Source organism: Echiichthys vipera, assembly GCF_963691815.1.
Source record: "Echiichthys vipera genome assembly, chromosome: 19".
In the NCBI taxonomy this organism is placed as follows: domain Eukaryota; kingdom Metazoa; phylum Chordata; class Actinopteri; order Perciformes; family Trachinidae; genus Echiichthys; species Echiichthys vipera.
The window spans coordinates 16350510-16803009 of NC_139844.1; the positions used below are offsets into that span (position 1 = coordinate 16350510).

General features: G+C 40.8%; 10 protein-coding genes across 18 annotated transcripts in view; 5 read left to right on the top strand and 5 right to left on the bottom strand.

The window, feature by feature from the left end:
• Positions 1-56519: 56519 nt before the first annotated feature.
• sash1a (SAM and SH3 domain containing 1a) lies at positions 56520-216657 on the top strand (the record flags this gene model as incomplete). 5 transcript variants are annotated; one of them, XM_083934040.1, is made up of 20 exons in its annotated part: positions 56520-57023; positions 174757-174885; positions 184150-184200; positions 184293-184342; positions 189680-189720; positions 189951-190040; positions 190125-190237; positions 191495-191593; positions 196852-196987; positions 197456-197859; positions 200430-200504; positions 200718-200861; positions 202397-202529; positions 203349-203518; positions 203693-203902; positions 206497-206647; positions 207306-207434; positions 210258-211288; positions 213538-213669; positions 214103-216657. In XM_083934040.1, the coding sequence occupies 20 exons, from the start codon at positions 56520-56522 to the stop codon at positions 214361-214363; spliced, it is 4053 nt and encodes a 1350-aa protein (XP_083790166.1). In that variant the 3' UTR covers positions 214364-216657. The 5 variants fall into 5 exon arrangements, with proteins under 5 accessions (XP_083790166.1, XP_083790167.1, XP_083790169.1 ...); XM_083934043.1 differs by lacking the exon at positions 56520-57023 and adding an exon at positions 146120-146259; XM_083934042.1 differs by lacking the exon at positions 56520-57023 and adding an exon at positions 165849-166497.
• A 2931-nt stretch (positions 216658-219588) lies between these two features.
• Positions 219589-275415, top strand: usta (uronyl 2-sulfotransferase a). Of its 2 annotated transcripts, XM_083933543.1 has the most exons (9): positions 219589-220089; positions 244738-244854; positions 251686-251729; positions 257969-258124; positions 265069-265148; positions 265268-265421; positions 272962-273059; positions 273181-273338; positions 273514-275415. In XM_083933543.1, the coding sequence occupies exons 1-9, from the start codon at positions 219858-219860 to the stop codon at positions 273804-273806; spliced, it is 1332 nt and encodes a 443-aa protein (XP_083789669.1). In that variant the 5' UTR covers positions 219589-219857; the 3' UTR covers positions 273807-275415. The 2 variants fall into 2 exon arrangements, with proteins under 2 accessions (XP_083789669.1, XP_083789670.1); XM_083933544.1 differs by lacking the exon at positions 244738-244854.
• A 2668-nt stretch (positions 275416-278083) lies between these two features.
• On the bottom strand, positions 278084-288672 carry slc22a16 (solute carrier family 22 member 16). Its single transcript, XM_083933688.1, has 8 exons — positions 288565-288672; positions 287243-287719; positions 285642-285759; positions 283224-283782; positions 282255-282382; positions 280616-280725; positions 280080-280179; positions 278084-279885 (listed from the first exon to the last, which is right to left on the bottom strand). Exons 1-8 carry the CDS (start codon positions 288606-288608, stop codon positions 279715-279717), a joined length of 1707 nt encoding a protein of 568 aa, XP_083789814.1. The 5' UTR covers positions 288609-288672; the 3' UTR covers positions 278084-279714.
• Positions 288673-295393: 6721 nt separating this feature from the next.
• mettl24 (methyltransferase like 24) lies at positions 295394-329074 on the top strand. The gene is made up of 5 exons (XM_083934376.1): positions 295394-296188; positions 313711-313809; positions 317135-317268; positions 322314-322539; positions 327896-329074. Exons 1-5 carry the CDS (start codon positions 295865-295867, stop codon positions 328211-328213), a joined length of 1101 nt encoding a protein of 366 aa, XP_083790502.1. The 5' UTR covers positions 295394-295864; the 3' UTR covers positions 328214-329074.
• Positions 329075-329242: 168 nt separating this feature from the next.
• Positions 329243-346191, bottom strand: cdc40 (cell division cycle 40 homolog). Its single transcript, XM_083934375.1, has 15 exons — positions 345993-346191; positions 345162-345248; positions 344514-344643; positions 344324-344410; positions 344042-344181; positions 343238-343334; positions 342737-342876; positions 341568-341642; positions 341250-341295; positions 339099-339200; positions 337350-337465; positions 336235-336368; positions 333195-333271; positions 330464-330608; positions 329243-329808 (listed from the first exon to the last, which is right to left on the bottom strand). The coding sequence occupies exons 1-15, from the start codon at positions 346182-346184 to the stop codon at positions 329631-329633; spliced, it is 1746 nt and encodes a 581-aa protein (XP_083790501.1). The 5' UTR covers positions 346185-346191; the 3' UTR covers positions 329243-329630.
• An 805-nt stretch (positions 346192-346996) lies between these two features.
• Positions 346997-404217, top strand: wasf1 (WASP family member 1). Of its 4 annotated transcripts, none has more exons than XM_083934504.1 (11): positions 346997-347058; positions 370802-370956; positions 372251-372385; positions 381012-381165; positions 384845-384962; positions 390769-390852; positions 395288-395344; positions 396163-396332; positions 399111-399290; positions 401676-402244; positions 402612-404217. In XM_083934504.1, the coding sequence occupies exons 2-11, from the start codon at positions 370824-370826 to the stop codon at positions 402767-402769; spliced, it is 1758 nt and encodes a 585-aa protein (XP_083790630.1). In that variant the 5' UTR covers positions 346997-347058; positions 370802-370823; the 3' UTR covers positions 402770-404217. The 4 variants fall into 4 exon arrangements, with proteins under 4 accessions (XP_083790630.1, XP_083790629.1, XP_083790632.1 ...); XM_083934503.1 differs by lacking the exon at positions 346997-347058 and adding an exon at positions 347340-347440; XM_083934506.1 differs by lacking the exons at positions 346997-347058; positions 399111-399290 and adding an exon at positions 347340-347440.
• Positions 404218-407714: 3497 nt separating this feature from the next.
• Positions 407715-415173, bottom strand: kif25 (kinesin family member 25; the record flags this gene model as incomplete). Its single annotated transcript, XM_083933788.1, has 15 exons — positions 415090-415173; positions 414927-414992; positions 413752-413874; positions 413350-413491; positions 411643-411746; positions 411470-411555; positions 411321-411360; positions 411156-411223; positions 411004-411078; positions 410690-410836; positions 410244-410420; positions 409508-409662; positions 409062-409310; positions 408292-408447; positions 407715-407866 (listed from the first exon to the last, which is right to left on the bottom strand). The coding sequence occupies exons 1-15, from the start codon at positions 415156-415158 to the stop codon at positions 407715-407717; spliced, it is 1809 nt and encodes a 602-aa protein (XP_083789914.1). The 5' UTR covers positions 415159-415173.
• A 1080-nt stretch (positions 415174-416253) lies between these two features.
• Positions 416254-418672, top strand: ccdc167 (coiled-coil domain containing 167). The gene is made up of 4 exons (XM_083933706.1): positions 416254-416381; positions 416582-416676; positions 417553-417605; positions 418062-418672. Exons 1-4 carry the CDS (start codon positions 416331-416333, stop codon positions 418178-418180), a joined length of 318 nt encoding a protein of 105 aa, XP_083789832.1. The 5' UTR covers positions 416254-416330; the 3' UTR covers positions 418181-418672.
• An 8230-nt stretch (positions 418673-426902) lies between these two features.
• Positions 426903-427910, bottom strand: gpr6 (G protein-coupled receptor 6; the record flags this gene model as incomplete). Its single annotated transcript, XM_083934388.1, has 1 exon — positions 426903-427910. One exon carries the CDS (start codon positions 427908-427910, stop codon positions 426903-426905), a length of 1008 nt encoding a protein of 335 aa, XP_083790514.1.
• A 5148-nt stretch (positions 427911-433058) lies between these two features.
• fig4a (FIG4 phosphoinositide 5-phosphatase a) overlaps positions 433059-452500 on the bottom strand; it is a 47229-nt gene continuing 27787 nt past the window's right edge. The window contains exons 18-24 of the mRNA XM_083934602.1: positions 452177-452235; positions 451161-451308; positions 450866-450949; positions 448102-448300; positions 442137-442225; positions 438957-439031; positions 433059-434021 (exon numbers count right to left, since the gene is read on the bottom strand). Coding sequence (XP_083790728.1) covers positions 433844-434021; positions 438957-439031; positions 442137-442225; positions 448102-448300; positions 450866-450949; positions 451161-451308; positions 452177-452235 — 832 coding nt within the window. The 3' untranslated portion in view covers positions 433059-433843. The remainder of the gene's footprint in view (positions 434022-438956; positions 439032-442136; positions 442226-448101; positions 448301-450865; positions 450950-451160; positions 451309-452176; positions 452236-452500) is intronic.

The following is a 452500-nucleotide window of genomic DNA, read 5'->3' on the forward strand; positions in this document are numbered from 1 at the left end:
TGGTGGGAATGTTGATATTGCTGGTTTGACAGCTCTCTGTGGACAGTCTGGACTGAATAGAAGCTAGTTTTCAGTCTTCAAGATCCTTATACAGACCAGGAAGTTAAATATGACTTTGATTTGTCCTAAAATAAACTACAATCCTAAAGGTCTAGTTGAAATCTGGTTGAATTTTATCTGCAGGGAGAGATACTGAGCCTGTGAGCTATCTAGCATGTACTGTACTTTTAAGGCAGGGACAAACCAAGCTGACATCACAGCTAGTGGCGACAAAAGATGACTGTTTTCATGTAACCGGTCTCTTGGCAAAAACTCGCAAGGTTTTTCCTGACAGAAAAAGGGGTGCTTCTTGGTGAGGTGTGGCTTAGTAAGCATACATATTGTTTGGTTGCCACAGCAGTGGGATCACACACAAAAGACAATGCAGTGAGTTCAATATGTTGCTGCTGCTGCTGCTGTTAAAGCTACAGTTTCATATTTGCTTAAAATGTCACTATATCCTGACAGCACATATAGACAGACAATCTGTGATAAAGTAATGTATCTCTTCTCTCTCTGTCTGCTCCAATTGTCAACTGTTAGATTCCACTCTACCTGACTGTCAATCAGAGCTGAGCAGTCTCTGACCCAAAGTCAATAACTTCTTATCAACTCCTATCAAACTGAGAAACTAGGCAGCTCTAATCAAATATGAACCCATATGCTGTTACTATATTGCACATTTCTCACAAAGTGTTTTCAGAAACATATTTCAGTGTACTGTTTAGCTGTGAAATGAGTTTGTCCGGCCAACGGTTGGTGAGCAGGGCTTGGTTTTGGCTCGTTTTGGCACTACGTCAGACTCCCAGCCTCTTGTTGTTTTTCTTCAGACACAGCGTAAACTACTAGATGCCAATAGGAGCACACAGAGAGGGCTCTTGGAGCAGACAGGAACAGAAGATGGGGGTAGAGATACATTACTTTTTCACAGATAATCTGTCATGATAATATCATCAGTTAGTTACCACAGTCTCCATCGGCATTGCGCTCTTGGGGTGGGGACTGGGGAATGTGATTGGGAGAAAACACTAATGTAAAGTTTAAATTAGCATGGTTAAGGGTGATATTGATATTTCTTTGTACATATTTGATGTATTGAGTGCCTGATAGTCAAGCATGAAGTTATTGACCGAGCACTTTTAAAATAACAGCTCCCTACCAAACAATTCTGCTGGTAGTTACATTGGAAGCTTTTACTGGGGTTAAATACAGAAATACAGCTAAGCCCTAATTATATTGCTTTTATTTGCTTTTGTTTTTGGCCTGCCATACTGTCAGGAAATTGTGATAATCCTTCCTGGACAATGGAGATATGGAAATAGATCCCAACAAGATATGCCTACAGTCTAATCTACCTAATTTGCTCTTCTCAGAATTCTGATTTATTTGAGTCTTTGTCTATGGCTTAAGATACATACAATATGCAATTATGCTTCTCGGATGAATGGTCAAAATATTTCATGGGGAAAATTATGCACCATATTAAGAATGGGTTATACATGCCAGCATGGACCAATACTGTATGCATTTAAATGCAAATTTATGTTGACAATAAGTAGTCCGTCCAACTGGTGCATTCTCCAAACCCAATTTACAGTAGATGGCATGAGCTCATATTCAGTGAACAATCCCAATGTGATGCCTTATAACAATCTCCTTTTTTTTACTGCTGGTTTTAGCAGCCAGTGTGTCTGTGTGTCTTTAAAATATTTCTAATTTACGAAATACTTGAATAATATGTACAGTATGTACACAGTATGTACAATATAACTTGCTTTAACTTGACTTACTGTAATATCCGCAAATTGCAAGGCCTAAATTGAACAGACTGATTAAATAAATATGCTTTGGAGCAGAACACCCTAATCATTTTACAATCAGATTTTAAGAAAAGTTTGGAGCACTGTGACAAAATTAAAAGTTAGAATGCTCTATTTACAAGCCAACAGCACACAACCACTAATAACATTTTTAATTTTTTCATAAAGCTAGGCACTACTTGTTTTACACTTCAATGTGTGTGTATTGAAGGTTAAATACATTTATAATGAAAACAAGAGTTGGCGTCAGTAGTGGGTAAACATAGGGGGCATTTAACAAACAAATGAATTGCTGATTCTTAAGGCTGCTTGAAAGCGGCAGCGATAAGGAGTTTGGTGATGTGAGTTAGCATGTTCGATGCGTTTCCATTCACATTTCCTACAACAGGTACAATGGCGAAACCCCATCCTTGTTTTATACACAACTCACTCTACTTTGCTGTTTGTAGCTCGCCGTTTCATTTGCACTCACCATAGAATAACTGACTGGCCAATCTGCTTGTTGTGCTAACCTCAGCACCTGTTGCCACAGCTAAAAGTTTCTGTGAGAAACTTGTGCTTGTGAATTTAAGTTCTGCATTATTAGCATCAATCTGCATATCATATGTACATGCAATAAAGCGACATAATGTGCTTTTGACCCACCCTGAATCACGGCAGAAGAAATTCCTTCACTGCGACAGCCCGAGTTAGAATGATAAAACCTAACATTGCAGAGTTCACATTTATCCGATAGATTATCTAAGTGAAAAATGTTTTTGATACACAGTATACACACACCTTGTTACATAAGAGCTGATGTGTGAAGAGCACCTCCTAATGCGTTGATTTTTGCACATCTGATGCTATAATAGAAGTGTAAGAGCACACTGTACAGTTACATAACTGGTGTTAAAGCAGGTTTTTCTCTTGCCTCCTTAACTGTAGTGTGGTTAATCTTTTTCATGGGTCCTGTTAAATTAAATACTTTTTAAAATGTAAGTTATGTAAGTTATATAAACATGATTGAGTTTAAAAAATAAGGGAAAAAATTAAATTCTACTTGGGAGGAATTGATTACTAAGCTTGAATGAAATACAGCCAAAGACCATATCAGGTTTTATAAATAGATTTGGTTCATCAGGATTGTCGAATGAATGTGCTCAAGGAAATGCACCTTGCCTGCAGACATGATGGGTTTTCCATCTTTTTAAATCTCATGTCAGCTACTCTGGGCCTTTGTGTGTTAAGAGGGCTGAACTTTTACTCAATCAGATCAAGAGTACATCCAGGCACTGCAGCTGCAAGAAAACTGTTAAGGTGGAGACATTTAAGCAGGGGAAACATACAAGACAAAAATCAGATATCCAAGCTCAGGAATAGATATTTGTTTCAAGCATAGCAAAATGCTAAAAACATACTACGTCCATTTTTTATACAGTCTATGGGGTCCACCTTAAAAAGTGTACACTATCTAGAATACTTTCACCGCTTTACGTTGCTATCAGACAGCTCTGGCCAACAGGGAATTGAAACCATCCATAGGTAAGACATTGACTATGGAAAAGTACCTCATATAATCCCACTTTAAGCTGCAAGCATAAATATCAAATGTAGTATTTCCAAATATGAATGCGAGATGGAATAAAGACATACTATATCGGTTGTGATCAGTCAGTTACTGCTGATTTAAAATAACCTTGTTTATACAGACTTGATGTCACTGTATGTTTCTCTAAAATGCTGAGCTTAGTCACACCTCTACATCTCTGTCATCCTTGCACCTTACAAACTAATGCAGTTGTTTTATTGCCATCAAGATCCCATTGTCAGCACTTTTGCTTTCAAGATGAACATTTCCCTGACTTGTGGATTTCAAGGACACAAGAAAGAATAATGACAGCTAGGATAAGAGGGATAAAGAGCTCAAGCTTGAGAATAAGATATGTTAGAGAAGGGGTTACAGGAGGAAAAACGGAGGAATGAACTGAGAGACAAATGAGATATGAGAATTTGGTGGCTGAGCTCTGAGAAAAGTGAGAGCAAATAGTGTGGGTGTGACTCAGAGGGCACATAAAGCTTTTTGCGAGCGTTTTGTCATGTCTGGTGTTCAGGGAAAGGAGAGCCAGAGAAGCTCTTAGGGAGCAGGGTGACAAGACGAGCTGTGATATGACAGCTGTCACATGTCACCTTGAGAGAACAGACGGTGTCAGAAAGAAAAAAAAAAGTGAAACCTTGCTGATGTTCCTGTGAAGTGGCCTGAATAGACCACCCTGGACTTGTGAGATACTGCTGTAATTCAAAAAACAAAAAAAAAAAGGAAATGTTTAGTTTTAAAAATGGGCAAAAAACATTCTGGGTAAATGTACTTAATCGAACAGAGAAGGGTGTGGGTGTTAGAGTTGAATAGAATATGAAAGGATCATCCTTCCATGTCAATGAAAGACAATGAGGCTCAAAGATGGCTCTGAAACATGGATCTCTACAGAATAACCTCTCCATGCCAGGGAGCTACAATAGGCACAAACAATGTTCATATCCTACCCCACAAACCTCGGAAGAGAACTGAAAGCTTTAGAAAAACAAAAAACAGTCGTTAAAAAAAAACATTACGATGGGCTTATTTCAATTTACAAATAAGTATCTCTGAAAACACAGGTAAGCTAACACTCACATCAAAACTTAATTGTGCAAAGAATGAAACAATGCTGATGTACAAAAAAACTAAGTAAAATGCTATACAATACAATGACCTCCCCTCCTTCTGTTACATAGCCATTCCTCAGCTGCATTACATGGTGCAAAGAACACATGTCTCTAGACAGCTACATAAATACATTGTGACCTGTAACTATAGTACATGTCACTTGTGCACACACTGTTTAATGGTATTTCTTTAGTCTATAAATGTGGTGCCAGATGTCACAACACTAACAATAAATCCACATTCATTCATCATTTGCTGTTGCTTTTGCATTTAAATCCACACAGCTAAAACAAGCCACATATCCTCCACCAGTCTCACCAGTAATCTACATGTGTATGTAGGCATCCCTGTCCACTTGGGGGACAGTATCAGTTGGTGCTTAAAGGCTCCTGGGCCAAAATGCTCAGCCATCCATACAATGCATCAGAAACAGAGAGACAGCTGAACACACTGAATATCTTTTTTCTCTCTGTTCCTTGTCTCAGAATCCCAAAAGCACCTGTGCTTCAGTGCTTCCACACTGTAACAACAAGTCATCCATCTGAAAGAGGGATTAACATAGAAAAAGCAAAATGTGTCTGCCATAACAGCATATCACATTTACTCTTTATTTTTATCCAGTCTCTGATTTGTCTGCCCTTCTCTTCTTATTGCACCTTTTTAGATTTTCAAATGTATGTGAATGATAGTGGTTAATTATTGGATTTCTTCTGAGTGTAGGGTAAGTGTAAGGCAGGATTTATGGCTTTGCATTAGATTTCGCAGATATTCTCCTTACCCCCCGAGACATGTAGCTAGGTAAGTATCTGAAAGGTGTGGTGGTAATTATTTCAGTTTAAACACTTTTTCTATGACAAATAAAAACACACTCTAAGATTTTCAATTCCCCTGTACAGTATAATAAATGTTGATGACTCCACTGAGAAATTAATTTTATGTTGTCTTTGCTATTCCGTGCTGGGTTTGTTGGGCTATACTTGTCTTAGCTTGCTTTTTGATGTTGCTGCAATTTTATTTGGATGGTTGATGTGTGATAATGCATCAGTCTAAATGCAGGCTGAAAATCAAAACAGTGGGCTAAAAGCTGTGTATACCTGTAGTGCTTGGCACTACTCTGCAGTGTTGTCAAAACTATTGCTGCGACATAAGGTTAAGAGCAAATTACATTTAAGTAATTCTAGTCTTGTTATATCAAAAAGGTAATTAAAGACTGAGCCCTTAGCTAGAGTTTTTCTACCATAACTTCACATTTGGGAGGCACAGTGCATGGCGGTTAGCACTGTCGCCTCACAGCAAGAGGGTTCCTGGTTCGAATCCCGGCTGGGGTCCTTTCTCCGTGGAGTTTGCATGTTCACCCCGTGTCTGCGTGGGTTTTCTTCGGGTTCCCCGGCTTCCTCCCACAGTCCAAAGACATGCAGGTGTTAGGTTAATTGATGACTTGTCGGTAGGTGTGAGAGTGAATGGTTGTCTGTCTGTGTTTGTCTCTATGTGCCCTATGATAGACTGGCGTCCTGTCCAGGGTGTACCCCTGTCATCCTGATGCCAGCTGGGATCGGCTCCAGCCCCCCGATAGGGACAAGCGGTTGAAGATGAATGGATATGATTTTGCAAATCTGGTGAATGTGTACATTAATAGGTACTGTAATGAGTGGAAGGCAATTAATTTAACACATACAATGTATTTGTTTTGGATCGAGTTATTTTTGCTGCTTCAACCAAGTGTCACCAATGGCATTGCTAAGTTTAATCAAATATTATGATGCTACAAACAAGCAGCGTATCACAAAAGTGAAAAAAGGTGCAAGAGTTGCTTCTCCAGGAGTTTTGTCTATTCAATAACGTGTCAATAGCTGCACACCAGCAAGGCTATTTTTATTTTACACTCATGGCCTAGATATACGTACTTCATGGCTTTAACCCTAATCATAACACACATAGACAGAGACAGAGAGAAAGAACCAGTCGTTGTAGCCTGAGGACATTGCAGTTCACTTGCCAGCGACTGTTAAGGTCAAATGAGCTCACTCTGATGCAACTGCTTCTCTCATTTGGTAATATAGCATGAACAAGTAACAACAATTACTCCCACTACTCCAGTTAACTCGGACAATTACTAACAAGCCATTCTTGCATTATATTGACCTACTGTACTGTAATTGCATTGACTTTCATTACTTCCTCGCTCTGAATATGAGGCGTCCGATTCAGGATGTGCTTTCATCTGAAAAAGCTGTTTATGGTGGTGATGTCACTTTCAATTGAGATGCCTTTTCCTTTACAATTATCTACGGCTGTGGCCTTTTGTTTATGTGCTTAATTCCTCCATTCATTTGAATCAGGCCTCCGTCTGTTGCTTTCCGAGGCCTTGTGGGAGCAAATGAATGGATTGCAGGTTTTAATTAGAATAGAACAGACCTTGGATTAGGTCAGCCATCATTAGTTAGTCTCCTCCTCTCTCTTTTCTACTCTTTATAGATGCTGTAAAGCACGTACACTAACAGGCAGGCCCTTTTTCTCGTAGGTTTCTATAACTGGATCATCTGGAAGAGAGGAGCCGTTTGCCGTATTTATACTTACTGAGGTCTAGATTTTATTTAGCAGATCACTTCTAAGCACTCTATGTTCAGTTTGCTGGTATTAGATTTTCTTGTATGAAGAATTCAAGACGACCAATTGTAAAATAAGATTTATAACTATTAGTTTTTTCCATATTCAACACATGTTTTGAATGGATCCCATGGGCCCCTGAGCATCATGAAACTAACCCTCTTAAGTTAGGGCCATAAATAAAATGAAAGCATGATCATAAATCCCTGAGACCACACATAATTGGAGTTGCAGGGTTTTCAAGAGTCATTTCCAGTGATTTAAGTCTTTTTTGTTTTCTGAATGCATGAAGTGACACTAAACTCGCTAAATGCCACAACAAGCTCAGTTTGGTCAACAAAGGTTTCCTGTCCTAACCAGGCAGGCAGTGTTTGTATTCATTATGACAACCCGATGGTGATTAATATAACTTCTGTTCACTGTATCTTTCTGGATCTTTTGAATCCTTATCCTGATCTGAACTGTGATCAGTGGTTATGTGATGTGGTATTTATAATATCGGTGAACTAGCCAAAAACTCGGTTATACAATTAATATATAAAAATATCGTGAGCATTAAGAATTAAGACATAATGTGTGCCTCATTGATTCTCATTTTTCAAATCACTAAATACAAGATAAAAATAGAGATTACTCCCACTCCTTCTGGCCCTTCCAATCCTTTTATCCACTTCATGTGCTTTTACTTTAATGACTGTATTTTCTTGACTGCCTCTAAGGGTTTGTTTTCATTTTGCTTGAAGTTCAACTGTCACTGTCTTCATTTGTGGATTGGGGCTTTCATGCAGTCTGTTTTTCCCCTTTATTTTGATTCACTTTTCAAAAACATTTCAATTTCTTCCCGGAAAATGAAAGTTGCTGCAGAACTCTGAACCTAAGCGACTCTGCTGAGGCTCAAAGTGATGTGTTTGACGTGGTTTGCTTGTTTTGCACAGCGGTGGAGATGTTGGGGGTCAGGGCTGTGGGACATCCCCTCCACTCACATCCTAAAAACATTACCCAGATAACCCCTTCTCCTGACCTCTTCTCGTGCAAAGCTTTTAGTGTCGCCTCCCCACAAAAGCATATCTGTTGAAGATTACTGGTGTGTGCACAAACTACCAGGATCATAGGCTTATTTGAACATTCAACAGATGTTAAATTTGAAAAGTTCAGCTGAATAAATAAAGCTGACGACACAAACTGTCAACAGCACTGTAATTATTTAAAGGATCTACAACGGAGACTTTACGTTGGAGCCTGTGAAGGAACTAAACAATAACCAGAGAAAATACCTATAGCTCCACTACATGTAACTGTAGCTTATAATCTTGCCAAAAATGGAGTGGCGATGCTGTCCTGATGTAAGACAATCTGTTAACACTAGCGGCTAATACACAACGTGGTTTCTGTGTTTTATAAAGCTACTTGTGTGTCTTGTTGTGGACAGAGTAAGTAAAGCCAGAGTTTTTTATGTTGTTACTGTGGGTCTTTTCTGTTTCTTTGCGTACTCTGTGTTTAGAGGGGAGTCAGACAGCCCATTTACATTCCAGCTTGATTTACTGAGGAGTATGGAGGCAGTTCAAAACCTACTTTCTGAAGTTCAGCATTTGTAAAGCTGTGACAGGATTTTTGAATTGAAAATTTGACATGATCACTCTTAAATGAATGTGTCATGTCTCTTTTTGTCTGTTTTTTTTTTTTCAAAATCAGTAAACTTTTTAGCTGCCATCTTCTCAGTTGTCTGTCCCAATGTGTAAGGACTGTATACAAAGATTTTAAAAGTGAGTGAACATTTCTGCCCTCAATTAACCCACGTTTATGCAGGTGAGCTTTTTATTTGTTGTGCTTCATGTTTCAGATTGCAGCCCTTTAAAACTATGGCTTGGTTGTCTATTTGGAATGTAAACGGTGTGTGGCCCTGTGAAGAGCTCTCTCCATTGTTATCTGGCAACAAAGTAAACACTGCAAGATCGTTTAGAAAGTTGGTGTGGTTGGGGGGGGGGGGGGGGTAAGGTGACCTTGTTTTCCCTGGCTACATTTCAGACAGAGAATTTTAGTACAGTGTTTTGTAGGTACCCACTCTTTTGTTCCCTTAAGTCTCTAACAGAAGTGTTGGTATCATCTGCCAACTCATTACTGTACCCAACCCCCCTGGTAGTACTGTACACACATACATTGCATGCACATACAGGACATGTTAGGATATCCCAACATGTTTTTTTTTCTACAGGATAGTAAAAAACACATTATTACATCTCTGCATATATTAGGGAGAAAGCTGTTTCATATTGACTAAGTGGATACTGTTTCTAGTACAGTAGGCTTAACGTTCTGAAGGATAATTGATTCTGGGGGGGATGGAAGAGAGGCGGAACAATAGAGTTGGTCAAGAGAGAAAAGTTGATAATGGGTAAAATAAATGCACTGTCATGCAGAATTACATCATTTAAGAAATGAGTTCAGATCAAGGGAACAGAAGGGGTTATGTTTTGTTACTAATGTCCAGCCGACCTAATGTCTGAGGTTTAAGAGCAAGAAATATTAGTAACTAAAAGGGATTCGTAGCCATATAATTGTCAAGGTGGCATTACTACTGGCACTAGTCCACATTGACAGAGATACTATGTGAATACAGGACAGAGATTTAGGCCAAATAATACAGTCAGACTGACTGTTTAGACTGGCTTTGTGGGAGACAACATTGGCTGTCGGCAGTCATTTACTCTTTCCGTTGGGATGGAGATTGAAGTTCTTTCATAGGCAAAAATGCTTCAAAATTAGTAATAGTAATAGTAGTAGTGGTGGTAGCGGAGCATGCAAGATTGTGTGTGTGTGTGTTTGTGTGTGTGTGTGTGTGTGTGTGCATTTCTTCAGTCAATCCCAATCCCTCTCAGCCTTTTGTTAGATGTCTCCTGCCATTTGTCCTCCCCTGGGTCCTGGTTTGTTTACTCTAAGGCCCAAATGTAACATGGCTACCATAACAGGCATTCTATTAAGTGTGCCTGGATGGGTCTCCCACACACCAATGAGCAGTCACCAGCTCTGTGCTGCTCCTGACTCAAAGTATTAAATCAAGCTATGGCCAGCTGGGGCAACATTCAATATGTAGCCCACAGTCTTTATGACTTTTTTTAGGCATTTATTTTCGCAGTGAACACACAAGTATTCATTTTATGCACTGCTGTGTTGTGCAAAGATCTTTTTGTAACAACTGAAAAGAGAAGAGGCAGATATTATTCTTCATAAACGGATGCATGCAGGCAAACACTTCCTTCGTTCCTATGCATATGTTCTGTATGTTTAAATGCTTGGTTGGATATGAAATATACAGGCTCCTATTTTATACATTAACCATCCATGTCACTCGGCACTTGGGTACTTAATGGGTCAACCAACACTCTCCTATCCCTACTGTTTACAACCAGTGTGCCATACACACAACAGTGTTTATGCTGAGATCCAGGAATAGAGGGAAGGCTTAGGGCAGGGGATACAGAAGTCAGACAGGCATCTTTGAGACTGCAGGCTTCCTTCTGCCACCTGAGTCCTCCAATGCTGAGACACATACCACGCTTGGAATAACTCTTTCCTTTAGGAAAATAGAACTAGGTAGTTATATAAATGGTTTATGGTGAGACAGTCCCTTTAAAATCTGAACTAAAATAAGACAGCAGCTTGGAATGGCGTGGGAATTATATCCGCTGTATTTGATGGCTCTTTTCAATAATGGACTCATAATGGCATAAAAAAAAAAGATCTTTACTTTAAAGTCATGTTTCCCTTTTTTTAATTACTACACAATACATTCGATCTGCCTCAAACCCTTTCCCTTTCTTCAAGTCTGTGACAATATTAGATAAGACACAAATACCTTTCTGTTGATCATTTGTCTAAAGGGATAATATCTTATATCTATATGTCTAATCAACTAGACATATCTCTAGATTTGTCTGATATTCTGGGACATATGCTAGTACCTGACCAAGTGTTGGCTATATTTGGGATACTGACACAGGACAGTCCTCTGAGAGGACCTACTTCCACTGTGGCAAGGTTCATAACCCTTTTAGCATGCAGATTAGTTCTATTGAACTGGAAACAGGCACAACATCCCACTTACACAATATGTTGATTAAAGATGTTATGCAACACCTTAAACTGAAAAACTCAGATGTTCCTTGCAAGTTTCCATTGAGATGTTTCATAAGACTTGGCAACTCTTCATTGATTATGTAGAGGCTAAGCAATAACTATCCTCTTCCCCTACATGCAGTCAGCCGCTGCTATATTTTGACCGACACTGTTAATAATTCATTATTACTTTAAAAAAAGTAATAAAAAAAGTAATAATGACCCTGTGTCTGCGTGGGTTTTCTCAGGGTTCTCTGGCTTCTTCCCGCAGTCCAAAGACATGCACGTGTTAAGTTAATTGAGTACTCTCTAAAATTGCCAGTAGGTGTGAATGTGAGTGTGAATGGTCGTCTGTCTCTGCTTGTCTCTATGTGCCCCGTGATAGACTGGCGTCCTGTCCGGGGTGTACCTTGACTCAGGCCCGATGTTAGCACAGTTCACTCTCCGTGAACACCAGTCTAAAATAAGTGTGTTAAAAGACTTTGCATTTTCATCTAAAAGACTTTGACTTAATGTACAATGGCTGTCAAAATAAATACTGGACACTGGGTGATATGGGTCACTTTTAACTGCTTTGTCAAATCACATGTTTTCATTTCCAGATAAGTATAAAAGACTGGCTGATTTAAAAAAAAATAATAATAAACACACAGTTATAACCATGGTAAGAATGAGGTTGGGTAAAGTTAGGGGGGAGGTGGGGCTGTGCTGTCTGGCAACAATGTTTTCAAAGTGGAGCAAACGGACACATTTTTAGACATACAAAGTTTTATGTAGTATGCTAGATAGTTTCCCATTATTGTGCACAGAAGTTCTGTGGTATTTAGGTTTAAAATCACGCTTTGCAGGCTCACATTTTTTTCTCACACGCGCTTCACCTCTGCTGCTACAACTTCATCCTAGGGGAAACACTGCTCTGTGCTACAGTAACTATGTTATACTGTAACTGATGTGAGATCAGGCAATAAAAACACATTAGGAAGCTTTTTACCTTGGTTAAAATCATAGACTGTATATAAAATGGACGTAGCCTCTTCGTCGAGGCCCGTTCTCTCAACTTAATCCAGTCATACTCTCCTCTGAGAGCCGCCATTTTGTCAGACTTTGACTCCGCCTCATTTCCCTCTTACCAATAGAGGGCATGGATGTGACGTTAGGGGGGGGGGGAAGATGCATGCGTTTACTGAATTAGCAACATTAGCACCACCGCCAGAAACTAGGCTAACAAAACGAGTCACTAGATATGCGGGAATGAGAGTCAGTGTTTTTCTGGGACCGGGAGGGAACAGGACTCATTTTTTTTTAATTGCCCATGTCTCTAGCAGAGATTACACCGGCTCCGCAAGTCAAGTACAGGCACTCCCATGTCAGTTCAATTCAATTTTATTTATAGTGCCAAATCATAACAGAAGTTATCTCAGGACACTTTACAGACTAGGTAAAGACCACACTCTATGATAAACAAAGACCCAACAATTCCCCCGTAGAGTATAGTGGCAACGAAAACCTTCCTGATTACAGGCAGGAAGGTCAGACAGACGCAGCTCTGTGGAGGATGGCCATCTGTCTTGACCGGTTGGGGAGGAAGAAAAGGAGAGAGAAAGAGACCCTCATAGGTCACTTTTAACTGCTTTGTCAAATCACACAGGAAAATTTAGCCTCCAATAAAATAAAAACTAGCCTGGTACAAAAGAAATTCACCCCCCTCAGTGTTGTCACGTAGATATGACCTAAACAAACACACTAGAATGTTTTTTTGTACCAGGCCTTAAATAGGTTTAATTATGTTGTGAAAACTGCTGTTTAACATGCGGGTCAATAAGAAATTGCTTTATTGTGCAAACTAGTGGACACTTGGAGAACTGCAGTTTTTGGCACTATCGTATTAGATCAACCAGGAAGTTGCTGTGGTGGGGGCTTGGTTAAAATGTATAATATTTACAGATACTGTAAGTGTCCTATTAGTTTTATATGCCTGGATATAAAAAAAACTAAAATACAGATAAACAGATGTTTAAGAAAGAAAATACATGTTTTTTTGGAATAACCATCATCTTGTCTTTTCCATCCCGCTTTCTGTTTTTCTCACCTCATTCTCCCTTTCTCTTGGTCTTGCTCAGTGAAACATTTTACCCCACTGCGTACACGCACGCACGCACGCACACACACACACACACACACACACACACACACATTAGGGCAGCTGAGCCTCTTTGAGCACCCACGGCTGGAAAAGTGTGATAAGGTAGCAGAAACCCAAGGCTGGGCTTTATTTTTTAGGCATGGTCAGGATCCTAGTGTGCCAAAGGTTTTTTCACTACAATGGTACATGGTTTCTGAGAACCCATGTTTATCATTCCTCTAAGCATTGCATGGCCCCAAATGAAGACCAATGACACAAGCCGAAATCTCCTGAACAGATACTTTATCAAAGGACATCTGGATAAGAGAGAGGAAGACTGTAGACAGCAGGAAAGATGAAGAAAAGGGAAGGGAGACTACGTCCTGGTAAAATGTCCACACTGCAAGGCCACCTTCCATTTCCACCATGGTGACAGTGATGTATGTCTCCTGGTGGAGATGTTTATTTTCTCTCTCTCTCTTTCCTTAAATCTCTGATAGACTTGAGAGAATGCATCAGTTCAATGAAAGAAGAGGAGAAAGAATGAAAGATGAGGAGATCCTCCCCCAGAAGTGCTTTATCAAGGACGTTCTGCTGGGGAAATTCAGTAGCTCATCTTCCTCTGAGTCAGCCTGTCATACCTGATTCAAAAAAGAAAATGTGGATTGGAGGTTTCCAGGGCCGTTTAATAACATCTATGTATGACATGGATGATAAAATGCTGTACAAAATGTATGCAGTGTTGCGGTCCAGCTTATCCCACCTATCAACAGCTGAGATTTGAAACACATGACGACATTCACTAAGTCAAAGCAATGACGCATGTTCAGTGTTATGAGCATGGTTTGGATGGGAAAGCAATGTGTGTCATGGTGGCTTTGATAAGAAATAGAGATGTGGTGTATAATGTTTTCTGTGGCCTTGTTGCAGTGGAATATCTATTTTAAAAATAAAACAGAGCTCAGTATGTTTTACTCTCCAGCAACACAATAAAACCAACTGGACATAAAACGGGTTGAATCACAGAGGATCACTCAGATTTTTATGTATATTTCTGCAACCTTTCAGGGCTGTTACTATCTAGTTATTAGAGTATGACTTTGATATCCCTTTGAAGTTATCATTTAGATGCAGATGAAACACCTGCACGTCTGTAGGATGATCAAAAGTGTCAGTTTATTATAAAACATAAAAATGGGGTGTTATTCTTTGAAGGGATGCTCTGAGTACTGTTTTTACCACTTTGTCAAAAAACTGACATTCTGCAAACTTTTAATTGCACTCTATGAATTCACTGGCATGTTGAAAAAAAAAATCCAATTATTTCCTTAAACTTTATTCTTATATCTTACTGTTTAGGGTACATTTTAATCCACATTTTTAAGTGTAATGTAATTTACTGAATAGTTGTTTTGCTCAGATGTGTTTATTTTTGTCGATTTGACTTTGAAAAAGAGACACTATTTTTCAATGTAACATCATTAGCGCAGTAAGTGCCACTTTTTCATACAACAATACAACAGATTACAGCCATATCACCCACACACTGGAAAATTGTGCCAAATGTTAATGATTAAGCATCAGTACAATGCAGCATCAACCTCCCACCCTCTGTTCTGTCATAATTTCAGGCATCAGGACACCTATAATTGCAAAGATATTTCACTGGACACAGACTCATACCTCCTACTGACACCCACATACACAAAAAACTGTCCATCCTGACATATTTAATCCCTTCCTGTCTCTATCTCAGGCCTTAATGTTCCTCCAATTACCGCCAATTACCGCTCTCACCACTGGTGGATAGCAAAAAGATTAACGCTGAAATACCAAAGTCATTGGGCTGCTTATTGAACGTAACACTCTTCTGTCCCAGCATGCCGTTCCTGTATTGATTTTCAAAAAGCGAAGCTGCTGATCCATGAAGGCAACATGGTGGCATATATTAGAGCTATTTTAGCCAATTAGAGTGATGTATGTCTCAGCAGCTGGTGGTGGCATAGTCAGCGACACACTCGGATGGAGACGCGCTCCGTCATTTTTCAGAGTAATTAGAAAAACATCACATGCCATGACAGGCGGGGGTGGGGTGAGTGTGTAACCCCTGGCACACTGCGATACTGCCATAGAAGTACGAACAAGCTCACAAACACCAAGAGAGAGGGACAGCAAACACTGTTTAACGTTGATTTATGGTACAGATTTCGCCTATTACCTCACATCATTTATCTTCATTTAAAGAGGGTAGACATCTTATTTACAAGTCAAATTACAGATAATTTGCCTGGCAATATTTAGGGATAGGAACGCCTACACAGCCTGCTAAGGTAGAGCACCGACCATCACATCTGTAGGGGGCGCTCTGGGGCAATTGGGTCACTTGCAGGTGCATTGGCATTAGAGCACAGACTAAAAGGAGCTTAACTCAGGCAGCCAAGCTTGCTGGGCCTATTTCAGAAAGGATGTGGATGGGTGAGAGTTGTGAGGGTGTTCCTATTTTTCTCTTCAGTGCTTTCATGGACGTGATCATTCGTGCCCACTTAAATCCTCCCCTACAGCGTCACACACAGATAAACAGCAACCTGGTGCTACATCTGTGTTCTAATGCTTGTGTTGTGTGTGTGTGTGTGTGTGTGTGTGTGTGTGTGTGTGTGTGTGTGTGTGTGTGTGTGTGTGTGTGTGTGTGTGTATGCAGAGGGTTGGGTGTATGTGTGTGTCTGTGTATCTGTGTAACAAATTAAACCAAGGGCCATATGTGCCACTGGAGTATCTTCCACCACCACCCATCCAGTAGACAGCATACACTATGTATGTTTTCATGGGGAGAACCAAAGTAAACACACATTTCCATTTCCATTGCTGACGTGCGTGTGTGCGTGCGTGCGTATGTGTGTTTGTAGGGTTGAGCACCTGTCCACAGCAGTGTCTCTGCTTGACAACAGAGAACAGGAGGCCAGAGAAGGCTGATTGTCTCTAGTCGGGGAGAAGCTACTGTAGGCCTGCGTCCAACTGTTGCTCCATTTTTGTTATCGTCAGACGTTCATGAGCCGATGGAGTAGGAAAGGAGGGGGCGGCTGTCAACGATTTCTACACTGTCTGCCTGCTGCTGCATGTCACACAGCAGACCAAGAAAGATAAGAGAGTGGTGAGAGAGTTGAATAATAGACGGCTTCATTTCAAAATCCTATTAATCCACTTTGGATTAAAAAAATGTGATTGGGAAGTCCGCCTCTATCAGAGCTCAGTTCAGTCTGTAAGAAAACAAGATAGAGCCATCTAACTGTCTGGAGTGTTGTACATCTACAGACTGACTGACTGTTGTGCTTTAAACAACAATGTTCTTTCCTATTTCCTCACAGTTTGGTGTGACAGTGTAGTCCTTGCTAAGTCTGTCTGCCTAGGGAGGGCTGTTGACAGACTTGTACTACCTCTGTGACATCGTGCAACATCACTGGGCAGGTGCTGTCTAACTAGGAAGGGTTGGTAGTGCAGAAACATACCGTGTCAGCTTCCCACCCACAACCACAAATACAGTATAGTTTTTGGAACACAAGACCAAGCACTGCAGAAAAAATATCAACAGGAATAAAGCCAAAAAAAAAAAGGAATCTAAAATGATTCAAATAATTCAAGAGAGAAAGGTGCTTTCCAGTCCTACGATCTTACCTTTTGACAGCATGAAGGTTATATTTCTGCATAAATATGTGCTACATGAATAGTGTAAAAAGAAAAACCTTGTAGCATTGAACTTGCTCGCTCTGTCTGTCTGTCTGTCTGTCTGTAATAGAGACAGAGAGAGGGACTGACACATATACAAACACATTGGAACAGAAGCAGGCTCCTGGGATGACGGCCGGCTCTGTGTTTTCTCTGGATGACAAATTAAATCAGAACAGTGTCCTCTGCTCTAATAGAGTAGCTCTGTCCTGTTTTATCTATTTACCGCTTCACATCTGCCTCTGTTTATCTGTTTACCATTGAATGACAATATTAAAGTATTTTCTGTATAACCAAAGCCAGATCACGGCTGCAGATCCTGGTGGGGGTGCAGGGGACATGTCTCCCTCAATATTTTAGAGCATGTGCATTTAAGGACTTTGTCAGTACATTCGCAAATTAAAACAAGAATAATAACTAGTTATAGTCCTTAAACTAGGACAAAGTAATGGGGCCACTGAAACATATATAATTGAAGATTTTGAGAATTTAGTCATTAGGAAAAAAACAAGATTGCAGTACGAGAATAAAGTCATAATAGAATTGGTTACTTTGAGTCATATTCACCTGAACTTTGCTTTTACATAAAGTAGTTCATAATAATCCATCTGAATGCAGGAAATTGCATGTTTGACGCTCAATATTTTTTGGCCCATGCTTAATGCCCCCCTCAGTGTTGAAAGGAAATATGTGCCCTTGAGCCTGATAGTCATAGAACTCCATTAACATCCAAAAGCTATTCAAACCACTGTGACCTGTAGCGGTTTACTCTACTTTACACCCCACTGTGCCCCAGAGCATTCTCAGTGTGGCACTAATGTTTTGAGACAGGTGTTTGAAGCAAATTAAAGAAATGACTTGTGAATGATATGTAGGACATGTGGTAAACGAGGTAAGTGTTTGTACACAAACCCTATATAACATCTCTACCTCAAAAGTAAGCAAATGCAAACATCCCCCTGGGTCCTCACTGTCTTGCTCTGTCTTTCTCTGGGCTCTTCTTAATCTAGACAGATCCTGTTTCTCTTAAAACAGAACACCAAAGGGGGTTTTAATCATTGGTAATTGAAGACCCTGCTGGGAGTAAATGGGCCATAATCTGACAGCCGGGTGCGTACCATTAGCACCGGAGGCTTAGGCGTGTGGATGGCGCATCTAGCACCATGCAGATAGAAGCAGGATTTCTAGAATTTTCAGTAGCTTTGCTGCTGTTTTGGAGAACGTTGTGCCATATTTAAGTTGTTTATATGCCCTGTGGGATCTTTAGCTCATGCCAAACTTATTTTGAATAAGCTTGTTGGCTAATGCTTAGGAGTGTCTTTTCAATCAAATCAGATACACTACTAAAACCAGACTGAATTCCTCTGCTTTCCTTGGGAGTATTTTATTAAACATGATTGAATTCATTGATGACCATATCTGATATAATTTAGGTCCTCCAGTTGCTTCACTCTCACTAGAGAATTTTTCGCTTTTATTCCGGTAATGCATTTTCAATTCAGTTTGTGCCTTATCGGCCTTTTTGTATGCACTGTCTGAGGTGAAACCCTTCTGACTTACATTACATTTGACTGATAATCCCATAATTTATATTCCTCCCCTCAGATGAGTTCTGCGCCTCAGTCAGGTGGTGAAGAAACAGCACTGGAAAAAGTCCATCCATTAAATCTAAAGATGGAGAGCAAGCATGAATTAAAAGAGAAGACAAAGTTTTTCAACCAATGTTTATTTCATTTATATTACATTTTGAAAAGGTCATAATAAAGATAAGCCTGTCACGTCTGGAACATAGCTGTGTGAAAAGATTGAAGATAAAATCCTTTATAAATACAAAGCCAAAGCCTTAGAAAAAACTTGGACAATGGCAAGACCTCAGGAAATAGCAACAGTGTTGCCCAATATGTTACTAATAATAACCAAACATGTTTGTATGTATGCATGCAAGATGAATCATGTGTCATCCAATAGTCTTGTAGGAGGTGTTTGGGGGTTTCAACACTTTCCACATGACTGCCTGTGTCGGGCTAAATGCCTTATAACCAGAAATGGTCATCTTCAGTGTCGTAACAACACTTCCACTTGAACTGCTAAAAATGGCATCTGGAGCTATAAGGTTAACATCAGCTGCTGGGGGAATATGGACTGAAATGGAGGACTTTAGGGCTTTAGAAGATGAGTGAAGCCCCACACATTAATAGGGTTGGGCATCGTTTGGATTTTGACGATTCCGATTCTCTATTTTGATTCCTGTTGTAAACGATTCACGATTCCGATTCTTTGAGGCGCAGGTCAACAGGTCACAACTTATTTCACAACAGCATTTTTTTATTTGACAACTCTTCACACAGGCCATTGTTGCATATGTTACAAGCTGTATGTTTGAAGTCTGTCTGTGTATGTATGTAAGACGTCCAAAAATAGATTTAGCCAAATATGGCATTCACTTAAAAGGGAGGGTCCCTGACTGCAACTAAAAACTGAAACTTCTTGGCAAGCAGTCTCCACCTCTGAGAGAGGATGAAGCCTTTTCACGACATAGGCTGTCACTTTTCTGTGGCATTCCTGGATTTGTTTTTCAGACAGCTTGCCCCTTGCTGCTAGCTTGAATGGGGTCACGGACACGTTGTCACGTAGTTTGCCTGGCGCTGTTTGTTTCAGCAATGACTCTGCTCACTGTTAGCAGCAGCAGGCTGGCAAACGTTAACCTGACTGAGCAAGCTTTCGACAACTGTTAACAGATTTAACACAGTTTTAGCAATAGCAAAAGTTAGCCTACAACGTCAGCTAGTCTGTTAAAAATAAAACCGGTTCCTACTTAGAACCGCTTTTCGGTGCCCAACCCTACATATTAGTGATAATTACTAGTTATATCTACTCCCTGTCTGTGTAATGTCTGATTGAGCCCAGTTAGTATAATCTGGAGAAGCAAGCTAGTGGGCTTGTGAATGACATTTCTATCATGTGGCTGACACAATCATAAGAAGCCAAACAACCAAGGGTGAAGGGTTATTTACACAAAGATGCCGACAAAAATGTCTAACTGAAGAGACACCGATATTCAGGAACTTCTGTCGGTAAGGATTGGTGCCGAAATCAACTGATATATTCACTATTTAGTCTGAAGGACTGTTCAGTGCAGATTAGTCAGTGCTGGTCAAGTATGACTTGCTAATTAATTCCCTGTATTGTCTATTTCTCAAATAGAATGGTTCCAGAAATGCATTTAAGTGTGAAGGTAAACTGTAATTTGAGACAGTTTGTGACCCGGCCGCCTTGGTTTTTCACTGACCAAGCATTTCCTTGCTGTGAGTGGTTTTAGCTCACATTAAATTGCTCTGATTGGTTGTAGGTCTATCCAATTGCGTACAGATTCATTTTGGTCTGTAGCGTTCATAATGCCCCTTGGAAATGGAAAATGAACTGAGAGGGCCCAGACTAATACACATTTGTGATGAGTCTGGTAATGCTAGGCTAATAATGTGCAAAAATAGACTATTAGACTATTAATTTAAACCTCTGTGTTTTTTATATTTTAGAGAGAATATTCAAGCGTAATTGTTGGCCTAGTTTTCACTGTTAGATCACTGCATTGAAAATAAACACAGTAATCTTCAGCATTTTTTGATCACAGTGCATAAGTTGAAATGCATTTCTAAGATCTCTAAGATACTGTAGCTCAGATGTTCAATATCTCCAGTTGGGGAAAATCAATCAGTGAGCTGATCAGATAAAGGTGGATTTCCTGAACCTGGAGGTGACATTGTTATGGTCTCCATGGAGATTCTGCCATTTCCCAATATGAGGAGAAAAAAAATACTTGCAGCCAACCATTACCAAAATGATCTTTTCTACAGATAAGCCAAGCTTAAATGGACGAAGGAAGAATACCGTATATACTATATGGAATGAGCTCAAGCTCCCATCATATTATTTTTGCATCCTGCTGTTAATATCTTATCTAACTGGATGAAATGTCCTTCCTTAAACCTACAGCAGGGCCTGACACATTGATGTTGTTCTGCTAATGCACAAAAAACAAGCTGTGTGTTTCCTCATCAAAGCCCTACTGTGGCAGTAGCATTAACCATAATGAGCTACAGCACACTGCAAATCACCAGACACTGTCACTGTGCAGACACCATTCTTTGTTTGTATGCGTTTTCATAGTATGCACTTCTTCATTCAGCCATGTAATACAGCATGTGCATGAGCCCTGATATGGTCATAAATGCCTAGTTTTTGAAGTGTGACTCAGTTGCTGGTTCAGAAAAGGTGCAGAACAAAACAAATGTGGACAGCTTTGTATTTTTTTTGTTTTTTTTGTTGCATTCGTATGTCTGATTTATTCTGTGCATAATGCCCTCCACCTTAAAGGGGACACAATACTAAATGAAAGTTCAGTTTCTTAATCAGTCTTGAATGTAGGATTTAATATGGCTTAATAAAAACATGAATTTGTTTCTTTTTTATCTCTGTCTATTGCATTATAGAGTTAATTTGCACCCCTCCGTATTTATTTTTTGTAAATGTGATATTTTAATATCATGAATTACAGTACCACTCATATAACACATTTACAATAAACAAAGCTCTTTATTCATGACGACTTTCCTCCTTCTCCATGACCTCTGTGGCCCCTGTACTGTTGGAGGTTATGACCAGGCACTGGATTAGCAGTTTCTTAACTGGCTTGGCTACAGATTGGGATTGACTCAATACTCTGACCCATCCTGTTACTGCTAATTGGTTAACCCTCTAATCCAGCTGGCGGTCAACAGTAACGCTCTCCGAAGGCTGTTTGGCAGGAGATCAACCTGCTGAGCCAGGAAACTGCTGCCAAACTGAGTGTCAGTTCATTTACAACAAGTGGGGAGAATACAGAGACTTGGTTGACTCATTTGTGTGAGAGGACTGTTGTAAACAGTAAACTTGTACCGTAGAACTCACCAGACGGGATGAGAGGTAGAGCCAGGGAGCCCATTATATAATGTCAAGAGATTATAAGTCAGCACAATTTGAACTGTTTAACTGTAAATGTTGAAAGGTGTAATGATATTATAATGCACTTTGATTTGGCCTTTGTGGCACTGACAGTTACATTAGAACTAATATAGATGAAGTCAAAAATGGTTTAAACAGACACACAGAGAGAGATCCTTGATGCTGAATCGATTAGCTTGATTAGATAATAGAGGTGAAGTTGTGGCCAAACCACCCACTGTGATAAATCACATAGGACAGTTAATCTGAATGAAGATGAACCAGCTTCTCTGGGATCTTAATTTCTTCATATGTAATCTTGTTGTATTGCAATGCACAGTCCGACAGTTTTTCACTTTGAATTAACAGCATTATGCTCAAAAAGAACAAGATGCCATATGTTCAGGTTGGAGCTGTCAACTCAGATTGGGGAGATTTCAGCTGTTGAGTCCTCTTTTCTCTCCATTTGTGTCAGGTATTTCTCCCCAGTGGCAAACTGGAACAAATGTTGAGGCTAATTGATCCAGCTAATGAAATGGCTGTGTCCCAGACTGAGGTCATACACACACAGCTCAGGAATTACAGATGTGCCTATACAACAAGGCAGGAATAGATGGTTGAATAAGTGGGGGATAAATGAGTGGTCAAGGACTAATTGGTTCATCTGATGAGTTGTGTTGCATGGCTGTGTCTATGTGTGTGTTTTCATGCACATTTGGATGTCAGCCACTGGCCTAAATGTAGATATGATGGCTGATGGGATGGATTAGTCAGAGGGGAAGTTACAGTAAGTGGCTCCTTAATGGGCAGCTGCGGCCTCATCTGTCAACTCTGGACAGAACCTTTAACCAAGGCAGCCTCACACACATGCTGGGTATTATCATGCTGGATGTAAAACCATTATCTTGTTGTAATTGTTGACACAATTAGACGATGAATTGATCGGCCAATTGGCAGCAATTCTGATAATTCATTTATTATTTATGTCATTTATTTGTTGGTTCAAGCTCCTGAAATGTGATTCTGGGTTGTTGACTGTTCATATGATTCAGAACATTATAAATATCAACTTGGGCTATGGGACATTGTGATGGTTATTTTTCACTAGTTTGATATTTTATAATATAAACCATTATCAGGTGCTTTATATTGATATTTACAAATGTTCTCTTGATTCTGTCAAAAACATGGTCCGAGGTTGGGAACACCACCGAGCCAATCAGACCTTTCGTAGGTGGGCTGAAGAATGGGGATCCCCTGCAGTGATTTCTAGGTGGCTCAACAGGGCAATATGCAGTATTAGTGCTATATGCTAAATATATATGTGATGCACTTAAGGAGGAACTACATTTGGTGTGGTTGGTGGGGTATTTCAGTATTGCAGTTATTGTAACAGCACTAGTCAACAGAGAAATTTACATACAAGGCAACGCTGAGTCTGGATAGGTCGTTGCAGTTGAGGTGGTTGCTAGTCAATTTACATAAATAACTGCACATTTATTTGATCAACTTAAAAAATGCTTACTGCTTACTACTGCAACTTCTGCATTAACTAAAAACGACATTGGTGTGACATCACGTACCAATGCTCAGGGTGATGTTTCCACTGCAAGGGAATACGTGCAACACAAATTCCAAGACGTCTAAAACAAATTTTAGGAAAACACATTTAGGTGATTACCGAAAAAGAAATTACACACTTGAATAAACAAACACGTAGTAGGAAAGACACAAAAGGTGGGGGCAGAGGAAAAGTTGAAAAGCTTAGATTACTCTGAAATATACAGTGATCAAAATTAGAGAACAGTATAAATACTGGATTTATTCTGAAATACTGTTTTTTAATTGTTTTAAGCAAATACAAAATGTAATTGCTAAAAATGTCTATGTATAGGCCTAGCTACTAGAAGAGGGTAAGCCTTTTTATACTGTCAATTGGATGGATGATAGATGACAGATGGATGGATCAGAGAAAAAAAAAACAGAATAGCTAAAACTAGAATAGAGACTACAGAACTAATAACTCTAATTTTATTAGATAGCACTGACTTCATAAAAAGTAGCTTCAGTGTAATGAAGTTTCCTTTCATGTAGAATAACACTATCTTAGCTTACATTTTCCGAAGAGCTTGCCCAACACTGCTCACACCCTTGCCCTTTTCATAAACAATAAACTAATCTCAGTTGTTAGATAATCCTGCACATGATGCAACTCCTTCCTTGCTGTCATTTCCCATTTAGATTCACTTATACCAAACTGTAATGATTTTAGCTTGTTGTGTACCTTTTAGGCCACGCTGCTTGAAAAGTGTGCAGTTTGCCCTGCGTGTTTGTGCGTGTGTAAATTGGGAGCTGGCGGTGAATTGAAATAAAACTGTGCTGATGAATGTGCTTTCTGCAGACCCCCTAGGCTCATTAAAGTGCTACAGTGCCAGAGGACCATTTGTCTCCAAGTGTTGAATACACAGTGGAGGCAGAGGAGGCAGAGTTGTGTAGTCCCTGTTTCTCTCTCTCTCTCTGTGTCTGTGTGTGTGTGTGTGTTTTGCACTTTCTAATTTTTCTCTACTGAATAATGCGCTTTAAAATCCAAGGTCACACTGCTTCTATTAGAATAGATTCAAATACCTGGAGCCCAGTCAATATTAGCTAGAATAAGAGGAATGCAGATTCCAGGGGGGTGAAATTGATTTCTGACTGTAGCCTATTCTGATCTGTGAATATAGACGTTGTTTAATGTGGTAAACATGGGTCTTACCTCAATGGAGCACATGCTCTCTGTTGTAGTATTTCTCAAAGAGGACAAGATGCTATTGCTGCGCTTGCAGGAAAACCTCATAACTACATAACTTTTAGTGTTTTATCTTTTTATTTCAGCTCAAACTTTGTATGACTTTGTATTTACCATCACTCCTTGTTCAGCACACATCTCATCGCTCTCATGTTTAACTATAATATTCTACATACTTAATGTAAAAGGGAATTGTAATATTGGATACAATAAAGTAAAACGAATGACAGAATCTGAATTTTCAATTTAAAAAAATGACTGAACAGATATTGTTCTACTTTCAATAATAACTAATAATTTACTCTGGTTTGATACATTCATTATTTAATTCATCATTTAAGATTGTTTCCCTTTGATTTCCCAAATCCCCTTTTTATAAATACTTTTCATGTCTTAGCAGCACTGATGGCTGTGAAATTATAATAATAATAAGTCAATAGTTTCTGTTCATCACCGAAGAGGTTTTGTTCTGGTATCGGTTCATCTTTGGTGCTCTGCAAATCTGTTCTCAAGGAAAGAGTTTGGACAGCCAACTTCTAATCATTTTACAATTTTGTGGAATTACTGCTCTTCTGGAAATCATCACCACATGTCAAATGATGTATTTTCTAATGTGCCAAGTCAAGCATGACAGCTGAAGGACACAACTTAAGTATAGTGGGTTATCATGGTGAAGAGACACTGTTCCGCAACATACTGGGCATGCATTGTACAACACACACACACACAGACACACACACACACACACACACACACACACACACTTCTAATAATAATAGGGTGGGACGCCTGAGGAATGTGTCCAGGCAAGCAAAAACATTCTACCGCTGGTTTGGCCGAAACTGACTGCAGAGTCTTTTAATGTGCACTCCTACTATTTTTTCCTTCTGGTACAATCAGGGGTTTGTGTATTTCCATGTTTAGCAGGGGGAGACAAAACAGTGAGATGTGCCTATTTATTTACCAGTCATTTCAGTCAGGGGCTGTTGGTGCGTGACTGGGAGACGTGCTCCCGAGGCAATGCTTACTAAAGCAGACATGGTGCGAGGATTCAGCTCAGCTGCAGCCAGGGTTCTGTCAATGGCTAAACCACAATACAAAACGAGTCCTTGTTTTCTAATGGCAGTAGAAAACAGGGAAAAGATGAGCTACTCTCAATGTAGCTGCATTATCAGCACAGATCTCAAATATTACAGTCTGTATAATAGTGTACTTGGACTATTACATTTCATTAATAAAGGAGTATTTACAGGACCTTAAATCAACTCTGAATCTGTGTTTATGGAGCGTTCCTGACATGAAATTGTTCCAAGGTCATATTTTCACCCGTCCCCTATCCACTACACAATTGTTAACCTTGCCACACCTTTCCATACTGCATACATGGAAATGCGTTTGTGTATAATTCTCTTAATTGTGCCTTGGTTTTCCTTTCCTGTCTGGAAAAAAAGGAAAAATACTTGCCTTGCTGTAATGTTACACTCCCAGATGAAAACATTTCATGCTGCTTTCCTGCCTTTCATTTTCCAGCTTGGTCAACCAAAAAGCATTCTTGTCAGTGCAATTCAACATGTTTGTATTAAGAGTAGTGCAATTCATAGGGACAGAGCATGCTGTCACAATATGACAAATTGCCCAAAATATGCTCCAAAATATGCTATTACATTGTCAATTTCCTCCGGTCATTGTGTTTTTGAACTGGGGTGAAAATGGGCAATGACAGTTTAATTGTTATGGTCTATTCCTCATCAGAACACAGGCAGCTTGTATGGTGTTTTTTTTTTTTTTTGTCTTTTTTTAGCACACCTCTACCATTCTTTGAGCTGCACTCTGCTGCACACATTGACACCTTTGAGCTACCAGTGTAAAAACTGTTTGTATTGAGTGTAGAGGGGCATTGTAAGTGTACCTTTATGATAGTTGTTGAGAGAGGAGAGACCATCACCTCAACTCTCACCACCCAGTTTTTTTCAAAATGGTCTTGATGATTGAGACCTCAATTTTGGAAAGTTTAAAAATGTGTCATGAATCCATAAATTCATGTTTATTGCATTGCTGCCATGCAATAGCACACTTGTGACCCTTCAAATCTCAAACCAGTGTCTACAAGAGATTCTTCATTACATGAATATATACAGGTATATATATATATATATATATATATATATATATATATATATATGATGTGTGAGGAGTTGTTTTCCTCTTAGAATATTTCTTTTTATAAATTGTGATTATTTTTAGTGGCCTAAAACTGAAAAAGAAAAGATTAAAGTCAGAAAAATAAAAATATGCATTGTGTTTCACATTAACTTTTACCGGAAATGGTAGGATCTATCAGAGAATCCTCCTGATTGAACGTTCCGTCTTTAAATGGGAAAAGAGTGATCACTCACTACTACACACCGCGCCAGACAAAATTGGTAAAGGATGTTTTGCCTTCATTCTGGGAAAGAAATATTGGAGAACCAACTATCATGTCATATGTATGCCCTGCATCAAAAGAATTCATAGTGAACGTATCTTCAGAAGTATGTTTTCCAAATGCTTTTCACCCATTGTACATTCTTGTCATATTATGCCACATTGGTAATTGAAGTTATACTGTTATGCTCCTCTAAAAGGACATAAAATACAGCAGTATAATGTAACAATGGATGGACATTACTTTTAAGTGATGGCTTTGAGGCAAGGATGTCTCATTTTAGGAAATGCCTTTTACTAATTAAAAAACAACAGCCCCTCTCCTCGAGTCTCTATCTTGCCTCCCCCACTTGCATCTCTCATGGGCAGGACTAAACCGCGAGAAGAGTTGAGGAGAGGACAAGAGGATGTACAAACTGAGAAATGGGACAAGGTGTTGGACTCTTTCTAGCAGTGACCTCTGAACTTTTCATAGAGGATCTTACCTGGTAATGTCCTCCACCTGGCTAATTCTTCTTAGCAGGGATTTGTCACTGGGGCACACCTATCTGCTTAACCTTACATGGCTCACTTTAAACACATATTATAGGCAACGTCTTGGCCTTTGCTCGCAGGAACTGATCTCAACCCAGCCACAGGTCCCCAGTCCTTTCACGTTACCAGCCATTCATCATTCAGACACAAACTAATGCTCTGGGCCCTTCCTGCACTGAGGAATTATAGGGACTTTTCCACCCAACCTTCTTACTCAGCAGGACAGATGCTGGCGTTAGCATAAAAGTAGTTGATTTGTTATGATCAATAATCCATTATTAGTGTTAATGTACTTATTATAGGCCTCAGGGTTACGCCAGATAACATGAGAGCAGGGGTGCACAATGCACAGTGCACAGTTAGAAAGCATATAGGGCAAATGGTGCTGTGTAGTGCAATATATAATATAAACTGTGCCCCTGAGTCAGATACTGTATACTGATACTATACTGACATTGCACCTGAAAGTCCACTGAACATTTAAGGATACTCCACTGAAAATCTACCTCATGAATATCAGATGCTTACCACCAGTATGCTTCAAAGTGGTTTGCTCACTTCAAAGTTCAGTCAAACCTCCTCAACTGATCTGATCTGTATCTTTATCTAGCACTTTTCCATGCTTAGTGATGGGTTTTCTTTTTTCTGTTTTTGACCCTTGATTACATTTGAAGTATTTGAACCCCAGTCATCTGGGATGCTGATAGGACCACCGAGGATAATAGTTTTTGGAATTTGGGTGCCTCTCACACTGTGTCCTCAGAACCAAGGACGGTCAATATTGTGTGATGAGCTACTGGACTGCCATTCTGTGTCTTTGAGAATCACAGCAGGGCCATAAAGTTCAGAATGTCCGCTGCCTTTGGACATATCCTGTGGTAAACCCCATATAGTAGATCCCTGTGTTCTTGGCGTTGTTGTGGCCCTCCTTGTGTCTTCCTAACGTCATGTCCAGGCAGAGTAGAATGCCATCTGTTGTCATCGTGAAGACAGGAAAGTCCCCTGGGGTCCAGAACGTGTCCCTCACCTCCAGGTAGTTTCACCCCTTGCCCGTACATCTCGGTTTACCGCTTTCACCTGTAGAGGTGTCTCAATTTCCTGTGGCATGGAGGGGGAGGGCTAGATAGCCCTCCAAACGGAGATTTTCGAGACCCACACGTCAAACGGAGGGGTATGAGATATTATATAGAATTCAAAGAAACTATTGACCCACATGCGTTATGTTGTGTAGCTAGGCAAACTACAATACTTTTTTGAACTCATTACTACATACCATAATCTGGTCCTCCAGCACTCCCAGCCATTGGAGAGGTTTTCAGTGCAGTCCAGTTAAAAAGGATGCCAATAGCCCAACACAAGCAATAACAGCTGAGGACGGCATGTTGAATCTCCAACCAAAACAAGCGTGTCTGCTTACATAAAGCCATATGTAATGATGTATCACGTTCGAAGGGGTGTCCCATTTCATAGGGGCAGATTTGTATCCCCTATCCCTTGTAACTCTGTTTCAACGGGAAAGGGGGAGGGGTACAAATGAGAAATAAGATTGGGAATGGGAATGTATGATTTACAAACTTAAACCCAGGGATATTAAAAACTAGACATCCTCTTTACTTAAATATATGTCCTTCTCAGTCATTTATAAGGTTACAAAAGAGAAACAACTTCTGAGACCTTAGACACTTTCTCTTCTGTTCCTCATTTCTACGCAAGGCCACATGTAGCTGGTCTCTGCTTCTCCTCCTTCCCCCTCTATCCTCTGTGCTCATGAGGAATATTTAATGCTGTTGCCCTTGCTGTCTGTATAGATTTTGAATTCCAGTTATAGTGCGTCTGAATCATTGGTATGCAGAGTGCAGGGCACAAGTAGCGGATGTGCCGGGCGGAATCGACATGTACAGGTTTATTGAAATACTCTCCTCATTCTCCCGGTAATTGCTCTCGCTCTTGTCTCCACTGTTCTGCTTCCTTCTTTCTCTCCATCTCCCGGCAGTATGTCTCTAAATGTCTCATCTTTTTGCTTGTTCCTTTTCCTGGTCTGTGTCCCCCTACTTAGTACATCCCTTGTTACTCCTTCCAATACCTCTGTTTCCTCATATTTCTTTACCCTCCCCACACCTCTCTTACCATCTTCCGCTGCTTCCTTTCTCCATTTTCGTCTTCATTATCTTTCTCCCTACCCTCACCTTGGTGTTCTTTTGTCACCTGTAAGATTGGAGTGGAGGATAACTGAGATTCCATCATGGCTCTGATGAATAGGTTATACAGATGTCACTGACACGACTGCACCTTATAAATACACAGCTTATTACCAGCCTTTTGTGCAGCACATGTATAAGGTTCATCTCATCTAACTAGCTCTTTCATAAAGTATATGGAATTTATTTGGCATATATAGCATTCAAGCTAACACCACAGTCAACGTATGTGAATCACATCTTCGGTTCACCTGTGCTGGATGTCATCCTCGTTCGCCTGTTTGTCTTTGAGAGCAGACGGTAATGTAACTGCCACTTTCAACTCTGCCTCTTTCCCAGCTTCAGCTAAAACAAACCTGAGGAGTGTGCTCAATTCACAGCTGGCATCTCTAAATCACATCTGTTGTTTCCGTTGTTCCTTTTCTCCTTCTCAGGCAGTCTACCAAATCCCACCTGGCTTTCTGAACTCTTCAGGGCTGTCCCGAAGAGTTCCAGTGCCAAAATATTTGAAGAGGTATGTATCATATACACAATATAGATAATCTTGCTCCTCACTTTCATCAAGCAGTCTTGGAGGTGAAAAGAGTTCCTCGTAGGGTGACATCTCAGCATGGGATGTGTGTGTGTCTGGAGGCAGACCTGGGTTGTTAACATGGGCAGAATTATGAGCAGGAGTTCCTTTTTGCAAACAGGTAGAGGCTGAATATCATCATGGCCAGTTTAACCTCGTTATCAATTGAGGACTGTGGAGAATCCTCCTTTTTTATGTGACAATCTTGTGTGACATGCTGGGGCAAGAGATAAGGAAAAGGGAGAGGTGGGCGAGAGAATGCATTTGATGGTAGCCGTCAGTGATTTGTCAGCATTAATAAGGTGTACGCAGCTCTCCACATTACATAATCTTGATAGACGTTGCTTTCAATGAGTGTAGCAGCATTGCTGTAGGATAAGAAACTTTACATCATGCTGCAGAGCTAGTGGTCATCTCCAGATGGCTGTACGCCGAAACGCAGTTTGACTTGGCTTTGCTCAATGATGCATGAAAGCCACATTGACTACCAGTGAGATCATCTGACCTTGCATCCCACTGCCCTGTCTGTGTCCCTGCCCATATTAAAGGCTTTTCCAAACAGCAATGTGCTTTGTCACCATTCATTCACTTACATTGATAACATGTTAATATGCATATTAATATGCTGTTCTTGATGTCAAATCTTTGTTACTGCACACAAAACATGAATGAACTGGAGTTGTATTTCCCTTTTTAATAAGTCTCTCAGTTGTCCTTATGCTTCAGTCCGTAATCTGTTTAACCCGTCTTCCCCCTCTTCATCTACACGTCCCCCTTTTCATTACTTAGGAGGTTTAAAGGTCCCTACTGTAAAAAAGTGAGTTGCCATGTCTTTTTTTTTAATTATAAAGTGGGTTGAGGTGCTATAAAAATACTGTGAAAGTATCAAAACACTCAATCATCACATAAGTGCACACAGCCTGTTTTCAGAAATTGTGCCTTTTTAAAGAAGCCATCAGGACTTGTGTATGGTTGTATGTATGTTTGTATATGTGTGTATATATACAGTGTATATATATAGTTAGAAAGTGCAACTACATTCCCTGCCTGCAGTGATGGTGCAGAGATGCCTGGAGCGCAATCAGACAGAGGATGTAACCGGTATATTCAGACAGTATAAGAAAAATAACGTGTTTAGAAAATTAAAGCATATACATATGTTGTATTAGAAATACAGAATATAAGTATGCCCACTGGCAGAAGGCTACAGCACATCTAGTGCTTCCATACGTGGCCAACCTTTCTGGAGACTAATACAAGAGAAGACATTCTTGTTGCAATATATTCACATTGTAAATCGGAAGTAATGAGGTGGGATGTTGTGGATGGTTGAACCTGGTGTAAAGAGGGATGGGTATCAGCACCAGGGAACAGGAGGAGGCTGAAGGAAGGAAGGTTACCAGTTGCTATGATGGTTAATAGAATGATAAAGAAAGTGTGTAGAATTGGGAGGAGGGAGAGCTGAGGGGCTATCTGCCTGCTGCCTCTCCCCATAGGAACAGCTGTCTCTCAGTCTGCAACAGATGTAGAGTCACAGAGGGGGAAGAGATCGTCTGACAACTCCCTTGGTGTTTACTATACTTATCTTTATCTGCTGATTAACGTTTATATATGTGTCACTAAGTATTCATTTCCTGTTCAGAAAAAACTAACACTGGAGAAACTTATTTACACTCTTTATACAATCATCAAAACATTTTAAGCCCCTCCCTATCAGCTATAATTTCTACACTTCACTGTTCCATGTTGTAGGATACATTCTCTACAGTGCCAGTACCATAACTTAGACAGAGCTTGCTGTCTAAACTGGAAGCTCTGTCTACTGGTAAGAGATGTTTTCAATTATTTATTTTTATTTGTTAACCTCCCTAAGGTTCCTAATTGATAATAGATTGAAGTTGGCTGGTAAGAGATCGTCTGCCTAGTTTGTTTGGATTAAATGTGGAGGGAACTGAATGTAAGCAATTGTTTGGCTCCAAGTTGTATTGTGTAATATGCTGTATAACGTAATAACCTGGTCAAATGTAATATAATTACCCTTTTTAAATCAAATAAAAGAGCAACAGAGCTTGGTGCTTTAAAGGTAATTGAGTAAGAATGAATAACCTTTTATCACATCCCTTTAACCTTTTCTTTTCCATTATCTTAGATTAGTTAAGCAGGAGTCATTATAATTATTATTTTACGTTTGTATCTTTTAGTGAGTTTTACAGTAATGGACATGGATAATTCATTATTTAATGTGTGTATTGCATTAAAAAGTTATCTGTAAGGAATTTATAACTCATATAAATGTTTGAGTGTTTACATTTAAGGTTATTCCACTGATTTCACATGACAAAATCGCTTTTCTAGTAATGTGGAGTACCATCCTGTCCGTCAAACTTAGCTACATAATTTCCTTTGTGGTTCTGGATGAGCTCCGATTTTTAAATCGCACCACTCTGGTATCTCAGCTTGTGATTGGAGACTAAAATGTTCAACGGATAACATAAGTTATAAATTACATGCACAGCTACACTGGAGATCAAAATTAGAGAACACATTACAAATACTTGATTTATTCAGAGTTATCTTTTGTTGTTCAGAATTTGGTAGAATTTCCCTTGTGACTATTCCACTGCTGTACTAGCATGTTTTTTTTTTTTTAAATAATCAAGGCACTTTAACAACAACCTTTAGTTTGTGAAAAAACAGTGAGCAAAATTAGACAGTAACCATTGATACCAGAAGAGATGATTTAAAGAATGTTTTCTTAGGGCTATATGATTAAAAAATGAATAGGGAGTGTAGAGGCCCTTGTTTTCAATGACTTCAGCACATCTGCGCCCACAGGACATCTCTAGTTTCTCACACTGCTCTGCTTTGATCTTGGTCGGTTCTTCTTGCAGTGTCTTCCACAGTTCGGTAACTGTAGTGGGTTTCTGAGACATTATTTTGTGGCTAAGGATTTTCCAGAGATTCTCTAAGAGGTTTAGCTCTGAATTCACACTTCCTCCTCCAAATTTAACTGCCTTCTTTACACACTTTGGGTTCAATCTTTCCCCAGTCTGACACAGAACATAATATTTCCCATCAGACCCAAATTAATTGAACTTTATCAATTTCATTCCATGGTTTGGGGGATGTTTTCTGACGCAGGAATTGGACCTCCTGTACAGCTACATCTCAGGGTGAATGCAAATTTTTATGTAAACCCCCTTTGCAATACCTTCAACTCAATGGACTCCCAATCAGCCTTCAATTTTCATGCAAGACAGTGCCCCCTGTCACTGCCAAATGGGTTAAACAGTTCCTTGAAGCTAAGAATATTGAAACAGGAAATGGCCAGCCCAGAGTCCAGATTTATACCCCATAGAGAATCTCTGAAAAGTCCTCAGCGACAAAGTGAAGTCTAAGAAACCCACTACAGTTACCGAACTGTGGAAGACACTGAAGAAGAATGGAGCGAGCTCAAACCAGAGCAGTGTGAGAAAGATGTCCTGTGGGCGCAGATGTGCTGAAGTCATTCAAAGCAAGAGCCTCTACACTCCCTGTTCATTTTGGAATCATATAGCCCTAATAAAATATTGTTTTTAAAAAAAAAAAACATGCTAGTACAGCAATGGTATAGCCACAGTTGATATTCTATCAACTTCAGAACACTAAAGAAATGACAGTATTTCAGAATAAATCAAGTATTAATAATATGTTCTTCAATTTTGATCCTCAGTGTATGGTCATTTACCCAGCAGGAAGGCTCCAACAAAGGTGTCTCGGGAGAAAAGTTGCATTATGGAAAGTGTAGCAACCACACAGTTAGTTTGACCCAACTTAGGGGATAAATGTCAGGTTGTAACCACTTCTTCTGCTTCAAGTTTTACCATTATATTAAAAAGTCCCCCATCTTTCTAGAGATGTACTAAATAACTGTAGAAATGTTTAAATAGTTATACCATACTAGCTAAGTTGGATTAAACAGTAAGTAATGGATTCATTTTCAGTGAAAATATAACATCCATATGGCTTTAAGACTGTTTTCTGGTTGTACACCCAAGATCCTTTGTCAGATGTTTCTTCATACCCTCACGCAGAGATATGATGTTCCAGATTTCCAAGAAACTGTACCAAATATGTCAGGCTGAACTACAAAGAAATCTGTATGAAATTATGCACACGATATTCAGATTTTTCTTTTCAATATCCCAGTTCACTCAACGAAACACTGTGCATGTAATATACGACGGTGTGTTTCATGGTACAATGAAACTACTTAAAGGGACATTTTACAGAATAGAATGTAATAGAAATACTTGATTGATCCCAAGCTGGGAAATATTGGGAACATTTGTTTTTCAAGTGGTAAAATGAAATGCTGTACTGCAGTTTCAGATCCAAGAGCTTTTGTACACAAGTGTCAAATCACGCGTTTCACTGCTGATGTACTAACCTAGTTTCAGTTTTAATTGCGGTAAGTTCTTTTCACTTCCTGGCCCCATTTGGGTTTCATTTAAAGGATAATGTGAGTATTTCTGTGTGAATGTGATTGTCATGCAGGTTTATGTGCTTGTGCTATTGCATGTCTTTTATTTATTTATTTATTTAGTTTGTTTGCTTGTTTATTTATTGCGGGCATGTCAGTTAGATAAATCATTATCTTGGTATACAATTCACATGACCGAAAGGGAAAGCGGGAGAAGCAAAAGCCTCTTTTCTTCTATTGTAGCAAATTATCTTCTTCATTAATTTTCGACACACAAGGAAATTAGCCTGTTCTGCGCTTGAGGCTACGTCTAAATTAGACCGATTGGAGTAATCCAGAGATTTCAAAGGTTTGAGAGACTAAGCCTCTTCTAGGCTCAAAGAGTAAAAAAAAAAAATGACATTCTTAAGTGTGTGATCTTTCTGTTGTTGCTTTTATTTTCAGTATCTCTGTCGTATTGATTCATATTGATTAGTGTGAGATCATTGAAAGGTTTCTTCATGTCCCCAGCTTTGCTTCACCCCCCCCCCCCCCCCCTCCTCCTCTTCATTTTCCCATTTGTCACCCTTTCCCTTGTTCAACTTGGCTGTGTTTGTTCATTGTGTGGGTTGTGGGGAAAGCAGACTGGCTCTCCAGAGGGCCGGCGGCCGATTCCAAACACAAGACATTTGACTCAGGTGTCAAGAGGATGTGCACTCAGATACTTGACAGTTGAACTGCCCACCCAGAGGCCTGTCTGAGCAGCAGTCAGACACAATGGAGCATGGGAAAGGAGGAGAGATAGGAAGAAGAGGAGGTTAACAGCTGAACCAAACAATGTACGGTGCAACATACTGCCCTATGGGAGGTCTATCGAGCGAAAGCTCACTCTGCTTCAGTGGTTTGCAGTACAGCTCTGTATTGTGCTGAACACAAGCACTCTGTTGCATGTGGATTAGATTCCCATTTTGTTTAATTCTTTTGCGGTTTGAAATTTTAATTATTTTAGAAATGCATCCTACACGGCTACACGGTGGTGTAGTGGTTAGCACTGTCGCCTCATAGTGAGAAGGTCCCAGGTTTGCATCCCGGCTGGGGCCTTTCTGTGTGGAGTTTGCATTTTCTCCCCGTGTCTACGTGGGTTTTCTCTGGGTTCTCCGGTTTCCTCCCACAATCCAAAAGACATGCAGGTGTTAGGTTCATTGATGACTCTAAAAATTACCTGTAGGTGTGAATGGTTGTCTGTCTCTGTGCGTCTCTATGTGCTTGTCCTGTCCATGGTGTACCCCACCTCACGTGTGGAGGTCGGGGGCATTAAACCTTTGTCACCAATCCTGTTTGTGATTTTCACGGACAGGATATCAAGGCGTAGTCGTGGTGGGGAGGGGTTGCAGTTCGGTGGGCTAAGGATCTCGTCTCTGCTTTTTGCAGATGATGTGGTCCTGATCGCATCGTCGGTCAGTGACCTTCAGCACTCACTGGATTGGTACGCAGGCAGAGTGTGAAACTGCTGGGATGAGGATCAGCCCCTAGGTGGAAAGATTATATCACCACACTGGCCTGGGAACGCCTCAGGATGCCCAGTTAGAGCTGGTTAATGTGGCCTGGGAAAGGGAAGTTTGGGTTCCCCTGCTAGAGCTGCTGCCCCCGCGACCCGACCCCGGATAAGCGGTTGGAGATGAGATGAGCAAATTATGCTGCAGTTTGTCCAAGTTACAAAAATCGGTCTGTTTCCTCGGGTGTCTCATGGCCTCCCTTAGTTATGCCAAATTATGTTTGTTTTGACAGACCAGCTCACACATGTCATGGGAGTTCAGCTTCAGAGCTATTGTGTAATTTAGCAAAACTCCATGAGAGGCTGTGGTATGTGATTATATCAAAACTAAGGGGCGTTGCTTGGTCTAGGCTATTCTAAAACGTCAAGTAAGTCAGTATAAAAGTTATAGACACACCATTTTTTTTAGGAAATAATATTGTTAAAATGAAGTAGTATCTCCTGGGCTTGCTGGCTGCCTGCACATAACACTACTGAAGCAGTTGCTATGGAATGTAGCCTACACTAGCAGCTTGCATGGGCTATAACTTTTGCTTAAAGGGTCAACGTTAGTTTGGTTTCACCAAAGTCACACAATAACACAAACTACCCAATACTGGCATCTTCTGTGTTCAGTGAGGTAAACTTAATGTATTTGCTGAAGGAGGTCAGGTCAAAGTTGGCCTTATGAGAATTGTTTTCTCACCAAAATACTGAATTATGCAAAATAATTGTCATAGCCATTGTATGTGGTTATTGACTTTGAACCGATCAGGCACATTGATTTGAGCTGCCTGATATCTAAAAACATTTACATCACTCAAATACAGACGTTAGAGACTTTTAGTTAATGTCATATTGTGTGTCACACAATACAGATAGAATGTGCCAAATTCAGTCCAGCACCCTCGTCAAATGTAATCTTGGACTCAAAATCGCTCAAATCAAGCTCCCGTAGCGGTGCAGCAGATTACATTTAGACAGACAGACGTACTTTTACGTGAGACATGGTTGATTTGCTTTAATGGTCAAATTACATGGATATCAACCAGGAGAGGCTTATTGAGATGGCATGTGGCCAGTCAGCCCAGTATCAAGCCAATCTACCCACCCTGACTGACTTATCTCTGCAAAGTTAATCAATGATTAACTCTAAGGTATGCTGTGATGAGGACTCGATACCCCTTTAGTAAGATAACACCTTGCACAATCACTTTTTGCTTTCTCTAATGATGGTATGTGCATGTACAACTGTCTCCAACTCCAACAACTCCAATCGATTTTCTTTTTTGTCTTTCTGTTTCTGCCATGACAACCCAGGAAAATCATTTAAAACGTTCACTTTTTCGGGATCAACCTTGTTTTATGCTTGGTTGCTATGATCCATCGATCTTATCTTAGTGGGGTTCTTTGAAATGTTTTCATAAGCCCAAGCCATTTTCTCGGCCTGTGGAGGAGCATGTAATTCCTCATGTGAAGCCAAAGCCTGAAAATCTCTAGAACTGCTGGTTTTTACCTAAGTCATGTGTATTTCTGTCTCTGCTGTCAACACAGTGTGAGTGTGTGCATGTATTACTTAACAATATGGACCTTTCTCAATAATTCATGTTCACGTTTTTAACTAAATAAATACTTAGTTGTAGCATTGCTAAAACTGTAGCACAGTTGACCTTCTACATTGATGTCGCATACACACATCACCATAAAGTTAGAACTAGGAGTATGTATACGTATGGCCATGTGCTCGTGTAGAAGTAATTCAGATCACATGTATCACTCTATGTGGGTCTCCTGAAGGAGATCACATGAATATAAATACATTGTCTTGATAAAGCTGCACTCTTTCTTCCAGAAACCAGTCATAACTAATAGATTTTAGCTTTGTTGCCAAGTCAGTGTACAGTATGTGTCAGTTTCCTTAGCCATTCTGTACATGCAGTTGTATTCCAGCTTGAGCTGCAGCAGACAGCTAGATGAAAAGATTGTACCTAGCTGTCATCATCTATCAATAACAAATGGATATCTCTGAGCCATTGTTCTTTGAAGTGACGAGGCAAACTGGAGAAGATGTGGAACAACAGTCCATGAAACAAATCGGCTTATCTCGCCATAACTGTGATGTATTTCCCACAGGATATTCCTTTTTCTTCTTCTCTGCTTCTCACCTGTCTCTACTGAATCTAGGTTACATCATTTCTCCAGATTTCACCAAGCATATTGTTGCTTGGTGTCCTTACTTTGCTCTCAGGAACAACAATCCAAACAAGTGTAGCTCTTTCAAACTAGTTTGTTTTCTCTTCAGAAAGACTGATGTTAAAGTTAGTGGGCATTTGGCAGCCTTCCTTTGTGGCTTCTGTAACTGTTTGAATTAAAAACTGTCACTGACGAGTTCTTGCAGAGCAAAAAGCCAAGCTCAGTGGACAAAATTGTCTAACCGATGCATTATTAATAGAGCTCATAAGACATACCGCCTCTGTCAAACTGCTTATTTCCAAAAGAAGCCACTGAGGGACCTGAGTGAGAATCCAAAGATACAAAGAAACAGAGCAGAGGAATTCTTTTAGTTTAGCCACATTGTGTTGTCTTGCATGTTTCCGCTAAATTATGTTATAACATAAATATTAGATTCAAAGGAAAGAGGATTGGAACAAAAACAATCATAGGTGCCTTGAGTCCAATTTCTGCATTCATGGTGAGTATTTTTATTCCTCTTCTTACTTTGTAGTTTGTCTTTGAAAAGTTGTGAGAATTCCCGAGCTTCTCATTAGAAATGGCCTTTTTCTTTCTCACCGGTGTTCCAGCACTCTTAACCCATGGCTGCCATGTTGTTCAAGCAGAGCTACCCTCAGCTAACCATCACTCTAGGGACAGTGAGAGCCACTCACAGCTGTACCTGTCACACCAAAAGCAGCAGGCACATGAAATAATGAGTGGAACAATGTATTGACCAAATCAAACGAGGAATCAATATCACACAGACTTATTATGTAGCCTTTGCGGCAGCACAGGTGAATGCGTCACAAAGCATACATATCTGGATGGTTCGCTCAAATGTATCTGCTTTGAGATTTCTAATAAAATGTACTACTTCTGCATACATTCATTAGCACCTAATGATAACATGTGTGATATAATTTTTAGATCAGTGATCAGTACCCCAAACCAGGGGTACCTTTACCCCAGCGGGTACTTATGCTGTTGCCAGGGAGTAATTGGAAAGATTGTGATTGTGAAGAAATTATGATTTGATTACAAGAATATATCAACTGCAACACCTGAACACTACAAGTTGCAGGTATGAAAGCCAAAAATAATTACTAAACCCTTAAAATTATTGACTAAAAGTAACGACAATGGTTAAAACAATTAGCATTACTCCATATCAATTCAATTGTATGAAAATAACATTATCCAATAATGAATAATGGGAGAATTATCAATTAAATATTTGGAATTGAGGGGTTCCTTAGTTCATCTGATAGTACTGTGGGGGTACCTCAGGCTAAGAAGGTTGGCAACCACTGATTTAGATTACACTTGATATAGAAAAAGTTCAAAATCCATTTCACAATGTCTTTACAATACACACTTGTACACCTTTTATAGCCAGGACAGGAGTGTTTAGACATAATAGAAATGTTTGGAGTATCTTTACTGTCAGTTTTGCTAGTTAAAGCTATATAATTCTTAGGAGAAAATGATAATTTTTATGCAAAAGAAAACCGAATGAACACATTTATGCTGACTGCATTTTCACTGATCTGTAGGTATTTGCTTTGCATGAAGGATTTATTGAAAACAGCCAGTATAGCACACTATAATCTCTAGAATAAATAAATGAATACCCTGGTTTAGCTTTCCTCTTCTCTCCCTATACGTGAGATGAATGCTAATTATACATTTTTATTTTGCAGCAAAACTAGTTGCTGCTAACTATAAGCTACATTTAGTTTCATAAATGATTGCCCTATGGGACTGAGTTCATGATCTTGTTTTTTGGATCTTTGTGTCCGCTTGTTGTGTGTGTGTGTGTTTTTTTTTTGTATTGTATCCCTGCTTTTACGTCTAAGGGTGCACTCACACTGTCCATCCATACCGGGCCTAAGGACGTTTCACGGCTAAAGTCTAGTTCGTTTGACCAGTGTGAGTGCAACCGTACCGCACCTAGACGTCGAGCAATGCGTGTGACGTGTTACAACGTGATGACGTATAGACAGACAAGAAAAATTCCGCCGAAGCCCAGGTAGTGTGAGTACAAACGGGCCTGTCCCGCGGGGGGAGAGGGGGGGGGGTAAGTACCCTAAAGCATGGGGCACAGTACGGACGGACAGTGTGAGTGCGGTCTAAAAGATGAAACAAAATGTACTCTCTCGCTGTTTCCCCAAACTAATTATGATGCATCCAGTGTGGAGAGTATGTTATTTTTAATGTGTTTTGGGCTAGCCTGTGATGAGAATGATTTGGATTCAAATGAGTTTGGCTAAGTCCTTCACATTCTAAAAGCAGTGCAGCTGCAAGTTTAAGTGTGCACTCAAAATAGCCAAAATAACGGGACACTATTCATTCCATGTCAAACTGATTCTTGGACAGATCTTGAAAAAGTGTAATGTAGTAATTTAAGAACAGTGAGGCTCAGTAACGAGAATTGACAGAGAAATGTATAGAATACCCAATCTTCAAATTTAGCCCATTGTCAATCTTTCCTCTCCCTGTTCCAGCCTGTAGTTTAAGCACAAATGGCAATTACAGCCAATGCCAGCAGTATCATTTGCATGTAAATTGCCTTGTTTATTTATTCAATGTTAGTTTTGAACCTAACCCCAAGCCTGAATTTTGTTTTTGGTTCGTTGTCTATAAGCCAAATGCCTCTGACCAGCTGATATGCTGCTTGTTTTATTTTGAACACTGGCTTGTATTGGTAAAGCAGCAATATATTTCAACAGGATATTATGAGTTCCAAGGGCACATTTGTCTATGCTTTTTTATTGTCAGTCACTCCATTTATCTACAAAGGTAAGGAAACATAATGCCTGTGTATACTGTATGACATGGGTTCTAATCTGAAGCTGAGGGGGCATTTTGAAAATCTAGGTATTTTAACTGTATATGACTCCAGATGATACTGCTTGCACCTCAGCCCACATAAACAGCTGGGCCAGACCAGAAGCACGAGCAGTGTGTGGCAGCTTCCTTACTGAAATTGCTTTAGCTCACAAACGCGTGTCCGCACCAGAACCACCACCGCATCTCTACAATAAGTTTCCCTATGATTAAGGCCATAAATAATCAAATGTTTGATTTCATTTAATTATTAGCATTTAGTTCTGACACATTGAAAGTGCTGTTATGATGTCAACGTGACTGTCATGACAATTTCCTGTCTATTTTAGCTGCAAGACGCTTGCATGTCGCGGTAAAATCGACGAGACCTCCGTTCTCTAGATGTTCTGCAGCTGACACAAAGCCACGCCACACCTGAGTCTTACTGCTCAGGCAGGCAGTGTGGCTGTTCCAACCTGTTAACATGGGCACCAAAATAAAAAGCCATGGGTTCCATGAAGCACATGCACTGTTGACGCAATCTTAGATTTTGGAGTGTTAAGTGTTAAGTCTTTGGCTGGTTTTAAGGGCTGCATTACAGTAAAGTGATGCAATTTTACTGTTCTATTATTTGCCTTTACCCACTTTTCCATTATATCCACTTTAGTGATGATTATCTTATATATGTTGTATATATTATATATCTGTGTAAAAATTTTGTGAAGGCACAATTAATCAACCATACAATAGTGTTGCAATATTGATATTGAAGAATTTGGTTAAAAATAATGATTTTCTCCCCATTTCGGCCAGCCCTACGGTTGTGTTTTGACAAATGGCTGTCTACAAAAAGACTGGACATATACTAGCCTTCAGGGGCAATGCAGTTTACTACTTGAAGAAGAAAGATGAAAGATGTTAAGAAATACCACAGGAAGTGAAAGTGAATTGGTTTCCCTTCTATTGCTCTGACCTTCTGTTTTAGTGCCTGATATTTTTCATTGTGTGTAAGCAATAAAACCAAACTGAATGAGACAGTTAATATATGACAAAACAGTGTGATGTTACTCTGAGTGATGAGAAAAAGGATAGGCAATTCTTGAGGAATCGGTAGCTCTTTCTTTTTAGTAACTGCTGTGTTGTTTCATTGTTTTTAGGGCACACTGTTTCTATGGGCATAGTTAGTTTGAAGGAACAGGCTAATGTCTTTTCAAAGTGTGAAATATAGAGTCTGGGTGGGTGTGTGGTGGTTGCACTTAATTGTTTTGTGGGGTGTGATCCTATAAAAAAATCCTAGTTGTTTTAAATAATGTTACATAAGTTCAGCTGTTATGTTTCTTGATCAAAGTAAAACAATTAACTGTTTACGTCTGTGAGCTGTAATACAGTAAGTTTATTAATGATTACATTTACTAATTGTTTCAGCAGTGTGGGGTTGCCTGTCCTTAGAATTATTTATATTGTTCACAATCGCTATTTATATTGCATATATTAAATATTGAGTGTGCATTATAATTACTGCCTTGTTAAAATAATTACCTGTCATGTTAGTATCACGCTAGCTGTTTTTATTGTTACATTACTATGTATAATTATAATTCCTGAAAGGACAATAGAGTAAATGGTAAATCATTATTTGTGGTAAAGTATATGCCGAAGAACCAAATTCATCTTAAGGTTGATATGAATTAAACTTCAACCTTCAACCATCATACAGCCATTATACAACTAAAATGTTAACAGGTTTCCTCTGCCTTGACAATTTCAGTATTCCTGGAATACCAATACATATATTTGCAGCTAGTATTCAGAACATTGCTCTGAATCTGTAGCGTATATCTATTTTCTTTAATCTGCCCTCAAGAGACAAGGCTTTTCTCCTGTGTGACTCTGCATATCTTAGCCACCTCCACATAAAGCCGGGTATTTGCTGTAAATAGCCATCCCTCCACAGGGGATAGTTTACTGCTGTACTTTACAGTCCACTGGTAGTCAGCTCTTCAATTTGTCATGTTCCTACAAAATGTTTTCTTGTTCTTGCTTTGCTTTTCAAAATATTAGAAAAGATATTATTCACTAATCATAAATGGTTTATGGTCTGCAACATTTTCATCAGCGGCATTTGTGATTGAGTCATTTAGTTACCTGGACCTCCAGGTGGATAGAACAGCTACTACCACTAGTAGCCACTTATAAGCTTGATTTAGCGTCTATTTAATTCTCAGGAGTCTTTCCCTTTTTCCTCCTGCCTTCAATTCCTTATTTGTCTCACACACATGAGGAGAGCAGTCTGTACGGTCAGGGGAGTGTGTAAATCAGTCGGCACAAAAATGACAGGACGATATTTACTAAATATTCGCGATCTTTATAGAAACACTGTGGGATATATGTTGACATATCCAAATAAGTGCCACTGATTTAACATGAAACAAAGAGTAATATAGGCTACTGACTAGTCAGGTATTTGAGTTGTTTCACATGTCTGGAAACTCGGTAACAATTAGCGCATACCCATTTAAGAGGCCTTTTTAGTATTAGATAGTTAGTTACAATAGTTACTGCATCCTTGACTTATATGATCATAATATCCTTGCGATCAAAGGCGAAAATATTTTTGTGAAATACTCTTGAGATCAAAATAAGGACTGACACAACCATTTCTTAGAGAGTTACTCCCAGTGCAGCAAGTTAGAAGCTAGTTTTAACCTTCTGTTCCGTGAATAGGCCCTTGTTTCCTGTGTGTTTGATTTAAAGCTGTGGAGTGCCACAGGTGTGTTTCCAGTTAAACTTACATGAATGAAAGCAACGAAGAATCCCTTAATTAAAAATAGCGTGACACACTGTGAAGACAATATATGTTAAGACCAACTAACACCTTGAGTCCGGTAAATGACTCATCTGTTTTGCTCTAAAAAGCACTGACTTTTCTAAACCCCCATTTTATTCTGCTCTGCACTGCCCACACCTACACTGGATTGACCGTTAAAGCAGTTCATGCTGTTAGCTGCAATTGTACCAAGGACCACAGCTTCCCATCAGTGCATAACAAGCCACCAATGCTTGTTCTCAACCTGCTGCACACACAAACCCTGACGGTAACAAAACACAGGCAGCCATTTCATTCAAACACAGCTGGATTTAGGGATGTATAGTGCCCTAGGCAATGTTACTGTAAGTGGAATGGGACCAATACTGACCATATTAATGCAAGGAAAAAATCACAACAACGCAGAGAGGCAGAGGAGTATGAAATTGTTTGAGTGAAAACATTTCCTAATACTCCTGACAAGAAAATTAGTTTTCTTATCTAGCACATGGAATGTGTTGCCCTCAGCAAGTGACCTTGTTTATGCTTAAAATGTTGAGTGTACTGCATGGGCTTGAAGCAAACGGATTCAGAGCTCTTCAACTTTGTGTCCTTCCTTTTAGAAGAAAAGATGTGTTTATGGTTCTGAACTTGAAGATCCCTTGAAATATTTAAAAACCTTGCCTCACCAAAGAGCCACACAGTAGTCAGTGTATGCCTGTAAACACAAAGAATATCTGCACTGCAATCAGAACACAAACTCAAGACTCTTATATAAATGCATGTGACACCCCTGTAGCAAAGCATTTGTTCATGCATTTAAATAGGAGTATTATTATAATGATGGATATGTTCTGCTTATAGATTCTGCTAGTCTGCCATTCTGTTAACTCTTCTGTATACCACTGAACATTAGTCTGTAATTGGTTTGAGGGTGTTGAGGGCCCTGTAAAGGAAATGAGTTCAAATATTTGACCCCTCTCTATTGTAGTTCCGGGTGACTCCACCATCAATCTCCCACTCATACTTACATATAAACCATTACAGATGTCAAGATGTGGAAATTTCGTAGTACGGTATGCTGCAAAATGGCAGTATTAAAGCAAACCTTTGAATCAGATGACTGTGAAGCAGAAGAGTGAGCCTTGGAAGATCTCTTTGCTGGATGAGAAGTCAAATTCATGACATTGTGAGAAAAGTAGTCCTAGTAGAAGCCCATTTGCAGGTTGCAAATGCACGGTGCATGCACAGCCTTTTTGGTTGAAGATGTCATGATCAGACAGAGTGATGCCCGTTGCATCTTTTAGATATTTAATAGGCAGCCACCAAATCACTTTTCCTCATCCAACCTTTGTCACTCCGGCAATAACGCGAAAACAGCACTCTCATTGAAAACCATTACAAAAAGCCACTAAAGGCAGCTCAAACACACTCTGATCGGGGCCCTAGTCTTCTTTCCCTTAGCTATATGGAGGGCAGTATTCATTTTGGTGTAGACCAGACTGAACTATCTCAAGCAACTATTGGATGGAGTATGTAAAGTGATGTAAAGTTGGGCATTTCAACCTGGGGGTCTGTGGAGATTGACTTGCTAGCCAGCTTCAAGTGGCCATTTGAGGAACTGCAGCTTTTGGCACTTGGCGTTGGCTTGATTTTCAGAGGTTGCCGCATAAACCTCTAAATCATACATGTCAGTGCTACAGACTAGCAGTATATGTGGAAGTATAACAAGCATATTCCTGGATGTACATTTTTTTTAGAATATAAATGCATATTGTCATGCGTTGCTTAGCTGCAGCAGGAGGGTCTGAAATTTCACCTCCCTAGCAACAACATTGGTTAAGGTAGGACAAACTAGGCTGACACACCACCACTGCAGATGCAAACAGACACTAATTGCAAATCGAACTATTTATTTTGTCAACTCATCGATCCTCAGTCATACCCTTATGTTCGCTGTTCACCCTGCATCTTCAACCACAACTGTGTGTGTGTGTGTGTGTGTGTGTGTGTGTGTGTGTGTGTGTGTGTGTGTGTGTGTGTGTGTGTGTGTGTGTGTGTGTGTGTGTGTGTGTGTGTGTGTGTGTGTGTGTGTGTGTGTGTGTGTGTGTGTGTGTGTGTGTGTGTGTGTGTGTGTGTGTGTGTGTGTGTGTGTGTGTGTGTGTGTGTGTGTGCACACGCGCGCGCGCAAGGTGAGACTTTCAGATCCCAGGGGTTCTGTGCAGTACATCAAATGTAGTCGAGCCATTTCTTTGCTTAATTTTGTAGCATGTTTGAAGGAGCTTACTTGAGCAGAAAATTGAATCTAGGACACTTAAGTCATTTTACTCATACATTATGTTTTGAGAGCAGAGGGGGTTGTCAATAAGGTGGCTTCCGCAGAGATGAGATTATAGCTGAGGTTCTTTGAAGGATGTTATAGTATTCTCATCAGAAAAAAAGCAGTTTTATTACTTGCTCAAGCAACATCATGTGTGTGCCCTGGAATAAACTGCATCACGTTCCCCCCTGCTGTGTCTAATAAATATGCTCACCGGAATACTTTTTAAAAGAGTTACCTTCCAAAAATCCCTTGTGCATAATCAGAACAACTCACATTACCTCCAATACTGAGCTTTATGCATACGTATTTAGCTTCATCTCAAATTCAGCCATCCTCTCCTTGGATTCAGTTTCCTGTAAATTCAACTATTTTCCTCTTCCTCTGGAGCTTAAAGCGAACTTTCCTCAACAGTGCCAGACATTTTCCTCAGTAATGCATGAACAATTTTAATCACATCCAGCACTAAATTATTTGAGAAAATGCATTTATCATGTCACTAATGTACAGCAGACTGCTCCTTATCAGTCATCAAGTCTTTTGCTTGCAGTTATTAACAAAACCCCAAAATAATGAGAAGTAATTGGCTGATTATGTCTATTGGTCGGTGCAGAATTTGATTGGTGAGCTGGGTGGACCCAGGGAATAGCTTAATGGCTGTTCCGCTGAGCATCCTCTCCACAGATATGAGGCTAATAGTAGATCAGTGTCCCTTATTGGGTCAATGTGGACAAAATAATAGTAACACCCTAACCCACAGATAAAGTGCAATGCAACAATACCACACACTATGGCTTTAAATACGACTGATGAACCATCACCTTTTTTACACCATAAACTTCACAAAGATTATCTTGAATCTAGGTGTTGATTATAACATATTATCTCAACATACATACATTGCGTATAATAATAACTTTACATTCATTTAGCTGACGCTTTTATCCAAAGCAACTTACTATGAGTGCATTCAACCATGAATATACCCAAGCTAGTACTTACAATTCTTATGGAGGATGAACTCCTTCACTTGAGGGTCCTGTCTCACAGGATTCAATTACCAATAATGACCCGCTCGCTCTATATTATGGCTTACTGATCATTAAGGATGATGGACTTGACATTGAAAGAAGGGCTCTTCATGCTCAAGATCTGTCTGGCAATATCGAACTAGTTATTTTCCTTTTGAAATGACCTCATATTTCTTTCTCGTGCATTTTTTCTTTTAATATGAAGTAAAATGTTAGCAGTGTCCGTAACAGATGAGGGGATCCTTCTGAGGCTGAGCTTATAGTCACACATGGAATCTGATTGATGTGTTATGCACTTGTTGGGAAAATCGTTTGAGTTATGATGGAATCCTAATCCACAGCCATCATTGTCACCAATAATGGCCCCTAATGAAAAATGGACCTTCGTTCTTTCCATCTGTCTTCTCTGAGGCGCTGCAGAGATTAATACAGCCATCGAACCTCGTATTCGATAACCCATTTGCCTTGCCTCTTCTTTCACTTTGCTTTTCACATGACCTGTGGCAGTAAAGTAAGGTTCATATATTCTAGTGGTTTCATTAAATTATTTTAATCATGCACATTTTGAATTATTGTCATCCAACAAATCCTATTTTGTCCACGTCTCTCGTGTTGTATGGTGTGATTTTCCCCACTAACACAACATACCATTACATACTGTAATCCCTGAGGACCGGGTGGATAGTTTGAGAGCCCTCTTCATTAATATAGCATGTTAACAAACCTGGGCTGGCAGCCATCATCTTCCCATCCATTTGAGACTAGATTTATTGCAGTGAGACTCTGTGGCCGCCGTGTCTAATTGCTCTTTTGTCTTCAGTCCTCCTGAGGTGCAGACACTGGGAACGGGTGGATCTACAGCTTAGTTACAAATCCTTTACTTTATCTGTAGTGTCTTCTCTCAGCTCCAAACACCCCAAATTTAAGTGTTAACTATGTATTAACTTTACATTCCTCTAATTTATTAAAATATGAGTTAAGATATTTTTCATACATTTTTATAGTTTAAAAAAACTAAATCATTACATACCTCTGAAAGTCTATTGATGTCTGTTAGCCAATAAAGTTAAATCCCTTCATCGCTTCCCTTCCCATTCATTTGGTTTCTTTCGGTTATTTCATCTCATTTTTAGGAGAAAAAAACAGGCTCACATATCTGCATAATGATTCAATCATTTTCAATCACCTTGTTTTAATTAAGAAGGAAACGAGGTCTGTGGAAAAAAGAAGAGCTAATCTTTATTAATTGGGCGTTCTGCACCAGTGCTTTGCTGAGGGGATTGTTATAAAATATTCTCTGAAGTAGTTCTCTGACGGTTCATTTATCATCAGCTGGAAACCTTCCCTTTAGCGCATACAGCTCCACACACATGAATACACACAGGACTGTCATACTGAAATCGGTTCACAAGTCTTTTCCTAGCTTGAATACGTTCTTTCATCTCTATCGCCTTATCTTTTTTTGTCTCTCAGTATTTAGTTACATGTCTGGGCAATTCATCTTTCCCCAGCAATGAAACGATCTTTAAGCAATCTCCTGATGCTCGGTTTACCGGCCATCTCTCAGCTAGCCGCCCGGTTTGCCAGTTAAACCGTATGCCCCTGTGTGCCATTTGGCTCTGAAGTTAGTCGTAGATCATGAGGTGATGTGGCTGGATGGGTTGCCTTTAGTCAATATCTCCTGTCAGATCCTCAAACCTGTCTCTAGACAGACCCTAAACCATCTACAGTATATTAGCCTTATATCTGTAATTGAGAAGAGGAGGCATTCATATTTTATCGGCTGGCTTACTGACAGACACACTAACTCATTTACAGCTCTTTTTATCTCCAGACTGAACATCAACAGGTGTGTACGGGGTCTCTAGAGGTTGTTGTGTGTTTAGTTGTATTTGTGAGAGACACGAGAAGGAGATAGAGGGAAAGAAAGTGAATACTATAAATATTAGAGTATCAAGGTGAAATATATATATATATTTATATTATTCGTGGCTCCAACAAGTGTTTAACCGTATATGAAAATGCTTGCCAGGGTTTCAGCACAAGTACTCAGTTGCAAAAGAAAAAATAGTCCCACATGTGTGCATTGTATTACTGCTCAAAGCTCATGTCTCAAACTGCCAGTGACCGTGTCTCAAAATAATTTGCATATATACATAATCCACTTATGCTGCTGTGCTCGGTCAGTGCATGGCCATCCATACTAATTACATGGACTCTGGTTCACCTTGATGGCATATCAGTGCAGCTGACTGGGGATTAAGTGGCGGTTCCTGTGGGCCTGTCGATGCCCTTTGAGCCACCAAATCTCTTCCTACAACTACCTCTACTGCTGCAAAATCAGGTCACAGGTTAGCTGGATCTTATTAAAGTACTGCCAAAGGCAATAACAGGAGTCATTGCCTGATAATTCTCACTTTGGCAAAGCCTGTGTTTCCATGATAACAGCTCACTCCAAAGCAGCAGCCTGGTTTCTTAGGGTACTTGGTTTGTGGGAAATGTGGGATTTGGGCTTTTTTTATGTTAAACTGCCACTTTCTGTTTTTACAGTTCAACATAAAGCTCTGTGCAAACACATAATGTCTTAAGACAGTTTGTCCCATTTTAAAGAAAATTAAATTAGAACCTTGTATGAGAGCAGCTCTCTGTGTTTGCCTAAATGTTTTCAGCTCATTAGCCTGCCATGTTAGTTTTTGATTCTCGGCACAATAAGTACAATACATTTTAACGGCTAATTAAAATCAGTCTTGGTATAAACCAGCACGGTCTTTGTTATAGTGGGTCTCAGCACGTGTACTGAACGAACTTCATCTCTTTTATGTGCTTCTTGTTTCGTTCCTTGGGAAAGGCTTTTAAGCTATTACTGTATACTGCCAGTTTCTAATCAGGTTGTGTGGGGATAAAACAGGATGCCAAAGAATTTCTGTTCTGTACAGAGTTGATAAGAAAAAACAAAGATCTGTATCACTGTTTGGGAGATTTTTTGCAGTTTTAAACATCCATGTCTGTGAGGGCTCCTTCCAGTCCTCTTCAGGATGGGAGTTGCAGGAGCAGGGGTTGATATGAAAAACTTCAGTATTTTAATCGGGCTTGGACCAAAAACTACTGCCATGGTTCAGGCTCCGGTCATGCTTTGACAGAAACTATGCTGTTTCATGTAGAGTCTGGCCACATTTTTTATGCCTGATCATAGCTCTGTTTTAACCCTAACCACCATCTCTTTGTAAACCCAACCACATAGTTTTGTTGCCTACCTAACCAAGTGACATTCATTGTTTAACTTTACAACAGGACTCTCAGAGCGTTAGAAAGGGATGCCAAGGGGTCTTAAGGTCAACCGTCAACATATGAATAGATTCTGAACCTAGTGATAGGTGTAGCAGACCCCTTCTAACCCATATCTATGAGGTCGATGACCACATACGGAAATAGCCATTCAATGTATTACTTGGAATTCACAGCTAGGTCTTATCGCAGATCTATCCATCACTACCCGCGGTTCTTATTGAACCAGAAGAAGTTGAGGTTAGCTCGAGCTCCAACTCAAAGTAGTAGTTTGATTGATGGCATCTCTTTTATTGCACCAGTGGGGATGCTAACATAGACATCTGACCTGTTGCCTTTACAGACAGACTCTGTGCAGTGATTGGCAGGTGTCTGTGGCTGATATGCTTGGACATGCAAGCCTTGCATTAACCCAGAGCTGCCACCCTTTTCTCCCTGTGGGTTTGGGGATGTTTAGGTTGATATTGAGCTGCCGGCGGAGTGGCAGCTGGTCCTGACGTGCTTGCTTCACCTCTGGTCTCCAGAGATTGCAACCCAGCCAGCCGCTTGTAATTAATAGCGTATAAAGACAAATGAAGCCCTCTCCTTCCCTCTCCATTGAAGATGCCAAAAGGATGAGAAAGAATTCACTAGATGGCCCGGACCACCGACTGCCAAGGAGGGCTGCTTAATTTTTACGCCTACAAAACTAACTAACTTTTGCCTTTAATTATACCCCTACAATACAAACAAAATGTAGTGCTGATTGTATTCAGGTTCACCACAAAACCACTCATCATCATTATAACATCCAGAGCTTTTCTCTGCTCCCCAAATTGTTCATGCACAATTCTGAACATTTATTTTGAGGGTAAATTCTTCCCATTGTAAAAAGCTTGTTATCCACGAACATTGGGACACTGCTCTGATGAAGCCAAATGCTATATGCAGCAATCACAGGCAATCATCACATTACAGGATTGTTTCCTCTAATCTTATCCTCTCCAGCCAACACTTGTTGGACACTGTTACAGAAAGAGATGGAGAACAAAACATTTTATATTTTTATTTACTGTTGTTCTATAACGTTTTATATAAAATAATTTCCTTTTGAAATCATACATTTGTGATATTGCTTTGGCAACATGAAAACTTGATAATAAATCCAGGAATGCTGGTCAGGAATAGCTGCCATGCTTAACCACATCTACCGCAGGACCACATTCAATTCAAAGCATGAATTGCGATTTCTGTGTTTGCTGGCAGAAGAGTCTACGTTTCTATCAGGGTCTGACAGATAGTCACCACCTCGAAACCAACATCCATGACCTTCATGGTGCCTCTGCATTTAGGTGGACAGAAGCCATTCTCTGCTTCAAATGATTTTAAAATTGAGGTCTTGAAAGGTGCAACATAGACATCTGAAGCCAAGGAGACCTTAAAATATCACCCAACAAAATTCTCCACCTTCTAATACCCACGTCTTCCCTTTTTAGAGAGAAACAGAAAACAGCCAGTGTATATTAGCATAGAGAGAGCCTGGCTGTCAGCAGAGCTGCTATTGTGTCGATCTCCTCTCACCTTCCAGCAGTGTCTACTGGAGCTTTTATTCCCTCAACCTGCCACAGTCACCCCCTTTCAATCAACACAGTCAGAGCAGCCTATACATATTTACCAGATCCAATACTGTGCTCTCTCACTGCCACATATTCATATTTACCTGCACTAATGCTCTGAGCTGCCTATTTCAGATTTTATTAAGGGATGGTTACTGAGGTGTTATTGATGTGGCAGCAGTGCTCTGGCTCCAGGGCAGTACTGCCACACTCAATGGAACGAGCAATGGGTCTGTTGCTCGATATGGGCATAAACTGCTTTTTTTTATGTCACTACAAATCAATAATGCTATTGCATGAGTACTAACTCATGCAATAACAACACATGTGATAATGCACTTAAATCAAGTTATTCTAGTCAATAAAAAGTCAATTTTTATAAAGGCTATATAATAGTCTTTTAGTACTGAAAAAGTCGTTTACAGAAAATTATTAGAAAAATATTTTGATAATTGATTCATCTTTTAAGTAATTTAAGACAAAATACCAAACCGTTTTCGATTCAAGCTTTTAGAAAATGGGAAATATATAAATATTTGATATCACTGAATGTTAAATTAGTTGGACAAAGTCATTTTTAAAGGGGTGATGTGTATTTTTTCACTATTTTATGACATTTTTAAAACCACCTTTTCAATTAGTCATTGTTTTGTTTAAGCTAAAACGATTGGGTATCTCTGCACTATGCACTTAACTATGACTATAATGTATTTGATTTGTTTTATCTGACAGACCAGCATATACTGTCAATTTTCATAAAATTCAGTCATCAAAACACTATTACATCATTCATATGATTGCCTTGCAAACAAACAGTCCTGTGTTTTCTATACAGCCAGTGTGACATTTGTGTTAGGTTGCCACCCTTGCCTCTACCAGCCCCCGCGGGTCGCTCTCCATGGCCTGGAGCAGCAGAGTGGAAACAGCAATCCTGGCATTGCCAGTGCACACTCTGAGTCCACCCACCATAGAGAGCACCAGTCTCCCTGTTCCATCTGTCACTCTGTTCGCATAATTCCCTGCTCCCGTCCTGTCCTGTAACCGATCTGATGACATGTCTAAACAATGAGGGCAGAGCTTTGTGAGTTTTATATCCTATAAATGAGGGCTGTGTCGGTTTGTGTTCAGAGTGAATGTTAACCTTGTCCCTGGCTTTTACATTTTTGCATAATTCCTGATGTTGATGTGATGTTCTACAGTATAAACACAGTTTTTAGTTTATGTGTTGGTAAAGTAGCTAAATATCTTACTGTAAAGCAAGGTTCTGTATCTTTGTCTATCAGTATGCCTTTTCATTCATCCTTTACATGTCTAAAGAACCGTTTATTTGATCTACTTTACTTTTGGCAGGTGTTTTGTCTCGGATCCAAGGCAATGCGTTGTCAAATGTGGTGTCATTTGGCAAGATAGTGGTGCTATGACAACTAACTTTTTGTTTTTCTTGATTCCGTGGGTCTACTGTGTTTAAATGTGTTTTCTCTGCTACTCCTACAAATTTTTATCAGTCATGACTAAATTTGGTACAGAACATCGCTGGACCAAGCTGTAAAAAGTTACAGTTGTGCGAAAGCTGCTCCTCAAAGTTTGCTCAACTTTAGGCTAGGCTTATAATACAAACAATGTCATAGCTTCTGACTGCTTTGTGCTATTGCAACCAAATTTGGTGGATAATTGTAGATATGATGTCTGAGTGGACATGACAAAGTTGGTGCCATTTCGGCAATAGGTTGTGCTGAAGCATCATCATCTACCTACAACAGAAGTAATCTCTCTGTGTGTATGTATGCATGTATGACTGTCCTTTTGCATTACTTGAGCCGTTCATTCAATGAAATTCCCACTTGGCAGGTGTATTGCTGAGGACCAAAGAGAGTGCAGTTTTGAGTGTATAGATAATTGGGTACACACTCGGAATGGGCACTGCACTAGATTCTTATAAGAAGAAGTCAATATTAGTCTAATCATATCACGCTCTACACACATTTAACCCTGATTGATCCTGTCAGTCAAACCACTTTAAAGGAGGGTTTACAAAGAGGGACCATAGAGCCTTTCAATAATTTCCCTCAGGATAAATAACGCTTCTTGAATCTTGAATCTTTCTGAGTAAATCGGATGAAACAGCAGACAGGTAGATCACAGGAAACGTCAACTACATCAAGTCTGATTGGACTGGGAACATGATGAAGGATCTACACTGACACATACCTCTTCCACTGACATTTTGACATGCATTTTTTTTTTTACATTTCGGATGCTGCTTCTCCGATATTGGGGGCTGTTAGATATGCTTCCTTACTCCTCCTCGACTGGTGTGTTTGTTCCCTAGCTTTGCCGCATGTCATAATGGGCCGAGGCAAATCACTTCCAGCACAGAGCCGAGATGGTGATTGTATCAAACTGACCCCTAACAAGCTGTCAGCTCAGATTTGATAAAGCATGCATCAGCACCGGCAGGCTTGGCATCCATTTGGACAGAGTGGACAGGTCTTATTCAAGTAGAGTTATTCCTTTAGTTCTCTGTCTCTCTCCCTCTCTGGTTTCCCAGACAGTTTGACTTGTCTCATAATGATGGCATCCAGTAGTGCTGCAATCTGATAGACACAGTTGGACTGCACCTGCTCTCCAATGCTGTAAAGTCAAAAAAGAATTGCATCAAATGTCTGCTCATACAGATAATGCATAGATGGGTTGAAGAGTTAGTACATCAGTGTCTTGTAAGTACATTACATCAGCTCCAGTGCTGCGAAATTTTCAGTTCCCCACTTTCCACATAGAGGGAGCTCATGCGTGTACAGAAACCCAACCGTGGAAATGCTGAATGAGTGAGAGAGAGCGAGTATGTGAGCGAGGGAGAGGGAGAGAGAAAGAGGAGAGGTGCGGTGAACGAAATCACATTGTGGGGGGGAGAATCATGTCACACAAATCAGCAGCTAGGATATTCATCTTAACTGTGCGACAGGTTTAACCTGGGCTTTTGCTTAGGACGAACTTTGGCCAAGTCGGTGGGAACCTGGTGACACACTGTGTGCCCCAAGACGGCGTGACAAGTTGGGAGAGGGGGGTGAAAGGACTCGCATCACTATTTTTAAATGGGTACAGGGAGATTTGGGGGGCGTGGACGGTAGAGGAGCAGCAGTGAGCATGTTGGCTCTTGGCTGCAGCTCCAGTGTAGTGATGTGCCGGCTGGAAGAACTGGACTACGTGTAGCCTGATAGGTTGGACGCGGAACCGTGCGGTTGCAGTCAGTCGTCGGCAGCCGACTTTCTTTCATTTTGTAGCCCTTTGGGCGTCATTTGGATTTAATTCTTCAACGCGCTGACGCACAGCGATACAGAGAAGTATAAGGAAGGAGGATAAAGCCGTGAAAACGTTTGTAAGACGCAGCAGCTGCCGTGCGTAACGGACGAGATCTGCTCCAGCAGCTATTTGAATGACAATAGTTTGAGGCAACTGCTTTCTTGTTTGTTAAAGGAAGCCTAATTAATGGGACTGACTGCGCGTGGTAAGACTCTGAAATGCTGAAATGACATTTGGGATTTGAAAGCTGTTTCAAGTGGAACTGAAGTGATCTTGATTTGTAAATATTGGCAGGTGTTACTGACTGTCAGACTGAGCCTTTAATTCACTTACGGCTCTGGCTTAAAGCACTGCGGACTCACCAGGTTTGGGATGGTAACCAAACGTTTAGTATGGATAATCCAAAACTCGTTTAATGGAGTTATCGTTACTTTCCTAATAACTCAGAAAAAGCACACATTGTTATTAGCGACCTTATTATGCGTTTAAAACGCCGAATGGGAAAGTAACCATCACTTTAGTGTCTCCTGTCCTCCGAGTTGTGGTCGATCTGGCAACAGGCAAAATGACAACCAACGGACCTGTCATCGTTTACGAATGGCTGAAGACCCTCCAGCTTGCCCAGTACGTCGAGGCTTTTGTGGATAATGGATATGACGATCTGGAGGTTTGCAAACAAATAGGAGACCCCGACCTGGATGCCATCGGAGTCTACATCCCTCACCACAGGCAGAGGATTCACGACGCGGTGAGGAGGCTAAAAGATGAAGCCAACGAGACGGCCAGTGGACTCTACTTCACCCTGGAGCCGATGCCTCCCGCAGCCGAGATTTATACGAGTCACATGGTGGACCAGTATGAGTCCAAACTGCGGGGATCCAAGTCCTGGACCGAGCCCAACAGTGACCGGGTTGGGCGCAACGGTGGATACATTGGCGCGCAGAGGAACCTGACGCTGGGCAACAGGAGGGAGCTGGTGATTTACCCAAAGCTGAAGCTGAAGATAATGATCAGGGACAAGCTCATCAGAGATGGCATCAACCTCTCCAAGCCGCCCTACTCTAATAAGGTAAGAGGAACCTGGATAGACACAGGTCACGATGGTCACATGGCACACAAGGGACCACGAGTAAATTAGTCTGACAGTCACTTTGAAAATATAAGCCTTTATTAACTTTTCAGTTTTTATTCTTAAATAAGATCAAATGAGACACCTGCTTTGAGACATTGTTTAATTGGGTTGGTTGTCAAAGCAATAGCCACATAAATCAGAAAATAGAGCTTCCTTGGTGACACATAGATTCAATGATTTGCAGAGGTGGTTGTTTTGTTTTTAATGTACCAGATGCATAAGGCTCAAAAAGGGCTGTCACCTGCTCATCACCCATCAGCCCACTGTCAGTCATGGCACATTTTGTGTTAAGAGCGTATTTCACTCGCATGTTCAACATCAAAATACAGTAAGGTTGAAGAAACTGAGCCATAGGTGAATGTCAGTGTGATGCCTAAGCATCTTCAGCCCTGCTGCACTTTGCAGAAGTGTGATTGGTTGCTGTCAAGGTGAATGCTGGAAATGAAGTTGCTACGGATCAATAAGCAGAGAGCTGAAAGAGGAGATCCCGAGGAGCTTTCACCCGTTTTGTGATTTCCTGTAGGGGGAAAAGATTTACACTCCGGTTATTAATCTGCCCTGACCTCACCTGCCTTAGCTTTCAGTGTGGGTGGATCAACATGGCACACGAGCATCTAAGCCCTGACTCTTTGCTGTGATGAATGGCCAATGGGCTATCGTTGGCAGGGGCAGTAAATGAAGAGCACCCAGCTGGGTAGGCTGTTGCAGTCCTGGAGCCAGACTGAGAGGGCCTCTTGTTTTCACAGGACTGATGGTGACCTTTCTTCAGAAGTGTCTGAATCATATGCCTTAGCTGAGAGGGTCCCACTAAATGACTGCTGTGTACATACAAGGGGTCTTTGGATTGCAATTGAGGAGTGAGAGGTCAAGGCCTCCGCAGTTTTGCTGGGGAGATACAGCAACATGCAGTTTTATTTACAACGGAATACAATGCATGTGTAACAAGAGTAATAACAATCTAGAGAAAAAGTTGCTGGTCAGCAGAACAGATTAAAACTATTATCTATGGTGCATGTGGTTTGGAGGCTTGTTTTGAATACTGGGACTATTAATGTCCTAAGGCAGTGTCAACGATGCATATATTTCTGATATTATTTCCTAGAGAATTACTGACTCAGAAAACAAGGTCTGCTGGCCTCCTCAAAGATGTTCTTGGTTGTCCTCAAGATCTTGCACATTAGATGTAACTGATCCAGAGCATGGTGATTATTGCCTTTGCAGTAGTTGAATGAGCCTGAGAATTGAAGATGGAAACACTATCCTGAGTGACTGTGTTCTCTGTTAATGATGACTTTATGCTCAAGTCTTTAAAGAGGTTTATAGTGGTGGGGGATCACATTGATAGACCCTATATTTCTAAAATACTGGTGATGTCCCTGTGTGTCAGTTGGACTGTCTTTGTGTATATGCAAATATTTAGGTGTGGGTGTCTAACAGCTTTTCAGTCTCACTTGGCTTTCCAGCTGAACCAGATCCAGAAGATATGGTGTTCATGTAGTGATATTTCTTCATGGCTAGATATACCTTACACATCTTAATTGTCATTTATTTTATATGACCCAGACCTTGGTAGCAGATCCCTTTGCTATTTTCCCCATTAACCTTTTCAAATGATACCAGTTTTGATTCCATTTTTGCATGTTTTTGTGGGCTCTTTTTGTCCGTATGTATATTTCTGCCACTTTGGCTGAATGTGAATCCCACAGAGATTTAGGATTTGTGAGGGATTATCTGTCAAACCAAGGCTGAAACAAAGTGTTGGTTCCAGTGGGTAACCATCTCTCCCTTTGAAGGCTGTATTTATTTAGAGCCGAAGCTTTGGCATTGAGGTTTTGGAGGGGAATGAGCAGGTCAAGGTCTTTCTATCGCTCTCTCTTGGGCTCTCTTTGTGTGCGTGTGTGTGTGTAACCCTGTAGTTTTGAATTGGCTCCAGCCCAGTGCTTTTCTCCCCAGGAGAAGTGAGAGAACTGTGAGAGAGGGAGCTGTGACCAGCTGATGGAGGTTTGACTAACTGGGCTGTGATTGGTTTCTCTCTATGCCTTTTTGAGATGACATGTCACCCCTAGTGGCGACTGGGACCAGACTGCCAGAATCTGGGCAATTACAGCCACACAATGTTAGTCTCGTAGGATGTTCATTGTATAGTATAACCAAGATCTCCATCCGCATTTAAACTGTCCCCAGTGTTTTCAGTACACAAGGATTTTCAGGGAACCTCTTTTCGTCTTTGTGTCAGTGGTTTTGTCTCAGTTGTCATTGTGCGAAAAAAAACAGGTACTATATGCACTAACATACAGAAATCCTCTTCAGTGTATGCTAGATTGTTATCACACCGCTCACTGAAAGGGCTCTGCTGGATGTAATAAATACCCATGATCCTTATCAAGCCCGTAGAGACTCTTGTCTGAGAGGGAGTATTATTTCTCATGATGTAAACAAACACTTGTGCTACAGGGTGCACATTTCTAAATCTCCCATCAGGGAACAATATGAGATGCCGTTTTGCTTGTTGTCGAATGCGCTGCAGTCATAGAAATAATTATTTGTCATTCTTTTGGCTGAAATCCGCTTTGTAAAAAAATGTATTTGTCAAGTGTACAGTTAGTATGTCTTGTTTTGGACAGGTACTGTGCTCTAAATGGTGGCAGGGGGCATGTTGTATTGTCTGCTCACTGACTGCAAACTGCTTTTTTTGACGCATATTTGATGACGTAAAGACTTGACTGATTTGGGCGTAAAGCTGCACAAATCTGAAACGTAACGCTTTTTAGCAGCCTGGTGTGGCATTCTTTAATTGCTTTTAATGAGAGTGAAGGATTTTGCTCACTGCTTTTGCGTTACTGAGCGCCTGTTGTTTTCTGCTCTACATGCCTTGCATTTTTGCAAGAGCGCCCTGAATGCCTTCAATTGGAAAGACTTCAACTCAGAGCGTAAAAGCACCTTAACACAAGCCGTCAGGACTTCTGTACGCTTCTGATGTCACAACTATACTATAAATAGGTACAAAAGGTCGCCACCCCAGCTGCAGTGATGGTGCAGAAATACCAGGAGTGCAGTTGTGAAGGACCTGGAAACACTGACCAATCGGAGCAGACTAGGCTTTTTTTGGGAGGTGTGTTTAAAGAGATAGGTGCTAAAAGTGAGCATTTCAGAGGGATCAGGGGTGAACACAGGTACTGTCTGACCGTATGAGAAAAATGTGTTTTTTGAACATTAAAGCATGTAAACATGTTTGAGAACAAACACAAAATACAAGTATGAACCTGAAAATGTGCGTAAAATTAGACCTTTAAATAATTTTGCTCAGTGCAAAACTATTTGAAGATGTGTTCTAATCCTAGTGTCATCCAGAAACTGCTGCTGGTAACGGCAGACACGGTCAGTCATAATAGCGCCTCATTGTTAGTGCTTTGTTTCGGGGGGAAGTAGAAGCTAAACACTGGGAGATTCTCCATTGTTTGTATGGAGACTGATGGAGCCGCATGTCCTTTCACTACTGGTCTGTTTTACATTCCCAATTTCCTGCCATTGAAATGGACTGCGGATGCAAGTGTCCAGCATTGTGCAGATGAGTGGGTGATAAAAACCTGGGTGTCATGAAGAGAATGAAAGGATTGTAAAAAGATGGGCACATTATTTGTCCTGGCTTAAACAAGGCTTGGCGTGTGCTTGGATACGAGAGCCACTGCCTCTCCATTGTTGGTGGGTGACAGTTAGATGTTCAAGGCCGTTCTGACTCCCACAGAACAGCTGATCAAATGTGGTAGGGAATCCTGAGGCCTCCAGCTTAACCAGCCTGAAAAATGTAAGAAATGCAGCAGACGTCCAGAGGGGTTGTGTCTGTCAGGGTGTGGAAAGCACAGGGAAAGGTAGGTTTTAACTGACTGTTTTATTAGCTTTCCATAGAAAAAAGAAACCCAAAAAGATGACCACCTTACATGCCAAACACTCACCTCACTTCCTGTTTCAGACCTTTTATCTTGATTAGTATCCCTGCACTCTTGCCAAGCAGGAAATTAGGTTTTCTGTTTGATATGACCCTCTGTTGGCCCACTGTGGTTATTGAAGGCCTCCAGGACTGCATGACTGCCAAGGCTTGGCGTGGAAAATAATTTGAGTAGTTTTACCTTTTTAAAAGATTTTATATTCAAAAAATATGTGTTGGAATCAATGTTTTCAAATCTCTTCTCACTGCAGTTCCACCAGAATGTATACGTTCACAGTTCAGTGAAGATCAGGTAAAAGCAGAGAGTAAATCTGATTGAAGGCTTGAATGGAAATCAGTATGTATTTATTCCATCCTTCTTTCCACTACATGTGCATGTTATCTTGAAGAAAACATATAAAAAAAAACACTTATTATATGGCTAAACTTTTTCATTAGCTCAGTTAGAATGCTCCAGTGAGAGCTTTTCATGAGCTTCTCATTTAGCCTATGTTTTTGGCGAATATTCAATACTCTTCATCTTTGTCCCATGCTATATGGCTGGCATTCTGCCATAAGGGGAGAGAAGCCTTTCACAGCAGCCCGAGTTTTCCATGGGCTATGCCGAAAGCTCTGTTTGCTTAGTCTTTATTAAGGGCTTCTTGAAGGCATAATCAGCCAAGAACTCATAAAGGGGAAGTCATAAAGAAGTCAAGGACCAGCCTCTATTGTCCTGAGAGAGGGACAGAGAAAGTCAATTAGAAAAATGAGCCACTGTTTACATTATGGAAAAGTGGGGTTATGTGGAGCACTAAAAATGGATGGATCACATTCCCATCAAATGGAAAAAAATCCCATATTCACTCACTTAGTGGCCCTTTGTGTAAACAACCCGTGTTTAGGGTCTTTTTAAACCATCTTTGTTAAGCATAAACTGCAAGTACCAGTATTTAGCTCTTTGGAGAGCAGCTGGGTGTGGTGAGGACTGAGAGCTATCACAATGACCTTTGACCTCACTGCTTGTGACCTGTCAGACTAAAACATTAAAGCATTAATGTGATCTCAGCCGAGACAATGAAACGAGCACACGCTCTTCTGCTTCTCAGTGGGTACCACAGCTTAGCAATGTCAAGTTTACCTTACATTTTATAGTCTATCGCTTCAAGTGCATGTGATTGCTTTCCCATCTATAGGACATCACGTGTAATAAATGATTCGTGAGCAATCTCCTGTTAGTCAAAAAACAATAACTGGAAAATGAGCCAGATCACAGATTTCCTTAAAGTGCTATCCCTGCAAGGCATTTCCATTCGCTGGATGGTTTTGCTCTTTTTGTAATGGCTTGACCACCCATCTCCCGGGATCCTGTGCAAATGTGGGAAAGCTGTATTTGCAGCTGGCCTTCTCGTTTCAGCAGGATGGGGTGAGAGGGGCTCTCTCCTACTGTGCTGGTTCTCACATGATCAGCTAGCTTTTAAGCCACTTTTATTCCCCCGGACATGTGAACTTGGTTAGAAAGATGACATTTCACAGAGCTGAAATTTACAATTTAACAATACTTCACTGTGCTTTCTCTCTATTCATTAACAGGAGCAGAGAATTATAATCTTAACATTTATTTATCTTTCTGGCAGTATAAATGTCACTACCTCTAGCCTTTGGAGATATATTGTGTTTAAACTACATTTGCGCGCTACATTATATGTTTACCACTTTATGCAGTCATGGTAACCGCTTTAAATAAAGCAGGCAGTGCAGCCATTTGGTTTTCCACAGTGGTGCTGGGGAACAGGTCCTGATGACACACATTCATGACAGATACATTATCAGAGCTATTCTGGTCCAAGGTTTGAGCAGCTTCTAGACAGCCTGTCTACATGTCCACATAGTGTCTGCATTAGGAATGACTGCAGGCTGCATTATCAATACTGAAGTATACCTGCCTTCTTTCTTTGTACTTTAATTCTAATGTTGATCATTGAACAGTCATATTGTTGGTACTATTGTCAATTCAGTTATATTGTTTTCCCACCCATATTAGTATGCATATGCAGAGGTGTAGGCTCACGAGGAGAATTTTGTATGTGATACAGGACTTAACCAGGAGCCAAAGGAGGTAGAAAGCATCTTGGAGGTCAGTGAGAACATTATGGTGTTAAGTCTTATTTGCACTTCCCTCATAACAGTCTCTCGTTAAAACTCTGTGCTGAATAAATGGACAGATGTCTAAGCGCTACTTGCATGGAGATGAAGAAAATGTATGGCTGAAGTTACCAACGGAGGCAACGCACATCATAGCATTGTGCTGGCAACTTGGATGACGTGTTCCCGTTACTGCTGATCGGAGCTGGAGCCGATAAATACCTGTGACCACTGCAGCGTCATTTTTCCAGGGATTAACGCCCATTATAACCTTTCCCATTAAAGACAAAAGCCATATGTTAGTGGCTTTGTTTGCTTTTTCAGATATGAAGTGAAAAGGTCAATTTTAGTTGCCTTGAACTCCTGTCTGAGTCATGTCTGTATCATGTTTGACCTCAAGGCTTTATTCTATGGTTCAGTGCACAGAAGGCAGATTCCAGTCAGCAACAGCAAACAGAGAAACTAGATTTCCAGTTGCTGCTGTAAACATGTTTGTTTATTTCCAAATCTCTCTCACCAGCTTGTTTTTATCCAAAAACAGTGTGAAGTAACCTCAAGGAATCATATCCTGTTAACAGCAGCCTTTGCTATAGTTACAGTACACAATAATGACCCTGTGGTCCTCTTTGAACAGAGGAGATGGAGGAAAATCAAGATATCAAGTGCCCCAACAGGATGGAGAGTGACAAGAGAGCAGGCCTGAGCATCTGTCTGTGTCAAGATCCAGATTGCAAACACACTCGCAAATCAACACATTTGCACATGTTTTCCCTCTCCACAGCTCCATCTAGCACACACTCATTACTAAACCTGCAGTGATTACTCTGAAGGGGATCATTAAATTCTCTCATAAGAAATAACAGAATTTCTTAGAAGTATGAGGCCCTACATTGTTGCACACCACAGGCTCTGTATGCATGTCAGTCATCTCAGTTTTACTGTACTGCCTTAGGTAGTCATGTGTGACCTACAGTCCAGGAAGGCTAATTACATCCGACTCCCACGCAATTCCAGGCTGGGAGGTCAAACACTAAGGGGGCTACGTTACAAGTTGCTGTGGAGACAAATGGAAAGATCTTTAAGCATCAAACCAAGTGGTTATCGTGCAATCTCATTCTGTGTGTTGCTGGCTTTACATGGCATACATTTAGGTTGTATAGTATAGTGTTACAATCCAATGCTCCATAGATTTTAAATATTGCTCACGCTATGTAGTAGACAAGCTCTCTCATGCAGTGGTATTTCTGCACTCTGATTCATTTTGCTGAAAGGGTCAGATCGGCAAGAATAATCTATGAAGGTCAAGCCATATTTTATAAACCACTTATTGAGGGTTAAATTTAATCTGGCATCATGTCCTTCTGAATTCATCTCTGAATTATTTATTTGATTAGAGCCAATTTCATCTTAATTGCTTGTTTTGTCTGACCAGTAGTTCAAAACCACACATTAGTAGATTCACAATGATATAAAATATAAAAAAAGCTGCAAAAACTCACAGTTCAGAAGCTGAAACCAGCAAATGTTCGTCACTTTAATTTGATAAATGGCCTAAACTATAAAGTGATTGTTGAAATGTTGAAATGGCAATTAATTTTCAATAGAAAAACTAATGAAATAGTTATCCAATCATCTTACCGTAACAGTGCTAGTCATCTACTTGTGTGTGCATGTCGAGATATAAAAAACAAATACAGTCCTAAGCTCGCTTTTTTCATGAGTATAACTCTGCTTGTCTAAAGATGTGACAAAGCCCATTCTTGTCATGTTTCTTAAGATCTGCTTCCAGATTATGTGCTAAATGAATGAAATTATCCTCTTTCCTATGAAGATGCTGTTAAACATTAACAATGACAGAGTTCTTTGCAATGCATTGTGCTCAAACAAGCTCCGTAAATCAGAATGATGAGGGCGGAGACGTACAGTGGTTGCTGGTCTCCTTGTCTTAAAGCACTGAGTGGTTTTGGAAGGGGTTTAAGTGCCGCTACCTACAACAGAACTTAATTGTCCTACATGTAGCTACAGTTTGACTCATGTCAGCCTATATCATCTTGGACTGTGTTTTAGGGATATAATGTAGGGGTGTAGAAAGATGAGTGAGCCATGATAGTAGTGAGTATGAGTGTTACAGGGAGACAGGGAGAGCGTGTATAATTACCTTGTCTGAAGCTGCTGCCAGCTTGGTGTATGGAACGCAGCGCAACCAACTCTCCCCCCCCCCCTTATCCCTAATTGGTCCATTTCCAAGGCATGAGGGCAGGGCTGCGCTGAAAGCTTTGATCATGGAGACCACACCAGTGTCGATATGTCCCTACCTGAGTGCTTTTGTAGTGGCTGTGCTCAGCATGAGATTAAGCCATACTGAACCCATGGAGTGTCTGTCTGTCTGTCTCTTGCTCTGGCCTCCCTACGGCTCTACATACCTGAATGTGAACCCTAATTACCTGGCAGTTACTACATTCCTCAAACACGCCTACGCAAACACATTCGCACACGTATTGTGTATTGCACATGTACTTTTAAAAAGGCAGCGGCATTTCCTAGGTATGCTTTTGTCTTGTGTGATTTGTGGCGTGTAATATTATAATCACTTACAAAACATTTATGAGTGCCAGCACATTCCAACACAAATGCTAATCTGTGTGTTTGAATGTGTGCATATATCTCCCTGCTCGTGAGCACTATAGGTCACACGGTATTTCTCCTGAACTGATACTAATTGAGGGAAATGTTGGGCGTATGTGCTGGTGACAGCTATTTAGTTGAGCTGAGAAAGTACAGAATAAAAATACTGAAAGGTACCATTATGTTTTTTTTCTTCCTTACAACTTTCTGAAGCCATTTTCTCATTTACTCTGGACAATATCCTTGATTAATTAACTGTGGACATTGTCCAGTGTTGCCCTTTCTCACGTTTAGCACACAACAGGAGATTGTCAATGTTGTTAACTTTTAATTTCATGTCCAACTGATTCTGACATTTGTGATCTCACAAACCGCTCCACTGGGGAATGTCTAGATAATATCATGTTTGCAGTGCATGTGTGAAAGGGACTTAAGATTTCTCTCAAACAAGTTTTAGCTGACCCGGAGCAGCTCTTTTCTGAATGTAATGCAGTGAAGACGTCATTAGTGGATCAATCTAGAAATGAGTATTGAGGGGTTCATCACGCTTATTGCTGCTTTTTGAACCTTGTACACATTAGCGTTCATTGTTCTATTCATTAAATGTTAAACCCCTGCCACACCACTTCATGCAGAGATGAATAGGGACTCCACTGCGACTGCTGAAGCCGTCCCAAAACCATTTTTTATCAAAATATCACATCATTAAAGCTTCAGTCGAGTCCTGTGACTCCTGCAGAGAAAAGTCTGTTGAAGTTTGTTTTTGTTTTGGTGAACCTTGTAACACATGATTCAGTTCACTTATTCTAATCTTACTTTAAATACACAGTGAGTAAACTCTAGAGATTCGGGTTTCTCTACCTCAGTGCAAGCAGGTTTGAAGTCATAAAATAACCAAACAGGAGCAAAGGATATGGACATGTACCCAACAAACACTCCACTTTTCCACTCATGTAGTCTTGTCCCTCAATGCATATTTAGGAATTCTTCTTGTATTTTGGGATGCCATCTAAGGTCACCCTTTGTTAACGTCTGAATTGTGCACTCTTGGTTCTGCTTCATCTGCTGTGGGCAAACCGCAAAACCATAATTTTCAAGTCAGCATATCTTTTAAATCAATGCTCTGCCAAACCAACCCCTGTTTACTATAATGGAGCACTTTCTCAAGGAAAGTCTCTCAGACAAATCTGGAAATGCGTAACATTTTTTTCTGGTCCCACAGCACTTTGTGACATGATCGAGTGGGCTTCCGGGGGCCTGGCGCCATCATCCTAGGATCTTGGATCATTCTGACCTCAGTTTATTCTTAGGGTTCATATTACACATTCAACTAGAGTCTTGGCCTGAGTTGAATGTGTGAATAAAGTCATCAAGCCTTGTTGGTAAACACAGCCATCTGAAAGCTTGTTTTCATGCAGCTGGCCTCGTGTGACTTTTACTGAAATGCACTAGTTTATGTAACTAGTCAAGTGACAGATTTCTAATACTCGGCTTTGTTTAAAGAGGATTAGGCTAAATCCATATTTATTTCGACATGGGGGATATTACAACTATAAAAGCTTGTTATGAGCCTAGTTTATACTGCGGAATAATTATGGACTAACGAGAAGGAGAGCTCAAACACAGAATGTTTTTCAGAACAGCTTTGCATAGTATGGCTCAACACTTGTCCTTATATTTCTTGTTGCCCCGTTGCCCAGAGTCCCCTGCACAGCAACAGCAGGCTGATAATCACGTGCAGTGGTCATGGCCTTTGGTGGCAGAGGAAGCGGCGTAAATCCGCTAAACCACCTCTTCTCTATGAATCCACACAGGGCAGAGCTGATGTCACACACAAAAGCCAAACAATGAACTGGCCGACTGACAGCTCGCCATCCAAACGTGAGCAGAGGGGTCATGCATCAGGAATCTGCTCTGCTCCTCGCCCAGTTTCACCTCATTCTCACTTACTCACAGGCAGGGGAGACAAACTGAAATACAAAAAGACAGACTGGCAGGCCTGTCAAGCCAGCAAAGGGAGAAAAAATAAAGACAGTCAGTGAGACACACAGGCAGTTTTAGACAGACAGAAAAATTAGCACACACAAAGGGATGCCAGCAGAGATGGAGATATGATTCTTTAGTCATTAAGGGCGCGCTCACACTATCCTCCCGGACCGAGACCCGGACTTTAGGGTACTTGTCCCCCCTCCCTCTCCCCCCCCGCGCCCCAGCCCCGTTTGTACTCACACTACCAGGGCCTCGGCCAATACTTCTTGCTGTCCATACGCCTTCAAGCCGTAACACGTCACAGGCATTGATCGCGTGTGTGTGGCTTTGTTTACAAATCTTTCCACAGACAGTTTTTGTGCGTCTTGTCGACTGTTTTTGAATATTTTCATCCGACCAAATCTGCAGTAAACACTCCACCTCCGCATCACACCAACATGAACCTTTCACCGCCATTGTTGTTGTTGTTAAATGTCCGCGCATGGTCCGTCCTTCTATTTACATGTCCGAACAGGCGGACATAACGCTACTGTCGTAGGGCTCGTGCTCGTGCTCGTACACGTGCGCACGCTCGTGCTCGTACATGTGCAAACGGCTCCGCTAAAGCCCACCTCTTTCAAGCGGGCCGTGGCGGCCCAGCTGGCCCCAGTTGAGCGCGGAGCGGGTGCGCTCACACTACTTAAAGGTACTAGACTTTAGCTGAAAAACCGGTTTTGGCCGCGGCCAAAAGGATAATGTGATCACATTATCCTTTTAACAATCTTCCCTTATTTGAGCCCTTAAGAGAAGCTCTACCTCTATCACACCCCATCATAGCCATCATATATTTATAATAACCTGTTTTGATATGCGTGCACAAGGTTGTGTTTGCAGCCTCGAGGCAATTATTCTCATCACATATGTTGGGAGGGAGGGAGAATATAGCATCATTTTAGGATTATTTTCATTTCCTTTTTTTTGGCTTTTATCTTTCTCATTTTCAAATCTCCATATTATGTCAAGTTTGACCACTTGGGAAAGGTAAGTATTGAGCGTCTCTAAGGAGAACTGTATTGTGGTATGAGCCTTTGTTATGGTCACTTAGCCATGTCTCTGGCCTGGAGACAATATCCCCCCACACACTGCAGTCCAGAACAATGGACTGGAGGACTGGGCTTCTTCTCCTAGCAGCCCCTGCAGCTCTGATACCCGTCCACTCCATTTATAGTTGAATGCTAGGAAGCCTACATACCCCTCTTTAATACCCCCCCCCCCCCCCCCCCCCACACACACACACACACACACACACACACACAGAGCAAGCACTGCCCCATTTCACCCAGACTTGGTCAAACACAAACTCCTAAAAATGCAGTAAATGCCCTAAATTATGCACCTGCAGGCAACTTTCATGCTCGGGATCCTCAAGTGGAACAAGTATAGGTGAATCTGAGAACTAGATTACCTTGCTAATACTTCCAGGAAGATGACAAAAGGTCTTTGCAGACTCCAGTGGCAGCCATACTTAGGCTTCTTTGGGAAGTAGACGACAATGCAGCAGTGGAAGTTGAGGGCAGCGATTATGTGTGGAGACGGTCTTCATTGTCATGCAGGAATCCCACAGCCGGGCTTATATCAATTGTTATGTAAAGTGGCCATTCATATTTTTCACCCTATTTGAAATGGAGGTTCTGGTTTGGGTTTTGTGTGGAAATGATATAGAGACGAGTAAACGAAGACATGTCTGTAAATATGTTGTTACTGCGATGCTCCTCCTTTGAGTAAAATACGCCTTAACACACATGCACACTAACCATCACTTCCTCTTTTGTTCCACCATCAGCTGTATATTTTTGTAGAACAAAGGAGTCAAGTCCCTCCTTTTCGGCAGATAATACAGGACAGGTACTCCATCTTGTTTCTTAAATGTGTTTGTCTAGAGAAATCAAAGCCTCTCACTGTTTCTGTGATTATTGCTCGGCGAAATCACGACAGAGTGCACAAAGCTCAAGAGTTCTTATTGTTGATTAGCACTAGGATTCTCCTGTAATCCTAATCAGGATATTGACGATGGAACCTCTTCACTTGGGGAGAGGCTGAGGGGCTTTTGTGATGAAATGGCATTATGTCCTCCGAGGCTTTATTCTGGTCACACAGGCGATGCTGTTTATACAGTCTGAGGAAACAGATTTAGAGAATTCCCCGTACTGCCTCACTCCCTGTAGTAGTAGTAGGAGCTGTGGTTGTTTTTAAGTGGCAGTTTGGGAGATGTTTGCCTAAGTGCTTAAACTCAATTAAAGTTCCATCAGGAGTGTTTTTTTCTAGCTGCTGCTCTCTTTTTTGTCCCTGTCTCCTATGTTTAGTTGTGATAGCTAGCTGCTCGTGGTGACTACAGTCAGTAGTGCCAACAGATTGGAAGAAAACTAAAGGGTATTAGACAGGGCAAGTATAATATTTTTCAGGGTAAAATGTATAAAAATAAATACTAATGACATTTGTACTAGTCATAATACTATGGCACTATATGTGCTGTTGTAAAAGGAACATCTGATGTTCCTTCTCCTAAATCCTCCAACCCAACATTGCATGCTTGCAATTGCTTCAATGAGCTAAGAAGTAAGTTGCTTTTAAATTGTATAGAGACATGAAGTCCAGTTAAGAGACAACACTATGGAGTCATGCGCACAGTTGTCGATGACAAAAAAGTTGTTTTCACAGTCACAGACACTCTGATAGCACTTTATATGTGCTATCAGGCACAACGCAAAGCATTGGGCTCGACAATAATCCTGTTTTCCTTTCAGGTAGATGGCAATTTTAGTAGCTGCACTGTAAACTGCCGACTTGGCTTGTTACCACTGATCCAAAACCAAGCAACCTAAGGCATTGAGTTGGTGCAGCACATAAATCACAGAACAGACATTTTCTGCTGCTAATAGTCACTTCAAATCAATTCGAAGAAATTTCAGGATGGGTTCTCCAGTTTGATTATCAAATGCATTACAGTGCTTCCTGTTAGAAAAAAACACTTTCAAACAAATTCCCAAGACCTTCCCTCATGAATACTTTGCTACTTGTGTGTTCCTACCCTGAGAGAGAACAGCATGTTTTTTGTCTGCTTTTTAATGGCTGTCTCATCACTACTGTGCCATACCTGCTGTGAAACAGGCCTTTACACTTGATTCACATCACTGCGACTACTGCGTGAGAAAGCAGACATGCATCTCACTAAAAGTTAGAGTCCCAATATGCCACAGGGGTCTCTTAATCTTATCTAAGCTACTCAATCAGTGCATTTACATGCACATCAGTAACCCGAAAATGGCTCTCCCCCGGTTAAGGGAATATTCGGGTTATTGAAGTTCCCCTCGTTTACATGAAAGGGGGTTGACACCAACATACAGTGATGTTACTTGCCATTATTCGATCCGATTATAATCTGGGTTTTAAACTGCACGTAAACGCACTGAATGTTAAAATACTGATCTGCATCTTAACCTCCCTTGCTTCTGTAGACCACTGGCTGATTAAAGGCCATGTGGGCTCAAGCCAAGGGCACATCCTATCGAGTCAGCACTTGGGATGTAAAACATGAGCGGAAGTGTGCCATAGCTTTATTTCCAATGAGGCCTGTGTGTGTGCGTGTGTGTGTGTGTGTGTGTGCGTGTGGATTCCAGCACTTGTCAGACATCCCCACTGCATGTCTGATACTTTAACACATTAACACCACACCTACACTTGGCCCTGAGTGTAAGCAAGTACAATATTTTGATGCTGTTAAGCCTCTTCATATTTGTAAGTCCCCACTGACAACTTCTCTATTGGGTATTCTCCCCTCGGTGAAAGAGGGGAGCATGAAGCCTGGGTATTTATGTAGACGGTCCCAACAGCCCCAAGTGAAGCCTCCCACTGAACCCCATTCATAACCAGCTTATTATGGGATGTCAAGTCTGGCATCCTTCCTCTTTTCCAAGCCGTGTAAGTGTTTTTTTTTACTTTGATGTGTTACCAAGGCAACATGTAGGAGCACTGCTGAGAGTTTTTGGTTGCACTCTCTCCTGTGGACAATGAGCCCAGTGACAGGCACCGCTGACATGTCTTCTGCAGTAATCATGACGACGGAGATTAGGTCTTGCTGCTAGGTTAGGGCTTTTTGAGTGTCAACTATTGACAGGCAGTAGGTGACTTAAGCCCAGTGCTACAATTCCCCCAACTGCCTCATTTGCTTTCCATCTTGCATGCCACACCTCAGGATTTGGAAGCTGGGGTACAAGCCAATTCTATAAGTAGGTCACTATGTATTGAAAGACTGAGTGATTGAGTGTGTGGAAGTGTAGTATGTTCTATGAGCCTCAAACGCCTTGCTGCTAAATACCAAGACCTTGGAGGAATGCATCCTTATAAATGAGAACCCACAGTCATTCAATCCTGAAGGGTTGGACTCCAGGCATGTCCTGTAGGAATATCCTGACTCAGCCAATCCTGGCACGCCCGCAGGCTCTCAGCTGCTAATGTGTTCCTAACTGCGTGTCACGTATCTGCCTACTGAAGGTCAGAGGTCGAGTGGAATCGTTCATCTGGTCTCCATAGAAGAGGAAAAGGCCAAAGCAAAAGGGGAAGTGTGCCTTGTGCTGGGTCGGATAGAGTCGCTCAGGGGCCTTGAGCACACCAAGCCCCCCATTTTCACACATGCAGGAAATTATCATTGATATGCTGCTCATCCACAGGGAGAATGTTTTCCCTCTCGTTTTGTCTGTTTGTTGTGAAGGTGTGAGTTGGACACTCACACCATTGGAAGGACAAACAATTTTAGATTTTGGAACTCTAAATCACAAGTACAAGACTAAATATTTTTGACACTTTTGTGGTTGATATAAAAGTTGCATCAAGATCCAATTTACTTAGCTTGACAATTATTACTTTGTTTTTCTTTTTGGTGCATCCTATGATGGGAAACACTTTCTTTTTGGTGCATCCTATGATGGGAAACACGTTCACATAAAGGTAAGATGCTCTATTTTTCTGTTTTCATATGATCAGGACTCGTCTTTGTCTCCCATTCTGGTTTGAGTCAGGACTGTTAATGCCAGTGAAAAAACAATGCATCAGACTCACATGGCCTCAATATCACGGGTGGGGGACAGCTTTAAGTCTAATATGACCCCTCCACCTCCTCCTTAAATAAGAACAACATTCATAGACATATGATGAGTAAGCTGCCAAATGCAATGTGGGTCACAACGAGAGAAACGGCGCACTCCACACACTACAGCAGAGTTTAATACAAGGGATGTTTTAAACTTGATCAAGTGGCTTCATAAGATTACTTAGCAGTGTTTAACACCCTGGATTCGTCTGTTAATGTCACGTTAAGCAGTCTCATCTCCAGAGATGTTACTTTGCAGTGGAGGAATAATTTCCAAAGTGTTTTTTGTTTTGTTTTTGTGGTTAATTTGTCTGTTTATTTACTTTGATAGAGTTGCCTCTGCATTGAAATTTCAGTACAGCAGAGAAGGAACTGAAAACTAGGCTTATTTGTTTATCTCCAATTCTTGGCAAAGCAGCTTTATCTATTGTGTGTGTATGTGTGTGTGTCTGCCTCTGTCTACTCTCTCTCCCCTCTGTCTCTCCACAGAGGGAAACTCGCTGACAGAGGCTCTTTGTTAATAGGGGGAGAGAGAGATGAGACTGGGTCATACAGGCAGATTAGTGCTCATTGAAATCCTATAGGAAAGGTCATTTACATAGTGCTGCTTAAATCCACTTGTGACCTCATTTTTGAACCCATTCACAATACTGACACCCCGCACTCACGTCTGACAGTGTTTTGTAAACACATGGTGGAGCATGCATGTCATGTGCTTTTGGGAGTCTGGCCCTGCAGTGTAACGGGCAGAGCTGCTGAACTGAACTTCGGTTCCAGAGTTTCACCCTACTGTGATGTTTGTTTTAAGGAGATTTGGCTGATCCCGGCACATTTTTTGTATAAATGCTCAGTTTGTGTTGGGCTCTTCAGACTGCTGAGACCAACAACAGGAGTTTGTGTGGTAACGTTCTTTCCCTTAAATGAGACTAAGAATGTGGAAATGACTAATGGTATGGCACAGTGATGAGAAAGATGCCAAGTCTGTTGAAAAAGCTTTCTGCTTTTCACAAATTACTCCCTTTTGGTAAATGGGAATGTGTTGCTGCATTGCTATAATAAAGCTAGTTGGCAAATTGTATAGAAACAATGTGAACAAGCTGCACTGCCTGCCTTTACATGCTTCTGGAAATGCATCCATAACTAGATTATATTGTTGCATGAGAGAAGATTAAGCTCCTTAGCCGTAGCAAACAGGACAAAATAGTTTACATTAGAAGGAAAAAGGCTACATTTATTTGCTCTGAATTCCTCGGTATACTAAACTAGACATTAGAAACAACCCGCCCTTTTGAGACTCATCCCTAATTTCTCCTGGAAACACGCTTTGCTAACAATACTTGAGAGCAATCACAGGAAATCAGCCAATTCCAGACTTGGCAGAAATGTAAGACACTTAAGGCTGAACCGTGTCCCATCGCAGCAGTTCAAGAAAGGACAAACTGAAATCCACATTTCAAGTGCCTCAGCTTTACCATGGCAACATTTGTCATTGAAGAGGTTGCAGATGTGTCTTTCACATGACACTTTTGTGTGTTGCCAAATATTGGCCTTCAGTGTGCTATTATTGTCTAGACTGTTTGCATATTGTGTTGATGTACAAGTGTCATTTTATATGTTTCCGGCTTATCGGATAAGTGGGATCCTTGATAGGCAGACACTGTCTTCACTTTTGCCAGAGCAATTAAAGCTAGAGAGAGAGAATTCTATTTGATCCCCCTTAATTGTCTCCTGTTTCCCAAATATTATATCCATGTGCCTTGTCCTTGTGAATCAGATTTACAGAATCTAGAAACACGATATCCAATTTAAATTTGTGGTTTGAGAGATTTGTGTTATGGGGTAGTGTCTGTGATGGATGAGATGACAACAGAAGTGTCAAACACCACAGAGATAGAGAGAGGCCAGAGAAGATCCCATGCTTCTCTGATTGAACCTGTGTGTGTCTTGCACACATACAAAAAGAGTTGCATTTGCAGTCTGCAGTACAAAATAAAGTACTTTGCCGGGTAACAGTCAGGAAAGGAAAGGATGCTTCCTTAGATGTTGATCAGATTTGACTTATTAAATGTTTTTGAAATAAACAGAGATTTGAAATCCTGACAAATCATCAAGATTGTACCCAGTTATGGTTACAGTAACAATTCAGATGTTCAGATTACATGAACTCTCCTCCAGCAAAAGACTGAAATGAATTCCATTATTCATGCTACCATTCATCATCACTCTTTAGTCATTTAGTCAATAAATGAAACCACATTTTTCCTTTTCTCAGTGTAAATAAACGGTCGAAGATATAAACAAATTCCTTGGATTTCATTTATTCCGTCAAGGTTTACTTAACTAAAGATCTTTTTAATATGGCATATTCTTGTTGGTTTTCTACTCGCCTGTATTTGTGTGTTTATCTCTTAATGGTAATTCATGTACCACTGTTACACAGACTCATTTACAGTTGTAGCTGCATTTCCCCACTGTACGCCTGTGTCTATTCATCAAGGTTGCTGAGAGCAGCACTAACCCAGGGTCAGCTGTTTGCATGAATGTCCCTTTAATGGTCTTGCTTTAATAATGCCATTATAATCCTTCACTTTGAACAATGCATGGTGTCAAGCTAACTACATTTTTAACATTGCACAAGCCATTCCAGTTATTGGTGAATATCAAGTAAATGTAAGAGTGCAAGCTGCTTCTAAGTAACCAAAAATAGTTGAGGGGTATAACAGTGTCACTAATTACATACTGTTCTTTAAAATTATTGTTTCAGCCTTACAAAGTGCATAATTATTGGATTTTTCACTTATGCTGTTGAAGTTCCTTCTTGTTATTAAGGCATCTCCTGCTTATCCTAAAGGAACACCGAAGGGGCTTTTAATCATTGGTAATTGAAAACCCTGCTGGGATTAAATGAGTCACAATGTGACAACAGAGCTGTGCAAATGCCCTGCAGAACTCCAACTATGTGCCTGCTTCCTGTCTGTTCCCCTATAATCGTCCTGATTACAAAAAAAGACATTCCTAATCCTAAATTCAGATGACAGCATCTTTACATTTGTATCACCAGTGAGTGACATGATCCAGATTACGCTGCACCACCAGAGACCAATCTGACCGTGTCAAAGTAGCTATTTAAACTTTTGCTGGTGGACAGAATAATGAATGTATATTGAATTTTATTTAAATTTGGTCTCTTGCCTTTGGTGAAGGTGAATCACTTAATTTGCGTAGTATGCAAAAATAATGGGCACTTAGGCTTCTTTTCTCTTGTAAAGCATATCATTTTAATCCTTTTACCTTTCATAAAACTTTATTTTTTTGAAAGTTTTGATAAAACCATAATATCCGCAGAAGGCTCAGTGACGGTCACGGTCGTTTGTTTTTCTTGAACAGGACCCTCTCTGATTCTACCCGCCAGACCTTAGTATTAGAACTCTTAGAACTCAAGGGGAGGCTGCTGAAATAATGAATTTCAGAAAAGTCGCTGTGCATTAAGGAAGAAGCTGTCAATTTATTCTTCTTATTCTTTCTCCCCATTTTGCATCAAGGTTGTAACTTCAACAAGACCATTTTCAAATTCTTTAAAAAGGTACATGGTAACAAGTGTGACATGAATATCATTTCTTTTTTGGAATATACCACACTAAGGCCATATGTTCAGATTTAAATAATTCAATCCTGCTCTTGATCTGATAGTTCAAAAGCTCATGTTGATAGATTTTTGATTTAATATTGAAATGTGACACTCCTTCCACTGCAAGTGTTGCATTGTTCTCAGTTCAAGCCTAGAACTGCTTATAAATTTGGTAAACACAATCGTTTTGGAAAATTCAATGGCCAACTTAAACATTGGTAATGTACAACTGGCAGATTGTACATCAGGTTAATGGTGGAATTTGCATAATGCTATGGTTGATCTGTAACACGTGGGTTTTTTAGAGGCTAATATATTCCCCCCTGGGTCACATAAAGGCCATGACATGCTGAAATGCTTTTCAATATCCAATTATTGAGCATTGACTATGATCAGTCAGCTCAAGGACAGACTGTTGGTCATTGGTCATTAGCACAAATGAACCCCGGTCGATGTCCGTAGAATCGTGCCCGGAGTTTCTCTTTCACACACGCAATACACAACAGGAGTTGGTCCGTGTCAGATTCACTCTTGGTTTGGTATAAACAATGGGGTTGCACCTTGGTAGAGCATGCAAGAGGGAGAACGGGGCACAGATTACTTCATGCTGACAAAGTGCCAGAGGTTTGCTCTATGCACACATTGGATCACTCTGAGATTTAACCATTTTAGTACTAGGGAGCTGGGAGGGTAAATTGTATTTGATTTCAAACTCACTGGACATTTTCATTCTCACAACCCCGCAGGGTAATTTCTAGATAATTTCAGTTCTACAGCGTGAAAGGGAAGTAGGTCTTATGACTATTTAGGCCTTGAGTAACCTGTGTTGCACCTTTTCCCTCACCCACTCCACCATCAATCTCCTGCCTTAATAATGGCAGGTTTATAGTGTGAGCCCCAGCTGATTGAACCAATTGAGACTGAACTTGGAAGGCCAGTGTGATTTACTCACTGATCAGTAGCAGGATGGGATTTTCTGGATGCTTAAGATCAACGTGGGTTAAGCAACCATCTGCCAGCTTTGCCATGCCTTATTACCACAGAGGGAAGATAGTTCAGTTAATAGAGATAGCCCAGTCAAGCAAATTAGCCCCTAGCTTTCTTCGGGTTGGTCATTCACCAATTGTGTGTTTGCACAGATGTGGTCATTAACTTGGCAGGGTTTAGTCGCCGGGGAAGCAGAGGTGATGTTGCTCCATTGTGAAGCTCATTAGTCCGATCCAGTAAATAGCACTCATTGTGAGGGCGAGGAGCTATGGGAGGCCGATTCCAGAAACATGATGATTCACTTATACAGGACTGCTGAGGATTCAGATCAGAGCTGATGTTACATAGCCCTGCCAGATGAGTTGGCAGAGGTTAAATAACCACAACTATTGTTCTCACCAAAACTGGCTGAGTCTCACACAGAGATTTTAATAGGGTAGTTATGGTAAATATGGTATAATTATGGATAATGATAGTTGCAGTGTAGATGAGTCTTGTGTGGAGAACTGGAATCTTAAATCCTACTGTTCAGGGAGTATGGAAACAACATTGTTATTATTTTAGCTTAGACCCAGTGTTTTAGTTTTGTAGCGGTTTGCAAGAAGACTTCAATAATTGGGCAAAATGACATCATTCACAAAAGCACTGTAACTCAAGTGAGAATATTTTCAAAATATTTTAATCCAGCACACAACAATTTGCATAAGTCATGAAATCCATTATCTTTGTCCCCGCTAAGCTGTGAGTCACGGTTTAACATTTTTCTCATGGTGTGGAGTTCAAAGAGACTTGTAAATTTCATGTGGAAAATTTCGACTTATCACATCTCAAACTCTGGTTTCTTGTATTGATGGAAAAAAAAAGAAGGATGTTCTGCCGATCAGAAATGTTTCTGCTGGTCCAGACACATTCCTTGGCCCTTCCACAGTGATTATTAGCTGTGTGCGCGGTAAATACGTCATGCTTAGCATCTCTTGAAAGAGCTCTCTCTAATTTTAAACAATTTGTGTTTTGGTCAACAACAAGCCCTCAAGTCAGTTGGTCTATAAGAATGCATGTTATGTTGGATAACATATTCCTGCTTTTTGATGCTGTGTTTAAATTATGTAGATGTGTCGGTTTGAAGCTGCTGCAGAAACTGTTGTGATTACCACACGTGCATTGGATGTAATCATAATGCATATTTAAAGGGGACATATTTAGCTGACTTTCAGGTTCATACTGTATTTGTGTTTTGGGTGTCTACAAGAACATGTTTACATGCTTTAATGTTCAAAAATCATTTTTTTTTTTCTCACACTGTCTTACTAAATATACCTGTCCTAATCCTCTGTTTGAAGCGTTCTATTTAAGTGCCTGTGTCTTTTAGCCCCCCCTCCTGAGCCCAGTCTGCTCTGATTGGTCAGCGTTTCTCCCCATCTGCGCTCACAGAGTCTCTGCACCGACTGTGAGGGCTCTGTAGAAACACTTTCTACCTGTATATAGGCCTTGTATAGTTGTGACATCACAACCATAGGTAAATCCCGACAGCTTGTTTTAAGGCACAGTTTTTGAATACAGGCTGTGTGCTTTTTTCTGTGGAGTGAGCATTTTGATACTTCCACAGTATTTATTTAGAATCTAGACTTGATTAATAATAAGAGAAATGACATAGATATCTTTCTTTGTACAATATCGGCCGTTTTCAATAAAAAAATGGATTTTGCGGGAAATTTTTAAATTTGTAAGATTTGTTTAAAATAACTAGGGTAAATGTAGAATTATGAACCCATTCGTATGATAATGTTTCAAATATAGTCAGGAGGAAAAACAGTTCAACACCCATTATTCTTTGATTTCATTCTGTCTCATTAGGTTTGATCTGAGGGCGCACTCACACTGTCCTTCCGCACCGCGCCCCGGGCTTTAGGGTACCCCCTCCCTCTCCCCCCGCGCCTCAGGCCCGTTTGTACTCACACTGCCCGGGCCTCGCGCAAATGCTTCTTGCTGTCCATACATCATCACGCCTTAACACGTCACACGCATTGATTGACGTCATCGCGATGCGCACATAAAGGACGTCAGAACCGCTGATGCCTCGTGCTCGTACACGTGCGCACGCTCGTGCTCGTACATGTGCAAAAGGGCTCTACAAAAGCCCACCTCGACATCCACGGCGCGCTGTCCGCAGTTATGCGCGGAGCGGGTGCACTTACACTGGTCAAACGCACTAGGCTTTAGCTGAAAAACCGGTTTTGGCCCGGTGCAGAAGGACAGTGTGAGTGCGCCCTGAGTGGCACTTCCTGTTAAAACCAGTGGTTTAAAGAACTTGCCAAGGAGGCAGACGCAAATCTGAAATTTGTCTTTCCCTGTCCTTGCGTCCTGCTTGTATGTTTGAAGGGGAATACAGTGTGCTCCATCTCTAATTTGGGCACTAACACAGCAGAAAGCGTGATAAATGGATTGGGAGGCTGAAACAGAGAGAATGTGCTCAGCTGCTGTCTTCTGTATTGCACCGAGCCATAGTCTATTACAACAGGGCAGTAGCAATGGGTTATATGATCTAGTGCTATTAGAGCACTTAAAGTCAGCATGTCTCCCGATCATTTAGCCCCGCTGAGCAGTTATGCCGGATGGGCTGCATGGACTCTTTATCAAATTCTCTCAGCAGAGCAGATGTGCCAAAAACCACACAAGCCACGGTGATAGAAATACATTATATATGTTTTTCTTGTCTTCTCGCTTTCGCTGCTTTTTCCAGTCATGAAATAGATATTTATGCTGCTGTTCTGACTTTAATAACAGAGAGCAGCAGTACAGATGGTGCTGCTTCTGTAAGTCCTCGCTTAGTATCATAAAACTGTTAGCCACTGCAAGGTGAAACAACTGAAAATGATTTAGAGCGTGAGTCTCCCCGCCTCTACATCCTTCTGTCTAGTGCATGGTAAACCTCGTGGAGTTTATTTGTGACCTAGGTTACAAAGTTGCAGCGTTGCCCAGCAGTTAGACAAGTTGTAATTGGAAGTTCTCAGGTTTGAACCTAGCAACAGGCAGTATAACAGAAAGCTGAATTCCTGCTTGTACAGTCAGGTTTCAGGTGACTTTGGAGGGAGGAAAGCCTATTGCAGGCAATCACTTATCAGTTGGCTTGATAAAATATTTCAATAATTCGTATCTCTATAAAGATAGTGATTCAATCAGTTAGAAGGCTTATACCTGTCACTCATACTTTGTATGCTAACCTTCCAGTTTTGATGGTAATTACTTTCTAGCGTCTCTGTTAGCTTTCACTGCAGGAGGGGCCGACCACTCCAGATGTATTTCAAAACAGACCGCTCTCTCGTAGATTATATTTGCTACATCTAATTAGAGGCAAAATAAGGGCAGGTTCACTGCAGTGGCATGCAGGAAGGAGGTAGAATACAGGCAAACATGCGAAGAATCACTAAGCAGTCTGGGTAATTATTTTTAAATCAATATTGTGACAAGCAAAGCTCTAGAGTGCCAAATCCTTGCCCGTCAGATTTGAGCTGACGTATCCCTGTGGAATCTCCAAAGCTCGTATGCTGCAGCCATGATTGATTCCCACATGATACCTTTCACATGATGGCCATCTGCATTTGCTAACTTGGTGATCCCAATCGATCTGGTTCTTCGACGTGTGTGTGTGTGTGTGTGTGTGTGTGTGTGTGTGTGTGTGTGTGTGTGTGTGTGTGTGTGTGTGTGTGTGTGTGTGTGTGTGTGTGTGTGTGTGTGTGTGTGTGTGTGTGTGTGTGTGTGTGTGTGTGTGTGTGTGTGTGTGTGTGTGTGTGTGTGTGTGTGTGTGTGTGTGTGTGTGTGTGACACACTATAGCTTTCATTTGAGTCCTGCTTCGATTTCATTAAAACGATGCTTTTGTTAAAATAATCGCACATAACTGCACACATACTTGCACATAAATTGCACAAACAGAAGCTAGACTTGACAGATGGGGGCCATAGGTAACCGATAATGAGCCTCTTAACTTTTGCCTTTGAACCCACCTCGACTGGCTGTGCAAGCTGTACTGCATCAACCTAGTCAAATTATTATACACTTCTGTATTTCAATTGTGTTCTTTCTCCTATTAGTTAGAGCCTGCAATTTCCATTTTCTAATTCCCCATTATGTGAAATCTGCGCTGCTCAGAAACATGTTACAGTACTAATTCTATTGTTCTCTTGTGGGATATGTTTATGCTTTGTACTTTAATTAGAGAGTAAGTATAGTATTTAAAGTAACTTTAATCTGATATAGACACCGAAGGAATTAGAGGAAATATAGACTTAATGGCATGTACATCATTTTGTAAAATGACTTTTCTAAAGCAACAGAAAAGTTTATTTTTAACGATTCTAACAGTAGTTTATGTTCAACATGTAAATCTATTTGCAAAACAAATCGAGTGCAAGAATACAAGAGATCAGCTGAAGAAGTCAAATTTATCAACCCACACTGGAAGATATATTTTTACTTGTCATGGTCTTTCTTTACCCAAGGTGGTAATTTCACAGAGAGGGAATCTGGGAGGGACTCTGGCTCTTTTATTTAGGTGTGTGTGTGTGTGTGTGTGTGTGTGTGTGTGTGTGTGTGTGTGTGTGTGTGTGTGTGTGTGTGTGTGTGTGTGTGTGTGTGTGTGTGTGTGTGTGTGTGTGTGTGTGTGTGTGTGTGTGTGTGTGTGTGTGTGTGTGTGTGTGTGTGTGTGTGTGTGTGTTTTTTCCTGCGCTTTCTTTGAGTGTGAGACAAATTTCTCGCACCCATCAGTTCAACCTCACACCTCCTGACAAACTACATTATGTCCGCACTGCCTCGCTGGGTGTAGTGCCCTACTCCACCAACCCCCTCTCTACACAGCACTCTGACTGCAGCACTCAGAAAACAGAGCGGCACCTGACAGCATGGAAGCTCTTTCTTGAAGGTGACAAAGTGGCCTGAAAACAAAATCTCCTCTGAAACCGTCAGGATGAGGATGTGGTATCTTATGTTAGGGGTGTTATCCTGGGATAAAATTTACTGTCACAATTCCAAAGTGATGTCCTTATGAGTCACAAAATGAGTCTGCAGCAGGTCAAGTTAGTTCTATTTCATGTTGGCCTATGATGATGAAAAAAAAAACATTCTAGTAAAGAACGAAAAGATGCATTCTCAATTCATTATGAAGACTGTCATGATACCATTGAGCAAATGTACAAAGTATGAAATCCCAATTAAAATCTAACTCTTTTCTCCAGATGCAGGTTTGATTGCAGGAATGTAAGAACAGCTGCTACCAAGCCGACCGTAAAAACTCAATTGAGCCATGGGTAGCTGGGTGTTAAGAGCAAATGAGATCGGGGGAAGAAAAACAACAGTATGTGACCATTCTTCCTCTTTGCCCCTTATGTAATAAGGTTTTAGAATATGCTTAAGATTGTATTTGTGCTCAATTGAATGTATTTGGGTAAGATACAGATCTTTGCTGTGGTCAGGAACAGGGCGAAATCAAGCTCAGACAAACAACACAATGATTTTTCAGCCAATTTACAGAATTGCGTTGTTTTAGAACCCCTAAAATGGAGACATTTGAAAACGCTGCTGACCCTGCTTTATTTGAAAGCTCTGTGGTTGCGTTTAAGTCTAGATGGTTGGAAATGGAGAACTTTTAGAACCGATGTTGTAGACACCCACATCTGCTACTTGATTTGGTCTGATCAGTCCCGAAGTGTCCTCGCCTGAATCGTCATGGCCCTATCATGCACATGTCTGTGCTAGAAGTTAAATCCTGCATTTTAAAATGCAACCAATGTCTACACGCAGAGGAGGAAGGCTCATATCAGGCCTTGTTCACACCTGGCGTTAACATCCATCCTGGGTGATCAGATCATAGCTGCGCAGCTTTAAGAGGAACGCATTCAGGTCCAGTAGCTCAGACCACATTTGGAGGTAGCCATATTCTGTCAGTGTGTATAGGAACGTGTCCTGGGCCTCATTTGAAGCACCACCTACTCAACTGTAAGTGGAACTAAGTACTCATTTACACTTTGTCCACAACGTCTGAGGCATAGGTAGCTTTGCATATTTTTGCTGTTTTTATATTTTTAAACATTATTATTTTGAAAGTATTTATTATGTCATAGAAACCTCTCAGTGAATTTTGTGATTTGGATGATATCATACTGTTAGTGATGTGTATGGGTTTTTGTTCGGGTGCTCTAAACAGATCTGACACCTGCCCGCCTGCTCATATTACCAGACCATGGAGCTCTGTGTACTGTTATGTCACACATGTCCGCGATGGCCGCCGGAAGACAATAACCTTATTTTTAGTTCCATAACATAAAACCAAAAAATGCAAACATATTGGACATGGCCTTCAGGACACAGACAAGACTGTACTTTTTTTCACAACAATAATAAATTATCATTGAAATCTGTTTATTATATGCAAATGGAAATTATGTAAGTTTTTATTAGCATAGGAACATTGAAGTGAGATCTGATCACAGGAGGTCACTCACAATGCACAAGGAGATGCGTTCTAATGCCAGGTGTGAAGAGACGTAATTAGAGCTGTCCACTTGTGATCGGATGACTCTGGATGGATGTTAATGCAGGGTATGAACAGGCCTTCTGTTCCAAAGTCTCTATCCCCGTTCATCCTCCCTCCATTCTCTCCTGAGCTTCAGGGATAAGTAATGTTCCCGTTCCTGCTGTTTGCATAGATTGTGTATTCTAGTTGAGTGTTGGGTTAGTTAACATGCAGAGCACATTGAGCCAGGTGCTTCCAGGGGCACAAGAACTGTAATTTCTCTCACTCGGAGTCAGGTTTAAGAATAGAACCAACAACGAGAGAACGTCTTCAACAGAGATGGAGGCTTCAGTTTAAAACACAGTCACTTTTCATCATATATCACTTAAATGTGCAGTTTTTTTTATACTTACATTGGATTTGGAGCTGCTTAGAATTCCATCATGAATAACATGAATCATGATCCACCCTCTGCTTTACAGGCAGAGCACATCTGAGCACATCAGTTTATAGCAGCGCCGCTGTCATGCTGAACTTTAGGATAACTGTAAGGCTCGTATGATTAAAGTTGAATGACATTGGCAGCAATAAAACTGCTTTTTCAAAAGACATTTAATCCAACTGCAGCAGTAATCTCTTGCCACAGTTTCCAATGCATTATCAATGCTCCAGCGCATGTCAGCATGTTGGTAGCCTATAGCGTATCTAAAACAGGGTTAGCAGTCCGCCGTGGGCTGTTCCTCCAATCCCACTAGACGTCGTTCTCGACAAAAATTCTGGGAGTGATTGGCTGAGCAGGCAGTTGGCATATTTTCCTTGCCTTCCCTTTCTGCGTTACTTTGTTCCCGTTAGCTGTTGTTGGAGGTGATGTAGAGTTCATTTAAGGATTACAGCTCAGCTGCAGGGTCTGTGGCAGAGCTAGGGTGTTAACAAAGAGAATTATGAATCTTTTGAAATCCTGACAGAAGAGTGGCTGGTGAAGAAATGTATGAACAAATTACCCTGCAAATCAGTGCACCAAACCTGAGCAAACCTAAGAAACCTGTGTGTGTATGTGTATTCATGAATGTGTTTGTGTGTATCTATTTCTGTGTGGATGGGCATTCAGACATATGCCTGCAGGTTTGCACCAGACAGGGAAAAAAAAAAAAGCTCTTCACAATGACACCCAGTACACATCACGTCCAACTGTGAATTCGGCATCAATACAGCCGCACATGTTCAACTTAAGCACTCAGGTGTGTTCTTTTTTTTCTCTCACCTCAGTCTCCCCACTGTGATCAATACAAAAAACATGTCCAATTCATGTCACATCTTACTTTGGAGTTTTTACAGGATCATTCTCAGCCAGCTAGCTCAGATTGCTGGCACACACTACAGCAAATGTAGCCATGTTTTTTCCCTATCTTCCAGCACTAGTCAAACGTAGCCAAAGCCAAGATCTCAATTATTTGTGGTAGATCAGGAGCGCTGCAGGCTATCCATGCTCTCTCGCTGTGATTGAGCACATAAGGTACAAAAAATACAACACGCAGACACTATTCAGCCCCATTAGTCATTTTCGAGTCACTATCAGTGATCAATTTGCAGTTTCTGTTTTTGAATTATCAGCAGTTTTTGTAAGAAAACTTTTATTCTGTAATACTCAGTTTTAAAAAAAAAGTCAGAAATAATGGCTTATGCATCATTGAGAGAACATTTTAAAGACAGTTTTTAAACCCAGATTACTAAAATATTACATTATGGACTCATTTATATTTGTCAACTGCTGAGTGATGACATGCTAAAATGATGATGGATGGTCTTTTGGATTGAAACCACTAATAGTTTTACGTGACTGTATGCATGCCTTTCCTATTGTCACTGATGAGGGGCCCATGATGCTCTCTGACCTTCCCGCCTGATATTGTGCTGTCTGGTCACCACCTGGCTCCAGGGAGAATGTGGCGTGAAGGAGGACACACACAGCCTGCCTCACACATACCTGACCAAGATTAATGGTATTTCAGATATTCATCATTATTCTCCCTAACAGCAGTCAGATATGGCTCTGGGCCAGGCCTCTGCCACCACAATCCACTGAGGTAAAATATGTGATGTTCACTGCTTAGCAGCAGCCTAGGAATAGTCCCGCAGTTGTTCAACCTTTATTATAAATGGCCAACAATGCAGCATTAAAATTCAAATGTATATTAATTTGGGTAGTTTTGCAAAAGGTACCATGGTCACAAACGTAAATAACGGACTCCCAATTCCACACATGTATGTGGTCCATCACCTCTGCTTGACAGTCAAGAAGTGGCCTTTGTGTTTTGCTATCAGTGGGTCCTGCAAGCAAGCAGTGGGTTCTCAACCTCTTGTTATCCGTCCTAATTGTCTAGAGATGAGGGTCAATGAAGCTCATTCAAAAGGCTGCTGCAGGGAGAGGCGGCGATGCTTGGAGGGGGTGGGGGTATTGTTGCTGTCAGATAGATAGAGAGGTAATCGTATGGGGGATGTGGGGTGGGGTAGGGGGTGTCTATCTGCCTGCTGCCTCTCCTCATAGGAACATCTGCCTCTGAGACTGAAACAGATGCAGAGGCACAGAGGGAAAGATAGAGGGTGGTGGTGGGAGTTGATGTATCCTGCCAGGTTGTTGGAGTGGGTTCTTATATATTAACTCCTTTGCTCTCTTGCTGATAGTTTACTCTATCAAACAATCGCAAACATTGTACAAATTGTACTTTTATTTTATCCTACGGCTCTTAAGTGGTAGCTGAAACACACAACTGTATAAAAATACATAATTAACTAAATCAGTAAATAAAATTCAACAGCCACTCCCTAACAATCAAGTAAAAAAGGCTAACCACAGAGCAGGTAAGAATGCAGAAAATCCCAGCTAGTGTTTGGAGAGCACTGGGTGTGTTGATTTACACCTTTTCATGCATCGCTAACCAGCGTTCTGTAAATAGTCCATAATTGGCCCGGAATTGTTATTGGTCAAGCTATTATATACGGACCATTTGCATATAATTCCAATTATTTGATGCTATGTTACCTCGGATTGGCTTCTGAAGCTCCACTTCCAATTGGTTGTACAGCCTTGCATCACACCCTATGGTCCAAATACTTAGACCTAAAATACTTACGAATGCAGCCTTATTCGTTTAATACCTTGGACTGGTGACTATCTGTGATTCTGTAGCACACCTCTGCTTAAAGCCTGCTATTAAATCTGAATGAGCCAATTTTCCTCTTCCAATGAGATTAACCCAATTATTGTTGTGTGTCTTGGTTTACTGCTGGACAGCTGCTAGTGCTGCTGCTGGGTAATGGATTGTGGTTTGGTAAAGATGGCCTCCAGGTCCTGCTCGATTGGTTTTAAATATCAAGTTTGATTACAGAACCATACACAAGGCTGTATAAAAAATGCAGACTGCGTAGTAGGCTTTTTACATTTAGTGAAAGTGGCAGAAATTTCCCACCATACCAAATTGAAAAAAGCCTTAATGTATTGTTTCTGAATCTCTCTTGCTCTCTCTTCTTTCTATCGCTGTAATCCTGTATTGTCTGTAGTTTGGGTACATGTTGGATCTCTGGAGAAGGGCTCACAGGTTCAAACAAAGTATTACACTTTGGTGTCAGAGGTTCCTCAGATGTTTATCTGTTGTCTCAGGAAGTTTCAGAAAGCAACTCCCTGAAGACCTCACTATAAATACACATAGCGCAGGTATCTGAGCCAGACTTGATACACACAAATCCACACATCAATTTAACAGAGATCAGGCCAAAGTACAGAGCACTGCCTTACAGATTTAACACGTTTCAAAAAGACGAAGCTTCAGCACCAAGACAATGCCAAACCTCTGAAAATGTGATGGTATGTACTGGGGGCGGCATTGATGCCTGCAAGTCTTCTAGGCTGTCGTTAAATGCAGAAGAAGAACACCTATCAACACAGATCAACAGTGAAAAGCCCACATCTCCATGCACACTTTGACAGCTTTACCGCAGTAAGACTCCGGCCTCACTGTACATCTATGGCATCGGCTTCACCTGGAATTCCCAAACCACAACTTAGTCTGTTACTGGCTGCCGTTTTCACATAGATACAAACGTTAGCTAATAGCTGACGGTATAGTGACATCCATCATTTGGTCAAAACAGGAGATTTTCAATAACTCTGAGCTCAGCTGATGTCAAGAACACATTTAACAGATGAGTCAGCAGCTGTTTTAGAGCCTGGATATAAACCAGGATTTATCCTGTGATTTATCAAGGTGATACACTTAAAAACGTCTACTTTTCCCTCCACTCTGTTTCATTATAACTCATCTGTTTCACACACACAAGTCCTGTAATGATGTGAGGTCTTATCTGTTGCTGAAGTCTGGTGTGGACAGTGATCTGCCAGCAGACCACCAGGCCTCTAGCAGTGCTTATCAGCCTGTACTGATGCCACCGGCCTGGACTGCTCTTTATCTCTTATCTATAGAGCAACACAGATACTGGCCCAACAATGGCTAAGCAGGATATCAGGAGTGCTGCTTGCTAGCTAGCTTACTGTAGAAAAGATATTGGAGAGATTATTAACTGCGTGACACTAGTTGATGGTGTGTATGTCAGTGTCTGTTTTTGTTCTGTGGGTAAACTGAGGTGTGTTCGAAAGTTGATTCCGGTAATTTTGAAGGATTTGAAGTTGGCGTTTTTTGGCATCATGTTAGCTGTGTGTCAGTGTCAAAAAATATAAGGCATTGTCGTGTTAATCTTACAAAAAAGTGCTCAGCCGACCATCCGAAGCAGTCAATGTCAACACTACAAACTACGCCTACAAAAAAACCCCAACACCTGTCTGACACATTCTCAACAAGAATGTAATGATATGAGCTTTACAAAGGTAGTATTTGCTGCAGGGTAGCTTGAATTGCACAGGTGTTTATCATATGTATGCCTAACTGTTGAGTTTTACTTACCTCCAGATGGCAGAGAGTGCTGCTCTCCAATACAGCTGGCCAAGGATATATCCAACAGGAAAGTCCAAAAAGGGATCAAAAACACTCATTTGCTCATAGTACGTGCAACATGCCTACTTTATATCAGATTGCTAAAAAATGTATACAGTGAAGAGGATTGCAGTTGCAGCACTCAGATTTCCTCTTCTAACATTATTTTTTGTTGTTAAAACATAGAAAGAGCTGCTTGCTGTGACCTTGGGGTATATTAAGCCCCACAATAAAGTCAAGTGAAATGTTCAACAGAATAAGGCAGCATGATGGGGGGGCAACTGGGAATTAGGGCCTTAATTATATTATCAATGAGGATAGGCAAACAAACATCTTTCTGCAAGGAAGCTCATCAGCACTACAAACTGCAGCCTTAAAAATGATAAAAGAGAGGAATTAACACCTCCCTGAAGCCATTTCAGCAACAACTGAACAATGTTAACCTCCATGAAGGTTGCAGACTGTTGTATTAGACTGCATTAGCTACTGTAGGTGTACCTAATAAAGTAATTGAATACATATGCTGATTAATAATCAGAAGTAGGGATGTTACAATTTATTTCCTTACTTACTCTTTAATTATCACATGCTTTGTCTAATGAGTTTTATTTTCTGCATTTCCCAGCTTGGGATCAATAAAGTATTTATATTCTATTCTATTTTTGAACTTTTACCGCAGAATGTGTTTATGACAAGCATGGTTAACATGTGTCAGTGATTGACGGTCATGTAAAGGATTTAAACTAATTCTGAAGAAAGCCATTATGCTGGGGGTAGAAGCCCTTGCACCTGCCTCACTGAACGAGGTTACATGTTTGAATGCCATCTTGCCTTCTCTAGCCTTTGGCCTGTATGGTATAAAACCTATACCATACTGTTGCTCTCTCTGTGACATTAGTCTCTAATAGCACAGAGATCATTATATCTCTAACAAAACAAAACAACAAAAAGTGCTCATGTGAGCACTGTGTGATAGCATGCGGTTTGGATGTCTAGCAGTTGCTACCAAGTGGGTGTGCTTAAACACCGTGCCGTCATTTCATTTATTGATAAGTGAGTGGAAACAAAGAGCCTTGGGTCCAACATGCCATGTCAGTTGACCTTTCTGGTATTGGTGTGAACTTTGATCCATGCGGCACATGACTCATTACAGAACCTTCGACAATTCATGACCTTTCACAAGATAAATGGGAGGTGCCAAATGTCAGTACCGACCTGCGGCAATGTTTTGTATAGGCTGTAAATTTTCTATCATCTAAAAAAGGGCAAGGGTCTCATTTAACCTAAGACATAAAGCTCTCATCGTCCTGACAGGATATTCAATGTTTCCTATATAGCACAGTTCGTTCTGCATAGTGACAGTGACTCATATTGACGCAGAGGTTATTTTTCATGTCACATCTCTGGTTTACGAGGGTTGCTGTAGTCAAAATTAAGACCCCTGGGTCTACCACTGTGAGTTTGCAAAACATCTCTTACAGTGAGCTACAACCCGTTTTGGGAAATACAGGCATACTTTAAGATTCAAACTCCATTAAGCCAGACTGACCAGGTGAATCCAAGGGATATGTCTATCTGTTTCTGGGAATGAAGAATGTCCCGACATTTTCTAGACATTCTTCACTGGATAGAAGAGTTTATTAGTTAGTTATTAATGTACTGCCCAGAAATACCATTGCTTTATTGCCTTTCAGTATGTTTATAGGAAGCTCTATTGGCTAATAGCTGTCCTGCATTAACTCAAGGCTTCATCTTGACAGCTGCTGAATCAGGCTGCAAAAAGAAAATATGCCTTTAAGTCAAACCTGGCCAGCCAGCTTCAGAGATTAGCCAAAAATAACATGACCCATCAGCTTGCATCTGAGAATGTTTTACAAGTTCAACTTGTTTTATTCTTCCGAAAGGGGTTTGTTTTGCAAATCCGAGTCTATGCTCTCAAAGTCTAGCATAATGATCCCAGATTTAAATGATCAAATCCATCCATGATCGCCCATTGCAGTTCCTGATACAGGATTAAATTCAGTGCATCCCTAAGGGCAAAAACGTCTTTGTAAGCTCTTCCGAGTCTGACAGAAACAATATTGCTGATCCTCCAGACCTCACACACCCACACAATGCGCCACTGAGCCAACAAGGAGTGTTGGATATAACCGCAGCACTTTTAGCTGTGGGATAGATTAGTGTACGCACAATTAAAATGGGTCAGTCCGCCAGGCACTACCAGTAAGGTATTTTTATTGTTGGGAGTATCCCATTGGATTAGCCCTATTATATCCTCCCAGACTTGGTAGGGAATATAACTTTCACTTTGATGGTGCAGCACTTTAATGACCTATTAACTCAGCTCATTATGGAAAAATAAATGAACTTTTGACAGGTGTTCTTTGACAGTGTTTGATAGCAGCAGGCTGCTGAGTAAGGATTTGGATAGTGTAGGAGATTCAGCATCAACAATATACTTACAGTTTGCTAATACTCTCACTACATTGCACTGTGTGTGCCCAGCTGCACTAGTACTCTGGTCTGCCACCATTTGTGTGTTAGAGTACAGAGGAGGGAGTCATTACAGCTAATAACCATACAAGTCCTATTCATGCTTCCTCCCTGCTCAGAGTGCCCTCATGTGATAAACCTCTGGCTTATGTTGTCTCGAAGACATGAAGCTCTCATCGTCCTGACAAGGGCTTTTAAAAAGGAGCTGAGGGGAGCAGAGGCCTGAATCATGTTGCTTCACAAATAATCTGTCGCTGGAGGGCTGCGGCTGTCAGTTGCACTCTGTCAGTCGGTTGAAGCGAGGGAATGAGAAAGTGAAAGATGGGGAGGTGAGTGGAGGTCTGCGGCTGCCCGTTCCTTAATTCTGCCATTTGAATGCAAAGCTGTCATTGATCTGATTGCTGTTGTGCAGCTACAATTCCAAAGTGAGATTCACTGCCTTCTCTGCTTGACAGGGTGGCATACACCACACGCTTACCTTCTGACTTAGTTACTGCTATTTACCATGCTGTATTGTTTTAAGTGGCTGTGTAGACCAATCCTGAATCTTTTCTGTTAAATTGAGAACCTTTGTTGAAATGTACAAATTACTTCATGGTTTCACATTACAGCAATGTTTCCAGTGGTATGTTCACAGTGCGCACTACTGGTTTGCTTCTTTGTCACACATACATGACAGCACTTTTGAGATCCTCCATTATTTATTAATACAAAAGATTCATGCTGGCGATGTGGTCGGCTCAACGGTCTAGGGCTTTTATTGTGAAAGGTAAGTACATAAGGAGTGGATCTGGTATGTGCTGCCTTTTGTCAAGGTTGAAAAGAGTAAAGTTTGCCATCTTGTTGTTGACAATGTTGACTAAAAAATGAATTGATGTGTGTATGAATGTATTAATCACATAAAAAAACACCGGTGTGTAAAGGCCTTGACACTATTTTTTAATCTGTGACCTCGGTATTATGTGGATGTGGGTTGATCATATTTTAGGGCGGACTCACACTGTCCTCCCGGACCGAGACCCGGACTTTAGGGTACTTGTCCCCCCTCCCTCTCCCCCCCGCGCCCCAGCCCCGTTTGTACTCACTCTACCTGGGCCTCGGCCAATGCTTCTTGCTGTCCATATGTCATCACGCGTAACACGTCACACGCATTGATCGCGTGTGTGTGGCTTTGTTTACAAATCTTTCCATTTTTGTGCGTCTTGTCGACTGTTTTTGAATATTTTCATCCGACCAAATCTGCAGTAAACACTCCACCTCCCCATCACACCAACGTGAACCTTTCACCACCATTGTTGTTGTTGTTAAATGTCCGCGCATGGTCCGTCCTTCTATTTACATGTCCGAACAGGCGGACATAACGCTACTGCCGTAGGGCTCGTGCTCGTGCTCGTGCTCGTGCTCGTACACGTGCGCACGCTCGTGCTCGTACATGTGCAAACGGCTCCGCTAAAGCCCACCTATTTCAAGCGGGCCGTGGAGGGCCAGCTGGCCGCAGTTGAGCGCGGAGCGGGTGCGCTCACACTACTTAAAGGTACTAGACTTTAGCTGAAAAACCGGTTTTGGCCGCGGCCAAAAGGATAGTGTGAGCACGCTCTTAGTAACAGTGGGTTCTTCTAAGCAACATGAGCAAACAACTGTCATCAGCTTCTGATTCGGATTCTTCCATTGTTAAATTCTGACCGGGCTGTGGAAATATGTAACATTACTTTCCTCTGTACTTTTTTGGGGCCTTTTAACTCAGTATAGGTTTGTTAAAATCCACATCATATAAGAGAGTCATATTGTGGAGGATATGACTTTTCTGCTCTGGGCCTGATGTTGTCCTTTTCCCACAATGGTTAGGGCTTTCTATACATAAGACGACATAAAGGTTATCCATCATGACATTCCGCTCAGAATAGCTGTCTTTCACTGTCGGTGTCTGTCAAGCAGACAGGAGGGCTGTGTTGAGCTTAAAGCCTTTCTGACAGCAAATGTGTTTTCTTCTCTCCCGCCTAACCAGCCTTCTCCTCACACTAAACCAAAGGTTGTCTGTGTGTACAGTATGTGGAGGTATGAGATAGGATACAGACTCTACTGGACTTCTAATTCGAGTGGAAATTAAATGACTACAGTAGCTTATATGCTGTTGCCTTTTTATTGTCTGTCTATCTTGGCGTAATTTGTTATTCCATTCTATTGGAATATCAGAGTATCGTTAACTTAAACCCCATCCCTGTTAGTAATTAATTGAATAAACAATTGCAACACATCAGATTCTGTGTTGCAGTTTTTCAAATTTTACAAGCTCCCAAGTTGAATACAAGAGCTCTATCAAGAGGCTAACTAGTCTAGATTCGTAACCGATATGTACTTATTTTTTACTGCTTACTAGAATCGAGGGAATGCCAGTTATTGCCGTGCTTATATTTCAGAGCTCCTTGGCGATGTTGTGAGTGTAGCTCTACACCAAGTGCTAAATCCATGCAGTGCTGAGATCTGCCTTGGAATAGAGGCAGGCAGAGGCATATTGGTCTGGAGAGCTGCTGACAGACAGATTGATGTAGTGTTCACTCCTTTGAGAGATGATGAATGACTTTCTGTGTTAAGAGAGTTGCCAGCTTCCGCCCAGCGGGAGCAACTTCTGCCCCAGACAGTGGAATACGACTTCTGGTGGCAAAAGAGGCGGCACTGTACAAGCCGACCTTGGAGATATTTCAGGTAATACTTACAGTATGGTCATGTTATGAAACCCTCAACTTACAATAACAGCGGAATATCCTCTCATTGAATTCAAGTCAAGGATAGAAAACTTCCCGTGTCTCATGTTTCACACATTCAATGTTTTCTAAATTCCTAAAAGCATTGAATGAGTTCTATCTCATGTGTTACACTTGGTGGTTGAAATGCAAACCTCTTGAACCACAAGGGAGTGTTTGTCTCTATCGTAGAATAGACCCACACACAGACTGAAATGAATGTAGCATATGTAGGTGAGGATTGCCTGCAGTCGCAGGGCCTCAAGCAAAGGGCGCTCTTTTCTCTAGGTGGCAAATTGTTTTTTTCTCTTTTTATTTGTTTAACCTGTATAATTGATTACTTTTTCTTTCTGTTTTTATCTTAAGCTTGACTAAACCTGGACTGACTGGTACATGTAGCTTTATCCATACGCATCTGACAGCATACCTTGTCTCTACTAGTAAGTGGTCAAATTTAACCAAAGCTCTAGTAATACAACCCTGGATTCTATTTGGCTTTCTGTGTAACTAAAAGGGTTGGGCGTTATGGTGAAATTTTCAAACTGGCCATAATCAGATCAACAACCGGCAATATATTGATACAGATATGTCCACGCAGGTGTGTGTGTGGCATCGTGAAACACACTTCATTCAAACTCAAAAATAAATAAATAAATAAAACTCACCAAAACCGTCTTGGTTAGTCTTTCCTCTGTTCCAACAATCACCAAACAAAATAAACCCTTTACTCTCAGAGTCAGATGTAAACATAGGCTGGCTGAGCAGCGTCTCTCACCCATTCTTCGGAGGCAGACCATTAAATTAGCCCAATAAAATGAAAATACGCCCAAACCAACAATGCAATATTCATCCAATCGCCAAGCCCTAGCAAAAAAAACATCTTTGCTGCCTCCTTGTACATTTTTATGACCTTATACCCAGACTCAATGGGTGGTTTTTGATTATCCATGCAGCACTTTTAATATGCAAACATTACATGAAAGCAACTGGAGAGCAGATTATGATTCAGGGGACCTTGTCTCAGACAGATGCCATGGAGCCCTGTGATGTTCGGTTGATTAACGGCATGGATTGGCGTGCTCCTGCTGTTGGCTATATAGGTCAGACAAATTAAATCTGGAGTTTTTCACTTAGACATAGTAGTGCCTACACACCGCTTTAACAGCATGTTGCATGTCAAAAGTATAGTGCATTTCAAGAAGTTTTGACGTGACTCCATTATGTGAATATGACTGTTCCATACATACTAAATACTGTCTGGCCTGGCTATTTAGAGTCACTTTTGATCTTACTGAAAGATAAAGTGTCTTTGAGATTTTTAATAGATGTCAGAGTAATTTGTGCATTAATTCAATTTTTTTGTCTTGAAGTTTGTTGTGTTCTCCGTGAATCTCTTTGCCCTCCTCTTTAGTCTTTGTTGCCTGAGGCCTATAGCTGTGGCTAGTGTAGAACCAGCACATTAGACCCTGTGTCATCAAGGAGATGGATGGACAGTGGCTGCTGGGTTGGCTCTCCGATAGCGCTGGAGTTTCACAGGCAGCTCTTTCAACAGGGGAGACACGCCAGCAGCATGGAGGATGGATGGGGTTGGATGAAGGGGGAGAGTCTGGATTAATGAGGGGCGTCTGGTGACTGATGGGACGACATCAGTAGACGGCTGTTTCAATTTCAGCCTCCCACTCTACATCCTGTCTGTTATTCATCAGGCAGAAGTACAGAAACTATTCTACTACTACTCGTCACATTTTTGGGTTGTACTCTTGTTTCCTGTCAGTAGCCAAGAGATAAGTGTTTCTCCCAGTGTGACCTCTGGACCTTCCAGCAGTTAAATTCTTACTATAACAACCAATATGTAAAAGTAGCTTTGTTTTGTTTTTTCTATTACGCTATGAACGTGATAGCTGCCAGGTTTTCATCATTGTCAGGATAAAGTGTGAGCAGACACAAGTGCCTCCCACTCCAGCTAACCAGTCCCGTGACACCAGGTTGTAAATTGTGACCTCCCCACGGGTCCACCTCATTGCCCCCTCTCTCCTTCCTCATTCCATCCAACCTCCCCAGTGGGACCATTATAATCAGTATGATGGTGTGTTTCTGTTGGAAGCCCGTTGCCTCCACATTGTTCTCTGAAGTGGGGATGGGGGGACTCTGAGAGGAGAGGAGAAACTGTGAGGAGCAAAAGAGCGAGAGATGAGAGGAGGAGAGGAGGAGATGAGCTATGAGGACAGAGAACAAGAGATGTGAGGAGAGGGGGGAGGGACAGAAGGAGCATATTAACTATTTATGGGCCTATTCCCATGGCTAATGGGAATTACATCTGTTTTAATTATTGATGGCGTAACCGGCTGTCTTTATAAGCATCTCCCCTGGGTACTCGACTGCCTTACAGATGTATTCCATTGTTGTTGTTTATGTATGATATGGAAACACACGTGGACTACACATCTACTATTCGGTTGGAAGTGATGATATCTACTCTTTAATTTATTTTTCTTTCCCCCTGATTCATGGCCATGACTTTATTTAATTAAGGTAGGATAAAAAATAGAAATAAAATCAGGTTTTCTGCCATTATACCTTTTTTCCGTCCTGGCTTGTAGAAGGGTAAGTCTTTAACATAATCTAACTGCACAAAGGCAAAGTATGACTGTTGGCAGATGTAAGAAGCTGGAAATAGCACTCTGTCTAGAAGGATACGTCTTTGGAAAACGAACCAGTGCACCTGCATAGATAGGGAAGAATATCTGTTATATTTTCCTTAACAGGAAATCTTTATCTTTCAGGGGAACAGATTTCATGTTAGCTGAAACTTGGCCGGCTTGAGTTTCTGCGTTTTTCTGTTGCCAGTCATCTCTCGAGTCTCGCTGTACTCAGATTTGTTGCCAACTGGCCCTCAGTCAGCTCCATTGTGAGAAGGTATTGGTGTAGCAGATGGCACTGAAAAAGCCTGAGGTATCTTCAGAAAACAGAGGTCCTGGCTTCATTGCGGGAAGATTATTTTCACTCGAGATGAAGTCGGTGTGTGTGCGCGCGCGCAAGCTTGTCTTGCATTTCAGTGTGAAGGGTCGTGTGTGTGTGTGTGTGTGTGTGTGTGTGTGTGTGTGTGTGTGTGTGTGTGTGTGTGTGTGTGTGTGTGTGTGTGTGTGTGTGTGTGTGTGTGTGTGTGTGTGTGTGTGTGTGTGTGTGTGTGTGTGTGTGTGTGTGTGTGTGTGTGTGTGTGTGTGTGTGTGTGAACAGAACAACTGATGCATACTCACATTCTCAAGTCCCTGTATTTATAGCTGGAGTTGCTCTGAATCAGTGATCTCTCTTTCTACATTCTTCTAATGGTCCCTCAGAGAGTTGCTATTGAAAGGCAGATGAAGACAGACAGTTATCAGTACCTGCCTTCTGCTAGCCATCATTAACATCACCACCACGAGACATTTATCATTTGCCATTGCCAGACTTCTTTATCAATGTCTGAAATAGACAATCTAATCAGAGACACAAAAGCTGTGTTTTTTTTTTACATTAAACATTTTTTGTCCTGTATATTAGAATATCCTGAGCTCTCCTGACATGTCCATGTTTAAACGTGCTTATGCACGTGTGCTGCGCTGAGGCAGCACTTTCTTATTGCCAAAGATGTAGATGTCCGTAAGGGTCGGCCTCTCCTCGGTGAATTACAGTCTGGCCTTTTCTAGACGAGCCGCTGATTAATGGGCCCTATTAAACCCTGTCTGCTGGACGTGGATTGTAGTAGTTTGAGGTGGAGGAGATGAGTAGCGGGGATGGGTACAGGCTCGTCCTGCCTCTGATGGATGGTCTCAGAAATGGTCCTTACCGCATGTGTCATACAGCATCTGGGGAGGTATTGATGTGCTACAGGGGAGACAGCAATCTAACAGAAGGTTGCATCAAGTAGTGAGAGAGGGGATAGGATGGTATTATTTGAAATAGGAAAGATTTCTTTACTACGTTGATGGCCCTTAAAGACTTGCATTGTAATTGTTTCTGTTTTTGCTAGTTATTTGTCTTTTTAGTGATATGGGTGTGAGTTGTCTTTAGCTGTTAGTTTATATTCAAAATTGTGTTAAGTGTTAATCGTAAAAAATTCAAAAAAGTGAGAGAGGGAAAAATAATAATAGGCAAGATGGTGTGTCGACGTCTAGAAAGGCTTATTTGAATTCTGAAATTCAGGTTCACCGAACGGAAAAAGAACAATAAAAGAGACAGTGGGTAAACTCAGCCAGGCAGTGAACAAGTATGTTAATCAACCAAGTGACAAATACTAATACAGTGATGAGTGGATCTAAATTAAGAGAAGTGGTCCTGTACCTCTTACTGAGGTGTTATCTTGCTAACAGTGTATTATCGTCCTCATTAGAGCATGTCCCATGGTTAATTATTGATCAGCTATGCAGAGATAAGTCACTCACCAAAGGCCACATGCTGGGCTTTGAGGCTCAACACTTCTCCCTGCTGGGCACTGACAGACACACGCACTCACCACATGGATAAAAACTGCTAATCATTGTTAACTCTCGCATCAGCATGTGTCAGTCCTAGTGTTTATGTATATTTATCAGGCTCCCTTAGCATCCCTGACTACTGTTTAGTTTAATAGAATGCTAAACTCCAGAGACTGTGGTTTATTAGCACACTAATGGCTGTTAATGTCAAAACTGTGCTAGAAGTGCTATAATGGAATGATGCTCAATAAAAAAGACTGGTTGCGAATGGAAAAAGGACATCTATCTGATCTCTTTGATATTTTTTTTTCTGGGGGCACAAAGCTGAAAGCATGGGACTTTTCCAGCATGTCATCCTACCTCATCTGTCCACCATGACTTGTGATTAAAGGAAAATATATTCTAAAAACTAGGAAGGTCTCAATTATATTTTTTGTAGCTGCGACCAGCAGCTCTATAGCTCGCTCTGCCCGTTGTCCAGTCGGTCCACAAAAATGTCCCCACCCTTTGGCGGCCATAGGTTTTGCCCCAGGAGCCTGAAATTTGACATGGAGGTCAAGTGTTTGTGAGGTTGTGTGTGTGTGAATGCATGAACATATGGTTCTATGTGCATTCAGGGTTGCAGATATTCAAAATTTACGCTTGTTTTCTTCTGATTCCGATAGAGAGTAACTGCAGATAACAAGTACCAATCACATGAGACGAGGCTGGGGATTGCTGTGGAACTAAAACTGAAGCAGCTGTGATTCAATGAATGTAAATTATAGCAGAATAATGTATAATTAACAGAGAAACTGTATACTGATCTGATGGAATGCGTCACTTCTGATGCCCATGCTTTATATTATTTCCACATTGCTGTGGAACACTCAACCTTTCTCAGACCTGCATGTGGTAGTGTGTTTGTACAGTACAGTAACAGTGTGACCAGGTCAGGGTCTCTCGGCCCATTAACTCCCACTCTTAGTAGGACAGACAGCTAACAAGATATGGGACATGATGAATCCAACAATTGTCGAGGTCATTTCCTCTGGCTTTGTTCCCTGCCTTTTGTTCCCTGTGCATACCCTGGATCGTCATCACTCTACATTTGTATCTGGTTTTACGGCGTCTTGATTGAACTCAAGAGCAGACTCAAGGCTCTATGCACCTTTCAACGGGTCCTTGTCCTTTGTAGTATAATAGAGCCAAAGCCGTTTTATCAGTGCTTGATAAATCCACACTGTTAGTCTAGTGGATAAAAAGGATGAGGCTCATTCTCAGCCTGAATATGGTATTTGGTTGGTTTGTACTGTAAGGAAGTAGCATCTCAAACTGGGACATGCATTGTGAAGGTATAGCGTGGTGGTCTAGCTCCTCCAGATGAAACAAAGGGAACACTTGCTTGGTAAGTTGTGATATAATTGAGTGTGTAGTCATTGATTTTCTTGTCTCTCCTCTCTTGCAGGTAAGTGGATGTGTTTTGCCGCGAGGGGTCCGAGGGGCTGTGGGGTGGTAAGTGTGGAATCATTTTGAACACAGAGTCATTTTTCAACACAGGACGCACTCCTCTTTATACCCAGACCTGCCAACTGGACTGCTGCTTGTCTAGACACCATATATGGGTTTTTGCTTCAGTGTGCTCGTGTAGCGTAACATAAACAGATACCTGTCTATTGAGGTGAAAAGGTGACACGTGTAGAATTGATTAACAGGGCTTCAGTGTATCTGAAGTCAATCAAATTTAAGCAGCTAATGGAATTTTTGGCTTGCCAGTAGCATCTATCAATGTTCATATCCTTGTCGTTTTAAAATTATTTACATCTAATGAAAGAGCAGTGTATGGAGATACTGTCAGAGGTTGTGTTGCCTGAAGGAGGGCAATACTGCCTTTTTTCCTAACTTGCAGACAATAACAAAGCACCTGCATAACCGTAAAGACTCCCAGTGGTATATTTAGGAAGCATCTTCTTTACAGAGCAATAATATGACTTGCATTAAAAATTGACATTTTACATTCAATAAAGTGGCTTCACTGCTCCCCTTCACAATACTTAAAAGACGGCAATTACTCCCTCTCTTGCTCTAACACGCTCTCTCGGGATTAACCTCTGCCCACTAAGAAACACTTTTAAAGCTCCAACCGGAAAGCTGAACAAAGCTAATGACTGTGCAGCCGGCGTTTCTAACTCTGTGAGTGACACAGAGATAAAGCCTACCACAAAGTGAAAGTGAAATAATTGTTTAACAGACAACCTGACAAGCAAGACAAAGGCAAAAGTGGGCCAAATAAGACCTCTTCCCTTTGATTATGCAAAGCAGTTCTCCCTCCATCCATCTCACAGTGCATTGTGGGTAGTCATTACTGTAGATCAGTCTCAGTGATTGGCCAGAGACATACGCTTTTGTTGAATTGGATTTGTCGATTCAGCAACGGGCATTTGGGTATCTGTGCCAGCACAGGTAATGGGAGTGTGTTTGTACAGTGTGTAGCTGACAGCTGCTACAGTACAGCTCCATTTACTTTATACACAGCAACAGAAGATTGTACTCAACCCATATGTCTTAATATAGACTTTAGGACCCATTCCCTGAGCACTGTGTACCGCTGTTCCAGAAGAGGCTGCAGCTATTAAACTTTGCTAGTATGTGTAGGCATCATTAGCAGGTGACCACTGTTATGTCTGTGCAGCTTTTGTGTGGAGATTACAGTTAAATACAATGGATGATATGTGTCTATGATAACAAATTGCGCTGAGACTGAGTCTTTGCGCATAGATGGAACAAAAGCCCTAGAATAAAGCAGACATCGAACAAAATGAGTTGTTTATTCAGTAGAAACCAACTGCTGTCCTCTCCAGGGATTTTACAGCACAAGGTAGACCAAAGGCAAACCACGCTGCAGGTAGAAGCTGTCCAGGAGAGAGCCTGATGAAAAACGCACACGTCCTGCAAATTTGAAAAGGTCACACCTTGGACATGTCTCCACATGTGCGTGGCCTTGCATCTGTTCAGCTTGCCTTCTCCTCGTCGCTCATCATCATCGTACAGCACACGGTCAAAGACAAAAACTCTGTACCCAAATGTTTAAACGCTTCAATACACATTAGATCACAGACATCAAGAGAGCTATGGAATTGATTATGTGGTACTAAGAAGGGAGATTTCCGGGACTTTATTTGAGCCTCTTAACTCAGTTCAATATACTCGATTCTTGTGGCTTACCATGCGTCTATGATGGTTTCTCCACATGGGCTGAGTGTTATTCCGTGCGCAAGCATTAATTCCTGGCCTTCATCCAAGTCACATGCATGCAAGGAGGTGATATTGTAGGCCAGACGAGAGGCATAGATGACCTCCTGATAAAGAATTTAAAGAGACAGATCATGTTTAGTGAAAGTCTATCGGTCAATTTGCTGCTTTCTGAATATTATTTTTATGATAAATGTAAACTGTATTACCTCTGGCGGAAGCATCAGTAATTATCCAATTAGTTTTGATGTCTTGAAGAAAAACAAAGCAATCAGCTTGATGTTGTTTTGAACTCATAATCTCCAGCATATTTCATTTTAGTGATTGACCTTTATCAATTGATTTCTTCTGCCAGATGTGCAGGTGTTGTAAATATCACGGTGTTCAGGGAAACAATTAACCTTCATGCCAAATCATTTACATATTTTAATCTGCGTTGTCGACTAAGATTACCTCATTGATCAGGAGCTGAAAATGCTTCTAATTAGAAGCAATATAAGAAATAAAATAGCTTCTTTTAGATCAGATTTTCAATGTTTTTAGTTTGCTTATTTTTCTTGTAAGCATATTCAGTGTTAGATTTAGTTGTTTTTTCTGTCAACAGATCTCATAAATTAGTCAACAAAACTCAAGAGTTATTCCAGAGAAGTGGCACAGATCACCCAAAGTTAAACTCAGATCTGGGACACTTAATAATCAGTTTCTGCTTTCCAAAGCCTCAGCCAGAAATATCCACACAACAGTGTCTCTGTGTTTCCTTCTCACATTTGCCCCAAGCCTGTCCAATTTTTAATCACTTGTCAGTGCTCCCCTCTCGGTAATCTTGTTTGGTGTAAACACCATACGTGCGTGGTGGGTGGATTGGGAGTCAGTTAGTTCATTGTGCAGAACGCAAACACACTACTGAGAGGCCATGTGTCCCAAATTAGACCTTGCCCTGACATTCCAAATGAAAAACAAATCTAACCGTTTGCATGTATGCATCATATACATTTTTTTGAAGCGTTAATCTAGGGCTAATCTATCCCTATTACACAGTATTTGCCTATAGTTGTAATTTTTATGTCACAAATGTTCCAAAATAGGATAGTTTGACTTTTGATTCCCGTAATGTCATTTGATTTAGCCTCAGTTTCAGTATAAGCTAGTGTGTTGTGTAAAAAATCTGTAAACCTAATCAGGATTTAAAGAGGAGACAAAGCCCCATGTATGAAAGTAAATCTCTGAAATCTTAAAGTGTAGCAGTGAGGAATGATTGTCAGAGTGCGTGTATCATGTTCAGATGGCATGTAGCTGACATTACGGTTTGCTAAGCCTCTTAACAGCCCCTCCACCACAACTGTGTTGTGTTGACATAGTCTCTGACAGGACGCTGCACTGCACCACCATCGTCTGTGTCTCTACACCTCATGTAACACAACGACATCATTTTGCAACCAAGGACAAAAATGTTGATTTGGGAGTGACTTTTTTTTTTGCCGGATGTCAGTTTTGTCTTTTATCTATAACCATTGAGAATAATGGCAAGATAATCCAGAGGTTCCATGGACCCCAAAGCTGTATTTTCAATAGAAATTGGTTTCATACTAGTATGAGGGAAGGGAATATATGGAGTATAAAAAAAAAATAATATATATATTATATTATATATATTAATACAAATAAGATAAAATAATATATATATATATATATATTGTTTTTTTTTCTTATGAAAGCTTGTTTTTCTGAGCCCCCTGCTTCTTTAAGCAGCTGTCTTTTCACATATATCAAGTTACACTTTAATGTCTTTTTTTCCACAAGTAAACAAAGACATCTACCTCCATATATTCTTTTATATATATAAATATATATGTGTGTGTGTGTGTGTGTGTGTGCGGAAAGGATGAAGAGTTGTGTGGGCATTCTCTCATGTTTTAGAGATGACAGTCAGAAGCTTGTGAGACGTGTCTTAAAGGAGGGTCTGTGAGAGAGAGGGGGAATCAAGGTGTCATAGATACAGTGTGTCTGTCTGGATGTTCTCAGAATCCAAAACTGGTCAACCCTTAGCGTAAAGCTTTGTGGTATTGTTGCATATAAAATAAATGAATAAAGTATCACGCTACAGTTTTTATTATGTCTTGAATATCGCCTGATTTAATAAAAGCTTCAACAATTATCAGCAATTATTCAAATATACCAGCAAAGTAAAAAACAGTTTTCCCCCTCCTGTTTTTTTAACATTTCCTGCTAAAACCAGTATTCATTATGAATTTGGCTGATATTTGAGCATGCTTACATGTATAACACTATTGCACCCTGTCTTACGAACATAATGTGCCCTGTTCTGATCACAATGCTCAGCAACCAAAACAGTTCCTGCTTTCATGTTGCTAGGAGGCTCCAATTAAAACAATGCAGCACTTTAAGTGTTTCATCACACTCCTCCACACCAATATAACTACTTTTACAACATTATAGATTGAAGCCTTTTATGTAATTGTGCCATTATTTAATCAGCAGTAATTTCTCATTGTGGTACACATTTAGAGAACCCCATCAGTTTTGCATATAGATCTTCAGTCTTTGCATTCTTTCCAGCTTTCACATAATTGAAGAGGCACAGGTGTGTATGTGTGTATCTATCTGCATGTGTTACACGTGTCCACATCCACTGGCCCATGTCAAGACCAAAACCATTCACTTTAGTCACAGATGGCTTGGATTTGCCCTGGCGCACAGGGCTGTCTCGGCAGAATTGCCTTTAACTGGGGAATTCAGTTAAACCTCACAGGGAGACCAAAAACGGCAGAAAACCGCAGAAGCTGTTGACCGAATGATCATTCAGTGTTTTCCTCGTTATGGTTTAGAATCTTTGACAAATCTTTGTGATGGCAGAGAGGCTGGGTTGGCATTGCCATTTCCCTACAGACCTGTGGTTTAGCAATTAATTTTGCCTTAGTGTGTTAAACACCAACCGTCTGATTTGTAAATTTGTGAAATGTAACTAATAAACTCTGTGCCCTGCAGTCCCTCATACTGCTCTCTACAGTTGTTAGTAACAGACTGAGGGGCCACCATTCATGCACAAGCAACCATGTAATATGGTTTGGATACTTGTCATGCAGCACTAAAAATAACTTGTGATCATAACACAGTGCACGGACATCATAAGAAGAACAACATTTGATGTGACTTAAAATGAAACCCGCCTTACAACAACATTCGCATTTGCATATCTTACACCTGTCCAAACTGACACAATTGTCAAGATCAAATGAGGTACAATGGTGTCGGAATGTAAATATTAAATTAGGGAGGACCTTGAGGCCTTCTTGAGATGAAGCGGGTGACAGAGAAAGAAGTATTTGTGGCGTGATGAAAATCTCGCAGATAAACATCCTTTCTTATGGTAATTAGATGACGCGGTGGATGACAGCTATTGGCTGTGGCAGTGAAGAGTGCTCTTCAGGAGCCAATGGCTTTTGTTATCAATGGCTGGCAGCTGGAAAACCCGTAAAGAAATGGAAGCCTTCAAGAGGCATTGGGCCCTGAAACAGATTTTATGTGGGAATCATTTTGCCAGCCAGAGTGAAAGAAGAGAGATGCGGTTGTCTGCAAAATGGCCTCAAGAGCACCACGAAATTTCCTGAGGAGAAATGGGAGTCATTATAAGTACTTCATTCAGAGTGGGATCATCAGTTTCTTAACATTATTTCTGGCTTGATCCTGGATTTCTCTAGGTTTAATGCTGCATATAATATGTTTTCTATTGAAAGACTGGACAGAGTAATGGGATTTTGTTATATCTTGTGCCTCTCCTCATTGAATGTCAACTAGGGATTTGATGGTTTTATCATTGTGTATTCATTTGTCAAATGCATGCAACTGCTGTATCACTCCTCTGCTGTTTGTGTTTACTTATTTATCTCTGTCTGCTAAATGCATTAACTGTCACATTTGCACAGCTGCTACACACAAAGCCTTTAGAGCTTGTTGTACTCTCTACCCCAGTGACTTGAGGAGACCATTTCATGTATCCACTCTCGTCTGTTCATGATTTGTTTGCATGTATGTGTCTCTGTGCACATTAGTTTGTTGGCTGAATCTACCCAATTTACTGGACGAGAATCCTGCCCGCAAATGAAATGTTATGTAGCTTCTCATAAATGTACACCACAATCAGTTTTCTGATTGAAACTGAATTGCACCGCCAGCATATGTTATACATGCTGCATTTACAGTAGGCCCTTTTAACTGTTTTCTGCCTTTCTGTCCCAGTAATTCCTTCTCTTTTGTCCTCCACACCAGAAAAAGGGGGTGTTTCCATCCTGATTCAGTGGGAGACCAGCATTGCTAATAATTCCTGGCAATCACAGACCCCAAGTCTGATCAATACGAGAGACAGAGGCAGCAGGCTGCCATCCAGCCCAGCCCTGATAGCTGCTATTAAGAGTCCCCTTACCCACTAACACCAGAGCCACAAACTATCCGTCTGTGGTCTCCTCTAACCATACACCACTGATGGATGACTAATAGAGCCGTGATTGGAATCCTCAAATTGAAGTTTGTTTATTTCTCAAGAGGGGTTTAAGGTTTGGATGGTTGTTTGTAATCAATCACTGAAGTTTTTCCCATGAATTTTAGATTTTTTGTTGTAGCAGTAAGTTTTTGTGCCAGCGTACTTGAATTCTCAGATTATGAAAAAAACACTCGGAGCACACGCTGCTGTTATTGCTGCACACAGTGTGGCGGCAGCTGCCATTTTCATTGTAATTCATAACATATGCCCCATCTCTAAGGCGAGTACATTTCAGTCACTTCAAGTGGAAGCTTTGCTTTACTGAAACACGCTGGCAAACAGATGGAGTGCCAAATGGAAATGCAAAAAAAAAGAATTGCCAGTACAATAAATTCTTACCACATTAAAAAAAGTAGCTTGTATGTCAGAGCCTCCTTGCCAGGCGTTTCTTTCAACCTCTGTTACATAATCCATTTATGATACCAGAACAGATGTCTATGTGAAAAGGGGGCGGCAATTAGCTATTATCCATTTTTATACCCCAAGAGGAGTTGTAGAAAGGTGAAGGGTTTTCACGCTCAGAGGAGAGAATGAAATAGTATGCAGGGTAACCGCTGTGACCTTTTTAATGGTTTGGGTGTCCAACCCATTGCTTGGGAGATGCTGTGCCCTCTTCGTACACCTTTTATAAATGGAATTTAAGCAATACAAAGAACATGCTGCTTAAACAAGCCTGTAGAGTAGAGTAAGTGGATGGTTATTATCAAACGTAGACAGATTTTCTTTCTTGAGATTCCGTCTCGGCTTGAGTGTTATATATTTCAGCTTAGGTCCTTGTTTGGCTAAACTCCGAAGGGTGGATAAACAGAGACGATTTAAAGAAGTGCTGTTTCTCCCCTGGGATCACAGTCCATCCTCTCGCCACTTTTTTTCAGTAATATGGATTGGGTTCAGTTTTTTTTATACTGTTTTGGATTCACTTGCCTAAACACAAAGTTTGTATTTGACCAATCAGACTACCGCAATCCTTTGTTTTATAAAGATAATGTACACAAAGTCTATGCAAGAATTTCTTCTAACACCTAAATGAATACTATACATCTCATTACAAAGCCCAAATGTAGTAAAGGGACTTAGATTAAAGCTGAGTGCCTACTCCCTCTTCAGCCCATAGCTGAGCCCTATTGATGAATCATTCTCTCTTGAGAGGTAGAGGGGATCAATAGGCAAAGAGGATCATTGATCCTGACTGCTTTGAAGTCATGTCTCTCCCAGCCAGAGATCCCCATCTCTCAGATCCCCGCTGTCACACAAACCCCTCTGTCCCCTGCTGCCTCATCTGGTTAATAGCTGTCATAAAACAGCAATCCTGTTTGCAGAATATTCGGCAGTGTAGTAGGAGTTAGCAGCCAATTTGACTGACTAAGTAATCCTTTTTATTATTCATTTTCTGCTTGTATTAATGTGACCACAGTAATGGGAGATGTGCAGTTATATCTCGAAGGGATGAAGTCATTTACACCACAGTGGTGTTTTATTGAGTATATGTCCGTTATTGTGTACATGATTACTGAAAAGATTTGGGAGAAAGATGACGCTCAATAATGAGGTATGAATTCCTAATATCCTGCGTTTTCCCCGCAGTAACATGTCGCAGATGTGCAGCACAAGGATATTGACTTTACAGTGACATCATCATATTGGTCCAGACAGACATGGGCATCCCTCTGACAAGCAGGCCACTGTGTTATTATGTGGTTCACTGTAGGACTTCTCTGTCTCCCTTAAAACCATTTATAACAGAAGAGAGATTCTATATACCCGAGGTGTGGAAATCTAACTATTCCAGACCAGCATACATAGTTTGACTTGGAGAAATGCAACAAAGCAAACCAAGGATGTTTTTTTTGTTTCCTAAAACCTCTGCCTTCGATTTTCTCAGAAACAAGTTATTCTTTTTATTTTTATTTTTTCTGGAAAACTCAATTCCTCCCTCTGCCACAATGTGCTGACAGAGGCAGTTATCACAGCTCCCAATAATACGAGAGTTTCCACTGGTGAGCACAATGAAAGGCTTTAGGAAGTCTTGTCAAATCCATTTATTTTACAACAATGGGCTATAATGGAGAAGACACAAAGGGATTTTTCATTGCATGGTTCAAAAGTAGAATTCATTATTTCTTTGATAACACCCTAGCTTTTTAAAAAGTTTTTTTTTTTACAAAAATGTAAAAATGTAAAAACAGTCAGCATACTTAATATCATCATGTCTTGAGAATTGGGTGCATTATCAAGCAGTGTAAACATCACTAGCATAAATGTGAAGTAGATTTTATTGAGTAGATTTGTTTTGAATTAAGACTTTCTTTTGGATTTGATTGGAAAGGGAAGTCTATTTTGGGCCACTTCCAGTCTGGTGTGATTCCAACATCATAAAAAATGATTTGTATTGTGTGCACTGAACATCTTGGCCCCAACTTCAGAATTATAAATGCCCATATGTTTTCTGTAGAACCTAAGAAGATGGAAGCTTTGCGGATAATTTAAATTAAACTCTAACAATTATTATTTTATGGCTGCCCTTGTATAAATAATTGGATATCCTGCGATTGCATGCAATGGTTTGCTAATAAAAGCCAATTATGTAAAACACAGAAACAAAAGCCTGTAAGTTATCTCCCTGTTGGAATAATGGTTCTCTTGTCCGGGCATTTTACCAAAGACTCAATCAGGGTTATATGCTGAGTGTAGTGGCTGTACAGGCATTTACAGAACATCTTTGTGCTGTCATATGTATTCTCACCTGCTGGCAGAGAAAGGAGCCAAACAACCCTGAGCTCAGCTCAGTAGGTCAGCCCTGTGTTGGGCCCTGTCAGGCTGAGCTCGAAGGTTTGAGGGCAGTGTTTTTGTGTGTGAGTAGAAATAGGCAAAGTAATGATTTGCACCACACCTCTTACGGCATGTGAATGTGAATTAGGCTTGGTAACAGCAGGAATAAATGACCAGCAAGAGCAGTGGCCATCACAGACCTCCTTGACATCCGTAAGAGCACATAGTTATAAACTGACCTTACTGACATTGTACATGTAGATCTATTCTGCTCCACATAGTATATTGATTGACCCAAAGATCAGAGGAGGCCACAGTAAAAGACTGCCATTGTTGTCACGGAAAGATTAATTTGATAAAAGAAGAAGAATTACTTTATTAATCCCGCAACGATTTTTTTCACTCTATTATTATTCATGTTATAAACAAACACAGGCCCGAAATACACACACATGCACAAACAGGACCTATATATATGTATTATAAACTCTATACGAACAGAAAAGGGAATACTTTGTAATGGGAATGATAATGACAAAGACAAGTTGATCTACCCTTGCAAAATTCTCACATACACTTACAGTACGTTTATATGTTGATGAGTATTATTAGTATAATAGTGTAGTTATATTTTCCAAATATTTTTATACATGATGAAAGTGAGCTATATTGTCTTAGCACTCAAAATGTCATTTTTTCATTCATATTTACATCAATATGAACATTCTCTTGGAGGGAAATTTTAGATGTCAGCTTCTCTGTAGTATATTGTTAAGTTCAAACAGTATGCTGACAGTGCTTTGTGACAGAATGAATTTAGAGATTTTGATCATGAGTTGCACAATTGATTGGACAAATTAGTATGTTAGAAAGGATATCCTGTTTGAATAAACTGGAGAACTGTAAGGCACTTTCTGTTTCTATTATTCACCAAAATAATGTTTTATATTAAGTGCTGTCAAATTTCACCTTTACATTTATTTCAGTTAAATTCAATTACATTTTACTGAATGCTGCTTGTATTTTTTTTTCACAATAGAAATCCATTTCTTTTTTTGACACACTGTTGCTCAAAAGGCTACTGAATATACACCAACAGTAGGGTTTCAGTATGGTGAGGAATGCCATTTTGCTTGTGACAATAAGGACTCACACTCACATCCACCTACCCACCCGCACAGACACACAATGTTCCTCTTGAGCCCCCAGCATTCGATTAAAGGTGTACCAATCAAGAACTGAGGCTGTCCACTTAACAAAACAAAGCAGAGTAAACATATGAATCATTACATCTCAACAAATCAAATTTTTACATGCATCAGTCCTCAGTATGCACTTAGAGCTTGCTAGAATTTCTTTTCCCTCATGCTTTGAATGGAGGTGCTTGCACGCATCACTTTGTCTGTATAGACACAGGCATCTCTGTCTACAACCTCTCACCGTCTTAGCCTGTTTCATGCCCCTGCCCCTGCTGCTCATAGCAGCCAACACCAGCAATCCCAGCCTGGAGGGAGTTGTTTATTTGAAGGAGGCGGTCGATGGCACAGATTGCCCAGCGAGGCTGTAATTACACCGAAATCTAAAATGGCAACACTTGGAAATGGATGAACTGGTCAATAAGTCACACTGCAGTCTTCCAGTGTGAACTCCGTGTTCGCACATCTGGTAATTTTCACTCCACTGTGCAATTAATACTCACAGAGAGTAGATGGCAAAAATTGATTGTTGTGGTGTTAACTGAAATATAAAGTTGTGTTAGAAATCAATGCAAGGGGATGTCTGTCATGGTAATTGCTCATATTTCCGTGGCTGTTTATTTGAGGAGGGAGTTAATTGGGGATTGAAGGTTGTGTAGTTTTGTCCATTGTGTGTCGTACCAGAGACATCGGAGAGGGCGGTCTTTTGGGTTTAGCTCAACATCAACATGCTCTAATAGGGATGTGCTTGGTCTCTACCATGAGATTTACATGTGCTTTTCACATCAACAATATTTTATGTAAACTGCCTAAAAACCTTCATGAAGTATCCATTGTAGTATGTGAGAATTTCTCTCACTATTTCTCTAGCGTTCATAGATGCAAATTCATATAGGATGGAAAAACAAGCTGAAATATTTCAACTAGAGCGATAAATTTGTGTGATGTTGTGTCGCGAAAGCCTTTCTGTCTTTAGATTCTCCTGATGAGCTCTGTAGTACCTCATATTTGTACAGAGATCCAGGTGAGGTCCATTGTGGACAGACCTGACAAAGTAAGAATTGATACGTTTTACGAATCGTCATGATGTAGTTATTTCGGCATACTTATTGCAAATAATCGCAGTAAAAGATGTACCTTAGCGCTGGAACCCGGCAGTCATCCACATGTAATGTTACTTCCAGAAAGCAGTGAAATTCACAGAGCTGCATGTTCCTCCAGATGATATTACTTATCCAGACCAGACAACGTTTGGTTTGTGACTTCCACAGCAGGTATAAAACAGCAGAAGTGGTTATTTTGACCTTGGTTGATGACCGAAAGAAACATTGTTAGTGCCTACAGCTCTGCACTGGAGCAAGTAAGCAGTTGATTAAAATATGACCCCACAATCAAACTTGCGTGATTAAAGCGAACATTCGCCATGCTTAACATGACATTAGTATGCAGAAAAAATGGAATTGATTGGTCTCCCAGAGCCCAAGGTAACTCATGTTATGTCCAACTAACAGTCAAAAACCCAAAGGCACAGAGAAAGTAGCAAATCTCTACATTTGAACATTCTGTGAATGTTGAGTGGTTTCTTGATAAACAAGTTACTAGTAATATATATCGATTTCTTTATTATTAGTTTTGCTAATTAATCAATCAATTAAAAGTATAATATTAGCACTTCATTGTAGTGAATACCTACCATACAAGGGAATGGGATTGTAAATTGTTGATACATTGAGGAATGCACATTTGCTATGCATGGTAAATGTCTTGTGTGTTTTTAGCAATTTACCATACTGATGAATCTAAAACTGATATATTCATTAAACCGGTCTCAGCATTCATAATGGTCCTTAAGATAAAAGGTCCTATAGGGTTTCCTCTGAGTACAGATCTTTAGAGGGATGCAGGTACACAGACACACTATAACAAGTACGCAAACATGCACTCGAACGGTTCATGATTGGCCTCACATGGCTCCTCTAAGCACCAATTACTGCCACTCACACTCAGTCTGCCTGCAGAGTGGTGGAGAGCTAGTAAAAACCAGGGCATTGACGTCACCACCCAGGAACGGCCGCCTGTTCCCCTCGTCTTCTATCCTCCTCTTCTTATCACTGAAGACAACTGGGACACAATGTGCCCCCCAGATATCAACGTTGACTGGAAAGATGGACCTTATTTTTACCCCTTTCTCTCTCTCTCTCACTCTCTCTCACTCACTCACTCACTCACTCACTCACTCTTTTGCCTTCTTTCTGCCTGCACCACGTTTTCAAACATGGCACTGTTCTAATTGACCATGGAAGCACCTCGGGAGATTGAGGCCTTGATGCCAAGGGAGTCAGTTTCTAGGATGGAACTTAAGCTTTAACTTTATCTAAAAAAAATCCCCCTGAATCATTTCAAATAGCATTTTATAATCCCACAACTTCATTTAAGCTTTTGAGGATAATTTCTTTTTTTAGAGGACCCATGATGAACATGCCTTCCACCAGAACGCTTTTAGTCTTGAAACCAGATTTCATTTTTCAGTATTGTACAGTGACTCCCATGAGAATGTGAATGCATGCATTATGATTTTAATGAGTTTAGCAGTCATCCGTGGCATATACAGAGCCTCTGTGCTTTGAACCTGCTTATTATTCATGACTTCTTGGTAATTGTGATTATGCTTTGTTTCTGCACAAATTGGATACCACTATCATCCGACTGTACGGAACAATGTAAAACTGAACCTTTTAGTGGCACTTGTTTAATTCAACATTTTTCTGTTCATCAGATTGAAACATACTTGATTAAACCTGGATCTTTACCAAAGCCACCATTAAACTTGCTTTTAGATATCACACTCTCCTCCGGGGCTTCAGCCGGGTCGACCTTGTCTTTGTATCTCACCTACTCAACCGCCACCGGCACATTGTTACAGGAGCACAGATGTCTGTTGAAATGGCTGGAGGGCAAAGCAGGAGAACATGGTAAAGTGAAAGGTCATTTGTTTATTTATTTGCTTCTTTATTTAATTATTTTGTCTGTCACTGCCGTGTTGAAAGAGAGTGGTACATGGCAGCCATGGCCCCAGGGAGGGGGACAAAGATATGTGAGCCGTGATGCTTGAGTGAACACTGCAGAGTGGAGGTTGTCTGCTCTCTTTGACGTAGAAAACAGTATATCAAAAGAAGCCAGATATTCAAATAAAGAAAGATATGTTGTCATTTGTATATATTGTATTTAGAGTGTAAATGATGTAAAGCACAGAATAATGCAGGTTGACAGTCTTGTAATGCAACAAGGATTGAAGCAAAACAAAATACACGACAGAAGGTGCCTTATAAGAAAATGAGATGTACTTTTTGTCATATCTTTCCTTTGTCAACCGTCCAGTCCACTTCATTTACATATGTAACGAAGGTTCTGGCAAGGAGGAAAGAGTAGCAGATGGTACTGTCACCTGGAGTGCATATGTAATGATAGACGGCCACCTGTGCTGGGTTCGCCTCATAAAACAAGTGTGGGCTCTGTATTATGTATTGCATTTTAGAAACTGGAAGGGAAATTGGCTAAAGCTGCTCCTTCTAGTTGCTAAGGAGGATTACTGAGCCAGATCTGGTAGAGCCGTTGATCAGACGTGTCCGTGTGTAGAAATAGAGATACTTGAAATCACTTTAATCTGAGTGCTGAGGGATAATCCCCATAGAGTGATGCTACAAGTTTGCATACAAACCCGTTTACTCTATGGAAACTTCCAGATCCGTATTTCATTAATTCCACTGTCATGTCACCACAGCACACAAGTTTGTGCTTATCTTTTCCATTTCTTGTGGGAGCATCGGCATCAAACCCAAGGATTTTTTGTATTCTGCGGTGTACAAATAAGCCAGCTAGCAACCGCAACTGTGCAAGAAAACATACAGTGGTCTGTAACTTCAGTCCTGGCAAAACAACAACCTCTCGCAACCTGAAAACTTGCCCAGACATCATTAGAGACGTCAGAGCAGCACTAGAACCTAAACATCTCATTACTCACACTTGTTTGAGCTTGATTTTGGATTCCGAAAGGGTGGCACGGGGGTGGAATTTGAGGGGACTTGACAAATTATAGAGTAATAGATTCTCTGATTAATTTAATATGAGAGGTCTTCTCCTCTCTGATGTTGCTCGGCTTGACTTACAATATTTTGGCAGCTTTCGGATATTGGCTTCATAAAAGTAGCCTTAATTTTCCCTGTGGAGCAAAGTATGGGATATCCTGCAGCAGTATACTGGCATCATGATTGAAAGGGACTGAAGGACAAGGCATAAAGTATTTCTGATATGCGGCCTGCAATTTTTTGTTTTGACAACTGAAATAATTGCTCTAAACATAAGGTACTAATTGGAGCATTTGTGATAATTTGTGCATATATGCTTACTAGTAAATATCCAAATATTCATCTTCCAAAAAGATTAGTCCATCCACTTCTAAAAGTGCTCTAGTGAAATAAAGTGTATATATCTTACTCTCCTTCCAGCCTCCCTTTATTTTCTCTCCTCTAGTAAAGAGGGGGGGGCTCCTCAGAGAGCTGTCATCCATCGCCATCCATTATCTCTCCGGCTAGCTGTGGATGGCTGAGCACTGTCAGCCTGTGGAGCACAGTGGGACTCGGGGTTAGCAGGGCTCCCAGTCAAGACGGCTCTCTCGCACCACTGTAAGCCTGCCGTGCCTCGCAGCACCATGCTGTTAAAAAGGCCGCATTGAGCCCACCTCCTTTTCCACTACCCCACAAAGAGCCGTTTACACTGTAGAGTCTGTCGGCCCTTATTCATGCAGACTTTAAACTAAAAAAGGTCCTGTTTCAAGTTAATTTTAAGTCAGATATCAATCTACTGTATAGGTTTACTGTATTCCATCACTGTGTGGCTGACTTTGACATTAGCTGTGTTTGTTTTAGCTGACAGGTTCTGAGCTGTGTTTACGTTTCTCACTCCCGAGTGAGGGGGATTAAAGCATTCTGCTCTCTGCACGGATCAGTTGAAATCTAGGTTGTTGCAGCATGTTGGATGTTACTTGTGCTTAAGTGGATTTGAAGACACTGTACACTGCATGGAACAATAAACTCACTGTAGCTTGTTTCATTGAGTTTTTATTATCTAGAGGTGATGCCAAAGTACAGCACTCCATTTTAACAGACACCTATCATTTCACTATTAAATAAATCGTTTGTATTTCTATGGTTATTATGCCACATTGTAATTACTGCACCGCCAAAATAATTTTCCATGGAAACCCCCTTCAGGATTTTAATGAAGTGAATGGTACTCCTGGGAGTGGAAGACTGCATGCAGCAAGGAATGCATGATTAATCCTTAAAAATGTCTCTGGAATGCACCTCCTTGGTCTCGATCCAGTTTCGGATCAAAGCACCCGAGGAAAAAACATTGTACTTGTCCCAGCAATATGACTGCCTTTGATATGATTAGTCATTTAATGGATGTGATACTGCAAGTCTTACTGTGGCTCATAACTCATCCTAACTTTCCTGCCTGGGCTATATACTGTATGTATTTATATATAGTTCTTACACTGGTAATAATTGTGTAATTATATTCCATCCACCCATCTTCAAGCACTTTCCCCTATCAGGGCCACGGGGGGGGGGGGGGGGGGGGCAGGGACAGGACAGGACAGGACGTCTATCACAACAGTCTATCACAGGGCACATAGAGACAAACAGAGACAGACAACCATTCACACTCACATTCACACCTACGGGTAATTTGGAGTCATCAATTAACCTAACACATGCACGTCTTTGAACTGTTGGAGGAAGCCCCCAGACATGGGAACATGCAAACTCCATATGGGGGCTTTGCTAATTGTTCTGAAGTTATTTTTGTATGTTAGTTACTGTAATAGTTATTCACCAGTTTTGGGGGCCCACTGAGGTTTTATATATAATGTAGTATAAAACATAACAAAATTAGAATCATTTTAATAAAAATGATATTTCCGCAAAATGCATCTTATATTTAAATAGTCTAATTTGTCATTCTTTTTAATCAGACATTCCCTTTTTTCAGTGTTTTTGTGTCTTTTACATGCAGCATTTCTCTTCTGAGGGAACTGTTTAGTCATCAACATCTGCCCCAAGATCAGAGCTTTGAGCTGAGAGCAAAATGCCCTGTAAAGCGCATGGCAATGAAATATTCATCAGGAGCTCCATAACTTGAGATCAGAAGTTTGGGAATTCTGTCAAAGAAGCACTGTAAATGAATCTTACAACTTTTGCTATCTCACAAGAACTACTCCAGTGGACATTTTAAGTGGGTCAGCCAGAAAATAGGAAAATGCCTGTTGCAGTGCTTTGACGATCTATATTCACACTGTGATCTCATGGCAGTAAATGCTTTTATGGCAGTAGGAAATGTAAGAAAGACATAGTACACATAACCTTTAAAGCTGTATGGTTTTAATTTCGTTGCATTGTCCCAGAATGCACTACTCTTCCTGACGTGCAGAGTTTTTACAGCAGTCCAATCTAATAGCCACTGCATGTCAACAATCGGCAGCGTTTCAGAAAAAGCAAGAGGTCTTAAAGCTTGAGGCATGTGTTGCCCTCTGTAATAATGATATCCACAGTTTATTGGTAGGTTTCTTTGCTCAGTCTCTCTCTCTCTCACACACTCACTCTCACACTCACTCTCACACACACGCACACAAACACTCAGATATGCACGTCACAAGCTCTATAAGCCTGTGTTCACAACATGACCAGCTTGATTAAATGTTTGCTGTTTTCTTACCATCTAGCATTTGCACTGTTTGGGCCAAGAAAGCAAAGGCGCTTTCCATTGTGCTTTTTCCTTTTCAGCCCATTACATTGTTTTGAGTTATCCCTAGCAAGTTAGCAAGCATAAATTAAGCAGCATTAAACTAAAATACACATACAGTGACCCTGGACACAGCTGTGGTATAACGTTTGCTTGTTACAGTTCTTCCTGCAGTCTTCCAATACATTATGGGAGTTTTAAATCATAGTTGTGACCTATTTTATATTTATGATGCTGAACTATTTCTCGTGAAACAAAGCTGCATCTGCAGGGTCAAAAGGACACATCAAAAGCACCTCCAGTCACTTGATCCTTGCACTGTTAATATTGCAAACATAATGTGCAACAGCCTATTTCCTATTTTCCTGAACTTGGCTTTGAACTGAATGTTTTAAGGCAGTGTTATGCTGAGTGTACTGTCTCTGTGATTTAAAATGTCAGACATTGACATACACACAATGGCATGTAGACCTCCAGTAGCCAGGTGAATCACAAACCACAGTCATTGCTCTGCTCAACATTAAAGACAAGCGTACGTCACAAGCAGGCTTATACGGTCCAAACACGCCAACTCAGCTGAGTCTGTCTAAACTGTTCCAAAGTATTGATTTTTTTTCCCCCTGCGATTTACAGTTGCACAGTTTTTGTCCACATGTACAGTAGCGTATGTGCTTGCACACAAACATTAGCAGTGTCACATTAATCAAACATTGGTGTGTAATTGCCCTCCTAATGGAATGGGATGTATCGATTTATGCAACTAAGTGGACGTCTCATTTTAGACTCTGCTGAATAGAGTTTTAATGACTCCCTTCATCCAAGGTTCTTTTGTGTGCCTATGATTTTCAATTTCCAGAGCCATATAAGGCTACAAAAGAATATTGAGGCTACTGGGACACACAGTTTTTTTGTGTCTTACAGGTCACATGACTGTCAACATTTCCTGTCTCACAGCCAGATCCAAGCCTGTCATGTCTGTAGCAGTCTGAGAAATCGAAGTAATTTAGAAAAAGGCCGAATCACAGTCACATCGCCAACAAATCTTATCACGGAGATTTCTATCTGCTAGTGAGCCAGGGATAATATTTTAACCTGACTGCAACAAAAATAACCGAGCTCAATAGAATCTGTCTTGAAACAAGAAAGAGGAAGGTTGTTGCACTAGAATCAAGAAAATGACACCTGATTAGGGAAAACACAACCAAAATAGATTTTTTTTGGTGCAGATGAACATTATTTGAACCCTATCAAAAGGTGTTGTGTCCAGAGGCAGCTATTTCTCAACTAAAAGCCCTTTGACTTGCAGCATCAGTAATTGTTATCCTTATTTTTGGGATGAGATTTTCTCTTGAGCGTGAGAGGTAATTTGCTTAGAACAAAGTATTGCACTTTTTTTTTTAATTCCACCTGTTCTGAGATAGGGAATGAGAGTGGGTTTTTGAAAGGACATTTGAAAACTACTCTGTTAACCACAGCCAGTCTTCACTTAGTCGTCCTCATGTTGATATTTCACATCCCTGTTATCGACAATAAAGTTGACCTGAAACGGTCTCAGGGCTGTTGCGACTGGCTCTGCTGGTGGAATAGATGACAGGTCTGCAAGCTTGTTCCAGCAGGCATTTTTTTTAAAGGAAATTCACGCCATTGACCGTGCACGGAGTTCATCCATTACACTGTGAAAGCTTGATAATTGTGTCAGGCATATTAATTACAGTTTGTATTCTTAATATCACCCCCTTGTTTGACAATGTTATTACCTCAGTGTGTGTGATTCAATGTGATTATTCACCGCTTTCATAAGGCAATGCAATGAAATGTTAATTCTCACACAAGTGCAGCAGTGGGTAAGAAGCATTCCCACAAAATGGATCACTGATTGATCACAGCCTTCACTTTACGACTGAACTAATTTCAGTTGTTTGCGATTCAGAAAAAGGCTGCAGGCACACAGGCTGATAAACAAGTGACAGACAGCTGGTCCAGGACATGTCAAACATGCTATCATTAGCTACCTTTTCACCAGTATGTTGATGTTACTGGTTGATTTAAGTTCCACTGGTGCATGTTTGTTCATGTGACAGCAAATATTTTGTGTCAGTGCTGTGAAAAAAAATTAGACAAACACCCACTTTATTTGTCTCTGCAAGGCTGATGGCTTGTGTTTTCTTTCTAACATTTCTGGTTGAACTGTATTGAACCGAGGTCTGTTGAGTTACTGTCTTTTTGTTTTGCTTCAATCACTTAGAGAATATCATGATGAAGTTATTTTTAATAATCCCACAGTGAATTAGATGAAAACTTGCAGAGCCATGATGTGTTGACACTAGTTAAATCTAATATCAAATGGGTTCTCCGCCATTAAAATACGTGTGCATACACGTTGAAGTGAGTACTCTTTTATGTCGGTGTGTGTCAGCTGGAAAGTTCTTCAGCCTGGCTGGGGTCGCAGATCAGTGCAGATACTGTTTGAAAGTGTCTGTTGTTTTTAATGCCGGCGCCGCTTCTTTGATGCGTCACTGTTACAGGCTGAACATGACAAGCCTTGTCTTTCTCCACCTCATCTCAAACGGCTCTTCTTTATCACAAAGCCCCATGCTGGGAAAGCTGGAAAAAAACAACAATAAAAAGTCTGTCTGTAGTGTTTTTTTTGTCAGGGTGCAGTAATAAAATAGATTACTGAATTATTTTACCAGGAGTTTTAGATAGAATTAGTTCTTTTGGGAGTGTGTTGTAGTTGTTATGACAGCTGAGATGTAACCTTGGGATAAATGTAATTGTTGGTTGATGCGGCTGGCATTTTAAAACCTGCACCGGGAGACAGTTAAGACCTCGAAGGACAAAAAGCTGTGTTAAAGCCATAATAAGATAAACCACCGTCCAGGCAGCATTCTCTTTCATAGACAGCCAACACGCTCACATGCACATGCATACAAATAAGCAAACACACTCACTCATGTTTCATTTACATGCAACACTTAAAACATCCATGCTCGCCGTCACACCTCGTCGCCCCTGCAAAGTTCCACGCACATCCATCACTTGTCACTACAGAGTCAGTGTGAGATGATGATGGATGGTTAGATTTTTCCACAGAGCCAGAGCAGTGGAAATGTGTGTACACAGATGAATCCTTTTTTTGCTGGAGAGCTTAGCTGGTTTTGCCTCAGGTGTTCTCTCTGACCTGGGGGTTAATTGTCAGAGTCAGTCAGCATGAAAAAGTGGTGTAAAAGTCAGTGTGGTTGTATATGACAGCTCAGCTGCACAAGGACTGTTTTACGTAAAGTACCACCCATCTGACATGAGACTGTAACAGAGAAAACTCATCTGCTCTAGTGTAAATTATATGGATGTACCTTGCTTGCTCAAATGTAGTTTTGATGTCGAGCATGTCTCTTTCCACAGCAGGAGATGAATGAAAATTCATGAGGGGAAAACGGAACTCTCTCCTAGAGTGCTATAAGCAAACTGAGGTCAACAGAAATGACTGAACCTCTTTACCTCCTCAACTGCTGCCAACCGACATGCATCCAGATACATCGTTTCCAGCTATGCAATGTATCATAGAGTTGGATTGTTTACACTTTTTTTTATGTATATTATCTTCAGCGAAAGGGCTTCAAGAGCTTCAAACTTCCAGAGGTTTTCTCTTGTAGGAAAAGTTTCTCCGGTTCAGTTGTTAAAGACAAAGAGCAGGAAGCCATACACACAAAAAAAGCTTTGTGCAGGTGAGCCCATGGTCACTCCTTCTTTTCATTTATTTTCCACACTACTCATCTCATGAGGTGCAGCAAGTGTCTCGGGGCGTTGAGGTGTGAAGGTCATTCTGACAGTGTACCCATCCCTCTGTACCAGGATCTGTAGTACCTCCCCCTTGCCAGTGTAGCCCACAGCATCGCCCTGCAGGTTTCAGCCTGCAGCCAGCGTGACCGTAGCGAGGCTGTGGTTAAGCGCCGCTTGGTGCTGCCCTTTTCCAACCTTACACAGGCACCGCTTCTGCCGGCGTCGCCATATGTTTTGCCATCTACTGTCATACATAGAGGGCAAAGGTGAGAGATGCCCAGCGGTAGCTTCCTGGCAGAGTGCTCCACCCCATCAGGGAACTGCACATGCTGTGACACATTTCCTGGTGTGGCGTGCTATTTTGACAGTAGGGTATGTGTAGGCATTTAATTGTGGAAATGCAGATCCACAGCATGTCTTTTTTTATTTTGCTACTTAGGCCTTATTATTTTGGCTATTTTTTGTCCACTCTACATGAAATAAGTATTTTTCCAACACATTTGGCTGTATCCCTGTTAGTGACTCTTTTTTCCCTCCTACCCACACTGATTAAACAACCTCACACAGTTATGAGTGACAGAGTGCGGCCGGAGATATGGTGGTAATGTTTCCTGTTGAACTGACCCTCCTTGGTGCTTCAGCATCCAGCTTCCTGTCTTTGGGAGAAAATAGGAAAGTGCTGTGGCGGCCTATGGAGAGAAAACAGAAAAACTCAGTGGAAACCTGGAGAGAAGGGGACACTCACTATTGTTGAACACAGCACTAACAATTTTTCACTCACAGACACAAACACTTGTTTATGGTGCCATTATTTCCATCATTGTGAGGATGAATACACTTGTTGATGGATGTCTATGACCTATGACCTGAGCACAGCTTCCCTGTCGTGTCTGGGAATTTCAGCTGTTTTTCACATTCCCTTAAGCTCCTGGATTTATGTTGTCAAAATGTGCAGCATGTATCAAGAGTTCCATACTGTTGGCTATGTCAGTGTGCAGAAACGGTAGGTTTTTATTTAGCACAAATATTGAATCTTAGTTGCTCTCTTCATATTTAATAAGAGTGCAGCCTTAGCAGCTTGGCAGGAAGTTTTCCATTTGATAGCAATAATGAGTTTTCCTCCTCAGATAGAAGACTTGAACTTGAAACGCAGTTGGCCAGGTGGAGCCCGAAGTGTAATTTCAGTGTTGGACAGAAACCAGCAGCTCGTCTGGTCTCTGTTACTGCTCTCTCCCAGATGTTATGTAGCATTTCAGCAAAACATAATTCTGATCCTGAGCTGTGTTTAAAGAAGACCATATTGCTAAATGAAAATGTGCCACTGCAATTGAATAATAACTGTCTCTCCACTTGTATGTATGTTTTTAAATTATATGCTGTACCGTCTGCAAAGAAGCATGATGGTTGCTGTTTTAATTTGCCAGACAGCTGTTGCTATAGCGACATGAAAAGTGACTATATAAATTCAGTATGTGTTGAATTACCTCTGAAAAGCGGGATAGACTATCACCACTGTGACCTGTGAGCAATCTATGGAGAAAGAAATATATATATTCAACACATCTGTCCACGCCAAAGTCCCAATTCACACAAGGGCCTTTAGCAAAATAGCAGTCCATGCATTTAAATAGGAATATTATTATAATGTCAGGCAGTCATATCAAGTGAGTGTGTGTACGTCTGAGTATGTCACATTGGTTTTGGAGAGGGGAAAGGTTTACGCCATAAAACATAGTAACGCTGCTAGGTTTGAGAGTCCTGGTGGAGAGACAAGCCTGAACAGCTGACCTCATGGTTTGGTCTTTATGTTAATGCCAGAGAATTTATTAGCAGCCAGTTTGGGCCTCGAGGGCACCAGTACTGATGGAAATTTATGGGAGTCTAAGAAGGATGACAGAGCGAGAGTGGTGATGCATTTATTCTCTTAGATTCTGTTCCCATCAGCAAAAGCACAGCAGATTTTACTGTAGGTGTGTCAGATGAAACAAAAGAGAGAAGTGAGTGTGGGCTGTGTGAATGCTGCCAGTCAATCATGTCATCTTTTAACTAGCGAGCAGTAGCAGAACTGTAAACCATGGTTCCCACTGAGGCGTTGAGTCACTAAATATACCACAAATTACTGTTTGGGTGCGACATTTTGCAATACTACATGTTTTCAAATTAGTTGGGTATTTGAGAATGTACATTAGTTCAGCTACAGTTGTTTTAAATGCTCTGCTGCTGCCAGTTAAGACTTGATACTGGACTGTTTTGAATAGAATTTGAAAAAGAAATCAGTATATGTGTGCTTGGTATTTGTTTTGACCTGTGTACGTACTTGGGTAACATTTAACTAGTATTTGCAGTATCATCATAGTTTGTATTTGCTTGACATTAAGTGAGGATAATTTAATTTCTGTTTGGCTTAAAGGTCCAACTTGCAGATGTCTGGGAAGTACAAAAGAGTGTACTGTATGTGTGTTTAAAATACATATGGGAAAAAAAAAAACCTGTCACAAAAGCAGGCATAGGGGAGAAAATGGTAAAATAGTGCAGCCAACTCGAGAAAAAGGTGAATAAATCACATAACTTAGACTTGTAGGCTGCTTGTTCTCAAATTATCCGCTGACATAGCTCCCAAAGTGTGATACATGATAGAAACAACCTCTAAGATTAAGACTATAATAGTTTGTCATCTTTGAGTCTTGGCCAAAACTTAAAATAGATTCAGTTTCACCTCATTGAATAACCACAAAAAAAAATCAATTTTGGTTAAAAAAAAAAGTTCTCAAAATGTGTTTCCCTTCAAGAAAGTTTGGAAACCACGACAGTATGCTACTGTCGGCTGAGCCAAGTCCAACTGTAATTCAGAAAAGATCTCCCTGCTCCAGCCAGCAGCCTGTAGAGAACATTTCAGTGGACAGGGAGTAATAACTTAGAATGTTATTGCAAACAGGAGGTCATATTTCTCCTGGTGATCAGTCTTACTGAGGACAGCTCCTATAAAGAGTGGCACAAAAAGACCGTGGCAATTAAATGAGAGGTTTTTATTGAATATGGGCCTACCCACACTGACAGCATGAAATTGTTAGCTGTAACTGAGCAAACGCCTCAAGCAATTTACCTCCGCAGAGTGAATGTGAATGTAATCTATTTTCATTCACTTTAGTAAACGTATCACAGTAGCATGCAATGTGTGTGTCATTTGACTGTCTGAGTGGATTCAGTGACATCTGTGAGTCTGTAAAACTAAAAACAGCGATACCTCATTAAATATTTGATATTAGCTCACACTGTGTCTGGCCACTTTATCCAAAAATCTGTTCCAACCGCTTAAATAAAGTGTCAGAAGTGTTGTGCTTGTCAGCTGTCCCAGGACTTGTGATGGGACTAAAACCAGCGGGTATGGTTATATGTTTTTTAAAGGTCCAATATTGTTAAAGAAAAAAAATAGATTTCCATGTGTTTTTTGATAATAAAGCAGGTCTAGGGACTGTGTAAAAGTTTGTGAAAGTATCAAACACTTAATCAAGAGAAATGCACACAGGCTGTATTCAGAAACTGTGCCTTTTAAACGACATGACATCCAGACATCAGTGTTTCCACTAGCCCTATAGAGTGGCCGCTCGAAAGGTTTCAGGGCACGCCTTCTCAAATGGCCGGGGTTTATGAGACTCCGAAGTTGATGTATCACTCTGAACGGGTTTTGTTCGCCGGGTAATCAGCTGATCAGTTCTACAGCGACACGTTCTTCCTCAAGAGAAATACAGAATAGTTGTAGTTTGATTTAAGATGCCCCGTATTATTCATGTCAACTTCTGTACAAGTAACATGAAAGAATACACTCAAGCTTAAAAATGTGTGTGTGCGTGTGTGCGTGTGTGTGTGTGTGTGTGTGTGTGTGTGTGTGTGTGTGTGTGTGCGTGTGTGTGTGTGTGTGTGTGTGTGTGCGTGCGTCCACAAGCCTGTGCAAAGTTGTGCATGCATAGATCATTTTCTGCACTGCGTTCTTCTACAGCACTGGATAAAAGTGTCTACTCTACTTCGCCGTGTTGGGTTGGCGTCTGTACTACCACACGTTACATCCCACTGAGAGCTACGCCCAATCAGCAATCGGGTATATCTCAGGACAAAAGAGGCCTTGCTCTCCGACAGGGCCATTTTCTACTCGGTCAAACGGCCTCCTGAGCGTATCAAATGCAAATTAGAGCCGTTTTAGGCGAGATAGACCCGGCTCATTCAGGGAAGTCGACCATAGTGGAAACACACCTAAAGACGCAGATGGTGCAGATGCTGAAGATCCAATCAGCACAGACGGAAAATTTTCAGATTAGACACTAAAATGGAGCGTTTCATGCAGAGGGCAGTCAGATCAGTCGCCCCATGTAAAGAGGCTGAAGCTCTTCGATGCAGCGGCCGTGGGTTCGACTCTGACCTGCGCCCCTTTGCTGCATGTCTCCCCCTCTCTCGTTCCACGCCCTGTCTGTCGCGTGCTATTTCCGTCTCCAAACGGATCCAAGCCTAGTATTTTCTACAAGGCCACAGTGCTGTCTTCCCCGTTGTTTGAGCAGATCTGTGTTTTCAAAGCATTACAGAAATGTCATTTTACAGTTTTCCTATCGATGAAATGGTGTCTCACCAAAGAAAGAAGGGATTGTAAAAGGTTCACAGGTTCAGCCATTGTTGTTTGTTTTGTTAAACAGAGCGCTTTGACCCTGAAATGGTATTTTGAAAGGGTGTTGTGTCAGACTTAAAGACCAGATATTCAGAAAAAATGAGAAAAAGGTACATGGTTGAGGAACTGAAAATGAGCATAATATGAGCCTTTTTTAAATAGTTTATCACATACTGAACTGCTGCTGAACTCCTGTTCAAAATGCAGGTCTTGGTCTGGACACACCTGACTTCAGAGTAATTGCTGCAGTTAACTTAAATCAATTAGCAATCCCAAGCATCATTAGCTGCTTACACTTTGCAGCCAACACAATCACTAATTCAAAACACGCTATTAATTGTTAGTGCTTTGGTAGCGATTGGTTAATTGTCTAAATGATATAGGAGGATGTTGATCAAGTGACTGCAAAGGACTGTGAATTTGAATTTGTACTGAGACGTTGTTTTTCTCTCTGTTCTTTCCATGCTTGGATCTCGGCTGTGATGACTCATCTTCTCTTTTGTGTTCAGGTAAGGATAAATACCTAAAATCCTTCCTCTCTTATCATGCCTCTGTTTGCTTTTGTGCTATTCAGACAGATGTGCAACAGCAGCTAAAGCTACATGGTTTTCATTATTCCTTTGTTATTACCCGACATGTGCTCTAACACTGAGTAATTGTGTCCTTGTCTGCTGATTCTGTCACAATGCGACCAACCTGATTCAGTGAACCTAATTTCATCGCACTTCGTTTTGCCTCGCTGCCTTCGGGAGAGCACAGTGAGAGAGACACAAGGATGTTTCTGCTGAATTTCTCCTGGTGGATCTCTGAACCATGAAACAAAATTACTTCCTGAAACTTTTTTTTTTCATTTCACGAGTCGCCCGCTTCTATAATTAAGCGTTAATTTTGGCAAATAAAAATGAAAGGGGAAATCAATAAAGTATCATAGAGATGCAAAGTAATGGGACAAAGGACTGTGGGAAGCTCTAGCAGACAGAATAACACTACCCCAACAACAAGGTCACCTCATTCCTCCTCTGAGCATCTATTGAGCAGTTGAGAATGGGGACGGGAGAAGTGTGTGTGAGACAAGATAACACACAAGAATGGCGTAGCGTAATTGAGATATCAATCAAGGGGGTTATTTCAGGGGTAATTGCTGAGGTCCTTTGGTTTGTGTCTGTGTGTGGGTGTGAGACAGAGAGAGAGAGAGAGAGAGAGAGAGAGAGAGAGAGAGAGAGAGAGAGAGAGAGAGAGAGAGAGAGAGAGAGAGAGAGAGATGAGAGAGAGAGAGAGAGAGAGGAGAGAGAGAGAGAGAGAGAGAGAGAGAGAGAGATGAGAGAGAAGAGAGAGAGAGAGAGAGAGAGAGAGAGAGAGAGAGAGAGAGAGAGAGAGAGAGAGAGAGAGAGAGAGGAAGATTAAATGTAAAATAAAACGCAAAGAGTTTGGAGAATCTGTCATTCATCTTGGTAGAGTAGCAGAGGTATTCGTTCCTGATATTCTGTTATGACACACCAAGGCTGAGATGCTTTTGGTATTAACAGGAATGAATAAATAAATCTACTTCCTGTCTGCTGCTTAAAATAATAGCTGTATATCTAGTTGCGCCTACATTTTTTTAAGGTCTATACACAGGCCCACATTGAGGGCATGGTTTTTACTTTATTGAGAATAAATCTATCTGAGGAGTTTAATTTTAAAATTGTATGCAGTTATTTTAGGTTTATATAATTTGGCTGAGGATAATAAATAACATTATATTCACCAGTGGCTTTACTTTTCATGCCAGGGGTTTCTTTTTAAAGATAGATGCTGTATTTTTTTTCCAAATGGTAGAAGGCTCATTTTGAAATGGAACTCCTCAGTGACATTCATACAATAATTAATGTTTATGCATGTGGACTGTTTCATTTTATTAAATGCCAATCCACTTTAATATCGGTATGGATGGCCGTTTGAGACTTTTTGAGAGGCAGCGAGCTTTGTTTTAAGGGCAATGTGGAGCTCATGAATATTCCATTTCCTCATGAGATTACTTCCTGTAATAACACGGCTCTGCTCCCCAAGGACATACAACTACAGACGTTACACACTCTGCTTCAGACACACAGACTCGTACGCACTTCCTCTCTCCCACGTGCCTGCATGTGGGCGTGCACACATTCCCACACACACACAAATCCAGGTAGATTATTTGTATATTAGCATAAGAATGTGCACTTTTAATTTGCCATTTTCTGCTCAAGTGCTCTCAGATACTATACTCACTGCATGGTTAAATCAGAGAATAAGCTTTTAATTGTGGTGATGGTAATGAAAATAATGGCCCTAGGTAAACTGAGTAAAGTTTTTTTTGAATTTGGTGAACTTGTTAGCTTCCATTCCATCATAACTTATTATTCTTATTTTTTCTCCACTTATTTTATGCTGGTGCTCCACTTTAAGAAGAATTCTTAGGAAACAACTCCTGTAGGAAGTGAACCTTTTGCGCGGCACCATTACATACAAAGTCAATGAAAAGATGGAAATGGATTAAAATTCACGCCGGGGGACACACATGACGATCCAAACTCGATTCAACAAGCATTTTAAAAGTTTTTTTGCTTGTCATCTTGAGGAGAGACCTGACATAGCATGAATCAAGACTATTTACAAATTTGCATCAAGAAATACTATGTGTGTTTTTCGACACGTTTGATTTGTTTATTGAAATTCAGAGCAAAATCTGTAGCTCGAGTAGCGCTGGAAGTGGCAGATGATCACACTACGATCCCACTGTTGAAATGTGTGAGTAACGTGAGGCGAAAGTTTGCTTTACACCTCAGGAGGTCAAAACTCTGGTAACACTTATAGAACTGTTCATAGAACAACTTTATTGTAAGACCAGTGTATTTCCAATGTATTTCGGCTTGTGGGTCGCATCAGGGTCAATTTAGAACACGTAGAAATTGTGATTTCCAAATTATTTAACTATTTCTTTAAAGGGTCAGCTCACTAAAATTACAATAGCACAGATAATCGAAATAATTTGGGTTTTACTTGCCCAGGTTATGAAATATCAATCTCTGGGGGTTCTGCCTTCACCATAATACAATACAGATGAACAGAGTTTTGTTTACGGTGCTCACAGTATTAAAATTACATTAAAAGGTTCAGCACTGTCTCAGTTCAGCATTGTCTCTGGATAATTCAGAGCTCACTGTCAACAGTTTTCATTGGAACCACTTCTCCCCGAAGAAACGGTTGACAGTGTGGTCTCTCATTGAGCCCCACAAAAAAAAGCATTCTCTTCCATTGTGTTAAGGCAGAAATCTAAGACACATATCTCAAAACTCAAAACACAACCAAAACTGTCTAGATTGCACTATAGATAAACAAAAAAATGTTTTTTATTGTTATTTAGGGGAACAACTTTAACGCTGGCTGCCACAATACATCATGTTGCTGTAAAATGGACAACAAGGCCTCTGTAAGAAATAATGTGAAATTTGAGTGCACCATTTTAGATTTATTTTATACAGGATTGGGAAATATAAGTCTTCAATAAATCAGCAGCATATGGGAGTGTGGTTGTATGTTTTGGATCTGGATTGGTTATTAACACTTACTCATGTTTTTACAGTTTCAATAGAGTACATTTTTGGAAAAAAGATCATCAGACATGATCCTCAACACTAAACTTCCCAATCAGCACTTCACCAGGCTCACACATTCTCTCCACATGTACACCCGTTCAGCTATGATCAACTTGACTGACACGTGAAACACCCAATTATTGGCTACCAGCAAACAATTATTCACATTATTCACCCAATCATCATTCAAGGCCAGCGATTAATGATGGCTCCAGCCAACCATGAAGCGGACATGATGGGGACATTAGAACAGCAGTCGGGGGTGGCGATGTGGCGAAATGGGAGGAGGATGTTTGAGCATGTTGTGAACAGGCCTGAGACGTGGATGACAAATGACCAGTGCTGGTTTCTCATCAAGCTGATGTCTGTTATTCATGGAGCTGTGTCTGATTGAATAATGTGGTTTCAAAAGAGAGTGACAGGATTAAAGGCACCTTTTTATGTGGAATTAGAGGCCCCTTTTCCAGGATTTGAAACACCTTTGGAGTCCAGTATTGCTTAAGTTTTCTCAATTGGCTTATTGATGTGGTTGATCGATTTAATCTATGAACTGATTTTTCCCCTTCAGTTGTCTTGAGCTTCGATTGCTTTCATCCTTGTACAAGGGTCAAGGATTTATTCGTATGTCCCAGTTTCCTTGGGCTTTTTTGGTCTCTTTTTCTTTGTACCTCTGTAGTGAAGCATTAAAGTTAACTAGTAGTACCTCTATTAAAAGGAGCACTAGTCAGGTGAGAGAAGAAATATGTTTCTCATGCCGTTGTTGATGTTGTGCTAACAATCAGGTTACAATCTGTGTGCGATTCTTTAGGAGATTTTAAGATTGTATGTCACATGTTTAAACTCGTTCCTTTTTGTGCATCTGAGTTTTCGTTTATATATTCCATCTGTTTCTTATGTGAAGTCCATGGTTTCCTACTTATTGGTTTTCCTAACCCTATTCCTGGTTTTATTTAAAGGTGTTTATGAGTGTAATACTGTTGTGTGTATGGATGTGTCTAAGGGAGAGGGGAAACATTTGTGCTTTTGCTTATGGGCCATAAAAATGGACTGTAGTCTGGCTGATGCTGATATAAAGGCTGTCTGGTGTTTTGAAGGCATCTGCCCTTTATACAGGCTAAAACAACTGCGCTGCTGCTGCTGGGGATCAACTACAAGACAATATTTCGAAAAATGAAATGGAAAGATACAATCCTCTCCACTGAGATATTTAGCAAAATCCCTACTATTGAATATCCCCCAAACACACACAGAGATGCAGAACGTCTTGTATAGAGGAACTGAAAAAGATCGAGAACATAAGAGAGAGTGGGAGTGCGACAACTTGGCTGTTAAATGTGATTCCGATTTTTTTTTAACTGAGAGACAGACAAGCAGACAGACAGAAAGGAGAGATGGAGACACAGAGGGCAAGAATGAAAGATCACAGATAGTCATCATTATCTAGTTCCAGTCCTCCCAGTGGTGGTGCAGATCAATACAGTGTACCCAGCATGGCTCTGCTTTGGATGCAGCTCCACACAGCCTCTCATTACTGCCTACGCTGTCATTACTACACACACAAGCCCACAAACCTACACACGCACCGCTTTGAACGCATACACACACATCCACTGCTCACACTTGCAGACATGCCTGTGCACACATTGTGTTGATCTGTCAATCTTTGTCTTACACAGTGTCAATCTTTGTCACACATACATTACACATCTGAACAAACATTTGCCCTGATTTTGCCTATTTGGCTTGGTTAACCGTGGCTTCAGAGCATTTGGATGAATCCAAAGCATTGACCTTTTCTGTTGAAAGACAGTGGCATAAAGCTACCATAGGCTGCTCAGATTGTTAGTAGTAGTAGAGTTTTGTAGAGTAAACACAAACTGTTTTTCAACCTGCTTTTTACTTGTCAGACCTCTCTGCTTCACATGTGCACACATGTTCACACGCACAGTTCCAATCATTCCAAATCCCAACCTAAGCTAAATTGGGTCATAATATTTACTGTGTTAACGAGTTTCTATTTTTGAATAATTACATGGAGTTGGTGGGATTTGAGGAGGGAATTGGGTCTTAATATAATCCTCCATGCCTCTTGTGAGCACAAATGTATGCGAGACCAGTTAATATCTATTCTGGACTGGTTGTATGGAAGATGAATTAGCTCAGTGTTTGAGTGTTCAAAGGAGATGCTTTTTTAAAAAAGTAAATAAAATAAAAGAGCTGTAAATGAAGAAAGAAATGAGCTACTTTAGGTTTTTGGGTATCTTGTTATCATGACTGATGTGAGGGAGTTATTACATGTGTATAAATACATGAAGCAGTGTAGTATTTCTGTCTGTCCTTTTTGGAGTTTTGCCAACTGCTCTTCAGCTCTCGGGAGCAGCTCAGAGAGTCATCCAGCCCCTCTGAATTTCATTCACCATAAAGTTCAACAAGCCAAAGCCTTCTGCCACAAAACAGCCAAGCAGAGCTCTAGTTGTTTTCTCACTCTTAATCAAATGAAAGGCAGGCTGTTTGTGCAGCAGTTCCATGGCCTTTATGTTCTTCGCTTGATGCATTTAAAATGAAGTATGTTACTCTCAGAGAGCTAGATCAGGCTCGAGAATAACTCTGGAAGAGTGGAAATCGGATCCAGAGAATACAGCTCTGTGTATCTTTGTGTTTTGTGTCACTTCCTGACATACACACCAACGGTGGAAAACCAGATGTTCTTCCGTGTTTTATTGCTAGCTGCCCCAGGAGAGAGGAGAGCCACCTGCTGGAGGAGCTGTGCTGCTGGTGCGCCATGACCTTGAATATCTTTAGCAAGTATCCATCTGGTTTCCGGACTCACCATCCTGCTGTGCTGCATTAAACCTACAGAGCATGTGCTAGGTGGCACTGTGGCTCAGTGATTAGTAATGTCACATCATACAAATAGAGTAATCTGAATCCACAGAGAAAGGAGAAGGTCCTTGATGGTTCTTTAAATTCAAATTCCAAAATTAAATTGGAAATTATTTTAGCCCGTCAGACACAAGAATTTAAAGTCTTACGATGCTATGACTTGATCTTTATGAAATGTTATGTGTGTACAGCATACATCTACAAACATAGCAAAAAAACAAGGTGGTGGTTGTCTTACTCAAGCAGACAAGCTGTTTGTCTCTTGTTTTTTGAAGCAGAGATGTTGTGTTCAGGCCTATTTCTGAATGTCACTGTAAGTATCTTTACATATCCGATTCCCAAGATATCAAGTGTGCTCAGTGTCTTTCTGTGGTCATTCTCACATAGCTCCTCCTCCAATGATTTAGTTATTCCACAAGGAAAACAAGGTCACTCTTTGTCAAACCCTTGTCTCTACGGATGGTGCCAGTCACCATTATGGGAAAACAAAAAGAAAACACTGTCAGCCTGGTTACTACAGTATGTGCAACTGCAAAACATACACAGCAGGGCCTTACACAGCTCCATAAATGGTCCATAACTGTGAGTTTTCAATTCAATTCAATTCAATTCAAAAAACTTTATTTGTCCCCGGGGGGCAATTCAGGGCACACAGAGCAGCAAATAACGACAGTGCAACTATACAAAAACATTTTAACCTAACACAAGAATAGAGTGTAAGAGAAGAGTAAGTGTCAGGATGTTAGTGTGTTAGTATGTTAGTTAGTGTTAGTTAGTGTGTTAGTGTGTTAGTTTGAGCTTCAGCGATAGTGCGGTAGTGTTATGATGTCCAGTGCGTCTTTGTCTGAATTAGAGAAGGCTAGAGTTTAAAGGACCGAGAAAAGGAGGCTGGGCTGGTGAAGAAAATGAGCAGAGACAGAATAAAGAATTTGAGAGGAAGGAGCAGGAAGAAACATGGCACTGCTTATTGCAAAAACCAAGAGCAAAGAATGGAGAGAGAGAAAGAAAGGGATGGACACATTTTCAGATTTCTCTTTTAGTGGGCATCATATTCTGCAACTTAATTGCCAAACATCCGATCAATATGGCGTGAGCATAAACGTGCAATTGTAGCACCTTACATAGTCTCTACAATCGGTACAGTCAGTTAGAGCAAAAGTAGTCTGACTCGCCGGATGGAGAATGTTGGGGATAAAGCCTGCCATTGGCCTATTTCAGCTGGCATTCTCCTCCCCTTCTATTTCGTCAAGGAGACTGTTGCTGTATCCGGGGCTTAGCGCCGCACAAGAAGAATGTCATTACAAACAAGCCAGAACGTCATTACCCCTATCCCAGAATGTTAACTTGTGCAGCCAGACTTTTCTCCATGGCTGACATAGTGCTGTGGAGATAATGCAAGCCTAGAGCAAAAGAGAATAGGAAACATCTTAGGCCTTTAAAAGCATATTACACTATATTTGTGTGCCGCTTCTACATAGGACAGATGACTGTGGTAGTGTTTCTATATAAATGTATGTTTGACAGATAGTTTGAGAAAAGTTGCTGTGGGAAGTAAATTTATTTAAAATTCCTGATTGTGAAAAGAAATTACTCTATACCTTCCTGTAGAAGCTTGATCATTTGTATTAAGTATCAGAATGTATTCCTGAGTACCCAGGTAGCTGTGCCAATGTTGTACCGACCAGAGACATTGCTGCATAGAGTCGGAATGTTATTCGCTCCAAAGTTGCACGTGACAGGCAGCCGGACCAGAGTAATGCTAGTTATCTGGAAACCTGAACTATTGATTGATACTTGATGATTGTGGTTGTAATGTAAGACTTATTTTTTTATTTTGGAGGTGAAAAGCTGTTTTTATAGAAGTTTGTTGAAATCAAGTGGGAGTAGTGTGTGTCCTCTTTATGACCATTCTAATAAGAGGCAGATCTGGTACTGCAGACACATACATACTTCAGAACAGCAGTCTTAAGTGAATATGTTAATTTCTACTTTAGTTTAAAATGAATATTGTAATATCCCCTCTGTTTTTTATTAGATACATAATTTTAATAGATACATAATTTCAGTGTAACCTTTCAATAAGCATGGACAACAAAGATGTCTGCTGTCAGAAATCACTCCGTGTTGATGAAGTAGAAGAAATGTGTGTGCGTGTTTCCCTACTGTAACTCTCCTTTACATAGGAACGAAGTCCTACTGTGCAAGTATGCTTAGTGAAGAACACCCAACCCCCTGCAGACACGCAAACACACTCGCACATGTGCGCGCATGCAAGCACACATGCGCACGCACGCACACATGCGCATGCACAAGCGCACACACACACACACAGGTATACACACATATACAGCATATACCTACTTATACCCGTTGCACACATTCATACAGCCCAAGGAGCAGAGGGTTATAGTAACTGTATTTTCAGTTTTCCAATGCTATCAGTAAAGGAACTGATCTAAGCTATTTCCCATTGGCATTAAATATGCATTAGTCCCAGCCTTTCATGTGGGCGATGAGCTGTGTTTTGTGTAAGAAGTCCTGGGGATATTTTCTGATACTTGCAGCCCACCAATTTTTATCTTCATCTTTTAATTAAGAAGGAGAATGAGGTCTCCGAGAAAGAGAGCTAATCTTTATTAAATGGAATTTCTGGGCCACTGGGTTGCTTCAGGGCTGGTTACGAAACATCCCGCCAACAAACACCGCAAACCCCCAACTCCACGATCCATTATTTCTCATCAATTAACCTTGAAAAACCACAGGAAAAGACCACATTGCAATAATACAAGGTTTAATTTGAACAAGGGAGGTTACATTGCCTAGTAATTATTTCCACTGATCACCTGTTATGTCTCATTCTCTTTCAATAATGTCGGGCAAGGGTGTCATCACTGACAGAATCCCATTGTTCACCCTGCTGGTAACCCATCTTCAGCCCAGACAATGTGCACCGCCCTTGGGCCTCCAGCCTGGTTCCATCTTGTGTAAGGACATGGCAATCAATCATTTTTTGCTGAGTGTCTGTGTGGGTGGGGGACGGGGGGAAGTGCCCACATCGCGCATACAGGTTCACCAGGAAAATGAGATTCCTAATCCCAGCACTCTGCTGGCTTCCGTGACCACCACTAGTCGCTCTTATGTCCCCTTCCCTGGCAGGTCAGCCTTTGGCTGTTGTATTATCCCTCTATCTGTAATTAAAGGCAGCCAAGGGGAACTGAGGTGGAGGGAGAGAGGAGAGGACTTCAGGATAGGTGTCCATATTTCACATAGAGGCTAGCTGACAGGATAGATCCAAGCCTTTCAATGGTCTGAAGGGTGTGTGTAGTTAGACTATTACAATGCAGTATTTTACCAACAAGTCCTTAATGACAAAGTAGGTCATTAATGCTGCTTTTTAAAAGAAGGCTCATGAACAGTCTTGCTGACCCTGATGAAGACCTATTTTGGTCACAATGCGGTGATCATTTAAATATATATTGCCATTTAAAATGAAGGCATTTTGAAGGCCTTGGATTGTTTTTGAAGCCAGGAATAAAGCTCATGAACAATGACAACCTATGCTCAAAAAGAAAACCATGCTGACTGTTGGTTTGAGACGAGAGGTGTCATCACACTGAATGCAAACATAGTCTGCCTGACCAAACAGTGCTGACTTTTTTTCTGGATAACACACGTGAAAATGACACGTGAAAAAAACTCCCTAATCCAATGAGTGCGGGGACCTGCACCTCAGTCTTTCTGTGTTTGTGTAGGTGTGGGTGAATAGAGATGATACTCAATAATTCAGTCGTGCCAGCATACGCTAGGTCTGTAATATCCCACCCTGCGAGCACATCCTCTTCACACATAAATCTCCAATCTCTCAGCCCTTCTCCCCTATTTCTCTGCAGTCCTCTCATTTTTAGACCCCAGTGTTTTGTGAGTGTAACCTCATGCCAGGGCTTTGTCTGTGGGCCCACGCTGGCCAGAATTGGACAAGATTGCAACCTGTCGCGGTAATGGGGTCTCTGACCCAGTGGGGCTATCACACACACAGTGTGTGTAGATGTGTAAGGATGCATATGCGCAAGTATGTGCGTGTGCAATGATGTATGAAGACACAAACCTTCCAATAGGGCCTCAAGGGCACAGCTTAGCTCCCATAAACAAGCAGCCTTGATTATCAGTAAGGCAGTAAATATTGATTATTTTAAATGGCTTTCACATTACACTCATAAATATACATTGATTACACATCCTTGGGTATCCTTCGATCTGGTTTTAAAAAAATGCGAAACCATTAGCGGCTCATGAAACAAACAGCCATTCATAAATTCTTATTTATCACCTTAAGGCTTCTTTGAGAAAAAGCTCTTTTTAGAAGCAGCGATCAACTCAACGACTGTAAGGATCAGAAAAAGTATTTTACTCACATTTATATGAATTGCAGCACTTACAGTATTATAACTGTTAATTATTATACAACCTCAGACCATACCAAATGAGGAACCTTTAGTTTTCCAGGAACCATTGCAGTAATTTCCTGATAGTTTTATCCACCAGTTGTGTTACAGTCCATTGACAGAAAACAAAATGTCAGTTGCCCCAGAATAGACCCCAACAACCATCATCTCCACTTTAAACTGCAGCCTAAACCACCATACCTTCCAAACCAAAGACTTTACCAATGTGCAATCACAGTGTCTGCAAAATATACAACACATCATTAACTGTGGTCTACCCCTGGTTATTTAATACCGTTTTTTCTCTGTCTGTGAACTCCCCTCACTGCAAAAGCCTTGAGGGTAAAGATAGTTCATGTATCCCACTGCCAACACTGTAGCAGAATTTTACAACCAAAGTCAGCACTCGTTCAAAGCTGAAGGGCATCTTACGTCGTTCTTTTATGTATTCAGTCTACAGCAGTTTGAACTTCTGCTTTCCCCTTATTTCCTCCAGCAGCAAGTGTTGATCACTTTGATGTTAGTGTGTTGCTCACCGTGGGTGTAAATAATCAAATTTGTGACAAGAAAGCAGTCAGTCAGAGGAGGTGGGAATTGAATTTGTGAACTCTCATGTTACTTGTCTGATATGAATACTCTTCAGCGGATAACACAGCATGCCTCCACTGTTCTCATGAAGAGAAACTGAATTACTAATTTGAGACAGAGGCAATGGAAGATTAAAACAGATTCACTGACTGGCAAAGAGACTCGTGGGGCATGTGTCCCATCTTTGCTAGATTTGGCACTCAGACTATATGCATAATGAGAGCATCATCTATTCATCAGAATGCTGTACAGCATTTAAGAGTGAAAGCAATTCTTAAGTTGGCAACCTCAGGGAATTAAAAAAAGATAAATCAACATATAGCAAATCTATTATGCCAAAGGCAGTTTTTCACACCTGTCCCAAATTGGGGAAGTTGAATTGTCATGTCAAGTAAAACAATGATGAAGATGTATCCATGTGGCATTGACAGCAGAGAGTTTGTAAAGAACTTACACCCTTCTTGTTCCCTGATTTTATTAGTGTATTAGTGTATGCTTTTATTAGTTAGTGTATGCTTTTATTTGTGTATTTTGTCAATTTTTTAAATATTATGGTCATTATGTCACATATGTCCTATTTCAATTATTTCAAAACTGAATCTGCTCCCACCTTACCTGCCCAGGGGCTACAGGCAGAAATTAGCAATTGTTTCTATAACCTGGCTCAAAGTATCTCTTCTTGTTTTACAAGATTGTTTTTTGTGCATTGTCCCTGTTTTAAATAAATACATTCATCCATTTACCCACAGTATAATTGTGAACCTTGTCTAAGAGCCTTGAAATGTGGAACGGTGATGGGAAATAGCGATGCTAGCTTAGAAACTGAGTCATGTGTAGACTCTTGTGCAGCCTATACAATAGTTCAACATGATGAAAAACAGTGGGATTAAAACAGAAACTGCCCTGACCTGACCCCCATAGACCTACTGCTCAGTGCACTTGTGGCAGGGTCAAGGATTCATACATACTTTAACTTAAGGAGTTTTTTAGTTTTTAAAATGCACAAATATTCTTTGAAATGTGTCATTTACACGGTTTGCCTTTTATCTATTTTATGTCAATTATGGACACTTTCCTCATTGTGTGAACCCAGATAAGATTCTATTCATCAACATTCTCATCAAATTCTAGGAAAAAGGTATAAAACATCTTAATATATGAGTTCTCCAGAGCTTGACAGAGCAGGACATGGAGTGGGTTCAGCCTTGAGGCCTTCTCTGAATAGAAAGAGCGGCAGAGAGCTTGATCTGTCTTTATGCGCTTTTAATTACACACGGCTGGCTGGGCTCTAGTCCCTGGAGAGTCGAGGTAAAGCACACGTCAGGACCAGCCACTCTGATGGCAGCTCAGTATTACCCTACCTAAACACCCTCGAGGGAGGGTGGGAGGGACAGGGAGAGTGAGAGGCGGGAGGCTCACAGGCACTTCTTTTGACAGTACAGGGTTAATTCAGCAGACACAGGCCACAGGCAGCTGTCGATCATTCTTCAGTATTTTGAATGACACGCAATGTAAACAACTGTCGAGCAAATTTACAGGTTAACAGCAAATCACACCGGGCATGCTCACATACCTTATATAGTTTATTCCATATGGCATTACCTTACATGTAAATGTTTTTCAACATACATGCAGATTTATCTAGCGAAAAGCCCCATCTGAAATTCTTAGTTTCCAAATTTAAGGAGACATTTAAACGCTACTCGTGTCTGACTTTCAATGGAAAGTGAAATTTTGTGAATGTTTAACCTGTCAGTATTTGATCTTGGCGTTGAGCTGACAGACAGGCAGGCAGTCAGTGTTGCTGGGTAATTTGAGCAGACGGACCCGGGGTACAGCTATATCTACTATGACTGATTGATCAGACAGTCAGCTGTGTCAGGCCATGGGATAAGGCTCAGGCTAGTTTGTGTTTCTGTGTTAGCTGCCAATACTCACACCATACTACACTGTTCTGTAGACTGACCGCGCTCATTCATCCAACAAACACACACAGATCATAAATCCATCTCTGCCTCACGCACACACACAGTAACTCTCTCACACGTCTTTCATCGACACACATTCCAACAGTTCTGAGCACGTTGAACAGCAAGAGCCCAGGGAATAAGACTCCCTCACACAGGGACCTTTTATGTATCAGAAGCCCTTTATTCACATGATTCTCACCTCCCAGAACCGCACTTTACTGCCGAATGAATGCTGTAACCTCCAGGCAATGTCAAGGTGAAGGAAATGTGTCAATGCCTCCCCCAGTGAGCTTTTCCTCGCTCTGGCTCTCTCCAGTTAATGATCCGAGCGGAGAGCTTTGCCTCAGCCAGGCCTGGCCAGATGAGCCCAGAGGAGATGGTTGGAGGAAGAGGAGGATACAGACTGTAATCACAGGCAATCATCAGCCCTCTCTGTGGATTTCTGCGACTCTGGACTGGACTGCTTGGCCCCCAAACCTGTGATTTTAAGCTGCGAGGTAGAGTGAGACAAAAGAAAGAGGAGGATGATGACAATGAAGATGTATAACATGGAGTATACACAAATGAAAGATTCCAGTCATTTACTGTAGTCAAGATTGCCCCAGAATCACCTGCTTTTGTTCGGTGAGGGCTGGTGACATTGCCCAAAGTGAATTTAGTATACATCCCATCCATTGAACCCCTTTCACACTTGCACTGCAACCATGAATTTAACTGGACATCACCCGAAGGAGCTGTATGTGAGAAAGCAAATGTCCAAAACAGTTGAACCGGACATGAAACAGACTTTACCCTGCCAGCCCCCTTATACAAAGTCTAAATGGAAACGACTTTTATCGAAAAAAGGGTTAGTATCATCATACAGAGCCTGACTTGAATGTTGGATGAAATGGAACTTGGAGGTTGAGAAGTGGGTTCAAAGTTGCAAACCCACAGCACGTCCATGCAAACCCTCAGCACAGTTAACAGTTTGGAATTCATGGTTTTGGTATCCACAGTTGAATGGTTGGTTCAATTTTGGGGGCATTTAAAGATTTTGTTTCCTAGTTACCCAGTGGCACACAAATGTGCCTGCTGCATGCAGTTTGACTAGCCAAGCTTAGCTCAAATGTTTCTGGTTATAATTTGCATGTTCAAAAAGTAGCTCATTTCATTTATTGAAAATAGATATGTTAACATTAAATAGGCACAGCAGTGCTAGAGAGTTAGCATGTTAACATGCTCCAAATGACAATACAACATGCTTATGTTTAGCAGGTATAGTGTTTACATAAAGAACAGCTGAAGAATAATGGGATTTGTTTTGCAGATATTTGTTTAAAAAGGATAAGGATGATAATGGTGCTATATTGTATGGGGATGGCAATTAAGAACAGGTTCCACTTGAGAACCAGTAACAAATTGGTATCAAAGACAGAGTTGTATGCCTGCGAGCTTATGAATTCCTTTTATCGATGCCAGCATGATTTTCTGAAGGTTGCGCAAAGCAAAACAAAGCTGTCAAATTCCACCTTTATGCTGCTGGAAACATGCTGGAAACTTTACATAGTTTTACACAGCTCATCTATTTTTCTCCCTCCCTTTGTGGCTATGTGGCGCTCCGACAGGTAAAAACGAGATAAAACTAAGTTAAAAAAACAGGTACAATCTTTTGAAAAAAGATTAAGACACATTGTACCAAGACACTGTGTAGTAGGCAAAAAGCCCAGCTGCACCCAGTCTACTTGTGCTGCATGTCCATTCCCCATGTAGTTTGACTCAGAGATAACAGAACAGTTGCGTTGCCACTGAAAACCTTTTTGTAGGACGACTTTTTACCCAAACAGATCAGGAATCAATAAGAGAATCAATAAAGAATCGCACCAATAAACAGATTCAATACCATATTGATATAAATTAAATCTTATTAATTCCCATCCTTTATATTGGATCACTAAAGTTATTACAATTCATTCACACATGATGGGGACATCAATGGTTGTACCAAATTTCCTGGCAATTGCATCTTGATGTGGTGGTCCCAGGCGTCGTGGCTTCTCAAACCTCCAGGCTAAATCTAATGGACTTCTGCTTCCTCCAGCTCTGCCTGTCTCTATTCATCAACACATAAATAGCCCCCACATAGCCTGCAGCACTGATACTAATATGGAATACAGAGTGGCTGTTCATTTCATTTTGCTGCCAAGCTTGCCGGTGCCACTCAAAGAGAGTCTGATCTACTAGTCTTGATAGGCAAAAAAGATCCTCTGCTTTTATGGCTACATGCATGTCGGCTCTGCTTTTGGAGCTGTAAACTTTTACATTGTGATGGTGTGTAGTGATACTGTGTGAGAGAAAAGCCTTGGACTGTTTGTCTCTAACCCTCAGTCCTACGTGCTCTGTGGTTGAGTCTGCTTGTCTGCTTTCCACTGTGGCCTTTCATCGTGTTCACTCCCCGTTCTGGCATGCTTGCCAGTATAGTGTGTGTTCGTGTGTGTATGAGAGTGTGTAGACAAGACCAGATGTTTACTGCCATCTAGCGGCAGAATTCTACAAATCTGTCAGTGGGGTCAAGGAGGATACCTCTGAGACCATAGCATCAAGATTAGATCCATGGCTTATAGTGGCATGTAGTGTTTTGTAAACACTGTTCATATATAGAAAAATTAAATACCTGGATCTCTACCCTAGACATTTGGACCAGTCCCAGCCTGGACAGATGTGTAAATGAACTGAAGAAGCCTCTTGGATGAGAGGGGAAACATCTTCCTAGACAAATAACCAAGTCCAGTTGCTTTTGACTTAAATTTATTTGGGGACGATGACCTGGACAAATGAGAATAATCAAAGGCTTCATATACAATAGGTGTTGGTGTGTATTTGTGTTGAGGTTGGTAGCTCATTAATGGGAGCCTATATTAGCGTAGCAGGTCAGTTAAGTCAATGAGCAATTGCTAATTCTTCTCCAGTCGTTCTGTGTGCTGCCACTTGTTACACATTTGCATATAAATAGCTTTAAATGGGATGTTGCTGCTTAATTCCTTAACCGCCACTTGTTTAAAATTCATGAATGCGTTTGAATTTTGTCAGGCATGGTTGAGCTGTCTAAAAATCCTTTGATGCATTTAAAAACCCTGGCAGGTGTACGTGTGCATAGGCATTTAGACTGAGATTTTGTGAAATTCTCTCCCATTTTGTCACTATAAAAAGCTCTGAAGCTTCCCATGTCCTCTCTTTCTCTCTTCCGTGTTCTGACTCATTACCCAGTCTTGGCTAGCAGATGGTGAAGAGAGACGTGTCCCTGTGCGTATGTGTGCGAGCATAGCTGTGTGTACATACAATGTGAGTTATATCCAGTCACAGTGATCAGTATTCAGAAACGGTCTTAGGTCACAAGCCAGAATGGCTGGACTGTCACCTTGCTCTGGGAGGGCAGGGGATATATATATATATATTTTTTTTTTTTTTTCACACTGTGTCACTATAGAAATATATAGACGTATAATGCATTTTAATTCCTGACCTTTGCACCAACAATAACAAATCCATATATATATATTTCTTAATATCACAAACCGAGAACATATACCCACACTCTCATGCTCGAACACACACTCACTCACTCACTCACCCACCCACCCAACCACCCACCCACCCTCCCTATCTCTACTAGTGGGTGATCAGATTTTAGACAAGTACTCTTGTTCAGTGTTAATTTGTGTCTGCTGTTTGATTGTTTGCCTCAGGACGAACAAGGATGGTGCCTGGTGCTAAAAGTAATTGAATGGCCTATTTACATTGGCGTAATTGATTCTGAGGGTTTTGATGAGTTTTTTTCTTTGTGTGTGTAAGAGAGAGAGCAAGAGAAATGTAGAGCCAGATGCACACCAACAACCCATCCTATACAAACAATATAATTTGCAGTTTAAAAAGCTTATGCAAAGCAATGCTGCAATTATGTAGTGACATGAAACAGCATTCTGAAAATGAAAATATTCATGGTGGAAGTATTCGTGTTTTTCTAACATAAGCACGCTAAAGAAGGGCTTAATTGTTAAATATACTCCTAACATGCTTTGAATTGTTTTGTGTTAGGTCATGCTTTTGTATTTAAAAAAAATCTATTAAGAGAGAAAATCATAAACCATACAGTATCATAAAATAGACATACTGCAGTAGCTTGCACGTTTACTCGTAACGTGACCTGCACATTCATCACTGACAAATGCTTAGTCAGCAATAGTAAAGTACATCGGCCTCCAGCAACAGTGGCACACCTTGACTATTTGATTTTCCAGGACCTGCCAGACAGCAGCCTCCGTACTGGCTGTAACGGACTTTACTAGTCTGCCTGTGAATGTGTGTTTGGAGCTCACATTTGATAACTAGTTGATGTGCTTCCCTGCGCTGTATGTATTCAGCCTTATGGTTTGTTTGGATTCAAAGAAAAATCCTTCTGATTATACAAGAGTTGACATGGAAAGGCTGGAGGGTTCCATTAGCAGTGATACAGGCTGGTGTAAATCTAAAAGAGTCGAGCATGATTACAAGTGACTGATCCAACTAGATGGTTTCATAGAAAGTATCCGAAACTCCCTCGCTCAGTGGTTTGGAAACATTAAAAATATTTGACTTCATACACAGGAAATGTGCTGTCCAGCCGCTTGAACAAAGAATGTTGACCGCATTTTCTCAGTGTTCCCTCATCAGCATGTGTATACACGCCTGTATGCTGCCTGTTTATATAGTTTGAGCATGCTGCACATCCTTGAGAGTCTCTTAAGTATTTTTTTTGTAATTTCTCCACTGTAGTGTTTACATGAACCTTCCCTTGATGTTTCCTTCTCTAAATGTTGTGACAGCATGTCTAAACAGGATGCAGGTCAGTTGTAATATTAGTTTATGCAAGAGATATACAGGTTGGCTAGAGCGTCACTGGGCTGATATCACTGTATTCATGCTGTTTGGACAAAGCTATGAGAAGGATTTTGCTGAACTATGGATGAAAACTTCTAAACTGCAGTGAATGTTGCACAAAGCCCTGACAGCATCGTACACGGAACTGTGTTCAACTTCATTAAACAAGTAAAATTAGCACTGTCAATAGGCTTAAGCAGAATTGATGCATTTCCATCAAGGTGGTTCGATCTTGTGTGCAAGTCTGTTTCCCAATCCAATAGTGATTTCAGTAGGTCTGCCATTTGCAGTGCCTGTGATTCGGGTGCAGATTAAGTGCTTGTGATGGCTGGTTGGGTTCAGGTAAAGGTAAGGGGAAACTCAAGATGATGAGGAAATACAATTTGACACAGAACATGTTTGCATTTAAAGTTCAGTGTAGGATTACACCAAAGCAAATTTATAATAATCTTGATATTCCTGATTTCCTGAGATTAGATACCCACGGTAATCAGATTTGCATTCTTTGATTCATTTTGTGATACAAAGGAATAACACTGGCTGGCTTGCAAAATATAAATTTCTCGTTACAAAAATTCCCTACGCTTTGTGTGCAACAATTGCATCAAAGAGAAGGTTTTGCTACATCTCAAAATATACTAAAAATAAGGCCATAGTACCGAGCATTTCTTTAACTTGCTCCATGCTGATTTGTCTGTCAGCAGTCTCCACTGGCATTGGAAACTAGAAAGAAACACAAGCAGTCCAATGGGACCAATTGGAGTTCTTGCGGTCTCTGCATGGTATCTGTATCACTGAATTAGATTTTTTTAGAAGTTGCCCGTCAGCTCCGGTTGTGGCTCCACAGTAGTTTTTAGTTACTAGGCTGTGTGCTTTGTATGTATGTGACTGTTTTCCTATTTGCCAGTGTGTCAGTGTCTGCTCGCCGTCACCCCCATGTCTGGAAGAGTGGTGTAGCCTATGTTATTTGGTTCTGTCAGCAACACTGACTCCGTGAGCCATGTCCTGGAGGGTGAATTTGGGATGATGAGGAGAAGATGTTCCTCTGGTACCTATCCAAGCCTATGTCTGTCCTCCTCTGCCCCTCCATTCCCCTCTCTTCGTTTCTTTCGTTTTTTTCCATTTCTCCTTCCTCCTCTCCCACGACCTCAGGGAGTCCTCAGGAGGTGCAGCGTTCCAAAATGGGATGACCCCCCCCCCCCCTCCTTCTTCTTTGGTCGCTCTCTCCCGAATTAACATTGAAAAAAAAAAAAAACCTCACTGCTGAGTGACTCATTCAAATAATTGTTGCTTTTCACTGTATCAGGTTACTCTTTTCTCTGACTCTCTTTTTGCTTTTCTTCCTTTCCCCCGGTACGGTGTGGTATCTGGGCCACTTGTGAATTAGGGCCTTTGAGCGAAAAGGCAGAAAAAGCGAGTGACATCAGAGAGGGAGAGAAAAAGAGGGATCCAAAATCTGAGCAGCCCTATAATTTTCTGCTCTGTTTCTATGATTGCATGTATGACCGTTACAGACAAATGAGTCAATAGGAGATTGTCCTCCGTTCAGCAGCCAGCTGGGTCACTTTGTATGTGTGCATGTCCAAGTAAACATGTCTGTTGTACATTTGTCCTATTATAATGACAGCACCACTTAGGTGCGTCTAGGTGGAGTGCAACATTCTTGCCGTTCACGCGAAGACACCTTTCTAAAGGAGTACGCCTATTCACACCACAAAAAGATGCTAGATGGGTGTGTTTGTGTGTGTGGGCGAGACGGTGAGAACAAAAGAGACGAGACGCAAGATAGCAAAAGAAAGGGGAGGGGACCATGAGAGGAAGGCCACACCAAGTCCACTTAAAAACAGGCAAGAAATGCGAGACTTGCTGAAACATTTTTTGGAAAGAAGGGGGGAAAGAGCAAGACATGTGGAGCGAAGGATGAGATCCCTCCCCCTGCCAAATCCCTATTACTCTAGACTATCCTATAACTAACCCTCCCTCCCTCTCCCTCCTCTCCCCATCCCATGTGAGCAGCAGCCTGATGACTGGACCTCTCTGTGTCTCCGCTGCTTACGCATTGCTGCGCTCAGGCAGACATGCATTGTTCTTCACTGTACACTACTTGTTGCTTCCATTCTCAAAGAGTTAGTCTGTGTTAGCTTGGCAGAAAAGATCGACTGGGAAATATTTGAGCTGCCTCACGGTGAGTACTGACATTTTAATTTTGAGCTTTTTTTTGTCAGTAGAAAAGAGTTCGTTTCATTCATTTGCTTCCTCTTTCAGAGATTGTTGCCTTATGTCTGAGATTGATAAATGCTGAGGCAATGTGTGCAGCAGGAGATGTCTAAATAATATCATGCAGATGGTATGATATAAGAGAAAGTAGAGAAATTATTACAGAGTAAGTTGGCGAGAGAAATGCTCCGTTAGTGAGAGCCTTTCTAACTTTTCTCTTGTTTCTGACAAACTTGCTCCCTTTTTGCTGACTCACTCTATTAACTTAATACACATGCTGTGTGGGTGTGTGTACATGTGTTTTCCATTTTATACAATGTCTGGAGTAATTTCTCTGTGATAGCCTGTCTATCTGCTTCTAGTTTGCATATGTGTGTCAGTCAAATGGTCTCCCTTGCTCCTTTCTTCTTGCCCGACAGTATTTATGTGGCTGAGACGGAGGGAGAGAAACCAGAAAGAAAGAGAAAGAGATACGGTGGCATACTGCTGCATCACTGCTTGCCATCACTCACTCAGGTCCTTTATCGATTTCCTCCTCTCTGCTTGCTGAACGAGAACAATGGTCTCATGCCCGTCCAAGACCCCGGATAAATAAGCCAACAAAATATCAGCACCAAATCTCCTGCAAGATGTTGTTGGTTGATTGGCTTTGTTGCCAGATGCACATACAAACACTCTCTTTCTCTCTCTCTTTCTCTCTCTCTCACACCACACATATACACACACACACACACACACACACACACACACAATTGGGCCTAGTCGTCTAGAGGGACTCTATTGTTGTTTGGTGCACATAATTGTTTGAGTCTATGTGTCTCAAGGCTTGTCCAAAAGGTCTCGGACAATGAAGTCTGTCACCAGGGGGATGTGGATTTCTCTCTCTTTCTCTCTCTCCTTTTCCTGTCCAAGTCCCCCTTCACATCTGGATCTCCCCACCAGCTGACAAGGAACAAGGGAGCGGATGGAGGGAGGAAGGAGGCGTGGATGGGGAGAAGAGAGGGGGATAGAAATAGGAGGAAGGGGAGTTTGCTCAGACCAGAGTTCCCTTGGTAGACTTCCCCCAATGCAGGAAGAAAGAAGCTAACAATGTCATTGTGAATGCCAACAGTGAGAGGAAACACACATAGTGTTTACACAGCGGGGAAGCACTCCCTTGCACACACACATGCAGGGATGCATTTTAGTTAACATGTGTACCCAAAATACACAAATGCCCACAAATACATGTAATCAAAGTCCAAAACATACACACTGATCATACAGATGCCAGTGACAGTGAATACAGCATCATATGTTGTTGTAGTATTTATCCAAGAGAGGATAATGCAGGTGCTTCACGGAGGGCTTTGGCTTTGTCTGTAGCATGTCAAGTTTTCTTTGGGATTTTTTGCACAAGGCTTTAGCTGTCAAAGTAAGTCCTGTTATCTGTCAGTCTCTTTACTCTCCTACCTTTCGGCTCAGCAGTGAATGTATGTCCATAGCTGGACTGAGACTCCCTGAAGTTGAAATTATAATGAAAGCTCTACTTTAAAGAGAATCAATTGGCATTTACTTCTCTATGCTTTTTCATTTTCTCTGCCAGATGAAACTGTACATACCAGCTGCCGTTTCAGTGCTCTGCCAGAGCTGGGCAGCGACTCCTGTGCCTGTTTATTCATGCCAGGGCAGTGCTAAGTGCCATAGCAACAGGTGTGTGTTGACATCATTAGCTTTGAGCAATAGTTGAGGAAGCTTGGCAACACTTATTTAAAGGAGCGAAAGTCTTGCTCACATCTGCTTCTGTAGTTCTTGTGCCGCACGCATGATCTGCGGAGGGAGATCTTAGGGGTGGCGATGACTGGGACAGTGATAAAACACCAGCCTTCATTTCCCCCACAGCCTCCAAGGAATGGTTTGACTTTGCAGGTTCTGCCATATGGGCATGTGTAATTCAGCCATCTCCCTCTGTCAGTGCAGCTGGCCTGTGTCTGCCTGTACTGCTACATTGCAGTTTATTTCTGGCTGTTACGAGTTAAGCCTCCATCTTTGTGTGATTTATAGGCGAGCAGCGATGAGGTTACGATGCAGGTGGCATGAGCATGACTGAGGTCACTGCTGAGTATTTAAAGTCTGAATAGCACCTCTTTGTCACTTGGCATCAGCAGGAATACTATTACTTTCACTGTAATATTCATGTTCATAATCAATTTTGGCTTTGGGTTTCTTTCAATTTCTTTCAACTTTTTAATTAAGTAAAAAGTGTTGAGGCAGTTGCTCTGTTTAAAATTACTTTAAACTTACTGGTCTGCCGTCAGCCAAGTTTGTGTGTCTTGCATCACATCAGTATGTCACTAGGCAAAATGTAGTAGCGTCATTTAGCACAATTAGTGCTGTACTGTACAGTATTTGTGCTAGCCAGCAAATCTGAGGGAAGAAGAGTGAGTTGTGTTCAGCATGGTAACAAAGCTCCAGTTTGTTCTGGTCAGGGTGACTGCATTCACTCAGCAGTGATGTCAACACAGTGTGTGCAAAACAATGTAAATTAGAGAACCAGACAGAAGTGGAACAAGACCAAGGTCATGGCTGATGATAAAGAAACTATTACAGGGAGACAAACTGAATATATTAAAGAATATGAATAAATGTGGGACGGAAAACATAGCATTGTTAATTCAAGTTTGGAATATGTAAATCATGTATTCTGACTTCCATACTAACCTGAATTAAAGTGAAAAATAAGTAAATAGAAAAACAGGCTCAGCATATCAATGAATTTCACTGACAGTTAGCCATATTAATGAGTCAAAGTGTGCCACATTGCAGCCATCTGGGGGGGTATTTTTTTCACTAGGTCTTGGTATGTGTAAGGGGAACAGATTCTCTCAACTTTGTGAGGAGGACTGAATACATGTGCAAGGACTCGTATATCACTGATCCACTCTCTCTTTCTCTCTTCTCACCACTCACTTCTCTCATTCATCCAGCCTCCTTATTTTAGGATAAATGAGTCTTTAGAGCAGCACTTTAAGCTTATCTGTCTTTCTTTTTTGATCCCTGACCTGCTCTTTTTAACTTTCTACTCTTATCTCAGCCCACATGCACGCTGCCTCACAAACACATCTCTATTGCCTTAAATCAGAGATTTGTCAAAGTCAGTTCACAGCCCACATGACAGATTGCAGCACCTGAGATTGGGGGTCTGGTCAGTGCTGATGTGGACTTTACTGTAGGGCTACACTCAAAGACATAGAGTTATGTGCTTCATTATTTTTAGAAACAAAACCCTGCACATCAAATCAGCTATTGGACTTGTTTTGTTTTTCATGTTGTGCAGTATCATTAGTATCCTTCCGGAGAGTTTCATGAGATGTCTGCTTCATGGCTCTTCATTGCGACAGTTGGTTCCATTTACAGAGGGGCATTCCCTTGTGAGACATAGCTGAAACATACTTGTGTTCCAGCTTTGCATGTAGGATCCAAAACATTTCATATGTCGTGACAGACGATGTACACACACATATCAGAGCGTGGGTTGGAGGCAGTTGTTCAAATAATCTGCTCCATAACTGGGCTGCATGCAAATTTCATCACAATGTCAGTCTAAGAATCAAGTCAAGTAGGGTAAGTATATTCAAAAGGAAGCATAGAAGTGGGGCTTTTTGTGCTGCTGCAGGTGGGCAAATTATTTTTGAAAAAGATCCTTTTGAATTAGGTTTCAATTCAATTCAATTCAATTTCAGAGACAAAGAAAGGTGTTCTGTGTGTCGATTTCCAGCTAAGTGTAGTGACAAAATGAGTTACTGAAGTTTTTGTTTAAGGTTTATACAGAGTGTTGCCTCATGCTTTGCACATGAAGGTGTGTATATGGATGTGGTGGATGCATATAGACATGAATACACATACAGGTGCAGTGTCTTGCAAGCCTGCTTCTTTGTAAACAGTGCTCCTGAAGATCATCACTACCCCCTCTGTGGTGAATTTTTCGTGCTGTGGTAACTAGCTCACTCTACAGTATTATTCTCAGTGTAGAAGTATTCTCATACTTCTGCTCTTATTATAAAAGCTGGCTTTAAAAGCTCAATAAATCCATTTTGAAACAAGGCAGAGGCCAGATATTGTATAAATCTCCAGCAAAATCAAGAGTTTTGAGCATGTCACACATCATATTGAGATGAGAGGATTACAGCTATTATTGGGGAAGAAAGAACCTTCCCTGATTATAGCTCAACTGTGTGTGTGGATACAAAGAGCTCTGATTACTGCTGGCACGGCCGCTCCACTTCCCAGGATACCAGGCATTGACTGGCACAGCAGGGGAACAGGAAAGGCTGTAAGCATGAACACTTGTATGTACAGTAGCAACATACAGGTACACATCACACAGTGATTAGCACTTTGTAGGATAATCTCATGTTTTACTGTCAACCCATATTTCAATTCTTTACTTGTTTTCTTTAATTTAAGAATTATTTCATGGAAGTCTGTATTGAATACATATCAGAGACAGTTTTTAAAAAAAGTGTATTTATGGATGATAACCTTTTTAAATGATTAATGTTCTATACTCAGTAAAACAACAATAAAGTTTCATGATGTCTTTTAACACGACCCGTACATACACACAGGCTTTTTCCTGTTTGTGTTGCCTATAGCTGTGGCTTGGCGAGGACCCGTGGTGGTGTCAGCAGTGATGTACGAGTGTTGGGAGTGTGAGGGGATGACCTCAACAGAGGGGAAGTCCCAGAGGACTCGTATCAGCTGCAGCCAGCGCTCGCTGTCAGGACTTTCTCACACTCAGTATCTATACGAACAGCTAAAGCTGCCCTGACCCCCACAAACCCCAACTTCTGATCCTTCACAGGCATCACAAATCACCTGCACGCAGCATGACAAAGACCTCTGACATGCAAAACCCCACACACCATACATTGTCTAATATAACAAAACTGTTCTGGATGCAATTCTGTTTTACTGGGTAATAGCTAAGATTCAAGCATGCAACTAAGCCTGTCTCCATGGTGACTTTTGTTTTTTATATATATTTTCTACGACATGCTGCTAAGGTCAATTCAGCTCCTACATGTATTTTTAGAACATTCAGCAGACATTTCCACATTGAACGCTGGTGGTAGGAATGTGGTGGAAGAAGACAAAACTGTCAAAAATGATTTTTGCAAATATTTTTTGAGAGATTTACGTCAAGATCTATGATGCTTTCAGTGTATTTTGGTGACAAACATTGAGTGTAAACAATGCTAGCGTTCAGTCAGTGAGTGTACCTTTTGTGTTATGAACAACTTGAAATGGTCAGTCTTGCATGCTGTAATTTAAATAGGGTGTAGTTATAGTATTTCCTGTAAGTAAGGCCTGTGGTTATGCTCATCAGCCTTGGTTTGAGGCCTGTGGCTTCTGGCGCATGTGTCCTGTGGGTTTTTTCAGTGGGCAACATAGGCAGCTATGTTCGTGTTATGGTTTTTTGTTGGCATCAATGTATTTTTGCTGATATTCAAGCCAATTAGGTCTAGCTCACCCTTTCCCCTCAGAATAGTGGGCCGCCCAGCCCATGCCTCTGATTCAAGCAACAGTCGAACCATAAATGAATGGTTGCCTTTTCTGAGGACAACTGTGCTACCAGCCATGGATGGAAAATAACCATTGGAACACCAACCCACCTCCATGTGTTCTAGGCACAGGTGAGTGCATGTGTGCATATGCAAGCACACATGTGCTCTTGTGTGTTCATGTGTGTATAAGTTGTGAACTCTTATGAGGGGTAGGGGATCAAGAGCCAGTGTTGAAATTCAGGGTGAATTATTATTTTCCCTCTGGATACGCTCTGCATTAATGTATCACTCAAAGGTGGGTGTTTAATGGCTGTTGTAAAAGTAAAGGTTGGTAAACACATAAAAGTGTTGAAGTGAAAACAGTGTGCGCTGAGTGTGGGAGAAGAGGAGGGAGAGATTAATGTGTTCTCTGGTAGTTTACCACTATGCAAGGGTGTAGTCTGGCCTTTATACCAAATTGATTTTGTTTTTTTATTTTATTTTTAAATAGAGTTCTTTAAACTCAAATCATGGAAATGTCTCTCATTTATTCCAAAAAAAATGTTGCCTCTGTAGAGCATGACACAGACATTACAGCCCTCAGGACAGAGATTCTCTTCTCTCTTTGCACCCGCACCAAAATATAGTACTTGGTGGCAAATGTGAGTTTGATCGAGTGAGATCTAATGTATTATCGCTGCTTTGCCCCAGGGGGAGCTGTTGCTCCAGCTGAGGACAGTAAATCCCCTGCCCTGTCCTGCCCTGTCCCCTGCCCTGCCCTGTGGCTAGTGGCTCCATGAGATATCCTCTTGTAACCTCCCTTTGTCTTCTCTACCCATCTCTCTATCAGTGTTCTCCTTCTTATTCATATATTTAAGTCTCATTATGTTCTAGTATAGTCAGTAAATATAAATAATTACTTTTTTCCTATTTTCAGTTCACTGACAGTGACCGTTGTTTATCCACCTTTCATTCTGCCATTACCTCATACCTAAAAACCCAGGCCACAGCTGTGAACATGTTTCCACCACATGTCCTTCTTTCTGATGCCAGTCATTTATGTGCATAAACAGACTGAATCAGAAGACTGGTTGAGGTTAGGACTGAGGTAAACTGTGGAACTAGACAGTGTCTGAGCTGGCTGAATTGCTACTACAGATAAATTTCAGTGTGACTGTGCAAAGTGAAGATGCATCGCTGTGCCTCCGCTTTCCCCAGCGTTATCCCTGTAGATCTTGTTGAGCTTCAGTGTACGGTGAGTAAAGCCTTGGCCTGCTGCACATTTCAACCAGCATTGATATTCATGTCAGGGATAGTATCAAAGTAAAATATATGACAACAGTTTGTATGTGTACCTGTGGGTTGGCTGTCTGAGGATCAGATGTTTAAATTTGCATCTTGGTTATATCTGTATGCTTCAGATTTAATGGTAGCTTGTATATCTTTTAAATCATCAGGTGCATTTGTATAGTGTAGATTTGTTTTTTATACGAATACATGTGGCCAGATGGATGGCTTTTGGTTATGTCTTTGATTGAAACAACACCAGACCTCTCAAAACTTGCTTATTGTACATAGATATTGATTCTGTTAACTCAAATTTATTGAATGGGCCTATATGCCAGCTGTTGGTGTTTCGGTTGTTATGGTTACACCAATTCATCCTACATTTACTTAGCTCCACATCTCTAGCTCCCCCCTCCACCCACCACTCTGGGACCAGAGCCATTCCACACGCACCCTTAGAAATACCACTGCCCAGTTCAAAATTCAGTTTGTAATTCCCCTTCAGATATGATATAGCTTTACATTGTTATGCTTAAATCTCAGGTCCGTGCTTTACAAGCCATATGTGCTCATATTTTTTTCCTTCTCTGAGATCATCATGACCAGATGATCTCGCAGCTGTCCCTCAATTTATTGCAGACTGTGACAAGGAGAGACAGAAAAATGTGTGTCTAGAGAAAAGAGGAGAGAAAGTAATTGAAACCTGGGTGTCATCTAAGACACAGCCCCTGTAATTGCAATAACCCTGTTTCAATCCTGGCTGTGGACCCTTGTTGCATGCCATCCCTCTTGTTCTTGTTTTCTACGGCCAATTATAATGTCACTGACCCAATGTACAATGTAGTTTAGCATTGTCTTAGAAGTGCGCAGATCATAGTTAATGTACTTTCATGCATTATGGGGGGAAGGGGTGCAAAAGGAATAAGAGATACAGTAGATTGATACCTGCATTCGTGCTGGTGTTGTATGTAGAGAGAGAAGGGGAAGAATAATGATAATCAGAGAGAAAGAAGGTAAATACTACATTGGTCTGGGCTAAATGCCAGCTCTGCGCCACAGGATATGGATATCTTTTCAGCCAGAATGGGCAAAGCACCAAGCCCTGCAGCAGTGCACTCCTGTACCAGCACATCTCACACCCCCTATGAATGTGTATATGTTTGTCGTCCAGGGACCCCTATCTTGTCTTCATCCCTCTGACCATCTCTTTCTCATCTGATCATTTTCTTTGTCTGTGTTTTTCCCAGGTTTTGTAGCCTGTCTCAAGTTGGGCTCCAATCATTTGCTCATTGTCTAGCAGTCATATAACATTTATATAAATTATCAAATGTACTCATCAGGCAACACAACATTTTATGGTCGCAGAGTCTCAAATTTGAGGCTCTTTTCCCGATTGATTTTATTGTAGATTGAATATCTATAAAGTTTAGGATTATTAGTCAGACCAAGATAGTTTAAAGGACAATTTTCCTTTCATTTCTTGTTAGAACACCCATTGTTGACAAAATATCTGACATTATGTGACGTAGTGACATTTTTCCCCAACTGAACTAGAGTCAAGTCTGTATTCAAACATGCCATCTCCTATTAAGGAATGTGTCCTTACCTCAGGCAGAGCCATCTGTATTCCAAACTCAATTTTACTCAACCTTTAATCTCAGTGGGCCCATTAACCTCTATACTGCTTCTGGTCCCGCTGAGCCGTCTTGGCTCCAGAGAAGCTCCACTCTTCCAGAAGGGTGAGGGGGCAGTGGAGCAGACTCATTACTGGTGCATTGGCCGGCCTCTAACCTAGACTGGAAGGACAATCATTAAAACACACACAGCTAATGACCGCCGACTGCTCCATTTGATGTTTTTTTCTATCAGCATGGATGCCTGTTTTTGTTGTGTGTGTCTGAGTGTTGGCAAAGGTTACACACACACTGATAAGATCTGTGGGGACATGGATAACGTAACAACAGAGATATTGAGTCAGGGAGAGTGAGTCAAAAAGGTGTGTTAATTGGTTCTGAGTGACCATCTGGACCAGAGCTTTCCGACAGGACTCCCCACCAGCCTGTAATGAGGTCTCGTCAGGCCGGAGCAACTATCGCCACAGCTTATGCCAAGCATTTGTGCATCACCATAGTAACCTCGAAGACCTTTTACCACCTCAAAGGTTATGAGTCAGCCAATTATAGCAAAGAAACACAAGAGTCATCCCTGATATATTTCACATAGCTAGCAGAAGCGACTCCTATGTTTTCAATTATGTATTGCAATGATTTATTGAAAGGTTATGGTTAATAACTAGGATTGAGTATTAAACCACAGTGCTTTTTCGGTAGCTGACATAAATCCTTTACACCTGAGTGACTGTCAAGAGCTGAGAGCTGGCAAAGGTGTGTGTGTGTGTGTGTGTGTGTGTGTGTGTGTGTGTGTGTGTGTGTGTGTGTGTGTGTGTGTGTGTGTGTGTGTGTGTGTGTGTGTGTGTGTGTGTGTGTGTGTGTGTGTGTGTGTGTGTGTGTGTGTGTGTGTGTGTGTGTGTGTGTGTGTGTGTGTGTGTGTGTGTGGAGATTTTTCTATCTGTGCCCATCCAGATTTTGTGACCTCGATAGTGTAGCAAGATACAGTCATGAAATGTTATAGGTGTGTAGGTGAGATCAAAATGGAGGTAGAGTTAGGGAATGGGTGTGATCTGAGCAAAGAGGTCTGGAAGTTTGGTGGGTAGATAGTAGGAATAGGGCCCTACAACCAGTTGTTCCTGATTTAGACCGAAATGTTGCCAATTCTGACTATTTTAATGTATTACGGCTAACATTTGGGACATTTAGCTTCTTTTCCAAAAAGAAGTGTTCTAGTATCAGCAATAAAAGTTACATTTCCCATCATCACTAGCATAGAGAGTTTAAATGGTACCCATCTCAAGTTCTAACTTTAAAATAATTTGTTGAATGTGGTTGAATACATCAGGAGAATGACATTACTGTAAGTCAAATGCACATTGTATAATCACTTTAAGGCATTGCTTTATTGTTGTCAGGCTAAAGACTCAAATACTTTTGACCATAGCAGATTAAAAAGAGGAGGCTTTGATTCAGAGATATCTTTTCACATCTTCATATGAGCATCCATTTTATTTAAGAGCACAATCCACAAGTTTGACCAGGACTTCATACGTTGCCATGTGAACCTGTTTAAGCAATTAGAAAAATATACATGTTTTGTTTTGTGTTTTTGTGGCTCAACGCTGCCACTGGGTTCATATTTTGCTAGTGTAAGCAGGATCCTTTGGGCTAAAATGGGGGGAAATTCCTGTGAAAGTGGAGGGCTACAGTGGTTGAGCTGAGCTTGCACTATGTTTGTGTGTTGTGTGGTTGAGCTTCGTGTAGACAGCCAGCCAGACAGACGGACAGAGACAGATTGAGACTGCTACAGACTCACACACGTACACGGAACAGCCAGAGAGTTCCTTTGGTCGAATGTGAACGTAATATTTGGATTAAGGTCCAACTCAAACTTCAACTGATCTCTTTAGATGAGAATGATTACGAAACATAAAATTTACAAGCTAAAAACCACTTGTCAGAAAGCAATACAAATGGGTCATGTACAAATGGAGCAAATGTAAAAGTAAAAAATGATTGGGACAGAAATGTAGACGGGGCTGAATGTGCTGTGGTCAAGGTTTGACTCTGGGAACAAACTGACTAATGATGTCAGTAGGGAGGTCTTGTACGTATAATGTGCTCTGCCCAAGCCACATACAGGTCATGCTGTCACAATGCAGTTAAGTCCGGAGTACAGAGACAGTTATACAGTGCAAGTCAACAATTTAGTGAGCAGATGCACCAACACCGAAAAATTAAAACACATTTAAAGTATTTACTTTTGAGCAATTACTGACACTTAAAAATTAAACAGTAAATTCTGTGAACTTTTTATTTTTGAACATGGGACGAAATGTAAATGAACAAGAAAAAAGAGGGATTTTTTTCTCACACTTGTTTAGATTCTGCGACTGTGTCTTTGTCAACAGGATATCTGAAAATGGATTTTCATGCAGTCCAGGAGACAGATAGGCCCCTGGCCAAGGAATGCGTAGCTCTAACAATGAAATAAACTGAGACAGCGATTGTATTCTAGATGTTTACAGATGGAATAACTCAGTTGGGCTGAAAAAGTAATGTAAAAATGATTTCTTAGTTAGTTTCTTGTGAGCAACTTATTGGTGGACGTTTGTACTCTGAGTCTTCTCCCTTCCTTTGGAGAGGTTGTGTTTGTGAAATAGGCAGAACACTGGGTCAGTTTCCTCTTTGGCTCTTGAAATTGAATTATATTATAGGGAAATGATTTTACTCCGGTACTGGCCCAGTGCTCACCAATATCCCCAACAACAGTCTAGTACTAACAGTGCAGAGAATTGGATTAATGTTAAAAATCCCTCTGCACTGAGGTTTTGATATTTATCCACTGGTGAGAGTCAGGAGATTTTTTTTTAATGTCAGCATATATTGTAACATGGTCGTTTATTTGCCTCTACTATACAAATGGCCAAGTATGTGTGACAGATCATGTGTCGCTGGTGAGATATATGATGGCCGTGTGTATACTGACAGTAATTATAGAAGGCTGTACCACAGAGCAGCCTGGGGCTGGCTAAGGAACAAGTTATTATAACATCCAATACATAACTAAATGTCAGCTATGTCTGCAGCTTTTGCTGCAAGCAATGTGATATAAATCTACAGGGAAGGTGAAGCTGTAATGTTCATAAATACATGATTTTTCTTTTTGCTTCAGAAGATTATAAATCTGGGCTTGAGGTATTTTTAGATTTGATTTGCAGTTTGCATACCGTTCGTTATTCTGTGTGTGTGAGTGAGTGCATGGCTGAGTGTGAGCTGTATATCTCTGTCTGTTTATGTATGTTTGCCAGGGATAATGTGGCATCTCCAGAACTGGAATTCCTCTCACGCCACACTCCACAAGAGACTCTCTGTACTTCGCTGCTTCTGTTGGAACTGAATTTTTTCTAGTTTCCACTGGTCAAGGTGACCACCAAACAAGTACACTCCTAGCTTTTCATTACAATTGTTCAAACACACATTAACAAAGCCAAAATACGTTCATGCTTGACCAACGCAGCTTCTTTCTGTGGTTTCTCGCTCCATGCTATTTGCTGCAAGCTTAGAAAACAGATGAGAGTATTTAGTCTGAGAAACAAAGCAGCGATATACACATAAAATCTGTATTGAGGCCCTCTCCCTACTGTCTTGTTAACACAACTGAACAGTAAATGCAAAGCTGCTCAATGTCTGTGCAAGCTTGAGTGTGCATGCATGCCTGTGTTAACTGTGTGTGCATAAACTTGAAGCGAGTACTATAAAACTGAGATTGGGATGAAACTGCAGGGGATAATTATGTGTTCACAGCACACATGGTCATTAATAACATTGAAGCCGAGCTTATTTTTACTGAATCTAGCTCAGAGGCTAACATATGGCAGAGTGGCTGACTTGACATAACAGGATGCGCAAGAGGATTTAATAGACAGTCCAGTGGCATGCAGGGGCAAGGAGGCACTGTGCCCTGTGGTTTTTAAGTATATTCGACAACAGCAGGGGGCACCACGATGTCCCATTTACAACCATCCCCACGCATGCAAGGGACTTGGAGAAAAACATATAGAGAGGAAGCAACATTTTGAAAGGGGTTTGGAAAGTTGAAGAAAAGAAAGCAACATATACCGATGTGGAAGCTCCTGATAAGCAAGAGACAAATGACAACACCGTCTTCATGTGAAAAAAGGCAAACGTAAAACGTTTTGTCTGGTCAGGCTAAACAGATGAGACACCTCTGGGTGGTTTTGGGAAGTTAGATACAAAAGAACACAACAGATGCCGCTAAAGAGAACGAAACATAGATCTTCGAGATTGTAACTTTAAAGTCAATCATTTTACTAAAGCCATATTGTTTTTATAGTGTTCATTACTCTTTCAATCATTTCCAGTACAGAGTAAACAAGTTTCCTGTTCTATAAAAGCACTGGACAGTATACAGTACACAATAAAAAGGGAATATTACTACTTGCTTAGCTGTCTTACATTCAGTGAAGTTAATCAATAAAATGTAGGTTATTTTATTCCAGAAATGTATCGGATTACTTAAGTACTTTCACATAATCATTAAAACATTTCATTATAGTTACTGGAGGGACTAGGTTGGTAGGTCTTTTTCTGTCCAGTCACATTCTTTTTCCTTATTGTGACTGCTCTGCTACAGTATTAGAACTCCAGTACACAGAGTGAGATGACCAGTCGAATGCATGACACACTGGACATTAGCTGTCATTACCCTGGCACTCCCACCCTGACACCAACACAGCTGCCAGTCCAGTCCCATGACCTCTATCCACAGTGAGACCAACACATAACTGTCTGCACCTCTGAAGTCACACAAACAAACACTCTACACTCTGTTCTAGTTGTTTTCGAGCACACGTGAACAGCATTTAAACAAAGATGCAGTTTATTCTTCTTCCACATTTTTCTCTCAAACGCACCTTCCTGCCTGCAAAAATGCTCAAAGCTCAAAAATACTGTGCAGTCAAAGGAATCTCCCACAGTACTGCTCATACCTTTGGAAGCTCGCTTACATCCAAAACATCTGTCCTTTCAGTCGCGCCTGATTAAAACACCCTGGAATCTCAGTTCACACACTCTGACACACACAATAGTGTAACATAATCACCTACCACATGTCCATGGAGGCGTACACTGCATGGAGAATTTTGGGATACAGGGCTTAGCAGAAATATGCTTTGTTTATATATCGGCAGCTTTCTACACAAAGCTCATGAAAAGGAACTGCAATCATAACTGCAGAGATAAAAGTGTAGATTACTACTTGTAAATCCTACTTGGAAATGCTTGTTTGTAGGAGACACAATAGAATTTATTGTAACTAAACAGTATGCATATCAAAACTCTACATGCACTTCAGTGATCTGTCTGCAATCGAATAGAAGCCAGACAACAAATTCAAAACTCTTAGAATAAAATGTCAAATTCACTTAAATGCAAGTAGAAGAATTTGAACATTTCCAATGAAAATGTTTTTAAATTGTTGTCAGCGGTTATGTTGCTACAAACCGCGAGGACCTTCCTTTATCCTCGCTGCATCTAAATTCCTGCATCACATTGACACCCTCACAGGATATTGTCTTCTGTGGGCGCACGTATGCATCCTTGGCGTGCTTTCTTTGACATTGCCCCCACATCCAGAGCGTCATACCGTGCATTGTGTGAGCTGTTGGAGATGTCTTGACAGACAGTGTGTGTTGGACTACAAACAGCTTGTTATCACAGGCACCCCATACCCCAGGCAGACCTTTATCTCATTTTCTGTATCCATTTGTTGTTGTTCTCCGTGTTCTCCCTGTTGCCCATGCATATCACTTTGTGTTTATCTCACACTGTCCCAGTTGTCTTCCTCTTCCTTTCTTTTCTCTCTCTCTCCCTCTAGCCTCAAAGTAGTCCCTGCGTTGATATCTGAAGTTTCCCCTAGCTTTCAAAAGACTCCAGTGTTATGGTTGACCGCCCTATGAAAAGTAATACCTAGAGTACATAAACAGCAAGCGCCAGGCATTTCATTATTACTGCCTCAAAGCATTGTTTTCAGTGGAAAGACCAGTGTGTTGATTTAATTTAATGAGTTGCTTAGCTGGGGGAGGGGACCAAGGCAACAGTAATTAGTTGTCATGCTAATTGGGTTTGTGTGATAACTCCCACACAAGGCTCAGTGGCGCGTGAAGCACTGAGGGGCTGGCCTAGCCACCTACTCATCACACACACACACACATTTTTTTGCACATTGTAATACACATAAACATGCAGATATGCACACACATATAAAAAAAAGAATAACAAATGCTCACATCCAGATTGGTTCAAAGAAAACGCCTGGGGATTGCCAGGCCTCTGACCCATTGACTAAGCTGAATTAATGATGTGTAAATCTTGATCCCAATTAATCACAGAGAGAAGGTGCACTGTGGACCTAGAAATAAGGGTTCAGGACAATCGATCCAATTAAGCTTTGGGTATAAACCTGTATATGTGGATTTGAAAAAAAAGGAGGAAAACTAGGGGTAAGGCAAATGTGAGAGTTTATTGTGACCTATATTTTATTTTCAGCCTCTGAAACCATCATAAAAAATGTGTCTAAAATTAAATAAGATTTACTGGAAAAGAAGTGACTGCATACCATCCTTAAGGCATTAATCACTATAGACGTTTATCATTTGGTACCTTCACAATCTACAGGATACATGTTGTAAAACTTTATTTTACTAATATACAGGTATGTGGTAGTGCTGTGTGGTCATGTATACAGCATTCCTTAAGTGTGTTGCTGGTGCCCTTGATGTTTGTCCACCAAGTTGTTAATCGCCTCTGGCAGCATTGTTAGTGACTCCCCCAGGGGCTATTTTTAAGGCCTGGGGTCACTGACCTCCAGGAAGGGTCACTCTCACTATCAGGGGAGGTCCAGCCACTGCTATGCTTTAATGTCATCTGCATTCATTTTCTATCTCTGTCTCCTTTCCCCCCCAGGCTCACTGTCTCTTTACCTCTTCTTCGTGCCACCTTTTAGTCCTAACAACAACTAATTATTTTATCAGGGGGAAACATAAAAAGTCACTTCAGCACTGTTACACACATACAGGGCTAAGCAAAAGCATGACTTTGAGCAATTGTGCTAACATATTCTCCAAGCTGTTTCTAACCCTTTCATTTTACTATGTAATGTATAAAATAGAAACATTCAAACAAAGAACAAAGAAAGTCACAGTTGCTCATTTTCCCATCAAGATTAATTGAGGTACTTAAAGCAGTTCAGATCTCATTGTTCATATATAACTGATCCATTTTGACCACCAACTTTTAAATTTCTCCGAATGCAATTTTAGAGCGAATGTCAGTCTCTCCATGTTGTAGATTTCGTGAAAAATCCCTTGCCAGTCTTCCAGTGTCGGCGCGTTGGGTTGGAGCATGTTTCACTATTTTTACATCTACATCATAATATAACTTTTATCGAATACCAATTACCATTATGTTACCAGACTGAGAGATTCCCCTGCAATATTCTAACTCCTCCCACACCTTTATCTCCTGTCTGCCCCTCCTCTCTATTCTCTCCTTTCTCGGCTCTTACCATGCACCATCACCCCCATGAGTGTGTTTAGGCACACTGCCCGCTTTCGTGATAATCTTGCAGAGTCATCTTCAGTAGAAAATGAAACACTGTGACACACTGAAATCCAGGGCAAGTGTGTTTATAGAAAACCTGCCATCTCGGTGGAAGTTTATCTTTAACATTAGTTAGCCTGTGGGAGTGTTTGAGTGGTAAACCACAGGAGTCGGTGGGAAATTAGTTGATTGTTTGTAGACACCTACAAGAAAGGCAAGCTCTTCCCTGAGATTATGTCTTGCCCTGACCTGTTCTTTATTAGTTCTTCCTGTTCCTACCTACTTCTGTAAATTGATTCATTGCCAATGCTGATTCAAATCCCTGTCCCTAACAGGATTGTTTTTAACTGATTTATATTGAACAAATAGTCACAGACATCATGACCATGTGCCGAATTGGCTTTGGCATATAAAAACTGCTGATATAAATGCTTCCTGACTCACGTCTACTCTAGAGGTTTTCCTGTTCTGTCCCAAACCTGATGACAGAGTAATTTTCCTCCCATCCCTCAGGAACCCAGCAGGATCAGCACAGGAGAAGAACGCACGATAAGACAATAAAGTACCGTTAAGTATTAATAATAGGTAGGAGAAGAGATGAAAGAAGATAGATGAAAGGCAGTGAAAGTGTCAAAGTAAGTTTCACACTTAACTTCCATCACATTGTAGTCCAAGTCCTGAGGCTTTCAAGACTCTGTTCAAAGTAACCCTATCTAGCAATTTATATTCATGACATCATCCTTTTCATCCTATATATTATGAGAACCGTGAAATAAGTTTAGCTCTCACATCCTACTTTCAGGACAAATGTATTAACATTGTGAATTGGTTGCAGGCGACTTCCCTTAGTGTTCATATGCTCCAGATTTCTACCCTTATTTCTGACCAAATGTCACATTTTGAGCAAAGAGCTGATTAAAGGAGACGACTCAGACATGTAATATATTGGCAATTAGCTTATAGTGGAATAATTAGCATGTGACTTTTGTTTCCTTTCGTCTGGCAACATGACACCTTGATTAGTGGTTGTGGTAGTAGTAGTGGTAGTGTGAAGAAAGAGGGGGGAAAGTTGGCATACACACACACACACACACACACACACACACACACACACACATACCAGCATAGTGTTTGAGTGTGCACTGAGTCAACAGGCTTCCTGCTCACATTGATAGTACAGTTTGACCCCTCTGTTTGACTTGTGCCAGGTGGGGTCACACTGTCTCGTAATTGGGTAAGGGGGATTTTGGCAGGAAGAGTGTTTGTGGTGGGAGTGTGTGTATGTGTGTGAGGGGGGGCTTCGAGGGGGAGGATCAGAGTAGTCATCATTCTTTAGAAACAGAGGAAGACTGATGGATAGACAGCACAATGATGCAATGGCAGTATGGACACACACACTAGCAGTCTTACCAGTTGCTGCTGCTGTCAAAGAGGTTGCAGATGCGAGGTCAGCAATGCAGACCCCCAGGTTGACAACTCGCTAGCCAACAGAGCTGCTCTTGTGTGAGCGTGTGTTCTGTATGTTTAGACTGTAAGCAGAATACTGTTGAATAGCTGCCGCTCATCCAGGGGCTGTGAAAGTCATTCTTCACCTACACACCCTTTGAGCAATGATATTGTGTATAAAGGAATGATTTTTGCCGACGAGAAGAGTAATTTGGATGATGAGTTGGATTTCTGGTGCATGGGTACACAACTTTGGTTCAGACCAAGCGGCAACCTCCGGGGCTGAAAAATGAATCCAACACGAAAGTGCCAAAAACTGTAGTTCCTCAAATGGCCACTTGAGGCTGGCTCCAAAAAAGAGTCAACCCCCATAGATCCTCATGTTAAAATGTCCAACTTCACAGCAGAAATAAACATGTTTACAGCCTGCTACAATTTAAAAAAAATAAATAATCAGTTTTGGTCTCTCAAGCTAATTTCTCTGTTCAGTTGTTATATAACTCCCCCATTTAAATGCTTGGCTGCTTTAAGTGACAAGTGGGTGTCATCACAGGTGGCACACATAGACTGCAGGCTTCATTCAGCCCACCAAAGCTCCATCCACACTCCACCTCTTTTCCCATTTTTGGATTAGCTAGGCAACCTGTAAGTCTTGTTTTAAACATAAATGTGTCTATAATTTATTTAATTAAATAAAATTGCACACATATCAATCACGATTGCAAAAATGCAAAGACATCAGTTAAACGTTTGGGAGCCTTTTGCACCCTGCCTAACCCACAACATGCCTCCTGTCGCATATCTCCATGCACTACAGGTGAAACTGTAGCTTTGGGGATTATCGTGTAACTGATAGCCTTTTACATGGTTACAGGAAGGAATGTGTTGTTAATGTTTTTCCTGCTCTGTTCTTTTCACTTCGGTTTTATTACTTTTAAATACATGTTCTGATTCCATGTGGTGTTGTAGGCTGATCTGGTAAACAGCAGGTGAAGCAGCATTTTAGATTGGCTTGAAACCACAGGGAAGGGAGCCGAGCGTGGAGCTGTGATTTGAACCATTAAATCTGGCTCTCTCTATCTCTCATCCTTCTGGCATCTGTCACAAGACCTGGCAGCTGTTGCAAGTCTGAGAAAATGTGCTTTCGACAACAACATGGAGAATCAGAGAGTCTCAGGACTTCTTCATTACAATAGAGCAGCCTGCTGGCGGGGCGTAACAAATGACTGATCAGACAGGATCGTTGTGCAATTTCATGCTTGTACATAACACGTTCTTTTTATCTTATGTATTCAAATGAGATCTGCATCATAGAGGATATTTCTGTTACATTGTATACCAACTGATTTGTGAGTGTGGCAATGCATAGACAACAGTAACTCAAATTAAGTAGTTACAGTCACAGTCAAAATTTCATGTTATTTTGTGTTATTGTTCAGCATTTCAACCAGATTTACGCCATGCTAGGGCACAGTATGCATCGCCCCCTTAAAAACATTTTTCCCATGCGCTTTTTTTGTTTTTCATACAATTGTGTGGAGAATGTCCTTTGTTCACAGTCCCTATTCAATGCTTGCTGCAGAGTCCTATTTGTGGAAAGCCCTGTCAGCATGAGATAACAAGTTTTCTGGGCTGTTAAAAAAAACCTTAAATGAACTGCACTCCTGGCTTTTAGAACATATACTGATCTCAACAGAACTATAAACTCACTATTTAAAAGTTTTCAAAGAAAGCAAAAGGGACATACAAACATTAAGTAGGGTCTGACCAATGAACACAGGCGACTTTTGGACATTCACATGAGTGTGATGTTCAGGGTTTAAAACAAAATATAAAATAAATATGGTCATGATATGAATAACTTTTCACATGACTTAAGCTACTACTGATATAGGAATCATTCCTCAGTGGTTTGAGTTCATTCCTGGCCATTGTGCCTCTGACACTGGACAAGTGCTTTGTTTTTTTTCAGCTGTAATGTTTTGTTGGGAGGAGTGTGTGGGGCAGAGAGAGAGAGACGGCGGGTGAAGAGAGGGGGAGGCGCAGTGTTTGGAGGATTTGCTCTGTGCTCCGGGCGTTCGCTCACTCGAAATGTTTAATGGGAATAAGCTTATGTGTTCACACTCAACCAGTTTAGACAGATTTCTGTCAGTCATCGAGGGATTTCAATAACTTTTCGGAAACTTCTCTCCCACTTGGACAACATTTCCCCGGTGTAGCGGTTGGTTTGTGCCCGTGCGCGGATCCGTGCAGTGGGGACTGTGGAGGGAGGCAGGGAACAGCCCGCAAGGAAGTTTTCAGACCTGTTGTGGCTTAAAAAACAACTCAAGGCCGCTTTTCTTTCCTTTGGCGTTTTTTAAGTATTAAAATTCGACGCACGAGTTGTTGTGGGAGTTTCCAAACATGTCGGCACGCAATTTATGCGCTAAACGTCGGATCGTGCCAAGCAATGTTGGAGCCTTTCACCGGTGCGTCAAGGGCAACTTTCTCTAGGAGCAGCCTTGGCACCCACATCTCGTTTATTGCTGTGATCAGGCCCCTGTCTGTGGGCTTGGATTCGAGCTTTGCACCAGATTGGTCCGGCAGAGCACAACATATTCTAACGTTATGGAAGGGGATCAGGGGACCGGTGCGCCTTCTGATGAGCCCCGGGCAGAGAGCGCTGCTGGGTCCGACAGTTTTTCCCAACTGTGGACGGACGTTATGGGGATGCTGGTAAGTTTTTTGGGGGGGGGAGGGGTGGCACGACCATAGACTGACATCATAGGCTCACATCTAACTGAGAGTTTTCACCCGCTTCCTCAAACTTGACACTGATTTGCCGAATGAGCGATTGTGTGTAGCCAACTTGTCGCTGCATGCAAATCACGCATCAAAAAAACGCATGCGACTGGTGCCCTTTATAGGCCCGAGTTCCAAATCCACGAGCACTCACATGTGGTCCGGGACTTAAGTGGTTCAGTTGGAGCCTGCTGATGGCGAATTAATTCTGTTGAATCGGTCGGATCTCAATGCACACAGGAATCGAGTGAGAATATGGTATGTTGCACGTTGAACGATCAACTCTTTGTGTTTGTTTCTGTGTTTTGTTACCTTGGCATTTGCTGTACTGCCATGCTATATTGTTTCAGTTAGAGGAGCACAGTTTGCTATTTTTAAGTATCACATGCTTTTGTTGCTCAGGCCTCCGGATGTGTTGTGTCTGTGTTGGAGCAATGATAACAGTGCCAAACATAAAACTGCTCATTATTAAAGATGCGTTGGCCTCCTGAAGTTCACCTTAAGGTTTCTGAGATCCTAGACATATGCTGTGGCTATCAGGGAAACAGTCACTTTAAAAAAAAATATTGATTTGCATATTGTAAGTTAAGTCAAATATCCCACAGTGTCTCAGCCCCCTTGTTCATAAGAGATTGAGTGTGTTCTGGTTTCTTTGTAAACCACATTATCTCAGTTCAGGGAGTCTTATTTATCGTGCCTTACATGTCTGTGCCTTAAATGCTTGTGACTTTGGAGATGCTGTATATTGTAACAATGCCTTTGTGTTTGGCTGTAAAAGCAGTCTTGATTTTATAGGCCAAGGGGTCTGATTGATCTGCTGACCAAATGTGTTGCAGTCACTTCCAGTCTGTTTAAAGACAGAGGTGTTAATTTGGTTTGGTCTGGCACTGAAGATGTGAATTGTGTGTGTATGTCTCCACATAGAAGGGGGTGGCTGTTCTGCCCTCTGACACTTTGTGGGAGGCCTGGCTCCCAGCCAGGCCATTTATACAGATTTATTGCTCTTGAGGCAAATGTCTGCAAGGCTGTGCTCATCTTTCACACACACACACACACACACACACACACACACACACACACACACACACACACACACACACACACACTACAAAAACAAGCTTTTTGAGCTCTTTTGTTCTTGACACATGTGCGACATGCACCCACCTCCACCTAATTCCAATATTTTATGCAATTATCCTTAACATTTTTTCAATTTGAACCAGTTGATAATATAAATGAACGTGTCTTTTTCTGTATCATAGATTTTTATCCTGCCAGTAAATATCCTGCAGCCCTCATCTGAAGTTATTTCAGAATCATCAGCCATCCCACCAGCAGGCGTACTGTAGCACACACCGATATTATTTCCAAATCACTGATCTCAGCTTTTGTTTGAGTCATGTTCCGTGTACTGTATCACTTTGCATGTCTTCAGTCTTGGGAAGGCATGGATAGCTGTGACCATCTTATTTTCCGACAAAACTATACTGGAAAGATTAGAAATGTGAAAGTACGGAACTTGATCGTTTTTCTTGGCTGCTGACAGTGTCTGCTAAAGAGTCAGTTGTCATACTAGTACTAATGAGAAACATGACAGCGCACAGTACTCTGTTGATTTCTCCATAAGTGAATGGACTTTTGCCGATGAGAAGCTTGCAGGTGTAATTTATGTTGATATAATAGTTAAAACATTGTCATTTCTTTGCAGTTTTATGAGCAACTGTACAATATATTTTCACTGCTCTAGAAATATATCTTAAAGTGATTTATTCATTTATTGGCTTAAATAGTACACAGATACAATACAAATTAAATTAAATTCTCTTTGTAATGAGCATTATTCTTTATGAGATGAATTTCCTGAGTACAATGACTGCCATCTCATCTCAAAGCAAAATGCTTCTGCTATATATAACTGCTGCCCTATGACTTTCAATGGCTTTTGTTTTGCTTGGGAACCTATATGGGAATGCCCTTTAAAGTTTAAGTTTGCCCCAAGCCTTTTGACCTAACTTTAACTTACTGTTACAAATGTGTTTTGTCTTGGCTCCCCACACGAGAGAACAGGTCTACATACTTTAAGAGCTAGATATCCACCCTGATATAGATCTGGTCAACATATTTACTATACTCCTGTCTTTCAGTGATTACGATATGTTTCAGCACACATGCCAAACACAAGAACTACTCTTAACACTCAAGTGACAGCCCAGATAAAAGTTAAAACAGCCGATGGCAAAGAGTTTTTCCGTGTAATAACATCTGCATTTGCACCTTCAAAATAAGTTTTCATCATGTAAATCAAAGGGCACTTCAGTCTGCAGTCTTTTTTTTTTTAGGGGGCCTAGTCTTTGAGGTTAACCATACATAGCAGCCTGTTGCGGAATTTGTTTAATAAGAATACCTAAGTAAGCCAGTCATTTATTTGTGGTTGAAGCCGAGTAAATAGTACTTGAGCTAATTAAGAGTCAAAGGCACTTTATGACGGAATGGTGCAGGAGCTATAGCTGGTCTAAGTGGTCCGATTTACAGATGTCTGAATGGGTATTTGCTTCTGGTCCCACCAAACTTTTGGAGACGGAGTGTTTTTCCTCAGACCTGAACTTCCTTTATTGAATGTTAAATGAGCCGCATTAAACTCGCCTGACTGGAAACCAACAATTTGGTATCGGCGTAATGTGTTGTATGCTTCATTTGTTCAGACTTTAAGATCTATGTAATAGTTCATTCCAGTCCTTCTCCATTGCATCTCCTTTGGCAAATTGTCTACGAGTCTTTGGGGGTTCAGTTTTTAATCTGTATTTCTGAATACAATTTAGAGGAGAGATGCAACTCAGATGTTAGAACATGCCTTCACTCAGGGCAAGCCTCTGATTGTGCTCCTTCTTCATCTACATTAATTGATCACAAACTTAGACAGCTGACAGACATCCATCCTCTCAAAGAAACTCCTCACCTCGCTTTTGCTTGAAAGGTCATCTTGAGCCTTTTGGATATATTTTACTTGCCTGCAGGGAATCCTCCTCTGTTTGAAGAGAGTTTTGTGGTGTTTCACACTATGTGGGTGGAAGTTTTTGTCCATTTAGAAAACACTGATTATGTACGAGACAGCGTTTCTACTCTTGACCTAAGGATTGGATACCGCTCTTGAGACATGAATATTGATTGTGTCTGGAAAACATATGGTTAGATGAGGTGATCTCTGTCCTTCCTCCCACATAGCACTTCATAAGGAGTGGCAGCATATGCTCCAATCCTTTTCTTCCAAACTGTAGTGAGCTAGGCCACTTTTTTTAAAAAACACCCTCTGTCATAGCCTTAGTTTTGTCTATTGCTGCCCATGCCAAATCGGCTCATTCCTTTTTTGTTGTCCCTCGCTTACTCACTTTTGAGGTTGCACAGAGATCTGGCAGGTTTCCTCTGTTGGGACGGTCTAGCACTGTTCCGCTCAGGCCACGGATATCCTCAGGAAGCCCTCTAAAAGGAGGTGGGCTGTGCCCCCTGGCCTCACCTTCCTCGACAGTCTTCCCCCTCTGTCTCCCATGGCCAATACTATATCTTTTAGTCAAACTTCTACTGTGTTTTGTGGAATTCTCCACTACAGTGCATCCTATATTTACAGAACTCCTATTGTTGGGTGATGCAACATAGCCAATGAGCAGCACCTTTTTCTTTTCATCCACCTGTCTTCACTTATCTTTTTCCACCTTTCTCATATCTGACTTAATTTATCGTTCTCCTTCTGGGCCGTTTTCTATGACTGGTTGGAAGTACAGTGACTCTACCAGTTCAGGAAAAAAAAGTGGATGGTGAAATCTTTCCTGCTGGAGGAGCTGGAACTGGATGGATAGAGGCCTGGGTGGAGTAAAGGATGGATTACTTACTATTACTTTTATGATGACTGTGTGGGGACTGTTGGACAGACAATCTCTAGCATGGATTGGGTTTAAGTTAGTGTAACAATGACTCACGGTGAATGTGGACATTTCTATTGGTACCCTCCTAATGAAACCTTAGTAGAATGCAACATAATGCAAGATGCTGCTTCACCTGTCCTGAGGTTGCGTAGTAAGTGAAAGTGATCACCCCCACTGACGTTCGAAGATTGTGTGACTCTATTATAACCTGTTATTATTGTCGCCAGGCTGTAACAATGGTTAATACCATGTACACTACCATTCAGCCCATTCAGGAATGTAAGCCAAAAGGATAGACCAGAACCAACAAGTTAGGCCCAGGGCTAATGGCTTGTAGTACTTTGGCATGTTTTTCTCTATGGGTATAATAAACAAGCATATTCTTTGAGAGACCTTGCAACATCTAACAAGATGCGGAAAACCTGAATTGAGTGTAACTTGATTGCAAGATTAGTTTTGTGCCTTGGCAGTGATTCCTTAGCACGCACGGTGACCTAAGTTATCCACAGCCAGCATGCAATGTGGAATTTTTTAATAACTTTGCAAGAGATTGCTTTAGTGGAGTGCCATTCAGATGCTCTGTTGTGAATAAATTGACCCTTCTACTGGGGACTGCACAGTTTTGGCAATGTGTATATCTACAATAATGGAAATAGCTTCTTACTTAACTCAAAGTATTTATTTTGTGAAACCTAAAAATGAACACTGAATGTTATTGCATCATAATCTGGTGAAAATGAGGTTTATTGGTGAGAATGCAAAAACATAATCTCTAGTAGTTAACATAGAGATAGAATCTTTGGGAGCTTTAATTCTAGATATAGTGTAGGGGTTTTAACACAGCACACAGCATTTGCTCTTCATTTAGACTGATGTTGCTTTATACTGACTCTGAATATCTGAGGAGACAAACTTCTGTGGTAGCAAGAATGGCAGAAATACCGTGACTAATTGATTTAGCCAGCAGAGGCTACTGGGTCTGCATGTTAGCATTCTCATGCATGCAACCATGCTGCCTTTTGTGAGCATATATGAGCATTTATGGTATGTTTCCCTTACTAAAGCTGAGGAAATTCGGTTTGTTTTCCATGAGAGACATATTCATATCTTGGAATTTTGGGATGAATGCTTAAAATCCTCCAATGCGATCTTAAATTAATATTGTGTAAATCACTTGGTTATGGCTCAGTGGCAATCATATAATCACATTGCTACATTATTTATCCACGGTGCGGCAATACCAGTAATTTGTGTTTTCATGGTCGAACAACATGACACCCACTAAATGACAGTTATTACAGCTTTTACACAGACTCACTTCTCACAACTACTGACAGTATCCCACAGCATTTCTCAGAACCTTTTTTCTGTTTTGAGTTGTGCAAAGTCTTGATGCAAAGATGACATGCAACACAGTTATTTCTGACAAATCAGATGGCTTGAACAGTAAATGTCACATGCACACTCTTTACTGTAAATACACACTAACTCACACATTTGTGCTTGGGTGTTGTTTTTTTGTTGCCATTGTTCCAGTCAAAACTGGGAGTTGGCCTCCCTCACATCCAGGGTGGAGAAGCAGTTACATCAGCATAACTAGTATTAGCCTTCTTTTCAAACATACTGAACCTCCATTAAAAAAGATGTAAATTTATTTCATAATGGTTTTAAAAGTACATTTTAAGAGAGGGCATTGTTCAATGGTTATTAATTTGCCAAGGCCAATACTCTTATCAGGTTAGATAAGCTGTGGGGGAATATTAATACTCATCCTTAGAATCTCTCTTATAGATGCAGACTTTATTCTTCCCAGACTACAGATGTTTTATCTTCCTGTCACCCCACAGCTGCACTAGTCAGTAGCCCACAAATCATCCCTTGTCCAGCCTCCAACCCCGTCCCTCTGCCTGCATTTTCAAACTGGATGTGTGGACCACTGTCAGATCCCTCCATGCTTTTCCATCTACATTCCCACATTGACGGATTCTCTCCACATTGTGCACTAAACTCTCGCTCATCTACTGACATACAGTCAAGCTAAAATCCTTACGAAATAGTTGTTTTCCCTTCTCAACTCTTTCCCTCACCCGCCGTGATTCTTCCAAAGGGATTTTCACTCTCTACACTTGTTTTCACATGGACATACATAACTGTGCAAATGCGGTATCACTTTACAAGTTGATGGTGGAGTGTGAGGGTCAGCTGTGTTGGACCCCCATGAGCTTATGCCACTGGAGAATTGGAGGAATCCCAGTTATCTACGCACACATGACTTCTTGCATGCGCAGTAACAGACGCAGAGCAATCTGAGAAGAGCAAAGCATGTGCAGCTTTACCTGTCTACAGCTGATTTTTTTTCCAGTGTTCCCTTGGGAGATTTCTAACCCTGCTGCTATGACCAAACTAATCTTTGACCCCAACTGGAGAAGCTCTCTGTCAATCAAGAGTTGGTGTGTTCTCAGGACGGGATTCATTCTTGTCTTCCAGATGTGGCTAATAGATCAGCATAATCGTGGCACGTGTATGGTGATTAACCACATCTTTGAGTTCTGTAATGAGAGTGTGCTTTCAATCAGTGTGAGGAATGGAGGGGAAAGCATGTGTCTGTTCAGGGAGTGCTCCCACTGGGAATCTCCTTCATCTTAAACCATATGTCTGGCCAGAAACAAAATTTCTCAAGTAATGAGAGTGGGAGGATAGATCACAGCCAGCCAAACGGGACTTTTGAGACAGAACATGCGTATCTTTCAGTGATGTTGTGTTCAATGCACAGTCAGTAAGTGTCCTTTCATAAACCAATCCACTGAGCTGTGTTGTATACGATTGGTCTGCCTCAGTTTGTTTTGGTCCAATGTTTTTGAAATCTCCTGCTTGTATGTGAGTGCATGCTAATGTGTGTTCACAGGGGCCTTATGCCCATGTGAGTGTGTGTGGCACTCAGATTCACAGTGATCCATTCATTTGTGGCCTGGCACCCAGATAGGGAGTCCGGTTGAGAAAGACAGAGACTGAGAGAGACTGTTCGGACCCTGCACAGTGACTCAATGCTAGCTGTCTGCCTGGCACAGATTAGATCAACGCTGATGAATATTCAACAGTTTGCCATCACTGCCAGGATGGCCAACATTTTTACCGGTGTCGGTCTACTCTCCCACACTCTTTTTAAGGCTTAATTAAAAGAATAAATTCATTTAAACCAGCCACGTCAGTGATGCTAATATTGCTTTGTTTGTTTGTGTGCGTGCATGTGTCGGTGCATGCGTGCATGCGTGCGTGCGTGCGTGCGTGCGTGCGTGTGTGCGTGCGCGCAATGGCAAAAGGTGTTCCTGGCACGAAGCGGAAACTACCATAGATGCACTTTTGAGTATTTTGTCGTGCAAGAGTTGGATTTTGCATGTAGTTCGAGCAAGGGGCCTGGACCCCCCAACATTACGCCCCTGGCCCGATTACCTCACAAGATAGTCATGAAACTTTACAGGTGTGTAGATCAAGATGGCTGACTTGTTTCATAGAACCCAAGTTTGAACCCACAACACTATTCTTGTTTCTAAAACTAACAGTCTTCAACATGATATCCAAAGAGTACTCTGTTAGGTAAGGTCTTTACTGTTTGGAGCACAGCTTCCTCCCTCAATCCTAAACACGTCTTCCACACAAAGACAGGAACTGTGCTGATCTAAACTATAGCTAACCGGAAGAGTGTGTTGGGTTTTTGTTTCGGTAAATGTCTGAGGAGGTAAAGGGCATCCTTGATATGAGCCTCGATAAAGACAAGCTGGATAAAGACACTGAATGGGACTTGATAGATGGAATAAACTGTCAAAAACATGCAAACCTTCTATTGAGGGGTATTTTTAGGTTTTTCTGTTTGTGTGGCCTGTGTCACTAGATTGGAAACAGCACATGTAGCCTCTGTTCATGTGTGTTTCCCCGCGCCACCCTTAAGTCATGCCAGGTTTACCCAAATGCATGCTTATGAGTACCTTTTATATACCACTAATTGTAAGTGTATGTGACAGTGGTTTCATAAAGTTGGGCTGTGCTTTACATAGAGAGGATGGAGGGGGGTGTTTTAACATGGTCAGGCATTCTCTTTTCCTGAAGCACTAGTGAGATGTTGAAAGTGATTTTCTTTTGTTTCTATATGAAGTTTTTAAGGGATTTACCAAATTGTCCAAATTGGCAAAGTAATTTTCCCTTTGTTGAGGAAAACATCACCTTTTCTATCCATGTCGTACTTCCCTGGCTAAACCATTTCCTCTCTTCCTCTCTGCAGGATGGTTCTCTGGGCAACATAGATGACCTTGCACAGGAGTACTCTGAGTACTACAACACCTGCTTTAGTGACGTCAGTGACCGCATGGAGGAGCTACGCAAACGAAGAGTCTCCCAAGAGCTTGACATGGTAAATGCAAACACACACGTGAAAGAAAAAACAAAACTTGCGTAGAAACATGTTTTGAGCAAAACCAGCTGTCAGCTAAAGCATTTCTCGCTCTCTACTCACTTTACATGCTTCGGAATTGCTTTGGACAAACCAATTTTTTTTGCAAATGCTTTAATAATGACCATAAAAATCCCCCTTTTAGAGCAGTCTCATAGCTTTTACACAGTGTAATTTCCACAGTCTTAGCCAACAACCTGGCAAGGAACAACGGCGACGGAACAAGCCTGAATGTGTGATAAGGTTTAAGACTTTCCCCAAAGGCAGTATGCCTTTCTTGATGTGAATGCACTGGTGTCCTGGGGGTTCACTGGGGGGTTTGGGGGGTCCTTTTGACAAGGATGTAGGGTACTGGGGCACCCCTTTGGTTGCCAGGCTTCACACAAATGTATAAAGGAATGCTGCTGGTGCTGCCTAGCTCTCTGTAGCACACTACCCAGTAGGTCCAAAACACAAGTGTTAAGTGTTATGCTAACTTCATAATTGCTTGATTGCTGATTCATGGTGAATTTAATTAGTTTGAACCCTCAGAGAGTGCCATTTGTGCTCAATTTATAAGTCAATTAAATATGAAAAGTAGCCACTTTTTCTGACTTATACTAGGTGCTACTCTACAGCATAGATCTGCTTGTAAGAAAATGTCCAACTTAAATACAATGAGGCAGATCAGATATAATAATAATGCCTGACAAAATAATGGTTCAGTTTCCCTCTATAGATTTTGCTCATGCTAATATCATGTTACTTCAGTTTTTCTTCTTTTAGCCCCTGTCCGAATTGTCTCTGCTCATTTAGTTTTGTCTGTTATTACTGGTTTCCCGGTAAAATAGGAGGCCTCTTCTGCTCAAAGGCAGCCATGTGGTTTTGGTTGGGTTGACAGGTATGGGTTGGATGCAAAATGATTTGTTGTACTCTACCTTTTAATGACTGCAGGCTGAGATCCTGTTCTCACAACTTTCATGAGACGGATTTGAAAGCATAAATAACCATAGCTGTGGATACATAGATGCATTTTGCATCTGATCATAGGTTAAGTGTTCTATCTGTGTGGCCATGGTAGGAGTTTCCATGGATTACCTGTGGAAATTTTATAGTTTGGGACTGGTTCATCCTGAGGAGATAAAACAGGGGTGGAGGAGCAATCAGGGCAGACTTTGTAGCCCGGGAATAAGAAGAGAGGAAAAGAGCTGGGCCCTGAGCCTGAAGCCCAGGACAGGAGGAGGATAAGGATGTGAAGGGAGGAGAATGGAGAGAAGGATTGGAGGATGTGAGAGCCTGCAGCTGTCCTGCCACTCTGCAACGTTTGGCAACAAAATATAGGGAAGAGAAGGGGAGAGACATAACATGAAGAAAGGAATATAGGTCAGACAACACCTTATTGAGAGCTCTCAAAAGCACAGTATCAACTAACGTTGTATACTATAAATTGAACTTTGCCTTACATTTCAGTGCATTTCTTTTCTAAAACTAGGTTTGGGTAATATTCAAGTCTAGAGCAGTGGTTTTTCTACACTGAGGGTAAGAGTAGGTTGAGACAAAATTTCTCCTTTAAGGCAATATTTTTCCACTGGGCTTAATACCCTCAAAGACTGAAAGGCTATGGACATTATCTGTAAAACTAGAATAAATAAGTGAAATACATTGTGAAAGGAATACACAAGAAGAGATGAGGGGGAAATAGACAGGCAGAGTATGAGTCACCAAGATGAAGTGGAAATAAGGGCCGCGGAATGGACACCCAGTCAGAAAGAGAGTAGCGAATGACTCTTGTGAAGTGTGTCCAGAAATCAGTGGCTGCAAGCCAACGTCATGCAGCCGCCTCCCTCAGGACCAATAGCAGATGGTTAGAAAGGTCACAATGTCCAAGAGCCACGTTAATGGGGAGACCTTTTGCAAGTTGCACTCCTGAGGGACTTGCCCTTTAGGGAAAGAGCTGTCACTTGAAGTAAAGGGTACAGGATGGTTGGTGACGCAATCATGTCTCCACTGCCTCTATAGTCATTGTCTTACTTTTTTTTTTACTCCAAATTAATAGGTCAGTTCTTTTTTTAATTTTTGACTGATACCTCTAATCATCTCACATCTTTTCCAAAGATACTTTTTGCGACCAAGAAGGTAACTCAGTCGTTCCAAATTATGAGGCTATGGTGATTATAGCTTTGACCTCTCCTGGTCTTCACACTTAGTCTACAAGAAGATGCAGAAGTTAAGATAAAGGTGGTGCTGGAGAGGGGCAATCATGGAGCCATAAGAAAGGAGCCTAAGGTTAATGTATGACAAAGTCTACATTTGTTAACTTTGCTGCTGTCAACACAAAACTAAATTCCCACAAGAAAGCCCCAGTGTCTGTACTTCAACTCTGGTCAGCATGGTGACACCAAAGAAAAAGAAGAAGCCCTCTTTTTGGCTGTTTCTGTTCTCTAGAAACCTTCTTAAGTTGACTATTAGGCCAAAAAATGTACTATTCAGTTTGTTTTAGAGGGAACCTTTTGGTTTCTGTTTGGAGTTTTTGGCTCATTTCATGAGAAATGTTCTTGCAACAATTACATTTAAAAAGAAAAGTGTGGAGCTTTACATTTGTGGGGTTTTTTTTGTTGTTTTTTTTACAATTGTGCAACGTGTCTGCCTGCTCTTGAGGGGCCTCTCAATTAACAAAGTGATGGTTGTCTGTTGTGGGAGAAGGCTATTAGGAGCTGATGATAGAGGCTCTCTCAGAGATGACTATCCATGAACCCACTTCCTGCCTGGTCTCTGCTGAGCTGTTCTTCTGCATCTTCATGTTGGTTTTATGAGAAGCAGGGACACAAGGGGTTGAATAAACATCCCCCTTTGGGAATGTGACCTATGGATTAGTGCTACCATGCACATGTTACCCAGCGCTCCTATAGACAATAGGAGTTTGGATGACTCTCACTGACATGCTGATTTGGTGATGCACAAGGCTTATTAGTGGAAGTGATGGGAAGTATTGAAAAGGAGCAAAGAGTTCAGCAACTTCAACAAAATGTGTTTATTTCAAGTGACAAGTCAGTGAAACCTCAGGTTAAAAGTAAAGATTCAAATAACATTTAGAGCATTTACTGATAAATATAAAGTGTAGATAATTACATAGATGCAATCATCATGCATTCCAGAGAGCTATACAGCACATTTCAGAGCAAGCCTTTAAGGATGCATATGTTTTGGATAATTGCTGGTGTGACTGCTGTACTGTATATTTGTTTATCTTTATTAAATACATTACAAAAACATAGTGTATTTCCAGACCTCAGTTACAGAGATAAGAAGTATTTGCTTTGCCCTTTCAGCTCTTATGAGTTTTAAGAGTTTTGTAGGAGTGCTCTTTTTTCAAGATAAACTACTTGTTTTTTTGTAGATTGGCTTGTGGGGTATACAATTTGTTACCTTTTCTTTTCACATTGAAGAACTTTTTTCATTTGATCTGCCTGTGATTCATGTGTCAGTCAAAAATGGCTTCTTATAAGTCAGGATATGCAGATCTGTACTTACTTATTGTCTCTCCATCTGCTTTCTTTTCATTTGCTATTTTTCATTCAACACTGCATTTGCTTCTTAAACTGAAAACATGCCAAAACTTGGACATAGAAGCTATGAGACGGACCTCAGAAGCATGCAGAAACTAGTAGGTCTGGTGGATAATCGTGTATAGCCGAAGGAAGAAGACATCAAACTAGATATTAGCATGTCAGATGAAGTACATCAACTATAAATCAAGATGGATCACTTTGGAATTTTGGGTTGCAGGGCTAACTTTTGAACACATTTCTACATGCTGTAAATCATAATGAGACATTGCAGCAGTATCTGTGGTAAGAATAACTTTAAAGTCATGGATAAACAAGCAGCCCTTGAAGATAAGTGTGATGCTTTTGCCAAAACCCCTCAGTCGTTGGCCTCACTGTTGACTTGATAATTGAAACACTTTTACACAAAAACTCCTCAGCTGTTGTCAGCTTGATGTGCCTCAGGAATGCTCTGTAATAGTTTTCTAGCTGAGTAGCTTGACGGTTGGGGGTCAAAACTCAAGTACAGACTTGTGTTTTGTTTTGCCATGAGGTGAAGAAGAGTGTGGTTAACGTGCTAATGCCTGCATGAAGTTCAACCGTCAAAGTGGGTCAGTTCAGCTGGGTTAAAACTACAGTGTGGAAGAAAGACAAACTGTCGTGAATTCTGCTGCTTATTTATCCTCTACCTTCTTGCTTTTGCATAGAAACACAGCCACTCAACGGCAGCCTTTGTTGCCATAGGATTACTTTCAAATAATGTTGGCATAGCTCCATTATTGCCATAGCCCAAATGGAAAGCAAGTGGTATATTTTCAATTTATTATATGATTTCAGCATTGGGATTGTGACTCTGTCATTGGAATTTGTAATAACTCTGGAATTTGTCTTAAAATACCAAAACCATGATGATCCTCATGGCTTAGGAATGCTCCACACTGTAGAAGCAAGCACACACACACATGCATACATACGCTTTCACAAGCCATCTGGAAAGGAAGCCGATAGAGGTGTTACTGTGCAGCAGCTCAGAGCTGGCATGACAGACTGTTCTTTTTACTGACCACTGAGAAAATGTATTTCCTGTTTTTGTGAATGAGACATACATGGTAAAACATTGTGTTTAGTTATGAGTGTGTAGAGATCTTCCTGTGAGATCTTCCAAATGAGCCGGTTCCACAGGCTTGCATCGTGCCATACTGGTCCCACCGCTAACGTCTTTTTGGGCTTGCACCAGGCTTTCCAGTTGTTGCCTGCATCTCCACTTCCTACCTAGTACTCTCCTACTTGCCCACCCAGATTTACCCAACCATGCCAGTTGGCGTGCATCCACTAAGCCACCTGGTCTTTCTAGTTTTGCCGCATATCCGCTTTTTTGCCTCTGAGTTTGGCAGTATCTCCCCTGTGGGAGCATGTGCCTTTGGTGGGCTTTGCAGTCATGTTTGGAGTAAACTGCTGCTATTTAACACTCATCTGTATTTCTGTCCTTTCCCTCTCATTAACGGTGCCTGGTGCTGCTGTAGCAAAGCAGAGTTTAGCTGTAATTTCTGGGTTAATGATGGAAAGCAATGTGGTGCTCCCTTTACAGAAGTTTTTTGATGTGTGTGTGTTTGTGTGTGTGGGTGTGTGTGTGGGTGGGTGTATGCTGGGATTGAGTTGTTTCAGATGCTACATTCTCTGTCTGCTGACATAGTGAACCTCATTAGCCTGAGCTCTTCCTCGTACGCGCCCTTACTGCATTCTCTCTCTTTTACTTTAACTCAATTCAGTCATGCTTAAGCAATCAGGGTCTCGCGTTCACATCTATCTTGCACGCACTTACACACAGAGTATATTGTGCACAAAAACCCTGTGGATATCTGGAGGGAAAACATGTGCACATTCACACGCATTTGTGTCAATCCAGGGTAAGTAGGGCAGTATCTGAAGCTGATGCTGGTAAGTTCAAGTAGAGGATAGCATGCCCCCTCTGGGAGTGTGTTGTGAGATCTAAGTCTCACATACAGATACCCCCTCAAAACCGCATTGATTTGATATTCTCTTTTAGAAACTGTGTCAGTTACGCTGGCACCATCTTCACGTTTACTTTCGCTCCTTCATTAGCAATGCCCAAGTCTGAGAAAAACCCAAGATTAACCTTGGGAAGCTTTTACACAAATCTTTTCTCCACGTGCTGTGACAAATTAATCTCACAGACCTGCAGTTAGAGGCAACAGGATTTAGGTTTTGTTTGTTTTACGCAGATCTTCTCCTCATCCCACCCCCACCCCCCTCTCACCCCCTCCTTCCTTGTCAGAGATGGCACACACAGACGGGGAGTAAAGGGAAGCTGTGGAGGAACAGAGAGCTGCTTTATGTTTATGTCTCTTAGGAGCTCTTTCTGTGGTAGTGGAGGCAAGTTGAGTGTGTGTGTAGGTGCGCCTGAGCTGTCTAGGTTTATGTCTGTGGTTGCATGTATGTGGTTATGTCAGGGTTTGTGCCTGGCTGTTTTTTTGTGTTTGCCAGGCAGAGAGTTGTCAATGTGTTTTAAAATAATCTTCACAACAAGGTGGCTTGGTGCCTGTAGTTATCCATCGGCAAGGGTGGCATATCTCTCCTGTCACCTGCCGTCCGGAGAATCCATCAAAGAGGATCTGATAGCAAAACCAATCTGCCGCTAGCTTTGTAAAAGAATCTGAAACTGCGTGGGCATGTGAGCACACACCTTGCTCCTTCTTTATGTGCGTTTTTCTGAGTACAACCACATTATTCTGTGCCATGCAGTTGTTTAAACAGAGCTGACTATCAAAGCTGTGCCTGTTTGAGGCATATATGTGTTGTTTCTTTGTCTCATATAAGCCCTCCCTCTGTAAGAAAAGCATTCAGTCATGTACCAGATCTTCCCTATGCGCAGCCTGGCAATGCAATGAGACCGAAACCCTGTACCTCTGTAGGTCTGGTAGATGAGGTTTTTATGACTCTAGACAGGTACCTGCTCTCTGACTTATGGGACTCGCCATACTCCCCGAGATGTACAAATACTTTTTCTGACATTACTTGATTTGCTTTCCGATGAAACTTCCGGACACGTGTACCTGTCCGCTTGAGCACTGTAACAGACAAATAGTTAAACAAGGCAAATAAGCTAGGGGGACTTGTGGCTAAAGTTGATGTTTAAAGATAAAGCCAGCCAGACTGTCTCACTAACATCTTGACTGTCTGTCTACAGTTGATTACTGTTGGGATAAGTGTAGGGTCCAGGCTAATTTTGAGGCTTTTAGCCATCTCAGCACTCTTCATATGACCTGCGGGCTACAGGAGCTCTTAAAGGAGGTCATGTCACTTCCAAGTCCTTTAACTATGAGCCACTCATTGACTCATGCTTAGAGGATAAGGGCGTGTAAGGATTGTTCCCCCTTGTCCAGGCCCAGTCAAAGGAGATTAGACTACTGGTCACTCTGATTAGGAAGCATCACAGACCAATTGTAGGAAGTGTTTTAGATTTGGCTTTCTGTGACTTATCCTTCGATCTAATATCTTGGTGTGAAGATGGAGAATGGAATGCATTTCTCAGAAACAGCCTATTTTCTTTTCCTGCTCTCTATGTGGGGAAACTCCAGTTACAATTAGTCTTTTCTTTGTGACAGTGGCGGCAAGTGCCATTTAATGGTTTTAGAAAGCTAGTCACCTTGCAGCAGTCAACCTGCTTCTACTGACATACTTGGCTGATACCAACTCTTTTAACCAAGCATAGTGATCCTTTAGTAAGATAACTAAATAAAATGAAACTTTGGCTGCCATTGTGGCTTGCATTCAAACATCTGTACAAGACGAGAAAAGTCACTACAACTTTGAGTGTGAGCTGATTTGACAGAAAGCATTGGTATGTATTCTAATAGTCTTCAGCCTTGACAAAAAAGACATACCTTTGGGAGACATTTCATTATCTGAGAGTAATTGCACTAAGGGGTTTACAAGGGGAAGTTTTTTGTTATTTTTTTTTATAAAGGTCAGCAATAGTCTCATAGAGGAACAACAGAGGCAGATTTTTCACATGTACAAAAATAGGAATGGTCATATCAGCATCTGCATCGAGATGTTTTCTGTTCTGTTAAATATTAAAAGTCAGACAGAAAGTAGAAACAGGAACTTGTCTGGAGTTGCATTTTCTGTTCTAATTCAGAGCTAATGAATTTCAGCAATAACACGATGTTGACACTTCCTCAAAAAATGCCCAAAATATATGAAAGCAAAGAGGTCGTCACAACTTTTACTAAAGTAAGATCATCTCTATGCCAAGATCAGCATAAAACTCCCAAACCTGCCTAAGCATTCATATTTTCTAAATTGTTTTTTAGGTCAAAATTAATTTTCTCTTTTTTGCCTCCGTATGGTATCTTAGGCTAAACTGAAATAAGAAATAGGGGGTTGGTTATCCTTGGTAACCCTCATGGCTCATCCTTGAACGATTAAAGGCATAGAGAGTGAAGTAACATATCGCTCATTGTGCAATGAGCAAGGAAATGATCAAATTAACACTTTTGACATGATGTTGACCTCAGGCTAGAGATGCTGTCTCTGGTCCACATTGAAACTGTGTCACCACCCTTAAGAAAAGTGCTGACCCCATCTGTTTCTGTTGTGCTTAATATAACACCGTACAAGACTGTGGTAGCATTAGGTAGTGTGAGTACAGGGAGTTAGATAATCTCTTTCAAGAGGGTTCAAAAGCACAAAAGAACACACAACCAAGTAACTACTATATTCTGCAATTTCCCAGCTTGGGATCAATTAAGTATTTCTATTCTATGCTATTCTATGCACGAGACAGACTAATCCCTCAAGACGGTTCACTGGCTTTAAATTATCACATGCGGCAGGTTCAAATCCAAGTTGCAGACTTATTGTGATTGTACAGCCCCTATGTCTGCCTTTAGAAGCATTTGGTTCGAGGCACATCTGTATCTGGATATTCCATGATGAGGACACCTGTTTTAGACATATGCGAGCACCAGCCTTGTGTAACAGTGAAAACAACCCTAACAGACATCGTGGGTTGGAGAAGCTTAGCAACAAGTAAACCGCTATTTTCCACGGTTCGTGTACAGGACGTTCTTTCAAGTAATTTGTCCCTTAAATCCATGGCCAAAATCTGGGTATCTATTTTCCATATAAGCCAGTCCAATGTGGAATGTTGTATTATAAGATGAGAGGCAATCCAGCAGGTGTTACCTTGTGTGGAGAGAGCTGCGCACTAACGTCACTGTAATGGCACTGGAATTTATGTAGCCTCTTACGTAGGTGCTTTTGTGATATGTTGTTCTGCTAGAAAAGTCAAGACTTCACTAGTCTACACCACCGCCCAGTTGTATTCAATAACAATCAGAACAAGTATTGCAGGTCTGGGTACCTGAAGCAAGATTAGACTTGTTGAGCTGTCTATGTATAAGCTGTTGGTGTGCACACACGTGCTTGTTTGTTTTCACTGATATGCAGGTGTGTCTACATGAACTTGACCAAAGAACGTCTCTCCCACCTGAGGCTATTGTTAGACATCTCATCTGTTGTTTCTGTAGTCACCTGACTGCTGACTACAGCTCCTTATACAGATCTTGGGTTTCCTTTCTATTCTCTATTCTGGGTTCAGTTTGTGTTCATATGTTATTACTTTGACACTGACTTTTTTCCTTCTTTCTTCTCTTTTTCCCCCCATTTTTTTCAGGAGAAACAAGATCCAAGCAGCACATCTCTGCAGCTCCGTACTGAGATCCAGGTCGGCAGAACACTAGCTTTACACTGTCAGTTCTACCCAGTCTTTGATTTAAAAAGTTAATCTGACGCCTATCTTCTTTTCTCTGTCCTCAGGAATCATTAGGCTTCAGCAGTGAAGTGTCCACTCCAGAAACAGACAGAAAGTAAGTTTTCTTTACCTACTTAAACACTGACCGTAGCTCAGGTGGAACCATGAAACACGCTCGGATTGAAATGTGTGTCTGTTGCATGTCAAAACAATGTGCAGCGCTGTCTGCGTCTGGATCGCATCAAACCCTACATGCCTGCACACATAATCATGGATCACACTTAGCCTTTCTGCATGTCCGCAGCCAAAGATGGAGAGAGCGGAATGGAAATACACGCACATCCATATGCAGCTAATGTGGTTGATAGATCTTTTATGTGACAGCTTGTACAAAAGGTCCCTGACCTTGCCCATGGGGAGTAGAGGTCAGCTCCTCAGGTGGAAAACTCTAACATCATGGATGAGTGTGGGGATGGTGGTATGTGAGTGAGCAATTGACACAGTTTCAACTATGGCTGACCTGGGTTGTAGGTGTACTTGGAACATAATTGAGTGTATTTCTTTAAAGTTTCACCCCAAACATGTCAATGTTTTTAAGAATGAAATAAATCCCATATATCAACATTACCTAATTAATATAAAGATGACTGATGAATTGATAATCAAATCATCCCTCAAAATTCACAGACATCACACATTTGACCCACAGTCGGTCCCCTAAGCTCCTTTAGTCACATCCCCACTGTGGTTAAAGGAAAACCACTGACCGCTTCCTTCAGCTGACCTGCTCTGCCTAGCAGCCGTTCACTGTTCTCTGGCCGTCCATGCTTCCTTCCTGCCTTTGTTTCCAGCAGGGGGGGAAGACAGAGAGGGCGATGGCCAAATGATTACAGCAAAGGAGCATGAACGAAAGAGCAGGATGGAACCGGGCATGGGTGGGGTTCCTTTTCACTGGTTCCTGTAACACAAAGTGTGTGTGTTCATTATTGCACACTGATTTATTGTATGTGTATGGAACTTCTCCACCATGGCCCAATGAGATCACTGTTATACAGTGTTTTACACATTTAAAGCAGTCAAAGTTTATCAGCAAAACCACTCTCCTAAATTCCTCACAGTCACATTGGGCCCCTTTTTAAAGGAACTCAGTTTGTTTGATCTCTGTTAAAGAAGACTTAAGGTCAAGAATATTTTCAAAATTTTCCTCACAACAAAATGAGTCCAATACAGAATAGAGTGTTGTAGGTGGTGACCATAACCATCCCCATCACATTTAAAGAAGAGATTAAATGGATATGAGCGGATGGATAGATTAGTGCAGGCATTGGGAGCCTCAATCAAACCCCAGAGCCATGTTTGCCAGGGCTAAAGTTTAAAAAAAATAGAGAAATTGTCTCCTTTTATTTAAATTTGTCCCTTTTTCAATCACCCGTGTGACCCCCAGTGGAATTGTTATGTTCACGTGACGACCACGTGCGGCAGAGGAAGCGCATACCACAGACATGATCTCTTCTCCCATGACTGTATATGTTGCACAGACAAATACTGCACATGATGGGAACCAGATGCCAAATTTCTAATGACGTCTCTCTGCTGTTCGAGAGTCCCAGAAAGAGCCCCTAACTTCTTCCTGTCTGGTTTCTTTCTGTTCTTGTGCCTCACATCTCCTCTCTCATAAACATTCAGACTATGTCTCACCTCGAGTCTTTAGTTAATCTCTAATGAAACTGCTCCACATTCACCTGTCTCTTCACCTCTGTCATTTCCACTGTCTTCTATCTATTTTTCTTCCCTTCAAAACCCCAGACTCTTTTCTGATGTGAAAATTAGATATGAAAGGCTTTTTTAAAATCACCTTTATCTAATTAATCTTGTTTAAAGTTTTTATGTTCAGGGACAAAATGTCCCCCATCCAAAGCCTCAGAGACTTTTTTATAATCTATCCTTCACTGCCAGCCCCTCTCCTCTCACTACCCCCCATCTTTGTTCTCTATTACATTGCCCATTGTCCATTTTCCACTGTGGTGAATGGGTTTCAGGTAGAGTGATATATCATGTGTAGGCAGAGTGATAGACAAGCCCCCTCCATTCCTCATGACACATTCCTCGCAACCTCACAAGAGGCACGCACAGACACGGATACCCCCATCATCACCTCTCTGCAGGACAATAGCTCCCAGAGGAGATTACCCAGACGTCATCTTTAGGCTGTGCCACCCCTCTGGCTGTGTGTCTCCTTGTCAACTTGTTGGCAGGAGGTGGGCACAGCTCCCATAATGGCTGGTATGCAAGTAGTGATGACAGAGCGCTCTTAGAAGGCTGGGCGTTCAAGCTGGGGACTTCCTGTTTTGAGAGGTGATTGATTGGTGGGTCATTGTTGCAGAGAAGGGCCAGCATGCTTATCAGAGATGTTAAAAGCACAGCAAAATGGATCTTGATGAAAGCATACATGTGCACAGGCATAGGATACAAATAGGTAATTATTGGCTCTTACAGGGCAGGTAATAAGGTTGTAAATTTCGAGGCAGTCATGCTACTGGAAGCCCAGCTTATGCAACTCATAATCAGATGGAAATGTAAGCCGTGCCATGTGTAGAATCTCTTTAGAACAACAGTACCATGTTGGAAAACTAAAGTACTTTCTCAGCGTATTTACCACTTGTGGCTGAGTGTTGCAGCTCTCATGGAACGTATTTGCTTCTGAGAGAGGAGCACAGGAGGCAGAAAAAATGTTCAGTTTTTCAAGTGTGTGTGTTTTATCGGTATGATTTTCTTTTTCTCTGCCATATGATCCTCTTTCTTCCCCTTCAATATGACCTCTGACCTCTTCCATGACCCCTGAAGAGATCATCCCTCTGCTCTTCCTGTGGACACTGTCACTGTCGCACAGGGTCGCTGGCTTTCATTGTCTCTACCAGAACACCGGAGATCACCTCGCTCCAGGTGGCCAGCCCTGTAGTCAAACAAAATCACACCATGCACACATACATGTGTGCAATGCTGGGATTTCTGCTGAGTGCACAGCTGTGTGTCCAAATCTGGTCCTGGTTTATCATCTTTCCAGGACAGCAGCTCTGTCACACAGGATGCTAAACCTGTGATTCACACTGCATCATAAAATAGCTCCCTATCACTTATACAGTCATCCTTTTTTCTCCTGATGTTGATATGTTCTCTTTCACACTCAGGAGTTTGTCTGTGAGTGTTTATGCTTGTGCAACTACCACATTTTCCTGCAAGATTATGTGTCTCTGCAGGGTTTTGATCGTATGTTTTTAACACACCTACAGCTATACCACACAAGTGGAGCCTCATGCTACAGTATAACATAGACAGCACTGACAGGTTATCATTTTTACATCTGAGCTAAGGAAAGTGCGGTCAGACATATCATTTTCACTGAACAAACTTACAATTCACATCTAGCTTCAATGGCGTTAGCCCATGTATTCTAGCACCTGCCATTTTCACAGTGCAGAGGTATCATGAAAATAAATATTCACCTATCCTACATGGGTTTGGCCAAAGTTGAGATACTATACTTAATAATATGCAGAAAATAGAAAGTTTACTTCTTATGCTAATGAGATAAAAGCGGTTAAATGTCCCCTACTCAATGCAAAGAACAGAATTGAAATAGAAAGCCATGCCAAAGATTTAAGGTTAAACCAATTAAGTTGCCTAGCCACACAAAGCCTGGAATGACACCCTCTTTGAAAGAGGTTCTGGCTCTTTAAAAGTGTGTGACTGCGCGGATGTGTGTGAGCGCATGCATGTGTGTGCTGCACGGGAGGTTAATTTATAGAGCATGGAGGAATGGGACAGGGGGGCGCATCGCTGCCACAGAAAAGCCTCTATTGAGTGAGTTCTATTAGCATTAGCTCTGGCCCTAGCCTATCTGAGAGGGGGATGAACAGAGGGGCAGACCATACAGGCCTCCATTCAATTAGCATCTCATTATGTTGCCATAGCAGCCGGGTTTTAAGCCACGTGAAGATTTCCCATTGCACCAAGAGGGTTGCTACTTCTGAACAAACATATGAATACATGCACGCACACGTATACACAAACACACACACACACACACAGTCACACGAACACACACACACACATATATATGACGCCACTGGAGAGGGAAGTGACCTGTTCATCTTGTTTGATCCCATCACACACTTTCACATTGCTTCACTGGCAGGAAGCCACCTGTCTCTCGGCATGCATCAGCAGCTGTATGCCCATGTGCACTGGACTACAGTCATAAAGGGTGTGTGGATGTGTGAAAGTAAAAGGCCGTAAAAGAGTTAGACAATTAGACAGTAGAGAGATTTACTTAATCGGTCTCAGAGGGTCTCAGCCTGGCCAATGCGTAGTTCTTATCTCCTGCTTATAATGTATTCCCTTTTAATAAAGCTCATTGTGTGCAGCCATTATCACACACGCACACATATATATATATATATATATATAAAGATATATATATCTGTGGCTAACGCCCTACACCTGTAGGGCGTTAGCCACAGATATAATCCTCCCTGAAGCTTCATTCCCTCTTTACCCTCTTATTCTGCCCACTTAGCTCAGTCTGAAAACAAAGTCTCTCCCTCTGTGACGTTTTTGGCAGCTACTCTGAATATGAACTGCAAAAGCTCATCCCCCTATTTTATATAAAGAATACAAAAATAGATCGCCATTGATGTGGTTTCTCGTCTCCTCCAGAACAAGCGAGAGTCAGCCGCAGCCTCACATGCCGCCGGACTTTCTAGAACATTGGGTGAGGCTGCTCATACATGACTTTTTGATGGGAAGCAGTCTATGAGTGCAGTCTGTCTCACAAGGAGCTTTTAAGTTATCTCCCCGTTAGTTCTGATTATTTAAGAAGCTTTATGGAATTTTTTCTTTTTTACTGTTATTTTCCATCTCTCCCTCTCTTATGCCCTCTTCTCCCACTCTTCCTTCTGTCTTCCTCCTGGCTGTCTCTCCTGTGGAGGGAAGTGGAAACAAAAACAGGCTGAGTCTGCCCTGCGGTTTTTCCTCCTCCTCCTCCCCTCCTTCTTTTCCTCTCTACCTCAACTCCATACTTTACCTTTTCTTTCACATGCTTGTCCTGTATTTTTCTTCATTTTGTTGACCTTTCTTTACTGCTTCTTAAACACTTTGTAGTACCACCATCTCCATCTGACCCTCCTGTTTTTGCAACGGGGGTGTCATTGTCCACATCCTCTCCTCCACCTTCTCCCTTTCAAGCCTCAGGAGCCAGGCTTTGCTGTCACATAAGTACCATCACTGACCCCAAGTGGTGAACAGATAGAACTGCAGCCCTCCTTGCAAAAGAACAAAACTGTTTCAAAGCTCTGTGGTTAGCAGAGAAAATAGACTTTATGATAAGGTGTGAGAGAGGGAATATACATTTTTCCTATGTTGATTATTACTTTTTGTTCTCTTTTTCTCACAGAATGCCCCTGCACAAATCCAGCTCTGAAGATGGATCTGGAGGTAAATTCAATTTTAATACATTTCCAATTTTTTCTTTTGCTGTCTTGTTTGTTTCCTGTAAGATGAAGCAATCCATTTATTGATTTCTGGGATGATATTGAAATATATGAATAACCAGACAGACATTTTTGGCTGTAAGGGTCATACTTTATTTTTGCAAGAAATAGAGGGAAGTTTTCTACCTATGCAAATATTTGGAAACTTAATACTGAACCTTTCGCTCCTTTTAGGTAAATGGGACAATAAAAAGAAGAACAAATCTTTTTGGCAGAACTTCCGCAAGTCACAGCACAAACCAGTTATGCGACAGACATCCAAAGGTTTGTCTATCTTTACATCTCAGATCTACTGCTCTGAATAGATGTTGCTCCATATTTGACCTCTCTTCCCTTTGCACCCTTCAGGAGAAGACATAGGCTATGTGGCCAGTGAGATCACCATGAGCGATGAAGAGCGGATCCAACTAATGATGATGGTGAAAGAGAAGATGATCACTGTTGAAGAAGCTTTAGCTCGGGTAGGAAGCTGCACTGATTTCCTGCCTCAAGTTGCACCTTCCTTACGCTCACTCAACCCCTTCCCTTAAAAGTGCCCTTCAACCTCCAGATCCCCTCACCTCACCCTGGATTAGTTTCCAGCCTCCCCTCCCTGCTGCTCCATATTCCCAACATAGCTCTGGCTTACTAAAACGACTGACTCTTACTAACCTGTACGAGGCCCTGCACATTAACCCTGCATTTTCCTCTTTACACACACACAAACAAACTCCAGACCGTTTGTGTTTCCAAAGGTTCAGGAGTCCGGGGAAATTTAGTGTATGAGCTCTTTGGGTGTGTGTTCAGTTCATAAATGTGAGGTTGGTGGTCATAGTAACCCAACAGCTCCATCTGTTGGGGAGGATGCTCTGGTGCATTGAGGGTTTTCTCTCTGGTGGACATGGTGGATAATTACTTGGCTTTCCTTTAAGTTTCCTATATTTCTTTTTGAATCAATTTCTGGTGATTGTCTTTTTTTATTTTCCTACTTCTTTCTTCATCTTCCCTCCCTCCTTCCTTCCTTTCAATCCCCTTCTCTAATGCCTTACTCATGGGTAGCATGACCGTTCAGCAGCATTTGAGCACTGAATTGCTCTTCACAAGGCGGATCGTGATTTATCTTACATCTTTTTGCAGAACTTTGATTTTCTTTTGGGCCAATAGCTTTGTTCCAGCTTCATAATCTAGTGATCGACACTCAGTTAAACCAATCAATGATCAGCCTTTTGTGGATATTTGATTTGACTTCTTGTTGTGCTTGTGTATCTGTATTTAGTGTTCTGTGTACCACTGATCAATATAAGCCTATTGATTGTAATAGTATGGCAGTATAGTTGTACATAGTATGTTACCAGGCATGTAGTGGCCTACTGTATAAACCTAATAATATTCAATCTGTCTTTCAGATTTTACTTAAGATGTATGTGTGTTCAGAAAGGCAAAACATTAATCTTCATGACAAAAGGTTATTCCACACACATAAAAGGCCATTCACAGGATTATATGAATACTTTATTCTTTAATTTATGCTTAACATAAAACTTTTATTTTTAGTGTCCTTTTATTTACCGTTACATCACTGGTTGGATCCTTCTGCTCTGTCTGTATACAAGCAACTGTGAATGCACAAGATCGACACCTATAACTCTGTTAGCATATGGAGAGATGTAGCATGCCGGGTGAGAGTGGGTGGCCCCACCCTGTTCCTCTGCCTCTCTAAACTCTTCTTCTCCACGTAGCTGAAGGAGTATGAGCGCAGCAGACAGTCCAGCAGTTCTGACACTGCAGAGTGGACTGACGGATCTGCATCCAATCTAAACCAGTCCTCAAACTGCAACGTAAGTACACCCCCACCCCCACCTGACCTCCCCCTTTTTACTCTACCTCTCTTAACACTCTCACTGAGACCACTCTTACCTTTAAGTTTGACTTTTCAGCCAAGGAGGCTGCAAAGGAGGATGCCAGTCATTTCTTCGACATGTGTGCATGGATGTGCGTGTGTGGGTTATTCAGATGCAAATGACTGTAAACTCAACTAGCTTGATGTTTAGTCATTTAATAAAACCCGTTTATTAGATTTACGGTTTTTTGTTTTGTTTTTTTTGACACTTTTACTCTATATGCCATTGCATAAACCACTTTCACTCAAGTTTTATCTTTCCTTCCTCTCCCTTTATCTCCACTTCTCTGTCTGCTCTTAATGCATTGGCCAAACTACAATTTATCCACCATTGCACATACATTCTCTGCACCATGTCATATGCATCTTGTTACTATGGGTGTTCCCTCTAGGAATCATGGCCCATCGCGTACCTCGTTTTTTCTGAGGGTGATCTCATTAATTGGCGGTCAGAATGAGGTATATGCAATATGTTGCAAGTCCTCCTCCATATTTTATTCATCATGTTGTCCTGTCATTGGCATTTGAAATATGTCCTCAGTATTGTCGAAATTCTGTAAAGGAAATTGTCTTTTGGTATTGTCTGTTTCCATCAATCACTCAATCAACTGTAGAAAAGTTGCAGAGTCACTTAAAATCTACCTCAAACTTCTTGTGGTGTGAGCTGTTAGAAGGGATTTTTTTGTCAGCTGTGATCCATGGAGAGAACCTCCCTGGTCATCTTTGAGTGAGTCAAGACCTTTGAGGATTCTTGTGTTGCAGAGCTGGAGCTCAGACAATCGGGTCTTGTTGGATGCAGATGGGTGTTTATTGACAATGTGACGTCTCTCTCTCTCTCTCTCTCTCTCTCTCTCTCTCTCTCTCTCTCTCTCTCTCTCTCTCTCTCTCTCTCTCTCTCTCTCTCTCTCTCTCTCTCTCTCTCTCTCTCTCTCTCTCTCTCCTGCTCGCTCTCTGTTTGTGTGCGCATGTTTTCCTTTCTTAAATATAGGTCAGCTCTGATGCCGATTTAAAGTGGTCAAAGCAGCTTTTACTTCTGTATGGGACTAGCATGCAGTCACACACTGATCCACTTTTCCTTACAGGAAATGAGTTTACCCAAACACAAAAATTCCAATTACTAAAATAATTCCCCACACATGTATTATTGTTATTTTGAAATGTGCTACTAATTCCCTGCACGGATATTTTCCATAACCAGTCTATTGCATTTTCTCTTACTTACTTACTTAATGCAGCTTATGCATGTGCACTTGAGGTTGTTATTGTTGAAGAAAATGTAAACCCTCACATAGATTTAGCTTTAGATAATGCATAGGGTGGCATTTACATAATAACTATTTCTTGAAAGTGGATGAGTATGCTTGAATGATTGGTGCCTAAGGGCGCACTCACACTGTCCATCCGTACCGTGCCCCGTGCTTTAAGGTACTTGTCCCCCCTCCCTCTCCCCCCGTGGGCCATGCCCGTTTGTACTCACACTACCTGGGCCTTGTGCGAATGCTTCTTGCCTGCCTATACGTCATCACGCCGTAACACGTCACACGCATTGATTGAAGTCATCGCGATGCATCGCTTTGTTTACAAATCTTTCCATAGACCTCAGAGTTTTTGTGCGTCTTGTCCAACTGTTTTTGAATATTTTCATCCAACCATATCTGCAGTAAACACTCCATCTCCGCATCACACCAACATGAACCTTTCGCCGCCATTGTTTTAAATGTCCGCGCATGGTTGGTCCGTCCTTCTTTTTTCTATGTCCAAACAGGCGCAAATAAAATGACGTCGCTTGTGCTCGCACATGTGCAAACGTGCTTTACATAGCCCACCTCTCCCAAACGGGCCATAACCGCCAAGCGTACCGCTCCTAGGCACGGTACGGTTGCACACACTGGTCAAACGCACTAGACTTTAGCTGTGAAACGTCCTGGGGCATGGTACGGATGGACAGTGTGAGTGCGCCCCAACTTCTACACATCCATAGCTGCGTCTGTTACTCCTCAATGTCAGCAACTTTATGGGTTGCATTTCTTGCATTCAAGAAAATCAAAATCAGTACTTGTAAAACCATGAATAGGGACTCAAAATAGTTTTACTGTCAAGGGCCCCTATTAAATTCCTCTGCGCAATGATTAATGATTTCCTTCCATATGAAAAATATTCATTATGCCATACATAACCTCAGCTGAAGTTCTGTCTTGCTGTTTGATGTGGGTGTGTAAACTGCATGATTTTGCTGATCATCTTATAAGTCTGTCAACCCTCACGTTACTCCTTTGCAGCTCACTTCCTCTGGGAAGAAGATTGAATAATTGTGGCGGTTACAGATGGGAGAATTTTGAAAAGTTACGAAAGGAATATTGTTTAGAGGAGCACACAACTCTACTCTGGAGGCTGTGAGCAAATGCAAGAGCTGGAGGCAGAGAGGAAACAAGGGAGAGAAAAATAGAGAAGATAAAGACTTTGCACTTTACCCCCGGGCCCTGAAAGGGGGAAGTTCTTTGTCCCCTCTTGCCTTGAGTTCCAAAATTGGCCAATTCAGGAAATATTGCTACTCTGCTGGGGCCTCTATTGGTGTCATTGACACCCCCTCTTCCCTCCAATGAATGGAATTAGGTCATTCCTAAATTCAAATTGGTAACAGTTTTGCGTGTCTGTGTGTGCCTCTATATACAGACATGTTAATATACAGTCCATGCATGGAGCTGACATTTTTGCAGTATACAATCTTTGGCTGCTCTGTGGCCTCCTTTGATGCTGTCTTTCCCCGATCCGTCTTCCTCTGGCAATCGGAGCCCACATTCCAGGGCTGGTCATTAGCGATGTGGGGGCCAAGTCAGGGTCAGAGGGGCTCAAACGCTGGCATTGTTCTCCATGCACAACACGCCTTTTCTCTGCTTGCTGTGCGGCACGGCACTTCCAAACAGTCCCTCATTCCTCAGGGCTGAATTCACTTAACAGGCTGCATCTGTATGCCAGCATGTGCACATGAGGCCAGATATTATTTTGGATTGTGCATGCGTGAGGATGTGGCCAGTGCACTATGGATTACGAGACTTGTTGGATGTTAACAAAGAAAGTGCTACCCTGCTGTTTTAAATGAGGTGGTAAGTTTTAAGCCACATTGGTGCTCTTAACTGTTTGAATTGGATTGTTTCTTTTATGATTTTCCTGTTCTGTCTTTGTGGTGCAGGATGTCAGAAAGATTTTGGTGTGCAACGTGAAGATATTGGTTTGGAGTTTTCTAAATTTAACTGCATCTCTAAAGTTATGGGAATGATACACAGAGTAATTTGTGGAGCCAGATGGTAATTGTGCCAGTGGAATTGTTGCTTTGACCTTGTTTTTGATGGTGGCCTTTCAACCCTGCTTGATTCATGGCCTCCTATGTTTGGCTTTCCCTCTGTGTCTTTTCCCCCTGTTTATGTGGTCATTTGTATGGATGGTGTTGCTCAGAACTGGGTAAAGACTTGTATATTATTTGTTGCTCTTTACCCTCTCCTAGTCCTTATCTCCGTCTTTCACACAAGGAGAAGAAAAAACCATGTGGGTTAACAATGAAATTACATCCTGCACATAGTTATCCCCACTATTTGCATTCCCATATGACTTCATCCAGGGCACCAGTCAATAACGGTTATTAAGAGGAACCAAGATTCAGGAGCGAATCATTCCAACGTTTGGTGATCTCTCACAGCCTTTCTACCTCCTTTTTTATCAGTCCTCTCTGACACAGCCTTGTATTATATTACATTCTCTGAAGGCAATACGCTCGAGCATCTTCAAGAGCAAATGGAAAGTTGAAAGATTCAACGCTGTAGCCAGAATTATGTGGTTCAGTTGAGGGATTATCAGGGAGAATTGGACTGAGGGACAGTGGAGTTATGGTTTTTCAGAGCCCATTTCTGCAGTTGTGTCCGAGGCCAAATTAATGACTATACCCTAGTTCTGGTCTGCTGGGTTGATATACAGGAGACCCAAAAGTTGATCACGCACCTCTTGAAGTGGTGACGTCTGATCGAGTACGCTGGCATGATGCCACATTGATTAATGTGTTGTTTTCTTTTCCAGCTTGGCGACAGGAAGGTTTTGTAGCTCTCCCACGCCTGCAGGAATCAAAATACCATGATGTTGCTAAAGTGGTTTGGTGCCATCAAGGATTTGTGGACAATGTCAGATCTGTTTGCTCCAACCAAGCCACACTTATTAACATCATCCCTACTGTATGTCAGCAGTCTGTGAGCCAGGCCCTGTGGTCAACAACAGCAAAAAAAAAAACGGTTTCTTCCTTGTTAGCTTTTAAGTTGCAGGAGAAGACAGCGTTTTATAAGACCGAGAGCAGCACCCTACAGGCCTGCTCTGTCTAGCTTTGTGTATGCGATGCATGCATGTGTGTCCCTTTGCAAGCAATGCAGTCAACCTCGACCGTGGAACTGGCTGTGTGACAAGAGAGGTGGTGTTGCTGTGGAAACAAGTCGAAAATAGAAACAAATGAAGTTTTCTGAGCTCCATGATAATTTAGGTAGTTCCTGCTTGCCTTAGTTCAGCTCATCAGTATCATCGCATGGAGGCCATTGCAAGACTAGGCACACACACATATGCCTACAGCTAGAGTAGTTTGTGTGCACTGGTATAGACTTGAGTGTGTGTGGGTGATGAAACAGTTTGTGACTTATTATTCAGTCTCTTTTCCACTTCACTACACTGTGCAGAGCGTTAAATGCAGTGAGCATCAATGAGAGAGAGGCAACCTAACACCAAATAGAGCATTTATTGTTACAATGATTCCCTGTGTCATTCAGTCGTACCAATCATTTTCAAATTACAGTTTCATCTGGTTCATTATTTCAGTGCATTTTTCCTTTGTTTACTATGAATATGAACTTCACATCATGTGGTGTGCCACCAACCCTCCATTTAATACCTCACTAACTTTGACTCCACCCTAAACAATGCTCCCATCCGTCCCAGCAGCCTCTTCAAGTACATTTGTCAAAGTATGTGTTCTATTGTCTCACTACTTTTTATAACAAATAAATTCAAAATAAAACCTTCCGTTACACTTGCATTTAGGAAATGTTACGCAGAAGAAGAGCCTCCTGCTTTTACTGATCTGTTTTTTTAAAGGTTGATTCCATTGAGAAGCAAACTGTCTTTTTATTTTATCATCCCTCCCTCTTGTTCTCTCTCTCCCACCAGTCTCGTGAACAGTCAGACGATGAGCAATCCGAGGACTCTGTGAAGTTTAAACGGCTTCATAAGCTGGTTAACTCTACACGCCGGGTCAGGAAAAAACTCATCAAGGTGGAGGAGGGCAAGAAACATGGCTCTGAAGGTCTGTTTCCCCTGATTTTCTTGCCGTTCAGCATAGTTTAGATCTGTTTCGATATTGGCTTATATCAGCCAGTTGATGTCGGCGTGTTGTATTTTCCACGCCTTCTGGGTTTCTGTTTGAGGCATCATTCTTCTACTGTGTATTAAACTCTGCTTGCATTACTTTGAGCTGTTTGTCCTGATTAAATTGAAGTTAAAGTTCAGTCTTCGGAATATAGGTGTTTCCAGCTGAGGGTTATTGGAAATGAATGACTTTTGTGTGAAAAAGTAGGTTTTATTATTTTATGCCAAAGTATAACATTCCTGTCTGTCATGGATTTTGCCCAGTAGTCAGACTTTGAGAATGTGTTTTGAAATATTTGCAGGCTAGCTGTGGTTTGGTAAACCACAGATAGGTCATGGGACTATTGAGAATCTGATGTCTAAATCCTCCTCTGAGTAACCAGTTTTCTGTGTTCTTCGTCTTTAGATTTTCTGAATCTGGGGACACCTCCCATATGTGAGGACAACGCTGCTCTGTATACAGGGGTCCTAAAGAGACCCCCTTTGCCCCAGGAGATTTCCCTGCCCTCCCTCACTCAGGATCAACTCTCTCTGGATGGAGACACAGACAGTCTGACCAACTCCCCTTCCTCCAGCAGTCTGGACACCTGGTCGGGACACAAGCTGGTCAAAACCTTCAGTAAATCTTCCAGTACCCACGGCCTCATCCGCCCCCCCAGGAGAACCCCGGCAGGGTCCATCTCTGGTGTGGAAGGTAGTGGCTCTTCGTTCTCAGAGCTGGATGGCTGTGGATTGGACGACGAAGGAAAGCTGTCGCGCTCCACGACCGACGGCGAGATGCGGAAGGCCCTGAGCTCTATCTCCCATGGGGTAAGTAACAACGAGGCTCTCTACGCCTACTATGGCCTGACCAAACCCCGCCAAAAACCCCATGCCCAGTCCCGCCTCCTGATCTCCCTGGATGATAGTCCACAAGGCAGCCCCAAACACCAACCTGCCAACCGGCACCATGGCAGCTGGACACACCGGAAACCTGATCCCAACTACGCTTACTCCACCAAACACCTACTGTACCAACGCTCACGCAATGCCAAGACCCCTGTCTCCCCTCTGTCTGTCACCCCCTCCTCCCCTGCCCGCTGTGATGTAGCCAAATCAAAAGGTTTTGGGAGTGGGGGAGGGGGCTGGGTGTTCCCTTCCCGCAGGCTGCGTGGTCGAACAGCAGTCAGTGAGCTGAACATCACCTATGTGGTAGAACGGAGTCTATACGGTCACCTCAACTGGGCCCAGCTTGTCCGCCCAGTTACCCTCAGCCGCGCTGAGCGCCGCTGTCTATTGGAAGAGGACCGTGAGGTGGACAGGAAGTGGGCGGCTAGTGTGGACCGCTGCACCAAGCGTGTGCTCTTACGCATCCAGCAGAAGTCTGTGAGTTCAGACCATGAGGTTTAAATCGACCGCCTCGTGTAAGCAGGACTCGGTGCTTCAAAGTTGCAGAATAGCTCAGAGGTTATAGTGGAAGGTACAACAAACACACACGCACACACCGGGTTAAATGACTTCACTGTATTTAATATTGTAAGAAAGCTTTAAAGTTATGCTCATGTATAGAAAAGACCATGGACTGGTTTATCTATCACAGACTTAACTGCCCTGAGAGGAATGTCATCTTCTATGACTTCTATGAAGTGAATGCCTTTGGCTTTAAACCTTTTTTATTTCAGCTGAATATGAAGTGGTTATGTGCAGTGACCCACTTGGTAGGTTAAGTTACAGCAGAGGATCATAAGTGCCTTTTTTAAATGTCAGAAGAACACAGGCACAGTCACACTGATCCCTGTGGGCAAAAGAGATGTTGTACAGGCTTGAATCTGCTCATCCTTAGAACGGCACAGCATGTAGCCTCAGACGTATTAAATGAAGGGCCTTATTAAGTCAACTTTAGTGAATTAATGGTCTTTTTGCTTATCAACTTTCAAACTGAAAAACAGCTATACTACACATCACAGTGAATGTAAAATGCAAGTTTTTAACTAAAACCCAGCATGAAAAAAACTTGTTTAACAGTCTGGTTGCAAGTAACTCACTTGTTCCTCACATATCAAATAGCCTGTGTATCAACAGTAGTAGTGACACATACTCTAGGTGGTGGTATAGTGGAGTTATCCTGCAGCTTTGAGGGTACCTGAATCCTATCGTGTTCTAGTGAAATCACCGAGGTCGTTCTCATCAAAAAACTCTCCAAAAAATCCACTTTTTCTGTTGTTGCTTTTCATGTTACTTTTTGGCCCGTGCCGCTATAGTTGCAGATGTGATTTTTCTTTTTTTAGTTGTTTTTCTTTGCTATAATTATCTTTAAAATACTTTTTTTTTTGGGTGCATGTCCATTTCATCAAACATCGCCATCACATTCAGAATTCTTTTTTTGGACGTCGCCTCTAACATGTTTGTTCTCCAAACTGTGCTTTTCCTGGGAAGTTGTGATGTGGACTGCAGCTGTGGACATCTAATGTGAAAACTATTTTCTGAACGTGCAATGCCTTCTCACATGGAGGATCTTCATCCAGGGCTTGTGGGAGTTTAGTCGAGCAGTTGAGAAGTAATTGCTTTTGAAGCAAAGGAGAGATGCCATCAAGTGCCCCACTTGAACTGAAAGTGTTTTTTGGCAGATGCGTATGTGCATGTCTGTGTCTACATGTTTGTGTGTGACCTACTGCAGAGCTTTGGGAGGATTCAAAAAGTCAACGCCAGCTTAGTGATAAGATCCAGGATCTCTTTTTTCCTCTCATGTCACAGTTCCCCTTTGTGTCTACGCCTTATCTTGCTGTTGACCTCTAAAACTCTCCATATCACCCTGTCCTCTCAGCAGAAACTATTTATGCTCCCTTAAAATGTTTCTGATGAGAATAACATATTGTCAGCTCTAAGCAACCTATATGTTGTGCATGTTTGCATACTAAGCCCCGTTTTGCATTTCTCATAATTAACCACAAGTTTTGCATCAGGCTGAAATGCAATGAATATATGTTCCCTTGTAAATGGACAGTTAAATATTTTAGCTTGGCCACATCAAGAAATATTTATTATCTCCAGGGATTCAAGCTTTAAAGCATATGAGCAACTTGTTGGAGCCAATGGCGTGCTCTCCACGGTCAATATAACCGCTAATTTGCCGAGGACCATGCAGTAACTCGCAATTTTAAAGAGGAGCTCATATAACAGTTTGTGTTACATCATGTCTGTTGGCTGTCCACAGGTCCCATATGGCATCATGCCCCCGCATATATACAAACCATATACCCATGTTCATTAATTAAGTGTTGCCTGTGTTGTGTCAAGCATGAATCATTGTGAGCTGACCCCTCAGTGGGTGTGGACTGGGAGTTCCTGTAACCTGACCTTTTGAATTTGACTCATTTGATTGTGTTTTGGCTCCCCCACAGAGAACATGCAGCTTTGGAGGCTTTGACCTGTCCAATCGTTCGCTCCATGTGGTCAATGCGGGCTCGGACGCCAATGTAAGTGCTGGCAGCATGTAAAATTCAAAGAAGCTGTGAGGACAACCTAAACTCTCCTGTCATACTAATTCACCTGTATCTTCTTTTTTGTGATCTCCCTGCTCTTTGTCATCATCCTGTTCACCCCCCCCCCCCCCTCTTTCGCATCTCTCTGTCATCTCCTTCCTGTCTGTCCATCCTTTTCCATTCTCCCTTTCCTTCTTCTAACCACAGAATAAAGAACAGGAGGCTATTTACAGAGAAGTGGTCAAATCCCCCACCACGTCTCGGATCTCACTGGGCAAGAAGGTCAAGTCGGTCAAGGAGACGATGAGGAAACGCATGTCAAAGAAGTACAGCAGCTCTTTGTCTGAGCAGGTTAGACATAAACACATTTGGACACACACGAACACACACATGGATGCAATTTTTGACTGCTTTTTTTGGAGAAAGTTCAGATAACATTGAGCATTGCGCGTTTCCCTTGTTTTTAGGGCAAATGAGTTCTGTATAACATAGTTGAACCTTACCTTTATTTAAAATGGAACAGCTAAAATACAAACAGAGCCACAAATCGACACATTGTGCTTTTAATCCTTAAAACAGTGAGCCAAAAGCAGCTGTGAATAAATACAAGCTCCCCGTGTTCTGCAAACATTTAGTGGATGTTTTGCAGTGTAAGCCACATATTCTGTCCACAGGCTGTGAGTGGGTGGGAGTATTTGTGTTAGTTACAGAATAAACACGAAGCGCTAAAACACACACACACACACACACACACACACACACACTTGGATTTCTCCCTGCTGTGTACTCCTTGGGCCCAGTGTGTTGGGTGGAGTGTGTGCTTCATGCTGAGCTCATGGAGTGATGCAAGTCTCCCAGAGGCTAGTTCTCAGGAAATGGAGACTTCAAGTGTGAGAGAGTATAGTGACTGTCTCATCTGCACTGGCCTAATTTTTGTGGGCACCCTGTGGCTTTACTAGTGGCCTGTCCAGCCCTCCAGTTTGATGTAACCCTGCAGAATCACATCTAATCACATCTGTCCATCATGGTGGTCTCAACACTGTGACCCACATATCATGGAGTCATTGGTTGGGAAACAGTAAAGAAAAATTAATAACCATGTTACAATTTCTCAGACATGGCCATCTCATAGACAACAATGCCACCTAGTGGATAACTGAAATAAATGTGCACAGTACAGTAGATGTCGATCTGTTTTATTATGACTTTAACTTCAAATGACATCTGAAAAATGTTTTGATTTATTTTAAAGTTACTCACCTTTCAGTGCAAAAAGTATCAGTTTAATGGTCCAAAGAAATTGTAGCATTCCTTCCATAATTTGATGTAATTATTGTTGAAATACATTGTTCAGACAGGGCATTGGACAGTGAGGCATCTGGCTCATGTGTGAGCCAATGGACTATGAGGCATAAAGGAACAGCTGGTTATTGATTATGATTTTATTGGCAGTACTTGAGATGTACTGTTTTTAGGTTCAACTACCTATTGCATGAGGTCTCTAAATGAAAGAAAAACAGCCGTAAAGATCTTTACGATATATAGCTGAAAACACAGAAGATTAATCTTCCAGAATATTCCAGAAGAATATGTTTTTCACAGTTGGTAAAGTCATAGTTAATAATCACAATTGTGCTGGAAACTACATGTCTTTGCCTGTTTTTTAAAGGAAATACTGACAAACCTCTATCACAACCCCCTTCCTTTTCCCACCCTCTCCACCTATGATCTTCATCTTTTCTTTGTATCCTCCGTATGTCAACCTCTTAACCACACTTCCCCCTCACTCACATCCTTTCATCTCTTAACTGTACAACATGTCCTGTATTTTCTCCCCATGCCCTTACATAACCATCTGCGTCTCTTCCTCATGTTCTGTCTTTTAGTCCAGTCCGGATGGAACCCCTGGCTCCCCTCAGTCCCCTCAACCTGACACCAACTCTCTGGAAAAGCCCAAGCTTAAGGCCGGAGGTTCGGTGGAAAGTCTGCGTAGTTCACTCAGTGGACAGAGTTCAATGAGTAAGACAAGATCCAACTATCTGCCTCTTAGGGCTGATATTTTTAAATAGATTTAGGTAGCATACAGTACAGTTTGTTTTTGCCCCCACAGAACACAATTCAGCATATTTTAACGATTATTATTAGCTTAACAACAACTACTATTTTAACAGCCTGTTATGAGCAATGTTTAACAATAGATGGTGCTTGTAACATTTGCCGCGTGCTATTTCAAATGCATACAGATTACTTAACCTTCTGGCATTACATGTATTCCAATTATGGTTTTTGTGGAGTGATGGCCATGAAGAGCAATTATTTCTGTTGATCACACCCAGCTGCCTCACGTGTTGTGATCTCATCAAGTTTTCAAGTGGCCTCTCAGGTCATCTTATCTAATTACAACTTCTGATTACTTACACCTGTTGTTTCCGTCACGTCTTTACCCTCCATCGTCTCAAGCAAGGGTCAATTTTAGACTTGGCTGACTTAGTCATTAGAAGCCATAGAACATGCACACAAACAGGCAGGCAAACATACGGTAATGATTAGGCGGGACAAGTCTTGTCTCTTTTCACACATCAGCATGATTTCAGCAGACTTACCCCAGATAAATAAAAAAATATGCTGAAAATACTTCCAGGATCTGTAATACAAGTGTTTAGACTTGAGTTTTCCACTCACTACAGACACAACAATAAATAAGATTGATAAAAATCTATCTGGCCTTTGAATAAATTACGTAAAACTTCATTTCTAGCCTTGTAAAGCTTTATTGTACAGTGACCAGGCAATCATTTTATAGCTTATATAAATATCCATGTGTGTGTTTGTGTCCAGGTGGTCAGACTGTGAGCACCACTGACTCATCTGCCAGTAATAGAGAAAGCGTTAAGTCAGAGGATGGCGATGACGAAGAGCCGCCATATAGAGGGCCGTTCTGTGGACGTGCCCGAGTCCATACAGACTTCACCCCCAGCCCCTATGACTCCGACTCCCTTAAACTGAAGGTAAGCACACTTTGGGGCATGGTTGATTGTGCATAGACCAGGATGCTGTGGAGGATGCTGTGGATGTCTCTTTTACATTCTTTTTACTTTAAGGGCTAACTTTTTTGAACCACCAAACTGTAAATGCCAAAGTTGTGTCTTTCTTTCTGAGTTCTTGTCAATGTGATTTTCCAGCATGGTGATGTAATTGACATAATCAGTAAGCCACCCATGGGAACGTGGATGGGCCTGCTGAACAACAAAGTAGGCACCTTCAAGTTCATCTATGTGGATGTGCTGAGTGAAGAAGAGGAGAAGCCCAAGAGGCCCGTTCGGAGGAGGAGGAAGGGCCGACCACCCAAACCCACATCAGTGGAGGAGCTGCTGGAGCGCATCAACCTCAAGGTACAGTACTGAATACCAAATAGATTGGATTTACAGCAGCAGGTCAACTTACATACTGTCTGTTCAGTATCAGTAAAGTTAAGTGGATTTACCTACACTGATTTTGTTTTGTTTGTGAATTGTCCAACCTGAGAAATCAGACGCATCTGGCACCTACAGTACATAGGGAAAAAAAATGTATCTTAAGAAATAAATGAAAATGTTTTTTTAGCCAGATATCTTCAAAATCCATTTGCAGACAAACAGAGATAAATATAGTTTATGCAATTAGAGGCTGCACATCTTAAGATGTTTGATCTGACGCTGGTGCATAAACATTAACACCCATATTCTCACGACCACGCCCCGACAAACTTTTCATCAAACTCTTTCATCAAAACCTACACAGAGCTGTGAGCTGGATATAATCTCCTCCCACTCAGGCAGCCTGCAGGCCTCACTTCCCCAGATAGGGAAAAAGAACTTTGTGGGTTGTGTGTTTTATCTCTGACCAGTCTAATGGCTAAGTCACAGATTAAAGATCTAGAGTGCATTATAATGTTACCGCACAGGCTTTCTAAGCTCTGAGTCTGGGTGTTAGAAGTTCATCAGAACGCTCATGTCCCCTCTTACTCCTGGAGTGGGTGAGTTAGACTAAACACTTTTATAACATTTTAGAGTTTCCAGTTTGCAGCCAGTGCACCAGATATTCAATCTCCTCTTTACTTGATTTGTGATGATGATGAAACAGTAACAATAAATTCCAGTCCCACAGTATTCTTATCCATAAATAAATGATCTTTTCGAGCACCATTTTCAATTCAATTTTTCAGCTTGTGTTCTTTTATTAGTTGGCTATTCAACCAGTCTCTTTTTATCTGAAACAAGTTTATAAATGGATTGCATGGTTGTGACACACTGGTCCAGATATTTACCAAGATAAAACCAAACGGTTCTGCTCCTTTCATGAATAAGACCAATCAGTAAGTACTGTTCTTGTACTTGACTTGAGTAATTTTTTTGTCTTATATATTTTTTTGTCTTATCTACTTTAAACTTCTGATCCACTACAGTTCTGAGGGAAATATCATACATTTTACTCCACTGTATTTATTTGACAGCATTACTAGTGACTTTGCAGAATACTATTATTAATACAAAATATAACACAACTCATAAATGATGATGTATGTATTACTGTAAGTGTATGGATTAAGCTACCCTGTAGTATGTGAAGAAGTTGAAATGAGCCTCAGATTTACCAGCTGGGACATAATTGATATTCATACATTAATGCTTCTAATCATTTTAATCCAGCTATATAATATGATTCTAAAATCGGTCATTCTGCATGATGAGTACATTTACATTTTGAATGCAGGACTTTTACTTGTATTTTTGCACGGGGGTATTGATACTTTTAATAAAGTAAAAATACCACTAAACACTGCTTTAGAGTGCCTCTGCATGGTCGATTCACAAAAACTGATTGATCTCCAAAGGCTATATAAATACTTCATGAGTTGTGATTGAGCTCTCATAGATCAAAGAAGTGAGACTATTGTGGTTGTATGCTCTTGGAAAGGCTAAGAACCATTTGGCTTAACTGGCAATCCAACATTTGGAATGCACATCCACGGAGTCTGTCTGTAACCATAACATTTACATATCCACACCCCTGTATCTTTAGGGGCAGATTGGTTCTCAGCTAAATAATCTTTGGATATGGAATGTGTTTAAAAGAAAAAGACAAAAGATACTGTGAGTGAGAGGACGCAGCTTCCTGTGTTTGTGTTAATTGGTGGTCCTTTGTTTAGTCCTGTATCAACCAGCAGAAATATAACAGGGACTCCACCATTGTAATTGCTGGTCTCACTGGTGACACACAGTCTGTGTGTTCTTCTAACAGTGTGTGGGTCACACAAACGTGGAGAGCAGCAGTATTCAAAGTTAGTGTCAGCTCAAAAAGGGCGTATTTAGATTTTCAAGTGTTTTTTCCCCCTTGTCTGCAGCCTCTCAGATAACATGGTGGTTTTGGTGGCTAGCTTTGGTTTTTTTTTGTGTTAGTGTGTAAAATTTCTGTGGCTAAATACTTTGATGTAACAGCCTCCATCGTTGGTTCTTCTTGTTGCCGCATTATGTTGGAGGGGTTTCCCTTTCAGGTCTTGTTTTCCATTTTGGTCATAGCTATTGTGGCCACACACTGTTACTTGATAGGTGTGTATATCTCGCTAATGTTGCTACAACTCAGTTTTACATACCTGTTGAGGCAACCATAACTGGATTAGTCATGGCTTTAAATTGATTATATGCCAACGAAAAAAGAACATTAAGCATTTAGATTAGACAGATTGACATTTAGATTTTATTTTATTTATCGTTTTTAGTATGTTGGCTCACCAGTGATTTAATAATATATAGTGTGGATGGGGAATTATGAGCAAATGACAAGTGTGTAACCTACTGTAGTCTTGTATTATATGCTTCAGGCCCAACGTTTTTGTCACTGTTTTCATGACTAAGATCCAAAGTGTATTTTTGTTCAGACTTTAGACACCCTGATTCTTAGCTCCTCAAAAGAAACTTTAAACTCAGACGTGACATTTATCATACAGGAGCACATGCCTACCTTCCTGTTCAACGGCTACGAGGACCTGGACACGTTCAAGTTGCTGGAAGAGGAGGACCTCGATGAGCTGAACATCAGAGATCCTCAGCACAGAGCTGTGCTGCTCACCGCTGTAGAGCTGCTACAGGAGTACGACAGTAAGTAGAAAAAATAAAACACATTTTGCGTGAGAACACAATCAGGTTATTATTCAAACTCACTAAAGCTCCTAGGCTTTATAAAAGATGTATCAGATCTGTATTTTGATGAGACTGGAGTTAAGATCCTGGTGTTTACTGAGAATTCTCACTAAAATCCACTCCCTTTCCCTTGAAGTATACAGTATTTGCAGAAACCAGTATGTTTATTTACATGCTGAAATTTTGAAAGCTGCCAACTCCAGGCATGCAGCATGAACATGCATGGAAATGTTTTTCCTAAGTACTAAGGTACAACCTTAATATGTCATTATTACTGTATGGTAATATAAGTGGATCAGCTGCAGTGTTACTAATAACTTTTCTCCAGCGTTCAGTTCAAGTGTGTGCATTTAAGTGTAAACAAAAATGAACTAAACTTTAAAGTAATATAAAACTTAATTCATGGGGAAAGAGGGATAGATATTAGTAGGAAGTGATCATTTTTAAATCACAGGAAGGAGTACTCCCTTGGCTTTGAGGTCAAGACTTAGACCATGAGCCTGCACTCTCCACTCAGTGCTATGTAATAAAAGCCTAAAATGGCCCCACAAAAATAAATAAATCATAGCATAACATTCAACCCTAATGTTGCTATTTTCTGTCTGTCTACTTTAAGGTAGCAGTGATCCAGAGCGCAGCGGCCTGTCAGGATCCCAGGAGAAGCTGCTGTCTGAAGGTCGGGGCCTGGTGGGAGACTCCCCGCGAGATTCTGGTTGCTACGAGAGCAATGAGAACCTGGAGAATGGTAATGATAGCTTTGCATAGTCTAGACCACTGACACCCAAGGCTGAGACCTAGTCTTGGTCTACCCTAGCTCTACTGTAGTGCCACAGCAACTCCAACGCCTTTTTCCTCCTCTTCCTCTTGTCATGCTTCTGCAACACCTCGCTCATGTCACTCCTCTGGACCAGCGCCTGCCAGTCAAACAGCTCCTTTTGCTGCCTATTTTTCCCCAATCCTGACCTTCACCTATCTTGTCTGGGTGCTCTAGAGAAAGAATCCCTTCTCATCTCATACTCTATAAACTTTAACTATCCTTTCACTCCACTTTCTGCACTACTTTTTCCATCTTATAGGCATTCTGTGTCATCAGTGCCAAAGTCCAATTGTAACAGAGAGGGAGCCAGGTCCAAGACCACTAAGCCTAGACCACCGCACAATGCGGGGATCACAGAGGGAGAGATCCTCCCCAATGCACAAAACTGTTCTGATGAGAACAAACTCACTGCCCAGTCATGGACTCAGATTTCCAGCTCTTCCGCCTGTGGACACGAGGCTGATAAAAGGAGGCTACCGGGAGGATGATTATGGGCTCAGAGAGTATTTCTTTTAAGTGTTTTTATCATAGAAAAACAGCTTGCAGCGTAGCATGTCGATAAATGCTTGTTGTTGTTTTTTTGGTAGGTTGATAAGGTCTTTTTTTTAATGTACTAGTCAGATCACAGATCACAGCTGCCATATACATTTATCGTCTTCATACCATTTTAATTTATCACTTTCCTTGTGTTTATAGTGACTATATTGCACAAACAATCGTACAGTATGTGCCTAAAAAAGATGTGGATGAAAATATTGTTAAATAGTAGTGCATAGATTGTAAGAGAGTTCTGATTATAGAAGGTTACTGAGGTCTTATGTGTGAGATTTATTTTTTGAAGCTGCTCAATCCTCCTTCATAACTGTATGCTTTTGTTCTTACACACAGAACATGCTTTTTAACAGCTCCATAACTCATGAATAACTGCTCTGTCAAACCTTGTCCTCTTTCTATATCTGTTGGGTTCCAGTGTATCGACTGGTTTTCCCTTGTATGTGTGTATGTGTCATTCAGGTTTAAAAGTAAAGTGTGCAATCTGCCACAGTAGAGATTTTAAGTTGAGCCACTTCTTTAAAATAAAAGGACTCTGGTGCTGCTTGCTTGATTTTTATGTTTCGCCTTTTTTCCTCTTTTTTTGTCCTTCCACAAACCAGCTACATAACATTTAGTAAAATTCTACATTTCTTCTTGCAGTTTCAGGGCTCCACAGTTCTCCCACATTTACAAACTCATAAAATCATTCATATATTACTGTATATTAATAGATACTTCTGAATATGTATAAGTCTAGAGAATTGGCAAAGGAAACGTTTAAAAATTTAAATGATTGAAGATGATTTAAAATCATAATGCAGATTATCTCTTTCAAACTTTCTTCTTTTGGTTGGAAAAAAGTCACCGTAGAGCCCTGAATGTATGCACTTTTAATCAAAAGACCTCCTCTTAACATACATGTCTGATCACGTCCCTGTAACTAGATGTAGTAATTCTTCCTGACATCATCAAATGCCTTCTGTAATCTCTCAACTTTCACTCATCATTTTCACATGCATACATAAGGTGGTGCTCACTTAGTTAAAGGCGGGTAATGATATAATTTAGTCAATAATCCCCATTAAGCAAACAAATTAAAAACATGAGATTTAGGTTACATTTATTTGAAAACGCCACATTTTGTGTTTCTTGAATCAGTTTATCATTACTCATATTTTAATATAAACAATTAGTTGTATCTATTTTTATTGATCTAAATCAGTTTGGTCGAGTCCATCACATTCTACATACTGTTCTTATTATATTTATCTTTATAAAACACACATAGTAGACTGTCATTTTAACGTATAACTTGTCACTGGTAATGTGTTGCTATACAATCTATGAATGCATCGACCAAACAGAAGTCACTGACTAATTTATAGAAGGGTGTTTTATTGGACAGCTAGCAGACCAAATTCTCTGGATTTTATGTATAAAAATGAACGTGCTAGTTAAAGTATTGTACTGTATTAGTATAATGTATTATAGCCCATCGTGCCTTATCACATCGCAAACACCAATATGTTTTAACTGTTGGCATTTCTGGAAACCGTTGAGATATTTTACAACATTCCATCTACTGAACTTCTGTCATCCCACCATTTACACTCTTTGGCAAGCCACACTATGTGGAACCCATCCATTTCACCCATCCTTTCTGCTCTGTAAGCCAGAGGATAGATGGTAAGTTGCTCCAGCCTTTTGTTCCAATGTTTCTGAACTATCCCATCCAAATATCTTTATTTTGGGATTGCTGCCATGACAACAAATCAGCCAGTTCGGTCATGAGTCAAAAAGCTTATCTTATTCCTGTGGCTCTCCACTCCTGCTTTATCAACATTTCTCTGCTTTGACTGTGCTTCACAGATAGGCCTCAACCTATAAGGATGTAATGCATGTATAAGACTTCTTTTTCCAAATGACTGCTCTGTTAAAAGTAATTGGTGTTGTGAACATGTTTTACAATCTTGCAAACATACATGATCTATCATAAACAAAGGGAAATAGTGTGAACAAGATAGAGCAATGCTGAGTCATCAGTTTGTTTTTTTACATGGCTCTGATTTTCATATTAAAGAAGGTATGGTTATGCTGAGACAGCTGAGTGTCATATTCCCTCTTAGCAGTTTCACAAAAGAGGGAAAATGTGGTTGCACTTGGGTGAAGGTGTCTACATTACATTACTAAGAGAGGATAAATGTTTTCATTTTGCAGGTAAGAGCAGAAAGGCTTCCCGTACCAGTCGTTCGTCAGCTGTTCTTCAGTCTCCAGACTACCCCACACTGCCCATGACCCTTTCAACAGAGGCTCTGCAGCAGAACAGCAAGAACCAGCGCACAAAGAAAAGCTTCTTTATCAAACCTTCCCTGAAGGGCTTTAACCTGTTGGGGCTGCGCAAAGCCCAAAGACACTCCCCCATCCCTGCCAGTCGCAGCTGTGAGGACCTAGATGGACCACAGTCCACTGGACTCTGGAAACGTTCCCACTCGCTAGGAGATCTGCACTGGGAGCAGAACTTTGGGCAGAAGGATCTGGGTGTGGAGATTAAACTCACCAAGGAAGGACCCAAATCAGGCAACAGTAGCCCAACCAAGGTCTGTAGAGATGAGGGTTCTCCAACTCGAAATTATACTCCAGTGAGCCCAAAGGGGAGGGCTGACAGACCACCCATACCTTCCCAGCTGCCTCTCCGCCGCCCTTGTGCCACAACCCAGTCCTCTAACCCTCAAGAGCTCCTCTCCAGTCCTACTCCAAGTCCCCCTGATTCTAATGCAAGCGGGGAGAGGGTCATCCGGACTCACCCCAAAAAGCCTCCAGTTCCTCCTCCTGTTCCTGCCAAGAAGTCTAGGGAAAGACTAGCCAATGGCCTCCGTCACTCCCCTCTTTCCCTGCCCTCTTCACCATCACCCCTTCCCTCCCCTACCCACTCCCTCACCCGTTCTCACCCCAGTAGCCCTATAATCCGCAGCAGCCCCAGCAGCCCCAGCTACGGTGCCCCAGCTCTGCCTGCCAAGACCCCGAGCACCCCCGCCAGCCCCTGTGCCGCCTCATCCGCCTCATCCATAGGCGAGGAGTCTGGAACTCCACCTGCAGTGCAGCCTCCATGGTTCTCAGATCTCGGGGGCAAGGTGGCTGTTGCTAGGAAGGTTTCCCATGCCAAGATGAGTACTGACCTGCTCACCCTGCTGGAACAACGTCTGGAAGCTGAGGGCATTGATCTTACAGAGGAGCCCTATTCTGACAAGGTTAGCAAAGTATCATTAATTGAAATATGGGAGAAGAAAAATGACCTCTCAATTTGCCTTGCAGATATATTTGGCATGACCCTTGGTTATGTTGCAGATCGATAAGTAGAAAGATGCAGCATTTACTGATGCAACCTTAAACACTTAAGGAAGATAATAACAATATTCAAACATTTCTGAACACATTCCTTCTGTAATTCATCATTCTGAACTTTTCAGACATATGTTTTTATGCTGATAGTTGAAATGAACATACACACACTCAGCTACACCCAACGCAACAAAATTATATTAAGTCATATTTCCATGATTAATGTGATAATGGGGCGGCAAGACACCTCAGGGCTATACTTGTCTGGCGTCAGGCTCTTAGTTTAGCATCATAACAGGCTTTACTTAACTCATAATTTGACTGCAGCTTGGATCCAAATTACTCAGTCTACCAACACCAGCAGCTTGCTTTGGAACTCATTTAGTTTTAAAAATAGAGACTAATAGACTCTAAAGTTTGTGTGTTTGTGTGTGTGTGTGTGTGTGTGTGTGTGTGTGTGTGTGTGTGTGTGTGTGTGTGTGTGTGTGTGTGTGTGTGTGTGTGTGTGTGTGTGTGTGTGTGTGTGTGTGTGTGTGTGTGTGTGTGTGTGTGTGTGTGTGTGTGTGTGTGTGTGTGTGTGTGTGTGTGTGTGTGTGTGTGTGTGTGTGTGTGTGTGTGTGTGTGTGTGTGTGTTAATAAATACGCTGCCTGGAGCTGAGGGATAGACTGTGGAGTCTAACTATGATGTGGTTCAGACTGTTAAGTTTATGGGCTGAATCTTACTGAAGGCAGACAGGGCTATAAAACCCTCTGCCACTCGCCAGACCCCAGGCTGGGCCCCTTTAACATGTTGGAGCCCCCGACACTTGCAGGGAAACAACAAACACACAGAGGTATCAAGAGATGAGGTGAGAAATAGTGCATTAGACCACAGTGCGGCTCTGCTGGATTCCTATTAGTCACAAGTGGGTTGGCAGGGCCATGAGAGGCACACTGCTGCTGCTGTAGTAGCAGCATGTACTTAGCCGCCACATAAATGCAGTCATAAGATCATACAACTCATCATATACTGTAGGTTAGACATGTTCAAAACTTTAAAAAAAAGTTACATTATTTAGCTATCAAACATCATCTGAATTTCATTATCTTGGCACAGATATTAGGAACAATATCCAGCCCAAGGCCTGATATGAGGGGGAAAAAATCAAATTACTGTACATCTTGAAATATGTTCATTGTTGGCTGCCTAAAGGCATCTGGCCCGACTAACCCAGGCAGTGCGAAGGGTTGCCTTGTATGACCTTTTGGCCACCCCTCTCTCCGGAGACATCAGTTCCTCCATCCTTCAACCCTTTCATCCTCAAAGGACCTCCGGTCCAGTTCGGCCAACCAAAACCAGGCCTTGCTGGAAAACTGCCATTGTTCCAGGTGTCTACACAAAGAGAGAGAGAGAACAAGAAAGCTTGTTTGAAAAGTTCAGCAGAACTTTCTGCCTACTTTCATCCCTCACATAGTCATTGCTCATAAAATGGGGCAATGCTTTAACGATCCGTCATAAGTTATTTATAAGTAATAATGAACTAATAGTCAACAAAACATGAAATTAATAATAAAATACATTAATAATAAATGTTTGTAAATGATTGATAAGTGATTTGTTAACATAACAAATGTGTTGTAAGTCATTTATAGTAAATCATGAAATCCTAAAGATCCATTATGTAGAGCACTCTTTTTTTGGTGCAAAACAAGATGTTAATCACAGGACTAGTACGAAACATGTTCTAGCTGTCCTTTCAGTGTCAATGAAAATAGTAATTATCTGTAATGTACTGCATAGGAACCAGAACAAAAACAATCTATTGATTAGAGTATAATTATAGTGTCTATATTCTAGTGTGTTTGTCTTCATATTACTCTGACGCCCTTTAGTATAGTGCTCATTATGTCGCCAGACGATGTTCTTAGGGAAGTAATTTGACACCATTTACCTGCTTTGCTCTGTCTTCATAATGACTGTAATAAGTCAAAATGCTCCTTTACGTCAGCCCACTTCATGATGCCCATCAGCTGCTCACTAGTTGTCGTACCGCTGCTCTCTGACACATCAAAGTGTCTGACATGTTTTCCTCCTCTTTGAAAACATAGATTAGTATTTATTTGTTATTTAAATGTATTGCTCTCATCTCATTTCTCCCCCTTCCCTTCTCTCCTCCAGCATGGCCGCTGTGGCATCCCGCAGCCGCTGGTGCAGCGTTACTCCGAGGACTTGGAGCAGGCTGTCAAGGACGTGGCCTCCACCATGGACCAGCTCAGAGTCAAAGAGCTTCGTAAACAACACCGCATGGCTGTAAGGCAACAGCATTGATTATCCTGAGAACTTCAAATCAATGGAGACAATGTCGGAGCATTTATTAGTTATAGAGCTTGATAAATGCTTAGTAAGTGGAGCGTAACAATGCAGACTGGAAAATTATCATGACAGCAGTTTCCCGGTACCGTAAGCTGGCGCCATGATTAAGAGGCTGGCGTTATTATGCTTTCTTAAATATCTAACAAGCATGGTAAATGTGTGGAGATATATTTTAAGAGGGAATTGTATTGTAAGCAGGCTAAATCTGAATCAAGACTTAAAGTCTATCTTTACCCTATAACTTTATGTGATTTGGCAAAAAGAAAGCCAAAGTTGCTGAAAATGTTCCTGTTTTTTTCCAACACAAGTCTCTCTCAGTAATGTGTGTCGCTCTGTAACTAATGCCTTTTTATTCCATTGTGTCATTCAGATTCCCTCTGGAGGTTTGACAGAGATGTGCCGAAAGCCTCTGCCCTCAGGTAACATCAGCACAGTCTCTGATTGGCTCACCTCCATCGGCCTGCCCATGTACGCTGCATCTCTGGCGGCGGCGGGAATCGACACGTTGAGTCGCGTGGCTTTGTTAACAGAGAGCGGTGTGTGGAAAGCGGGGGTGCGGGATGAAAGACACGCCCGCCGGCTGGTCAGTGAAGCACAATTGGTCGGCTCGCACAGAGAGGTGCAGTCCTAACCATGTTGAAGTCATAGAAAATAACAGGTATCAACTCACTGGTCAGCACCATCTCATCTTAACATGGTCAGTAGGCGGCCAAAGACAAATTGGCCACCAGACTCCACTATCACAAAAGTGACCACAGCCCTACAGTACTTCCTGTCTCGCATGTGTCAAAAGACTTAAAGTGAGCCACTGTGCTCTCTGATTTTCTCTCTTTATCACTCTTTTCTCAAATGTTTACGGCATTGAGGAGTTTCTCCTAACAGCCAAGACAAGATATCAGATGCCTTTTCTAAAAGAAGACTGTAGACTCACGCTGTGGGATGGCGTCCATACTGAAGACACCCCCAAAGTCTTAAAATAAAGACTTGGATCTGCCTTGAAGGAAGATAGCACACTTTTTTGTAGGATGGATGTTTTTTAAATACAGAAAGGACGGTTTACTTCCTGCATTATTTCATAAGTGCTTCATTTTAATCCTTTGTGGCAAGGCAACATTATCTAAGGGTCTTTAAGGAAGTAGTTTGGCCAAAGTTATTTACTCCTCATTCGGCATTTCATTTCCATTAATAGATTCATAATGATAATATCTGAACTTTTTATCAACTAAATTCATAAACCAAACTGGTGGTTTTGAGATGGCTTATTTTGTGTCATGTTTCTGTACTATAGCATAACGCATATCTTCATTTTAAAATGATTTATATGTTAAAATTTTTCTTTGCCTCTTGAATGTTGCAGCCTTATTTTGAGGCCAGTTCACACCTTAATATTTCTTATTATAATGTGTGTCCTATTTCAGTGCATATCATGGATGCAGACCCCGCACCGATATGAATATAAGTCTTACAGAAAGCTCTGTTTTACTCCAGTAACCACAATCAGCTTTCACAGCAACACATTCCCCGTGTATCCAAGCACATTTTAAGTTGCCTTACCATTACAAATTAAAACATATTGTATAGCAATGACTATATACCATGAAGGAGGCTGAACTGTGCTAAAGGTGCAAGTCTCTTTATTCTGAATGTGTCTGAGAAATAGTTGAGATTTCATCAACGCACACACTCAACTAGATCATTTCAGCCATACACATGGATGTGAACCACAAAACATGCCTCTAATGGGTTGTGGTTTGTACTTGTGAAGCTCAGATGGTAAATCCACAGAAATGACACAGACATCTTTGCATGTTTAACGTCCATGTTGAACACATTCACTGTATGTGTTCCATGAAGAGGGTTGTGGGAGGAGAAAATAGAAATGTTCCAAAGACACAGCTGACATCTGGGCCATCTTATATGGAATTTATTGGACTGTCTACATTTTGGTTAAAGTGTTGAGGGCTTGTGTTTATAGCTGGATAATAAGCTGTTTGGGACATCTACACAATGAGAATAGAGAAGCTAAACTCCAAGGCCAGCATATATTATGACACTAAAGCAGGGAAACATTGCATGGGGTCAGACCACAGAACTACTACTAAAACGGAACTGAAAACAACCAGGAACTCATTGCTCTTTCGTTTTTACACTCTTAACAGTGAGGTTCTGTCTTTCGTGGTCAGAACTGAACTCTTATTCCATGGAGTTCGTATTTAAAAAAAAAAAAGATTGACCAAGTGTTATTGCTAAAATTAGAAGATGTTTTTTTCTTTTTGCAGTGGGCACTTGATAGGTAGATGTTTGATGCCTTTATTCTCTTCAATCAAAGTGGTGCTCTGAGAAAGTGAGGGTGGGGGTCATTATTAACAAAAAGTAAAAAGACCCAACAAGTGTTTTGTAAAGAATGAAAATACTGACACTGTAAACGCACTTTAGAGGGTAAATCTAGCTGTTTTATAGGCGGAATTGGCTACATTTTGTTCACAGGTCCGTACATGGACGTTTGTAGTCAGGTATTGTAAAGGGTGTCAGTGGGTTATGCTGGTATTTTATTTTAGTATTGAGTTCCCAATGCCAAGTTTGATAACCATTCACGGGTTAACCTGTTCCAGGTATTCACTTCCAGTTTGTTTTTGCAGTCTTATAAAAATAAATTCTTAATTACATATATGAAATGCTTAGCAGAAGTTGCACATTCTGTATATGTAATTGATATTTAAATAACTTATTTTTTGCTTTTTTCATATCAACTGTAATTAGCTGTACTATATAAATAGCAATACCTTCCTGCATAATGCACATTGCTTTAGCCAGTGAGGAACTACAGTATGTATTGTAAAATATGTGTACAAATTATTTTATTTGGTTTTCATCTACCTAATGATTGTCCATACAGATTTGCTTGTGTATTGAAACAAAAGTAATGTCCATAACTATTTGTCATTCTGAAAAATAATAAAAACTGTTTCTTGCAGTACACTGGCCTTTGGATTCTGACTATGCACGCACACGCACACACACACACACACACACACAGAGACACACACACACACACACACACACACACACACACTCACAGTAATTGAAAATCGTGGGCACTGGCTCGTTTCATCAGGGTGGTTTCAACTGTGACACAGGTCATTGGACTGTTGATAACTTTAATAACATTTTGAAATTAAAAATGAAAAGTGTGGGTGAGCAAAAGAAAGAATAATAATACTGGACTTGATATGATTAAAACCTGTCTGTCAAACGTGTTATTTCGGTCAGAAGAAAAGAAGCTGTGGTTAATTTTCTAGGGTTTGGCCAAAAGGATGGAACTATGCGACCTTATTGGGATATGTACACTCCTGTATCTCTGATTAATCTTTACACACTATACAATTAAAGGTTGAGCTGTTGGTTGGTAGCTCTGAAATCAAAAAGTTAAAAAACATTGTCTTGCCGTGTCTGTTTTGTAATGCCTCATTTAAAAACCTACACACATCTGCTCAGGACCAAGACAGCAGAGTTTGACTGCCTGTCTGGCTCTTGTTGCCATGCAGCTGTCGTCAATGAAACCACAGAGAGGTTTTCCAGCCTTGTTCATTTCAAGAAGCCCCAAATAGGTGCGCACCAGACAGTGGACCCCCAATTTGATAAAATGTCTCATAAGACTTGCATCTTAGATTTTACTTGCATCACTTCTATCTGAGCTGATGTTTGGCTTTCTTCTGAGTGGAAATGGATACAACTGAACAAGCATTCCCTTCAGTAAAAATCGGAAAAAACCCTGTGTAGTGTGTCTTCCTTGTTATTGCTAGTACCTTCAAGCTGCTGTGCAAAAATTGTTCTTCATGCAGCTGTAATTGGCTGTTAGCTTCCAGTTCACGGCTCGGTCTTTCACCGATACAACTACTCATCAAATTAAAAAACTCTCAGGAGGAAAAGACGAGACATTACTGCAATGAGAGACTTTCTGGCTCAAGTTTCTTCCCGTTACTCCAGACCACTTTCCTCTGCAGTGTTTATGAATGTTCTCTACTTGTGTCTGCAAGCAATTTGTACTGAGAATTCCCCCAACGTCTGCTGGGGGATCACTGTATTTTACAGCATTTATCACACACTTTTAGATCAGTCTTTTAATGTATCCAACAATCGATTTCCTTTCAGATGACAGGATCACAGCCTACTCTATTGTGATAGAGGATGAATAATTTACAAAGTCACAGCAAAGTGTTAATAGCCGTTATGATACCAAAGATTCTTCAGCAGAAAACTGTAATAAGTGTCACACTTCTATCGACCCTTTTAGGAAATGCTCTTGCCAATTGTTTCACTCCATGGAGATCGCTTTAGTAGTTACTCTGAAAGTTTGTGGTGCTTCTGACTCATAAAGTTTATCTTAATGTTTGACAGCAACTCCGATGATCTGAGTTTGTAGCTCCCAGGGTTATTCCCCCTGCAACAAATCCTATTGATTCTTTTTATGGTCGGGTAAAATCAATTAAATGGCCTCTTAATCTTAAGAGCAGTGGGCCTTGTTCAAATATGCAGTATTCTTGCCAAAATTAAGTTAATTCCACTCAGTCTCCTACTATTTTTTCAATAATTTTACTTTAGTGTACACAAAACCTTTAGTAATAACTAGGGAATAGACACACTAAATGTGTGTGAGGTTTCACAAAGTCAGAGGAACTACAGTTGAATCGAGGTACACATTTAACAGCTAAAACATTGGAGTTTGTGTGTGCTTCTTCCAGGTGCTCCGCTTTTCATCAACAGTCCAAAGAAAAGGTAACGCACCACCAGAAGTGATTTGGTTTAAATCCCATGGTCAGTTGTGCTAATTAGACTGAGCCTGATTTACAGCAGTGACCTTATTGACAACCATACTGTTGATCTTTGTAATAAACCGCAGTGCTGAAGGCGAGATTGGCCTATAAACCCATAATGCATTTACTTTTATTGTGCCTAGCTTGCAAAAGGCAGTACTGCACCATTCACAATTAATTTACCTGTTGAAAAGCGATACCAACGGCCCTCATCATGCGCTCAAGTTCGTAACCTCTTGTCTTTGAAGCCCAATTGTTTCTCTTAGCTGCTGTTGCTTCCTCGACTGCTGTAGCTGTCACCGGGGAAAGTACATCAGCCTCTTTTTGAGGTGGTTAGTGAGTTGAATGTATGTTGTCTCGTCCTAAGTGCAGGTGTAGTCTTAATGGTGGGTTCTGGCCCTGCTGTGGAAAGATATATGGCTTGGCGTAAGGTCCTTACAGCTGGCCTTGGGGGAAAGAGAAAGTTTAAAACGTGCATGCACACACACACATATATACACACACACTCACACTCGTGCTCACACTCACTCAATCACACACTCTCTCTCATACAGAAGAAGGGTGCAGATAATAATCACCCCACCAGCTTCTTTTCAACACATCAAACATCTTTACGCCATCCTGAAGTGGTGATAGCAAAGCTTGTTCCATTTTATGACTAATAACCACTATATGCAGGAAATAGTTTGCTGTGATGTTTCAATTAAGGATGAAGGTTTTATCCGATGGCATGTCAAAGTCATATTATATCTTTAAATCAATCAACTACAATAGACCTATATTATCATAGTGCCTAAGCTTTGGAAATGAAAATTGTAAATCCACAGCTGCCTTTAAAGTCCTTCCACGGACAGACTTCCTGCCAGTCTCTACATATCAAACTCTTTTCATGAATGCCCACTGACTTCTTAGAAGGCCCCTCCCTCCCCGAACACTGGGTGACGCTGTTTGACGCACTGCAATCCAAACCAAATCCTGTATGAGGTGGAAGTTTTTTTCCTCTTTTCGTGTTCAGTAATCTGACACCCAGAAGACTCAAGGGCAGAAGGATGGACTCTTAACTCGGCTGGAAGGACGGAAGGAAGGAACACTCATCCAACGAGCGCAAACGAGAGGGACCGAGCAGAAGCGAAACGCTGTGCGCAAAAAAAAAAAAAAAACAACCCCGTGGCTGCGGCAGCGGAGAGGAGAGCTGGGTGCCTGCGCGTCTCCAAAATAACCTGGACCGTCCGCCTCAAATGGTCTCAAAACGACAAGTTTCACTTTCCACATGCGGATGGGTGACTTTCCACGGCGCTTTGTGAGGAGGAGATGATGAAGAATTTCAGCAGCAGTCCCCTTCACAGCAACAGCCAGACTCCCAACCACGTTAGAGAGCGAAACAACAGAAAGTACAGCTTACTCTCGGCTATACCGTTACGATTCTCTTTGCGAGGTTATGGTTTCTGCATGGCTACGCTGTTCCTCTTCTGTTTCGGCTCCCTTTTTTACCAGCTGAACGGAGGACCCCCTAAAATCCTGCTGGACATCCGACAGTATCTGGGTAAGAACTTCTCATTTTCCTCTGCTGGCTCCAGCGCGTCATCATCAAACAGATTCTTGTGAATAGAAGTTTGAGTGCAAGTCTAGACGCCCTATCAGACGTGTAAAGGAAAGTTCGTCCACACTGAGAAGAGAACTATTGAGGCCGGCACTTCTTATTCACAACCGGGTAAAAGCCTCCTTTTATAAAAATCGACCGGATGCCACGGCGTCTCCTCGACCTCATTCACCTCAGCGGAGTTCTCTTAATATCCTCGCGTCATTCATAATCTTTAAGTGGCTCCATGTGAACTCACTGTACATCTACGCGTTTAAGTGAGAGCGTAGATATTGGATAGAACCATTTCTGATTTTGAAATATTCTTTTCCTCTGATCTCAGAAGGTTCCCCACTCAAGTTTAAAATCCAAACCTGAGGAATGCGCTCCTCTTTGCTCCATTTCAATATCAGTTCTGACTTGTCGGAGCGAGATTGGGATCTATTGTGGTAACAAGAACATCGCAACTGTAAAGATTCATGCTCTATGGATGATGACTGACACCTCTTCGTGCAGAGCCGGCTGGTGCGCTCCTGCCACACAGCGCTCATTACGCACGACTGGCACCAGTGGAACAAGCGCATTAGTGTTCTACAGATTCTCAAGACATCCACGCGTGCGATGTCTTAGGCTGGATGTTTATATAATTGATACATTAAAGGGCATGAGCAGTGGATTTTTCTAAGAGTTTTTATATAGTACGCCCTGAAGGGAATGCGTCAAAATTAGATATGACTTGACACTGCTATTGCTGTCATTATGCTATAATGGATAACTAGCAGAACTAGCTACATCAGCACATGTGGTTAGGATGAGATGTATCAGAAGTCAAAAAAGGAAGTGTATGCTTGTGTGCTCTAGTGACTTAAGAGCAACTGATAGTCTTGACAGAGGTGATTTCTTATCAACATGTCAGCCACTGCTACAACTCCGGCTGCAGCTGGGAAGTGTGTGTGTGTTTGTGTGTTGAAAGGAGGTTGTGTTCCTACCTATTTCTCACACAGGGCTTGAGGCCTTTATGGCGTGATAAACATCTGGAACAGAATGAGAGTCACTCAACAAGTCTGCCACTAATCCCATGGGTCAGATTGGTTTCCTGTAGACACACACACACACACACACACACACACACACACAAATGCATGTGATGCACTGCAGCTGTCAAAAATGTATTTTGATTTGTTCCAGTGATTCAAAACATCAACACAAACATTTTCTACATGTATTTTTAGCATCAACAATATCTTAAAAATGTTGTGCAGACCAAATTAAAAGACAGCTTTATACCTTTATTTGTAGAGTGTTTATACTTCGTAGATTGCCTGAGCAGACTCTATATGCACTACACACCCTAAAGCATCACCACTCTGATTAAATTTTGCAACCTAAATGTGATTTAGAAATTGCAGCAGTCGATGCAAGTACATTTTTATTTAAGAGTAATTGCACAAAGCTAATGCATACACAGTCGGACAGCTGTAATGTCTCTCACGCTCTTTCTCAATAAGGAGCACTCTGCTTCTGATAATGCTCTATATCCTGAACACACACACGAACACACTTTAGTCATTAGCTGGATCTAAAACATCCTATACAGGATGAAAATGATATGTGTACGAAGAGCATACACTCACACACAGACAGAGACAAATATATTATTTGCACCATCATAATCCACCAACACTCAACACATGTAGACCACGAGGGCAAGGAATCCCCTTTGTTAGGAGCTGAATGGGTGTCTGGGCCCACCTGCATGACTTGATCTTCACTGCAGCTCTGCACAGAGACCCTGAGGGCCTGATCCTTGTCAAACACACTGACTCCTCTATAATCAACCTCAGAAGGGGGGGTTCTTATGTAACAGTGACACAAACACACTCTAGCACCTCAGCTGGTGTCTGGATGAGTAATGGTCTCTGCTCATTACGATACTGGTTAAAGGAGAAAGCACTTTGCTCCAGACTCAGATTGCTACAAGTTGAAAGATGTGACTGTGTTAAAGTAATTAATAAGTCAGATTTCACAAATGAAGTAATGTATTTTTAAAGTTTTTTAGGTTGGATTTATTGGTCTTTTGAGATTTTGTTTTGTGATAGATTCTGAAAGGTTGAGTGAGAAAATAATTGTAGATTCATAGGCTTCAGATGTGAGGATCAAGAAATGTGGCAGAAAGGAGGGACGGCGGAGAGCTTGCTGCACAGAATATTCTTATGGTTTGGTGGCAAGATGGCCTGGCTTGGAAGAATGTTATATTGGCACAATCTTAATGTCCCATACCTGTCAATTACAGACACTGTGTCATTTCGTCTTCAATCTACTTCTTCTGTCTCAAACACCTCAAACTTTCAAAGGGAAACTCCAGCAAACTGTATAGAAGAAATTCCGTACCCCATCAACTGGAATTAATGCGAAAATAAAGAGGATATTCAGTATTAATAATCCTCCAGTGTATGTATACTGTATGTTTGTGATGGACAGGCATGCAGCCTCTTATAAGCATCCAGTGATTAGCTGATTTATTTACCTTAAGCTGACCTGTGTTACTTTTGGCTGTGCAGTGCCAAGATGAAGGTGAGGATTCCTGGTGGGGTAAGTGAATGTCTGTGTGTGTGTATGGGAAAGAGAGAATAGTGGCTTGATTTTGTGCGAGTGTGTGTTAGGCGTATGTGTGTGTTTCTCTCAGTCAGATGCACTGTAGAGGGAACAGACCCTGTTTTGTTTGGGCCAGCAGGGAGGTTGGTGTTTGAGGGTGTCACTCAACGTGGAGCTGCAGCAACTAAAACGAGCAGACCTTTAGACCTGGGTCGACAGCTTGTCATGTACTCTCTCTCACACTTTCTTAATCTCTCTCTCTCACACACACACACACACACAAACACACACACTCTCTGATATTACCTTGACCAACCCAGCTATTTTGCCAAAAAACCCATCTGAGTGAAATGTCTGTATTGCAAAGGTGTGTGTCTCTCCATGTGTGACTGCACAATCACACCTGACTGTGTAGCATTGAATGCCCTAGATGTCTGACTTGGCTGAGTGAAGGTCTCTGATGAAAACATGATTACATTTTTTTCTATAGAAAGGTGGACATCATGTTTCATAGCTGTAGGCCATCCTAACCGTCAGGAAAACAATGCAGAGACATTCTGATAAGGTTGAAAACATGAGTTTTGTTTTGTCAGTGGTCAAAACATTTTGGTTTGGTACAATCCTGAAGCCCATTAGTTATCTGCCTGATGACAATTTAGCCTTTGGGGATAACGGTTAATATTTTGGGCTTTCCGGTGAAGCCAGAGGCTTTCCGGACCAAGTCTTTCTCTTAAGAGCAACAGTCATTGTTGACGGTCCAACTAGCAACATGAGACGCGAGAATAGAGTTGGAGTTGAGACCATAGATTGTATAAAAAATGGACATAGCCTCTACATTAAGGTCCGTTCTCTCAATTTGATCCAATCGTAATTTCCTATGGGAGCCATCTTGTCAGACCATGACTCCGCCTCATTTCCTCTTACCAAAAAAGGACATTGATGTGACAATGGGGGGGAGGGAGATACATCCATCCGACTGACGTAAATTCCGAGGCGAAGCGAGGGCCAGCCGCTAGCTGTCACTCAAGAGACCACTTCCCTAATAATTCATAAACTTTAATCTCCAATAAAATAATATCTAGGCTGGTGCAAAAAAATCCCCCCCCCCCCCCCCCCATTGTTTTCATGGACCTAAACATACAGACTAGAATATTTTTTGTAGCAGGCCGCAATAGGTTTAATTATATATAATAATTATAGATATAATATGATGTCTGCAGTGACATTTCAAACACATATTGACTCTCAGTATTGTCATGATCTCAAGGAATGTGAATACGCTGATGGGAAAAGTACTTTTGTTGCTCTTCGATATTGCACGCCATCCCCTTCTAGCTCCTTTGAGCTAAGAGAGCAAAACAGAGAGAAGGATCTTTCTGAATTTTCTCAAATATTTCAGTTATTGGGATGGATCTTTCAAGATTAGCCAACACACATAGTGCACTGAATCCTTGATAATCCTTCCAAGGGGGAAAACATGTACTTGGTCTTCTTCTGTGTTTGTGTGTATTTATGGTTCCCTATCCCTCTATCATAAATCACAAACGCTGATTAAATCTTGAGTGTATCTCTTACTAAACATCATCCTGCCTCTCAAAAGAACTCTGTAACTTTGAAACACTCACACACATCACTTTTACTTGCCAGCAAAGTGGTGGAGTTGTAGACTGGAGGGCGGTGTTAGGGATTAGACAGGTATGTGTGGACACAGAGGAAGCTTCAGGATATCTCCTCCCTCCCATTTCTGTCAAATTAACAGCAATGCTGGCCAGGAAGTGGGTGAAAGTAAACTGTTTAAGTGAATTCAAATAAAGTTTAGTTTGGCTGGTGACCACTTGGTTGAAGTAGTGCTACTGAATAAACGTAACATGTATATACAGAATAAGAGAGGCAGAAGATGGAGAGGGAAGTGATGCAGAGAGGGAAAGTGAAAGGTTGTGTGTTGTGAGAAGAAACCTCCAGCTCGATGTGGAACATACAAACACAGTACACTTTACTTATGATGTACCTGACTTATAACTACTGACAACAAAAGCATGCAGTGAGTGTGAAACTGTTTCCAAGTGCTAATAAGATAGAGGCTGACATCTTTGACCATAAACCCTCCAACACTGCAATACAAATGTGTTTTTGTGCAGACAAGCTTGAATACACACATTATTTTTCAAATGTAATCAAAATCCAAAGCTGAACCATGTGTATAATATTTCCATCAGTGCTGATGCAGTCCCATGGTGTGGAGATCATAAGTCTTGAAGTGTGGAAAAACTATAGAGCAACTTGTTTGCAGGAAATGTTGTGGTAGATAAATCATTTCCTTGAATGTAAACACACTGATGTTGTAAGTGTTACTCAGACACAATCTTGATTATGTGAACTTTCATGTCGACGTTACATGTCTGCATATCTCGCTTACAGAACTGTTTCTGATAGGATTCCTATACATACTCATTTGTATTCATTTCAAATTAGGATAAACATTTGAAATGAATAAACATGCAGCACACAGCATAAATGAACTTTAACTAAGACTTTTAAAACATGCATCTGTAATGTACTGCACAACCTGCCCATTGCAGCCACAATGTCAACAGTCTTGTGATCAAATGCCTTGCTTAAGGGCAAGATCACAATTGTTATCATGAAGTGAGAATTGTATTTATTCAGACCTAAGACTAACCTCAAGTCTGACTTGCCACCCGAATTTGCTTAAATGTGATCAAAACACAAGCACATTTAGTCACTTACGTGTTTTATCCATGTGAACGCAGAAGCCCATACTGTAGTGAGGAAAGTGACACACAAACTACACAGATGCAAAAGGGCTTTGTTGAGCGAGCCAGACGTGCAAGTGTGATTTTTGGAGCAAACTCGCCACTCCATTCGCACCAGTACGCCCGCTTCCTGTTAGAGGATATTAAAAACAAGTTCTTTATTTCATCTAGTCATACTTCGTTCTTCAAACTGACAAATTTAGTGTACAGACCCCTTGGACCAAATTGACAGAGTCCATTCTCTAAGGCAATTTTCTAAGTGTCAACTAGAATAGAAATCACTGCCAAGCTGTCACTCTGCATTTTAAAAAGCCAAACGGGGTTGCCAGGTGTGTGCCAGTCAGACTCAGGGGTAAAGTTACTAAAAATGCCTATTTATTCCCCCACTACTGTATTTTTCAGTTATTTACATGTGCAATGTTTGAACAGAGGTGGCAAAGCACAAACATTCATTTATAATTAATACCGAAGGCTGCTGCTCTGAGATAATCTCACATGATGTTGGGGGTGAAGATAGAATAATATTTTGCATTTATCCAACACTTTCAGCTGACGAGTCTCATTAGGGGGTGAAAGCAGGACAACTTGGCCTTCTTCCTCTTTATTCCCTTCTCCTACAGTATGTTAGTCATGGAAGTGTCAAGGAAAGCCAAGCATTGCCTCTGACAGACCCCAAAACAACTCCTAGCTCGTGTCACATCCAGCCTAAGTGCTAAAACATTTGGATGGCTTGTAATTCCCTCTGGGTGAGTAGAACAGGCAATCCTCCTTGCTGAGCAGAGACTGGCCGCATGTTTATTTATCTGCTTTCTAACGTGCACGCCAGCTTCGTTAATTGAGTTCAAGGGTCAATAAAGGGATAATACGTTTTACATGAAAGGAAACCAAAGACTAAGATTTTCATTGGAGGATTCCAAATACAACAAAATAAATTAGATTCATATATTAGGATCGTTTCAATCACTTGGTTGTTCATGCAAACAGATAAGCATATTTTCTTTTTTATTTGTATTAATGAATGATGTTCTTTTGCATTCCTTATTTTTTGTATTAATGCAATACAAAATGATTTGAAACATAGCTTCATTTTGACCCTTTGATTGCATAATAAAAGCAATTAGCATTACCAATTAGCATCTCCACGCCTGAGAGGCTGCTGTTGCCCTCTCCAGGGAGCAAGCAAACACTAAAACGACACAGGGTAATTATCCTCCATTAGTGCATTTGTTTTCACCACACGAAGAGAGATCAGATGGAGGAAAATAACAATGCGCCAACACTGTTAAACAGCAACTGCTATTCAAGGCCTGCTGAGCAATGATGGTTATAACCCAAGAGGAATCTTAAATACATTTGTGGCCAATGGTTTGTGACTAGACTAGTGTGCTGAGCCACTGTGTGTGTGTGTGTGTGTATACTGCCTCTGCACCATCAAATGGCTGCAAAGAATGGATGAAATTAGGACAAATAAGTAGTGGCCATATGCCCCTGTTCTACAAAGTTGGGATGTGTTAGGTGAATAACAGAATAATTTACTTTATAACAACATTTCTGAATACCATTTCTTTTATTTTTCAGTTGTATTGTACATGTAATGTACATGAATGTGTTTCATGTGTTTCATTTGTATAAACAGCCTTTTGTTTTAATCAAAACTGAAAAACAGTTTTAAACCGAGCTATATTATGTTATTATTTGAGCTTAAAAGGTGCTTGTAGGTGTCTTTTTAAATTCTGGAGTGAGACGGGATAGATGTTCTTTATGCTAAGCTAAGCTAACTAATTGCACATACACCGTCTTGCCCCTATGGAGGTTTATCAGATTTTATTTTTCAATTATGATTTTGACTTCCAACGATTATGAAAAAACAAGGTAATGGAGATAAAAACGATTCTTGTTCCACATTAAGTTTCACGATAATGCTGATCTTGTGGTGTAAATCAAGCAAACCCTTTCCTTTACAATGGAGTGTTTTTGCCCAATTTGCCCAATATGTTGCCCAATATGTTGAATTTTTTATAAATTGAATGAATGTTCAGTATAATTTTTAGAAGGTTGTGAAAGTGCACTAATGGTACAATGTAGTTGATCTTATTGTGATGTCATTTATTTCTCTTTATTATTATTATGTCTATATATCTATTATGTATTTCATTTATTTATTCCTCATGTTTTTCTTACATTTACATTTACCACTACCTTTATTTTTTCGTTAAAGTTCAGTATACATGTTTACCAAAGTCAGTGAGTAATCATTATAAATAATCTCAATCTCAGTTTTGACCAAAATAATCGTGATTATGATTTTTGCCATAATCCAGCAACCCTAAACCTTCATCAAAATTGGATGCAAGATTTTGGATGTTGATTTCGTAACCATTGAACCACTGACAGTTGTTTCCTCTATTTCTAGTCTTTGTGCTAAGTGAAGCTAGGCTTCTGCTGGCTAAAGCATTATATTTAACAGACAGCTATGGGAGTTGCATCGGTCTTGCATCAGGAGAGCATGTCCATTTCCAAAAATGTCAAACTATTCCTTTAATGCAGAGACGTGAGCGTGGCATCAATTTTTCTCAACATTCACCAAGAACACTCTAAAATAACAAACTATTCCTTTAAAAGCTTTATAGCCCAACTTTATGATGTAAAAGTGAGGTTTGATGTTCCACACCTCTCTCACTCAGCTTCTGCCTTTTGTACGCCGTGTAGTTAAGAACTCAACATGTATCAGCTCAGAAGGGGGTTGCTTTTAAGAACTTTGTGCTGTTTTTAAGGGGTTGCCAAGACACTTATGATGAGTGGCTGTGGTGACTTTTAATGTCAGCTCCCGTGGTGGGACGTGAACGGGTGGGTGGCTTGGGGCCCACAGTCATTGGGTGGTACCCTTGCTGATGCTTGTAAGAAGTATATCCCATAATTTAAAAGATCAGTGCCAGGATAAATAGAGGTCCTGTGAGAAAAGTAGGTGTCCGCTTACAGCATGTAAACTGAATGCGCCGCTTTAATCAGCTGTGCCCTGTTCAACCAAAGGGAACAAGACCTCTCATCTGAATCCAGTTCCTTTTATGACAGAATTAGAAACAGAATAATTGCAGTTTGCGTTGAGAGCGCTGTTGATTTTTTTGATTCAGCTTTGTCCTTCCTCACATCTCTGTGCCCTGGTGTTGTTGCCTGTTTGGGAAGTTTCTTTGTTTACTTAAACGAGTGTTGAAGCACTCCACATTCCTCTGTTTATTGCCCCAACAGCTGAACTTTTGTTTCCGTTCCACTGGCCACATATACACTTGTCATCAAACAGCAGGTCTGTGACTGTCACTGAAGTCAAGCAATTATTTTCCAATTTGATTCCACAACTGGAGTCTGACTTTTTCATCGGGGTCCGGGGTGGCAAACACACAGCCTAAAGCCAAGTAATTGGTTGTTATGGGACTTGTTAAGAGGAAACATGTGGCCCGGTCAGCGACATACCTTGTTCAAGGAACTCTACCTATCTTTATTCTGAGTAGGTTTACCACAGATCTGTCTGCTAGCCTCATTTCATGGCAATGAAAAAAATATATAGTGGTTTAAAATAGCAACTTTAAATATACAGCAGGGCAGATAGAGCGGCAATGCCCAACCCATGTTGTTAAAACCACTATGAGCTGGTTTGCGGAAATGTATTGCCTTGCACTTTAAAGTTTTTTATAGCCCATTGCCTTTTTGGATTCAGCTGAGTAGAATGAAAGAGACATTTTTTCTACTGCTGTTTTCTAGAAACTGAGGCTAGAATCTGTAGAGTTTATTGTATATTATTTTATATATCGGAGTATGTCATAACTATTTAAAGCAACTATTATGAATATTTGATAATAACAATGGAGAACATGGCCATGGGTCACCTACAGGGATGAACCCAGAGAACCCACAGTCAGGTGATACCTGAAACATAACTGAGAGTGCAGTATGGTTGTATGGGAACATCATTTTAAGGCACACAGGGTGGCTCATTATGTGTTCTATCCAGATTCGGTGGACAGCTGTTCTCAGCAAAAAAGTTCTTATTAAACCTGACGTATGCTACCTACTCAGCACCAAATGGCTGTCAGGTAAAGTTAGTGACTAGCTGGTGGAGGATTTAGCAGCTAAAGAGTGAGATATTTCCCTCAGGAGTAGACAGAGAACAAAACAAGGCTTAAGGAAGAGTGAATATTGTACTTTTATTGTACTTATATGTCTTATTTTGGATGTATTCGGTGAATATGCTACACTTTACTCATTAAATCCTAGCTCTTGTGTTAGTAGAGGTGGTAGAAGTCAACAGCTTGCCAGTTGTAAAATGTTTCCTAAGGGCAGTGTCAGGTGTGGGGTTTCCAAAGACATCAGAAGTTGCCTTTTGGTTAAACGATATCAAAACACAGACGATCATTTTCTATAGCCTTCAGCCTGTGATTATGAGGCTCTTTAATCTGTTCTGCACAGGCCTGTTTGCTCGAAAAGCCCTGAACATAAAATTAGAAAGACCACGTAAAATGTGTGTGATTATGCTCACATTTACTGATGTGCAGAATGCATTCATATATACACAGTTAGATGCCTTTAAAAGATCCCATTTGATCTCAGATGAAACAGAAGTGGATTGAGATTAATGAAAGACCATTACACTTGTTCAGCTGCTGCTCTTCTTACATACAGCATTGAAATGTTTCATTGATAAAATGCTTCAGTGGCGAGGAATGACTTTAAACTTTCCATTTTTATTTCATTGCACTGTTAAATTTTCCTTGTTTAGTCTGAGAGCTGGTCTATGTTTTACACTCTAACTTTAGTTTTTTTTTATACAAGAAACCCTCTCTTCACACAAGCTAGAAAGAATGCATTTATTTTTGTTTAGAGAAAGATAGTTTTTACAGAGCTACTCCACATATCTTAGGGCCAAGCTAAATAAAGAGGAAAGCTAGAAAGAACCCCTGTCACCCACCCCGTACAAACAAAGCCTTATGCAACAGGTCTTTATTTCTGCAGGTCACTTAGAAAGTCAGTCTGAAGTAATACCTGTCTGCTTCAGGCTGTTGTGTCAGTTACACAGTTACTTTAAAACGATTCCCAAAGGATTTGACAGCCAGTAGGGGAGATATAGCTGACTTATAGTTATTGTCATCATTTCACTACTTGCTGACACCAGAGACTGCTTTGTTAACACTGACGGGTCTGGAGGTGGATCTGAAAAAAGTGTGTCCTTTGGTGCTAACATTCTATAATGTGATCCATAATCTCAGTAGAGCTGTTATAGTCAAATGTGATATAGATAAATGTCAATGTTCCTACTTTTCCTTATCTGTTGCTAGCTTTGAGACAAAAAAATACATTTATATATTTCTTTTCTCTAGAGCTTCTTGTCTGGCCTGAGACAGATTAATGTATTGATGGCAAAAGGAGGGGGTGGATACTCTGAGGGCGGCCTGAAAAGCATTTTTGAAATGTTCTGATGGAATGTGGTTGTCCCCTGTCGAAAGCAAACCTCACCTTGGCCAAGTCTCACACCTCTGTCTCAAAATGTGCTCTTCTCTTCTGAAACCCATCTTTGTCTCCTATCACTTTTCTCTCTCTTTCTCTCTTAGCGTCCCTCTTTTTTTACGCTTACAAACTTTTTCCTCTACACTCGTCTCTGATGTGAAGACGGGAGAGCAAAATGTGACTGACGGCACATCATAAAAAAGGGAGGGTCAGTGCTAAAATCCACATCCTACCATCACCTCTCACACTTATGGACTCTTCAATAACCAGAACTCTTTTTCTTCATGTTTACCCTCCAAACAACAGATCCTTCGAGCCGCAGCTGAGAGGTACTGCAGTGCTGCAGTTCCAAGCTGCAACCGTAACCCAGTACAAATGCTCTGGTCTGTTGGAGAAACCACATTTTTCCTGATGTTTTAAAGAGACATCTTGAGTGAAAGCAACAAGGTCCAAAGTTAACAAAGTCTTTATCCAAAGAAACACAAACGCCCAGCTTCCAAGAAGTTGTTCTCTTTCCCGTCTGGTCAAGACTGAGGTTGAGTCCTTATTCTCAGCAGGGGATTGGTCCGGCAGAGGAGTCAGCGGGCGTGGTTAGTGGTGTTAATGCATGGTTGCAAAGTGATAGGTTGCATTTGACTAGCGTGTGTGTATTTTGAAAGAGAAAGTGATGGACTGAAGTTCAGACGTTTGACCTTAGTTACTTTGTGAACAACCAGACAGTTTCAGGAATGTAACCTGCCATCATAAACTGGTAAATCCTCAGACTTTAACAAGAGGTCAAAGGTTATGTTAGGACCTCAGACGAACCCAACTTGAGGTAAAATAGATAACTCTATGGTTTGGATCTGATTCTTAAACACACAGTGCTGCTACGCCCCTTGAAAAGCCATCAGTTGTCTGGCCGGGTTCACTGGCCCAGATCCTGGTTGTGTATAGTGTTTCCACAGGCCTGGCCTGGAGAGACTTGCCTGCCTCTTGCTGCACCAGTCTGGCTCGGCCTGGACCGAATTTGTGCCAGTTGGACCTGCCTGTCCTGTAAATACATTTATCACTCTGCAGTAAGCTGTTCTAATTCTCTACCACAAATTCTCACCCTAAGAGCTGCCACGCTCTCTTCCACGGTTTACCCAGCCTCCCTTTTCTTTCTCTCCATCCCCTTCCTTCTTTTTCCATTCCCATCCGTTCCTTTTCCACTTTCTCCCTCTACATCCTCCTGCTGTGTATCTCTTCTTTTCTTTTACTCTCCTCGTGTTTCCTCTTCTGGAAATCTGCAAAGAAACTTCCAAGTAAGATTCTTTCCTGGAGAGCAAACTCCGAGCGAACAGATGCAGCCTCTATGATGTCCTACACACTGCAGTGGACTTGTATGACACAAACACCCACACACGCGCGTATGCGTGCACACACACACACACACACACACACACACACACAGCCATGTCACTGGGTGCATAAGCTGTGTGGTGTTGCCAGCTGGAACGATTGTGTCTCTAATCACTACATGCAGTTCCATCATATACTCAGCCGCAGGATTTTTCAAACCACTGTCTCTCTAAGCTCCAATGCATCTTCCTCCACCCATTCGCGTGGCCATTCATGTGCATGTGTTTATTGTTTACTCAGGTTTTTTTTTGTGAGAGTTTGCTGACCGATGTGTAAACAAGCATCACCACGTCAGTGATTCCAAGTGGGCGCATTCTTATATTTGTATATGCTTGTAGAATTGCTTGTGGTATGAAAACTATGTGTGCTGATTGCAGTTCATTAAAACTGACTGTAAATGATGATGCCAAGACATACTTGACAGATTTATATAATCTGTGGTTGTAAATGGCTGCTGTTTCACTGTCTGAAGGGGGAGAATAAATATGTTTATGTCTGTTAGTAAGGGAACACGTAGTAAATACAGTCAAAATACATTGTCGCTACTATTCATAGTCACAAAACAAACATATTCATATTGTAAAAATAGTCTTTTTTTATCATAAAGCAGGTCATGGTGCTATAGGAATTCTGTAAAAGAATCAAAAAGCTCAATCCACAGAGGAATGTGCACCGTCCGTATTCATAAACTGTGCCTTTAAATTAGCCGTCAGGACTTTTGAACTGTTGTGATGTCACAACTATACTATATATAGGTAGAAAGTGCAGCTTAGTGCTGTTACAGTCATTCTGCAGCTGCAATTTTGCAGAGATACCAAGAGTAGACCCAGAAACACTGGCCAATCAGAAAAGACTGGGCTTAAAGAGACAGGAGCTAAAACAAAGCGTTTCAGACAGAGGGTGAATCCAGGTATATTCATACAGACAGTATGAGAAAAATAATGTTTTTTCAAAATACAAGTATGAACCTCAAAATGAGCACAGTAGGGGACATCGTATCACAAAATTGGAAACCATCATCAAAAGGAAGATAGAGTCTTGAGTCCAAAAGCGACCCTAACAAATTTTCTCTCCTATCCTCATATGTTTCATAACAGGTTGTTGTGTGTCATGGCTCTAGCATGTAGCTCAGTGTCGCCTTGACTAAAATTAGCTGCTCTGTTCTAATGAGGTGTTTCTGAAGGGCTAAAGCGAACCACTGACCACCAGCCAGCGTAGCGTAGCCCACATTGCTAAATTAAAGAGAGCCTTGATCTCTCAAGGCCACGCTCAGCTGGAGCCTGTACTCACAGTGCGATTTAGTGAGTAGTAAACACACAAAACATTTAGAAAAAAAGTCAACACATCTCGTTTATTTCTGGTATTATGATGCACCACGTTGGATATATACGCCTGGTGTTTCCTGTTGGTGTAGTTAAACAAAAGAATCCAGCACTGAAATCGTGCCGGCATGTGGACATGATGATGAGAAAGTGAGCCATTGTTTAGTTTTTAATAGGTTATATTTGCTCAGTTAGTGAGTGAAGCTCAGTCATTTTTGGAAGTTATATTCAAATCCTTCACAGTACCTTGAATGAGAGTGATAAGCAATAAGCAAATCCAAAAATACTTAATTACACGTAAATGTAAATGAAAATTAGAGCATAAGTATTATCTGTAAAACGTACATGCAAGAAAGAGAGGAGACCTTGGCTTGGGTGTTGAGAAGTTAATTCACATCAAAAACTGTAATGTTACACAGTGCACTGGTCATAGCTGTAAAGACACACAGACTCTTGACAGCACTCCCATTAGCGTTATGCGACCTATGCACAAGTTATTCCGGAGGTTGCTACTTGCATAATATCTTAAATGAAACACAAGCAAAAGCTACATTACAACTACGTGTTGTTTGAGGTCGCTACTGTTCCCCAATACACTACAAGTATCTCAAAATCATACTCATCATCATATACTGTAAATGTATAAATTTACTCAGTAGTAAATCTCCGATCTCTGCCAAGCATCAATACACATATTCATTAAAGCAGTGGCAGTGAGTAACATATGTGACCACAGTCTGTACCAGTTGCTGCCTGTCTATTTATAAGAGTAAAGGATCCCATTGGTCTAAATAAAGGGGTTGAAGGACCAGCAGAAACTGGGCCCATGTGGGTTATGCTTCCCATTTTTCCCAGCTTCCCCGGCGGCATCGCCACATCGCTTGAACCAGACTTTTGAGGAGTTCATGTGTCCGGTTGTATGTCTGAGCGTCAGAATAAATGCTTTCTAGGGAAACAGATAGGAGTAGACTGTCCCCCCTGCATTATCTCCTCATTAGTCAGATGTCCTTTACTTTTGTCTCCTTTTATATCTTGTCTTCATTTTCTTCAATACCTCTGACAATATCATATCTCCAGACCAGATTCTTAAGGAGTGGGAAAGATTCCTGCTGGTATATTTAGAGGCTAAAAGCATGACACATGACACACTGATTACAGGCCAGTGCAGACTGTCTGAGTTTGTGAACTGTGACCGGCAGCATGCAGACAAAAAAAGATCATGAGTGACCACAAATACAGCTGGTCAAAATGCATGAGCATGGATATTTGAATGACATATTGAGGTTTTAATGTAACTTGGATCCAGCTCTTACTACACTAATATGTTTAAATTAGGTGTGAATGTAGTACAGTTTGTACTCTGGCATTTAATTATGTCGTTCTGCTCACACACCATCTCAATATTCAGCACAATGTTCAGTTTTCACACCTCCTTTTCATAAAATGGTGTGAAGACCAAATTAATGCATGCCAGTCACAGACCATGAATGAATGCTCACCATTCTACCAGACTACCCAACCGCGATTGAAAGTTCATCATCATAGCTGCCCTCAAATGACAATGAGCTGACCATCAGATGCTGTTTATGAATGAAAGCTAGTTATTTCTTTCCGCAGCTTTCTCTGTGAGCTAGTGTTTGGTCTGAATTTGAAGCCGTGCCCACGTTTCCGAGAGGCCAGTCAAGGGTGAGTGAGTTTCCCTCACTTTAGGACCGTGGAGCTCTACCAGACCCGTATTAGCATGAATCAACAGCGTTGGCGTGTGGATGCTGTTTGTTTGCCTCTGCCTTGCGTTACATGCGTACAGTAGCTATATGTGTCTGTGAGGGTGAGAGAGAGAGTGTGGCTCAGCAGGGTGCCTTTTGGGAGAGTGCAGTAAAGGGTTTCAGTGTGCTGCCTCTAACCAAGATGTGATATAGTGTGTAACCCCGCCTTAACACAGCAGAGGGAGATTTAGCACCTTCAACCCTTCCTCTGCCCCTGATGACAGAAAGAGAAGAAGGAATACCCTTGGCACTACTGCTCTTACTGTAAGGAACCCGGTTTACAGGCAGCAGAAGCTCAGTCTATGGAGAGCTGGCTTGGGAACCAGAGGGTTGCAGGTTCAAGTCCCCATACAGACTTAGAACAGAGTGAGCTAGAGAGGTGCCAGTTGAGCAAGGCACCAAACTGTGTGTGTGTGTGTGTGTGTGTGTGTGTGTGTGTGTGTGTGTGTGTGTGTGTGTGTGTGTGTGTGTGTGTGTGTGTGTGTAAATGTAGTCACGCTCAGAAGCTCACTGTGCATGAGGTGTGTCGAAACAAACACGTAGTCGTGGAAATATTTGCTCATTAGTTTCATTAGCATGTTCATTAGCATGTTCATTAGCATATTCATTAGCGTGATGAATAGCCTCTTTGTTATAAGAAGGAGGATTTAATGTTATGGCAGCTTAAGGGCCTGTTGTTTAAATAAGCTATTATTTATCTTTCTACACTAATTATAAAGTGGTTACTGAAAGAGGCAACAGGCTGCTACTGATGGAAGCATGTGGAGATGAGAGATGTATGCAAGTTTGATGATCTTTAACTTTACTAAAGAGATTATGATTTTGGTTTAGGAAACAGTTTAAATAAGGTCCAGGCACTCTCAAAACAATACCTGGCAAGTGATTGGATGAAGCATCTGTCTATCAAACTAATAATAAAAAATAAATGCTATTGCAGCGTATGCTCACCTCTTTAGGAACCGGTATTGTTTTGAACGAACAATCGCCCAACACATGCACCTTAACCACACTCATAGCTGCCAGTAGCTCCTTACTGGACACCAATTGGCCACGGTGGTTCTGACACAAACAGATCTGCTTGATGCCAGACAAGATGGATTTGTGTGATGTTATGATCACCTGATTCTTGCATGATTTTTTTAAGTTTGCCAGCACGATTGCAGAAAAATGATGAAAAATGCCTGATTTTCCTGAAACTTGGTTGTAAGGTGTAACATGGGCCAAGGAAGAACCAATTCAATTTTGGAGCGGATCAGAATCATGGGGCTGTTTGGCTTTAATGGATCTCCAAGTGTCCTTAGTTAGTTATTTAGTTCTTTCTTTCTTTCTTTCTTTCTTTCTTTCTTTCTTTCTTTCTTTCTTTCTTTCTTTCTTTCTTTCCTTCTTTCTTTCTTCATAGATTACAGTATGTTGAAGTTAATTAGAACAGTGTTGCATTGTTTGTTGACTTAGTTTGACTCAGTGAAGATGAAGTACTTTTTTGACAAAGCAAGCATGTATTTATTCTGAAAAACCTTCAAACATGTATACAATTACATGAGGCCCTTTTTCCTTACTATTTTAGTCATTCATTCATTCATCTTCAACCACTTGTTCTTAGGTCATCTGTGCAATATTAGTGAGCTCCGGACACTAGTTTTAAAAATGTTTGCAAGAAACTCCCTCTGTTTCTCAAAGTGGAACATAGTTTATTCTTCTCCCTCACAGTCAGTATGAACTTTAGTTTATGCAGGAAGCCCAATATGATGTTGGTTTATGCTTGTTGACACCTACATCACTTGCTCTAGCAGGTGGCTGCTTTTATGTGTCCAGTTGTTTTCACAGTTTTAACTGTCTCTAACTGTTATGCACCCTGGGCATGAATCAACCTAGAAGAGCTTATTTAACTAGACATACTACAATTACTTCCTCAAGCAAGTCACTTCAAATCTTACATTACATCTGGTTCTCATAGCAAAGCTGGTCCCTTTCCTCTTATCTTGCATCTGTTTTCTTTGTTTGGATGTGATTATTATTGTTGCAGTTGTCAGCAGTGCAGACGGTGGTTTGCTTTCAGATTGGGCTGTTAAATGTGTTTCAAAAATGATGTTGGATTCATTTTAAAATGCCCTGATTGTGACTGTAGTTTGCAGCCTGTTTCAAAGGCTTTATCTATAAATACTCTGTTGTTCTTGGAAGTGAGAGCTGCCATCTGTTGTTTATTGCTCGGTTGTTGCTCTTTGCTCTCTTTCTGGCCACTGTGGTCCAGTGAAGTGCCAAACGCCTGTCACTGCATTATCACCAAACTGTTAATTGTTCACTTCTTTCAAAAAATCAGTTCAGTCGTCAGCTTTGTAGTGTGTAGACAGTAAACATGTTCTTCATTATGCAAGCACGATATGTGATACCTGAACTGCTACTCTAAAAGTTTGTTAAAGTTCTCTTCTTCTTCACTGGGGCAGATCACCGTCACAGACATGTGCTCCACACATGGCAAATGCACTTTATTTGGCACCTGATGAGGTTAGGGAAAAAATAACGTGTTCGGAAGTGTGTGTGAGTGAGGGTGTGTATGTGCGCGCACATGTGTGTATGGTGATGTCATGGGGTACAAGGTGGTCTGCTGCAGACGCACATCCTGTGGCTTCTGGTAATGGACACTGTAAAATGTCCTTGCACACTTACACACACACACACACACACACACACACACACACACACACACTCACACACACACACAAACACACACACACACACACACAGACACACACATTTTTGCTTTTTTTCACATGCACACATGCACCATTTTCTCCACCTTTTTTGTCCTTGTTTTCTTCCCTTTCACACACACACACACACACACACACACACACACACACACACACACACACACACACACACACACACACACACACACACACACACGTAACCACCTTGTTTTTCACAGTGTTTCGCATATCACACACATATGCACACATATCCTGAAAGAACTGAGCACAAAACAAGGGAGTGGCAGTGTCTCAGTTCAGCAGTGGTTTAACCTGGCACTGACCAGCACTGTGCACCAAGATGGAGCCTGACAGCAGTTTCCGTCAAATGAGTATTTATGTAACAGATGATGCAGGCACGGAGGCCAGGGCTCTACAATACACTGTGTAATTACTGAGAGGTTTGGGGTTTCGCGGACTCTGGTTACACATGTGAAAGCACACACAGCAGATACATGCTAAGTATTAAGCGTGCATGCGCATATAGATATTTTAAATGCTTCTCTAAGCGTGCATTATAAATTATAGCAAAAACATACATGCAATGCCTGAGCACACTGGCAACGAAACTGCATCTGCCTCTGCATCTGCACAGCACTGCTGTGTATGGAAAACAGGTGGAAAGGGAAAGTCATGGTTTGGAAGAGTTTAATTCTCCCAAAGTGGTAATTAGGTAAGAAAAATATTACTCAAATATGATTATAATGATGATGTATTTGTGGGATTGAAGTAAAGCAATTATCTCATTTAAATAAATCTGCTATTTAACATTTGTGGAAAACTCCATGGCATTTGGGCATGATGTAGCCTTGCGTGTTGGCTTGCTCCTGGTCTGATTTCCTGTCAGCAGTGAAACATTTCTGACTCTGCCACTTGATTGTGCTGAATGTGTCAGTTCATGGGGAATATGTGTATTTATGAAACTTCCATTGCTGCAATTGTGTTTGAGCTTAATTGTGGAGGCTGTTTTTTCTCTCCAGTTTATGCACATCTATTTTTTGCTGTCATAGAGGCTCCGCCATACTTTATTTGACCAACTAGCATTTACTATTTCCACAGTGAAGAGAACTTTTCGGAATTTTTGCCCAAATGATGATGAAGTTGATGATGATTTTGTTATACAGGCTGTGGCTTTCCGATTTAGTTTTTTTTATGCCCCACCAGTTCAGTGTTTATTTCTTATCTAATGGTGTGAGAGAGGGAAAATGTGACTTTTGTATAGGGACATATCACAGCGAAGCTTTTCTTGAATAAACAAAAGCATGATTTAATACATTTTACAAATCATTTGTTTATAATCATATGTTTCAATAACATAATAATCCATTGCATTGTTCATATATCTTGTTAATTGACAGCCAGTGATAGCTTAATGCCTGACCTTTATATTCTGAGATAATAAACATTATGTCTGGAATGGATCATCTTTGTGCTGAAATCACAACTCTGTGTGTCAAACAGAACACTGTAACAGTCCTATAAAGATCTATTGTTTGGACCAATGAGAAAAGTAGCACACTCCAGTGGACCCCAGTCACATGCTACCCAACTTCTCTCATTCCATCATTTCACTGAGTATGGCTCCTCTGTCACTCTCTGTCCTCTTACAAAGCTTTTTTTTCTCTTTAAGTGCCTCTCTTCTGTCCCTCACTCCAGTGTGAGACTTAGCACCACACAGGATCTCTTTTCATACATTCTGTTTGTTCTGCAGGGCCAAGCTGCGTCACCGTCCCTGCCTGTCTGATAACAACTGCTGCTGTTGCTGCAGCCGCAGAGACAGACAGAGATTAGATGTTAGATGTGAGACACCAAATAGCTCTTGTGTTTGTGAATGTGGCTGACACGTACACACATGGTCACACGTTCTTATGATTAAAGTTCTGTCATAGCTTATAACATTCTACAGAGGGATGCGTGCATCTCCTGCCATCATGCATAAGACAGGTCATTCTCACAGCTGGTCGAGCCCCTCGGCCAGCACTTCCTGTCAGGAAGCCATAAAAAATCCTGTCACTCTCCATAGGCCATATACAGCTTAATAATTACTGCCAATAATCTACATTTTGTGTTTTGTTTTATTCTATTGTGTGTGTGTGTGTGTGTGTGTGTGTGTGTGTGTGTGTGTGTGTGTGTGTGTGTGTGTGTGTGTGTGTGTGTGTGTGTGTGTGTGTGTGTGTGTGTGTGTGTGTGTGTGTGTGTGTGTGTGTGTGTGTGTGTGTGTGTGTGTGTGTGTGTGCGTGCGTGCGTGCGTGCGTGCGTGCGTGCGTGCGTGCGTGCGTGCGTGCGTGTGCATGGATATGTCCTTCCTGGTGGAATCATTGTTTTTCTCTGTTGAAGGCATTTCAAGCCACTGAGGAAACTCTAACTGTCAGTGCAATTCATCTTCTTATTCTGACCTCCGCAGAGGCCTTACAAACTGATTTGATAACAATTTCTTCCTGTTTCCCACTCCCTGACACTCACTCTTCCCATTTATGTCCCTCCCCCCTAACTTTCTTTCTCTTCATTTCTTTTCATTTCCTCACTGTGCTGCAGACAACAGCACAGCTGCTTTTTTCTGAATCTTCTATCATATGACGAACCTCAGGGGAATTCTGGTTCTCTGTAGTAATTCACTGGCTCTTTCAGATCCTTCCTTCATACTTTTTGTCTTCCCTCCATTACCCCCATTTTGCCTCTTTCCTCTTTTCCATCCAGAACTTTATCCACACCCCCACACAGGGTCCCACAGGCCACGGAGCAGCAGGTGATTTACACTGCACACCACATACGTTATGCACGTGTACATGAACAAAAGATGACAGAGGAGATAACTGGCTAAGGGAATAGCTTTACATTTTGGGAAATGGGAAGCTGCAGCCAGCAGCCAATTCGCTTAGCATAGCAGTAAGCTTCAGAGGTGCTGCTAGGGGATTTTTTTTTAACCTTTGGACAGAGCAAGTCTTGGCCTTATTTCTGGTAAGTTCCCACTACACAATTTTCTAAGTCGTCAGATCTGTTTACTCTTCACACTACACAACTCGCTGTCTTCTAATCAAGAGTCTTGAAGGTTTTCACAAAGGAGGAATCCAAGATGAGTATGTGTCATCTCTGTTATGGGAATTTTGGATATTTGTGATTCATAATCATAGTTTTATCAGGTCAGACACAGTTCTGTGTCTCCTCTGTTTAACCTTCTTAATGGATAATGCAAATAACTAACTCATGATGGTATAATGGCATATTTGTACATCTGCACCTTGTGTTAGAGACCTTGTGATAAGAGAGGTTCAGAATGTTCAGAATTGTAATGTCTAAGGCATGTTTTTGTTTGGCCTAAAGACGTCACCCAACCAAGGCTATTCGTGTCCTGTCCCTTCCTCTAAAAGACTGTGCACGATTTGGCTCTTGGTCATTCCTGCTAGACTCTAACTTTGTGAGGGCGCAGGGATGAACGTATTTTTGTCTGCAGAGGAAAATGCTTTGGCAAAATAAACCCCGGAGAAAAAGCCGATCCTGTTTGTTGATCTTTATTGAAGAATCCATTTCCACAACATCTCCAAACTATGTTTTATCACGAAAACATATGCAAGAAGTGACGAGGGAATTAAGAGCTCCTAGTTGTCGTAGGCTGATTTACAGCGATAAAAAAGAAAGAGTTATGAGGTGTTATCGTTGGCACACATGTTCACAAAATAGCCTGTTTACTTTTTATAGCCTGTTGCAACAACAACTTTGGTCTTAGTTGCATATGCAACACATACAGTAAGGCCCAGATAGCCTACTTAGCTGGCTAGATATCTGGAATGTGTCTGCGAGGGACTAGTGAGCCTCTCGATTCCTGTTTTTGAACAGTTCACAGATCGCACTTAAGGTCTAATTTGCAAGTGCCAAGCCAAAGGCGATTTGCATTAGATCTGGGGCTTTGGGAGCTCCAAAAACTGTTGGCAAGTAGAACATCAGGGCTGAAGTAGTATTGTATTGTACCGTATTGCTAAGCTAACTGACGCCACCTTCATATGTAGCGTACAGACATGTGAATGATATTAATGTCATTTAAATTTGATTTGGGATACGTTGTTTCTAGCAGCCTCTTTGGTGGTAAGATGTAATTTCAGGCGAGCCTGTTCTTTGAGAGGCCTCCGTCTTGTTACATATGCGCTATGCGTGTGGACTTTTTCTTTGTTTTTATGCTCTTTTGTAAACTTTGTTGACCTGACAGGCCAACTGCTGTCAGCAGCATCACTAACATGGCGTTGCACTTGCATTTAGAAAGGGAATGTCGCCACAGACACACATATTGTAATACTCAGCAAAAAGGCAAGTAGAAGAGCTTTCATTCAATCACCATTGTTTTAACTCACTAGATAGTAACTTAGCAGATAATTAACTAGATGAAAATCTTATATCTCTAACTCTCAACAAGAATGTCTGACTTCTGATTCACTATTTTGTGAACGATGTGACTGTTTTTTACGACTGCTTCATACGTGTGTCCTTGGCTGTGGGGTTAAAATGTGCTGCTCTGTGAAACTGTGATAGAGCACAGTGAAGGTCTTCCAGATTCCAGGCTTTCTCAGTGGCTACATGCGAATCCAAGCATGAAACCCAAAGCAAGCAGATAGCTGACACCCAGTGTGAAATCACACAGTGGGAGAAAGCCTGCAGGTTTAAGACTCACAAACCATTTTTTTTGCATTGGTGTGGAACAATTGAACATATAAAGCAATGATTCTTGGCATATAACAGCAGGAGTTGCTCACCCTTAGTGTTCATGATGGCTGCTTTTTAGTTTGTTCACAGCGAGGCAGAAAAAGAACTGGCTAACATCATGACAGGCCAGCCAAAATACAAAATACATGTTAAGATTTGGTTCACCAATGGTCTGAAAATATCTGGTGTGGTGATGATTCTGCAGAGTGCGCACCCGGCTCTTTGTGTGTTTCTGTATTTGTCTGTAGCATGCTTCATTTGTGACTCAGGAACATCACCACTGAATCCTAAAACAAGGGTGTGGATTGTTTACAGTTCCCACAACCAGCTGTTGTCTGTTTTCATTCGACATTTTCATGATCAAAGGAGTTGTAGTAACACATTGAAATCCTTTTTTGTCTTTCCAATGCCTGTAGGGCCTATCCTTTTTTTGTTAATGGTTACCAGTTCAATCTTAACACACATAGGGTTTTCTGGGGGAATATTGTGCTTCAGTTGGCGATAAAAAAAGTGAACATTCATATGAAATAGTTGTGGCATTTCACAGGAAAGTAATTTTGTCGGTCAGCACTAAGTTCTGTTCAAATGATGAAGAACGGGGATAATGTGATAAATATGCTTGCGTTGCCAATAAAAATAAGATAGACGGATTTTGTTTGGTTGAGGCTCAGGGCCAAAGGAGCTGTTCTGTAAACAATCAATTAAAGCAGGGTGTTTTTCTGGGTTCTCTCACTCAGACAGAACCTTCTGTCCCAGTTGCAGCCGAGCCAATGTGGTGGTAGATTTACAGACTATTGGGCTACTCTAAATGCTCCAGTTGAGATATTGCGAAAAAAGACTGTAATAAACACCAAAATAATGAAGTTTTTATAAAAAATGTGTACTATGTAAATACATCTTAAATTCATGCACTATGATCTAATTCCTCCTTGGCACCTTCCCTACTTCCTACATCCCGTCTTCCACCGTTACTTGGACCACACCCATCTTTGATCTCAGCCTTTATTTTGATCTCAACCACACATCTGTAAAGTTTTGTCACTGCATCTTGCATGGTTATCAGGCCAGGGGTGTAAAGTAGACTAAGTTTTCCCCCCTACTTCTGTGAAAATGAGCAGTTGCAGATTAATTTACTATATGTTTTCAGGTCATACTGGGCCATAGTCCAGGCTAATTGTCAGACACTTCTTATTCAATAAAAGACTTGAAAGACAATAATGTGCCATCATGGAGATAGAACATCCTGGTTGTGCTAACTGTGCAACATCTCACAACAAATGACTTCACTGACTCTCTAAAACCACGAGTCTTTATTCCAGTTCCAGTTTGGTATGGTGATTGTATGTAGCTGTGGGGCCCAGCCAGTGATGCATGACACATCAGCAGATCTGGTGTGTGTTTTGTGAGCTAAGAGGTGGTGTAAAGCAACAGAGGCCGAGTAGTTGCCCAGCTGCGGTTGATTTTAATGGGTTGGCCGCTGAAGTGAACTGCTGTTGTTGTTGTTGTTATACGAGGGTCTACCATTATTTATATCTTATAATATTCAGAAATTACATGGGTTTTGTAAGCAATATGTCTCAAAACACATTTTCTTTCTTGTGTGTTGCTGAAAATAATGTGCAATTCATCCAAAATTCAACACACTACCATGCTACAATTAATGTCATATACACACTTACACGAATATATCGTTGAACCTATTTCTTTCAGCATTTGTAGCATCTTTAGCTGACTGTCAACACACCAACTAATAAATATAACCCAGTAAATATTGTTGTTAATTATTCAGTTTTCTTTATCGACATAAAAGTAAAAAGTCCCCTCTACTCTTTTGTAGGGGTATGTGGCAAAAATCACTGGTCAGTCAAAGTGGCCACCGGCAGACTCTTTATCCATAAGGACAGGCTGGCAAGACAGCTGGTGTCGAGCCCACATGTCCACAAGGCGAGACGAGGTATGTACAAACTGCACAAGCACTCCGGTGCTCTCTGAAGAGGAAGTGACTCCTCAATTAGTTGACAGCATGCAGTTTACCAAGAAATCCCTGACAGCATCACATCCTGTGATTGACAGTGTTTTCTGACTCTTACGTTTCTTTCTCATTATTGGGGCAATATAAACATGATCGCTCCTAAGAAGTCATGAAGAAAAAGCATTTGCATCACTGACTGCTGACTAGTTGATGACTGATTACTTCTCCTACTGTTGCTGTGTGGCGTCAGACATCTATTAGGGTTGCAAGTGTTTGCCCAATTTTCTACTTCATGGCTCATTTCTTCATTTCAAAGCTTGATTTTCACAGTGCGCATATACTATGTGACAGCCTGCCAGATAGAGTAGGGTCTCACAAGGTCAAGATTCATACTTGTTTTTGTGGAGAAGTCAGTGAAGAGAAAATCATTTCATTCAAATGTGTTCATTTCTTCCAAGTGTTTGACTTATGAATGCTATTTGTTGTTATATGAAATTTCTATCAACTACAGCACTAGTTTTCCCGTTAACCTTTTTTAAAACGTAACAATACAGGCGTTTACAAGAATTATACGTGTCACTCCTGTTTGCTCGTCCCCTTCTTAATGTTGGAAATGATCACGCTTTTTTTTTTCTTGTTCCAGTAAATATGTCTTTTATTTATGGCTACTGGGCTGCACAGCCACCAGAGTCATTACTGCTTTGCTGGGTCATCACTTCAGCTGTACGTCCCTGTAGTACATTATACACGATGGTAATGACTTGTGTCCACAAATGACATGCTGACAATCATCCTGAAGTCTCCCAACCCATGCACAGTTCTATGCATGTGTGTCCTTCTACTCCATTTCAGTAACCAAAATTTTAGGGGAGAAATAAGTCCACAAATTTGTCTCCCTACCAGCTTTTGGTCTCCGGGCACCTGCAATAACATTGAAACAGCACTAGTTTTCTATTTATAACACAAAGCTATCTGACCATTGTTGATTCTCGAGTGACTGAGGGGTGATGTGGAGCAGGGCGGAGTGGGTGGAGACCCTGGCCCTTTGCTTAACTCCCTTCTGTAATTTGGTAGATGGGTCAGGCTACGGGTCTTAATGGAGGGCCACTCCCTCACTCCAAATCAAAGGGTTTGGTGACCACACACACATTTCATAGACAAACACACAGAAAAGCTTGTATGTAACCCACTACATGCTGACTTTGTTTGCATATGCTCTCTATTTTGGCACAAATGTTTTGTATGGACTGTAACCATAGACGTGTCTAGTTGAACTGGCTGTGTTTCACACAGCTGGGTCAGGCAGATGTTATGTAATTTTGGACTGCAGTGCAGATTGTCATGAGATATTTATTTTTTCCATCCACTCTGTTGTATGTTTCATTTAAAAACTGCGGTCTATATTCTTACAACAAAGTCAGTATAGGGACCTGAAGTAAGAACACACCTTTCACCTTCTCATTTTCCTCTGTGGTATCAGGATGTGGTTAAGGATGAGAGAGTTTAGTCTTCACAGTCTGTGGAACCTGTAATCTGGTTTCACATACTTGGAGAGCATTCCAAGGCAGCAGCTCTATAACCCTCCATCTTTGCTTTGAGTCGTGTCCCACAGCAAAGCGAAGGCCCCTTAACCTCAACACTGCGCCTATCCTCTTGGCCGTATCCTCAACAACCATTCCTGTGTGGTTTTCCGATCCCACCTCTGCCTATTCTGGGATGTGTTCTTTCCTAAGCTCTACTTAGCTAGGTCGCCAATTTCTGGAAGCATGGTGTATGCTCTAAATACATGTTTATGAAATTCCCAAACTTACTGTAGCATTCCTGAAGCAGGCCAACACCAAAGGGAAAATTACAGAAACCTGAAAGAATTGTTCTGGGATCAGTCGGTCAAAGCCTGCACACTATACAGTTTTCTTTGGTTTGACATCAGCTATGTCATGAAATAAGGCCAACCTTTTTCAATGTGGATGAAACGCAATTCTAACGGACAAAAGCTGTTTTTTCTCCTCACCAAAAAATATTTCTCCTGTCGCAGTATTCAGGTAAAAAACACAAATTTGCACCCTTTTCAACATCACATTCTCTGCCTAGTCCCAGACCTCCGAATCGTTCATCCACATCTCAGGTTGTTTTCAGCAATTCAAATATGGAAAAACAACCAAGCCAACCAGAGCTGTGTAGGACACTCCAGAGCCAGAAATACAGCAACAGAAAATTTGCCACGAAAATTGCTGCAAGCATGGAAGAGACTGACACATCTGTCTTACGTTTAGTTGTCTAAATTAATAACAAGCACATGAGTCTTTTCTCACTAGATGAAAAAAGTCAACTCAGCTAATTGGGTGACTAATTGATGTAGGTGGTAATTTGCTTTAACAAGTTCCCAGACAGGGGCAGTTACTGACCTTGATGTTTTCTTTTTCTTTTTTGTGTTGGGTTCTAAAGTTTAATTGGATTCTTCTACTCATGTAAATACAGGGTTCATTGTTGTTGTGCACATCCACTATTAAGGATATACAGTAGATTGAGTTTGATTGTGGCTTGCTGTGGTGTGAGTAGAGTTTTAGCGTGTTATCCTAAAATATGACAATAGTGAGTTTGAGCAACAGCTTCACTGCCCAGATTCTGAATAGTTCTGTCCTGTTGGATGTTTTGATTCATACTGAAAATAACATTCATGGCAATAATCATAATAAACAGTACTAGCTTTTAGCTTCTATTACTTGCACATGTTGCTCATAAAATCCCTTGTGGAGATGTCTTGTTGTGTAGATCGTTTATTTTCTTGATTTACTGAATTAATATCGTGGTAGTGGAAGTAACACCCACTTACAAAGTCACTTCATCCCTAAATGGAGCAGATTATATACAGCAACACCACAGTCTGCTCTGTATCTGTTTTAATAGTTCTAGATGTTTTTTGTACATTTATTTTGTTTATATAGAATGTTCTGGGCAATATATAGACTGTTTTAGAATTCACTGATCAATAATTAGAAGCACCACTGATTTATGTTGTTCATTGTTCAGTATTGACTAGATAATTGTACATTGGAACGGTTATCCAGCTGCTCTTAGCCAGGGGCGAGTCCTTGGATCTTGTGACACAGTAATCCAATTAACTATTTAGCTACAGGCCCATGCATACCCACACTCCAGTTAGTTTCTTCTTCAATCACTCACTAACTCACTCACTCTCACACACACACACACACACACACACACACACACACACACACACACACACACACACACACATTCACACATTCACACGATAATACAGGAGGATGTTCAAAGGTGACACTGACCTTTGTTTAATTTGGGAATTCTTCCTTCACTTCTGAAGTGTGCCCTTTGCCCTTTCCTACTTAACTTTTTCCTCCACTTGAGCATCGTGACCCGTGATGTATTTTTTGTACCTACATACAGATCGGTGACTAAATAGATGGGCAGAACAGTTTTAGTGCTCCTTGGCAGAGATGTCATAAGTATTTTTAAAAGACATTTAACATTATTCTACCAAAAGATATGTATGTCCTATCTGAGATATTAAATCCAAATCTCCCAGAGGTGCATGGAAGGATTATGAGACAATGGGTCCCTGGGCACAGACATGTAAAAGCCCCCACCCACATTTTTCACAGGTTTTGCAGGAATCTTAACCCTGAAGTTCTGTTATCAGTTGAAACTTTTTTGTTCATCCCGGAGATTAATAGAGGCCATCTTAATTTTTTTCCATAGGCAATGACACACCTCTCTCCCCCAGTTATGTGCTCTACTATTTCTTGTCTGGACCAGTTCAATAATCCATCCATACAAAGGTGTTTAACTGGGTTGATATCTGATGACTATGAGGGCCATGGCATCATGGCAGCTTCGCATAATTTTCATAGTCGTCCAACCAATCAGTGAACCCCTATCCTGGGAGCATCTGCATTTGTTTTGTGCAAATGGTTAAATTCTGTGTATACCTGTGAATTTGTGCAAACAGCTGGAGCAGTAGCGGGCAGAGTTAAATCATAGTTATCAAACCATAAATTGGTAATAAATCATGTTAACACTGGTAACAATAAGAATGCAGCTGCCACATAGTACAGAACTATTTTTGGGCTGTTTTGTTCAGAATATATTTCTGAATCAAGCCAAGGAATCCCACGAGTGTCCTCCTCTTCCTGACTTCTATCAGTGGATCAGAGGACAGCAGGGTCGATAAGTACAGTACACTGTTCAGTGGCTCTTTAAGTTAATTTTCTCATTCAGTGGGTGGTGGGGGCGGAGGGCAGCTGTCAGTTTTTACGAGCCTCGTGCCCTGGAAAAAATTAGTTCCAATCCCTAATACAAATTGCTAATGAGAAGTACACATGGGAGGTGGGGAGGGGTCGAGGGGTCCTGGGGGGTAGTTGTCCATGATGGATGACAGAAGAAGGAACAGAGATGTCTGCCTTTCTGCATCCTCGCCCTGACGTGACCTCAAATGCTTAGGAGATGAGCTGCAAGCCTCCCTCAGCATTCCTGAGGAAAGCTGCGTAAAGTCACGAAAGAGAGACAAAGACAGATGCAAGCAGAGAGAGAGAGTCTAAAAAACACCTGAGGGTGAGCATATTGCAGCTGTGTCAGTATTTATACATCCAGCTCCTGATGAATTAATGAGCAACAACACACAGAAAGTCAAGCAGGTTCTTTACCTGCAGTATGTGTGTGTGTGTGTGTGTGTGTGTGTGTGTGTGTGTGTGTGTGTGTGTGTGTGTGTGTGTGTGTGTGTGTGTGTGTGTGTGTGTGTGTGTGTGTGTGTGTGTGTGTGTGTGTGTGCGTGTGTGTGTGTGTGTGCGTGTGCGTGTGCTATTGTAACAGAGGCAGATTGGAGCTCAGTGTAAAGCTAATTACTCAAAGCTTTCACCACTATCTTAGGTATAAACAGTACTTACTTACTTACTAAGTCATGCAAAGCATTTCAAGCATATGCATACAATAATATTTCTAAGTGTGCCAAGTGGGAAACTTGGCCAGTTACAAAACAATGTGTGTGTGTGTGTGTGTGTGTGTGTGTGTGTGTGTGTGTGTGTGTGTGTGTGTGTGTGTGTGTGTATGTGTGTGTGTGTGTGTGTGTGTGTGTGTGTGTGTGTGTGTGTGTGTGTGTGTGTGTGTGTGTGTGTGTGTGTGTGTGTGTGTGTGTGTCTGTGTATTGGCTCACATTTTAGAGACACACAGAGAGATTGTTTTAGCATGTAATATTTCTTCTCTTTATAGCTTTACTCCCCCCTCACCCTCCAGTTTGTCTGACTCCTTCTCTCCTGGGCAAGCCACCTGAATGTTGTAAAATGTGATGGGGAGTGATGTGGCTCTGTGTGTCCGGATGGACCAAAGAAAAGGCCGCTGTCTGAAAGCCATGGCCTGGATTTGCAGAGAGTGGGCAGAAAAGCAGGCACAGATCCCAAGTGTGGGGCAGCCTTGAATGAGCTCCATTGTCCCCTCATAAAACAGCTCATAGTGTTCGATATACTGTATAAAGAGGTTGTAACTCTCTTCGGGGCATCCTCAGACTTGATGCAGAAGAGCTACGCTGTTTTCTGTGTGTGACTGTGGCAGAAGATGACAGAGCTTTTGTTGTGTTGGGGTGTGGGTTTTGAATAGAAGTGCCACCTGTTGTTTAGTGCAGCCTCTAAAACTGTAGGGTGTGACATGAGGGAAATGTGGAGTCAAACCTAAGTTGGATGAATCTGATAAAAGTGGGTGCATTGAAAGAAAACGATATTAACTCAGAAAAAAAACAAGTCGAGCTCATCAAGGAAACATGTCAGTCAAGCAAAAAGGAAACGTTCATCCTTTATTTGCAAAAATTGATACAAGCCAATCACAGTGTTCCACATTATCTAAAGTGGACTGCAGTTGAGTCACACCCACTTTGGCAGCAAGCATGGACGATCCTGAGGCAGCGTAAGCTCCATTTTAATCTAATGATAATATTGTTAGGGTACGTCATTTGTGTTTATATTGTGTTTAAAGTAAACATGAGATATTACAGTTATACAAGAAAAACATTTATAGCTTCTACATTTATAGATTTTATTTTATTCGTCCATTGGAATGGTCAGCGGATCTAAAATGTCACTCTAAGAGAAATATGGAAATAAATAGGGGAATACTTACTTGATTTATTGTGACTGTCTCGATTTTTTTTTTTTTTAATATCAACACCTTATAATTCATCCTATTGATTACTACACTGGATATTTAACTCAGGGCTGACCCTTGTACTGACCTCTTGTTTGTTTAAAAACAAACTACAGTTTATATGCAGTGTGTTTTAAAGAATCACTGTATTCATTGATATAAGATTCATGAAAGAATGAATGTCTCTTAAGACTATTTATTATCATTTTTACTATTAGGCGGTCTTTGTGGTTAGATTCTCCGACCACTGAAATTATCAAATATAAACCATATTCAAGTATTTCAATATTCTTTTTTATTGCTTATGATTCACAGCTGTATTTGAAGTAGTAGAACCTATAACTAGATATATCACACATACACACAACATTTTCTTTAGACTTCAACGTTTGTGTTTCATACAAATGCTTTGAGGATTGCCATTACATTACTGTCTTGCTTGGGTGTTTTCTTTGAGGTTTTCAAACTGGTAACATACTCTTCAAATACCTGCTTCTTTATAGTGGTGCAAGTGCACATTCACTCCTTTTTTTTTAGTTAAAAACGTTGAGTCCTCTGGTCTCTGTGAATGGTTCTTGGAAGTGGTTGTACTGTGTACCGGTATGTCAGAACCCTTACATGTATGCTATCTTGTCTTTGCAGGTGAATCCACATATCTGGATGACCACGGGCCCCCTGCTCCAAGGGTAAGTCTTCCTCTCTGTCTCTCTATTTCATTTCCTATTTCACTCCTTTTCCTCTTTTATCCCATTTTGCTATTTGTGGCCTTTAGTTTTTTTCCTACCCTCTCTGTCTCCTAGTGTGTTGCCCTGCGTTTCCAAGCCAGTTCGGTTCAGCCAGGATAAGAGTTAGGTCTGTGTGAAAGATCTGTGTGCAAACTCTCTTTAAATACAAACTAGACCTGGCTTCACTGCTACAGTAATGCTCTGAACACACTCTCTCTCTCGTACAAACACGCACAGCGCTGACACAGAGGCCTTGTATTCATCCAGCTGCACGTCTGCATGACCATCTCTCCTCTATGCTGCCTCTTTCTCCCCCTGCCAACTTCTTTCTTCCTCCGTCTGCCCTTTGTTCATTATCTCCCTCTGAAATCAATCACCACCTCATTTTCACCTCATGCCTTGCCAATTCCATCCCCTTGTTCGTCATTGACGACCCCCACCACCACCACCACCCATTCTGGCTGAATCTGAGTTGCTTTTTCTGGTTTTCACGTAGCATTTAGCACGTAGCTCACCTGACATTTCATCTTAATTGGTTGCAGGTTTGTTTGTGGCTGATGTGAAAAACTGTTCCGTCAGGTCACATCTGGGATATGTTGTGTTTACTTTGAAAAGCCTGTTCTGGCCACAAAGCCAAACCACCCATCCAGAGGGCTAGTTCCATGCAGATAACACTGAAGTGTTATTTATGTGAAACAAACTTTGGCCGACTGCAACATTGGGGTGAACTTGTTGTCATTTCCGTGATAACAAGTATTTTTCTGGGAAAATCGTCTGAAACAAACTTTTATGTTTCACTTACAACAGGCTCCCAGTGCTTACTTTGTACATTCTGTAAGATGACCTTTAGATGGTTATTGGAATAAGTTACATATTTCCTATAATTGTAGCTTCGTAGTGTATTCTGGTCCTTGAGCTAACAAGGACACTATCTAACATGTTGTACACTGCCAGTAATTCAGTTACAGTTACGGTTGGGGGAGCAATATGATGAAGAGATGATATAGCACGTTTGATTATGAGTCTTGAGTTGTCTTATGCTGAGAGAGTGTCATTAAAAGGGACAAAGTTACACTGTCGAAGGTGTCTCCGTGCTCTTACTCTATCCACGGCCCGAAACTATGGGTTAATGCTAAGAATAACCAGTGTTACACTGTTGATACCAAGCTTTCAATAGTACATGGGCCTGTAGAAATGTAATGGAAATGAAGTCTGAATGAATGAATCACAAACAGTCTCCACTATTTTTTATTGAAGGTAGAGCATAGTGTAACAGCTTGACTTTGTCCTGAGGCAATTCTGAATGATTCTAAGTATTTACATTATTATACAAACACAGAAGCTCTTGAATTCATTTTGACACAGAAAAGTGTGATTTTAATGGAGGGAAAAGTCTCCTAGAGCCAGAGGGTGCTAGTAAAGATGAATGTACTTATAATATAAAATGTGTGCCTTTCTACAGTCACTGGTGTTCAGTAATTAAAGCATGATATCATACGCCAAAGTTAGAAATATAGTCAAATATATGTATTCTTTCACTCTGAGTTGACAAAACTGTTGATACAACCATCTGCATGACCTTCAGTTATTACTCTTGGCTCAAAACATTAAGCTTTATGAGCAGCAACTTGTGTTTTTATGGACTCTTTTTGCCCTATGTTTTGCCCCTCAGGCTACATAGTACTGGCTGCTCTATCTGGAGACTGGTGGAGCTTGTTGCATCTGTGCATGGCCTGAAGAGCCGCAGACAGGAATCAGGGCTGGAAAAGCTCTTGCCATCTGCTGTATAATTTAATCTTTATTTTTAATTAGAGTGAATATTCTCATAAAAAGACCCTAGAATTAACCATCAATCATAGATAAGGCAGTAAAGGAGGTTTAGTAAAGATGCTAACTCCGATTTATTCCATATATTTCGGCATCTCCCTGACAGATGATGCTAATGCCATGTCAGTGGCAAGCTCTACAACAACCACATCTCCAATTATCTTTTTGTTGACATCCTGCTGCAGTTGAGATTGATCTTCCATTTCAGCAGACGTCGGTCGCATTGCAGCGTGTGCAGGCAGAAGCCCGAGCTTCTGGTAAATGTAGGGAAAGACTAGAAATCGAGCTGAAAGCTCAACGTAAATGAGAGCGTATGGAAAAACCAATGTAGCTCTCAAAATAGAGCTAGGAGCCTTTATGTGTATGAAAGCATGAAAAGAATGTCGCCTGAACATTTTAACACATGTAAAATATATTTCTTAACGTCTCTTTATGGAGCACATTTTTTCTTAATTTCTTAATTGCACTAAATCTTAAACAGACTAGTTTATAGCTACACCAGATTTATTCTATAGTCCTGTTTACCTACGGTAATTCATAAAGCAATTTTGGAAAATATGTTGTTTTTTTACATAAGAAACAATGCTCTAAAGAACTTTAAAGCAATAGTGAAGCTCTTTGAAGTGTCTCTAAAGGATCGAGTATGTTGGATGGTTTTCGATAATGATGATGATGTAACGTTTTCAATTTTTCACGAAACTAGAAGACAAAACAAAAGATATTTGCACTCAGAAATATTCTTATTCACAATCTTATGGACATGCTTGGCAGATTATTGGTTATCCAACAAATGCATTTCAATCTCTATTTGTCACACACATTAAGTTTCTGTATTCAAGTGTAAAGGAGCGCGAGGAAATGTAGTTAAAGTTTCCTGTTTCCTCTCAGCCATTGAGAATCCATTAATCTTAATTTACATAAACATACTAGTGTGGGAAGACCACTGTCACGGCTACTTAGAGCAGTGGGAGCGGAGATGAATGGATAGATCATTAATAACAGGAAGTGCTGAAAATCTCTACACTGCCCTGACTGAAACCTTAACATGCTGTTCTCCACTCAGCGTGGGATCAGCAGTTGACAGTAGAGAGCAATGAACCCAGAGCAGGGCTAACTAAAAGCAGTGGAGTGCAGGTTATTGGTGATGTACTGGTGTGGGTATCCAGGAACTGTGGGTGGAAGATGGATGAGTGTGTGTGTGTGTGTGTGTGTGTGTGTGTGTGTGTGTGTGTGTGTGTGTGCGTGCGTGCGTGCGTGCGTGCGTGCGTGCGTGCGTGCGTGCGTGCGTGCGTGCGTGCGTGCGTGCGTGCGTGTGTGTGTGTGCGTGTGTTTATGCGGTGGTCCTGACGTGGTGAACCAGGACATGTTCTCTGTTATATGACTGAAAGTGGCAGAATTCTGTTCATTCACTGCAGAAATGGATCTTGAGGCGTTGAGGCAGATGATGAGTTTATGTATGTTCGTTGAACCGACGTCACATCTGAAAATGTCTCAGAAAAGCGTGAAGTATTTTGAGGTTTTGGTGCAAGTCTGTGGGCAGAGTGTTAGAAGAGAAAGGGCACTGAGAAAGGAAGACAAAGAGGAAAGGGTACAACAACTCATCTCCAATGTCTGCTTGATATTGGCTCGCCAGAATCAGAGCTGTAAATACCACAACAATCTGACTCTGGAGAAGGAGCGCCCAGATCAGACACAGTGGAAAACAGGCCTGTTACATAACACCTTTTTACACTGTGGATCGACTATTGACAGAATGCCTTACTGGCAGACACTGTGGACATTTCTCACAGTGTGCATCAGAAACCTTAGCTCCACAGAGTGGAAACAACAATAGCACAAACTGAAAGGTCGCCCTTTCAGTGCTGTCAATGCCGACGGGAGATTTGGACTTTTGATGGCATCTTTGGTGTTATTCTTGTGTTATACAACACTAGGCTGTTAGAAGTGTGACACAGTCATTTGTCATCATATCAGCAGGGAATGGTGTTCTGCACTGCATATATTTTATCCAGCTCATTATTGTGATAAGCTGAGAAGACTGTAGTTACTTGGTAAACACTAAGGAATGTTGGACGGCTATCCAACACAACCATCTCCTCTCTGCTCAAAATCTTTCCCCAAAGTGGAGAAAGTGCAACCATTAATCATTGTTTTTTTTGTTTTTAGTGTTGCTGTTTTTTAAACACTATCTGATATATAAAATTGCTGTAAAGTAAATGATGACAGCATGTGACACAAGCTGAAGCATGTCTGTAAAAAAAAACGCGTGTAAGCTTGTGTAAGCACAGATATCCAGTTCTCCCTGCCTTACCCAGTCTTATTTTCACATTGTATCAAACAGGTTCTGTTCTAATGATGCACGTCGAATGCTCTGATTCTGGGAAAAACAAACGATACAGTGACGACCTGTCACTAAAACGATACTGTAATTTTCTCCTCCAATGATTTCCCCCTCTTCATCTCTCCCTTTCTCCGTCCTTGACTCCTTCACTCTCCATCCTGTTGTTACTTTCTCTTTCTTTGTCCTTGGCTCTGGCAAACATTCAGACAGGCTCTCAATGTTTTTACAGAGCCTGTGCTTGGGTGGGACTGCTGCTTTTGGAGGGTGTGTGTGCGTGTGTGTGTGTGTGTGTGTGTGTGTGTGTGTGTGTGTGTGTGTGTGTGTGTGTGTGTGTGTGTGTGTGTGTGTGTGTGTGTGTGTGTGTGTGTGTGTGTGTGTGTGTGTGTGTGTGTGTGTGTGTGTGTGTGTGTGTGTGTGTGTGCGCGGTCATGCTGGGCTCTTTGGTGTGGAAACTACAATGTATAGCACCAGAGCTAAAGAGCACTGAGATGAACTAAAGATGAATCTAAATTTCACATAACAGTGCAATAACTTTCATGTCGCCATCCAACTATAGAACTAGCCAATTTGTTTGTGAACTAACCACACCATGAGCCAGTGAGTTAGCTAATTCAGTCAGTCAGACTTGCTTCCAACATGCAGTCCGTCAGATATCCAGAAAGTCCCCCTGGGAAAAGCACAATCACCATTCCAGACTGGGAATACTGACAAGAATTTATCACTGCCGCATTTTTCCCCCATCTGATTTACAGGAAAGCTCTTTTTTTCTTTTAAATGATGAGGGAGAAGAGTTTTCTTAAGGCAAAACAGAACTGATCTGCCTTGTTGTTTTGTGGTAGATCCCTGTCAGTTTTAAAATAAATCTTCCGGATGTCTTGTAAGTGACCTGTTTCCCTCTGTCTCACTCTTCCCTTTATTCCTTTCACTGGCCCCAAGTTTCTGTCACTCTCGTTCTCGGTACATTGGCTTCATTCTTAAGGAGCCGCTTGTGTAAACCTTGTCGGCCCTTAGGGAAAATTGCCAAATTAGTGCATTCTTGCTGTCCTTGTGCTAAAATGAGTCTCATGTTCAATAATCATGCCAGTCTCAACTTCCTCTTTCTTGCAAGCTTGGATATACTGTCACAAGCCTGATTTTTCAAAGTGAAACAATGTTTTACAAACTCCTTACATAAACATTATTTGATTCTCTGAATCATGACTGAACTACTTGTTTAATTGGTGAGTCATATGAGGTGTGTACGCACTTGTGTTTGTAATGATGATAAACTAGGGAGTTGCGTCAGTATCCCTTTGCAGAGAAGTCAGCAGAATCTCTGACTCATTGAGTTCAGTAGAGAAAAAAGCACATGATGAGAGAAGATGAAGCCATGCATGCCTACACTCAATTTTCATGTGTGTGTGTGTGTTTCGTAACTGAAAGGGAAGACGTTGCAGGGTCAATTGAGTCCAGCCTCAGGGTGAGTAGATGTGAGAACCAGAAGGTCGAAAGGTTGCATGAAAAGTGACAAGAGAATGCAGCCAAAGCTTGATGAATTTCCTTAGTTTTTGTTCTTTTGTTCTCTTCTTGGTATCACTTTTCACTCTTTTGTTGTGTTTCCACTACGTGGTACGGCTCTGCTCGACTCCACTTGCTTGTTCTTATCCACGGCATTCACAGCTGATTGCCATAACACTGCTCTGTGAAACTGCCGTGAAATCATCTTCCACACCTCACTTGCTGAATGCTTTCATCTCCAACCAAACAGAGAACATCTCCACTTGATCAGTTGTACGGCATAGTGTACAGTGTAGTTTTGCCGGGCTGCCATTTAAAAAAAAATCTGGGGCAAGTCAATATAAGTTAATTATACGTTAATAAAAAAATGCAGTTGCTATTGATGGTAGCTTGGCTAGTCTGTACATCAGTGAGAGTGACACAATAAGAAAATGTCCAAATTAATCTGTATATCACTGCTTTTTTCTTTCTTTCTCATAATGTTTTTTTCTGTGTGCGTGCGTGTGCGTGTGTGTGTGTGTGTGTGTGTTCACAGGTGCTCCCGTTCCCCAGTCAGGTGGTTTATAACCGTGTGGGGAAGTGTGGCAGCCGGACAGTGGTCATCTTGCTGCGATTACTGGCTGAGAAACATCAGTTCAATCTGGTCTCCTCTGACATCCACAATAAAACACGTCTCACAAAACATGAACAGGTAAGAGAAGGGAAATGATGGTGCAGTAGAGGATGGATTAAAGGATTCAGTCGAAGTGAAGGGTCAGGGACAGAGGTTTTATGATATTTTGTCATTTATCCTTTGCGTAGTTAAGGAGTTGGATGGGGGATTTATTAGAATTAAGTGCCTTAATGGATACTGGAGCTCTCCATCATGGAAGTTGTCAAAATCATGGACATCATGGATCTCCATTTTAGATTTTTGCAATAAAACAATACTACAATTACCATTTTTTTGTTTGGCCCACTGTGGTTTTCAGATCCCAATTCTGAAGCCTTTACTTCACACATTCATAATCTATATGAATATTGAGCCAGGCCCAGATCACTTAACTTTCATTTAAAAGACCAGATTCAAAGCAGCTGCTGTTGTCAGATCATTAAAGAAACAAACAGCATCACCAGTATAGGTAACACTTACATAACACCAAATTGCATTTGGAAAAAACTTAATTCATTTATATTTTTGCACTTAACTGTGTGTTCACAGCCACAGCAGGAGCTCTTTCAGTGTTTTTTTTTTTTTTTAATTCGGTGTGAGAACAAGGCTGAAAAATAGGGAATCCCCTTTTATTACTTCCTGACATATCTCGAGGACATGAGTGTTGCTGGCTTTACAGAGGAAAGACTGCTTTTGTTTAAAAAACCACAGCCCTTTGAGACATTATGAAGTGCTGGCCTGTGCCAATGGGAATGCCAACGCAAATGCTAATGTGCATAAAGTAAATCTAAATGGCACTGATTATCTGTGATTAAACACAATCTTTCTCTAATGACTTTTTCCAGGAACCCCTGTTCTAAAAAAATAAGCAAATAAATAATGTGAATAAAAGATTTTCCAGCTACGTTAGTATGTGATTTACTGGGCACTGTGTGTTTGTGGATGCCAACATGACTCCAAAATGTAGTTCCAAAACAAGCCCCAATTTTGGCAGAATAGCTCATGGTTTCAGTTCAGTCTCCTGTGAGCAACAATCCAGTTGTAGAAGGAGTCTTCAGTCCTTAAATATAAGTACCTATACACTGTGTGAAAATACTTCTTCCGAGTCTGAGATTTCACATGTTGACAAAAGTAGTACAGTACAGTAAAATTAAAAGTACACATAATAAACGATGGCCCCTTTTAGGCTAAAATATAATTATATGGTATGATGATCTCAGCAACACAATCCTGTTTTTATGAATGCATCACGTTTTTGTGTTTTATCCTATTACCTCTGCAAATACATTCAGAACTCTAACCTGTATTGTGTGTTATTGGATTATAATTACAGAGCAAAGGGGAATTTTACTAACACATTGTTAGTGAGTTTAATCTTTAACAAAAATAATAATTAAATAATAAGGAAAATATTCTCCCCAGGAATGTTGTCCAATACAAGCATACATTGGAACCTCGAGTATAATATGTGTACCATAAACCTGGGTAGATGTACCATGGCAAAAAACAGTAATTGCAGACATATTTTAGTTCCTGTGGTCCAGCACAATAAGGCCCGAGCTTCCTCATTTGTCATTTCCTATTGCAATGACTCATTTAGTTATCTGGAAGTGACTGTGATAGTGAAGGAGTAATGCAACAACGATGACTCACATCATCCTATGACTTAATTGACAGCATCATTTAGGGATATGCTATTTCTAACTACTTGAATGGTCAGCAGATGCTATGTATGTCCAAAGGTACGATAATACTCTTCTGTTTATACTATCCACTTGGAGGACGAGTCCCACACATGCTTAGTGGATATTTATGCTACCGCTTGCAACGTAGTGGCTTACAACAAACTGGTGGTACACCCTCTAAGGACAACATTTACGTCACGCAGACCCCAGCCGACCTGAGCAGACCCTCACAGCTGCAATTTCGGCTTAACCATTACTGACCGATTTGATGTAAACGTTAAGCCAATATTTAAACATCTACTTGTTTATCCATTCATCAAACCCTGACACACTGGCTATACACACAGAGGCAGAATACCATCACACTCATTAATTCCCTGGACATAAAACATCTCTGTGAATGGACCCAAGCAATGCTCCTCAGAAAGAGTGTGTGCATTCCAGTGTCTGTGCAAGAGGGGGTCTGTTGAAGAGTGTACGTCTTTGCTTGTATTTGTGTGTGATTCTCTGTTTGTGTTTATTTGCATGTGTACTTCAGTGTGTGTTGACTTATGCAGATCCAGACGCGCGTCGCCTAAGTTTAGAGATGCTGGTCTCATCAGTTGTGGGTCTGGCTCGAGACTGCATTTTTTTGGAGCGTTTGCCTTCTGGCTCTTCCAGTCGTCCACTAATGGGTTTGCCCTGGGTTGATGCCTCGTGCGTGGGTTGCCAAAAAGTGAAGGTGCCTTATTTGTCTGGAACTTTGCAGAGCTTTTGCAGATTTGTGGCGTATAGTGACGCATCTGTCCCTTTTAGTCCAAGGGGAACAGGCTCAGTGGGAGAGAGAGGTTAAAGAGAGAGTTAAGAGAGAGAGAGGTTATTTCCTAGAAAAAAAAAATCTTCCTTAAAAACCTCCAGGAACAGAAAGACAGCATCGTTATTGTAAGTGTGTCTGCATTCATGTGGGATCCCATTCCCCCTCTTACCAAAAACATCAACCAGCAGACAGATGCTCTGCAGCCGTGAACCTTGTGTATCTGCATCACAAAGCCACATATACGCAAACACAAAAAAGTGACTGGCTCTAGTACAAACAGAGATTGTAAAAAGTTATTCCCTAGTAGCAGCTCTCCAGTTACACTGGAAGCAACAGTTTGACTTTGGTCACTTACAGAGAATGGGATTGAGATCTAGAAGAAGTTGAAATATGGTTAGAACTGAAATTTTGAGTTCAAGCCATTAGTCTTGTAAGCAGTTGCGACAATTCTTTTTTTAAATTGTAGGTATTGCTTCTTAAGTAAAACTCTTGTTTTTCCTGTGTACTGCTGTGATAACGGAACTAATCCTCTCTGAGTTCTTTTCTGTAATGCCTTGACTCCAAATTTGTCCAACAGGTGTTGCTTTTTAGGCTTCTTCATAGAGACAAATATAATTGAGCTAAATGCGGATCAGCAGTCGTAGCTTTCTTTGTTTTTTGCTTCTTCCCCCCGCTTCCCCCAATGAGCTCTGTGTGGGCGCCAAAGGGGCTCAGGAAGGAGGGGGTCGGAGAGTTGCAGGTATGCCTGGAATCTCAGACTGTCCTCCACTTTCCCTCTTCTCCCTGCAGCACTCCCAGGGGGTCTGGCCAGACAGACCAGTGGGGTGGGTTAGATAACACACACACACACACACACAAACTCACCAAATGTGCCAAATGTGTTCAGGGTCTGCACATCAACCTGGGCGTCTGGGAGGGGACATCAGGTGTTAGCTTTGGGCTAATTGGTCTGGACTAATGTCAGAGGGGGGAGGGGGTCGTTTGTGGGAAATAAGGTTTTTAATGTTTAATTGAAATGGATTAATAGAGGCAGAGAATGCAGATGGGACACAGACTGGTGAATTACTTTCTCCAGAGCTAATGAAAGTTTAAATTCTTACATTTTATAGCAGGAGAGATTCACGGAAAGTGGAAGCAGAGTGAGTGGAAATGTACTGAGTTTATAGAGAAGAGGGAGGGTGTTAAACCAGAATCTGACTGGGGCCTCAGATTAACTTCTCTGTGTACATAAACAAGTATACATATTGCCATTTATGTCCAAATAGTCTTGCCATGACGTAACAGATGCCTATACATAGTTTATGACAGCCGGACATTCAAACAGGACACTCAGTTCCTCAGCTGATCAATGTACTCTGCACAAAAGATCTTTATTTAAAGAGTGATTCAATCTATTAAGACAGAGGCAGGACCTAACAGATGATGTCCTTCATACCATAATCAGACAGCTAATACGGTGGAAATCATTAAGAAAAAAACATTTATGGTGCTTAGGTATAGTGGTAGGCATTGATTTGAGAAAATAAGAACACTTTGAGTAGATCATCAGTATTTTGAAGATGATGCATTCATATATTATTTATTTTTCATGATTTGCTCCTCACATCAAAGGTCATTCAAAGTGAAGAGAAGAAAAAGATGAAAGAGTCTTTTGAGGCTGTTGTTTGGTTCAAAGAACAGCCACCTTTCCCAACTCAGACAACTTAGTTCAATCAATTCTTCTCTTTCTTTCATTACATTTGCTGCAGTTGTACTTGTCTCTTTTGACGCAGCCAGACTTGTTCTCTCTGGGTGCTTGTAGATTTCCAAGGAATTGATTGAACCTTAATTTAAATAGGGAAGGCCATTAAGAGCAAGCGCTCTTCGGCAAAGACGCCCTGATTACAGTACAAAGTAATGCTAGTGCTTCATTAGCCCTTCCACACATGCACTGCAAGACTGGAATTATCAAGACATTACCTGCATGTTAGAATGCAGATGTCAGATTCAACTGGAGCAGATCTTAAACAGATTTTACCCTGCTAGCTCCCTACAACTAGTTCTGTGTAATATTAAATCGTGTGTGAATAGTGTGAATAAAGCCGGAAATTGTCTGGAGAATTCACAGCGAGAGAGTGGGCGTATCGATAACGGTTCTTTCATGCAGCTGGCTTGAACCTGGAAGAAAACAAACACAGACCTGATATGTCGGACTTTGTCTCGAAAATCGCCTGGCATATGAGAAAACAGCTATTAAAGCTATTAAAAGTGTTTTGGCTCACCAGTTACTGGCGGTGTCCTTTTCTGCTACCAAAGTTTGATCTGACCGTTCAATGAAGGTGTTGTGAGCACCATGCTTCCTCATAGAAGGTATAACAGTATGATGGTTCTGATCTGCCAACAAAACATGTCAAAAACATGGAGTGTGGACTACCGTCAAGCTGTCACACACACATGAAAGTATTATTGTGTTATCATCTGGTCCTTTGCTCTTTTCAGATTCATCCATCTTTATATGCCTTCTACATCAAACCAGATGTCCCCAGTCGCTAAACTCCCCAACTTCTGCCTTCGGTGTGCACATTTTAGCATACTGATGTTAGCATTTAGCTCAAATTGCTGCTGCACAGTTCAGTTCATAAGCAGCATCTGAATCAAAGGGGGTATCTGAGTTAACTACTGTACCCTAGGATGAGATGTTTCTGACCCCTTTCTTCCCATTCCCTGGTCTCCAGTTTTGTTCTGCCCTGGGCCTGTGTGTTGCTGTCTGGGTAGCAGAGGGACTCATTGAATTCCTTAGTGTTCAGCTGCTGTTCATTATCCCTTTGTGTTTACCCTTTTAAAAGATCCACTTTTCAACTAGTCATGAGGACTTTTTTTTCTACTTCTCCCTGTACGTGCCTGTGTTTCCAGCTTAGCCTGGCTGTTAGCGTGTGTCAGGACCAGCCTTGCCTCTCAATAAAACTCTTACAATCTGCATCTCCATATCCTCTGAAAAAAACTGATGGGTGAGGACACAGAGGTGCTGCAGGTACAAAGCACACACCCACTGTGGATTTCCAATTTTTTATCCACATTAGCAGTACCTTGGCTGTGTGCTCTAAAGCACAATTGAGTTTTCTGGTGGGAAGTCAGTGAGGGAGCATGTTCTTGTCTCTGCAATACTGTCGCCTGTTTGTTGGAAGGACCTTGAGCAGAGGAGGCTGGGGAAAAGGATGGAATTTTTTTATATATATATTTAGCATTGCATTGCTTACTGGCAGGAGAAAAAAGCCGTCTGGCGACAACATGTGTCGCAGACGTGGAAGTGGTATGTGGCTGTCTACACACTCCCCAGACCAGCAGTGGAGTTGGTTGATGAAAAGGGCCACTATACAGTGGAATAAGTCACATCAACATGGGGAGATAAAGAGGGAAAAAATATCGTTCAAATTTGACAAATGGGTTTCACAAGACATGGAGGAAACCAAAAGTTCTCTGATACTTCTAGCACTTGGCCTGCAACTTTAAAGTCTTTATCAGTGTAGTCTGGCAGTAGTCCACTAGAAACACTTTGGTATTTTCAATCTAATGCCCAGAGACTTCTGACCGATTTGAAAAATTCCAGTCAGTTGTGGGTCATTATTATGTGTTTCTATTATTTTAAAGTAAGACATATTGTGTACTCTACTTCTGCAGATCCATAACTTACATAGTCACAAATTTCTTACATACAGACAGGGATAACTGGATTTCACATGCAGGATTATACCAATATGGAGCTATTTATGAGAGGAATTACTGAGAATTAGGTTTCAGTTGCATGGCCTTCAGTCAAAGAGCTAATGCGAGGGATCTACACTGTATATGAAACTACTTGTGATATCTCTAAGTTTGTTTTGGCTACTGTCAGCCTGCTTCTCCAGGCAGACCTGGAAAGCCTCTTGGATGTTTTTTTTAAAAATGGTTGTCGCAGCAGATGAAGAAGAAGCTGGAAATAATTACTTTAAAAATGCTGGCTTTTCGGTGCATGACATGATCTATGGTGATGAATCTTGATGAACAAAACAATCTGAATCCATGCAGTCAAGCAGAGGTTGAAAGTGGTGAGGTCAGTCTGTAGTGGAAGATACTGCAAATCGAATCAAGGTGGACCCACAGGCAGATAAACACAGTCAAAGTTCAGTTAACTTGCAACCACATGGGACGGTAACTTTTGGTTATGTCTGACAATACCTGAAGAGGATGATTGTTTTTTTGGCTACATTTAGTTTATTAGGAAACCTCTATTGATGTAACATGCACTCTGTTTCTGTTTAAAGTTTGTGTCCAGTTTCAGGAGCTTGCATATGCTTCTGGTTATTGTCTATTATCAATGTGATAATGGCTTGATTTATACCATGACGTGCACTGACAGTTAGGATTGGATCTCCACTCTTCTCAGTTGTTTGGACGTATTTATGACTGATACTGTGTTGTACTTAATTCTGCGAGACACACCAAATTAACTGTGTTTGGGTTTTTTTTCCATGTTGTTTTTTTAGGTGGATCTCATGAAGAACATAAGTAACATCCCTCAGCCATTCCTCTATACACGGCATGTTCACTTCCTCAACTTCACCAGGTACAGTAGAGCACCAACTGTACAATGATGCTTGAAAACCACATTTCAAAACCAGCTAATGTACTGTATGTTGCAATTCTGTGCAGGACTTACCTTACATTTTTATTTGTCTCCGTAAGGTTCAGGATAGAGCAGCCGGTCTATATCAACATCATTCGGGACCCCATCAACCGGTTCCTCTCCAACTACTTCTTCCGTCGCTTTGGTGACTGGAGGGGTGAGCAGAACCACCTAATTCGCACTCCAGGGATGAAAGATGATGAGCGATACCTGGTGAGATCTTCTTTTCATTTTTAAGCAACTGTTATTTATTGTTTCTGGCTTGAAAAATTAAGTTAAATTTGAGATTTACACACAACAAGGTGTATATCTTGATTTTATAGATATTAACAGTTTTTTTCACAGAGTGGATTCATTTCCCTCTTGACAAAATAATGCATAAATACATTCCATATTTCTTTTTAGCTTTGCACTCTTGTCTATTGGTGTCTTGAACTTTTTAATGGTCTAAGAATTAAAACTTGCTTAAAGTTTTTATTGATATGACCCTGTGACCTTTTTCATACATAAATGTAAATGTGAGGTGCACCACTTTTCATTCAGGAGAACTACTTCTGCTTCTTTGCTTGAGTCTCATTCAAAATGCAGTCACACAGGCAGAATGGTCCTGTTGATTAATTACCTCTGGTTTTGTGGCCAAGGCTTTGCACCTAAAAAAAGTGTTTGTATGAGGAGAAATTATCAGCTGAGAAGTGCATTCTTGGCCATAATGTGTCAGTTTTGTGATGAAGAGAACTAACAAGGTACACCTTTAAAAACGTCTTCCCAAAATATTAAAATAATATGCTGTAACTACATGCCAACACAGTATAGGCTACTTAACCACCTTTATCATTTTGCCCCAGTCCCAAAAGAACTAATATAGAAAACTTTTCTTTCCTTCCCTCTACTAACCTTTCATCCCGGTGCCAGTGCCCATAGGCCCATTTACTCTCATATAGACACTAGCTAAATCAATACCTCCGATGTTTATGGTTTGAAATACTAATGCGTTTGCAGTATTTGACAGAGCTGCACAGTTACTTTATGACTGAGTCACTAGCTTGCCAATAAGTTTTGGTTCCAGGCCAGCTGGTTTCATAAACTAAAGCTCAGTTATGAAGAAGTGAAATATACTGCTTAAATTATGGAGGTACGCAAGTCAAAGAGTGTATGTAGGTGTACAGAGAGACAGTAATTACTGACTGTTGTACTATGTTATATAAACACATTATACTATTATAATTATACTATACTATTTTTTTTATTTAACCTTAATTTAACCAGGAAAATGCAACACAGTTCAACAATTACAGATAAAGGTTAGATACAACAGAGAACATATAAATATAGTCACAATCAGCACATCATCAAACAAAGCATGTACCAGAGTCAGATGAGTCAACATCAACATCAATAAGAAGGGATTTAAATCTGTTTTGAGAAACCAGCTCCTTCAGTTTAGTTCGTTCTGCAGCTGGTTCCATGCGGAGGGCGCAGCATAACTAAATGCCCTTTTCCCCAGTTCAGTACAGACTCTAGGTACAGTTATTAAGATCAAATCCTCAGAGCCGAGCTGACGGGTTCCTGTTATTATTATCTTCCACAAAATATCGTAACATGAAGATATTCATACTGATATTAATTTTTTTATCAGCAGTGATTTCTGCATTAATTCACTCATTAATTACCATATCATGTGTCAGCTGGATGACTGTTTTGTTGAATTTGGGATCTGTTTTTTGTTATCTTGAGACAAACATTAACTTCCATTAATATTAAAATGTACCGTACGCAACATTTCTTCAATAAAAAAATATATCAAAACCACACTGTGCTCTCTTTGAAGATGTTTTGCACGTGGTGATGCTTGAGGCAGAAGGCAGCTCGTAAGGCCATGGCAGCCTGACGCTAAACCTAATATTTAAATCTGATTATGATTCCAATTAGAGACTTGATTTAGTATAACCACATCAGAAACTTGGTATCCTACATCTGCCACACAGAGTTGTTTACCCCTGTAGCTCCATACTAAAGGCATCTCATATTTTACAGCACATGCTGTTTGGAGCCTTACTTTAATGTTCAAGCTGTCATCTTTTTTTTTAAATCTCTGTTCGAGATTCATGCTGTGGAGGAGCTACTGAAATACAGTTTGAGTTTCATGACATACAGTGCAGAAAGCAGTAAAGTGATGAGTCTACTGTAAGGTTGACTAGGACAGACAACTACATTTGGGATTAGGGGAGCAGGTATGCAACAACAGAAGATATTCTGGCTATAAAAAGAGGTCAAAACAATGGTCATATCAGTAATTTTATGGCAAATCAATATCAAGGCACAAACACAGGTGCACTCCTAGTCACTCGTCCCACAGTCCTCATGCTGTCAGAGACCCTGAGAGTTTAGAAGGCCATACGGAGAGGCGAACGGGAGGGGTGAATGTCATTCTGGCTTGAGTCTGACTGGGTGTAATTAAGTATTGCACTGCTTCCCCTGGAGTTTTGGACCATGTGAGTTGAGTTATTAAAGTATGCAGACCACGGGGGCCCCTTGCTACAGTTAAAGGGGAGGGGGAGGCCTATGTTGCTGTAGACTGGCTTACCTGCGTGTGTGTGTGTGTGTGTGTGTGTGTGTGTGTGTGTGTGTGTGTGTGTGTGTGTGTGTGTGTGTGTGTGTGTGTGTGTGTGTGTGTGTGTGTGTGTGTGTGTGTGTGTGTGTGTGTGTGTGTGTGTGTTACAATTACCCTCCTATATTCATGAGGACCAAGAGTCCTTTTCAGGGTTTAAAATGACTCAAATTTTCCAAAGTGATGACATTTTGTTTGTGCTCACTTCTTAGGTTTAAGTAGTCGAATAGAGCATGTGATGTTGTGCCCTGAGTCACTTAAGTGTAATGCCCTCTTCCCGATCTCTAATATTGAACTAGTTCTTTGGAAACAACAAAGATATCATGTTACTGTATCAGCATAGAAGTGTCTCTCAGATGATCCTGTTTTGCATTGCTTTTCTTTCTTTTCTTACTGCTCTTGGTATTGTTTATTTGTACTGACTGTGCTGGATACCCTCACCAACCCTAGCTTACCGAATTAGCAAAAACAGTTATGTGCTAAATCTTATCTATAAACAGTGGCTGCAAGCACATGCCACACTAGCATCTGTACGATGCTGGAGATTGCAGTTGCGGTAGTGAATGTGCTGAACTTCACTATAGCTCTTAATATCCAGTAGTTTAATGTGTACGAAATTATTATATGTTTGAGTTAGAACAAAGATTATGGTTAGGGTTAAGGATTAGGCTTTAAAGCCAAGTGGCGAGTTAAGAGAGTTGAGCCTTTAGCTTCTGCGAGCTTGTGTGCTGAAAGCAGCTGTTCACATCTTTTTATGGGGGCGTTGGAGAGGGCGAGTGGGGCTCCTTCACCTGACAAATCAGTAACCCAAAACAATGAAACCGCAGCATTCTCAGCAACAATGTCACCTTCGATTGAGTTATTTGATTCAATGTTGATATCCAAAATGCGCTTAATATGAGGCTTTAAGTTTCTGTGTGTTTGGTAGAGAGGTCCCGATTTGAAGCAAGGAGCTGAATGTCCTCGCGAGTATAACGTTTCAAATATCTGTGTGTTTTAGTGCCCCCCTATGTCAACACTCTAAGTTGGGACTAGTCTTGGATACATCCCCTGCCTGGTGTGCATTAGCCCTGCCTGCCCTGCGCTGGGTGTATATGAAAGGTGTCAATGAAAGAACACTGTCAGTTTGCTACTAGGGGCCAAGGGAACCTGATGCACGTGTTACTGAGACATTCCTGTGGTCGGCTTGGATTTTCCGTCAGTCCCCCACACCCCTTTTTACACACACATACACTACACTATACAAAGGCATGTACTGGACACTAGAACACAGAGTGTACACGCATGGGACTGAGCACATGCATGGACTGTAACTCAGGACTTATGAGCTTTATTTAGAATGAAGTAGGTTTTACAGGTCCCATATTATAAAAAGGGAGATTTTGTCTTTTTTAATTATAAAGCAAGTCTATGTGTTATATAAATACTGTAAAGGAAGTATCAAAACGATCAATGCACAGAGAAATACACACAGCCTGTATTCAGAAACTGTGACTTTAAACGAGCCGTCAGGACTTTCATATGCTTGTGATGTCACAACTATGCTATATATGTAGAAAGTGCTGCTACAGGGCAGTTACAGTCATTCCCGGTTTGCAATGATGGTGCAGAGATACAGAGAGTGGATCAGACTGGGCTTTTTCATGAGGGGGATTTAAAGAGACAGGCACTAAAAAGGAGCATTTCAGACAGAGAGTGAATACAGGTATATTTAGACGGACAGAATGAGAAAAGTAATGTACCCTTTGAACACTAAATCACGTGAAGCATGTTCTAGTAGAAACCCAAATTACAAGTATGAACTTGAAATATATTTTAATGATATTTATATGCATGTATAAAATGATGAATACAAAGGGAGCCGTTTCGACTTGATTAATCAGGCTCTGTACAATGTGTGTGTACGCCTCTCTTCACACACATGTGAGACTGTTTATGTTGTAATTCAGTGTCTCCACCTGTGTTCTCCACCAAAGAACACAGGTTAGTTCTCACAGTTTCAAAATACTGGTCTGATCAGGTTAGATTCCCACGGTGAGTGAAAATCCTTTTCTCTCGGGTAACCTGACATTTGACAATGACACATGCACTCTGGAAGGATCTCACTGGAGAGGCTTTGCTGGCATCAACCATGCCCTGGCATGCCTTGACATTAGGAACATTAGGTGGTGTACCTGTCACAGGGAGGGATGATCGCCTAAGGTGCAACTGTCAAAAGTTTAATGTTTACATCTATCAGGTTTAGTCCAAGCCACCTTGGTCCAGTTTCACAAAGAAATCTTAGACTGGTCTTAAGTGTTAGGCCAGTCTTACCGTAATTTTGCTGCTAGATTAGTTAGATAATTAGACATTTTAGACTATTTTAAACCCAAAAGTTTGCCACCTCGCCCATAGGCTTATTGTGGACTAAGATTCATAGTATTCAGGTGAATTGAGACATTTATGTGAAGTCTGACTAGCAGTTAGATCTAGGCCAAAGTCAAAGTCTATCTGAAATCAGTCCCTTATTTTTTCTTTTTTTTTACAGAAAGGTCGCATCTATCATTTTTTTGCATGTGATTGGCAACTTAGTTTCTGTGTTTTCTGCTCAAGATTGAAAACAAATTAAATCAGTCATTCAAATGTGATTTAACACAGGTGCACCACTCCCATGCTGCCTGATGAATGCTGAGGCAAACTGTCCCATGGGAAAGGTTTGCATCATCAATTACTCCTGATTTAATTCATGCACACATTCCATTCAGTGAAACAGGAGGCTGTCGTAGAGATTAGGGCCTATTTTGCTACAGTTTCTGTGACTGCTCAGTTGGCTTAATCCACTGTGAGAATAGAAACAATGAGCCTGAGTGTGCACACAGGAGCTCTCTTCGAAATACTAATGGGTCCTCTAAAGAAAGTGTGTATTGTTTGTCGGCCATGTGTGTGTGTATTTAATTGTGTGTAGTTGTATATGAATGAGTTGTGGCTGGATTCCCAGAGGTCCCCTAAATGCTGAGGCATAAGAGTCTTGTATCAAGTGTTGGAGCAAAGTGCTGGAGGGACCTCCTGGCCATGAGCCATGTGCGTCGGGGGGAATGACATCACACATGTCACTTCCTGTCCACCTTTCTCTGTGTTTTTCTCTCTAGCCCTCGCTTGCTTTTTCTCGCATATTTCGTTAATAATTTGGCTCATAAAGATTTTAGGAGGCTTTTGTGCTGCAATTATGCTGATTGTAGAAACGTAAAGTCTGTTGAGAGTTCATTCCCATTATCTGTTCAGTAACGTGTCAAGAAGTGTGTGTGTGATGTCAGTGTTTGATTTGAGTTCAAGTTAGTTTGTGTGTAAGTTGTAACTTATCTTTTGAAATCTCTGCATGTGATTCATTGTTTGTCACACAGAGAGTTTCAATGCATTTATTGGGAAAATGTAACAGTCATCACTGACAGGAAACTGTAGACTGCTTAGCAAGGAGATGGATTAACTTACACGTCATTGAACAAAGAAGCATGAGAGAAAAAACAAATTATTCTTGAAATTCTGAATCAGAGAGAAGCAGGGCGAACTTATCACAAGTCCGGACACAACCCGTACTATAACAATGGTGCAATACTGAGCTGTTTTCTGAAGGTTCCTCTGGGGGTTTGTTGTGGGTTCTTTGAAGAGCTTTTTAGTGGTTTGCTTGACTGATCACCAATAAGTCCTGTTCCTGGTGCATAGTCCAGCTTAGTCATAAAGTTCAAACAAACCCTGCAGCCGCTTGGTGAATCAGACACAATTGCACCACAGTATTCAGCTGCGAGGGGGAAAAAACTGACAAAGTGCATGATTTATGTCATCCCAGCTTATGTATATCAGCCTTCATGCTCTTCCTGTCATTGCTACCTTTGCTACCTTGTTAGAGGCTTGAGAGAAATCAAGATTTAACGTTATCCGATTTGTGGCTTTCCCTTTTTGTGAACTAAGCCTGTGAATATTCTCACTTGTCCAGGTCATCGTTACCCTCAAAGCTTTTGACTGAATTTGCTTTGAGGGTTTTTGTGAACTGTCTGACAGAGATGTACAATTTATACCTTTTATAATTTTCTAAAAGGCACGTACATGTTCATCATACACACGTGGTTTCCTGCCTTTATCTGTGTTTACAACCCTGTGAGTGAGGTGTTTTTGACAGCTCAATCACCTGGTTCTCAGTGTTAATCCGCAGAGCCCTCACATCTCACATATCACCCTCAATACCAGACTACATCCTGTGGGAAGGTCTGGGCCTCTAGTCCTGTCTGAACCAACGTAATCTCTGGAATTGTTGCCCTACGTGTCGGCTTTGACAAATTTCTCTGTTTTAAATCAGCCGACTTATCAGAGTATAGATCTTAAAGACAAGCTTTGACACAGTTGTAACACTTTACATTTGTGTACACTTTTAGATCCCAATCACTTTTACACACCTTCTGCCTCATGCATGTAGCCTGGTGCTACCGTATGTATGTGTTAGAGCACATGTGGTGTATCTGCGTGTGTGTGTGTCATGCCTTGTGGAGTGTTTTGTTGCTCTGGACTTGTTGCCATCCATAAGACTTACGTCACCTGACACGGATTTGACTGCTAGTTCCACAACGCTGAGTAGCTGGCCAGCTTCACTCCTGCTTGTGTGTTTTTAATCTGTCATCTGTTTTTTTTTCTTCCTATCATTATTTACAGTAATTGCTGCCAGATTTAGACAAGGGGTGTTTTAAAGTTCACAACTCTGATCTAATCACTTTATTTCTTATTATATCTCACTTATAAGACGTGTTCACATTCATCTCTGCTTAATCACTGCATAATGATAAGCCATGGTTTCTATCTGATGTCATCAGTTATATCATGGAAATTATCTTTATGTTGCATATTTATGAGTGCAAAAATCCATACACAGCTGTATGTTTTCTTACAGTGTTTGATCTGAGGTGAAGTTGCAGAGCGTATCTTTGTGCTCGGGATGTGGTTATGCATACACCTCTCAGATGATGACTCAGGGAGTTGCCAGCATTGCTGGCAAAGGGCTCCCTCTAGTGGCATAAACAGATCGTTACAATTATGTTTGAGATTCAGCTACTGCATCAAACTATAATGGAATGAGAACTGTAAAATTTAAATGATTGTTATGTGTTTGTCTGCTTTCAGGATATCAATGTGTGCATTCTAGAGAATTACCCAGAGTGCTCTAACCCCAGAGTTTTCTACATCATTCCCTACTTCTGTGGACAGCATCCTCAATGCAGGTATCTACAGACTCATGTCAGGTGCATGGCAATGCATCTTGATGGTTTAGACCTTGGCAACGTCTGTTGCTGTCTTGGTTTCTCAGTCTCTTATTTGTCATTTTTCTTTTTTCTCCACCAGAGAGCCAGGAGTATGGGCTCTGGAGAGGGCCAAACAGAATGTGCTGGAGAATTACCTCCTTGTGGGTATCCTGGAGGAGCTTGAGGATGTTCTGCTCCTGTTGGAGAGGCTCTTACCTCATTACTTTACTGGAGTACTCAACATCTACAAGAGCCCTGGTGGGTGCACATTCTAAAGTTTACATTTATAGCTGTTGTTTGCTCCAAAAATCAAAGTTTGGTAAATGTATTTTTCTTATTAAAAGCTGTATGTTGTAGTCCGACTTTTTCTTTACATTCATATCAATTTGCATTCAGTTGATCTCCTCTTGGTTTTGTCATCTTCTTTCTGCAGACTATAAGAAGATGGGCAACATGACAGGCACAGTACGTAAACACACACCCACTCTAGAGGCCCTGCAGGTACTGTACCACCGCATGCGCTACGAGTATGAGTTCTACAACTTCATCCGAGACCAGTTCCATCTGACGAAGAAAAAAATTGGCCTCAAGTCTGTTTCCCAACCCCCCGCCCACTCACCGGCTTTCCTACGAGAGCTGGCCCTCCGAACCCCAGAACCTTTGGATGAAGATGAGGAGCTAGATGCAGACCTGGAGGATGCCAACAGCTGGCTGGTCCATCCTTAAGGGCTGTTTGATGAACAGTGGATGCAGCCAAAAAAAAAGTTGATTGGCTAGAATTGGCTGAAGATAGCTGGAGACTGCCTGAGGGCAAAGGGATGCATTCCCCGTCTTTCAGCATTCCTAAGAAAAGTGAGGTGTGTTTGGGGGTGTGTGGATCCTGATGCTCGTGTTTTTACGGGCTCTGTTTTCCATCTGCAATAGACTCCTTTCATGACAGGCTCAGCACTGAGGACTATAGGGTTGAGTAATTGGAAGGACAAAATGCTCTATTTAAAAAAATTGACCAAGGACAGTGGGAGATAATGCTCAATTTGATTGACTCAAGTTTTGTTAAATTTGAGCTTGTTTTTGGGTTCATTAATGTAAAAAAAAAAAAAAGAAACAACATTGCTGTAATCTCCAGGAGAGATTAGTGCAACATGTGGATGACTAAAAGTGTTGGGAAATATTCTAAATGTTGGTCACTGGGGTGTTTACTGTAGGTGATGACTTTTCAGTTGTAGCCCACGAAAGAGATTAATACTTTTTTGAAAGGGTTAATGTCCTAAAAGCTGGAATGGGAAACGGTATCCACGAATAAAGAAAGTACCAAAACCCTTTTTTGTATATTAGTTGTCTAGGACTGTTCTAAGTGCCAAACCTCGATAAAAGTTCCTGTGACTGACAGGAAACCTCTGTGCACAGCTGGTGGAGTTGTGACAAAGGCAAGTCAATTGTTATAGTATTGGTTTATATCATTTTGTTTAATTTGTAAGATATTATTAGGTATAAATGAGGGTCAGACAGTAAGCACTCAATTATGAATTCAAAGAATTCCAAGTGTGTGTGCATGAATGATGAGTTTTACCAAACCAGCAGTGTATTTTCACAACAATTTATAATTTGGGACAGGTCATTTGTTGAGAGTCAAACACTAAAAATAATTTTTGGAGCGTAGTTTGTTTAATCCAAAGTTTGAATGATGGAGCTTGCCAAATACCAGTGTTTCTACTGCAATGCATTACAGAACTGTATAGATAAACTGCACTTTTTCTGAGATGACTTTTCCTGAAATTCTGCAGCAAAATGAGGGATTTGGTCACAAAACTGGATTCCTATCTTCATTTAGTTTATATATGAGTATGTTACTATTAAGGGTTTGTTTTCCCTCTCAAAATATTATCATGAAAGCATGTGAATTGTTACCAATCCCAGCTAACACTTCTAACACTTCTAATTCTCCAGCAGCTATTCAGAGTGCATGTTTTTCCATCACTCGTGTACAAATCATCCAGAGAACAGTAACCATAAGCTAATATGTGCCTGCCATCTACATAGTTCACTCTACCATCTTAATCCCCATTGTCTGTACCTTTTCATTGTCCTGGTTTGTGTTCAGTGTTTTTTTCTTTTGCCAGTTTAATTTATTATTTTGTATTCATTTGCATTCCAGATAAGATTCTCAGGAAGGAAAAAAAAGAGGTTTAATAACTTTCTGGCGGCTATGAAACAATTCTTGGTATTTTAAGGTCGTCTAGAATGGGTTTATATCAACAGCTGAAAACTTGTTAACAACAACTAATGCAGTCTATCATTTTAAAATCTTCAAAATAAATGTCCTCTAACTATTGCAGCTATTGTCTCTGCTTCACTTGGTTTTTTTTTTGTGTAAAAATCATGTATGAAAAAATTTGCGGTGGCCTCTTAACCTCATCAGGAATTCTGCAACCTACCTCATTCTCTACCTGCCTAAAATCTCCCATGCTGCTACACACATCAGATTGATAGGCAGCGGGTAACAGAACAGCCTCCAGACCATGTTCCACACCATCACCTTGCTCTCATCATGTGTAGCTTTCTCTTCTACGCAGCAACCTGTCTATTCCTTCACGCAACCTTGACTCTTCCTTCTGGCTACCCAGTTGGGAAATTACCTCACTTGATCTTGGTCATGCCATTTGGAAATGTATTTAATGTAAGGATCTTTAAGCGGTTTTGGACAATACATGTTGCTTTGACATAGTATTGTTGACTTGGTATTGTTGCCTCAATTCTGCAGTTTATGCAGTCACTGTCACTTACTCTGAGCGAAAGCAACAAGATGCATGACATGTAAAGTAAAATGCATCTCCGACTACATTATTTGAATAGTCACACTATAAAAAAAAAAGTTTTAGAAAAGAAGTTTAAAGTTGCTTACCAATCATGAAATAGCAGCTCGCCTTCAAGCGCAGCTGTATTAAAGAAAAAATGGTACCCAGAAACACAACAAGTTACTCTGGGTGGTTTGACAGATCAAACGTAGAAATATTTTTTTTCCTATTTTCAAAACACACTATTAGGATTTCTCTTCAGCATATTTTTGAACTGCACTATAAAAAAAATTCAACATACTTTCATGACATTCTTCAATATAATAGGATTATATCGTCTTAATTTAATGAGAAAATATACTATGATATTTTCATCTCATTTTAAAACCCAATCTACAACGACTGTTTTCAGCATATTTTCATGACATACTATACTATGACTTTTTCATAGTTTTAAAGAAATGTGTACTATGACATTTTCTCAAGATATTTTGTAAATACTACGACTTTATGAATTACAGGTTTATGACATACTACTACTATGAGTTTTTGTCATTTTTTTTGCCGTGATATTTTCACAACATACTATGACTTTTTTGATCGTACTTTATGACATACTATACTATGACATTTCTCATATATTTAAGACGTACTATACTATATGATGACTTTTCTCATGGTAACTTTATAACCTACTATAATATGACTTTTAAAATATCTTATGACATACTATATGCTATGACTTTTTTAGCAATGTTTTATGATCATATTTTTACGACATACTATATGATGACTTTTTTTGGCTTATTTTTGGGCACAGTTTTCTATGACTCTTCTTGGCTTTTTTCAACAAAGTATGCCATGACTGCATTAGATAGGCTATCCTATGACTGATTTAAGCTTTTTTTCTGACTTGTTTTTTTTTTTCTTTAAACTTTTTTCAACATACTATACTATATGTTTTTTTAGACACTATATGTCTATGACTTTCCTTGACTTTTTTCAAGCAACTATGCTATGACTGTTTTAGACAGGCTGTCCTATGCCTTTGGACTTTTTCGACATATTATACTATGATTTCTTTTTTTTGCCTATTTTTTTGGACACACGTTTCTATAATTCTTCCTGATTTTTTTCAACAAATTATGCCCTGACCACAGTAGACAGGTTATCCTTTAACTGATTTAAGCATTTTTTATTTTATATTGCTAAATTTTTGACTGTTTCGACATGCTACTATGACTTTTTTTTTTTTTTGTTATTCTTATGGACACACTTTTCCTGACTTCTTTTTTTTTTTTTTTTTACAAATTATGCCATGACTGCTTTAGATAGGCAATCCTGTGACTGATTTATGCATTTTTTTGAAAAATTACATTTTTTTTAAACGTTTTTTTACTTTCCGACATACGTTTGACATGTTTTTCATATTTTTATGACACAATATACAATGAATGTTTTGAATATTTCTGTGACGTACTATACTATGACTTTTTCATGTTTTTATGACATACTATACTATGCCACTTTTTCACATTTGTATGGCATACTATGACATTTTTCCATATTTTTGTGACATACTATACTATGACATGTTTTCATATTTTATTATATACTATTACTTTTTTCATATTTTCATGACATTGTATACAATGACATTTTTCATATTTTTGTGATATACAATACTATGACTTGACCACATATTTTATAACATCCTATACTATGACTTTTTCATATTTTTATGATATACTTGACTATATAATTTTTATAATGTTTTCCAATATTAACCACACACTATTTGGGACATAAGTATCATGACAGAACTGAAGGTTCACATTAGCAGCCTGGATGTTAAGATTCAAGTAAAGTGCAGAACTTTAGCTTTTCCGTTGAAACAAATACACACACTGGCTCTGCATCTGCAGTTTTACTCCAAAGTTGAACACAGAAGGTTTGTACATTTGCTGGGTGGTGCAGGGTGGGGGCAGCGGGGGCCCTCCTCTGCACTAGCAAATAGAAAGCTGTGTGTGTCAGTGGGCTGTTCCCAGCCCTCTTCCATATTCCTCGAATGACAAAAATAGATTCCCTACTTTTCCAGCAGCAGGTTAAACACTTGACAGAGAGAGGAGTATTGATATAGCAGATAGGGGTATATATAAAACAACATGTATAGTGTAGTAAAGAAGAGACCAACAACCTCATTGTTTGCCATTTTATTTATTTGTCCATAATGAAATAAAACAAAGAAACTAGTCATACAAAAACATCTGAACTGATGATTGTAAATGTGTACAGAGTTGAAAACTGACCCTGCACAAATGCCGTCACTTTTAGGATATAAGTAGATAGTCATGATTTATTGTTTTCCTTCAGATTAAAGCGTCACACTGGTGTGATAGGCAACAAAAACATTCTAGAAGCATATTACAATATTGCAAAACAGGTGAATATGTCGCCACACTGTTGTGGTTCGTTCCCGTCTTTGGTCCAAACATGTGGAGATCACATCTTGACTCTTGAACATATTGTAATGTGATATTACTATATATACATTTACTTCAGTATGTCCAGCACCTATATTGCATTAACAGAATAAACAGGTAGAAAACTAGGACACCAACTATTGTACTTACTAACAGACACATGTACTTACACACACACAAACACACACACACACACACACTCACTCGATGCCCTAAGATTTGAAACAAAGAGTTGAACATAAACACATAAAAAGGTGATTTTAAAATGAAAAATAAGGCACTTCTTTATTTGAATAAAGCATTATGTTGTTTGGATCATGAAAATGAGATGTCATGCACTGTTCAGATTAGCATTTAATCTGGATGCTTTAATACTATACGTTCCAGAAAAACAGACACAGCCATGTCTTACGCCTAGCATTACTGTTTCAGAGAGGAAACCAAATCGCAGTGCAGGAGTTGACTTTTGTATCACTCAAATATTCATGCTCACTTTATTTAGTATCATCCCAGTTTATTACAACTTATCTTCGCATTTCGGTCCTATAGACATTTTATTCACAGATAATATTAAAAAAAAACTAAAACAAAAATGGCACACAGTACAATTATTACCCAAACTATCCATTGTAAACATCCATCAGTTTTTCTTGTTCAACTTTAGACCTACTGCGCAAGCTGTAGGTGTGTGCGTACAGTTTTCCTGTTCACAGAGGTATTGATACTGATTTCTAAAACACTACCTTTGGGTTTTACCTTCAAATGCACTAAAGTGTCTCAGATTCTTTGGATAAACTGTTAGCTTGTTTACAACTTGTCTGACCTCACTGCTGGTGTTTCTTGCTATGTCACAGTACTCCCAAATCTCAGCAATTACTTTGATGAGCAGAGTTATCATAACTAATAGAAATAATGGGCCAAATGACAAAGTTAGTCATAAACTGAAATTATCATTTTACATGCTTCATGTTTCCTTGGTCTTGGAAACACATGCATACATAAACACACACACACACACACGCACGCGCACAAACACACACACTCGCACACATGATTTTCTTGACCATAAATTAACGGACTGCTGTGATTGCACCGTATCTGTGACTGACTGTTACATTACTGTAGGTTTTGTGTAATGTCTCAGGACCCTTAAAGTACTGAACTGTTGGTCACTTGTCAACAAACACATCATATCAACAAGTTCTGATAAATGTTATCCTCTATCATTTCTTTGCAACAATCCACTAAATCAATGATGTTACCATCTGTTTTTTTGGCAGTTGTTTTTTCCTTCAATTTTATTCCTCCAAAGCTTCTCTGTGCATCAGTCCCTCTGGTTTTCCAGTAGTGTGCAACTCAGTCCTTGGCTTCATGTCGATTCATCTCCAACCTGTCTGAGTTCTTCTTGCTGGGCTTGTTTCCCAGAGCTTCAGCCTCTTCTAAAGTGGTTGTTAGAGGCCTGCCCAGGGTCTCAGGCAACAACAATGTCAGCACTCCGATAATGAACGCCAGGATACCCACGATGAGCTACACAAGTGTCGTGATGAATGAAGGAAAACATAAATTTGTTAAAATGAGATTTATTGCCTGGATATCCTTGTAGATAAACTATGACGAGAGGGAACAGGGTGCAAAGCTGACAGAGTGGATGAGGTAATTAGCCATTCAATATCATCTGTTGTCCTGAGAGAACCAGCCAAAAGATAACATTTATACTGTACCTGAGGTAGGTATTGCCAGACATCAGCCAGGTACACACAGAAGGGAGCCACCACACTGCCAACACGGCACATCATACTGCCACTACCCACTGCCAGAGACCTGGAGGGACACCAAGTCAACAACTTTAGAGAACACAGACTCAGTTACGTCATGGTACAGACTCAAGGCCTACCACTACCAATATAAACAGGAACCAATTACTGAAAAGCAACATTACTTAAACTGTATCGTATCTGCAGCTGTGCAGAAAACACTGGGATGACTGTCCATGTATAATGTTTCTTGAATTGTCTCTAAAAAGTAAAATTGTCTCTCTTCCTTTCTTGATTATTTATGTCCTTACATTGCAAAACACTGTTTGTACTCTAACAGCAGTAGACAATGTGTTTTAGAAGGACAAAAGGGGCTATTATTCCTGATAAATTGATGCATTTTCTTCTACAAAAAACCCTCTAAAAAGACAAATACAAATGATTCTAGTCCCAATATTCTATGTTTGGATGAGCTGTATGTCTTAAATTTTGTTTGCTTTTACCTGATGATGGTTGGGTAAAGCTCACAGGTATACAGGTAGATGAGTCCAAAGGCAATGGCGATGGCAAACTTCCCTGTCATACTGAGAACGATGGCCAGTACCTCTATGTCCTGTGGAAAGAAGACGTCCCATGATTATTCCATGCTTCATAGTAAAGTAAACAGGAACGTGCTCTTTTACACATAATTTTGTTCTGAAGGGTAAATGTACAGTAGGAACCTTGATCATCTAGATAATATTACAGCTGAGGTCATCATACACAAAAATAAAAGACTTGACCTTTGACCTTTTCATTAGACCACTGACTCCCCTAATAGTCAAGCTCTAAAGAAGAGAACAAACTTAATTTCATCACATGAAAGCTCCAGCGTTTCTCTTACAAACACAACATAAACTTAACACAGAACTATAACTCAGCAACAACAACAACAACAACACCTGGACTTACAACGCTAAAAATACACAGAGAGAAGAAGGAGGGTGTATGAGGTGATTCTTTCCATTCACTGAAAGCTGTTTGCCTGAATCTAACCGTTTTTGTTTTTGACTATACTAGTGTTGGAAATAAACACGTTTATTAATTCATTTTTCTAACATCAGTGGTGATAACCGACGTATGCAACATGACACACACAGGGCTGCTTGCATGAAACAGCCCTCTGTCCTCTATGAGCCTCAACATTGGTAATCTAATTGTATTACAAGTGGTCAGTGGTGGTTGAAGAGTTTTATTTTTATCTTTTGCAGATGCCTGATTTGCTAAAAAGCTTGGTTGTTAACAGTATGTAGTGCTTAGAAAAACCTTTAGTGGTTCTGTTTGAACAAAATACAGATAGAGGTAAGTGAAGTCACTGACTTAAATATAAATGTTAGGCTTGAGAGAGCTATTACTGTAACTCCCTCACTACTACAGAACAGCTACGGAGACATACACAGCATTCAAAAGCAGCTATTAACAGCACCTCCTTAGAGAGCATGACTGCAAGGATTATATAAGAAGTCTTCAGAAACTTGTGAAAAGAAACACTATCACAAGTAGTGATAGAAACTCAGGCCCAGGACAAATCGGATTGTGCAAAGATCTATAGAAAGATCTTGCCTGGGTAGAGACCTTTGAACTAGTTGAGTTGAGTTAAGTCTGCTGAAAAGATAGCTAGATAGACCACTCTCTGTTCTCTGTCTCCATGCTGCTATTTTTCAGCTAATGCTTGTTGACTGCTCTGGTCCGAATTGCTTTCAATGTCAACAGTCATGTTTACTAGGACATCACGTAGCAGCTGTTTGCCAACCCATTCATACGAAGTAGTAATTTGGGCCAGAGCTCGGAGTGCATATACTGGAAACTACCTGTGTCGTATATCTAGGTTAAGCCTGGTCCGGTGGCCGGGGGTAATGTCAGGACAGTAAACTCAAAGAGGTCTAGACAGATTGTAACACAATTTACTTGTCAATTCAGACATACACACACACACGCACGCACGCACGCATGCACGCACGCACGCACGCACGCACGCACGCACACACACACACACACACACACACACACACACACACACACACACACACACACACACACACACACACACACACACACACACACACACACACACACACACACACACACACATTCAGTACGTACAGCAGGTACCACAATGATGAGAATACAAGCGACCCCGGCCAGGAGCAGTGCTGGAGCACAAGTTTTCTTTCTACCAATTCGGTCCATTGCAAAACAGCCAACAAGATAAGAGGGGAGCTCCACTGCACCTGAAAACAACCAATCACAGCAGGTGTCAGTCAGATATCACACTGATGTCGAGACATTCTATCTAGGAGACTTAAATAGCTGGCATCTGCAATGTTGGTGAAGCTGAGTCTCCCAAATGTGCTCCACTGTATAAATGACATAAGAGGGGATTATAAATGTTCCTACTGCACATTAAAGGATGCACATCAAATCATTGTTTTCTGTTTAGGAAAAAGAAGAAAAAAGACAAAGTAAATTCCATGCTGAATTGATAAAATGGCATTCCTAGACATAACTAATACCACATGGAGAAATAATATTTGCCTGAGGAAACCCAGTAAATCGTTTCTTGATTTGTTTTAATTTTTTTTCTCTTTCATTAGAATCAGATTTTCTTTAGCAGGTGAAAAGAAAACACAAAGAAATTATTAAGATGGAGAGCTGTTATTTCAATTGCTCATTTGCTAATTTGACTAGCTACATTATCAAAAACAGCAGTAAACAAAGCCAAAGATGAACATGTTATTTTATAATGTCCAGCTCAAATATTGCAAACAGAGTTCATTCTTAAAGCTGAGATTCTCCATACAGTTTTAAATAGTAAGTCTCCTGTTCAACATTACTCACTGCACACACACCAACATAAATAAAAATACACAAAAACACAGACACAAAACACTCTGCATTTAAACTCACATATTGTAAAGTAGTACAGCAGTTAGCTGTCAACAATCCATCTATAAACACAAATAGTATATCTACGATTGGATGACCTGAGCAGGATGTTATTGTATAGTTTTGCAGTAACACTATTTCCCTCCTTGTTTCATGCACATTCACACTCATCAGCCAATCACTTACCAGCAAGGAAGAGGTTAATGTACTGGTTTCCTCCAAGGTTGACTGAACCCAAAGAGAAGACGTAATAGCCCAGGCTGCCAATGAACCAAATTGACCACACTGTGCACGTACGGCCCGCCATCCTCCAGCTGCCGAACAGATCCAGGATGGACAGCTTCTTTTCGGACTGAGGTGGCCGCTCCTCTGCCTCTTCCAGCAGAGCTATGCCATTCTCTGTCTCATCTGGCTCCAGGAGATCCTGCACCTTCAGCCGACACTCAAGGCCATTGAAGCGGGCTATTGAGTCAAGCAGGGCCTGAGCTTCCTTGTAACGTCCCTTGGCCACCAAGTAAAAGGGAGTCTCGGGGAACTTCCAGCAGAAGAGCAGGTAGGGCGAGGTGCATGTGGAAAGGATTATCTGGTAGATCCACCAGACACGCACCAGGTAACCAGTCAGAGCCACCACCATGATGCCTACAGCAAAGGCAGCGTGCACGTGCATGGAGGTCCATGTGCGTACCTTGATGCCAGTGAACTCTGTGACATAGACAAACACCACCACGAGGTAGCCACTGGACACCTGCCAAATGGGAAGATGGGTTGGAGGTTGGAGGGGCACAGATAAACAGAGAACGGGGAAAGGAGGAATGGAAGATAAAATAAGGAAACAAAAGAGATGGAGGAGGAATGAATGATGGAATAATATACATGCTTGCAAACCGCATTGCATGAGCCTTTTGTCAGTATGATAAAGCTTAATGTTAAATGTAAGAGTAGCACAAACAGAAAAAAAATCATAAAGTCAGCCGACAGTTACACAGCTACCTAATGTTTGCTAACATTAGCCTTCATAAACTGCTGGTCATACAACACCAAATCAGACTGTGGCAGCATGACCCCTAAAGTGTACTGAACTGAGCAAGGGTGGATTATCACTTACGAATTAACTTATGAAGTCTTCATTTGTGATAGAAACAATCTATCCTTTTGTTTTCCAAAGGTTACACAGTCTTGCGCTAAAGTGATAAGCCTCAGATGTTCATGCTGTTCACTAGATCAGCTCATTTCTATTCACATGCATATAAAGTACCCCTAAACAAATCACAGAAAGATTTATAAGTTAGTTACATGTTGAAATGCCTGCAATTTACAAATAAACACGTTTAATGTTGTTTTCTTTGTTGGATATCCTTAAAAATATATCAGTGTAATGTATGTGGCAATAATCAGGTGTTAAGTCCCTGCTTGGTCTGCCCTGTGTTAGTGTCCACTCCATGTGAAAAACAACAGCTGTAGCTGTGGAAGACTGGCTGGGGGGATGGTAGAAGACGGAGAGGGGTGAAACAGTGGACAAACTCTGAGTGCTCTTTCAGCTCAACTTTACAGCCATGCAGAACAACCCTAACCGTATTGACTCCCTTCCTTTGCTCAGTAAACATGTTGTTTTATGCACGTTTTATGTATTACCCTGTACACAAAAACACCGATGTGCACAAACTAAACACAAAAAGATAGATTAAGGACACTTGCTCTAGAACTGTTTATCCCGTAAGTTCTTTATAATTGCCAACTTTTAACATGAAAGTTATGGGGCTTTCAGTTTCTTTGACTATTGCACCAACTGACCCTTAACAGCATAGGATCTGATTTACTTTGGAAGAAGTCTGATGTTTACATTTCAGACATTTACCTAAAAGTTTGTCATCTCAGACGTAAATGTGAATTTACACATTCATAAACACAGACACACAGACACACAGACACACAGACACACACACACACACACACATACACACACACATACACACACACACACACACACACACACACACACACACACACAAACACACACACACACACACACACACACACACACAAATACCCAAACAAATGTATGCCTGACATGCAGAAAAACACATCATACTTTTACAATTTGTCTTGATTGTGAAAAAATGTAAGCAATTAGGGTCTGCAGATATCTTGCATTACCTTGTTTTATGAGAAAATAAGTCATAAGTAAATCATTTTCCAAAGCTTATTTGGGTGGTATCCATATAGAACATAAATTACAAGTTTTGTAGAAAAAAGTCTAGAAACTGGACACATGATGAACCTGAAGAAGCACACTTGTTTACGAGCAGAGAGGAGGATCACCTCACTTAACCCATACTGGCTTTGGATGCAAGTATTAATAGTGTTAGAGACTTTTTTTTAAATGACTCACTGTGTTTTGAAAATTGTTAGAGGTCTCTGGAATTTGATATCAGAGTTGCTCACCTACTTTCTTTTGGTATGCTCTTACATCATTATACATTCACTGATTTTTCATTTCCCCAAACTGCACCAAGCATGGCATGCAAGAACACAGACGCACAAGGCTACACAACCAAATACAGTACACAAGCACACATACAGTACATACACACACACTGAACTCACCATAGCGAGGAGGAAGCGGAGGATCATAAAGAGATAGTAGTTTCCAGAGAACGCTACAGCCACCCCGAAACCAAACTGACACAAGCTGGTGAACATCAGGATCTTCACACGACCAACTCTGGAGGAGAGAGACACCCAATGCAGGTAGAGGAAGAGATAGAGGGGAAAAGATAGATATTGACATAGATAAAGTAACTGAGTTAACACGAGTTAGCAGGTAAGCAATGCATTCAATAAAGGATCATTTAATTGTCAGACTTGTGCTCAGACTTTCAGTTGCTATAATGCTGTAATGCAATGTATTAATAGACTAATATTATCATGTAACATTGCATGGCATATATAACATATTTGAATGAAGTTGCAGACACAAAAAATATGTAATTTCTCTAAGCACCAAGGTTGACCCACTTTGTAGTAAACTATGCTTTGCAGCATTGGGTGATGAAGCCTTCACTTCATACCTTACAGATTTGCTTTGATATTCTCCAGCACTGTGTTTAGAGTAAAACATAAACATGGGATGGCTTTGCCTTGAAGGTGGAAGAGATGATCAAGCACCTCTTTGCCTGCTCAATGTAACTTTAATGAGAAAAACCTGACCTCACAGTGACCCATGGGGACCAATACTTTCACAATGCTTAGCCCATAAAGGCAATTAAACAAAAGGAGCCCTCTAACCTTCAAAGAATCTGTTGGAATAATTTGTTGTTATACTGAATTTGTAAGTCACATAATCGTTTTATTTTTTTATCTTCCTAATTATCCCTTGACATAGTGGTCAAAAACAAATTTTACTAAGCCCTCCCGACAATGCAAAAAATGTTTGATCTGTCAAGTTACCGCAAAATCAAAAGTTTAAAATCCAGCCAGCCCTTTCCCTCCCTCCAGTAAACTTAAAAAATGGTTAGGTGCTCAGAAAAACAACGAGGGAAGCGTGATAGCGTGTCTCTAATATGGTTGGAGTTTGATAGTGGGGCTACCCCTTTAGCCTATATTTGGGTTTAATATTGTTTTTGGAGAGGAGAGCTATTTTGCTGTGAACAAATAGTTGTATGTGTGACCTTGGGACATCGTGGGGGTGGGCTTTGTTGTCCTGGAGCATGACAAAAGGCAGGCCGATAACCACTGGTATCAGCACTTAATCCTTACTTCATAAGACGGTTGGCAGGCATCAGAGCAAGTGACTTTATCAGACCAAAGTAAGTCCTGTCACTTTGGTCAGAACTGTTTGGCCGTGTCCGCTGATCTGTCCAAACTGTAATAATAATTTCCCCGCTGCTCTCATCTCTTCTTCTTTCTTGTCCAACATCCCTTAATCCCATGCATCATCCTCACCAACCATCCACTTTTCCTGCCTGACTGTCACTCTCGTCATCCCTCCATGCTCAGCAGGCAACTCAGTCCTGTGCTCACATATCAACACTGAGCATGAGAGCTGTGCTTTTGTGTCCATGCACACATGAAAAGAACTTCCTTATATGGTGAAACTCAGCTTCATATGTTTTGCATGACATCATTTATCTCTATCCTGTGCGAAATTTTCATTTCCCAAGAAAGTACCCACTACCTCTTACTCCACCCTGCTGCCCCCTGCTTACCTGTCGGCAATGTCCCCAAATATGAGCGCTCCGATCAGCACCCCCATCATGAAGGTGGGCTGGCATAGCTTGGCCAGCCACTCTTTCTCACACACCAAGTCCCAGTCTGTCACTATGCTTTGCTGAACTTCACTGATGTCGTAAACAAAGTTCTCATTGCAGGATTTCACTGTTTTGTTGCCGTCAAAGTTGTAGGTAAAGTAACCTGGGTTGATGCGCAGGGCGCAGCGGCACCGGCTGAGCTCCCACTGCTCCCCTTCTGCAGTCCTCACCACCAAGGGCCCAGTCCCCGACTTAAAGATGGGCAGGATTTCTTCCAGGCTAGAGCCGGTCAGGTTACCATATAGCACATCGGTGATGTTCCCGGGCACACTGCACACAAAGTTTGGCGTCTGCACTAAGAAGACAGAGGCCAGGTAGTGGATCCCACAGGCTATGGACTGGAAGACTGCTGCAAAATACAGACATGCCTGAAATCTACAGAGAAAGAAAACGCATAAAAAATATGCTGACAGAGGAGATGATGAATGACTTGGCATCAATCCTTTAGGTCTACCATTTAACAGATAACTGCAAAAAGGCCTCCTGAACAACTCATCATTCATTAATTCTTCGTTAATTCATTATTCGTAAAAAATATATATATACATATATATTTGTGATACTGTTTTATAAAGCTCCACATCACAAGTCCACAACACACACCACATTGGATTTAATAGCAATTTGGACTGTGTTGAAGTGAAATGATCTCACCCTTGACATTAACATGTGTTGAATGTAAATTGGTTTTTTTTTGGAGACAAACGTTGGGTGGGGGGAAAAGTAACAAAAACGATCAAACTGCACAAAAAACATACTCATTCAACATGTTCTTTGCCAGAAAGCCTAATTAACAAAAAGTTTTTATTACTACAAAAGGTGGAAATCGGACAATCTGCTAAACAGTTACATTCTGGTTTTTCATTTTTAACATTTGAGAGCACTTGAAATGTAAGACATTTATACAAAATCACATGACTTCAGAAGAGAGATGATTCTAATAACAATTCCAATGATTACTTTAGTTATTTTTCAAAAATCTACAAAGAGGACACACAACTTCCTCTGAGGTGAAAAAATAGATTTTTATTTTGGAGTTTAGGCTCTGACCTGGTGTTTGTTTTCAAAAACGCATTTTTAACATGGAATAAAAATAACCACATTGAGAAGTTGAGTTAGTATTCCAAAGATATAAGCTGTTGGTGATGCCATAAAAAGCACCCCCAGATTAATTCACCATAATAGAAATGTGCCGATGCCAACTGAGCAGGTTTTGATACCTTTTAAAATGTCCGAGCTCGTCGAATATCCTCTCTACGGTCATTTTCTGACGGTGAGTTTGTGCGTCGAGGCTCCCGGTGCGTCGGCGGGCAGCGGATCCTGAGCGCTTCAACGTCAAATAAAGTGTGGCTTTCACGGAGCGGAATAGTGTAGGAGGGGCGCCAATGCACACACACACGCAAACACAAACACACACACACACACACACACACACACACACACACACACATACATACACACACACACACACACACACACACACACTCAAGGGGTCCACTTTCAACCGTGTGGGGGGGGGGGGGGGGGGTACTGGGGCCTCCTCTCCGGCTGCAGATGATGTTTCCCAATGACAGATATACTGTTCCTCGAAAACTTCAGAGTGCATTCATTTTGACTTCTGTCTATAAATAGAATTAATGAATTCTAAAGTTGTGTTTGTAAGTTATGTTAATTGTATTCTTTCAAGCGAATTTGTGGTCCTTCTATTGAGTCATTCTTATTATATCTAAACCCTTTTGAATGTATAATTTTAAGGACCTGGCAGGATTACTTTTCACTGGAACTGCATCTTATATGATTGTATGTGAAAAAATAAAATTGATTGATTGATGACAAATGGACCCCTTGATTACATCACCCATTCTCAGACAAAGGAGCAATCATGGAGGTGTTTTTCTCAGTGAAAGCCAGGTTATTAATATTTAAAACACAGCACATATGAAGACACTTTAGAGTTTATTTTTAGTAATCACGGGCTGACCAGCTCTAGTATTGTATCAGTTTAGAAGCTTAGCTGTTTATGCCAAAGGGCAACACTGGGCTTCTGACATCATGGAGCGAAATTTCTTCTGAGGTGTGAGCCCTGTCAGGATCAGTCATCTCAAAAGCTGATGAAACAAGCAGCTGTCGTAAACATGCCTGGCGTTTACAACTTAAGCGTAAAGGTAATGAGCTGCTGAGAACGGAATCATCACAAGGTCGCCGTTGATCCTTAAGCTAACAATATGCTGCATCCTTACTGTTGTCCCCTCTGTCCCTTTCTTTCACTCACTCTGAACCAAAACTGCATCTATGACTATTTTTATTGTTGACTGGTGGGAACAGGAGGTTGCATGATACCCTTCTTCTGCACAAGGAGAGTCACATATTTGCTTTAAAAACTCTGACACTGAGAGTTGAAGAATGAATGAATGAAGATGAATTATACTGCAGATTTAATTTAGATGCATGGAATAGCTTCTGGTTGACAATGCTGTGCATCTTAAAAAAAATGTAACATAATTAGACTCATTTTGATATACATACTTCTCAGTGTCACAGCCAGACAATTTTCACTGGGGCGGCCAGGCTGAGGCCAGTTCTCATTTTGAGGTGGCACAAAAATGAGTAGATCATATGGTGCGGTACAGAGATTAGAGTATGATCTTTGCTTTGTTTGTTTCCTTTTTTCTAGTTGCGGTTTAAAAGCATTCATTATTCATGAAAATCAATGTATTTCAACAACAATGTTGAACCATTTTAGAATAGATTTCAAGTAACATTAGTTCTGCATGAGGCAAAACTTCATGGAATTTGCATAACATGGGCATGTCAAAGGGGAGACTAATGGGTACCCATAAAACTTTTTCATTTAGACATCTTGAGGTCAAGGGACCCCTTTGAAAGGGACCATGGCAGTTTTTACCCCGTCAGAATTTAGCCTTACTTTGGAGCGTTATTTAACCCACTTCACAACAAGCTATGACATTGTTGGTACCAATGGATTGTTAGATCATCTAGTTTCATGATATCAACATATTCACTTTAATTAATTCACCTTTAAACCAGAACCTGGTACAGCCTCTTACAGACACTAACCTCTGCCGAGATTGATCGCCGATGGTTCTGCGGTTCTCTACTGGGGTGGCCAATCAGATTCCCCCATAGGCCACCTCCTATAAATGCCCCTGACAATTATGCCCATTATTTTCTTGATAGAACGATTAAACGTTTGGTCTGTGAAATATTAGGAAATAGTAAGAGATTCCTAGTAAAATTCCCTGGAGGCCGAAGTTACATCTATTAACAGCTTTGTTTTTGTCAAATTAAAAATCCAAACCCTCAAAATATTCAGTTTGCTAATTAAGACAAGGGAAAGCAGTAATTTCTGAAATTATAGAAGATGGAATCATGAAATATTTGGCATTTATCACTATTGAATGATTACAATAATGCTTTGTTAATCAACTAATCAAGAAACTTGATACACACGTTAAACACTGGCCTGAGTTGTGTATTTTCGCATGTATGTATGTGTGTGTGTGTCTGTGTGCGGCTTGATGAGCAGTGCTTGTTACTGCACTACTTAGTCTTCAAGTGTGAATCAGACCTTTCCGGACCATTTATGCTACACAGGTTTAGCCTGAATGTACAGTACAAACCTGGCCTCTGGATTTGTGTGCATATCTAATCCATGAAAGTGTGCATACATTTGTGTTTAGTTATAAAGATGCAGTTCAGTGCCACTGTCCTTTACCACATTTGTCATCCCAGCTTACTCACTCACACACACACACACAAAAGACCACGTCAGGAAGTGTTTTTGAAGCCTTATATTAATGATTGACCTGTGCAGTAGTGGCTGTATTGACTTACTGTGCCTCGCCTCGGCTGGATTCAGCAGGATTACAAACTATGAGAGTGTTTGCTTTTGCAGTCGCGCAGACGCGCCATCTGCTCCACCTCGTCTGACGGGAAATAATCAAAAGGTATATAGGTGTAATTCATGCAGACAGTGTAGATGCTCGAAATAAACAAAGGGTCTCCTTCACGAAATTCAGTGTTTCAGGTGTAACATTACCGTAAGCATAAACAAATACTGTAACGCAATATCAATGAGAATGTGGTTAGATTTTCAGTCTTTTATGAGCTCCATTTTCTTTTCTATGGCAAAAGGTTGGGTTTCACAGGAAGTGGAGATTCTAAAAGATTTTTTTTATGGCACAAACAGCTGTTGTTGCCATGAATCTGACAGCGCAAGAATCCACATGTCATGCTAGGCAATGGTGTTAGAGACCCAAGTTGTATTTTCTTTTCTATCTTTTATATCATAAGCTATTCTTTATAACAGTGTATGAGCTAGATCAGGAAAAACAGCTATTTAGGAAAAGTAAATCCAGTGCGTGCTGTTGACAGTGGGTTTTGTGGCCCCTTGGAGTTTGATCCATTTTATGAAGAGCTGTGTTTTGACACAACTCCCTGCAGCCTTTAACCTCAGTCTCTGTCCTTACACTATTCGTCACCCGAAGTCCACCTCCTCACTTGTTTTTTACGGTATTGAGAGGTCGCCCGTAAAACATTTTGCACATGTTTTGCACTATTGTTTATTGAAGGTGTAAGAAAGAAGATTTGTTCTACAGCCTCAGATACAGTACTACTCTTATTAAGTCTACAGTTACTGCCTCAATCTGTGACTTAGTGTTATTAAAGTGTTGTGTTTTTCTTGTTTCTGATCAGACTACAACGATATGGCCTATCTATGCATACCTTTGTCATCAGAATTTGTGAACTATCTGTGTGTGTGTGTGTGTGTGTGTGTGTGTGTGTGTGTGTGTGTGTGTGTGTGTGTGTGTGTGTGTGTGTGTGTGTGTGTGTGTGTGTGTGTGTGTGTGTGTGTGTGTGTGTGTGTGTGTGTGTGTGTGTGTGTGTGTGTGTTTGGGCCTCGGCTGAAAGCAAACACTGTAACGTTCACTTGCTCCTGTCACAACTGGCTGCTTCCCACTGAGCAATTTGTCCATGTCTCGGTGTGTTCTACAGCCAGGAAAAAGAGAACTTTATGTCACTGGGGAGACTAACCTATTTCAGTCCAGTTTAATCTAGTTTCCCTTGATGTGTTGTGAAACCTGTATAAACCACAGCATATATCAGAGGCCCTGCTGTAGATAGTGTCAAGTAAATCCCACCTGCACTGTGAGGAGGAATTTGCTAATCTGTAAACTTCACCTTGCATCTTTTTATAGCATTTAATAACACTCATTGTGTGAGCCAATGCTGGATTTAAACTTCTTTCGTTGTCGTTTCATTGGCTTGTCGCTCTGCCCTCCACTCCTTATTCCCAGTAGGCTTGGTTTACTTTTTGTCCTTAGCCTCTAACACAGTTTTACAGTATGTAGGAGTCTATCCATGGCTAATAATACTACTCAAAAACAAGTATATCTAATCTGCTACTGATATATTGTGTTTTAGACACATTCTGTGTGATGATAAAGGCTTTTCTGCCAATATTTTTCGTCATTAAATTCAAATAGTATCTAACTTCTAAGTAGGACAGAGTCCTTAAAGGTATTTGGTCAATGTACTGACTAAACAGTGGGCCTCTGCCTGACCTGTGTAAGATCTTTGTGCTGAGCCAATGGATTAGATTAGAGATCTTTGCTCTCTGGAGAGAAGAGTATGCAGGAGAGGGGAGGAGAGGAGAGCAGAGAAAAAAAGGTGGCCAAACACAAATACATTTCACGTGGCAGCAGATTTTGGCCAAATCTTGTTAAATCACTGCAATATGTGTAATTACGTCTACAGAGAGAGAAAATCTCCTGGGTTAAATCTGAAACAGCCACAACAAAAACAGTTTCTCATTGTCTAGGATACATATGTCTGACATCTGCTAATTTTTCAGGCTAAAATCTGTATTTCTATGCGTGTAGGAACACAACAGAAACAATGATTCATACTGACCTTCCGGCACACACTGTGCACAGACACACACACACACACACACACACACACACACACACACACACACACACACACACACACACACACACACACACACACACACACACACACACACACACACACACACACACACACACACACACACAGCAAATCCCACTGAACCTGAATGTATCATTGCACTGCTTAATGTTACTATTTTAGGATGAATCTTCAACCAGTTTATTGCTTTTAGTACCGTTACCAGTTCAATTGCCATTTGACCTACATCACTTCAGGCATTCACACACTCATGTTTTGTTGTAATACATTCCACATGGGGTGGCACGGTGATGTGGTGGTTAGCACTGTCGCCTCACAGCAAGACGGTTCCTGGGGCCTTTCTGTGTGGAGTTTGCATGTTCTCCCCGTGACTGCATGGGTTTTCTCTGGGTTCTCCGGCTTCCTCCCACTGTCCAAAGACATGCACGTGTTAGGTTAATTGATGACTCTAAATTGCCAGTAGGTGTGAATGTGAGTGTGGATGGTTGTCTGTCTCTGTTTGTCTCTATGTGCCCTGTGATAGACTGGCGTCCTGTCCAGGGTGTACCCCTCCTCACGCCCGATGTCAGCTGGGATCGGTAAACGGTTGAAGATGAATGAATGAATAAACATTCCACATGGAGGTGATAAAGTCATGACTAACCACTGGATGGCAGTAGAGATTGTCTGGAATTTATTTCATTCCTTTTTTGACTTACCAGAACTGAGAGAGATAGATAGACTTGATTGATTCTGTGTGGATGGCAAATTAATTCCTACACTTTCTGAAGGGACTGTTACTGTACAAGGAAAACTCCACAAACTCTGCAACGTGTCAAATAAATAGATGGATGGATAAAAATATGTAGCAAATAAATGTTGATAACTTGTGACTGATGTATGGATTATTGCACAACTAACTACCTGGGAGGTTGCTACAGTGAATCCATTTAGACCAGAAGCACCAGTATTATTGGGTTTTTAGCCTCATTACTGTTGTAATTTACCACCATAGTATTCGTATGCATACACACAAAGCAAAGCCAATATGTATAGGTATATGTTTATGTCCATAAGATATCCTTTAGAATTTCACCCTGTTACTGTCTCTTTCAAAAATGTGTGTTTATTGTCCTCGGAAACAAATCGTGAGACTGAGCAGAAGATACCAGCATGTACTTATTGTTAGAGAGGCAGGAGATGTATTTTTTTATACAATGAGGGCAGTAGAGAGCTAGTTATGAGTTAGTATCCAAACACACAAGACTGTTGTTGATTCTGAACAGCAGAAAGAAGGCAGTCTTTATATATAATTATCCAGCTTTTATTTTCTGAAATTTAGCCATGTCAGGATGATCTGTGAAGCCAGGCAAATCCTAATTTCATTCAAAACCGTTTTGCACGCCGCCTTTCGCCTTCCAAAAATAATCCGCTTTGGCAGGCCTGATAAATGATGTGTCCTCTTTCAGTCTAAACTATCAATAAAATACTTAAGAAGGAGCTCTGATTATTAATCTGTGTATAATTAACCACAGACTTTTTGGAGAATTATTGCCCAAGAAAATAAAACATAAAAGTAAAATTTTACATGGTAAAATGATTAAGTAGTGCAATTTCTTTTGTATGGTAAATAACAACTGCTACCAGCAGTTGTCAATAAATGTTAGTGGGAAGAAAACAACAATGCAAATCTTTAAGCAGTGAGGCACATCAAATTTTCACCATAATATTTTTCATATTCCATTTTCATACATTTTGCAGCAAAAAAAAAAAACACACGCAAATGCAGGCTGAGCTGCAGAGCCTGATTGGTGAGAGCTGTAACTTGCCCTGCCCAGATCTAGAGTTACACAGTAACCCGAGAGTCTGTGGGGCGGGAGAGGGGGCGGAGCAATAGACGTGTGTGTGTGTGTGTGTGTGTGTGTGTGTGTGTGTGTGTGTGTGTGTGTGTGTGTGTGTGTGTGTGTGTGTGTGTGTGTGTGTGTGTGTGTGTGTGTGTGTGTGTGTGTGTGTGTGTGTGTGTGTGTGTGATATGAGCCTGACAGAAAGAAAAAGAAAGCAAATTAAAGGGGCGTGTGTTTTTGGAAAAGGGCGACTTGAGAGTGTGAGGAAGGAGTTCCCAAAGTTTTCAAAGAGGGCGGCACACGTTGTACTTTTAAATCTGTATGCAGAACCTCAGGACACACACTAGCATGCACAAAATCATTCAGGATAAGATGCAGGCTCATACATGTGGGATGGTTCGTGAGCAGAGGTTGTTCTTGCAGTTTGTTCTTCATTAACTTACTGCTCTTGGTCTAATGGTGGACTTTGGACCTGAAGGGTAGGAGAGGTTGGAAGAGAAGAGAAGAGAAGAGAAGAGAAGAGAAGAGAAGAGAAGAGAAGAGAAGAGAAGAGAAGAGAAGAGAAGAGAAGAGAAGAGAAGAGAAGAGAAGAGAAGAGAAGAGAAGAGCAACTCCTTGACAAAAAGGAGAGGAAGAATGGGATAGCAACAGCAAAGGGAAATCAAAACCTCTAGTTCAGGAGATGGACTGGCGAGCCACAGGGACAGAAAGGATAAAATAGTGGATGGACATGGGCCCAGAGAGACTCACCCGGGGATTGCTGCTGCGTTTGGGTGTTTTGCTCACAGCTGTGTGTGTGTGCATTCATGTTTACCTGGAGACAGGTTGGCGAGGAGCACCTGCACCCGCGGGACGTCCCACCCAGTCTAATCAGAACTGGGGCCAACAAAGCAGACCTAAACCAGAGGCAGAGGAGCAGGACAGAAGCATTAAAAGGAGAATCTCGTACGTCCGAACACTAAAGAAGGACAGCCAAGTTAGAAAGAGGGACAAAGACAGAGAGGACCCCTCACAACCATGCTGCCCACCTCTACGCCCACACAGAAAGGTATGTTAAATAACCCATCAACTTCTGAGTTCTTTATTGCAGCGATTAAGATTCTTGTCAGGTTATCTGACCCGGAATCTGTGTAGTAGGAGACGGAGTGGCTCATTAAGGAGCTTTCACTCCATCTCTGTGAGTCGCTGGCTTAAAGCTCAGTAATCCCAAGAGGGTGATGAAGGAAGAACAGGCAGCTGAATCAATGCATGTTCAATGAGTGCCTCTTCAATGCTTTTAAGTTCAAAAAGAGTTTCTAACCAAGGTTTCTGGCAATAAAAAGCTGCTTGCATTTATTTTTTTTCGATGAATGTATACAATTTAAACGGGTGTAAATTTAACCCAAATTACAAATCAAACCAAAATATTATTTTGTTTCAGGTGTCAAATCTAAACAGAGTCAAACAAAGACCCATTCAGATGTCTACTGAGCAAGCTATCCACATACACGACACACATACACACACTCCAGGGGCTTGACCCCCCGACCTGTGAAGGGCGTGATAACCAGCTTAACAAAACCCACACTTCCATGTTTCTGTGTCTCTTCATGCCTCTTCTTTTTTGCTTTTGATGCATCTCAGCTATTTGCTCTAACCTCTATTTTGCCATTTGATCTCTCCACCCATCCATCCCTATTGTTTCCTTTCACTGCCATTTTCCCTCAACCCTTCCACCACCAACACACACACACACACACACGCACGCACGCACGCACGCACGCACGCACGCACGCACGCACGCACGCACGCACGCACGCACGCACGCACGCACGCACGCACGCACACACACACACACACACACACACACACACACACACACACACACACACACACACACACACACACACACACACACACACACACACACACACTTGATTGATCTTTCTTCTGTCTTTCAGTCCCCTATTTCTTCCTCTCTAAAGAATTGATTGGTTATTTTGGGGCTACAAATAATTGTTAGTTTTCATCCATAAATCGTTAATGGCTTAAAACCATCGGGAGATTGAGGAGCAACAGTGTTGAGTTTTAAATACTGTTTTAAAATAACTGCAGGGGTTTTTGCCACAACAAGAGATGGGCACTTGTGCACCATCCATATTACATACCACCATATGCTCACTCTCCCTGTTTCTTAACACATTTGTCACATAAGATACCCTGAAGGGGCCCTGATGAAATCTCTGTTCCATGCTGCAGTCATTTAACTCTCTCTCTCTCTCTTTCTTTCTAATTACACCTCTTCTCGCTTTTTCTTGCTGTAGGCTCTCATTTCGAAGATCACTGTTGCTCTTTAGCTGTCATGTTACCTCGCCCCTGTTCTCTGCGCTCTCATCCTCCCTCATGCTTTTTCATCTTTCCTGTCTGTCTCAGTGTAAGAACTTCAGTCTCGCCTCTCTCTCTCTCACTAGCTCTCAGCCCGCTCTCTCCTCTCGGCACACATTGATGCATAGCAGAGGAAATAATGGGCTGGAAAGCGGGACTGTTTCTCTGCGAGGAAGAAGATGAGGACATTTCCAGTGGCCCTGATGAATAGAAGTAGAGGGATTCAAAAGAACGTTCTGAAAGAAGCTGTCAGTTGTCAGTGGGCAAGGTGAAAAAATAGTCCTGTAGCCAGTAGCATGCACAGGCAGATGCTTTCCACAAACACAAGGGTAAATTACCTTTACAAAAAACCATGTGTTCATTACGATAAAAACACTCAACATTCATAATTTCTGGATTATATCAATGTATTTGTTCAGAATAGCCTGAGTTGGTATACAGTGAGATTACTGAATGAGAGTCTGGATGCCTTCTCCCAGTCGAGGTGTTTGGCATGCCATTTAAAAGGGATAGCATCAACTGAAGCGAAAAGAGATCAAATAATTCAAAACATTCAGTGTTATTTTGTGTTGCCATTACCCTGCCATGGTGTTTGGCATGTTAACTACTGTGCAACTGTTTCTGTTGTCAACACATTGTGAAAAGATCTAAGTTTTATGTTGCTGCAGAGTATAAACAGAAATGGTAAGCTGCACCTTACTATTATCTAGTTTTTATGAGATGCTGTATAAAAGAATTAAACTAAAGGAATGTTTAGCAACAGTCATAACCACTAGGTGAATAGATGTGCAAATGTTGCCACCACGCAGCACCGCCAGGAGTCAAATCTTGTTTCATTCATCTCAAAGTGTTTTAAATTTGTGTCAGTTGTGAGATGTAAAGATGGTCTTCAAAAGGTAAAGGCAAAAATGTGACCACATCTGTATTCATAGACAATTACTGATGAATCACCTTTGATTAGATCATCAGTTAAAAGTATAGAAGATTCCCTAAAATGTAGGATTCCCATGTATTTATCACAATAGTATAACACTTAATCCCAAGTTTATCAAGGGGAGTGATAGAAAACTAGATGAAGAAGAGTCTATTTGTTGAAATTCTCAATATTTTATTGCCAAATATGGAAGCTAACGTTGAATTTCAGGGAGAGCCAAGGCCAAAATAACAAAGAGTGGCTCCAAATAAAACCACAATACTATATAAACCACCCCAACATAATAATAAATGAATTATAAAAGTATTACCTAGCTTCAAACTTTATGCGTGACCTTGTTGAAACAACAGCTGACAAAGCAATCTTACCTTAAAGGTTCACGAGTAGTTGTTCTGGAGCTTTCATATCCCATGATCTTCATCAGTAGATGTTCAGTTATCCGGAAATTGTAAATGTTCACATTCCATGTATTTGTTTATGTTTTACAATACTGTTTATAGAAAGAAGCAGGCCATGAACCATACACTAACTGTTTTTCATCAATCTATCAAAGTGTATATTGCTGTAAAACCTACAATCAATAATAATAATAATAATAATAATAATAATAATCAAATTATTGTGAATCATTACAATACAACCCATCAGAGTGGTTGATTGGGGTAAATACTAACTTCATGACTTGCATTGTGGTTGGTAACACTCTGTACTCTAAGAAATGTTGATTAGGTTTTTCACATGTTTATGGCATTATATATATGTAAGGAGTTTTATTGGTGTCAGTCCTGATTCAGACCCAAATAGTTCTAGTGCCAGTGGAATTTCATCAGTAAATAACATTTTGTCTTTCACAATACTTGGTTGACATTTTTACAGCATACCAACAATGACAAGGTAATGCTGCTTCACAAACACAATCTCGGCTGCAGTTTGAAAATGCTGAAAGTTCAGAAAGTTCATTTTTTTTCTTTGAGGCTTTTGTCTGAGATAATTCAAGAGAAAAATCATTAAGAAAGGCATTTAAGAAACATTTAGACAGGACAGACTGACAAATTCTTTCCCCCTCAGTAATGCAGTATGCTGTAAGGGCATGCGTGTGTGTGTGTGTGTGTGTGTGTGTGTGTGTGTATGTGTGTGTGTGAGAGAGAGCGAGAGAGAGAGAGAGAGAGAGAGACCTAAGGGTATGTTATAGTAATAACCAATCTAAAGGCAATCTAATCTCTTACCCGTCAGGCACCCACATAAATACTCTCACATCCTTAATCATTTACCTCTTGCAGACTTTTTTCCCTGCTGAGAAAAGTCGAGACGGGATGAGTTGGTAAATTATAGACAGACATGAAATGTGTTGATCCAAACAACAGCAGCAAGGATGAAGGGAGAGAAAGATAGAGAAGAGCAGAAACAGCATGCACTGATGACTCAGCCTCCTGACTTTTACACAGTGATAAACAGACTACTGCCCCTAAGTCACAGTGACGCACCCCAACGCATATCTATCTCTCCAGCTGAAAACTACTAAAAGCTCTGGAAAAGACAAGAAGCTGCCGGCAGCTCAAAAAGTTAGCGGATGACGTCAAATGCTAATGGGACTATGCCTCCAACACTCACCTACTGCCATGGTGGGAGGGGAAGTGCTGATGTTTCCTTGGATAAGATATGCTGTAGCTGTGTAGCTGTGTGAGGCTGCATAGACAGACTACTAACAATTCTAACATGCTGATGTTAAGCAGCTGTAATATTAATCTATAGCCTACTATACACAATCCCAGAACCCATCGTTTATTGGTCTAACCGTGATTTAGCTTCTGAGGGCAATAACCAATATTTTGGCGCCAGAAGGAGCTTACCCTAACCCTTTGGACAAAATATCGATACAGCAATATATCATTGCAATGATACATATCATATTGTGAGGTAGTAGGCAATACTTACATGCCAGTTTAGTCTGTTAGCATGCTAAAATTTGATATTTGATCATTAGTTTGGCTTATTTGCCGTCTTACTGGTAGTTTGATGGAGATATTTCAGTTTGGTCTCTGCGTGCTAGCTTGATGCAGGGAATTGAGTCAGCGGAACACAGTTCTGCACCACCAGAAGATGAGAAACACGCCAAAGTTGTCTAATTTATTTATACTTCTTAGTCGGCTTGCTAAAATTCACTCATTCACTTTAGTTCACAGTTGGAGGGTGAGGAAGGTGAGTTTATGCAGTCACCAGAGCTAATGCTAAGCTAGCTGTTGATGTTAAGTGAAATACCTTCAAACCATTGGCTTCTTAAACTACAATGTCTTGTTTTCTATTTCTTTTAAATTGATGATGCTAGATCAAAAGTCATGGGATCACCAACGTTATTATAACTTATTCTGAGGGGGACATAAATGTTTAAAACTAATTTTAATAGCAGGCCATTTAACGGTTGTTGAGAGTGACCTACCAACAGGTTGACATTGTCGTCCCTACAACCATGTTGTGAGTAAGACAAAAAATACACTACTAAAAATAGACCACAGTTCTGCCCCGTCCCTCTCTGTATACTTAGGTTTTGTAGTCCTAACATTCCCATAAAAACTGCAGTATTTGAGTTCCATCTTTGTAATCAGCATTGCCAATTAGATCTCTATTAACAATCATATACTGTCAGTCCACATTGGACAACACTTCACTTCTGTCTCTCCTCTAGTGCTTTTCTTGAGCTCCCAATTATTTTTTCCTTCTAAAGGGTCTGGTGTGTTTCTTAAGGGTTTGGGTGACTGGGCTATATAAATAGGTTATACTGTATGTGACGGGACTGAGTTGCTCGAGAATTCTGGTGTTGTTTAAATGTTATGCAACTTCCTGCTTCCCATCTCAGGTCATTCAAGTATAATAATGTAACACTGAGATATATAAATATCCAATTTAGAAATGATCCAATCATATTAAGCAATCTTATGAAGCCAAAATCCCTTCATTACATCAGGTTATTCAGCAAAACATGGGCTGTACTTAGTGTCAGTGTAGTTGGCCGAATAAAGCAACAACAGAAACCAACTTGACCCAGCAGTGAACTGCAACAAGTGTCACATTACTCCGAATTTAGTCAAACAACTTCAAAGTTGCGATTTACCTCGCCAGTAAAAACACAGTTCTGGCAAGAAAAAAATGGTGCTTAGATCAACAATTGAGACAGGCTTTTCTCACATTTCAGACATCATGTTCCTTTAAGTCCAACTGCTTCCTGTTAAAAAGAGAATATTGATTTTCACTGTTGTTTCTACTCCCTGGTCCCACACTGCAGGTCTTTCATATCCCTCAGTTTTCCGAAGTTATAACCTAGTGAATTATTCTTAAGTCACTCCTCCCATCACCTACCATATAAAGAAACCAAATGCAAACATCTCCAGATGAGTGTAGAAATGAATTATTCATGTTAAACTGCTACCTAGCCCTTTCATTGTCTCTCTGCCTGCTCTCCACAACATCCCATTTCAGAGTGACAGTGCTGTGACTGTGTGAGCGCTGCAGAGATTTGAGCCCTGTTCCAGCGTCACACAGATATTTCTCCCAGATAGGCCAGCTATCATTCACATGTCACACACACTCATCATCAAAGCCCACAGGCAGGCGGCACATAGATCACAACAGAGTATAAGTGGAGCCATACATCCTTTCAGATGGCCTCCCAGTTTCAGAAAAATTCATAACATGAAACACTAAGACAGCCCACTGAAATGATCATCCAGTGATGAAAAGGTAATATGTGCAACATGCAATAACTGATTCATTTATCTTGTTTTAAAGAGGGAGATAGCAGCTTTTAGTAGAGACAATCCTGTTGATGTTGCAAACTAGATGTTTGTATTTGTTCATCCACAAAGAAAATGAAAGGAATCCAGCAGAGGGGAATTACATAAACACTGTTATGGCCTTTGAGTCGTCTGTAATTCTGAAAATCTGTTTGGATAGAACAGAATATATTTGATTCTGTTAATTGATTCTACCAAAACTCACCAATAAGGCAGAGCCGCCTGCACTTTAATTCAAATGATTGCTTTTAATTAGAAGGGACCCAAGTTCATTTATCCGCAAGGCAAGTATTAATTACTTTTGTTTAAATACGAATCAGTGCAATTACAAATGAATACTTTGCTCCTGAACATTGATTAGTTCCGTGTTGGGATGAAGCGGGAACCGAAAATGCCCCTTTGTGCTGTCTGCACCAAACGCTGCCAGCCAGTATTGGACCCCCAGTGGAATTTCTAATGCAGAAACCTGATGACCTTGATCATGCCTTGAAAAGCTGAAAGACCTCGACACACCAGAGGGAAAGAGAGAGAGAGGCTGTTAGGAAGGAATGAGGTTGACTTCTGTAATCCCAAAGGTGTGACTGGAGTCAGTTCTCCGACATCTTTAACCTCCAGCTGGGGCATCTGGGGAACCAGGGAGTCACAAGAAATCAACGGCTGGGAAGCTGACATGTCACCTAGGTCACACTCAGCTCTCTGTTCTTAAGCTAAAAATGTCAAGCATTACAAACAGTGCCTAGTGCAGTTGCCTTCCCAACTTGGGTTATTTACACACTGATTGATTCCACTAAAGTCCCCAAGACAATAAAAATGCATAGCCGTTTTGCGTGACATTTGTTTAAGAAAAAATGTGTTTATTCCTTACATGGTGAATTCATTAGTCAGTGTAGCTTGTCTTGAGTCACTTAATTGCCTAACATGTAAATATAAAGCTTGGGGAAAAGGTTGCAGCAGCTAGTTGCCATGTGAACCTGCCATGCCCTTATTGGAATAGCATATTTAATCAAGCATTTGATTAAATGTGCTTATTTGCTTTCTTGCACAAAGTTAGATGATAAGGATGATATAACTCTCACATCTGTCTGGTATATATGAAGCTACATCTTGGAGACAGTTAGTTTAGCCTAGCACAAAGACCAGAAACAAAGGAAACAGCTAGCCTGGCTACCTAAAAGAACCTGTAGAGTGAACCCTTCTCACTTCTAAATTAACCTGTTTGTTTAATCCTTACCAAAACAGGGAGGTTGTGTGCCAAAGTATTTTTTTGGCCAAGAACGGTGACATCCTGGAGTCTCTCCTGGCTGCCTGATAACCTCACAGCGACAACACAGAGACAAACATGATTAGCTTGTTAATTTAGAGTTGCTGGTCAGCAGATTTCTTTATACTCTTGGATAGAGCAAGGTTAGCTGTTTCCCAATGCTTTCAGTCTTAATGCCTAGCTAGGCTAACATTCTGATGGCTCCAGTTTAATATTTAACATACAGATATTGCAGTGGTTTTGTTCTTCTCATCTGACTATGGACAAGAAAGCAAACAAGCATATTGTCCAAATATCTAACTATTGCTTTACGGTTATGCAATTGCCATACACTGTAGAGTGTGAAACATATTTCTAGTACTTATTAATAGGCAACAACAAGAGAAAAATAATCAGTTTGTAGGTGTGATAACCCCAGGCAGAAATCACAGCGGAGAAATGCATACGTTTGGAATTGTGAGCCCTGTGATTTCCTACATTTTTGGATCATATAACTGCACTGACATCACATCACCCTGCATCATGCACGGCAACCACCCTGGAGAAGTAAACAGCTTGACACAGGCACACAGCTTTGCTTGCTCAATGCCAGATTAGTATCTAAGTCCAACTAAAGAAAACAGGCCGGCCTGTCTGAATCTGTGCTGAGTTATGGGTGGAATAAGCACAAAGAGACCTTTCAGATAATCAATCACCCCCTCACTGCAAAGTTTACAGCAATATGACTATTTAATCGCCTTTAGCAAGGGGTTTACATACTCTTTAAACAAGAGAAACAGCTCAGAGTGTATCTGATGAGAAGCTGCAACTACTTCTATTGTATATAAAGTAGGAACATTATGAATCTCAAATTAAACTGTGTTTTTAAGACAAACTTTTGCTGTCTGAAAAAAGCTTTAGAGTGGCTTCAGAGTTGAGACCTGAAAGCTCCTGATCCTGACTATTAAATGTAGATCCATACAAACCCTGCCTCAAACAAAATGATCATAACCATATGTTGTAGATGGAAAAACAGAAGCCACTCAATGAGCTTTATGTTATAGAGTGAATGAACAGTGGGGCTGTTGTGTGTGCTAACTGGTATCGGACAAAGACTCCCACTACACGGGGAAAAGTCAGTGTCAAATTGTCAAGTCCCGAGTCCTGATCGCACAATACTCCCCTCAGACATGGACGCCTTGTCTGGAACATTCCAGAAAGTTCTCAGTCTCCCTCCCGGCTGATATGAATGAGTGCATTGACCTGAAAAGGGATGCCCTCACTCCCATCTTTACCACTCACTTACACTCACCATAAATACCTGCTTCTAGCAAACGGCACTTTGTGTGTCATCAAAAAGCCCAAGGTTTGTTTGTGTAGCAGGAACCCATTTCAGTAGCATTTGACGTGCATCATAGCTACCTGAATCTGGTTACAAAGACAACAGACACCGCTTAGCCCAAAAAAGCAACAGAGAGGGCCAGTGAACCTCAAGAACAATTGTTTAAAGAGCTTCTTGTTGCTCAAAGACATGTTCAAAACACTTTAGAAAGAAAGTTTCCGCCTCTCTGCCTCTCTGTCTCTCACTCTCGCTCTATATCTTCAGTAGTTATTTAGTAGCTGACACTGAGTGATAATGAGAATAGAAAACATATGGAGAGGAAGGAACATGAAAGGGAGATGAAATAAGAAACAAACACAAGCTGTGTGAGTGCTTGTGGAGACACCACTGCTTAGTAATAATGTTGGCAGGACTTTATTCTCACAAAACAACCACAAGCATTCACAAATGACTAGAATATACATCCCTTACCATCACTTTCCATTTTCATATTAATTTACAAAACAACAGACAAACTTGCAAGGAAAGTAATGAAAGAAAATGACTGCCTGTCTTTGTCCATCTCACTTCACTCTCGGTGTTTGTCCATCTCAGGAAGTGAACATCATATGGCTCTCAGTGGGCTCCCTGCTCTTCCTAGCTAGATATCAAACGTAGATCCCATAGCTGGGATATTGTCCAGGAAGACAGGCACATTGTGTGCACACTCAAGACGCACAAATGCAAGTTTTAACCACAAGCCTGCTAATAATAAGACCCCATCAGAAAAAGACCCCATCTGTCTCTTGAGGAGCTGGCCAAGAGGGTTCTGATTCAAACATGATATGATCGAATCAGACACTGATGTGTTTTCCCTGGTGTCACCTTTTGTCCAAGCAACTCCTACGCCTAGATAAACATTTCAATACATGTTGTGATGAATAGGAGCATCTGTATGCCTGCATGCATTCATGAATGAGTGCATGAGTGAGGTAACCATGATGTGAATGGAAGGGGAGTGTGTTTCCAAGGCAACAGCCATTCCTACAGATATTTAAGTTGACAGCATGTGCCATGACAAGTCACTGTGTATTCGTGTTTGTGTATGTGTGAATCCATGTGTGTGTATGTGATAAGAGCATCTGTTCCTTGTTGCTAACTGGAAACCACACAAAACTGATGGAAAGCTTCAAACCAAACCATACACAGCTGACTTTCCTTTTAAAACCACACACAGCAGTGAGCAGTATTTGGTATATTTTACAAGGCCGTTAACAACTGTAATTTTAGATCATGTTTACAGCAAAAGCTACACAGATATTTATGTTGTCGTGGTTTTATCAGCTACATGCATACCATGTACTTGTAATACCTTGCTTTAAATGACAACTGCTGTCTGCACAGTCTTACTTTTAAATGCCTTTCCATCACACTCTTTTAATGCGGAGTGCACAAATGGCTGTCTTTGTTTACCCTTGCCATTCAATGTAAAGGCAGTGCTGGAAATGGGCAGCAATCACAACAGCATGGAAGCTGGAAGCTGGAAGCTGTTTTTAATTTGCACTATTGAATGGAGCAGCACTGATTGCCTCTTGCATTATTATTTATTTATTTTTCTATTCAGTTTTCTGAGAGTTTTGTCCTTGCAACTTAAAGGGGAACAATGCAGTTTCAAAATGTATACATGTTATTTCCATGGTCTAAGACAGTCCAAATATATTGGTACTAAAATTCAAATTTGTGATGTATCAAGTATTAAGTGTGGAACTGCTCCATAGACGACAAGTTGTGAAATATGTTATAGATGATACTGAGAGCACCAAGGATAATTTTCTGAGTTGGTACATATTCTGTTTCACAACGGAGAACACTACAGTAGAATAAAGGGTTGAGTCTTAAGTCGCTTTGTATGCATTATATACTCATCATGTATACTATTGTTCAACGTTTGTTTAAATAAAAAGTAGTATCGAAAGCACTCAGCTGGAATAACCACGTCACTTCCTGATAGACGCATGGTAAACTATGCCATTCTCAGCTCTACTGGCGTCACCAGATACTTTTTAAATTACTTGAAAAGGAAAGCAACTTGTCAAACGGTCCCAAGTGACAAAACGTTGTTGATATGACTGTATTGCATTGTGGGAAAACCAGTGTTGCTGGTGTCCAGTGTTTGCATATTGTAATATTTCACTGTAAATACTATGAAATAATCTTTCTATTGGTTTCATACTAAGGTTTAAGACATACTAAAACATCTCACTGTTTAAGCCTACTTAATAGCATGTTATTATAGAATTTCAAACATAACTAAGCTCATTTGGGTATAAAAAAACCCGAAATGGGCCCACAAAAATCTATCTCCCATTCACTGTCTTTGGAGAAGCTCTAGACTTTATACTGTTTACGTGGGCAGATAGCTAATGCTTTGCATTAAGATGGTGGAAAAGATGGTAAAGTACTGCTCACAGATCAGCTTTGATTTAAGCTAGATGGACATTAAATAAGGCTGCCATGTAGAAGATGACACAAAGTGCTGAGCTAGAATGGGCTTGCGCTGCTTTTAGATCAGCTTTAATTTATGGCACGTGGGCAGATACTGCTACTGCCAAGTATCGTGCAGAATGAAGGAGAGTGTGTGTGTGTGTGTGTGTGCTGTAATGTAACAGATGTGTGTGGCGCATGAATGCAAAGCCAATGTTGAATAATATTCAGAGGTTAATTCAACTCCACCACCGTACTATGAACATTTCTAGGATTGTTTCCGCCATTTTCTAACTCTCTCTTTCTCTGGTAAATGCATACCAGATGTGGGTTTGTTGGATTCCTCCTACAAAGTAAAAAACAGCACAGAGAGGAGAACAATCTCTTCATCCTCCATCTACACCATCTGTGTCTTAACCTTGAATTTCTCTTTCACACATACATGCACACAGACACACACATAAACGTAACCTCCGTCCCCCTGCTCATATATCTCCACTCCTCCACAGGCTTCTTCCACAGCTTCACTCTGCCTTTGAGACTGGGGCTAAATTCTTCCGAGATTACTGCCTTTATTAAAAAAGATCAGTGTAATCCTCAACTTTAATTCTGTTATACCGTCTCTGTCTCTCACTGTACTCTGGCAGTGAGCTAGGATCGGCCGCTGAGCCAGGCCTGCCAGGGGAATAGAGATGACACTGCAGGAAGTGGAGACAGCTGGGTCTGGTCTGACTGCCAGTACCCCAGATTAGTCGGAACAGTAGAGCTTAGTAAGGCTGAGTCTTTGTGATTATCCTTTATGTATTATACACTAAAATCTTTTCAATAATATACACTTTTTATTATGCTCTTAATATCATAATTCTCAATGTTTGTTCCATCACCAACTAATATAAAACAATATGCATTCAACGTACAATGAAAGCTTTTACTTGTGGTGTGCAAACGTTGAGCACAGCATCCTTAAAGTCTGTTGACAACAATGAGGACAACAAAATCTTATCTTATGTTGTTATCATTTCATTTCTGGCAGGCAGACTAATCATTACGTAATGGAGAAGACCAAAACATCCTTCCTCATCTTTATCAAGTATTAACGATCAGGTGAAATATCCACCAACTGTTCACCTGTCTTTCAATCCAGTTATGCAAGTATTGGAGGAACGATTAGCTAATCAGTTCCATGGGTAGGACTAACGCCATTGTCAAGTTGTGTGATTACATAGACAGCACTCACTGGCCAATCGCAACCAAGTTAGTTAAACTAGCACTCACATCATAGGCTCTGCCGTAGCCTACTCCATTGCTACTGTTGGGTCTCCAAAACGGTGGATAACTTGCTTTGAGTGTAACAACCACAAGCAAAAATGACTTGTTTGACTATCAGAATATGATCCTTTTGGTCCAATAACATTTGGAAAGTCTAGAAGAGCCGCATGGTTTAATTATTTTATCCCCGTTCAAGTAAGCGTAAGATTAAACCGGAAGTTAGCCAGTCTGAGTCTGAGTAAGCTAGTTCGGTTAGAGGACACTGAATTCTCCTCAGCCATGGAAGTTGGTTAGAGTGCAAGGTGGTGTCAGACTGAAGATGTAAACGGAGTATAAATAGTTGACAATCCTGTCTGATAGCTCCTCACCTTGTGATAAATGTCACATTGCACCAAAGTTCTGAGGATCACAGAAGAAAAAGAGCATCATTCTTCATTTTCCCCTGTATCGCATTTGCACAGCCCCCTGGAGCATTAGTGTCTCATATCGTCTCTCTGCTGAGCTCACCAACTCCTAGAACTCAGAGGGAGGCTAATGTGAATCAGCCACCTGTTGTTTCATTAAACCACAACTTCTCTGTCTGCCCACTTGTCCAACGCATGCATGACCTTCATTTGACACAGAGGTTCTGTTGAGTTGTTACCCAAGCTGTCAGGAAAATACAGCCTGTCAAAGAACACTTCCTAACTTCAAGACACGCCACAGGGTTAAAATAATATTGCACAAGCTGTTGAAAGCTTTGACATCTTGACTGCACTGCTTGGTGGTATTTTTCTGAAGCATCTTGAATATGCTGAGAGCAATCACAAAAAAAATGAGCACCGGGTCTCACACTCAACCACCTTGGTATTTTACCAACAGACGGGGTTGACTTGGCAGCACGCCGTCCGTGGCCTTTATGGTTTCCAAATGGGCAGACACAGCTCACCTTGATACACCGGTTTGTTTACTCGAGCACTGATTAGGCCGTGTCCTTAGAGATGCTCTCACCACACTGTTATCGATCTTTATGCTTTTTTTTTCTTGGTGGAAATCCATGTACAAGTGTAGAACTCTTCTTCATTCACACAGTGAGGTACATTTTCTCCTCCTGAATTTTCAAGTCCATCTCCCCCTTTACCTTCCACCACTCCTCCCTTCTTCTCACCCGCATTCATTGTTCTGGCAGACAGTCCTCTCTTGTTTTATCCAGTCATCTCGTCCATCCATCCATCCTCTTCTCCCCGGGGGATTATTCAAGCTTGGCCTGGCTGCTCACAATTCTCTCACTCCAGGCTGAGAGACACAGATAGGCCAACACACCAAGCTCCATTAAGACATACAGACCATGCTGAAAGACCCCATAACAGAGCGATCAAAAAGGGGACAAGGATGTTTATATATTAAAATATATATATATTTTTTTTTAAATACTCAAGAAATAAAATGAAAAGGAAAGGCAACAATTGATCAGTATAAAAGAATAATAGAATACAATTCAGGTATATTGCCCCTGAGGTAGTATTAGTTCTGTTAACTCTGTCTTCAGATGAATTCAGTTATTCATCTTTTTTTATTTGCGTTAGTAACCTGTACAGACATGAACCCTAAACATCATAATCATCATTATCATCATCAGTGTGCTAGGAACCTCAACAGAGGGGAAAAAATAAAAAAGAGCAGGAACGGAGTATTCTGTTATTATGTACCATACATAGCTTTTGACAATGGAAACGCAAAAATAGCCTTTCTAATGTGTAATGAACTGAACCAGGACTGCTTGGTGGAAACAGAGATTTGAACTGAAGTGGCACTGTGTTCCACTTTAATGGACCATTCCAGCTCAATTCATCACCTGCCCTTCAACTTCAATCTTTAACTCCCTCTGGGACTTTCACTTCAACTGATACTTGAACTTCACTCAGCGCTTACACTTCAACTTCGTTCAGTGCTTTTACTAAAACTGATAACTTGTTGTATGTGTTGTAAGTGCCAATTCTCAGCTGTGAGCACACAGTATGTTTGTTTTGGAGGTAAAACAGAGTCTTCAGGTCCACTCAGCATTCACATTTAAACTTCAACTTTTCAATTTTCAGCAGCAAGAACACATTTTAAAAAGCTGTGCAAGTGCAATTTTTCAGCATGCAACTTTCTTTCAGAAGATTTTGCCTTTTCTGTTTCCCAGTGTTATCATACCAACCTAATCATTAATTTCCTTTGTTGTCCATGTCAAGGCAACTACCTGAAATGCTCATACTGAGAGTGTTGTCATATCTAATGTCATGGGATTAAGGTCAAACAGCTGAGGCTCGACAGTTCTGAGTGATGTTCTGTGTGTTTGTTATTAACACTGCTTACCTCTGCTGTCCCCGAGGCACTGATGACTTGTTGCCTGACTGAACACAGGGCTTAACACTAATCTCATCACTGCTAAGTGATGACTGCGCACTTAGTAAGTGCTGATAGACATGTATAGTATAACACGTACGTGGGCACACAAAATCTTTATTTTGGGTCTCAGTTTTAGCGCAGTAACAAAATCGTTAGATAAAGGATGGATTTATTTTTCACCAAATAACTTCTTGAATTGAAGAGAAAATAATTGCAGACCCAAAGGATTTTTATTAAAAACCTGACTTGAGTCAACTGCCGCTTTTTAGTCTTTAAAGAAGAAACTTGGATGTACACCTCCTCTGTATATGTGTGTCATTTCGACCCTCACTTTGTCCTTTTCGTCTCCTCTTTTACCCTTTTTCTTCCTATTCAACCCATGATTCAACCACACCTTATACCCTGCAACCTCCCTGTAGGTCCATTGTCCCAAATATCTAGCCTCTGATCAGCAGTCCTGTTCCAACCTGTACCAGTCTGATGTGTGGGGCCGATAGCTGAGCTTTGCAGAAAGGTAGATGTTATTTGTCTATGCATAGATAACAGACTTCTAATTTGAAATGCAGTTTTTGTGTCGCGGCAAACATCTCCTGGTCTCACTACTGCATTTTTGGAGCAATGTTCATCTGAACTGATATTTCTGTTTCTTTTAGTCAGGGATGTTTTGTCCAATTTCGGCCTTTGCAAGAAATATTTCTGTGCAAAGATCTGGATCTGTGAAGGCAGATATAGGTCATAGGTCAAAATCAGAAAAAAAAAAGATTACAAAATAAGTACATAATATATAGTCCTTTAATTAATTTTAAATATAATCTTTTTAGATCTATTTGATATAGGTCTCTGTTGTGTGTACAATGGTTAGCAAGAGCATTAAGCTGTAATGTATTGTCCAAAGGTAAGTCTGTAGCCCGCTCATGTGAAAGGCAAATCAGAATTATCAAACTGTGGAAAAACAAAGCCTGTAGACTGAAACCCACTGGTGCACATCCATCACTCTATTTGTCCTGCATGGTAATTATGTTGATCATGCATCACAAGTGCAATCATTTTAAACACAGGGGGAGAGAGAGAGAGAGAGAGAGAGAGGGAGGAAGAAAGACAGAGTGAAACAATGCAGAGAAAGAAAAAAGACAGCGTTAGAGCCAAAGGAGGAAGGAGAGAAAAGGAAATAGACGGATGACATGATGGAGAGAGGAGGCACGGCAAACAGTCAGATGTTTTGACACGTCGCAAATCGATAAAAGGCTGAATGCCAAAAAGTGAATAGTGTTGGGTGGATCCGGCTCTGCAGCCTTTATGTGCATGTACATATACAGTCAAGTGCACATGTATGAGATTGTACGTGAGCGCACAAGTGTGTTTTTATACATATACACTGAGGAATAAAAGACAGCCCTGTCAGAGAAAATGCATTAGTAGATAGATGCATGTGTTTACATTGATGTGAAGTGTGTAAAAGTGTCAGTGTGTGTGTGCACGTGTGTATTTAAAGTCCACATACCTGTGTATATGTGATGTTTTGGCAGCATCTTTTTCTCAGATTTTGTACTGTTGAAGATTGAATTGAATTATACAGTATGTAAGAATGTTGCGTGAATGTAAATAATTAAACTACTTACACAAATTAAATATGAAAGTTGACCTACGCAATATCAAATATCAAATCAGACAAACGGCACTTTTGTTGAATACAACAGTGTGATTGTAAAGCACAAGTGTCTGAGCTATGACGTCCAGTGTGTGGAGCCTGCAATTACAAAGCTAAACTGGAGGGCATAACTGTGAGTAGAGAGAGGGAAAGAAGAAGAGGCACGGAGACAAGGGTGTGAATTCCAACACAAGATTATTTTCCTAAACAGACTCGATGTCGCCATAGTGCCATTTGCAGATTGCTCACCGGATGTGCCCACAGCATCGAACAAACCCAAACATGATCCTCTTTGCTAAGCCAAAAAAAATTATCTGTGCATTACCATGGAAAATCTGAAAATAAACGTCAGTGCCCATAAAACACTGACAAAGGCAGGCACGTCCCAGACAGGGAAGCACTCTGTCGTGAAATCACACAGGAGTATCTATACAGGGGCTGCTAATGAACATTTGGCCACGGTGTTTGACCCAAGTAATGATTGTGCAACCAGCAAATGCATGATCGCAGCTCTGATCCTCTCTTTCTTCTCTCTCCATCTCACTGCCTCTCCTCTAATCATAAACAGACACATTCCTGTAGAAATGAAGCAGAGCTCTGCCAGGTTTCAGGAATGTGATCACACAGCAGCACTGTGTTTTCCAGTGTCCACAGCTGGACTTTCAAAAGTATATATATATATATATGTATGTACGTTGCAGCACACAATGCAAGAGCATGCATAGCAGCCCCCATTTTACTAGAATAACAATGGAAACGAACTTTAGCAGTTTATTTGTCACTAACACATAGGTGGGGGAAAAATCCTCCACTGAGCACATTGTGACCTAGTTCCATCAGTAGCTTTACACAAGTGGGTTATAATACCTGCAAGAATAAAGCTTCCTTTGTTGTTGTCCTTGCACTGGATTTCTTTTGAGGGGCCTACTTTGATGTTAGTTAATTGTCAATTTTCATGTTCTTTTTTATTATTAATGATCACGTATGTGTGGTTGTGTGTGTGTGTGTGTGTGTGTGTGTGTGTGTGTGTGTGTGTGTGTGTGTGTGTGTGTGTGTGTGTGTGTGTGTGTGTGTGTGTGTGTGTGTGTGTGTGTGTGTGTGTGTGTGTGTGTGTGTGTGTGTGTGTGTGTGTGTGTGCATGCTCCACTACAGACTCCTCGGTGGCATATAGACTTGGAGCCCTGGGCCGGTGAGAGTCATTCTCTGGAGGATGAAGCAAAAAGATTCCTCAACTACATCACAACACCACAAGTGAGTCTTCATTGTTTGAATTCTTACAGGTATTTAAAACAAGTTCCTGTTTGTATATATTTGAGGTATTTGTAAGGGAACATGTACAATATTAAAATCTGCAGTGATGGAACGTCACTGTAGCAAGTACATGTCCTTTTAAAGCTGACTGCCCAAATACAGTACAGGATGATTACAGCACAATCTGATATGGAATATTTGCAGAGCAGATATGAAGATGTAACAGTATTATGAGATTCTTGCCACATTTTTAAGATAAAGAATCTAAACATGGCTGCAGGGTACAAAAAATATTGTTTTTAAACAAGAGCTGCGCATTTAGTCGAGTTTGATTCGGACCTACAAGTCCCTAGCTGCTCTATTGTTTATGTGGGAACTTGTTCGTGTGTTTTATTCATGATATCGGCTGTACTTGATGCTTTACTGCAAGCTGCAACCAGATGCGTAATGTAGCACTAAGGTCGTACTTAAGGAGTAAAGACGGATAGTGGGAGTAGTTGTTGCTATTGAGAACCAGGGAGTACATTATTTTGACAACTCTTTGTTTTGTAAAGTATATCAGAGCGAGCATGTATCTATCAGCCCATGACTGAGCTACACTGAAACCTCTTTCACATTCAGCTCAGCTGGAGAGTATTAGCCTCGCTCCACAGCAATTCATTACTCTATTGATTATCATACAGATGGATCTCACAGCCCCTCTATTCGTATTTAATCAATGAGATGTTGTGGTTTGAATGTTTGTTTATATCAGTATTCAATTGCCACAAATCAATTAAGATGTTCAGCATAATAATTTGAGAAACATTGAGGAATTTAGAAAGCCTGAAAATGATGTGCTCTTGTCCCTCTTGTGAAGGTAATGCAAAGATGCAGTTTCATTTTCACTGTCCGAAACATAAGGGTGCTGCGGCTTTTATTGTAATGAAATTGGATTGGGGATAAATCAGCATCTTATCTTTTTCCCTCACACAATTTAGTGAGAACACAGAGTACTCCACTCTAAATGACTAAGCAAATGTTATATATCTTTTGCAAAGCAGACATTCAGCTCATAATGAATTAGCCCCGGCATGTGTCTGTGTGTGTGGGTGTGTGTGTGTGTGGGTGTGGGTGTGTGTGGGTACATGTGTGTGCAACTTGTGCATATTTGCGTCTGTGAAAGGAAGACAAGGACAAGAACAGAGAGAAAGAGATTGTATGAGTGTGTCTGTGTAAGTGTGTTTCTGGGAAGCTGTTGAAGGGAACTGTCCATCATACACAGTGACAGGCGAGGGTGGAGGGAGTTAGAGGGGGCATAGCAGCCTCCTCCGCTGTAATGCTGACTGACACAGTGCCTGGTGGAGCTGTTACTGAGAGAGATGGTTTGCGACACAACCGTCCAATCAATAGAAGTCAGTGTATGGTGCATGCATTTGTGCACCAACACACACACGCACGCACACATACGCACACACACACACACACACACACACACACACGCACACACACACACACACACACACACACACACACACACACACACACACACACACACACACAGATAAGATGAAATGTATTGTGGGGTATTTTTTCCTTTACAACGATAAGAAGCTACTATTCATTTATTAGAATGTGTGTAGTAACAGGTCAATTTATACAGCTCAGTATTCAGTGAAGGAGTTAGTGTTCAGCAGTTCAACGCCACTGATAAGTTTGCGGCAAAATAATCAACAGTGATTTTGCATTTCATTGCACACTACATTGTGTGCTGATGAATGCTTTCAGCTGGAACACATTAACAATGACGGGCAAAATGAAGCGTTTTCCATATTCATTTAAATAAATTACTGTGCCAACCACATGTGCAATACTATCCCTGTGCCCTTTGCAGCTAAGATTACATTGGGGGACTTCATCAAGTGACACTGAAGTTGATTTAGTCGGTCCTTTCCTTCCTGACCTGTCACTGAACGCTCTGATTAGAGAGGACCTGGTACGGAACTGTGAAAGACACCATCACCCGCTGGGTGGTTAGAGGTTATTTTGAAGCTGTAAAAATCAAACTCACTTTGCAAAGGAACTCTGGCATTGGCCTTAGAATGTTAACGTTCACAAATTAAAGTTTCAAATACCAACTTTAGTAAAGAATAGATGCTATTTTATGAGGGGTTGGCCTACAGTACTTATTGTTCCCTGGCATTAGAAAATGTTTGGAAAAGCACTAAAAATGTATCCCTTCTACAATACTTTCATTTCATGTGTACATAGCGGAAAAACATTTTTGCTCAGGCCTCATTTCCAATTAACCTGAATGAACTCTGAAAGCTTTAAGTGTTAGACTAGAAAATACAAATAATAACACAGGTGTACACACACCACACACACACACACGCACATGCACACGCACAAGCACACGCACACACACTTATACACATGCAATCTTGTTTAGACTTGAATTGTGTACGGTAGAACCATGAATTTATGCTTCATATCATTGTGTCTGAGCCAATATTGGTCCTTCCTTTGCAAACAGAATTTCTACAGCAGACGGAGCTTAAAGAAAGCAGACAGCAATCATCTGAGCAGCAGGTCCCACATCAAAGCTTTGTCACTTGTGAAACTGTAGATGTACATACAACCAACACGCTGACATGCACACACACACGTTTGCGCTGTGTATGTACACAGTTTATGCAGGTGCATGCTTTATACGGCCACTCACATAAATGCACTGACTTAATAAATCAAACCTACATACCTGCACTCACTGTTGGAACTATTGGAATATTCTTGGAATAACTTAAATCTCCCCCTTGTTTATCATCTTTCTGTCATTGCCCTGTTCTCTCACTCTACCGCTGAGAGCATCCATCCAGCTGCGCGTCATGATGAATAGTATGCATATTGTAGTTCAACACTGCGGCCCAAACACACACTAGCCCAGGGTCAAATTCAGGAGCAGTCTCCAATGATTTATAGCATTTGTGTGAAGATAGTTTGAGGAAAAGATGTTCATCACATCGGGACAGCTCAGAGAGTGTCAGCCGAGCTGCCAAGTGAGTGATACATGCCACATATGTGGCCTTGAATTGTGAGTCCTTGAGATTTTAGGCCAGGTTGTCTCATGTGTTAATACTGTACAAAGTCAAAAGTCTGTAAAACACATTCCTATAATGGAAATGCCATTCACTGTACAATATAGTGCTTGTTTTTGTCCAGATTACAATACATTTACAGTACAGGACTTGCAGTTAAAGCAATGAACACAACTTAACCTTGACAAGAGACTCTTAACAATATCGGAATTGGCTGTTACAATATGTGTGTGTTCTTGTGTCTTCAGGTGTCATGTGCATCATTGGTCGGTGAGGAAGCTGTTCAGGACGAGACCAAAAGTGCCTGGGCTGCATGTCTGGACCCCAAGTACAGCCTGACCCACAGAATACAAAGCAAACACTGCAGAGTTTACTCTTTTGGGTGTGTAAAGACAAAAGCATACTCATGCCTTCCACTGAAAACATTCATTCCCTAATCCGAATCTTAACCCTCACCACCACATGTCAAGCATTAACCTTTATTCTAACATAGGTCTAGTCCTAATTATAATCACTTTCACAAAAAGAACATCTACAGTCTGTACACTTGCTTTGGGACCTGCTGTCATGTACTGCATCCGTTGAGCAACGGGACTATTCACAACATTAATTTACAGACAGTGAGGTATCTGCAGATGGGACTGTTTCTCGGAGCATCTGGTGCTGTGACGGGCTGTGATATATCTAGTCACAATTGCCGCTCTTCACCCATAACAATCTAGATTTTTTTCTAGGTTTGTTATCACAATTTCATCAAATAATGAAGGCTATTTTCCGCAAAATAGAAGAGGACCATCTCTGTCTCCACGTCTTCTGGTGGTCTTTTTATGTCCTATTTGAGTGACAAATTTGTCACTGAGCCTATATTTATTCAGGTTCTGTCTTTCTCTGTCAAAATAGAAATATTGACTTTTTAGGGTTCAGTTAGGTTCCTTTTTCTATGTGTGGTTATCCCAGTATTCTCAAATATTTAATTTGCTTTGTGACACTGTAAGAAGAGTAAAGATAATCCTCTGTCTGCCTTAACTGTACCTCCAACATCTACCTGGAGCGTCACATACACTCCACCTCTGCTTCCTCTCCTCGAGTGGCAAGTAATCTTGAATAGAGTCACCAAGGCATTTGACCATTTTAAGATTGGAAAGTCAATCCCAGTTGGCTTTGTATTGTGGATCAGCTTGACCCGGTTTCTGCCCTGCTGGGACTCTGCTGTGCTGATGTGCTGCAGAGGTCTAAAGGGATTTTTCTGCATGAGAGAGGGAGCTTATTAAGTTGACTGTTGAGAGACGGAACAGGTGTGCTGGCATCAAGGTAGACAGAGCACAGATATGATCTGAAATGGAAGTGGGTGGGGTGTGGGTGTGTGGGTTTCGGGGGGGCTGCTTTTTCTGGCTTCTTGCCTTTCCATGGAGAAGTGGTCAGGGGTCAAACGGAGAGATTGGAGGAAAACACATCTGATATCCTCTGGATGACTGATGGGAAAGGCACTCGTGCGGAAGAGCTACAAGGACATGCACCCAGAATAAAAAGAATATTATGCGTCCTCTCAGTGATTTATGCAAACATTTGAACATTTGACCTGAATATCAGCTCGGGAAAATGTGACTCAGTTCTGACTTTTAACGTCATCGAAAGCCACATTACCATTTTTCCTTCTATCTAACTGATCCCTTAAGACCTCCGGAAGGAATTCAATTCACGCTTAGTCGACCCTTAACTCTGGCTAATGCAACAACAGTAAGTCGACCTAAAAAACGAAATTCTATGAGAAACAGGAACGTCATGAGTAACAAAAAAAAGTCCTAAGAGGCCAGTATAAGAGTTTGTGTCCCCTATCTGACCTAGAGTCATACACACGCACGCACGCACGCACACACACACACACACACACACACACACACACACACACACACACACACACACACACACACACACACACACACACACACACACACACACACACACACACACACACAGACTCCATGGTCATACTCTTGAATCTATGCCAGATATGCTGAGTATCCTATTCCCAGGAGACTACTGCTCTGCTGTACAGGAGACTCGCAAAACTCTCTCCCTTTCCTACAGTCCAGTGCTGCTCATAACACTGGAATGCCAAATAATATTTAGTGAGTTTACAACATTGAATTCAGTGAATTACTGACTATGTACAATTGTGTCTGTACTCTTGTGTACATATGTTTTTTTCGGGGGGTCTACAGTTGATACGTCTCATTAACATGCAGTTTAACGAGCCGTGGACGGTCGTGCCTGGGCAGGATGAGCAGCTGTTTTCTGATTGGTCTGTCACATGGTGGTGGATGGGGAGAGTGTGGAGTGGAGGGGGGGTTGCAGGATGTTTTTTCCACATGAAAGACCAGTTATCCACCTTTCACCTCTCATACTCTGTCTTTTCTCTCTCATCCTACATCTTCCTCCTCTACTACTAGTTTCAATCTTTTTTGATCATATATTATTTTATCTTCTCACACAGTAACAGTGCAGATGCTTAAAGCCTGTCTAAGAAAGATGAATCATGCATTGTCATAAAAAACAGCCTACAGTAGGGCCAAGCAAAGCAAGCACTGAAAGTTGTGCATTCACTCATTTGCTGCACTTAAACCATCACAGTATAGCCCCTTTATCCTCTTTGGCTGAAGTTCCCTCCAAAGCCAAATAAGGCAATAATAATAAGAATTGTGACTGCTGTGATTAATAACTATTTTGTCAGCAATCCAAGCGTTTCAGTGAGGGAGGATGTCATTGTCTTCAGTGTTCATTTATTTCAGTAACTGAGCTAACCGTAGGTGCTGGCATGTATAGTTGAATGAAGCCAAGGCTTTACCGTTTACTGTAGCCCAAAACGCATAAGGTATGTTTGTCTGTGTGTGTCATTCAAGGCAGGATCCAGAAAATGCAAATACACATTTAGATATCCCGAACCTGCCCTTTTAATTGATGACCACATTTCTTTTAAGGCACATATCCAGTATGTTGCACAAAAGCTGAAACTTCTTCTTGGATTTTATTTCATGAACAATTCTTACTTTTTTTGGGTGCAAAACGGAAATTGGTGGAGTCTACCTTTTTACCTGTCATTGATTATGGTGATGTGTTGTCTATAAATGCCTCGGCTCACTGTCTTCACATGCTGGATAGTGTGTCTCATGGAGCTCTGACATTTATTACAAACTGTGGATGTCTCACTCACCATTGTGTTGAAGAATCCGCCTGCCTTATGTGCATGTCGCCTAAGTCGTTGGTATGTCTTCATTTATAAAGCTACTCTTGGTAAAATTCCTACCTGTTTATCTTCTCTTTTAAATTTGCACCGTGAAACTTAATATCTCTGCTGGCAAGACATTTGTTCCTAAAGTCAAAATTGAATGGGAAAGACGTTTTTTCTGCAGCTGCTGCATGGAAAATGTTTTCTATGTGATTTTATGTTGGAACAGTGTTTCTGCTATTCTTGGCCAGGTCTCCCTTGTAAAAGAAATCTTTGATGTCATGGGACAAACCTGGTTAAATAAAGGCTAATTTAATCAAATAAATTAAATCATGCACATGTTAATGTTAAGAGGATGAGGGTGGTCATGGAGACAGACGTTTTTGAGAACATCATGGTATTTAAAACAAAGGGAACAAAAAATAAGAGAAGATGTAAAGACAAAGGAAGAAAGATAGAATGGAGAATTTGAAGGGAAAGAGACTATCAGACAGCAGATAGTTTCCCTGTCCACCTGGCTTTTGTGAACTAGTCTCGCCGCCGAAGTTCATAACATCCAGACAGGCTGTTGACATACAGTAATAGTTCAGTGCAAGGACAGGCGGACTTAAGGCTCTGTTTATCAGCTCTACAATCCATTTGGTGTTCGTGACCCATCACACCTCTTCACCACATCTTCACATCTGGTTGCCATGACATTGCAGGCCAACAGAGGGTTACCAGTCCTGCACTCTCTTATGAGAGAGCTATCCCAGTTGGTAGATACCCTCCTTTATCAGCACTGTCATCCAGAAGTGCTTCTGATGCGCTGTGATTCAGAAACTCTCAATGAAGCATTTGAAATATTTAGTGCGATAAAAAGAGATGTCTAGTTACATCTCAATCTCTCCCATACACTCATCTCTCATCCTTCTCTGCCAGTGGGAGGCATCTGGAGACCCAGTGCCTCATCTGTAAAAGATGTGTACTGTGAAATTACAGAACACAGCCGCAGCACAAACTAGACTGGAGGGAATTCAGAGACAGTGACAGAGACGGGGCGAAAAGGAGAAGCATGAAAGAGAGAGAAATACAGTGATGATATGTGTCTGTCTACTTGGATTTACACATCAAAATGGAGAAGTAGTCTTGGTTTTTTGTATTATTGATTTCTTGGCTTTTAAGCGGGCAGGTGAAGTCGGGATCACAGCAACTCTGTGGTGTTTGATATGCAGCTTGTCTGAATCTCTGTGTGACATTTTATTATCCAGTGATCCTTAATGGTATTTGACATGTGTTTGTGCTGACGTTCCTCAACATTAAGACCACGTGTGTTGTAAGCTCTGCTGCTTCTTGTCACAAAAAGGTCATTGCGTTTTTGATCAAATGTTTTCTCTTCAGCAACCAGTATTACAGTACATGTCAGTGTTAAAGTTTTAGCTCAGTTTACATTGGAGCTAAACAGGAAGCCCTAATATTGCTTTGAGTCCCTCATTTCAGAAGTAACATGTACGGTAGTCAAAGGTGAGTGACAAAGTGCTCATGTGAGCAACGATACACCCCAGTATGAAACGCAACAAAAACACACACAGGTATCATCACTTCAGCAAGACTTTACTATCACGACCAGCAGCGTCACCAGCAGGTCAAAGTTTTCACTTATACATGGGTTGCTTTAGCTTCACCATGAGGCTGACATTTGGGTTTTTGAGTGAAATGTTTTCTCAACTATTGGATGGATCTTCATGAAATTTGGGAAAGATATTAATGTTCCTGTCAGGAGGAGTTGTAATAACTTTGGTGTTTACTTTTCCCAATTTTTCACCTAATGCCACCATGAGGTCAACATTTGAATTTGTCCATTTTTCTGGTTTATGACCAAATATGTGTAAAACTAATGGCATACCCATCAGCCTCGGCTGTAATTTGTGTTTAGTGCTAAATAGCAAAACACATTAAACTAAGATGGTAAACATGGTAAGCGTTATACCTGCTGAATACCAGTATCTTAGCTACTGAGTGCATGTTTCTATACCAGTGTTAGCATTTATGCTGCATTCCATTTACCTCAGAAGTTCGAAGTCGGAGCTGGAAATTACGCACCATTTGAGTTGGACAGACACTCAATGTTAGCTTTCACACTATTTTCAACATATTTTAGCTTGTACTAAGAACGTATTGAAAGTATATTACCTGATTGTCTTGTGCTGTGTGGGCTACAGGTTGGGTGTGGATGATCGGTCCCTGGAGCGTTCTCTCGCAAGGGCAGGATGTGAGGTCCACTGCTTTGATCCCAGTCTGAAGCAGCCTCACATGCAGTCGGCTGACATGTGGCTTCATCGGCTCTCCGTAGACTGGAGGGATCCTAACCCAGTCATTGTCGCCCAGCGTCAGTATGCCAACACAAAGAAACTGGCCACCATCCTTAATGACTTTGGACACAGACAGGTAAGAGGTAGAGCCTACTGTAAGAGAGATTGGTCTCTGGCTATGATATAAGTTTATGAAGGATTCTGCCATTATGAAATCACCTGGAACCATGTGAAAGGGATTTTTTGTTCTGAGTCAGCTTGAGTATTCACTTACTATATGCTCCATGCATGCAAACACAGGCCCCTTCCTGTGCATCCCAACATAATACAGCTCATCATGATTTATTATCTGTCTCAGGCTCCAGGTGAATAAACACACATATATAATATGGTTTTCCTCCTTTAAATATTATCATGCTGAATGTTACCTCTTCACAACCCCCCAGGGATTGTATTCCACCTCATCAGATAGGGATCTGCATATAAGATCAATCATGTACACACACACCAAGCCCACTGATAGCATGCATACTAATAAACACAGGTATAGATCCGGCAAACATGCCTGTTTAGGAACAGGCTGAATGATAATTCAAGGTCAAAGAAGCCAAGCTAATCTTACAGTTTATGAAGACAGCTCAGGCTCTTTTCTCGTGCCAATGAGAGGGAAATGTAGCTGTAGCAATTACAGATAAATATATAATACAGGTAGATCATTTACAGTCTGCTAAATTAATGTCTGGGTTTAATTAAAGCCCCCTTTTATGTGATTATAATATCTTGCAGAATATTAAAATGGCATAAGAAACTTGTGTGTAAAAAATCAGTCAATTTCAGTGGAAAAATGTGCTGTTTATGTGCTATTACTTTCATCAGTGTGTCCTGCTGTATTACGTCGTTGACACCCCCACTATGAGTCACCCAAGTCAGAAATGTTCAAATCACAGGGGCTTTAAATTCATTGTGGATATTAATTGTCTCCAGAGGATGGATTATAATATTCTTGGTGACCTGGCAGTGACCTTTCATTTCACCACCACTAGGTCAAAACTGGGACTTGTATTCCTGCACCAATAAGGATAAACCCTTTTCATTTTCAACCTAGGAATAGAAAAATAAGTTATTTGTTTGTTCAGTCAGCTACTAAGGGGCTGGGGTTTGTAAGTTTTTGTTATGATTTGCTCAACACAAATGAGCTAAACCTAATAAATCAATCTTTTTTATTCCTAACTGTCCATATTTGAAAGGTTAAATCAAAGCAAATTTAAATCAGCTTGTGGAGCAGAATGCCTGCTCACTGCTTAATGACATGTGACCTTAGCTTCTTTAAGTTGTTGATAGTTGATCATTCTTTTTCTAGAGCAAAAAAGCAAAGCAGACTAACGTTGAATGAAAAATATTAAGATGTAAAATATCATCAGTGCGTGACAAAATATGAAGAAGTAACCGTTGGTGCGTGTATGTGTTTGTGTGTGCGGGTTTTTACGCCATACTGTCTCAGTATCCACCTGTTTTAAATGCAAAGCCATGCACCCATTCTTGTAATGAGGTTTTAATGCAAGTACATAGTGTGCCGGAGGAGCAAGCAGCAGTGGCAGCAGAACACTTTCTTCTCAAAGGCTCTTGCCTCGCCTCTGTGACAGCAAAAGCAGCAGTGAAGAAGCAGAGTCACTGGAAAAGGTCCCTATATGCATTTGTGCTGCATTTCTTATCTGTGTTTGTTAAAAACTACGCAGATGACTCATTCACTGAGTTCTGGTGACCAGCTGAGATAGCAGACACTGTCACCACTGAGACAAATGTCAGTAGCAGGAAGTCACATCTCATTTATGGAAATAAACTGGATATTAGACCATTGATCATGTTGGTAAATGGACAATACAACAGTATCAGCACTACCAGTGGTTCTACCATTCTTAATGAAACGAAGCACTACCAAATTACAAATGAGCACAACAAACAGTACTTCCACCTAACAATCTTCTCATTTCAGTGAAGGGCCCAATCCTGCAGTCATCTGCATACATGTTGCTACGGTAACCCCACATGCATCTTTGGATTTCTAATTCTAATTCAATGTAGCCAACTGACGCAACTAAAAGTCTATAGCCAGGCTAGCACTTTGTGCAGCTGTACTGCTTGGACTTAATGCAAACATCAGCATGACTACACGCTCACAATGACAACACGCTAATGTTAAGCAGATATAATGTTTACCATATTCACCATCTTGTTTTAACAAGCTTAAATTAGCTAATTAGCACTAAACACAGTACAGCCGAGACTGGAATTAAATTTGGCAGGTATTCGGTCAAAAACCAAAGTATTGGACAAATTATCATTTTGATCCTGATGATGTAGATGAAAATGAAGGGATCATCAAAGTTATAACAATTGATCTTAAAGGAAACATAATGCCTCTACCAAATCTCATGACAGTCAGTCCAATAGTTGTGAAGACATTTCACTCAAAACCACTATTGCCAACCTCATGGTGGCGCTGAAAAGTCAGATACATCACCGTACATTCATACAACGTCTGTGTCATCTTGTGGATGCAGAGCTATATAATGGATTTAGTCTTACAATTGCGATTTAATAAAGTGATGAAATATCAGTATAGAAGGATTTAGCTAGGGTAAGCTTGCACAGGAAGAAACCACGATTTCCTCACAAAGTGTCTTGAAAAAATAAAACTGAATACACAGGTGTCTCTGCCAAGATGCCTATGGGAGGCTCTGCCCTTATGTCAGAGCAGTTTTAGAAGTGCTTTAAATAGTACAGAATCAGCAAACCTCTCAGATGTGTAATTACACATCTTTAATTGTGATCTGCTCTCTTGTGGCAGGCTCACTAATGAATGCATGCAACACATTATAATAATAAAGGCCAGATAAGCTGTGATGTTTGGCTGTTTGGTTTACAAGCACAAACCATTGAATTATTGTGGAAAAAACTATTTTGGGGAACAAAAGGAGACTGTAAATAAGAGTCTTGCTAATAACTAGGATTTGCCCACCATAAAATGAACACATTTCAAGCCAATTAACAAGCTGTGTAAACACCCATTTAAAGTCATTTTCTCAAATCGGCAAACTTGTTTTTTTTAACAAACAATCGGACAACTTTTCATCAAAAGCGTCTCTAAAATTAAAGTTTGCCCTAATGTGCTGCCTAATCCTGGGGATGCTTTACTGAAATAATTACCATGTGTATTTTGATCACATAGAGGAGAGGAATTATTTCACCTTGAGTATACAGACTGTTTGCAGCAAACTGACATTAATTTGTCAGCAGTGGAGGGCAAGACATTTTACATCAAGTATTCTACGGACTATACAGTGAGGCTGGTCAGCTTAGAGTTGTTCCGATACCAATACTAGTATCAGAAATGCCACTGATACTGCCTAAAATGCTGGTATTGGTAGTCTATGCACCAATCAGATAACAGGTAATTCTACTCAAAAAAATGTACTTTCAGGTAGTTGATCATGTTTCGTTATGACACTAGGTAATAAAATAAAGATCTATTGCCATTTTTACAAAGGGTTTAACCTGAGCCAGGCTATACAAGGATCATCATATTCATATGCTGAATCATTTCACATCCATACAGGGTTAGTAATATACAGCTGATAAAAAACAAATAATGATGGAAGTTGCAAAATGGTTTAAAGGGTTTGCTGTCAGTTCAAAATGATTCAAAGTGAGCTTAAACCAAAAGCATGTCAATGTTGTCCATGAGAGCCGATTGTTCGAGAAACCTCATCACCATCTGTGGCTTCATCAAAATAAAAACCCTCTAATGCTCATTTTGTCATGGAAACCACATTTCTTATTTGCTTTCTTGCCGAGCTAGATGAGAAGAGATGCCACTCTCATGTGTGCACAGTGGATATGCAGACTGGAGTCAGGAGACGCAAGCTTAGACTGGAAATAGCTAGCCAGGCTCAGTCCACAAAATTTCTTCCAAAATTTCCGGAGTGTCTGCTGGTTACTTGGCAACAGCTCTCATGCCAAAAAAAAAAGAAGTCACATCCATAAAAGCAATTATCGTTGTTACACTTCTTTTTCAATAAAACAAGTTACGACTTGTTAACCATTGATCTGTTTTTTGTTTTGATTGTTTGTTTGTTTGTTTGAGCCAGGCTAGCAAGTTTCCCAATTTCCAGTGTGCATGCTAAGCTAAGCTAACTGGCTGCTGGCTCAAAATGTCAGCCAAATGTCTTTAGATTTCGAAATACATCTTACTTTGCTCTCCAGCCACTAGGAAACTGCCATCTTCTCATTTCCTTCCAGCATAGTTCTATTTAGCATGGCTAACGCTTTCCAAAGCTCCAACACCATATGGACTTTACTCACACCAGACAGGATGGGAGTCTTGCCAGCGCTTGAAACTTCTGCAGAGACAGTTGATATTGGCAGCACTGGATCAGGGACTACTGAGGCAGAAAGACTATTTATATGGGTGGAAAAAGGCCAAACAGAGTGAGCTGTATGCGTTACTCTAAATAATATAAATAAAAAACACAAATCCTAACAAATGCACACAAACACAGTATGATACACAAGCAGAAGACAAAGTGAATACATCAACTTTTTATATCATTTTACATTAGGAGGTGTCTATCAAATCAAGGACACATCTCTGCTCCTGGGAGTGATTTTGGATCCACAGGGAGGATAGAGGATAACATTAGGACATGTTCTGTTTTCTTCTCTTTTTGAGTTTCTGAAACTTACTCAGTTCCACTAATGAGGCCCGGGAATTCTGTATCGTCACCAAAGGCATCAATTGAATGGGAATGCCACGACTACTTTAATATCTCTGCTGGCGCCAGATGATGTTCTCATTTTAGTTGTAGATATGGAAACATTTCCTACAATTAAAAACACCCAGAGCGCTATGAATTTCCTTTAGCTAGCTTCTCATGTTATCTTTAATGTAATAATCCTTGACACTATAATACCCCAAGCCTCTTTCTGATGAATCTTGTAATCCAAATCTCTCCTCAGGTCTTATCACTACTAATTTAGTGGCTACATGATGTACTAGCAGAGAAAATGCTGAGACATTGCTGAGCCCAGAAGGAATAAAACACTCTCCAACTAGGCTTTTAAAGACGTAAAGGTCAGACAATGGACATCTTTAGCAATCTAGTAGAATTAACAGGAATCCCAGAACCTACGAATGTGCATTAAACTTTGGGCATGCATGAGGCTCCTCACAAGAACATGACCTAAGGGTGCGATTAACATTTATCTTATGAAGCATTTACTTTCTGCTCCAACACAGCAAGCCTTGTCAGGCTGCTCTCTCGCTCAATCCATCATCAACATCGCTAAAGCGGGAACAAATGCCAAGCTTCACATACTCCTTTTCATCTTAATAACTTTTGCGTTCAATAATTTCACACAGTTTAGTGTGTTATAATAGAACCCATATATTACCCAAATAAGAAAACCATTCAATGTGTTTTTTCCCATTCTAGGTGGATGTACTTAAGGCGGATATGGAAAGCGCAGAGTGGAAGATTTTGGAGAATTTGGTCCTGGAAGGAGTTCTGGACTCGGTGGGTCAGCTGTTGTTGGAGCTTCACCTGCACTGGGCGGGCTTTGAAGTGGGTGGCGACGACCCGACCGTGGTACGTTACTGGTTCAGCCTGCTCAAGGAGCTCGAGCGTGCCAACTTCCACCTCTTCCACGTCCACAGTGACCCGACCAAACCTCACCTCTTTCTGCATAAGAATGTCCTCAACGCCAGCAGTGCTTACACCCTGAGCTGGGTGAACACAGAGTGGAAGCCTTGAGGGAAGCCAGACTGAGTGACTGAACCAAAAAAAAAAGGACCGTTATCTTGTCTGGAACATCCTCTGAACGGAAATGTACAAGTTAGGAGAACAAGTTTTGTGTCAGAACACAAATTCTTGCTTGAGCACGTCTGTGCCCCAACAGGGCGCTCTTATCTGGTCTGACCTTTTTGCATAGCTGAAATCCTTGCTCCTACTTATCCTCCTGCTCTTCCTTTCTGGGATATAATGACCTCAGTCATGTAGAGGGGCAGAGTAATAGCCTCCAGAGGCTCTCTGTGTTCTACCTCATAGTGGCGGTGTTGTTGGCTGCAGGTCAGCCTCTGAGTCAGTCACCCGTCATCATCGTCCTATCTGCGTTTGGCTCGCCGAATACTTGACGACCTTTCCAGTTTACAACAGTCTGTGCAGACCACAGCCCGCTCAATATAGCATTAATGGATACGTGATGTTAAAGTGGGTACGTAGATGAAAGATCCAGCCACACTGACAGCAAGTGAATATTTGTGGGAGGCAATTAAAGCTGCTTAAACAGTAAGACAATGAGAGGAGGAATGTGGGAAATAAACGGAAAAGGATGGGATCTTTCGAATAGAAGCTTCCCTGCAGCTAAACTCTGATATGACTATCTCAAAAACAAAATGCAAAAAGAATGTGAAGAATGTCACAGTGATTTGTTCAGTGTATTTGTTGGACATTTGAATGAGGATGTGAGGGTAAGTGTGTGTGTGTGTGTGGGAGACAGACGAGTCATATTGCAGTTTGAGTTATAGAAAAACAGCAATTGAGATCCACACATAAGCATTTTGTGTAACTGTCACTTTTCCTCCAGTTCTCTTCTGGTGTTTGATTGGCTTTACTCCACTGTCTCGACTAACAAAGGTACATCAGAAAACATAGCACTGAGCTGACAACCTCAAAAAAATAAACCACATTTAAAATTGAACCAATTCATGTTATTTGCCAAACATTTTGATGCAGTTCAATAAATAAAGGAACCAATGCTTCATTTTCTTAAGACAAATTTACAGAATGTTTATTTCCACAAAGGGATGTCAACTGAAAGTTAAGAAAAATGCAGAGGTATACTACACATTACATTACCAACTAAAAGTAAAATAAAATATTTAAAAAATGCCAAAGCCCCCCTCTCATAGGCCGTTTGCAGTAGAAGCTATTTGTATAAGTATGATTGTGGTCATCTTTGTACACAAAATACATGAGGACATATTTTGAACTGTCATGACTGGATACAAAAATATGCTGCTACAATAAGACTGGATACCAGCCCTGTGGCTTCCACTTCCAAAATTCAAAATCCATGGGACGACCGGTCCATTTCTGTCCGTCTATATCCAAATTCTGTCCACCATTGAGCAGAATTCCTCTCCAAATACACACAAACACACACAAATATCTAGTCCCAGAGTTTGATTTGTCCATCCCAACCGCAGGTTATAACCTTGGAGGTTTCATGCGGATGCCACAGTGCGCTGATGCACACCTTGTCATGAGCCTTGATCCTGTGGTAAAGCTTAGTGGTCTTCCAATCCCAAATGTTCAGCTTTCCATCAGCATCTCCTGACACCACATAGCTGTAAGAAAGGAAGAGGTACAGAAAAAAACAGAGAGGGAGAGGATGGAAGGTTGAGTGCTTTGCTAAAAATGACTTATTTTCCACTTCACCTGCCAAAAGGTGGGAGTCTGAATTTTTGGTATTTAGTCTAGCCAGGAGTTGCAATGTTGCCATGGATACTGAAAGGAGGTTAAGGCACCTACTTGCAGACGTGGGTGGTAGTGGGTGCGAAGAGGGGACAAACAGGTTTTAATGGGAGTTTTGGCTAAAATTAGGGTGCTGGACTGTCCTAGTTACATTGGATAATACAAATTTCCACAGTTCTTCAGCAAATGGAGGCATTTTACAGGACAGCAGCCAAGCAGAGGTATTCTGTATCTGAGTATAACGAGCATCATTCAGTATAATGCTGTCTCACTGTGTCTTGAACCTGTTCTACCACTATATTTTCCATTTAATGACAATAAAATGATTCTTCTATTGGTTTCTTTTGACGTTTTCCACTCAGTAAGATGGTTCTAACCCCCTTAAAGAAACAGACAAATCTCTGCTAACTGCATTTCTTCAGCATGTTTTCCTTAATCAGTTTTCTACATTAACAATTATTACTATTATTACAATCTGCCCAATACTCCCATTCATCAGAAAATTACACAATAAAAGGCAAGGCTTACCTCATGTCTGGGGAGAAGTCCACCTGGCAGGCATAACCAGCCACCATGTGGCCCTTGAACACTTTCTTTTTGTTCAGTCTGAAGCGGTTTTGGGCTCCAAAGATCAGAATCTGGTTGTCCATGGACTGGCACGCTAGCCATTTACCTGGGGTTAGAAATAAATAGCATGTAGCTAACAGCTAATCTCAAGTGGTGCATCAGAGGACTTCATTACTTACAAAATCATGGGAAAAAATCTAGTAAATCTAGCAGTTAGTGTTAGCAGTAATAATTTTACAGGTTGTTACAACAAGGTTAAAGGTCTCCATTAGCATTCTAGTTTGTCTCATTAGCATGTTTCTGTAAAGCCAAATGTTGAACAAGCAGACACTGGGGAATCATGATGCTGCCTGACACTACTGTCTGCACTGAAACTGGCAGTGAAAAAACTCTGATCTAGAGCGACAGTAGAGTCAAATCTATTAAACATCAGGAACATGATAATTGGTTGAAATAGGCCTCAAGGACAGAAATCAAATAAATAACCAAAATGTGGAAATTTGAGTTTGAGTAGCGATACAGTGAAAAGGGCATGGACTTGTCATCCTGCCATCATTAGAATAAATAGATTGAGGCAATTTAGAAGAAAATAAAAAGAGGCTTTTCATCAGTGACAGCTCGGCTTATGTCGACTATACAGAGCATTTCAGCTCCTGACAATGTTACAGCCTCAAAGTCACAACACAGTGATAAGAGGCAGCACTTCAGTGTCAAAGCATTACACGACTCACTGCACTTCTTGAAAGGAAACATGATGAAAATTATTAATGTGGTATGAGAAAGAGAGCCAGAGTTGGTGTGTCCTCTCGTTACAACCTCCCTCACAAACCCTAAATGAAAAAGATTGTCCACAAAGGTCAAATGCAATACGTGCAGGAGAATGGGAACAACTTGGCCAAATTCAGCAGTGCGCTCGGGCTCTGTCTTTCGTTTAGATGGCAAGAGTCGACAGAGAGGAGAAAATAGGAGAGAGGCTGTGGATGCTGTGCCAAGGGGGGCTGGGTGCCATTTAGGCGTGAGAGAAAACTGAATGGTCTCCCACTGAGAACACATTCATTATTCACACGCTCAAGAGAAACAAACCGTGTTGGCACAAATAAGAACGCTGCCCAAAGCAGGGATGAGGCTAGGGGGAGTGTAAGGGAGAAGATGAAAGGGAGAAATTAAAGAAGGTAGAGAGGGAAGGAACAGATGAGGACAGAAGAGCTGAGTCTGATGTTAGCTGAAACCGATGGAGTGCAACAGGGAATTATTGAGTCAAATGAAAGAGTTTCATTCAATGTTTACATTAAGAGTTGACCCTAAAGCAGTTGCATTCATTTACTTTGTATTGAGCATGAACACCCTACAGCAGTCAATACTATAAAGTACAATTCTAGAGTCATTGAGTATTGAGTGACATTTTCATTTAGATAACTTGAGGTGAGAGGTGCTAGTTTTTACCTCGCCCAAATGTAACCTTACTTGGAGCCTAATTTAGCCCCCTTCCCAACAATCTAGCATGACACAGGTGGTACCGACAGATTCCTAAGATCTACTTGTGTCATATGATAATGGAGATACTGTCAATAAGGATCAATTTGAGAATTTTTTAATTTTTTTTCCCTTAAAATACATCTGCACAGTGCCTACAGCAAGTCCATAGCTTTGAATATATGTTGGAAAACATGCTTATTTGCTTTGAGTTAGAGAAGATCAATACCACTCCCACATCTAGGAAATAGGTAGCAGCAATGCTAAAGCTCACTAATTAACAAATGATCTTGTGCTCAATCCAAACAAAAAGTATATTGTAAAAACATCAAGTTGTAGCAGTATGGTGAGTTATGTGCCATACTTTTTCTTGGTCATGCGCAGTGACTTCTTGGTAACCTCACAGTTTTGACAAGACCCCAGGAAGTTTTTTTTAACCTAGGTAACTTTTACCTTAGAGCCACGTTATCTGTTTTCCCTGCTTCTAGTCTTTAAGCTAAGCTCTTCTCCAGGTGGCACTTTCATATTTACCGTACAGATATGAGGGTGGATTCATTCTATTTATGTAGGACGTAAGTAGGTGTATTATCCAAAATATTGAACTATTAATTTGACTAAATAATATTTATAACAGCTTTCCTTTTTATACAATATCTTACCGTTTCTGTATATTATCTGTAGATGGAAGAGAGCATCTTTTCATTTCAAGCTCGAACATTAACATCAACAGAAATATCACCAAAAAAAGGCAAACCAGCTGTTGGTTTTTTTTGTTTTGTTTAAACCAGTGCAGCTTCTCTCATCCCTTGCTGACATGTCATTAATTGAAACTGCTGGCTGCTGTGTGCTCCACAGTTCAAGCCTAACAACACTGTGCATCAAGGAGACATTAAAGTGTTTTAATAGAGCTCAATGGGCGGTTTGTGACAGCTGGCATACCTACAGCAAATAAACAAAGCACTGGAGATGGATTGTGCTTTATCCATCCATCCATCTATCAATCTATCAAAAATGCTATGATCTTGCCCGGACTGGATCTCGACATCCCCCATACATAACATAGATGACACAAAGCCTGCCTTGCTTTTATTCGTTTGAGCAATGACCAACACTGGAAGGTATGAATCGACTGCAATCTGGTAATATGAGTTTAGGCTCCCCAGAGCCTGTTTGCCTGATTGTGTCTTTGCGAGCGTTTTGTCATGATTTGACTACTTACCGTTGGGAGAGAGCGTCACAGCTGGCATCGAGTGCATACTTGGCTCAGCGATGTACTTGAAGTCCACAGGGATGTCCCTTAAAAAAAGGCAAAGCACTGTGAGGACACTTAACGGGTTAAACACTAGATGAGAGCAACCTGAGCAGCCCTGAAGCAAGAACCAATCAAAAGAAAAACATTCACCAAGCTGTGTAGTTTGTTTGCTATTGCAGCTGCTTATTCCATCTCAAAGATGCTTGTTACCGCAGAGAAAATTATGAAAAACCAGGGAGGATCACCATTTCAGCTACAGTATGTAAACAACTCCATGCAATCTGAAAGGAGCTTTTGATGCTGCACCGCGTCTGTTCTGCCATCCAATTATTTATTAATCCCTTCTTCGCTCTTTCACCCTGCGCCTCCCTTTCTTTTATGCTCGATGTCTCTGTTTTTGGACAGATAGGAAACTACACGGCTAGATGATCTTAAGCAGAAGCCATGTCTCTATCTGAGATGAGTAACAGCTGAATCAATGTGTTCGCACATATGTACAAAACGGAGGATGGTCTTTTCAAAGAACTAAAGACAAGAGTTAAACGAGAAATGCAAACTCTTGTACACATCAAACACAATTCATGCACAGACACAGATAATAAAAAGGGGCATCTGCGTTTGTCAGAGCAAATGTCTGCAGACACGTCAATCTACATTCTGAAACCATAACAAAGCCATAAGATCTCTTCTTCTGAGAAAACAAACATAACCAGTGTGAATGTTCTGTTGTCTGGAGAGTGGTGGGAGAGTGAGAACATATGGCAAACAATCTATACACTGGGGATACTCATGAGTGATATATTGTCCTTTCACATTTATCAAGATAGAGGACAATTACAAAAACAAAAAAGTATTTTGTATGTTTTAGATGTGAACTTTTGTTTACCAGGCTTCAAATCTGCAGTAAGGTTGAGGTTATGTTTTGGAATCAGCCTGCGGGGAAAATGGCAAGACGGAGAGGGGGAAATCTCTGAGCTTCTCTTGAGAGGGAAATGAAACAGACTGTCTTCGTTTGTTATTTGGAACTAATATGAAAAGAGGATTTCAGAAAACATAATTACTATTGACAAGAGTGAATTTACTTTTTTTTTCATTCAAATGATTGCCACACTTCTGCTTTGGAATAGTCATTATACTGATGGGAAAAATATTTGCATAATGTTGAATTTGGGTTGGTAGGGTACTTTTTAAAAAGATCGAACCATGATGAAAGTCAGTCTTGAGGGAAATCGAGTATTTGGATGACATGGCAACAATGTCCTTTGCTTTCCTCTCTCTCTCTTTCTAAATCCTTTTTTCCCAATCCATCATCATCCTGAATGTCCCTCCAAGCCCACAGTTTTATCGCTCTCTGAACGATGTCTTTATGACCTACAGCTAATTCTCCTTGATGGCAGAGCAGCACATTTCATATTGATTGCAATCATTCTCTAACACATGCACCAACTCTTCAAACCTCTGCTACTGATAAAGTATTCTTCCCAGAAAACTTGTGTGCACGTGTGTGAATATGAGGATGGAATTTTGAATTGAGAGTAGGTGTTTGCCCTGTGATGTCAATGACCTTGATGTCAATGAATGATTTTTATGCCTCATAATCTTTTTCAAGCATTTCCTCACTTTGCCCTTCTCTGCCAATCTCTACCACTACTATGCGGAGATATGAGACTGTTCTGGTAAATTCAGCCTAATGCCGATATGCAGCAGCTCTCACGAGAGGGTTTAGCTAAAGCTGAGAGCCAGGTGGTGTCTGTGGGAGAAAGAGGGACAGTAAAGCTACTCTTTGGCAAAGCATAACACTTGCCCGTTCGCTCCCACGGTACACTAAAAAAGCTCATTGGAGACCCCAACCTCCCCCTCCATCCTCTTCCCTCCTAAACGAGCATACAAAGACTCTTGGGATGTGATTCTTTTGCTTCATGTTGTTCTGTCTTTGAGATTGTTAACATTTTTTACTATAGTTAATCCCCATCTCTCACACGAAATGGGGAGGCGAGAGCAAAAGAGAAAAACGACACAAATGGTCATCCTTGAATAAAAAGCCCCCCTTTCATGAATTCAAGGAAAGCCTCTTTTATCAGCTGGTCTTCAAATATTTATAATTCTTTAGCAATAAGAATTCCACAACACAGGATCCACAGCTAATCTGCGCGTCATTCTTGGTGGTCTCTCGATTGGCCAGTGAGCAAAAACTGCAGTAATGAAAATATCTGAAAAGATTTAGTGACTAACACAAGTGCATGTTGTGATTTTGCAATTGCTAGGGAAAGGAGGGAAGATTTTAAAAAGGAAAACTTTATCTGACCTGCCAGTCATCCCAGCACTTCTTCCTCCCGATAACTGAATTTGTGGAACCATTTCAAAATGCTTATTTATTAAAATATACAATTGGCAGCAGGGACTGGGCTTACAGGGGTTACTGCTGGAGTATTGTCAAAGCACAATGTTAGCTCCAGGGGAGGAAAAAAAAGAAACTCCCAGTGCAACAGATGCATGTAAAGCAGGCACATCGTGGCAGAGGCTATGACTCAGAGCAGATTAGTAGCACAGCTGGGTGAGCTTTGTCCAAGACAGGGTCGTCTGGAGGGTTGGTGATGTATATTCTTCTTATGAACAAATAATGTAAGGAGAAGTGAGCCGTGCACGAGGATGTCTTCAGAGGGCGACAGGATATACTGAGGATATATTGTTTGTTTTTCAAATGTTTCTTCTGAGACTACTTCTTTTTGAGATTACACAAAACAAAAAGGCACTTGATGTCACCATGATGTATCTGTATCACAGTTACATGTCCCCTGCAAACTATCCTCCTACCACGTCTACTGCATTTGCAGATGTCTAATCACACTAAATGCTCTCTAGAAATAAACAAATAATGAATCCCTGCTTCAAACTCATATCATTGATGAATTTTGGCCAAATGCAACCACGGTCTTCCAACACTCATATACTGTACAATCAAATTCAAAACACTGCATTAGTGCTTCAGGCTGTAGTCTGTACTTACCACTCCCAAACTCGAAGACTCTTGTCATCCGATGTGCTGACAAACCGACGGTTCTCATCAACAAAGGTGATGGTGTTGACGGCTCCCAGGTGACGGTCATACTCCTGAACCACCTCACCTGTCCTGATGTCCCACTGATAGAGAGAGGAGGTAAACACATTTTTCAATGACAAGTCGGAACTAAATATAGTGTCAAACGTAAAACTAGTTTCACTGCACATTTCCATGCTCTTACTGTAGTGAAAACAACTTTAGATACGGCAGGCTTGGCTTGACTGCAGTTGTGTGATGAGAGTGATTACCTGTCAAACACGCCTCAGTCTTGAACATTATTCATTTTTTAAACATTATGCACACATTTAAAAGTAAAGGAAAGACAAATACATAGAAACATCCCCAGGAAACAAACGCATTTCTGTCCAGACATATTTTACATCCAATATTAAATTCATGCTCTCTCTTTATTTTAATTATCTTAGCCTTTGGCTGTTCACAGGATCTGCTGTCTATTCTCAAAGCCCAGAAGAACGCTGCATGATTTAATAGCAACCCTAATTATTGTGCCAGATATTGTGATAGTGACTACTGTTCATCTGAACAATTAGGGGACAAACTTTGTGCCAAATCTTGACACTCAAGCAGATGCTGCTGAAAGTAAAAAAAAAACAAGAACAAAAACTCAACAGTTCCATATTAGTTAGTCCCAAACTCCATGATCAGGAATTGTGGGATATAATATTGCCAAATCAGATGACAATCTATCGAGATAAAAATCCAAACTTTCATCTGTAGAGGTTCAGGCTTACTTGTTTTAAAAACTGTTGATATGATATTGTAGTGTTTTAAGTTGATCCCCTTGCCTCTCTTCCACCTGAAATTGCCCCTGATTAATGACTTGCTCTAGTCCTGTCAGCCACTGAACTTCTAGCCATGTGCACACAAATACACACACCAGTGCCAGAAGATGAGACGGGAGTGCATTTCATGCTCCTGTGGGCACAGGGGGCATACACAGACATTTGTGCGTGCATCTGCTTGGTCAACTGGGAAATATTCCTGAAGTGACGGCGGGAGCTGAATTGAATTGCTCACAATGCAGCACACACAAACTTTACCTGAACAATCTTCTTATCCGACATGCCGGCCACAAAAAGGCTCTGTTTGTCCTCGTCTGGGTTGAACTTAACGCAGTACGGTACCTTCCTGTTGGTGAAACGGGAGATGCACTGGCCTGTGGAGGGATGCAAAAATGAAACTCAGAGCTCCAGAATAATCCACAGTGGCTTTTCAGAGAGGTACACTCAAGTTGTTTAAAATTTGGGGACACAGACTGCAGCTTTCAACGCTGTATACTCTGTCCCTGCAGGCAGCGACAGCTCAGCCGTAACATAGACATTTCAGTATTTTTTTGTATTCATTCAGCAGAGGTGAATCACCACAGGAATGATGCCACCACCACTGCTGGAGCTGAGAGAACAGGAAATTGGAAATAACTGCAAAACCAAGAGGCCCTTAGGATAAGAATAGAGGCTTTTCATCAACATTATTTCTGCATTACATTCACTGTTTAACTAGAACTGGGACAAATCTAGAATAAATACTAAAATTCCCCCCTATGCATCACTGCCAAATAAAGCTGGAGAAATGAAACGATGGCTGTCATTTTTACTAAACAAACCCTAATTAACTGGTGGGAACACATTGTAACTGTGTAGTAATTTAAGTAACAGAAGTATTTGGCTGATGTGGCTTCAAAGGACATCCTGTTCAGAACAAGTGGGGGGTTTAACTCTTCTCTGCCCTCTGCTGGATTGGCACAAATGAATTGAGAGGGGTGGAAATGGAGATATGCGCAGTGGGGGAAGATTACAGGGAACCATGTGACACCAGTGAAATCAAGGATTCTACATTGTGTAGATAGTTCAGAGTATAGCACAAGAGGATGTTACTTCTCAATATGTCTTGAATATGTCAGCCCTACAAGATCATAATAGGTCTATTCGGGAACTAATGTTGAATTAACATATGTATTAACAGAATACTGGATTCATTCAGATACACATCTGTAGGAAAGATTACGGGAAAACCACTGGCCCGATTTTTTTAAAGTTGGGGGTGATTTAATCCAATTTGGAGCGGATTTGAATCACGGGGCATATACTCAAAGCCCTTTTCACTTTGGTTAACCTTGCGAGATAAGGCATTTGTGCTTCATTCATGTGGCGTTGGAGTAATCATAGAATTTAGCTCCCAACTAGGAAAATTCAAACTTCAACATGTGGGCATACATTGGTGGAGCTCTGCATTCTCTGAGTACCCTTCTAGTTTTTATCATCTATTTTTTTGCAGAGTACTTTCCTTATTCATCGATGAATCACTTATTTGAAATTAAAAAAATACCCTTTACAATTTCTAAAGCCCAAGGTGTCATCTTCACTGCTTGTTTTGTCTGACCAAAAGTCCAAAAACACATCATCACTAAAGAAAAACAAGCCAGAACAGAATGTTTAGTTTTGCTTGAAACATGATCTAAACAATAAATCCCTTATTAGAGTGGATAGTGGATCTGCATCCAAATGGAAGGGCGGATGCGTAACACATTGGCTGGAACATATTTCAGACCTTCCAGAAACATGCTTCCAAGTTCTGCAAATAAACCTTTGTTTCAAGCGATTATACAAGGAATCAGAGGTCTGTGCTGTCATTTACAATTATTAAACTAGACTGCACTAGTGTGATAGAATTTGTACTATACTGTTGTAGTAAACGATTCATGGGGGTCATCTCAACAGTTTTATGAATCATCAACAAAAGGCTGTGTGACCAAAAGAAAAGAGTGTTGACAGCAGAGTGGTAGAGCCTACCTGTCTCAGTGTCCCAGAGTTTCAGGTAGCGGTCATAGGCAGCGCTGAGGAACTGGGTCCCACTGTTGTTGAAGCAAATGTCCCGCACTGCTTTGCTGTGGCCTAACATAAGCAGAAGAAATATACACATAAATTACAAACAAATAAATACACACTGGAGAAATTCCCCCACTCTTGTTGCCATGTTACCCAGCTGCCTCCTAATGAAACCCAATTCATCCGAGGAATGTGAAAATCTGGTTCAGGGAATTAGGGGTGCTGTGGAAGAAAGATGACGTGGGCTGTGGGAGACGGGCGAAATGGGAATCTTTAAAATGAGCTTGGAGAGGAAAGAGGATGAGGAAGAAAAAAAGAGTACATGCTCCCTCTGTCCTTTCCACTGTACTCCACCTTTTCCTATTATCTTCCTAATCCCAATCTATGCAACCCTTCTGCCTTTTTCTCATGCAGTGCAGGTGATGCGAGGCTCCCGTGAGATCAGCGGATGCAGAGGCTTCCCTTGTTAAAACTGTCTTTTATCAGGGCTACACTGTTTCCACAGCGATAACAGAGCGTACTGAGGCTAAGAACCTGTCCGCTCGCTTGCTCCATCCAGCCTTGCTGGAAGACTAAACGGAACGCCTGTTGAAAGCCTTACTGGTGTCCCGTTCGGTATGCTTGTCAAGGGTTCGGGACACGTGTTTACCATTTGGTTTATGAGGTGCAGCGTAGCGCAAGCCTTCATGACCGCTGTCCTTTCTCGTAGCCATCTCAGTGCTACCGTCTCAGCGCGTAAAATACCAGCGAGCTAGGAGACTTGCTCCATGCGCTCCCTGTAGGAGCGCGGTTACAACCACGCTCCCGCAAGACACGCTCCCGCAAGGCATGCTCCCGCAAGGCACGCTCCCGCAAGGCACGCTCCTGCTGCACATGCCTCTTCTTCGCGGGTTTGTGAATCCTCTTGGCAACAGCTCACTAAGCTCTGATCTGTTGTTGTTCTCAATTGTTGCTGTCTGGTTAAATCCGTGGTTAAATCACCACATCAATGTCTCTTTCTACTCTGAAAAAGAAAGGTTGTCACAGAGAACCGCCAGTTCACCAGAGAATGGTCAGAAGTTTTTGTTTCTGTCACTGTGAAGCCTGTGTTTACTCTGATAAAATAAAGACAATATACTGTATGCACTCCTATGTCGCTACATTGTTTTACAATATCTATTAATGTGATGCTCATATTCCCCCCCCCCCCCCACTTCACTTTAATTTAAGACTGTTACAGTAATCTCTAAACAAGCTGCCTCGTTATTTCAGTTTTTGCATGATTGCAGGACGTGTTCTTAAGAATATCTGGTTAAAAAAAAAAAAATTATTAGGCTATAGATCTGATACATGGTATTTTTAGAATCTAAAAGAAATAAGAAAAAAACGTGACCACAAAACCGTGATATGAACCGAACAGTGGATTTTGTGAACCGTTCCACCCCTACTTGGGTGTGTGTGTGTTTGTGGCAGCAGATGATGAAAAGCCATCACTCTCTTCAAAACACAGCTTTATACTTTTCCCCAATTGAATGATTATTAATAATAAATTGACATCATCGTCTGCATCTCTGATGCGTCTCCAATTCATAAATCCCCAGCTGGTCACTCTCTGTCACTTTATCCACCCCTAAACTGTCTTCTCTCTTTGTGTATGCCAACTACTCTCCGTGTCTTGTGCCCTCCCTTGCCCCTTGCTCCCCTAGAGTCACTGGGCTGCTGAATTATGCATATGCTGTGAAGGAGCTGACAAGCAGAACCATGGCTGCAAACAATCTCTATTCAGTGTGCAGTGTCTGGGAAGAGTGTAAGAATGACCTATACACATTAGCCAAAACCCCCAAGACCCCATCTATTCCCAAAAATATATATACATCCCCACATTTTCTGACAACGGCCAGCAGAAGTGTCATTAGTTTTCCAGTAATGCTGAGCTCAGGGTCTGTCACTGCTGTGGATTTTCCGAACAGCTGCACGCATATCAGACCAGGAGCAATTTTGTGTCAACGTGTTTACCAATGATCCATTGCTATTTATAAAATCTTATAAATGGTGAATTTCATAATATTATGTTACCATATCAGACAATTAATTAGCATATATCACATTTTTCCATCAACATTTAAAATCACTTACCAATAAACGTCCGTATACACCTTCTCTCTCCATACACTTCCCACAGCTGTGGAAAAAAGGAGGTCAAACTACAAGTGAGCACGGATTTGTGATACCCCCAACACATCATTAAATGAATCATAAAGAATGCATCAGGTTGATTGGGGTTAGCTTTTCATATTCTCAAAAGCAGTGCTGCACAATAAAACATTTAAACAAATAGCTGCCAATGTTACCAGCTAATAATAAAATATTTAACTGCATCTTTCAAAAAACACACAAATGTAATTATATTCATTCATGAACTGTGATGTTTTTCATGGCACCATGTTTATTTACCTTGATCTTACAGTCCATGGAGGAGGAGAGCAGAAGATGACCAGAGCTAGGAAATAGTCGAATAGCACTGACACCCTGGAAAACATACAGACAGGAGATATTGATATGAATTTAACCCTATATCCCTCCCAATCATGAGCTTGTTAATCTAAGGTATCCTTGTGTGTCTGCTTGGAGAGGAAATCATACTCCCATAGCTATGATTTATATTATCGCTAAAATGTTTATTAAATCATGTGTACATGTTTGGATTGGTGAGACACTTTCAGAATTGTTATCTATACTCTAGTGTTATATTTCCTACAGACTAAAGGAGCCGCTAACTGTTATGGAAAAGGCTGAACTACATCTAATTGTTTCCCATATAAAGCTCCTTAATTAAACATGGCCAGGTTATTGATATGAAATCAGTTCCTAAGGGAAGACATCAGCTGAATCATATTAGCCAGGGTAGATAGTGTGTGGGCGTGTGTGTGTCTATGTGCAGAGCATGCTGCATCTGTAATATTCATAGAAACTGTGATGACTTTCAAGTTACCAAACTTTTTCCAAAAAAATGTCATAAAACTTTGGTGACACTGTAAGGGCCATCCTCCATCTATTATCTCGACATCAGCACTTCCACGCGCTTATTATCTTTTCAAAACTCTTTGTATTTCAAATTAGACTCTGAAGGCGGTAGCTTCCTGCACAAAGTGGATAGGAGCCAATTTAAAACTTGAGTGATTTCTCTCTCCCTAAAGCACACTAGAAGATCTGAAACTTGAATCAGATCTTTCTTGGAATAACCCAGTGTTTGCCTCTATATTTGAATTTTAACAACGGCGTTTTAAACGAGACAGAATAATCTTGAATATGTCGAGGACAAGCAGCTCGTACACGGCTGCGTTATCATTTTATTCAAAAGTACCAGGGGGGGTTTTACCGACTGCCTGACAAATTCTTACAGGGACTGCATAATGGAATTTTCTCTCTATGTATACAGGCACTTATGGGACACTGCTCTTATTTTGCATTTCAGAATAATTTCAAAACGACACTAACTCGTTCCATCAACAAAGCCTGCATAGAAAATACATATAGCTGCAAGATCTATTCACTGGTACATAAAGAAGCAATTGTTGTACACACAGAGACAAATGATCTACAGTATGTCCTTCCCAACTGACCTTGGTGTGTCCAGACCAGACATGAATCTGTTTCTTAGGCAGATAACACTTGTCTGGAGCCTCTGCAGAACGCAGGTTGATGCCCACATCCTGTGGGACGTGGAGGTAGGACCTGCCCTGGTAATCATACATGTCTTTAACTGGGGGGACAAAAGGAGACAAAGCATAATGTAAAACAATAATGTAGCATTTGGATAGGTGTTTGTTAATGACACTGGACTGTCAGCTGCTCTTGATGTTCTTAAATTCTCAAAAGATTTGATTTGATAATCTATAATTCCATGACGTCTGGGCAAACTTCATCTGCCGAGGAAGGTTTGTGCGATACAATCAAACCTGACTAAACTTTCAATCTCAATATTTAAGCCGAAAGGTTCAATCTCAAAAGAATTACTTTGTACACTTCACTCACAATACAAACTATGATTTAAATCTGAAACACAAATCTGTAAATAATTTCACTGTGTGTTAACCATTGACATGTTTAAAGGGCCACAGTACCATGGAGAATAGTTTTCTCTTCTGCTGGAGAGTCTTCCTCGTTCTTTCCCTTCTTCTGCCTCTTGGCTGTGATCTCATCCAGCTCTTTCTGCTCTTCCTGTAAAATAAAATGAATCACTCCCTGATATTTACCAAACAGATTTGTTGACTGGGATACAGTGCCTAGGAAAGACTAAGGACACTCTCTCAATTGCATGCCCTGGTTTAAAGGGGATTACTCAGGGATACAGTTGTATTTTTTTGCTGAGAGCAAAGGGTTGTGTGTGTGTAACACAGGGCCATTGGTAATGCATGAATCAAGCTGAAATATACAAAATGCACTTTTTGGTGATTTAAAATCATCCAAAGAACAAAAATTTAAAAAACACCATCAGGTGTCTGGCCTTTTCCACCAGGAGGACGTTTCTCTGTGCTGGTCAACAGACAAACTTGTTTCTCTGCTGTTTGCTGATTCCTGTCTACCAACAACCAGCCGAACAGCAGGAAGAAAGCAGGGAAATGGAAAGGCTGGGCAAGCAGGGGGATGCATATTTGATCATTTATCATAATCAGATCATTTATATCACATACAACATGTTGTTTATATCAGTTGCACAGAGCGTCCTATGTGACCAGTGCAATTGGTTAACCTGAGCACAAAAAGGAAGCAGGCCGCGCCCCCCTCAATTACAGCCAATTCGGTGGGCGATGGAAACCCTGCCTTATGCCTCATTATAATATCAAGCAGTAAGCTGCTTCATTATGAAAACAATCTCAAAAACTCAGCTTCAATATTAGTATGTTATGTATTGAACAAAGCATTACCTCGGATGGTTTGGCCACATCTTTCTCATCGATATATTTTGCCCACGGCCCAAGGTAGTTGTCAATCTCTCCCGGATCTCCACCTTTGATCTTTTTCCGTTTCTCTGACTTTTTCTGACCGCTCTCAAACACAGTTAGGCCTGGAAGAAGAGCCACTAGATATTATAATTCTGTATCTCTCTTAAACAATACCTCATGCAGCATAAGACATACCAAAGAAAGTCTGATCTATACAGCCAGTTGCAGACAAACACATAAGAGAGAGGTGGGATAAAGAATTACCTTTATTTTTCTCAGCCTCATCCACTGCACCAATATAGCTACTAGCGGGGGTATGGTGTGTGTCAACAGATGGATCTAAAGCATAACCTATTAGCAGAGTGGAGAGAGTTGTAATATGGTCATTCAATTTCAGGGTCAATTCATTGACTGCCCAAGTTAAACTCATCAAACAGGTCAAAGATGAGCTCACCATAGGTAGAGAAGGTCCTCCTTTGCTGTTCAAACATAAAGTCATTGAGGTGAGCAGGTTCTGCATAGCCAGATAACATGTTCCTGGGGGCAGCCATCTGCTGGCTTTTAAATGGGTTTAGTGGTCCAAACTAAGAGGAAAAAATACAAAATCATTCATAACAATAAAAAATAAACTTGAATTGATACCTACAAGAAACTGCTGTTTTTGCGTGGTCTTTCTGTTTAATCTATATCTGATAAGCATGACTTCAATAACAACAGACTTTCTGATTTATGTACTAGTTTAGAAGGATTAAAGAAAAACAGGTAGAGCACTAGATTCATTCAAGTGGGAAGAAAGGTATAGTAAGATACAAAATACAATAATAGGCATAAACAATAAACAACTAACAAGTGGTACATCCAAAAATGTTTGATTGAGATGATAATTAATAATGTGTGATAATGGCTGCATTTCATTTTACTCAGCTAGATGAATCATATAAGCCCTCTTGAACAGGAAAATACAACTTATACACACGCGTAACATCTATTTACCATATTTGAGATAAGTACAACGGACAAAATGTCACTTAAAATCTAGCCTCATAAAACTGTTAATATTTGAGCCAGCTCCATTTGTCATCTACTAATTCTAAAAACTTACCTCTGGTGCAAACATGGTTTCAAATGTCGGATTAAAAGTGACTTCTTTCAATGAAGGGTCCAGGTGTGTGCCAGTCTCAACAGACTCCTAAAATGAAAATGTACAACTTAGTCTCACTTGTTTCACTCGCAACACAATACTAACTTGCTATTTGATGCGTCAGAAACCTGGAGTTAATACCTAAGGAAATTATGATAATGTTTTATTGTCTAAATTAGGAGTCTTCAACGTTTTTAGACCAAGAACCCCTTGGCTGAAAGAAAGCTGAAGCAGGGACCCTCTACTGCAAAAAATGTATTACATTGAGTTGCAAAATAAATTGGGCCTAACAGCCAGGGTGGCCTAAAACACCTATACACACACATCTTTTTAAGGTGCATACAATACTTAGATATTACAATGATCATTATTAACATATTCATATTTTACACATCATATGTTAATACACTTTGCATGGCTACCTAACCAGTAAGCCTACCATCAAGGTTGTGTAGGCCTAAATGTATGCATGTATTTATTTATTTATCTAACAAATTTATCTTTGCTAATAATAAGTTGCATTCATGTTAATCTATTTTTTCAGACACATTTTTGAGGGGGGAAAAAAAGGAAAGATTATCACATTTTGCCAGACCCCTTGCAGCAACTCTGAGGACCCCCTGGGGGTCCCGGACTTCCTGTTAAAGATATCTGTTACGGATTAGCTGGTTATTCTTTGAAATAAACCAACATCACAACGCTAGACGAACATCACAACGCTAGACTAACACGCAACACCCTCCTGCTCGACTCAGCGTTTCCCGCTAACGTTAGCTCGCATGGTTAGCTTACCTTAACGGCGACCTCGGGGGCAGAATTGAGAAGAGCCACAGACATCGTGGGTGCAGACTTTAGAGGTTTAAGATGAGCCAAGGCGTCCGGGTCCGCGGAGTCCATCGCCCCGGCATCGGTATTAGATTCAGACTCGTTTTCTGAATCAGAATCGCTGAAATACGAAACGAGGGAGGCTTTGGCGGTAGACATCTTGGATGTTGTGAATTCGCCGGAAGCAGGAGGGCGGTACTTCCGTTGTGACGTTAACCATCCGATGGAACTATAAACCTTATATAATTAACATTATATATATATATATATATATATATATATATATATATATATATATATATATATATATATATATATATATATTCATATGTCTTTATATCACTTGTATGTGCTGCTATTGTTTACCTGAATGTTTTTATATAAGCAATTTGTCAATAAAAATAAATAAAAGAAATAATTCCCCGAAAAATGTACATGTGAGTAGGCCTAAAAAAATATATTTTTTATATGCACTAAAATAATAGACCTAATGCAGTAGTGAAGTTAGATTCAGAATTAGCCTCAGCGAAAAAATCAATTAACAACTACGTTTTGATTTCGATAGTTGAAGAGGATCACCTCTTACTAAATATTGATTATGTTTTTTTTAGTTTTATTATTTTGCGTCATGTTGTAACCGGTTGTAACAGATTTAATCGATAACATAATGATATAGCCATAAACACCAGCATATAGTCACCTAGGTATATGATGGTCAGTATTTACATCTGTAAGATATTTTTAGATCTTAAATTAAAAATATATATTTTTATTTTTACATAATAAAGTCAATGCTGTATCATGAAACCATTGCACAGGAGATGGTTATTTTTCTAATTATATGATTTTTTTTTTAATGTACAGTGAGGGTTGAAATAATCCAATCAATCATATATCTCTAATGGTTTGGACAGCACATATAATGACGGTGTGCGATAACCAGCCAATACAGCGAGCGCGCACATCCGCGAGCCTCCCGAGAGCACAGCAGCAGTTGCATGTGGAGCTTGCTCGCGCCCCCAACAATAGAGTGGTAAGTACCATTATCCCCGGTTGTAACGGGGACATTTTCTTGCGAATAAAAGCCATTTCACACTCGCTACTTTGGAGATAACGTATTTATCGCATACGGGTGAAACTGGCGGGGATTTTTTTTGTTTTTTTGAACACGTAGTTAGCTTGAGCGGACCGGGTTTGACGCCAATTCCTCCGTTATCTACCCCGAGATTCCCTTCGGAAAAAAGGTGCCTGGGTTCTTCTTCTTCGCCGCCGCCGCCTCTTCCTCCAGGAGTACATTTGAGATCAGTACAATCATGGATCCGAGCCGGGGATTTAAATTCTTGGACGCGGTGGCATGCTCTGCTGCTCAGTGAGGATGGGAAGAAAATAAGAGGAATTTTAAACAAACGTATCAGGTAATTCTTTGGACACTGTGTACTTTAGTCGCATATTTTAACTTGAAAAATGTCACTTTGTTATTGCATCTCAGCACAGCAGCAACAAACATGCCTTAAAAACCGAGTCACCGTGTTGTAACATTAGACTTATTGGAGCTATTTGACTAATAATAACGGTCTTGGTAATTCAACACTGCCTGGCCATCCCTGGCTTACTACATTAACCCATTACACAGGTGACAAATGTGGCAGTGTTGACAGCGTTATAGGACTCTCAAAGTGGTCCAAACCCCTGTAAATGTACCAATACTGTTAAGTAATTAGTACATTAAGGACACATTTGTAACGGGACCGCTTACAGGGTGATACATTGCAAAGCTCCACATCTGCAGGAGCTCCGCAGCAGCGTCTTCTTGACATATTCAGGAATATATCATGTTGGTGAGAAACCGGGGAACAAATATTCGCCCTGCACTTTATCTAACGTTATCTAACGTGCCACATATCTCATCTTTCATGCTAGTTTTTGTTTTTTAATTACTCGTCGTATTTGAGGAGTTTCAGGTTGGTACAGTAAGATTAGGCGAAACCGCTGGCTGACGTGATTTTAATTTCCCTACTAAGAATGCATCGACTTGCCTCAGAGAGAGAGAGAGAGAGAGACAGAGAGAGGATAGGGGCTGGGGTCTATTCCAGCCAGCTTGGTTTGCAGTCATGGGGGATGGTAGCCTTCAGCCCAGTGAAAATCATGCTTTGTGAAATTCGAAACCTTCTTTGTACTACTTCAAGTGCAGTAAGAAAAGTGGGCATGATGAACAATGTTTTTGTGACTGTTGTGATCAGCTTTGAATACCTGCTGGCAGCTTCAAGGTATTCATTGCATTACATGATGCCGTCTCCGTGTGAGATGCTGTATGTATGGTATATATGGCTTACATTAAACTGACCATCTTTTCTGCAGTCTGTCTATTTAAACCCAACCGTGGAGAGCGTTGATGCTGCAGGGAACACTTTTGTCTACAGTGAAGCAAGCAGCATTATTTTAAAATACAGTAGAAGTAAAAGCCGTACGGTGGTGATGAATGAAACATGATCAGAGGCAGAGCCATTGATAAAAGTCTATGTACGCTGCTGTGCCACGGGAGATTAGTGGGGTATGTTTGTGCCTCTGATATATGAAAATGTTTAATGTTGATAATACAGACACAAAGAGAGACAAGAAGCAGGGCTAAGTGGGGTGCAGATAGTGATTGCATGTGATGTGTATATGAGTTGAAGGAGGTTAAAGAATTACTTGCCTGCAGGTCAGATCTTGATTGTCTCTCTAGAGGAAATGTGTTAGGTCTCGACAACATATCAATATCAACAAAGAGAAAGAGCTGATTCTTAAAAATATAGTTAGCCACACAGATCTATTACAACATTCAATGAAATGCATAAATAATATATCCTTTCTCTATTCTGTATATAGAGTATACGTTCCAGATAAACTGTATTATTGATGTAGAAAATGTAACGGTTACACATGTGAAAGCACCCAGACCCCTAAAACAAAATAGTCTTAGAGCCCTTGCAGCTGTAAAATTTGTCTGCAACAGTGGCATCCAAACTATCACATGACAGATTATAGGCTATAGTTTCACAACTGCTCAGAATGAACATATATTTGTGCATGAAACCTTATTCAGCCATATTGGCTGAATTGAAAGTTGTCTTCAAGATGACATCGATCACAACGAGTGATCAAATTCTTCCTCGCTCAGCTCTGAGTGGATGGATGCTTAAGGCTGTATGTATGTATGTATGTATGTATGTATGTATGTATGTATGTATGTATGTATGTATGTATGTATGTATGTATGTATGTATGTATGTATGTATGTATGTATGTATGTATGTATGTATGTATGTATGTATGTATGTATGTATGTATGTATGTATGTATGTATGTATGTATGTCTGCCTGCTTTGGCCTCAAATCACTGCTACTGTTTTGTTTTAGGCAAGATGATTTCAAGTGAGTTACCTCTTGGGGTTAACATGTTATTTCTAAGCTCACAGGAAAACCTTAAACACCGGTGAAAAGTAGAAAGTTGAAAGGTCTAAATCTTAAAAGTACTTGTTTTACCCGACAAATGACCTTACCTACAGGTGTGTTCCCAAAATAGCGCAGAGCATATTACCAAGGTTTTATCTGATGCTGCTTGTGAACTCTTTGCTGAGAGGGATGACATTCCTGCACAGTTTGTAGTTCTCATGTTTTTCTCTGTTTCAGAGGCCCTCGTGATAGAAGAGTTTTGGCATGCTTACTGTGGAGGCTTTTGGACCTCTCTTATTTGTTGACATGGCTCTGATCCACTGCCAGTCTTTGTCTTTTTTTCTAAGCCTAGCAAGAAGAATATCTCTCTTTCTGTAGCTCTCTTTTGTCTTTCTCCACAGAGGTGGAGAGGGGTGATTGGAGGACACACAGAATAACACAGGGCATAATGAAAGAGCGTATTGCGAGAGAAAGGAGAAGAGATGAGAGTAAAATGAGTGATGACTGCCTGGCACGAGGAGAAGGTTGGAAGAATGTCGGCCAGGGATTTTGGGAAAGGCAGAGAGAGAAACTGAACACATGTACGTGTGCAGTGCCCCGCTACGTGCCATTTAGTGGAGCCACAGACAGACCTCCTATCTCCCAGCTGTAAGGATGCACCAGAGACTCCGGCACACAGAAGCTATTGTTCTTCCTCTTGGCCAGGCCTACAATACTGCCTCTGTCCCTGGTCTAAACTGGCCTGACAGAGGGACACCAGGGCTCAGTTAGACTGGCGCTTCTTGTGTCTTATTGCCACTGCCTCCACCACCTCCGTCCCTGCTTTTACCATATATCTGTCCACCCTTGATTGTGACTTTATGCTCTCCTGGAGACTCTTACTGTAGCGGGAACTAACACAGAGGCGGTTTTGAGTATTTTGCCAGGTGTTAATAATACATCCGTCTGTGGACCACGATAGCGTCATAACCTTGCAATATACAGTCACCAAACTTTACAGGTGTGTAGTTGAGATCAAAGTGAAGGCAGAGTTCAAAGATGGGTGGGGTCCAAGCAAGGGTGCCAGAAGTAAAGGGGGTCATTACCCCCCCCCCCCCCCCCCCCCCCCACACACACACACACACACACACACACACACACACACACACACACACACACACACATTATGCCATTACCTTGATTTGGCATTGCAGTGGGTGTGAACCCATCACAAGATGGATATCTTTTTCTGTGATCACAGAGCCCCATCATTTTCCCTCTGTATATCCTTACAATATCATTAAGAAAAGTGTTGCATTACCTCTGCTACCTTTTTCACTCATCACTCTCCTGTAGTGTCAGTCACCTTTTATCACAAAATGTATTTCTTTGTCTCTTTTGCCTCTCTGGCTCCTTCATCTTCTCTGCTTCATTCTCTCACTGTCACCCAGGGAAGAGAGGGCGTGGATAGGGTCTGTCAGGGAGTTGACAGGATATCTCTAAAATAGACCTGTCAACCATTGCCAACAGGGCAAAAAAAGAAACCCCCCCCCCCCCAACACACACACACACACACACACACACACACACACACACACACACACACACACACACACACACACACACACACACACACACACACAGCAGGTCCTTACTCACTGTGATGCAATACCTCTGCTGCCAACTAGTGAGACCACAGCTGCCGTCTGAATGCATGCTAGAGTTCTGTCACTCACCACATCCCTTTAGGCTCTGATGAGTTCTAGAAAGGATTCGTTTTGCTTTTATAATGTTCAGCTTAGCCGGTATTTCGTATGTGCCAGTTGCAGCTTTAGCGACTAGAAAGTATGCTCATGCTTTCCAGCTTTAAAAATACAAGTATTTGTTTAGGCTGAGAAGCGTAGTCTAAATGTGGTTCAGAGTAGATAACGCAGTGCCAAACCAGAAAAGAAGAAGGGGAAAAAAGATTGAACCCTGCAATATTGGCTTACAATATATTGATAACAGACAACTCTCTCCTTGTGGGTTTATGGTAAGCCCTGACAACTCTTCAGTCAGTAATAGCCAGGTATTTAGGAAACGGAGCACCATGGTGTCCTGTAACTGACCTAGCACATTCTCTTCAGCTGAAAGCCAAAAATGAGCTTCACAATGGCATAAACTATGGGCCGCTGAGGCCACTCCCCAGGTGTCGTGTGTGTGTTTGGATGGTAATTGTAGTCCGATACCTTTCTCAGCACAATGTAGCCATGGTCTGCGCCAGGAGTGAGGGCTCTCCTTTGTAGCTGTGGGCCTAAGCACTGACATCGGGTTTGTGTGCAACTGGGTGTCTGTGTGTATACAATGTCAATAGTTAGGGGACTCGTGTAATATTCCTGCCCTTTTAGATTACAGTGTATTTCTGTCCTGTGCATAATCCTGCTCTAAATGCTGCCAGATGACATCGAAATGATCACTGCAGCAGCACTCAAAGCATGTGTTTGAATATGCAAAGTTAAACAAAGCTGAACTCCACCACGATGGGCAAAACAACATAGTATATATTATTTCTCCCAGTTTCGTGTCACTCCCTCTCTTTGAATATCCATGCCCTCTCTCTTGATTTCTGCTTTCTTCTATTCCCATTCCTCCTCTCTTTTACTGATGGGTTCTTATTGAGCTGGAACGGCCGATGCACCGGTCGCTGTGGTGATGTGTGATGATTGATGGAGGCTAGAGAAACGGGAAGCAAGTCTGCAGCTTGAATCCCTCGTGTCAGGAGTCAGACGTCCGTATTCAATTACAGACACGTTGCATTTTCATTAGGGTTTTCATAAGCACTCATTTTTCTTCTCAGTTCCTCTTCTTGCACTGGATAGGAGTAAAAGAAAAAGCAAAGAAGAAGTAAAGTGGTCAAGACAGTGAAGGATTAGAGACAAGAACAAAGTAGAAAATAAAAGATGCAATAGGCTTTTGTTTCAGGCACATAATGTACCACACAATTATTTTGGTTTATGTCTAACTCAAGACTGTTGTTGCAGTTAGCCTTGCTCTAATCTTCATGTGTGTCTACTATAAACAGTCTAAATGAAATAGAAATTATCTTTAAAAAATAGTCTTTAACAGGATGCCGAAGGGAATAGAAGAAAGTGCTATGAAAAGAGAGCAAGAGGGGAAGTAGCCTCTTAGTGTCCCGGTGTGTTTGTCCACAGTTTCACAGCAGGGGTGCCTGTGTACACAGACAACTGCTGCCTTCAATTAGGAGCCAATATTTGGCGGTTCATTTACAGCTCACAGCAAGAATCCAGCTCCACTTCAGATTTGTGTGAGGCCTGTCACAAGGCTCGTCTGATTTGTGCTGGATAAAAGCCCAGCGGGGGCAGCGAGTGTACTTCTCTTGAGTGTATTTCTCTTCGATTTCAGAAAATCGGAAAGTAGAGGCAGCTTGACCTTCCTTTTGTCTTTTGATGTTTAGCAGGAAATGCCAGATTCACTTAAATAAAAAAAAAAATATCCCCCGCTAAACAGTCTTACACAGCAATCACTTCATCCTTGTAACCAATGCTTATCATACAACTATGCATGCAGTTCCCCAGGACAAATTATTGCTGCAGAGCAGAGGTCAGATATAGGTTAGAAAAATTCTTACTGGTGAAAGAAGCATCTGCTAAAGATAGATAGTCGGTAGAGGGTTGTTACGGTTCAGTGAAGAATTACATACCGTATTCCACCATTCATTTGTGTGCCAGAAGAAATGTGAAGACATGGAGGTGGTAGTTATTTTTTCTTATCTACTATCAGGCCTATCTAAACAGTATTAAAAATGTCAATAGTATTATGAAATCAAAGCCAATCTCTCACATCAAGCTATGGGAAAGAGGCTGGGGCACCTAACAGTCCCTTACATAACTTCCATTCATTTATAGAATCATGCACACAGCTTGGAGTTTGCCTAGGCTCCTATTATATAATAACATTACATTTGCACTCATACATGTTAATACTGAGATTCATCTATAGATAACGCTGTCATCTTTCCTTACTCTGACAACGCCAATAGGTACTGTAGTGTGTCTTCGTCCTTGATCGGGAGTAATGGTATAAATATATATATATGCTACACATATACACATGTTTGCATGAACACACGTGTATTCTGCTGGATCTTTTTTTATTGTTGTGCCTGTTCTGTAGCCAGCCAGCGAGCTGTAACTGTGAACCATCGTCCCATTGACATAAGCCGTTCTTGCACATGAACTCTGAACAATGTCTGACAAATCCGGTCCAGACATTGTCCAAAATTTCCCTTTCACACATGTAGCACACAACAGTAGATTATCTGTGTCAGATTTATCCTCACTCACTGGGAATACTTTGGTTTAGGCGAGGGGCGTTGCCTAGGTAGAGCGTGTGCAGGACATGACTCGGGTTGCACCGTGGTCACATAGCGGGTGCGTAATTTGTCATAAACAACCAAGACTCTTGCCATTCCTTTAATTTATCTGACGATTTGGGCGTTGGCCCTTATTGACGGAAGTTCCCATCTTCTCATCTGTCCAGTTAGACTTTTGTTTGCCATTTTTGTGTAAATCACCTTCTTCTTCACGGCCGGATGTGCGTTTTCTTTCTTCTTCTCTATTCACTCCTATGATTCACTCTGCAGAAGGGGTGAAGATGAAGTGAGTATAAGCCTGGTGGGCGGGCATAGACTGTGTTTCTCTCTTCATTTAATTGCCAGAAAAACAACTGTCTGCTACTGTTAAATCATCAGCATCATTTAACATTATTTTACCCATTTGTTACCAGATTTTATCCTATCATTGATGAATTACACCTACATGTTATAAATGCTCATTATAGACGCTCAGTCCGACTGTCTGACACAGCGCTGTGAAAGTGAAAATACAGTTCTAAATATAACGTCAGCTAAGGTGGAAAAAAAGATCCAAACAAAACACATAAAAAAACAATACTTTCAATCAGATACCCGTAAAAACACTGCAGGCAGCACTGGACTCACCGCTGTCCTGTGTCAGGCGCTCCCGAGGGTTTATTATTCCCACCAATAATAGTGCAATTAAAAAGAATCAATAGAATGCACTGGCAAATCGCCTTTATCGATAGCCTATGTTAAGCACAAAAAAATAGATAATTAAAAAAACGAATATCCGAATACCGAAAATGGAAATTTAATATCTACCAAACGAATGAATATTCGAATATTCAGGTCCAGCCCCAATCACTGCCACTGCCTAGTTTGGCTGTTTGATCCGAGTTTCGCAAACCTGAGTTGTTATGGTGGACAGCCGTCATTTTCTTAAAGTTGATTATGCAAATTCATGATCATGATTATGCAAATTCAGATACGGTGAATGGTCATTCAACTCAGTCTGCAAACTGGATCTCCTGCGCTCTATAGAAAATGAATAGGCTCTGTCGACTTCACTATGTCAACTGAATTGATGGATCTCAACCTTAACATCACTCAGAGCTCAGTGCTGTGACAATGATTTGAGAAGGTAGTTCAAAATCTATAATGTTTTTCGAGTTACCATGTCACTATATCCATTTGTATGGTAGATTGGGGTGAAATCACTAAAATTTGATACTGCTGGTTAACAGTTTCATTGCTATTTAACTGTAAACCTTCAGTACATAATGTATTTGCATTCACATTAACTTGGTCTCTGGCACTTTCATTGCTTACCAGCAGCAATAAGATGAAACACTGTTACTAGAAGATTTGACATCTTTGCTGTAGTATGAAAATGCAGATTTACGATGTAAAGCTGAATTATGAATACACTATGCAACAACATACAGTATACTGGAGATGAAAACCGAACAAGCTAAATCTAGCAAAAATACTACACAGGTTATTTGGTTAGTCCGTCCATCAGTGCATAAGGAGAAAGGTGCTCTTTACTCACTACATGCAGGGTGTATCTCAGATTATGGGTGTGTAGCTGGTGCACCTGTTTGATGAATAATACAGACATCTCCCGGGACAGACTCTGAAATAGAAACAAGGAGAAAATGACTCCATTATGTCCATCTTGAAGGGTGGCAAATGAAAAGACACTTATATTGCATGATATTGTTTTTGTTTCAACCAGAATGTATACCCCAAATGCCCTATTATTATGATGGATAGATGTAAATGCAATAACACAATTTAGAAATAAACATTTACTGATGATCAGTTATTTAGTCAATCATAGAAGTGTGTGTAAGAAACACACAAACGTCCATTCACACATACTACCAGGGTGAGCTGTGAAAGTAGTGCAGCAGAAGTCTTGTGAACAGCAGCAGATGGACTGCAGTAATAACGAGACTGTCGTTGGGCAGGTAATGTTATTCGTGGCTTGTTTGGGTCCTTCTGCAAACCAAGATACCAAGAGAAGAGCAAGTGTGGGGACAGGATGCTAGGGCAAGGGTGCCTCTATCTTTAAGTCAGGTGAACAGCTTGGCTTGATCCCAGTGCTCTCCCGGCCTGCCCCCTGTGAAATGCATACTATAGCTTAAAATATATAAAGCAATGTGTGTTTGTGTGTGTATATTTGTATCTTAGTCAGCCTTAGCTGGCTAAATGCCAGATAAGTGTTGGGAGTTAAATAGCAGGCGTGAGCCGCCTGGAGGAAAACCATCCTCCTCCAGCTAAACAATAAAGCGTCAGCCCGCATGGGTCCATCCAGTGGTGTAGGATAAGGTCAAAGGTGATTTCATTATTGTGTGCGGTTATATAAATGTTAGTGACGACTTGAGGCTGGAGCCTAGTTTGCCTAGCCTCAGGAGGACAGATAGGTGCTGACAGACAGGCCTGGCCTCACTGCTGGGACTTCTGCCTCAGCTCCTGCAGAGCCTCATCTTTTTCCATCTCGGCATTATTTTTTTACTAGCTTCCTGTGCGTTAATTCTCTGTCCCTGTCTTTTTCCCCTATCTTACAGCATCCCCTCTCCCACTGTCTGTTTCTTACATGTCTATAATATACCATATTTCTCTCCTTCCTACGTCCTACTTTACATAAGCTTGATCTGCACTATCAGTGCTGCTGACTGCTTCCAATGAGGTTAATGATGACTGCCAGTTTTGTGGTCAATATAATGTCTTAGTTGGGTATCAGCAGTGTCTGGGGCTGGACCAGATTTTTTAATGCGGCTTTGCAGTGAGTTCAAACTAAGGTAACGTTACAGCGGAATAGAGGAAGCAGAAGCTGGTTGTTCACCAGGCCAGATGTTGCCTAGAGCTTCGATTAAATTTCCAAATGCGGCATGGATCAAGAATAGACAGAGAGAAGATCTTTAGTGGTTCGATTCAGCAAGTTATGGCTTTTCATCCAGGTTGTCTGACAGTGGCTTTGTAGGGCACACTAAAGATCTGATAAGTCATATACCACATAACTCAGTTTCTCTCTCTCTCTCTCTCTCTCTCTCTCTCTCTCTCTCTCTCTCTCTCTCTCTCTCTCTCTCTCTCTCTCTCTCCCCCCCCCCCCCCCTCCCATGGCTTCCTTTCTACGTCTATACTGTTCTATGCCGAAACGATAAAACTAACTAGATAATCAGTGACCTACCATACATGAAATTGCAGTAATTGAAATGCTACTGAAACAATGGTTATAGTTTACCAAGCAGCCAAGTGTCAAAAAAGGATTATCAGTATTACTTTTCAGTTTTACATTATTAACTTAAATGACAGCATGTATTTTTCCAGCCCCCGTTTGGGGTCAAAAATGATTTCAAAGTTTCCTGGAGTTTGAAGAATTTTTAGCAAGGAGTGGGCCAAAGTAGTTAGAGATTTGAGTTCTGAATCATGCACATGCCAACTGTTAAGTATATATATATATATATGATCAGTATCTGAAACTACTTCAGTACGTGTGAGATGAAGGGCTCTCTGGTGTGGGGAACAGCAAGAGAGGTGGACTATGAGCAAGCCAAGTAGGTGTTTATCTAATTGCAACAGGACTGAGAGAGCTCTCGGTTGTGCGGTGATTCAACATCGCCTGTGACTGACAAGGGCATGATGACTCAGATATCCTCACACACACTCTCAGGGGTGCAGTGATGAGGGGGGACGAGACAAGCCAAAGTCTGACTGACCAGGAAAGATAACAAGGAATCGTGTGGGAGCAGTGATAAGAGCTTTTGTGAATTCTGTCTTATGCTCACACACACACACACACACACACACACACACACACACACACACACACACACACACACACACACACACACACACACACACACACACACACACACACACACACACACACACACACACACACACACACACACACACACACCAGCCTCACTTCATACTGAAGAGAAGACCCGGGGCTTGAAATATGCCCGCTGATAAGACAAAAAAATAGAGGCAACCAAGGGGAGAGAATAGGGAAGCGAGAGGCTTTGTACCTGCAGGAAGAATTGGAGTTGTGCCCTTTCAAGATGTGTCGATTGGAGACAAGCAGAGAGCCTTACAAAGCCTGTTGGCAGCCAAACGCAAGAGGGAGAAAAGGGACTGAGAGGTACTTTTGTCTACACCCCCTCTGCCCCATTGTCACCCATATCGCCTTCACCAGAGACAAGGCACTGCATTGGGCTTGATGTAATGATCAAATCTAGATCTGTGTGTGTCAGCTGTATGGACGGAGGAGCGCATTGTGTCTCTTGTCTGGATTGTGATCCATTGGACTCACATACACAGTGCTCCCCATCTAAATATAGCAAATTGAATCATGCAGACACTTTAAGTAACATCTCATCTCGCTCCTTGTAAAAACTGCCTGGCAGGCACTGTGAATCTGTGTCTTTATCATTTTTCAATATAATGGCAGAGTAAGTGGATGGCAGAGACCTTTAATTGAGTCAATCTTCTACAGTGATCTTGATACAAGCCTGTCAGACCACATTTTGTCTTTTTTAGGCCCCTTCACTTGGTAGAGATTAATCCTTTCCTTCTCACCCTCAGCCCTCCTTAAATTTGTATGCAGGAAATGTTCACCCACCATTTTGCCTCGCAGTGACATTTTTAAGCAGAGCTGTCAGGACTATGTGCGGGTGCATGGGGTGCAGGGTGCTGAGATGTTATGAGACGCAGGTCACATGCTGCCTGCAGCTGACCTTTTGACCCTAATGAGCATGCTGTTTCTATAGATGGAAAAAGCCCCTGAGGACAGTGACCAACCGCTGCCTGCTTGCCTGTCACTGTGGCACCACCTTGCTCTCTGCGTATAGGCGTGTGTTTGTGTGTGCATTGGCAAAAAGACAGTGATGTCTTTTTGATGTATAGACTTAATTTGTAATGTTTAGCTAGATGCTAATTTGATTGTGTTTTTTTTCTTTAAAATGTTTAATAATATCAGCCGGTATTAAATTATCACAGATATTTTTGTATTTGTGTATGGCAGCTGATGTATTACAGGAAATTGTATAGAAATGGCAAATATATATTTGAAGTTAGTACAGTTTGTTACTCAACTGTAAAATGTCTTGGTAAGTACATTTGAACACGTAAACAAGCAAATTGAAGAGATCCTTAACATTTTTTTTAAATATGCATTATCAGAATTTGATTTCTGAGAATCTATTTTTAAGGGCAACTCACTGCAGGCCTGCTTGTGTATATAGGGGACCTATTATGCTTTCATTATTTTCTGTCATAATGTTACAATGTTGGATGTTCCAATTAAACGTAGCCAAAGCTTTAAATAATGAGGTGAACGTATGTGCCGTTGCCATGATACCAAAATTTCTACTTCAGTATGATACCTGCCTAAAATATCTCGATACTGCTACTGAAACGATTATGGCTCCACGCTTACGTCAGGAAAACTTGTAATATCAGCTGCTGATGTTGTTAATTTCTCCTCAGTTTTTGGTCACATTCCTGCTGGAACATGTCCAGTTGAGTTGTTTTTGATTTAGAAGCCTTTATTGGTGATTTTTGAGCAGGCAATAGCACATTTGCGGAGACCCGGAAACGCTGATCAATCAGAGCAGACCAAGTATGAATCTGAAATTCAGCACAATAGGTCTTCTTTAACTCTTCATGTTTTATCTCATTAGAAATGGCTCTAGTTAACTGAGAGTCTAGTTGAATCAATAAGACGTGATCAAACCAGAACTTGGTGTCGTCCCAGTGGTCAGTCCTGCTCTGTACCCACTGGCAGCGCCTCAGGCCTCCTCACAGCAAGGGCACCTTCACAAACCACCGCCACCCTGCTCTGCCAGCACTTTCTTCCCAGAATCATCGCTCATGCACAGACACAGACTGTGTCATTAACCACAAACTCAAGAGACAGCCTATGAGAGGTTTGCACAGCTGCCCTGGGCATTGTGTGATCGGTCCAATTTGATCGCACAAACCCTCCCTGCTTCCCCTCATGTCTCTCTTACTCACGTATCCACCTCTCAGCGGCTGCCAAGTTACGCTCAGTTCACTCAATGGTTGTGAATCGGTTGTTTAGTCTGTTGTTGGGTTGTAATTGACCCTGTTCTATAGGCCTTGTTTTAAAGAACATGATGGCTTCCACAGTGCAAGCAGTTTGTGTTTTGTCTAGATGTTGGTTTGAGAATGTAAAGATGTGGAACGTTTGATTTCAAAATATGATTTAAGTTGTAGGGTAAAATATCAAGTCTTGCAATGTGTTGTACCAAAAACATTACGTTGCATGGTTTTCAAGCAATTCATTTCAATTCTTCCTTGGTTGACAAATTGACTGCTTTTTAACTGAATCATTTTGATTTATATTTTTTGTCTCTCAAAGCTATTCTTACCTTTCTTCCTTTTTACACTTTTCTTTTATAATCTTAAAATGCTCCTAATAAGCGTATGGCAGACTCATCAATATTCAACTCTCATATATGTCTGATAAAAGTCTGACCAATCATTTTATTCGGTCTGAATTAAATTATTTGCCAAGCTTCCTGCCGGTCATCCGTCACTCCGTTTCACTTGCACTGCTCATGCTGCGTTCAAGTGCCATGGGAAGTCCGAAGTTGTTATCCTCCAACTAGGCAAAGTTCACTGGAATGCCCGTCAAAGAGGAACCTCATACTAGTGAATTTGAGGGAGATTGACCTACCCCAAATTCGCTTGTGGGAGGTTCACTTCCACAGGCATTACAGTGCACTTGATCGCATTTCTCTCTCAATGCACATGTCAGGGGAGGTGGGACCATCAGAGGTCAGGCAGGAGGATTGAGTGGGACTTTAGGAGGGAAGCGCTGAGTGCTCTAACTAAAACATGCAAGAAATGTAAGAATCGCTTTAAGGCACTGATTGTTTGAATTTATCCTCATTTATTAAGTTTGAAGTAAATAACAGTGGAAAGAAAATAAGTAAAAAATTCTTTCCCCGTTCACTGCCGTATACCAAAATGAGGTCCCATGAAGGTCCACTGAAAGGGGGAGACTTCCCCTCGCTATGGTCTGCACCTTTTTGAAGTGAAGGATTTCACAGTTTTTTCCTCTGTGTTTACACATTTGCTTCTATGCAAGAGGCAGTGGTGCATGAGCCACTAAAATACACTTTTCCTCCAAGGTACATCACCACACTTTAAAACTACTCCTCTTGTCATTCTCTGACCATGACATATTCTTAGATGGAGATCAAAGGAAATTAAAGAAGAGCAATTCATTCACAGTGTGCTGAATTATTTGCACTTTCTAATCAGAACTAAGTACATTTATAGAGGGGTGATGAAATTACAAAAATGAAAAGTTGAGAGCTTTTCACATCTGAAGTGCCCTCAGATGTGAAAAGCAGGGTGCCATATCTTAACACTCAACATGTTAGTGTTCTTGACGTGTTGCCCTCTGGGATATTTATAGCAGTCAGATGAATGTGAATCAGAACATCACAATATACGGTGCAGTGCTGGATAACAATATTTACTGTACTGAAAAATATTGAAAAATTGCAGTATCAATGAGGTATCTGGGCCTACTCTTCAATGGAAAGCCTCTTTTGTTTGATATCTAGCCTCTCTGTCCGGCAACACAGAGCCCCTGGAGTGGACTCTGGCATTGATCTCAACAAGCGAAGAAGATCTCTCCCTTTCCCCTGATGAACTGCTACACACTGCTTTTTTTTGTCTTTTTTAAATGTGCCTGAAGCTACCTCTTTCTTTTTCTCTGTCTATTTTCCCTCTGATCTGCGTTTCACCACAATGATCTGGACGACTTCCATCCTTGCACTGGAGCTCGGAAACTTTTTTTTAAGATGCAACAAAATGTTAAGAAAAACAAGAACAAAATGCAGAGAAAATGCATTCAATAGTGCACATGTGGTATTATTTAGCTGGAGGGACTAGGTCCATTGTCTGTGACAAAGCACAGTTCTTGACGGACAACAACCATCCCACTTCTGTTTACTACAGATGAGAGGACAAGATTAACGAAACTGTGCAAGTTTCATTTAGCATGCATGTCCACTTTATCTAAGTGTTTTGCCCTCCTAACAAGCTTCTTGGCTAGCTCCTGTGTCTTGTTTTTTTTGTTGACTAAAAGTCTTTTCTCGTTCAAGCTGACATGGGTTGCTGCAGTGGTTAGTTTGTGTGCATGTCCTTCACGTCTGCATGAACAGTAAGGGAGTTGGTATAATGAAATTTACCTCAAGGGCCAAACAAGAACAGCTGCACAGTACGAGCATTCAGGCATTTATTATTGAGCAGGCGGGCTTTCATTATTCATACCGGTGGGTTTCTGTGCACTCAGCAGATAAACTTCTTTGAGTCTGTTTGTTCATCAGACACTCTACTCATTGATGATGGCACACAGACGTCCATGAATATTTACTTGTGGACGTTGTCTACAGTCGGATAAAGCATGTTTGCTAAATGAATGTCTAAAGCAATTTAAGCTCTTTGTAACAAAATACAATGTGGGCTGTGTCCAACTACTCACTCAGTATACGGTTCATCGTCAATCATGCTCTGAATGTAAAGTATAGTGGACAGGCAGCCACTGTTGAGTCACAAGGATTTCTTTTCATACACAGAAAATATCTGATGAATGGACAGCTTAGATTCTTATCTTCTCCAAAGAGCTGTAGGAAGGAACACAACAGCAGTGGGTTTTATGGCACAATGACAGTTTAATTCCATGCAGTGGTAATATACCACTGTATATTTTGTTCTACATTGGCACCGTTTTGCTACATCGTTAATTTGTATAAAATAGAGATAATAGAAAAAAGAATAACAGATAGGGATTGTATTTTGCAATTTCAGCAGTCACTATTGCAGTTTGTTTCTGAAGCAGCACCTGAAACTTGTTTATACCTACCTGGCAACATCATAACTGCCTGGATGCATCCATGCCATCTTCATACCTGACTACCATCTGAGTGCCAGGGTGCTTACTTTGATCAGTGCTGGCTGTGTCAAAAGGAGAGGCAGGCGTATTGCTAAATGACTGCCTTGTTTCACAACCCTGCTGGATTGGGACCACTTACAGTCTGACATGTACATGAAAATTGTCCGTAGACTCAGAACAGCTTTTGTTTATGCACTACAGTCAAAAATTGAGTTATTGAAGCAAGGAAATGATAAGTTTAACCACATACCCGTATCCCTTGTCACAAACGCCCTGCAAAGTTTCCAACCGTCGACAAACCCAGTTAGCATAACTGTCGGAGCCCAACCTGACAGAACTAGTGCTGCAGGTATATTTTTAGCCCAACAACAAGAGGTCTGCTTATGTGCATGTTTTTATAGCACCTCGCTGGTGAGGGCCTGCAAGGTGTCATCTAAGTGCTAAAAGGGTGCCGGCTGGTACAGAATTTTAATTGGCAGGAAGACACACTGACACGTGCCACAATATGTTTTGCCAACGTGATCGGCTGTGATGGGAAGGGAGGAGGGTGGCAAGGGAATGGGGATGTTGTAGTCTCAAATGAAGGTGAGTGTGTGTGTGTGAGGGGGGGAGGGGCCTTGACAAGAACTTTTTTCAAACTCATATGCTTTCAGAGAATCTTCAACATGCTCAGTGTGTTTACGCATTTTATTTCGTTCTGCAAATGTGCACCAGGGACCTCTTATGGTTCAGAGTCCCAGCTCCCAGTTGTCAATCTTTATAACGTATAATGATACTAATTAAGACTGGGGTATGCGCCACAACCATCTAGTTTGTTAATAATGTCTTCTGTCTAAGTCTAAAGGCAAAGTGTTTATAGCTGTGACCAAGGTGGCAGAAAGCTGTCATCATAGATGGAGCTCCTGTCAGTATTTTATGAAGGAGTCAAAAACTCTGAAATCTGATTCAGTTGAAGCCACAGGAAGTCATCAGCATTTTATTATATTAAAATGTGTGATAAAAAGGGTCAGGCCATCTGGGCTCTTTGAACGGGAATGAAGATAGAATTCTAGCCTTATCTGCTCATGAGAGAAAATAAAAGAACGGCATTTAAGAAATCATAGCTGCCTAATAGAAACGATAAGCCAGACATGTTATTTTTCCTGGTAGCCTCCAAAGAAAAAGTATTTTAACCAGCTGAAGGAAGTCCTTGGTCATTTTTGGAGTTTGACAAAGTACATTCATTTTTTTCCCCTCCTTGCTTGTTTTCTTTGGAAAATGAGCTGCTATAACTGTCCTGCACTGCATATCTGCATCACTGATTTAAACCAGCTGTTGGTAAGCTTTGTTGATCCGTGCCCCCTCTACAATTGGCTGCTGTGGCTCTGCCAGTTTCCCTGATTAAATGTCTGTGTTTTTATGTTTGCAGCTGTTCGTAATGTAGAAACAACCCAAGTCCATAGTTGGAGTATGAGTTTCCAGAATCATCAGAAAAAAGGACAAATGTTCAGGCTAATTTGACATAGAGAATGCAGCCATCTTCAGCCTTCACCTGCAGCAGCTGCAGCTCTCCACTCTGATCTGAACTCATCAGCCTCCTGACCCACACATCCTGTTGTGTTTTCCCAGCCCCTACCTACTACCACCTCGTCTCAGAAATAGTCTGGTTTTATCCCGTTTCACTAGATTGGCCAGCATCACACTGAAATTAACGTACTAGCTAGCTAGCCAGTTAGCATGTATGCTACAGACTAAAGCTAGCAGCCTACCAACCCTTGAGGCAAGTTGAGCTGCTATGCAATAATTAGACCACAGTCCCTGCTGGTGTTCCATCAAATATTACACCGCACACCAAGTTCGTAAGGCGTTTTCCTAACTGGGCACCCACAGCAAACACTGAGGAAATACTGATTTCAGCTGCATTTACAATACAATTTGGATTTAGCCTAAAAGTAAATACACTCAAATGAAATATGTATCTATCTTTTTTCTGCCGATTACACAGATACTGCTGGGAAGATCTGTGTGGCATTAAAAAACAATTACATTTATCTTGGTGAACGCTGCAGAACCCCCCTGCACTCAGTATGTGAGGCCTTGTGTTGGATTCTGAGTCATGGTGAGCCAGAGAGAAAATCCGTTTGATTAACTCTCCAGACAATGAATGGTACATCGCTTAATGATGAGATGTCTCTTGTTTCGGCAGGCAGAGGCCGTTTCATTTCAGCTCCAACCATCTCTATGTCTGGTTTACTGGTAGTTTATTTCTCAATTGTTCTCTTCTTGTGATGTTTCAGTTTCACTGCGCCAGCAGCTGCGATGCCAAAATATTGCATCCCTGCTGGATATTAGTTCTTTTTTAGATGTAGTTGGTAGTCTGTGTGCTATTTTTTTAATTGTAATTAATCACCCCTCTTTTCCATAATTTGCAAATAAACCTCAAGAAGCACTGGTTGCTTTTGTGCGGCTGTGTGTGTGTATCAAATTGTATAGATGATCTATCGAGGGTCCATATTTACACAAGGCCTCCCAGTAAAGGGCCCTTGACCTACCCCTTACTGAGGGGTCTTCAGCTATATTGTGTTGCAGTGTGAGTGAGTAAATGCTCCATTAGGATTCATTAGAGTCTCTACTTGGACATATTGTCCCGAGTGCAATGAGCCGCACCAGTAGAGGCCCCCCGCTCTCCACTGACACGTGCCGTCCCTCACCCAGCTTTGTGCTCACACACAATGGATGAGCAATCCCAGATCTCCCTCTTATTCTCTTTCATACTGCGGTCATTCATCAGTTGCTATCACTGTTTTGACACATCACCTTGATCTTAGCCCAGTCATTCCTCCCTTCACCCGCTCATTTCTCTTTTTGTCCACCTTTTTTTGCCTTTGCCTCCCTTGGGATATTATAAAGTGACCAATGACATCCCACTGCAGCCGTTGCCATGGTGATTGGCGACAGCGGGAAGCACCACCCAAGATGTATGGATCGTAAAAGTAGGAGGACAGTGGTGAGGGGTGTAGAGAGAAAAAAGGCTGGCTAGCCTGTAGACTGGATGGAAAAATAAAAGAAGGGAAAGAGCAGGTATGTGTAACATTTATTTGTGCAGCGATCATGTCTGATCATTTAATACTTATGTGGGCCGCAGTGATGGCCCTGCTCTTTTATACTGGCAAAGAACAATCAGTGAAGGAGGAAGGGGACAAGGAATGAAAAGGTATAGGGAAACCATAGTTCTCTCGTAAAGATCTTTTTAGATGTCTTGTTCATTAAATTAGGATAGAACAGAAAATTGAAGACTGTAATTTGTGTAAGATCTGTCAATTCTACATCCATTCTTTCACAGAGCCACTATTGTGCTGAATAGTCCGAATTCTGTCTCACCCGGCAGTTATAAATGTATCTTTCAGCCCATTGTGGAATGACCACTGGCTTGAACTGAGATTAGTCTGTTGGTGTAAAGAATAATGGTAAAGAAGTCAAGCGACAAAGGTTTCTACTTACTCCACTGTGTATTTAACTCTTCTCTGGTCTTGGAGAGATTTTTAAAGTGATGTACAGGTGGAGCCTGCCATGTAAGACTAGTCACAGAAATAAATCAGCTGCACGATATGCTGTGTGTGAATATGGCAAGGATGCTAAACTTGTAAATATATGTAAGATTTTATACTTTTAAAGCCTCTGTCACAAACACTTAACACACATTGCTTGGGAGAACTTAGTGACCAAAAACTATCCTTTCACTGAAATATTTTGATTTGACATCTTGATTTATGCTCATTTTCAATCTCTGTCTCCAGAAAGGGACTCAGGGCAGTCTAGACATTCCTCCTGAAATTCCGTTTGTGCTGTGTCATTTGCTTTGTGTTGAGTTTCAAATGTGATCGAACAACCACTTTATATGCAAACTCCGTCTGCAACTCTTTTTATCCGGGATGATCTAAAAAGGCCTCTGCTTTTGCAAAACGTGTTCATCAGACAGTTCAGAACAGCTTGAGTCAAAGGGGTATCAGCTTGCTAGATGGCTCCTTTTATTAGCTCAAAGTGGATTGTTTTGTGTTACCCTCATGTCAGCTTCTCAGTCACAGCAGTAGCTGAATGCTCTTAGTATATGTAACCGTGTGTCATTCTATTTGGTTAGCTGTAAGTAATCAATTCCTCTGCAACACTTAAATGTATGCAATATTAGAAAAGGCCTGACGCATCAAAAAGATATTCTACTTCTAGATAGTCTATTTAATTTACTGCCTACATATGCCCATTAGAAATCATTTATTCTGCTCGACTCGTCTCCTAAATCTCTTTTACCTTTAAATTAAAGAGCTCATGTTGAATGACTTCAATAAGGAATATTCCATCACTTTTTTTTTCAACGCAAATGGATGGATGGTTGAATGGGTTGAATTCTTGTTTGAGCTGCTTGGGTAGTGAAAAGTTATCTTCTGTGGGTGGAAAGGAAGCCTTGACACTAAGGGGTCATGGTAAACATAATGCACTTATCTGGTGGAACAGATAAGTTCTTTGGGATGCTGGGAAAGTGAGAGTATTGCTTATTAAGCCCTTACACCCATGCAGAAAGATTTTGCCTTGTGTTTCCACCTTGTTAAGTGCTATCACAACATTTGCATTTTAATGCCTTTTACTTTAGTTTATCTCTTGTTCTTTCTTTGTCTTCGCTGTCTCTTTCATTTTATTTTTCTCTCAATGTCAAAACCCAGATGATGTGTAAACAATTTCTTATGGGAACCCATGAGGGGAGCAGCGCTGTCATATGTCATCATGTCATCATGTCATAGTATGGTATGGAAACCACAGTGGACAAATGCAGCATGTATGTGTATGCATGTACACACAGTAGTGAGTGTTTGTGTGTGTGTGAGAAAATGTTCCCTCTCCCGGACAGCAGTCTACAGTTAACTTATGTCCAATCAGCAAGGCAGCAAATGTATGCTGCAGTCATTAATCACACACACACACACACACAAGCGTGTATGCGCTGTGGCGAGGGACAGTCTGAGGAATTCTTCGAAAAGAGAGGCGAGTTAAGTGTTTACTCCTTAATGGCATGTCAACAAATCAAAGAAAAGATGTAATTGAGCCTATGATACTGCAAAGGAGAACAAGATGTGTTTACGTTGATGTTTTTCTGATACATTATGCAAGGAAACAATCTTGCTTGCACCCGCTAGAACAGGGAGCAAAACGGGGATGGAAGTGGAGCCTCTTCCTGTGTCCTTCGGTCCGTGTTTATTGACAAACAAGAATTAAGCTACATGACAAAGTAGTACATGGGATTTTAATATTCTGTGGATGACTTATAGTAACTGCTTACGTATGAGACAAACCTTTGAGCAGGGCATTTTTGGTCATTCTTAAATCTTTATTTAAAACTAAAGGGAAATGTCAATCTCTGCTCTACCTTTTGAAAAGCCCACCCTGAGGAGCGCAGGATGGCACAATCAGTGTCATTAATTAAGATAGTACGCATGCACGGCAGAAATAAACAGAGTTAGGATTGACTGATTACAGTTTTATTGGAATCTCTATTTATCAGTCAATTACTCTCTTTACACCTGTTCCTCAGAGATATACTGAATGTACAAAATATAGGAAAGCATAGGAACAAATGAATGCCTTATTGATTTCTGATATTAAATCTGCAGTAATCCCAAAGGAGTGGATGGTTTGAAGAGAAGCAGTATGCATTTGTAAGAGGATTTGGATTAATATTGTGAAAAGGGAGATGCAATTTCAAAGAGATTAAGCTAAGTAATATTATTTTTATTGTATTGTTTGACATTTTGGGAAGTGAATTTTGATAGATGAGAAACTGACACCGCCAGCTATTTAGCATAGTACAAGACTGGACACAGGGAAACAGCTAGCCTGGCTTTGTCCAAAGGTAACAACACCACATACCAACGCCTTAATGAACAATTTATATCTTATATCAATCAAATCTATACAAAACCATAAGTATAAAGGCAACAAATCGCTCTTTTACGTGAGATTATGTGTTGGATTATTTCTTGTACAGGGTCAGTTGCCCGGTAACAAGTGGAGACTCCAAGAAGTACACTCGACAAGAAAGCTTCCTTTAGTGCCAGTCATTTCTAATTTGAGATTGTGTTTTGTTTTCCCCGCTTTTGTGTATTTTTCACGACGATCCTCCTGAACATGCAGAAGATTTTAGTAGTGTTGGGCCTGTTAAATGTCTACACTGTAACAACTGAGTTTACACCTCCTCACTTTGGCGAGTGGTAGCTCAGGGTTTGCCCTCCATTACTAAGACTTCCGGAGGCTCTGGAAAAAGTCAGCCCACACCGGGCCAAGAGGTGTTCCCAGTCAGCAGAGGATGAGTGTGTGGGTGATGGAGAGACTGTTAGAAAATGAAAAAATCTCTGAAGAGTAGAGAGGACATCTTGTTATTTCAGAAGTGGGCAGGGATTTGACGCAGTGTTTGGGTTTGTGCCGCAATAAAATTGCCTGCATGTCTCATTCAAACCACTTTAACAACAGCTTACAGAGGTTTGCGTTCTCATTCTTTCCTTTTAAGGGCATCTTTGCCCCATTTTAAGATGTGTTCAAGATGAATCACCTCAACAAAGCCTTTTACTAGGCTCCCTCTCTCTCCCCTCTAAACACACATAGCTTGGCCACTTCCTAGAATAGCCTTCCTTGCCCTACATTTTTATGGATACGGTCAATAATCATGTTTATTCCTCAGAGATGGCAACATCGCTAAGAATACAGCGGGATATTAAAAATACCAGACGTCAATTAAAATTTAATCAGTGCTTTAACAATGCCCTTTCAGTGTCAATCCCAGTCAATCAGTCAGTCCAACCTAGCACCTAATCTCCACATCATTGCACTCACTCGCTCTAATTATAGCATTACAGCAGAGAGACAAGGTGTTGTTAGTATGATTTACTGGTGTCACAGAGGTCCTGCAAGATGGTGTTTTGCCCTCTTTGCTTTTTATTCTCAACCTTCTTTTAATTACATCATGTTGCCGTCATGCTTTTCTGTTCTTTCATTTTTACTCTCATATTGTTTAAATTATTACTTGCAATTATATGGGACATTTTTTTAAACAGCCATTGGATGAACTGGCACAAATTTTTGTTTCCCTGATCTCAACGACTTTGGTGATCCTGTGATTTTTCCTGTTGCACCACCATGAAGCTGACATTTGTGATTTTGAATAATTTATCTCAACAACTATTGAATGGATTATGGCAGGACATTGCTGACGCCATAACAAAATAAATAATAGCTTAGATGTGTTGAATAAATCAACAGTTGACAAAACCGACTAAACTAACCATACCTTTAATTACTCCCTGGGGATAAATAAAGTTATCTTGAATCTTAAGAATTTCTTTAATCAAGGACAACCCTAGAATCTTCCATATGTCACATGTCAGTATTGTCATTGTGAGGATGTTAGCCTGCTGCTGTTTACAGCCTCACAGAGCAGCGAACGTAGTTGTAGGCTCTTTTACTGTTAAGCATTTTCTTGTGGCTTGTACTAAACACTGGAACCCTTTGTGTCATCTGTGTTTTTGGGAATCATCTTTTGTTTTTTATGCTGATGTGAATGGAAGAGAATTGGGCATTAGCAGCCCAGCACTGCAACTTTAATGCCATTAGCATGGCTGAGTGGGCAGACAAAGTGCTGAGGTTTGTTAGCCTGGCTATGTATGATGAAATGGACAAGACAGTGCTAAGTCAGTGAAACAGATGAGGAAACAAGACTGTTGGCAATCAAAACATGACTCCCCTGCTATTCTGTTGCATTTTCTACTCCTCCAGGATCCTGTTATACTGTAATTCTCACATTGTATTCCATCTCCATGTGCACTTTGGAAAATTAAACTCAAGTCACATTGTGTCAACTCTTTCTTCTATGCTATTGTTTTTCTCCCCAGTGTTGTTGTGATATTCCTGGTGTTGCAAAGCAACCAGTACAACTAGCAAAATCACAAGTAATGTAACAAGAGCTGTCGCAATAACGATGTTTTTTCTTCTATTCCTTCATCCCCTGCTCTCTGTCCTGCCCCCTCTACTTCACTCCTGTAGGTAGTGGTGTCGCAGCAGAAGGATGCCGCTGGTAAAGCGCACCATCGAGCCCAGGCACCTGTGCCACACGGTACTGCCAAGGAACATCAAGAATGAGCTGGAGTGTGTGACTAACATCTCCTTGGCCAACGTCATACGCCAGCTCAGCAGCCTCAGTCAGTGGCACACCCACGCACCATCCAAACACACCCACACAGGCACACACCCACACATACAGATACTGTATAGACATTGTACACACACGCCTCGGCTCCCTGTAAGTCGAATAGCTGACTGTTTGGATATTAGGTACTGAGTCAGCTAATGCCAGCTTGTCAGTTAGCATTCTTTTCTGTTTATTTCTTGGAAAGTACATTGCAGGCATGAGAATGATAGAATATTCAGAAAACTTAACTACCCGACAAATGTGATAATCTTTAACTCTAAGATCAGTATTCACATGGTATGTTTGTGAGAAAAAGTGAGACGACCCAGAGGGGAAGACAATCAGACTTCCTCACAGTCTGAGAAAGTAGTGAGCCCAGGTCACAGTTCAGTTCAAAATCCTAGTGCACCATGGAGCGTTGCTTCTGTCAGGCTGCTGACAGCGCTGATAGCTGAAGAGTCAAGCACACTGGACGGCAGTAGAGGAGTTTGTACCAGCTTATGGTTCAAAAGTAGTTTCACCGACTTCGCTGACAGCCAGCCAGCCAGCACTGAAGCTGAGTGCGTTGGAGCAGTCAACAGACACAAGCCTGCCAAGAGCAGCCAGCCTCCAACATTAGGGTCCCGTGGGATTTCCAATCACCACTGACACACTGTTTCTCCAACTCTCAATATTTGTAATTGCACATTTTAAAGCTGTGATGCATGACACAGAAGAAGAACAAAACTTCTAGTTTGCTGCGATTGTGTCTGACAAAGCATTTTAGTTTACCTTTTCAAAATAAAAGGACCAAAGTGTTGTAGACTACAAGTCCCCAGAGCCAGTTGATACAAAACATAACTCACTGTTACATTGAAGGTGCTCTACTCGAAATACTGAAAACAATTGGACTGGGATTTCCTCCGCAGGATTCTCACCCCAGTACGTGAAATAATATCATTTTTTCACGATGGACCGTCTATCACAACAAACCACAGACAAACACAGATTACAACATACACAGAGGGAGAATGACTTAATTCTCTGCTAAGGACCATTACTACTCTATATCTTTACACAGGAAATAGTTGTTTGCTGCTATATTAATCTTATGGATATTGAGTACAGAGCCTTAAAGTGAAAATGTTCTACCAAAGAAATTATATAATAATAACAATAATAATAATTATACATGTTTTTAAGAAATTATTAAATTAATAGCAGGAATCCATTTTAACACTTTGTTGGTTATTTTACTTTATAAGCTTAATATATATATATTTTTATTTTTTTAACTGTGTCTGTACCTGTGTGTGTCCGTGCAGGTAAATATGCAGAAGACCTGTTTGGAGAGCTGTTCAACGAGGCCCACACTTTCTCTTTCCGGGTCAACTCCCTGCAAGAGCGCGTGGACCGCCTCTCCATCAGTGTCACACAGCTGGACCCCAAAGAAGAGGAGTGTGAGTACTATTACCACCACGCACACACACACATGCACACACACACACACACACACACACACACACACACACACACACACACACTTACTCGGGCCCTGTCCCTCTTTCTTTGAAACGTTTCCATCAGTCACACCTTCACTTCTTACTGCACCAAATTGGATGTGCACTTGTTGATGTGCCTTTGAGTGTTTGTGTGTGTCAGCTGTGTGATGGAGCCCCCCCGCTCTCTCCAGTGTTAATGGCAGTTATTAGAGGAACAGGCAGCTATGAGACGGTGTCATTTTTCACCCCCTATTGTAAAAACCACTGCCTCTATTGGAAACATTCTGAGTTTCAATTTGGCTGGATGCTCGTTTACCCACTAAAGGCCTTCTCTTTGTTGGGAGAAATTGGATCTGTGGTCAGGCTGTATCTGTGGAGAGCAATAATAAAAAAAAGGAATGTGATAATCGGCGAGAGTGTCAGGTAAGCCAGGTTATCCTGAGAGAGGGGGAGGCAGGATGACAGGATAACATTGGAGGATCATGCAGTGGGTGCAAAGTAAAAGGAGAGAAGCGCAGTGGTGTAATAGCATGCTCCAAGGCGCCGTATCGATTTCCCATGGGCCAGCAGTGGGTTTATGGCTTTGCACAATACTACTCTAACTGTTTCCTTGTCACTGACAAAAGGCAGTGAAATGCTTACTGGGCTGCACTCTCTGTGGCGTTTCTACTAATGCATTACCGGGTTTGATCCCTTTTTACAAGCCAATGACTTGTTTCTTAGCTTCCGAAGAAACATGAGTTTGTGTTTGAAACCCAGTCAAGGAACTAACTCTCCCAGATCCAGATTACTCACGGATTGTTCATTCTAATCAACCTTTTTTTGTCCCATCCTTTTTTTGTCCCATTTTTTTCACTTTCAGAAGCATTCTTTTTTCATATAACCTCTCCTCTTCCTTGACCTGCCATTCTCTCACTCTTCCCTGCTTATCTTTCTCCTCTCCTCTCACCACCAGTCCACACACTGTTGCCGTCTTAACTGTATTATTGTGTGCAACCTAAGTGTGGAAGTCTGTTGTGAGTGTCTCAGCTAGTAAGTTAGTCCACATTAGTCTTCAGAGGTTGAAGGGCAAAGACACGCTGACGCACTCTTTCTCTCACACGCACAAGGTTCACTATCTTACTCTGCAGACGTTAAGATATTAGCATTTATCTTATTAGATACACATCTACAGATTGTGAGGGAAATACCGAAGTAACAACAAAGCTGGGTTTTGTATTGTTTGGGCATAAGGCTCCTACTTCATAGTCATGTGACTTGTCTGCGTTTAGACACAGATTATGAGAGATTCTGTGAGTACATGAATGCGTGTGTCTGATGCATCCGTGCATGTGGTCCTTAGCCTTATCTCCCTCCATAAATAAGCCTGACTTCCCCCCCCTTTAGCCTGAAGTACTGGCTTGAGAGACAGTGGATAAAGATCAGCTCAGTTGCAGTTTAAGTGTGTGGTGGTGTTGGGGGAGTCGGAGGGGAGGAGGAGAGTAAGAAAGATGGAAGGATAGAAGGATGGGCGCATAATACAGGGCACTGCAGCAAAAGCAGTGGAGTGTAAAAGGATTGTACCGCAGAATTTTCTGGGCCAGGTTGAAATGGCCTCCTCTGCAGGTTGCAGAGATTTCCCACTCAGTTCAACTCCTTCACACACACTAAATAAAGTCTTGTAAATGGAAAACCCAACACTTTATTCTGCTTTACCTAATATGTAAAATTGAATCACCATAATAGCAAGGTAGCATAGTAGCGTGTGGCGACAGCGTCAGATAACTGGGACAGAGAGATGGACGGTTGGGGGAAGAGTTTGTTTCCCATAAATGTCAGACTTCAATTCCCACCCCCACCCCGCCTTTACCCTCAAGCTCTCAAACACGCGCTGTTGTACACAGTTGAAAGTGTATGCTTTTAGCACAAGTGTATGACTTGCCTTGTAATTGTGTGGGTCTGTGGTCGGCATGAGAGGAGGAGTGAAGGAGAAGGGAATGAGTGCAGACAGGGATGGGACCATAAATCAGGACAAGAGGGATAACGATAGGGCGGATGGGGGTCGGGGTGGATGGAGAAGAGCAGAGCACATAATAAGTATTTTACAGATACTGTTCACAAGACCCCTCGCAAGCCTCTTTGAAGTCGTTTAAAACCCTTTATGACAAAAAGAAAATTTTGTGGCCAACTGACAGATTATACTTGTATATGGTTTCTGATTCACAGCTAAATTATGGTTTATATTAGATGTTAAAGTTCTCTTATACATGACGGGTGATGCATGGAATTAACATTGCAGTAGTTATGATATGTTCAATTAGTATAGAAAAATGTAGTAAATCATAAATCATCATATCGATTGATCCTTCAGCCATTTATTTTTACTGTATAATTTAGAATAATCACCAACACTGCAAACAAGCAGTAGTGTGTGACTTAACCAGTCCCGATACCGAAACTCAGCTTTGGGTATTGGTCAAAGCCTAACCGATTACTGACTCTATACCAGTGTTTAGCGACTGGGATCCTTCTTTTATTTTTAAGGACACATCTGGCTTGACTTAAACGTTTCTTTCCTTACTTTGTAAAACAAAATACACATGAATTAACAGGAATTACAATTCAATCATAATGCCTGTTAACAAATTGGTCAAACTTTAACAGGAATTAAAATTCCGGTAAATGATATACATAATATATAAACATAGAATTGAACTTAAGATGGGCCCTATTGTCACGGATACCCATGTCAGCTATTTGAGTAAGCATCTGATATCATCTGATATCAGTATATAATAATAACCCTGCAGTATAAACAATTTCAACAAGCTGAAGCTTTTTCTTTGTCTTTTCAGACATTATTGCTGTGTCTACCTATAACAACAGTTTCTCTTCTCCATCATGATATTTTGGATCATTTTGACTTTGCCTCTTGATTTTTAACTGAGGCACCAGTAATTCATGCACTGATTACTGTATAAAAAATGGCTAAAACACACCTGCAGAGATAAATCAAGTTAAATGTAAATAGCAGCATATGCAAACTTTAATGAGGGTTAACAATGGCCATTCAGTGCAACATGAGGCACCTTGCACAGGTCATAAAAGCCAGATAGTTGCCACCTGATTTGCTTGTGCATCAAAGTAGTTGGTGTCAAAATCTCTTCCATGATATTTCCAAAGCAGCTTATAGACATACTTCATTTGGTTATTGTAAAAAAGAAAAGTCTCCAGCTCATGTATTATATAAGTATGGTTTAGTTACAGTCAATATATGAATAGATCACATTCCCTAAATAGAAATAAACGTAACTATGACAGGTGTACAGGTGTTTTACACCCATGAACTCAATTTAAAATCATAAATACTGTAGGGTGATGACTGGCTGCTGTGGCTTCAGTAGTAGGAGTAAAGATCTGTCTATGTAGGTTCAACAGTGGTAGACTTAATTCAAGGATTCAAAACACAGTGCAGACGGACACACCCAAGTGACTGATGTTTTATCACTCCAAAGCATACGGATAAAGAGTGTTGACTGCATGAAGGATGTTTCACTGAAGGTCGGGGAGATGTGACGTGATGTGATGTATGGATTATCATTGGAAGTACAGTGGTTGAGGTCAAAAGTGCTTTACCACATAAATTTATGCACATTCAAACTGATACACACACACTCACCTTGCCCACGCCCCTCAAGCCTTTAAAGCGCTTTGTCCCTCACATTGCCCTTTAAGCCTCAACCCCCCCAACACACACACACACACACACACACACACACACACACACACACACACACACACACACACACACACACACACACACACACACACACACACACACACACACACACACACACACACACACACACACACACACACACACACACACTTACACACACACAACCCTTTCCTGTCTTTGTTGTCCACCTGAGCCCACTCCCATACCCCTGCTTGATCTATGCTCTCCCTCCATCTTGCATGGATGCTATTTGTGTGCTGTCAAGCTCTTTTCCCCCTATCACTCCAGCCGACCAAACTAATGGCCTGTATCCCCTATTTAATGGCACCGTTATATCACCGTACTGGCTGCAGGCCATTATGGAGGGCCACAAAGCCACCCCAAGTCCCTCTGGGCTCTAACTGTTTCTTTATATACTCCATAGTCCCTCTCTGCTTCTGCTTTCTGTAGTCGTCCTCTCTGTTTCTTTGTACCATAAGAGGTTTCTTCTTCTATTGATATTTTTTCCCCTTCTCTTTGTGTCTCTCACATCTTTCATTATTTACATATTTCTGTTTATTTGGTTTTCCCTTCTCCTGCTTGTTAACCTTCTTTGGCTCTTATTTTCTCTGGCACTTGTTACATACCTCTTCTTACCTCCCTTTAATATCTCTCTATTCTTCTTTCTCCCCCTATTTTGGTGGGACGTGACTATTAAAACACTAATCAAAGCAGTGCGTGTATACAGGTATATGTATACGTATATACTTGCTATAAAACCAGGGCATGTTTTTCCTTTTCTTTGAATCTCCAACACTCTAACTTTGTTTTCCTCTGAGGTTGGAAAGACTACAGTCTTGAATGGGAAGATGAGTCATTTGCTTAAAGGCCTTTAGAATTTCAAATGATCAGGCTTACATTACATTGATTCATTTCACTAGGCTTTCATCCAAAGCTACATATACAATAGGTGAACTCAAGCATGAAGATACCAATCAAAAGTCCGTTTAACACTAGATATTGACGGAAGAACATTGGCTTTCTACATATTTGTGGGACCTGACCCCCCTGTCCGCCACAACAATTGTTTAAATAATAACAATAGAATAGTAGTGGAAGAGTTGTATCTCTTGAAAGAATACATTTTGAAGAATGTAAAAGTAATATTGTACAAATTTAACTTGCATTTTTATTTGTTAGTAACATTAGTCAGCTACATTAAAGAATTGTGTATTTGTTTTGCTTCTGTGGACACATAAATGATGTCTTTGCCACAACTTTATTAATCAAGAAAGAGCAGACAGAGACGGAGCAAGATGGTTTTCTGACCTTCACATTTACTTCAGAACTTACCTCGGAGACATGTTTTAATTGGAGTCAAGCTCAGTGCTTCTCGTAGACACCCTGGGTGTTGATTTTGAATCAGACGGCACTACAGAATGGATAAAATGTACACTTAAAAATGATAACAGTATATGTCATTTTCATGTATCACTATACCACCAAAGTATAGTAAATTTTGTAGAACCAATTATATTGCAGAACTTCTCTCTTCAATTTATCTGGGTGTTTAAGCGATGCTGTATGGAAATTAATTGTTGTTGTTAATTGTTGGGTTAGTCAAAAAACAGCATTTCCTTTCGGACCCACCTCACCATTTGTCAATCAATGGGACATTGACTTATGACAAGAAGTATGTTATGTAGACCCCAGCAATCATTCAGAAAGTATCATTTATCTTTATGATAGTTCATCTAGAAGCATTGTGGGTGATGACCAGCAAGCAGTTGTTAAAGAAACTGTGATAAATACTCTCTTTTTAGTACACAGTAAGTCCTTCTTACCTTGTAACATTCATCACAGTTTGCACAACACCCGTGATTTACAAAGTTTATCGTTGCAAGAGGGAGAACATTCAAATGAGGAGGAGAGAGGACGAGTACAAAACGAAAGAAGGGACAAACACTCAACATGCCTATAAGAGAAAGAAGGAAAGGGTGGGAATAGCTGTGTGTAAAAACTGAGTCTGGGAGTGAGTCAGAGCTGCAGGAGGAAGCGTTCAGGAGGGAAAATATAGGGCAACATTTGCATTGAAGTACAACAGAAGAGAGAGCCGTGCCTGCATGCTAAAAGACAGCTATGTCGTTTCTTATCTTCAGTGGTTATGTGTAGAACTGCATCTCTGTGGGGTGCGGGGGGTGAAGAAAGGGAAGAGGACAACTTAATTTTCCTGAAACTTTGAGGTCTGTGTGTGTGTGTGTGTGTGTGCGCGCATGAGTGTGTGTATGTGTTTGTGTTTGTTTATGACACAACAATTTCCTCACCTTTCTTTGGTTGAGGGTAATTCAGCTAGATGGTATCTGCAGGGAGAGGGAGAGGTAGAGAGAGAGAGAGAGAGAGAGAGAGACAGACTCTCCATCACTGGCTTACTGATAAGGTGCTTCACAGTCTGAGATCAGAGGCTGCTGCATCTGATGCTGCACGAACCTGATATATATATATATATATATACACACACACACACACACACTTACAACCTCTCACTAACTCACTCCTTCACTCACAAACGCTGACAGTCAACATTATTCTCATTAGCTGAATGTCTTCACTAAATGGGTGTAATTGGTAGTTGAGCAGAGTAAGTGGCATTTTGTAATTAGGATGTACGAACATCATGCTAAGATATCCATCTGCGTGTTTGTGTGGGTGTGTGTGCGATTCTGCCCACATTGATTAACGCAATGTGCCTCTCTCATTGCTCAGTGTTGCTTGGCAGAGGTTTATAGCCACCTCACTCTGCATCAGATTCATCCTGACACACACTTCTGCGCTTCCTCTCCCTTTCACACCATCTGACAGCACACCGCCCTCCCTAAATGCTTCGGGGCAGCAGTGCTCTTGCTTAACATAAAGCACCCAGCAACACCAAATTAACACTCACCAGGTTGGCCAGTGGCTACTTCTGGTGTCAAGTGCCTAAAACAGTGCACCTTGTTGATCTATTCTGTCAATTTGTAAGCAGCAGGGTCACTCTGACCTTCCTGTGGAAATGAGGCAAGGCATAAAGTGAAATGCCCTACTAAACTCTTACAGTTGATATCCCCTTTCCCACATTTTTATCCCTTACCCTCTCTTATATTCTCAGAAATCTACTTCAACTTCTTAGACCTCACCATCACTCCTACTCATCCCTGGCGATTCTTTCCTTTGATCACTGTGGTCAGTGTTATTGTCATACCACTGTGACTATGACTTGGATCCCCCCCTTTCGTATTATTGGTCACCTCTTATGTCACTGATCTAGGACCAAAAGTATATGTTATTGCACTACCTGATACAAGCATATAATTCTTGGGTCTTATTTTCGGTAGTTTTGGGTCACTGATGACGAGATTGTACTCACTGAGTTATTTGTTGAGATCTGGAAACTCTGCAGCATCACCAAAAAACAAACGTCCAGGTTACGCAAACCTATTTGAAAGAGAAAACAATGGTTAAAAGTTACATTTCTACACAGTCAACACACCCCTCTGGATCTCCGCAGGTTACTGCTCTTCCCTCATGAGGCACAACTCCCTCATGCCTTTCTGTTTTTCTCACAGAAGTTTATGTTTTTGTGTCTTTTGATGTCTCTCGTGCTCTCTTTTACAATTTACAACTCCTTCCTTCCTTTTTTTGCATGTATCCATGCTATTGCAATTATCTCTCCATCTGTCTCTCCCTCCGCCTGTCTGTTCCCCTTCTCTTCTTGTCATTTACTCGTCTGTATTTCTTGTGAATGCTTCCAATATGTCGGCTCATGCTCCTTGTTTTACTGTTAGTGCCTCTTCGCTCTGTTTCTGTCCGTCCTGTTGCCATCACCCTGCCTCTCTTGTATGTCCCTGCAGTTTTATTATCTCCCTCTTGCATTCCATGGCTTTCTTTCACTATCTCTCTCAGTGTTACTTACCTAACCCTGTCTCACTGATAGTGTTTGTTAATAATGGTACTTCAGTGCCTCAGGTGGCTGGCCCTTCACTCCAGTAACATTCTACGGAAGTCATTACCAAGCTGTACTGCTTCAGAGGGTACAGTTGTCCTTAAAAGGCTTTATTTGTCTCATTTTATTAAGACAAGCATTCAATAGCTGTCTTGATAACTCAGCTGTTTGGCTTAAGAGATCGACTTACTGTACTGGGTTATTGTTCAGTATTTATTCTATAGTGTCATTGTGTTGTGTGTGCAGTGTGCGCACTACTTTTTCTTTATGCCACATGACTTTTCAGTCTTTCTCTGGGCAGCAGTAAAGTGTATCCATTTGTCATTCCCTCATGTATAATTCAGATCTGGTTGCAACACTCTGGATTTCTCTCCTAGACTTGCTGTTTTGTACTTTGCCCCGGCCAGATTGAAGGTTAGCATAAGCGTGGCTATGTTTTTCTCTTCCCCTTAGCAATTTCTCCATCCTGTCTTTCTGAAAGCTTCAGCTGTGCAGCATTGATTTTACTCTTTTTGTCCCCCAAAATGTTAGCTGTTCCTTTCTGAAAGAAGGGCAATTATGTCCTCACACTCTGACAGATGAGCTTAGCCTAGCCTAGCTTTGCCGTTATATGTGGGTTTTTGCTTTGAGGGAAACTGAAATGAGCCAATTAGGACAGCACTGTAGCATTAGCCCAAGGGAGGATAATTAGTGGTTTCCTATAGGTTTAGTGCTCTGTAATGTTGAGTGTGATTGTTTAAGTGATGTGAATTTTGATAATGATGATGATGATGATTATAGGATGGAGCCAAATTGTACTTTTGGAACATGTGTGTACATATTTCTTAAAGAACCTGATTTAATAACTGTAATAATCAATCTCTCTCCCTCTCTTTTCTTTACTCTCCACCCTTCCTTCCCTATCGTAGTGTCTCTTCAGGACATTACCATGAGGAAGGCTTTCAGGAGTTCCACCATTCAGGACCAGCAGCTGTTTGACCGCAAGTCACTGCCCGTCCCACTGCAGGAGACCTTCCAGACATGCGAGCAGCCGCCACCGCTCAACATCCTCACACCCTACAGGTGTGAATGTTTCACTAACTTTTACCAAGTGTGTGTGTGCGGGGGGTATGATGGTATTTAGAAAAGTGAATTGTATACTGAAAGTAAATAAAAAGGGGAAATGATGTATAGAAGATTGCCAGAGTGCTGCAGGAATGACTAAAACCCAGGAATGAGTTCCCTCGTCTCAAAGTCGGCGGGTTTACTGAATGGGATTTTTTGGTTTGATGCCTGAAATGACACTTCTAAAATTATAAAAAATTGTGTTCCTCTGTGAAGATTATCTTGCTAAATAAACTACACCCCCCCATTTTTGCCTAAAAAAATACGTCATCCCTGCAACTCTCTATTGTTCCACTCTTTAAGAAAAACCTGACATTACTGGACGGTTTAATTGCAGCCCCACTAACTATATCAACCTGTCATACAATTGTTCGTTCCCATTCTTTAGCGCCGAGATAGGTGGGAAGTGAATCAGTAATTTATTGATAGACATAAAGAAAGACTGATTGCACCCCATTGTGTTTACACAAAAACCCCTTAATGGCCATGAATTGTGGTTGCCATTTGGCATTATTATCTTTTCTATTATACTTCAGCCTGCCATCATAAAAGCTTTTATTTAACAGTAATTTTCACAATGATGCCACCACAAAGAGAAAAAAGAGCTTGGTTAGCTGTAACCTCAAACGGATACAAAGTTAGATTTTTGCATGCACTCTAACACTTGCTTATGCACTTTGGTTGGTAGGTATATTATTATCAGCTCAGTCTTTCACACCAGACATCTCACTTGGCTCTTGGAGTGTTGAGAAGAGTGATAGAGTCATCTGAAGATGAATAATCCATAAAAAAGCTCTGCTGCTGGCCAGAACGCTCTCCCTTTGATTTCTCTGCCTTCTCAACCCGCTGCTTTCTCGCTTCTTTTTTCCCCAACTCTCACTCCATTTTCTCTCCTCCAGCATTTTAGATGACCCATCTGTGTGTAATACTGTCTCCATGACCCAGCCAGTTTCTGAAGGTTACAGGCCAAATACAATCTTTTTCATGTGTTGTGTTTATTGACACATAGAATGAATTGGTCGTGGGTTTGTTTTAAACGTCTGGGCCTTGACATGGTCAAGTGAAAGGCAGGTTGGAGTAGCTGCATTATTTTCCAATCTTGCTCTAAAGATTTTGAGAGGTTTTGTGATGGCTGAAGGCTAAACATCCGTTTTTATTCAGACTCGGATTAAAGGTGATAATTGAACTAGGCATAAAAGCATGCACTGTGTTTATCACTTAAGGTCGGTTCACAGGCTGGCTGGAATTGCTTTCACCTTTCCTTGAATAACTGATGAAGTACCCCTGAGTACATGGTCCAGTAGAATGTATTAAGTTAGGTTATTTCTCAGATCCACCCTGACCACAGCTGCTCTGCTCTCTCTTCGTCTCTCTCTCATATACACAAGAAAAACACACACACACACACACTCCTCAAATATACAGAGAACGAATTCCACGCATAATGATTTAAACAAGCACTCAAATACTACCCGCAGTGCACACACTTCAGTAGCTCTCACTCCACCCATCCCATTGTTGAATTCTATTTTCTTCCCTTTGTTGTGTTGCATATAATTACACTTTACACTCTTGCCTTTTGAAGCTTTTTCCTTTTCATGTTCTGTATTCTTGCTCTTATCGGTGTCATCAACAAATAATTGCCTCCCAAAGCGTAGCTGACACTGGGTGAAGGCAGCTAAGTTCAGGTTGGACCTCCGCATGGTTATGATACACCCATTATTTTTTTTTTTTGTATTTCTTTTTAGTGTTTTTGCCCTTCAGTCCTGTGAAGAAATATCATTGAGCGACAGTCAGAAGTGGTTACTTAGTTGATCAGCATTACATGTTTTATCTGTGTGTTGACAGAAAACAACAAAAAGGAGAGAGGTGATTTAAATCAATATCATTACTTTGAGAACACCTGGTACTGATGTTAATTAGATCACATGGAGATTATAGCAAGCAGAAATAGCTCCTCTCACTTTGCTGCTCCATTGGGTGTTTCCAACAAAAGAAATTTCCCAGGGGATCAAGAACCTTTTGAGGAACTCAGAACTTTACCTGCAATTTTACCGGAGGACTCAGGAACTACATTTAGCTCTTCTACCGTGCGTGCGTGTGTGCGCGTGTGTGCGTGTGCGTGCGTCTGCGTCTGTGCGGCTGTCAAAATAACACGTTAATTTCCATTAATTAATTACAGAAAAACATAACTCGTCAAAAGAAATTACACAGATTAACTGCACTATATTAGGCCCTTTGATCCCATACGTCACACAGCATACATCCCCTGAAAACGCCACCAGGCTGCCACATCATCACCACAATGCTCGGCTGTAACTCGACTTAGTCAGATAAACCTCAGTTCTCAGCTGTTATGGACGGGATAATGCTGCAGTGGTTCAGCGTTTACACTGTATAAATTAGCCTATCGTCTCGCAGACTTCTGTTTATAGCTCAGTCTCGACTGAATTTCTGCCTGCATGCATGTTTTTTCAGCCTAACACTGTTAACACAGAGCAGCTAATATTAACAGCGAGAGCAGCAAGTTAGCAGACGTTTTTGTGTTTTATGCACTTCAACAGAGATCAGAGATCAAAGGAGAGGAGAGAAATGCTGCTGTAAATGACAATTAAATGACTTACTTATAGGTGCCAGAAATGTCCCCGGGGGGTATTTTCCAGTGTTTGAAAAACTACTGAGCGGAGTTGCCAAGACTGAATGTTGATTATTTGTCAAACACAAAAGAAAGAAGAGAAAAGAAGAGAAAGACATCAACAGGGCAATTTACAAGACTTATCCCCATAATGTAATGAAATTACATTTCCTGACAGCATGTTTGGGCGTTTGTGTATGATAATTTCCTTTTCAAGAGAGACCTTTTGATGTGATAACTACCTGTGTCTGTCACAAGTCCTTTTCCCCCTCCCTCCCTGTCATCATGGCACCGTTCTCCCCAGTCATCGCCAACCACAAAGGCCTCTGTAATGCCTGTGAATGAGACGAGAGCAGAGTTGAGAGGGAATGAATAATAACGCGGGACATTAGCCATTATTCATGGCGTTGGCGACCGGTAAACAGATATGATTTGTTGAAGGAAAGCAGACTGAGACAGGCAAGGGCAGGACACACGATTATCTAACATTTTCCTCACTCTCTATTTTTCAGGGTTGTCCAAATTCTCTTGATATCCATCTATCCATCTATCCATCTATCCATCTATCCATCTATCCATCTATCCATCAACTATCTATCCATCTATCACTATGCAGGAATCAATAATAGTTGCAGCCCTACCATTGATTTTGAGTAAACTATCCAAGTAAAAACACGCTGTATTGCTTTTTCAAATGGAAAAGTCATATATTGCAAAATGTTGAGGAAAATACTAGAACTGAATTTAAAATGTCAACGATTAATGTGCTGATAATTCTCTTGACTGATAACTATTTTGTCTATAACATGTAAGAAAAGGCAGTTTTTTTAACAGTCTAAAAAAAGGAACAAGTATTGAAATTGGAGAATCTGAAACCATGTGAATTTTTGCTTAAATAATGATCATTGCAGTGGTTTAGCTTCTTAATAGAAAGATGACTACTTCTCCAGCATGCCAGCCAAAATGTAAAGAGTCGTCTTGGTGTATTTTACGCATATGCAGGGACGATGGCAAGGAGGGTCTGAAGTTCTACACCAATCCGTCCTACTTCTTCGACCTGTGGAGAGAGAAGATGCTGCAGGACACAGAGGACAAGAGGAAGGAGAGGCGGAAACAGAAGGTATGTCCGAGCAACCACAAGCACACGGTCCTGGCAGTGCGGAGTTCATTTTACTCTTTCCTCATGTAACAGTTTAGGACTGTGCTGACTCTTTGGTTGCTGCAATAGATTGAGGTGTTTTTGATAAGCACTGACGTTAGCGAGCAGGAAGACAAGAACTGAGAGGGAACAGGCTTCCTGTAGTGTCCACAGATACAGGTCGATGTGTCTTGCTTGAATAAACTGAGGGGGTGATTCGACGATACATTCCCAGGCCTGGCTTCATGCCATGTAGTCTAATGCATTCATTAGCCACCACTCATAGATTAATCAACTCTTCCTCCAGTCAACCCTCTTAGTTATTACTTGTGTAATCATTAGATCGAATTACCGGGAGCATCTGCCGTTCACTTTCCTCCTCACTGTGTCCCATCTCTCTGCAAACACACATACAAACACACACACACACACACACACACACACACACACACACATGGAAGCCCTCAGATCACATGTATGAGTTCACTGATCGGATTTCTTATAGTCTATAGATCTGATGTTGGATCTTTATGTACACAAACACGCACATATTAAATAAAACATCTATAGAAAGCCCTTCTTCCAAATCAAACGCAGAGCTGTGACACCCCCCCCCCCCCCCACCCTACTCTAAATAAAGGGGTTTCCCACCCTCAGCATCAGGAGCTCTAATCAGCACCAGGTTGCATTTCCGTGCATGGGAGGCAAGGCGCGCTCCACATTTTGAACCCTCACAGTCAATCAAAGCTTATTACAGTCATGTCGGTGAGGAATAAACAGAGTGATTTTCCGCTGAGGGTTCATGTGAATGAAGAGGATATAATTTGTAGGTTATGAGGTTTTTAATGATTGTGAGAATAGGTGCAGACAGAACAGAGGGCGAGTTTAGCAGAGAATTAGTTGGAAGGATAAAAAATGAAGGTTATTTATCTCCAGTTGTTTCTGATTTAGCTTTCATCACCTTTATGTTGCTTAATAAACATACATGGATTTTTTTCATAGAATTTTGAACTGTAAGCTCATTTGCAACACGAGACAGACCTTATTTTCTTCAGAGGGTTAGGTTGACATGACTGCTTGTAACAGACTCTCATTCCAATGATTTCATTCTAATTAAAGCCCCGGGTGGGCTCAGCTTGTAAAGCCATGTTCAATTCTCTCTTCACCACACTGGCAGTTAGACAGACCCCTTGGAAAGGCCTAGAGGACATTCACAGGGAGAGCAGGATGGATTAGAGGAATTACGCATACATATTTGTTGGTTTGCATAACCATCGTGGTGGACAAATGGTCTGAATGAGGATCAGGGCAAATACTGTGTGTGTATGTGTGTGTGTCATGCAGAATCAGCCTCTGAAAGGGTGAGCGATGAGAAATGAAAGTTATGCACACACACACACAGGTGAAGTTCTGTGTGTAAATCCATGATAGATTTACACTTCATCACTTTGAGTGGTTCTGCCACATCATCTCAATGTGCCTCTCAGTCACGGTGTTCATGAAGCGTGTTTTTGTTGCAATATATTATGCCTATTCTTTGAACTCCACCTTATCATCTAAATCATTCTTTGCTTCATTTTATATTTTATTTTATACAGCTTTACCAATCTTTAACTCACATACAAATAGATACACTCAGGCATAGAAATGCACAGACGAATGTTTAAACAGATCTAAATCGACCGTTACCGCCATGCAGCTGCAGTGTCTTGGACCTGATGGGCCGTGCCACCTGTCAATCAGCATGATGCCATCTGTGATTGGCTGCCAACACATTTTATTCCTTGACAGACAGTGCTCCAGCTCTGACTCACTCTCTCCCTAATGTCTGTCTCTATTCTTACTCTTTGCCTACAGCTCAACTTACCTTTTTCCCTACAACTTTTTTGTTTATTAGTTAGGACAGGGCATTGGACAATTCTAATAAAAATGGCATACGTAAAGTCACAAAGTTAGAAACTTCCAAAATGTAAGTTTAATGCAATGAAATGTGTTCCGAATGTGTTCCAGACAAGACTCATCAAATGTGTAAAAAAAATCTTGCAATTTTTTAAATCAAGTTTTCTTCTGAATCATTTATTTGGACGGTAAAATGTTGTAAAAAACAGTATGAGACCGTGTCTACCTTGTCATTGACAAGTTGCTACTAAGGCTCCTCGCTACTCACCATCTCCACCCTCTCATCCAAATAAAATTCCTTCTGGCTCTAAAATCCAAATTAGTGACGGCCAAAATGCCAAACTCAAGGCTTCAAGGTGTAGTCGGCATACGTCGCGGTTACGTTCCACTAACACTGTGATTCTCACTAAGCCTTGGCAAGGATTTTTTAATCGTTGGAAACATGTAATTTCATACAACAGGAACTACTGAATGGCAGTAAAGGTACAAATCTTCTCCAGCCAAAGGAAAAAAATGAAAAGGAAGGAGAAAAGGGAGAAGTATAAAAAACAATGTAGATTTCACATACATGGCATCCAGTATTTCTGATGTAGGAGATCAATAGTCAAAAGGACAAATAAGATAAAGAAATGTATTGTCTTAAGGGAATTTTAGCTTTGTGTAGCTAACTTTTTAAATGTTTTGTCTTTATTCTGCATCCCTTAAATCCACTCGAGCAGGCAAAATGGGGGTTGGAAGTAATTGATTTCAGCTGGTCTACAGCGAGACACGGTTCATGAATTCAGGTCAAAGTTTATTCTGACACCACAGAGGAAAGTCAACAATTCAAAAACTTTATCCCAGTGTCAAAGGAGCAGATCGAATGATTCAGTGAGCCAAGTGTTGATGAGGGGTTTCACAAAAGACAATGATGGTATATGGATGTGTAATGTGTCTTTTTCAATAGTATTTAAGAGATTTATTCACCTAAAACAGGCCCACTTCCAGAGCAACTTTTCCTCATGTGAAGTGTCAGTGCTTTGGATTGTAACATACATCACTGAAAACACATCTGAGGGTTAGAATGATTTATCACGTACTTCATCTTGTTCAATCACCAGTCATTTTCTCACCGAGTCCCAATCACTAATAGTTGTTCTAAAACCACATTCACACATGCTACGCGACACACAAGCGCACACACACAGCTTAACAGGCAGTGATAAATGGAAAGCAGCACATGGCAGAGAGAAGGGGGAAAGAAGCATACAGTGTCCTAATCTCATTAGCTCCTGTGTTAGCCTCACCCTCAGCGGATTAGCGGTAGACTATGTGCTGAGCCAGTCAGAGGAAGATGGAGAGAGTAAGAGGAAAGTCCCAGGGACTGAGGAGGGAAGAAAAAATCACTGCCGCCGCTCTTTGAGATTGGTGTCTGAGTCTACACTGTATTGAAGTTTGTCTCTAGTGTCTGGTTCCCTGTGGAGAAGCCCCTTTGGCTCTGCCGATCCTACTCCTGTCTCATTATAGAGCTCACAGGCAAAGGCAGCTGGGAATGCCTTATCGCCATAGTAGAATATATTGACATTAAAATTTCAGCCTATTTTGATTGTATTTCGTACACTTGCCCAGGTCGGGAAATATTTCTTCTTATCAAAAAAAAACACAGCTGCCAGTCCTCATTAAAAAATAGTGGGTGTTTTGCAAGAGCAATGAGATAGCTTTGTTCATTCTCGAGCCAGTATTTTTCCCACACTGTCACAGGTGACTGACCCTGATTAAATTGCAAAAAGGTCAAAGTATCAAATGAATACAAGCAATTAAAATGTGCAATGTCAATATCAGATGTGCAATATCAAACCAGACAATAATAAAACCAGCATTTTTGTTTACATTATTTGATGAAGACCCCTATACTCTCATTTGAGCCGTACAAGATATCCTTCTACATGCCTGTAGGAAAGTTTCAAGAGACATGTGCATCAGAAAAGTCACTATCAGGATACATGAATAAGAGATGATGCCAAATTTTCCAACACAAGAGCATCAGCGATTTCCTTTATTTCCAATATATATTCATATTTCTTTTTTTATTTCATGACACACCATGGCAACTCTGACGACTCACAAAACCATTGCTGTCCTAAAGTTCGCAGATGCAACGTCCTATCAAATTTAACTAATCAGAAAACATCAAGCACATTTAAACAGACGTTCAGGTCAGATCTGACCTGAAGAAAGTCATTTTCAGATCAAAACAAATCTTCAGGGCATGTATCGGCTCTTTTTTCTTTACTCACTGGAGCCAAAAGCTGCTGAAAATATCATAAAAATCCAAGAAAATATTTGCCTAATCTATTTACATCCTTATTCTAAAGATACTTACAGCAGCACTAAGTAAAGAGCATCATGTCGCCATCAATAATGCTTTCTGATACAAATTTCCAATGTTAAGTTGCCTGACCCCCCCCTCCCCCACACACACACACACACACACACACACACACACACACACACACACACACACACACACACACTTGCTACAGTTGCCACGGCAACAGCTCAGGTCCATTCAAGAAACTTGAGACAGCAAGCTCAAAGCAGTGAGATGCAGAGATGGACTGAGACTGACACCCAGCTGCACACATCCAAAGCTGCTCTAAAAGTCAACACACACACACACACACACACACACACACATACATACACATACAGACACACACACAGGCTCTTTGTGCGTCGCTAGGCACAGTTCAGCTCCAGGGGATTCTTTAAGGATGTTTGGATTAGGAGAAGATATTAACAAGGGTCCTGTGAAGTCCAGCACAGACAAAAAAGGATGACTTCTATCCAGACTGTTATATTATTAGTTAGAACGGCATGGGCAGATTCTTTATTGCTCTGACGCCAGAGCTCATGCAAATAAATTGTTTGACTTGTCATTGTGACGCTTTGTGGCCTAAACTATCATTAGTAAAGCACAGCGTACTGAGCACATCTTGGAGTTAAAAGCATGTTACAAATATATTTATATTGCCTAGCCTAGTATAGCCTGCCTAGTTCACAATTACAGTTACAAGTATAGGCAGCCCAAATGATTGTTTCTGACCAGAGATTACTCGGATTTCAGCAGCAATTCACTTTCAGTACGTTCAACTACATTGATAAGTCAGCTGCAGAACAACGATGGTTTTGAGCAAGATCACACAATGTTTACATCATGCACAGTCAATGGGAGGTTATGCTCTGTCATGAGACTCCAGTCCCTACATGATGCTAAGGGACAGGGATGAAAAAGTGTTGACTCCAAACTGGGCCGCTGTAACACTAAATTTAGATGGCGCAACATGGCTAATAAAGAGTAAAGAAAGTGGAAAGAATGCCAGTTTGCACAGTTTATGACAGGAACTTTTTTATCCTGTGCACACCTTATTGTCTCCTGCGCAACAGTTTCAGTTTTTGTAAGCTTGTCATTGCAGGTGCAAGAGCAGCTAATAAAAGTGCGGTAGGACAGAGCTTTTCTTGTTTTGGGCTGGTTTTGATCAAGTTTGCCATTGCAGACAGTGCATTCGTGCTATTGCTCCCCTTTTCTACCAGAAGACTGACTTAAATGACAAAATGAAGAAAGCTTGAAAAACTGTTAGCAGTTACAGCTCGGATACCATTTTCACAGGAATTAACACAACTTTCTCCTTCAAAAGTAAATGATAATGTTAGCTATATTAAGCCACATTAAGACAGCTGAGAAGGCGTGTGATATTTTGTATGTTTCAGTGGTTAGTGCCTCCAAATTGTGGTGGTAAAAAAGGTGTAGAAATACTGCTTAAGGATCTGTCTTCTTCTGTCTTCTCTTGACCTTTGCTTCACATTCTCTTTTCTGAATCCCGCTCTAACTGTGTCTAAATCTGTGCAGCTGGAAATACCTTATCTTGTGTGTCCCAATGGCCTTATAAGAGTCCTCTCTGAAACCCCTCCTCCCTTCCTCACTCCCCCAGAGGTAAGAGCTTTTCCCCTTCTCCCACTTTCACAAGAGCATCTGCTCCCCATGCGGTAGCCTGCAGCCCTCCCTCACTCCCCCACTCTCCCTCTGGTTTGCTGTGGACAAGTGAGCTCCCCACTTCTGCACTTATCAACTAACAAGCCTCCAGTGTTTACCTGGCCTGACTGCATCCCAGTTCTACTAAAGTGATATGAGAGTCTTTTCGGTAATCCTCCAAAAAAGGGAGAATTGTTGGAATAACTTTAACCACTCACTAAATTTACTAGTGCTTATCCTCGCCTTAGAATCCTGACTAGATGTCTGACTTGTTTTTCAGTGCATTTTTGCTCAATTACATAACAGGTCATGCAAGTCAAAGTTTCAGAAAAAATAAATTGCAGTGCTGTTTGTGGCTAGAAAATAGAACAATGTCCTTTTTGTTTGTTTAAATATTTATATATTCATGCATTCCTTTATTTAAGTCTCGTCTCAGCCAAACCTGAAATGAGATTTTTTTTTTTTAAATCCAAATAAAATCAGAGAGTTCGCAACACCTGTCTGCATGTCAGTTTACACTATATTATTCATGAAGTAGGAAAGGATACTATGAAAATAAGGAATTTGGGACACAGCCATGGAGTAGACATTTCACTAACAGCAAGACAACTCAGAGTGGTCATACACTAGTGATCATGGAATTAACTGCACGTCTTTGGAATGGGAGACCTCTTTAGATGACTTGTTTGCCTCGCTGACATTGGTTTAGTGGTCAAACTAACACTTTGTGATGCACGTTTTAGCAGCTTCTTCTTTGTTACAGTTGTGAAATCATAATAGCGACAGATACACATTTGCATTTTTTAATTGAAATGATTTAAATGTACAATGATTATTTTGTAACATCAGTAGCCTGAGATAATTAGTGTACCAATGTGCACAACAAATCCAATAGATCAGCAGCAGCAGAAACGTGCAGTGTATTGTGTGAGGGGTTTGTGTTATTGTCAGCACTTGGGTGGTCCAGTTGCTGTGTGCCTCTGCGGGCCTCCCTGTGGTGGTCATTTACCCGGTAACATAGACGCAGTTCTGCTGAGTCTGTCACATTGAACATTCACACAGACACGCAGAGACACACAGGTACACACAAAAATAAAGCGCGGGTATGAATAGGTGCACGGACAGAACACTTTCTGTACGTAACATAAATCTAAAACCGCAGTATTACACACACTCGTACACACTCGCAGTGCTTACACAGTGACACTTTCTCTGCCAGTACCGGTCCAATTCAGATGAAGGATGACGACCTAGTGGAGGCACGCAGCCCTCTGAAATTAACCACATTTATAACAACTGTGACAAAAGTGTGCGCACACAAACACACACAGATTCACTGTTTCTCATTTTCTCTCTCATCTACAAACACAGAGTACCTCCCTTGTTTATTCTGCATTAAACCCATCACGGTGTGAGGCTCTCTGCTGGACAGATGGTTGTCTGGAGGCATTAGGTGTTTTTCTTTTCCTTGCTCTTTTATCTGTCTACCACCTGTCCTTCCTGTCACTCCTCATTCTAATATCAATAACACCAAAAGCCCATAATAATAGTCTATGAAGTAGTATTATGTATGTTCTCATCATTTTTGCAAAATTGCTTCTTTAAATATTGTCAAGAACTGCAAACCTTTCAGGAAGTCAGAGTTTATTCAGAATGGAACTAGTCTTGTGGAAAATCCAGCAACATTTAAAGGCTCTGCACAGTTTTTAAATGGCAGAGGACAATAAGTTAAAATATTTGACCTCCCTCAGTCTCAGCACTAGGTGTCATGTTTGGAATAAATGATATTCGTTTCGTCTGTCCTGATATATGAGTGTTCTGTAGCAGATTAGGAGGCTATCTGAGGTCGGTTGTCCAATTGCGAGTGTCTGTTCGAGCGCAGAGGCTCTCCCCCTCGGCCAATGCCTCATCAGAGGTAATGGGCCATGATGAATCAGAACCTAATCAATGTGCCGTTAGGATTTCCCATCGGCCCGGCCATAGCAGCGGACGGGCAAAAATCAACATAATTTAGCCGAAGCAGAAGAGATGCTGTCCACAACCCACGCTGAGTTGAATCAGCCAGCCTCATTTGAACACACACACACACACACACACACACACACACACACACACACACACACACACACACACACACACACACACACACACACACACACACACAAACAATTATTGAATAAGCTGGGCATGCCACTCTGGAAAAAATCAATTAGTACTGGTTTTAATGCAAAGTCCAATGAAATGATGTTTCAGAGGCCTTTTTTAAATTTTATTTTTTTATTTTTTTACCTTGCCTTTCGTCTTGGAGAAATAATGCCACTGCCACATACACACAACAACCTCTATTGTGTTTCTGCTACAAGAAATAGGATTGCAATCATTGTTTCCTCAGAAGCTAGCCAGTAGGTTGAAATGTTTTTTTTGTGTAAAGGCATACTGTAGAATGTGTTCACCCATAATGCACTACAGCCGATTTTATAATGTCTGACGTCAGTAATGTTCTGTATTTTTCACACTGTAAACAAATCCCATGAAAGACTACAACCAATAATGAACTGATCCTACTAACAAGTATTGCCTGTATACCCAAAGCCTAACGGGGCATTCAGAACAGATCAGGTGGTCCGTCGAAAACACAAGTCCTCTCATTCATTTTGAATGGGGTTAGTCTGTTAGGCTGGAGAAATGCAACCCCACATGGTGCTGTGGTGGCCAACGCGGTCAGACTTGTCACAGTCTGAGACGGTGTGAGAGTCCTGTACAGGCAACATTCTGCCTCTATCACTGCCACAATAAAGTTTTAGGTGCTCAGTTCCTCTCTTTTCTTTCTTTCTTTCTTTCTCTGCGAAATGAAGCGCAGTCGGAAATGTCAAGATCATGACAGCGATCTGACGAAAAAAAAAATAATTGTGAAATGCAAAGTCTACTTGTGCTACATTAGGGGGGGTTAAAGAACACAACAGTGAATACAGCCGAAACCTTTCTTATTAAACTGTTGTCTATAAACCTCTGTAGCTAGTTCTCATTCTAAAAATTCTTAGTGTTGTAGCAGTAATAAACCTTGACCCGTGGCTCAAACTATGCCATAGTTGGTCCTTGAATCTGAGGGAATTGGGACTGAAAAGTCCTTGCTTTTGATACTTAAGAAAGTGTGAGAACCCTGTTCATTCCTCCTGTGCCACAGAGTTCCATTGTTGTCCAAAAATTATTAAAAAATAGACCATTAAGACACAATGTGCACTGGGAGACATGTTTTTTTTAACTACAATGAAAATGAGCACCGTAGTTTAGTTCAAAGGAATCCCATATAAAGCTGAAAACATTCCCAAACAAAGGCACTGCTTCAGTTTGAGTAATGTTTTCTAAAATCCACAGTGCCCAGCTGTTTAAAAATTTTTTTATATTTTTTAAATGAAAATATAAATGTGTGACCTGTTTTTTTTTTTAGATTTATATCTTCAGTGAGTCTGGGCTTGAGTCTAAGAAATCATTGTAAACATATTTAAGTTTTTTGTCTTTCATGGGATTTGTTGACAATAAGAAAGATATACAACACTTAAAAGTATCCCCCTATAAAAGCAGAAAATGTGTTTTTAATTGAATTGTTGATTGATTAGGATTGCATATTATTTTCTAACATGAATGCATAAAGTGGCTCATGATTATTTAACTTGATTGATTTACATTAGTATTAAGTTCAACTGTGAAATGCTCCCTTCTTCCTTTTTGTGTTGTTTTTTAGTTGGTGTGTGTGTGTGTGTGTGTGTGTGTGTGTGTGTGTGTGTGTGTGTGTGTGTGTGTGTGTGTGTGTGTGTGTGTGTGTGTGTGTGTGTGTGTGTGTGTGTGTGTGTGTGTGTGTGTGTGTGTGTGTGTGTGTGTGTGTGTGTGTGTGTGTGTGTGTGTGTGTGTGTGTGTGTGTGTGTGTGTGTGTGTGTGTGTGTGTGTGTGTGTGTGTGTGTGTGTGTGTGTGTGTGTGTGTGTGTGTGTGTGTGTGTGTGTGTGTGTGTGTGTGTTTTCTAAGTTTTTCCCCACATGGTGAAACAAACATTGTAGTTTGTCCTTCCATTCCAGTGAGATCTGTTTTTCTACCTCAGTCTTCTTTGTGTGTGTGTGTGTGTGTGTGTGTGTGTTTGGACTGGACTGCGTGCGCTGCTGCGTCCTACCTGCATTGTGACGTGCCCCGAGCTGTGCCACGTGTTGTCATTTTCTGTTTAACAGCACTTTTCTTTTCCCCTCTTTCCCTTTTGTCCCACCTTCTCTCACCACCCACTCTGTTTTTGTCCCTGTTGACTCTGTGCAGCAGTGTTGTGCTCAAACCTGTGCCGTGTTGATTTATTTGACCCCCCTCCCCTCACCCCCCGGTGCTTCTCTTGTGTTTTTTTTTTTGTTCTTATAGTTGCAGGACCCCCGCATGTATGATCAGGTCTATAGGTACTTAGACCTTCCAGGGCAGGTATGTGAAAATACAGCGATTTTATTCAAAAAACACTGTGTGATTTCTGTTACAGCTGCTCAGTTTCTTTAACAGCTGTGGGTGTTGAGTCAGTCATGCTAAAGTCTGGGTGGCAGGGAGTGCTATTGTGTATGGTGATGGACTGGAGAAAATATGTAAAAATCTTTTTAACTCATCAGTACTTTCTCAGTTCCATGCTTCAGTAAAAATATATACTTTGATTTGGTCCAAGTTTCCCAGAGCACTCCCTGTTCCCCAGCTTGTATTACAGTATTTCTTTAAACGCCTGTGTGATTTGTCTCTTCAGAGAACTGATTCAGTACACTGTCTATTAGAAAAGCCTACGTCGCCTCATTTAAGACAAACAGGAGGTCTGACAATAGCTGTTATGTAAAATGAAGGTGAATTGATTAAGAGAGAGGTGTTGGTATATGGATATTTATGTGGCACCTGTACTGTTAAATAAAGAGGGTATAGCAGCATCAGAAAACAAGTGTTAATCTCCTGAAGAGACATAGATCCATGTTTAAAAAGTGTGTCTATCACTTGTGCCTGTTTATCTTAGAAGATGAAAAAAATACGATTTAATAAACAGCTAATCTGTTATCTTTTCTCCCTCTCCTTTTCATTTTCTCCATCCATAAACCATCTCTTGCGGATTCATCCTCCTTTTGATTCTCACCATCTCCCACATCTCCATGATCTGCCTCTTCCCTCTAACCGCTTCTTTCCACATCTTCGTCATCACCACCACCATCATCATCATCGTCATCCCATTCTTGCCTCCTCCTCATCACCCTCCACCCCACTCACCAAAGATTAAGGCGATAGACCGTCCGCAGGAGCCAGAGAAGATACCGCGGGCGCCTCACGATCGTAAGAAGGAGTGGCAGAAGCTGGCACTGGGCGCAGAGCTTGCCCAAGACATAGGCCTACCTGACGACAAACACAGAGAGGCCAACGGATCTGCAGGTTACCACGACAACAGGTATGTAGAGGTGGCATCTCAGAGTTGCAAATTGGTCGTACCTTCAACAAAATTATCAAAGGCAAATATTTAGGTCTTTTAGGCATGCTATTTCAATTTCTTCATCTAGGACCGTCAGTGCTGCTTAGCCTGTTATGACGATTATGACAAGTATATCCTGGTAACCATGGAAATAAGTGCTGCAGCTATAAAATCTTTTTGTAACACCCGCAATTGACCATGCATACTATTTATACAATTCAAAGTAGTGCATAAAATTCTACGCGACGTGTTTATTCAAGCAGGTTTAAAGATAAATTGATTTATTTAGAAAATGAATTAGAAATGGATATTATCAGGAAGAGCAATTCGCTCTCTTCCTGTTTACCGTAACAACAAGCAATGACAAAATGCCACTGACACATTTACTCAAACAAAACTCTAAAGACTGATCAGGTAGGTAACATTATTTTTAACACTCACACTCACACTAAACATAGAGGCATTCAAGAGGACAGCTACTGAAACTACGCCCTCCTTAAACCGGAACAGCGGCCCTCGGTGAAGTGGCGTTAACAACAGGCTGCCTTCGGCTCAGACGCTGAATCATCGATGTCGTGCTTTTGTGGTACAACAGTTCTTGTTTGCAGTGCAAACATTGCACCTTTTTGGCTTCTTTTTAAGTGTGAAATGATCCCAAACTTATTTGCTGCCTTTTCCGGATGCAGTGGTGGGCATCCGCAAGGAAGCTCCGTGTGGAACAATGATCCCTGCACTGAACAGGCTGCGCGAGATAGGAATTAAACAAATTAAACCACAGAGATTTTGCCTCGATTCATTTTTGTAATTAAGTGAGTAATTATTTCAGCCCTAATGGAAATACAGAATGTATAACTCTTCGTATCAATGGGCTTCAAAAATACAGAACAAGAATAAATTGTACCTAATTATGGCAATTTCCAATCCAGAGACAACAGCTACAATCCACAGTTGGGATTGTGTTTAATGTGCCTCAAAGCTAAAAAGCCTCCCGTATTCAATAATTTTGCTGCCAGTCAATGTCTTTTGAAGATCAAAGTGTTGATTTTCTTTGTCAGTTCCATAAATAGCTGACATAAGTCTTTCTTCCACGTGCTGATGAGGAAGTGTATCGCACTGTCGGCACATAAAGATGGTTGTGAATGCAAAATTAAGGTTAAACTTGACGTCATAACCAAATAACCTGTCCGGGTGATGGACAGATTCACCCGGACCATGAAAGCAGCCCAGCAGTACTGATGAAGAGTTATTTTTGTAGCTGAGGTACATTCACATTTTTGCTCATTATTCAAAAATATAGAAAACTGATGCAAGATACAGAAAGAAGCAGATTCATCATATTTGTAACTTAATCCATTGTAAATATAGTATCTTCAAAGTGGACCGTGATACAGCCTCATATGTTGCTACTTTCTGTATTTCGTTTCATTTTTCCTGTGATGCAATATCTAGATCAGATGCTGAGTCCACAGACTCGCTGAGAAAAACATCGTGTCATCTCTAATTGCATTTAACAAATCAAAGTGTAAAATGTTGATCTCATCAATTTTCAAAAACATCAGCAAGCTTGAACATGTTATCTAATTACCTCGGCTCTTTTACTCAACTCTTGATTCATTAACACAAGTTTGATCATAGAAAGCTGTTGTATTAACACTACATGGGTTATGGTTCCCCATGTTCACAGTTCGATTCCACACCGACTGCTGTAATTTAGTCTTGATTGGATTTTATGCCATGACCACTAACATTTGCATTTTAAGTTTCTTCTTTAAAACATAGGCTGCTTAGTAGGTTATAAAGGGTCATGGACTCCCAATACTTTTCTGTTTCCACTCCTTCTGAGCCATATGTCTATTTCTGCTGAGCTGCAGCGCAACAACTCACTATGGATCAGCATATTGAATTTTACTTTAAAGTGGGCATTAAGTGGGCTGATATACTGCTCAATAGGAATATTCATAAAACAAAAGCTGCACAGTGACTTTTCTTATACAGAAAAAATACATTTCCCGTTTCTCTCCATGAACCTTTTGGAGGCTCGTATGCTCGATGGTATCAAGTGTGATGGGACTTGACCATATGTTCAGATCTAAATAATTCATTTGAATCACAGATCCTGCTTTTGATACCCATAATTGAAATTGAAAGCTCATTTTGATGGCTTCTGAAAAACTGTATTTAACACATTTTAGGAGTTAGAGACTGCACCCTGCATGCATCACATTAACTTTGACTCCACCTCTGTATGTAATGACTAGGTACATTTGTGTACAATCGATAATAAAGATTCCCAATCTGGGGGGTGAATCATCTCCACTCTGAAAGAAGATTTACAGGATAGGAAAGATGAAAAAACACAAACTCTGCTATGCAAAATCATTCATTTTCATCCTTCTCATCTTTAATTATTTTTCCTTGTGACACCAATGTTCTACCTCTTCAAAAATGTTATGAGGTGAAAATTCATTATTTGGTGGAAGTGCTCACCACTTCACAGTCAAATATGTGACAAGGGTTCATGAGTCGACATTGCTTGATTGCAAGGGGCCATAGAGGTAACAGTTGCACACCACAAAGTCTTATAGATGTGTCTCGTGACCCTCACTCAGACCTCCATCAGGTAAAATTCATGATGAGTGTGAAATACGACAATGAATATGACAATAGACACTAAATAACATAAAAAAAGCAGCGGGAAAATTCAAAAGAGAAGCCAACCCTAATTGTGAGTTAAGGACAACATATCTCTCTGCTCAGGGCTCCCTCGTACATGGAACATTTGGACGGGCCCTTCTCGCTGGCGGCGCTGCCCTACACCCAGATGAACGAGCTGCTGAACCGTACCGGGGACAGAATGTATTCGCGGCCCCACGACCCTCCACCGCCTCCACCTCTCATGCACCCACTGGGAGAGATCAAGCCACCCTCTGTGATCAGGTGGGACAGGAGACAACATAACTTTAGCTTTATGTCCCCTCAGAGACCGCTGACCCCTTTACTGTCCTCACTTATTTATTTTTATTTTTTTAAATTTTTTAATTCCTTGGGGCAATAATGACAGTAATCAATACATGTTTTAACAGACTCCACAAAAATTAAACATAGTCATCTGCTGAATGGTGAAGATGTCCGTTTATGGTAGATGTAGAACAGAAATAAAAAATAGAAACCTTGTACATAGTGTACCAACATGTTCATTTGTGTTTAATTAGTTTCAGTTAGTTCTATTACTAGTACTAGTATTATTTCCACGGTATCTACCACCATCACAGTACTTTGAGAAAAATCTCAGAAATTGTGAAATGTAATTTTGAATTATACATTTATATATATATACACACACACAGTGAATATTTGTCAGTTTTTTTAATTTCATAACTATTTGAAACTTATCTTGAAATCCCTTATTTTACCATAAAAGTACAATCCAACCATTTAGTTGAGCATGTTTTTAGACAAAAAAGAAAAAAACCATACTTTTATTTCACGCATATATATAATGGACTAACTACCGTAAATTAAATTGATCGACAACAACGAATGATCAGAAGTTTCTTTTTTTAATTTAATATGAAATAGTCAATTTTAATTACATTGCTTAGCTTCATTATCTTTACCATAAAACAATTCGACCAGTTGGGAAATCATGTTTTTAAAAAAAATGATTTGTCCCCTATGAGATTTTTTTTTTTTCAACTGAAACTATATACTTACCTTTGGAAATGCCATCACACAGAGCCCTCAAGTCTTTTTTCGTGTTTGTTTTTTTGTCACTAACTTCCTGAAGGAGGCAAAGCGAAAAGACTATTTAAGACTATTTAAAGACACGGCGGCATGTAGTGGATTTCTTTAGCATGACGTACTTAAACTGAATAATTGACTCCGTCAGTTTGAGAATAGTTTAGCACATTTTAAAATAAAATAGTGACTCAAAATGTGCTCTACCTAATGGTTGAGTAGAATGTTAAAATACATCTTTATTGTATTGCATAGCAGTTATAAGACATGATAGGCGCTCACTCACCCACATTTGCTCGGCAGGAAGTTGTAGCACTGATTCCCAATTTATCTGACTGAAGAAGTTAATCCTGCTCATCTGGTGCCCCTAGCAGATCCGTTGAAGTGAAAAACGATTTGTATATACTGTTGTGACAGACAGAAGGCACACGTTTGCTTTGTGTGTTTGTTATCTCATTATTTTTCCCACTCTTACGGAGGACGAGGATTTCTCGCTCTGTTAGAGCTCAGCAGAGAATGGAGGGATGGATAGATGAAGGTTTTGTGGTCCAGAGCTGAAGAAAAAAAGGGAAAATGCTCAGAAAAAGGGCTTGATCAATAAAGTGTTACGGTCACTGAGCGTATTACAGGTTGTTTTTCTGCTGCCCACTTTTGCTGCATATGTCACTGTCTGAAAGGATGGAGAGATCAGAGGGAATGATTAAGGCTGTGGCTGCAGAACCAGAGAAATATCGCATTGATTTTTTGCCTTTCAGCTATCTTCACCTTTTACTCACAACAAACTCTTTCCATCCCCATCTTGTTTTTATTTACTTTTCAGCCTTTTTCTGACCTTTGATTCTGCTGTCTTCCCGTTTCTTTCTTTTATAAGTTACTATCATCATCTACTATACCTAATGTTCTCACTTTGGCCCCTCGCCACATTTAATGTAGCACTTGGAGGAAATACTCAACACATTATTTCCCTCCCTCTTCTCTCTCTCTCACTCGCTCGCTGTGCTTTTTGTCTGCAGCAATTTTCTTCGTAGGAAGTAAACTGATTGTGAACATGTTGATGTTTGTGTTTCAATGTCCTGTAATAGCTTGATCTCCCCACACGGCTTTAGCAGAATTTAATTGCCAATATTGATAACATTCAGTCCTCACTGTATAGTTACAGTAGGGTTTAGATGTTATGTGCTTTCAACACTTTTCTCAGACATGAATTGGCCTTTACCCTGTAATTCAGCATACCCACATTCCAGTATTTTGTAAGGGCTGGTGGCAACTGTAAGGGGCGTCATCACTCCAATGTCTAAACCTCACTGACAACGCTGCAATTTCAGTTTCATTACTTGCACCAGTGTCAGTCTTTGTAAACATGATATTTAAGTTGTGCCACAGCTTAGACTGCTGCCTTGCTGCATATTGTTCTACTGGAATAAGATCACTTGTCTTATGAACTAATGTAGCACTTGTTTTTTTATTGAACAAGAAGGAGCATAACAAATCGTGGATCTTCAAATGCACTTCTTAACATTTAGGTCAGTGTCACTTCCTCGTCATGACCCCCTTTTCTTTCTCTCTCTCTCTTCTTCCCTCTAGTTCCAGTTCAGGTTTTTCCGACAGCAGACCCCAGTCTCCGGCCCGGACAGCAGGACACAACTCCAACACTCCTCCTCCACCGCCTCCCCCTCTTCCCCCTCCGCCTCCCCCGTTACCCTCCTCGGGCCTGCGGGGTACCCCTCCTCCTCCCATTCCTCCTCTGCCAGTCCAGCAGCAGCCCCCGGCAATCCCGCCTCCTCCTGCTCCTCTCCAGATCGCCCCGGGGGTGCTCCATCCGGCTCCTCCACCCGTGGCGCCTCCCCTCCATTGTTCCCCGGCCCGTCTCCAGCAGGTCCTGGACAGGGGCCCACCCATGGGCTCTGGGACACAGTCGGACGGCAGCATCCTGCCTCCTCCCCCGCCGCCTCCTCCTCTGCCCCTCCCTGGAGCACGGAGCTCCTCGCCCTGTCTGTCAGGCCCGCCACCTGTGCCGGCTTTCCCCTCAGCAGGAGCCATGGCCTCCCCGCTACCCCACACCCTCCACGATTTTGGGAGCAAGAGGCTCCATCCAGCCAATCTGCCACCCATCAGCGATGCACGCAGTGTGCTGTTGGAAGCTATCAGAAAAGGTGGGTTGTGTTCAGAAACGTTTGAGAACTTCTCCAGCCAGCAGTGAGGAGTCATGCTTTGTGTGGAAAAGCACACACTCACAGTTTAGAAGGGAGTGTGTGGTAGAAGTTTGATTCCTTGTATGCATTTCAAATGCCAACATTTTATTTGAGAAATACATCAGATCTATAAAATTATAGCTGAAATATTAGTTAATTATTTAATTGGTTAATGGACAGATAATTAATCTTAAAAACATTTGATAATTGATAAATCATCGTCCCTTTTAAGCAAAATGAATGAATAATAAATATGTTTGGGTTTCGGACCTCACATTATATGATCATAAACTGAAGTCTTTCCCTGTCTGTTTACCGCTTCTTCCAGGCATACAACTGCGGAAAGTGGAGGAGCAGCGAGAGCAAGAGGCTAAGCATGAGCGTGTCGGCAATGACGTGGCCACCATCCTGTCGCGCCGCATCGCTGTGGAGTACTCTGACTCTGAGGACGAGTCCGAGTTTGACGAAGGAGACTGGATGGAGTGATGGCGATCAGAAAGATGGAAGGAAAAAGGTAGTGTCAGCGGCAGAGGACGTGATGTGTTCAGGTGCACCCCTCCCTCGACCCCCCTACCCTTCACTCCACACCTCGCCATCAGAGACTCCTTTCTACTTTGAAAAGAAGCGAAACATCGTTGTTGCCCTCTTTTCTTTTCTTTTTTTTTTATCTCTGTCTTGATGTGGTTTGTATTTGGAGGAGAATCTCCACGTCGCCCTTGTCAATCTTTCGAGTGTTCCAAGAGAAGTTTATGCATTCATTCTTTTCTGCACTACCACACAACCTTTTATTCTTCCGGATTTCTTGTGATGACATGACATGATCCCCCATGTTTACTATTGTTAACCATGAAAATAACTTTTTTGGAGAACCACTTGTTTTTGTTTCTTATCTGTCCGTCGATGTTAAAAAAACAAACGATAATAGAAAAGGAAAAAATGAAGGCATGTTGCATTTGTCCTTAGTTCTCCAGCATTTGTCTGCCACCTGGTGGCTGAACATGGCATTGAATGAATGCCATTTTACTTTATCGTCCTTTATTTACCTTTTTTCTGCTGAAACATTTGCAGTTTTAACGGGCCAGTAGTTGCTGATACATTGACCACTACACGAACAGTCACTCAATGTGAACACCAGCTGGGTTGTCTTTTTTGTTTTCTCTCTTGTTATCAGGACTGACTTTACCACTTAGAAAAAGCAAAAGATTGTGTTGGTATGTCATGTGATGATTGCTGTATGGGTGAAAATGAAGTAGGGGAAGCATATGGCTGCTTTGGCCATGCGCATGCATATCCATCCACTTACATCTAACTCTTCACCCCAGGGAAATGTATGCCATGAGATTGAGCTTTTTTGTCTGTCCAGGTTCGAAGGAGCCACATATGCTCATCTCGACATCAGGCAATGTCAAAGAAAAACACTGAGCCATTGATTTTTGGTATATTGAGCTCCCATCCTTTTCTCGAGTTCTATGCCATAGAAATGGACACTGGAAGTGATTAAATGCTGTAGACGTACATCAGATTTCCTGCCTCTCTTATTGTCCCTGATGAATATTCAATGTGCCGAGGAAAACTTTGAATTTTGAGAAGGTACCCGTGATAATGAGAGTCTGACCAACACCAGGTACAAACCACTCAACACCCCTGAAGGCAGCTCTTCCCTCAGATCCCCCTTTCCTGTGTACCTGCCAACTAACGACAAGCCTTACCAAGTTTGGTTCTACAGCAGCAAACGTTAAAAAGAATACATTTTATGCGATGTCGCCTTTTCAGGTCTAAAAGAGAAGGCTACATTATGCCTTGTTTTGGCTCATTTCAAAGAAAATGTCTGCCATCCTTTTCTGTTTGTTCGTTCTTTCTTCTACTTGCCTTATTGTTCGTACAAAACGTATCGTTGAGTTCATGAATGTATTGTGCTGTTACTACTTACTTGCCTGCGCTTGTATGGATTTGCTGTTTCTATGTTTGGGGGGGAAAAGGGACGGGGGGGACAGAAACCCTGGTTTAAAAAAAGATTAGATCAATACTGTATACCATGTAACTTATGTAACTGTTGACTGTAACAGTTTGCTTGAATTAATAAAAATCTAATGTTATGTTACAGCCCTAAATGTTTCGTTGTTGAGCTGAGTTTGTCTCATCTCCACAGCTTAGCCCTGCTCCTCTTCATACGTGGATAACTGAGCAGCAAGTCATTAAGCAAAAGTAAAAGCTTTAAACGGTTAGCTGGATCATGACCAAGACACAACGTCAACTTTAGTCATGAATTACTCCTTTCAGTATGGACACAAGCGGAGTCAGAGTGACATGATCACACTAGATGAGAACATCTAAATTATTGAGAAACTCTCGAAATCACTCAGTGTAATTGACACAATTCTATTTTTTTCTATTTCACAATAATGCTAGACTTAAAAAAGCAATAAAACTGTAAATGAATGAAAAAGAGTTATTTAATTTGGGATATGCAAAATATGTATATTCAACTTAATATTTCTGATTCTTATTCGATTGATGCAACCAGAAACATAGTAAATAATGACGCCATTTTAATGGGGATATGTGGTGTAAAGACAAAAATACCTAAAATGTGGCATCGTGTATCTATGCAGTTGGATTGAAGTGATTCAGTACGCAAGATCCTTTTGAGTCTGTTTTAATTAGCATGAAATCAAACGTAAGACGGATTGCTTGACATTTTATCATACACTTAATCTCTAAAGGGGAATCTGCTCAATGAGAAAGTCCAGCAGGTTTCATTAAAGTGTTTCATCAGCTTTATTTATTATTCGTATTATTTATATTTTAAGATTATTTCTTGGCATTTTTGACGATTCAGCTAAGTGGGCGTCCCACAGTTCGACAGATTTACAGTAACTGCAGTGCAGCTGCAGCAGAAATGTGCTGTAGCCACAGTGACATTCAGTCAGTCATGAGTACACTCATATAACCAGCACTAAACCTCATCCTATGAGAGCCTATTGTGCTTTCAACTATCTGCTCAGGTTGCCTTTATTTCAAAATAAGAGCTGACTTTTATCCAACAATATTAACAAATTAAACCTACAACCGCCATTTTAACCAAGTTAGCTTGTGATAATTTAGAAGATATATTTTCTGAATAAGAAGTAGTAGTAGTAGTTTCAAGAACAGAGTTCTGTGTGTATTTATTCACACAAAATAGGATTCTTTTTTTGTCCAAATCAACAACCTGCACACACTGCTGGTTCAGAAAAAGCGTTGGAACACATACCAACACAGTTGATTTTCTTCCTCATTGTTTTATCTGTGCGACCTTTGTTTGAAATCTGATTGTAGATCGGCTTTTTTAATAGCTTCAGTACTTTTGATTGAATCACACGTGGATATCATATACTTTTGAAACATTGTATTAAAAAGTATTGAGGTTTAATTATTAATAATTAATGATGGAAAAATTATCTTTACCTCCAATATTGCGAATCATATCGCAATTGCAATATTCCGCCAAGCTCCTCATCATTCCTCATCTAAAATCATATCAACAATGAAAAAAATTAGTTCATACAGTTTACAAGGGTTGGCATTAAAATTTCTCGGCCATGATCCACCAAACTGAACAGTTCTAAGTCAGTTTTGAAGAACTGAAAAGTACCATATAATGAACAATCAAATCAAGCTAACTCACTTATCCATGTACGGAGGAACAGGGCCCTGGAGTTTATCCACATCTGGTCCTTTGAAGGAGAAGTCTCAGATTTGTCAGGTGTTGATTAAGAATGAAGATTAAAATGAAATGTTCACGGGTTATTGTGCCATCACACTTTCACCTCCTTCTGTTATCATTTCTCTCTCGTCTCATTCTCACTTCCACTTCTCCAATTTCTTTCCACTTCTCCTTGTCCTCTCGCCTCCGCTCTCCACCTTCTCTTTCTTCCCAGTCATCTCTCTAAACAGAGGACACTCCTGGAGTTTTCATGTTTATTATCTTGTCACTCTCGGTATAATCTTATTTTTTTGTCCTGTCACTCTGTATCCTGTAAGCCTGCAGTTTCAAAGAAGCTTTGGGCATTTGAGCTTTCACGTCAGGGTGGCACATGACATCTGCGTCTCTAACATGTCAGCTTTGGGACAGCATGGATTATAACCTAGATACATGTGTAGAGCTCACATCGCAGTTTGCAGCATGCTGGTAGGAGGAGGCTTATTAAATGTGCGTGTGTGTCTAAGGGGAAGCTGAATAAACTGAGATTTAATTACCAGATACAAAGCATGTTTCTGTTCATACTTGGAACATGTCCAACTGTTTCACCTGGGAAGAAAATGCCAGTTATGATTTTTTTTTCAACGTTAAATTGTCGTTAACACACCTGAAATAGATTTTGCAAATAATCCGCAGCTGGTCTACTCTGGACAATCAGTTTTACAGCTCTTTACTTTTAATTATGGGCATTATGATTTTGCAGAATAGTGAACCTTCCTGCTGCTCCAAATACTTAACCGTAAAACAAAAGCTAAACATTATACCACCTTGCCCTGATTGCATGTGTTCCTCTTTGCTGTAATCTGCACAGCAGCAGACATCTTGCTTGAACAATCCCTCACAGTGGAAGTAGTTTGTATAGAAAACCTGTTGTGAGAAATAGTGTTAGTTTTTAGAGGGACTGCCCAAAGTATTCAAGCACTGTTTTTAATTATCTAATGACTACGTTTTCCAGTATGTTTCTTTATTAAACATAGTTATACATAAAGATATACATATCTGCATATCAACTGTTTATTTTCAAGTAATATTGACATAATTGTATACTTAGTCTATTCTAACAAGGCGTTTGAAAGATTTATAATGTGTAACCAAAAAAAAGGTTGGGGAGAGAACACATCAACATGTTTAAATACTGTATAAACATAACTGCACCCAAAACGCTTAAAAAGAGAAGGCATGGTGTGAGCAGCAAGTACTGAAATGCATTTACAGCAGAATACATGTAAGACAAATTCAGGCAGAAAGCCTTTGCATATACAGGAGTGTTGACTATTGGCATGATCCAGCTTAATGAAAGTGGAACTACAGTGATTTCATACTTAATTGACTTAGCAAAATCCAACCTTTGTGTAATTTCATTGTCATTCATAACTACTTAGCACCCTTGGTAATTGTCAGGGTTAATTTAACATGTTTTACATTTAAGCATCATACACATACGTGGCTTCAGACAGCCCCTAAAACATCTAACGCTATCAAGATCGATTTAAAAACATAAATATATAAAACATTCTGGCAAAGCCAATTTATTTCCTAGTTGAAGTCACTACTGAGAGTAAGAACTGCCGACAAAAAATAACAAACTTGTAGTTGTAGATCTTATACCTTTAAATCTCCTCTGCTGACATGGCTGTTATAGGATCTATGGTGCCGCAGCCTCTGCAAAGGATGTAAGTCTTTGTCTCGTCACTTAACTTTGAGGGTGTTATTCTTCCTTCTCGGTAGCTCCTTCTGGACCTGACGGGCCCGCGTGCCAAAGCCCAGAGACTGCAGAGACTCTGTGATGAATCGCTGCGTGGGAGAGACACACAGCATCACAAGCAGCTTGGCATCGCCACCTGGTGGATAAGATGGATAAGCACAAGAGCAGATTCAAGCCATAATTTCATTTTTGAGCATGGACAAATACATTTCACTGAGCATTTTAAGTGACTCTGTGTTTAGGTGAGTTTTTTCTATGTATGTTAGAGTTAGAGTTACAATACTGGTATGTGCAATCTCTCAGCTAGATGATGACATTTTGAGGTTGAATGAATGTTTTCCCAGGGGATGTAGACACAGAAAACAAGAGTCATTCATTCATTCATTCATTCATCTTCAACCGTTTGTCCCTTTCAGGGTCGCAGGGGGGCTGGAGCTGATCCCAGCTGACATCGGGCGTGAGGCAGGGTACACCCTGGACAGGATGCCAGTCCATCGCAGGGCACATAGAGACGAACAGAGACCCAGATCATAAAACAGAGAGACAGTGTTTGCGCCTCACCTATGGCATCCTGTAGCAGATGAGTGAGTTTGCTGTTCCTATAGGGCACGTGTGGTCTCTGCTCAGCCAGAGCTCCCAGGACATCAGACAGAGCAGAGAGACTGCGGTTTATACAGGACACCTCCCACAGAGCTGCACCCGAAACTCCAGACATACCTGGTACTCACACACAAAAACAATATTTAATGCCCTTAAGTGATTTGATCTGCTCAGTGAACAGGCAGTAGTTCAGTGAACGTTTCCCTGTGTAAATAAAAGGTTAAAAAGACCTGCATCTTCAGATTTTTTAATCTGTAGATGAATCATTTGATATTTCATGGTTAAGACACTTAAGGAAAACAGAAACAAGCTGTATTTGAGCAGGTTTAAATCTGCACTTAAAGTCGCATATTTGACTCAAAGTAACACCAAAATGTAATGGAACACTCTTGGCAGTTTAAGAGTTTCTCTCTTAAGAATTAAGCAGATTAATCAGAGCAAAGTCGTGCTCCCACATTCCCTTTTTAGCAGCAGTTTATCTACAGCATCTGCATTATGCATATGCCTAAAGCCACATTTTGCATGTTAAGGGGAATTTCTGTATTTTTCAACCTGGCTGCAGCCTCTCTGCCACGAAACATGCTGCAATGTAACTGAACAGGGCAAAGGTGCACCATCGATATATGTTAGCTAAAAGTGCTGTTTTTGCATTGACAGGCTCAGGTTGTTATTACAAATGTCAGACGATGGGAATATTTTTACAGTTAAAACATAAATATAGTCCCTCTTACCGACACACTCGCTCCCTGCCAGGTCCACCAGCTGCAGCTTGGTCTTGAACAGAGCCTGAGAGATGCTGGGCCTGGGGGAGGGACATGGAGAATGTGAAGGGGAGCGACAGGGAGAGGAGGCTGTGCTTGCATAAAGATGATCATCAGATGAGTGGCGGGCTGCAGGGTTGGCACGGCGACAGCGTGGACTCCACCACTCATTCTTTGTGGAGTGCTGCATGTCCTTCTTGGCACTTTGTAGCCTGCGGGCTGAATGAAAGCATAATAAAGTCACAATGCAGGAACGTGTGGTCAACAGGTGTCATTGAGACTAACCTTGGAGTGTGTGTGTGTGTGTGTGTGTGTGTGTGTGTGTGTGTGTGTGTGTGTGTGTGTGTGTGTGTGTGTGTGTGTATGTGTGTGTGTGTGTGTGTGTGTGTGTGTGTGTGTGTGTGTGTGTGTCTCACCCAGGGCCAGTGCGTTGGGGCTCTTGGAGGAAACAGTGAGGGTGACAATGAGGTGAGAGCGTGAGGAGTCAGTGTGGATAAGGGTGGGACAGTGAGCCCTGATCTTTAAAACGCTGCTGATGATCTGCATCACCTCAGAGGCGTTACGCACAGGCCTGTAAAACATATGAAACCTGATACCATTACCTGGCCTTTCATTCCTTAAAGCTGTTAGACAGAGTGAGTGACTAGCTGGTGAACATAGTGCGGCATTTGACAGCTATCCCCTCATCAAGTAGGCAGAAAACACAGCAACAAATGAATAGTAATGTTGCCCCATGTCTGCTGGATGTGTAAACAGGCAACTATTAGCCATATCAACTTTAAAATTGATTATAATTTCATATTTGCAGCTTGTATAGCTGTCCCAAGTGGCTGAAGAAATGTGCAATGTTTTTGGGATAAAGCAATTTTTTATGAGGAATATCCTGTCCGGCGTTGCTACACCCTACTCCAGTGATGGAGTAAAGAACATCTAACATATTATGGCCTTTTGAAATAATAATTAAATAGTTATGAATTCACAAACCGTTGCCTCTACACAGTACACATCCGGCAGCCATTGAGTTTTGTTTCTGGCCACAACTATTCATGAAACTAGAAGTCCAGCTGCATAATCTCATATTGTAGATCATTCATGACAAAGTACAAAGAATCATCTTCCACAAATAGGCACATCAGCTCCGGCTGTACTCACTCGTATGTGAGGGAGGTGACCTGGCTTGCACCAGAGGAGGTGGTTATGACATCCCTGCGCTGGCCTGTGGTGTTGCCCAGCACATCTCGGGCCAGAAGGTCAAGCACCTCGTTGTTGTACACCTCCATCACTGATACCTCCACTGTGTGGCTCTCTGCAGGCTTCTCAGAGATCAGCCTGGGTCACCCACACAGGGACAGATACACAACCATGGGCACATGAAGATCAGGTTAAAGTTCAACACAGTTAAATTCTATTTCAACTCTCATTGCACATTACGAATTAAAGACTGGGTTCATTTTTATTTCTGATGGATAGATTGACTGAATTAGAATACAGTTAATTGGACCAGATCATAAACACATGCTCACTTCTTACAGAGTTTAGTCATTGCACACTGTAAATGTCACAAAAACAAATCAATGAAAAATGCTTGTTTTTCTCACCGAAAGAGCTCAGCAGCAGCCTTGGGGATAATACCCTGCTGTGTCTCCTGCTGTGTCCCACACTGCTCCTCCAGCAGCTGGGTTCCCATCATGGTGTGAGTCTTGCCACTGCCTGTCTGCCCGTACGCCATGATACACACATTATAGCTGCAGGCAGGAAAGGGGGAAAACATACATTTCATGCTGAGGCCTTGGAGTCATTTAATGCTGTTTGTCATGTATTTCAAATTTCATGTCTGTTCTTCATTCACGCAGGGTAGCGTTAATAGTTGAATGACATGTGATTTGATATAGCTCTTTTTGGTCACACTCACCCGTCAAGCAGAGATGTGAGGAGTGGCTTGACCTCCTCAAACACTGCATCCTGGGAATCTTCTGGTCCATGCACTCTGGAAGAAACAAAGAATGAATCATTCATGAAGTGAAAATTAAATAGAATAATGTGCATGTGAGTGTTTAATTTTACCTCTCAAACTCAAACATCTTGTTTTGCATTGGCATTCCGGTTTTTATGCAATTCACTACCACTGTGTCCTTAAAACAACAAATGAGGAATAACACCAAAAAAGTGAGGACGCTGAAGCAGCTAGCACTAATAACATTTTGAAATCCAAGAGTCTGAGAAACTCACATCGCTGACTGCAGAGACAACTTCTTCTGACGACACAGGCCTGATAGAGAAGAATATAGAATTAGTAAAATAGGTTTTAGCTTTTGAAGCAGAGAACAATTATCAGACAGTATTTCTGGCTGCCATGGTGAATCCTGTGTTGGACCCACCTTGATCCAGAGGTGGAGGACTGAACGTGGTCAAAGGGTAGAACTGGTCGCAGTCTGCAGTGAACCCTGATGTTCCCTCTTAACTCCTGTAGCAAAACAAAGAATGACAATGAAGGTCAAAATCAGATCCTACTGTATTACCCATTATCTTCTGATGCAAAATCCGTCCTCACCACGAGCGTGTTATGGAGTTCTTTCCTCCTTTGCCTCTCTGCCCGGTACCTCTCCCTCTCCTCCTCCAGAGAGCGCTCCAGAGCTGTAAAACACACTTGCAAGTCTGGGCAGGGAGAGCAGAAAGACAGTTAAGGGTAAATAGTTTGATCAAAATTGAATGTGAGGAATTTTCTATCATGAACTGAGGTTAAAGGTTAAGCTGTTGTGTTCATTTTGAGATAAAGAATCAAGGTCAACACTGAAAAGTGTCGCCACTGGCTTCTACGCTACATTAGATATTGTTTGCCACCGACCAGGTCTGGTGCTGACCAGACTTTAACTTGTAGATGTTACTACGTATATGAAGGTAAAAAGCCCTAAAAGTGAATAAATGACTGAAAAAAAATCAGCTACAAAGCCTCAAAAGCTTCAGTTCTCTGGTGATTACATTCAGGCCAAGTCTTTAATAGCTGGAGCACACATGTACATACACACACCTGGCACCAAACACCTCCATTCACTCAAGACAAGCTGAGATATTCAAGAAAAGCCTTAGTTAAACATAAGTAGAACAGAATAGAGTAAAAAGGTTTCTTCTCCCTGTTCAAACATTTTATTTCAAACATTGATTATTTCTTATTATCCACATAACAGTTACAAGCAACAGCTCAACTATGTTCTTTCATTGTAAATAGTTCTGTACTTTAAAGTGGTTGTAGGAACCTGTAATTTATTTACTAACTGTTTTTTTGAGTCAAGCAAACCTAGTTTGTTGCAAGATAATAACAATAAGAAGGTTCTGGGTGCTTTTGCTGTTTTCAAAATCCTATACTTCCTAATCATGTAATTACAAACATGAAAAATATTGTTATCTGGGTTTGACACTACTACTATTGAGCATGATGCATATTCAATGCCATTTAGTACAGCTTTTCACTTTAATAGCCTCAAAGAAGGTTAACCAGCCAGATCTATAAATCCTGAAATATTTAAAATCTCATGTATTAAATATGAAGTTCAAATCACTTAACAGCCCCACAATATAAGAAATCATTATGAGAAAAGTAGCAAATAAAATGCAACATAAATGTCACGTACGAAAAACCTCCAAAGTGGTTTATACAGGAAGGAGAATATTTATATTAAGTGCGGGTACATTTGTACAACCTCCATCAACCGACATTAACAATAAAAGGTCATGAAAAGTGTGTTGGTTTGTAGCAGTTTGTAGCATTATGTTCACCATGTGCTCAGTTGGATCAGTTTTCACCAATCATCAGAGCCATGGTGGCAAGCTGATGGGACTACATTAGAAAAAGACAGTCAACCTTGGACAAGCTCCAAGGGCAGGGTGAGAATGAAGAGGGGAGGGGCAGTGTGAGAGGATTAGCAGCAAACCCAGCCGAATTAGGATCGAGCCAGCAGCATATAACCTGTAACCCACTTTAGACACAGAGAGGGTAAATGAGTGAGCACAACAGTAAGATGAATAGAAGTGAGAGGTAGAAAATGTGAAACCAGAAGGGAGGGATTAAATTTCCTTTAAATAACATCTTCAAAGATTATTGAAACAACTGTCATATCTGACCGTTTGAAAGCTTTTCTGTGGTTTACAATACTTGACGTCTGAATAGCAAAGAAAAGGTGAGCAGATGTTGGTGCAGACTGTATTTTTCTAAGAATCCTACCCTCAGATTGATGTTAAAGATGCACGCTCACATACTTACTCTGAGCCTCATCTGCACGGTGACCATTTAGAGAACAGCTGGCTTGCTCTACTTTTTTTAGCAGGTGTTTGCTCTGCTCCTCCAGCTCAGTGGAAAAACTCAAATACACTGCGAAAAGTTCACTCAAGTCCTGCTTCACAACCTGCCACAAACACACAGAGGACACAAATGAATTGTGTAGGGCTCTTTGTGTGTCTACTGTTTTGTTTCTCTCTCGCACACGCACGCGCACACACACACACACACACACACATACACACACACACACACACACACACACACACACACACACACACACACACACACACACACACACACACACACACACACACACACACACACACACACACACACACACACACACAAACACACACACACACACACACCGTAGTGCATTTGTACCTGGACCTCAGAGAGGAGTTTGTCGAGGGCTGACCGGGTTATCTTCTGTGCATTCCTCTGGTGCTTGTGATGGTTCAGGGCCTTGGTCTCCTCTTCATGGTCCCGACGGAGTTTCCCCAGACACTGAAAAGAATATGAAAAATACAAAATACATATTCTGCACAGCTTCATTCTTACTTAATGCCAAGATACAGCACCATAGCTGAAATAAGATTCTTTTGAGAGGACGGTTTGTTTGTCAGCTGTAGTTGTAGTAGTTAAGAACATAGAGAGCAACACATTTACCTAATATATGGTTTGCTCTTATCGCATCCCAAAAAAACTGTACAGTAACAGCTCTGATGCTAAATGATCAATACTTGTGTTATGCAGCATCCTGTTTTGAATCATCAAGGATTACCTACTCAAAGTTAATATGTAGATTAAGGAGTGAACAGTTTTAGACTTTTGAACTTTAATTGCTGAAAAGGCAAGTTAATTTATGGCTATGCTCACTTGACAGTGTGTTTTTTAAATTATACAGTTAAATTATTTTTTGCACATTTATTAATATTTTTGATTGCCATAGCACAAAAATCACAGGTTCATCAGTTCATTTTATCCGTCCCAAAAACATGCACAATATCAGGACCCTGAAACTGTCACTCTTAATGAAAGTTTTTGATTCTTGCCTTTTTTAGAATAGCTGAAGCTTGACCGGAAAGGGCAGAGAGAGAGAGAGGGAGGTTGACATGCAGCAAAGGGAGTGAAGAGTGAAACTGCTGCTGCAGTAAGGAATTAACCTTCATATATGAGGCACAAGCTCTACCAGGTGAGCTACTGGTGGCCCCTTAAATGTCTTCAATTAAAAAAGGTCTCTAAAACCCTATGGTTTGACCCTGGTCTCTGTCCAAGTGTCGTCATTGAGCCCCTAAAAATGACAGTCTTCTGTAATCCAATAAACTCATAATATGACAGAGACATACTGTTCAGTATAGGGTGATTTATGCACAGTTGTATCTGTTTATTTGACCTTCAGGCTCAGTTGGTCTCACTGTCCACCAGAATAATGTTTTGTATGTTCCATACAGCAATAGTTATCATCAAAATAAAGTGGGCCTCTCTGATACACCTTCGTGTGACAGGGATTCCCATAGGCCCATAAGTAGCCTAATGAATGGCAGAAATCTTCTTACCTCGGCAAGTCTTATATGAAGAATAGCATTCTCTGTCTCGAGTTCCAGTATTCGCTCCTCTTTACTCTGAAAACAAAGGGAAATATTAGAAACAGTCTTGGTTTTGTCCCAGAACAATCTCTGCTGAACTCATTTTACATTTGGTATTATGACAATGATTTACCCTCAGTTTGTGCTCCAGTAGGTGTACTTGATGTGCAAATATTTGGTCCCTGTTTATAAAGAGAGGCATTTTTCCAAAAGCAAAGAAGCTAGTTAGAAGAGATGAGGATGGGTAGCCTCTCTCTTTCCTTCTCAGCTGATCAAGTCGTGTCCTCTTGCTCCTCAAGTCATATAATCCGATTAACAACACAGCTCACTTGTTTTTTTTTTTCAATTTAGAAATCTTTATTTCAGATTAAGAAGAGGCAAACAACCTGCGAAAAAGGTATTCACACAATCAAGACCAGTGTTAAATCAACACAAATACAAAATATAGCTACACAATATACATAAAAAATAAATGAAGTATATATTTAATTTTTTTTTAAATCAAAAGGATAAATAAACCATGTGTCAATGTGTATACTCCACTTTCCTTTTCCTCAGGAGAAGAGGATGAGAAGGCTTTTCATATCAAGTCAAGTGAGTATTGTCTTTTTGTGGTCAAACGTAAATAAATATTGCACATAACGCCTTTTATTAGTGCAAAAGAAGGAACTTTGAGGCAGAATTTCTCAAAAACTATACAGTAAATACGCTTGATACTGAGTGTGTGAATAGTCAGGATGGTCCTGAGATGTATCAACTGTATCAACCTTTGTCACAAATGATGGATGAAAGGGATTTTACAGTAGAGTAAATGTTGCACACAATGCTTTGATTCAATGAAAAAGAAGATACGTTGAGGCTGAATTTCTCACAAACTGTACAGTAAATATGCGATGTGATATTTTTAGTTCATTTCATGTCTGTTTTTACTGTCTTCGAATAATCAACGTTTTATTTTGAAAACCGGAAGTTTGCTTGATCCGTGCATTACGCATACATTCTGTAATACGGGCGCACTTGAAATGTTGGTGCGGCTGGTGTGACCATGAACTGACGAACGGCGGCTCACTTGACTGCAGTAATATATGGATATAGGCTATAACGTTAAATTAGGTTATACGATCATTGTTGGTATCTTCTGAGATCAAAATACAGTCTAAAAGTTTTACCCCAGCAACGTTATTCCAGTTAAAAATGCCAATTCAATGTGGCTGCTGTTGTAAAGTAGTGTTGAGAAGTAGAGTATTGATAACGTCACACAGATAGAGGGCAGCAAAGCAAAGGGAAGAATAAAGAAGAACGAAGAAGAAAAACACTTCCGCATAGTCACGGTTTTATCAACTAAAGGCTGTCAAAGGCAGGTTCTGTCACAAAATGACTAAATTGAAAGACAAAAGACGAGAGAAAATTAGCGTGGCCACTGAGGTAAGACGCTGAAACGTTAGCTAGAAGGTTAGCCCTTTAGCATGCGCTTGTTGCTAAGGCTACTACAACGTTCAACGTGAACGTAACTACACATTTCATTCATTCAGTCATTCGCTGTCCTGTCTGGTAACTGTCGGTTGACGGTGTCCAGTTTAGCAAAGCTGGCGTTTTCTGTAATATCTCACCTGTGAATATTGTAGATTGACCGTTTGGAGGAACGGCGGGCGCGTTGCCAAGGCAACCTGGAGAAGGCTGAGTTCAGGAGCAGGAAAGAGAGGCTCTCTGAGAAGGAGAGGTCAGTCCATTTGTTTTTACCACCCAACAAACACACTTTTCATTTAACTACATGCATTAAAATGATGTGACCTATTTGAGTTGTATACAGCACAAGTCATTTTTCACTGGGGGACTAAACATGACTGAAGTCTCAATCAATAAATAAATAAATGAACGCATTAATAAAAACAAAAACAAATGAACAATTGCAGAAATAAATGAATAAACGGGAGCTCCTACCTCATTAACATACGGACACAGAAATACATAAATAAATAAATGTAAGTGAACAAAAATGCAGAAATACATGTAAAGCATTTAATCATTTATATATTTATACGATTTATATTTTTATTTATATATATTTGTTTACTGCATTTATTTATATCAGCATTTTTTTGCATTCATTTATTTATTCCTGTATTTATGCATTTATTTATTTATTGAGACTTAAGTCATGTTTAGTCCTCCATAATTTACGCCCAAAATGTCTACATTTTGTTGTTTTTTTATCTAAAAAATAGATGTGTGTCTGTAAAAGGTGAGCATTTATGGAATAATCTTGACAAAAAACAAATGTGTAACTTTCTTTTGACTGATTGACTGATAAATTATGCCAATAATCTAAATGTAAGCTGTAGCTTCAGCCTACACCTTTTCAGTCTACATAACATGTTTTGTTGCTAACTTGATTGCTATTAATTTTGTTAAATTTGAGGACTGAAATAAAATAACGGGGGGGGGGGGTGATGGAGAAGACAGTGACGGTTAAAACTTCTTTCAAAGATAGAAGCTTAAGTTAATTAATACCTTTTATGACTTTGCGGTTTGTCCAGAGAGTGAAACCTTTACTAGTGGTGCTGATTGTCTCTGTCTCTCATCCTCTGCCCTACAGACAGGAACTGGAAGATGAAATGACAATCGTTAATGAAAGGGTGCAAAAGTTAGGTAAGTCTACATCCATAAAACACTTCATATTGTACAAATCACTGTAAGTATATACAAGAGTATATTTCTACAATATAGACATGATGATCCTCTGCTGTGGCTTGTGGGTTGGCGGTTCAATCCCCAGCATATCTGGGCACACCCTGGAATAAATCATTGAACCCCAAAAATGCTACAAAAGTGCAGTCCATTCATCATTTATATGGTCACACATTAACAACATTTAAAAAAACAGCAAGGACTCTAGGATGGAGGATTTTTATAAGTGATCTGAGTTACTTAAAGTAAAGTTAAAGTTTCCCATCGCTGCCATGATGAGAACCCTGTGGACTGTTACTGTTGTCTGTTATTATAATTGCAGGTTTTATTACTTCATGAGGTTTTAAATTGAATGAAAACTGATTGCTGCCGCATATTAATGCCTTCACATCAATCTTGTATTATTATTTTTTACAGACAAGGAGCTGGAGGCGTTAAGAGGAGAGAATCGGAAGAACATGGTGCTCTCAGTCGCTCTGCTGGTTATCAGCGCTCTCTTCTACTATGTCTTTTTCTACAATGAAGAGGAATCATGATACCAGCTAGTAATGTATGATAAAGGGACCTAATGCGCTTTAAAGAACAACAACCTCAGGACAATGTTGTCATGAGAGGATGATGTATGAGGCAGACTGTGACACATGAGAAAGCCGAAGAGCTGTGTAGGTGAAATACTCCAGTTCTGCCTCTAGATGGCCTCTTTGCTAGCTTCTTGGACTAAAGTAACACAAATATGAGGTAATATAGAGGTGAAGTAAGCGCCCATTTTTGTCTTTCCATCAGCCCATATACAGTCAATTTTCATTTTCTTTGCTGTATAAAGACATTACTGTATATTATGTCATTCGACAATTTATATACCACATTATGTCGCATAAATAACCAATCAAGTATAAAGTTAGCCTTCCGCCACAAATAAACCAAAGTGATGCTTTTGTACAATATACATTGTCAAAGAAATGCCTCATCAAATAGTGCCAATGAAGTCTGCTTTTGTCTTTGTATAAATAAATGTGTGATAATTCACGGTGCATGTCATGCATGTTGTGAATTAAATGAATGCAAATATTTGATACTATTTGTTTTCTCTTTAAGTCTGAGTTGTATATCATGTCTTGTTGTGGCCAGTTGAGAAGAAGAATGTATTTTTTGTTTTGATACTCATGCTGGCCATTCACCCATCTCCTAATAAAGTCTGAAATATAGCAAATATATCCACAAATGTAATTTTTTTAAATAAACACAAAAGATGAGAGTATGAGAATTGGGTTTGGTTATTATAACTGCTCTGTTTATCTGTCATTTGGTCTTTTGTGTATTTTGTTTTCATAAATAAAAAACTATCAGTTTTGAAAGCCTTTTGACTTAAATTTCTTTTTTGGGGATATTTATTGTGTTGTTTGTATCACAGGCTCATTATCTGCAGTGGATAAGTATTACATGACTCACAGCTATAATAGAGGCCCTCATTTATCATAATTTGATATCTAGTCTTTGAATGTAATTTGTCATTTCTTTCCATCCAACTAGAGCAACAGAAGATTTAAAGTGTTGAAGGACATCACTTCTCAGTGGGTGAGAAGTTGTGTTCTGATCAGGAAGTGTTTTGTTTGACACTAAAGAGGGGGTGATATTCTTCACCCAGTGACACAGTCATGGTGGGATTAGTGTGGGAAGTCTGAGGACAAGACTGTAATTTCTGTATTCTGAGTGGATGAAAAGTAACCATCCTAATATTGTTTTTCATTGCTTTATCTGTAACGACTCTCTTAAAGACCCGAGACTAATCATTTTAGAGTCTCCTATATTCCCATTCAGGACTGAAAAGATTTAATAGGTTAAATAATGGCTGTTTCTTTCACCTAGATTCTCTACTCACACTTCGTCATGCAATTACAAGCGGAAAAGTGTGTCAACTTCCTCACCTAACTTCTCCTAGACTGAAAAAACAGTTTTCAGTATGCACCTTTTCCACATATTCTGAAAACTATACAGTCAGTTTTTGGTGATGATCTCATAGAGAAAATTATGTCTTGTATGTAAAGGTTCCTGATATATAAAGACATATTTAAATAGTCATTTTATAACTGCAGCCTTCTCTTTAAGACCCAGACCAACAATGTGTTAGTCTGTCTATATTTAATTTCCAACTTCCCCTGGCTGGGTGGTACACAGCCCCATGTCCATTGGTTCCTATATTGAACATCTTTAAAAACAGTTAATAAGCATTTATGGTTGCATTCTTTTTAAAGACTACATAATTTTCTAAAACAAGCGGGCACTGTAGATTTTAGCAAAGGTTATTCAAACAGGAGAAAATGGTGCATTTCTTGGGGACTATTTTCAGGTGGAGATTAATACGCAGATGGCCTGCTATGAGTATTTCCAGCAGTAGGCTAATAAAAAAACTGCCCGTGTTCATCATAATCAAGCAACATGTCAACCAACAATGTGGATCATTGCTGTGTTTTTATTTATTTTTTAGTTAACATTTACTGTGGCACAGAAATAAGCTCCTATATACTGTATGATGCTGTTTATATACAGACGATACTTGTTAGTAGGGTCAATTGATTGTCCTTTTTTGTCTTTTCATTGGATTGGTTGGTAATAGAAAATATATATAATATAAGCAGTGGTTTCAGACTCTTTGCTTACAGGGGAGATCTTTGGTTGGGGTGGAAAAGCAGTAAAATGTATGACAGGACAGCCAGGCAAATAATTGTTTGTTTGCCCTCCCTCCTACACACTCTATTATCACCACCAGTCCACAGCTCACCTACGCACCCTCAATCTCTCATCCCCAGATTAAACAAATGTAAACAAGGCCATTATGCAACACTTGTGTGGGATTTAACATATGATTATGGCAACTGAATATGTTAAAATATTCATTTTCACAGTGTGGATCGTATTATTAGAATAATTTAAACGAGCCATTCGAAGGTAAAAATAAGTCTTTCTCATTTACAATTAGAGACTTGATAAGTGATTATGGAAAAACATAAAATATATAAAAGTAACAGTCCTTTTGCTTGAAAGGGAATCCCTGCACAGTCAAATACTGACCTTGTGTGCAGTTTTGTTTTTCATGACACAGTGTCAAGTGGCCTCAAGTTATGAAAGAACAATGTATTTTAGAATAGGTCTGTCTGAACCCCAAAATGCCAGACGTCACTTTGAATTATTGTGTTTCTGAAGCAGAAAGATGTTTGGGCACACCTGCTGCAGGTGAAGGTTCAGTGTCTGTACTCAGGTCACATGTCATTATGTAAGTTTAATCATCTCTTCAGGTATTAAACCTTCCTTGCTGCCCTTTTGGGCCAGTTCACTTGAGCCATATAACATTGCCTAACCCCAACTTTTGGCTGAGATACATCTATATTTTTAGATTTAAATCACTCCTGCTATCATGCTCATACTACAATTACATTGTGCACATACTGCATTGTATGCATTAAACCCAGCTGTCACCCAGAGTGGGTGTAAAAGTATCTCAGGCTTAATAGTAAGGAATTAAGCCATCATGCTCACACAATATTGCAAGTCATATGAGTCCTTAGGCTGGTCAATGCTGAATTCATCCCCACCGCACCTAATTTCTACATTAGTCCTCATCCCTGTAGTTCGAGTGGGGATTACTGTCTGAATAAGTAAATAGGAGCTTTTCTTGAAAAGAAGATGAGAGAAAAGTCAAGTAGAGGGGGAGGATGGGAGATTGATGGGTAGCATGTGGGAGAGGTTATTTGTTATAGAAGTGTAAGGAGTGGAGCCGTCAGGTCATGAAGATCCCACTGGTCTGAGGTGGGGCGGTTCATTGAGTGTGAGGATAACTAGAAGAGTATCAAATAAGGTAAATTGATGACGGGTAATGAGGCTGAATGAAGGTGTGAGTAATGGAGAGCCAGTAGAAGTACCACAGTAAGTGAACTGGCTGCAGACACCTACAGTTGTGTACCACTACCTTTACAAAGCAGACTTGAGCAGTTTTATCTGTCTTCCTATTATCTTCCAGGTCAAATTGACCCGTTTCACACAGGAAAGTCTCAAATACATTTCATTCTCTCCTTGCCTCAAAATGTTGCAATGAACTTGTTAAAAAAAAGAAAAGAATTAAGCAAAGCTGGACCCCTTGCATTTCTAAATAATCATCACAGTTCTTAATTTCAGTCACCTTGACCTGGTTGCGGAAATAGAGACTAAATAGCAGTTAAATGGTCCAAATGAAGCCATAATGTGATAGATTTTTGATTTGCCACTTCCTGCTGTGCTTTTCTCTTGAATATCTCAGAGGCATTGACAGGTTTTGTAACTCCAAAGCCTCTCTCTAAGCCCTTTCTCAGTTATGAAACATGACAAATTACAAATAATTATTGTACAGAATGACGGGAGACTTTCATTCCCATATTCACCCTTTAAAGTGTGAGAAACAATAAAAGTGTTATCTGTAGTCCAGGGTCATTTCTAGGAATGGGCCACCCCTGAAATCTGACTGGCCACCTCAGATGCCAAAGCTTAAGCTAAAGTAAAGATATTGGTATTGGTAACTAGGCGAGTTAGACTAGCAAAGTTAGGCTACATTTTGGCAAGGGAAAAACAGGCATGGCCAATTTCAAATTGTCCCTCGACCTCTGACCTCACGATATCTGAATGAAAATCTGAAGATCTTCGGAATGGAGCCACAGCCGCCTGTGTGCCCACATACTTCATTCCACCGCTGCATGAGTCAGTGCCCTACTTACAGGAGATAAAATCCACGGATACACAATACAACTCCTGTTGCCACTTGTCCTTTCACCTGACAATACAGTATGTCCACTATAAGAAAACTTACATCAAACAAACAGGAAATAACATTATTCACATCATGTTATTAATATAAATTGAAAAGTAACGTCGGATTCAGGTATTCTTTTGTTTTGTGGAGTAAAGTTAAGACAGTGGAATACGATGGCAGCTGGTATTTTGAAACCTATAACTTTAAAAAATACATTCGATCACTTGAGGACATTAGTCTAATGTACTATATATATGTATTAATTCTTGCTTTGAAGCGTAGTATCAAATATTGATTTTAGTGTTACTTTGGCTAATAAATAGCCTTTTATACTGTATGTCAGTGTATTTTGTACCCATTTGATATTAGGTCCTAATCTATGTTACATTAACACGTCACCACTGAATAAACATTCAAGAGAGGTTACATTTGAATCTACTAATCAGTGGAAGAATGAGCATAAGCACAGAAATGTGTTCATCCATCTGGGGGAAATGTGTTTCTTGGGGTTTGATCCTTTTAACCAGAATTTACCCCCTTTTCTGTAAATATGTCTCGATTAAGAGGGGCACTCTGGCCTTGTTATGTGCTGCTGACTTCTGAAGTAAACATAATTTGTGTGAGTACAAAGCTAAAACCTTGAGACGGTCTGCTGATGTCCACAACACTTATTAAGCTCATTGTACCTTGAATAATGTCCCTCACCTAAACTCACCATGTCATGTGTTTTTCTGAAAAGTCAGAGGGAGAGGAGTTAATGTCCCCTCTCTCTTTCTCTCTTTCTCTCTCACACACACACACACACACACACACACACACACACACACACACACACACACACACACACACACACACACACACACACACACACACACACACACACACACACACACACACACACACACACACACACACACACACACACACACACACACACACACACACACACACACGCACACATACAGCATGCAGAATATACTGTACAGCTGACAATAGCATACAGGCAGCACATGTATAGCAGAACCACCCACAAATCAGCTAAATAACCCATGACAAAGTCTGTCTGTCTGTTCATCATGGTAAACACCAGTGTCTATAATATTGCACTCTCACGGGGAGTATGATCAGAAATTAATGCCACTATTCATTTTCTCTGTCTGTCTTTTCTTCGACCATCTGTATCTCAAAGATTCCTGGGACAACACTTTCATATGAATATGAAATGATAAACCAGGAGGGAAGCAAAATCCAGCAATCTGGGAGATTACACAATCAATAACACCAAAGCCTTTTCCATCGAGCTAATGGTTAACTGAGCAATAGTAATGTTCCTAGGGAGAGCATTTGCTACACCGTTGTAATTAATGTTATTAATGAGGGAATCATTCGACTGTGTACTTTGGTAATTGCCTGGAGAGCTGCTCAGGTCTACACTAATCAAGCATTACATAATTCAAACACTCGTACAAGCCCCTATTTTGTCTAATGGATGCTATATCAAAAGGAAATTTCAGTGTTAATATTAACCTCTGCAACAATAATAATAATATTTAAAAAGTCCACTTTGCTGCTGAGAAGTAGGCTACGGATGACAGATGATAATCATATCTAGTGACTTTTTCTTTGTGAAATAACAGATGCACCAGAAAAAATAAACAAATATTGTGCAGTAATCGAAAATATCCAAAGGAAAAAAATGAACACCATTATCAGTATACACCAAGGTTGTGAAAGGAACTTTATCTGTTAAGTGCAGTTAGCGTATATATTTAAAAAATTACCTAATTCAATACGCCATGTACATTAAAATTATGTATGATTCTGAATAATGTGCATTCACAGTCTGTCACATGATTTTATTTATTTTTCCTAGAATTCCTTCTTACTCATACCAGAAGGCACACACGGTATATCATTTCCAGAATGTTTATAAAGCTCAGAGAGGCCATGGTTTACAGTGATTTTAGAACAGCTGAGGGGCATTGTTAGGCACAATTTACTGCTTGAGTGGTACCTGAATTATTCAATGCTCATATAAGATAATACAAGTATAATTAATTCAATATGTCATTTAAGCTTAAAACACTACTGTAACCTATTGCCACGAGTTCACTTTCTGAGCCCTGTGTACAAACGGCTGATTGCCTGATTACGTGACTGACCAAAAGCAACATCTGTTGAGGTGGAGAAAAAAAAGTAGGGGAACAAACATGGGGAACATCTCCTGCTCTCACAGAGCCCAGGCTTCAGTTTGCAGTCCATTAGTGGCCTCCAGCATCATTCACCTTTCCCCCCGTTCGTGGTCAGCCTTAAACTGGCTGAGGGCTTCACAGCTTTCAAAACAGGAGATTATCACAGTTGATAGTCCATACAGAGCAAGTGCTCTCACCCCTATTTTGCTGTTGTGTGAGAGTTGTTTTTGTTGAGACGTGAGTGGGCTCGAGCTGCCCAACAGAAAGGAAAGATATTAAAAAGTCCAGTTGGAAAACAGGCTGAAACTAGGACATATATGAAGTGCACAGATTTGTGACTGTGAAGAGCAAGTGTCAAGGAGGGCACTGCATCATTATCTTCTGAAAAGGTCCATGGAGCTTAAACAAATGTGAACACATACTGTATATAAGCAATTGCTTCTAACACCCAAAGGAACATTTATTTAATTTCACATTCCGGTATCAAGTGTAGCAAATCGTATTGAAAAAAATGCACTCTCTTGCTATGCTACTGCTCCTCACAGAAAAAAAAAATGTATTACATTTACTGTATGGATATGCATCACCTCTGACTCTGCAGAGCTGCACTACTACATTCTGTATTGCTTCTGCACAAACAGGTTATGCCATTTATATGACTTAAGTATTGTAATGTATACAGTATAGATAGCTTTTGAATGTTAATTCATTGTCTTATTTTGCCATATTTATAATTTTAAATAGCTCACAAGCCCCTAAATTCACACTAAATAATGAATCATCTTGTCTTGTTTGGATTCCATATTAACCTTTATTAAATACTGTTTGTAACGTCTCTATTTAGAGTACATTTAACTTTACATGTGGATTTGTATTTGTATTTGCATATTCTGAAACTGAAGCAGCTAAATGGAATTCAAACATCATTCATTGTTAAACTTTCACATGTGCCATTCCTACGGTTACATGTAATATCTTTTTAGTAAACATGTATTAATAAAGAACATGGTTTGTGTATATATTTCTTAATATGAAAATAACATTTTGGGCAGTGATGTCATTTTATAAAAGCAGTTATAGCTTTAAATTTAACATTTTTTTTTACAAGGAGAAGATATCAGTCTATGTATCCACACACGCCTACAGGTCTCCTGGTCTACAACAGTATCCACGTTCCTGTGTGGCGCTCTGATGCCCTCAACCACTACCTGTTTAAACAGCTTGGCAGATAAACTGCTGTGTTTGTGGCTGCTGAGGCTGCCAGGGCAGACAGACTCATCATCACTCTTTTTCCTCTGTCACACACACAGACACGTGCCTGTGACTGCTTTGCTCCTGAATCATAACAGTAGATGATGAGATAAAAAGCAATAAGGCAACGGTCTAACAAGCTTTTTCATGAGCGATTCATATCTTATAAATGCAACCATACACCAAGGCCGATAAGGAGTAACATATAGGTAGTAAATGCTCATTTGGCTTCTGGAGGCTTATTAGTCGGGTGCAGATTAGGCTACATTGCACCTGCTCATCCTGAAGGGGAGGTAATCGAAGCTGCTATAAGCATACTTAACCATGTGGCATGTTTCACACATATGTGGTATCTCTCTATAAGTCTGTCTCATTCACTTCCTCTCAGAGCAAACAGGATTCAAAGTTGTCTAGGTGTAAATTGAAGCTATTTTCCGGGTCAAGGCACCTGTCAAGAAGCCATTAGTCTCTTCAAACAAAACCACCTGCACTCAGAGGAAAGAAGGTGAAAGGAAGTATTGTATTTGTTATAAAACAAAAAAGGTCTGCTTCAAAGAAACGTGCTACAGTAAAGACACGTGCTGGAGACACAGCTGGATTTGATTTCTTTATTCCTCTTGTAGAAAATGTACATCAAAGGCAATACCATACAAAATAGAAAAATGGCACACGGCACTCACAAGTTCAAACGTTTAAACACAATAAGGGCTTTACAACACTGCTTTGGCATTTCAAAAAACACTGACTAAAGTGCAAAATTTTCCATTTCTTTTCTCATTTAAGTACATTCACAGACGTTTCTTGTTCACAGCATTTCCAAAATGTCACCCTAACTTGTGTTGAGACATAATAAAGTGCAGATACAGTATGCATGAGAGACACGTTTTCTAGCATCGCACCTTCTTTGTGTTCATAAAGCATTCACTGTCAACTGTAAGCAGATTGTCAATGGTCACAGGATGGTTTGTTTTTTTGCTCTCTTTTCTCACACACTAACACACATACATACACTCACACAAAAAGAGCCCTAGCACCTTTTTAGACTTCACTTGGAGACCTGGACCGGTAGGCCTTGCTTCCTTGAAAGCAGCCACAGAGAAGCACGTAGATGGAGCGCTGGATCTCTGCATTTCTGTAGGCGTAGATGATGGGATTGATCATGGAGTTGTAGGTGGCTGGGAGCAGTGTAGCATAGGTGTACACTGATGGATACTCCCTCTCGCCTACCAGGCAGTAGATGGCAAAGGGCAGCCAGCTGGCACCAAATGTCCCCAAGATGATGGCCAAAGTGGAAACCCCCTTCTTAGTGGCAACGTAATGCGACGTGGCAAAAAAGTGCTGCTGGAGGGCGATTTGGTGGGCATGGTGGCACACAATCTTGCAAATTTTGAAGTAGAGAGTCAGCATGAGGATGAAGATGATGAAGAAGGAGGTGGCCAGGAGTGTGACATTGCTCCGGGTCAAAGGGCGAACGATGCTGCACGAGGCCGGATCATCCAGGCAGTTCCAGCCGAGCACTGGCAACAAGCCCAGAAACAGAGACACCCCCCAGGTCACCAATAACATCAGGTGTACGTACTGCAGCGTTTTCTCTGAGAAGTATGTCAGGGCGTTGTAGAGGGAGAAGTAACGGTCCACTGTTATGGCCAATAGACTGCTGATGGACGCAGTGAAGGAGGCCACGAGGAAGCCTACAGTGATAAGGCTGATAGTCTCAGATGAAATCACATATTGAAACACAAAGTTCAGGATTAATCCCATGCCGGCCAGCAGGTCTGCTGTGGCCAGGCTCCCAATCAGCACAAACATGGGAGTCCTTAGTGTCGGCGTGTAGAAGATGATTGCTACCACTATGGCATTTTCACAGGCGATGACAGTGCCTGACATGCAGAGCATAATGTCCCACGGGTTGATGGGGAAATCTAATGGGGCGGTGGAGAACTCCAGGGTGCTGTTACCCTCTGGAGAATCAGCCTCCATCCATTGAAGAGCTTCTCCAACCATAGGAGTCGCAAAGGAATTGTTCGCCGCCAGGGACTCGTTCATATCTCCGAGCTGTCGTCTTCACGTGCTGTAGGCAGAAGGAAAACATGTAGATTTGTTAACGATAACGTAAAGGCAACGTTTAAGGTGTTGGTAATGTTTCTAGCGTCTTGTCCAGTGACACTTTGCCTACAAGGAAAGCCCGGCAGACTACAACAAACTGTAGATTCAGGCAATAGTCATTTGTAGAAAATGTGTTTCAAGGGTCATGCAAAAGTTACAAGGAAAATCCACCTCAACACTGAATTTCTATAGTATGCTCCATAGTGAGTAAATACTGAAAGAACTATTTTCACATGAAAAGCACTGCATTCGACTGAAACTCATTTAGATAGAATTGACTTTACCATCCCAAACCACCTTAATCTTATACTTGAAATTTAGTTTTAGGGTGGATATTCCCTTTAGAAGGGACTTTAACAGTGAAGGCAGGGGAGCTGTCCATGGTGCTGAAATCCCAGCAACTCAAAACTAAAACATCATCCCTTCTTTTACAAATGATTTTTCAAAAATACTTTAACCCTGTGGTTGTGGTGCTTACGAACTATAAAATAACTATTAGTAGCCTATTTTATGCACTAAAGAATATAAAAGTGATACTCAGTAATACTGTATCATCTGTATCATATTCCTTTAAATTAATATAAATCATAGGATTACAGTAGGCTACTATTTAAGAGTTTAAAGATTTGCTATTTTGGAGAGACGATTAAAAGTATGATATATAAAAAAAAAAATTTGCAATCGACATAAACATTTTTTTTGAAACATCATCCCGGTGTAGTTTAGAATACGTACCTCCGTGACAAAAACGGTATGAGCTGAGATTTTCGGTGAAATCGGAGCCTCTCGTCCGACGGGAAAGTGTAAAAATTCAGAGTAAGAACGATGCAAAAGGATTGCCCCCCTTTTTCTTTCTCTCCCTCGAGCTCTCTCTCTCCTATCAAGTGAAGCCTTTGATTTTGTTGTGCTTCCCACGCATGGGACAGACACCCAGGGCAGGGGCAGTGTGAAGCATTGGCCGGTGTTCTTGATGAGGAAAGGCGAACGTGAGGAGGTGGAGGAGAACTAGAGGGGACCGACTGGAGACGCTCGAGAAGAGTTTTAAATCCACCTGACGTCACGGCAAAGTGTGAGAGAGAGAGAGAGAGAGAGAGAGAGAGAGAGAGAGAGAGAGAGAGAGAGAGAGAGAGAGAGAGAGAGAGAGAGAGAGAGAGAGAGAGAGAGAGAGAGAGAGAGAGAGAGAGAGAGAGAGAGAGAGAGAGAGAGACTTGATGACAGTCTCTCTCTGGCATCGAGGCTCTTGCACATTTGCACAAAATGAATTTACAGCTTCTTGCACGTACCTCAGGACACCTCTCTCCTGAATGACTTTTTGATTTCAGGTAAACACTTGAGGGACAGCTGCAAAGGCCATCAAGGTCCCCTGGATATACAGCGTGAATATCAGGGAATGAAGTGTAAAAACAAGCCCTACACCATACGACTTCAAAAGTGACATTTAGCCTATACTAAACATTACAAACATTTCATATTCTTCTGTATTGTCCTTATTATGATAAGTTAAGGACATTATGTTGAATGATTTCTTTTAAAAAAAGCCAGTAGTGTTGGTGGTTTAATTATTTTAATGCTTATAAGTGTGTTCCCCTTTGTTCAGTAGACTATTCTTTGTAATTTGTAATGTTGCAACTCTGGCTTCTGGTGTTTTTTATGGTGTCTTGTGAGCCTGTTCAGTATATATAGTATATCAGGGTATATTGGCTACTTATGCATGACACAATAATAAAAAATCAAATCATATAGTGTTAAATCAATTCGCCACGAGTAATTTCTTTAATTTCATGCACATATGCTGTAGATAACCTGAATGCTGTGTAAAATGCTTTGAACCAGTCAATATCAATTTCAGGACATTCTGTGGAAAGTTTCTACAAAATTCAATGAATAAATCAGTGTTAAAATCAGCATTCAGGCCTCCAAATTTGTAATATCATCATAAATGTTGAAATAAGCCTTGAGTTTGCTGTAAAGTTATCTGTGAGTTCTGCAAATGAACAATCTAAAAGGTAGTTTCACACTAAATAGTTCGTATGATTAGGAATCTTAATTTCAGCCATTTTCAAGAGTGTGAGGCGTTTCAGTGCCCAATGCAGGTCTATGGGCAAGATACTGGAATTTCTAACTTTGATACAATAGCTTGAAAAATATCTCTATTCAATGCCATTTTAGATACCAAGTGGATAATATACTGTATGGGCTTGCCTTTTGACTGAAATTGTTTCGAGGATGGCTTGACTGTATCTTTTGCCTTTCTTTGTTCATTTGCATCAAACAGTATTTCCAAGAAACAAAAAACACTTGCAGAAGCACTGCACTTTCCATCTTTAACGAGCTAAGACCTAACGAAATTTGCAAACCATTATATTAAAATCAATAGTTTTTTAACAACACTATTTCTTCCCCACCAACCGGTGCAGACAGATGTCCGTCCTCCACAGAGCTGGGTCTGACCAACGTTCCTGTCTGTTATAGGGAAGGTTTTCGTTGTCACCGTACTCTACGGGGGAATTGTTGGGTCTATGTAAATCATAAATAAGTCATAGAGTGTGGTCTTTACCTTGTTTCTCAGTGTCCTGAGATAACTTTTGTTATGATTTGGCACTATAAATATAACGTAATTGAATTTAATTATTCACAGCCAGGACTAAATTTCTTTAAAAGTAGGCTAGTTAAACAGTGTTCCATGGCAGTTGGAAGTTTAACTGACATCGTTATGCCAAGTCCAATATGGACAACATCCTTTATAGTTTCTCTCCCTTATTTTGATCTTAGTCTTCTGACCCTAAACTCTGACTCGTGTTGTTCGGATTAGTTAAGCGCTAATCATACTTGCCATACTGTCTCAGTACTGTCTCTAAAGCAATAGCAGGCCATTGATAGGCTACAGTGTCCTTTGTTGCTGGAGGGAATGCCGTAAACAGATTGAGGACGAGTTGATTTTCTTTCCTGTTGTTTAATCCGTGCAACCTTTCCTTTAAAATTTGATTGCAGATCTTTTTTTTTCAAATTGCTGGAGTACTTTCGATAGTATCAAATGTATAATGAACGGAGATTGTATCGTGATCATACACGTGGTATCAAAAAAGTATTAACACTTTGGACAACCTTAGTCTTGTGAACAATTAAATGTAATTCATGACATTTTAAAAAGGATGAAATGTAGAAAGACATTGTGAGGTTAGAGGGAGATTCAAGGCAATATGATAACCTGTTTTGGTTTCCAGGCAACGGCTGTTTGTCTACCTTTTGTCAGTAGAGAGGGGGTTGTCTTCATTCATAAGCTAAGCGGTCACATGAAGGGCCTAGTGACTCATGTCAGTAACCCAGCCACACACGGGACCAAAATACATCCCAGCATCATTTCTGATTGTTTTCTATGATGTACAATTTAGATTTCCACCTAAATAGAAGCACTGCTTTACCGGCGCCCCACACTAACATTTAGTCATTTTTGTGAGAACTACCAAGAAACTGCTCCTAAAAATATCAGAGGCTAGATGCATTTACTCATCCATACTCATGTGTGCTGAGAGGTTTCACTGTAATGAGACACCTGCCATTAGAAACATAAAAACATGAGAAAAACAGGACCTTACATGAAAGCCCTCTTTCCCTTTCCAAACAGCTCCTGACCACCACAGTCCTCCTTCCTTCAAACAGACAGACGGGAAAACATGCTCTCACATGCTCATATACCTACATACCTTTTACATTAAAGGAGCTGGGCTCCAAATACTGGAAAAAAGATGAGCTGGCACTGCCTCGGCACAGCTTTCACCCTGATACGTGGAAAATCGTTTGTTCACGGCCACATGCAATTACATGCACACTCTGCCGGACCACAACCACAGCAAACTCGGATTATAATTTTAGAGAAAAGTTTAATTTAAAGAAACTTGTGTTTGTAACTGCTCAAAAATAACACAGTACATATATCACAGTATAATCTTCAGGGTTATCAATCTGTGAACTCAGGAAGAAATCCTTCCTGATTGATTTTTCTCTAGTTTTGTCTTCCGCTAGTGTCCTTGTCACTACTTGCAGTATGAGGCGATACCTGCAGCCCAGTCTGGTTTCACAGGTAGTCCGGCTCCTCCAGGATGGCATATCCATACGGCTTTTACAAGAGGGAAGCTGGACACGGCCGTAGAAGGGCATCAACCCAGCAGTGGGACCGGTATCTGCTTCTTTGTGCGAGGAGAAACAGCAGGAGCACTGGAAGAGCCATACAGAATGACTTCCGGCAGACTACTGGTGTGCATGTTTCTGACCAAACTGTCAAGAGTACATTGCCATGTGTTTATATGTCTGTCTGTCTGGTGTGATCTCATCGCAAAGATGGTCTTATCAAGCGAACAACCATTATGGTAGAAAAGTAGAAGCCTTGAGTCAGCTGAGAGGCTTCCAAAGGGAAAAGGGGAACTGAAGCACACAGTTTGAGAGGTGAGAGACTCTTCTGTTTAGGTGAGATGCTTACTTCTGTGTTTTAGATATCTGTAGGGCACTCTTAACATTTCCTAGCTATCCAGTTATAATAGTTGTGTTGCAGGGTTTGAAAAAATGCAGCATGTTTTGTCTTGAGTATGGTTTTAAATGCAGTGAATGAGTTATATTTCTTTTATTCCCCAGCTGTTCAACAAATCACATGCTGAAGCTCCCCCCCGTTCTCAGGCTCACGAGGCACTGATTGAGAGACCAGTGGTCAGCCACACTGAATGTGTATGTGCATTACAGGAAAGGCAGCATTCATTACAATTCGCATTTTCTGACACATGTGGTTGAAAACTGAGAGTGTGAGGGTAGAGAGGAAGTGTGTGATTGACAGAACTAAAGTGAAAACTGTAAATAAAGAAAGAAAGAAGAGATGCGAGAAAGACAGTAGGGGAGAGTGGGAGGAATGAATTACTCTTACAGAAGTCACATGAAAGGAATTGTAATCATTTTTTGTGAAAAACAATAGAACACAGACATAAAAGTAGAGGAACAAAGAGGGGAAATTAACACATACTGCCAACAGAAACATCAAATCTGTCATTTGTTAATAAATACATGTTTAATTTATTATCAGATGATAAGAAATGCATTTAGACAAAACAAAATCAGTGTGCAGTTTTGTAAACAATGAATGAGGTCAGATAAAACCTACAATATCAGGTTAGTGATGTGTCTTTGGAAAAAAAAAGGGAAAATTGCCTGGATATATATTTAAATTACAAGTCTGACTGTTTGTGAGATCAAATAAAACCAACAACAACAACATATATCAGCATCATCATGGCACAGTAGTTTAATAGAATAAAAAAATCTAAACTCAAAGCACATCTGAGGTGGAATTTTAAAGAATCAGTCATAATTTTAGACCTGCTATAGTATTAATGGTTACAGCATTTAAAATTCAAAATACTTTAGTCAAAACAATTCAGAACAATTGACATGTTTGAAACATAAATAAACTTTCTTAAAAGAGTTGCCATTAAAATTCAACTAATAGAAAATAGCACAAAGAACAAATAAAAAGCACCATATAGGTCACCAGTTGAGGCATGTCTGAATGAATAAAAAAATTAAGTACATGACTGGATAACATCTGAAACTATTAAAACACATGAATGACTTTGATCACAATAAAAAATGAATCAACCCCCATAGCTCAGTGCAAGTACAGGAGACATATAGTAGGCCGTGCATGTGTCATTGTCTTCATCATAGTCAGTCTCAAACAAACAAAAAAATACAAGATGTTGAAGCAAAATTGATTTACAAATTTAAAAAAAATAATCTCTTGCTCGGTCCAGAAGCTAAAAACAAAAATCTTAACCCGATGTCAAGATGGAATTGGTAACAGAGATCCGGTTCATGTATTTGTATGTATCTCACATGTATTTGTTCTTGACATATTCCCTGTACATCAACATGTCCTCCCTGCACAGCACTCTCACCTGGCCTTTACCCGTCATCACATGGCTCTCAAACTCATCATGGCTGTCTCTGTCCACCTGCGGGGGAGAAACTCCGTAGATGCTGTCCTCGGGAAAGCAGGACACCGGCTCTCTGAGAGAAAAGGGACGATTAGGAGGAGAGAAAAAAGTTGCGGGCAGGAGCAGGTTCAAACCGATGTAAGGTAAGTTTAAGATAAATCATGTGGTGGGAGGAAAACATGGTTACTATCTATAGTTGTCACGAGGTGATTGAAAAATGCATCAAGGACTAGAATGTTTCTTTTAAAATCCAACCAGCAACATCTTGTGAAAATCTGCTGGAGAGGGTGAGTCATTAGGAGCACTTAAATAGCAATTAGGTAGAATTACTCATATTTTCACAGAGGCTAGACTCTAAAGCGTGCCTCCTCATCTTCAGGGTGGATTATCAACTGCGTGCTTGTCAGGTTTTCCACTTAGTCGGTGAGTTCAACAGCAGCTGAGGTACAAGTGAGCGGCTGCTAAGACACGTGTTTTCATTCATATGCAGATATCTGGATAGAGTCCTTGACGCTGTCTCCCAACCCCAACTCCCATTTTGCATCTCATGGCCGTCGCTCTGAAAAGGAAGTCTTGCCACGGATATCCGCTGGCTACACCGGAAAGCCGGAAATATTAGCCGTTGCTCCCACAAGGCGCAATTGTCGTCAGACTGATAGTCGATGGATTCCGAGCTTGAGTCAATTGCTGACAATTCAAATCAATTAAATAGATTAATACTGTAGTACTGTTTGATATTGGATAATATTGAGTGACTGATATATCCCTCTAGCTCTAAACCAATGACGCACCAACAAAAGGCGACCAAGAGGCTGAACGGATAAGACATGTAGATTATCACATTTGTTTGTGTTGTGTTTGGACAGGCTGAAGCCAGATTTCCATCTAAATTTAGGAATTGGTTCATCAAGATTACTAGCTGTTGATTCAGTTGAATACGATTAAACCATTGCAGGAGAAAAGGGCCCAACTTTTCCTCCTCAGCCCAGTGTAAAAACCCATTTTACGATATTTCAAGATTTTTTTGTGTGCAAGTTTATATTATTAACTGTCCCCTAGTTTAAGGAATTTAAAGAAAGCAAGGCAGATTATTTAATGAGTCTATATTTTATCTCTCTATCAAGTAACAAATACATGTGTATTGCTCTGTGAAGATTTGTGTTCTGTCTGTTGACTTGTGGTGACTCTTCACACACAGGTGACATCTCAGCGTCTTTTAAAGATAATCGTTACAGCCTGTCGACATGTTAAGTTAAGTGATGTGAAATGTGGTAAAGGAGAGGCTATGGAGATGTTTCCTCCCTACACTCACACCTGCAGAAATGGGTATGCAATGTCAATCAGACTGGTTAATAGTGTTTCCTCTACATAGCAGTTAGGGCAACATGGAGAACATTTTGTAAATTACAGATGTTGAATTGAATTTGCTGACAAGTTAGAAGGTGTAAATGTGATCATAATTACAGTACAGCTTGTGTAAAAAATGTAATCTCTGCTAGACATGTTAACCATTTTATCATGCATGAATACTTAACTGATCTTTTTGAAAGTAACTGATCTTTTTTTTCACTCAGTCCGGACTGTACATTCATCTGTGATTTAAAATATCACCATAATTTGAGGCGGAAACAATTCACCACACTTCACTGATGCTGCTCAACAGGAATCCGGCGCAATATCCATATCCTATCCGGTTTTATTTTCACCAATTGAGTCAGCTTTGCCTATGCCTGCTGGGTCCATAGAAGAACTACACAGATGGAGGTGTCAGCCGAAAGGGCGCCTAACGGGGAAAACATGTTTGGGGTGTTGTAACAGCATCTTAGAATAGCACTGTTGCACAACAAAGGACACACCTGGACCCTGTGGACCTGACACGAGGATTACAGAAATGGCTGTCTGGGGAAAATACAGTACAAGACGTGACAATTCCACACTGACTGAGGTTGCTCTTCCACACAAAGCCAATCTGTACGCCACCTGTGTTTGAAGTACAATGACTTTCACCTGTACTAAATTATACGTGGCCTTTCCTTTGAGCAGAAATGCAAAGAAAAGAGTTGCATGCTCAAAGAGGCACGTCTAAACACAAATATCTACTCTATGGAAGATGCACTTACTATTCCTAGGGCTACCATGAAGTTGACAGTCGTGGTTTTGTGCAGAAAAATGAAGACAACTAGGAAGTGCCAAAAATTACAGTTCCTCAGAAGGCTAAAAGTGAGTCAATGAGAAATAAACATGTTTACAGCCTGGTACAAAAACAATGTTTTAACTATTCGTGACAATTCAATGGAGGGGGGGGGGGTTAATGTTTTTATGACTCAGTTCTGCATATTGTCCATCCAAGGTCCAACTCATTTTCGGATTGGCCAGGAATTAGGCCACGTCTGGCACTGCCAAGATGGCGACAACCGGAGCTACGGGTAGTCGCACACTTTGAGCTTCACTTTGACTCGGAAAAATATGGGTGACATCACAGAGACTACGTCCATAGCATGCTAGCACGCTAACCCAAAATAATGAACATTGTAAATATTTAACCTTCTAAAAAATTGCTTGTTAGCATTGCCACTGTGTGCATGTTAGCATGCTGTTAACAATTAGCTCAAAGCGCTGCTGTGCTGAAGTACAGCCTTACAGAGTTCTGTTCATGTTAAAGTTGACCTTGGTATCAAATACCATCAATAGCATCTGGCATACAGTATGAAGGCAGGAATAAAATATTTTTAATATTTTATATATTCCTATGTGCTGCGATACAAAGCTTTTAACTTGTGGTCCTTTTACAAAGCTGTGAAATCTTCGACAAACAGAAATGTGTTCTGGGACTGCCGACTCTTTCTCTAACCAGTGCTTTCAGGCAGCAAAGTGCAGCACAAAATGAGCAACGTGGATATATTTTGGTCCTCTTTACCATTGTGTTTTGTATAGGTATCAGTTAGCAGACTTCTGTTTGTGTGAGACACATACAGCTTAACAACAAAGCCCATCTGGCTACCTTGATGTAGTTTTAGAGCAAAGCAATAATGCAACTCCTTCTGTTACTCTCGTACCTCTGCTGCCTAGGGGCTTTTTTCCTTCAGAAAATGTGTGTCTATCAATACTTATATATATTTTTATTTTATTTTTGGAGTTAGTGGGTCTTAGTAGGTATAAAAAAATCAGACAACTCAGAACTTTTTATTTGCTATGAAAACGCTGTTTATCCTGATCCTGAATCTGAATGCTGACCAGTTGCAACCAGTTATTATTGCAATACACACATGAAAAGTGCTGCTTAAAGTATAAAGAGAGTTTTTTTTAACTATAGCTATATCGACTTCTTGATCCAAATGGCGGTTTGACCGCCAAACCTTTAAGCAAAGGAACAGAACACAAGGAGATAGTGGACCGCACTTCTTCAATACAATGCTGTGGAGGGAAGCTGGCTATACTGCCATTTATCTGTGCATCTAAGATATGTGTAAAGATATGTGTATAGATGTAAAGGCAAGTGAGTGTGTGTGTGTGTGTGTGTGTGTGTGTGTGTGTGTGTGTGTGTGGTTAGTAAACTGAGAGGGAGAGAGAGAGAAGGAGAAAAAAGAGCAAGCAAAGCAAAGCGGCTTTGACAGTCATCAAAGACACTGACTGTCTTATAATTTGAGTAAGATAAAGTTCGCCAGCATCGTGCGGACACCGCCACAGTTGGTCAGCATGACACACAATTTATATAAACATCAAACACTGATGAAACTAAACAAACAAGACGGGACAGGGGGAAGAAATGCGCTGGTCTAATACATCTATATTTAAATGTCTAAAAATCTATTTAAAATCTCTAGTTGTCTTTTACTTTGATGCTATAACTCATACTCATATACCTATGTAGGTAGAGTATAAAAGAGTATGCATGTAAGCGTTTAATAAAGAAGAGCAAGAGATGAATTAAAAGAGTGAGCACGGCAGGGAGATTTTTGCCTCTTGCCATCTATTCTCTCTGATTAAACCTTGGAGGTGTTGCAACAGTTGCAAATCAAACATAACATACACAATGTGTGAGAAGGAGAGAGCAAGAGTGAAAATTAAGAGGAATCGCGCTGTGGCATTTGCCATAGAGATGTTTTCTGTGAATGTGCGGAGCTAGAAAGAAAAAGAGCAGGACAAAGAGAGAAATTGCTAACGCGCCTGTATGGCTGCACATAGCAAATCAAACATAACATACACAATATGTGAGAAGGAGCGAGAAAGAGCAAGAGTGAAAATTAAGAGGAATTGCGCTGTGACATTTGCCATAGAGGTGTTTTCTGTGAATGTGCGGAGCTAGAAAGAAAAAGAGCAGGACAAAGAGAGAAATTGCTAATGCGCCTGTATGGCTGCACATTGCCATCCCACGTGTGGTTAAATTTTGAAAAAAACACCTGCTGGGTCATGGCCACAGCGAGCAGGTGGGCGAAAGGGTGGACTAACTGGGAAACAGCAGGGATGATAAGAAGTGAGGAAAGAAGTGTTTGGTTAGAAGAGATGAAGATTTAACAGCTACAGTAGAAGAGTCCTGGAGACCACTTAGAGACTGTGAGAACTGTGTTCACTTGTTGGTCCTGTAGGTACTTGTCCAAAGGTTACTGGGACATCCTGGGACATCCTGGGACCTCTCTCTCTCTCTCATCTCTCTCTTTCGCTCTGTCTGTGTTTGTTTCTTTCTTCTGTCTGTGTGAATGATGTGATTTTTCATTATCAAGGGTTGAAAAAAGGAGAGTATGCTGTACAGATGTACAGACTGCAGACCCCTGAGGCGAAGTTGTGATTTGTGATATTGGGCTGTATACAAAAATTGACTTGACTTGACTACTGGAAATGTTAAGTGGCATTTATAAGAGTCTGATTATAACAACAAACCCACATTAAGCTTGCGATCCCATGTGAGTAAGGATTAGGATTATTGAATCTGAATACAGATGTTGGGTTTTTTTTGTCCGTGTGTTAGTGGTTGTGTGTGTGTTTGAGTTACTTTTTCATGTTTACTCACAAGCAAATGATGTTTTCCAGGTTTATGCGTTCGGTTCTTTCCACCCTGTGCTGGCTTTCGCCCAGGTGCGAAAACCTGCAGAAAAAAAGAAAAGAAAGCACAAAATGAAAAAGGCAGATATTCCTGCAAAAAAAAAAAAAAAGTCTACAGTATATGCCCATGCTACACATGTTTGTCTCTGCCTGATCCACCTTCCATTTTCATGATGTGAAGATTAACAGTTAGTTGGGTAACAGTTAAAGGACCATTTAGATTTAAGGTTATTATTGTCTATTTTTCATTTCAAATACTCAGAGATGAGCTTAACAAGATCTCTAATATCATCAAATTTCTCCTGAGGTTATATTTCTCTTTTGCAAAGACACAACATTATGCAGTTGAATGTTCCCCTCTGGCTCTTGCTTATGATTATTTAATATTAATGCGTTGATTAGTTGAGCTTTGGCCGCAGTACAACATCTTTGGAGCCATTTCAACTTCCAGCTTCAATAATGAATGCAGTTTTATTCTCATAATGTGCCACTACAGCAGAAGGATATGAACAACATTTTTAAAAGTGAATACCCTGCTTCAATTACACCTCAAAACTCTGCCTGCCGTCAGGGTCACAAATACAAATACAAGAAGACACAAGACTAAAGATTAGCAACAGTATCGCACACTGTCATAGATTAACTGTTGTGGTCATGCGTAGAAAAACAGAAGTTCTACAGTTGAGAAAATGTAGTCCCAAAGGGAAGCACGGTCTGACAGTCAGTTAGGTATCGCGGTAAAGAAGTTAAAGCTGTGAAAAAATATAGTATAAAGTGTGCACTTACATGGCTTATGAATATTTTTTTTAGGGGGCTAAAATAAGTTTTTGCTGCTGCCCCTGTCCACAGCAGTACAATGCTTAGCTCCTGTGCCAGGACTCCTGTCTTCTTCCCTAAAACTGGGAGCACTCTGACATCTACTGTAGGTAATACAATGATTATAAGTCCCTCAACAAAAAAACCCCACTTCAAAATACACAAAATATCCCTTTAAGTATGTCTGCTCATCTATATCTAAGCTCCAGTATACCATATACTGACTGACTGACTATTGAAATAATAGACTGGGCCAGCTAACCTCAATGGGTTTAGGACAGCAGGGTGTGAAAAAAAAGCTATTAAAGCTCCTCCAAATGCATCACACAGTATAAAATGTGCAGTTCATACCCAAAGAACAGACAGTTTTGTTCATTTTCAAACCTGGCGACAGCTATTCACTGAAGCTCATAAACATGGTAGGGAGCAAAAAGGAAGAAAAGACATTATGCAGTAGAAAGGACAGACAGTAAATGAAACGCAGTGATGAAGGAAGGGAGAGGTGAACAAAAAGCAGTGAGGTCAGAAGTGCGATGCACACAGCGGGGCAGAGTTGACAATGTCCCTTTTGCAAAATGACCAATATCACCCTGAGGGGGCTGCTGACACCGGCCGCTTGTTCCTCCCCTCTCTGTCTTGGAAGCTGGGCTGCTTTGTCCATAATAATAAATAGAAAGCATTTTCCTCAGGACCATTTAAATGTGCAGAGGCAGTCAGAAAACAAGGCTGCCTTTTGCTTCAACGTGACACCAACAGCATGCTAGACATACACTGAGTACGCCGAGAGCTGAATGGCAAACATACAAAGCCAGGTGGAGTTGGTACTGTAGGTATGAAACGTGACAAAAATGTACATTGGTTGCTTCAGAGAGTAACACACTCACAATCAGCAAAACATTACAAACACCCCTCAATATAATACAGTCCAGTTCACCAACACTGCAAATTACATTCTCAATAATACACGTGTAGTAGCAATTTCTACAATATATATATATTATAGTTTAGGATTGGGCAATATGTTAACATTTTCCAGCCAGTCACCATCAGCCCAGCAGCCGGTAATTGGCAATATAGGCATGTGAGCATCAGCGGCATTGTCCCACCAACATAAAGAAGCATAATCTTCATAGACAGTTACTAGATAGATAGACAGCCAATCACACAGATAACTCACTGCATATGTTTTAAACGTATTAAGCATAGCTGCATTGATTGATAAGCTCCCAGTCTGTCTGTGAGCTTGTCTATGTCACTAAAGGCAGATCCACCTCTCACAACAGTGGGAAGGGAAATAAAATGAATAAATCATTACATAAACACTGTTGATTTCTTCCCATGGAGACAACAGGATATTTATTTTGGTTCGGTACATTTCTGCTTTCAGCCGCTGTCCACTCAGCTACCGACACAGGAAGAAAGAGTTTTTTGATAGGATGACAGAACGCTCACTTTTCGCTTATGTTGCGGTTTCCCAGTAATAAACAAACAAAATAAACTCACAATTATATATCCTAACACTCACATATGGCTTACACTTATTTTCCTTATTAAAGGGAAAATACACCCGTACAAGTTGTGAAATTCAAGTTTTTCTCTTTAACAGACTAAGACGCTTAATTGTCTTGTTAACCCATCTTGGTATATCTTTCCACCGTTCCAACAATTACCACCTCTGTGAATTAAGGGTTTATTTCAACAAAATATCAAGATGTGAAAATATACCAACACCTCTAAGCGCTCCTCTAAGTCTCCCGGCTGCTTGAAGAGCAGCCCCCCAACTCTGCCAGGCAGCGGCTCGTTCTTTCGAAGCATTTTATTACCAAAAGGATAACGCTTGCCCCAAAGAACAAACTAGCCATAAAAACAGCAACCGACAATGTACTTAAGCGTTGTCGATAGGCAACATATTCATCTAACCCCCAACCCAAAAGTGAGTTAAAGCCCTAAACACGTGGGCCAACCATTTTCTAATGTGTGCATTCTGCCTCCTGCTACTACTACTATTATTATTATTATTGTGATGATGATAATGATTATTCATATATATATTATTAATACAGTTATTAGTTCAAATATTCACTGTCATGGCCGTCCACCATAGAGCCTGTTTGATGTTCCTGCTTGTTAAATTGAAGGTTTTCGTCACCACTGTTGCGGTTACTGACTGCTCACGGAGGAATTGTTGGGTCTCTGCTAATCATAAATAAGCCAAGAGTGTGGTATAGACCTACTCTATTTGTAAAGTGTCTTGAGATACCTTTTTTTATGATTTGGCACTATATTAAAACAGTGCATGCAGGCATGTGTGTGCCAGCCTTGTAATAGTTACCTTTCATAAATGAGCAGATCTTTCCCTGCAGGAAACCGAGCCAGATTTAGTCCATAGGGTTCCTTAACTGACTGCTGCTGCTGGATGTCCTGAAGAGGTAAGAAGAGAAATGTAAGGAGCTGCCGTACAGTACATATGCACGTGACTGAGACATAAAGACACAAGAAGCTTTTACTGCGATTTAAAAAGGACTATTGAGAATAATACAAAGAAATACACAGGAGCAGGTGAAGGTGTTTGCTAAGAGCAAATCAAATAGCTGCAACTCAAATTATAAAAATCACACAGACAAGGTCATCAGGTTCAGCCGCTTCTTCACAACTGATTTACTACTTAAGATGGCTCAAGGAGTGTAATTTAAACCACTATGAATGTAATTTGATTGTTGGTGTCTGGTGGGGTGGCTCCATGTTCAGGGACAGTGCCCTCCTGGGGGTCTTGCACACAATGTCCACTGTTATAGAGACATAATAATCATAATAAGCAAGAAATAAGTTTTTAAAAAGGTCAGTCCAGTTCAAGTAGATTCTAAAAGGCTTCGTGTAATTCATTAGAAAATTGAATTTTATTTGAAAATAAAATATCAAAAAAGCAAAAAACATAAGGGTAGCAAAATCAAGTTGGAAGAATTTGAAATCATAATCAAGGGCCATTGATAATGATGCTCTATAAAGATAACCACTGCTGTTTCATATATCAGAACTGCAATTAAAAAGAAATTAACCAATGAGATTAATGTAGCTCAATTGCCTAAAACTATTGCCAAGGATTCAATTCAGTTCATAATTACACAATGCTGTGAGAACAGAAAGTAAAGGAAAACAACAAATATTTCCAGGGTCTATTTCTTCATCAGGTTTTTCAGTTTCTGAGAAAACAAGTAATCAACACACATTTATTTGTATTAAATTATTTCAGTATTCCGTTTTATAAAGGTTTACCAAGATTTCCAATCAAACTAGATATGATATTAAATACTGCTGTGATTTATTAAGTCTTTCAATTAAGGACAAGAATGATCAAATTACAGCTTAGTGCAACTGTAAGAACAACAGAAAGTTGTTGAACCCCTCGATAAACGGTCTACAACAGCAGAGTAAGGCTGATTACATTCTTATAAAGTAAGAACAAGACGATGAGGCTACAGCGGGCACATGCTCACCAAAAACCAGATGATCAAAGAGACGATTCAACGCCGTCTGCTCTGACTTATCTCAGTTTCTGTGTTCACATGCTGGTGGTAGGGTGGGAATCTTATGTGAACAGCATGGATCCATCTTGCCTTGTGGTGTGGTGTGGGGTGGTGTGAGATTGCAGGGTTGGTGTTAAAGTATATTGTGGCTGTGAGTGTTTTCTTGGCAGACATGACATCAGACCATTTCATAACAACTGAGCATTATTCGATTATGGCAGAGTAACTCACGTGAAAAGGTATCTTCCACATTATGGTAAATGTAAATTTTCTATTGTGATTAGGACTGTAAAACTGTAATCTGATGAATCACAGGCTTTGTGATTAATTAAGCTGAATTAATTGCATATATCAATATTCACCATTACAGGCACTGAAAAGTATTCAAATGGATTTTGGTAGATGAGTGAATAAATGAATAGACATTATTAGGGCTGGGTTCACCTGATGAAGCCGTGAAGTCTGCTAGCCGCTAGGCTCATTTATACAGTGTAAACACTAAAATGCTGCAGCGCTATACCGTCCATCTTAGCTTATGAACGGAGAAATGTCAAGTTAAAACCAAGAAGTCTCATGTAGAGGTTTGTATGGCGGTGCTGTAGCAGCCTGGCGTCCTTTTCAGGCAATTTATTGGAGGTAAACACAGTAAAAGGCTGTGCGTAATGCCACCGCGCTCTAGCAGGCACTGGCCGTTGAATCCCCAGAGACAGGTCTGGTTATGCGAGACACACTGGGCAACATGAAAATGCTTGTAATTTTGTATTAAATAAGGGCATGGAGGCATTTTTCAGAAGCAATTCAGTCGCTGCATAAAACTTTGGAACCCAGTCTTACCCATTATCCATATGGCAATGTCTGTCTCAGTACGTTAACAATTTTCTAAACAAAGATCCTGATAATGTTGTTTTGTACACTTGATCATATGACCGATCAATGGACTGTATATGAGGAAACTGGAACTAGCCTCAGGTACCAACCCTAATAGAGGAGAGGGAAGAGTTGTGCAGAGTGTTTTAATTTTGAAAACTTTAAAACTGAATTAAATAAATCCCTGATTGTCCTGCAGCAGCCCTGTGCTCAAAACTAGGATCCGTAATGTAGCTGTAGTGTTGAAAGATTAAGCTGGTAGTTTGGGAGGTTTAAATAATGTCCTGCAAGAAAAATGATATTGTGAGGAAATTATGTATCCCGGAGGTGGATTTCACCCGCTTTCCATAAGGACCGTGAGAAGCTTGTTATGTAACAACGTGCACAAGAGCGGACGTAAAGCGGTCAACTATGCCATTGTTGTCTTTGACTGTTTGAATATGCTACACACACACACACACACACACACACACACACACACACACACACACACACACACACACACACACACACACACACACACACACACACACACACACACACACACACACACACACACACACACACACACACACACACACACACACACACACACACACACACACACACACACACACACACACACACACACACACACACACACACACACACACACACACACACACACACACACACACGTGATGTGATGTGATCCATGTATAAACCAGACACATGCTGGTTTATACATACACCCGCACACATTGCAGATCCATCTATGTTCACACATATGCCCATATTGAGGGGAATATGAAATGGCCATGTGTAATTACATGGCCAACGTAGTAATGATCTGATGTTTAAATATTTCAACAGTTTTGTTTTGTGCTGGCACACTCGCAATCCATTCTCAGGAGCAGACTCAGAGGCAGCGACACGAGGCGCATAAGAGTGGGGGTGTGTGTGTGTGCGCCCAACACGTGAGCTAGCTGTCCAGGATTTCATGACTAGCTCACTGCTCAAGGCTGGAGAAGACAAAACAGAGAAAATCTATGGAAAATACATCACAAATCAGGAGGAGAAAGAGATGGATGGAGCAGGTAAAAAGCCTTCACCTCTAACTCTGAAAATCAAAAGTGGTCAAATTTTAACTTTCTCTCAGATTTTCTGTAGGCGCGTTTTTCCCCCCTGCCATTTAGATGCAAATTGAGAAAAAAATTGACCTGACATTTTAAATTTAATATTTGCAGTGCCATAACCCAGACACATGTTTTGATGCATTACTTGTCAAATAGAAGCACATTTTCTACCAAACCTTTTCGTCTTTTATATAAATACTTTTACATTCTGGGATATATGCTTATTCACTTTCTTGCCAAGAGCATAAGGACTGGAAGTAGGGTGAAACTTCCAAGTTTCTTGTCTTTACTGCACAGACAAAGAATATATACAGCACAGAATAGCCTGTAGAACCACAACTTTTTGGTTTTTACAATTCTGTTTGTGCACGGATTAAACAAACATGATATAAGGTGTTACTTAGTAACCGTAAGAGGTGCTGCGAGGGTGACTTTTGAACCTGTAGACAGAGCCAGACTAGCCTTTCCCAACTGCTTACAGTCTTTGCGCCAAGCCAATTTTCTTCTGGCTGATGCTACATATTTAAAGAGATATTTTAGCCATTTGAATCCAGGTCTGTGTCATGGCAATGTGAGCATTGTGTGACTGAGACAGGCCAAACATCATTGATCTGAACATAATACCCACACTGGTACACAAAGATAATACTTGAAGTTCAGGATAAACTTCTTACGGTCTGTTGATGTGCAATAAATATTGAAGGTTATGTACAAATACCTGCCTGTTCTACTGATTTCAATTGTCTTGTGAAAACAGCTCAGAAAAATCCAAATCCTTTGACATACAGTAACTTTATTTTAACAGTAACGCAAATAGTTACTTTCCCTGGTAACTAGTTACTCTTATTATAGAGTAATTCAGTAACTAACTCAGTTACTTTTTGGAACAAGTAGTGAGTAACTATAACTAATTACTTTTTTAAAGTAATGTTACCAACACTGGTGGGTCGAATGAGTCACCCCATGCCTGCTGATGTCTGTATATAATGCCTGTAACCATAGTAGCATTATGGCCACTGCAAATAATAGTTGACGCACTGAGAAATTCTAAAAGGATGCCAAGTTCCGGTGCATTTGATAGAGCCTGTTGACACGCTGACCTACTACCTGTGCTGATTAATGTCCTCCTGTCTGCTGCGGTATGAAATCTGGGTCAACAGGGAATGTGAACATATGATAGATAGATAAAATGGTGATGACGCATTTTGGGAATTTGTAAGTGTACTTGTATATATATACGTTATAGCATGTGGTGACCTATACTGTGAGAGACACAGGTGAGAAAGCAGCAATAAGATCTGACTTTTATCTCATATGTGGGTGCATGCACGATGATTTCCGGAGGAATATAACGAATATAGAATTGACATATATGTCCTGAAACAAGCATCAAAGCAGATCTGGACCTTCACATCAACCGTAGCAAGTAAACCCAAAGAGGAGATTAAATGACATGATCACCTGATGTCCTAAAAGCAGACATCATCCCATGGCACATGTCCTACATACACGTCTTAATGATAACTGGGCCTTAGAGGAGGAAGCCAGAGAACCAACCATTCTATCAAATCCCAGCCAAATATTGATCATGTTAGGCAGAATAATGAGAATAATTGCGCTGCATGAGGAGCTGCAGACATGGCAGGCTGGTTTCAGAAAAAATGCATCTTATACAGACGATATTTCATAATAACATGTCAATACAAAGAGACCTGATGGAGGTCAATGCTACCAATACATGAGTCCAACCAAATGTGGGTTCTGATCCACCTTATCAATTATCTTTGGTTTTAAAATTGTCATCTTTACTAAGAAAATAGTCAACAATGTTTTTATATTAAAATTGAAAGCTACAAAATCAAAACACCAATCTCCCCGTACAAATGGATAAAAACAATATATTTAGAAAAACTTGCATTTCAGCTTTCACATTTCACTTGAGACCATAGAGAGCCATACTGCTGGAGGTAACAAGACCATAAAACACAAGGACTAACAATTTTACCTTTATGTCTTTAGACTTACATTGAGGTGTCACTAAATAAAAGCTAGTTTCTCATTTCACGTGTGAGTCCGGACAACCAGTTGACGTCAAGAAGCTTATTAAGATATCGATTTCTGGACAAATTACCGAAGGGGAGGTTCAATTGAACATACTTGTTTCAATGACAGTATGGATAAAGAAGTCATACAGTGATACATACTGTACAGCACAAATTTGCTTTTAGCATGGTATGTAATACTGTATGTGCAGAGAGTTGAGTTCCCTATGTGAAGAGATGTAGAAAAGAGAGAGGAACAGTGACATAATATCATACCTCTCTTTTAGTCTCCATTAACCAACTAACCCACAACATTTAGACCCTACACTCCGGAAACGCCCCGTCACTGAGGCTGATTAAGTTCATGTCTTCTGACGCAAACAGAAACACAGAACTAATTTTTTTGGGACTCAGGGGAAAGAGGAGAGAAGAAAATACAATTAGGGTGACATACTCAATTTGGAAGGCAAAAAGCCTTTGAGCCCCAAAACACAACAACTTGCATAAACGCTAATGACATTTCCCTGAGGTCCTTAAAGGAGATTTCATATCCACGAGTCATTACAGGATCTGGAGGCTGATTTGTTTCCTTTATTTTAAACAATAAGTGATACAAATTTAGATTTGATTTTACTTGTGTTTCCACCTTGAAGTCTTTTGAATGTGATCTTGCTGTATATCCCGGTTGCAGTGTAAATGTGTATTTTGGGCTTACTGTATGTTATTTAGGTGCTTGTTGTTTTTCATACCTCCTGTGTGCGAGTGCTCTCGCCAGACTCTGTTAGTAGTTTGATCGGGGTAGAGCGCTGGGACACGGATCCGTCATCGTCGCGGTCCTCCTCAGAGTCGTCCTCTGATGTGCTGCTGATGGCCTCCTCGCTTGGGGGAGGAGGGGCGCTGGCTGCAGTCTTCCTCTGGAGCAGTGTCTCCTCCTTACTGCTCTTGTTGCTGCAAATATACACAAACAGCCACAAAGATTAACATATGCAAAATGAGTTGGTCCACAATCATGTAGCTGTCATATATGATTTTGAAGAATATTTGTTATATGTTATGAGACTGTGTATAATTGAACATGTAGTCAACCAGCGGGAGTGTTTTAAGAGACTATAAATTGCTCATCATAGCAGCAATGGCACCGTGTAGCAAACTGACTAATACCTAAAACCTTCTGGTAGAAAAAGATTCAATTTAGACTCTACTACTACTGAGGAGGTCTAAAGTGTCCTTGTGATACTGCAACTACTCTAAAAGCCTTCTGGAGCTCGTTGTTTTCCACCTCTGCCAAGAGAATCCTGCGTGAGTCACTGAATGTTAATGTTTTTGAGATCACTCAAATATATTCATAACCCGTCCAATCTCCTCCCTCTCCCATGTATTTGCTTCTGCAAGTGCAGTCAGTCAGAATGTCCATCGTCTGACCTGCAGTTTGGTTTTTAATGGCCAGTTCTGATCAGTTCTGATTGTTGAAGCTGAAGGTTGTGTCAATTTTAATCTCACAGTGATAGTTGCTAAATCAGCCTCACTTATATACTGTATTATCCAATACAGATTGTTGTGCAACAGAAAGACATAATGAGTAAGGACAATAAACTAATATGGCTACAGATTCAAGTGTTGGTTGTAACGTGTTTAGACAGAAAATGGCAGTGACGTGATGAAAGTAAGGATACCTTCCATCTTGGTGAACTAAATATTGACTGGTTTTCTAAAAATTGCCCATTACGTAAGGAGTGGATTTCTGTGGCGGATGTTTGCATTTAACTCAGGTTGTGACTCAAACAAGAAGAATTTCTACAGCAATGGATGGTGTTAATACTTCGACCAATATTGATTATATTTTCACAAACGTACATGAGCTGTGTTCACAGATAGTATCAGCGGCAGTGGGATGCGGTGATGATTTAACTGCTTTCACAAGAAAGACTTCAGTGCCTAAGTCTGGAGTTAGGATAGTCTACCCCGGATCACATAAATGATTTAATGTTGATTCATTTGCAAATGCATATCAATCTGGAACTACATTTGACATTTCCTGTGGTGCAGACCAAAATGGCTATGGACGCAACATGACCTACAACCACTGGCACAGTGTCACAGTGACACATGTGAGATGAGGTGGTGCTTGGTCTATTTTGAAGCAGAAAAAAACACATCAGGCTTTTCACAAACATTCTCAAATTACAGACAGAGGTGCAACTCGAGGTCATTTCCTGTATCTGTAATTCCCCACTGCCACACAACCTCTTAAGGAAACTAGCTGCAGGTCTTGAGTGTATTGACTAAAATTGAAGAAAATGAGAACACTTTTTTTTTGCATATCCCCACAACAATCGACACTAAAATGACATTTTTTTAGTCAAGACAAACCAGGAGAGAAAATTAACTTTGTCTGAAACCTGTTTCTGTCTCAAAAACAAACTCTTGCAAGTTTTGGGAACTCAGCTAAGCTAATGTCAACTAACGTTTGTGAACACCTCAGATAACTCATTTGTGTAATGCTAAATATGGCTTCTGTTCTGGAAATTGCTCAGAAACATTGTCAATACACCTAGGGAATACATCGATTCCTCTGAATGCCCTGAGTCTCTAGTCTGGTTATAAATTGTCATGGGCTGGGATTATCCTACAGGTGTCAACCACAGCTCATTTTATACAGTGACGTCAAGTTATAAAAAATGGTCTCACTACAATAAGATGGCGAGTCTTGGTTTACCAGTCCTACCCAATTTATGCAACTCTAAGACTGTTAATGGGTCCATGACTAGTGGAAGAGGGTAAACCCACCACACATGAAACCTTCATCAATATTAGTGGTATTTTCTTTTTGTCTTCTTTGTGTTTTTACTGTAAGCTACTTTAGCCAATATTTTCACTCATTTCACTGATGTTTATATTATTGATACAATGTGGTTTTACATTGTTGTATTTTTGTACTGTTGCAACGGGAATCCAATTATAGAATAATCATTAAATGAAGCAATGAAACGATGAAGCATTACAGAACATTAGAGGGGTCAGGTGTAGTGTAGAAGTGGTCATGCTGCGCTGCAATACTGTCAAGATAATTATGAGCCATCAGCACATGGGGTTTCTAAACAAGTGCTGCATTAGGCTATTTGTGTGTGCAAGAGTGATTATTTCACACACACACACACACACACACACACACACACACACACACACACACACACACACACACACACACACACACACACACACACACACACACACACACACACACACACACACACACACACACACACACACACACACACACACACACACACACACACACACACACACACACACACACACACACACACACACACACACACACACACACACACACACACACAACCTTGTTTTGGAAACCTGAAAACACAGTGTTGAATAAAGTAGTGTGCATGAGGACACAGTGACATGGGATTTATTCGATAAAAAACAAAACAAAAAAAAACATCACAAATGTGGACATAGCCACGTGCTGTAAATAGCCTGAGATGCACTCACCCCAGCACAGATTTTCCTGTTTCCTCTGGCTTGCGAACTGTGAATGGGCTTGGATCCACTCCTACTGTCTTGGGCATAAATTCCCTTTATGAGCATAAATTAGAAGGAAACACATTAGCTGACATCCTGCAGTAATGTCAAAATACCAGCTGATTTGGTCTACTACTAATCTCCCATCAACAAAATCTGGGAAGACTTCACTGTAGAAAACTGTAAAAACATATTGCTGCTGGAAGATTACAAACAATTTTTTTTAATGTCTCAACAAAATCTTTGATTATCTGTGTGTATTCACCTTGCAGAGTTGGTCATGGCGATGCAAAATGTGTCATCAAAGTACGTAAGTTCATAAGGTTTGAAGAATTCTGTGTAGATGTCAATACTCTCCTCAAAGCGGTTCACTCTCCTCACTATGATCTTTTTCATGGTGTCCTCACACGGTACTGCATCCACACAGGAGCGCACAAAAGAACATGCAGAACAAACAATGTTAAAAAAACATTCATTCCACATACCTAAAGTAAACGTGAATGTAACCTACTAACAGGTATCATCTGTGTTGCTAAAACCTGAACCTAGTGTATGCCTTTGTGCCATAGAGCTCCATTGTTGTACAAAAACTATTAAAAGGCTTCCAAATAAGCCACAACATTGCACTGGGTGACATGTTTTTTTTATTATGATGATCTCCAATACTATAAGTAAGTAAGAAAATTTATTTTGATGGGAATCGTAACTTTTTGTGAAAAATGTTTGTCTTTTTTAATATTTGCTGAAATTGTCACTAGATGATCAGTGAAATAATAATGTATCTCTCCCTCTCTCTGTTGGCTCCTAATGTCATCTGTTAGATCCACTGCACCGACTAACCACTAATCAGAGCATTGCATATTTCTCGCATCAAGTGTTTTCAGAAACATATTTTAGTGTCTTGTTTAGCTGTTAAATGCGAAAGTATGTCCAGTGTGATAGTTGGTGGGCAGAGTTTGGTTTTGGCTCGTTTTGAGATTACATCAGAGACTGCCCGCCTCTTGCTGGTTGTTTTTCTTCAGACACTGGAAACTAGCAGATACCATTAGGAGCACACAGAGAGGGCTCTGGGAGCAGACAGGGACAGAAGATGGAGGTAGAGATACATTACTTTTTCGCAGATCATCTGTCCCACAGTGGTGTTGGGATGTAATGACAGTTTCAACAAATATGAAAAAAAAACTTTTTTCACAGAAAGTTAAAAATTCACACAAACTAAGATGCTACCTTGTTTTATATTATGGATGTTGCAGATGTTATTATAGTACATTGAAGAAATACCTTCATCATAGGGCACTGGAAGGTAGGACAAGACTCCTGGTGACCACCACAGTGTGTAGCTGCAGACAGATGGGACAGATATAAATGCGTTAAACCTTCCGGTAAAATTTTCAATGACTGATGTGTATTTGGATGATTTGAAGAGTGTTTTTACAGAAAATTATGATGTCACAGTAAGGTTGACCTTTGACATCTTGGATATGAACTTTATTCACTTCATCACTTTTATCCTATTAGACATCTGTGCAAAATGTTGTTCATTTAAAATTTGCGTAGGAATTGACTTGAGTTACAGAAAAAAAAAACGTGATTTGTGAAGTCACA

What these genes read in the sequence shown, in the direction of transcription:
- usta (XM_083933543.1), top strand. Translation starts at nt 219,858, where the DNA reads ATGATGAAGAATTTCAGCAGCAGTCCCCTTCACAGCAACAGCCAGACT. An exon ending in TGTCCACAAGGCGAGACGAG is followed by an intron (nt 244,855 to 251,685) that starts GTATGTACAAAC and finishes TTGTCTTTGCAG; the next exon opens with GTGAATCCACATATCTGGAT. An exon ending in AAGATGATGAGCGATACCTG is followed by an intron (nt 265,422 to 272,961) that starts GTGAGATCTTCT and finishes GTCTGCTTTCAG; the next exon opens with GATATCAATGTGTGCATTCT.
- slc22a16 (XM_083933688.1), bottom strand. Translation starts at nt 288,608, where the DNA reads ATGACCGTAGAGAGGATATTCGACGAGCTCGGACATTTTAAAAG. An exon ending in CTTTACCCAACCATCATCAG is followed by an intron (nt 280,180 to 280,615) that starts GTAAAAGCAAAC and finishes GTGTCCCTCCAG; the next exon opens with GTCTCTGGCAGTGGGTAGTG. An exon ending in TCTGGCAATACCTACCTCAG is followed by an intron (nt 279,886 to 280,079) that starts GTACAGTATAAA and finishes ACACTTGTGTAG; the next exon opens with CTCATCGTGGGTATCCTGGC.
- mettl24 (XM_083934376.1), top strand. Translation starts at nt 295,865, where the DNA reads ATGGACATGGGCCCAGAGAGACTCACCCGGGGATTGCTGCTGCGTTTG. An exon ending in CTCTACGCCCACACAGAAAG is followed by an intron (nt 296,189 to 313,710) that starts GTATGTTAAATA and finishes GCTCCACTACAG; the next exon opens with ACTCCTCGGTGGCATATAGA. An exon ending in ATGACTTTGGACACAGACAG is followed by an intron (nt 322,540 to 327,895) that starts GTAAGAGGTAGA and finishes TTCCCATTCTAG; the next exon opens with GTGGATGTACTTAAGGCGGA.
- cdc40 (XM_083934375.1), bottom strand. Translation starts at nt 346,184, where the DNA reads ATGTCTACCGCCAAAGCCTCCCTCGTTTCGTATTTCAGCGATTCTGAT. An exon ending in ACTCTGGGACACTGAGACAG is followed by an intron (nt 337,466 to 339,098) that starts GTAGGCTCTACC and finishes ATCCCTCCACAG; the next exon opens with GCCAGTGCATCTCCCGTTTC. An exon ending in GACTTCTCCCCAGACATGAG is followed by an intron (nt 329,809 to 330,463) that starts GTAAGCCTTGCC and finishes CCTTTCTTACAG; the next exon opens with CTATGTGGTGTCAGGAGATG.
- wasf1 (XM_083934504.1), top strand. Translation starts at nt 370,824, where the DNA reads ATGCCGCTGGTAAAGCGCACCATCGAGCCCAGGCACCTGTGCCACACG. An exon ending in GGACCCCAAAGAAGAGGAGT is followed by an intron (nt 372,386 to 381,011) that starts GTGAGTACTATT and finishes TCCCTATCGTAG; the next exon opens with TGTCTCTTCAGGACATTACC. An exon ending in AACATCCTCACACCCTACAG is followed by an intron (nt 381,166 to 384,844) that starts GTGTGAATGTTT and finishes ACGCATATGCAG; the next exon opens with GGACGATGGCAAGGAGGGTC.
- ccdc167 (XM_083933706.1), top strand. Translation starts at nt 416,331, where the DNA reads ATGACTAAATTGAAAGACAAAAGACGAGAGAAAATTAGCGTGGCCACT. An exon ending in AAATTAGCGTGGCCACTGAG is followed by an intron (nt 416,382 to 416,581) that starts GTAAGACGCTGA and finishes TGAATATTGTAG; the next exon opens with ATTGACCGTTTGGAGGAACG. An exon ending in TGAAAGGGTGCAAAAGTTAG is followed by an intron (nt 417,606 to 418,061) that starts GTAAGTCTACAT and finishes TATTTTTTACAG; the next exon opens with ACAAGGAGCTGGAGGCGTTA.